The sequence below is a fragment of the Pungitius pungitius genome, chromosome 12, assembly GCF_949316345.1.
Source record: "Pungitius pungitius chromosome 12, fPunPun2.1, whole genome shotgun sequence".
Lineage (NCBI taxonomy): Eukaryota > Metazoa > Chordata > Actinopteri > Perciformes > Gasterosteidae > Pungitius > Pungitius pungitius.
The window spans coordinates 13,904,965-14,389,195 of NC_084911.1; the positions used below are offsets into that span (position 1 = coordinate 13,904,965).

Below are 484,231 nucleotides of genomic sequence, written 5' to 3' on the forward strand. Positions count from 1 at the left end.
AGGGAAACTGTTCTTCTGTAACCTTAATATTATTTCTTCTACGTTTTTAACATCTCTCTCTTTTCTCAACATTTACAACATATTCACAAACTCTAAATAAGGCACCGCTGGGGAGTGAGGACACAAATGCACCGACCCATACATTCAGAGTATCAATACGCTCATGCTAAGCAACCGCGCGCGCCATAGTCGACACACACCCTCTCCCGCGATCACGAACGCGGCTCTCCCACTTGGCTCCACCCACTAAACACTCAACTACCAACCCGCCACAGCTACAACACACCTCATACACCCCGGGAGGAACCAGTTCTTGTTTTTTTCACTGAGGATGAACCTGGAAAACAGAAACACTTTGTCAGCGAGAGAACGAACGAACCGCCATCTTTAGATCCCAATTTCAATATGAGAGAAAAGTAAGGCGTCTGTCACTCTAGGCGGCGCGATGCAACCACACTCGCACTTTCGTTCCGGTTTACCTGGTTCCCCCCCCCAATCCATGCTGTACAACACAACAAAAGCTGCGATTCCCATGAATGCTTTCAACTATTATAACATTTTGTATAAAATCCCAATTGTGTTACCACATAAAGGTGCATCACATCTGCAAAGCGACAATTCTCCCGGCTGTCCAACAACATTGTCCGGATGCACGCCATAATGGCTGAAGAGCTCAAAGACCATTTCAAAAGGCTCATAACTGAGGCCAACAAAGTGATGGAAGCGAATGACGATTTGGAGGCCCAGTACCTTGCTTCTTGACAGTTTGGATGATAAGATAATGAGAGATCTTCAATTGATGTCCTATAACACAGCAGATGACATTCTTCGGGTACTGGAGAACCGGTTTGGAAACCAAACGGCGATTGCCATCGAAATAGTTGACGAGCTCCAGAGACTTCCAACTGTCAAAAGTCACCAGCCCAAGAAAATTGTTGAGCTCATCCAAGCTGTTGAAAAAGCCCTTCAAGACCTGAGTGACCTTGGTGACACCGGTGCTTTAAAGAATCCTCTGGTGACAAAGGCAATCCAAAGCAAGCTTCCTGATGCACTGAAGAAAGAGTGGCTTCTCTATGCAGCTGAGCGAAGCAGTGCTCCTCCAGAGAAACGCTTTGACAGTCTTCTAACCTTCCTCAAGAGTCAAGAGAGCATCTATGAACAGCTGGACCAATTGAGGGACGAAGAGCCGCCAAGGAAAGAAATCCGGCCTGAGCAAAGGCAAGCCAGAAGCAGGGCCGCAAGCCAGTCAGGTAGCCATCTCTCAGGATGGTCAGTGGGGGCATAAGAAGAAGCTGTACGTCTGCAAAAAGTTCTGTGTGCTCAAGCTCACAGAGAAGAAGGACGCAGTGCGAAAACTGGGAGCCTGCTGGAAATGTATGGAGGTCCATGATGCTAATAATCTCTGCAAAACCTCATTTCTGTGCAGATATCCTGAGTGCGAGGACGGGAGAGACCACCACTTCTATCTGTGTCGCAATGCCGAAGCATGCAGAGGCAGCACAGCCCAGAGGAGGAGCAAAGGCAGCACAGTCGGAGGTGGAAACAAGAGGGATTACACCGAAGCCCAGGAGGAATTATTCAGGAAGCTCTCCCCCGAATGGGCCTGTGGTGGCGGGCGTGGTTTCAGCCCGGCTGCAGGTGGGAGAGAGGCTCGGGGAACAGTGCCAGGTGAAAACCATGACAATCAGCTGGGGATAATCATGTGTGTGTGTGCTCTCCCCTATATAACAGTGAGGCGGGGGCGAGCGAGGAGGGGGAAGAACGACCGAGCGAGCGGCGTGCTCTAGAGAGCGGGAGCAAAATAATTAAAATAATAAAAACATTGAAGCTCACCACCCTGGTGTCGAGTGCCTGTGTCCACAGCCGTACCAACCCACACCAAACAGTGGCGCCCAACCCGGCAGAATGGCGGACGAGGGACAGCAGGCGATGCCGGCCCAACCAGCGCTGGCACTGGGCCAGATGATTGGAGAGCTGGCGGCGATCCAGAGGGACCAAGCCGAGGCTAACCGGCAGTTCCTGGGGGCGCTCCAGGCCCAGGCGCTGGAGCTACTGGTAGCACGGTCGGGACCCGCGCTACCACCACCGGGCCCGACAGCACTGGCGAGCCTGACCCTCCACCGCATGACGGCGGAGGACGACGCCCAGGCCTTCCTGGAGGCCTTCGAGGCGACGGCGGAGGCATGCGGCTGGCCGGAGGAAGAGTGGCCGGTCAGGCTGGTGGCCCTCCTGACCGGGGAGGCGCAAACGGCGGCCGTGGGGCTCCCCCCGGCGGCCCGGAGAGACTATGCGGCCGTGCGGAAGGCCGTGGTCGACCAGCTGGGGCTGCTGCCCGAGGACCACCGGCGGCGATTCCGCGGGGCAAGGCTGGGGCCAGAGGACAGGCCGTTCGCCTACGGGCAGCGGCTCCAGGACGCCGCCGCCAGGTGGCTCCGGCCGACGGGGGTGGAAACGGCGGCAGAGGTCCTGGAAGCGGTGACACTGGAGCAGTTCGTGGAGGGGCTCCCGGCCCGGACGGCGCCGTGGGTCCGATGTCACCGGCCACCGACGCTGGAGGCGGCCACCACCCTGGCCGAGGACCACCTGGCGGTGCACCGCAGCGGGCTGGGCGACGCAACCAGCAGCAGCGCCAACCGGAGGGAGCCCGCAGCGGACCGCGGGGCGGCCCACACCAGCCCCACGTCGGGCGCCAACAGCCGTACACCGGGACCCCCCGACCGCAACAAACTCTGGCACTCTTCCTGACCCACCGGGAGATTCTCAGACGTGCGGGCGGCCCGGCCACCTGCGGAGGGAGTGCCCGCTGATGGAGGTAGGGCAGGTGATCCGGGTCGCCGGCGCTCCATCAATCGATGGTGGATTCGGGCTGCTCGCAGTCCATGATACACCAGAGCCTGGTTCGGCCAGGGGCATTGGTAGAAGCGTCGTGGGTGAAAATTAGGTGTGTGCACGGGAACATTCATGAGTATCCCATAGTGTCCGTCGAACTTAGGTTCTAGGGGAAAAAATATAGAATGAAGGTCGCAGTTAGCTCCCACCTGACGCACCCAGTAATTTTGGGAACGGATTGGGAGGGATTTAACACGCTAATGGGAGAGGCTGCGGCGGTGCGTTCACGACCAACAGGGACATGCGGTATGTGTGCTGTGCTCAGCGGTGACGCGAGGTCGTCCGACGCCGCCGGGGGAGAGGGGGAACCGGCAGAGCCTCCTGTGGAGACTCCGGCGGTTCCCGAGTTCCGCTCCATGGAAGATTTTCCACTCGAGCAGTCTCGGGACGATACTCTACGCTCAGCCTACGACCAAGTGATAAGAATTGATGGTCATTTGGTGCGCCCTGACGCAACACAGTCGTACCCGCACTTCTCATTGATTAGGGACAGACTGTACAGAGTGAGTCGTGACACTCGAACGGGGCAGGAAAACACCCAGTTGCTGGTGCCGAAAAGCCGCCGGGAAATGATTTTCCAGGCGGCTCACTATAATCTGATGGCGGGTCACATGGGATACGGGAATACACTAGACCGGATAATGGCCCGATTTTATTGGCCAGGCATCCGGGCGGACGCGCGCCGCTGGTGTGCGTCCTGCCCGGAGTGTCAGTTAGTCAATGCACCAGCCATCCCGCGTGCCCCGCTGGGGCCTCTACCGTTGGTGGAGGTCCCGTTCGAGCGCGTCGGCATGGATCTAATCGGGCCATTCCACCGGAGCGCACGCGGATACCGCTTTGTGTTAGTCCTCATGGATTATGCAACCCGGTAACCGGAGGCAGTGCCATTGCGCAATATATCTGCAAAGAGCGTCGCGCAAGCACTGTTTCAGGTCATCTCCCGGGTTGGAATCCCGAAAGAGATTCTAACAGACCAGGGCACCTCGTTCATGTCGTGCACACTGGGAGAACTTTACGGGTTACTGGGCATTAAGTCCGTCCGCACCAGCGTTTACCTTCCCCAGACTGACGGGTTGGTGGAGCGGATGAATAGGACGCTGAAGTCCATGATTCGTAAATTTATTAGCGACGATGAACGTAATTGGGATAAATGGCTTGACCCTCTGTTGTTTGCAGTCCGGGAGGTTCCCCAGGCCTCCACCGGGTTTTCCCCCTTTGAGCTTCTGTTTGGCAGATCACCAAGAGGGGTGCTGGACCTTATTAAAGAAAGCTGGGAGGAAGGTCCGAGCCCCGGGAAAAACGAGATCCAGTACGTCCTGGACCTACGAGCAAAGCTCCACACACTGGGTAGGATGTCACGGGAGAATTTGCTCCAGGCCCAGGAACGACAACAACGGCTGTACAACAGAGGAGCCAAGCTGCGAGAATTTACACCGGGAGAAAAGGTACTTATATTACTTCCTTCTTCCAACTCAAAACTCCTGGCTAAGTGGCAAGGGCCCTTCGAGGTCACACGCCGGGTGGGGGATGTTGATTATGAGGTGGTGCGGTCTGACAGGGGCGGGGCTACACAAATATACCACCTCAAGGGGCCGTAGGTGCCAAAAGCGGCTAATCCCACCCCGCTCCCGTGTGAGGGTCGTCTCTCTGAGGATCAGAGGGCAGACGTGGCCCAGTTGCAGGAGCGGTTTGCTGACGTGTTCTCCCACCGGCCAGGCCGCACCGACCTGATAGCGCACCGAATCGAGACACCCCCGGGGGTGACGGTGAGGTCACGACCCTACAGACTACCCGAACACAAAAGAAAAGTGGTTCGGGACGAATTAGCGGCTATGTTGGAGATGGGGGTAATAGAAGAGTCCAACAGCGCCTGGTGCAGCCCCATCGTTCTGGTGGCCAAGAAGGACGGGACTGTGCCGTTCTGCGTGGACTACCGCAAGGTAAACGACGTGTCACGATTCGACGCCTACCCAATGCCCCGGGTCGACGAACTCCTGGACCGGCTGGGCACTGCACGTTTTTTTACGACCCTGGATTTAACTAAGGGCTACTGGCAGATTCCCCTGTCGTCAGAGTCCAAAGAGAAAACAGCTTTCTCCACTCTGTATGGTTTGTACCAATTCACCATGCTTCCCTTCGGCTTGTTCGGTGCCCCGGCCACGTTCCAGCGCCTCATGGACAAGGTGCTGCGCCCGCACGCCGCATATGCAGTCGCCTACCTGGATGATGTCATTATCCACACCACCACCTGGGCGGAGCATGTGCGGCGGGTGGACGCGGTGCTGGAGTCGCTGAGGCGGGCCGGGCTCACCGCCAACCCGGGGAAGTGTGCAGTTGGACGGAGGGAGGTACGGTATTTGGGGTACCACTTGGGGGGGGGGGCAGGTGCGTCCTCAGGTCGACAAGACAGCGGCAATTGCAGCCTGCCCGCGCCCCAAGACGAAAAAGGAGGTGAGGCGGTTTTTGGGGCTGGCGGGTTACTACAGACAGTTCATCGCCGGGTTTGCGGACCTCACCAGCCCCTTGACGGACCTGACCCGCAAAGGTGCGTCAGATCCGGTCCAGTGGTCGGAGCAGTGCCAGCGGGCGTTTGAGAAGGTAAAACAGTCTCTCTGTGGGGAGCCACTCCTCAACACACCTAACTTTTCTCTCCCGTTTGTGCTGCAGACCGACGCGTCAGACAGAGGGCTGGGGGCCGTTTTGTCCCAGGAGGTCGAGGGGGTCGACCGCCCGGTGGTCTACATCAGCCGGAAACTGTCGGAGAGGGAGGCCAGGTACAGCACGTGGAGAAGGAGTGCCTGGCCATCCGGTGGGCGGTGGGCTCCCTGCGCTACTACCTCCTGGGACGCTCATTCACCCTCTGTTCGGACCACGCCCGCTCCAATGGCTCCACCGCATGAAGGATACTAACGCCCGGATCACTCGGTGGTATCTGGCCATGCAGCCTTTTAACTTCAAGGTGGTCCATAGGCCGGGGACGCAGATGGTCGTGGCGGATTTCCTCTCCCGCCCTCTGGAGGGAGGGGGGGGGGAAGTAAGCTAGGCCGGACGGATCCCCGGCCTAGCTTACCGCCGGTCGGGCGGTGGGGGTATGTGGTGGCGGGCGTGGCTGCAGGTGGGAGAGAGGGGGAGTGGCTCGGGGAACAGTGCCAGGTGAAAACCATGACAATCAGCTGGGGATAATCATGTGTGTGTGTGCTCTCCCCTATATAACAGTGAGGCGGGGGCGAGCGAGGAGGGGGAAGACTGACCGAGCGAGCGGCGTGCTCTAGAGAGCGGGAGCAAAATAATTAAAATAATAAAAACATTGAAGCTCACCACCCTGGTGTCGAGTGCCTGTGTCCACAGCCGTACCAACCCACACCGTACAGGGCCCAACAATGCCGGGACGCATTCTGCAATACAGCAGCAAGCACCTCCCACGTCGCGAAGAGTCAGTCAAGTCTTCTGGCAGAGGGAGGCCTAGCGGAGTGGCCTGTCATCATGATGCTTTTGGAGGTAACAGTCAATGCTGGGCAGAAAATTGGGACCCTGATCGACCTAGCTTCTGACACCAATTATATCACCCATGAGGAAGTGAAGATATCACACTTGTGGTTCATGGTGTGGAAGGCATGGAAGTCTTTGTTAAAACTAAGCGGTATCTCCTGAAAATGCGGGTTGGCACCTCAAGAGGCACTCTTAAGTCCCACCAGCTGGTTTGCTACGGCTTAGACAGCATCACAGATATCCACAGACATGTGTCAGCCAGAAAACTGCAGGAGTTCTTCCCAGATGTCCCGCTCAGCGACCTGACAAGGCCAAAGGAGATCCAGCTCCTTGTAAGCCACAAGGAACGTCAACTGGCTCCACAGAAAATCTGAACAGTGGGGGACCTTGTACTGTGGGATGGACCAATGGGGAAGACAGTTCCTGGCACCCATTCTGAGCTGTTTGAGGAGGTCTCTGTATTAGCCCACACGTCGAGGACACACTTTCCAAGGTCTATGGGCCACATTCTTGAGAACCGAAAGGCAACTGGCCAGGGAGCCAGAATGGAAGGCCGCCTATGCCGCTCAAGTTCACGAGATGGTCGAGCGCAGGGCTGCAATGAATATGCAGTCACGAGAGTTAACATTGGAGACAAGCCAGCAGGCTGCATCACTCAACTCGCCATGAGAGAAACGGCTAACCTCCCTCAGTTCAGCCTTCTTGAGGAAGAGCGTCCAGTGCTGCAGGAAGACAGCTATGTCGATGAGCTCTTGACCTCTCATGATAACTTGGACCAACTTAAAGTCATCACGGAAAATGTGGAGCAGATCCTCAAAGCAGGAGGGTTCGAGTTGAAGCCGTGGGTCTTCACTGGTCAAAGTAGGAAGGAGTCGTCTGGAAAGGAACAGGCAGTTACTCCAAGGACGGTGATTCTGCCAAATCAGCTCAAAGAGGAGGACAACAAAGCCCTTGGCCTTGGCTACACTCTGGAAGATGACAAGCTTCATGTGATGGTTGGGATAAACTTTTCAAGACGGAAGAGGAAAATGAGACTTGGCCAAGACCTTCGACTGGAGCAGGTGAGAGCTCAGACGCCAGACCCATTGACACGACGAGAGTTACTCAGCCAAGTTTCTGGACTATGTGACCCGATTGGTCTAACAACACCTGTAAAACAGAAAGGGGCCATTTTGGTTCGGAGAGCATTTAAAGAGGCCAAACCCAAATGTAGCACCAGCAAAGACACTTGGGATCTTGCGCTATCAGAAAAGCTGAGAGAAGATGCCTTCAGCCTCTTCGAAGAATACGCCCAGCTGAGTAAGGTCAAGTTTCATAGATCCCTGACGCCAACGGGTGCACCGGCTGAACCTGATGCAATCACCTTCTCTGATGGCAGCGAGCATGCGCATGGTTCCGTCCTATACTAACAGTGGGCTTGTGACCAAGGTTCCATGGTGAGGCTGGTGGAGTCTAAAGCAAAGTTGACCCTTTTGGACCACAAGGGGGAAGCAGTCAAGGCAGAGCTTTGTGGAGCAGTATTCGCCGCCCGGTTAAAAAAGTACTTTGAGCAACATGACCGGATTCAAGTCAAGCAGTGGTACCACTTTGTTGACAGTCAAACAGTCCTTGGTGCAATTCAACGTGGAAGCTATGGCTTTCAGACATTCTTTGCCAACAGGATTGGAGAAATCCAAGGAAGCACGCAACGTCAGGATTGGTGGTGGATCCCTGGAACGCTCAACATTGCTGATATTATCACTTGTGGGGCCGGTCCAAAAGATTTGGATGAAGGTTCACCGTGGCAGCAAGGACCAGAGTTCCTGAGTTTACCAGCAAATGAGCGGCCAATTAAGTCTGCAAAAGACGTATCCCTAACTGCCAGAGAGAGTGTTGGTTGGTAGACTTCAAAGAAGAAAGAACGGGGCTGTTAGTTTGTGTTGGGAGGGTCCAGGCTTTTAATGAAGACAGAGTTAGTGTTCCCGTCTTACCTTACAGCAACTGGGTTTCAACATTCTTGGTTCGTGAAGCTCACAGCAGGGGTCACGAGGGAACGGCTGCGACTCTACTGAAAGTGAGAAAGAGCATGGGTCATCAAGGGACGGAGAATTGCTCAAAAAATCATTGAAAACTGTGTGATTAGCAAGAAAGCCAGAGCTAGAAGATGCCGGCAAGTGATGGGTGATCTGCCTCAAGAGAGAACCAGGCCAGCGACTCCATTTGAATTCACGGCAGTTGACCTGTTTGGACCGTATCTTGCCAGTAGAGCAATCCACACAGAGCTGGCCAACACCATGTCGACTGAAAGCTTTCTGATGACTTATCAGAGGTTTACAGCAATTCGAGGACATCCCAAGAAGATTTGGTCTGACCCAGGGACCAATTTTGTCGGTGCCAAACCAGTTTCTGGATGGTCTGGATAGGCCTGCTGTGGAGGAAACTTCAGCTCAAAATGGAACCAGCCAAATCCAGCCGGCTGATTCACCTCATCGAAATGGCTCTGCTGAAGCAGCTGTTCGGATTGTGAAGAAGACGTTCCAGAGTCTGGGGAGAGAATCAGACCTCACTTACAGCGAACGTCAGACGACACTTCAGCTCGCCGCTAATCTGTCAAATGAGCACCCTATTGATAGCAGGGTGCAGAGCTATGAAGACACTGTGCAGTACATCACACCCAATGCACTCCTGTTGGGGCGGGCATCATCGAGTGGTGACTGGAAAACATTTCTGTTTACGAGCTATCCCTATAAGAGGCTTCAGGAAATGCAGCACCAGGTCAACAAATTCTGGAGGTCCTGGAGCCAACTTGCTGGTCCTAATCTCTTCGTGAGGAGTAAATGGCACACCACATAGAGGACGCAGACGGAGATATTGTTTGGCTGTGCGACCAAAATGCATTGAGGGGTAACTTTAAGCTTGGGAGGGTTATAAGTGTCAACCCAGACTCTAGAGGCATAGTACGGGATGTGAAAGTCAGAGTTGTGACAAGCTCCTGTATCCCTCAGGTGAGACCTGCAACATCAGCATCCAGGTATCCTGCCTCCAGCATCTGGAGAGACGTTCAGTCCAGAATTCTTCATCGGGACGTTCGACGATTGGTTGTTCTGATTCCAATGGAGGAGCAGGCAGGAGGCCCAAAAGGGGATCTCTGACCACAAGGTCACTGTGTGCGATCTTTCCAGCGGTTCTCGTGGGAAGATCGAGTGGGAGGTGTTGAGTTGAGCTGCAGGCCGAGCCCCTCTCTGGCTGTGAGGCAGGTTTAGGTGTGTCTCCCAGGCTGGAGGCGGAGAATGGAATGCACCAGGTGGAGATGATCTGGAAATCAGGGTGGGTAGGAGGCACTCACTTACAGGACGGTGAAGAGCGAGCAGGGTAAGAAAGCGACATTGAAGAGCTTGGAAAGAAGAGACAGCAGGAATAAAGCTTGCAAAGACTGGAGAAGGAGCCGGTGAGCTTTTCAGTGGTAGACTAATTACAGCATCAAATGCAAGATGAAATGTTATACATTTAATGAAATGTGTGTTTTAACAGTATTCAAGCCTTCAGGGTGGAAAAAAACTCGTGAACAAGATGACTACCACATCCAAAACGAGAGGACAAGGAAAGTCAGGATATTTAAAAAAAAACTGACAACAAACAACCGAGCACAAACAGCGCTAGCTTAGATGCTACTAGCGGTAGCCGCGAAGAGCAGGTAACACGTGAGGGCGAAATGTCCTTAATACAAGAAATGAGAAGATTCCGCGAAGAAAACAGCCACGGACATAAGCACACAACAAAGACCCTTGAACGTTTGGAAGAGACTATGACAGATATTAAGGAGCAGCTCGGTGACCACCACCAGAGGATCGGTGAGCTGGAGGGGAGGGTGAGCGTTGTGGAAGATGCGGGGGCAGGGCAGCACCGTGTGATAAGGTACCTGTTTCAACGCGAAAAACAGCTCTCAGCTGGTTGTGACGATATGCAGAACAGGCTGAGAAGAAATAACCTTCGAATATTTCAAATACCAGAGGAGAGTGAACACCGAGACGTGGTTGCGTTTGTGAGAGCCTTGTTTCCCAAAGTACTGACGTTACCACCTAACCTGAACATTCAAATTGAAAGAGGGCACAGCTCACTTCAGTCCAAACCGACAGATCCAGCGCCCCCCCGCCCCAGATCAATCATTGTGAGATTCCTCGACGCGGCGGTGAAAGATATTGTTCTGCAGCAAGCATGGAGCCAAGGAAATGCGGTGTTTCAAGACAAAAAGATTTTCTTCGATCAAGACTATTCTCCTGAGCTGCAAATGAAGCGAGCGAAGGTTCACGCAGTCGTCAAGCAACTAAAGCAGAGGGGCATTCATATGGAAGTAAATCTGTGGCTTCGGGGGTTGAAATACAAAGGTGATTGAATTTCTAGAACTGAATATTAACAACATTAACAATGCTTTGTTATCTGGCTGTTTCCCCAACACCTTGAAGGAAGCAAGAGTTAACCCACTTCTGAAGAAACCCACCCTCAACCCTTCGGAAGTAAACAACTACAGACCCGTATCCCTCCTTCCCTTCCTGTCCAAAACAATTGAACGAGCCATCTTCAACCAACTCTCCTCCTACCTCCATAGTAACAACCTCCTAGACCCCCACCAGTCAGGCTTCAAGGCGGGCCATTCCACAGAGACTGCTCTCCTCGCTGTCACGGAACAACTCCACGCTGCTAGAGGCGCCTCGCTCTCCTCCGTGCTCATCCTACTGGACCTTTCTGCAGCATTCGACACAGTAAACCACCAGATCCTTATCGCCGCCCTTCAGGAACTTGGTGTCACAGGATCCGCGCTGTCTCTTCTCTCATCCTACCTTGACGGTCGCACCTACCGGGTAACTTGGGGAGGATCAGTGTCGGAACCTTGTCCCCTTACAACTGGAGTTTCTCAGGGCTCCGTCCTGGGTCCCCTCCTCTTCTCAATTTACACCAACTCCCTTGGGTCCGTCATTCGCTCGCACGGTTTTTCCTATCACAGCTATGCCGACGACACCCAACTAATTCTCTCCTTCCCCGACTCGGACACTCAGGTGGCGGCACGGATCTCTGCATGTCTGACTGACATCTCCCAGTGGATGTCCGCTCATCACCTGAAGATCAACCCCGACAAGACCGAACTACTTTTCTTCCCTGGAAGAACCTCGCCCACCCAGGACCTGACCGTTAACTTCGGCAACTCCGTGTTAACGCCCACTCAGAGTGCCAGGAACCTCGGCGTGACACTTGACTCCCAACTCTCCCTGACTGCCAACATCGCAGCGACGACCCGATCCTGTAGATACACGCTCTACAACATCATGAGAATACGTCCCCTTCTCACTCAGAAGGCGGCACAGGTACTGATTCAGGCGCTTGTCATCTCCCGCCTTGACTACTGCAACTCTCTGCTGGCGGGTCTCCCAGGTACCGCCATACGACCACTGCAGCTCCTCCAGAGTGCAGCAGCTCGACTGGTCTTCAACCTTCCGAAATACTCCCACACCACACCGCTTCTCCGTTCACTTCATTGGTTACCAGTAGCTGCCCGCATCCAGTTCAAAACATTGGTACTGAAGTACCATGCTGTGAATGGATCGGGACCAGTCTACATCCAGGACATGGTGAAACCCTACATCCCAACTCGCACACTTCGATCTGCATCTGCAAAGCGGCTTGTTCCTCCCTCACTGAGAGAAAAGCACTCGACGAGATCGCGACTCTTTGCTGTCCTGGCACCGAGATGGTGGAATGAGCTCTCCGATGACATCAGGACTGCAGAGAGCCTCTACTTCTTCCGTCGAAAACTCAAGACACACCTCTTTAGACTCTACCTTGACTAAAACACTAGCAAACCGTAGCACTAACAAATGATAGCACTTAAATTGTACTTATAATGGCACTTTTCTATAACATGTTTTGTAACTGCTTATTAGATGAAAAATGTACTTTCTTGATACTTGTTTTCTGAGTTTGTATCTATGTGGAAATGCACTTATTGTACGTCGCTTTGGATAAAAGCGTCAGCTAAATGACATGTAATGTAATGAATATTTATGCATTGAAATTATGTACCTGAATGTTTTTCAACATTAAAACACCGCAAAAAAATTCAACCTAAAAAAAATCACTTAAAATATTCAGCCGCAAAGAAATGACGGTTACAATATTCAACCCAAAAAATTCAGCCGCAAAAACACCAACACCTGGGACACTAAGGTAGAGCAATTGATTCTAGATTCAAGATCAGGAGCGTGCGTCAAGCTAAATCGAATCCCGGTTGTGGCGAACTTGTAATAAATGCTCTTATGTATTTCTTCATACGTGGCAGTGACGTAGTGCTCACTTACACAATCGTAATCGCTGCAATGGATATGGGATGCATTTTTTAACATTTTCAACATTATGTTTGCAAACGTATGACGACCCAAGTGACGGAGGCAGACAACATCTGCCTTTTGGGGGAAAACAAACATGCACCCGTAGCCAAACCAGTAGTTCAAAAAGCAGTAGGTTCAAAAACCAGTAGGCACGTAACAACGTCACTGAAAAATGGGTTCTCGTTTCAGACTTTATGAGCAAATACAGGATCCCTTTGAGTTAAATTCTAAAGCCCCGCATTAAGACGTACATCTCTTTATGTAAGACTCTGGGCTACTTGAAGGTCGTCTCCCCCCCCCCCCACTACGATACAGCGGCTCATGTGCCTCTTCAAGCTCGTTCCTGGTTTCAAAACTCCGCCAATCACTCCTAACAGCTTGTCGAAGGATCTCAACATCATTCAATTAATTCAAAACTAGAAGAAGAGGCGTATTCTGACCGGCTGTACGCTCTCGTTTAACTTCCGCTTAGTTCATGTCCAATACAGTCTGTTAATGTACAAATGTCAGCTGTCTATTACGGAATCTTACAGACACAAACCACACTGATGGCATAAAGAATAGTTAAAGCCCCGTTATTATTGGACATGGCTACAATCCGAAGCCGAAGGTGTATTGGGTGCTCGCTCCTTTAGCTTGACGCACGCTGATCTTGAATCTAAAATCGATTGCTCTTCCTTAGTGTCCCGGATGTTGGTGTTTCACGGCTGAATTTTTTGGGCTGAATATTGTAACCCGTGATTTCTTTTTCGGCTGAATATTGTAACCATGTCTTTTTTTTTCAGCTGAATATTTTAAGTTTTTTTTTTCTTCAAAAAAATCAAATTGCAGCTTTATTGCAGCTTTATTTTCACAGAAGACCGCGGTTCGATTCCCGGACAAAGAGAAATCTTAATTTATTTTTGATCATTTTCTTTACAACAGAGTGTACAAATGAACTGTTTTGTACTTTTTTGTTTGTTTGAAGAAAAATAAGCCTTGTTATCATTGGCCATTTGTGGATACCTGGCATTCACTGACAGCCAATAAATGTGCATCACTGTTGCCACTGTCTAAGGTGCTGAAACACCTTGTCCAAGGCGCTTTAAAGCTATTGTTATTGTGCTTGTTTCAGCACCTTGCACTGAATTGTTCTCCTGGACTCTGGGGCAAAGAGACACATGAATGATGAAGAGCTTTTTACAAATAAATTAATGTTTACCTCACTTTGCTGTCTGCTGGTTATCACTATTTTAGTGGAAAGAGTTTGTCCTTTCACCCTCTCTACACACACCTGGCTGTACTCAGGTGATGTCTCAATATAGTTAACGCACATCTGACATAATCGTTTGCATCATCAGCTTGTGCATCTTCGTACCTGGAGAACAGCTCTTCTTCAGGATGAAGGGTCCAGAGCCGTCATCCCTGCTGTCCTAGATTAATCTGTCACGATGAAGAGCATGACATGTTAATAAGTGTATTGAAGTGTGAAGTAAAGTTCACCTTCTGACCATTAAACTCTGTAATAAACAACATAACCATGTTTGCCTGTCTGTTCTCTCATTTCCACACTGATGCAGATATTGTACCACAGTAAGAATATCTATTAACACCACAACCTGCTGTAAATACTGTATTTATAAGTAGAAATCCTTCATTCAAGTAACTTACTTGTTACTTGTTGAGGATTAAAAACAAAAGTAGCCGTGATGCAATATATATTATACATTATCCTAATCATTGAGGCATTAATGTGTTTACATTTGACTGACTTTAATAAGATCTTCATTTATTAGTTGAGTAATGTTACATCTGTGATATGCAACTAGTAAACAATGCAGCCAAACACAACTAACAGGTGACGTGACACTAACATAAATGCATTTATTGGACGTAACACTTGTTTAAAGTACAGTATTTATGGCTAAAGACGTTTTAAAGTTGACTGTTCTAAATACGTTTACAGTATATAATGTTTAAATTGTATAAGCTGAACATCTGGTGAGAATCTATATTAAATAACATACAGCAGCAAACGCTGCGCATTTATCTGAATAATTATTACACATTACATTTAATGTACTTACAGTTCAGCGTGACTTCCACACAGCGCGAGGTCCGGTAAAGGTGCGCCGTCTCTTCCGTGCTCTTTCCCGGCTAGACTGACGGAGAATGTCCGGAGATACTCTTTACATCCGGGTAATCGCTCGGCCCGCACCACAGCGCCACAGATGGCCAAAGATATATTACATCCGTAGTGGTTTAGCACTACCATAGAGAATGAATGGGATTTGGTTTAGGGATTTTTAGCTGCTTCGGAGCTTGTGTCGAAATATGAACCAGTCAAGGCGAAGCAAATGTATCGGTATGTATGCTTGGTTGGTTCACTACGTGATCAGTGACGTCCGAAGCTTCGTTCCGGCGCACAGTCACGTGACCGCTTCGATTTGATTCGAATGGGTGCAAAACAGGGTTCAGGCTTGTCTGATACACTCAAAGTCAGTGTTGTTGTGAGTAGCAAAGAGCAAATTTACAATGGAACCTTTTGGCAAAGAGGTCGCTCCGAGATGTGGGAGCATTTACGTTTGATTTCCTCTAACAAGGTTGGCAATAGGTAGGCCAAGTCTGTCACTTGTATTGTGTAATTATTAATTAATTATGGATATTTAATATATCTCAATAAAAATAATTTCATGCCTCATCCCATGTGTCCACAAGCACCTCAATATCCTGTCATAACAAGCCTGTACAATCACTGCCCCACTGACCTTTCCTCTGTAAATCACTTCCCACATTCCAGATAAGTCCGTATGACTGCCATGAACTGCACATGCAGTAGGAAGCACTTGCTGGTATTTTAAATTATATTGCTTATATATATATTAGGGCTGTCAAAAATAACGCGTTAACGACGTTAATTAGTTTTTTGTTGTTAATTACGTCATTTTTTTAAACACATTTCACGCATGCGCAGTGTGACAAATTATTCAGGTCCGGAAAGAACCTCTTCCTCTAGGGAATGCACTTCATCCTATACAACACATTACTGCCACCTGCAGGCAGGGGGGGGGGGGGTGCTAGCGGTTTTATTTGCAGTGCCAGTCTGATCTTTTTCCGTTCTAATTGCCGCGCTCGACTTCAAGGTGTAACCTTTATTATTGTTCTGTCTGAAACGGCGCGTCCAGTGACGGATGGTGCAGCAATATTGTTGTTCGGGTGGAAATCGGGAGAAATTCGGGAAAAAGGTCGGTCCGGGGGATTTTCGGGAGGGGCTTTGAAATTCGGGAGGGTTGTCATGTCTGGTCCTCGCAGCCCTGGACCATCAGGAGCACAAACTCGTTTTGCTGACCGCAGCAGAGTGGGATAAACTGCAGAGGCTCGAGACCCTTCTAGAGCCATGCAGGGAAATCAGTCTGTAACTGTAGCTTGTATGATCACAAACATACATGCACAAAGGTGCAGAAAGACACATAGATAAGTGTTTGTTCTACTTCTTCCTGTGAGGTCTCAACCCCAGCGTGACGGCAGGAGGCCACTAGGGGGAGCCAAAGAACGCGTCCTCCGGAGTCAATCACCGGAATTCTAAACACCTGCGAGAGAGAGATACCTATAAAAGCAGCCCGACGCAGCGGGCAGGTTGTGAGGTATTGAATGTACACTTCTCTGCTGAACCGCTTTTTGATTATCTACCCCTAAACCCCTTAGAACCTGTAACTCGACCTTCCGCCTGCCTCTGACCACGAACCTGCCTATTCCTCTGGACCAGAACCATCTGTTGCCTCCCGCGTTGCCGACCTACTGCCTGTCTTCGGAATTCCCACTTAGATTTGTCCCGGAACATAGTTACACTGCAAAAACTGATTTTTAAGAAAGTAAAAAAGCCTTGCATCTACATTTTCTTTCTTATTATTAGTTTAAAAAGAATAAGAATCTTGCCAGGCATTTTTCACATCAGAAAAATTGTCTTATTTTGATGAAATATATCCTAATTTTTCTTAATAAGATTTACCAACTAATATCAAGTTAAATTTAACTAGGTGTGGACATATTTTGCTAAATATTCCAGCAATACGATTATCGTCCTTATTTTAAGATTGAGACCACTTCCACAACTTCTCAATTTAAGAATCTTAGGAAATGACAGCAATTTATTTCAAACATGAAAGTATGCAGTTTGATTAAGAACAATTGTATTCAACAGCCAAATACAGCCAAAAACATAAAATGTCTAACTTTTCAAGTATATCTGAGCAACAGCTGTTGTAATGACAGAATAACAGTGCCTTTTACAATGCATCAGATGAGGCTTTGTGCAGCTCAATCACATCCCTGAGGTAATATTTCATTGGGACATAGACTATATCCTTGTGAGTAAAGCTGTAATATGGAGTGAAATCTACAAGGTTATCAACAGATACAAGCTCCGTTGCTTGCGCTAAGTTTGGGATCTCGATTTGATATGCCATATAATCTCTATCATAACAAATGGTGTTGTACGGCATGAACTCAAAACAGTACAATGATGAATTGATCACATAGATATTTCTTAAAAGTCCAAATTCGGGCAGATCAGAATTAACATCACACACAAATAATGACTTTTCCCGTATGTATTTGTTGCCATTTAGATTAATCCATTTTACAGACACAGCATGGTTAACCTCATCATTTCCAAGGAAGGCTCTTGTTTTTTCTTTTAAGTATGACATGTTTGTTATTTCTGATTTTGGTCCCAATGTGCAATCATTTGAAAAAATGGGGTGTTCAGAACTACTTACATTCTGACAACATTCATACATTTGATTATGCCTTATTAAGGATTTGCAAACATTTTTAAAGTTTAGTTTTGAAGCCCACTGTTTAAAAAAGCAATGCTTTGATTCAAATCTCATGCACATATGACGAACCATTGGTCCCAGTTGCTTAATCTGAGATGGCACATGAATCAAATAATGTTGCTTTGGAGTGATGTTGTTATCTGGGAAAAGGTTCTTCATGTGTTTTAGGTGCTGTTCAATAAGTGATTTTAATGTGTTGATAGTCTGTACACTAATAACAGGAGCAAACAAAATATGAACTATCTCTATCAGCTCAAGAATGACTGTGTGGTACTCACTACCTTTTACTGCATCAATTAAAAATGGCAGAATTTTAAGAAGAACAAGCATTTGGCCCGAGGACTGCTTTAATTTATTGTCATTGGATGCTAATGTGCTGTAGCTTATAGGGCTTGGTTTATCTCTGACATCATGTGAAGAATAGGGAAATGCAAGTAATGCACCATTGAAAATATCCAAGTCAAGTTGCCCTAAAAGTACTAAGTGTTTCATCACACACTTTATTTCTAATGGGGCAATGCCTTCCAGTATTACGTGCATGATGTCTTGTGGGGTTTGTTGGATCAAGTTAAAAGCCGGGAATTCTACTAGTTTACTCCTTCTGTTGATCCCAAATGTAGTTTTTAAACTGTTTCTAAGACACTCCGTATTGGCCTTCTCAATATCACTACACTGCCGCATATGTCTCTCTATTGTTCTTTCTTCAAAGTAATCCTCATCAAAATACAATTGCATGTCCTCAAATGTACATTCACATTGCCTACATTTCTTGAAAGCAAAACCAACACCTTCTTTAAAACCACAAAGCTCATGCTGAGCTAAAGTGTCCCCACAAATCGAAAATAATGCTCCATATATTTCACGTTCACCATTCCCAATTTGAATTCTAACACCTTCATAAAGCCTTACCAGGTCCTCTTGAAGCCGTCCCAAAATTGCATCAACTCCACATTCAGACAGTTGGCTCTTCCTTGCAATGGCGAGTAGGCGAATCGAAGCCAGTTTTGATCGATATTTTGGATTAATGTTTCCAAGTGTATAGTAAAACATTACCAACTTATTCTTGGAAGCATGAGACCCAAGCGGATTGCAAAGTTCAATGTCATCAGAGTAAAGGATTATTTGTAAGGCAGAGGGCCGGGCAGAAAATAAGGGGTGTGATTTCACGAATTCACCATCTGTAATGTCATACAAATAGCCACTTCTGTATTTCTGTGGCTCATCTATCATTGACAGGACTTTTGGATGGGACAATAATTGTTCCAGACTTTTGATCAGAGGAACATAGTGAAAACATTTGGGTCTGGTAGAGAGGACTCTTTTTGCTCCTTTTTTAAGAAAGCAAGCAGTATACCCAACAATAACTTCCTCTGACTCTACAAAATGGAAATGATCCTTAATCACACAGTCCTGCCTGTACGTTGTTGAAACAGAGGCAAACGGATCTTCCAACTGGTCAAATACTGCCAGAGCCTCCTTTTCAAGTTCACTTCCCTGATGTTGATGGAATACTCTTTGTAGCCGACTCCTCAGATTGGTCACCAACAAAGCTTGGTACTGTTGCATTGCTGCCACAACATCATTCACACCAGTCTGAAAAACAGGGCCAAAAGGACAGATGCAAATTACATTACATCAGAATAGTCCAATGTAAAACATTTTCATTTTGTACTAGCCTTTAGGGCCAGATATTGCACCACCCTTTCAATGAGCAATTTTAGAGGAACGTAAACTACAATATTTATTTTAAAAAAAGGGGAAACAATTCACTCATCAATTGAATGATGGGGCAATTAAACATAATGCCAAATACATGTCTAATTTAATATGCAAAATCTAATTTGTGTTGGGCAAAAGAAAATGCACATGTTTAAAAAATAAAACATTACAGAGATGTCCGTTGTATTACAGTAAAAAGAAGCTGCAAAGGGAACAGACTAAATGCACAGCAAAACTGAAAAAATTATCAATGCAGATGAACTACCCTTGAGAGAGGCTATAATTAATTTTGAGAGGTAAGCTTTATAGCAAGAGCACTCCAGGCTTTGACAGTTGATAGACAAATGTAAATATTATTTAATGATCAGATTTGAGATTGCAGAGGATCACCAAAGACTAAATTATGTTAATGTTGCATGCGGACAGACCTGCGAAAGATGGTGTCTTTCTCTTGCACTCAACACAATAGCAGTAGCTTGTCTGGTCAGAATGTCCTGGCAGGAGGCATCCTTAAAAAAGAACAGTCAAATCAGATGCGTCTAATATGTTCAAGCATCTTTTGGTCAAATGTGTGAGGAAATGAACCTGCTATAATCGCAGTATTGGCAGATTGTATGGGAGCAGGGGGCTGCTAGGGCCAACTACAGTTCAAGATCAAATATGAACTACTGACCATGACCAACAACAATATACCCAGAAAAATCAAATGACAAGAAGATACATGGAGCATTAGAAAAGATTGTTATTGTGTGCTAAAGAAAAATATTTACATGCATACCTCAGATTGGTGTGATTTAGAGGGGCCATCTGCAGGCTCACTTGGCAAATCTGGTATGTTCCAAGCTGTTTGTATGGTACAGTCACATGTCTGGGACATAGTAGGGTGCCGTGGAGAGGTGAGTTTGCTGTTGTCAAAGCCAGAGTACAATGACACTGAATTGTCAAAAGCCCCAAAATGCTCGCCGATGACAGGATCAGGACAGGGTTGCTCTCTGTTCTCCACCATTGCATCCTCCGTTGGTCGCTCTACGTTATCCACCACATTTTCTGCTGGACTCTCTCGGTTTTCCACCATTGCATTAGTTGGCCTGTATTTGTGGACATGAAAATATTAGAAGAGCAGGGGCCCAAACTTATAAAAGTCTTTGTGCATCAAAATACTTTTGCTACATTAGAATAATGAAAGGTATCGGTTTTAAAAATAACTGAGGAAAGGGTTGGATCAAACATTACAACAACTCACAACATATATGCCCATAGCCTACTGCAACTTTGACATCATGCATTTAAGGCAGTATTTCAAAAACATTGGTAAATCATTAGTTCCGGTGTTCTGTCGATCTATGCTGCCTTGTCGAAAAATGCTACCGTAGCGCAAATCGATGGTAGGGTCTATCGAGTCGCGCTTCCCTATCAAAATAATGAATTATTATGTGTTCCCATTTCGAATTGTGCAGGCAGGCTGAATCCCATAGAGGTATAACTCTAACAGTATTGACATCGTATGCTTATTTGACAATATTTTGATACTTTATTGAATATTTCAGTGGTGGCGTATTCTGATAGACAAATATACCCTATCAAATAATGCTCCCCCAACACAATCATTATATATTGCACCACTACTCACTCCATGTGCACTGTCAGGAGATATTTTGATATTCTATTAATGTATATTTATTGAATATTTCAGTGTTTTTACCGCATGTCCGACCTGCTAGGTTGCATAGATTTATGGGCGGGGAATCAGACCACAATTGTGCATGCGCAGAACCGCCAAGTAGCACATCTCGATAGGTAGCATAGATCGACAGAACACCGGAAATAACCTTGCTCTTTTTCAGTGTTAAGTGCAATATATTATAGCACTTAACGTTAAAACATCCACGAGTCAAACTTGTAAAGCATTCCCCGTATACTGGCACGCCTTTGGGGCGGCATTGAATCATTATTAAATTAAAATTACATATTATTGAGCAATGCGCGCCTCACCAATTGAAAACCGCTCACTTAAGTAACGCATAGTGATTTACCTATATGCCCACACGTTGTTAGTGTTTAAATCCATCGCTGATGTGCGGTCCAGTCTCGAGGTGTCCATCCTTCTTCCTCCCCTTGAGTTGGTGCTGCCACTGTCAAAGTGTTCAGAATGGGTTCTTCGAATATGATACCAAAGTGAGTTGTAGACGCGATATTCTTTGCTACAACCATCGATTCCACAAACGACACGGAAATCTGGACTACGACTATGAGCCGAATTGATATGACTCAATAAAGATTTGAGGGTTAGACCCACAAAAACAAAGCAGATAACGCAACGCCAAATCATGATTTTCTAGTTTAGCTAGCTAAGCTAGCTGGCTTGTTGACGCAGATAAACAACCCTGTTCCCACTTCCCAAACACGCACAGGTCTGGGTAACGCCAAAGCGTAGCGTCCCCTTGGGGCGACCTGTTTGATTTATCACATATACTCATCAAGGGAAAGTGTCTATAAATATGTGTCTCATAAGAGCAGCAACCAGTCATTAATCAATGATCTCATACATTGGGCTTAATATTGATTATATTTTAGTAAAAATAATTTTTATTAGGAAAACGGGGCAAACTTAAGCTGTTTCGGCCGACCGCACCCCTGGCCCTACCCTGAAAATGGTATATTCCAAATGTGGTCGCGCCATTGTGTAGAGAATTGGGCGCGCAGCGTTTAACGGCAGTCTTTGGATTTCCAATGCAGCTACATTTTGTTTGCTGCAGGAGTTTTAGGAATTGCGGTTGAGCTAATGGATCAACTGGACGAGGTTGCACTTGCTACACTAAGAGGTAAGATATATTAAATCATCTTTTCCTAAAACTCGTTTTTATTTTTGAACCTGCCTTGCTAGGTTGGCCTGTGTGCTAAAACCCATGTTAGCTAGCTAGCATGGCTGAAGATATTCTTATTAGGGATGGCCCGATACCATTTTTTTTCCAAACCGATACGAGTATGTGTATTTACATTTGTGTACTTGCCGGTACCGATACTTTCGGTAACATAGTGCGCGCTGGCTGTCACCCGGCGGGCCGCGAGTTTCACGTATGTGAAAAGCACTTGCGGGCCACATAAAATGACTTGGCGGGCCGGATTTGGCTGTGAGTTTGACACATGTGTTTTAAACTATCAATCTGATTAATTTCGAGATGCATTTTTTTACAATAAGATGCGTTATCTGGAGCGAGGCGCGCCCGCTCATTTAAATCCGCTCGAACCAACTTTCGGAGGAGCGACGCGGTGCACCGGCGAGGGGGAAGAGCCACCTGGGACACGGCAGGAAACGGCTGCACCCGGCGTGCGGAGGGTCCGGGCCGGCCTGATTATTTAAAATCTTTCACATCGTCCGGCGCTCGTCCAGGATGCGCTTAAGCACCTGTTCACACGTAACCCCCCCCCCCCCCCCCCCCCTAAAAACATTTTCTCATCGAATCTACACGATTCATGTAGGTCACCTATTTTGTTTTCAAAACGGCGATTGAGCCCAAACCGCCGCATTTCAACTCAAAATAGGTAATGTACGTGAATCGTGTAGATACGGTACAGGTGTCTTAACGGTCGTTATCTACCGGACCGAATAGCAACTCTGATTTTAATATAGCTTTAATAAATATACCATATATAAAAACATTTTTGTGTTAGCACTGGGAAAATGTTGACTGGAGCAAAATCAAATCAAATTTGCCCATAATTGAAAAGCTCAGTATTCAGTATCTTGGCACTAACTGTATATTTTTCTATAGCTGCCAGGATTGGTGAAGACTTACTGCCTTCCCTCTCTCGAGATGAAATCAACGATCTGTTTCCTGGTCCTGAAAACTTTCACAGGCGGCGGGCTATATGGCTTGCTGTAAATAAAGATAAAAAGGTCAGTTCTATGTTATGCACATTAATTTAAGCTATGATCAAATGTAGTATGGCCTACAGTGCATCCAAGTGCGTCCATACATCTATGTGACACCATCAATTTATGAATCTTTTCATTTTAAAATGTATTAGCCAAAACGTTTAGTCAGTTTAACAATAGTGTAAGTCCTTCAGCTTGATCTTTGTTTTTTCAGGGCTTTTGCAGAAATAAGTACATAGATTTGCTGTTATATAACAGTTTAGTGCTATTGCACAAGGGTGTCGTTGGGCTTTACATTTTGGCTGGGCCAAAGAGCAAAACTAATTGTGTGGTAATATATTATGACAGAAAGTTATCCTATGAAAAATGTAAATGTATTTTAGGTGGAGACTGCTGCGGAACTACCACTGCCATCAGTGACTGGAGGCAGTAGTCTTTCACAAGAAGAGCCCAAAATTTCTAAGTTTGTGGTTATGTCCAGCCCGGAATTCATAGTTTACACAGACAGTGAACTTGAACAGGTGCGACGTGCCTACTTTGAGCAGAAACGGATGGGGACTGAGAACATTGTGGAGTTATCTAAGGAGCTCTTCTGCCGGCTCATAAGAAACACCATGTGTAATATGATCGCAATTGCAAGAGCTACAGAAGATGCCAGATATCCCACCAAACCAGAGGTCAATGCCATGGCAAAGCGGTTGGTGGAGTATTATCCGATGGTACAACACTGGGTATGTATTTTTTTATCTCCCCTTTTGATTGTGAAAACATTGTCTGAATGTTTACTGTTTTTACCTGGCAGGAGTATGTTGCCAAAAAGCTCATGAAGAGGCTTTCAAATGTAAAAAGCCCAAAGAAGGCTGTTCCTCCTGCAAAGAAACAACGGCAGGAAATCGAGGAAATGACAACGAGTGACTACGACGGGGATTCGAGTGCTTCTACGGTCATTCTTCAGCAGTCCCCAGTCAGAGCCAGCACCCCAGTTCAACACCTGAATAACAGTTATGAGTCTATATCTTTAACTTAATACACTTGTTGTGATGCATTTTAATTTTGAGATGTGTGGGAGAGATTGCTATGCTAAATCTACCAACAAAAGAAAATATAGTCCATGGGAAATGCAATTGCCTTGCAAAAGTATTAGTCAATCTTTTGACTTTTGTCATCCCAGGACTGAGTCCTGTTACCTGCTATCGTCTTCCTACTTAATTAAGAAATCTAATGTTGCTTTTTCCCTCTAACCCCACCCTCTATTTTTATTCTTTTCAGGTGGTTCGGGCGACGTCCTAGACAGCCAGAAAACCCAGGCAAGGCACTACACGACACTGCAACAGATGTGCCGGTCCAACAAGCCAAACAAAGCTTCAGTAACCCATTTGCTGAACTTGGAGTTTGAGTCAAGAAGACTCTTCATAACCTCTGACACTCTAAAGGAGCAAGACCGACCCAGCAAGATTCTGGAGGCCTATTCTTGTTTCAAAGACTTGGATCATGTAAGTAAATCCCGTCGTATCAAGTTTCTACCTTTTTGTATAGCTTTCGATACAGATTTGGGGCCATAAGGGGCCTTTTAAAATAACAATTTCTTATGTTCACCACCACACAGCAAATTACAATGTATATAAAACCATTCTTATTTTTTCATATGTAGTGTCTCAACTGTGCACTGGAAAAGCAGTTGATTTTATTTCTTATTGTACATTTGTATAGTCACAATAAAGGGCATTATGTTATAACCATTGGGTTTTGTTTTGTTAATGTCTTTCAGGTCTTAGATGAGTTGCAAAGGATAATACAGCCAAACAATGCCCACTACGTCTCAGAAATGAGGAATAGATGGAACGACTTTTTTTCAAAGGTCCAATTTTATGGGGTGATGAAAAAAGTGATGAAGCCCCCTAAAACATTGGATGGAGGTGAGATCACTGTATACCTTGATTTGTCCACGTATATATTTCTGAGATCTCATGATGAGTGGTTATTCACACTGCCTTGTGTTGTGCTTTCTGTCAAAAAAGTGGAACATGCCACTGCTGTTTTCAGAGCCCTGCCACTGCTCTTTCCATCCAGCACTTTGCCACCGAAGAAGCTAGGCGCATGCAGCGAGGCGGTTTTCCATGTCCTTACGGTGAGACTTGAAGTATATAATTTCAGTTACTCATGCACACCATGTTAGGGCTGCTTGATTATGGAAAAAAAAAACATGATTATTTTGGTCATTATTGAAATCACAATTATTCAACATAGAAAATATCCGTTTTGACAAACAGCTACAAGTTGGACAACCATAATTCGCCTTTAATGTCCTTGCTCATTTTACTAACAACAACAAAAATACAAAAAGGAACATTACTATGTGTTTTCATGTTGGTTTTGAGCGATATGCACTTATCTGTTTAGTCCAGGAGCAGGTTTGTGTTACTTGTGATTTCCTAAACTTCTGCTCTTGTCATCTAGGCTTCAGAGAACCCAGACACATACTTGAGCAAGCGGCCCGTGGCTTGTCCAGTTATGCTCGTCTGTGGGGATAACTGCATGATTGCAATTGGAAACACACCAGTGACCACCTTTGACAGGAAGAAGTTTGATGAAGGCCTCCTTTACCTTTTGGGGTATTATTATTGTCTGCACCTCACTTATCCAAAGTTCATTTCCACCATGCTCTCAGTATTGCAAACTGAGGTTCTCCAGGACTCCCTGCATGACCAAGATTCAACTGCTTCCTACAAAAAAGCCATTGCCGAGTGGAGGGCCTTCATTGAGTGATTGACTATCTCCAACATTTCTTTTCAGTTTGAGAGTCAGACTCGTTAGCCGCGTTTGTTGATGTCATTGGACGTCCTTTAATGAGTAAGTGCATTACTCTGAGAAAATTGTTTCGGTTCGAGGAAAAATATGTTGCTGTCAGTATTCCAGCTGAAACGTTTTATTTTTATTCTAACTGTTCTGAGGCTGGAATACCTGCATATTTTCAAAGTACTTGGTATTGGTGTGATGGTCCTGGACTCAGTGAGGGGATTGATGGATGCAACACTTGAGTGAGAAAGAACTGCATTAAAGAAGTAAATGCTAAAACAAGATGCTTCTGTTGACTTAATTTGAGACTATCGAACTTGGTTTCATTGTGCTGTTTTAATATATTGTCATAAACTTTTTTTTGGCAAGTTATTAACCTTACTTCAAGGTATTATTTCTTAAAGTCAGCTAAAATAAATTAACAAAAGGCTTATTTTAAGATTTTTGCTAATCTTATTTGAAGATACACATTCTAATGGTCAGCTAATTTAGAGCCTAAATTCCTCATTTTGAGTTACTCTGTCTCAAATAAATTGCTTGTATTAAGCTGAGTGCTTAAATTCTAGACACATTAAGATTTTTCAGTGGCTAGACTTTTTTTCTAGTTTTAAGAATTCTAACATAGTCAAATTGTCTAACCCCATTGGCAGATTTTTTTGCTCAATACAAGATCCTTTGACTAGATTTAGGAATATTTGGCTTATTTCTAGAGTGGCCTTTTTTGCAGTGTACTACCTGTCCTTTAAAATAAAGAAAGATTGGAAGCTCTGATCCTGAGTCCGAGTCTCCTTCCAGGGTCCAGGCGTGACAGAATACCTCACACTGTATTCAAATGGAACCATCGGAGCTCCAACTTCGGCTCGCCCAGCAGGAGGAACGAGTTGAGGAGCTATGCCAGCTCCTACGCCAGTCCGCCACACCGGCGGTTCAACCCGCCATTCCTTCGGCATCCACCGGACCCGCCCCGATGGCTATGCCGGGAAAGTATGATGGCTCTCCTGGCAAATGCCTGGGATTCCTCATGCAGTGCGGGATGTATATCGCCCACCACTCTGCAAACTACCAAATGGAGAAGGACAGAGTCGACTTCGTCATCTCCCTGTTAACAGGAAGAGCCCTCGATTGGGCAACGGCCCTCTGGTCAGCGGGAGCCCCAGAACTTCTGTCTGAGCAACATTTTCAAGCACAGTTTAAAGAGGTGTTTGACCACCCCATTACCGGGAAAACCACGGGAGATTTGCTGTGCGAAATCCGGCAGGGCTCGCAAACGGTGTCAGATTACGCCCTGAGGTTCCGGACCCTCGCCGCTGGCAGCGGGTGGAGCGAGACCGCACTCCTGACCATCTACCGTCGCGGTCTCCGTCCTGAACTCCAGGCCGAACTGGCGTGCCGAGGGGATGTCACCCAGCTTGGCGATTACATCCGAGTGTCCATTAGCGTGGGACACCTCCTCGAGTCCCGACGATCCCCACGAGCCGGTTTTCCATCAGAGCCCACCTTTCCGGTAACACCTCCTCTGGCCGACGAGGGACCGGAGCCGATGCAGTTAGGTCGCCTGCCCCTGTCTCCAGCGGAGAGAATAAGGAGGATCAGGGAGCAGTTGTGCTTGTATTGTGGCGAGGCGGGACATCTCCTTCGGAACTGCCGACTCCGACCCCCCCGTCAGAAGGATGGCTGGACCTACACCTCCGCCAAGGTAGGACTGTCTCCAGTGTTAAACATGTCACGTCAACAACTAACCCTACCTACTGTTTTATCGTTGGGGAAAATGAAGCAGGAGGTACGTTGGTTGGTGGACTCGGGGGCGGCAGGGAATTTTATGGACCAACACTTGGCTCACCGTTTATCTGTGCCCCTCATCCCGGTGCGTCCTCCACTCCGAATCAACGCCTTGGATGGGCAGCCCCTGGGCACCGGAATGATTATGCACCAGACGGCTAACATCACTCTGCGGGTCGGAGCGCTGCACGAGGAGGACATAAGGTTCTTCATAGTGTCCTCTCCCCGGAAACCTCTGATCCTAGGACACCCGTGGCTTGTGCTCCATGACCCTGTGATTTCGTGGAGACAAGGTGAGTTACTGACCTGGTCTCCTGAATGTATGTCCAGATGTCTGAACGTCACCTGCCGAGCCACCTCGGTGGAGGCAGCCACGGCTACAAAGACCCAGGCAGTACCCCCCTGCTACGAGACACTCCAGGAGGTATTCAGCAAACAAAAAGCCGCAGAGCTGGCTCCCCATCGACCATGCGATTGTGCTATCGAGCTGCTGCCAGAGGGACCGCTGCCGAGGGGCCGGATATACGCGCTGTCCCTACCAGAGGAGGAGGCCATGAACCGGTACGTCGAGGAATCCCTGCAGCAGGGCATCATCCGCCCCTCCACGTCCCCGGCCGCTTCAAGCTTCTTCTTCGTGGGAAAGAAAGATGGAGGGCTCCGTCCGTGTATCGATTACCGGGCATTGAATGCGATCACAGTGAAGAACCGGTTCCCTCTGCCCCTCATCCCCGCGGCCTTGGAACAGGTAGGAGGGGCAAGCATATACACTAAGCTTGATCTCCGTAGCGCTTACAACTTGGTGCGCATCCGGGAGGGCGATGAATGGAAAACGGCTTTCCTGACGGCAAGAGGGCATTACGAGTACCTGGTGATGCCTTACGGGCTCACAAACGCCCCCGCAGTATTCCAAGCCTTTATGAACGAACTCTTCCATGACATGATAAATCGGTTTCTTATTGTGTACATTGACGATCTGCTCATTTACTCCCACAGTATGGAGGAGCACGTCCAGCAGGTGCGTTTAGTGCTACAGCGTCTGCAGGCCAACCAACTCTACGTGAATGCGGAGAAAAGCCTGTTCCACGTCTCAACGCTCACCTTCCTTGGATACGTGCTTTCGCCAGGAGGGGTCGCCATGGACCAAGGCAAGGTAGACGCGGTGCACAACTGGCCTACACCCAACACCGTAAAGGAGCTCCAGCGGTTCCTGGGGTTCTCCAATTACTATCGAAGATTCATCCGGAACTTCGGGGCAATGGCTGCTCCACTTACCGCCCTTACGAGCCAGAAGAAAGGCAAACTCCCATGGTCTGACGCAGCCCAGAAGGCGTTCGACACCCTTAAGCTGGCGTTCACCTCAGCTCCCGTGCTGAACCAACCGGACCCCGACCGCCAGTTTATTGTCGAGGTGGACGCCTCCGAAGAAGGGGTCGGGGGTGTTCTATCCCAACGCACGGGGAGTCCCCCCAAGGTGCACCCATGTGCGTTCTTTTCAAAGAAACTGTCCCCGGCGGAAAGAAACTACGACGTGGGCAACCGGGAACTGCTAGCCATCAAACTCGCCCTGGAAGAATGGAGGCATTGGCTAGAGGGAGCTCGGCACCCCTTCATGGTCCTGACTGATCACCGCAACCTGGAGTATCTGAAAGGGGCAAGACGGCTAAACCCGCGTCAGGCCCGGTGGGCCTTGTTCTTCACGCGCTTCCAGTTTACCGCGTCGTACCAGCCCGGAGAGAAGAACGCAAAGGCGGACGCACTCTCACGACTATACGGGTCTCCGGCGTCTATGGGCGATCCCGAACCCATCCTACCGGACTCATATTTCGTCGGCCCCATCCACTGGGAGCTCGAGTCCGTCATCCAGGACGCGCTCCGCACAGACCCAGCACCACCTGACACCCCTGCCAACCGGGTCTATGTCCCCGCATCAGTGCGACCTCAACTCGTCCAGTGGAGTCACACCTCGTTGGGATCAGGACATCCAGGCATTACCCGAACCACTCAGCTCTTGTCCCAGAAATACTGGTGGAATTCGTTGGCCTCCGACGTGCGGGACTACGTGCTATCCTGTCCGGTCTGTGCACAAATTAAAACCCCCCGTCAACTCCCCGCCGGGGAGTTAGTACCGCTGCCCACTCCCCAGAGACCGTGGTCCCATGTGGCAGTGGACTTCCTCACCGACCTACCGGCGTCAGAGGGGTTTACTACTATTTTAGTCTTAGTCGACAGGTTCTCTAAAATGTGTCGCTTTATACCCCTGTGTAACCTTCCTTCAGCCATAGAGATGGCAGAGTGTCTGTTCCTCCAGGTGTTTCGCCCGTTCGGCCTTCCAGAAGAAATCATCTCAGACAGAGGTCCTCAGTTCACGTCTCAGGTCTGGAGGGCGTTCTGCAACCGGCTGGGAATAAAGGTGAAGCTGACGTCCGGATACCATCCAGAGACCAACGGCCAAACCGAAAGACTCATCCAGGAACTGGGGAAGTACCTTCGTGGTTATTGCTTACAACATCCACATGATTGGTCCCGGTACGTGGCCTGGGCAGAATACGCACAGAACTCTACATTCCACTCGTCATTACGATTAACCCCGTTTCAGTGTGTGCTGGGATACCAGCCCCCATTGTTTCCCTGGGACACTAGGCCCGGTCCCGTACCGGCCGTAGAGGACTGGTTCCAACGCAGTGGCGAAGTCTGGGAGACCGCCCATCGTCACCTCCGCCAAGCCGCCAGCACGCAAAAGAAGTTCGCAGACCGACGACGCCGGCCCGCTCCCAGCTACCAAACGGGTCAGAGGGTGTGGCTATCCACGAGAAACTTGAAGCTGCGTCTGCCCTGCCGGAAGCTGTGGCCACGATACATCGGACCATTCAAAATCACCCATCGCATAAACCCGGTAACCTACCGACTGCTTCTACCTAAACATTATCGAATCTCGTCAGCATTTCACGTGTCTCTTCTGAAGCCTGTCCATGCTAGCCCTCTCCATCCATCTCTACCGACACCAACGCCACCTGCCCCACTGGAGATAGATGGGGGTCCGGCATACGCTATCACGGCGGTGCTGGATTCCAAACGTCTGCGGGACGGCCTCCATTACCTGGTGGACTGGGAAGGATACGGCCCTGAAAAACGATCATGGATCCCGGCCCGGGATGTCCTCTCCCAAGAACTAATAGAGGAGTTTCATCGGATGCGCCCGGATCGCCCTGCACCTCGCCCGCGGGGTCGCCAGCCGTCTACAGTGGCTCGACCGTCAGGAGCCGGCCGTGGAGGAGGGGGCTCTGTGAGGTCTCAACCCCAGCGTGACGGCAGGAGGCCACTAGGGGGAGCCAAAGAACGCGTCCTCCGGAGTCAATCACCGGAATTCTAAACACCTGCGAGAGAGAGATACCTATAAAAGCAGCCCGACGCAGCGGGCAGGTTGTGAGGTATTGAATGTACACTTCTCTGCTGAACCGCTTTTTGATTATCTACCCCTAAACCCCTTAGAACCTGTAACTCGACCTTCCGCCTGCCTCTGACCACGAACCTGCCTATTCCTCTGGACCAGAACCATCTGTTGCCTCCCGCGTTGCCGACCTACTGCCTGTCTTCGGAATTCCCACTTAGATTTGTCCCGGAACATAGTTACTACCTGTCCTTTAAAATAAAGAAAGATTGGAAGCTCTGATCCTGAGTCCGAGTCTCCTTCCAGGGTCCAGGCGTGACACTTCCCAATGTACAAAGAATTGAAAAACACAAACAAGGGCACAATTCAAACCTGAAAAACAATAGTTGTATTCATATAGGAATCCATTTATTTATTAGATGATAAGCGCGAAGAGGAGGAGAACCAACATGCTGGCGATAGCTGACCTGAAGGCTATGCTTCAGGAAGAAGATAAAGATGAGTAGTCGGTGGTATATAACACTTACAACCAGTTTCAGGTACACATTGTTAAGTGTGGATGAACAATACATAGACAGAAAGCAATAATAGCACAATACAAAATAAAAAACGCAAAGTTGTCACAAAGGGTCAAAAATAAGATAAAGATCTGACAGACTAATGAGGTATACATGAGTGGTCCACACTCACGAAGACCTTTCTTACATGTTAGTGTAATTTGGGTCACTATTGCACACTGGGTGCATTACTCCACAGAGGGATTAGGTCACCACTCTCTGTCCCATTATCACCGGGGGTCAGACATGGTTATAGTTTATTCACTATGTCTGACTGGAGATGTGGAAGTTCTGTTCTATGTTCATGCTGTTAGTGTTGTGTTCTATCTGAGGCAAGGTGCAATTTGTTTAACTTTGTACATTTGCAGTTAAATAATTTTATTTGCTTTTATTTAACAGATGTTCATGAGAGGTTTGGGCTGTGTTACATGAATCAGTACAAATACAAGGATGGCATTACTTAATTTAATTACCTACAATAGAAAAGGAATAAACAACCCAATTAAAAGAAAAAATATACTAGGACAGTTGAAGAAAATGCAGTGCTCTATAGCCTTACTTCAAGAAACTCACCACACAGAAACAGAACATCAAAAATTAAAAAGGGAATGGGTGGATCAGGTGTACAGTAGCTCTTATAGGAAACGTGAAAAGAGAGGTGTAGCTATACTATTTAGTAAGTCTGTGTACTTTCATTATGAAAATGTTTTCCAGGATACGGAGGGTCGCTACGTTATGGTCATAGGGAGGATGGCTGGTATAAAATTAACTCTTTTGAATGCTAATGCACCAAATGAAGATTGTCCACAATTTTTCAAAAAGCTTGCACTTTTGGTAGCAGATCATGGGGAGGGTCTTCTGTTAATGGATGGGGACTTAAATTGCGTACTGAATAATAGAATAGATAAATTACCATCATCCTCAAAACCTCAAAGCAGAATGTCAAAAAGTTTAATGAATATGATGAAGGAATGAGGGTTGATAGATGCTTGGCGACATCTTCATCCAAAAGAGAGACTTCACCTTTATCTCACAAGTGCATGGAAGCTATTCACGGTTGGATCATTTTTTGGTGTCCAAAAAGGACACAAATACCGAGTTAAAAACTGTGTTATTGGGCCGATGACCATCTCAGATCATAGCCCTCTACAGATTACACCTGATTTGGGGTTGGAGCTGAATATGAAGTATTGGAGAATTAACGTTTCATTATTGACAGATGTTCTATGGGATGCAGGAAAAGCTACAATAAGGGGGAAAATAATATCTATAGGATCAAAGTTAAAGAGGGACAGACTTAAAAAACAAGTGGAGTTAGAAACTGAAATCAAGAGATTAAAAAATGAACATAAACAAAGTGGAAAACAAGAAATATTTAATAAACTTAAAGAGAATAGAGCCAAGTTAGATGAGATTCTGACATAAGGCAGAGGGTGCCCTTAGGTTTGTTGACAGAAAATACTATGAATTAGGAAACAAGGCTAGTAGGTTATTATCATTCCAACTACAAAAGGCACAAGCTAGTTGAACAATTCCTAAAATTAAACAACCTTATTCTAACGATGTCGAAACTAGCCCAAAAGCAGTAGTAAATGCCTTTGCCAAATATTATGAACAGCTATATAAGGGTCAACATCAGGAATTAAAAGAAGAAAAAATGCACGATTTCTTTAAAAATCTGAAATTAGACAAGCTGACGGAGGATGAAGTCTCTGCGTTAGTAGAGCCAATTAGAGAAAAGGGGGTGAAAGAAACGATTTTTAAATTAAAAAATAACAAAACGCCAGGAATAGACGGGTTCGCAGGAGAATATTACAAAGTGTTTGCTGATGAGCTCACTCCAGTACTATGCAAGTTATAGAATTATGTGTTAAATTCAGGGGACCCTCCAGAGTTGTGGTCTGAGGCTATCATCACAGTCGTGCATAAGGAAGGAAAAGACCCATTGCAGTGTTCTAGTTATCAACCTATTAGCCTCCTGTGTGTGGATTATAAAATATTAACATCTATTTTAGCAACTAGAGTACAAAAATACATTAGGAAAATAGTAAAATCAGATCAGAGAGGGTTCATTTCAGGTCGCCAAGGGACAAATAATATAAGGAGAGCATTAAACTTGCAGTCACTCATGGCAAAGGGTACTCAAAAGTCAATGCTTCTCGGCTTAGATGCTGAGAAAGCATTTGATCGGGTAGATTGGCGGTTTTTAGAACAAACATTAATTCAATTCAATTCAATTCAATTCATTTTATTTTGTATAGCCCAAAATCGCAAATTACAAATCTGCCTCAGAGGGCTTTACAGTCTGTACACATGCAACATCCTCTGTCCCGAAAACCTCACATCGGCACAGGAAAAACTCCCCAAAATATGAAAAAACCCTTCAATGGGGAAAAAAGGGAAGAAACCTTAGGGAGAACGTCAGAGGAGGGATCCCTCTCCCGGGATGGACAGACTGCAATGGATGTCATGTGTACAGAATCAACAATGTAAAAGATGTACAATACATTCAATTTCTCTAACAGAAATGATACAAGTAATTGCAAGTAGCAGAACAGGTGTACGGCAGGATCACTGCAGGGACAACCACCATCAGGTCGAACCACCATCCACAGAGGCTTCTGTGGGGAGGGAGAGCAGAAAGATGTTGGTTTATGATGACAGTAATATGAATCATATTTAAAGTAATGATGATGGCAGCAGCAGGTGTCAGCAGAGCCATGCCAGGAGTCAGAACCGGGGTCCGCCCGAAACTATGATCCATGGAGACCTGCTAGGTGAGAAAGCACAAAAAACTCCCGGAAAGAAGCTTAATTATTGATGTACATTAATAAAACATGGATGATTGTGGAAGGAGAGAGTGAGAGTGTGAGAGTGAGAGAGGGGCTCGGTGTGTCCTAAGAAGTCCTCCGGCAGTCTAAGCCTAGAGCAGCTTAACTAAGGGCTGGTCCAGGCTAACCTGAGCCAGCCCTAACTATAAGCAATATCAAAGAGGAACGTTTTAAGCTTTATCTTAAATGAACTGACCGAGTCTGCCCCCCGGACTGAAAGTGGAAGCTGGTTCCACAAAAGAGGAGCTTGATAACTGAAGGCTCTGGCCCCCATCCTACTTTTTAAAACTCTAGGAACCACAAGTAGCCCAGCATCTACAGAGCGCAGATGCCTTGTAGGGCAATACGGTGTAACAAGCTCTTTAAGATAAGACGATGCCTCACAAGCAAGTGCCTTGTAGGTGAGGAGAAGTACACAAAAGAAAAGTGGTTCGGGAGGAATTAGCGGCTATGTTGGAGATGGGGGTAATAGAAGAGTCCAACAGCCGGGTGGGGGATGTTGACTATGAGGTGGTGCGGTCTGACAGGGGCGGTGCTACACAAATATACCACCTCAACCTCCTGAAATCCTGGAGGGAGGTGGAGTCTGTTTCTCTGATTTCCACAGTATCGGAAAGAGAGGACCTGGGGCCGGAGGTGCCAAAAGCGGTTAATCCCACCCCGCTCCCGTGTGAGGGTCGTCTCTCTGAGGACCAGAGAGCAGACATTGCCCAGTTGCAGAAGCGGTTTGCTGATGTGTTCTCCCCCCGGCCAGGCCGGACCGACCTGACCGAATCGAGACTCCCCCGGGGGTGACGGTAAGGTCACGACTCTATGGACTACCCGAACACAAAAGAAAAGTGGTTCGGGAGGAATTATCGGCTATGTTGGAGATGGTCACGACCCTATAGACTACACGAACACAAAAGAAAAGTGGTTCGGGAGGAATTAGCGGCTATGTTGGAGATGGGGGTAATAGAAGAATCCAACAGCGCCTGGTGCAGCCCCATCGTTCTGGTGGCCAAGAAGGATGGGACTGTGCGGTTCTGCGTGGACTACCGCAAGGTAAACGACGTGCCACGATCCGACGCCTACCCAATGCCCCGGGTCGACGAACTCCTGGACCGGATGGGCACTGCACGTTACTTTACGACCCTGGATTTACGCGGTGCTGGGGTCGCTGAGGCGTGCCGGGCTCACCGCCAACCCGGGGAAGTGTGCAGTTGGACGGAGGGAGGTACGGTATCTGGGGTACCACTTGGGGGGTGGGCAAGTGCGTCCTCAGGTGGACAAGACAGCGGCAATTGCAGCCTGCCCGCACCCCAAGACAAGGCTGGCGGGTTACTATAGACGGTTCATCGCCGGCTTTGCGGGCCTCACCAGCCCCTTGACCGACCCGCAAAGGTGCGTCAGATCCGGTCCAGTGGTCGGAGCAGTGCCAGCGGGCGTTTGAGAAGGTAAAACAGACTCTCTGTGGGGAGCCGCTTCTCCACACACCCAACTTTTCTCTCCCTTTTGTCCTGCAGACCGACGCATCGGACAGGGGGTTGGGGGCCAGGAGGTGGAGGGGGTCGACCGCCCCGTGGTCTACATCAGCCGGAAACTATCGGAGAGGGAGGCCAGGTACAGCACGGTGGAGAAGGAGTGCCTGGCCATCCGGTGGGCGGTGGACTCCCAGCGCTACTACCTCCTGGGACGCTCATTCACCCTCTGTTCGGACCACGCCCCGCTCCAATGGCTCCACCGCATGAAGGATACTAACGCCCGGATCACTCGGTGGTATCTGGCCATGCAGCCGTTTAACTTCAAGGTGGTCCATAGGCTGGGGACGCAGATGGTCGTGGCGGACTTCGTCTCCCGCCCTCTGGAGGGAGGGGGGGGGAGTAAGCTAGGCCGGACGGCTCCCCGGCCTAAGTCGGGCGGTGGGGGTATGTGGTGGCGGGCGTGGTTTCGGCTCGGCTGCAGGGGGGAGAGAGGGGGAGTGGCTCGGGGAACGGTGCCAGCTGGGAACGCTTGGCAACCAGCTGGCGACAATTAACATGTGTCCTCTCGCCCCACTCAAGAGACAGTGCGAACGAGCGAGCATGAGGCCGGTGTGTTGCAGCGAACAAACGAAAAATAAAGCACTTGAGTCTTGTCACCCATCTGTAGCTTTAGGTTGGAGAAATGTGGTAAAATAGGGGACCATACACACATATTTTGGGATTGTCCAATAGCCCTTACGTACTGGGGAAATATCAAAGAGGAGATGGAGAAAATTGTAAAAAGAGAAGTACCATCGAATGTACAGTTTTTCTTATTGGATGTTATATCAGTGGATGATGTCAATGATGACCAAAGATACATTTTACATGTACTACTGCTAATTGCCCAAAAAACATTACTGTTAATAGGAGGTCTGTGAAATCACCAACTGTTACTGAGTGGAAACAGAGACTGAAGCATTACATTAAATGAGAAATTAGTGAAAATTGAGCCTGTAAAAGAATTGGAACTGGATAAAGATTGCCAATACAGGCGTCGCCCTTCCCAATCTACGCAACATTGATGCCACCTGTGCAGGCGGATTGACGGAGATTGTTAAAACGGGAAGCTAATTGCTTTCCTTTATGGATTTCTTCCAATTTTCTCCCCAAAGAAGATTTTTTGGGGAGTTTTTTCTCCTGTCAGGTATAAGATCAGCAACTGGATGTGAGGCAAATATCTTGAGTAATGCACACTGTGGTGGCGGGCGTGGTTTCGGCTCGGCTGCAGGGCGGAGAGAGGGGGAGTGGCTCGGGGAACAGTGCCAGGTGCAAACAATAATAACCAGCTGCCGGTGATTGTGTGTGTGTGTGTGTGTGTGTGTGCTCTCCCCTACTTAAGCAGTAAGCGAGGGAGGGCACGGAACGACGAGCGAGCCGGACGCCGGCGTGGTTTTGCCCGGAAATAAAACAAATAAAAAGCATTATATCCCTCGACCCTGGCCTCAACTCACTTTGTCCGGAGCCTGAACGACCCACATCCCGTACACACACACATACTTTGACATAAGGGAAGATGTTACTTGTGTTTGTTTAACTTAGGCCTTTTATTGTTTTGGTGAAAGTGTCAAAAACCTGCTGTGTTAGTCAAATGTTAGAAAGGTGTTAGAAAGTTTAAAGGGGTGTAATGTTAAAAAAATATTGACTACATTTAGTTATATTGTTGTAGCAGTTCAAATGCTTTTTGGACCTTAGTGAACACAGTCTCCTTGTTGTCATTGTAGCGTGCATGCGCTGTCTGTTCTGTGGAGAGTCATGGCCGATTAAACAAGTGAACGCTACGCAACATGAGGTCCGCTTAATCAATACACAATAATTTTAGAGTATTTATAGCTGAAAAGTCAATAAACCTGTTCCAGGAGAAATACATCTATTTAACCTCTAGACATCAAAGCTTAGAGATTGGTTCATACTTGCCATAGTGAAGAAAATTACATGATGACCAGGTGAATTTTTCTAACTTGTCGTGCGATCTCAAAACTATCACTAATAAAAGTTCACTAATAAAAACATAATAAAGCATAATACAAACCAATCATTTTAAGATGCCTTAGAAACAGTACATCAGATCTACAACTGAATAAATACTTTACATGATCCTCAACCTTGGTTTCATTCAATGCATTTCAAACTTGACTTATTTCTTTAGAGGACTTGTTATGAAGGCAATAAGTCATAGTCCAAGTCCATGCGATATGAGTCTAGAGGTCATTAAAATCCCTCCTCAGCATTGTGGTCAGTTTATGTTTCACAGATGACAGCCTGTTGGGTATCTTTGGGTTACGCTCGTTCTCTTTTGGATTCCTTTAAGTTAATTTAATTTGTTTGGGAGATTAATGTAATGCAAGAGTTTAAAGGCCTCCGCTCATGACAGTTTTACTATGTTGTTAAATGAAATTTAACATGAAAAAATGCAGTTTTACATGAGAGACCACTTAAAACGTGCTATAAGATTCACCTCAAAGACACATTTTGTTAAATAATATCAACTTGCAGTAAACATGTACTCGTCCCTCACCCCACTCCCTCAAACCTCCAATCTTTTTGTTTTGGGTTGGGTTTTGTCTCCAAAGTAATTTTCAACTATTTGTAAATGTAACGTTTTTAAAAAGTAATCAAACGTGGAATGCACTTTGAAGTTAACACTTGCCTATGAGATGAGGAAAGAAACGGATCCAGAAAGCATCATAACAGCTGTGTGGCCTTCAGGTTGTTGGTTTTCTTACCAAGCTCCTGGATGCTGAGACAGTATCCAAGCTGGCAGGGTGGCAGTCAGGTGGGGGACCAGGTGAGAGGCTGATCCTGAGGATGGTCCGCATGATGCCGGACCGGTAAGGCTCCGGGATCTGGACGCAATGTTGGGCCATCTGAGGGGAAACAATAACACAACCTTCAGCCCACTGATGCACACTGTGGTTTCTCACATCACATGTTGCATTAAAAAGTAGTAGGAGTGGATTCAAAGTAAATGTCATGCGATAAATGATCCACTAACAGAAGAATACGCAGTAAAATAAAAGTGTTTGCGATTGGTTCAGTGTTGTTACTGAAGGAGGTCTTACACATCTACTTGCTGCTGGTATCAAACCCATGAGCAGAGTTACCAATGATACAGTAATATAATTAAAATGACCCCTGACCTGCTCTGATATTTGTTTTCATCATTCATGAGCATATGGAGGACTCAGCAGTGTAAATATAGAAGAATATACACATGTCTATCAGCTGTTTTTTGCATTTCCATGTGTGTACATTATGAAAGTCAGGAAGCTTTATTCCAGTCAACACAGAGTCCATCTAACATTCACACTAGTTTCACACACACTACATATTTGAAGCTGTTTGGCTGATTGACTAAACGTCACTAACATGTCAGCACGTTGAGGGGAACAAATATCCTGTTGTGCTTGTTGTACTCTCTGCTGCTCATGGTTTTATTGTTCATCAAAGTGACAGGTTTCTGAACGAGGTGGAAAAAAGTCTCCCAATAAAAGAAAAACATCACTAGTAGGAACGAAACGTGGGAATTATGAACCCATTGAAATACAAAATAAATCTATTGTCATACCTGCACCACTTATTGATCAGTGTCACGTACAAGTTCTATAACGTGAAATATATCAACAACATCTTTAGTAGCATTTCTCACTTCAAGCTAACGTTAAAATGCTAAACGGTCGGCTCTATCAAGCTAACCAAGTTAGCAGCTTTAGTTTAAATACACTTCAACTTGCTCACAACACTCACAAGTCAATCGAAGTACTTTACGTTGCACTAATTATTTCAAATATGATACAAATTTTAGCATAAACATCGGTGTCTTTTGGGCTACAGAGAGGGTCAACGGTAGAATCCATGAAACAACAGTCGCTTAGAAAGTGCATACATCTCAATTGTTTCCTGCAAAACCTTCTTTTAACGTTGTCAGTAGGTCACAAGTAGACTTGTGGATGCAAAGACTCGCAGCTTTACGATTTTGTCGGGAGAGAGTAGAATTGTCTGCTTCTCTGACTGATAGAATGGGAGTTCCGTGCAGACGCTGTAATGTTCTAAAGATGCGCTGCGGTAACCATGGTAACAACGTCCGGTTCCAGCTGAGAACTGATCTTACCTCAGAGCTCCATCAGTCCTCCCCTGCAGAAACAGCTATCAATGCAGCTTCATGAGGAACATCCATATCGATCTGAGTTTAGACTCGCGGTCTCCTGTCATGTTAGAAAGAAACGTGACCTACCCATGGATTTGCCACCAATCATTCTCCACCCAGGCTGTTACCAAACGCTGTGTTATGAAGGTCAGATCCAACAGAAATGCATGTGTCCACTGAGACTAATGTTGAACAGGTTTCCTCCATTGTTGCTGTCAATCTAGAGACAGGATGCCGGACTTTCAGAATAAGTGAAGTGAAGTCAATGTGAGGTGAAAATGAAAACGTTTTCTGCATTTTGTTGGTTGTTCAGTTTTTTTCTGTGTGACAAATGTCTCCAAAGATATTCTATTGGCAGCCCTGTGCATTACACCTTGAGTACTTTTTTTTTGGAAAGTAGACTCGTGGAAACGTGGATATATTGTGCATAATAATTGGATGTCACATTTGAACCTACTGGTAGTAAAAGTGGTTCCATATGCAGAGGTGGTAGAAGACAGACACGTGCCTTGAGTGATGCCAGTGTCTCTGGAGCTGTTTTAGAAACCAGCACGTAAAATCACACGTGGTTTTTGTTTAATCAATACAACCAGAAGCACTACCGGCTCAGATTGTCATGAGGGAATGCTTCATAATTTGGAGGGTTTCCAAAACTATCAAAGAAAAAGCCATGCTTGTGTTTTGTGATATAAATAGCCAGCCAGTGCTCTCCGGGTTTATCAGAGGGGTGCGTGTTTACAATCGTCATAGCCGGATACTTGCGCAACTGCTCTCAATGTACTGTACCTCAGTACAATCTTCCTTTACTTTAGTCTCAAATAGTAGCACTTTAACTTATATATATATGGCTCTTATCTATAGCAAGTTGAAAATCTGCTTATTTGATTGCACTTCTTCTGGGTTTGTATCCTTATGGATGAAACAGACTTAATGTGGGTCGCTTTGGATAAAAGATCAGCTAAATAAATGCCATGAAAAAGGAGGCTCCTGCACTTGTGTGCCAGAAGGTGTGTTGATGTTTGGCATGCAGCAAAGGTGGGACCTTCACCTGCTGATAAAGTACTGCCTCAAGTACCTTATTATATTATAATACGGATACCAGCGAGATTATAAATAGTAAGTAAATTGCTGCCTTTCAGTAGAAAAAAGTATTAGCCACCAAATGCTATGTATTGCATTTGAGTAGCCAAGAGAAAAATAGTCCCTGTACGTGCATTTAAACAGCATTGGGTATCCTTGCACCTCAAAACTTCTCAATTTGAGCCAGGTCCACTCTGCATCTGGGTAGGATAAACATAGCTGATCTTCTCAACCCCTCAACATACATTTTTACATAACCTTTAAGATGATTGAAAAAAAATGAGTTGGTCAATAAGTCGGTCGCATTCAACAAAATGTTCGTGAATCGTAGTCTAATTTAAGACTTGTCGGCCGTGTGTTTGGGCCTATGCTAATCATTGTCACTATATCCTTATCTGAACATTTGGAATAATGGAGAATGCGGGCATCGATCCCGCTACTTCTCGCATGCTAAGCGAGCGCTCTACCATTTGAGCTAATTCCCCTTTACAAAGAGTGCCTGGGTTGAATTGCCGCAAGGCTGACACTGCATTTAAACGCTTTTAAAACCTCCCAGCACAATGAAAACATGCTTCTATATTGCCAATTATCAAATTATGCCGCAAACTCTGAACAAACAAGACGAGGTGGCCGAGTGGCTTAGGAGATTCACTGCTAATCCATTGTTTTCTGCATGCATGGGTTTGAATCCCATTCTCCTCGCATTCCACTTCTCTTTGACCTGCTACGTTTACGAGTCACCTCCACGAAATTCACATTTGTTGCCGTAGTTCCAATATGATTGGAGCAAAGGGCTCAGATTGTCAAGACCTCATCCAAAGCCAACCCTGTAATGCAACAGAGGATTGAAATTTGCAGCTGTCCTTTTTTCACTTAATCTTATTGTTTTCCACCAGTCGCAGGCAAAAATGTCTTCAAAATTACCTGGAAAATGCTCCTGTTGATCACAACACCTCGTGTATGGTTAGAGAAAACTCCTCAATTTGAGCTAGTTCCCCTATGCATCTGGGTAGGATAAACATAGCTGATCTTCTCAACCCCTCAACATACATTTTTACATAACCTTTAAGGTGATTGAAAAAAAATGAGTTGGTCAATAAGTCGGTCGCATTCAACAAAATGTTTGTGAATCGTAGTCTAAATTAAGTCTCTGCAGCCGTGTGTTTGGGGCTATGCTAACCATTGTCACTTTATCCTTATCTGAACATTTGGAATAATGGAGAATGCGGGCATCGATCCCGCTACTTCTCGCATGCTAAGCGAGCGCTCTACCATTTGAGCTAATTCCCCTTTACAAAGAGTGCCTGGGTTGAATTGCCGCAAGGCTGACACTGCATTTAAACGCTTTTAAAACCTCCCAGCACAATGAAAACATGCTTCTATATTGCCAATTATCAAATTATGCCGCAAACTCTGAACAAACAAGACGAGGTGGCCGAGTGGCTTAGGAGATTCACTGCTAATCCATTGTTTTCTGCATGCATGGGTTTGAATCCCATTCTCCTCGCATTCCACTTCTCTTTGACCTGCTACGTTTACGAGTCACCTCCAAGAAATTCACATTTGTTGCTGTAGTTCCAATATGATTGGAGCAAAGGGCTCAGATTGTCAAGACCTCATCCAAAGCCAACCCTGTAATGCAACAGAGGATTGAAATTTGCAGCTGTCCTTTTTTCCTTTAGTCTTAGCAAAATAGTCCCTGTACGTGCATTTAAACAGCATTGGGTCTCCTTGCATCTCAAAGCTTCTCAATTTGAGCCAGGTCCACTCTGCATCTGGGTAGGATAAACATAGCTGATCTTCTCCACCCCTCAACATACATTTTTACAAAACCTTTAAGGTGATTGAAAAAAAATAAGTTGGTCAATAAGTCGGTCGCATTCAAAAAACTGTTTTCGTAAAACGTAGTCTAAATTAAGACTTGGCGGCCGAGTGTTCTCGCATGATTGCCGTAGTTCCAATATGATTGGAGCAAAGGGCTCAGATTGTCATGAGGGAATGCTTCATAATTTGGAGGGTTTCCAAAACTATCAAAGAAAAAGCCATGCTTGTGTTTTGTGATATAAATAGCCAGCCAGTGCTCTCCGGGTTTATCAGAGGGGTGCGTGTTTACAATCGTCATAGCCGGATACTTGCGCAACGCCCTCTTAGGAAGGTGGTCACAAGCTAGAACTCCCATAAAATCTGTGCCGTTATAAACACGTTTTCGAACAACGCTTGTCAACTCTACGGTATTCATTGTAGGTTTTAGAAGTTATCTACCAACACTTGTCGTTGGTTTGATATCTCGATGACAGAGTCAAAAATAGAATAACAAATGTAGCTTAAGCGCAAATTCAGTCAGGAAGACAACCGGTCTGACTCTGTTTGCCTCCTTTGTAATTGCTCTATCAGCTGATTGGGGGCGTGCACATTTGAGTAACCACTCAGATTCTACACACTGTTTCCTTAAACCAATCACGTTGTCGTTGTCAATCTTTAAAAAGTGTTCTCCTCTCTGTTGGCGTCAGCTGTCATTTCAGCATGTAGCTGAAGCGAGGCGAAGCAAAGCAAAGCGTGCAATTAGCGGGTCCGGCACCACAGTGTTGCGGTAAACTCCAAACTCCGATTGGACGATGATCGATTGTGGAGAAACTAAATCAATAATCTGAGCCGTCGTGCAGCCCGCCGAGGTACCGGTGTAGTAGCACTCGCCTACGAGGCGCAGCAGGAAGCAGTCATGCTAAACGTAAGAGCGCGGTACCAAGCCTCCTCTGCCCAGGTGTGAGTGGGTAAGGCTCACAGCTGGCAGACGGGCGGAGTGAATCGGAAACAGACCATTATGTTTTTATGTACGTCATTCACCATAAGAGATAATCCAAGGCACAATAAATGGATTCAGCAGAGGGTACAGAACAAGAAGCAAGAGCGTACAAATAAGTAAGAAGCCAAACTACAAGTGCTTTAATAAGAGCCAGGGCATAAACAGTCGGGCGGTTGTTAAGGGGTTACGTTAGATCTCTCTGAGGGAGCGACACGCACCCGCTACGCGGGCTAACCGGGAGAGCGCTACGCCCCGGACGGGCTCTCCAGCTACTGCGGGACATCGAGGACGGGAATTTCCTTCATCTCCAACGCCTGGGAAACACGCAGCATTCAGCCTCTCAAAAGGCTAACACGCGGTAAGGCAAGTCGGCGCTCCCCATCCACGTTAAACTGCTAACGTAACGACACGCTCAGCTGAAGCTCCGCAATGCAAAGCTATACCCCGGTTAGCATTATCCGGCCGTCCTCTATGTGATGCTAGCGCAGCGTCTGGTTAAGTAAAGCACTGTTTAAAGTACCGCTCCACGGGGGAGCACGTAGCTCTGGCGTTGTTTGCGCGGTGTAATGTAATGTTTACCCTGAGAGGGAGCATGCGCTAGAGCTGGGTAGCGATCTCAGCGCGAACTACGGGAGTAATCGTTCTGCCACCAGTACCGTAAAGCTTTCAAAGTCCTCAGGCCCAGTCCACCGCATTGACTACAAGGAAGGGATCAGACTTGAGACTTTAATCAAAGCAATATGACAATGGTTATTGGTGACAGGAGTATTCAGTCCTGCAGTCATACGTGCACGGACCTGTTTCAATCTGTCTAGCAACAGCAATGAAAGGGCGCTTAATACAAAGCGGAACCGAGTGGAACCGAATATATAGTCTTTAAGAGCATTCTTGATTGGTTCACTATGAGGGAGGCGGCTCCATGTTTATGACCTTCGGAGAGCCCCATTGGAGCACAGGGATGTCCATCCCTTCAGGCTCTCTGATCATCACGTCTCCTGTTGTTCATGAGTTCATTGCATACTTGAGACCGTTTGTGTGAGACATGTTAGTCTCAATATTCTGTTTTATCTACAACTGACCCTGGGAGTGCGTGCAGTTCTTTAGCAACAGGTTCACTCCATTTTAAGGCTGTTTTGCGTGTGAGCCATGGTCACCCCGTCCCATGGATGGACGTGACCCTGAGAGTGCGTGCAGCCTTTTTATCAACATGTTCGTGTGCTCCGGGTCATACACGGCCTCCACTTGTTATTATTATTCAATTATTGTTCAAGTGTAATTGCAGTCTAGCGTGAGCATGCATGATTATATTTAATCCTCAACATATAGCATAAATAAATACACTACAGGACCACTAGCAATAGAATAGAATGAAATAAATAATGGTATGTCTGTATGCAGGTACATGGGTTTCGAGGCTTTCAAGCAAAAGAAGTTAATAACATCTTGGACAGGAAGCTTTCAAGGAACTCTACTTTCTCGACAGTCAACTGCGGTCTCTAGCCGTGCGGCATTGGGTTACCCAGCTCCGATGGCCTGTCAGCGACGCGTCAACCACCTGCTTTGGACATGGAACAGTCATTGCGGCAGCAAGAAATCTTTGGGTATGATGTCCTAAAGCCTAGTTTATGGTCCTGCTTTTCAGAGAAATGCAGGGGCGTGCTTGGTTCCACCCCCTTGCGACCGATGTTCTTGCGGGATGCGATTGGTTGGCTAACATCCTTTCCATCCATCCTTTTCGCATAATACCGGCATTTTAAAAGGATGCTAAGCAATTAATCAGATTGAATAGCTTCTGTCGAAGTAATGTGGAAATAGGACCACTTATTCAACCAGTCATTGGCAAACTACAAGGACACCCAGAGGGACTTTAATTCATGGAAGGGAGATCTCTGCAAACGTCGGGTGGCTGGTTAAGGGGTCTGATAGTTCTGCAGGAGAACACGGGACAAATATGTCCGCGAACGGCGGAAACAAATGAACAAACCAACGGCTCTCACACACCAGACGTCGTTCTCTGGGTCGTCTTCAACAAGGGACGTTGCTCCACTGTGCTGGCAGTGAAGTTCTTTGAAGCACGTGCAGGCCCCTTTTAGAAACACTAATTGGGACGAGTCATCGACACAATTGCGCGTAAGATCGAGCTGCATTGCAGCACCATGCAAGCTAACTACACTCGCAGCATGTTGACAAGAGAGATTGCGTTAGAGTGAGAGGCTCTTTTGCCATTTGTTTCATCTCAGGCGGACCTGCGTTTCCGTGCTGCTAGCAGGACATGGCGTCTTTGCAAACTGAATCTGGCAACAGGATCGGTACGACAGAGCGTGGATGGCAGGGGTTTCATATGATTAGGGTAACTGCCACAACAGCGGTTCTGATCAGCAACTTGAGACAATGCAGGCCATCGTTTTTGGGGAAGTTCAGTCAGAGCCACAGCTGGCTAGACCATGGCCTCCTTTCTTCAGATGATTGCATTTAGTGTGACAATAGAGTGCAGAATTAATATCAACTAAGGTTAAAATTACTTTCTTAGCTGGCTGAAATATTAGATGGTCCACTTAAGGAAGTTAGTATCTACAGTATGCAAGGCATTCGTTTAGGGGCAGCTACGTTAAACTATAAACCAAGGTATCTCCTCTTCATCCCTGCCACTAATGGGACGTTGAACTGCGGCAGCCCCTACAGTTACAAACATCGAGGATGGTAAGTTGGGTTCAGGAAAGCTCTTTTCGTTGGGTGGTTGCCGATGTAGCAGTATTCCTCATGCTGGGTGCTGCAGCACTAAATGGTTCCAACAATATAGGCAGGGGATCTTCTCTCGTGTCCCTAGAAGTCCTTGCACGCCCGAGGGTTAGACTCGCAGTAATCTGGGTCAACATGACAAGTTTGCAGTTCTAGGAAGTAGATCTTTCATTTAACCCGCCACCTAGGAGCAATTGAGGTTTGTGGTCTTACGGGAACAGTCAAGCTAACATTGCTTCATTGAACATAACACGACCATCTGGCGGACTCCGTCACGACTCCGAGAATATGGGGAAGCAAGGGCCAGCAGGTCTCTAAAAACTGGGGTCATGAACAGAGTTGTGATCCTCTCGGCCTCGGCAACTGCACTAGCACGTCGAATGGCAGCTGCTATCTGCTTTAGCTACTCTTAAGTATTTTAAACCCCCCCTATCTTCGCAGGTTGCGCACCGGCACTTGAGGTAGATCTAACCTGCGTTTTCTGAGCGCTCACCCCGGGAACGAGTCACTGGCAGGTTGCGAAATGTCTCTGCAATTTCCCGTCTCCAGCCTTCCTATCGCCGCCCATGCGGCTCCGGACCTGGCCCATGCTCAAGCTCCACTAGAGGCTGTCCTACGCACGCTCAATACAGATAATAAGGGCTAGAGCTGCAGCAGCTACCCAAGTGAGTGACAAGCTCACAGCTGACAGGGCGGTGGTCGGCGGCTTCCTCCGGCCTGACCATAACACGGTACTTGCAAAGATCCCTGAAGCGGTAAAAGAACAGGCAAGCATGCATATAACTGGTGGTGGTGGTGTATTGCCTTGGCAATGTGGGAAGGTCACTTCAGCGTCCCCTTACAGTGGACCGCCGTGGTTCCTTAGTGTCCCTTGGAAGAGAGGCCGTAGGGTCCCAACAGGAGGTCATCATGCAAAGTTTGTGGGCCATGTGTGCAAGACCCATCAGATGCCATGATTCAAGTGAGGGCCGTATGTGTAAGTCCCAGCAAGATGTCATCTTTACTATGGAGGGGGCCGGCTGTGTAAGACCCAGCAGATGACATCATTCAAGTGAGGGCCGTATGTGTAAGTCCCAGCAAGATGTCATCTTACTATGGCGGGGGCCGAATGTGTAAGACCCATCAGGTGACATCATTCTAATGAGGGCCGTATGTGTAAGTCCCAGCAAGATGTCATCGTTGCCATGTCGAGGGCCGAAGGTGTAAGTCCCAGCAAGATGACATCATCCTAAGTTTGTGGGCCGAGTGCGTAAGTCCCAGCAAGGCAACATAAGTTTCAAGGTCTGGGGCCGATTTCGTAAGACCCATCCAGGTGACCTTCTTTCTAGGTCTCAGTCTGGTTAACCCGGTGGGCGATCGGCAGTCCATTGCGACGTCCTATTCTGGGTTTTGACTCACCAGATCTCTTACCTCTGTTTTGACATCAACCCGTGCAAGTTTAACTTCTGTCATGACTAACTTTTGGCGTTTGCTTAGGAATTTCACTACGGCAGTGGGCAAGGTATTTAGTTATTCATTTATTTACTTATTCGTAGAAAATAAATGTCTTTTGGGGATTGGGCTTATTGGACCTCACTATCCCTGCCTTCGGGGATAGTACGTCATGAGGGAGTCCAATCGCCAAAGACTTTGCACAATTCATATTTTATGCTTGTGTAATAAATTATTGTATTACTATTTTAAACAAGTCTCTCCTGATTGAAATGTAGCTTAAGCGCAAATTCAGTCAGGAAGACAACCGGTCTGACTCTGTTTGCCTCCTTTGTAATTGCTCTATCAGCTGATTGGGGGCGTGCACATTTGAGTAACCACTCAGATTCTACACACTGTTTCCTTAAACCAATCACGTTGTCGTTGTCAATCTTTAAAAAGTGTTCTCCTCTCTGTTGGCGTCAGCTGTCATTTCAGCATGTAGCTGAAGCGACCCTCCTCCACCCCAGTCACCTCCAGTTGGCATCAGCATTGTTCCTGGTTCGTCATCAGGTTGCTGCAATTCCTTACACCACCTCCACCAGTGTCTGGACTCCAGGGGGATTGGGCTTATTGGACCTCACTATCCCTGCCTTCGGGGATAGTACGTCATGAGGGAGTCCAATCGCCAAAGACTTTGCACAATTCATATTTTATGCTTGTGTAATAAATTATTGTATTACTATTTTAAACAAGTCTCTCCTGATTGAAATGTAGCTTAAGCGCAAATTCAGTCAGGAAGACAACCGGTCTGACTCTGTTTGCCTCCTTTGTAATTGCTCTATCAGCTGATTGGGGGCGTGCACATTTGAGTAACCACTCAGATTCTACACACTGTTTCCTTAAACCAATCACGTTGTCGTTGTCAATCTTTAAAAAGTGTTCTCCTCTCTGTTGGCGTCAGCTGTCATATCAGCATGTAGCTGAAGCGACCCTCCTCCACCCCAGTCACCTCCAGTTGGCATCAGCATTGTTCCTGGTTCGTCATCAGGTTGCTGCTATTCCTTACACCACCTCCACCAGTGTCTGGACTCCAGGGGGATAGGGCTTATTGGACCTCACTATCCCTGCCTTCGGGGATAGTACGTCATGAGGGAGTCCAATCGCCAAAGACTTTGCACAATTCATATTTTATGCTTGTGTAATAAATTATTGTATTACTATTTTAAACAAGTCTCTCCTGATTGAAATGAGGTTTATCGTCCGGGGCAGAGCTGTTCTGAAACGGACCTCCAGTCGAACATTTCCCGTCTTAATTAGTGACACGTTCCCCGAGTGCCCGTCGTCGGGTTCCAGATTAAAACAGAACAGGGAGTATCCTTGGCCAAAGTCATTCCGTGTTACCGCCAACGATCTATCTTTTAAATGCCTACCGGTTGTTTGAATCATGTGGTAATATTCTCTTACGTACTGCCCTCGTTGAAAGAGGGGTTGGAATGGTCGGGACGGGTACGCATTGCCGTCAGCATAGACGCACAAAAACTCAGGGTCATAGTGCTGGAAATTAAACGGATTCAGTCTATAAGCACCGGTGTATGCTTCGTTGTCTACGAATCCCAAAACAATAAATTTAGGGATCTGACCCATGTAAAGATTCTCCTGGTTGCATACTCGGGTCCCGGCCGGGATGGAGAAGGTTTTCAGGGTTACTCTGTCAATGGCATATTTGGCATTTGTCTGTTGTAGGGCTCTGCTGTGCGCCATCCGGACTGTTGGTGCTACAGCAACTTTCTTCACAAATACGCTAGCTGACACAATGTTAACCTTGTAATGTGCAGCCGTCGGTGTCATCAGAGAGAATTCATCTTTTGAGCGTGTAAACTTGAGAGAAATATCAACACCGTTAAGCATTAGCTTCTCTTGAAAAAACAAATCGGCGTGGATAGGACAAATTAATTCCACTATTCGGCTTTCCCCGGTGTAGCCTCCTCGTGACATCAATCCCTCGTTGTCTCCTTTGATAGACGTCTCGTCCATGTGTCCAGCGGTGTCTTTACTAAACAGAGCGGTACTGAACTGAGTATCCAGGGTGTCTTTTCCATAGTTAATCAGACATTCGATTATGCCCCGGTACGGGTATGTGTTTGAAGATTGAGAGATCAGTCTATCCCCCAGCATTATGTCGACCTTTGAGAACAGGGTGCATCCTGGGTAATTTATGAAGCCTACGTCCGCATCAGCGGCTAGATTGGTGCCGTCGGCGTTAGTTATCTTTACGCGCATAAACAAAAATGTATCGTTCAAATCATAGTAATCTTCTCCACTGGCCGAGATATGAAACTCCAGAGGCCCGGTGGTTGTAATCGCAGATACGGGGGGGATTTCGATAAATGCATATCTCTCGATGGACGTTTGGGTGAATGGAACGGTAAAGAGATCCAATTCCGACTTGACGCATTCGGCCGATTGATTGTGAATGAGAGCCATGGCTTATCCTAAAATATGTCTTTTGTCAGAATCCTAGAGCGTTTTAGTTGGGAACCTCCTCGATCTGTGCCGGTCTTCTTTTTGACTCTTCTCTTTGCGGTTTTACCATTTTTAGCACCCTCCTTGGTCCGCCCATAACCGGGGGGAGGTCTTTTCAAAGCCCGGCGCGTGTGGACCAACATACCATTTCCCTCTTGCTTATTGGATAATGTGCCTTTCGTTATATTTGATACCACATCGCCGATGATATTAGCAGCGGCTGTTTTCAAATGCGGTTTGGCCATACTGAATCCTCGTTTTAGAAGAGGCATGGCCATTCTGAACAGACTGCGAAATATTCCTCCTAATCCGTTACCGTACTGGGCCCTCGCTCCTATAAATCCGGGTAGTTCTCCGCCGGCTTGGTTCATATAATACGCCATATATCTCCGTCATCGCGGATGTAGGTGGATCGCCTCATCTTTAGAAAATCTGTTTTATAGGCCTGAAATGTAGCTTAACAATCACCTTACCGTATATAAATGGTATATACTGGTTCTGATCGTTTTTTATCGAGATCTCTATATCGTCAATGATGTTTTTCGAGAGAGCTGTGTAGTGTGGCCTGTCGTAACTCAAAGTGGGGATGCGCCTCTGTTCATCCGCCACATTTATACACCGCAGGAGCGGAACATAGCTGTCGCCGACTAACTGATAGTCGACAATATCGCTATATACGTATAAAGTTTAAGAGCCAGCGTGGATGTCTGCCGGTTATGGGGTATTGAGGGCTTTAATAGTAGATGGTAATGGAAAAGGTTCCCCGTGTTTAAAGCCCAGTATAGCCGCCAGCTGTCCTTCAAATGTTATAGTCGTCTCCTCGGCCACTCCCAGAATGTAGACGCGGTTTTTAACGCTGCTATAATGCAATGATAGACCGTCCAACGGAGGGTACCTACTAAATCGTAAATTTATCGCTTTAGTTATTGCCTGTATAGAGTCATAAACTCCTACGTCCAGTGCAAAGACAACCTTAGTGTCTGTCTTAGAATTGTACACTGTTATATTCGCGTCACTCTTCGGGAAGGTTCAGAGTTTTTTATTTATTCATCATGTCCATAGGCGGCCATTTTGAAATCTCTTGCCCTAAATTTTGTCGTTTAAGCATTGGTGGTTCAATGGTAGACTTCTCGCTTGCCACGCGAGAGATCTGCGTCCGATTCCCAGCCAGTGCAGAATAACTGTTTCTTCAATAAAATGTCCTTTTCAGAGTTTTTTATTTGTTCATCGTGTCCATAGGCGGCTATTTTGAAATCTCTTGCCCTATATTTTTCTGTATCAGCATTAGTGGTTCAATGGTAGAATTCTCGCTTGCCATGCGAGAGATCTGGGTCCGATTCCCAGCCAGTGCAGAATAACTGTTGCTTCAATAAAATGTCCTTTTCAGAGTTTTTTATATGTTCATCGTGTCCATAGGCGGCTATTTTGAAATCTCTTGCCCTATATTTTTCTGTATCAGCATTGGTGGTTCAATGGTAGAATTCTCGCTTGCCATGCGAGGGCCAGCCGTGGATAGCTGGCATTCACTGACAGCCAATCAAATTGCAGCTCTATTTTTCGCAGTAGACCGTGGTTCGATTCCCGGACCGGGAGAAATCTCAATTCATTTTCATTCATTTGCTTTACAACAGAGTGTACACATGAACTGTTTTTGTACTTGTTTGTTTGTTTGAAGAAAAATAAGCCTTGTTATCATTGGCCATTTGCGGATACCTGGCACTCACTGACAGCCAATACATGTGCATCACTGTTGCCACTGTCTAAGGTGCTGAAATAGCCCGTCCAAGGTGCTGAAAAGCCAATGCCATTATGCTGTTTGCAGCTATTAACAAAAAGGAAATGTTTAACCCTATGTGCTGTCTACTAGTTATTACTAAATTGTAGTTACAGACCAACTTTTTACTCCAATGATTCACTTATTGATGACACATGTAGACATTAGTAATTGAAATCTATTTATTCACTTGGACAGTCAATGTTGAACACAGATAGATCAACAGAGATGTATAGTCCTATGCAAACATATAGACATATACTGTAAATAATACAACTAATATGAATATCAAATGAGCAAAGAACCATAAAACCAACTATATAAAAACAAACAGAATTACATTATTGTAATGTAAAAAGCCACTCATGCAAAGAAACAATATATACACTAATTACAATGTCAATATTACAAGTAAAATGCTACATGGAACTCCCCCTTTTTTTCTCTCATTTCCTCCTTTCGGCCTCCCATCTCTGTTTTTCTTTCTCAAAGAAAGCAGACCCCTGGAACTCTCTCCATGTCATCTCCTTCTCCATGCCCTGGTCTTTGTAAAGTGAGAAGACTTTAGTGGGGCAGAAAATGTACATCCCTGTTACTCCAGGGAACCCAGTGTGAATGTGACAACTGTTTGGGCCCTGCTTCAATTCCATCTTACAGAAACGACACTTGCGACCTGTTGACTGGGAATCAGTCCACTTCCTCTTCTGCTGTCCTTTCTCCTTCACCCTTTTCTGTGTGGCATCCAGTTCAAGCTGAAAGAACTTTGTCATAGCAAAGTCTGCAAAAGGCATTTTGGGATTTGTCAGACCTTCAGCCCCATAAGCTTTAAAAACTTTAGTGGAGCAGTAGAAGTATCGTATTGGGCCCTGCTGGTAAAAGAAGTGGATTGAAGAACCATCATTTTCAAACCTGGACTTTGGCTGGCCACAGGAAAGACACCTTTTCGTCTGTGTCTTCTTTTGCCCCGGTTGTTGTTGTTGTTTATGTTCCTGCTGTTTCTCCATTATATTGAGTACAATTTTCTCAATAGAGGCTTGACTCACCATCTGAACAGGTGGAGGTGGGTGAACAACTGCAACAGGCATCGTAACAACTGGCACACTAGTGGTCTCACTCGCCTCTGTCAGAGAGTGCCAGAGTTTCTGCCTCTCTTGCAGTTTTTCTGGGCTTATATTCAAGGAGGAACTGGTGTTCAGCAATTTGCTTAGGTGCTTAACATATTGGTGAATATGTAATTTTGTTGTTGGGTGGAGCATGCTGTTGGGGTCTGTGCAGGAGTTGTGAACTAGAGCAGCGTAGTCCTGGTCCACAAGCTTCAGCATGTCCTTCTGCTTACGGTGTTTATTGAGCAGCTCGTCAATAACTGCCTTCATGGGGGATGGCCAACGTTTGTGGTCCAAAACAAACACTCTTCCTCCTGTCTTCACAGGTCCAGTGCGAGCACCGGTTGGAGAGGGGAGCAGAGGCAGAGACGGTGGACGTGGGGTTTCTATAAGAACAAAAGACAGAAAAAAATAAGTAATTCTGGCCTATAGAATGCCACACTTGTATGGGTGAAAATAAACTATATAAATAAACTACCATCAATAGCTCATGACCGAGTGTAAAGTATAAAATAATAAAGTTACTATTAACTAATGCTGATATGTTGTCCATCACCATGTCCGTGTGTGAGATGTTTACCTGGCCCTCCATGAGGCTCTGGGGTTGATGTAGGACTCACATCTGGTTTTACAGCAGAATCGGCAGGGGGGCATGGAGAAAACTGGAACAACCTTGATGGCGCGGACAGAGGAACCTCCAACTGGGTAGCGGGTGGATCACTTTGAGGAGGTGGATTCAGGGCCTGGGTGGGATCTGTCTTGTTCTTGTGCTTGTTCCAGTCCAAAGGAACTGGGCGGCAACCAGGCTCGACATATTCTAGGCCGAACCTTTCTCCAGTGTCTCTGCTAGAAGGATTAAAATCCGGGTACTTTGCGTGCCCCATCACACGTTCAGAGACCATGTTAAGCTGTGCAATCAACGCTGGGTCAAAAACAGCTGGGAGGTGAACACCAGGCTGCTTTAAGTCCACCAGTCGTTGGTAATGTCACGCCCGGGAGGAAGATAGGAAGCAGGCGCAGGGTTCTCAGGTAGGAACGGAGATCTTTATTTATGCAGCGAAGGTCCTCCAGACAGAGTCTAAAGCGGGCTATGAAATTATCCTAGGTCACACTTCTTCCGATAAAATAAACCAGGAAGAAGTGTGGCTATAAAACTATCAAAAAACAATATCACTCCGCTCTAGGAGGAAAACAAAAAGGCTTTTAAATTTATCAAAATAACCAACGCACTCTATTGACGGAGGCAACGTCTCAAAAACAAAATCACTCCTTCCGGAGGAAAAACAAAGAACTATGAAAGATTAATGTTGCATCTAACCTAGGAATACAAAACTTAAGCAAAACCAAAAACAACCTGCGTGGAGGTGAAGGCACTGGGCCGATCGAAGATCCTGAATAACAACAAAAAGGAACCTGTGACGTGGCAGAACGAGGTAGAACACATGGGTAATGACGAACACACTGGCACAGGACAAAGGGAGACGCAGACTATTAATACACATGGAGGGGAATGGGGAACAGGTGGACACAATCAGAAATCAGGGAAGACAATCAGACTGGTGACACATGAGGAAGGGTAAGTGACCTGAAACGAGAGGAGTTATTATTTCAAAATAAAACCGTAAATGACAAGACAAAATGCCCCACAGAGTAAAACAACAGACAATTTCACCGCGGTGTGACAGAACCCCCCCCTCTAGGACCGACACCTGACGGTCCAGGTAGCTCAGGGTGGTCTCTGTAAAAGTCCTGAATAAGTGAAGGGTCATCTATGTGGCGCCGCGGGACCCACTGTCTGTGCTCAGGACCGTATCCCTCCCAGTCCACTAAATACTGTTTACCCCTGCCTCTATTGCGTACGGCCAATAGTCTCTTGACTTTATAGAGTAAGCCTCCGTCGGCTGCTTCCAGTGGCGGCGGGGGCTCAGCGATAGGAACCATGGGGCTTTCCTTGGTGGGTTTGACCTGACTGACGTGGAATGTGGGGTACGCCCGAATTGACCTGGGCAAACGGAGACGGACGGCAGCGGGGCCAATTACTTTGGAAATGGAGAAGGGCCCAACGAACCGCGGTGCTAGTTTTTTGGAAGGGACTTTGAGGTGCAGATCCTTGGCTGATAACCAAACCCGTTGTCCCGGTTTGTATTCTGGTGCGGGACGGCGTCTTCGGTCGGCTGCCTTCTTTACTCTGTCCCCCTGTCTGATGAGCACTTGACGGGCGGCGGCCCAGATGCGATGACAGCGACGAACCAGGGCATGGGCGGAGGGAACTACAACTTCCTGCTCAGAGTAAAAAAATACAGGAGCCTCGTAACCGTATACACACTTGAAGGGTGAGAGACCTGTGGCAGAGGTGGGCAGCGTGTTGTGGGCATATTCCGCCCAGGCCAGATAGGAGCTCCACGCCGTCGGTCTTTGTGACACCAGGCATCGGAGGCTTGTCTCCAGCTGTTGGTTGAGACGTTCGGTCTGGCCGTTGGCCTCCGGGTGGTAACCTGAAGTCAGGCTGGCTGTGGCACCGATGAGCTGACAGAACTCCCTCCAGAACCGTGAGATGAACTGGGGCCCCCGGTCTGACACGATGTCCTTGGGAAATCCGTGAATTCTAAAGATGTGTTGCATCATGATTTGGGCAGTCTCTTTAGCTGAAGGTAGCTTAGGCAAGGCAATGTAATGTGTCATCTTGGAAAAGCGATCCACCACGGTTAAAATCGTGGTGTTACCTTTTGAAGCCGGGAGCCCCGTGATGAAGTCCATCGAAATGTTCGACCACGGCCTGGATGGGATGGGTAGGGGTTGCAGCAGTCCCATGCGTGCCCCGGTGGCCGTTTTGTTCCGAGCACAGACCGGACATGCGTCGACGTATTCCCGGACCCCTGATTCCATGGATGGCCACCAGAACCGCTGAGATATGGCGAACATTGTTCTCCGGACTCCTGGATGACAGGTGAGCAGCGAGGTGTGGGCCCACCGAATCACGTTTGGGCGCAATTCCACTGGAACAAACAAACAATGCTCTGGGCACCCACTGTCATGACTCTACGACGCGGAAGCAGATATGCAAGTGAATACAAAGTTTATTAAGTCAGTGACAGTAACCACAGTGCCGAACTCCCGCGATGATCCTCCAGGTGGTGGGTGGTACGCCGATTGGTGAGGGTGGTGACGACGACTCCCAAGGCAGTGCAGACAAACTCCGTGAACATAGATGTGAACCATATATCAGGCACGATACGGGAACGCTGGCAGGAACACGACACAACACGGGTGACATCAAACAACGATCTGACAATGAGAGGAAGGACATGGTGAGAATATATAGGGTGGCGAAATGGGCTACAGCTGGCACACAAAGTGTGATCAGCTGTCTTGCTGATTACGCGAGATTGCTGACTCCGCCCACTCCACACACCCACACATGACACACAAGACAAGGGAAGGGCAGTGGATTCATGAACCGTGACAGTACCCCCCCCCCTAAAAACGCCTCCTGGCGTCCCTAGCCTCCCCTACCTGTCGGTTGTAATCCTCGATAAGGGAGTGGTCCAGTATGTCCCTAGCCGGAACCCAACTTCTATCCCCCGGGCCGTAACCCTCCCAGTCCACCAAATACTGGACTCCGCGTCCCCTCCGCCTAGAGTCCAGAACCCGATTAACCGAATAGGTGGTCTCCCCTTGTATGAGACGTGGCGGTGGGGGAACCGGAACAGCCGGATTAATGCGCGAGTGAATTACGGGTTTAATCTTGGACACGTGAAAGACTGGATGAACCCTCCTGTACACCGGGGGGAGGTTGAGGCGGACTGCCACCGGACTAATGACCTTAGCGACTGTAAATGGGCCAATGAATTTGGAAGCGAGCTTATTAGAGACGGAGCGGAGAGGGATGTTCTTAGTAGAGAGCCACACCTCCTGGCCGGCAACATATACGGGGGGCCTAGACCGGTGGCGATCGGCCTCGGCCTTGGTACGCGCTCTCACTCTGAGTAGAGTCTCTCTGGCCTTGGTCCAGGTGCGGTGACACCTCTGAACAAAGGCGTGGGCCGAGGAAACCGCAACCTCGGACTCCAAGCTGTGAAAAATGGGTGGCTGGTAACCTACGTTACACTCGAACGGTGATAGACCCGTGGCTGACACTGGCAGTGTGTTGTGGGCGTACTCCACCATGGACAGTTGTTGGCTCCAGGAGGAGGGATTCTTGGAGACCAGGCACCGCAACGTTCTCTCCAGATCCTGGTTGGCTCTCTCCGTCTGACCGTTGCTCTGGGGGTGGAACCCTGAGGACAAACTAACAGTCGCTCCCAGTAATTTACAAAATTCTTGCCAAAACTTTGAAACAAATTGGGGTCCCCGGTCGGAAACCACGTCCGACGGGAGGCCATGCAGGCGAAAGACGTGATCCACGACAGCCACCGCTGTCTCCTTGGCCGTGGGTAGTTTGGGCAAGGGAATGAAATGAGTCGCCTTCGAGAACCGATCCACCACAGTTAAGACTACCGTGTTACCCTGGGAGGGGGGAAGGCCAGTGATAAAGTCTAGGGCGATATGGGACCAGGGTCTCGACGGGACTGGCAGTGGTTGAAGTAACCCATCTGGGGGTCGGTTGAAGGTCTTACCAGTGGCGCAGACCGAGCAAGCCAAAACAAAGCTGTGAATGTCCCTTGCCATGAGTGGCCACCAGAACCGTTGTTTGACTAAAAACTTAGTTCGACTGACCCCCGGATGGCAAGCCACGTTAGAACAATGCCCCCACTGAATAACGTCGGACCGTAATCCCTCCGGCACAAATAACCAATTCGGTGGGCACGCAACCGGGGGCGTTGCCCCTTCTAAGGCAGACAGGACCTTAGATTCAATCTCCCATCTGAGTGTGGCGACAAATAGGGTCCCGGGTAAAATACTCTCTGGGGTAAGTGGGCGTTCGGAGCGGTCAAAAATGCGCGATAAAGAGTCGGGTTTGATGTTCTTGGAACCCGGGCGGTACGACAGCGTGAAATCAAAACGTCCGAAAAAAAGTGCCCATCGAGCCTGCCTGGAGTTCAGTCTCTTGGCGGTCCTAATGTACTCCAGGTTCTTGTGGTCCGTCCAGACAATAAAAGGTACCCCCGACCCTTCTAACCAGTGACGCCACTCCTCCAATGCCAGCTTGACCGCCAACAGTTCTCTGTTACCAATGTCGTAATTGCGTTCGGCAGGGGATAAACGATGTGATAAAAACGCGCATGGATGCATCCTACCGTCCGACGTGGCGCGCTGAGATAACACCGCACCTACCCCCACCTCTGACGCGTCGACCTCCACCACAAACTGACGTGTTGGGTCTGGGGTAACCAGAATGGGGGCTGAAACAAAGCGGGCTTTCAGTCTGGTAAATGCCGCCTCCGCCACCTCAGACCACCTGAACACCGTTCTGGGGGAGGTCAGAGCAGTCAGCGGCGCGGCCAGCTGGCTGAAGTTGCGAATGAACCCTCGGTAGAAGTTGGCGAACCCCAGGAATCTTTGTAGGGCCTTGCGGGAATCTGGACTTGGCCACTCTACCACCGCCTTAACCTTCTCAGGATCCATGCGCATTCCCTCCGTCGACACGATGTACCCTAGGAAGGGAACAGACTGTGCATGAAAAACGCATTTCTCCGCCTTGACGAAAAGCCCATTCTCCAGCAACCTCTGAAGCACCAGACGGACATGCTGCACGTGTTCCTGGAGGGAAGAAGAAAAAATCAATATGTCATCCAGGTAGACATAAATGAACTGATCGACCATATCACGCAGCACGTCGTTGACCAGTGCTTGGAAGACCGCTGGGGCGTTGGACAGCCCGAAGGGCATGACCAGGTATTCGAAGTGTCCCCTGGGGGTATTGAAGGCAGTCTTCCATTCATCCCCCCTCCTGATGCGGACCAAGTGATATGCGTTGCGTAAGTCCAACTTAGTGAAGATGGCTGCTCCCTGCAACCTCTCGAAGGCTGAGGACATCAACGGTAACGGGTAGGTATTCTTAACCGTGATGCTGTTCAGCCCCCGGTAATCAATACAGGGTCGCAGGGAGCCGTCCTTCTTTCCCACAAAAAAGAACCCCGCCCCGGCTGGAGAGGAGGAGCGACGGATGAACCCTGCCGCTAGAGAATCAGAAATATATTTCTCTAACGCCTCCCTCTCTGGAACCGAAAGTGAATATAACTTGCCCTTTGGCGGAGATTTATCTGGTAATAACTCTATCGCACAGTCATACGGACGATGCGGGGGCAGAGACGCGGCCCGAGACTTGCTGAACACCTCCCTCAGGCTGAGGTACTCCACAGGCACGTTAGACAAATCCACCGCCTCCTCCTGGAACACAGAGACAGAAACAGGGGGACAGGCAGACACAAGACAGGACTCATGACATTTACTGCTCCACTCAGACACCGACTTCTGCTGCCAGTCTATCTTGGGGTTATGCTTGGTGAGCCAGGGATGTCCAAGAACTACAGGTGCCAGTGGAGAGTCCAGTACATAAAAGGAAAGGGTCTCTGAGTGGTTGCCCGAGGTGATGAGTGTCATGGGCCCGGTGGTGAGCAAAATGTTGGGTAGGTCCTGACCGTTTAATGCGTGAACCGATATCTTGTGGACGAGGGGCAAAAGAGGTATCTTAAAACTGCGTGCGAGGGCATGATCCAGAAAATTACCCTCTGCTCCGGAATCCACCAGGGCACGACAGTCGTGCGTGTGGGTTGACCATCTCAGTCGTACCGGAAGGAACGTAGCATTTGATGAGGTCTTCTCAGCGGAGAGCCCACCCGACCGTAGCCTCAAACTTACTGCCGGGCTTGGCCTTTTCCCGGGCAGTTGTACGCGTAGTGTCCCGCTGCTCCGCAGTACAAGCAAAGGCCTTGGGACCTCCGTCTCTCCTTCTCCTCCCGGGACAGCCGAGCTCTCCCGACCTGCATCGGCTCGTGATCATAGCCAGAACCAGCCGTGTCTCCTCCGCTAGGTCGCCGATCCTCACCTCCCCCAGGAATCCGGCTGGACCAAGAACGCTGCACGACTCTGGTCAGCCGCGCGTCCACTCGAAGTGCCAGTCCAATGAGGTCGTTCAGGGTAGTGGGGAGGTCCAGGGCGTAGATCTCTCTCTGGACGCGGTCAGCCAGCCCATGCAGGAACATGTCCCACTGCGCCTCCTCGTTCCACCGACATTCGGCCGCCAATGTCCGGAACTCAATGGAGTAATCCGATACCGACCTCTCACCTTGTCTTAGCTCCGTGAGCGTGCTGGCCGCCTCTCTTCCTGCGACCGCACGGTCAAATACTCTCCTCATCTCCTCGCCGAGTGTCTGGAACGAGGCACAGCATGGGTCTTGGTTCTCCCACACAGCCGTTCCCCATAGTGCTGCTCTCCCAGTCAGTAGGGTGAGCACAAAGGCGACCTTGGCTCGCTCTGTGGAAAATGTTCTGGGCTGGAGGGAAAAATGCATAGAACATCGTGTCAGAAATGCTCTGCAGAAGGTTGGCTCACCGGCATAAGACTCTGGAACTGGTAGGCGGGGTTCTGACTGGGAGGAGCCGTCCGGTGGTGTGGGGGGAGCGGCTGGTGAGGGGGGCAGAGAGGGCCCCCGCAAGAGTTGGACTTGCTGGGTGAGCTCGGACACCTGCGCCACCAGAGCCTGTACAGCTCGCCCCGTGTCATTCAGGTGTCTCTCTTGGGTCTCCATGCGGTTGAGGCTGCTATTCATGAATGCCTCCATCGAAAACGCGGAGTCACTCGCTGCTTCCCTTGCATGGTCAGATCGTTCTGTCATGACTCTACGACGCGGAAGCAGATATGCAAGTGAATACAAAGTTTATTAAGTCAGTGACAGTAACCACAGTGCCGAACTCCCGCGATGATCCTCCAGGTGGTGGGTGGTACGCCGATTGGTGAGGGTGGTGACGACGACTCCCAAGGCAGTGCAGACAAACTCCGTGAACATAGATGTGAACCATATATCAGGCACGATACGGGAACGCTGGCAGGAACACGACACAACACGGGTGACATCAAACAACGATCTGACAATGAGAGGAAGGACATGGTGAGAATATATAGGGTGGCGAAATGGGCTACAGCTGGCACACAAAGTGTGATCAGCTGTCTTGCTGATTACGCGAGATTGCTGACTCCGCCCACTCCACACACCCACACATGACACACAAGACAAGGGAAGGGCAGTGGATTCATGAACCGTGACACCCACGAGGTGGAGGCGCCCCCCCATTCGCACGCTTCACCTCTTGTTCTATCGGCCAGGAAACTGTTCCAACCACACAGTTCCTGCGTAGGGGAAGGTGGGAGGGGGCGAAGGTTCAGGTGCAGGAGGTGCCGGGTCCCTCCTCTCAGAACCTCTGAGAAGCTGCTGAAGCTGACCCGCGAGACCCCCTATCTGGTCAAAAACAGCAGCCTTGAAGTCCTCCTGACTACGGGCCAGGCCTCTGAGTCCCTGGCTCAGTGAAGTCATCTGCTCTTCCTGCTGGAAGAGACGCTCCCCCTGAGAGGCTAGGGCCTGCGCGAGAAGGTCCTCCCCTGCTGCTTCCATACTGGCCAGTGTGTACTGTCACGCCCGGGAGGAAGATAGGAAGCAGGCGCAGGGTTCTCAGGTAGGAACGGAGATCTTTATTTATGCAGCGAAGGTCCTCCAGACAGAGTCTAAAGCGGGCTATGAAATTATCCTAGGTCACACTTCTTCCGATAAAATAAACCAGGAAGAAGTGTGGCTATAAAACTATCAAAAAACAAAATCACTCCGCTCTAGGAGGAAAACAAAAAGGCTTTTAAATTTATCAAAATAACCAACGCACTCTATTGACGGAGGCAACGTCTCAAAAACAAAATCACTCCTTATAGAGGAAAACAAAAAACTTTTAATCTTATCAAAATAACAAACGCACTCTTTTAGACGGAGGCAACGTCCCAAAAACAAAATCACTCCTTCCGGAGGAAAAACAAAGAACTATGAAAGATTAATGTTGCATCTAACCTAGGAATACAAAACTTAAGCAAAACCAAAAACAACCTGCGTGGAGGTGAAGGCACTGGGCCGATCGAAGATCCTGAATAACAACAAAAAGGAACCTGTGACGTGGCAGAACGAGGTAGAACACATGGGTAATGACGAACACACTGGCACAGGACAAAGGGAGACGCAGACTATTAATACACATGGAGGGGAATGGGGAACAGGTGGACACAATCAGGAATCAGGGAAGACAATCAGACTGGTGACACATGAGGAAGGGTAAGTGACCTGAAACGAGAGGAGTTATTATTTCAAAATAAAACCGTAAATGACAAGACAAAACGCCCCACAGAGTAAAACAACAGACAATTTCACCGCGGTGTGACAGGTAATTCCACCGTGCCATCGCCGTTATCCCCTGTGCTTGGAACACCTCCGTGGAAACACGTGTTCCAGTGACCCACTGAGCCTGGTGGAAGTGATAACCCTCCTGCTGGGATGTTCCTCTTATGGGGATCCAAACAGGAACTTTGGCTCCTTCACCCTGCACGTGATTGAGCTGTAATGTTCCTCCATTCCTGTACAAAATCCCACCTTCCACAACAGGATCACTCAGACAGCCCCGCAGGATGTGGACTCTCTGAATTCGCCATGTTTTCAGCATCGAGGGCTTGAAGAGAGGAGTGCCATTTGGGTCATTTGCAAGGTAAAACTGCTGAAAGACTCCCTCGACTCTCTTCATGAGCTCCTCAGGCAGCGCAATCCTGATCCTGCAGTGGTCTGGGATGTGTTGCTTGGTGGGGTTGGCAGGCAGAATGCCACAGAAGGTGTAGGCTTCTTTAAGCCGCTGCAGGTCTTCCTGATCCACCACAGAAAAGGCTGCAGAGAGGAACTGAGCAAAGGAACTGTACACGGCATGATGCTCCGACACACACTCACGTAGCAAACGCCTCATGCAATGAAACAAGTCCAGCTTGATATCAATGTCTGCATTAAAATGCGATCTGGAAGCGCATGTGTTTTGGAGATTGCCAGAAGTGACATTGGCAACAATTGCATCGGTTGTTCGCCAAGAAGCCCAGTTCAGATGCTCTCCTGCAATCGACTCTGCCACCTTGAAGGACGCACAGCAATCCCTGAAAAAAAAAAAATCAAAGTAAAGCTTTGTGAGAGCAGTCATATGGACCACCGTGTGTGGTTCAATGTGTATGGTCATCAAAATAAAAAATGCAAAGAGCTTTTCTTTAACTAAACAAAAAAAATGAAAAGTAATCGTAAAGGTTGTGACTCTAAGCTGTTTGTGTCACCAATGATGTTAAGAAATATTGTTATAATTTACCTGTCTACCCACTGGTATCGTGCCTTTTCTATGCCTGCAGCGCTGTAGCGCTGTGCCAGTCCCTCGTACATGGGCTTCAGGGACTTCTCCGTCTCAGATTGCACCATCACCCACGAAAGGATCATCCAGTTCTCGTTCATGACCGCATATGATGACATGGTGCCGGATGAAAAGGTGACCTTCCTCGCAACTTTGCGTGTGTGATCTGAGCGGAAAGCCTGTCCAAAGGTACCCTGCAGGAGTTTTTTGATGGCACTCTCCTGGTGATGGTACTCATGCAATAGGCAGTCAGTCAAGTAGTGGGAAGACACAGAGATTCCGTTCCAGCCATCCGAATCCCCATACTGCCCGAAGGGGGCTGGCTTTGTTTCCTGTCTGAGGAACTGTGTGATAGTTCTTTGGTCGTACTTTCCTGCCTCACCGTCCATGACGTTTTGGCAGCTGAGAAGGTAGGCCAGGTGAGCACGTTCAAATTTCAGGTGCATCATCTCTATTATCTGCTTAGTCATGTCAGTTGGTGAGTTACCCGTCCGCCTGAGCTCGTCCACGACTGACTTACAGAGCGCCTTCTTATAGGTCAGTACGGCTGGCAACAGGTTTGTGAACCTCTTTGGAAGTTTTTCCAGCCACAGTGGGTTGTCAGCGTACCACCTCTTCCTGCATACTTTGCAGCACAGCCTAGATGACAACAGGTAATACTGTCCAGTGACACCAACAATGACACGAGGTCTACCCACACCTGCAGAGGCCACTTGAGTCCGGGCACAGCCTTCAATGCACGGCAGGGTGTAATTGTTTCTCAATCTAGCCATTAAATTGTTCTCTGGCTTCCATATGAAGAAGGGATGGAGCTGAAAGTACTTTGGGGAAGGGAGGTCAGTGATGCTGTCAATTAATTCTGGCTGGGGAGGGTGACGCCACAATGACACCATCTTCATAGGGTTGCGTACCGGCATGGACCCTGGCCAGAGACCCAGCGATTCCAACTCTGTCTTCATCCAGATCCTCTGCTGTTGTGAGCAGTTCCACTGGCTGACGTCTTGGTCGTAGGCAGGGAGCTTTGGGATGTGGGGTGGGGCAGCGGTGGGGGCAGCGGGGGTGACAGCTAACGGCCTGATTAATGGCTCATCTAGTCAGACAAGAAGAAAACATATTGGTAAGATTGTGGGTTTGACTTGATTTAATCATATATGGTATACATTTTAATACTAACTTTGATCTCTCTGTACAGTGGACATGTGATGGGCCTTTGTTGAGGTCTCAGCAGAAATCCGGGGGGCCTTTGACACTATGGAGAGAATAATAAATATATTATTATTATTGACAGTGAAACAAAGAAGGTTGATATTTTTAAGATGCAAATACAGCTGAAATAATACACACCGAGTGTGCCGGTGGCCTCTGTTGAAGGAGGACATGCTCCTTCTGGCAGCAGACACAGGAGCTCCTTGGGAAAAGGCGTTAAAGGTGTCTTCTCTGTGACCATAGAAGAGGCTGCAGAGGGAGAAGGTTCACCAAAAATAATGAATTTATGGTTTATGACGGACATAAGCACAGTGACTATGACAGATATGATTAAATGAATTGATATAATGGTGATGCACTTACTATCTTTCCCTTCAGTCGCTACAGCCAGAGCAGCAGATGATACTACAACAGGAAACACTGTGTAAGTCATTTCTATTTTGACAACATACCAGAACTAGTGTTAGTAGAAACAGAAAGTTACTTCCCCTGCTTTCTCAGCCTCATATTATTATATAATACATTTGTCTAGGCAGAGGAAGCAACATGGCACACTTCAAACACATGCAGGGTTCAGGTGTTAGTAACACAGCAGAGACATACATATATGTACGTATATACACTTGTCTCTTTTCATGCATAGAAGAAAACAAAGACTGATACGTACCCTCATCATGGCTGGTATCAATTCATAGTCACTAGGACAACAGCGGAACAACAAAACACAAAGAACCAGGAACCAGAACATGGTCAACGTGAGACGGAATAGTTTAAGTCATGCTTCATTTGGGAACAAGAACTCATGGTCCCAGTGGTGTCCGCTGGCAGCAGGACGTTCCAGCTAAAAAACCTCGTTCTGTTCCTGGAACCTGTTGTCGTCGTGTGGCAGTTGATGATGATGATGCAGAAACAGCTGTTTAACACAAATAATATATTATATTTACTGAACAGAACAAACAGTTCACAGCAAACCGGATGACCTTTAACTGATTTAAATCTTTAGGTGGTAGGAACAAAGAAATAAAAGACAGCAAATGTTTACTCACAGCTCTGCACCTGTTGCTTTGCAGGGGAGATGGTCAGCATCAGCCTCTCCAGCTCCTCATCTTCATCCATCACTGTGATGTAAACAGGCAATTTGAGAATTTTTATTAAATCAGCCTCTTCTATGATGATGAAGTTTGTCGTGTTCTGTGTATATGAGAGTGTGTACCCACCCATGCTTTCAGCAGGAGCAGAAGAGGAGGTCTGTGTGGTTGGTGAAGAGACAGAGGGAGGAGGCTGCTTTTTCTGCAGATACATCTTGAGTTTGTGCATTTTTGTACCTGGTGCACAGGTCTTCTTCAAGATGAAGGCTGCATAGCCGTCCACTCTGCTGTCCCAGACTTCTCGCCAGGTGCTGTTAGCACGAGCACCAAAACCAACCAAGAGGTCATCCTCTGATGCTGCTGCTGCTGCGGTCACTGCTGGCTTCTGTTCCTCGTAGTTGACTAATGACTGGATGTCTTTAAAGCCAAGTGAATAATTTATAAATCAGAGTAGGCTGTCTTTGTTGTGCCCCACTGCCATGAACACTCCTGCAGCCTGCTCCTTCTGCTGGTTCCTGATCAGGTAGATGGTGTACCCGATATCATTCTCCAGCAGCCAGCGGAAGGACTTCCCCTTATACTTCCCAAACTGCAGGATGTATTCTCCAGTCACCTCAGTGATATCTGAAGCATCTCCCCCTCTCATGCGGACCACATGCAGAGCATTCAGCCTGACCAGCTCCTCCTTCATAGGCGCAGACTTGTCCTGCAGAGCTGGATTGTCTTTGAGGACTTTGGCTGCATCAGTAGGATCCTGACGAAGAAATCCCAGCGATCCCTGCCGGAAGTTAACCCCCATCCTCCCAGGGTAAAATTGCCGTTTGCGCATTTTACCTGTATTGACGAACAGCAGAACATATTAATAAGTGTATTACTACGTTAGCGACAGCCAATGTTTTTATAACAAAGGTCAATAGATCAGGTCTCTGTGTAAAGCAGGAAGGAACATCCGCCTAACATATGGTGCTGGTGACTTTCATCTTTCTGTATGTCTTCACAGGAAGTCTGTGTCTGGAGCCTGACTATTTACACTGGTTAAAAACCTTTGAACTGCTGATTGAAGAAGAGGTTGAAGGGAGTTCATCCTAGCAGGGAGTCCCATCTTTATCATCTTATGACCCTCCCCCTTTCCCAAACTCAAGTCACACTGAGGTGTGAAGTGTCTTCTCAGGAAAAGCCACTTCAGTACCTTCTGACCATTACACTATGTAATAAACAACATGATCATATTCTGCTGTTCTCTCATTTCTACACTGATGGAGAATGTATTCAGATATTGCACAGTAAATCAATATATGTTTACAACCTGCTGTAGTAGTAGGTAAGTAGAAATTCTGCATTCAAGTAACTTACTTGCTACTTAATCAAAGTCTACAGACCAACAAGTGAGCTTCAAAATAATCCATGAGGATTAAAAACAAAAGTAGCCGTGATGCAATATATATTATATATTATCCTAATCATTGAGGCATTAATGTGTTTACATTTGACTGACTTTAATAAGATCCTCATTTATTAGTTGAGTAATGTTACATCTGTGATATGCAACTAGTAAATAATGCAGCCAAACACAACTAACAGGTGACGTGACACTAACATAAATGCATTTATTGGACGTAACACTTGTACAAAGTACAGTATTAATGGCTAAAAACGTTATAATGTTTAAACAGTATAAGCTGAACAGCCGGTGAGAATCTATGTTGAATAACATACAGCAGCAAACGCTGCGCATTTATCTGAATAATTATTAAACATTACATTTGATGTACTTACAGTTTGGCGCGACTTCCACTCAGCGCGCGGTCCGGTAAAGGTGCGCCGTCTCTTCGGTGCTCTTTCCCGGCTAGACTGACGGAGAATGTCCGGAGATACTCTTTACATCCGGGTAATTGCTCGGCCCGCACCACAGCGCCACAGATGGCCAAAGATATATTACATCCGTAGTGGTTTAGCACTACCATAGAGAATGAATGGGATTTGGTTTAGGGATTTTTAGCTAAAGAATTCACGGGTGCCGCGCGGCAGATCTGGGTCCGATTCCCAGCCAGTGCAGAATAACTGTTGCTTCAATAAAATGTCCTTTTAAGAGTTTTTTATTTGTTCATCACGTCCATATGCAGCCATTTTGAAATCTCTTGACCTATATTTTGTCGTATAAGCATTGGTGGTTCAATGGTAGAATACTCGCTTCCCATGAGAGAGATCTGTGTCCGATTCCCAGCCAGTGCCGAATAACTTTAGCTTCAATAAAATGTCCTTTTAAGAGCTTTTTATTTGTTCATCACGTCCATATGCGGCCATTTTGAAATCTCTTGACCTATATTTTGTCGTATAAGCATTGGTGGTTCAATGGTAGAATACTCGCTTCCCATGCGAGAGAACTGGGTCCGATTCCCAGCCAGTGCAGAATAACTGTTGCTTCAATAAAATGTCCTTTTCAGAATTTTTTATTTGTTCATCGTGTCCATATGCGGCCATTTTGAAATCTCTTGACCTATATTTTGTCGTATAAGCATTGGTGGTTCAATGGTAGAATTCTCGCTTGCCATGCGAGAGATCTGGGTCCGATTCCCAGCCAGTGCAGAATAACTGTTGCTTCAATAAAATACCTTTTCAGAATTTTTTATTTGTTCATCGTGTCCATAGGCGGCTATTTTGAAATCTTTTGCCCTATATTTTTCTGTATCAGCATTGGTGGTTCAATGGTAGAATTCTCGCTTCCCATGCGAGAGATCTGGGTCCGATTCCCAGCTAGTGCAGAATAACTGTTGCTTCAATAAAATTACCTTTTCAGAATTTTTTATTTGTTCATCGTGTCCATAGGCGGCTATTTTGAAATCTCTTGCCCTATATATTTCTGTATCAGCATTAGTGGTTCAATGGTAGAATTCTTGCTTCCCATGCGAGAGATCTGGGTCCGATTCCCAGCCAGTGCAGAATAACTGTTGCTTCAATAAAATGTCCTTTTAAGAGTTTTTTATTTGTTCATCACGTCCATATGCAGCCATTTTGAAATCTCTTGACCTATATTTTTCTGTATAAGCATTGGTGGTTCAATGGTAGAATACTCGCTTCCCATGCGAGAGATCTGTGTCCGATTCCCAGCCAGTGCAGAATAACTTTAGCTTCAATAAAATGTCCTTTTAAGAGTTTTTTATTTGTTCATCGTGTCCATATGCGGCCATTTTGAAATCTCTTGACCTATATTTTGTCGTATAAGCATTGGTGGTTCAATGGTAGAATTCTCGCTTGCCATGCGAGAGATCTGGGTCCGATTCCCAGCCAGTGCAGAATAACTGTTGCTTCAATAAAATTACCTTTTCAGAATTTTTTATTTGTTCATCGTGTCCATAGGCGGCTATTTTGAAATCTTTTGCCCTATATTTTTCTGTATCAGCATTGGTGGTTCAATGGTAGAATTCTCGCTTCCCATGCGAGAGATCTGGGTCCGATTCCCAGCTAGTGCAGAATAACTGTTGCTTCAATAAAATTACCTTTTCAGAATTTTTTATTTGTTCATCGTGTCCATAGGCGGCTATTTTGAAATCTCTTGCCCTATATTTTTCTGTATCAGCATTGGTGGTTCAATGGTAGAATTCTTGCTTCCCATGCGAGAGATCTGGGTCCGATTCCCAGCCAGTGCAGAATAACTGTTGCTTCAATAAAATGTCCTTTTAAGAGTTTTTTATTTGTTCATCACGTCCATATGCAGCCATTTTGAAATCTCTTGACCTATATTTTTCTGTATAAGCATTGGTGGTTCAATGGTAGAATACTCGCTTCCCATGCGAGAGATCTGTGTCCGATTCCCAGCCAGTGCAGAATAACTTTAGCTTCAATAAAATGTCCTTTTAAGAGTTTTTTATTTGTTCATCGTGTCCATATGCGGCCATTTTGAAATCTCTTGACCTATATTTTGTCGTATAAGCATTGGTGGTTCAATGGTAGAATTCTCGCTTGCCATGCGAGAGATCTGGGTCCGATTCCCAGCCAGTGCAGAATAACTGTTGCTTCAATAAAATTACCTTTTCAGAATTTTTTATTTGTTCATCGTGTCCATAGGCGGCTATTTTGAAATCTTTTGCCCTATATTTTTCTGTATCAGCATTGGTGGTTCAATGGTAGAATTCTCGCTTCCCATGCGAGAGATCTGGGTCCGATTCCCAGCTAGTGCAGAATAACTGTTGCTTCAATAAAATTACCTTTTCAGAATTTTTTATTTGTTCATCGTGTCCATAGGCGGCTATTTTGAAATCTCTTGCCCTATATTTTTCTGTATCAGCATTGGTGGTTCAATGGTAGAATTCTTGCTTCCCATGCGAGAGATCTGGGTCCGATTCCCAGCCAGTGCAGAATAACTGTTGCTTCAATAAAATGTCCTTTTAAGAGTTTTTTATTTGTTCATCACGTCCATATGCAGCCATTTTGAAATCTCTTGACCTATATTTTTCTGTATAAGCATTGGTGGTTCAATGGTAGAATACTCGCTTCCCATGCGAGAGATCTGTGTCCGATTCCCAGCCAGTGCAGAATAACTTTAGCTTCAATAAAATGTCCTTTTAAGAGTTTTTTATTTGTTCATCGTGTCCATATGCGGCCATTTTGAAATCTCTTGACCTATATTTTGTCGTATAAGCATTGGTGGTTCAATGGTAGAATTCTCGCTTGCCATGCGAGAGATCTGGGTCCGATTCCCAGCCAGTGCAGAATAACTGTTGCTTCAATAAAATTACCTTTTCAGAATTTTTTATTTGTTCATCGTGTCCATAGGCGGCTATTTTGAAATCTTTTGCCCTATATTTTTCTGTATCAGCATTGGTGGTTCAATGGTAGAATTCTCGCTTCCCATGCGAGAGATCTGGGTCCGATTCCCAGCTAGTGCAGAATAACTGTTGCTTCAATAAAATTACCTTTTCAGAATTTTTTATTTGTTCATCGTGTCCATAGGCGGCTATTTTGAAATCTCTTGCCCTATATTTTTCTGTATCAGCATTGGTGGTTCAATGGTAGAATTCTTGCTTCCCATGCGAGAGATCTGGGTCCGATTCCCAGCCAGTGCAGAATAACTTTCGCTTCAATAAAATGTCCTTTTAAGAGTTTTTTATTTGTTCATCACGTCCATATGCGGCCATTTTGAAATCTCTTGACCTATATTTTGTCGTATAAGCATTGGTGGTTCAATGGTAGAATTCTCGCTTGCCATGCGAGAGATCTGGGTCCGATTCCCAGCCAGTGCAGAATAACTTTTGCTTCAATAAAATGTCCTTTTCAGAGTTTTTTATTTGTTCATCGTGTCCATAGGCGGCTATTTTGAAATCTCTTGCCCTACATTTTTCTGTATCAGAATTGGTGGTTCAATGGTAGAATTCTCGCTTGCCATGCGAGAGATCTGGGTCCGATTCCCAGCCAGTGCAGAATAACTGTTGCTTCAATAAAATGTCCTTTTAAGAGTTTTTTATTTGTTCATCACGTCCATATGCGGCCATTTTGAAATCTCTTGACCTATATTTTGTCGTATAAGCATTGGTGGTTCAATGGTAGAATACTCGCTTACCATGCGAGAGAACTGGGTCCGATTCCCAGCCAGTGCAGAATAAATTTAGCTTCAATAAAATGTCCTTTTAAGAGTTTTTTATTTGTTCATCGTGTCCATATGCGGCCATTTTTTAATCTCTTGACCTATATTTTGTCGTAAAAGCATTGGTGGTTCAATGGTAGAATTCTCGCTTGCCATGCGAGAGATCTGGGTCCGATTCCCAGCCAGTGCAGAATAACTGTTGCTTCAATAAAATGTCCTTTTAAGAGTTTTTTATTTGTTCATCACGTCCATATGCAGCCATTTTGAAATCTCTTGACCTATATTTTGTCGTATAAGCATTGGTGGTTCAATAGTAGAATTCTCGCTTGCCATGCGAGAGATCTGGGTCCGATTCCCAGCCAGTGCAGAATAACTGTTGCTTCAATAAAATTAACTTTTCAGAATTTTTTATTTGTTCATCGTGTCCATAGGCGGCTATTTTGAAATCTTTTGCCCTATATTTTTCTGTATCAGCATTGGTGGTTCAATGGTAGAATTCTCGCTTGCCATGCGAGAGATCTGGGTCCGATTCCCAGCCAGTGCACAGTAACTTTCGCGTCAATAAAATTGTCCTTTTTACAGTTTTTTAATTGTTCATCATGTCCATAGGCGGCCCTTTTGAAATCTCTTGCCCTAAATTTTGTCGTTTAAGCATTGGTGGTTCAATGGTAGAATTCTCGCTTCCCATGCGAGAGATCTGGGTCCGATTCCCAGCCAGTGCAGAATAACTGTTGCTTCAATAAAATGTCCTTTTAAGAGTTTTTTATTTGTTCATCACGTCCATATGCGGCCATTTTGAAATCTCTTGACCTATATTTTGTCGTATAAGCATTGGTGGTTCAATGGTAGAATACTCGCTTCCCATGCGAGAGAACTGGGTCCGATTCCCAGCCAGTGCAGAATAACTTTAGCTTCAATAAAATGTCCTTTTAAGAGTTTTTTATTTGTTCATCGTGTCCATATGCGGCCATTTTGAAATCTCTTGACCTATATTTTGTCGTAAAAGTATTGGTGGTTCAATGGTAGAATTCTCGCTTGCCATGCGAGAGATCTGGGTCCGATTCCCAGCCAGTGCAGAATAACTGTTGCTTCAATAAAATTACCTTTTCAGAATTTTTTATTTGTTCATCGTGTCCATAGGCAGCTATTTTGAAATCTCTTGCCCTATATTTTTCTGTATCAGCATTGGTGGTTCAATGGTAGAATTCTCGCTTCCCATGCGAGAGATCTGGGTCCGATTCCCAGCCAGTGCAGAATAACTTTCGCTTCAATAAAATGTCCTTTTAAGAGTTTTTTATTTGTTCATCACGTCCATATGCGGCCATTTTGAAATCTCTTGACCTATATTTTGTCGTATAAGCATTGGTGGTTCAATGGTAGAATTCTCGCTTGCCATGCGAGAGATCTGGGTCCGATTCCCAGCCAGTGCAGAATAACTTTTGCTTCAATAAAATGTCCTTTTCAGAGTTTTTTATTTGTTCATCGTGTCCATAGGCGGCTATTTTGAAATCTCTTGCCCTATATTTTTCTGTATCAGCATTGGTGGTTCAATGGTAGAATTCTCGCTTGCCATGCGAGAAATCTGGGTCCGATTCCCAGCCAGTGCACAGTAACTTTCGCGTCAATAAAATTGTCCTTTTTACAGTTTTTTAATTGTTCATCATGTCCATAGGCGGCCCTTTTGAAATCTCTTGCCCTAAATTTTGTCGTTTAAGCATTGGTGGTTCAATGGTAGACTTCTCGCTTGCCATGCGAGAGATCTGGCTCGATTCCCAGCCAGTGCAGAATAACTTTCGCTTCAATAAAATGTCCTTTTAAGAGTTTTTTATTTGTTCATCACGTCCATATGCGGCCATTTTGAAATCTCTTGACCTATATTTTGTCGTATAAGCATTGGTGGTTCCATGGTAGAATACTCGCTTCCCATGCGAGAGAACTGGGTCCGATTCCCAGCCAGTGCAGAATAACTTTAGCTTCAATAAAATGTCCTTTTAAGAGTTTTTTATTTGTTCATCGTGTCCATATGCGGCCATTTTAAAATCTCTTGATCTATATTTTTCTGTATAAGCATTGGTGGTTCAATGGTAGAATACTCGCTTCCCATGCGAGAGATCTGTGTCCGATTCCCAGCCAGTGCAGAATAACTTTAGCTTCAATAAAATGTCCTTTTAAGAGTTTTTTATTTGTTCATCACGTCCATATGCGGCCATTTTGAAATCTCTTGACCTATATTTTGTCGTATAAGCATTGGTGGTTCAATGGTAGAATACTCGCTTCCCATGCGAGAGAACTGGGTCCGATTCCCAGCCAGTGCAGAATAACTTTAGCTTCAATAAAATGTCCTTTTCAGACTTTTTTATTTGTTCATCGTGTCCATAGGCGGCTATTTTGAAATCTCTTGCCCTATATTTTTCTGTATCAGCATTGGTGGTTCAATGGTAGAATTCTCGCTTGCCATGCGAGAGATCTGGGTCCGATTCCCAGCCAGTGCAGAATAACTGTTGCTTCAATAAAATGTCCTTTTAAGAGTTTTTTATTTGTTCATCACGTCCATATGCGGCCATTTTGAAATCTCTTGACCTATATTTTGTCGTATAAGCATTGGTGGTTCAATGGTAGAATACTCGCTTCCCATGCGAGAGAACTGGGTCCGATTCCCAGCCAGTGCAGAATAACTTTAGCTTCAATAAAATGTCCTTTTAAGAGTTTTTTATTTGTTCATCGTGTCCATATGCGGCCATTTTGAAATCTCTTGACCTATATTTTTCTGTATAAGCATTGGTGGTTCAATGGTAGAATACTCGCTTCCCATGCGAGAGATCTGTGTCCGATTCCCAGCCAGTGCAGAATAACTTTAGATTCAATAAAATGTCCTTTTAAGAGTTTTTTATTTGTTCATCACGTCCATATGCGGCCATTTTGAAATCTCTTGACCTATATTTTGTCGTATAAGCATTGGTGGTTCAATGGTAGAATTCTCGCTTGCCATGCGAGAGATCTGGGTCCGATTCCCAGCCAGTGCAGAATAACTGTTGCTTCAATAAAATGTCCTTTTCAGAGTTTTTCATTTGTTCATCGTGTCCATAGGCGGCTATTTTGAAATCTCTCACCCTATATTTTTCTGTATCAGCATTGGTGGTTCAATGGTAGAATTCTCGCTTGCCATGCGAGAGATCTGGGTCCGATTCCCAGCCAGTGCAGAATAACTGTTGCTTCAATAAAATGTCCTTTTCAGAGTTTTTCATTTGTTCATCGTGTCCATAGGCGGCTATTTTGAAATCTCTTACCCTATATTTTTCTGTATCAGCATTGGTGGTTCAATGGTAGAATTCTCGCTTGCCATGCGAGAGATCTGGGTCCGATTCCCAGCCAGTGCAGAGTAACTTTCGCGTCAATAAAATTGTCCTTTTTACAGTTTTTTAATTGTTCATCATGTCCATAGGCAGCCCTTTTGAAATCTCTTGCCCTAAATTTTGTCGTTTAAGCATTGGTGGTTCAATGGTAGACTTCTCGCTTGCCATGCGAGAGATCTGGCTCGATTCCCAGCCAGTGCAGAATAACTTTCGCTTCAATAAAATGTCCTTTTCAGACTTTTTTATTTGTTCATCGTGTCCATAGGCGGCTATTTTGAAATCTCTTGCCCTATATTTTTCTGTATCAGCATTGGTGGTTCAATGGTAGAATTCTCGCTTCCCATGCGAGAGATCTGGGTCCGATTCCCAGCCAGTGCAGAATAACTGTTGCTTCAATAAAATGTCCTTTTAAGAGTTTTTTATTTGTTCATCACGTCCATATGCGGCCATTTTGAAATCTCTTGACCTATATTTTGTCGTAAAAGCATTGGTGGTTCAATGGTAGAATTCTCGCTTGCCATGCGAGAGATCTGGGTCCGATTCCCAGCCAGTGCAGAATAACTGTTGCTTCAATAAAATTACCTTTTCAGAATTTTTTATTTGTTCATCGTGTCCATAGGCGGCTATTTTGAAATCTTTTGCCCTATATTTTTCTGTATAAGCATTGGTGGTTCAATGGTAGAATTCTTGCTTCCCATGCGAGAGATCTGGGTCCGATTCCCAGCCAGTGCAGAATAACTGTTGCTTCAATAAAATGTCCTTTTAAGAGTTTTTTATTTGTTCATCACGTCCATATGCAGCCATTTTGAAATCTCTTGACCTATATTTTTCTGTATAAGCATTGGTGGTTCAATGGTAGAATACTCGCTTCCCATGCGAGAGATCTGTGTCCGATTCCCAGCCAGTGCAGAATAACTTTAGCTTCAATAAAATGTCCTTTTAAGAGTTTTTTATTTGTTCATCACGTCCATATGCGGCCATTTTGAAATCTCTTGACCTATATTTTGTCGTATAAGCATTGGTGGTTCAATGGTAGAATTCTCGCTTGCCATGCGAGAGATCTGGGTCCGATTCCCAGCCAGTGCAGAATAACTGTTGCTTCAATAAAATGTCCTTTTCAGAGTTTTTTATTTGTTCATCGTGTCCATAGGCGGCTATTTTGAAATCTTTTGCCCTATATTTTTCTGTATAAGCATTGGTGGTTCAATGGTAGAATTCTCGCTTGCCATGCGAGAGATCTGGGTCCGATTCCCAGCCAGTGCAGAATAACTTTTGCTTCAATAAAATGTCCTTTTCAGAGTTTTTTATTTGTTCATCGTGTCCATAGGCGGCTATTTTGAAATCTTTTGCCCTATATTTTTCTGTATAAGCATTGGTGGTTCAATGGTAGAATACTCGCTTCCCATGCGAGAGATCTGGGTCCGATTCCCAGCAAGTGCAGAATAACTGTTGCTTCAATAAAATGTCCTTTTCAGAGTTTTTTATTTGTTCATCGTGTCCATAGTCGGCTATTTTGAAATCTCTTGCCCTATATTTTTCTGTATCAGCATTGGTGGTTCAATGGTAGAATTCTCGCTTGCCATGCGAGAGATCTGGGTCCGATTCCCAGCCAGTGCAGAGTAACTTTCGCGTCAATAAAATTGTCCTTTTTACAGTTTTTTAATTGTTCATCATGTCCATAGGCAGCCCTTTTGAAATCTCTTGCCCTAAATTTTGTCGTTTAAGCATTGGTGGTTCAATGGTAGACTTCTCGCTTGCCATGCGAGAGATCTGGCTCGATTCCCAGCCAGTGCAGAATAACTTTCGCTTCAATAAAATGTCCTTTTCAGAGTTTTTTATTTGTTCATCGTGTCCATAGGCGGCTATTTTGAAATCTTTTACCCTATATTTTTCTGTATAAGCATTGGTGGTTCAATGGTAGAATTCTCGCTTGCCATGCGAGAGATCTGGGTCCGATTCCCAGCCAGTGCAGAATAACTTTTGCTTCAATAAAATGTCCTTTTCAGAGTTTTTTATTTGTTCATCGTGTCCATAGGCGGCTATTTTGAAATCTTTTGCCCTATGTTTTTCTGTATAAGCATTGGTGGTTCAATGGTAGAATTCTCGCTTGCCATGCGAGAGATCTGGGTCCGATTCCCAGCCAGTGCAGAATAACTTTTGCTTCAATAAAATGTCCTTTTCAGAGTTTTTTATTTGTTCATCGTGTCCATAGGCGGCTATTTTGAAATCTCTTGCCCTATATTTTTCTGTATCAGCATTGGTGGTTCAATGGTAGAATTCTCGCTTGCCATGCGAGAGATCTGGGTCCGATTCCCAGCCAGTGCAGAATAACTTTTGCTTCAATAAAATGTCCTTTTCAGAGTTTTTTATTTGTTCATCGTGTCCATAGGCGGCTATTTTGAAATCTCTTGCCCTATATTTTTCTGTATCAGCATTGGTGGTTCAATGGTAGAATTCTCGCTTGCCATGCGAGAGATCTGGGTCCGATTCCCAGCCAGTGCAGAATAACTGTTGCTTCAATAAAATTACCTTTTCAGAATTTTTTATTTGTTCATCGTGTCCATAGGCGGCTATTTTGAAATCTCTTGCCCTATATTTTTCTGTATCAGCATTGGTGGTTCAATGGTAGAATTCTTGCTTCCCATGCGAGAGATCGGGGTCCGATTCCCAGCAAGTGCAGAATAACTGTTGCTTCAATAAAATGTCCTTTTCAGAGTTTTTTATTTGTTCATCGTGTCCATAGTCGGCTATTTTGAAATCTCTTGCCCTATATTTTTCTGTATCAGCATTGGTGGTTCAATGGTAGAATTCTCGCTTCCCATGCGAGAGAACTGGGTCCGATTCCCAGCCAGTGCAGAATAACTTTAGCTTCAATAAAATGTCCTTTTCAGACTTTTTTATTTGTTCATCGTGTCCATAGGCGGCTATTTTGAAATCTCTTGCCCTATATTTTTCTGTATCAACATTGGTGGTTCAATGGTAGAATTCTCGCTTGCCATGCGAGAGATCTGGGTCCGATTCCCAGCCAGTGCAGAATAACTGTTGCTTCAATAAAATGTCCTTTTAAGAGTTTTTTATTTGTTCATCACGTCCATATGCAGCCATTTTGAAATCTCTTGACCTATATTTTTCTGTATAAGCATTGGTGGTTCAATGGTAGAATACTCGCTTCCCATGCGAGAGATCTGTGTCCGATTCCCAGCCAGTGCAGAATAACTTTAGCTTCAATAAAATGTCCTTTTAAGAGTTTTTTATTTGTTCATCACGTCCATATGCGGCCATTTTGAAATCTCTTGACCTATATTTTGTCGTATAAGCATTGGTGGTTCAATGGTAGAATTCTCGCTTGCCATGCGAGAGATCTGGGTCCGATTCCCAGCCAGTGCAGAATAACTGTTGCTTCAATAAAATGTCCTTTTCAGAGTTTTTTATTTGTTCATCGTGTCCATAGGCGGCTATTTTGAAATCTCTTACCCTATATTTTTCTGTATCAGCATTGGTGGTTCAATGGTAGAATTCTCGCTTGCCATGCGAGAGATCTGGGTCCGATTCCCAGCCAGTGCAGAGTAACTTTCGCGTCAATAAAATTGTCCTTTTTACAGTTTTTTAATTGTTCATCATGTCCATAGGCAGCCCTTTTGAAATCTCTTGCCCTAAATTTTGTCGTATAAGCATTGGTGGTTCAATGGTAGAATTCTCGCTTGCCATGCGAGAGATCTGGGTCCGATTCCCAGCCAGTGCAGAATAACTGTTGCTTCAATAAAATGTCCTTTTCAGAGTTTTTTATTTGTTCATCGTGTCCATAGGCGGCTATTTTGAAATCTCTTACCCTATATTTTTCTGTATCAGCATTGGTGGTTCAATGGTAGAATTCTCGCTTGCCATGCGAGAGATCTGGGTCTGATTCCCAGCCAGTGCAGAGTAACTTTCGCGTCAATAAAATTGTCCTTTTTACAGTTTTTTAATTGTTCATCATGTCCATAGGCAGCCCTTTTGAAATCTCTTGCCCTAAATTTTGTCGTTTAAGCATTGGTGGTTCAATGGTAGACTTCTCGCTTGCCATGCGAGAGATCTGGCTCGATTCCCAGCCAGTGCAGAATAACTTTCGCTTCAATAAAATGTCCTTTTCAGACTTTTTTATTTGTTCATCGTGTCCATAGGCGGCTATTTTGAAATCTCTTGCCCTATATTTTTCTGTATCAGCATTGGTGGTTCAATGGTAGAATTCTCGCTTGCCATGCGAGAGATCTGGGTCCGATTCCCAGCCAGTGCAGAATAACTGTTGCTTCAATAAAATGTCCTTTTAAGAGTTTTTTATTTGTTCATCACGTCCATATGCGGCCATTTTGAAATCTCTTGACCTATATTTTGTCGTATAAGCATTGGTGGTTCAATGGTAGAATACTCGCTTCCCATGCGAGAGAACTGGGTCCGATTCCCAGCCAGTGCAGAATAACTTTAGCTTCAATAAAATGTCCTTTTAAGAGTTTTTTATTTGTTCATCGTGTCCATATGCGGCCATTTTGAAATCTCTTGACCTATATTTTGTCGTAAAAGCATTGGTGGTTCAATGGTAGAATTCTCGCTTGCCATGCGAGAGATCTGGGTCCGATTCCCAGCCAGTGCAGAATAACTGTTGCTTCAATAAAATTACCTTTTCAGAATTTTTTATTTGTTCATCGTGTCCATAGGCGGCTATTTTGAAATCTCTTACCCTATATTTTTCTGTATCAGCATTGGTGGTTCAATGGTAGAATTCTCGCTTGCCATGCGAGAGATCTGGGTCCGATTCCCAGCCAGTGCAGAGTAACTTTCGCGTCAATAAAATTGTCCTTTTTACAGTTTTTTAATTGTTCATCATGTCCATAGGCAGCCCTTTTGAAATCTCTTGCCCTAAATTTTGTCGTTTAAGCATTGGTGGTTCAATGGTAGACTTCTCGCTTGCCATGCGAGAGATCTGGCTCGATTCCCAGCCAGTGCAGAATAACTTTCGCTTCAATAAAATGTCCTTTTCAGAGTTTTTTATTTGTTCATCGTGTCCATAGGCGGCTATTTTGAAATCTTTTGCCCTATATTTTTCTGTATAAGCATTGGTGGTTCAATGGTAGAATTCTCGCTTGCCATGCGAGAGATCTGGGTCCGATTCCCAGCCAGTGCAGAATAACTTTTGCTTCAATAAAATGTCCTTTTCAGAGTTTTTTATTTGTTCATCGTGTCCATAGGCGGCTATTTTGAAATCTCTTGCCCTATATTTTTCTGTATCAGCATTGGTGGTTCAATGGTAGAATTCTCGCTTGCCATGCGAGAGATCTGGGTCCGATTCCCAGCCAGTGCAGAATAACTTTTGCTTCAATAAAATGTCCTTTTCAGAGTTTTTTATTTGTTCATCGTGTCCATAGGCGGCTATTTTGAAATCTCTTGCCCTATATTTTTCTGTATCAGCATTGGTGGTTCAATGGTAGAATTCTCGCTTGCCATGCGAGAGATCTGGGTCCGATTCCCAGCCAGTGCAGAATAACTGTTGCTTCAATAAAATTACCTTTTCAGAATTTTTTATTTGTTCATCGTGTCCATAGGCGGCTATTTTGAAATCTCTTGCCCTATATTTTTCTGTATCAGCATTGGTGGTTCAATGGTAGAATTCTTGCTTCCCATGCGAGAGATCTGGGTCCGATTCCCAGCAAGTGCAGAATAACTGTTGCTTCAATAAAATGTCCTTTTCAGAGTTTTTTATTTGTTCATCGTGTCCATAGTCGGCTATTTTGAAATCTCTTGCCCTATATTTTTCTGTATCAGCATTGGTGGTTCAATGGTAGAATTCTCGCTTCCCATGCGAGAGAACTGGGTCCGATTCCCAGCCAGTGCAGAATAACTTTAGCTTCAATAAAATGTCCTTTTCAGACTTTTTTATTTGTTCATCGTGTCCATAGGCGGCTATTTTGAAATCTCTTGCCCTATATTTTTCTGTATCAGCATTGGTGGTTCAATGGTAGAATTCTCGCTTGCCATGCGAGAGATCTGGGTCCGATTCCCAGCCAGTGCAGAATAACTGTTGCTTCAATAAAATGTCCTTTTAAGAGTTTTTTATTTGTTCATCACGTCCATATGCAGCCATTTTGAAATCTCTTGACCTATATTTTTCTGTATAAGCATTGGTGGTTCAATGGTAGAATACTCGCTTCCCATGCGAGAGATCTGTGTCCGATTCCCAGCCAGTGCAGAATAACTTTAGCTTCAATAAAATGTCCTTTTAAGAGTTTTTTATTTGTTCATCACGTCCATATGCGGCCATTTTGAAATCTCTTGACCTATATTTTGTCGTATAAGCATTGGTGGTTCAATGGTAGAATTCTCGCTTGCCATGCGAGAGATCTGGGTCCGATTCCCAGCCAGTGCAGAATAACTGTTGCTTCAATAAAATGTCCTTTTCAGAGTTTTTTATTTGTTCATCGTGTCCATAGGCGGCTATTTTGAAATCTCTTACCCTATATTTTTCTGTATCAGCATTGGTGGTTCAATGGTAGAATTCTCGCTTGCCATGCGAGAGATCTGGGTCCGATTCCCAGCCAGTGCAGAGTAACTTTCGCGTCAATAAAATTGTCCTTTTTACAGTTTTTTAATTGTTCATCATGTCCATAGGCAGCCCTTTTGAAATCTCTTGCCCTAAATTTTGTCGTTTAAGCATTGGTGGTTCAATGGTAGACTTCTCGCTTGCCATGCGAGAGATCTGGCTCGATTCCCAGCCAGTGCAGAATAACTTTCGCTTCAATAAAATGTCCTTTTCAGAGTTTTTTATTTGTTCATCGTGTCCATAGGCGGCTATTTTGAAATCTTTTGCCCTATATTTTTCTGTATAAGCATTGGTGGTTCAATGGTAGAATTCTCGCTTGCCATGCGAGAGATCTGGGTCCGATTCCCAGCCAGTGCAGAATAACTTTTGCTTCAATAAAATGTCCTTTTCAGAGTTTTTTATTTGTTCATCGTGTCCATAGGCGGCTATTTTGAAATCTTTTGCCCTATATTTTTCTGTATAAGCATTGGTGGTTCAATGGTAGAATTCTCGCTTGCCATGCGAGAGATCTGGGTCCGATTCCCAGCCAGTGCAGAATAACTTTTGCTTCAATAAAATGTCCTTTTCAGAGTTTTTTATTTGTTCATCGTGTCCATAGGCGGCTATTTTGAAATCTCTTGCCCTATATTTTTCTGTATCAGCATTGGTGGTTCAATGGTAGAATTCTCGCTTGCCATGCGAGAGATCTGGGTCCGATTCCCAGCCAGTGCAGAATAACTTTTGCTTCAATAAAATGTCCTTTTCAGAGTTTTTTATTTGTTCATCGTGTCCATAGGCGGCTATTTTGAAATCTCTTGCCCTATATTTTTCTGTATCAGCATTGGTGGTTCAATGGTAGAATTCTCGCTTGCCATGCGAGAGATCTGGGTCCGATTCCCAGCCAGTGCAGAATAACTGTTGCTTCAATAAAATTACCTTTTCAGAATTTTTTATTTGTTCATCGTGTCCATAGGCGGCTATTTTGAAATCTCTTGCCCTATATTTTTCTGTATCAGCATTGGTGGTTCAATGGTAGAATTCTTGCTTCCCATGCGAGAGATCTGGGTCCGATTCCCAGCAAGTGCAGAATAACTGTTGCTTCAATAAAATGTCCTTTTCAGAGTTTTTTATTTGTTCATCGTGTCCATAGTCGGCTATTTTGAAATCTCTTGCCCTATATTTTTCTGTATCAGCATTGGTGGTTCAATGGTAGAATTCTCGCTTCCCATGCGAGAGAACTGGGTCCGATTCCCAGCCAGTGCAGAATAACTTTATCTTCAATAAAATGTCCTTTTCAGACTTTTTTATTTGTTCATCGTGTCCATAGGCGGCTATTTTGAAATCTCTTGCCCTATATTTTTCTGTATCAACATTGGTGGTTCAATGGTAGAATTCTCGCTTGCCATGCGAGAGATCTGGGTCCGATTCCCAGCCAGTGCAGAATAACTGTTGCTTCAATAAAATGTCCTTTTAAGAGTTTTTTATTTGTTCATCACGTCCATATGCAGCCATTTTGAAATCTCTTGACCTATATTTTTCTGTATAAGCATTGGTGGTTCAATGGTAGAATACTCGCTTCCCATGCGAGAGATCTGTGTCCGATTCCCAGCCAGTGCAGAATAACTTTAGCTTCAATAAAATGTCCTTTTAAGAGTTTTTTATTTGTTCATCACGTCCATATGCGGCCATTTTGAAATCTCTTGACCTATATTTTGTCGTATAAGCATTGGTGGTTCAATGGTAGAATTCTCGCTTGCCATGCGAGAGATCTGGGTCCGATTCCCAGCCAGTGCAGAATAACTGTTGCTTCAATAAAATGTCCTTTTCAGAGTTTTTTATTTGTTCATCGTGTCCATAGGCGGCTATTTTGAAATCTCTTACCCTATATTTTTCTGTATCAGCATTGGTGGTTCAATGGTAGAATTCTCGCTTGCCATGCGAGAGATCTGGGTCCGATTCCCAGCCAGTGCAGAGTAACTTTCGCGTCAATAAAATTGTCCTTTTTACAGTTTTTTAATTGTTCATCATGTCCATAGGCAGCCCTTTTGAAATCTCTTGCCCTAAATTTTGTCGTTTAAGCATTGGTGGTTCAATGGTAGAATTCTCGCTTGCCATGCGAGAGATCTGGGTCCGATTCCCAGCCAGTGCAGAATAACTGTTGCTTCAATAAAATTACCTTTTCAGAATTTTTTATTTGTTCATCGTGTCCATAGGCGGCTATTTTGAAATCTCTTGCCCTATATTTTTCTGTATCAGCATTGGTGGTTCAATGGTAGAATTCTTGCTTCCCATGCGAGAGATCTGGGTCCGATTCCCAGCAAGTGCAGAATAACTGTTGCTTCAATAAAATGTCCTTTTCAGAGTTTTTTATTTGTTCATCGTGTCCATAGTCGGCTATTTTGAAATCTCTTGCCCTATATTTTTCTGTATCAGCATTGGTGGTTCAATGGTAGAATTCTCGCTTCCCATGCGAGAGAACTGGGTCCGATTCCCAGCCAGTGCAGAATAACTTTAGCTTCAATAAAATGTCCTTTTCAGACTTTTTTATTTGTTCATCGTGTCCATAGGCGGCTATTTTGAAATCTCTTGCCCTATATTTTTCTGTATCAACATTGGTGGTTCAATGGTAGAATTCTCGCTTGCCATGCGAGAGATCTGGGTCCGATTCCCAGCCAGTGCAGAATAACTGTTGCTTCAATAAAATGTCCTTTTAAGAGTTTTTTATTTGTTCATCACGTCCATATGCAGCCATTTTGAAATCTCTTGACCTATATTTTTCTGTATAAGCATTGGTGGTTCAATGGTAGAATACTCGCTTCCCATGCGAGAGATCTGTGTCCGATTCCCAGCCAGTGCAGAATAACTTTAGCTTCAATAAAATGTCCTTTTAAGAGTTTTTTATTTGTTCATCACGTCCATATGCGGCCATTTTGAAATCTCTTGACCTATATTTTGTCGTATAAGCATTGGTGGTTCAATGGTAGAATTCTCGCTTGCCATGCGAGAGATCTGGGTCCGATTCCCAGCCAGTGCAGAATAACTGTTGCTTCAATAAAATGTCCTTTTCAGAGTTTTTTATTTGTTCATCGTGTCCATAGGCGGCTATTTTGAAATCTCTTACCCTATATTTTTCTGTATCAGCATTGGTGGTTCAATGGTAGAATTCTCGCTTGCCATGCGAGAGATCTGGGTCCGATTCCCAGCCAGTGCAGAGTAACTTTCGCGTCAATAAAATTGTCCTTTTTACAGTTTTTTAATTGTTCATCATGTCCATAGGCAGCCCTTTTGAAATCTCTTGCCCTAAATTTTGTCGTTTAAGCATTGGTGGTTCAATGGTAGACTTCTCGCTTGCCATGCGAGAGATCTGGCTCGATTCCCAGCCAGTGCAGAATAACTTTCGCTTCAATAAAATGTCCTTTTCAGAGTTTTTTATTTGTTCATCGTGTCCATAGGCGGCTATTTTGAAATCTTTTGCCCTATATTTTTCTGTATAAGCATTGGTGGTTCAATGGTAGAATTCTCGCTTGCCATGCGAGAGATCTGGGTCCGATTCCCAGCCAGTGCAGAATAACTTTTGCTTCAATAAAATGTCCTTTTCAGAGTTTTTTATTTGTTCATCGTGTCCATAGGCGGCTATTTTGAAATCTCTTGCCCTATATTTTTCTGTATCAGCATTGGTGGTTCAATGGTAGAATTCTCGCTTGCCATGCGAGAGATCTGGGTCCGATTCCCAGCCAGTGCAGAATAACTTTTGCTTCAATAAAATGTCCTTTTCAGAGTTTTTTATTTGTTCATCGTGTCCATAGGCGGCTATTTTGAAATCTCTTGCCCTATATTTTTCTGTATCAGCATTGGTGGTTCAATGGTAGAATTCTCGCTTGCCATGCGAGAGATCTGGGTCCGATTCCCAGCCAGTGCAGAATAACTGTTGCTTCAATAAAATTACCTTTTCAGAATTTTTTATTTGTTCATCGTGTCCATAGGCGGCTATTTTGAAATCTCTTGCCCTATATTTTTCTGTATCAGCATTGGTGGTTCAATGGTAGAATTCTTGCTTCCCATGCGAGAGATCTGGGTCCGATTCCCAGCAAGTGCAGAATAACTGTTGCTTCAATAAAATGTCCTTTTCAGAGTTTTTTATTTGTTCATCGTGTCCATAGTCGGCTATTTTGAAATCTCTTGCCCTATATTTTTCTGTATCAGCATTGGTGGTTCAATGGTAGAATTCTCGCTTCCCATGCGAGAGAACTGGGTCCGATTCCCAGCCAGTGCAGAATAACTTTAGCTTCAATAAAATGTCCTTTTCAGACTTTTTTATTTGTTCATCGTGTCCATAGGCGGCTATTTTGAAATCTCTTGCCCTATATTTTTCTGTATCAGCATTGGTGGTTCAATGGTAGAATTCTCGCTTGCCATGCGAGAGATCTGGGTCCGATTCCCAGCCAGTGCAGAATAACTGTTGCTTCAATAAAATGTCCTTTTAAGAGTTTTTTATTTGTTCATCACGTCCATATGCGGCCATTTTGAAATCTCTTGACCTATATTTTGTCGTATAAGCATTGGTGGTTCAATGGTAGAATACTCGCTTCCCATGCGAGAGAACTGGGTCCGATTCCCAGCCAGTGCAGAATAACTTTAGCTTCAATAAAATGTCCTTTTAAGAGTTTTTTATTTGTTCATCGTGTCCATATGCGGCCATTTTGAAATCTCTTGACCTATATTTTTCTGTATAAGCATTGGTGGTTCAATGGTAGAATACTCGCTTCCCATGCGAGAGATCTGTGTCCGATTCCCAGCCAGTGCAGAATAACTTTAGCTTCAATAAAATGTCCTTTTAAGAGTTTTTTATTTGTTCATCACGTCCATATGCGGCCATTTTGAAATCTCTTGACCTATATTTTGTCGTATAAGCATTGGTGGTTCAATGGTAGAATTCTCGCTTGCCATGCGAGAGATCTGGGTCCGATTCCCAGCCAGTGCAGAATAACTGTTGCTTCAATAAAATGTCCTTTTCAGAGTTTTTCATTTGTTCATCGTGTCCATAGGCGGCTATTTTGAAATCTCTTACCCTATATTTTTCTGTATCAGCATTGGTGGTTCAATGGTAGAATTCTCGCTTGCCATGCGAGAGATCTGGGTCCGATTCCCAGCCAGTGCGGAGTAACTTTCGCGTCAATAAAATTGTCCTTTTTACAGTTTTTTAATTGTTCATCATGTCCATAGGCAGCCCTTTTGAAATCTCTTGCCCTAAATTATGTCGTTTAAGCATTGGTGGTTCAATGGTAGACTTCTCGCTTGCCATGCGAGAGATCTGGCTCGATTCCCAGCCAGTGCAGAATAACTTTCGCTTCAATAAAATGTCCTTTTCAGACTTTTTTATTTGTTCATCGTGTCCATAGGCGGCTATTTTGAAATCTCTTGCCCTATATTTTTCTGTATCAGCATTGGTGGTTCAATGGTAGAATTCTCGCTTCCCATGCGAGAGATCTGGGTCCGATTCCCAGCCAGTGCAGAATAACTGTTGCTTCAATAAAATGTCCTTTTAAGAGTTTTTTATTTGTTCATCACGTCCATATGCGGCCATTTTGAAATCTCTTGACCTATATTTTGTCGTAAAAGCATTGGTGGTTCAATGGTAGAATTCTCGCTTGCCATGCGAGAGATCTGGGTCCGATTCCCAGCCAGTGCAGAATAACTGTTGCTTCAATAAAATTACCTTTTCAGAATTTTTTATTTGTTCATCGTGTCCATAGGCGGCTATTTTGAAATCTTTTGCCCTATATTTTTCTGTATAAGCATTGGTGGTTCAATGGTAGAATTCTTGCTTCCCATGCGAGAGATCTGGGTCCGATTCCCAGCCAGTGCAGAATAACTGTTGCTTCAATAAAATGTCCTTTTAAGAGTTTTTTATTTGTTCATCACGTCCATATGCAGCCATTTTGAAATCTCTTGACCTATATTTTTCTGTATAAGCATTGGTGGTTCAATGGTAGAATACTCGCTTCCCATGCGAGAGATCTGTGTTCGATTCCCAGCCAGTGCAGAATAACTTTAGCTTCAATAAAATGTCCTTTTAAGAGTTTTTTATTTGTTCATCACGTCCATATGCGGCCATTTTGAAATCTCTTGACCTATATTTTGTCGTATAAGCATTGGTGGTTCAATGGTAGAATTCTCGCTTGCCATGCGAGAGATCTGGGTCCGATTCCCAGCCAGTGCAGAATAACTGTTGCTTCAATAAAATGTCCTTTTCAGAGTTTTTTATTTGTTCATCGTGTCCATAGTCGGCTATTTTGAAATCTCTTGCCCTATATTTTTCTGTATCAGCATTGGTGGTTCAATGGTAGAATTCTCGCTTCCCATGCGAGAGAACTGGGTCCGATTCCCAGCCAGTGCAGAATAACTTTAGCTTCAATAAAATGTCCTTTTCAGACTTTTTTATTTGTTCATCGTGTCCATAGGCGGCTATTTTGAAATCTCTTGCCCTATATTTTTCTGTATCAGCATTGGTGGTTCAATGGTAGAATTCTCGCTTGCCATGCGAGAGATCTGGGTCCGATTCCCAGCCAGTGCAGAATAACTGTTGCTTCAATAAAATGTCCTTTTAAGAGTTTTTTATTTGTTCATCACGTCCATATGCGGCCATTTTGAAATCTCTTGACCTATATTTTGTCGTATAAGCATTGGTGGTTCAATGGTAGAATACTCGCTTCCCATGCGAGAGAACTGGGTCCGATTCCCAGCCAGTGCAGAATAACTTTAGCTTCAATAAAATGTCCTTTTAAGAGTTTTTTATTTGTTCATCGTGTCCATATGCGGCCATTTTGAAATCTCTTGACCTATATTTTTCTGTATAAGCATTGGTGGTTCAATGGTAGAATACTCGCTTCCCATGCGAGAGATCTGTGTCCGATTCCCAGCCAGTGCAGAATAACTTTAGCTTCAATAAAATGTCCTTTTAAGAGTTTTTTATTTGTTCATCACGTCCATATGCGGCCATTTTGAAATCTCTTGACCTATATTTTGTCGTATAAGCATTGGTGGTTCAATGGTAGAATTCTCGCTTGCCATGCGAGAGATCTGGGTCCGATTCCCAGCCAGTGCAGAATAACTGTTGCTTCAATAAAATGTCCTTTTCAGAGTTTTTCATTTGTTCATCGTGTCCATAGGCGGCTATTTTGAAATCTCTTACCCTATATTTTTCTGTATCAGCATTGGTGGTTCAATGGTAGAATTCTCGCTTGCCATGCGAGAGATCTGGGTCCGATTCCCAGCCAGTGCGGAGTAACTTTCGCGTCAATAAAATTGTCCTTTTTACAGTTTTTTAATTGTTCATCATGTCCATAGGCAGCCCTTTTGAAATCTCTTGCCCTAAATTATGTCGTTTAAGCATTGGTGGTTCAATGGTAGACTTCTCGCTTGCCATGCGAGAGATCTGGCTCGATTCCCAGCCAGTGCAGAATAACTTTCGCTTCAATAAAATGTCCTTTTCAGACTTTTTTATTTGTTCATCGTGTCCATAGGCGGCTATTTTGAAATCTCTTGCCCTATATTTTTCTGTATCAGCATTGGTGGTTCAATGGTAGAATTCTCGCTTCCCATGCGAGAGATCTGGGTCCGATTCCCAGCCAGTGCAGAATAACTGTTGCTTCAATAAAATGTCCTTTTAAGAGTTTTTTATTTGTTCATCACGTCCATATGCGGCCATTTTGAAATCTCTTGACCTATATTTTGTCGTAAAAGCATTGGTGGTTCAATGGTAGAATTCTCGCTTGCCATGCGAGAGATCTGGGTCCGATTCCCAGCCAGTGCAGAATAACTGTTGCTTCAATAAAATTACCTTTTCAGAATTTTTTATTTGTTCATCGTGTCCATAGGCGGCTATTTTGAAATCTTTTGCCCTATATTTTTCTGTATAAGCATTGGTGGTTCAATGGTAGAATTCTTGCTTCCCATGCGAGAGATCTGGGTCCGATTCCCAGCCAGTGCAGAATAACTGTTGCTTCAATAAAATGTCCTTTTAAGAGTTTTTTATTTGTTCATCACGTCCATATGCAGCCATTTTGAAATCTCTTGACCTATATTTTTCTGTATAAGCATTGGTGGTTCAATGGTAGAATACTCGCTTCCCATGCGAGAGATCTGTGTTTGATTCCCAGCCAGTGCAGAATAACTTTAGCTTCAATAAAATGTCCTTTTAAGAGTTTTTTATTTGTTCATCACGTCCATATGCGGCCATTTTGAAATCTCTTGACCTATATTTTGTCGTATAAGCATTGGTGGTTCAATGGTAGAATTCTCGCTTGCCATGCGAGAGATCTGGGTCCGATTCCCAGCCAGTGCAGAATAACTGTTGCTTCAATAAAATGTCCTTTTCAGAGTTTTTTATTTGTTCATCGTGTCCATAGGCGGCTATTTTGAAATCTCTTACCCTATATTTTTCTGTATCAGCATTGGTGGTTCAATGGTAGAATTCTCGCTTGCCATGCGAGAGATCTGGGTCTGATTCCCAGCCAGTGCAGAGTAACTTTCGCGTCAATAAAATTGTCCTTTTTACAGTTTTTTAATTGTTCATCATGTCCATAGGCAGCCCTTTTGAAATCTCTTGCCCTAAATTTTGTCGTTTAAGCATTGGTGGTTCAATGGTAGACTTCTCGCTTGCCATGCGAGAGATCTGGCTCGATTCCCAGCCAGTGCAGAATAACTGTTGCTTTAATAAAATTACCTTTTCAGAATTTTTTATTTGTTCATCGTGTCCATAGGCGGCTATTTTGAAATCTCTTGCCCTATATTTTTCTGTATCAGCATTGGTGGTTCAATGGTAGAATTCTCGCTTCCCATGCGAGAGATCTGGGTCCGATTCCCAGCCAGTGCAGAATAACTGTTGCTTCAATAAAATGTCCTTTTAAGAGTTTTTTATTTGTTCATCACGTCCATATGCAGCCATTTTGAAATCTCTTGACCTATATTTTTCTGTATAAGCATTGGTGGTTCAATGGTAGAATACTCGCTTCCCATGCGAGAGATCTGTGTCCGATTCCCAGCCAGTGCAGAATAACTTTAGCTTCAATAAAATGTCCTTTTAAGAGTTTTTTATTTGTTCATCACGTCCATATGCGGCCATTTTGAAATCTCTTGACCTATATTTTGTCGTATAAGCATTGGTGGTTCAATGGTAGAATTCTCGCTTGCCATGCGAGAGATCTGGGTCCGATTCCCAGCCAGTGCAGAATAACTGTTGCTTCAATAAAATGTCCTTTTAAGAGTTTTTTATTTGTTCATCACGTCCATATGCAGCCATTTTGAAATCTCTTGACCTATATTTTTCTGTATAAGCATTGGTGGTTCAATGGTAGAATACTCGCTTCCCATGCGAGAGATCTGTGTTCGATTCCCAGCCAGTGCAGAATAACTTTAGCTTCAATAAAATGTCCTTTTAAGAGTTTTTTATTTGTTCATCACGTCCATATGCGGCCATTTTGAAATCTCTTGACCTATATTTTGTCGTATAAGCATTGGTGGTTCAATGGTAGAATTCTCGCTTGCCATGCGAGAGATCTGGGTCCGATTCCCAGCCAGTGCAGAATAACTGTTGCTTCAATAAAATGTCCTTTTCAGAGTTTTTTATTTGTTCATCGTGTCCATAGTCGGCTATTTTGAAATCTCTTGCCCTATATTTTTCTGTATCAGCATTGGTGGTTCAATGGTAGAATTCTCGCTTCCCATGCGAGAGAACTGGGTCCGATTCCCAGCCAGTGCAGAATAACTTTAGCTTCAATAAAATGTCCTTTTCAGACTTTTTTATTTGTTCATCGTGTCCATAGGCGGCTATTTTGAAATCTCTTGCCCTATATTTTTCTGTATCAGCATTGGTGGTTCAATGGTAGAATTCTCGCTTGCCATGCGAGAGATCTGGGTCCGATTCCCAGCCAGTGCAGAATAACTGTTGCTTCAATAAAATGTCCTTTTAAGAGTTTTTTATTTGTTCATCACGTCCATATGCGGCCATTTTGAAATCTCTTGACCTATATTTTGTCGTATAAGCATTGGTGGTTCAATGGTAGAATACTCGCTTCCCATGCGAGAGAACTGGGTCCGATTCCCAGCCAGTGCAGAATAACTTTAGCTTCAATAAAATGTCCTTTTAAGAGTTTTTTATTTGTTCATCGTGTCCATATGCGGCCATTTTGAAATCTCTTGACCTATATTTTTCTGTATAAGCATTGGTGGTTCAATGGTAGAATACTCGCTTCCCATGCGAGAGATCTGTGTCCGATTCCCAGCCAGTGCAGAATAACTTTAGCTTCAATAAAATGTCCTTTTAAGAGTTTTTTATTTGTTCATCACGTCCATATGCGGCCATTTTGAAATCTCTTGACCTATATTTTGTCGTATAAGCATTGGTGGTTCAATGGTAGAATTCTCGCTTGCCATGCGAGAGATCTGGGTCCGATTCCCAGCCAGTGCAGAATAACTGTTGCTTCAATAAAATGTCCTTTTCAGAGTTTTTCATTTGTTCATCGTGTCCATAGGCGGCTATTTTGAAATCTCTTACCCTATATTTTTCTGTATCAGCATTGGTGGTTCAATGGTAGAATTCTCGCTTGCCATGCGAGAGATCTGGGTCCGATTCCCAGCCAGTGCGGAGTAACTTTCGCGTCAATAAAATTGTCCTTTTTACAGTTTTTTAATTGTTCATCATGTCCATAGGCAGCCCTTTTGAAATCTCTTGCCCTAAATTATGTCGTTTAAGCATTGGTGGTTCAATGGTAGACTTCTCGCTTGCCATGCGAGAGATCTGGCTCGATTCCCAGCCAGTGCAGAATAACTTTCGCTTCAATAAAATGTCCTTTTCAGACTTTTTTATTTGTTCATCGTGTCCATAGGCGGCTATTTTGAAATCTCTTGCCCTATATTTTTCTGTATCAGCATTGGTGGTTCAATGGTAGAATTCTCGCTTCCCATGCGAGAGATCTGGGTCCGATTCCCAGCCAGTGCAGAATAACTGTTGCTTCAATAAAATGTCCTTTTAAGAGTTTTTTATTTGTTCATCACGTCCATATGCGGCCATTTTGAAATCTCTTGACCTATATTTTGTCGTAAAAGCATTGGTGGTTCAATGGTAGAATTCTCGCTTGCCATGCGAGAGATCTGGGTCCGATTCCCAGCCAGTGCAGAATAACTGTTGCTTCAATAAAATTACCTTTTCAGAATTTTTTATTTGTTCATCGTGTCCATAGGCGGCTATTTTGAAATCTTTTGCCCTATATTTTTCTGTATAAGCATTGGTGGTTCAATGGTAGAATTCTTGCTTCCCATGCGAGAGATCTGGGTCCGATTCCCAGCCAGTGCAGAATAACTGTTGCTTCAATAAAATGTCCTTTTAAGAGTTTTTTATTTGTTCATCACGTCCATATGCAGCCATTTTGAAATCTCTTGACCTATATTTTTCTGTATAAGCATTGGTGGTTCAATGGTAGAATACTCGCTTCCCATGCGAGAGATCTGTGTTTGATTCCCAGCCAGTGCAGAATAACTTTAGCTTCAATAAAATGTCCTTTTAAGAGTTTTTTATTTGTTCATCACGTCCATATGCGGCCATTTTGAAATCTCTTGACCTATATTTTGTCGTATAAGCATTGGTGGTTCAATGGTAGAATTCTCGCTTGCCATGCGAGAGATCTGGGTCCGATTCCCAGCCAGTGCAGAATAACTGTTGCTTCAATAAAATGTCCTTTTCAGAGTTTTTTATTTGTTCATCGTGTCCATAGGCGGCTATTTTGAAATCTCTTACCCTATATTTTTCTGTATCAGCATTGGTGGTTCAATGGTAGAATTCTCGCTTGCCATGCGAGAGATCTGGGTCTGATTCCCAGCCAGTGCAGAGTAACTTTCGCGTCAATAAAATTGTCCTTTTTACAGTTTTTTAATTGTTCATCATGTCCATAGGCAGCCCTTTTGAAATCTCTTGCCCTAAATTTTGTCGTTTAAGCATTGGTGGTTCAATGGTAGACTTCTCGCTTGCCATGCGAGAGATCTGGCTCGATTCCTAGCCAGTGCAGAATAACTGTTGCTTTAATAAAATTACCTTTTCAGAATTTTTTATTTGTTCATCGTGTCCATAGGCGGCTATTTTGAAATCTCTTGCCCTATATTTTTCTGTATCAGCATTGGTGGTTCAATGGTAGAATTCTCGCTTCCCATGCGAGAGATCTGGGTCCGATTCCCAGCCAGTGCAGAATAACTGTTGCTTCAATAAAATGTCCTTTTAAGAGTTTTTTATTTGTTCATCACGTCCATATGCAGCCATTTTGAAATCTCTTGACCTATATTTTTCTGTATAAGCATTGGTGGTTCAATGGTAGAATACTCGCTTCCCATGCGAGAGATCTGTGTCCGATTCCCAGCCAGTGCAGAATAACTTTAGCTTCAATAAAATGTCCTTTTAAGAGTTTTTTATTTGTTCATCACGTCCATATGCGGCCATTTTGAAATCTCTTGACCTATATTTTGTCGTATAAGCATTGGTGGTTCAATGGTAGAATTCTCGCTTGCCATGCGAGAGATCTGGGTCCGATTCCCAGCCAGTGCAGAATAACTGTTGCTTCAATAAAATGTCCTTTTAAGAGTTTTTTATTTGTTCATCACGTCCATATGCAGCCATTTTGAAATCTCTTGACCTATATTTTTCTGTATAAGCATTGGTGGTTCAATGGTAGAATACTCGCTTCCCATGCGAGAGATCTGTGTTCGATTCCCAGCCAGTGCAGAATAACTTTAGCTTCAATAAAATGTCCTTTTAAGAGTTTTTTATTTGTTCATCACGTCCATATGCGGCCATTTTGAAATCTCTTGACCTATATTTTGTCGTATAAGCATTGGTGGTTCAATGGTAGAATTCTCGCTTGCCATGCGAGAGATCTGGGTCCGATTCCCAGCCAGTGCAGAATAACTGTTGCTTCAATAAAATGTCCTTTTCAGAGTTTTTTATTTGTTCATCGTGTCCATAGTCGGCTATTTTGAAATCTCTTGCCCTATATTTTTCTGTATCAGCATTGGTGGTTCAATGGTAGAATTCTCGCTTCCCATGCGAGAGAACTGGGTCCGATTCCCAGCCAGTGCAGAATAACTTTAGCTTCAATAAAATGTCCTTTTCAGACTTTTTTATTTGTTCATCGTGTCCATAGGCGGCTATTTTGAAATCTCTTGCCCTATATTTTTCTGTATCAGCATTGGTGGTTCAATGGTAGAATTCTCGCTTGCCATGCGAGAGATCTGGGTCCGATTCCCAGCCAGTGCAGAATAACTGTTGCTTCAATAAAATGTCCTTTTAAGAGTTTTTTATTTGTTCATCACGTCCATATGCGGCCATTTTGAAATCTCTTGACCTATATTTTGTCGTATAAGCATTGGTGGTTCAATGGTAGAATACTCGCTTCCCATGCGAGAGAACTGGGTCCGATTCCCAGCCAGTGCAGAATAACTTTAGCTTCAATAAAATGTCCTTTTAAGAGTTTTTTATTTGTTCATCGTGTCCATATGCGGCCATTTTGAAATCTCTTGACCTATATTTTTCTGTATAAGCATTGGTGGTTCAATGGTAGAATACTCGCTTCCCATGCGAGAGATCTGTGTCCGATTCCCAGCCAGTGCAGAATAACTTTAGCTTCAATAAAATGTCCTTTTAAGAGTTTTTTATTTGTTCATCACGTCCATATGCGGCCATTTTGAAATCTCTTGACCTATATTTTGTCGTATAAGCATTGGTGGTTCAATGGTAGAATTCTCGCTTGCCATGCGAGAGATCTGGGTCCGATTCCCAGCCAGTGCAGAATAACTGTTGCTTCAATAAAATGTCCTTTTCAGAGTTTTTCATTTGTTCATCGTGTCCATAGGCGGCTATTTTGAAATCTCTTACCCTATATTTTTCTGTATCAGCATTGGTGGTTCAATGGTAGAATTCTCGCTTGCCATGCGAGAGATCTGGGTCCGATTCCCAGCCAGTGCGGAGTAACTTTCGCGTCAATAAAATTGTCCTTTTTACAGTTTTTTAATTGTTCATCATGTCCATAGGCAGCCCTTTTGAAATCTCTTGCCCTAAATTATGTCGTTTAAGCATTGGTGGTTCAATGGTAGACTTCTCGCTTGCCATGCGAGAGATCTGGCTCGATTCCCAGCCAGTGCAGAATAACTTTCGCTTCAATAAAATGTCCTTTTCAGACTTTTTTATTTGTTCATCGTGTCCATAGGCGGCTATTTTGAAATCTCTTGCCCTATATTTTTCTGTATCAGCATTGGTGGTTCAATGGTAGAATTCTCGCTTCCCATGCGAGAGATCTGGGTCCGATTCCCAGCCAGTGCAGAATAACTGTTGCTTCAATAAAATGTCCTTTTAAGAGTTTTTTATTTGTTCATCACGTCCATATGCGGCCATTTTGAAATCTCTTGACCTATATTTTGTCGTAAAAGCATTGGTGGTTCAATGGTAGAATTCTCGCTTGCCATGCGAGAGATCTGGGTCCGATTCCCAGCCAGTGCAGAATAACTGTTGCTTCAATAAAATTACCTTTTCAGAATTTTTTATTTGTTCATCGTGTCCATAGGCGGCTATTTTGAAATCTTTTGCCCTATATTTTTCTGTATAAGCATTGGTGGTTCAATGGTAGAATTCTTGCTTCCCATGCGAGAGATCTGGGTCCGATTCCCAGCCAGTGCAGAATAACTGTTGCTTCAATAAAATGTCCTTTTAAGAGTTTTTTATTTGTTCATCACGTCCATATGCAGCCATTTTGAAATCTCTTGACCTATATTTTTCTGTATAAGCATTGGTGGTTCAATGGTAGAATACTCGCTTCCCATGCGAGAGATCTGTGTTCGATTCCCAGCCAGTGCAGAATAACTTTAGCTTCAATAAAATGTCCTTTTAAGAGTTTTTTATTTGTTCATCACGTCCATATGCGGCCATTTTGAAATCTCTTGACCTATATTTTGTCGTATAAGCATTGGTGGTTCAATGGTAGAATTCTCGCTTGCCATGCGAGAGATCTGGGTCCGATTCCCAGCCAGTGCAGAATAACTGTTGCTTCAATAAAATGTCCTTTTCAGAGTTTTTTATTTGTTCATCGTGTCCATAGGCGGCTATTTTGAAATCTCTTACCCTATATTTTTCTGTATCAGCATTGGTGGTTCAATGGTAGAATTCTCGCTTGCCATGCGAGAGATCTGGGTCTGATTCCCAGCCAGTGCAGAGTAACTTTCGCGTCAATAAAATTGTCCTTTTTACAGTTTTTTAATTGTTCATCATGTCCATAGGCAGCCCTTTTGAAATCTCTTGCCCTAAATTTTGTCGTTTAAGCATTGGTGGTTCAATGGTAGACTTCTCGCTTGCCATGCGAGAGATCTGGCTCGATTCCCAGCCAGTGCAGAATAACTTTCGCTTCAATAAAATGTCCTTTTCAGACTTTTTTATTTGTTCATCGTGTCCATAGGCGGCTATTTTGAAATCTCTTGCCCTATATTTTTCTGTATCAGCATTGGTGGTTCAATGGTAGAATTCTCGCTTGCCATGCGAGAGATCTGGGTCCGATTCCCAGCCAGTGCAGAATAACTGTTGCTTCAATAAAATGTCCTTTTAAGAGTTTTTTATTTGTTCATCACGTCCATATGCGGCCATTTTGAAATCTCTTGACCTATATTTTGTCGTATAAGCATTGGTGGTTCAATGGTAGAATACTCGCTTCCCATGCGAGAGAACTGGGTCCGATTCCCAGCCAGTGCAGAATAACTTTAGCTTCAATAAAATGTCCTTTTAAGAGTTTTTTATTTGTTCATCGTGTCCATATGCGGCCATTTTGAAATCTCTTGACCTATATTTTGTCGTAAAAGCATTGGTGGTTCAATGGTAGAATTCTCGCTTGCCATGCGAGAGATCTGGGTCCGATTCCCAGCCAGTGCAGAATAACTGTTGCTTCAATAAAATTACCTTTTCAGAATTTTTTATTTGTTCATCGTGTCCATAGGCGGCTATTTTGAAATCTCTTGCCCTATATTTTTCTGTATCAGCATTGGTGGTTCAATGGTAGAATTCTTGCTTCCCATGCGAGAGATCTGGGTCCGATTCCCAGCAAGTGCAGAATAACTGTTGCTTCAATAAAATGTCCTTTTCAGAGTTTTTTATTTGTTCATCGTGTCCATAGTCGGCTATTTTGAAATCTCTTGCCCTATATTTTTCTGTATCAGCATTGGTGGTTCAATGGTAGAATTCTCGCTTCCCATGCGAGAGATCTGGGTCCGATTCCCAGCCAGTGCAGAATAACTGTTGCTTCAATAAAATGTCCTTTTAAGAGTTTTTTATTTGTTCATCACGTCCATATGCGGCCATTTTGAAATCTCTTGACCTATATTTTGTCGTAAAAGCATTGGTGGTTCAATGGTAGAATTCTCGCTTGCCATGCGAGAGATCTGGGTCCGATTCCCAGCCAGTGCAGAATAACTGTTGCTTCAATAAAATTACCTTTTCAGAATTTTTTATTTGTTCATCGTGTCCATAGGCGGCTATTTTGAAATCTTTTGCCCTATATTTTTCTGTAGAAGCATTGGTGGTTCAATGGTAGAATTCTCGCTTGCCATGCGAGAGATCTGGGTCCGATTCCCAGCTAGTGCAGAATAACTGTTGCTTTAATAAAATTACCTTTTCAGAATTTTTTATTTGTTCATCGTGTCCATAGGCGGCTATTTTGAAATCTCTTGCCCTATATTTTTCTGTATCAGCATTGGTGGTTCAATGGTAGAATTCTCGCTTCCCATGCGAGAGATCTGGGTCCGATTCCCAGCCAGTGCAGAATAACTGTTGCTTCAATAAAATGTCCTTTTAAGAGTTTTTTATTTGTTCATCACGTCCATATGCAGCCATTTTGAAATCTCTTGACCTATATTTTTCTGTATAAGCATTGGTGGTTCAATGGTAGAATACTCGCTTCCCATGCGAGAGATCTGTGTCCGATTCCCAGCCAGTGCAGAATAACTTTAGCTTCAATAAAATGTCCTTTTAAGAGTTTTTTATTTGTTCATCACGTCCATATGCGGCCATTTTGAAATCTCTTGACCTATATTTTGTCGTATAAGCATTGGTGGTTCAATGGTAGAATTCTCGCTTGCCATGCGAGAGATCTGGGTCCGATTCCCAGCCAGTGCAGAATAACTGTTGCTTCAATAAAATGTCCTTTTCAGAGTTTTTTATTTGTTCATCGTGTCCATAGGCGGCTATTTTGAAATCTCTTACCCTATATTTTTCTGTATCAGCATTGGTGGTTCAATGGTAGAATTCTCGCTTGCCCTGCTAGAGATCTGGGTCTGATTCCCAGCCAGTGCAGAGTAACTTTCGCGTCAATAAAATTGTCCTTTTTACAGTTTTTTAATTGTTCATCATGTCCATAGGCGGCCCTTTTGAAATCTCTTGCCCTAAATTTTGTCGTTTAAGCATTGGTGGTTCAATGGTAGACTTCTCGCTTGCCATGCGAGAGATCTGGCTCGATTCCCAGCCAGTGCAGAATAACTTTCGCTTCAATAAAATGTCCTTTTCAGACTTTTTTATTTGTTCATCGTGTCCATAGGCGGCTATTTTGAAATCTCTTGCCCTATATTTTTCTGTATAAGCATTGGTGGTTCAATGGTAGAATTCTCGCTTGCCATGCGAGAGATCTGGGTCCGATTCCCAGCCAGTGCAGAATAACTGTTGCTTCAATAAAATGTCCTTTTCAGAGTTTTTTATTTGTTCATCGTGTCCATAGGCGGCTATTTTGAAATCTCTTACCCTATATTTTTCTGTATCAGCATTGGTGGTTCAATGGTAGAATTCTCGCTTGCCCTGCTAGAGATCTGGGTCTGATTCCCAGCCAGTGCAGAGTAACTTTCGCGTCAATAAAATTGTCCTTTTTACAGTTTTTTAATTGTTCATCATGTCCATAGGCAGCCCTTTTGAAATCTCTTGCCCTAAATTTTGTCGTTTAAGCATTGGTGGTTCAATGGTAGACTTCTCGCTTGCCATGCGAGAGATCTGGCTCGATTCCCAGCCAGTGCAGAATAACTTTCGCTTCAATAAAATGTCCTTTTCAGACTTTTTTATTTGTTCATCGTGTCCATAGGCGGCTATTTTGAAATCTCTTGCCCTATATTTTTCTGTATCAGCATTGGTGGTTCAATGGTAGAATTCTCGCTTGCCATGCGAGAGATCTGGGTCCGATTCCCAGCCAGTGCAGAATAACTGTTGCTTCAATAAAATGTCCTTTTAAGAGTTTTTTATTTGTTCATCACGTCCATATGCGGCCATTTTGAAATCTCTTGACCTATATTTTGTCGTAAAAGCATTGGTGGTTCAATGGTAGAATTCTCGCTTGCCATGCGAGAGATCTGGGTCCGATTCCCAGCCAGTGCAGAATAACTGTTGCTTCAATAAAATTACCTTTTCAGAATTTTTTATTTGTTCATCGTGTCCATAGGCGGCTATTTTGAAATCTCTTGCCCTATATTTTTCTGTATCAGCATTGGTGGTTCAATGGTAGAATTCTTGCTTCCCATGCGAGAGATCTGGGTCCGATTCCCAGCAAGTGCAGAATAACTGTTGCTTCAATAAAATGTCCTTTTCAGAGTTTTTTATTTGTTCATCGTGTCCATAGTCGGCTATTTTGAAATCTCTTGCCCTATATTTTTCTGTATCAGCATTGGTGGTTCAATGGTAGAATTCTCGCTTCCCATGTGAGAGATCTGGGTCCGATTCCCAGCCAGTGCAGAATAACTTTCGCTTCAATAAAATGTCCTTTTAAGAGTTTTTTATTTGTTCATCACGTCCATATGCGGCCATTTTGAAATCTCTTGACCTATATTTTGTCGTATAAGCATTGGTGGTTCAATGGTAGAATTCTCGCTTGCCATGCGAGAGATCAGGGTCCGATTCCCAGCCAGTGCAGAATAACTTTTGCTTCAATAAAATGTCCTTTTCAGAGTTTTTTATTTGTTCATCGTGTCCATAGGCGGCTATTTTGAAATCTCTTGCCCTATATTTTTCTGTATCAGCATTGGTGGTTCAATGGTAGAATTCTCGCTTGCCATGCGAGAGATCTGGGTCCGATTCCCAGCCAGTGCACAGTAACTTTCGCGTCAATAAAATTGTCCTTTTTACAGTTTTTTAATTGTTCATCATGTCCATAGGCGGCCCTTTTGAAATCTCTTGCCCTAAATTTTGTCGTTTAAGCATTGGTGGTTCAATGGTAGACTTCTCGCTTGCCATGCGAGAGATCTGGCTCGATTCCCAGCCAGTGCAGAATAACTTTCGCTTCAATAAAATGTCCTTTTCAGACTTTTTTATTTGTTCATCGTGTCCATAGGCGGCTATTTTGAAATCTCTTGCCCTATATTTTTCTGTATCAGCATTGGTGGTTCAATGGTAGAATTCTCGCTTCCCATGCGAGAGATCTGGGTCCGATTCCCAGCCAGTGCAGAATAACTGTTGCTTCAATAAAATGTCCTTTTAAGAGTTTTTTATTTGTTCATCACGTCCATATGCGGCCATTTTGAAATCTCTTGACCTATATTTTGTCGTATAAGCATTGGTGGTTCCATGGTAGAATACTCGCTTCCCATGCGAGAGAACTGGGTCCGATTCCCAGCCAGTGCAGAATAACTTTAGCTTCAATAAAATGTCCTTTTAAGTGTTTTTTATTTGTTCATCGTGTCCATATGCGGCCATTTTGAAATCTCTTGACCTATATTTTTCTGTATAAGCATTGGTGGTTCAATGGTAGAATACTCGCTTCCCATGCGAGAGATCTGTGTCCGATTCCCAGCCAGTGCAGAATAACTTTAGCTTCAATAAAATGTCCTTTTAAGAGTTTTTTATTTGTTCATCACGTCCATATGCGGCCATTTTGAAATCTCTTGACCTATATTTTGTCGTATAAGCATTGGTGGTTCAATGGTAGAATACTCGCTTCCCATGCGAGAGAACTGGGTCCGATTCCCAGCCAGTGCAGAATAACTTTAGCTTCAATAAAATGTCCTTTTCAGACTTTTTTATTTGTTCATCGTGTCCATAGGCGGCTATTTTGAAATCTCTTGCCCTATATTTTTCTGTATCAGCATTGGTGGTTCAATGGTAGAATTCTCGCTTGCCATGCGAGAGATCTGGGTCCGATTCCCAGCCAGTGCAGAATAACTGTTGCTTCAATAAAATGTCCTTTTAAGAGTTTTTTATTTGTTCATCACGTCCATATGCGGCCATTTTGAAATCTCTTGACCTATATTTTGTCGTATAAGCATTGGTGGTTCAATGGTAGAATACTCGCTTCCCATGCGAGAGAACTGGGTCCGATTCCCAGCCAGTGCAGAATAACTTTAGCTTCAATAAAATGTCCTTTTAAGAGTTTTTTATTTGTTCATCGTGTCCATATGCGGCCATTTTGAAATCTCTTGACCTATATTTTTCTGTATAAGCATTGGTGGTTCAATGGTAGAATACTCGCTTCCCATGCGAGAGATCTTTGTCCGATTCCCAGCCAGTGCAGAATAACTTTAGCTTCAATAAAATGTCCTTTTAAGAGTTTTTTATTTGTTCATCACGTCCATATGCGGCCATTTTGAAATCTCTTGACCTATATTTTGTCGTATAAGCATTGGTGGTTCAATGGTAGAATTCTCGCTTGCCATGCGAGAGATCTGGGTCCGATTCCCAGCCAGTGCAGAATAACTTTCGCTTCAATAAAATGTCCTTTTCAGACTTTTTTATTTGTTCATCGTGTCCATAGGCGGCTATTTTGAAATCTCTTGCCCTATATTTTTCTGTATCAGCATTGGTGGTTCAATGGTAGAATTCTCGCTTCCCATGCGAGAGATCTGGGTCCGATTCCCAGCCAGTGCAGAATAACTGTTGCTTCAATAAAATGTCCTTTTAAGAGTTTTTTATTTGTTCATCACGTCCATATGCGGCCATTTTGAAATCTCTTGACCTATATTTTGTCGTATAAGCATTGGTGGTTCCATGGTAGAATACTCGCTTCCCATGCGAGAGAACTGGGTCCGATTCCCAGCCAGTGCAGAATAACTTTAGCTTCAATAAAATGTCCTTTTAAGTGTTTTTTATTTGTTCATCGTGTCCATATGCGGCCATTTTGAAATCTCTTGACCTATATTTTTCTGTATAAGCATTGGTGGTTCAATGGTAGAATACTCGCTTCCCATGCGAGAGATCTGTGTCCGATTCCCAGCCAGTGCAGAATAACTTTAGCTTCAATAAAATGTCCTTTTAAGAGTTTTTTATTTGTTCATCACGTCCATATGCGGCCATTTTGAAATCTCTTGACCTATATTTTGTCGTATAAGCATTGGTGGTTCAATGGTAGAATACTCGCTTCCCATGCGAGAGAACTGGGTCCGATTCCCAGCCAGTGCAGAATAACTTTAGCTTCAATAAAATGTCCTTTTCAGACTTTTTTATTTGTTCATCGTGTCCATAGGCGGCTATTTTGAAATCTCTTGCCCTATATTTTTCTGTATCAGCATTGGTGGTTCAATGGTAGAATTCTCGCTTGCCATGCGAGAGATCTGGGTCCGATTCCCAGCAAGTGCAGAATAACTTTAGCTTCAATAAAATGTCCTTTTAAGAGTTTTTTATTTGTTCATCGTGTCCATATGCGGCCATTTTGAAATCTCTTGACCTATATTTTTCTGTATAAGCATTGGTGGTTCAATGGTAGAATACTCGCTTCCCATGCGAGAGATCTTTGTCCGATTCCCAGCCAGTGCAGAATAACTTTAGCTTCAATAAAATGTCCTTTTAAGAGTTTTTTATTTGTTCATCACGTCCATATGCGGCCATTTTGAAATCTCTTGACCTATATTTTGTCGTATAAGCATTGGTGGTTCAATGGTAGAATTCTCGCTTGCCATGCGAGAGATCTGGGTCCGATTCCCAGCCAGTGCAGAATAACTGTTGCTTCAATAAAATGTCCTTTTCAGAGTTTTTCATTTGTTCATCGTGTCCATAGGCGGCTATTTTGAAATCTCTTACCCTATATTTTTCTGTATCAGCATTGGTGGTTCAATGGTAGAATTCTCGCTTGCCATGCGAGAGATCTGGGTCCGATTCCCAGCCAGTGCAGAGTAACTTTCGCGTCAATAAAATTGTCCTTTTTACAGTTTTTTAATTGTTCATCATGTCCATAGGCAGCCCTTTTGAAATCTCTTGCCCTAAATTTTGTCGTTTAAGCATTGGTGGTTCAATGGTAGACTTCTCGCTTGCCATGCGAGAGATCTGGCTCGATTCCCAGCCAGTGCAGAATAACTTTCGCTTCAATAAAATGTCCTTTTCAGACTTTTTTATTTGTTCATCGTGTCCATAGGCGGCTATTTTGAAATCTCTTGCCCTATATTTTTCTGTATCAGCATTGGTGGTTCAATGGTAGAATTCTCGCTTCCCATGCGAGAGATCTGGGTCCGATTCCCAGCCAGTGCAGAATAACTGTTGCTTCAATAAAATGTCCTTTTAAGAGTTTTTTATTTGTTCATCACGTCCATATGCGGCCATTTTGAAATCTCTTGACCTATATTTTGTCGTATAAGCATTGGTGGTTCATTGGTAGAATACTCGCTTCCCATGCGAGAGAACTGGGTCCGATTCCCAGCCAGTGCAGAATAACTTTAGCTTCAATAAAATGTCCTTTTAAGAGTTTTTTATTTGTTCATCGTGTCCATATGCGGCCATTTTGAAATCTCTTGACCTATATTTTGTCGTAAAAGCATTGGTGGTTCAATGGTAGAATTCTCGCTTGCCATGCGAGAGATCTGGGTCCGATTCCCAGCCAGTGCAGAATAACTGTTGCTTCAATAAAATTACCTTTTCAGAATTTTTTATTTGTTCATCGTGTCCATAGGCGGCTATTTTGAAATCTTTTGCCCAATATTTTTCTGTATAAGCATTGGTGGTTCAATGGTAGAATTCTCGCTTGCCATGCGAGAGATCTGGGTCCGATTCCCAGCTAGTGCAGAATAACTGTTGCTTCAATACAATTACCTTTTCAGAATTTTTTATTTGTTCATCGTGTCCATAGGCGGCTATTTTGAAATCTCTTGCCCTATATTTTTCTGTATCAGCATTGGTGGTTCAATGGTAGAATTCATGCTTCCCATGCGAGAGATCTGGGTCCGATTCCCAGCCAGTGCAGAATAACTGTTGCTTCAATAAAATGTCCTTTTAAGAGTTTTTTATTTGTTCATCACGTCCATATGCAGCCATTTTGAAATCTCTTGACCTATATTTTTCTGTATAAGCATTGGTGGTGCAATGGTAGAATACTCGCTTCCCATGCGAGAGATCTGTGTCCGATTCCCAGCCAGTGCAGAATAACTTTAGCTTCAATAAAATGTCCTTTTAAGAGTTTTTTATTTGTTCATCACGTCCATATGCGGCCATTTTGAAATCTCTTGACCTATATTTTGTCGTATAAGCATTGGTGGTTCAATGGTAGAATTCTCGCTTGCCATGCGAGAGATCTGGGTCCGATTCCCAGCCAGTGCAGAATAACTGTTGCTTCAATAAAATTACCTTTTCAGAATTTTTTATTTGTTCATCGTGTCCATAGGCGGCTATTTTGAAATCTTTTGCCCTATATTTTTCTGTATCAGCATTGGTGGTTCAATGGTAGAATTCTTGCTTCCCATGCGAGAGATCTGGGTCCGATTCCCAGCCAGTGCAGAATAACTTTCGCTTCAATAAAATGTCCTTTTAAGAGTTTTTTATTTGTTCATCACGTCCATATGCGGCCATTTTGAAATCTCTTGACCTATATTTTGTCGTATAAGCATTGGTGGTTCAATGGTAGAATTCTCGCTTGCCATGCGAGAGATCTGGGTCAGATTCCCAGCCAGTGTAGAATAAGTGTTGCTTCAATAAAATGTCCTTTTCAGAGTTTTTTATTTGTTCATCGTGTCCATAGGCGGCTATTTTGAAATCTCTTGCCCTATATTTTTCTGTATCAGCATTGGTGGTTCAATGGTAGAATTCTTGCTTCCCATGCGAGAGATCTGGGTCCGATTCCCAGCCAGTGCAGAATAACTTTCGCTTCAATAAAATGTCCTTTTAAGAGTTTTTTATTTGTTCATCACGTCCATATGCGGCCATTTTGAAATCTCTTGACCTATATTTTGTCGTATAAGCATTGGTGGTTCAATGGTAGAATTCTCGCTTGCCATGCGAGAGATCTGGGTCAGATTCCCAGCCAGTGTAGAATAAGTGTTGCTTCAATAAAATGTCCTTTTCAGAGTTTTTTATTTGTTCATCGTGTCCATAGGCGGCTATTTTGAAATCTCTTGCCCTATATTTTTCTGTATCAGCATTGGTGGTTCAATGGTAGAATTCTCGCTTCCCATGCGAGAGATCTGGGTCCGATTCCCAGCCAGTGCAGAATAACTGTTGCTTCAATAAAATGTCCTTTTAAGAGTTTTTTATTTGTTCATCACGTCCATATGCAGCCATTTTGAAATCTCTTGACCTATATTTTGTCGTATAAGCATTGGTGGTTCAATGGTAGAATTCTCGCTTGCCATGCGAGAGATCTGGGTCCGATTCCCAGCCAGTGCAGAATAACTGTTGCTTCAATAAAATGTCCTTTTCAGAGTTTTTTATTTATTCATCGTGTCCATAGGCGGCTATTTTGAAATCTCTTACCCTATATTTTTCTGTATCAGCATTGGTGGTTCAATGGTAGAATTCTCGCTTGCCATGCGAGAGATCTGGGTCCGATTCCCAGCTAGTGCAGAATAACTGTTGCTTCAATAAAATTACCTTTTCAGAATTTTTTATTTGTTCATCGTGTCCATAGGCGGCTATTTTGAAATCTCTTGCCCTATATTTTTCTGTATCAGCATTGGTGGTTCAATGGTAGAATTCTTGCTTCCCATGCGAGAGATCTGGGTCCGATTCCCAGCTAGTGCAGAATAACTGTTGCTTCAATAAAATTACCTTTTCAGAATTTTTTATTTGTTCATCGTGTCCATAGGCGGCTATTTTGAAATCTCTTGCCCTATATTTTTCTGTATCAGCATTGGTGGTTCAATGGTAGAATTCTTGCTTCCCATGCGAGAGATCTGGGTCCGATTCCCAGCCAGTGCAGAATAACTTTCGCTTCAATAAAATGTCCTTTTAAGAGTTTTTTATTTGTTCATCACGTCCATATGCGGCCATTTTGAAATCTCTTGACCTATATTTTGTCGTATAAGCATTGGTGGTTCAATGGTAGAATTCTCGCTTGCCATGCGAGAGATCTGGGTCCGATTCCCAGCCAGTGTAGAATAACTGTTGCTTCAATAAAATGTCCTTTTCAGAGTTTTTTATTTGTTCATCGTGTCCATAGGCGGCTATTTTGAAATCTCTTGCCCTATATTTTTCTGTATCAGCAGTGGTGGTTCAATGGTAGAATTCTCGCTTCCCATGCGAGAGATCTGGGTCCGATTCCCAGCCAGTGCAGAATAACTGTTGCTTCAATAAAATGTCCTTTTAAGAGTTTTTTATTTGTTCATCACGTCCATATGCAGCCATTTTGAAATCTCTTGACCTATATTTTGTCGTATAAGCATTGGTGGTTCAATGGTAGAATTCTCGCTTGCCATGCGAGAGATCTGGGTCCGATTCCCAGCCAGTGCAGAATAACTGTTGCTTCAATAAAATGTCCTTTTCAGAGTTTTTTATTTGTTCATCGTGTCCATAGGCGGCTATTTTGAAATCTCTTACCCTATATTTTTCTGTATCAGCATTGGTGGTTCAATGGTAGAATTCTCGCTTGCCATGCGAGAGATCTGGGTCCGATTCCCAGCCAGTGCAGAGTAACTTTCGCGTCAATAAAATTGTCCTTTTTACAGTTTTTTAATTGTTCATCATGTCCATAGGCAGCCCTTTTGAAATCTCTTGCCCTAAATTTTGTCGTTTAAGCATTGGTGGTTCAATGGTAGACTTCTCGCTTGCCATGCGAGAGATCTGGCTCGATTCCCAGCCAGTGCAGAATAACTTTCGCTTCAATAAAATGTCCTTTTCAGACTTTTTTATTTGTTCATCGTGTCCATAGGCGGCTATTTTGAAATCTCTTGCCCTATATTTTTCTGTATCAGCATTGGTGGTTCAATGGTAGAATTCTCGCTTCCCATGCGAGAGATCTGGGTCCGATTCCCAGCCAGTGCAGAATAACTGTTGCTTCAATAAAATGTCCTTTTAAGAGTTTTTTATTTGTTCATCACGTCCATATGCAGCCATTTTGAAATCTCTTGACCTATATTTTGTCGTATAAGCATTGGTGGTTCAATGGTAGAATTCTCGCTTGCCATGCGAGAGATCTGGGTCCGATTCCCAGCCAGTGCAGAATAACTGTTGCTTCAATAAAATTACCTTTTCAGAATTTTTTATTTGTTCATCGTGTCCATAGGCGGCTATTTTGAAATCTTTTGCCCTATATTTTTCTGTATAAGCATTGGTGGTTCAATGGTAGAATTCTCGCTTGCCATGCGAGAGATCTGGGTCCGATTCCCAGCTAGTGCAGAATAACTGTTGCTTCAATAAAATTACCTTTTCAGAATTTTTTATTTGTTCATCGTGTCCATAGGCGGCTATTTTGAAATCTCTTGCCCTATATTTTTCTGTATCAGCATTGGTGGTTCAATGGTAGAATTCTTGCTTCCCATGCGAGAGATCTGGGTCCGATTCCCAGCCAGTGCAGAATAACTGTTGCTTCAATAAAATGTCCTTTTAAGAGTTTTTTATTTGTTCATCACGTCCATATGCAGCCATTTTGAAATCTCTTGACCTATATTTTTCTGTATAAGCATTGGTGGTGCAATGGTAGAATACTCGCTTCCCATGCGAGAGATCTGTGTCCGATTCCCAGCCAGTGCAGAATAACTTTAGCTTCAATAAAATGTCCTTTTAAGAGTTTTTTATTTGTTCATCACGTCCATATGCGGCCATTTTGAAATCTCTTGACCTATATTTTGTCGTATAAGCATTGGTGGTTCAATGGTAGAATTCTCGCTTGCCATGCGAGAGATCTGGGTCCGATTCCCAGCCAGTGCAGAATAACTGTTGCTTCAATAAAATTACCTTTTCAGAATTTTTTATTTGTTCATCGTGTCCATAGGCGGCTATTTTGAAATCTTTTGCCCTATATTTTTCTGTATCAGCATTGGTGGTTCAATGGTAGAATTCTTGCTTCCCATGCGAGAGATCTGGGTCCGATTCCCAGCCAGTGCAGAATAACTTTCGCTTCAATAAAATGTCCTTTTAAGAGTTTTTTATTTGTTCATCACGTCCATATGCGGCCATTTTGAAATCTCTTGACCTATATTTTGTCGTATAAGCATTGGTGGTTCAATGGTAGAATTCTCGCTTGCCATGCGAGAGATCTGGGTCCGATTCCCAGCCAGTGTAGAATAAGTGTTGCTTCAATAAAATGTCCTTTTCAGAGTTTTTTATTTGTTCATCGTGTCCATAGGCGGCTATTTTGAAATCTCTTGCCCTATATTTTTCTGTATCAGCATTGGTGGTTCAATGGTAGAATTCTCGCTTCCCATGCGAGAGATCTGGGTCCGATTCCCAGCCAGTGCAGAATAACTGTTGCTTCAATAAAATGTCCTTTTAAGAGTTTTTTATTTGTTCATCACGTCCATATGCAGCCATTTTGAAATCTCTTGACCTATATTTTGTCGTATAAGCATTGGTGGTTCAATGGTAGAATTCTCGCTTGCCATGCGAGAGATCTGGGTCCGATTCCCAGCCAGTGCAGAATAACTGTTGCTTCAATAAAATGTCCTTTTCAGAGTTTTTTATTTATTCATCGTGTCCATAGGCGGCTATTTTGAAATCTCTTACCCTATATTTTTCTGTATCAGCATTGGTGGTTCAATGGTAGAATTCTCGCTTGCCATGCGAGAGATCTGGGTCCGATTCCCAGCTAGTGCAGAATAACTGTTGCTTCAATTAAATTACCTTTTCAGAATTTTTTATTTGTTCATCGTGTCCATAGGCGGCTATTTTGAAATCTCTTGCCCTATATTTTTCTGTATCAGCATTGGTGGTTCAATGGTAGAATTCTTGCTTCCCATGCGAGAGATCTGGGTCCGATTCCCAGCTAGTGCAGAATAACTGTTGCTTCAATAAAATTACCTTTTCAGAATTTTTTATTTGTTCATCGTGTCCATATGCGGCCATTTTGAAATCTCTTGACCTATATTTTGTCGTATAAGCATTGGTGGTTCAATGGTAGAATTCTCGCTTGCCATGCGAGAGATCTGGGTCCGATTCCCAGCCAGTGTAGAATAACTGTTGCTTCAATAAAATGTCCTTTTCAGAGTTTTTTATTTGTTCATCGTGTCCATAGGCGGCTATTTTGAAATCTCTTGCCCTATATTTTTCTGTATCAGCAGTGGTGGTTCAATGGTAGAATTCTCGCTTCCCATGCGAGAGATCTGGGTCCGATTCCCAGCCAGTGCAGAATAACTGTTGCTTCAATAAAATGTCCTTTTAAGAGTTTTTTATTTGTTCATCACGTCCATATGCAGCCATTTTGAAATCTCTTGACCTATATTTTGTCGTATAAGCATTGGTGGTTCAATGGTAGAATTCTCGCTTGCCATGCGAGAGATCTGGGTCCGATTCCCAGCCAGTGCAGAATAACTGTTGCTTCAATAAAATGTCCTTTTCAGAGTTTTTTATTTGTTCATCGTGTCCATAGGCGGCTATTTTGAAATCTCTTACCCTATATTTTTCTGTATCAGCATTGGTGGTTCAATGGTAGAATTCTCGCTTGCCATGCGAGAGATCTGGGTCCGATTCCCAGCCAGTGCAGAGTAACTTTCGCGTCAATAAAATTGTCCTTTTTACAGTTTTTTAATTGTTCATCATGTCCATAGGCAGCCCTTTTGAAATCTCTTGCCCTAAATTTTGTCGTTTAAGCATTGGTGGTTCAATGGTAGACTTCTCGCTTGCCATGCGAGAGATCTGGCTCGATTCCCAGCCAGTGCAGAATAACTTTCGCTTCAATAAAATGTCCTTTTCAGACTTTTTTATTTGTTCATCGTGTCCATAGGCGGCTATTTTGAAATCTCTTGCCCTATATTTTTCTGTATCAGCATTGGTGGTTCAATGGTAGAATTCTCGCTTCCCATGCGAGAGATCTGGGTCCGATTCCCAGCCAGTGCAGAATAACTGTTGCTTCAATAAAATGTCCTTTTAAGAGTTTTTTATTTGTTCATCACGTCCATATGCAGCCATTTTGAAATCTCTTGACCTATATTTTGTCGTATAAGCATTGGTGGTTCAATGGTAGAATTCTCGCTTGCCATGCGAGAGATCTGGGTCCGATTCCCAGCCAGTGCAGAATAACTGTTGCTTCAATAAAATTACCTTTTCAGAATTTTTTATTTGTTCATCGTGTCCATAGGCGGCTATTTTGAAATCTTTTGCCCTATATTTTTCTGTATCAGCATTGGTGGTTCAATGGTAGAATTCTCGCTTCCCATGCGAGAGATCTGGGTCCGATTCCCAGCTAGTGCAGAATAACTGTTGCTTCAATAAAATTACCTTTTCAGAATTTTTTATTTGTTCATCGTGTCCATAGGCGGCTATTTTGAAATCTCTTGCCCTATATTTTACTGTATCAGCATTGGTGGTTCAATGGTAGAATTCTTGCTTCCCATGCGAGAGATCTGGGTCCGATTCCCAGCCAGTGCAGAATAACTTTCGCTTCAATAAAATGTCCTTTTAAGAGTTTTTTATTTGTTCATCACGTCCATATGCGGCCATTTTGAAATCTCTTGACCTATATTTTGTCGTATAAGCATTGGTGGTTCAATGGTAGAATTCTCGCTTGCCATGCGAGAGATCTGGGTCCGATTCCCAGCCAATGTAGAATAACTGTTGCTTCAATAAAATGTCCTTTTCAGAGTTTTTTATTTGTTCATCGTGTCCATAGGCGGCTATTTTGAAATCTCTTGCCCTATATTTTTCTGTATCAGCATTGGTGGTTCAATGGTAGAATTCTCGCTTCCCATGCAAGAGATCTGGGTCCGATTCCCAGCCAGTGCAGAATAACTGTTGCTTCAATAAAATGTCCTTTTAAGAGTTTTTTATTTGTTCATCACGTCCATATGCAGCCATTTTGAAATCTCTTGACCTATATTTTTCTGTATAAGCATTGGTGGTTCAATGGTAGAATACTCGCTTCCCATGCGAGAGATCTGTGTCCGATTCCCAGCCAGTGCAGAATAACTTTAGCTTCAATAAAATGTCCTTTTAAGAGTTTTTTATTTGTTCATCACGTCCATATGCGGCCATTTTGAAATCTCTTGACCTATATTTTGTCGTATAAGCATTGGTGGTTCAATGGTAGAATTCTCGCTTCCCATGCAAGAGATCTGGGTCCGATTCCCAGCCAGTGCAGAATAATTGTTGCTTCAATAAAATGTCCTTTTAAGAGTTTTTTATTTGTTCATCACGTCCATATGCAGCCATTTTGAAATCTCTTGACCTATATTTTTCTGTATAAGCATTGGTGGTTCAATGGTAGAATACTCGCTTCCCATGCGAGAGATCTGTGTCCGATTCCCAGCCAGTGCAGAATAACTTTAGCTTCAATAAAATGTCCTTTTAAGAGTTTTTTATTTGTTCATCACGTCCATATGCGGCCATTTTGAAATCTCTTGACCTATATTTTGTCGTATAAGCATTGGTGGTTCAATGGTAGACTTCTCGCTTGCCATGCGAGAGATCTGGCTCGATTCCCAGCCAGTGCAGAATAACTTTCGCTTCAATAAAATGTCCTTTTCAGACTTTTTTATTTGTTCATCGTGTCCATAGGCGGCTATTTTGAAATCTCTTGCCCTATATTTTTCTGTATCAGCATTGGTGGTTCAATGGTAGAATTCTCGCTTCCCATGCGAGAGATCTGGGTCCGATTCCCAGCCAGTGCAGAATAACTGTTGCTTCAATAAAATGTCCTTTTAAGAGTTTTTTATTTGTTCATCACGTCCATATGCAGCCATTTTGAAATCTCTTGACCTATATTGTGTCGTATAAGCATTGGTGGTTCAATGGTAGAATTCTCGCTTGCCATGCGAGAGATCTGGGTCCGATTCCCAGCCAGTGCAGAATAACTGTTGCTTCAATAAAATTACCTTTTCAGAATTTTTTATTTGTTCATCGTGTCCATAGGCGGCTATTTTGAAATCTTTTGCCCTATATTTTTCTGTATCAGCATTGGTGGTTCAATGGTAGAATTCTCGCTTCCCATGCGAGAGATCTGGGTCCGATTCCCAGCTAGTGCAGAATAACTGTTGCTTCAATAAAATTACCTTTTCAGAATTTTTTATTTGTTCATCACGTCCATATGCAGCCATTTTGAAATCTCTTGACCTATATTTTGTCGTATAAGCATTGGTGGTTCAATGGTAGAATACTCGCTTCCCATGCGAGAGAACTGGGTCCGATTCCCAGCCAGTGCAGAATAACTTTAGCTTCAATAAAATGTCCTTTTAAGAGTTTTTTATTTGTTCATCACGTCCATATGCGGCCATTTTGAAATCTCTTGACCTATATTTTGTCGTATATGCATTGGTGGTTCAATGGTAGAATACTCGCTTCCCATGCGAGAGAACTGGGTCCGATTCCCAGCCAGTGCAGAATAACTTTAGCTTCAATAAAATGTCCTTTTAAGAGTTTTTTATTTGTTCATCGTGTCCATATGCGGCCATTTTGAAATCTCTTGACTTATATTTTGTCGTAAAAGCATTGGTGGTTCAATGGTAGAATTCTCGCTTGCCATGCGAGAGATCTGGGTCCGATTCCCAGCCAGTGCAGAATAACTGTTGCTTCAATAAAATTACCTTTTCAGAATTTTTTATTTGTTCATCGTGTCCATAGGCGGCTATTTTGAAATCTTTTGCCCTATATTTTTCTGTATCAGCATTGGTGGTTCAATGGTAGAATTCTCGCTTCCCATGCGAGAGATCTGGGTCCGATTCCCAGCTAGTGCAGAATAACTGTTGCTTCAATAAAATTACCTTTTCAGAATTTTTTATTTGTTCATCACGTCCATATGCAGCCATTTTGAAATCTCTTGACCTATATTTTGTCGTATAAGCATTGGTGGTTCAATGGTAGAATACTCGCTTCCCATGCGAGAGAACTGGGTCCGATTCCCAGCCAGTGCAGAATAACTTTAGCTTCAATAAAATGTCCTTTTAAGAGTTTTTTATTTGTTCATCGCGTCCATATGCGGCCATTTTGAAATCTCTTGACCTATATTTTGTCGTATATGCATTGGTGGTTCAATGGTAGAATACTCGCTTCCCATGCGAGAGAACTGGGTCCGATTCCCAGCCAGTGCAGAATAACTTTAGCTTCAATAAAATGTCCTTTTAAGAGTTTTTTATTTGTTCATCGTGTCCATATGCGGCCATTTTGAAATCTCTTGACTTATATTTTGTCGTAAAAGCATTGGTGGTTCAATGGTAGAATTCTCGCTTGCCATGCGAGAGATCTGGGTCCGATTCCCAGCCAGTGCAGAATAACTGTTGCTTCAATAAAATTACCTTTTCAGAATTTTTTATTTGTTCATCGTGTCCATAGGCGGCTATTTTGAAATCTTTTGCCCTATATTTTTCTGTATAAGCATTGGTGGTTCAATGGTAGAATTCTCGCTTGCCATGCGAGAGATCTGGGTCCGATTCCCAGCTAGTGCAGAATAACTGTTGCTTCAATAAAATTACCTTTTCAGAATTTTTTATTTGTTCATCGTGTCCATAGGCGGCTATTTTGAAATCTCTTGCCCTATATTTTTCTGTATCAGCATTGGTGGTTCAATGGTAGAATTCTTGCTTCCCATGCGAGAGATCTGGGTCCGATTCCCAGCCAGTGCAGAATAACTGTTGCTTCAATAAAATGTCCTTTTAAGAGTTTTTTATTTGTTCATCACGTCCATATGCAGCCATTTTGAAATCTCTTGACCTATATTTTTCTGTATAAGCATTGGTGGTTCAATGGTAGAATACTCGCTTCCCATGCGAGAGATCTGTGTCCGATTCCCAGCCAGTGCAGAATAACTGTTGCTTCAATAAAATGTCCTTTTAAGAGTTTTTTATTTGTTCATCACGTCCATATGCAGCCATTTTGAAATCTCTTGACCTATATTTTGTCGTATAAGCATTGGTGGTTCAATGGTAGAATTCTCGCTTGCCATGCGAGAGATCTGGGTCCGATTCCCAGCCAGTGCAGAATAACTGTTGCTTCAATAAAATTACCTTTTCAGAATTTTTTATTTGTTCATCGTGTCCATAGGCGGCTATTTTGAAATCTCTTGCCCTATATTTTTCTGTATCAGCATTGGTGGTTCAATGGTAGAATTCTTGCTTCCCATGCGAGAGATCTGGGTCCGATTCCCAGCCAGTGCAGAATAACTGTTGCTTCAATAAAATGTCCTTTTAAGAGTTTTTTATTTGTTCATCACGTCCATATGCAGCCATTTTGAAATCTCTTGACCTATATTTTTCTGTATAAGCATTGGTGGTTCAATGGTAGAATACTCGCTTCCCATGCGAGAGATCTGTGTCCGATTCCCAGCCAGTGCAGAATAACTGTTGCTTCAATAAAATGTCCTTTTAAGAGTTTTTTATTTGTTTATCACGTCCATATGCAGCCATTTTGAAATCTCTTGACCTATATTTTGTCGTATAAGCATTGGTGGTTCAATGGTAGAATTCTCGCTTGCCATGCGAGAGATCTGGGTCCGATTCCCAGCCAGTGCAGAATAACTGTTGCTTCAATAAAATTACCTTTTCAGAATTTTTTATTTGTTCATCGTGTCCATAGGCGGCTATTTTGAAATCTTTTGCCCTATATTTTTCTGTATCAGCATTGGTGGTTCAATGGTAGAATTCTCGCTTCCCATGCGAGAGATCTGGGTCCGATTCCCAGCTAGTGCAGAATAACTGTTGCTTCAATAAAATTACCTTTTCAGAATTTTTTATTTGTTCATCGTGTCCATAGGCGGCTATTTTGAAATCTCTTGCCCTATATTTTTCTGTATCAGCATTGGTGGTTCAATGGTAGAATTCTTGCTTCCCATGCGAGAGATCTGGGTCCGATTCCCAGCCAGTGCAGAATAACTGTTGCTTCAATAAAATGTCCTTTTAAGAGTTTTTTATTTGTTCATCACGTCCATATGCAGCCATTTTGAAATCTCTTGCCCTATATTTTTCTGTATCAGCATTGGTGGTTCAATGGTAGAATTCTCGCTTGCCATGCGAGAGATCTGGGTCCGATTCCCAGCCAGTGCAGAATAACTGTTGCTTCAATAAAATTACCTTTTCAGAATTTTTTATTTGTTCATCGTGTCCATAGGCGGCTATTTTGAAATCTTTTGCCCTATATTTTTCTGTATCAGCATTGGTGGTTCAATGGTAGAATTCTCGCTTCCCATAAGAGAGATCTGGGTCCGATTCCCAGCTAGTGCAGAATAACTGTTGCTTCAATAAAATTACCTTTTCAGAATTTTTTATTTGTTCATCGTGTCCATAGGCGGCTATTTTGAAATCTTTTGCCCTATATTTTTCTGTATAAGCATTGGTGGTTCAATGGTAGAATTCTCGCTTGCCATGCGAGAGATCTGGGTCCGATTCCCAGCTAGTGCAGAATAACTGTTGCTTCAATAAAATTACCTTTTCAGAATTTTTTATTTGTTCATCGTGTCCATAGGCGGCTATTTTGAAATCTCTTGCCCTATATTTTTCTGTATCAGCATTGGTGGTTCAATGGTAGAATTCTTGCTTCCCATGCGAGAGATCTGGGTCCGATTCCCAGCCAGTGCAGAATAACTGTTGCTTCAATAAAATGTCCTTTTAAGAGTTTTTTATTTGTTCATCACGTCCATATGCGGCCATTTTGAAATCTCTTGACCTATATTTTGTCGTATAAGCATTGGTGGTTCAATGGTAGAATTCTCGCTTCCCATGCAAGAGATCTGGGTCCGATTCCCAGCCAGTGCAGAATAACTGTTGCTTCAATAAAATGTCCTTTTAAGAGTTTTTTATTTGTTCATCACGTCCATATGCAGCCATTTTGAAATCTCTTGACCTATATTTTTCTGTATAAGCATTGGTGGTTCAATGGTAGAATACTCGCTTCCCATGCGAGAGATCTGTGTCCGATTCCCAGCCAGTGCAGAATAACTTTAGCTTCAATAAAATGTCCTTTTAAGAGTTTTTTATTTGTTCATCACGTCCATATGCGGCCATTTTGAAATCTCTTGACCTATATTTTGTCGTATAAGCATTGGTGGTTCAATGGTAGACTTCTCGCTTGCCATGCGAGAGATCTGGCTCGATTCCCAGCCAGTGCAGAATAACTTTCGCTTCAATAAAATGTCCTTTTCAGACTTTTTTATTTGTTCATCGTGTCCATAGGCGGCTATTTTGAAATCTCTTGCCCTATATTTTTCTGTATCAGCATTGGTGGTTCAATGGTAGAATTCTCGCTTCCCATGCGAGAGATCTGGGTCCGATTCCCAGCCAGTGCAGAATAACTGTTGCTTCAATAAAATGTCCTTTTAAGAGTTTTTTATTTGTTCATCACGTCCATATGCAGCCATTTTGAAATCTCTTGACCTATATTGTGTCGTATAAGCATTGGTGGTTCAATGGTAGAATTCTCGCTTGCCATGCGAGAGATCTGGGTCCAATTCCCAGCCAGTGCAGAATAACTGTTGCTTCAATAAAATTACCTTTTCAGAATTTTTTATTTGTTCATCGTGTCCATAGGCGGCTATTTTGAAATCTTTTGCCCTATATTTTTCTGTATCAGCATTGGTGGTTCAATGGTAGAATTCTCGCTTCCCATGCGAGAGATCTGGGTCCGATTCCCAGCTAGTGCAGAATAACTGTTGCTTCAATAAAATTAACTTTTCAGAATTTTTTATTTGTTCATCACGTCCATATGCAGCCATTTTGAAATCTCTTGACCTATATTTTGTCGTATAAGCATTGGTGGTTCAATGGTAGAATACTCGCTTCCCATGCGAGAGATCTGTGTCCGATTCCCAGCCAGTGCAGAATAACTTTAGCTTCAATAAAATGTCCTTTTAAGAGTTTTTTATTTGTTCATCACGTCCATATGCGGCCATTTTGAAATCTCTTGACCTATATTTTGTCGTATAAGCATTGGTGGTTCAATGGTAGAATTCTCGCTTGCCATGCGAGAGATCTGGGTCCGATTCCCAGCCAGTGCAGAATAACTGTTGCTTCAATAAAATTACCTTTTCAGAATTTTTTATTTGTTCATCGTGTCCATAGGCGGCTATTTTGAAATCTTTTGCCCTATATTTTTCTGTATAAGCATTGGTGGTTCAATGGTAGAATTCTCGCTTGCCATGCGAGAGATCTGGGTCCGATTCCCAGCTAGTGCAGAATAACTGTTGCTTCAATAAAATTACCTTTTCAGAATTTTTTATTTGTTCATCGTGTCCATAGGCGGCTATTTTGAAATCTCTTGCCCTATATTTTTCTGTATCAGCATTGGTGGTTCAATGGTAGAATTCTTGCTTCCCATGCGAGAGATCTGGGTCCGATTCCCAGCCAGTGCAGAATAACTGTTGCTTCAATAAAATGTCCTTTTAAGAGTTTTTTATTTGTTCATCACGTCCATATGCAGCCATTTTGAAATCTCTTGACCTATATTTTTCTGTATAAGCATTGGTGGTTCAATGGTAGAATACTCGCTTCCCATGCGAGAGATCTGTGTCCGATTCCCAGCCAGTGCAGAATAACTGTTGCTTCAATAAAATGTCCTTTTAAGAGTTTTTTATTTGTTCATCACGTCCATATGCAGCCATTTTGAAATCTCTTGACCTATATTTTGTCGTATAAGCATTGGTGGTTCAATGGTAGAATTCTCGCTTGCCATGCGAGAGATCTGGGTCCGATTCCCAGCCAGTGCAGAATAACTGTTGCTTCAATAAAATTACCTTTTCAGAATTTTTTATTTGTTCATCGTGTCCATAGGCGGCTATTTTGAAATCTTTTGCCCTATATTTTTCTGTATCAGCATTGGTGGTTCAATGGTAGAATTCTCGCTTCCCATAAGAGAGATCTGGGTCCGATTCCCAGCTAGTGCAGAATAACTGTTGCTTCAATAAAATTACCTTTTCAGAATTTTTTATTTGTTCATCGTGTCCATAGGCGGCTATTTTGAAATCTTTTGCCCTATATTTTTCTGTATAAGCATTGGTGGTTCAATGGTAGAATTCTCGCTTGCCATGCGAGAGATCTGGGTCCGATTCCCAGCTAGTGCAGAATAACTGTTGCTTCAATAAAATTACCTTTTCAGAATTTTTTATTTGTTCATCGTGTCCATAGGCGGCTATTTTGAAATCTCTTGCCCTATATTTTTCTGTATCAGCATTGGTGGTTCAATGGTAGAATTCTTGCTTCCCATGCGAGAGATCTGGGTCCGATTCCCAGCCAGTGCAGAATAACTGTTGCTTCAATAAAATGTCCTTTTAAGAGTTTTTTATTTGTTCATCACGTCCATATGCAGCCATTTTGAAATCTCTTGACCTATATTTTTCTGTATAAGCATTGGTGGTTCAATGGTAGAATACTCGCTTCCCATGCGAGAGATCTGTGTCCGATTCCCAGCCAGTGCAGAATAACTGTTGCTTCAATAAAATGTCCTTTTAAGAGTTTTTTATTTGTTTATCACGTCCATATGCAGCCATTTTGAAATCTCTTGACCTATATTTTGTCGTATAAGCATTGGTGGTTCAATGGTAGAATTCTCGCTTGCCATGCGAGAGATCTGGGTCCGATTCCCAGCCAGTGCAGAATAACTGTTGCTTCAATAAAATTACCTTTTCAGAATTTTTTTATTTGTTCATCGTGTCCATAGGCGGCTATTTTGAAATCTTTTGCCCTATATTTTTCTGTATAAGCATTGGTGGTTCAATGGTAGAATTCTCGCTTGCCATGCGAGAGATCTGGGTCCGATTCCCAGCTAGTGCAGAATAACTGTTGCTTCAATAAAATTACCTTTTCAGAATTTTTTATTTGTTCATCGTGTCCATAGGCGGCTATTTTGAAATCTCTTGCCCTATATTTTTCTGTATCAGCATTGGTGGTTCAATGGTAGAATTCTTGCTTCCCATGCGAGAGATCTGGGTCCGATTCCCAGCCAGTGCAGAATAACTGTTGCTTCAATAAAATGTCCTTTTAAGAGTTTTTTATTTGTTCATCACGTCCATATGCAGCCATTTTGAAATCTCTTGACCTATATTTTTCTGTATAAGCATTGGTGGTTCAATGGTAGAATACTCGCTTCCCATGCGAGAGATCTGTGTCCGATTCCCAGCCAGTGCAGAATAACTGTTGCTTCAATAAAATGTCCTTTTAAGAGTTTTTTATTTGTTCATCACGTCCATATGCAGCCATTTTGAAATCTCTTGACCTATATTTTGTCGTATAAGCATTGGTGGTTCAATGGTAGAATTCTCGCTTGCCATGCGAGAGATCTGGGTCCGATTCCCAGCCAGTGCAGAATAACTGTTGCTTCAATAAAATGTCCTTTTCAGACTTTTTTATTTGTTCATCGTGTCCATAGGCGGCTATTTTGAAATCTTTTGCCCTATATTTTTCTGTATCAGCATTGGTGGTTCAATGGTAGAATTCTCGCTTCCCATAAGAGAGATCTGGGTCCGATTCCCAGCTAGTGCAGAATAACTGTTGCTTCAATAAAATTACCTTTTCAGAATTTTTTATTTGTTCATCGTGTCCATAGGCGGCTATTTTGAAATCTTTTGCCCTATATTTTTCTGTATAAGCATTGGTGGTTCAATGGTAGAATTCTCGCTTGCCATGCGAGAGATCTGGGTCCGATTCCCAGCTAGTGCAGAATAACTGTTGCTTCAATAAAATTACCTTTTCAGAATTTTTTATTTGTTCATCGTGTCCATAGGCGGCTATTTTGAAATCTCTTGCCCTATATTTTTCTGTATCAGCATTGGTGGTTCAATGGTAGAATTCTTGCTTCCCATGCGAGAGATCTGGGTCCGATTCCCAGCCAGTGCAGAATAACTGTTGCTTCAATAAAATGTCCTTTTAAGAGTTTTTTATTTGTTCATCACGTCCATATGCAGCCATTTTGAAATCTCTTGACCTATATTTTTCTGTATAAGCATTGGTGGTTCAATGGTAGAATACTCGCTTCCCATGCGAGAGATCTGTGTCCGATTCCCAGCCAGTGCAGAATAACTGTTGCTTCAATAAAATGTCCTTTTAAGAGTTTTTTATTTGTTTATCACGTCCATATGCAGCCATTTTGAAATCTCTTGACCTATATTTTGTCGTATAAGCATTGGTGGTTCAATGGTAGAATTCTCGCTTGCCATGCGAGAGATCTGGGTCCGATTCCCAGCCAGTGCAGAATAACTGTTGCTTCAATAAAATTACCTTTTCAGAATTTTTTATTTGTTCATCGTGTCCATAGGCGGCTATTTTGAAATCTTTTGCCCTATATTTTTCTGTATAAGCATTGGTGGTTCAATGGTAGAATTCTCGCTTGCCATGCGAGAGATCTGGGTCCGATTCCCAGCTAGTGCAGAATAACTGTTGCTTCAATAAAATTACCTTTTCAGAATTTTTTATTTGTTCATCGTGTCCATAGGCGGCTATTTTGAAATCTCTTGCCCTATATTTTTCTGTATCAGCATTGGTGGTTCAATGGTAGAATTCTTGCTTCCCATGCGAGAGATCTGGGTCCGATTCCCAGCCAGTGCAGAATAACTGTTGCTTCAATAAAATGTCCTTTTAAGAGTTTTTTATTTGTTCATCACGTCCATATGCAGCCATTTTGAAATCTCTTGCCCTATATTTTTCTGTATCAGCATTGGTGGTTCAATGGTAGAATTCTCGCTTGCCATGCGAGAGATCTGGGTCCGATTCCCAGCCAGTGCAGAATAACTGTTGCTTCAATAAAATGTCCTTTTAAGAGTTTTTTATTTGTTCATCACGTCCATATGCGGCCATTTTGAAATCTCTTGACCTATATTTTGTCGTATAAGCATTGGTGGTTCAATGGTAGAATTCTCGCTTCCCATGCAAGAGATCTGGGTCCGATTCCCAGCCAGTGAAGAATAACTGTTGCTTCAATAAAATGTCCTTTTAAGAGTTTTTTATTTGTTCATCACGTCCATATGCAGCCATTTTGAAATCTCTTGACCTATATTTTTCTGTATAAGCATTGGTGGTTCAATGGTAGAATACTCGCTTCCCATGCGAGAGATCTGTGTCCGATTCCCAGCCAGTGCAGAATAACTTTAGCTTCAATAAAATGTCCTTTTAAGAGTTTTTTATTTGTTCATCACGTCCATATGCGGCCATTTTGAAATCTCTTGACCTATATTTTGTCGTATAAGCATTGGTGGTTCAATGGTAGACTTCTCGCTTGCCATGCGAGAGATCTGGCTCGATTCCCAGCCAGTGCAGAATAACTTTCGCTTCAATAAAATGTCCTTTTCAGACTTTTTTATTTGTTCATCGTGTCCATAGGCGGCTATTTTGAAATCTCTTGCCCTATATTTTTCTGTATCAGCATTGGTGGTTCAATGGTAGAATTCTCGCTTCCCATGCGAGAGATCTGGGTCCGATTCCCAGCCAGTGCAGAATAACTGTTGCTTCAATAAAATGTCCTTTTAAGAGTTTTTTATTTGTTCATCACGTCCATATGCAGCCATTTTGAAATCTCTTGACCTATATTGTGTCGTATAAGCATTGGTGGTTCAATGGTAGAATTCTCGCTTGCCATGCGAGAGATCTGGGTCCGATTCCCAGCCAGTGCAGAATAACTGTTGCTTCAATAAAATTACCTTTTCAGAATTTTTTATTTGTTCATCGTGTCCATAGGCGGCTATTTTGAAATCTTTTGCCCTATATTTTTCTGTATCAGCATTGGTGGTTCAATGGTAGAATTCTCGCTTCCCATGCGAGAGATCTGGGTCCGATTCCCAGCTAGTGCAGAATAACTGTTGCTTCAATAAAATTACCTTTTCAGAATTTTTTATTTGTTCATCACGTCCATATGCAGCCATTTTGAAATCTCTTGACCTATATTTTGTCGTATAAGCATTGGTGGTTCAATGGTAGAATACTCGCTTCCCATGCGAGAGAACTGGGTCCGATTCCCAGCCAGTGCAGAATAACTTTAGCTTCAATAAAATGTCCTTTTAAGAGTTTTTTATTTGTTCATCACGTCCATATGCGGCCATTTTGAAATCTCTTGACCTATATTTTGTCGTATATGCATTGGTGGTTCAATGGTAGAATACTCGCTTCCCATGCGAGAGAACTGGGTCCGATTCCCAGCCAGTGCAGAATAACTTTAGCTTCAATAAAATGTCCTTTTAAGAGTTTTTTATTTGTTCATCGTGTCCATATGCGGCCATTTTGAAATCTCTTGACTTATATTTTGTCGTAAAAGCATTGGTGGTTCAATGGTAGAATTCTCGCTTGCCATGCGAGAGATCTGGGTCCGATTCCCAGCCAGTGCAGAATAACTGTTGCTTCAATAAAATGTCCTTTTAAGAGTTTTTTATTTGTTCATCACGTCCATATGCAGCCATTTTGAAATCTCTTGACCTATATTGTGTCGTATAAGCATTGGTGGTTCAATGGTAGAATTCTCGCTTGCCATGCGAGAGATCTGGGTCCGATTCCCAGCCAGTGCAGAATAACTGTTGCTTCAATAAAATTACCTTTTCAGAATTTTTTATTTGTTCATCGTGTCCATAGGCGGCTATTTTGAAATCTTTTGCCCTATATTTTTCTGTATCAGCATTGGTGGTTCAATGGTAGAATTCTCGCTTCCCATGCGAGAGATCTGGGTCCGATTCCCAGCTAGTGCAGAATAACTGTTGCTTCAATAAAATTACCTTTTCAGAATTTTTTATTTGTTCATCACGTCCATATGCAGCCATTTTGAAATCTCTTGACCTATATTTTGTCGTATAAGCATTGGTGGTTCAATGGTAGAATACTCGCTTCCCATGCGAGAGAACTGGGTCCGATTCCCAGCCAGTGCAGAATAACTTTAGCTTCAATAAAATGTCCTTTTAAGAGTTTTTTATTTGTTCATCACGTCCATATGCGGCCATTTTGAAATCTCTTGACCTATATTTTGTCGTATATGCATTGGTGGTTCAATGGTAGAATACTCGCTTCCCATGCGAGAGAACTGGGTCCGATTCCCAGCCAGTGCAGAATAACTTTAGCTTCAATAAAATGTCCTTTTAAGAGTTTTTTATTTGTTCATCGTGTCCATATGCGGCCATTTTGAAATCTCTTGACTTATATTTTGTCGTAAAAGCATTGGTGGTTCAATGGTAGAATTCTCGCTTGCCATGCGAGAGATCTGGGTCCGATTCCCAGCCAGTGCAGAATAACTGTTGCTTCAATAAAATTACCTTTTCAGAATTTTTTATTTGTTCATCGTGTCCATAGGCGGCTATTTTGAAATCTTTTGCCCTATATTTTTCTGTATAAGCATTGGTGGTTCAATGGTAGAATTCTCGCTTGCCATGCGAGAGATCTGGGTCCGATTCCCAGCTAGTGCAGAATAACTGTTGCTTCAATAAAATTACCTTTTCAGAATTTTTTATTTGTTCATCGTGTCCATAGGCGGCTATTTTGAAATCTCTTGCCCTATATTTTTCTGTATCAGCATTGGTGGTTCAATGGTAGAATTCTTGCTTCCCATGCGAGAGATCTGGGTCCGATTCCCAGCCAGTGCAGAATAACTGTTGCTTCAATAAAATGTCCTTTTAAGAGTTTTTTATTTGTTCATCACGTCCATATGCAGCCATTTTGAAATCTCTTGACCTATATTTTTCTGTATAAGCATTGGTGGTTCAATGGTAGAATACTCGCTTCCCATGCGAGAGATCTGTGTCCGATTCCCAGCCAGTGCAGAATAACTGTTGCTTCAATAAAATGTCCTTTTAAGAGTTTTTTATTTGTTCATCACGTCCATATGCAGCCATTTTGAAATCTCTTGACCTATATTTTGTCGTATAAGCATTGGTGGTTCAATGGTAGAATTCTCGCTTGCCATGCGAGAGATATGGGTCCGATTCCCAGCCAGTGCAGAATAACTGTTGCTTCAATAAAATTACCTTTTCAGAATTTTTTATTTTGTTCATCGTGTCCATAGGCGGCTATTTTGAAATCTCTTGCCCTATATTTTTCTGTATCAGCATTGGTGGTTCAATGGTAGAATTCTTGCTTCCCATGCGAGAGATCTGGGTCCGATTCCCAGCCAGTGCAGAATAACTGTTGCTTCAATAAAATGTCCTTTTAAGAGTTTTTTATTTGTTCATCACGTCCATATGCAGCCATTTTGAAATCTCTTGCCCTATATTTTTCTGTATCAGCATTGGTGGTTCAATGGTAGAATTCTCGCTTGCCATGCGAGAGATCTGGGTCCGATTCCCAGCCAGTGCAGAATAACTGTTGCTTCAATAAAATGTCCTTTTAAGAGTTTTTTATTTGTTCATCACGTCCATATGCGGCCATTTTGAAATCTCTTGACCTATATTTTGTCGTATAAGCATTGGTGGTTCAATGGTAGAATACTCGCTTCCCATGCGAGAGAACTGGGTCCGATTCCCAGCCAGTGCAGAATAACTTTAGCTTCAATAAAATGTCCTTTTAAGAGTTTTTTATTTGTTCATCGTGTCCATATGCGGCCATTTTGAAATCTCTTGACCTATATTTTGTCGTATAAGCATTGGTGGTTCAATGGTAGAATTCTCGCTTGCCATGCGAGAGATCTGGGTCCGATTCCCAGCCAGTGCAGAATAACTGTTGCTTCAATTAAATTACCTTTTCAGAATTTTTTATTTGTTCATCGTGTCCATAGGCGGCTATTTTGAAATCTTTTGCCCTATATTTTTCTGTATCAGCCTTGGTGGTTCAATGGTAGAATTCTTGCTTCCCATGCGAGAGATCTGGGTCCGATTCCCAGCCAGTGCAGAATAACTTTCGCTTCAATAAAATGTCCTTTTAAGAGTTTTTTATTTGTTCATCACGTCCATATGCGGCCATTTTGAAATCTCTTGACCTATATTTTGTCGTATAAGCATTGGTGGTTCAATGGTAGAATTCTCGCTTGCCATGCGAGAGATCTGGGTCCGATTCCCAGCCAGTGTAGAATAACTGTTGCTTCAATAAAATGTCCTTTTCAGAGTTTTTTATTTGTTCATCGTGTCCATAGGCGGCTATTTTGAAATCTCTTGCCCTATATTTTTCTGTATCAGCATTGGTGGTTCAATGGTAGAATTCTCGCTTCCCATGCGAGAGATCTGGGTCCGATTCCCAGCCAGTGCAGAATAACTGTTGCTTCAATAAAATGTCCTTTTAAGAGTTTTTTATTTGTTCATCACGTCCATATGCAGCCATTTTGAAATCTCTTGACCTATATTTTGTCGTATAAGCATTGGTGGTTCAATGGTAGAATTCTCGCTTGCCATGCGAGAGATCTGGGTCCGATTCCCAGCCAGTGCAGAATAACTGTTGCTTCAATAAAATGTCCTTTTCAGAGTTTTTTATTTGTTCATCGTGTCCATAGGCGGCTATTTTGAAATCTCTTACCCTATATTTTTCTGTATCAGCATTGGTGGTTCAATGGTAGAATTCTCGCTTGCCATGCGAGAGATCTGGGTCCGATTCCCAGCCAGTGCAGAGTAACTTTCGCGTCAATAAAATTGTCCTTTTTACAGTTTTTTAATTGTTCATCATGTCCATAGGCAGCCCTTTTGAAATCTCTTGCCCTAAATTTTGTCGTTTAAGCATTGGTGGTTCAATGGTAGACTTCTCGCTTGCCATGCGAGAGATCTGGCTCGATTCCCAGCCAGTGAAGAATAACTTTCGCTTCAATAAAATGTCCTTTTCAGACTTTTTTATTTGTTCATCGTGTCCATAGGCGGCTATTTTGAAATCTCTTGCCCTATATTTTTCTGTATCAGCATTGGTGGTTCAATGGTAGAATTCTTGCTTCCCATGCGAGAGATCTGGGTCCGATTCCCAGCCAGTGCAGAATAACTTTCGCTTCAATAAAATGTCCTTTTAAGAGTTTTTTATTTGTTCATCACGTCCATATGCGGCCATTTTGAAATCTCTTGACCTATATTTTGTCGTATAAGCATTGGTGTTTCAATGGTAGAATTCTCGCTTGCCATGCGAGAGATCTGGGTCCGATTCCCAGCCAGTGTAGAATAACTGTTGCTTCAATAAAATGTCCTTTTCAGAGTTTTTTATTTGTTCATCGTGTCCATAGGCGGCTATTTTGAAATCTCTTGCCCTATATTTTTCTGTATCAGCATTGGTGGTTCAATGGTAGAATTCTCGCTTCCCATGCGAGAGATCTGGGTCCGATTCCCAGCCAGTGCAGAATAACTGTTGCTTCAATAAAATGTCCTTTTAAGAGTTTTTTATTTGTTCATCACGTCCATATGCAGCCATTTTGAAATCTCTTGACCTATATTTTGTCGTATAAGCATTGGTGGTTCAATGGTAGAATTCTCGCTTGCCATGCGAGAGATCTGGGTCCGATTCCCAGCCAGTGCAGAATAACTGTTGCTTCAATAAAATGTCCTTTTCAGAGTTTTTTATTTGTTCATCGTGTCCATAGGCGGCTATTTTGAAATCTCTTACCCTATATTTTTCTGTATCAGCATTGGTGGTTCAATGGTAGAATTCTCGCTTGCCATGCGAGAGATCTGGGTCCGATTCCCAGCCAGTGCAGAGTAACTTTCGCGTCAATAAAATTGTCCTTTTTACAGTTTTTTAATTGTTCATCATGTCCATAGGCAGCCCTTTTGAAATCTCTTGCCCTAAATTTTGTCGTTTAAGCATTGGTGGTTCAATGGTAGACTTCTCGCTTGCCATGCGAGAGATCTGGCTCGATTCCCAGCCAGTGCAGAATAACTTTCGCTTCAATAAAATGTCCTTTTCAGACTTTTTTATTTGTTCATCGTGTCCATAGGCGGCTATTTTGAAATCTCTTGCCCTATATTTTTCTGTATCAGCATTGGTGGTTCAATGGTAGAATTCTCGCTTCCCATGCGAGAGATCTGGGTCCGATTCCCAGCCAGTGCAGAATAACTGTTGCTTCAATAAAATGTCCTTTTAAGAGTTTTTTATTTGTTCATCACGTCCATATGCAGCCATTTTGAAATCTTTTGACCTATATTGTGTCGTATAAGCATTGGTGGTTCAATGGTAGAATTCTCGCTTGCCATGCGAGAGATCTTGGTCCGATTCCCAGCCAGTGCAGAATAACTGTTGCTTCAATTAAATTACCTTTTCAGAATTTTTTATTTGTTCATCGTGTCCATAGGCGGCTATTTTGAAATCTTTTGCCCTATATTTTTCTGTATCAGCATTGGTGGTTCAATGGTAGAATTCTCGCTTCCCATGCGAGAGATCTGGGTCCGATTCCCAGCTAGTGCAGAATAACTGTTGCTTCAATAAAATTACCTTTTCAGAATTTTTTATTTGTTCATCACGTCCATATGCAGCCATTTTGAAATCTCTTGACCTATATTTTGTCGTATAAGCATTGGTGGTTCAATGGTAGAATACTCGCTTCCCATGCGAGAGAACTGGGTCCTATTCCCAGCCAGTGCAGAATAACTTTAGCTTCAATAAAATGTCCTTTTAAGAGTTTTTTATTTGTTCATCACGTCCATATGCGGCCATTTTGAAATCTCTTGACCTATATTTTGTCGTATATGCATTGGTGGTTCAATGGTAGAATACTCGCTTTCCATGCGAGAGAACTGGGTCCGATTCCCAGCCAGTGCAGAATAACTTTAGCTTCAATAAAATGTCCTTTTAAGAGTTTTTTATTTGTTCATCGTGTCCATATGCGGCCATTTTGAAATCTCTTGACTTATATTTTGTCGTAAAAGCATTGGTGGTTCAATGGTAGAATTCTCGCTTGCCATGCGAGAGATCTGGGTCCGATTCCCAGCCAGTGCAGAATAACTGTTGCTTCAATAAAATTACCTTTTCAGAATTTTTTATTTGTTCATCGTGTCCATAGGCGGCTATTTTGAAATCTTTTGCCCTATATTTTTCTGTATAAGCATTGGTGGTTCAATGGTAGAATTCTCGCTTGCCATGCGAGAGATCTGGGTCCGATTCCCAGCTAGTGCAGAATAACTGTTGCTTCAATAAAATTACCTTTTCAGAATTTTTTATTTGTTCATCGTGTCCATAGGCGGCTATTTTGAAATCTCTTGCCCTATATTTTTCTGTATCAGCATTGGTGGTTCAATGGTAGAATTCTTGCTTCCCATGCGAGAGATCTGGGTCCGATTCCCAGCCAATGCAGAATAACTGTTGCTTCAATAAAATGTCCTTTTAAGAGTTTTTTATTTGTTCATCACGTCCATATGCAGCCATTTTGAAATCTCTTGACCTATATTTTTCTGTATAAGCATTGGTGGTTCAATGGTAGAATTCTCGCTTGCCATGCGAGAGATCTGGGTCCGATTCCCAGCCAGTGCAGAATAACTGTTGCTTCAATAAAATGTCCTTTTCAGAGTTTTTTATTTGTTCATCGTGTCCATAGGCGGCTATTTTGAAATCTCTTACCCTATAATTTTCTGTATCAGCATTGGTGGTTCAATGGTAGAATTCTCGCTTGCCATGCGAGAGATCTGGGTCCGATTCCCAGCCAGTGCAGAGTAACTTTCGCGTCAATAAAATTGTCCTTTTTACAGTTTTTTAATTGTTCATCATGTCCATAGGCAGCCCTTTTGAAATCTCTTGCCCTAAATTTTGTCGTTTAAGCATTGGTGGTTCAATGGTAGACTTCTTGCTTGCCATGCGAGAGATCTGCCTCGATTCCCAGCCAGTGCAGAATAACTTTCGCTTCAATAAAATGTCCTTTTCAGACTTTTTTATTTGTTCATCGTGTCCATAGGCGGCTATTTTGAAATCTCTTGCCCTATGTTTTTCTGTATCAGCATTGGTGGTTCAATGGTAGAATTCTCGCTTCCCATGCGAGAGATCTGGGTCCGATTCCCAGCCAGTGCAGAATAACTGTTGCTTCAATAAAATGTCCTTTTAAGAGTTTTTTATTTGTTCATCACGTCCATATGCAGCCATTTTGAAATCTCTTGACCTATATTTTGTCGTATAAGCATTGGTGGTTCAATGGTAGAATTCTCGCTTGCCATGCGAGATATCTGGGTCCGATTCCCAGCCAGTGCAGAATAACTGTTGCTTCAATAAAATTACCTTTTCAGAATTTTTTATTTGTTCATCGTGTCCATAGGCGGCTATTTTGAAATCTTTTGCCCTATATTTTTCTGTATCAGCATTGGTGGTTCAATGGTAGAATTCTCGCTTCCCATGCGAGAGATCTGGGTCCGATTCCCAGCTAGTGCAGAATAACTGTTGCTTCAATAAAATTACCTTTTCAGAATTTTTTATTTGTTCATCGTGTCCATAGGCGGCTATTTTGAAATCTCTTGCCCTATATTTTTCTGTATCAGCATTGGTGGTTCAATGGTAGAATTCTCGCTTCCCATGCGAGAGATCTGGGTCCGATTCCCAGCCAGTGCAGAATAACTGTTGCTTCAATAAAATGTCCTTTTAAGAGTTTTTTATTTGTTCATCACGTCCATATGCAGCCATTTTGAAATCTCTTGCCCTATATTTTTCTGTATCAGCATTGGTGGTTCAATGGTAGAATTCTCGCTTGCCATGCGAGAGATCTGGGTCCGATTCCCAGCCAGTGCAGAATAACTGTTGCTTCAATAAAATGTCCTTTTAAGAGTTTTTTATTTGTTCATCACGTCCATATGCGGCCATTTTGAAATCTCTTGACCTATATTTTGTCGTATAAGCATTGGTGGTTCAATGGTAGAATACTCGCTTCCCATGCGAGAGAACTGGGTCCGATTCCCAGCCAGTGCAGAATAACTTTAGCTTCAATAAAATGTCCTTTTAAGAGTTTTTTATTTGTTCATCGTGTCCATATGCGGCCATTTTGAAATCTCTTGACCTATATTTTGTCGTATAAGCATTGGTGGTTCAATGGTAGAATTCTCGCTTGCCATGCGAGAGATCTGGGTCCGATTCCCAGCCAGTGCAGAATAACTGTTGCTTCAATTAAATTACCTTTTCAGAATTTTTTATTTGTTCATCGTGTCCATAGGCGGCTATTTTGAAATCTTTTGCCCTATATTTTTCTGTATCAGCCTTGGTGGTTCAATGGTAGAATTCTTGCTTCCCATGCGAGAGATCTGGGTCCGATTCCCAGCCAGTGCAGAATAACTTTCGCTTCAATAAAATGTCCTTTTAAGAGTTTTTTATTTGTTCATCACGTCCATATGCGGCCATTTTGAAATCTCTTGACCTATATTTTGTCGTATAAGCATTGGTGGTTCAATGGTAGAATTCTCGCTTGCCATGCGAGAGATCTGGGTCCGATTCCCAGCCAGTGTAGAATAACTGTTGCTTCAATAAAATGTCCTTTTCAGAGTTTTTTATTTGTTCATCGTGTCCATAGGCGGCTATTTTGAAATCTCTTGCCCTATATTTTTCTGTATCAGCATTGGTGGTTCAATGGTAGAATTCTCGCTTCCCATGCGAGAGATCTGGGTCCGATTCCCAGCCAGTGCAGAATAACTGTTGCTTCAATAAAATGTCCTTTTAAGAGTTTTTTATTTGTTCATCACGTCCATATGCAGCCATTTTGAAATCTCTTGACCTATATTTTGTCGTATAAGCATTGGTGGTTCAATGGTAGAATTCTCGCTTGCCATGCGAGAGATCTGGGTCCGATTCCCAGCCAGTGCAGAATAACTGTTGCTTCAATAAAATGTCCTTTTCAGAGTTTTTTATTTGTTCATCGTGTCCATAGGCGGCTATTTTGAAATCTCTTACCCTATATTTTTCTGTATCAGCATTGGTGGTTCAATGGTAGAATTCTCGCTTGCCATGCGAGAGATCTGGGTCCGATTCCCAGCCAGTGCAGAGTAACTTTCGCGTCAATAAAATTGTCCTTTTTACAGTTTTTTAATTGTTCATCATGTCCATAGGCAGCCCTTTTGAAATCTCTTGCCCTAAATTTTGTCGTTTAAGCATTGGTGGTTCAATGGTAGACTTCTCGCTTGCCATGCGAGAGATCTGGCTCGATTCCCAGCCAGTGAAGAATAACTTTCGCTTCAATAAAATGTCCTTTTCAGACTTTTTTATTTGTTCATCGTGTCCATAGGCGGCTATTTTGAAATCTCTTGCCCTATATTTTTCTGTATCAGCATTGGTGGTTCAATGGTAGAATTCTTGCTTCCCATGCGAGAGATCTGGGTCCGATTCCCAGCCAGTGCAGAATAACTTTCGCTTCAATAAAATGTCCTTTTAAGAGTTTTTTATTTGTTCATCACGTCCATATGCGGCCATTTTGAAATCTCTTGACCTATATTTTGTCGTATAAGCATTGGTGTTTCAATGGTAGAATTCTCGCTTGCCATGCGAGAGATCTGGGTCCGATTCCCAGCCAGTGTAGAATAACTGTTGCTTCAATAAAATGTCCTTTTCAGAGTTTTTTATTTGTTCATCGTGTCCATAGGCGGCTATTTTGAAATCTCTTGCCCTATATTTTTCTGTATCAGCATTGGTGGTTCAATGGTAGAATTCTCGCTTCCCATGCGAGAGATCTGGGTCCGATTCCCAGCCAGTGCAGAATAACTGTTGCTTCAATAAAATGTCCTTTTAAGAGTTTTTTATTTGTTCATCACGTCCATATGCAGCCATTTTGAAATCTCTTGACCTATATTTTGTCGTATAAGCATTGGTGGTTCAATGGTAGAATTCTCGCTTGCCATGCGAGAGATCTGGGTCCGATTCCCAGCCAGTGCAGAATAACTGTTGCTTCAATAAAATGTCCTTTTCAGAGTTTTTTATTTGTTCATCGTGTCCATAGGCGGCTATTTTGAAATCTCTTACCCTATATTTTTCTGTATCAGCATTGGTGGTTCAATGGTAGAATTCTCGCTTGCCATGCGAGAGATCTGGGTCCGATTCCCAGCCAGTGCAGAGTAACTTTCGCGTCAATAAAATTGTCCTTTTTACAGTTTTTTAATTGTTCATCATGTCCATAGGCAGCCCTTTTGAAATCTCTTGCCCTAAATTTTGTCGTTTAAGCATTGGTGGTTCAATGGTAGACTTCTCGCTTGCCATGCGAGAGATCTGGCTCGATTCCCAGCCAGTGCAGAATAACTTTCGCTTCAATAAAATGTCCTTTTCAGACTTTTTTATTTGTTCATCGTGTCCATAGGCGGCTATTTTGAAATCTCTTGCCCTATATTTTTCTGTATCAGCATTGGTGGTTCAATGGTAGAATTCTCGCTTCCCATGCGAGAGATCTGGGTCCGATTCCCAGCCAGTGCAGAATAACTGTTGCTTCAATAAAATGTCCTTTTAAGAGTTTTTTATTTGTTCATCACGTCCATATGCAGCCATTTTGAAATCTTTTGACCTATATTGTGTCGTATAAGCATTGGTGGTTCAATGGTAGAATTCTCGCTTGCCATGCGAGAGATCTTGGTCCGATTCCCAGCCAGTGCAGAATAACTGTTGCTTCAATTAAATTACCTTTTCAGAATTTTTTATTTGTTCATCGTGTCCATAGGCGGCTATTTTGAAATCTTTTGCCCTATATTTTTCTGTATCAGCATTGGTGGTTCAATGGTAGAATTCTCGCTTCCCATGCGAGAGATCTGGGTCCGATTCCCAGCTAGTGCAGAATAACTGTTGCTTCAATAAAATTACCTTTTCAGAATTTTTTATTTGTTCATCACGTCCATATGCAGCCATTTTGAAATCTCTTGACCTATATTTTGTCGTATAAGCATTGGTGGTTCAATGGTAGAATACTCGCTTCCCATGCGAGAGAACTGGGTCCTATTCCCAGCCAGTGCAGAATAACTTTAGCTTCAATAAAATGTCCTTTTAAGAGTTTTTTATTTGTTCATCACGTCCATATGCGGCCATTTTGAAATCTCTTGACCTATATTTTGTCGTATATGCATTGGTGGTTCAATGGTAGAATACTCGCTTTCCATGCGAGAGAACTGGGTCCGATTCCCAGCCAGTGCAGAATAACTTTAGCTTCAATAAAATGTCCTTTTAAGAGTTTTTTATTTGTTCATCGTGTCCATATGCGGCCATTTTGAAATCTCTTGACTTATATTTTGTCGTAAAAGCATTGGTGGTTCAATGGTAGAATTCTCGCTTGCCATGCGAGAGATCTGGGTCCGATTCCCAGCCAGTGCAGAATAACTGTTGCTTCAATAAAATTACCTTTTCAGAATTTTTTATTTGTTCATCGTGTCCATAGGCGGCTATTTTGAAATCTTTTGCCCTATATTTTTCTGTATAAGCATTGGTGGTTCAATGGTAGAATTCTCGCTTGCCATGCGAGAGATCTGGGTCCGATTCCCAGCTAGTGCAGAATAACTGTTGCTTCAATAAAATTACCTTTTCAGAATTTTTTATTTGTTCATCGTGTCCATAGGCGGCTATTTTGAAATCTCTTGCCCTATATTTTTCTGTATCAGCATTGGTGGTTCAATGGTAGAATTCTTGCTTCCCATGCGAGAGATCTGGGTCCGATTCCCAGCCAATGCAGAATAACTGTTGCTTCAATAAAATGTCCTTTTAAGAGTTTTTTATTTGTTCATCACGTCCATATGCAGCCATTTTGAAATCTCTTGACCTATATTTTTCTGTATAAGCATTGGTGGTTCAATGGTAGAATTCTCGCTTGCCATGCGAGAGATCTGGGTCCGATTCCCAGCCAGTGCAGAATAACTGTTGCTTCAATAAAATGTCCTTTTCAGAGTTTTTTATTTGTTCATCGTGTCCATAGGCGGCTATTTTGAAATCTCTTACCCTATAATTTTCTGTATCAGCATTGGTGGTTCAATGGTAGAATTCTCGCTTGCCATGCGAGAGATCTGGGTCCGATTCCCAGCCAGTGCAGAGTAACTTTCGCGTCAATAAAATTGTCCTTTTTACAGTTTTTTAATTGTTCATCATGTCCATAGGCAGCCCTTTTGAAATCTCTTGCCCTAAATTTTGTCGTTTAAGCATTGGTGGTTCAATGGTAGACTTCTTGCTTGCCATGCGAGAGATCTGCCTCGATTCCCAGCCAGTGCAGAATAACTTTCGCTTCAATAAAATGTCCTTTTCAGACTTTTTTATTTGTTCATCGTGTCCATAGGCGGCTATTTTGAAATCTCTTGCCCTATGTTTTTCTGTATCAGCATTGGTGGTTCAATGGTAGAATTCTCGCTTCCCATGCGAGAGATCTGGGTCCGATTCCCAGCCAGTGCAGAATAACTGTTGCTTCAATAAAATGTCCTTTTAAGAGTTTTTTATTTGTTCATCACGTCCATATGCAGCCATTTTGAAATCTCTTGACCTATATTTTGTCGTATAAGCATTGGTGGTTCAATGGTAGAATTCTCGCTTGCCATGCGAGATATCTGGGTCCGATTCCCAGCCAGTGCAGAATAACTGTTGCTTCAATAAAATTACCTTTTCAGAATTTTTTATTTGTTCATCGTGTCCATAGGCGGCTATTTTGAAATCTTTTGCCCTATATTTTTCTGTATCAGCATTGGTGGTTCAATGGTAGAATTCTCGCTTCCCATGCGAGAGATCTGGGTCCGATTCCCAGCTAGTGCAGAATAACTGTTGCTTCAATAAAATTACCTTTTCAGAATTTTTTATTTGTTCATCGTGTCCATAGGCGGCTATTTTGAAATCTCTTGCCCTATATTTTTCTGTATCAGCATTGGTGGTTCAATGGTAGAATTCTCGCTTCCCATGCGAGAGATCTGGGTCCGATTCCCAGCCAGTGCAGAATAACTGTTGCTTCAATAAAATGTCCTTTTAAGAGTTTTTTATTTGTTCATCACGTCCATATGCAGCCATTTTGAAATCTCTTGCCCTATATTTTTCTGTATCAGCATTGGTGGTTCAATGGTAGAATTCTCGCTTGCCATGCGAGAGATCTGGGTCCGATTCCCAGCCAGTGCAGAATAACTGTTGCTTCAATAAAATGTCCTTTTAAGAGTTTTTTATTTGTTCATCACGTCCATATGCGGCCATTTTGAAATCTCTTGACCTATATTTTGTCGTATAAGCATTGGTGGTTCAATGGTAGAATACTCGCTTCCCATGCGAGAGAACTGGGTCCGATTCCCAGCCAGTGCAGAATAACTTTAGCTTCAATAAAATGTCCTTTTAAGAGTTTTTTATTTGTTCATCGTGTCCATATGCGGCCATTTTGAAATCTCTTGACCTATATTTTGTCGTATAAGCATTGGTGGTTCAATGGTAGAATTCTCGCTTGCCATGCGAGAGATCTGGGTCCGATTCCCAGCCAGTGCAGAATAACTGTTGCTTCAATTAAATTACCTTTTCAGAATTTTTTATTTGTTCATCGTGTCCATAGGCGGCTATTTTGAAATCTTTTGCCCTATATTTTTCTGTATCAGCCTTGGTGGTTCAATGGTAGAATTCTTGCTTCCCATGCGAGAGATCTGGGTCCGATTCCCAGCCAGTGCAGAATAACTTTCGCTTCAATAAAATGTCCTTTTAAGAGTTTTTTATTTGTTCATCACGTCCATATGCGGCCATTTTGAAATCTCTTGACCTATATTTTGTCGTATAAGCATTGGTGGTTCAATGGTAGAATTCTCGCTTGCCATGCGAGAGATCTGGGTCCGATTCCCAGCCAGTGTAGAATAACTGTTGCTTCAATAAAATGTCCTTTTCAGAGTTTTTTATTTGTTCATCGTGTCCATAGGCGGCTATTTTGAAATCTCTTGCCCTATATTTTTCTGTATCAGCATTGGTGGTTCAATGGTAGAATTCTCGCTTCCCATGCGAGAGATCTGGGTCCGATTCCCAGCCAGTGCAGAATAACTGTTGCTTCAATAAAATGTCCTTTTAAGAGTTTTTTATTTGTTCATCACGTCCATATGCAGCCATTTTGAAATCTCTTGACCTATATTTTGTCGTATAAGCATTGGTGGTTCAATGGTAGAATTCTCGCTTGCCATGCGAGAGATCTGGGTCCGATTCCCAGCCAGTGCAGAATAACTGTTGCTTCAATAAAATGTCCTTTTCAGAGTTTTTTATTTGTTCATCGTGTCCATAGGCGGCTATTTTGAAATCTCTTACCCTATATTTTTCTGTATCAGCATTGGTGGTTCAATGGTAGAATTCTCGCTTGCCATGCGAGAGATCTGGGTCCGATTCCCAGCCAGTGCAGAGTAACTTTCGCGTCAATAAAATTGTCCTTTTTACAGTTTTTTAATTGTTCATCATGTCCATAGGCAGCCCTTTTGAAATCTCTTGCCCTAAATTTTGTCGTTTAAGCATTGGTGGTTCAATGGTAGACTTCTCGCTTGCCATGCGAGAGATCTGGCTCGATTCCCAGCCAGTGAAGAATAACTTTCGCTTCAATAAAATGTCCTTTTCAGACTTTTTTATTTGTTCATCGTGTCCATAGGCGGCTATTTTGAAATCTCTTGCCCTATATTTTTCTGTATCAGCATTGGTGGTTCAATGGTAGAATTCTTGCTTCCCATGCGAGAGATCTGGGTCCGATTCCCAGCCAGTGCAGAATAACTTTCGCTTCAATAAAATGTCCTTTTAAGAGTTTTTTATTTGTTCATCACGTCCATATGCGGCCATTTTGAAATCTCTTGACCTATATTTTGTCGTATAAGCATTGGTGTTTCAATGGTAGAATTCTCGCTTGCCATGCGAGAGATCTGGGTCCGATTCCCAGCCAGTGTAGAATAACTGTTGCTTCAATAAAATGTCCTTTTCAGAGTTTTTTATTTGTTCATCGTGTCCATAGGCGGCTATTTTGAAATCTCTTGCCCTATATTTTTCTGTATCAGCATTGGTGGTTCAATGGTAGAATTCTCGCTTCCCATGCGAGAGATCTGGGTCCGATTCCCAGCCAGTGCAGAATAACTGTTGCTTCAATAAAATGTCCTTTTAAGAGTTTTTTATTTGTTCATCACGTCCATATGCAGCCATTTTGAAATCTCTTGACCTATATTTTGTCGTATAAGCATTGGTGGTTCAATGGTAGAATTCTCGCTTGCCATGCGAGAGATCTGGGTCCGATTCCCAGCCAGTGCAGAATAACTGTTGCTTCAATAAAATGTCCTTTTCAGAGTTTTTTATTTGTTCATCGTGTCCATAGGCGGCTATTTTGAAATCTCTTACCCTATATTTTTCTGTATCAGCATTGGTGGTTCAATGGTAGAATTCTCGCTTGCCATGCGAGAGATCTGGGTCCGATTCCCAGCCAGTGCAGAGTAACTTTCGCGTCAATAAAATTGTCCTTTTTACAGTTTTTTAATTGTTCATCATGTCCATAGGCAGCCCTTTTGAAATCTCTTGCCCTAAATTTTGTCGTTTAAGCATTGGTGGTTCAATGGTAGACTTCTCGCTTGCCATGCGAGAGATCTGGCTCGATTCCCAGCCAGTGCAGAATAACTTTCGCTTCAATAAAATGTCCTTTTCAGACTTTTTTATTTGTTCATCGTGTCCATAGGCGGCTATTTTGAAATCTCTTGCCCTATATTTTTCTGTATCAGCATTGGTGGTTCAATGGTAGAATTCTCGCTTCCCATGCGAGAGATCTGGGTCCGATTCCCAGCCAGTGCAGAATAACTGTTGCTTCAATAAAATGTCCTTTTAAGAGTTTTTTATTTGTTCATCACGTCCATATGCAGCCATTTTGAAATCTTTTGACCTATATTGTGTCGTATAAGCATTGGTGGTTCAATGGTAGAATTCTCGCTTGCCATGCGAGAGATCTTGGTCCGATTCCCAGCCAGTGCAGAATAACTGTTGCTTCAATTAAATTACCTTTTCAGAATTTTTTATTTGTTCATCGTGTCCATAGGCGGCTATTTTGAAATCTTTTGCCCTATATTTTTCTGTATCAGCATTGGTGGTTCAATGGTAGAATTCTCGCTTCCCATGCGAGAGATCTGGGTCCGATTCCCAGCTAGTGCAGAATAACTGTTGCTTCAATAAAATTACCTTTTCAGAATTTTTTATTTGTTCATCACGTCCATATGCAGCCATTTTGAAATCTCTTGACCTATATTTTGTCGTATAAGCATTGGTGGTTCAATGGTAGAATACTCGCTTCCCATGCGAGAGAACTGGGTCCTATTCCCAGCCAGTGCAGAATAACTTTAGCTTCAATAAAATGTCCTTTTAAGAGTTTTTTATTTGTTCATCACGTCCATATGCGGCCATTTTGAAATCTCTTGACCTATATTTTGTCGTATATGCATTGGTGGTTCAATGGTAGAATACTCGCTTCCCATGCGAGAGAACTGGGTCCGATTCCCAGCCAGTGCAGAATAACTTTAGCTTCAATAAAATGTCCTTTTAAGAGTTTTTTATTTGTTCATCGTGTCCATATGCGGCCATTTTGAAATCTCTTGACTTATATTTTGTCGTAAAAGCATTGGTGGTTCAATGGTAGAATTCTCGCTTGCCATGCGAGAGATCTGGGTCCGATTCCCAGCCAGTGCAGAATAACTGTTGCTTCAATAAAATTACCTTTTCAGAATTTTTTATTTGTTCATCGTGTCCATAGGCGGCTATTTTGAAATCTTTTGCCCTATATTTTTCTGTATAAGCATTGGTGGTTCAATGGTAGAATTCTCGCTTGCCATGCGAGAGATCTGGGTCCGATTCCCAGCTAGTGCAGAATAACTGTTGCTTCAATAAAATTACCTTTTCAGAATTTTTTATTTGTTCATCGTGTCCATAGGCGGCTATTTTGAAATCTCTTGCCCTATATTTTTCTGTATCAGCATTGGTGGTTCAATGGTAGAATTCTTGCTTCCCATGCGAGAGATCTGGGTCCGATTCCCAGCCAATGCAGAATAACTGTTGCTTCAATAAAATGTCCTTTTAAGAGTTTTTTATTTGTTCATCACGTCCATATGCAGCCATTTTGAAATCTCTTGACCTATATTTTTCTGTATAAGCATTGGTGGTTCAATGGTAGAATTCTCGCTTGCCATGCGAGAGATCTGGGTCCGATTCCCAGCCAGTGCAGAATAACTGTTGCTTCAATAAAATGTCCTTTTCAGAGTTTTTTATTTGTTCATCGTGTCCATAGGCGGCTATTTTGAAATCTCTTACCCTATATTTTTCTGTATCAGCATTGGTGGTTCAATGGTAGAATTCTCGCTTGCCATGCGAGAGATCTGGGTCCGATTCCCAGCCAGTGCAGAGTAACTTTCGCGTCAATAAAATTGTCCTTTTTACAGTTTTTTAATTGTTCATCATGTCCATAGGCAGCCCTTTTGAAATCTCTTGCCCTAAATTTTGTCGTTTAAGCATTGGTGGTTCAATGGTAGACTTCTTGCTTGCCATGCGAGAGATCTGCCTCGATTCCCAGCCAGTGCAGAATAACTTTCGCTTCAATAAAATGTCCTTTTCAGACTTTTTTATTTGTTCATCGTGTCCATAGGCGGCTATTTTGAAATCTCTTGCCCTATGTTTTTCTGTATCAGCATTGGTGGTTCAATGGTAGAATTCTCGCTTCCCATGCGAGAGATCTGGGTCCGATTCCCAGCCAGTGCAGAATAACTGTTGCTTCAATAAAATGTCCTTTTAAGAGTTTTTTATTTGTTCATCACGTCCATATGCAGCCATTTTGAAATCTCTTGACCTATATTTTGTCGTATAAGCATTGGTGGTTCAATGGTAGAATTCTCGCTTGCCATGCGAGATATCTGGGTCCGATTCCCAGCCAGTGCAGAATAACTGTTGCTTCAATAAAATTACCTTTTCAGAATTTTTTATTTGTTCATCGTGTCCATAGGCGGCTATTTTGAAATCTTTTGCCCTATATTTTTCTGTATCAGCATTGGTGGTTCAATGGTAGAATTCTCGCTTCCCATGCGAGAGATCTGGGTCCGATTCCCAGCTAGTGCAGAATAACTGTTGCTTCAATAAAATTACCTTTTCAGAATTTTTTATTTGTTCATCGTGTCCATAGGCGGCTATTTTGAAATCTCTTGCCCTATATTTTTCTGTATCAGCATTGGTGGTTCAATGGTAGAATTCTCGCTTCCCATGCGAGAGATCTGGGTCCGATTCCCAGCCAGTGCAGAATAACTGTTGCTTCAATAAAATGTCCTTTTAAGAGTTTTTTATTTGTTCATCACGTCCATATGCAGCCATTTTGAAATCTCTTGACCTATATTTTGTCGTATAAGCATTGGTGGTTCAATGGTAGAATTCTCGCTTGCCATGCGAGAGATCTGGGTCCGATTCCCAGCCAGTGCAGAATAACTGTTGCTTCAATAAAATTACCTTTTCAGAATTTTTTATTTGTTCATCGTGTCCATAGGCGGCTATTTTGAAATCTTTTGCCCTATATTTTTCTGTATCAGCATTGGTGGTTCAATGGTAGAATTCTCGCTTCCCATGCGAGAGATCTGGGTCCGATCCCCAGCTAGTGCAGAATAACTGTTGCTTCAATAAAATTACCTTTTCAGAATTTTTTATTTGTTCATCGTGTCCATAGGCGGCTATTTTGAAATCTCTTGCCCTATATTTTTCTGTATCAGCATTGGTGGTTCAATGGTAGAATTCTCGCTTGCCATGCGAGAGATCTGGGTCCGATTCCCAGCCAGTGCAGAGTAACTTTCGCGTCAATAAAATTGTCCTTTTTACAGTTTTTTTAATTGTTCATCATGTCCATAGGCAGCCCTTTTGAAATCTCTTGCCCTAAATTTTGTCGTTTAAGCATTGGTGGTTCAATGGTAGACTTCTTGCTTGCCATGCGAGAGATCTGCCTCGATTCCCAGCCAGTGCAGAATAACTTTCGCTTCAATAAAATGTCCTTTTCAGACTTTTTTATTTGTTCATCGTGTCCATAGGCGGCTATTTTGAAATCTCTTGCCCTATATTTTTCTGTATCAGCATTGGTGGTTCAATGGTAGAATTCTCGCTTCCCATGCGAGAGATCTGGGTCCGATTCCCAGCCAGTGCAGAATAACTGTTGCTTCAATAAAATGTCCTTTTCAGAGTTTTTTATTTGTTCATCGTGTCCATAGGCGGCTATTTTGAAATCTCTTACCCTATATTTTTCTGTATCAGCATTGGTGGTTCAATGGTAGAATTCTCGCTTGCCATGCGAGAGATCTGGGTCCGATTCCCAGCCAGTGCAGAGTAACTTTCGCGTCAATAAAATTGTCCTTTTTACAGTTTTTTAATTGTTCATCATGTCCATAGGCAGCCCTTTTGAAATCTCTTGCCCTAAATTTTGTCGTTTAAGCATTGGTGGTTCAATGGTAGACTTCTTGCTTGCCATGCGAGAGATCTGCCTCGATTCCCAGCCAGTGCAGAATAACTTTCGCTTCAATAAAATGTCCTTTTCAGACTTTTTTATTTGTTCATCGTGTCCATAGGCGGCTATTTTGAAATCTCTTGCCCTATATTTTTCTGTATCAGCATTGGTGGTTCAATGGTAGAATTCTCGCTTCCCATGCGAGAGATCTGGGTCCGATTCCCAGCCAGTGCAGAATAACTGTTGCTTCAATAAAATGTCCTTTTAAGAGTTTTTTATTTGTTCATCACGTCCATATGCAGCCATTTTGAAATCTCTTGACCTATATTTTGTCGTATAAGCATTGGTGGTTCAATGGTAGAATTCTCGCTTGCCATGCGAGAGATCTGGGTCCGATTCCCAGCCAGTGCAGAATAACTGTTGCTTCAATAAAATTACCTTTTCAGAATTTTTTATTTGTTCATCGTGTCCATAGGCGGCTATTTTGAAATCTCTTGCCCTATATTTTTCTGTATCAGCATTGGTGGTTCAATGGTAGAATTCTCGCTTCCCATGCGAGAGATCTGGGTCCGATTCCCAGCCAGTGCAGAATAACTGTTGCTTCAATAAAATGTCCTTTTAAGAGTTTTTTATTTGTTCATCACGTCCATATGCAGCCATTTTAAAATCTCTTGACCTATATTTTGTCGTATAAGCATTGGTGGTTCAATGGTAGAATTCTCGCTTGCCATGCGAGAGATCTGGGTCCGATTCCCAGCCAGTGCAGAATAACTGTTGCTTCAATAAAATTACCTTTTCAGAATTTTTTATTTGTTCATCGTGTCCATAGGCGGCTATTTTGAAATCTTTTGCCCTATATTTTTCTGTATCAGCATTGGTGGTTCAATGGTAGAATTCTCGCTTCCCATGCGAGAGATCTGGGTCCGATTCCCAGCTAGTGCAGAATAACTGTTGCTTCAATAAAATTACCTTTTCAGAATTTTTTATTTGTTCATCGTGTCCATAGGCGGCTATTTTGAAATCTCTTGCCCTATATTTTTCTGTATCAGCATTGGTGGTTCAATGGTAGAATTCTCGCTTCCCATGCGAGAGATCTGGGTCCGATTCCCAGCCAGTGCAGAATAACTGTTGCTTCAATAAAATGTCCTTTTAAGAGTTTTTTATTTGTTCATCACGTCCATATGCAGCCATTTTGAAATCTCTTGACCTATATTTTGTCGTATAAGCATTGGTGGTTCAATGGTAGAATTCTCGCTTGCCATGCGAGAGATCTGTGTCCGATTCCCAGCCAGTGCAGAATAACTGTTGCTTCAATAAAATTACCTTTTCAGAATTTTTTATTTGTTCATCGTGTCCATAGGCGGCTATTTTGAAATCTTTTGCCCTATATTTTTCTGTATCAGCATTGGTGGTTCAATGGTAGAATTCTCGCTTCCCATGCGAGAGATCTGGGTCCGATTCCCAGCTAGTGCAGAATAACTGTTGCTTCAATAAAATTACCTTTTCAGAATTTTTTATTTGTTCATCAGGTCCATATGCAGCCATTTTGAAATCTCTTGACCTATATTTTGTCGTATAAGCATTGGTGGTTCAATGGTAGAATACTCGCTTCCCATGCGAGAGAACTGGGTCCGATTCCTAGCCAGTGCAGAATAACTTTTGCTTCAATAAAATGTCCTTTTCAGAGTTTTTTATTTGTTCATCGTGTCCATAGGCGGCTATTTTGAAATCTCTTGCCCTATATTTTTCTGTATCAGCATTGGTGGTTCAATGGTAGAATTCTCGCTTGCCATGCGAGAGATCTGGGTCCTATTCCCAGCCAGTGCAGAATAACTGTTGCTTCAATAAAATGTCCTTTTAAGAGTTTTTTATTTGTTCATCACGTCCATATGCGGCCATTTTGAAATCTCTTGACCTATATTTTGTCGTATATGCATTGGTGGTTCAATGGTAGAATACTCGCTTCCCATGCGAGAGAACTGGGTCCGATTCCCAGCCAGTGCAGAATAACTTTAGCTTCAATAAAATGTCCTTTTAAGAGTTTTTTATTTGTTCATCGTGTCCATATGCGGCCATTTTGAAATCTCTTGACCTATATTTTGTCGTAAAAGCATTGGTGGTTCAATGGTAGAATTCTCGCTTGCCATGCGAGAGATCTGGGTCCGATTCCCAGCCAGTGCAGAATAACTGTTGCTTCAATAAAATGTCCTTTTAAGAGTTTTTTATTTGTTCATCACGTCCATATGCAGCCATTTTGAAATCTCTTGACCTATATTTTGTCGTATAAGCATTGGTGGTTCAATGGTAGAATTCTCGCTTGCCATGCGAGAGATCTGGGTCCGATTCCCAGCCAGTGCAGAATAACTGTTGCTTCAATAAAATTACCTTTTCAGAATTTTTTATTTGTTCATCGTGTCCATAGGCGGCTATTTTGAAATCTTTTGCCCTATATTTTTCTGTATCAGCATTGGTGGTTCAATGGTAGAATTCTCGCTTCCCATGCGAGAGATCTGGGTCCGATTCCCAGCTAGTGCAGAATAACTGTTGCTTCAATAAAATTACCTTTTCAGAATTTTTTATTTGTTCATCGTGTCCATAGGCGGCTATTTTGAAATCTCTTGCCATATATTTTTCTGTATCAGCATTGGTGGTTCAATGGTAGAATTCTCGCTTCCCATGCGAGAGATCTGGGTCCGATTCCCAGCCAGTGCAGAATAACTGTTGCTTCAATAAAATGTCCTTTTAAGAGTTTTTTATTTGTTCATCACGTCCATATGCAGCCATTTTGAAATCTCTTGACCTATATTTTGTCGTATAAGCATTGGTGGTTCAATGGTAGAATTCTCGCTTGCCATGCGAGAGATCTGGGTCCGATTCCCAGCCAGTGCAGAATAACTGTTGCTTCAATAAAATTACCTTTTCAGAATTTTTTATTTGTTCATCGTGTCCATAGGCGGCTATTTTGAAATCTTTTGCCCTATATTTTTCTGTATCAGCATTGGTGGTTCAATGGTAGAATTCTCGCTTCCCATGCGAGAGATCTGGGTCCGATTCCCAGCTAGTGCAGAATAACTGTTGCTTCAATAAAATTACCTTTTCAGAATTTTTTATTTGTTCATCGTGTCCATAGGCGGCTATTTTGAAATCTCTTGCCCTATATTTTTCTGTATCAGCATTGGTGGTTCAATGGTAGAATTCTCGCTTCCCATGCGAGAGATCTGGGTCCGATTCCCAGCCAGTGCAGAATAACTGTTGCTTCAATAAAATGTCCTTTTAAGAGTTTTTTATTTGTTCATCACGTCCATATGCAGCCATTTTGAAATCTCTTGACCTATATTTTGTCGTATAAGCATTGGTGGTTCAATGGTAGAATTCTCGCTTGCCATGCGAGAGATCTGGGTCCGATTCCCAGCCAGTGCAGAATAACTGTTGCTTCAATAAAATTACCTTTTCAGAATTTTTTATTTGTTCATCGTGTCCATAGGCGGCTATTTTGAAATCTCTTGCCCTATATTTTTCTGTATCAGCATTGGTGGTTCAATGGTAGAATTCTCGCTTCCCATGCGAGAGATCTGGGTCCGATTCCCAGCCAGTGCAGAATAACTGTTGCTTCAATAAAATGTCCTTTTCAGAGTTTTTTATTTGTTCATCGTGTCCATAGGCGGCTATTTTGAAATCTCTTACCCTATATTTTTCTGTATCAGCATTGGTGGTTCAATGGTAGAATTCTCGCTTGCCATGCGAGAGATCTGGGTCCGATTCCCAGCCAGTGCAGAGTAACTTTCGCGTCAATAAAATTGTCCTTTTTACAGTTTTTTAATTGTTCATCATGTCCATAGGCAGCCCTTTTGAAATCTCTTGCCCTAAATTTTGTCGTTTAAGCATTGGTGGTTCAATGGTAGACTTCTTGCTTGCCATGCGAGAGATCTGCCTCGATTCCCAGCCAGTGCAGAATAACTTTCGCTTCAATAAAATGTCCTTTTCAGACTTTTTTATTTGTTCATCGTGTCCATAGGCGGCTATTTTGAAATCTCTTGCCCTATATTTTTCTGTATCAGCATTGGTGGTTCAATGGTAGAATTCTCGCTTCCCATGCGAGAGATCTGGGTCCGATTCCCAGCTAGTGCAGAATAACTGTTGCTTCAATAAAATGTCCTTTTAAGAGTTTTTTATTTGTTCATCACGTCCATATGCAGCCATTTTGAAATCTCTTGACCTATATTTTGTCGTATAAGCATTGGTGGTTCAATGGTAGAATTCTCGCTTGCCATGCGAGAGATCTGGGTCCGATTCCCAGCCAGTGCAGAATAACTGTTGCTTCAATAAAATTACCTTTTCAGAATTTTTTATTTGTTCATCGTGTCCATAGGCGGCTATTTTGAAATCTTTTGCCCTATATTTTTCTGTATCAGCATTGGTGGTTCAATGGTAGAATTCTCGCTTCCCATGCGAGAGATCTGGGTCCGATTCCCAGCTAGTGCAGAATAACTGTTGCTTCAATAAAATTACCTTTTCAGAATTTTTTATTTGTTCATCGTGTCCATAGGCGGCTATTTTGAAATCTCTTGCCCTATATTTTTCTGTATCAGCATTGGTGGTTCAATGGTAGAATTCTCGCTTCCCATGCGAGAGATCTGGGTCCGATTCCCAGCCAGTGCAGAATAACTGTTGCTTCAATAAAATGTCCTTTTAAGAGTTTTTTATTTGTTCATCACGTCCATATGCAGCCATTTTGAAATCTCTTGACCTATATTTTGTCGTATAAGCATTGGTGGTTCAATGGTAGAATTCTCGCTTGCCATGCGAGAGATCTGGGTCCGATTCCCAGCCAGTGCAGAATAACTGTTGCTTCAATAAAATTACCTTTTCAGAATTTTTTATTTGTTCATCGTGTCCATAGGCGGCTATTTTGAAATCTCTTGCCCTATATTTTTCTGTATCAGCATTGGTGGTTCAATGGTAGAATTCTCGCTTCCCATGCGAGAGATCTGGGTCCGATTCCCAGCCAGTGCAGAATAACTGTTGCTTCAATAAAATGTCCTTTTCAGAGTTTTTTATTTGTTCATCGTGTCCATAGGCGGCTATTTTGAAATCTCTTACCCTATATTTTTCTGTATCAGCATTGGTGGTTCAATGGTAGAATTCTCGCTTGCCATGCGAGAGATCTGGGTCCGATTCCCAGCCAGTGCAGAGTAACTTTCGCGTCAATAAAATTGTCCTTTTTACAGTTTTTTAATTGTTCATCATGTCCATAGGCAGCCCTTTTGAAATCTCTTGCCCTAAATTTTGTCGTTTAAGCATTGGTGGTTCAATGGTAGACTTCTTGCTTGCCATGCGAGAGATCTGCCTCGATTCCCAGCCAGTGCAGAATAACTTTCGCTTCAATAAAATGTCCTTTTCAGACTTTTTTATTTGTTCATCGTGTCCATAGGCGGCTATTTTGAAATCTCTTGCCCTATATTTTTCTGTATCAGCATTGGTGGTTCAATGGTAGAATTCTCGCTTCCCATGCGAGAGATCTGGGTCCGATTCCCAGCCAGTGCAGAATAACTGTTGCTTCAATAAAATGTCCTTTTAAGAGTTTTTTATTTGTTCATCACGTCCATATGCAGCCATTTTGAAATCTCTTGACCTATATTTTGTCGTATAAGCATTGGTGGTTCAATGGTAGAATTCTCGCTTGCCATGCGAGAGATCTGGGTCCGATTCCCAGCCAGTGCAGAATAACTGTTGCTTCAATAAAATTACCTTTTCAGAATTTTTTATTTGTTCATCAGGTCCATATGCAGCCATTTTGAAATCTCTTGACCTATATTTTGTCGTATAAGCATTGGTGGTTCAATGGTAGAATACTCGCTTCCCATGCGAGAGAACTGGGTCCGATTCCTAGCCAGTGCAGAATAACTTTTGCTTCAATAAAATGTCCTTTTCAGAGTTTTTTATTTGTTCATCGTGTCCATAGGCGGCTATTTTGAAATCTCTTGCCCTATATTTTTCTGTATCAGCATTGGTGGTTCAATGGTAGAATTCTCGCTTGCCATGCGAGAGATCTGGGTCCGATTCCCAGCCAGTGCAGAATAACTGTTGCTTCAATAAAATGTACTTTTAAGAGTTTTTTATTTGTTCATCACGTCCATATGCGGCCATTTTGAAATCTCTTGACCTATATTTTGTCGTATATGCATTGGTGGTTCAATGGTAGAATACTCGCTTCCCATGCGAGAGAACTGGGTCCGATTCCCAGCCAGTGCAGAATAACTTTAGCTTCAATAAAATGTCCTTTTAAGAGTTTTTTATTTGTTCATCGTGTCCATATGCGGCCATTTTGAAATCTCTTGACCTATATTTTGTCGTAAAAGCATTGGTGGTTCAATGGTAGAATTCTCGCTTGCCATGCGAGAGATCTGGGTCCGATTCCCAGCCAGTGCAGAATAACTGTTGCTTCAATAAAATGTCCTTTTAAGAGTTTTTTATTTGTTCATCACGTCCATATGCAGCCATTTTGAAATCTCTTGACCTATATTTTGTCGTATAAGCATTGGTGGTTCAATGGTAGAATTCTCGCTTGCCATGCGAGAGATCTGGGTCCGATTCCCAGCCAGTGCAGAATAACTGTTGCTTCAATAAAATTACCTTTTCAGAATTTTTTATTTGTTCATCGTGTCCATAGGCGGCTATTTTGAAATCTTTTGCCCTATATTTTTCTGTATCAGCATTGGTGGTTCAATGGTAGAATTCTCGCTTCCCATGCGAGAGATCTGGGTCCGATTCCCAGCTAGTGCAGAATAACTGTTGCTTCAATAAAATTACCTTTTCAGAATTTTTTATTTGTTCATCGTGTCCATAGGCGGCTATTTTGAAATCTCTTGCCCTATATTTTTCTGTATCAGCATTGGTGGTTCAATGGTAGAATTCTCGCTTCCCATGCGAGAGATCTGGGTCCGATTCCCAGCCAGTGCAGAATAACTGTTGCTTCAATAAAATGTCCTTTTAAGAGTTTTTTATTTGTTCATCACGTCCATATGCAGCCATTTTGAAATCTCTTGACCTATATTTTGTCGTATAAGCATTGGTGGTTCAATGGTAGAATTCTCGCTTGCCATGCGAGAGATCTGGGTCCGATTCCCAGCCAGTGCAGAATAACTGTTGCTTCAATAAAATTACCTTTTCAGAATTTTTTATTTGTTCATCGTGTCCATAGGCGGCTATTTTGAAATCTTTTGCCCTATATTTTTCTGTATCAGCATTGGTGGTTCAATGGTAGAATTCTCGCTTCCCATGCGAGAGATCTGGGTCCGATTCCCAGCTAGTGCAGAAAAACTGTTGCTTCAATAAAATTACCTTTTCAGAATTTTTTATTTGTTCATCGTGTCCATAGGCGGCTATTTTGAAATCTCTTGCCCTATATTTTTCTGTATCAGCATTGGTGGTTCAATGGTAGAATTCTCGCTTCCCATGCGAGAGATCTGGGTCCGATTCCCAGCCAGTGCAGAATAACTGTTGCTTCAATAAAATGTCCTTTTAAGAGTTTTTTATTTGTTCATCACGTCCATATGCAGCCATTTTGAAATCTCTTGACCTATATTTTGTCGTATAAGCATTGGTGGTTCAATGGTAGAATTCTCGCTTGCCATGCGAGAGATCTGGGTCCGATTCCCAGCCAGTGCAGAATAACTGTTGCTTCAATAAAATTACCTTTTCAGAATTTTTTATTTGTTCATCGTGTCCATAGGCGGCTATTTTGAAATCTCTTGCCCTATATTTTTCTGTATCAGCATTGGTGGTTCAATGGTAGAATTCTCGCTTCCCATGCGAGAGATCTGGGTCCGATTCCCAGCCAGTGCAGAATAACTGTTGCTTCAATAAAATGTCCTTTTCAGAGTTTTTTATTTGTTCATCGTGTCCATAGGCGGCTATTTTGAAATCTCTTACCCTATATTTTTCTGTATCAGCATTGGTGGTTCAATGGTAGAATTCTCGCTTGCCATGCGAGAGATCTGGGTCCGATTCCCAGCCAGTGCAGAGTAACTTTCGCGTCAATAAAATTGTCCTTTTTACAGTTTTTTAATTGTTCATCATGTCCATAGGCAGCCCTTTTGAAATCTCTTGCCCTAAATTTTGTCGTTTAAGCATTGGTGGTTCAATGGTAGACTTCTTGCTTGCCATGCGAGAGATCTGCCTCGATTCCCAGCCAGTGCAGAATAACTTTCGCTTCAATAAAATGTCCTTTTCAGACTTTTTTATTTGTTCATCGTGTCCATAGGCGGCTATTTTGAAATCTCTTGCCCTATATTTTTCTGTATCAGCATTGGTGGTTCAATGGTAGAATTCTCGCTTCCCATGCGAGAGATCTGGGTCCGATTCCCAGCCAGTGCAGAATAACTGTTGCTTCAATAAAATGTCCTTTTAAGAGTTTTTTATTTGTTCATCACGTCCATATGCGGCCATTTTGAAATCTCTTGACCTATATTTTTCTGTATCAGCATTGGTGGTTCAATGGTAGAATTCTCGCTTCCCATGCGAGAGATCTGGGTCCGATTCCCAGCCAGTGCAGAATAACTGTTGCTTCAATAAAATGTCCTTTTAAGAGTTTTTTATTTGTTCATCACGTCCATATGCAGCCATTTTGAAATCTCTTGACCTATATTTTGTCGTATAAGCATTGGTGGTTCAATGGTAGAATTCTCGCTTGCCATGCGAGAGATCTGGGTCCGATTCCCAGCCAGTGCAGAATAACTGTTGCTTCAATAAAATTACCTTTTCAGAATTTTTTATTTGTTCATCGTGTCCATAGGCGGCTATTTTGAAATCTTTTGCCCTATATTTTTCTGTATCAGCATTGGTGGTTCAATGGTAGAATTCTCGCTTCCCATGCGAGAGATCTGGGTCCGATTCCCAGCTAGTGCAGAATAACTGTTGCTTCAATAAAATTACCTTTTCAGAATTTTTTATTTGTTCATCGTGTCCATAGGCGGCTATTTTGAAATCTCTTGCCCTATATTTTTCTGTATCAGCATTGGTGGTTCAATGGTAGAATTCTCGCTTCCCATGCGAGAGATCTGGGTCCGATTCCCAGCCAGTGCAGAATAACTGTTGCTTCAATAAAATGTCCTTTTAAGAGTTTTTTATTTGTTCATCACGTCCATATGCAGCCATTTTGAAATCTCTTGACCTATATTTTGTCGTATAAGCATTGGTGGTTCAATGGTAGAATTCTCGCTTGCCATGCGAGAGATCTGGGTCCGATTCCCAGCCAGTGCAGAATAACTGTTGCTTCAATAAAATTACCTTTTCAGAATTTTTTATTTGTTCATCGTGTCCATAGGCGGCTATTTTGAAATCTCTTGCCCTATATTTTTCAGTATCAGCATTGGTGGTTCAATGGTAGAATTCTCGCTTCCCATGCGAGAGATCTGGGTCCGATTCCCAGCCAGTGCAGAATAACTGTTGCTTCAATAAAATGTCCTTTTCAGAGTTTTTTATTTGTTCATCGTGTCCATAGGCGGCTATTTTGAAATCTCTTACCCTATATTTTTCTGTATCAGCATTGGTGGTTCAATGGTAGAATTCTCGCTTGCCATGCGAGAGATCTGGGTCCGATTCCCAGCCAGTGCAGAGTAACTTTCGCGTCAATAAAATTGTCCTTTTTACAGTTTTTTAATTGTTCATCATGTCCATAGGCAGCCCTTTTGAAATCTCTTGCCCTAAATTTTGTCGTTTAAGCATTGGTGGTTCAATGGTAGACTTCTTGCTTGCCATGCGAGAGATCTGCCTCGATTCCCAGCCAGTGCAGAATAACTTTCGCTTCAATAAAATGTCCTTTTCAGACTTTTTTATTTGTTCATCGTGTCCATAGGCGGCTATTTTGAAATCTCTTGCCCTATATTTTTCTGTATCAGCATTGGTGGTTCAATGGTAGAATTCTCGCTTCCCATGCGAGAGATCTGGGTCCGATTCCCAGCCAGTGCAGAATAACTGTTGCTTCAATAAAATGTCCTTTTAAGAGTTTTTTATTTGTTCATCACGTCCATATGCAGCCATTTTGAAATCTCTTGACCTATATTTTGTCGTATAAGCATTGGTGGTTCAATGGTAGAATTCTCGCTTGCCATGCGAGAGATCTGGGTCCGATTCCCAGCCAGTGCAGAATAACTGTTGCTTCAATAAAATTACCTTTTCAGAATTTTTTATTTGTTCATCGTGTCCATAGGCGGCTATTTTGAAATCTCTTGCCCTATATTTTTCTGTATCAGCATTGGTGGTTCAATGGTAGAATTCTCGCTTCCCATGCGAGAGATCTGGGTCCGATTCCCAGCCAGTGCAGAATAACTGTTGCTTCAATAAAATGTCCTTTTAAGAGTTTTTTATTTGTTCATCACGTCCATATGCAGCCATTTTGAAATCTCTTGACCTATATTTTGTCGTATAAGCATTGGTGGTTCAATGGTAGAATTCTCGCTTGCCATGCGAGAGATCTGGGTCCGATTCCCAGCCAGTGCAGAATAACTGTTGCTTCAATAAAATTACCTTTTCAGAATTTTTTATTTGTTCATCGTGTCCATAGGCGGCTATTTTGAAATCTTTTGCCCTATATTTTTCTGTATCAGCATTGGTGGTTCAATGGTAGAATTCTGGCTTCCCATGCGAGAGATCTGGGTCCGATTCCCAGCTAGTGCAGAATAACTGTTGCTTCAATAAAATTACCTTTTCAGAATTTTTTATTTGTTCATCGTGTCCATAGGCGGCTATTTTGAAATCTCTTGCCCTATATTTTTCTGTATCAGCATTGGTGGTTCAATGGTAGAATTCTCGCTTCCCATGCGAGAGATCTGGGTCCGATTCCCAGCCAGTGCAGAATAACTGTTGCTTCAATAAAATTACCTTTTCAGAATTTTTTATTTGTTCATCGTGTCCATAGGCGGGTATTTTGAAATCTTTTGCCCTATATTTTTCTGTATCAGCATTGGTGGTTCAATGGTAGAATTCTCGCTTCCCATGCGAGAGATCTGGGTCCGATTCCCAGCTAGTGCAGAATAACTGTTGCTTCAATAAAATTACCTTTTCAGAAATTTTTATTTGTTCATCGTGTCCATAGGCGGCTATTTTGAAATCTCTTGCCCTATATTTTTCTGTATCAGCATTGGTGGTTCAATGGTGGAATTCTCGCTTCCCATGCGAGAGATCTGGGTCCGATTCCCAGCCAGTGCAGAATAACTGTTGCTTCAATAAAATGTCCTTTTAAGAGTTTTTTATTTGTTCATCACGTCCATATGCAGCCATTTTGAAATCTCTTGACCTATATTTTGTCGTATAAGCATTGGTGGTTCAATGGTAGAATTCTCGCTTGCCATGCGAGAGATCTGGGTCCGATTCCCAGCCAGTGCAGAATAACTGTTGCTTCAATAAAATGACCTTTTCAGAATTTTTTATTTGTTCATCGTGTCCATAGGCGGCTATTTTGAAATCTTTTGCCCTATATTTTTCTGTATCAGCATTGGTGGTTCAATGGTAGAATTCTCGCTTCCCATACGAGAGATCTGGGTCCGATTCCCAGCCAGTGCAGAATAACTGTTGCTTCAATAAAATGTCCTTTTAAGAGTTTTTTATTTGTTCATCACGTCCATATGCAGCCATTTTGAAATCTCTTGACCTATATTTTGTCGTATAAGCATTGGTGGTTCAATGGTAGAATACTCGCTTCCCATGCGAGAGATCTGTGTCCGATTCCCAGCCAGTGCAGAATAACTTTAGCTTCAATAAAATGTCCTTTTAAGAGTTTTTTATTTGTTCATCACGTCCATATGCGGCCATTTTGAAATCTCTTGACCTATATTTTGTCGTATAAGCATTGGTGGTTCAATGGTAGAATACTCGCTTCCCATGCGAGAGAACTGGGTCCGATTCCCAGCCAGTGCAGAATAACTTTCGCGTCAATAAAATTGTCCTTTTTACAGTTTTTTAATTGTTCATCATGTCCATAGGCGGCCCTTTTGAAATCTCTTGCCCTATATTTTGTCGTTTAAGCATTGGTGGTTCAATGGTAGACTTCTCGCTTGCCAAGCGAGAGATCTGGCTCGATTCCCAGCCAGTGCAGAATAACTTTCGCTTCAATAAAATGTCCTTTTCAGACTTTTTTATTTGTTCATCGTGTCCATAGGCGGCTATTTTGAAATCTCTTGCCCTATATTTTTCTGTATCAGCATTGGTGGTTCAATGGTAGAATTCTCGCTTCCCATGCGAGAGAACTGGGTCCGATTCCCAGCCAGTGCAGAATAACTGTTGCTTCAATAAAATGTCCTTTTAAGAGTTTTTTATTTGTTCATCGTGTCCATATGCGGCCATTTTGAAATCTCTTGACCTATATTTTGTCGTAAAAGCATTGGTGGTTCAATGGTAGAATTCTCGCTTGCCATGCGAGAGATCTGGGTCCGATTCCCAGCCAGTGCAGAATAACTGTTGCTTCAATAAAATTACCTTTTCAGAATTTTTTATTTGTTCATCGTGTCCATAGGCGGCTATTTTGAAATCTTTTGCCCTATATTTTTCTGTATCAGCATTGGTGGTTCAATGGTAGAATTCTCGCTTCCCATGCGAGAGATCTGGGTCCGATTCCCAGCTAGTGCAGAATAACTGTTGCTTCAATAAAATTACCTTTTCAGAATTTTTTATTTGTTCATCGTGTCCATAGGCGGCTATTTTGAAATCTCTTGCCCTATATTTTTCTGTATCAGCATTGGTGGTTCAATGGTAGAATTCTTGCTTCCCATGCGAGAGATCTGGGTCCGATTCCCAGCCAGTGCAGAATAACTGTTGCTTCAATAAAATGTCCTTTTCAGAGTTTTTTATTTGTTCATCGTGTCCATAGGCGGCTATTTTGAAATCTCTTGCCCTATATTTTTCTGTATCAGCATTGGTGGTTCAATGGTAGAATTCTCGCTTCCCATGCGAGAGATCTGGGTCCGATTCCCAGCCAGTGCAGAATAACTTTCGCTTCAATAAAATGTCCTTTTAAGAGTTTTTTATTGGTTCATCACGTCCATATGCGGCCATTTTGAAATCTCTTGACCTATATTTTGTCGTATACGCATTGGTGGTTCAATGGTAGAATTCTCGCTTGCCATGCGAGAGATCTGGGTCCGATTCCCAGCCAGTGCAGAATAACTTTCGCTTCAATAAAATGTCCTTTTAAGAGTTTTTTATTGGTTCATCACGTCCATATGCGGCCATTTTGAAATCTCTTGACCTATATTTAGTCGTATACGCATTGGTGGTTCAATGGTAGAATTCTCGCTTGCCATGCGAGAGATCTGGGTCCGATTCCCAGCCAGTGCAGAATAACTGTTGCTTCAATAAAATTACCTTTTCAGAATTTTTTATTTGTTCATCGTGTCCATAGGCGGCTATTTTGAAATCTTTTGCCCTATATTTTTCTGTATCAGCATTGGTGGTTCAATGGTAGAATTCTCGCTTCCCATGCGAGAGATCTGGGTCCGATTCCCAGCTAGTGCAGAATAACTGTTGCTTCAATAAAATTACCTTTTCAGAATTTTTTATTTGTTCATCGTGTCCATAGGCGGCTATTTTGAAATCTCTTGCCCTATATTTTTCTGTATCAGCATTGGTGGTTCAATGGTAGAATTCTTGCTTCCCATGCGAGAGATCTGGGTCCGATTCCCAGCCAGTGCAGAATAACTGTTGCTTCAATAAAATGTCCTTTTCAGAGTTTTTTATTTGTTCATCGTGTCCATAGGCGGCTATTTTGAAATCTCTTGCCCTATATTTTTCTGTATCAGCATTGGTGGTTCAATGGTAGAATTCTCGCTTCCCATGCGAGAGATCTGGGTCCGATTCCCAGCCAGTGCAGAATAACTTTCGCTTCAATAAAATGTCCTTTTAAGAGTTTTTTATTGGTTCATCACGTCCATATGCGGCCATTTTGAAATCTCTTGACCTATATTTTGTCGTATACGCATTGGTGGTTCAATGGTAGAATTCTCGCTTGCCATGCGAGAGATCTGGGTCCGATTCCCAGCCAGTGCAGAATAACTGTTGCTTCAATAAAATTACCTTTTCAGAATTTTTTATTTGTTCATCGTGTCCATAGGCGGCTATTTTGAAATCTTTTGCCCTATATTTTTCTGTATCAGCATTGGTGGTTCAATGGTAGAATTCTCGCTTCCCATGCGAGAGATCTGGGTCCGATTCCCAGCTAGTGCAGAATAACTGTTGCTTCAATAAAATTACCTTTTCAGAATTTTTTATTTGTTCATCGTGTCCATAGGCGGCTATTTTGAAATCTCTTGCCCTATATTTTTCTGTATCAGCATTGGTGGTTCAATGGTAGAATTCTTGCTTCCCATGCGAGAGATCTGGGTCCGATTCCCAGCCAGTGCAGAATAACTGTTGCTTCAATAAAATGTCCTTTTCAGAGTTTTTTATTTGTTCATCGTGTCCATAGGCGGCTATTTTGAAATCTCTTGCCCTATATTTTTCTGTATCAGCATTGGTGGTTCAATGGTAGAATTCTCGCTTCCCATGCGAGAGATCTGGGTCCGATTCCCAGCCAGTGCAGAATAACTTTCGCTTCAATAAAATGTCCTTTTAAGAGTTTTTTATTTGTTCATCACGTCCATATGCGGCCATTTTGAAATCTCTTGACCTATATTTTGTCGTATACGCATTGGTGGTTCAATGGTAGAATTCTCGCTTGCCATGCGAGAGATCTGGGTCCGATTCCCAGCCAGTGCAGAATAACTTTCGCTTCAATAAAATGTCCTTTTAAGAGTTTTTTATTGGTTCATCACGTCCATATGCGGCCATTTTGAAATCTCTTGACCTATATTTAGTCGTATACGCATTGGTGGTTCAATGGTAGAATTCTCGCTTGCCATGCGAGAGATCTGGGTCCGATTCCCAGCCAGTGCAGAATAACTGTTGCTTCAATAAAATTACCTTTTCAGAATTTTTTATTTGTTCATCGTGTCCATAGGCGGCTATTTTGAAATCTTTTGCCCTATATTTTTCTGTATCAGCATTGGTGGTTCAATGGTAGAATTCTCGCTTCCCATGCGAGAGATCTGGGTCCGATTCCCAGCTAGTGCAGAATAACTGTTGCTTCAATAAAATTACCTTTTCAGAATTTTTTATTTGTTCATCGTGTCCATAGGCGGCTATTTTGAAATCTCTTGCCCTATATTTTTCTGTATCAGCATTGGTGGTTCAATGGTAGAATTCTCGCTTCCCATGCGAGAGATCTGGGTCCGATTCCCAGCCAGTGCAGAATAACTTTCGCTTCAATAAAATGTCCTTTTAAGAGTTTTTTATTTGTTCATCACGTCCATATGCGGCCATTTTGAAATCTCTTGACCTATATTTTTCTGTATCAGCATTGGTGGTTCAATGGTAGAATTCTTGCTTCCCATGCGAGAGATCTGGGTCCGATTCCCAGCCAGTGCAGAATAACTGTTGCTTTAATAAAATGTCCTTTTAAGAGTTTTTTATTTGTTCATCACGTCCATATGCAGCCATTTTGAAATCTCTTGCCCTATATTTTTCTGTATCAGCATTGGTGGTTCAATGGTAGAATTCTCGCTTGCCATGCGAGAGATCTGGGTCCGATTCCCAGCCAGTGCAGAATAACTGTTGCTTCAATAAAATGTCCTTTTAAGAGTTTTTTATTTGTTCATCACGTCCATATGCGGCCATTTTGAAATCTCTTGACCTATATTTTGTCGTATAAGCATTGGTGGTTCAATGGTAGAATTCTCGCTTCCCATGCAAGAGATCTGGGTCCGATTCCCAGCCAGTGCAGAATAACTGTTGCTTCAATAAAATGTCCTTTTAAGAGTTTTTTATTTGTTCATCACGTCCATATGCGGCCATTTTGAAATCTCTTGACCTATATTTTTCTGTATCAGCATTGGTGGTTCAATGGTAGAATTCTCGCTTCCCATGCAAGAGATCTGGGTCCGATTCCCAGCCAGTGCAGAATAACTTTCGCTTCAATAAAATGTCCTTTTAAGAGTTTTTTATTTGTTCATCACGTCCATATGCGGCCATTTTGAAATCTCTTGACCTATATTTTTCTGTATCAGCATTGGTGGTTCAATGGTAGAATTCTTGCTTCCCATGCGAGAGATCTGGGTCCGATTCCCAGCCAGTGCAGAATAACTGTTGCTTTAATAAAATGTCCTTTTAAGAGTTTTTTATTTGTTCATCACGTCCATATGCAGCCATTTTGAAATCTCTTGCCCTATATTTTTCTGTATCAGCATTGGTGGTTCAATGGTAGAATTCTCGCTTGCCATGCGAGAGATCTGGGTCCGATTCCCAGCCAGTGCAGAATAACTGTTGCTTCAATAAAATGTCCTTTTAAGAGTTTTTTATTTGTTCATCACGTCCATATGCGGCCATTTTGAAATCTCTTGACCTATATTTTGTCGTATAAGCATTGGTGGTTCAATGGTAGAATTCTCGCTTCCCATGCAAGAGATCTGGGTCCGATTCCCAGCCAGTGCAGAATAACTGTTGCTTCAATAAAATGTCCTTTTAAGAGTTTTTTATTTGTTCATCACGTCCATATGCAGCCATTTTGAAATCTCTTGACCTATATTTCGTTGTATAAGCATTGGTGGTTCAATGGTAGAATTCTCGCTTGCCATGCGAGAGATCTGGGTCCGATTCCCAGCCAGTGCAGAATAACTGTTGCTTCAATAAAATTACCTTTTCAGAATTTTTTATTTGTTCATCGTGTCCATAGGCGGCTATTTTGAAATCTCTTGCCCTATATTTTTCTGTATCAGCATTGGTGGTTCAATGGTAGAATTCTCGCTTCCCATGCGAGAGATCTGGGTCCGATTCCCAGCCAGTGCAGAATAACTGTTGCTTCAATAAAATGTCCTTTTAAGAGTTTTTTATTTGTTCATCACGTCCATATGCAGCCATTTTGAAATCTCTTGACCTATATTTTGTCGTATAAGCATTGGTGGTTCAATGGTAGAATTCTCGCTTGCCATGCGAGAGATCTGGGTCCGATTCCCAGCCAGTGCAGAATAACTGTTGCTTCAATAAAATTACCTTTTCAGAATTTTTTATTTGTTCATCGTGTCCATAGGCGGCTATTTTGAAATCTTTTGCCCTATATTTTTCTGTATCAGCATTGGTGGTTCAATGGTAGAATTCTGGCTTCCCATGCGAGAGATCTGGGTCCGATTCCCAGCTAGTGCAGAATAACTGTTGCTTCAATAAAATTACCTTTTCAGAATTTTTTATTTGTTCATCGTGTCCATAGGCGGCTATTTTGAAATCTCTTGCCCTATATTTTTCTGTATCAGCATTGGTGGTTCAATGGTAGAATTCTCGCTTCCCATGCGAGAGATCTGGGTCTGATTCCCAGCCAGTGCAGAATAACTGTTGCTTCAATAAAATGTCCTTTTAAGAGTTTTTTATTTGTTCATCACGTCCATATGCAGCCATTTTGAAATCTCTTGACCTATATTTTGTCGTATAAGCATTGGTGGTTCAATGGTAGAATTCTCGCTTGCCATGCGAGAGATCTGGGTCCGATTCCCAGCCAGTGCAGAATAACTGTTGCTTCAATAAAATTACCTTTTCAGAATTTTTTATTTGTTCATCGTGTCCATAGGCGGCTATTTTGAAATCTTTTGCCCTATATTTTTCTGTATCAGCATTGGTGGTTCAATGGTAGAATTCTCGCTTCCCGTGCGAGAGATCTGGGTCCGATTCCCAGCTAGTGCAGAATAACTGTTGCTTCAATAAAATTACCTTTTCAGAATTTTTCATTTGTTCATCAGGTCCATATGCAGCCATTTTGAAATCTCTTGACCTATATTTTGTCGTATAAGCATTGGTGGTTCAATGGTAGAATACTCGCTTCCCATGCGAGAGAACTGGGTCCGATTCCTAGCCAGTGCAGAATAACTTTTGCTTCAATATAATGTCCTTTTCAGAGTTTTTTATTTGTTCATCGTGTCCATAGGCGGCTATTTTGAAATCTCTTGCCCTATATTTTTCTGTATCAGCATTGGTGGTTCAATGGTAGAATTCTCGCTTGCCATGCGAGAGATCTGGGTCCGATTCCCAGCCAGTGCAGAATAACTGTTGCTTCAATAAAATGTCCTTTTAAGAGTTTTTTATTTGTTCATCACGTCCATATGCGGCCATTTTGAAATCTCTTGACCTATATTTTGTCGTATATGCATTGGTGGTTCAATGGTAGAATACTCGCTTCCCATGCGAGAGAACTGGGTCCGATTCCCAGCCAGTGCAGAATAACTTTAGCTTCAATAAAATGTCCTTTTAAGAGTTTTTTATTTGTTCATCGTGTCCATATGCGGCCATTTTGAAATCTCTTGACCTATATTTTGTCGTAAAAGCATTGGTGGTTCAATGGTAGAATTCTCGCTTGCCATGCGAGAGATCTGGGTCCGATTCCCAGCCAGTGCAGAATAACTGTTGCTTCAATAAAATGTCCTTTTAAGAGTTTTTTATTTGTTCATCACGTCCATATGCAGCCATTTTGAAATCTCTTGACCTATATTTTGTCGTATAAGCATTGGTGGTTCAATGGTAGAATTCTCGCTTGCCATGCGAGAGATCTGGGTCCGATTCCCAGCCAGTGCAGAATAACTGTTGATTCAATAAAATTACCTTTTCAGAATTTTTTATTTGTTCATCGTGTCCATAGGCGGCTATTTTGAAATCTTTTGCCCTATATTTTTCTGTATCAGCATTGGTGGTTCAATGGTAGAATTCTCGCTTCCCATGCGAGAGATCTGGGTCCGATTCCCAGCTAGTGCAGAATAACTGTTGCTTCAATAAAATTACCTTTTCAGAATTTTTTATTTGTTCATCGTGTCCATAGGCGGCTATTTTGAAATCTCTTGCCCTATATTTTTCTGTATCAGCATTGGTGGTTCAATGGTAGAATTCTCGCTTCCCATGCGAGAGATCTGGGTCCGATTCCCAGCCAGTGCAGAATAACTGTTGCTTCAATAAAATGTCCTTTTAAGAGTTTTTTATTTGTTCATCACGTCCATATGCAGCCATTTTGAAATCTCTTGACCTATATTTTGTCGTATAAGCATTGGTGGTTCAATGGTAGAATTCTGGCTTCCCATGCGAGAGATCTGGGTCCGATTCCCAGCTAGTGCAGAATAACTGTTGCTTCAATAAAATTACCTTTTCAGAATTTTTTATTTGTTCATCGTGTCCATAGGCGGCTATTTTGAAATCTCTTGCCCTATATTTTTCTGTATCAGCATTGGTGGTTCAATGGTAGAATTCTCGCTTCCCATGCGAGAGATCTGGGTCCGATTCCCAGCCAGTGCAGAATAACTGTTGCTTCAATAAAATTACCTTTTCAGAATTTTTTATTTGTTCATCGTGTCCATAGGCGGGTATTTTGAAATCTTTTGCCCTATATTTTTCTGTATCAGCATTGGTGGTTCAATGGTAGAATTCTCGCTTCCCATGCGAGAGATCTGGGTCCGATTCCCAGCTAGTGCAGAATAACTGTTGCTTCAATAAAATTACCTTTTCAGAATTTTTTATTTGTTCATCGTGTCCATAGGCGGCTATTTTGAAATCTCTTGCCCTATATTTTTCTGTATCAGCATTGGTGGTTCAATGGTGGAATTCTCGCTTCCCATGCGAGAGATCTGCGTCCGATTCCCAGCCAGTGCAGAATAACTGTTGCTTCAATAAAATGTCCTTTTAAGAGTTTTTTATTTGTTCATCACGTCCATATGCAGCCATTTTGAAATCTCTTGACCTATATTTTGTCGTATAAGCATTGGTGGTTCAATGGTAGAATTCTCGCTTGCCATGCGAGAGATCTGGGTCCGATTCCCAGCCAGTGCAGAATAACTGTTGCTTCAATAAAATGACCTTTTCAGAATTTTTTATTTGTTCATCGTGTCCATAGGCGGCTATTTTGAAATCTTTTGCCCTATATTTTTCTGTATCAGCATTGGTGGTTCAATGGTAGAATTCTCGCTTCCCATGCGAGAGATCTGGGTCCGATTCCCAGCCAGTGCAGAATAACTGTTGCTTCAATAAAATGTCCTTTTAAGAGTTTTTTATTTGTTCATCACGTCCATATGCAGCCATTTTGAAATCTCTTGACCTATATTTTGTCGTATAAGCATTGGTGGTTCAATGGTAGAATACTCGCTTCCCATGCGAGAGATCTGTGTCCGATTCCCAGCCAGTGCAGAATAACTTTAGCTTCAATAAAATGTCCTTTTAAGAGTTTTTTATTTGTTCATCACGTCCATATGCGGCCATTTTGAAATCTCTTGACCTATATTTTGTCGTATAAGCATTGGTGGTTCAATGGTAGAATACTCGCTTCCCATGCGAGAGAACTGGGTCCGATTCCCAGCCAGTGCAGAATAACTTTCGCGTCAATAAAATTGTCCTTTTTACAGTTTTTTAATTGTTCATCATGTCCATAGGCGGCCCTTTTGAAATCTCTTGCCCTATATTTTGTCGTTTAAGCATTGGTGGTTCAATGGTAGACTTCTCGCTTGCCAAGCGAGAGATCTGGCTCGATTCCCAGCCAGTGCAGAATAACTTTCGCTTCAATAAAATGTCCTTTTCAGACTTTTTTATTTGTTCATCGTGTCCATAGGCGGCTATTTTGAAATCTCTTGCCCTATATTTTTCTGTATCAGCATTGGTGGTTCAATGGTAGAATTCTCGCTTCCCATGCGAGAGAACTGGGTCCGATTCCCAGCCAGTGCAGAATAACTGTTGCTTCAATAAAATGTCCTTTTAAGAGTTTTTTATTTGTTCATCGTGTCCATATGCGGCCATTTTGAAATCTCTTGACCTATATTTTGTCGTAAAAGCATTGGTGGTTCAATGGTAGAATTCTCGCTTGCCATGCGAGAGATCTGGGTCCGATTCCCAGCCAGTGCAGAATAACTGTTGCTTCAATAAAATTACCTTTTCAGAATTTTTTATTTGTTCATCGTGTCCATAGGCGGCTATTTTGAAATCTTTTGCCCTATATTTTTCTGTATCAGCATTGGTGGTTCAATGGTAGAATTCTCGCTTCCCATGCGAGAGATCTGGGTCCGATTCCCAGCTAGTGCAGAATAACTGTTGCTTCAATAAAATTACCTTTTCAGAATTTTTTATTTGTTCATCGTGTCCATAGGCGGCTATTTTGAAATCTCTTGCCCTATATTTTTCTGTATCAGCATTGGTGGTTCAATGGTAGAATTCTTGCTTCCCATGCGAGAGATCTGGGTCCGATTCCCAGCCAGTGCAGAATAACTGTTGCTTCAATAAAATGTCCTTTTCAGAGTTTTTTATTTGTTCATCGTGTCCATAGGCGGCTATTTTGAAATCTCTTGCCCTATATTTTTCTGTATCAGCATTGGTGGTTCAATGGTAGAATTCTCGCTTCCCATGCGAGAGATCTGGGTCCGATTCCCAGCCAGTGCAGAATAACTTTCGCTTCAATAAAATGTCCTTTTAAGAGTTTTTTATTGGTTCATCACGTCCATATGCGGCCATTTTGAAATCTCTTGACCTATATTTTGTCGTATACGCATTGGTGGTTCAATGGTAGAATTCTCGCTTGCCATGCGAGAGATCTGGGTCCGATTCCCAGCCAGTGCAGAATAACTTTCGCTTCAATAAAATGTCCTTTTAAGAGTTTTTTATTGGTTCATCACGTCCATATGCGGCCATTTTGAAATCTCTTGACCTATATTTAGTCGTATACGCATTGGTGGTTCAATGGTAGAATTCTCGCTTGCCATGCGAGAGATCTGGGTCCGATTCCCAGCCAGTGCAGAATAACTGTTGCTTCAATAAAATTACCTTTTCAGAATTTTTTATTTGTTCATCGTGTCCATAGGCGGCTATTTTGAAATCTTTTGCCCTATATTTTTCTGTATCAGCATTGGTGGTTCAATGGTAGAATTCTCGCTTCCCATGCGAGAGATCTGGGTCCGATTCCCAGCTAGTGCAGAATAACTGTTGCTTCAATAAAATTACCTTTTCAGAATTTTTTATTTGTTCATCGTGTCCATAGGCGGCTATTTTGAAATCTCTTGCCCTATATTTTTCTGTATCAGCATTGGTGGTTCAATGGTAGAATTCTTGCTTCCCATGCGAGAGATCTGGGTCCGATTCCCAGCCAGTGCAGAATAACTGTTGCTTCAATAAAATGTCCTTTTCAGAGTTTTTTATTTGTTCATCGTGTCCATAGGCGGCTATTTTGAAATCTCTTGCCCTATATTTTTCTGTATCAGCATTGGTGGTTCAATGGTAGAATTCTCGCTTCCCATGCGAGAGATCTGGGTCCGATTCCCAGCCAGTGCAGAATAACTTTCGCTTCAATAAAATGTCCTTTTAAGAGTTTTTTATTGGTTCATCACGTCCATATGCGGCCATTTTGAAATCTCTTGACCTATATTTTGTCGTATACGCATTGGTGGTTCAATGGTAGAATTCTCGCTTGCCATGCGAGAGATCTGGGTCCGATTCCCAGCCAGTGCAGAATAACTGTTGCTTCAATAAAATTACCTTTTCAGAATTTTTTATTTGTTCATCGTGTCCATAGGCGGCTATTTTGAAATCTTTTGCCCTATATTTTTCTGTATCAGCATTGGTGGTTCAATGGTAGAATTCTCGCTTCCCATGCGAGAGATCTGGGTCCGATTCCCAGCTAGTGCAGAATAACTGTTGCTTCAATAAAATTACCTTTTCAGAATTTTTTATTTGTTCATCGTGTCCATAGGCGGCTATTTTGAAATCTCTTGCCCTATATTTTTCTGTATCAGCATTGGTGGTTCAATGGTAGAATTCTTGCTTCCCATGCGAGAGATCTGGGTCCGATTCCCAGCCAGTGCAGAATAACTGTTGCTTCAATAAAATGTCCTTTTCAGAGTTTTTTATTTGTTCATCGTGTCCATAGGCGGCTATTTTGAAATCTCTTGCCCTATATTTTTCTGTATCAGCATTGGTGGTTCAATGGTAGAATTCTCGCTTCCCATGCGAGAGATCTGGGTCCGATTCCCAGCCAGTGCAGAATAACTTTCGCTTCAATAAAATGTCCTTTTAAGAGTTTTTTATTTGTTCATCACGTCCATATGCGGCCATTTTGAAATCTCTTGACCTATATTTTGTCGTATACGCATTGGTGGTTCAATGGTAGAATTCTCGCTTGCCATGCGAGAGATCTGGGTCCGATTCCCAGCCAGTGCAGAATAACTTTCGCTTCAATAAAATGTCCTTTTAAGAGTTTTTTATTGGTTCATCACGTCCATATGCGGCCATTTTGAAATCTCTTGACCTATATTTAGTCGTATACGCATTGGTGGTTCAATGGTAGAATTCTCGCTTGCCATGCGAGAGATCTGGGTCCGATTCCCAGCCAGTGCAGAATAACTGTTGCTTCAATAAAATTACCTTTTCAGAATTTTTTATTTGTTCATCGTGTCCATAGGCGGCTATTTTGAAATCTTTTGCCCTATATTTTTCTGTATCAGCATTGGTGGTTCAATGGTAGAATTCTCGCTTCCCATGCGAGAGATCTGGGTCCGATTCCCAGCTAGTGCAGAATAACTGTTGCTTCAATAAAATTACCTTTTCAGAATTTTTTATTTGTTCATCGTGTCCATAGGCGGCTATTTTGAAATCTCTTGCCCTATATTTTTCTGTATCAGCATTGGTGGTTCAATGGTAGAATTCTCGCTTCCCATGCGAGAGATCTGGGTCCGATTCCCAGCCAGTGCAGAATAACTTTCGCTTCAATAAAATGTCCTTTTAAGAGTTTTTTATTTGTTCATCACGTCCATATGCGGCCATTTTGAAATCTCTTGACCTATATTTTTCTGTATCAGCATTGGTGGTTCAATGGTAGAATTCTTGCTTCCCATGCGAGAGATCTGGGTCCGATTCCCAGCCAGTGCAGAATAACTGTTGCTTTAATAAAATGTCCTTTTAAGAGTTTTTTATTTGTTCATCACGTCCATATGCAGCCATTTTGAAATCTCTTGCCCTATATTTTTCTGTATCAGCATTGGTGGTTCAATGGTAGAATTCTCGCTTGCCATGCGAGAGATCTGGGTCCGATTCCCAGCCAGTGCAGAATAACTGTTGCTTCAATAAAATGTCCTTTTAAGAGTTTTTTATTTGTTCATCACGTCCATATGCGGCCATTTTGAAATCTCTTGACCTATATTTTGTCGTATAAGCATTGGTGGTTCAATGGTAGAATTCTCGCTTCCCATGCAAGAGATCTGGGTCCGATTCCCAGCCAGTGCAGAATAACTGTTGCTTCAATAAAATGTCCTTTTAAGAGTTTTTTATTTGTTCATCACGTCCATATGCGGCCATTTTGAAATCTCTTGACCTATATTTTTCTGTATCAGCATTGGTGGTTCAATGGTAGAATTCTCGCTTCCCATGCAAGAGATCTGGGTCCGATTCCCAGCCAGTGCAGAATAACTTTCGCTTCAATAAAATGTCCTTTTAAGAGTTTTTTATTTGTTCATCACGTCCATATGCGGCCATTTTGAAATCTCTTGACCTATATTTTTCTGTATCAGCATTGGTGGTTCAATGGTAGAATTCTTGCTTCCCATGCGAGAGATCTGGGTCCGATTCCCAGCCAGTGCAGAATAACTGTTGCTTTAATAAAATGTCCTTTTAAGAGTTTTTTATTTGTTCATCACGTCCATATGCAGCCATTTTGAAATCTCTTGCCCTATATTTTTCTGTATCAGCATTGGTGGTTCAATGGTAGAATTCTCGCTTGCCATGCGAGAGATCTGGGTCCGATTCCCAGCCAGTGCAGAATAACTGTTGCTTCAATAAAATGTCCTTTTAAGAGTTTTTTATTTGTTCATCACGTCCATATGCGGCCATTTTGAAATCTCTTGACCTATATTTTGTCGTATAAGCATTGGTGGTTCAATGGTAGAATTCTCGCTTCCCATGCAAGAGATCTGGGTCCGATTCCCAGCCAGTGCAGAATAACTGTTGCTTCAATAAAATGTCCTTTTAAGAGTTTTTTATTTGTTCATCACGTCCATATGCAGCCATTTTGAAATCTCTTGACCTATATTTCGTTGTATAAGCATTGGTGGTTCAATGGTAGAATTCTCGCTTGCCATGCGAGAGATCTGGGTCCGATTCCCAGCCAGTGCAGAATAACTGTTGCTTCAATAAAATTACCTTTTCAGAATTTTTTATTTGTTCATCGTGTCCATAGGCGGCTATTTTGAAATCTCTTGCCCTATATTTTTCTGTATCAGCATTGGTGGTTCAATGGTAGAATTCTCGCTTCCCATGCGAGAGATCTGGGTCCGATTCCCAGCCAGTGCAGAATAACTGTTGCTTCAATAAAATGTCCTTTTAAGAGTTTTTTATTTGTTCATCACGTCCATATGCAGCCATTTTGAAATCTCTTGACCTATATTTTGTCGTATAAGCATTGGTGGTTCAATGGTAGAATTCTCGCTTGCCATGCGAGAGATCTGGGTCCGATTCCCAGCCAGTGCAGAATAACTGTTGCTTCAATAAAATTACCTTTTCAGAATTTTTTATTTGTTCATCGTGTCCATAGGCGGCTATTTTGAAATCTTTTGCCCTATATTTTTCTGTATCAGCATTGGTGGTTCAATGGTAGAATTCTGGCTTCCCATGCGAGAGATCTGGGTCCGATTCCCAGCTAGTGCAGAATAACTGTTGCTTCAATAAAATTACCTTTTCAGAATTTTTTATTTGTTCATCGTGTCCATAGGCGGCTATTTTGAAATCTCTTGCCCTATATTTTTCTGTATCAGCATTGGTGGTTCAATGGTAGAATTCTCGCTTCCCATGCGAGAGATCTGGGTCTGATTCCCAGCCAGTGCAGAATAACTGTTGCTTCAATAAAATGTCCTTTTAAGAGTTTTTTATTTGTTCATCACGTCCATATGCAGCCATTTTGAAATCTCTTGACCTATATTTTGTCGTATAAGCATTGGTGGTTCAATGGTAGAATTCTCGCTTGCCATGCGAGAGATCTGGGTCCGATTCCCAGCCAGTGCAGAATAACTGTTGCTTCAATAAAATTACCTTTTCAGAATTTTTTATTTGTTCATCGTGTCCATAGGCGGCTATTTTGAAATCTTTTGCCCTATATTTTTCTGTATCAGCATTGGTGGTTCAATGGTAGAATTCTCGCTTCCCGTGCGAGAGATCTGGGTCCGATTCCCAGCTAGTGCAGAATAACTGTTGCTTCAATAAAATTACCTTTTCAGAATTTTTCATTTGTTCATCAGGTCCATATGCAGCCATTTTGAAATCTCTTGACCTATATTTTGTCGTATAAGCATTGGTGGTTCAATGGTAGAATACTCGCTTCCCATGCGAGAGAACTGGGTCCGATTCCTAGCCAGTGCAGAATAACTTTTGCTTCAATATAATGTCCTTTTCAGAGTTTTTTATTTGTTCATCGTGTCCATAGGCGGCTATTTTGAAATCTCTTGCCCTATATTTTTCTGTATCAGCATTGGTGGTTCAATGGTAGAATTCTCGCTTGCCATGCGAGAGATCTGGGTCCGATTCCCAGCCAGTGCAGAATAACTGTTGCTTCAATAAAATGTCCTTTTAAGAGTTTTTTATTTGTTCATCACGTCCATATGCGGCCATTTTGAAATCTCTTGACCTATATTTTGTCGTATATGCATTGGTGGTTCAATGGTAGAATACTCGCTTCCCATGCGAGAGAACTGGGTCCGATTCCCAGCCAGTGCAGAATAACTTTAGCTTCAATAAAATGTCCTTTTAAGAGTTTTTTATTTGTTCATCGTGTCCATATGCGGCCATTTTGAAATCTCTTGACCTATATTTTGTCGTAAAAGCATTGGTGGTTCAATGGTAGAATTCTCGCTTGCCATGCGAGAGATCTGGGTCCGATTCCCAGCCAGTGCAGAATAACTGTTGCTTCAATAAAATGTCCTTTTAAGAGTTTTTTATTTGTTCATCACGTCCATATGCAGCCATTTTGAAATCTCTTGACCTATATTTTGTCGTATAAGCATTGGTGGTTCAATGGTAGAATTCTCGCTTGCCATGCGAGAGATCTGGGTCCGATTCCCAGCCAGTGCAGAATAACTGTTGATTCAATAAAATTACCTTTTCAGAATTTTTTATTTGTTCATCGTGTCCATAGGCGGCTATTTTGAAATCTTTTGCCCTATATTTTTCTGTATCAGCATTGGTGGTTCAATGGTAGAATTCTCGCTTCCCATGCGAGAGATCTGGGTCCGATTCCCAGCTAGTGCAGAATAACTGTTGCTTCAATAAAATTACCTTTTCAGAATTTTTTATTTGTTCATCGTGTCCATAGGCGGCTATTTTGAAATCTCTTGCCCTATATTTTTCTGTATCAGCATTGGTGGTTCAATGGTAGAATTCTCGCTTCCCATGCGAGAGATCTGGGTCCGATTCCCAGCCAGTGCAGAATAACTGTTGCTTCAATAAAATGTCCTTTTAAGAGTTTTTTATTTGTTCATCACGTCCATATGCAGCCATTTTGAAATCTCTTGACCTATATTTTGTCGTATAAGCATTGGTGGTTCAATGGTAGAATTCTCGCTTGCCATGCGAGAGATCTGGGTCCGATTCCCAGCCAGTGCAGAATAACTGTTGCTTCAATAAAATTACCTTTTCAGAATTTTTTATTTGTTCATCGTGTCCATAGGCGGGTATTTTGAAATCTTTTGCCCTATATTTTTCTGTATCAGCATTGGTGGTTCAATGGTAGAATTCTCGCTTCCCATGCGAGAGATCTGGGTCCGATTCCCAGCTAGTGCAGAATAACTGTTGCTTCAATAAAATTACCTTTTCAGAATTTTTTATTTGTTCATCGTGTCCATAGGCGGCTATTTTGAAATCTCTTGCCCTATATTTTTCTGTATCAGCATTGGTGGTTCAATGGTGGAATTCTCGCTTCCCATGCGAGAGATCTGGGTCCGATTCCCAGCCAGTGCAGAATAACTGTTGCTTCAATAAAATGTCCTTTTAAGAGTTTTTTATTTGTTCATCACGTCCATATGCAGCCATTTTGAAATCTCTTGACCTATATTTTGTCGTATAAGCATTGGTGGTTCAATGGTAGAATTCTCGCTTGCCATGCGAGAGATCTGGGTCCGATTCCCAGCCAGTGCAGAATAACTGTTGCTTCAATAAAATGACCTTTTCAGAATTTTTTATTTGTTCATCGTGTCCATAGGCGGCTATTTTGAAATCTTTTGCCCTATATTTTTCTGTATCAGCATTGGTGGTTCAATGGTAGAATTCTCGCTTCCCATGCGAGAGATCTGGGTCCGATTCCCAGCCAGTGCAGAATAACTGTTGCTTCAATAAAATGTCCTTTTAAGAGTTTTTTATTTGTTCATCACGTCCATATGCAGCCATTTTGAAATCTCTTGACCTATATTTTGTCGTATAAGCATTGGTGGTTCAATGGTAGAATACTCGCTTCCCATGCGAGAGATCTGTGTCCGATTCCCAGCCAGTGCAGAATAACTTTAGCTTCAATAAAATGTCCTTTTAAGAGTTTTTTATTTGTTCATCACGTCCATATGCGGCCATTTTGAAATCTCTTGACCTATATTTTGTCGTATAAGCATTGGTGGTTCAATGGTAGAATACTCGCTTCCCATGCGAGAGAACTGGGTCCGATTCCCAGCCAGTGCAGAATAACTTTCGCGTCAATAAAATTGTCCTTTTTACAGTTTTTTAATTGTTCATCATGTCCATAGGCGGCCCTTTTGAAATCTCTTGCCCTATATTTTGTCGTTTAAGCATTGGTGGTTCAATGGTAGACTTCTCGCTTGCCAAGCGAGAGATCTGGCTCGATTCCCAGCCAGTGCAGAATAACTTTCGCTTCAATAAAATGTCCTTTTCAGACTTTTTTATTTGTTCATCGTGTCCATAGGCGGCTATTTTGAAATCTCTTGCCCTATATTTTTCTGTATCAGCATTGGTGGTTCAATGGTAGAATTCTCGCTTCCCATGCGAGAGAACTGGGTCCGATTCCCAGCCAGTGCAGAATAACTGTTGCTTCAATAAAATGTCCTTTTAAGAGTTTTTTATTTGTTCATCGTGTCCATATGCGGCCATTTTGAAATCTCTTGACCTATATTTTGTCGTAAAAGCATTGGTGGTTCAATGGTAGAATTCTCGCTTGCCATGCGAGAGATCTGGGTCCGATTCCCAGCCAGTGCAGAATAACTGTTGCTTCAATAAAATTACCTTTTCAGAATTTTTTATTTGTTCATCGTGTCCATAGGCGGCTATTTTGAAATCTTTTGCCCTATATTTTTCTGTATCAGCATTGGTGGTTCAATGGTAGAATTCTCGCTTCCCATGCGAGAGATCTGGGTCCGATTCCCAGCTAGTGCAGAATAACTGTTGCTTCAATAAAATTACCTTTTCAGAATTTTTTATTTGTTCATCGTGTCCATAGGCGGCTATTTTGAAATCTCTTGCCCTATATTTTTCTGTATCAGCATTGGTGGTTCAATGGTAGAATTCTTGCTTCCCATGCGAGAGATCTGGGTCCGATTCCCAGCCAGTGCAGAATAACTGTTGCTTCAATAAAATGTCCTTTTCAGAGTTTTTTATTTGTTCATCGTGTCCATAGGCGGCTATTTTGAAATCTCTTGCCCTATATTTTTCTGTATCAGCATTGGTGGTTCAATGGTAGAATTCTCGCTTCCCATGCGAGAGATCTGGGTCCGATTCCCAGCCAGTGCAGAATAACTTTCGCTTCAATAAAATGTCCTTTTAAGAGTTTTTTATTGGTTCATCACGTCCATATGCGGCCATTTTGAAATCTCTTGACCTATATTTTGTCGTATACGCATTGGTGGTTCAATGGTAGAATTCTCGCTTGCCATGCGAGAGATCTGGGTCCGATTCCCAGCCAGTGCAGAATAACTGTTGCTTCAATAAAATTACCTTTTCAGAATTTTTTATTTGTTCATCGTGTCCATAGGCGGCTATTTTGAAATCTTTTGCCCTATATTTTTCTGTATCAGCATTGGTGGTTCAATGGTAGAATTCTCGCTTCCCATGCGAGAGATCTGGGTCCGATTCCCAGCTAGTGCAGAATAACTGTTGCTTCAATAAAATTACCTTTTCAGAATTTTTTATTTGTTCATCGTGTCCATAGGCGGCTATTTTGAAATCTCTTGCCCTATATTTTTCTGTATCAGCATTGGTGGTTCAATGGTAGAATTCTTGCTTCCCATGCGAGAGATCTGGGTCCGATTCCCAGCCAGTGCAGAATAACTGTTGCTTCAATAAAATGTCCTTTTCAGAGTTTTTTATTTGTTCATCGTGTCCATAGGCGGCTATTTTGAAATCTCTTGCCCTATATTTTTCTGTATCAGCATTGGTGGTTCAATGGTAGAATTCTCGCTTCCCATGCGAGAGATCTGGGTCCGATTCCCAGCCAGTGCAGAATAACTTTCGCTTCAATAAAATGTCCTTTTAAGAGTTTTTTATTTGTTCATCACGTCCATATGCGGCCATTTTGAAATCTCTTGACCTATATTTTGTCGTATACGCATTGGTGGTTCAATGGTAGAATTCTCGCTTGCCATGCGAGAGATCTGGGTCCGATTCCCAGCCAGTGCAGAATAACTTTCGCTTCAATAAAATGTCCTTTTAAGAGTTTTTTATTGGTTCATCACGTCCATATGCGGCCATTTTGAAATCTCTTGACCTATATTTAGTCGTATACGCATTGGTGGTTCAATGGTAGAATTCTCGCTTGCCATGCGAGAGATCTGGGTCCGATTCCCAGCCAGTGCAGAATAACTGTTGCTTCAATAAAATTACCTTTTCAGAATTTTTTATTTGTTCATCGTGTCCATAGGCGGCTATTTTGAAATCTTTTGCCCTATATTTTTCTGTATCAGCATTGGTGGTTCAATGGTAGAATTCTCGCTTCCCATGCGAGAGATCTGGGTCCGATTCCCAGCTAGTGCAGAATAACTGTTGCTTCAATAAAATTACCTTTTCAGAATTTTTTATTTGTTCATCGTGTCCATAGGCGGCTATTTTGAAATCTCTTGCCCTATATTTTTCTGTATCAGCATTGGTGGTTCAATGGTAGAATTCTCGCTTCCCATGCGAGAGATCTGGGTCCGATTCCCAGCCAGTGCAGAATAACTTTCGCTTCAATAAAATGTCCTTTTAAGAGTTTTTTATTTGTTCATCACGTCCATATGCGGCCATTTTGAAATCTCTTGACCTATATTTTTCTGTATCAGCATTGGTGGTTCAATGGTAGAATTCTTGCTTCCCATGCGAGAGATCTGGGTCCGATTCCCAGCCAGTGCAGAATAACTGTTGCTTTAATAAAATGTCCTTTTAAGAGTTTTTTATTTGTTCATCACGTCCATATGCAGCCATTTTGAAATCTCTTGCCCTATATTTTTCTGTATCAGCATTGGTGGTTCAATGGTAGAATTCTCGCTTGCCATGCGAGAGATCTGGGTCCGATTCCCAGCCAGTGCAGAATAACTGTTGCTTCAATAAAATGTCCTTTTAAGAGTTTTTTATTTGTTCATCACGTCCATATGCGGCCATTTTGAAATCTCTTGACCTATATTTTGTCGTATAAGCATTGGTGGTTCAATGGTAGAATTCTCGCTTCCCATGCAAGAGATCTGGGTCCGATTCCCAGCCAGTGCAGAATAACTGTTGCTTCAATAAAATGTCCTTTTAAGAGTTTTTTATTTGTTCATCACGTCCATATGCAGCCATTTTGAAATCTCTTGACCTATATTTTTCTGTATAAGCATTGGTGGTTCAATGGTAGAATACTCGCTTCCCATGCGAGAGATCTGTGTCCGATTCCCAGCCAGTGCAGAATAACTTTAGCTTCAATAAAATGTCCTTTTAAGAGTTTTTTATTTGTTCATCACGTCCATATGCGGCCATTTTGAAATCTCTTGACCTATATTTTGTCGTTTAAGCATTGGTGGTTTAATGGTAGACTTCTCGCTTGCCAAGCGAGAGATCTGGCTCGATTCCCAGCCAGTGCAGAATAACTTTCGCTTCAATAAAATGTCCTTTTCAGACTTTTTTATTTGTTCATCGTGTCCATAGGCGGCTATTTTGAAATCTCTTGCCCTATATTTTTCTGTATCAGCATTGGTGGTTCAATGGTAGAATTCTCGCTTCCCATGCGAGAGAACTGGGTCCGATTCCCAGCCAGTGCAGAATAACTGTTGCTTCAATAAAATGTCCTTTTAAGAGTTTTTTATTTGTTCATCGTGTCCATATGCGGCCATTTTGAAATCTCTTGACCTATATTTTGTCGTAAAAGCATTGGTGGTTCAATGGTAGAATTCTCGCTTGCCATGCGAGAGATCTGGGTCCGATTCCCAGCCAGTGCAGAATAACTGTTGCTTCAATAAAATTACCTTTTCAGAATTTTTTATTTGTTCATCGTGTCCATAGGCGGCTATTTTGAAATCTTTTGCCCTATATTTTTCTGTATCAGCATTGGTGGTTCAATGGTAGAATTCTCGCTTCCCATGCGAGAGATCTGGGTCCGATTCCCAGCTAGTGCAGAATAACTGTTGCTTCAATAAAATTACCTTTTCAGAATTTTTTATTTGTTCATCGTGTCCATAGGCGGCTATTTTGAAATCTCTTGCCCTATATTTTTCTGTATCAGCATTGGTGGTTCAATGGTAGAATTCTTGCTTCCCATGCGAGAGATCTGGGTCCGATTCCCAGCCAGTGCAGAATAACTGTTGCTTCAATAAAATGTCCTTTTCAGAGTTTTTTATTTGTTCATCGTGTCCATAGGCGGCTATTTTGAAATCTCTTGCCCTATATTTTTCTGTATCAGCATTGGTGGTTCAATGGTAGAATTCTCGCTTCCCATGCGAGAGATCTGGGTCCGATTCCCAGCCAGTGCAGAATAACTTTCGCTTCAATAAAATGTCCTTTTAAGAGTTTTTTATTGGTTCATCACGTCCATATGCGGCCATTTTGAAATCTCTTGACCTATATTTTGTCGTATACGCATTGGTGGTTCAATGGTAGAATTCTCGCTTGCCATGCGAGAGATCTGGGTCCGATTCCCAGCCAGTGCAGAATAACTGTTGCTTCAATAAAATTACCTTTTCAGAATTTTTTATTTGTTCATCGTGTCCATAGGCGGCTATTTTGAAATCTTTTGCCCTATATTTTTCTGTATCAGCATTGGTGGTTCAATGGTAGAATTCTCGCTTCCCATGCGAGAGATCTGGGTCCGATTCCCAGCTAGTGCAGAATAACTGTTGCTTCAATAAAATTACCTTTTCAGAATTTTTTATTTGTTCATCGTGTCCATAGGCGGCTATTTTGAAATCTCTTGCCCTATATTTTTCTGTATCAGCATTGGTGGTTCAATGGTAGAATTCTTGCTTCCCATGCGAGAGATCTGGGTCCGATTCCCAGCCAGTGCAGAATAACTGTTGCTTCAATAAAATGTCCTTTTCAGAGTTTTTTATTTGTTCATCGTGTCCATAGGCGGCTATTTTGAAATCTCTTGCCCTATATTTTTCTGTATCAGCATTGGTGGTTCAATGGTAGAATTCTCGCTTCCCATGCGAGAGATCTGGGTCCGATTCCTAGCCAGTGCAGAATAACTTTCGCGTCAATAAAATTGTCCTTTTTACAGTTTTTTAATTGTTCATCATGTCCATAGGCAGCCCTTTTGAAATCTCTTGCCCTAAATTTTGTCGTTTAAGCATTGGTGGTTCAATGGTAGACTTCTTGCTTGCCATGCGAGAGATCTGCCTCGATTCCCAGCCAGTGCAGAATAACTTTCGCTTCAATAAAATGTCCTTTTCAGACTTTTTTATTTGTTCATCGTGTCCATAGGCGGCTATTTTGAAATCTCTTGCCCTATATTTTTCTGTATCAGCATTGGTGGTTCAATGGTAGAATACTCGCTTCCCATGCGAGAGAACTGGGTCCGATTCCTAGCCAGTGCAGAATAACTTTTGCTTCAATAAAATGTCCTTTTCAGAGTTTTTTATTTGTTCATCGTGTCCATAGGCGGCTATTTTGAAATCTCTTGCCCTATATTTTTCTGTATCAGCATTGGTGGTTCAATGGTAGAATTCTCGCTTGCCATGCGAGAGATCTGGGTCCGATTCCCAGCCAGTGCAGAATAACTGTTGCTTCAATAAAATGTCCTTTTAAGAGTTTTTTATTTGTTCATCACGTCCATATGCGGCCATTTTGAAATCTCTTGACCTATATTTTGTCGTATATGCATTGGTGGTTCAATGGTAGAATACTCGCTTCCCATGCGAGAGAACTGGGTCCGATTCCCAGCCAGTGCAGAATAACTTTATCTTCAATAAAATGTCCTTTTAAGAGTTTTTTATTTGTTCATCGTGTCCATATGCGGCCATTTTGAAATCTCTTGACCTATATTTTGTCGTAAAAGCATTGGTGGTTCAATGGTAGAATTCTCGCTTGCCATGCGAGAGATCTGGGTCCGATTCCCAGCCAGTGCAGAATAACTGTTGCTTCAATAAAATGTCCTTTTAAGAGTTTTTTATTTGTTCATCACGTCCATATGCAGCCATTTTGAAATCTCTTGACCTATATTTTGTCGTATAAGCATTGGTGGTTCAATGGTAGAATTCTCGCTTGCCATGCGAGAGATCTGGGTCCGATTCCCAGCCAGTGCAGAATAACTGTTGCTTCAATAAAATTACCTTTTCAGAATTTTTTATTTGTTCATCGTGTCCATAGGCGGCTATTTTGAAATCTTTTGCCCTATATTTTTCTGTATCAGCATTGGTGGTTCAATGGTAGAATTCTCGCTTCCCATGCGAGAGATCTGGGTCCGATTCCCAGCTAGTGCAGAATAACTGTTGCTTCAATAAAATTACCTTTTCAGAATTTTTTATTTGTTCATCGTGTCCATAGGCGGCTATTTTGAAATCTCTTGCCCTATATTTTTCTGTATCAGCATTGGTGGTTCAATGGTAGAATTCTCGCTTCCCATGCGAGAGATCTGGGTCCGATTCCCAGCCAGTGCAGAATAACTGTTGCTTCAATAAAATGTCCTTTTAAGAGTTTTTTATTTGTTCATCACGTCCATATGCAGCCATTTTGAAATCTCTTGACCTATATTTTGTCGTATAAGCATTGGTGGTTCAATGGTAGAATTCTCGCTTGCCATGCGAGAGATCTGGGTCCGATTCCCAGCCAGTGCAGAATAACTGTTGCTTCAATAAAATTACCTTTTCAGAATTTTTTATTTGTTCATCGTGTCCATAGGCGGCTATTTTGAAATCTTTTGCCCTATATTTTTCTGTATCAGCATTGGTGGTTCAATGGTAGAATTCTCGCTTCCCATGCGAGAGATCTGGGTCCGATTCCCAGCTAGTGCAGAATAACTGTTGCTTCAATAAAATTACCTTTTCAGAATTTTTTATTTGTTCATCGTGTCCATAGGCGGCTATTTTGAAATCTCTTGCCCTATATTTTTCTGTATCAGCATTGGTGGTTCAATGGTAGAATTCTCGCTTCCCATGCGAGAGATCTGGGTCCGATTCCCAGCCAGTGCAGAATAACTGTTGCTTCAATAAAATGTCCTTTTAAGAGTTTTTTATTTGTTCATCACGTCCATATGCAGCCATTTTGAAATCTCTTGACCTATATTTTGTCGTATAAGCATTGGTGGTTCAATGGTAGAATTCTCGCTTGCCATGCGAGAGATCTGGGTCCGATTCCCAGCCAGTGCAGAATAACTGTTGCTTCAATAAAATTACCTTTTCAGAATTTTTTATTTGTTCATCGTGTCCATAGGCGGCTATTTTGAAATCTCTTGCCCTATATTTTTCTGTATCAGCATTGGTGGTTCAATGGTAGAATTCTCGCTTCCCATGCGAGAGATCTGGGTCCGATTCCCAGCCAGTGCAGAATAACTGTTGCTTCAATAAAATGTCCTTTTCAGAGTTTTTTATTTGTTCATCGTGTCCATAGGCGGCTATTTTGAAATCTCTTACCCTATATTTTTCTGTATCAGCATTGGTGGTTCAATGGTAGAATTCTCGCTTGCCATGCGAGAGATCTGGGTCCGATTCCCAGCCAGTGCAGAGTAACTTTCGCGTCAATAAAATTGTCCTTTTTACAGTTTTTTAATTGTTCATCATGTCCATAGGCAGCCCTTTTGAAATCTCTTGCCCTAAATTTTGTCGTTTAAGCATTGGTGGTTCAATGGTAGACTTCTTGCTTGCCATGCGAGAGATCTGCCTCGATTCCCAGCCAGTGCAGAATAACTTTCGCTTCAATAAAATGTCCTTTTCAGACTTTTTTATTTGTTCATCGTGTCCATAGGCGGCTATTTTGAAATCTCTTGCCCTATATTTTTCTGTATCAGCATTGGTGGTTCAATGGTAGAATTCTCGCTTCCCATGCGAGAGATCTGGGTCCGATTCCCAGCCAGTGCAGAATAACTGTTGCTTCAATAAAATGTCCTTTTAAGAGTTTTTTATTTGTTCATCACGTCCATATGCAGCCATTTTGAAATCTCTTGACCTATATTTTGTCGTATAAGCATTGGTGGTTCAATGGTAGAATTCTCGCTTGCCATGCGAGAGATCTGGGTCCGATTCCCAGCCAGTGCAGAATAACTGTTGCTTCAATAAAATTACCTTTTCAGAATTTTTTATTTGTTCATCGTGTCCATAGGCGGCTATTTTGAAATCTTTTGCCCTATATTTTTCTGTATCAGCATTGGTGGTTCAATGGTAGAATTCTCGCTTCCCATGCGAGAGATCTGGGTCCGATTCCCAGCTAGTGCAGAATAACTGTTGCTTCAATAAAATTACCTTTTCAGAATTTTTTATTTGTTCATCGTGTCCATAGGCGGCTATTTTGAAATCTCTTGCCCTATATTTTTCTGTATCAGCATTGGTGGTTCAATGGTAGAATTCTCGCTTCCCATGCGAGAGATCTGGGTCCGATTCCCAGCCAGTGCAGAATAACTGTTGCTTCAATAAAATGTCCTTTTAAGAGTTTTTTATTTGTTCATCACGTCCATATGCAGCCATTTTGAAATCTCTTGACCTATATTTTGTCGTATAAGCATTGGTGGTTCAATGGTAGAATTCTCGCTTGCCATGCGAGAGATCTGGGTCCGATTCCCAGCCAGTGCAGAATAACTGTTGCTTCAATAAAATTACCTTTTCAGAATTTTTTATTTGTTCATCGTGTCCATAGGCGGCTATTTTGAAATCTTTTGCCCTATATTTTTCTGTATCAGCATTGGTGGTTCAATGGTAGAATTCTCGCTTCCCATGCGAGAGATCTGGGTCCGATTCCCAGCTAGTGCAGAATAACTGTTGCTTCAATAAAATTACCTTTTCAGAATTTTTTATTTGTTCATCGTGTCCATAGGCGGCTATTTTGAAATCTCTTGCCCTATATTTTTCTGTATCAGCATTGGTGGTTCAATGGTAGAATTCTCGCTTCCCATGCGAGAGATCTGGGTCCGATTCCCAGCCAGTGCAGAATAACTGTTGCTTCAATAAAATGTCCTTTTAAGAGTTTTTTATTTGTTCATCACGTCCATATGCAGCCATTTTGAAATCTCTTGACCTATATTTTGTCGTATAAGCATTGGTGGTTCAATGGTAGAATTCTCGCTTGCCATGCGAGAGATCTGGGTCCGATTCCCAGCCAGTGCAGAATAACTGTTGCTTCAATAAAATTACCTTTTCAGAATTTTTTATTTGTTCATCGTGTCCATAGGCGGCTATTTTGAAATCTCTTGCCCTATATTTTTCAGTATCAGCATTGGTGGTTCAATGGTAGAATTCTCGCTTCCCATGCGAGAGATCTGGGTCCGATTCCCAGCCAGTGCAGAATAACTGTTGCTTCAATAAAATGTCCTTTTCAGAGTTTTTTATTTGTTCATCGTGTCCATAGGCGGCTATTTTGAAATCTCTTACCCTATATTTTTCTGTATCAGCATTGGTGGTTCAATGGTAGAATTCTCGCTTGCCATGCGAGAGATCTGGGTCCGATTCCCAGCCAGTGCAGAGTAACTTTCGCGTCAATAAAATTGTCCTTTTTACAGTTTTTTAATTGTTCATCATGTCCATAGGCAGCCCTTTTGAAATCTCTTGCCCTAAATTTTGTCGTTTAAGCATTGGTGGTTCAATGGTAGACTTCTTGCTTGCCATGCGAGAGATCTGCCTCGATTCCCAGCCAGTGCAGAATAACTTTCGCTTCAATAAAATGTCCTTTTCAGACTTTTTTATTTGTTCATCGTGTCCATAGGCGGCTATTTTGAAATCTCTTGCCCTATATTTTTCTGTATCAGCATTGGTGGTTCAATGGTAGAATTCTCGCTTCCCATGCGAGAGATCTGGGTCCGATTCCCAGCCAGTGCAGAATAACTGTTGCTTCAATAAAATGTCCTTTTAAGAGTTTTTTATTTGTTCATCACGTCCATATGCAGCCATTTTGAAATCTCTTGACCTATATTTTGTCGTATAAGCATTGGTGGTTCAATGGTAGAATTCTCGCTTGCCATGCGAGAGATCTGGGTCCGATTCCCAGCCAGTGCAGAATAACTGTTGCTTCAATAAAATTACCTTTTCAGAATTTTTTATTTGTTCATCGTGTCCATAGGCGGCTATTTTGAAATCTCTTGCCCTATATTTTTCTGTATCAGCATTGGTGGTTCAATGGTAGAATTCTCGCTTCCCATGCGAGAGATCTGGGTCCGATTCCCAGCCAGTGCAGAATAACTGTTGCTTCAATAAAATGTCCTTTTAAGAGTTTTTTATTTGTTCATCACGTCCATATGCAGCCATTTTGAAATCTCTTGACCTATATTTTGTCGTATAAGCATTGGTGGTTCAATGGTAGAATTCTCGCTTGCCATGCGAGAGATCTGGGTCCGATTCCCAGCCAGTGCAGAATAACTGTTGCTTCAATAAAATTACCTTTTCAGAATTTTTTATTTGTTCATCGTGTCCATAGGCGGCTATTTTGAAATCTTTTGCCCTATATTTTTCTGTATCAGCATTGGTGGTTCAATGGTAGAATTCTCGCTTCCCGTGCGAGAGATCTGGGTCCGATTCCCAGCTAGTGCAGAATAACTGTTGCTTCAATAAAATTACCTTTTCAGAATTTTTCATTTGTTCATCAGGTCCATATGCAGCCATTTTGAAATCTCTTGACCTATATTTTGTCGTATAAGCATTGGTGGTTCAATGGTAGAATACTCGCTTCCCATGCGAGAGAACTGGGTCCGATTCCTAGCCAGTGCAGAATAACTTTTGCTTCAATATAATGTCCTTTTCAGAGTTTTTTATTTGTTCATCGTGTCCATAGGCGGCTATTTTGAAATCTCTTGCCCTATATTTTTCTGTATCAGCATTGGTGGTTCAATGGTAGAATTCTCGCTTGCCATGCGAGAGATCTGGGTCCGATTCCCAGCCAGTGCAGAATAACTGTTGCTTCAATAAAATGTCCTTTTAAGAGTTTTTTATTTGTTCATCACGTCCATATGCGGCCATTTTGAAATCTCTTGACCTATATTTTGTCGTATATGCATTGGTGGTTCAATGGTAGAATACTCGCTTCCCATGCGAGAGAACTGGGTCCGATTCCCAGCCAGTGCAGAATAACTTTAGCTTCAATAAAATGTCCTTTTAAGAGTTTTTTATTTGTTCATCGTGTCCATATGCGGCCATTTTGAAATCTCTTGACCTATATTTTGTCGTAAAAGCATTGGTGGTTCAATGGTAGAATTCTCGCTTGCCATGCGAGAGATCTGGGTCCGATTCCCAGCCAGTGCAGAATAACTGTTGCTTCAATAAAATGTCCTTTTAAGAGTTTTTTATTTGTTCATCACGTCCATATGCAGCCATTTTGAAATCTCTTGACCTATATTTTGTCGTATAAGCATTGGTGGTTCAATGGTAGAATTCTCGCTTGCCATGCGAGAGATCTGGGTCCGATTCCCAGCCAGTGCAGAATAACTGTTGATTCAATAAAATTACCTTTTCAGAATTTTTTATTTGTTCATCGTGTCCATAGGCGGCTATTTTGAAATCTTTTGCCCTATATTTTTCTGTATCAGCATTGGTGGTTCAATGGTAGAATTCTCGCTTCCCATGCGAGAGATCTGGGTCCGATTCCCAGCTAGTGCAGAATAACTGTTGCTTCAATAAAATTACCTTTTCAGAATTTTTTATTTGTTCATCGTGTCCATAGGCGGCTATTTTGAAATCTCTTGCCCTATATTTTTCTGTATCAGCATTGGTGGTTCAATGGTAGAATTCTCGCTTCCCATGCGAGAGATCTGGGTCCGATTCCCAGCCAGTGCAGAATAACTGTTGCTTCAATAAAATGTCCTTTTAAGAGTTTTTTATTTGTTCATCACGTCCATATGCAGCCATTTTGAAATCTCTTGACCTATATTTTGTCGTATAAGCATTGGTGGTTCAATGGTAGAATTCTCGCTTGCCATGCGAGAGATCTGGGTCCGATTCCCAGCCAGTGCAGAATAACTGTTGCTTCAATAAAATTACCTTTTCAGAATTTTTTATTTGTTCATCGTGTCCATAGGCGGGTATTTTGAAATCTTTTGCCCTATATTTTTCTGTATCAGCATTGGTGGTTCAATGGTAGAATTCTCGCTTCCCATGCGAGAGATCTGGGTCCGATTCCCAGCTAGTGCAGAATAACTGTTGCTTCAATAAAATTACCTTTTCAGAATTTTTTATTTGTTCATCGTGTCCATAGGCGGCTATTTTGAAATCTCTTGCCCTATATTTTTCTGTATCAGCATTGGTGGTTCAATGGTGGAATTCTCGCTTCCCATGCGAGAGATCTGGGTCCGATTCCCAGCCAGTGCAGAATAACTGTTGCTTCAATAAAATGTCCTTTTAAGAGTTTTTTATTTGTTCATCACGTCCATATGCAGCCATTTTGAAATCTCTTGACCTATATTTTGTCGTATAAGCATTGGTGGTTCAATGGTAGAATTCTCGCTTGCCATGCGAGAGATCTGGGTCCGATTCCCAGCCAGTGCAGAATAACTGTTGCTTCAATAAAATGACCTTTTCAGAATTTTTTATTTGTTCATCGTGTCCATAGGCGGCTATTTTGAAATCTTTTGCCCTATATTTTTCTGTATCAGCATTGGTGGTTCAATGGTAGAATTCTCGCTTCCCATGCGAGAGATCTGGGTCCGATTCCCAGCCAGTGCAGAATAACTGTTGCTTCAATAAAATGTCCTTTTAAGAGTTTTTTATTTGTTCATCACGTCCATATGCAGCCATTTTGAAATCTCTTGACCTATATTTTGTCGTATAAGCATTGGTGGTTCAATGGTAGAATACTCGCTTCCCATGCGAGAGATCTGTGTCCGATTCCCAGACAGTGCAGAATAACTTTAGCTTCAATAAAATGTCCTTTTAAGAGTTTTTTATTTGTTCATCACGTCCATATGCGGCCATTTTGAAATCTCTTGACCTATATTTTGTCGTATAAGCATTGGTGGTTCAATGGTAGAATACTCGCTTCCCATGCGAGAGAACTGGGTCCGATTCCCAGCCAGTGCAGAATAACTTTCGCGTCAATAAAATTGTCCTTTTTACAGTTTTTTAATTGTTCATCATGTCCATAGGCGGCCCTTTTGAAATCTCTTGCCCTATATTTTGTCGTTTAAGCATTGGTGGTTCAATGGTAGACTTCTCGCTTGCCAAGCGAGAGATCTGGCTCGATTCCCAGCCAGTGCAGAATAACTTTCGCTTCAATAAAATGTCCTTTTCAGACTTTTTTATTTGTTCATCGTGTCCATAGGCGGCTATTTTGAAATCTCTTGCCCTATATTTTTCTGTATCAGCATTGGTGGTTCAATGGTAGAATTCTCGCTTCCCATGCGAGAGAACTGGGTCCGATTCCCAGCCAGTGCAGAATAACTGTTGCTTCAATAAAATGTCCTTTTAAGAGTTTTTTATTTGTTCATCGTGTCCATATGCGGCCATTTTGAAATCTCTTGACCTATATTTTGTCGTAAAAGCATTGGTGGTTCAATGGTAGAATTCTCGCTTGCCATGCGAGAGATCTGGGTCCGATTCCCAGCCAGTGCAGAATAACTGTTGCTTCAATAAAATTACCTTTTCAGAATTTTTTATTTGTTCATCGTGTCCATAGGCGGCTATTTTGAAATCTTTTGCCCTATATTTTTCTGTATCAGCATTGGTGGTTCAATGGTAGAATTCTCGCTTCCCATGCGAGAGATCTGGGTCCGATTCCCAGCTAGTGCAGAATAACTGTTGCTTCAATAAAATTACCTTTTCAGAATTTTTTATTTGTTCATCGTGTCCATAGGCGGCTATTTTGAAATCTCTTGCCCTATATTTTTCTGTATCAGCATTGGTGGTTCAATGGTAGAATTCTTGCTTCCCATGCGAGAGATCTGGGTCCGATTCCCAGCCAGTGCAGAATAACTGTTGCTTCAATAAAATGTCCTTTTCAGAGTTTTTTATTTGTTCATCGTGTCCATAGGCGGCTATTTTGAAATCTCTTGCCCTATATTTTTCTGTATCAGCATTGGTGGTTCAATGGTAGAATTCTCGCTTCCCATGCGAGAGATCTGGGTCCGATTCCCAGCCAGTGCAGAATAACTTTCGCTTCAATAAAATGTCCTTTTAAGAGTTTTTTATTGGTTCATCACGTCCATATGCGGCCATTTTGAAATCTCTTGACCTATATTTTGTCGTATACGCATTGGTGGTTCAATGGTAGAATTCTCGCTTGCCATGCGAGAGATCTGGGTCCGATTCCCAGCCAGTGCAGAATAACTGTTGCTTCAATAAAATTACCTTTTCAGAATTTTTTATTTGTTCATCGTGTCCATAGGCGGCTATTTTGAAATCTTTTGCCCTATATTTTTCTGTATCAGCATTGGTGGTTCAATGGTAGAATTCTCGCTTCCCATGCGAGAGATCTGGGTCCGATTCCCAGCTAGTGCAGAATAACTGTTGCTTCAATAAAATTACCTTTTCAGAATTTTTTATTTGTTCATCGTGTCCATAGGCGGCTATTTTGAAATCTCTTGCCCTATATTTTTCTGTATCAGCATTGGTGGTTCAATGGTAGAATTCTTGCTTCCCATGCGAGAGATCTGGGTCCGATTCCCAGCCAGTGCAGAATAACTGTTGCTTCAATAAAATGTCCTTTTCAGAGTTTTTTATTTGTTCATCGTGTCCATAGGCGGCTATTTTGAAATCTCTTGCCCTATATTTTTCTGTATCAGCATTGGTGGTTCAATGGTAGAATTCTCGCTTCCCATGCGAGAGATCTGGGTCCGATTCCCAGCCAGTGCAGAATAACTTTCGCTTCAATAAAATGTCCTTTTAAGAGTTTTTTATTTGTTCATCACCTCCATATGCGGCCATTTTGAAATCTCTTGACCTATATTTTGTCGTATACGCATTGGTGGTTCAATGGTAGAATTCTCGCTTGCCATGCGAGAGATCTGGGTCCGATTCCCAGCCAGTGCAGAATAACTTTCGCTTCAATAAAATGTCCTTTTAAGAGTTTTTTATTGGTTCATCACGTCCATATGCGGCCATTTTGAAATCTCTTGACCTATATTTAGTCGTATACGCATTGGTGGTTCAATGGTAGAATTCTCGCTTGCCATGCGAGAGATCTGGGTCCGATTCCCAGCCAGTGCAGAATAACTGTTGCTTCAATAAAATTACCTTTTCAGAATTTTTTATTTGTTCATCGTGTCCATAGGCGGCTATTTTGAAATCTTTTGCCCTATATTTTTCTGTATCAGCATTGGTGGTTCAATGGTAGAATTCTCGCTTCCCATGCGAGAGATCTGGGTCCGATTCCCAGCTAGTGCAGAATAACTGTTGCTTCAATAAAATTACCTTTTCAGAATTTTTTATTTGTTCATCGTGTCCATAGGCGGCTATTTTGAAATCTCTTGCCCTATATTTTTCTGTATCAGCATTGGTGGTTCAATGGTAGAATTCTCGCTTCCCATGCGAGAGATCTGGGTCCGATTCCCAGCCAGTGCAGAATAACTTTCGCTTCAATAAAATGTCCTTTTAAGAGTTTTTTATTTGTTCATCACGTCCATATGCGGCCATTTTGAAATCTCTTGACCTATATTTTTCTGTATCAGCATTGGTGGTTCAATGGTAGAATTCTTGCTTCCCATGCGAGAGATCTGGGTCCGATTCCCAGCCAGTGCAGAATAACTGTTGCTTTAATAAAATGTCCTTTTAAGAGTTTTTTATTTGTTCATCACGTCCATATGCAGCCATTTTGAAATCTCTTGCCCTATATTTTTCTGTATCAGCATTGGTGGTTCAATGGTAGAATTCTCGCTTGCCATGCGAGAGATCTGGGTCCGATTCCCAGCCAGTGCAGAATAACTGTTGCTTCAATAAAATGTCCTTTTAAGAGTTTTTTATTTGTTCATCACGTCCATATGCGGCCATTTTGAAATCTCTTGACCTATATTTTGTCGTATAAGCATTGGTGGTTCAATGGTAGAATTCTCGCTTCCCATGCAAGAGATCTGGGTCCGATTCCCAGCCAGTGCAGAATAACTGTTGCTTCAATAAAATGTCCTTTTAAGAGTTTTTTATTTGTTCATCACGTCCATATGCAGCCATTTTGAAATCTCTTGACCTATATTTTTCTGTATAAGCATTGGTGGTTCAATGGTAGAATACTCGCTTCCCATGCGAGAGATCTGTGTCCGATTCCCAGCCAGTGCAGAATAACTTTAGCTTCAATAAAATGTCCTTTTAAGAGTTTTTTATTTGTTCATCACGTCCATATGCGGCCATTTTGAAATCTCTTGACCTATATTTTGTCGTATAAGCATTGGTGGTTCAATGGTAGACTTCTCGCTTGCCATGCGAGAGATCTGGCTCGATTCCCAGCCAGTGCAGAATAACTTTCGCTTCAATAAAATGTCCTTTTCAGACTTTTTTATTTGTTCATCGTGTCCATAGGCGGCTATTTTGAAATCTCTTGCCCTATATTTTTCTGTATCAGCATTGGTGGTTCAATGGTAGAATTCTCGCTTCCCATGCGAGAGATCTGGGTCCGATTCCCAGCCAGTGCAGAATAACTGTTGCTTCAATAAAATGTCCTTTTAAGAGTTTTTTATTTGTTCATCACGTCCATATGCAGCCATTTTGAAATCTCTTGACCTATATTGTGTCGTATAAGCATTGGTGGTTCAATGGTAGAATTCTCGCTTGCCATGCGAGAGATCTGGGTCCGATTCCCAGCCAGTGCAGAATAACTGTTGCTTCAATAAAATTACCTTTTCAGAATTTTTTATTTGTTCATCGTGTCCATAGGCGGCTATTTTGAAATCTTTTGCCCTATATTTTTCTGTATCAGCATTGGTGGTTCAATGGTAGAATTCTCGCTTCCCATGCGAGAGATCTGGGTCCGATTCCCAGCTAGTGCAGAATAACTTTAGCTTCAATAAAATGTCCTTTTAAGAGTTTTTTATTTGTTCATCGTGTCCATATGCGGCCATTTTGAAATCTCTTGACTTATATTTTGTCGTAAAAGCATTGGTGGTTCAATGGTAGAATTCTCGCTTGCCATGCGAGAGATCTGGGTCCGATTCCCAGCCAGTGCAGAATAACTGTTGCTTCAATAAAATTACCTTTTCAGAATTTTTTATTTGTTCATCGTGTCCATAGGCGGCTATTTTGAAATCTTTTGCCCTATATTTTTCTGTATAAGCATTGGTGGTTCAATGGTAGAATTCTCGCTTCCCATGCGAGAGATCTGGGTCCGATTCCCAGCCAGTGCAGAATAACTGTTGCTTCAATAAAATGTCCTTTTAAGAGTTTTTTATTTGTTCATCACGTCCATATGCAGCCATTTTGAAATCTCTTGACCTATATTTTGTCGTATAAGCATTGGTGGTTCAATGGTAGAATACTCGCTTCCCATGCGAGAGAACTGGGTCCGATTCCCAGCCAGTGCAGAATAACTTTAGCTTCAATAAAATGTCCTTTTAAGAGTTTTTTATTTGTTCATCGTGTCCATATGCGGCCATTTTGAAATCTCTTGACTTATATTTTGTCGTAAAAGCATTGGTGGTTCAATGGTAGAATTCTCGCTTGCCATGCGAGAGATCTGGGTCCGATTCCCAGCCAGTGCAGAATAACTGTTGCTTCAATAAAATTACCTTTTCAGAATTTTTTATTTGTTCATCGTGTCCATAGGCGGCTATTTTGAAATCTCTTGCCCTATATTTTTCTGTATCAGCATTGGTGGTTCAATGGTAGAATTCTCGCTTCCCATGCGAGAGATCTGGGTCCCATTCCCAGCCAGTGCAGAATAACTGTTGCTTCAATAAAATTACCTTTTCAGAATTTTTTATTTGTTCATCACGTCCATATGCAGCCATTTTGAAATCTCTTGACCTATATTTTGTCGTATAAGCATTGGTGGTTCAATGGTAGAATACTCGCTTCCCATGCGAGAGAACTGGGTCCGATTCCCAGCCAGTGCAGAATAACTTTAGCTTCAATAAAATGTCCTTTTAAGAGTTTTTTATTTGTTCATCGTGTCCATATGCGGCCATTTTGAAATCTCTTGACTTATATTTTGTCGTAAAAGCATTGGTGGTTCAATGGTAGAATTCTCGCTTCCCATGCGAGAGATCTGGGTCCGATTCCCAGCCAGTGCAGAATAACTGTTGCTTCAATAAAATTACCTTTTCAGAATTTTTTATTTGTTCATCGTGTCCATAGGCGGCTATTTTGAAATCTTTTGCCCTATATTTTTCTGTATCAGCATTGGTGGTTCAATGGTAGAATTCTCGCTTCCCATGCGAGAGATCTGGGTCCGATTCCCAGCTAGTGCAGAATAACTGTTGCTTCAATAAAATTACCTTTTCAGAATTTTTTATTTGTTCATCGTGTCCATAGGCGGCTATTTTGAAATCTCTTGCCCTATATTTTTCTGTATCAGCATTGGTGGTTCAATGGTAGAATTCTCGCTTCCCATGCGAGAGATCTGGGTCCGATTCCCAGCCAGTGCAGAATAACTGTTGCTTCAATAAAATGTCCTTTTAAGAGTTTTTTATTTGTTCATCACGTCCATATGCAGCCATTTTGAAATCTCTTGACCTATATTTTGTCGTATAAGCATTGGTGGTTCAATGGTAGAATTCTCGCTTGCCATGCGAGAGATCTGGGTCCGATTCCCAGCCAGTGCAGAATAACTGTTGCTTCAATAAAATTACCTTTTCAGAATTTTTTATTTGTTCATCGTGTCCATAGGCGGCTATTTTGAAATCTTTTGCCCTATATTTTTCTGTATCAGCATTGGTGGTTCAATGGTAGAATTCTCGCTTCCCATGCGAGAGATCTGGGTCCGATTCCCAGCTAGTGCAGAATAACTGTTGCTTCAATAAAATTACCTTTTCAGAATTTTTTATTTGTTCATCGTGTCCATAGGCGGCTATTTTGAAATCTCTTGCCCTATATTTTTCTGTATCAGCATTGGTGGTTCAATGGTAGAATTCTCGCTTCCCATGCGAGAGATCTGGGTCCGATTCCCAGCCAGTGCAGAATAACTGTTGCTTCAATAAAATGTCCTTTTAAGAGTTTTTTATTTGTTCATCACGTCCATATGCAGCCATTTTGAAATCTCTTGACCTATGTTTTGTCGTATAAGCATTGGTGGTTCAATGGTAGAATACTCGCTTCCCATGCGAGAGAACTGGGTCCGATTCCCAGCCAGTGCAGAATAACTTTAGCTTCAATAAAATGTCCTTTTAAGAGTTTTTTATTTGTTCATCGTGTCCATATGCGGCCATTTTGAAATCTCTTGACTTATATTTTGTCGTAAAAGCATTGGTGGTTCAATGGTAGAATTCTCGCTTGCCATGCGAGAGATCTGGGTCCGATTCCCAGCCAGTGCAGAATAACTGTTGCTTCAATAAAATTACCTTTTCAGAATTTTTTATTTGTTCATCGTGTCCATAGGCGGCTATTTTGAAATCTCTTGCCCTATATTTTTCTGTATCAGCATTGGTGGTTCAATGGTAGAATTCTCGCTTCCCATGCGAGAGATCTGGGTCCGATTCCCAGCCAGTGCAGAATAACTGTTGCTTCAATAAAATTACCTTTTCAGAATTTTTTATTTGTTCATCACGTCCATATGCAGCCATTTTGAAATCTCTTGACCTATATTTTGTCGTATAAGCATTGGTGGTTCAATGGTAGAATACTCGCTTCCCATGCGAGAGAACTGGGTCCGATTCCCAGCCAGTGCAGAATAACTTTAGCTTCAATAAAATGTCCTTTTAAGAGTTTTTTATTTGTTCATCGTGTCCATATGCGGCCATTTTGAAATCTCTTGACTTATATTTTGTCGTAAAAGCATTGGTGGTTCAATGGTAGAATTCTCGCTTGCCATGCGAGAGATCTGGGTCCGATTCCCAGCCAGTGCAGAATAACTGTTGCTTCAATAAAATTACCTTTTCAGAATTTTTTATTTGTTCATCGTGTCCATAGGCGGCTATTTTGAAATCTTTTGCCCTATATTTTTCTGTATAAGCATTGGTGGTTCAATGGTAGAATTCTCGCTTGCCATGCGAGAGATCTGGGTCCGATTCCCAGCTAGTGCAGAATAACTGTTGCTTCAATAAAATTACCTTTTCAGAATTTTTTATTTGTTCATCGTGTCCATAGGCGGCTATTTTGAAATCTCTTGCCCTATATTTTTCTGTATCAGCATTGGTGGTTCAATGGTAGAATTCTTGCTTCCCATGCGAGAGATCTGGGTCCGATTCCCAGCCAGTGCAGAATAACTGTTGCTTCAATAAAATGTCCTTTTAAGAGTTTTTTATTTGTTCATCACGTCCATATGCAGCCATTTTGAAATCTCTTGACCTATATTTTGTCGTATAAGCATTGGTGGTTCAATGGTAGAATTCTCGCTTGCCATGCGAGAGATCTGGGTCCGATTCCCAGCCAGTGCAGAATAACTGTTGCTTCAATAAAATTACCTTTTCAGAATTTTTTATTTGTTCATCGTGTCCATAGGCGGCTATTTTGAAATCTTTTGCCCTATATTTTTCTGTATCAGCATTGGTGGTTCAATGGTAGAATTCTCGCTTCCCATGCGAGAGATCTGGGTCCGATTCCCAGCTAGTGCAGAATAACTGTTGCTTCAATAAAATTACCTTTTCAGAATTTTTTATTTGTTCATCGTGTCCATAGGCGGCTATTTTGAAATCTCTTGCCCTATATTTTTCTGTATCAGCATTGGTGGTTCAATGGTAGAATTCTCGCTTCCCATGCGAGAGATCTGGGTCCGATTCCCAGCCAGTGCAGAATAACTGTTGCTTCAATAAAATGTCCTTTTAAGAGTTTTTTATTTGTTCATCACGTCCATATGCAGCCATTTTGAAATCTCTTGACCTATATTTTGTCGTATAAGCATTGGTGGTTCAATGGTAGAATACTCGCTTCCCATGCGAGAGAACTGGGTCCGATTCCCAGCCAGTGCAGAATAACTTTAGCTTCAATAAAATGTCCTTTTAAGAGTTTTTTATTTGTTCATCGTGTCCATATGCGGCCATTTTGAAATCTCTTGACTTATATTTTGTCGTAAAAGCATTGGTGGTTCAATGGTAGAATTCTCGCTTGCCATGCGAGAGATCTGGGTCCGATTCCCAGCCAGTGCAGAATAACTGTTGCTTCAATAAAATTACCTTTTCAGAATTTTTTATTTGTTCATCGTGTCCATAGGCGGCTATTTTGAAATCTCTTGCCCTATATTTTTCTGTATCAGCATTGGTGGTTCAATGGTAGAATTCTCGCTTCCCATGCGAGAGATCTGGGTCCGATTCCCAGCCAGTGCAGAATAACTGTTGCTTCAATAAAATTACCTTTTCAGAATTTTTTATTTGTTCATCACGTCCATATGCAGCCATTTTGAAATCTCTTGACCTATATTTTGTCGTATAAGCATTGGTGGTTCAATGGTAGAATACTCGCTTCCCATGCGAGAGAACTGGGTCCGATTCCCAGCCAGTGCAGAATAACTTTAGCTTCAATAAAATGTCCTTTTAAGAGTTTTTTATTTGTTCATCGTGTCCATATGCGGCCATTTTGAAATCTCTTGACTTATATTTTGTCGTAAAAGCATTGGTGGTTCAATGGTAGAATTCTCGCTTGCCATGCGAGAGATCTGGGTCCGATTCCCAGCCAGTGCAGAATAACTGTTGCTTCAATAAAATTACCTTTTCAGAATTTTTTATTTGTTCATCGTGTCCATAGGCGGCTATTTTGAAATCTCTTGCCCTATATTTTTCTGTATCAGCATTGGTGGTTCAATGGTAGAATTCTCGCTTCCCATGCGAGAGATCTGGGTCCGATTCCCAGCCAGTGCAGAATAACTGTTGCTTCAATAAAATTACCTTTTCAGAATTTTTTATTTGTTCATCACGTCCATATGCAGCCATTTTGAAATCTCTTGACCTATATTTTGTCGTATAAGCATTGGTGGTTCAATGGTAGAATACTCGCTTCCCATGCGAGAGAACTGGGTCCGATTCCCAGCCAGTGCAGAATAACTTTAGCTTCAATAAAATGTCCTTTTAAGAGTTTTTTATTTGTTCATCGTGTCCATATGCGGCCATTTTGAAATCTCTTGACTTATATTTTGTCGTAAAAGCATTGGTGGTTCAATGGTAGAATTCTCGCTTGCCATGCGAGAGATCTGGGTCCGATTCCCAGCCAGTGCAGAATAACTGTTGCTTCAATAAAATTACCTTTTCAGAATTTTTTATTTGTTCATCGTGTCCATAGGCGGCTATTTTGAAATCTTTTGCCCTATATTTTTCTGTATAAGCATTGGTGGTTCAATGGTAGAATTCTCGCTTGCCATGCGAGAGATCTGGGTCCGATTCCCAGCTAGTGCAGAATAACTGTTGCTTCAATAAAATTACCTTTTCAGAATTTTTTATTTGTTCATCGTGTCCATAGGCGGCTATTTTGAAATCTCTTGCCCTATATTTTTCTGTATCAGCATTGGTGGTTCAATGGTAGAATTCTTGCTTCCCATGCGAGAGATCTGGGTCCGATTCCCAGCCAGTGCAGAATAACTGTTGCTTCAATAAAATGTCCTTTTAAGAGTTTTTTATTTGTTCATCACGTCCATATGCAGCCATTTTGAAATCTCTTGACCTATATTTTGTCGTATAAGCATTGGTGGTTCAATGGTAGAATTCTCGCTTGCCATGCGAGAGATCTGGGTCCGATTCCCAGCCAGTGCAGAATAACTGTTGCTTCAATAAAATTACCTTTTCAGAATTTTTTATTTGTTCATCGTGTCCATAGGCGGCTATTTTGAAATCTTTTGCCCTATATTTTTCTGTATCAGCATTGGTGGTTCAATGGTAGAATTCTCGCTTCCCATGCGAGAGATCTGGGTCCGATTCCCAGCTAGTGCAGAATAACTGTTGCTTCAATAAAATTACCTTTTCAGAATTTTTTATTTGTTCATCGTGTCCATAGGCGGCTATTTTGAAATCTCTTGCCCTATATTTTTCTGTATCAGCATTGGTGGTTCAATGGTAGAATTCTCGCTTCCCATGCGAGAGATCTGGGTCCGATTCCCAGCCAGTGCAGAATAACTGTTGCTTCAATAAAATGTCCTTTTAAGAGTTTTTTATTTGTTCATCACGTCCATATGCAGCCATTTTGAAATCTCTTGACCTATATTTTGTCGTATAAGCATTGGTGGTTCAATGGTAGAATACTCGCTTCCCATGCGAGAGAACTGGGTCCGATTCCCAGCCAGTGCAGAATAACTTTAGCTTCAATAAAATGTCCTTTTAAGAGTTTTTTATTTGTTCATCGTGTCCATATGCGGCCATTTTGAAATCTCTTGACTTATATTTTGTCGTAAAAGCATTGGTGGTTCAATGGTAGAATTCTCGCTTGCCATGCGAGAGATCTGGGTCCGATTCCCAGCCAGTGCAGAATAACTGTTGCTTCAATAAAATTACCTTTTCAGAATTTTTTATTTGTTCATCGTGTCCATAGGCGGCTATTTTGAAATCTCTTGCCCTATATTTTTCTGTATCAGCATTGGTGGTTCAATGGTAGAATTCTCGCTTCCCATGCGAGAGATCTGGGTCCGATTCCCAGCCAGTGCAGAATAACTGTTGCTTCAATAAAATTACCTTTTCAGAATTTTTTATTTGTTCATCACGTCCATATGCAGCCATTTTGAAATCTCTTGACCTATATTTTGTCGTATAAGCATTGGTGGTTCAATGGTAGAATACTCGCTTCCCATGCGAGAGAACTGGGTCCGATTCCCAGCCAGTGCAGAATAACTTTAGCTTCAATAAAATGTCCTTTTAAGAGTTTTTTATTTGTTCATCGTGTCCATATGCGGCCATTTTGAAATCTCTTGACTTATATTTTGTCGTAAAAGCATTGGTGGTTCAATGGTAGAATTCTCGCTTCCCATGCGAGAGATCTGGGTCCGATTCCCAGCCAGTGCAGAATAACTGTTGCTTCAATAAAATTACCTTTTCAGAATTTTTTATTTGTTCATCGTGTCCATAGGCGGCTATTTTGAAATCTTTTGCCCTATATTTTTCTGTATCAGCATTGGTGGTTCAATGGTAGAATTCTCGCTTCCCATGCGAGAGATCTGGGTCCGATTCCCAGCTAGTGCAGAATAACTGTTGCTTCAATAAAATTACCTTTTCAGAATTTTTTATTTGTTCATCGTGTCCATAGGCGGCTATTTTGAAATCTCTTGCCCTATATTTTTCTGTATCAGCATTGGTGGTTCAATGGTAGAATTCTCGCTTCCCATGCGAGAGATCTGGGTCCGATTCCCAGCCAGTGCAGAATAACTGTTGCTTCAATAAAATGTCCTTTTAAGAGTTTTTTATTTGTTCATCACGTCCATATGCAGCCATTTTGAAATCTCTTGACCTATATTTTTCTGTATAAGCATTGGTGGTTCAATGGTAGAATACTCGCTTCCCATGCGAGAGATCTGTGTCCGATTCCCAGCCAGTGCAGAATAACTTTAGCTTCAATAAAATGTCCTTTTAAGAGTTTTTTATTTGTTCATCACGTCCATATGCGGCCATTTTGAAATCTCTTGACCTATATTTTGTCGTATAAGCATTGGTGGTTCAATGGTAGAATTCTCGCTTGCCATGCGAGAGATCTGGGTCCGATTCCCAGCCAGTGCAGAATAACTGTTGCTTCAATAAAATTACCTTTTCAGAATTTTTTATTTGTTCATCGTGTCCATAGGCGGCTATTTTGAAATCTTTTGCCCTATATTTTTCTGTATCAGCATTGGTGGTTCAATAGTAGAATTCTCGCTTCCCATGCGAGAGATCTGGGTCCGATTCCCAGCCAGTGCAGAATAACTGTTGCTTCAATAAAATTACCTTTTCAGAATTTTTTATTTGTTCATCGTGTCCATAGGCGGCTATTTTGAAATCTTTTGCCCTATATTTTTCTGTATCAGCATTGGTGGTTCAATGGTAGAATTCTCGCTTCCCATGCGAGAGATCTGGGTCCGATTCCCAGCTAGTGCAGAATAACTGTTGCTTCAATAAAATTACCTTTTCAGAATTTTTTATTTGTTCATCGTGTCCATAGGCGGCTATTTTGAAATCTCTTGCCCTATATTTTTCTGTATCAGCATTGGTGGTTCAATGGTAGAATTCTCGCTTCCCATGCGAGAGATCTGGGTCCGATTCCCAGCCAGTGCAGAATAACTGTTGCTTCAATAAAATGTCCTTTTAAGAGTTTTTTATTTGTTCATCACGTCCATATGCAGCCATTTTGAAATCTCTTGACCTATATTTTGTCGTATAAGCATTGGTGGTTCAATGGTAGAATTCTCGCTTGCCATGCGAGAGATCTGGGTCCGATTCCCAGCCAGTGCAGAATAACTGTTGCTTCAATAAAATTACCTTTTCAGAATTTTTTATTTGTTCATCGTGTCCATAGGCGGCTATTTTGAAATCTTTTGCCCTATATTTTTCTGTATCAGCATTGGTGGTTCAATGGTAGAATTCTCGCTTCCCATGCGAGAGATCTGGGTCCGATTCCCAGCTAGTGCAGAATAACTGTTGCTTCAATAAAATTACCTTTTCAGAATTTTTTATTTGTTCATCGTGTCCATAGGCGGCTATTTTGAAATCTCTTGCCCTATATTTTTCTGTATCAGCATTGGTGGTTCAATGGTAGAATTCTCGCTTCCCATGCGAGAGATCTGGGTCCGATTCCCAGCCAGTGCAGAATAACTGTTGCTTCAATAAAATGTCCTTTTAAGAGTTTTTTATTTGTTCATCACGTCCATATGCAGCCATTTTGAAATCTCTTGACCTATATTTTGTCGTATAAGCATTGGTGGTTCAATGGTAGAATTCTCGCTTGCCATGCGAGAGATCTGGGTCCGATTCCCAGCCAGTGCAGAATAACTGTTTCTTCAATAAAATTACCTTTTCAGAATTTTTTATTTGTTCATCGTGTCCATAGGCGGCTATTTTGAAATCTTTTGCCCTATATTTTTCTGTATCAGCATTGGTGGTTCAATGGTAGAATTCTCGCTTCCCATGCGAGAGATCTGGGTCCGATTACCAGCTAGTGCAGAATAACTGTTGCTTCAATAAAATTACCTTTTCAGAATTTTTTATTTGTTCATCGTGTCCATAGGCGGCTATTTTGAAATCTTTTGCCCTATATTTTGTCGTATAAGCATTGGTGGTTCAATGGTAGAATACTCGCTTCCCATGCGAGAGATCTGGGTCCGATTCCCAGCTAGTGCAGAATAACTGTTGCTTCAATAAAATGTCCTTTTCAGAGTTTTTTATTTGTTCATCGTGTCCATAGGCGGCTATTTTGAAATCTCTTGACCTATATTTTGTCGTATAAGCATTGGTGGTTCAATGGTAGAATTCTTGCTTGCCATGCGAGAGATCTGGGTCCGATTCCCAGCCAGTGCAGAATAACTGTTGCTTCAATAAAATTACCTTTTCAGAATTTTTTATTTGTTCATCGTGTCCATAGGCGGCTATTTTGAAATCTTTTGCCCTATATTTTTCTGTATCAGCATTGGTGGTTCAATGGTAGAATTCTCGCTTCCCATGCGAGAGATCTGGGTCCGATTCCCAGCTAGTGCAGAATAACTGTTGCTTCAATAAAATGACCTTTTCAGACTTTTTTATTTGTTCATCGTGTCCATTGGCGGCTATTTTGAAATCTCTTGCCCTATATTTTTCTGTATCAGCATTGGTGGTTCAATGGTAGAATTCTTGCTTCCCATGCGAGAGATCTGGGTCCGATTCCCAGCCAGTGCAGAATAACTTTAGCTTCAATAAAATGTCCTTTTAAGAGTTTTTTATTTGTTCATCGTGTCCATATGCGGCCATTTTGAAATCTCTTGACTTATATTTTGTCGTAAAAGCATTGGTGGTTCAATGGTAGAATTCTCGCTTGCCATGCGAGAGATCTGGGTCCGATTCCCAGCCAGTGCAGAATAACTGTTGCTTCAATAAAATTACCTTTTCAGAATTTTTTATTTGTTCATCGTGTCCATAGGCGGCTATTTTGAAATCTTTTGCCCTATATTTATCTGTATAAGCATTGGTGGTTCAATGGTAGAATTCTCGCTTGCCATGCGAGAGATCTGGGTCCGATTCCCAGCTAGTGCAGAATAACTGTTGCTTCAATAAAATTACCTTTTCAGAATTTTTTATTTGTTCATCGTGTCCATAGGCGGCTATTTTGAAATCTCTTGCCCTATATTTTTCTGTATCAGCATTGGTGGTTCAATGGTAGAATTCTCGCTTCCCATGCGAGAGATCTGGGTCCGATTCCCAGCTAGTGCAGAATAACTGTTGCTTCAATAAAATTACCTTTTCAGAATTTTTTATTTGTTCATCGTGTCCATAGGCGGCTATTTTGAAATCTCTTGCCCTATATTTTTCTGTATCAGCATTGGTGGTTCAATGGTAGAATTCTCGCTTCCCATGCGAGAGATCTGGGTCCGATTCCCAGCCAGTGCAGAATAACTGTTGCTTCAATAAAATGTCCTTTTAAGAGTTTTTTATTTGTTCATCACGTCCATATGCAGCCATTTTGAAATCTCTTGACCTATATTTTGTCGTATAAGCATTGGTGGTTCAATGGTAGAATTCTCGCTTGCCATGCGAGAGATCTGGGTCCGATTCCCAGCCAGTGCAGAATAACTGTTGCTTCAATAAAATTACCTTTTCAGAATTTTTTATTTGTTCATCGTGTCCATAGGCGGCTATTTTGAAATCTTTTGCCCTATATTTTTCTGTATCAGCATTGGTGGTTCAATGGTAGAATTCTCGCTTCCCATGCGAGAGATCTGGGTCCGATTCCCAGCTAGTGCAGAATAACTGTTGCTTCAATAAAATTACCTTTTCAGAATTTTTTATTTGTTCATCGTGTCCATAGGCGGCTATTTTGAAATCTCTTGCCCTATATTTTTCTGTATCAGCATTGGTGGTTCAATGGTAGAATTCTCGCTTCCCATGCGAGAGATCTGGGTCCGATTCCCAGCCAGTGCAGAATAACTGTTGCTTCAATAAAATGTCCTTTTAAGAGTTTTTTATTTGTTCATCACGTCCATATGCAGCCATTTTGAAATCTCTTGACCTATATTTTGTCGTATAAGCATTGGTGGTTCAATGGTAGAATTCTCGCTTGCCATGCGAGAGATCTGGGTCCGATTCCCAGCCAGTGCAGAATAACTGTTTCTTCAATAAAATTACCTTTTCAGAATTTTTTATTTGTTCATCGTGTCCATAGGCGGCTATTTTGAAATCTTTTGCCCTATATTTTTCTGTATCAGCATTGGTGGTTCAATGGTAGAATTCTCGCTTCCCATGCGAGAGATCTGGGTCCGATTACCAGCTAGTGCAGAATAACTGTTGCTTCAATAAAATTACCTTTTCAGAATTTTTTATTTGTTCATCGTGTCCATAGGCGGCTATTTTGAAATCTCTTGCCCTATATTTTTCTGTATCAGCATTGGTGGTTCAATGGTAGAATTCTTGCTTCCCATGCGAGAGATCTGGGTCCGATTCCCAGCCAGTGCAGAATAACTGTTGCTTCAATAAAATGTCCTTTTAAGAGTTTTTTATTTGTTCATCACGTCCATATGCAGCCATTTTGAAATCTCTTGACCTATATTTTTCTGTATAAGCATTGGTGGTTCAATGGTAGAATACTCGCTTCCCATGCGAGAGATCTGTGTCCGATTCCCAGCCAGTGCAGAATAACTTTAGCTTCAATAAAATGTCCTTTTAAGAGTTTTTTATTTGTTCATCACGTCCATATGCGGCCATTTTGAAATCTCTTGACCTATATTTTGTCGTATAAGCATTGGTGGTTCAATGGTAGAATTCTCGCTTGCCATGCGAGAGATCTGGGTCCGATTCCCAGCCAGTGCAGAATAACTGTTGCTTCAATAAAATTACCTTTTCAGAATTTTTTATTTGTTCATCGTGTCCATAGGCGGCTATTTTGAAATCTTTTGCCCTATATTTTTCTGTATCAGCATTGGTGGTTCAATGGTAGAATTCTCGCTTCCCATGCGAGAGATCTGGGTCCGATTCCCAGCCAGTGCAGAATAACTGTTGCTTCAATAAAATTACCTTTTCAGAATTTTTTATTTGTTCATCGTGTCCATAGGCGGCTATTTTGAAATCTTTTGCCCTATATTTTTCTGTATCAGCATTGGTGGTTCAATGGTAGAATTCTCGCTTCCCATGCGAGAGATCTGGGTCCGATTCCCAGCTAGTGCAGAATAACTGTTGCTTCAATAAAATTACCTTTTCAGAATTTTTTATTTGTTCATCGTGTCCATAGGCGGCTATTTTGAAATCTCTTGCCCTATATTTTTCTGTATCAGCATTGGTGGTTCAATGGTAGAATTCTCGCTTCCCATGCGAGAGATCTGGGTCCGATTCCCAGCCAGTGCAGAATAACTGTTGCTTCAATAAAATGTCCTTTTAAGAGTTTTTTATTTGTTCATCACGTCCATATGCAGCCATTTTGAAATCTCTTGACCTATATTTTGTCGTATAAGCATTGGTGGTTCAATGGTAGAATTCTCGCTTGCCATGCGAGAGATCTGGGTCCGATTCCCAGCCAGTGCAGAATAACTGTTGCTTCAATAAAATTACCTTTTCAGAATTTTTTATTTGTTCATCGTGTCCATAGGCGGCTATTTTGAAATCTTTTGCCCTATATTTTTCTGTATCAGCATTGGTGGTTCAATGGTAGAATTCTCGCTTCCCATGCGAGAGATCTGGGTCCGATTCCCAGCTAGTGCAGAATAACTGTTGCTTCAATAAAATTACCTTTTCAGAATTTTTTATTTGTTCATCGTGTCCATAGGCGGCTATTTTGAAATCTCTTGCCCTATATTTTTCTGTATCAGCATTGGTGGTTCAATGGTAGAATTCTCGCTTCCCATGCGAGAGATCTGGGTCCGATTCCCAGCCAGTGCAGAATAACTGTTGCTTCAATAAAATGTCCTTTTAAGAGTTTTTTATTTGTTCATCACGTCCATATGCAGCCATTTTGAAATCTCTTGACCTATATTTTGTCGTATAAGCATTGGTGGTTCAATGGTAGAATTCTCGCTTGCCATGCGAGAGATCTGGGTCCGATTCCCAGCCAGTGCAGAATAACTGTTTCTTCAATAAAATTACCTTTTCAGAATTTTTTATTTGTTCATCGTGTCCATAGGCGGCTATTTTGAAATCTTTTGCCCTATATTTTTCTGTATCAGCATTGGTGGTTCAATGGTAGAATTCTCGCTTCCCATGCGAGAGATCTGGGTCCGATTACCAGCTAGTGCAGAATAACTGTTGCTTCAATAAAATTACCTTTTCAGAATTTTTTATTTGTTCATCGTGTCCATAGGCGGCTATTTTGAAATCTTTTGCCCTATATTTTGTCGTATAAGCATTGGTGGTTCAATGGTAGAATACTCGCTTCCCATGCGAGAGATCTGGGTCCGATTCCCAGCTAGTGCAGAATAACTGTTGCTTCAATAAAATGTCCTTTTCAGAGTTTTTTATTTGTTCATCGTGTCCATAGGCGGCTATTTTGAAATCTCTTGACCTATATTTTGTCGTATAAGCATTGGTGGTTCAATGGTAGAATTCTTGCTTGCCATGCGAGAGATCTGGGTCCGATTCCCAGCCAGTGCAGAATAACTGTTGCTTCAATAAAATTACCTTTTCAGAATTTTTTATTTGTTCATCGTGTCCATAGGCGGCTATTTTGAAATCTTTTGCCCTATATTTTTCTGTATCAGCATTGGTGGTTCAATGGTAGAATTCTCGCTTCCCATGCGAGAGATCTGGGTCCGATTCCCAGCTAGTGCAGAATAACTGTTGCTTCAATAAAATGACCTTTTCAGACTTTTTTATTTGTTCATCGTGTCCATTGGCGGCTATTTTGAAATCTCTTGCCCTATATTTTTCTGTATCAGCATTGGTGGTTCAATGGTAGAATTCTTGCTTCCCATGCGAGAGATCTGGGTCCGATTCCCAGCCAGTGCAGAATAACTTTAGCTTCAATAAAATGTCCTTTTAAGAGTTTTTTATTTGTTCATCGTGTCCATATGCGGCCATTTTGAAATCTCTTGACTTATATTTTGTCGTAAAAGCATTGGTGGTTCAATGGTAGAATTCTCGCTTGCCATGCGAGAGATCTGGGTCCGATTCCCAGCCAGTGCAGAATAACTGTTGCTTCAATAAAATTACCTTTTCAGAATTTTTTATTTGTTCATCGTGTCCATAGGCGGCTATTTTGAAATCTTTTGCCCTATATTTTTCTGTATAAGCATTGGTGGTTCAATGGTAGAATTCTCGCTTGCCATGCGAGAGATCTGGGTCCGATTCCCAGCTAGTGCAGAATAACTGTTGCTTCAATAAAATTACCTTTTCAGAATTTTTTATTTGTTCATCGTGTCCATAGGCGGCTATTTTGAAATCTCTTGCCCTATATTTTTCTGTATCAGCATTGGTGGTTCAATGGTAGAATTCTCGCTTCCCATGCGAGAGATCTGGGTCCGATTCCCAGCCAGTGCAGAATAACTGTTGCTTCAATAAAATGTCCTTTTAAGAGTTTTTTATTTGTTCATCACGTCCATATGCAGCCATTTTGAAATCTCTTGACCTATATTTTGTCGTATAAGCATTGGTGGTTCAATGGTAGAATTCTCGCTTGCCATGCGAGAGATCTGGGTCCGATTCCCAGCCAGTGCAGAATAACTGTTTCTTCAATAAAATTACCTTTTCAGAATTTTTTATTTGTTCATCGTGTCCATAGGCGGCTATTTTGAAATCTTTTGCCCTATATTTTTCTGTATCAGCATTGGTGGTTCAATGGTAGAATTCTCGCTTCCCATGCGAGAGATCTGGGTCCGATTACCAGCTAGTGCAGAATAACTGTTGCTTCAATAAAATTACCTTTTCAGAATTTTTTATTTGTTCATCGTGTCCATAGGCGGCTATTTTGAAATCTTTTGCCCTATATTTTGTCGTATAAGCATTGGTGGTTCAATGGTAGAATACTCGCTTCCCATGCGAGAGATCTGGGTCCGATTCCCAGCTAGTGCAGAATAACTGTTGCTTCAATAAAATGTCCTTTTCAGAGTTTTTTATTTGTTCATCGTGTCCATAGGCGGCTATTTTGAAATCTCTTGACCTATATTTTGTCGTATAAGCATTGGTGGTTCAATGGTAGAATTCTTGCTTGCCATGCGAGAGATCTGGGTCCGATTCCCAGCCAGTGCAGAATAACTGTTGCTTCAATAAAATTACCTTTTCAGAATTTTTTATTTGTTCATCGTGTCCATAGGCGGCTATTTTGAAATCTTTTGCCCTATATTTTTCTGTATCAGCATTGGTGGTTCAATGGTAGAATTCTCGCTTCCCATGCGAGAGATCTGGGTCCGATTCCCAGCTAGTGCAGAATAACTGTTGCTTCAATAAAATGACCTTTTCAGACTTTTTTATTTGTTCATCGTGTCCATTGGCGGCTATTTTGAAATCTCTTGCCCTATATTTTTCTGTATCAGCATTGGTGGTTCAATGGTAGAATTCTTGCTTCCCATGCGAGAGATCTGGGTCCGATTCCCAGCCAGTGCAGAATAACTTTAGCTTCAATAAAATGTCCTTTTAAGAGTTTTTTATTTGTTCATCGTGTCCATATGCGGCCATTTTGAAATCTCTTGACTTATATTTTGTCGTAAAAGCATTGGTGGTTCAATGGTAGAATTCTCGCTTGCCATGCGAGAGATCTGGGTCCGATTCCCAGCCAGTGCAGAATAACTGTTGCTTCAATAAAATTACCTTTTCAGAATTTTTTATTTGTTCATCGTGTCCATAGGCGGCTATTTTGAAATCTTTTGCCCTATATTTTTCTGTATAAGCATTGGTGGTTCAATGGTAGAATTCTCGCTTGCCATGCGAGAGATCTGGGTCCGATTCCCAGCTAGTGCAGAATAACTGTTGCTTCAATAAAATTACCTTTTCAGAATTTTTTATTTGTTCATCGTGTCCATAGGCGGCTATTTTGAAATCTCTTGCCCTATATTTTTCTGTATCAGCATTGGTGGTTCAATGGTAGAATTCTTGCTTCCCATGCGAGAGATCTGGGTCCGATTCCCAGCCAGTGCAGAATAACTGTTGCTTCAATAAAATGTCCTTTTAAGAGTTTTTTATTTGTTCATCACGTCCATATGCAGCCATTTTGAAATCTCTTGACCTATATTTTTCTGTATAAGCATTGGTGGTTCAATGGTAGAATACTCGCTTCCCATGCGAGAGATCTGTGTCCGATTCCCAGCCAGTGCAGAATAACTTTAGCTTCAATAAAATGTCCTTTTAAGAGTTTTTTATTTGTTCATCACGTCCATATGCGGCCATTTTGAAATCTCTTGACCTATATTTTGTCGTATAAGCATTGGTGGTTCAATGGTAGAATTCTCGCTTGCCATGCGAGAGATCTGGGTCCGATTCCCAGCCAGTGCAGAATAACTGTTGCTTCAATAAAATGACCTTTTCAGAATTTTTTATTTGTTCATCGTGTCCATAGGCGGCTATTTTGAAATCTTTTGCCCTATATTTTTCTGTATCAGCATTGGTGGTTCAATGGTAGAATTCTCGCTTCCCATGCGAGAGATCTGGGTCCGATTCCCAGCCAGTGCAGAATAACTGTTGCTTCAATAAAATTACCTTTTCAGAATTTTTTATTTGTTCATCGTGTCCATAGGCGGCTATTTTGAAATCTTTTGCCCTATATTTTTCTGTATCAGCATTGGTGGTTCAATGGTAGAATTCTCGCTTCCCATGCGAGAGATCTGGGTCCGATTCCCAGCTAGTGCAGAATAACTGTTGCTTCAATAAAATTACCTTTTCAGAATTTTTTATTTGTTCATCGTGTCCATAGGCGGCTATTTTGAAATCTCTTGCCCTATATTTTTCTGTATCAGCATTGGTGGTTCAATGGTAGAATTCTCGCTTCCCATGCGAGAGATCTGGGTCCGATTCCCAGCCAGTGCAGAATAACTGTTGCTTCAATAAAATGTCCTTTTAAGAGTTTTTTATTTGTTCATCACGTCCATATGCAGCCATTTTGAAATCTCTTGACCTATATTTTGTCGTATAAGCATTGGTGGTTCAATGGTAGAATTCTCGCTTGCCATGCGAGAGATCTGGGTCCGATTCCCAGCCAGTGCAGAATAACTGTTGCTTCAATAAAATTACCTTTTCAGAATTTTTTATTTGTTCATCGTGTCCATAGGCGGCTATTTTGAAATCTTTTGCCCTATATTTTTCTGTATCAGCATTGGTGGTTCAATGGTAGAATTCTCGCTTCCCATGCGAGAGATCTGGGTCCGATTCCCAGCTAGTGCAGAATAACTGTTGCTTCAATAAAATTACCTTTTCAGAATTTTTTATTTGTTCATCGTGTCCATAGGCGGCTATTTTGAAATCTCTTGCCCTATATTTTTCTGTATCAGCATTGGTGGTTCAATGGTAGAATTCTCGCTTCCCATGCGAGAGATCTGGGTCCGATTCCCAGCCAGTGCAGAATAACTGTTGCTTCAATAAAATGTCCTTTTAAGAGTTTTTTATTTGTTCATCACGTCCATATGCAGCCATTTTGAAATCTCTTGACCTATATTTTGTCGTATAAGCATTGGTGGTTCAATGGTAGAATTCTCGCTTGCCATGCGAGAGATCTGGGTCCGATTCCCAGCCAGTGCAGAATAACTGTTTCTTCAATAAAATTACCTTTTCAGAATTTTTTATTTGTTCATCGTGTCCATAGGCGGCTATTTTGAAATCTTTTGCCCTATATTTTTCTGTATAAGCATTGGTGGTTCAATGGTAGAATTCTCGCTTGCCATGCGAGAGATCTGGGTCCGATTCCCAGCTAGTGCAGAATAACTGTTGCTTCAATAAAATGTCCTTTTAAGAGTTTTTTATTTGTTCATCACGTCCATATGCAGCCATTTTGAAATCTCTTGACCTATATTTTTCTGTATAAGCATTGGTGGTTCAATGGTAGAATACTCGCTTCCCATGCGAGAGATCTGTGTCCGATTCCCAGCCAGTGCAGAATAACTTTAGCTTCAATAAAATGTCCTTTTAAGAGTTTTTTATTTGTTCATCACGTCCATATGCGGCCATTTTGAAATCTCTTGACCTATATTTTGTCGTATAAGCATTGGTGGTTCAATGGTAGAATTCTCGCTTGCCATGCGAGAGATCTGGGTCCGATTCCCAGCCAGTGCAGAATAACTGTTGCTTCAATAAAATGACCTTTTCAGAATTTTTTATTTGTTCATCGTGTCCATAGGCGGCTATTTTGAAATCTTTTGCCCTATATTTTTCTGTATCAGCATTGGTGGTTCAATGGTAGAATTCTCGCTTCCCATGCGAGAGATCTGGGTCCGATTCCCAGCCAGTGCAGAATAACTGTTGCTTCAATAAAATTACCTTTTCAGAATTTTTTATTTGTTCATCGTGTCCATAGGCGGCTATTTTGAAATCTTTTGCCCTATATTTTTCTGTATCAGCATTGGTGGTTCAATGGTAGAATTCTCGCTTCCCATGCGAGAGATCTGGGTCCGATTCCCAGCTAGTGCAGAATAACTGTTGCTTCAATAAAATTACCTTTTCAGAATTTTTTATTTGTTCATCGTGTCCATAGGCGGCTATTTTGAAATCTCTTGCCCTATATTTTTCTGTATCAGCATTGGTGGTTCAATGGTAGAATTCTCGCTTCCCATGCGAGAGATCTGGGTCCGATTCCCAGCCAGTGCAGAATAACTGTTGCTTCAATAAAATGTCCTTTTAAGAGTTTTTTATTTGTTCATCACGTCCATATGCAGCCATTTTGAAATCTCTTGACCTATATTTTGTCGTATAAGCATTGGTGGTTCAATGGTAGAATTCTCGCTTGCCATGCGAGAGATCTGGGTCCGATTCCCAGCCAGTGCAGAATAACTGTTGCTTCAATAAAATTACCTTTTCAGAATTTTTTATTTGTTCATCGTGTCCATAGGCGGCTATTTTGAAATCTTTTGCCCTATATTTTTCTGTATCAGCATTGGTGGTTCAATGGTAGAATTCTCGCTTCCCATGCGAGAGATCTGGGTCCGATTCCCAGCTAGTGCAGAATAACTGTTGCTTCAATAAAATTACCTTTTCAGAATTTTTTATTTGTTCATCGTGTCCATAGGCGGCTATTTTGAAATCTCTTGCCCTATATTTTTCTGTATCAGCATTGGTGGTTCAATGGTAGAATTCTCGCTTCCCATGCGAGAGATCTGGGTCCGATTCCCAGCCAGTGCAGAATAACTGTTGCTTCAATAAAATGTCCTTTTAAGAGTTTTTTATTTGTTCATCACGTCCATATGCAGCCATTTTGAAATCTCTTGACCTATATTTTGTCGTATAAGCATTGGTGGTTCAATGGTAGAATTCTCGCTTGCCATGCGAGAGATCTGGGTCCGATTCCCAGCCAGTGCAGAATAACTGTTGCTTCAATAAAATTACCTTTTCAGAATTTTTTATTTGTTCATCGTGTCCATAGGCGGCTATTTTGAAATCTTTTGCCCTATATTTTTCTGTATCAGCATTGGTGGTTCAATGGTAGAATTCTCGCTTCCCATGCGAGAGATCTGGGTCCGATTACCAGCTAGTGCAGAATAACTGTTGCTTCAATAAAATTACCTTTTCAGAATTTTTTATTTGTTCATCGTGTCCATAGGCGGCTATTTTGAAATCTTTTGCCCTATATTTTGTCGTATAAGCATTGGTGGTTCAATGGTAGAATACTCGCTTCCCATGCGAGAGATCTGGGTCCGATTCCCAGCTAGTGCAGAATAACTGTTGCTTCAATAAAATGTCCTTTTCAGAGTTTTTTATTTGTTCATCGTGTCCATAGGCGGCTATTTTGAAATCTCTTGACCTATATTTTGTCGTATAAGCATTGGTGGTTCAATGGTAGAATTCTTGCTTGCCATGCGAGAGATCTGGGTCCGATTCCCAGCCAGTGCAGAATAACTGTTGCTTCAATAAAATTACCTTTTCAGAATTTTTTATTTGTTCATCGTGTCCATAGGCGGCTATTTTGAAATCTTTTGCCCTATATTTTTCTGTATCAGCATTGGTGGTTCAATGGTAGAATTCTCGCTTCCCATGCGAGAGATCTGGGTCCGATTCCCAGCTAGTGCAGAATAACTGTTGCTTCAATAAAATGACCTTTTCAGACTTTTTTATTTGTTCATCGTGTCCATTGGCGGCTATTTTGAAATCTCTTGCCCTATATTTTTCTGTATCAGCATTGGTGGTTCAATGGTAGAATTCTTGCTTCCCATGCGAGAGATCTGGGTCCGATTCCCAGCCAGTGCAGAATAACTTTAGCTTCAATAAAATGTCCTTTTAAGAGTTTTTTATTTGTTCATCGTGTCCATATGCGGCCATTTTGAAATCTCTTGACTTATATTTTGTCGTAAAAGCATTGGTGGTTCAATGGTAGAATTCTCGCTTGCCATGCGAGAGATCTGGGTCCGATTCCCAGCCAGTGCAGAATAACTGTTGCTTCAATAAAATTACCTTTTCAGAATTTTTTATTTGTTCATCGTGTCCATAGGCGGCTATTTTGAAATCTTTTGCCCTATATTTTTCTGTATAAGCATTGGTGGTTCAATGGTAGAATTCTCGCTTGCCATGCGAGAGATCTGGGTCCGATTCCCAGCTAGTGCAGAATAACTGTTGCTTCAATAAAATTACCTTTTCAGAATTTTTTATTTGTTCATCGTGTCCATAGGCGGCTATTTTGAAATCTCTTGCCCTATATTTTTCTGTATCAGCATTGGTGGTTCAATGGTAGAATTCTTGCTTCCCATGCGAGAGATCTGGGTCCGATTCCCAGCCAGTGCAGAATAACTGTTGCTTCAATAAAATGTCCTTTTAAGAGTTTTTTATTTGTTCATCACGTCCATATGCAGCCATTTTGAAATCTCTTGACCTATATTTTTCTGTATAAGCATTGGTGGTTCAATGGTAGAATACTCGCTTCCCATGCGAGAGATCTGTGTCCGATTCCCAGCCAGTGCAGAATAACTTTAGCTTCAATAAAATGTCCTTTTAAGAGTTTTTTATTTGTTCATCACGTCCATATGCGGCCATTTTGAAATCTCTTGACCTATATTTTGTCGTATAAGCATTGGTGGTTCAATGGTAGAATTCTCGCTTGCCATGTGAGAGATCTGGGTCCGATTCCCAGCCAGTGCAGAATAACTGTTGCTTCAATAAAATTACCTTTTCAGAATTTTTTATTTGTTCATCGTGTCCATAGGCGGCTATTTTGAAATCTTTTGCCCTATATTTTTCTGTATCAGCATTGGTGGTTCAATGGTAGAATTCTCGCTTCCCATGCGAGAGATCTGGGTCCGATTCCCAGCCAGTGCAGAATAACTGTTGCTTCAATAAAATTACCTTTTCAGAATTTTTTATTTGTTCATCGTGTCCATAGGCGGCTATTTTGAAATCTTTTGCCCTATATTTTTCTGTATCAGCATTGGTGGTTCAATGGTAGAATTCTCGCTTCCCATGCGAGAGATCTGGGTCCGATTCCCAGCTAGTGCAGAATAACTGTTGCTTCAATAAAATTACCTTTTCAGAATTTTTTATTTGTTCATCGTGTCCATAGGCGGCTATTTTGAAATCTCTTGCCCTATATTTTTCTGTATCAGCATTGGTGGTTCAATGGTAGAATTCTCGCTTCCCATGCGAGAGATCTGGGTCCGATTCCCAGCCAGTGCAGAATAACTGTTGCTTCAATAAAATGTCCTTTTAAGAGTTTTTTATTTGTTCATCACGTCCATATGCAGCCATTTTGAAATCTCTTGACCTATATTTTGTCGTATAAGCATTGGTGGTTCAATGGTAGAATTCTCGCTTGCCATGCGAGAGATCTGGGTCCGATTCCCAGCCAGTGCAGAATAACTGTTGCTTCAATAAAATTACCTTTTCAGAATTTTTTATTTGTTCATCGTGTCCATAGGCGGCTATTTTGAAATCTTTTGCCCTATATTTTTCTGTATCAGCATTGGTGGTTCAATGGTAGAATTCTCGCTTCCCATGCGAGAGATCTGGGTCCGATTCCCAGCTAGTGCAGAATAACTGTTGCTTCAATAAAATTACCTTTTCAGAATTTTTTATTTGTTCATCGTGTCCATAGGCGGCTATTTTGAAATCTCTTGCCCTATATTTTTCTGTATCAGCATTGGTGGTTCAATGGTAGAATTCTCGCTTCCCATGCGAGAGATCTGGGTCCGATTCCCAGCCAGTGCAGAATAACTGTTGCTTCAATAAAATGTCCTTTTAAGAGTTTTTTATTTGTTCATCACGTCCATATGCAGCCATTTTGAAATCTCTTGACCTATATTTTGTCGTATAAGCATTGGTGGTTCAATGGTAGAATTCTCGCTTGCCATGCGAGAGATCTGGGTCCGATTCCCAGCCAGTGCAGAATAACTGTTGCTTCAATAAAATTACCTTTTCAGAATTTTTTATTTGTTCATCGTGTCCATAGGCGGCTATTTTGAAATCTTTTGCCCTATATTTTTCTGTATCAGCATTGGTGGTTCAATGGTAGAATTCTCGCTTCCCATGCGAGAGATCTGGGTCCGATTACCAGCTAGTGCAGAATAACTGTTGCTTCAATAAAATTACCTTTTCAGAATTTTTTATTTGTTCATCGTGTCCATAGGCGGCTATTTTGAAATCTTTTGCCCTATATTTTGTCGTATAAGCATTGGTGGTTCAATGGTAGAATACTCGCTTCCCATGCGAGAGATCTGGGTCCGATTCCCAGCTAGTGCAGAATAACTGTTGCTTCAATAAAATGTCCTTTTCAGAGTTTTTTATTTGTTCATCGTGTCCATAGGCGGCTATTTTGAAATCTCTTGACCTATATTTTGTCGTATAAGCATTGGTGGTTCAATGGTAGAATTCTTGCTTGCCATGCGAGAGATCTGGGTCCGATTCCCAGCCAGTGCAGAATAACTGTTGCTTCAATAAAATTACCTTTTCAGAATTTTTTATTTGTTCATCGTGTCCATAGGCGGCTATTTTGAAATCTTTTGCCCTATATTTTTCTGTATCAGCATTGGTGGTTCAATGGTAGAATTCTCGCTTCCCATGCGAGAGATCTGGGTCCGATTCCCAGCTAGTGCAGAATAACTGTTGCTTCAATAAAATGACCTTTTCAGACTTTTTTATTTGTTCATCGTGTCCATTGGCGGCTATTTTGAAATCTCTTGCCCTATATTTTTCTGTATCAGCATTGGTGGTTCAATGGTAGAATTCTTGCTTCCCATGCGAGAGATCTGGGTCCGATTCCCAGCCAGTGCAGAATAACTTTAGCTTCAATAAAATGTCCTTTTAAGAGTTTTTTATTTGTTCATCACGTCCATATGCGGCCATTTTGAAATCTCTTGACCTATATTTTGTCGTATAAGCATTGGTGGTTCAATGGTAGAATTCTCGCTTGCCATGCGAGAGATCTGGGTCCGATTCCCAGCCAGTGCAGAATAACTGTTGCTTCAATAAAATGACCTTTTCAGAATTTTTTATTTGTTCATCGTGTCCATAGGCGGCTATTTTGAAATCTTTTGCCCTATATTTTTCTGTATCAGCATTGGTGGTTCAATGGTAGAATTCTCGCTTCCCATGCGAGAGATCTGGGTCCGATTCCCAGCCAGTGCAGAATAACTGTTGCTTCAATAAAATGTCCTTTTAAGAGTTTTTTATTTGTTCATCACGTCCATATGCAGCCATTTTGAAATCTCTTGACCTATATTTTGTCGTATAAGCATTGGTGGTTCAATGGTAGAATACTCGCTTCCCATGCGAGAGATCTGTGTCCGATTCCCAGCCAGTGCAGAATAACTTTAGCTTCAATAAAATGTCCTTTTAAGAGTTTTTTATTTGTTCATCACGTCCATATGCGGCCATTTTGAAATCTCTTGACCTATATTTTGTCGTATAAGCATTGGTGGTTCAATGGTAGAATACTCGCTTCCCATGCGAGAGAACTGGGTCCGATTCCCAGCCAGTGCAGAATAACTTTCGCGTCAATAAAATTGTCCTTTTTACAGTTTTTTAATTGTTCATCATGTCCATAGGCGGCCCTTTTGAAATCTCTTGCCCTAAATTTTGTCGTTTAAGCATTGGTGGTTCAATGGTAGACTTCTCGCTTGCCAAGCGAGAGATCTGGCTCGATTCCCAGCCAGTGCAGAATAACTTTCGCTTCAATAAAATGTCCTTTTCAGACTTTTTTATTTGTTCATCGTGTCCATAGGCGGCTATTTTGAAATCTCTTGCCCTATATTTTTCTGTATCAGCATTGGTGGTTCAATGGTAGAATTCTCGCTTCCCATGCGAGAGAACTGGGTCCGATTCCCAGCCAGTGCAGAATAACTGTTGCTTCAATAAAATGTCCTTTTAAGAGTTTTTTATTTGTTCATCGTGTCCATATGCGGCCATTTTGAAATCTCTTGACCTATATTTTGTCGTAAAAGCATTGGTGGTTCAATGGTAGAATTCTCGCTTGCCATGCGAGAGATCTGGGTCCGATTCCCAGCCAGTGCAGAATAACTGTTGCTTCAATAAAATTACCTTTTCAGAATTTTTTATTTGTTCATCGTGTCCATAGGCGGCTATTTTGAAATCTTTTGCCCTATATTTTTCTGTATCAGCATTGGTGGTTCAATGGTAGAATTCTCGCTTCCCATGCGAGAGATCTGGGTCCGATTCCCAGCTAGTGCAGAATAACTGTTGCTTCAATAAAATTACCTTTTCAGAATTTTTTATTTGTTCATCGTGTCCATAGGCGGCTATTTTGAAATCTCTTGCCCTATATTTTTCTGTATCAGCATTGGTGGTTCAATGGTAGAATTCTTGCTTCCCATGCGAGAGATCTGGGTCCGATTCCCAGCCAGTGCAGAATAACTGTTGCTTCAATAAAATGTCCTTTTCAGAGTTTTTTATTTGTTCATCGTGTCCATAGGCGGCTATTTTGAAATCTCTTGCCCTATATTTTTCTGTATCAGCATTGGTGGTTCAATGGTAGAATTCTCGCTTCCCATGCGAGAGATCTGGGTCCGATTCCCAGCCAGTGCAGAATAACTTTCGCTTCAATAAAATGTCCTTTTAAGAGTTTTTTATTGGTTCATCACGTCCATATGCGGCCATTTTGAAATCTCTTGACCTATATTTTGTCGTATAAGCATTGGTGGTTCAATGGTAGAATTCTCGCTTGCCATGCGAGAGATCTGGGTCCGATTCCCAGCCAGTGCAGAATAACTGTTGCTTCAATAAAATGACCTTTTCAGAATTTTTTATTTGTTCATCGTGTCCATAGGCGGCTATTTTGAAATCTTTTGCCCTATATTTTTCTCTATCAGCATTGGTGGTTCAATGGTAGAATTCTCGCTTCCCATGCGAGAGATCTGGGTCCGATTCCCAGCCAGTGCAGAATAACTGTTGCTTCAATAAAATGTCCTTTTAAGAGTTTTTTATTTGTTCATCACGTCCATATGCAGCCATTTTGAAATCTCTTGACCTATATTTTGTCGTATAAGCATTGGTGGTTCAATGGTAGAATACTCGCTTCCCATGCGAGAGATCTGTGTCCGATTCCCAGCCAGTGCAGAATAACTTTAGCTTCAATAAAATGTCCTTTTAAGAGTTTTTTATTTGTTCATCACGTCCATATGCGGCCATTTTGAAATCTCTTGACCTATATTTTGTCGTATAAGCATTGGTGGTTCAATGGTAGAATACTCGCTTCCCATGCGAGAGAACTGGGTCCGATTCCCAGCCAGTGCAGAATAACTTTCGCGTCAATAAAATTGTCCTTTTTACAGTTTTTTAATTGTTCATCATGTCCATAGGCGGCCCTTTTGAAATCTCTTGCCCTAAATTTTGTCGTTTAAGCATTGGTGGTTCAATGGTAGACTTCTCGCTTGCCAAGCGAGAGATCTGGCTCGATTCCCAGCCAGTGCAGAATAACTTTCGCTTCAATAAAATGTCCTTTTCAGACTTTTTTATTTGTTCATCGTGTCCATAGGCGGCTATTTTGAAATCTCTTGCCCTATATTTTTCTGTATCAGCATTGGTGGTTCAATGGTAGAATTCTCGCTTCCCATGCGAGAGAACTGGGTCCGATTCCCAGCCAGTGCAGAATAACTGTTGCTTCAATAAAATGTCCTTTTAAGAGTTTTTTATTTGTTCATCGTGTCCATATGCGGCCATTTTGAAATCTCTTGACCTATATTTTGTCGTAAAAGCATTGGTGGTTCAATGGTAGAATTCTCGCTTGCCATGCGAGAGATCTGGGTCCGATTCCCAGCCAGTGCAGAATAACTGTTGCTTCAATAAAATTACCTTTTCAGAATTTTTTATTTGTTCATCGTGTCCATAGGCGGCTATTTTGAAATCTTTTGCCCTATATTTTTCTGTATCAGCTTTGGTGGTTCAATGGTAGAATTCTCGCTTCCCATGCGAGAGATCTGGGTCCGATTCCCAGCTAGTGCAGAATAACTGTTGCTTCAATAAAATTACCTTTTCAGAATTTTTTATTTGTTCATCGTGTCCATAGGCGGCTATTTTGAAATCTTTTGCCCTATATTTTTCTGTATCAGCTTTGGTGGTTCAATGGTAGAATTCTCGCTTCCCATGCGAGAGATCTGGGTCCGATTCCCAGCTAGTGCAGAATAACTGTTGCTTCAATAAAATTACCTTTTCAGAATTTTTTATTTGTTCATCGTGTCCATAGGCGGCTATTTTGAAATCTTTTGCCCTATATTTTTCTCTATCAGCATTGGTGGTTCAATGGTAGAATTCTCGCTTCCCATGCGAGAGATCTGGGTCCGATTCCCAGCCAGTGCAGAATAACTGTTGCTTCAATAAAATGTCCTTTTAAGAGTTTTTTATTTGTTCATCACGTCCATATGCAGCCATTTTGAAATCTCTTGACCTATATTTTGTCGTATAAGCATTGGTGGTTCAATGGTAGAATACTCGCTTCCCATGCGAGAGATCTGTGTCCGATTCCCAGCCAGTGCAGAATAACTTTAGCTTCAATAAAATGTCCTTTTAAGAGTTTTTTATTTGTTCATCACGTCCATATGCGGCCATTTTGAAATCTCTTGACCTATATTTTGTCGTATAAGCATTGGTGGTTCAATGGTAGAATACTCGCTTCCCATGCGAGAGAACTGGGTCCGATTCCCAGCCAGTGCAGAATAACTTTCGCGTCAATAAAATTGTCCTTTTTACAGTTTTTTAATTGTTCATCATGTCCATAGGCGGCCCTTTTGAAATCTCTTGCCCTAAATTTTGTCGTTTAAGCATTGGTGGTTCAATGGTAGACTTCTCGCTTGCCAAGCGAGAGATCTGGCTCGATTCCCAGCCAGTGCAGAATAACTTTCGCTTCAATAAAATGTCCTTTTCAGACTTTTTTATTTGTTCATCGTGTCCATAGGCGGCTATTTTGAAATCTCTTGCCCTATATTTTTCTGTATCAGCATTGGTGGTTCAATGGTAGAATTCTCGCTTCCCATGCGAGAGAACTGGGTCCGATTCCCAGCCAGTGCAGAATAACTGTTGCTTCAATAAAATGTCCTTTTAAGAGTTTTTTATTTGTTCATCGTGTCCATATGCGGCCATTTTGAAATCTCTTGACCTATATTTTGTCGTAAAAGCATTGGTGGTTCAATGGTAGAATTCTCGCTTGCCATGCGAGAGATCTGGGTCCGATTCCCAGCCAGTGCAGAATAACTGTTGCTTCAATAAAATTACCTTTTCAGAATTTTTTATTTGTTCATCGTGTCCATAGGCGGCTATTTTGAAATCTTTTGCCCTATATTTTTCTGTATCAGCTTTGGTGGTTCAATGGTAGAATTCTCGCTTCCCATGCGAGAGATCTGGGTCCGATTCCCAGCTAGTGCAGAATAACTGTTGCTTCAATAAAATTACCTTTTCAGAATTTTTTATTTGTTCATCGTGTCCATAGGCGGCTATTTTGAAATCTCTTGCCCTATATTTTTCTGTATCAGCATTGGTGGTTCAATGGTAGAATTCTCGCTTCCCATGCGAGAGATCTGGGTCCGATTCCCAGCCAGTGCAGAATAACTTTCGCTTCAATAAAATGTCCTTTTAAGAGTTTTTTATTGGTTCATCACGTCCATATGCGGCCATTTTGAAATCTCTTGACCTATATTTTGTCGTATACGCATTGGTGGTTCAATGGTAGAATTCTCGCTTGCCATGCGAGAGATCTGGGTCCGATTCCCAGCCAGTGCAGAATAACTGTTGCTTCAATAAAATTACCTTTTCAGAATTTTTTATTTGTTCATCGTGTCCATAGGCGGCTATTTTGAAATCTTTTGCCCTATATTTTTCTGTATCAGCATTGGTGGTTCAATGGTAGAATTCTCGCTTCCCATGCGAGAGATCTGGGTCCGATTCCCAGCTAGTGCAGAATAACTGTTGCTTCAATAAAATTACCTTTTCAGAATTTTTTATTTGTTCATCGTGTCCATAGGCGGCTATTTTGAAATCTCTTGCCCTATATTTTTCTGTATCAGCATTGGTGGTTCAATGGTAGAATTCTTGCTTCCCATGCGAGAGATCTGGGTCCGATTCCCAGCCAGTGCAGAATAACTGTTGCTTCAATAAAATGTCCTTTTCAGAGTTTTTTATTTGTTCATCGTGTCCATAGGCGGCTATTTTGAAATCTCTTGCCCTATATTTTTCTGTATCAGCATTGGTGGTTCAATGGTAGAATTCTCGCTTCCCATGCGAGAGATCTGGGTCCGATTCCCAGCCAGTGCAGAATAACTTTCGCTTCAATAAAATGTCCTTTTAAGAGTTTTTTATTTGTTCATCACGTCCATATGCGGCCATTTTGAAATCTCTTGACCTATATTTTGTCGTATACGCATTGGTGGTTCAATGGTAGAATTCTCGCTTGCCATGCGAGAGATCTGGGTCCGATTCCCAGCCAGTGCAGAATAACTTTCGCTTCAATAAAATGTCCTTTTAAGAGTTTTTTATTGGTTCATCACGTCCATATGCGGCCATTTTGAAATCTCTTGACCTATATTTTGTCGTATACGCATTGGTGGTTCAATGGTAGAATTCTCGCTTGCCATGCGAGAGATCTGGGTCCGATTCCCAGCCAGTGCAGAATAAGTGTTGCTTCAATAAAATTACCTTTTCAGAATTTTTTATTTGTTCATCGTGTCCATAGGCGGCTATTTTGAAATCTTTTGCCCTATATTTTTCTGTATCAGCATTGGTGGTTCAATGGTAGAATTCTCGCTTCCCATGCGAGAGATCTGGGTCCGATTCCCAGCTAGTGCAGAATAACTGTTGCTTCAATAAAATTACCTTTTCAGAATTTTTTATTTGTTCATCGTGTCCATAGGCGGCTATTTTGAAATCTTTTGCCCTATATTTTTCTGTATCAGCATTGGTGGTTCAATGGTAGAATTCTCGCTTCCCATGCGAGAGATCTGGGTCCGATTCCCAGCTAGTGCAGAATAACTGTTGCTTCAATAAAATTACCTTTTCAGAATTTTTTATTTGTTCATCGTGTCCATAGGCGGCTATTTTGAAATCTCTTGCCCTATATTTTTCTGTATCAGCATTGGTGGTTCAATGGTAGAATTCTCGCTTCCCATGCGAGAGATCTGGGTCCGATTCCCAGCCAGTGCAGAATAACTGTTGCTTCAATAAAATGTCCTTTTAAGAGTTTTTTATTTGTTCATCACGTCCATATGCAGCCATTTTGAAATCTCTTGACCTATATTTTGTCGTATAAGCATTGGTGGTTCAATGGTAGAATTCTCGCTTGCCATGCGAGAGATCTGGGTCCGATTCCCAGCCAGTGCAGAATAACTGTTGCTTCAATAAAATTACCTTTTCAGAATTTTTTATTTGTTCATCGTGTCCATAGGCGGCTATTTTGAAATCTTTTGCCCTATATTTTTCTGTATCAGCATTGGTGGTTCAATGGTAGAATTCTCGCTTCCCATGCGAGAGATCTGGGTCCGATTCCCAGCTAGTGCAGAATAACTGTTGCTTCAATAAAATTACCTTTTCAGAATTTTTTATTTGTTCATCGTGTCCATAGGCGGCTATTTTGAAATCTCTTGCCCTATATTTTTCTGTATCAGCATTGGTGGTTCAATGGTAGAATTCTCGCTTCCCATGCGAGAGATCTGGGTCCGATTCCCAGCCAGTGCAGAATAACTGTTGCTTCAATAAAATGTCCTTTTAAGAGTTTTTTATTTGTTCATCACGTCCATATGCAGCCATTTTGAAATCTCTTGACCTATATTTTGTCGTATAAGCATTGGTGGTTCAATGGTAGAATTCTCGCTTGCCATGCGAGAGATCTGGGTCCGATTCCCAGCCAGTGCAGAATAACTGTTGCTTCAATAAAATTACCTTTTCAGAATTTTTTATTTGTTCATCGTGTCCATAGGCGGCTATTTTGAAATCTTTTGCCCTATATTTTTCTGTATCAGCATTGGTGGTTCAATGGTAGAATTCTCGCTTCCCATGCGAGAGATCTGGGTCCGATTACCAGCTAGTGCAGAATAACTGTTGCTTCAATAAAATTACCTTTTCAGAATTTTTTATTTGTTCATCGTGTCCATAGGCGGCTATTTTGAAATCTTTTGCCCTATATTTTGTCGTATAAGCATTGGTGGTTCAATGGTAGAATACTCGCTTCCCATGCGAGAGATCTGGGTCCGATTCCCAGCTAGTGCAGAATAACTGTTGCTTCAATAAAATGTCCTTTTCAGAGTTTTTTATTTGTTCATCGTGTCCATAGGCGGCTATTTTGAAATCTCTTGACCTATATTTTGTCGTATAAGCATTGGTGGTTCAATGGTAGAATTCTTGCTTGCCATGCGAGAGATCTGGGTCCGATTCCCAGCCAGTGCAGAATAACTGTTGCTTCAATAAAATTACCTTTTCAGAATTTTTTATTTGTTCATCGTGTCCATAGGCGGCTATTTTGAAATCTTTTGCCCTATATTTTTCTGTATCAGCATTGGTGGTTCAATGGTAGAATTCTCGCTTCCCATGCGAGAGATCTGGGTCCGATTCCCAGCTAGTGCAGAATAACTGTTGCTTCAATAAAATGACCTTTTCAGACTTTTTTATTTGTTCATCGTGTCCATTGGCGGCTATTTTGAAATCTCTTGCCCTATATTTTTCTGTATCAGCATTGGTGGTTCAATGGTAGAATTCTTGCTTCCCATGCGAGAGATCTGGGTCCGATTCCCAGCCAGTGCAGAATAACTTTAGCTTCAATAAAATGTCCTTTTAAGAGTTTTTTATTTGTTCATCACGTCCATATGCGGCCATTTTGAAATCTCTTGACCTATATTTTGTCGTATAAGCATTGGTGGTTCAATGGTAGAATTCTCGCTTGCCATGCGAGAGATCTGGGTCCGATTCCCAGCCAGTGCAGAATAACTGTTGCTTCAATAAAATGACCTTTTCAGAATTTTTTATTTGTTCATCGTGTCCATAGGCGGCTATTTTGAAATCTTTTGCCCTATATTTTTCTGTATCAGCATTGGTGGTTCAATGGTAGAATTCTCGCTTCCCATGCGAGAGATCTGGGTCCGATTCCCAGCCAGTGCAGAATAACTGTTGCTTCAATAAAATGTCCTTTTAAGAGTTTTTTATTTGTTCATCACGTCCATATGCAGCCATTTTGAAATCTCTTGACCTATATTTTGTCGTATAAGCATTGGTGGTTCAATGGTAGAATACTCGCTTCCCATGCGAGAGATCTGTGTCCGATTCCCAGCCAGTGCAGAATAACTTTAGCTTCAATAAAATGTCCTTTTAAGAGTTTTTTATTTGTTCATCACGTCCATATGCGGCCATTTTGAAATCTCTTGACCTATATTTTGTCGTATAAGCATTGGTGGTTCAATGGTAGAATACTCGCTTCCCATGCGAGAGAACTGGGTCCGATTCCCAGCCAGTGCAGAATAACTTTCGCGTCAATAAAATTGTCCTTTTTACAGTTTTTTAATTGTTCATCATGTCCATAGGCGGCCCTTTTGAAATCTCTTGCCCTAAATTTTGTCGTTTAAGCATTGGTGGTTCAATGGTAGACTTCTCGCTTGCCAAGCGAGAGATCTGGCTCGATTCCCAGCCAGTGCAGAATAACTTTCGCTTCAATAAAATGTCCTTTTCAGACTTTTTTATTTGTTCATCGTGTCCATAGGCGGCTATTTTGAAATCTCTTGCCCTATATTTTTCTGTATCAGCATTGGTGGTTCAATGGTAGAATTCTCGCTTCCCATGCGAGAGAACTGGGTCCGATTCCCAGCCAGTGCAGAATAACTGTTGCTTCAATAAAATGTCCTTTTAAGAGTTTTTTATTTGTTCATCGTGTCCATATGCGGCCATTTTGAAATCTCTTGACCTATATTTTGTCGTAAAAGCATTGGTGGTTCAATGGTAGAATTCTCGCTTGCCATGCGAGAGATCTGGGTCCGATTCCCAGCCAGTGCAGAATAACTGTTGCTTCAATAAAATTACCTTTTCAGAATTTTTTATTTGTTCATCGTGTCCATAGGCGGCTATTTTGAAATCTTTTGCCCTATATTTTTCTGTATCAGCATTGGTGGTTCAATGGTAGAATTCTCGCTTCCCATGCGAGAGATCTGGGTCCGATTCCCAGCTAGTGCAGAATAACTGTTGCTTCAATAAAATTACCTTTTCAGAATTTTTTATTTGTTCATCGTGTCCATAGGCGGCTATTTTGAAATCTCTTGCCCTATATTTTTCTGTATCAGCATTGGTGGTTCAATGGTAGAATTCTTGCTTCCCATGCGAGAGATCTGGGTCCGATTCCCAGCCAGTGCAGAATAACTGTTGCTTCAATAAAATGTCCTTTTCAGAGTTTTTTATTTGTTCATCGTGTCCATAGGCGGCTATTTTGAAATCTCTTGCCCTATATTTTTCTGTATCAGCATTGGTGGTTCAATGGTAGAATTCTCGCTTCCCATGCGAGAGATCTGGGTCCGATTCCCAGCCAGTGCAGAATAACTTTCGCTTCAATAAAATGTCCTTTTAAGAGTTTTTTATTTGTTCATCACGTCCATATGCGGCCATTTTGAAATCTCTTGACCTATATTTTGTCGTATACGCATTGGTGGTTCAATGGTAGAATTCTCGCTTGCCATGCGAGAGATCTGGGTCCGATTCCCAGCCAGTGCAGAATAACTTTCGCTTCAATAAAATGTCCTTTTAAGAGTTTTTTATTGGTTCATCACGTCCATATGCGGCCATTTTGAAATCTCTTGACCTATATTTTGTCGTATACGCATTGGTGGTTCAATGGTAGAATTCTCGCTTGCCATGCGAGAGATCTGGGTCCGATTCCCAGCCAGTGCAGAATAACTGTTGCTTCAATAAAATGTCCTTTTCAGAGTTTTTTATTTGTTCATCGTGTCCATAGGCGGCTATTTTGAAATCTCTTGACCTATATTTTGTCGTATAAGCATTGGTGGTTCAATGGTAGAATTCTTGCTTGCCATGCGAGAGATCTGGGTCCGATTCCCAGCCAGTGCAGAATAACTGTTGCTTCAATAAAATTACCTTTTCAGAATTTTTTATTTGTTCATCGTGTCCATAGGCGGCTATTTTGAAATCTTTTGCCCTATATTTTTCTGTATCAGCATTGGTGGTTCAATGGTAGAATTCTCGCTTCCCATGCGAGAGATCTGGGTCCGATTCCCAGCTAGTGCAGAATAACTGTTGCTTCAATAAAATGACCTTTTCAGACTTTTTTATTTGTTCATCGTGTCCATTGGCGGCTATTTTGAAATCTCTTGCCCTATATTTTTCTGTATCAGCATTGGTGGTTCAATGGTAGAATTCTTGCTTCCCATGCGAGAGATCTGGGTCCGATTCCCAGCCAGTGCAGAATAACTTTAGCTTCAATAAAATGTCCTTTTAAGAGTTTTTTATTTGTTCATCACGTCCATATGCGGCCATTTTGAAATCTCTTGACCTATATTTTGTCGTATAAGCATTGGTGGTTCAATGGTAGAATTCTCGCTTGCCATGCGAGAGATCTGGGTCCGATTCCCAGCCAGTGCAGAATAACTGTTGCTTCAATAAAATGACCTTTTCAGAATTTTTTATTTGTTCATCGTGTCCATAGGCGGCTATTTTGAAATCTTTTGCCCTATATTTTTCTGTATCAGCATTGGTGGTTCAATGGTAGAATTCTCGCTTCCCATGCGAGAGATCTGGGTCCGATTCCCAGCCAGTGCAGAATAACTGTTGCTTCAATAAAATGTCCTTTTAAGAGTTTTTTATTTGTTCATCACGTCCATATGCAGCCATTTTGAAATCTCTTGACCTATATTTTGTCGTATAAGCATTGGTGGTTCAATGGTAGAATACTCGCTTCCCATGCGAGAGATCTGTGTCCGATTCCCAGCCAGTGCAGAATAACTTTAGCTTCAATAAAATGTCCTTTTAAGAGTTTTTTATTTGTTCATCACGTCCATATGCGGCCATTTTGAAATCTCTTGACCTATATTTTGTCGTATAAGCATTGGTGGTTCAATGGTAGAATACTCGCTTCCCATGCGAGAGAACTGGGTCCGATTCCCAGCCAGTGCAGAATAACTTTCGCGTCAATAAAATTGTCCTTTTTACAGTTTTTTAATTGTTCATCATGTCCATAGGCGGCCCTTTTGAAATCTCTTGCCCTAAATTTTGTCGTTTAAGCATTGGTGGTTCAATGGTAGACTTCTCGCTTGCCAAGCGAGAGATCTGGCTCGATTCCCAGCCAGTGCAGAATAACTTTCGCTTCAATAAAATGTCCTTTTCAGACTTTTTTATTTGTTCATCGTGTCCATAGGCGGCTATTTTGAAATCTCTTGCCCTATATTTTTCTGTATCAGCATTGGTGGTTCAATGGTAGAATTCTCGCTTCCCATGCGAGAGAACTGGGTCCGATTCCCAGCCAGTGCAGAATAACTGTTGCTTCAATAAAATGTCCTTTTAAGAGTTTTTTATTTGTTCATCGTGTCCATATGCGGCCATTTTGAAATCTCTTGACCTATATTTTGTCGTAAAAGCATTGGTGGTTCAATGGTAGAATTCTCGCTTGCCATGCGAGAGATCTGGGTCCGATTCCCAGCCAGTGCAGAATAACTGTTGCTTCAATAAAATTACCTTTTCAGAATTTTTTATTTGTTCATCGTGTCCATAGGCGGCTATTTTGAAATCTTTTGCCCTATATTTTTCTGTATCAGCATTGGTGGTTCAATGGTAGAATTCTCGCTTCCCATGCGAGAGATCTGGGTCCGATTCCCAGCTAGTGCAGAATAACTGTTGCTTCAATAAAATTACCTTTTCAGAATTTTTTATTTGTTCATCGTGTCCATAGGCGGCTATTTTGAAATCTCTTGCCCTATATTTTTCTGTATCAGCATTGGTGGTTCAATGGTAGAATTCTTGCTTCCCATGCGAGAGATCTGGGTCCGATTCCCAGCCAGTGCAGAATAACTGTTGCTTCAATAAAATGTCCTTTTCAGAGTTTTTTATTTGTTCATCGTGTCCATAGGCGGCTATTTTGAAATCTCTTGCCCTATATTTTTCTGTATCAGCATTGGTGGTTCAATGGTAGAATTCTCGCTTCCCATGCGAGAGATCTGGGTCCGATTCCCAGCCAGTGCAGAATAACTTTCGCTTCAATAAAATGTCCTTTTAAGAGTTTTTTATTTGTTCATCACGTCCATATGCGGCCATTTTGAAATCTCTTGACCTATATTTTGTCGTATACGCATTGGTGGTTCAATGGTAGAATTCTCGCTTGCCATGCGAGAGATCTGGGTCCGATTCCCAGCCAGTGCAGAATAACTTTCGCTTCAATAAAATGTCCTTTTAAGAGTTTTTTATTGGTTCATCACGTCCATATGCGGCCATTTTGAAATCTCTTGACCTATATTTTGTCGTATACGCATTGGTGGTTCAATGGTAGAATTCTCGCTTGCCATGCGAGAGATCTGGGTCCGATTCCCAGCCAGTGCAGAATAACTGTTGCTTCAATAAAATTACCTTTTCAGAATTTTTTATTTGTTCATCGTGTCCATAGGCGGCTATTTTGAAATCTTTTGCCCTATATTTTTCTGTATCAGCATTGGTGGTTCAATGGTAGAATTCTCGCTTCCCATGCGAGAGATCTGGGTCCGATTCCCAGCTAGTGCAGAATAACTGTTGCTTCAATAAAATTACCTTTTCAGAATTTTTTATTTGTTCATCGTGTCCATAGGCGGCTATTTTGAAATCTCTTGCCCTATATTTTTCTGTATCAGCATTGGTGGTTCAATGGTAGAATTCTCGCTTCCCATGCGAGAGATCTGGGTCCGATTCCCAGCCAGTGCAGAATAACTTTCGCTTCAATAAAATGTCCTTTTAAGAGTTTTTTATTTGTTCATCACGTCCATATGCGGCCATTTTGAAATCTCTTGACCTATATTTTGTCGTATACGCATTGGTGGTTCAATGGTAGAATTCTCGCTTGCCATGCGAGAGATCTGGGTCCGATTCCCAGCCAGTGCAGAATAACTTTTGCTTCAATAAAATGTCCTTTTCAGAGTTTTTTATTTGTTCATCGTGTCCATAGGCGGCTATTTTGAAATCTCTTGACCTATATTTTGTCGTATAAGCATTGGTGGATCAATGGTAGAATACTCGCTTCCCATGCGAGAGATCTTTGTCCGATTCCCAGCCAGTGCAGAATAACTTTAGCTTCAATAAAATGTCCTTTTAAGAGTTTTTTATTTGTTCATCACGTCCATATGCGGCCATTTTGAAATCTCTTGACCTATATTTTGTCGTATAAGCATTGGTGGTTCAATGGTAGAATTCTCGCTTCCCATGCGAGAGATCTGGGTCCGATTCCCAGCCAGTGCAGAATAACTTTCGCTTCAATAAAATGTCCTTTTAAGAGTTTTTTATTTGTTCATCACGTCCATATGCGGCCATTTTGAAATCTCGACCTATATTTTGTCGTATAAGCATTGGTGGTTCAATGGTAGAATTCTCGCTTCCCATGCGAGAGATCTGGGTCCGATTCCCAGCTAGTGCAGAATAACTTTCGCGTCAATAAAATTGTCCTTTTTACAGTTTTTTAATTGTTCATCATGTCCATAGGCGGCCCTTTTGAAATCTCTTGCCCTAAATTTTGTCGTTTAAGCATTGGTGGTTCAATGGTAGACTTCTCGCTTGCCAAGCGAGAGATCTGGCTCGATTCCCAGCCAGTGCAGAATAACTTTCGCTTCAATAAAATGTCCTTTTCAGACTTTTTTATTTGTTCATCGTGTCCATAGGCGGCTATTTTGAAATATCTTGCCCTATATTTTTCTGTATCAGCAATTCAATTCAATTCATTTTATTTTGTATAGCCCAAAATCGCAAATTACAAATTTGCCTCAGAGGGCTTTACAGTCTGTACACATGCAACATCCTCTGTCCCGAAACCCTCACATCGGCACAGGAAAAACTCCCCAAAATATGAAAAAAACCCTTCAATGGGGAAAAAAGGGAAGAAACCTTAGGGAGAACGTCAGAGGAGGGATCCCTCTCCCGGGATGGACAGACTGCAATGGATGTCATGTGTACAGAATCAACAATGTAAAAGATGTACAATACATTCAATTTCTCTAACTGAAATGATACAAGTAATTGCAAGTAGCAGAAGAGGTGTACGGCAGGACCACTGCAGGGACAACCTCCATCAGATCGAACCACCATCCACAGAGGCTTCTGTGGGGAGGGAGAGCAGAAAGATGTTGGTTTTTGATGACAGTAATATGAATCATATTTAAAGTAATGATGATGGCAGCAGCAGGTGTCAGCAGAGCCATGAGCCAGGAGTTAGAACCGGGGTCCGCACGAAACTATGATCCACGGAGACCTGCTAGGCGAGAAAGCACAAAAAACTCCCGGAAAGAAGCTTAATTAGTGATGTACATTAATAAAGCATGGATGATTGTGGGAGGAGAGAGTGAGAGTGAGAGAGGGGCTCGGTGTGTCCTAAGAAGTCCCCCGGCAGTCTAAGCCTAGAGCAGCTTAACTAAGGGCTGGTCCAGGCTAACCTGAGCCAGCCCTAACTATAAGCAATATCAAAGAGGAACGTTTTAAGCTTTATCTTAAATGAACTGACCGAGTCTGCCCCCCGGACTGAAAGTGGAAGCTGGTTCCACAAAAGAGGAGCTTGATAACTGAAGGCTCTGGCCCCCATCCTACTTTTTAAAACTCTAGGAACCACAAGTAGCCCAGCATCTATGGAGCGTAGATGCCTTGTAGGACAATACGGTGTAACAAGCTCTTTAAGATAAGACGGTGCCTCACCAGCAAGTGCCTTGTAGGTGAGGAGAAGTACCTTAAATTCTATTCTTGATTTAACAGGAAGCCAGTGCAGAGAAGTTAATACAGGAGTTATATGATCCCATTTCTTAGTTCTTGTTAATACACGTGCTGCAGCATTCTGAATCAGTTGGAGAGGTTTAAGCGATTTACAAGAGCAGCCTGATAACAAAGAATTACAGTAATCCAGTCTAGAAGTAACAAATGCATGAACTAGTTTTTCTGCATCACTTTGAGACAGGAAGTTCCTGATTTTTGATATATTCCGTAGATGAAAAAAGGCAGTCCTTGAAGTCTTCTTTATATGAGAGTTAAAGGACATATCCTGGTCGAAGAGAACTCCAAGATTTCTGACGGTGCTGTTGGATACCAGAGCAATTCCATCCATAGAGACTGTATCACGTGACAGCTGACTTCGAAGGCGCTCTGGGCCTATCATGATAACTTCCGTTTTTTCCGAGTTTAACATCAGGAAGTTGCAGGTCATCCAGGTTTTGATGTCTCCAAGACAGTCCTGAAGTCTAACAAGTTGGTTGGTGTCTTCTGGCTTGATCGATAGATACAGTTGAGTATCGTCTGCATAACAATGGAAGTTTATGCGGTGTTTTCTGATAACGTCGCCCAAAGGAAGCATGTACAGGGTAAATAGAATCGGTCCAAGCACAGAACCTTGTGGGACTCCGTGACCAACATTCGTGGTCCTCGATGATTCACCGTTCACAAACACAAACTGGGATCGATCCGATAAATAAGATTTAAACCAGCTGAGTGCAGTTCCTTTGATGCCAATCAAGTGTTCCAGTCTCTGCAGCAGGATACGGTGATCGATGGTGTCAAATGCAGCACTGAGGTCCAGCAATACAAGAAAAGATACAAGTCCTTGGTCCGATGCAAGTAGAAGATCATTTGTAATTTTCACCAGTGCCGTTTCTGTGCTGTGATGCATTCGAAATCCTGACTGGAAATCCTCGAACAAAGCATTGTTTTGTAGAAAGTCACATAATTGATTCGCGACAGATTTCTCCAGGATCTTAGCGAGGAAGGGAAGATTAGAGATGGGTCTGTAGTTAGCCAACACCTCTGGAGCTAGGGTAGGTTTCTTCAGAAGAGGTTTAATTACAGCTACCTTGAAGGACTGTGGTACATGTCCTGTCAACAAAGACAGATTCATAATATCCAGTAGGGATGTGCTAATTAACGGAAAAACTTCCTTAAGCAGCTTAGTTGGAATCGGATCCAGGAGACAAGTGGAAGAGTTGGATTTCAAAATTGTAGAAGTCAGTTGATCAAGGTTGATGGAAGAGAAACCATCCAAGTAGGTATCAGGGCCCACGGCTGCGTCCAAGGATCCTACATCCGCGGACGGGTTGGCTCCGGTTGGGGGTAGTAGACCATCAATTTTCTCTTTGATAGTCAGAATCTTATTATTGAAGAAGTTCATAAAGTCGTTACTACTGAGGTCCACAGGAATACACGGCTCGACAGCGCTGTGACTCTCTGTCAGTCTGGCTACAGTGCTGAAGAGAAACCTGGAGTTGTTTTTATTTTTCTCGATTAATGATGAGTAATAAGATGCTCTTGCGTTACGGAGAGCCTTCTTATATGTTTTAACGCTGTCTTGCCAAGTTAGCCTAGATCCTTCTGATTTGGTGGAACGCCATAACCGCTCAAGTTTCCGCACAGTTTGCTTTAGGTTCCGGGTTTGAGAGTTATACCAAGGCGCGAACTTCCTTCTTGTTGCCATTCTTCTTTTGAGGGGAGCAATACCGTCCAGCGCCATTCTCAAAGAGCCTGTGGCAGTATCGACAAGATGGTCGATTTGTGACGGACTGAAGTTTTCACAGGAGTCTTCTGATATCTTGAGACAGGACACTGAACTTAGAGCAGAGGGAATGGTTTCTTTAAATGAGGCTACAGCGGTGTCCGATAAACATCGACTGTAGAAACCCTTGGCAGGAGGAGGAGATTCTGGCAGTAGAAATTCAAAGGTTATCAGACAATGGTCGGACAGGAGAGGGTTCTGTGGAAAGATTGTTAAGTGTTCTATCACAATACCATACACAAGAACCAAGTCGAGGGTGTGGTTAAAACAATGAGTTGGTTTGTTTACAGTCTGACAGAAACCAATTGATTCCAGCAAAGAGAGAAATGAAGTACCAAGGCTGTCGTTATCGACATCCACATGAATGTTAAAGTCACCCACTATAATTACCTTGTCCGTTTTAAGGACCAAACTCATTAAGAACTGTGAAAATTCACATAAAAATTCAGAATAAGGACCTGGGGCCCTGTACACTATTACAAAGAGAACCGGCTGGATTATTTTCCAGGTTGGTTGTGAAAGACTGAAAGTCAGACTTTCAAATGAGTTATAATCCAGTTTAGGTTTAAGGTTTATTAAAAGGCAGGAGTCATAAATAGCTGCCACTCCACCCCCTCGGCCTGTGCCTCGGGGGATATGAGTATTAACATGACTTGGAGGAGTCGCTTCATTTAAGCTAAAGTACTCCCCATCCGATAGCCATGTTTCAGTAAGACAGAAAATATCAACATGGTTGTCAGATATTAGTTCATTTACTAAAACAGCTTTAGAGCACAGAGATCTAATATTCAAAAGACCCCCTTTAATTCTCCTAGTTTGTTGCACAGTTGTATTGTTACATTTAACTTTGATTAAGTTATTAAATATAACTCCTCGGTTGTTTACCTTTAACTTAAATAACGGTGTCCGTGGGGCAGAAACAGTTTCTATAGAGTTAATTACGCTGAGTGACTGCTCGGAATGAAGCGCAGAGAAGTGTGTAAGACTGCGACTCTGCTTCCTGGTCTGAACTCTGGGTCATGGATTAAGTCCATTAAGAAACTGGGTCAGGTTCTTAGAAATGAGTTGAGCTCCATCCAAAGTTGGATGGATGCCGTCCCTCCTAATCAGACCAGGCACTCCCCAAAACGTTTTCCAGTGATCAACGAAGCCCACATTATTTACTGGGCACCACCTCGACAACCAGCGGCGGAATGACGACATGCGGCTATACATGTCGTCACTGATCAAGTTTGGGAGGGGGCCAGAGAAAACTACGGTGTCCGACATTGTTTTAGCGTATGTACACACCGATTCCACGTTAACTTTTGTGACTTCCGAGTGGCGTAACCGGGAGTCATTACCGCCGACATGTATTACAATCTTACTGTATTTACGTTTATCCTTAGCCAGCAGTTTAAGATAAGACTCAATGTCGCCCGCTCTGGCCCCGGGGATACAAGTGACTATGGCCCCTGGTTTCGCTAACTTCACGTTCCTCAGAATGGAGCTACCTATAACCAGAGTTGGCTTCTCAGCGGGTGTGTCGCTGAGTGGGGAGAAGCGGTTTGAAACGTGAAGTGGTTGGTGGTTAACCGTGTGCTTCGACTTAGACTTATGCTTATTCCGGACAGTCACCCAGCCTCCCGGCCGCTCGGGGGTTGCCGGGGGACGGTTAGCAGGAGCAAACGATACGTCTATGTAGTCCGCACCGACTATAGGAGATGGCTGGTTAACAGCGGCTACCTCCATGGTGCGGAGCCGTGCTTCTAACTCACTAAGCCTCGCCTCCAAGCGATCAAATATACTGCACTTCTTACATGTACCATTATCCGTAAGGGAGGCAGAGGAATAGCTAAACATGTGACACACCGAGCAAGAGAGAGCAGGGGAGGTAGGGAGGGAAGACATCACAATGTTAGCTGCTAAGCTAATGCTAAAAGAGGTAGCGCTAACGCTAAACAACGTCTAAGCAACTATTTGTTTAAACGACAAAGTGCTGGACGGCGAGGCGTTTAACAACGTCTCACGTAGATAATTCGCCGCTTGTACTGACAATATCACGACAGAATCAACTTGGTATCGCTAGAGCTCTGAAAAAGTTCAAGACATCAAACACGCTGTCGACAGGAAGTGACGCAACAGACTCACCGCCTCCTTGAGCACACCTGTGCACACCTGTGAGGCAAAGTATTGCAAAGTATTGCAGCATTGGTGGTTCAATGGTAGAATTCTCGCTTGCCATGCGAGAGATCTGGGTCCGATTCCCAGCCAGTGCAGAATAACTGTTGCTTCAATAAAATTACCTTTTCAGAATTTTTTATTTGTTCATCGTGTCCATAGGCGGCTATTTTGAAATCTTTTGCCCTATATTTTTCTGTATCAGCATTGGTGGTTCAATGGTAGAATTCTCGCTTCCCATGCGAGAGATCTGGGTCCGATTCCCAGCTAGTGCAGAATAACTGTTGCTTCAATAAAATTACCTTTTCAGAATTTTTTATTTGTTCATCGTGTCCATAGGCGGCTATTTTGAAATCTCTTGCCCTATATTTTTCTGTATCAGCATTGGTGGTTCAATGGTAGAATTCTTGCTTCCCATGCGAGAGATCTGGTTCCGATTCCCAGCCAGTGCAGAATAACTTTCGCTTCAATAAAATGTCCTTTTAAGAGTTTTTTATTTGTTCATCACGTCCATATGCGGCCATTTTGAAATCTCTTGACCTATATTTTGTCGTATAAGCATTGGTGGTTCAATGGTAGAATTCTCGCTTGCCATGCGAGAGATCTGGGTCCGATTCCCAGCCAGTGTAGAATAACTGTTGCTTCAATAAAATGTCCTTTTCAGAGTTTTTTATTTGTTCATCGTGTCCATAGGCGGCTATTTTGAAATCTCTTGCCCTATATTTTTCTGTATCAGCATTGGTGGTTCAATGGTAGAATTCTCGCTTCCCATGCGAGAGATCTGGGTCCGATTCCCAGCCAGTGCAGAATAACTGTTGCTTCAATAAAATGTCCTTTTAAGAGTTTTTTATTTGTTCATCACGTCCATATGCAGCCATTTTGAAATCTCTTGACCTATATTTTGTCGTATAAGCATTGGTGGTTCAATGGTAGAATACTCGCTTCCCATGCGAGAGATCTGTGTCCGATTCCCAGCCAGTGCAGAATAACTTTAGCTTCAATAAAATGTCCTTTTAAGAGTTTTTTATTTGTTCATCACGTCCATATGCGGCCATTTTGAAATCTCTTGACCTATATTTTGTCGTATAAGCATTGGTGGTTCAATGGTAGAATTCTCGCTTCCCATGCGAGAGATCTGGGTCCGATTCCCAGCCAGTGCAGATTAACTTTAGCTTCAATAAAATGTCCTTTTAAGAGTTTTTTATTTGTTCATCACGTCCATATGCGGCCATTTTGAAATCTCTTGACCTATATTTTGTCGTATAAGCATTGGTGGTTCAATGGTAGAATTCTCGCTTCCCATGCGAGAGATCTGGGTCCGATTCCCAGCCAGTGCAGAATAACTGTTGCTTCAATAAAATGTCCTTTTAAGAGTTTTTTATTTGTTCATCACGTCCATATGCAGCCATTTTGAAATCTCTTGACCTATATTTTGTCGTATAAGCATTGGTGGTTCAATGGTAGAACACTCGCTTCCCATGCGAGAGATCTGTGTCCGATTCCCAGCCAGTGCAGAATAACTTTAGCTTCAATAAAATGTCCTTTTCAGAATTTTTTATTTGTTCATCGTGTCCATAGGCGGCTATTTTGAAATCTCTTGCCCTATATTTTTCTGTATCAGCATTGGTGGTTCAATGGTAGAATTCTCGCTTCCCATGCGAGAGATCTGGGTCCGATTCCCAGCCAGTGCAGAATAACTGTTGCTTCAATAAAATGTCCTTTTAAGAGTTTTTTATTTGTTCATCACGTCCATATGCAGCCATTTTGAAATCTCTTGACCTATATTTTGTCGTATAAGCATTGGTGGTTCAATGGTAGAATTCTCGCTTGCCATGCGAGAGATCTGGGTCCGATTCCCAGCCAGTGCAGAATAACTGTTGCTTCAATAAAATTACCTTTTCAGAATTTTTTATTTGTTCATCGTGTCCATAGGCGGCTATTTTGAAATCTTTTGCCCTATATTTTTCTGTATCAGCATTGGTGGTTCAATGGTAGAATTCTCGCTTCCCATGCGAGAGATCTGGGTCCGATTCCCAGCTAGTGCAGAATAACTGTTGCTTCAATAAAATTACCTTTTCAGAATTTTTTATTTGTTCATCGTGTCCATAGGCGGCTATTTTGAAATCTTTTGCCCTATATTTTGTCGTATAAGCATTGGTGGTTCAATGGTAGAATACTCGCTTCCCATGCGAGAGATCTGGGTCCGATTCCCAGCTAGTGCAGAATAACTGTTGCTTCAATAAAATGTCCTTTTCAGAGTTTTTTATTTGTTCATCGTGTCCATAGGCGGCTATTTTGAAATCTCTTGACCTATATTTTGTCGTATAAGCATTGGTGGTTCAATGGTAGAATTCTTGCTTGCCATGCGAGAGATCTGGGTCCGATTCCCAGCCAGTGCAGAATAACTGTTGCTTCAATAAAATTACCTTTTCAGAATTTTTTATTTGTTCATCGTGTCCATAGGCGGCTATTTTGAAATCTTTTGCCCTATATTTTTCTGTATCAGCATTGGTGGTTCAATGGTAGAATTCTCGCTTCCCATGCGAGAGATCTGGGTCCGATTCCCAGCTAGTGCAGAATAACTGTTGCTTCAATAAAATGACCTTTTCAGACTTTTTTATTTGTTCATCGTGTCCATTGGCGGCTATTTTGAAATCTCTTGCCCTATATTTTTCTGTATCAGCATTGGTGGTTCAATGGTAGAATTCTTGCTTCCCATGCGAGAGATCTGGGTCCGATTCCCAGCCAGTGCAGAATAACTTTAGCTTCAATAAAATGTCCTTTTAAGAGTTTTTTATTTGTTCATCACGTCCATATGCGGCCATTTTGAAATCTCTTGACCTATATTTTGTCGTATAAGCATTGGTGGTTCAATGGTAGAATTCTCGCTTGCCATGCGAGAGATCTGGGTCCGATTCCCAGCCAGTGCAGAATAACTGTTGCTTCAATAAAATGACCTTTTCAGAATTTTTTATATGTTCATCGTGTCCATAGGCGGCTATTTTGAAATCTTTTGCCCTATATTTTTCTGTATCAGCATTGGTGGTTCAATGGTAGAATTCTCGCTTCCCATGCGAGAGATCTGGGTCCGATTCCCAGCCAGTGCAGAATAACTGTTGCTTCAATAAAATGTCCTTTTAAGAGTTTTTTATTTGTTCATCACGTCCATATGCAGCCATTTTGAAATCTCTTGACCTATATTTTGTCGTATAAGCATTGGTGGTTCAATGGTAGAATACTCGCTTCCCATGCGAGAGATCTGTGTCCGATTCCCAGCCAGTGCAGAATAACTTTAGCTTCAATAAAATGTCCTTTTAAGAGTTTTTTATTTGTTCATCACGTCCATATGCGGCCATTTTGAAATCTCTTGACCTATATTTTGTCGTATAAGCATTGGTGGTTCAATGGTAGAATACTCGCTTCCCATGCGAGAGAACTGGGTCCGATTCCCAGCCAGTGCAGAATAACTTTCGCGTCAATAAAATTGTCCTTTTTACAGTTTTTTAATTGTTCATCATGTCCATAGGCGGCCCTTTTGAAATCTCTTGCCCTAAATTTTGTCGTTTAAGCATTGGTGGTTCAATGGTAGACTTCTCGCTTGCCATGCGAGAGATCTGGCTCGATTCCCAGCCAGTGCAGAATAACTTTCGCTTCAATAAAATGTCCTTTTCAGACTTTTTTATTTGTTCATCGTGTCCATAGGCAGCTATTTTGAAATCTCTTGCCCTATATTTTTCTGTATCAGCATTGGTGGTTCAATGGTAGAATTCTCGCTTCCCATGCGAGAGATCTGGGTCCGATTCCCAGCCAGTGCAGAATAACTTTCGCTTCAATAAAATGTCCTTTTAAGAGTTTTTTATTTGTTCATCACGTCCATATGCGGCCATTTTGAAATCTCTTGACCTATATTTTGTCGTATAAGCATTGGTGGTTCAATGGTAGAATTCTCGCTGGCCATGCGAGAGATCTGGCTCGATTCCCAGCCAGTGCAGAATAACTTTCGCTTCAATAAAATGTCCTTTTCAGACTTTTTTATTTGTTCATCGTGTCCATAGGCGGCTATTTTGAAATCTCTTGCCCTATATTTTTCTGTATCAGCATTGGTGGTTCAATGGTAGAATTCTCGCTTCCCATGCGAGAGATCTGGGTCCGATTCCCAGCCAGTGCAGAATAACTTTAGCTTCAATAAAATGTCCTTTTAAGAGTTTTTTATTTGTTCATCACGTCCATATGCGGCCATTTTGAAATCTCTTGACCTATATTTTGTCGTATAAGCATTGGTGGTTCAATGGTAGAATTCTCGCTTGCCATGCGAGAGATCTGGGTCCGATTCCCAGCCAGTGCAGAATAACTGTTGCTTCAATAAAATGACCTTTTCAGAATTTTTTATATGTTCATCGTGTCCATAGGCGGCTATTTTGAAATCTTTTGCCCTATATTTTTCTGTATCAGCATTGGTGGTTCAATGGTAGAATTCTCGCTTCCCATGCGAGAGATCTGGGTCCGATTCCCAGCCAGTGCAGAATAACTGTTGCTTCAATAAAATGTCCTTTTAAGAGTTTTTTATTTGTTCATCACGTCCATATGCAGCCATTTTGAAATCTCTTGACCTATATTTTGTCGTATAAGCATTGGTGGTTCAATGGTAGAATACTCGCTTCCCATGCGAGAGATCTGTGTCCGATTCCCAGCCAGTGCAGAATAACTTTAGCTTCAATAAAATGTCCTTTTAAGAGTTTTTTATTTGTTCATCACGTCCATATGCGGCCATTTTGAAATCTCTTGACCTATATTTTGTCGTATAAGCATTGGTGGTTCAATGGTAGAATACTCGCTTCCCATGCGAGAGAACTGGGTCCGATTCCCAGCCAGTGCAGAATAACTTTCGCGTCAATAAAATTGTCCTTTTTACAGTTTTTTAATTGTTCATCATGTCCATAGGCGGCCCTTTTGAAATCTCTTGCCCTAAATTTTGTCGTTTAAGCATTGGTGGTTCAATGGTAGACTTCTCGCTTGCCATGCGAGAGATCTGGCTCGATTCCCAGCCAGTGCAGAATAACTTTCGCTTCAATAAAATGTCCTTTTCAGACTTTTTTATTTGTTCATCGTGTCCATAGGCAGCTATTTTGAAATCTCTTGCCCTATATTTTTCTGTATCAGCATTGGTGGTTCAATGGTAGAATTCTCGCTTCCCATGCGAGAGATCTGGGTCCGATTCCCAGCCAGTGCAGAATAACTTTCGCTTCAATAAAATGTCCTTTTAAGAGTTTTTTATTTGTTCATCACGTCCATATGCGGCCATTTTGAAATCTCTTGACCTATATTTTGTCGTATAAGCATTGGTGGTTCAATGGTAGAATTCTCGCTTGCCATGCGAGAGATCTGGCTCGATTCCCAGCCAGTGCAGAATAACTTTCGCTTCAATAAAATGTCCTTTTCAGACTTTTTTATTTGTTCATCGTGTCCATAGGCGGCTATTTTGAAATCTCTTGCCCTATATTTTTCTGTATCAGCATTGGTGGTTCAATGGTAGAATTCTCGCTTCCCATGCGAGAGATCTGGGTCCGATTCCCAGCCAGTGCAGAATAACTGTTGCTTCAATAAAATGTCCTTTTAAGAGTTTTTTATTTGTTCATCACGTCCATATGCAGCCATTTTGAAATCTCTTGACCTATATTTTGTCGTATAAGGATTGGTGGTTCAATGGTAGAATACTCGCTTCCCATGCGAGAGATCTGGGTCCGATTCCCAGCCAGTGCAGAGTAACTTTCGCGTCAATAAAATTGTCCTTTTTACAGTTTTTTAATTGTTCATCATGTCCATAGGCGGCCCTTTTGAAATCTCTTGCCCTAAATTTTGTCGTTTAAGCATTGGTGGTTCAATGGTAGACTTCTCGCTTGCCATGCGAGAGATCTGGCTCGATTCCCAGCCAGTGCAGAATAACTTTCGCTTCAATAAAATGTCCTTTTCAGACTTTTTTATTTGTTCATCGTGTCCATAGGCGGCTATTTTGAAATCTCTTGCCCTATATTTTTCTGTATCAGCATTGGTGGTTCAATGGTAGAATTCTCGCTTCACATGCGAGAGATCTGGGTCCGATTCCCAGCCAGTGCAGAATATCTTTAGCTTCAATAAAATGTCCTTTTAAGAGTTTTTTATTTGTTCATCACGTCCATATGCGGCCATTTTGAAATCTCTTGACCTATATTTTGTCCTATAAGCATTGGTGGTTCAATGGTAGAATTCTCGCTTGCCATGCGAGAGATCTGGGTCCGATTCCCAGCCAGTGCAGAATAACTGTTGCTTCAATAAAATTACCTTTTCAGAATTTTTTATTTGTTCATCGTGTCCATAGGCGGCTATTTTGAAATCTTTTGCCCTATATTTTTCTGTATCAGCATTGGTGGTTCAATGGTAGAATTCTCGCTTCCCATGCGAGAGATCTGGGTCCGATTCCCAGCCAGTGCAGAATAACTTTCGCTTCAATAAAAGTCCTTTTAAGAGTTTTTTATTTGTTCATCACGTCCATATGCGGCCATTTTGAAATCTCTTGACCTATATTTTGTCGTATAAACATTGGTGGTTCAATGGTAGAATTCTTGCTTGCAATGCGAGAGATCTGGGTCCGATTCCCAGCCAGTGCAGAATAACTGTTGCTTCAATAAAATGTCCTTTTCAGAGTTTTTTATTTGTTCATCGTGTCCATAGGCGGCTATTTTGAAATCTCTTGCCCTATATTTTTCTGTATCAGCATTGGTGGTTCAATGGTAGAATTCTCGCTTGCCATGCGAGAGATCTGGGTCCGATTCCCAGCCAGTGCAGAATAACTGTTGCTTTAATAAAATAACCTTTTCAGAATTTTTTATTTTTTCATCGTGTCCATAGGCGGCTATTTTGAAATCTTTTGCCCTATATTTTTCTCTATCAGCATTGGTGGTTCAATGGTAGAATTCTCGCTTCCCATGCGAGAGATCTGGGTCCGATTCCCAGCCAGTGCAGAATAACTGTTGCTTCAATAAAATTTCCTTTTAAGAGTTTTTTATTTGTTCATCACGTCCATATGCAGCCATTTTGAAATCTCTTGACCTATATTTTGTCGTATAAGCATTGGTGGTTCAATGGTAGAACACTCGCTTCCCATGCGAGAGATCTGTGTCCGATTCCCAGCCAGTGCAGAATAACTTTAGCTTCAATAAAATGTCCTTTTCAGAGTTTTTTATTTGTTCATCACGTCCATATGCGGCCATTTTGAAATCTCTTGACCTATATTTTGTCGTATAAGCATTGGTGGTTCAATGGTAGAATTCTCGCTTGCCATGCGAGAGATCTGGGTCCGATTCCCAGCCAGTGCAGAATAACTGTTGCTTCAATAAAATGACCTTTTCAGAATTTTTTATTTGTTCATCGTGTCCATAGGCGGCTATTTTGAAATCTTTTGCCCTATATTTTTCTGTATCAGCATTGGTGGTTCAATGGTAGAATTCTCGCTTCCCATGCGAGAGATCTGGGTCCGATTCCCAGCCAGTGCAGAATAACTGTTGCTTCAATAAAATGTCCTTTTAAGAGTTTTTTATTTGTTCATCACGTCCATATGCAGCCATTTTGAAATCCCTTGACCTATATTTTGTCGTATAAGCATTGGTGGTTCAATGGTAGAATACTCGCTTCCCATGCGAGAGATCTGTGTCCGATTCCCAGCCAGTGCAGAATAACTTTAGCTTCAATAAAATGTCCTTTTAAGAGTTTTTTATTTGTTCATCACGTCCATATGCGGCCATTTTGAAATCTCTTGACCTATATTTTGTCGTATAAGCATTGGTGGTTCAATGGTAGAATACTCGCTTCCCATGCGAGAGAACTGGGTCCGATTCCCAGCCAGTGCAGAATAACTTTCGCGTCAATAAAATTGTCCTTTTTACAGTTTTTTAATTGTTCATCATGTCCATAGGCGGCCCTTTTGAAATCTCTTGCCCTAAATTTTGTCGTTTAAGCATTGGTGGTTCAATGGTAGACTTCTCGCTTGCCATGCGAGAGATCTGGCTCGATTCCCAGCCAGTGCAGAATAACTTTCGCTTCAATAAAATGTCCTTTTCAGACTTTTTTATTTGTTCATCGTGTCCATAGGCAGCTATTTTGAAATCTCTTGCCCTATATTTTTCTGTATCAGCATTGGTGGTTCAATGGTAGAATTCTCGCTTCCCATGCGAGAGATCTGGGTCCGATTCCCAGCCAGTGCAGAATAACTTTCGCTTCAATAAAATGTCCTTTTAAGAGTTTTTTATTTGTTCATCACGTCCATATGCGGCCATTTTGAAATCTCTTGACCTATATTTTGTCGTATAAGCATTGGTGGTTCAATGGTAGAATTCTCGCTGGCCATGCGAGAGATCTGGCTCGATTCCCAGCCAGTGCAGAATAACTTTCGCTTCAATAAAATGTCCTTTTCAGACTTTTTTATTTGTTCATCGTGTCCATAGGCGGCTATTTTGAAATCTCTTGCCCTATATTTTTCTGTATCAGCATTGGTGGTTCAATGGTAGAATTCTCGCTTCCCATGCGAGAGATCTGGGTCCGATTCCCAGCCAGTGCAGAATAACTGTTGCTTCAATAAAATGTCCTTTTAAGAGTTTTTTATTTGTTCATCACGTCCATATGCAGCCATTTTGAAATCTCTTGACCTATATTTTGTCGTATAAGGATTGGTGGTTCAATGGTAGAATACTCGCTTCCCATGCGAGAGATCTGGGTCCGATTCCCAGCCAGTGCAGAGTAACTTTCGCGTCAATAAAATTGTCCTTTTTACAGTTTTTTAATTGTTCATCATGTCCATAGGCGGCCCTTTTGAAATCTCTTGCCCTAAATTTTGTCGTTTAAGCATTGGTGGTTCAATGGTAGACTTCTCGCTTGCCATGCGAGAGATCTGGCTCGATTCCCAGCCAGTGCAGAATAACTTTCGCTTCAATAAAATGTCCTTTTCAGACTTTTTTATTTGTTCATCGTGTCCATAGGCGGCTATTTTGAAATCTCTTGCCCTATATTTTTCTGTATCAGCATTGGTGGTTCAATGGTAGAATTCTCGCTTCCCATGCGAGAGATCTGGGTCCGATTCCCAGCCAGTGCAGAATAACTTTAGCTTCAATAAAATGTCCTTTTAAGAGTTTTTTATTTGTTCATCACGTCCATATGCGGCCATTTTGAAATCTCTTGACCTATATTTTGTCGTATAAGCATTGGTGGTTCAATGGTAGAATTCTCGCTTGCCATGCGAGAGATCTGGGTCCGATTCCCAGCCAGTGCAGAATAACTGTTGCTTCAATAAAATGACCTTTTCAGAATTTTTTATATGTTCATCGTGTCCATAGGCGGCTATTTTGAAATCTTTTGCCCTATATTTTTCTGTATCAGCATTGGTGGTTCAATGGTAGAATTCTCGCTTCCCATGCGAGAGATCTGGGTCCGATTCCCAGCCAGTGCAGAATAACTGTTGCTTCAATAAAATGTCCTTTTAAGAGTTTTTTATTTGTTCATCACGTCCATATGCAGCCATTTTGAAATCTCTTGACCTATATTTTGTCGTATAAGCATTGGTGGTTCAATGGTAGAATACTCGCTTCCCATGCGAGAGATCTGTGTCCGATTCCCAGCCAGTGCAGAATAACTTTAGCTTCAATAAAATGTCCTTTTAAGAGTTTTTTATTTGTTCATCACGTCCATATGCGGCCATTTTGAAATCTCTTGACCTATATTTTGTCGTATAAGCATTGGTGGTTCAATGGTAGAATACTCGCTTCCCATGCGAGAGAACTGGGTCCGATTCCCAGCCAGTGCAGAATAACTTTCGCGTCAATAAAATTGTCCTTTTTACAGTTTTTTAATTGTTCATCATGTCCATAGGCGGCCCTTTTGAAATCTCTTGCCCTAAATTTTGTCGTTTAAGCATTGGTGGTTCAATGGTAGACTTCTCGCTTGCCATGCGAGAGATCTGGCTCGATTCCCAGCCAGTGCAGAATAACTTTCGCTTCAATAAAATGTCCTTTTCAGACTTTTTTATTTGTTCATCGTGTCCATAGGCAGCTATTTTGAAATCTCTTGCCCTATATTTTTCTGTATCAGCATTGGTGGTTCAATGGTAGAATTCTCGCTTCCCATGCGAGAGATCTGGGTCCGATTCCCAGCCAGTGCAGAATAACTTTCGCTTCAATAAAATGTCCTTTTAAGAGTTTTTTATTTGTTCATCACGTCCATATGCGGCCATTTTGAAATCTCTTGACCTATATTTTGTCGTATAAGCATTGGTGGTTCAATGGTAGAATTCTCGCTTGCCATGCGAGAGATCTGGCTCGATTCCCAGCCAGTGCAGAATAACTTTCGCTTCAATAAAATGTCCTTTTCAGACTTTTTTATTTGTTCATCGTGTCCATAGGCGGCTATTTTGAAATCTCTTGCCCTATATTTTTCTGTATCAGCATTGGTGGTTCAATGGTAGAATTCTCGCTTCCCATGCGAGAGATCTGGGTCCGATTCCCAGCCAGTGCAGAATAACTGTTGCTTCAATAAAATGTCCTTTTAAGAGTTTTTTATTTGTTCATCACGTCCATATGCAGCCATTTTGAAATCTCTTGACCTATATTTTGTCGTATAAGGATTGGTGGTTCAATGGTAGAATACTCGCTTCCCATGCGAGAGATCTGGGTCCGATTCCCAGCCAGTGCAGAGTAACTTTCGCGTCAATAAAATTGTCCTTTTTACAGTTTTTTAATTGTTCATCATGTCCATAGGCGGCCCTTTTGAAATCTCTTGCCCTAAATTTTGTCGTTTAAGCATTGGTGGTTCAATGGTAGACTTCTCGCTTGCCATGCGAGAGATCTGGCTCGATTCCCAGCCAGTGCAGAATAACTTTCGCTTCAATAAAATTACCTTTTCAGAATTTTTTATTTGTTCATCGTGTCCATAGGCGGCTATTTTGAAATCTTTTGCCCTATATTTTTCTGTATCAGCATTGGTGGTTCAATGGTAGAATTCTCGCTTCCCATGCGAGAGATCTGGGTCCGATTCCCAGCCAGTGCAGAATAACTTTCGCTTCAATAAAAGTCCTTTTAAGAGTTTTTTATTTGTTCATCACGTCCATATGCGGCCATTTTGAAATCTCTTGACCTATATTTTGTCGTATAAACATTGGTGGTTCAATGGTAGAATTCTTGCTTGCAATGCGAGAGATCTGGGTCCGATTCCCAGCCAGTGCAGAATAACTGTTGCTTCAATAAAATGTCCTTTTCAGAGTTTTTTATTTGTTCATCGTGTCCATAGGCGGCTATTTTGAAATCTCTTGCCCTATATTTTTCTGTATCAGCATTGGTGGTTCAATGGTAGAATTCTCGCTTGCCATGGGAGAGATCTGGGTCCGATTCCCAGCCAGTGCAGAATAACTGTTGCTTTAATAAAATAACCTTTTCAGAATTTTTTATTTTTTCATCGTGTCCATAGGCGGCTATTTTGAAATCTTTTGCCCTATATTTTTCTCTATCAGCATTGGTGGTTCAATGGTAGAATTCTCGCTTCCCATGCGAGAGATCTGGGTCCGATTCCCAGCCAGTGCAGAATAACTGTTGCTTCAATAAAATTTCCTTTTAAGAGTTTTTTATTTGTTCATCACGTCCATATGCAGCCATTTTGAAATCTCTTGACCTATATTTTGTCGTATAAGCATTGGTGGTTCAATGGTAGAACACTCGCTTCCCATGCGAGAGATCTGTGTCCGATTCCCAGCCAGTGCAGAATAACTTTAGCTTCAATAAAATGTCCTTTTCAGAGTTTTTTATTTGTTCATCACGTCCATATGCGGCCATTTTGAAATCTCTTGACCTATATTTTGTCGTATAAGCATTGGTGGTTCAATGGTAGAATTCTCGCTTGCCATGCGAGAGATCTGGGTCCGATTCCCAGCCAGTGCAGAACAACTGTTGCTTCAATAAAATGACCTTTTCAGAATTTTTTATTTGTTCATCACGTCCATATGCGGCCATTTTGAAATCTCTTGACCTATATTTTGTCGTATAAGCATTGGTGGTTCAATGGTAGAATTCTCGCTTCCCATGCGAGAGATCTGGGTCCGATTCCCAGCCAGTGCAGATTAACTTTCGCTGCAATAAAATGTCCTTTTAAGAGTTTTTTATTTGTTCATCACGTCCATATGCGGCCATTTTGAAATCTCTTACCCTATATTTTTCTGTATCAGCATTGGTGGTTCAATGGTAGAATTCTCGCTTCCCATGCGAGAGATCTGGGTCCGATTCCCAGCCAGTGCAGAATAACTTTCGCTTCAATAAAAGTCCTTTTAAGAGTTTTTTATTTGTTCATCACGTCCATATGCGGCCATTTTGAAATCTCTTGACCTATATTTTGTCGTATAAACATTGGTGGTTCAATGGTAGAATTCTTGCTTGCCATGCGAGAGATCTGGGTCCGATTCCCAGCCAGTGCAGAATAACTGTTGCTTCAATAAAATGTCCTTTTCAGAGTTTTTTATTTGTTCATCGTGTCCATAGGCGGCTATTTTGAAATCTCTTGCCCTATATTTTTCTGTATCAGCATTGGTGGTTCAATGGTAGAATTCTCGCTTCACATGCGAGAGATCTGGGTCCGATTCCCAGCCAGTGCAGAATATCTTTAGCTTCAATAAAATGTCCTTTTTAGAGTTTTTTATTTGTTCATCGTGTCCATAGGCGGCTATTTTGAAATCTCTTGCCCTATATTTTTCTGTATCAGCATTGGTGGTTCAATGGTAGAATTCTCGCTTGCCATGCGAGAGATCTGGGTCCGATTCCCAGCCAGTGCAGAATAACTGTTGCTTTAATAAAATGACCTTTTCAGAATTTTTTATTTTTTCATCGTGTCCATAGGCGGCTATTTTGAAATCTTTTGCCCTATATTTTTCTCTATCAGCATTGGTGGTTCAATGGTAGAATTCTCGCTTCCCATGCGAGAGATCTGGGTCCGATTCCCAGCCAGTGCAGAATAACTGTTGCTTCAATAAAATTTCCTTTTAAGAGTTTTTTATTTGTTCATCACGTCCATATGCAGCCATTTTGAAATCTCTTGACCTATATTTTGTCGTATAAGCATTGGTGGTTCAATGGTAGAACACTCGCTTCCCATGCGAGAGATCTGTGTCCGATTCCCAGCCAGTGCAGAATAACTTTAGCTTCAATAAAATGTCCTTTTAAGAGTTTTTTATTTGTTCATCACGTCCATATGCGGCCATTTTGAAATCTCTTGACCTATATTTTGTCGTATAAGCATTGGTGGTTCAATGGTAGAATTCTCGCTTGCCATGCGAGAGATCTGGGTCCGATTCCCAGCCAGTGCAGAACAACTGTTGCTTCAATAAAATGACCTTTTCAGAATTTTTTATTTGTTCATCACGTCCATATGCGGCCATTTTGAAATCTCTTGACCTATATTTTGTCGTATAAGCATTGGTGGTTCAATGGTAGAATTCTCGCTTCCCATGCGAGAGATCTGGGTCCGATTCCCAGCCAGTGCAGATTAACTTTCGCTGCAATAAAATGTCCTTTTAAGAGTTTTTTATTTGTTCATCACGTCCATATGCGGCCATTTTGAAATCTCTTGACCTATATTTTGTCGTATAAGCATTGGTGGTTCAATGGTAGAATTCTCGCTTGCCATGCGAGAGATCTGGGTCCGATTCCCAGCCAGTGCAGATTAACTTTCGCTGCAATAAAATGTCCTTTTCAGAGTTTTTTATTTGTTCATCGTGTCCATATGCGGCCATTTTGAAATCTCTTGACCTATATTTTGTCGTATAAGCATTGGTGGTTCAATGGTAGAATTCTCGCTTGCCATGCGAGAGATCTGGGTCCGATTCCCAGCCAGTGCAGAATAACTGTTGCTTCAATAAAATGTCCTTTTCAGAGTTTTTTATTTGTTCATCGTGTCCATAGGCGGCTATTTTGAAATCTCTTACCCTATATTTTTCTGTATCAGCATTGGTGGTTCAATGGTAGAATTCTCGCTTGCCATGCGAGAGATCTGGGTCCGATTCCCAGCCAGTGCAGAGTAACTTTCGCGTCAATAAAATTGTCCTTTTTACAGTTTTTTAATTGTTCATCATGTCCATAGGCAGCCCTTTTGAAATCTCTTGCCCTAAATTTTGTCGTTTAAGCATTGGTGGTTCAATGGTAGACTTCTCGCTTGCCATGCGAGAGATCTGGCTCGATTCCCAGCCAGTGCAGAATAACTTTCGCTTCAATAAAATGTCCTTTTCAGACTTTTTTATTTGTTCATCGTGTCCATAGGCGGCTATTTTGAAATCTCTTGCCCTATATTTTTCTGTATCAGCATTGGTGGTTCAATGGTAGAATTCTCGCTTCCCATGCGAGAGATCTGGGTCCGATTCCCAGCCAGTGCAGAATAACTGTTGCTTCAATAAAATGTCCTTTTAAGAGTTTTTTATTTGTTCATCACGTCCATATGCAGCCATTTTGAAATCTCTTGACCTATATTTTGTGGTATAAGGATTGGTGGTTCAATGGTAGAATACTCGCTTCCCATGCGAGAGATCTGTGTCCGATTCCCAGCCAGTGCAGAATAACTTTAGCTTCAATAAAATGTCCTTTTAAGAGTTTTTTATTTGTTCATCACGTCCATATGCGGCCATTTCGAAATCTCTTGACCTATATTTTGTCGTATAAGCATTGGTGGTTCAATGGTAGAATTCTCGCTTGCCATGCGAGAGATCTGGGTCCGATTCCCAGCCAGTGTAGAATAACTGTTGCTTCAATAAAATGTCCTTTTCAGAGTTTTTTATTTGTTCATCGTGTCCATAGGCGGCTATTTTGAAATCTCTTGCCCTATATTTTTCTGTATCAGCATTGGTGGTTCAATGGTAGAATTCTCGCTTGCCATGCGAGAGATCTGGGTCCGATTCCCAGCCAGTGCAGAATAACTGTTGCTTTAATAAAATGACCTTTTCAGAATTTTTTATTTTTTCATCGTGTCCATAGGCGGCTATTTTGAAATCTTTTGCCCTATATTTTTCTCTATCAGCATTGGTGGTTCAATGGTAGAATTCTCGCTTCCCATGTGAGAGATCTGGGTCCGATTCCCAGCCAGTGCAGAATAACTGTTGCTTCAATAAAATTTCCTTTTAAGAGTTTTTTATTTGTTCATCATGTCCATATGCAGCCATTTTGAAATCTCTTGACCCATATTTTGTCGTATAAGCATTGGTGGTTCAATGGTAGAACACTCGCTTCCCATGCGAGAGATCTGTGTCCGATTCCCAGCCAGTGCAGAATAACTTTAGCTTCAATAAAATGTCCTTTTAAGAGTTTTTTATTTGTTCATCACGTCCATATGCGGCCATTTTGAAATCTCTTGACCTATATTTTGTCGTATAAGCATTGGTGGTTCAATGGTAGAATTCTCGCTTGCCATGCGAGAGATCTGGGTCCGATTCCCAGCCAGTGCAGAACAACTGTTGCTTCAATAAAATGACCTTTTCAGAATTTTTTATTTGTTCATCACGTCCATATGCGGCCATTTTGAAATCTCTTGACCTATATTTTGTCGTATAAGCATTGGTGGTTCAATGGTAGAATTCTCGCTTCCCATGCGAGAGATCTGGGTCCGATTCCCAGCCAGTGCAGATTAACTTTCGCTGCAATAAAATGTCCTTTTAAGAGTTTTTTATTTGTTCATCACGTCCATATGCGGCCATTTCGAAATCTCTTGACCTATATTCTGTCGTATAAGCATTGGTGGTTCAATGGTAGAATTCTCGCTTGCCATGCGAGAGATCTGGGTCCGATTCCCAGCCAGTGTAGAATAACTGTTGCTTCAATAAAATGTCCTTTTCAGAGTTTTTTATTTGTTCATCGTGTCCATAGGCGGCTATTTTGAAATCTCTTGCCCTATATTTTTCTGTATCAGCATTGGTGGTTCAATGGTAGAATTCTCGCTTGCCATGCGAGAGATCTGGGTCCGATTCCCAGCCAGTGCAGAATAACTGTTGCTTTAATAAAATGACCTTTTCAGAATTTTTTATTTTTTCATCGTGTCCATAGGCGGCTATTTTGAAATCTTTTGCCCTATATTTTTCTCTATCAGCATTGGTGGTTCAATGGTAGAATTCTCGCTTCCCATGTGAGAGATCTGGGTCCGATTCCCAGCCAGTGCAGAATAACTGTTGCTTCAATAAAATTTCCTTTTAAGAGTTTTTTATTTGTTCATCACGTCCATATGCAGCCATTTTGAAATCTCTTGACCCATATTTTGTCGTATAAGCATTGGTGGTTCAATGGTAGAACACTCGCTTCCCATGCGAGAGATCTGTGTCCGATTCCCAGCCAGTGCAGAATAACTTTAGCTTCAATAAAATGTCCTTTTAAGAGTTTTTTATTTGTTCATCACGTCCATATGCGGCCATTTTGAAATCTCTTGACCTATATTTTGTCGTATAAGCATTGGTGGTTCAATGGTAGAATTCTCGCTTGCCATGCGAGAGATCTGGGTCCGATTCCCAGCCAGTGCAGAACAACTGTTGCTTCAATAAAATGACCTTTTCAGAATTTTTTATTTGTTCATCACGTCCATATGCGGCCATTTTGAAATCTCTTGACCTATATTTTGTCGTATAAGCATTGGTGGTTCAATGGTAGAATTCTCGCTTCCCATGCGAGAGATCTGGGTCCGATTCCCAGCCAGTGCAGATTAACTTTCGCTGCAATAAAATGTCCTTTTAAGAGTTTTTTATTTGTTCATCACGTCCATATGCGGCCATTTTGAAATCTCTTGACCTATATTTTGTCGTATAAGCATTGGTGGTTCAATGGTAGAATTCTCGCTTGCCATGCGAGAGATCTGGGTCCGATTCCCAGCCAGTGCAGAATAACTGTTGCTTCAATAAAATGTCCTTTTCAGAGTTTTTTATTTGTTCATCACGTCCATATGCGGCCATTTTGAAATCTCTTGACCTATATTTTGTCGTATAAGCATTGGTGGTTCAATGGTAGAATTCTCGCTTGCCATGCGAGAGATCTGGGTCCGATTCCCAGCCAGTGTAGAATAACTGTTGCTTCAATAAAATGTCCTTTTCAGAGTTTTTTATTTGTTCATCGTGTCCATAGGCGGCTATTTTGAAATCTCTTGCCCTATATTTTTCTGTATCAGCATTGGTGGTTCAATGGTAGAATTCTCGCTTGCCATGCGAGAGATCTGCGTCCGATTCCCAGCCAGTGCAGAATAACTGTTGCTTTAATAAAATGACCTTTTCAGAATTTTTTATTTTTTCATCGTGTCCATGAAATCTTTTGCCCTATATTTTTCTCTATCAGCATTGGTGGTTCAATGGTAGAATTCTCGCTTCCCATGCGAGAGATCTGGGTCCGATTCCCAGCCAGTGCAGAATAACTGTTGCTTCAATAAAATTTCCTTTTAAGAGTTTTTTATTTGTTCATCACGTCCATATGCAGCCATTTTGAAATCTCTTGACCCATATTTTGTCGTATAAGCATTGGTGGTTCAATGGTAGAACACTCGCTTCCCATGCGAGAGATCTGTGTCCGATTCCCAGCCAGTGCAGAATAACTTTAGCTTCAATAAAATGTCCTTTTAAGAGTTTTTTATTTGTTCATCACGTCCATATGCGGCCATTTTGAAATCTCTTGACCTATATTTTGTCGTATAAGCATTGGTGGTTCAATGGTAGAATTCTCGCTTCCCATGCGAGAGATCTGGGTCCGATTCCCAGCCAGTGCAGATTAACTTTCGCTGCAATAAAATGTCTTTTTAAGAGTTTTTTATTTGTTCATCACGTCCATATGCGGCCATTTTGAAATCTCTTGACCTATATTTTGTCGTATAAGCATTGGTGGTTCAATGGTAGAATTCTCGCTTGCCATGCGAGAGATCTGGGTCCGATTCCCAGCCAGTGCAGAATAACTGTTGCTTCAATAAAATGTCCTTTTCAGAGTTTTTTATTTGTTCATCGTGTCCATAGGCGGCTATTTTGAAATCTCTTGCCCTATATTTTTCTGTATCAGCATTGGTGGTTCAATGGTAGAATTCTCGCTTGCCATGCGAGAGATCTGGGTCCGATTCCCAGCCAGTGCAGAATAACTGTTGCTTCAATAAAATGTCCTTTTCAGAGTTTTTTATTTGTTCATCGTGTCCATAGGCGGCTATTTTGAAATCTCTTGCCCTATATTTTTCTGTATCAGCATTGGTGGTTCAATGGTAGAATTCTCGCTTGCCATGCGAGAGATCTGGGTCCGATTCCCAGCCAGTGCAGAGTAACTTTCGCGTCAATAAAATTGTCCTTTTTACAGTTTTTTAATTGTTCATCATGTCCATAGGCAGCCCTTTTGAAATCTCTTGCCCTAAATTTTGTCGTTTAAGCATTGGTGGTTCAATGGTAGACTTCTCGCTTGCCATGCGAGAGATCTGGCTCGATTCCCAGCCAGTGCAGAATAACTTTCGCTTCAATAAAATGTCCTTTTCAGACTTTTTTATTTGTTCATCGTGTCCATAGGCGGCTATTTTGAAATCTCTTGCCCTATATTTTTCTGTATCAGCATTGGTGGTTCAATGGTAGAATTCTCGCTTGCCATGCGAGAGATCTGGGTCCGATTCCCAGCCAGTGCAGAATAACTGTTGCTTCAATAAAATGTCCTTTTAAGAGTTTTTTATTTGTTCATCACGTCCATATGCAGCCATTTTGAAATCTCTTGACCTATATTTTGTGGTATAAGGATTGGTGGTTCAATGGTAGAATACTCGCTTCCCATGCGAGAGATCTGTGTCCGATTCCCAGCCAGTGCAGAATAACTTTAGCTTCAATAAAATGTCCTTTTAAGAGTTTTTTATTTGTTCATCACGTCCATATGCGGCCATTTCGAAATCTCTTGACCTATATTTTGTCGTATAAGCATTGGTGGTTCAATGGTAGAATTCTCGCTTGCCATGCGAGAGATCTGGGTCCGATTCCCAGCCAGTGTAGAATAACTGTTGCTTCAATAAAATGTCCTTTTCAGAGTTTTTTATTTGTTCATCGTGTCCATAGGCGGCTATTTTGAAATCTCTTGCCCTATATTTTTCTGTATCAGCATTGGTGGTTCAATGGTAGAATTCTCGCTTGCCATGCGAGAGATCTGGGTCCGATTCCCAGCCAGTGCAGAATAACTGTTGCTTTAATAAAATGACCTTTTCAGAATTTTTTATTTTTTCATCGTGTCCATAGGCGGCTATTTTGAAATCTTTTGCCCTATATTTTTCTCTATCAGCATTGGTGGTTCAATGGTAGAATTCTCGCTTCCCATGTGAGAGATCTGGGTCCGATTCCCAGCCAGTGCAGAATAACTGTTGCTTCAATAAAATTTCCTTTTAAGAGTTTTTTATTTGTTCATCACGTCCATATGCAGCCATTTTGAAATCTCTTGACCCATATTTTGTCGTATAAGCATTGGTGGTTCAATGGTAGAACACTCGCTTCCCATGCGAGAGATCTGTGTCCGATTCCCAGCCAGTGCAGAATATCTTTAGCTTCAATAAAATGTCCTTTTAAGAGTTTTTTATTTGTTCATCACGTCCATATGCGGCCATTTTGAAATCTCTTGACCTATATTTTGTCGTATAAGCATTGGTGGTTCAATGGTAGAATTCTCGCTTGCCATGCGAGAGATCTGGGTCCGATTCCCAGCCAGTGCAGAGTAACTTTCGTGTCAATAAAATTGTCCTTTTTACAGTTTTTTAATTGTTCATCATGTCCATAGGCAGCCCTTTTGAAATCTCTTGCCCTAAATTTTGTCGTTTAAGCATTGGTGGTTCAATGGTAGACTTCTCGCTTCCCATGCGAGAGAACTGGGTCCGATTCCCAGCCAGTGCAGAATAACTTTAGCTTCAATAAAATGTCCTTTTAAGAGTTTTTTATTTGTTCATCACGTCCATATGCAGCCATTTTGAAATCTCTTGACCTATATTTTGTGGTATAAGGATTGGTGGTTCAATGGTAGAATACTCGCTTCCCATGCGAGAGATCTGTGTCCGATTCCCAGCCAGTGCAGAATAACTTTAGCTTCAATAAAATGTCCTTTTAAGAGTTTTTTATTTGCTCATCACGTCCATATGCGGCCATTTCGAAATCTCTTGACCTATATTTTGTCGTATAAGCATTGGTGGTTCAATGGTAGAATTCTCGCTTGCCATGCGAGAGATCTGGGTCCGATTCCCAGCCAGTGCAGAATAACTGTTGCTTCAATAAAATGTCCTTTTCAGAATTTTTTATTTTTTCATCGTGTCCATAGGCGGCTATTTTGAAATCTTTTGCCCTATATTTTTCTGTATCAGCATTGGTGGTTCAATGGTAGAATTCTCGCTTGCCATGCGAGAGATCTGGGTCCGATTCCCAGCCAGTGCAGAATAACTGTTGCTTTAATAAAATGACCTTTTCAGAATTTTTTATTTTTTCATCGTGTCCATAGGCGGCTATTTTGAAATCTTTTGCCCTATATTTTTCTCTATCAGCATTGGTGGTTCAATGGTAGAATTCTCGCTTCCCATGTGAGAGATCTGGGTCCGATTCCCAGCCAGTGCAGAATAACTGTTGCTTCAATAAAATTTCCTTTTAAGAGTTTTTTATTTGTTCATCACGTCCATATGCAGCCATTTTGAAATCTCTTGACCCATATTTTGTCGTATAAGCATTGGTGGTTCAATGGTAGAACACTCGCTTCCCATGCGAGAGATCTGTGTCCGATTCCCAGCCAGTGCAGAATAACTGTTGCTTCAATAAAATGTCCTTTTCAGAGTTTTTTATTTGTTCATCGTGTCCATAGGCGGCTATTTTGAAATCTCTTACCCTATATTTTTCTGTATCAGCATTGGTGGTTCAATGGTAGAATTCTCGCTTGCCATGCGAGAGATCTGGGTCCGATTCCCAGCCAGTGCAGAGTAACTTTCGTGTCAATAAAATTGTCCTTTTTACAGTTTTTTAATTGTTCATCATGTCCATAGGCAGCCCTTTTGAAATCTCTTGCCCTAAGTTTTGTCGTTTAAGCATTGGTGGTTCAATGGTAGACTTCTCGCTTCCCATGCGAGAGAACTGGGTCCGATTCCCAGCCAGTGCAGAATAACTTTAGCTTCAATAAAATGTCCTTTTAAGAGTTTTTTATTTGTTCATCACGTCCATATGCAGCCATTTTGAAATCTCTTGACCTATATTTTGTGGTATAAGGATTGGTGGTTCAATGGTAGAATACTCGCTTCCCATGCGAGAGATCTGTGTCCGATTCCCAGCCAGTGCAGAATAACTTTAGCTTCAATAAAATGTCCTTTTAAGAGTTTTTTATTTGCTCATCACGTCCATATGCGGCCATTTCGAAATCTCTTGACCTATATTTTGTCGTATAAGCATTGGTGGTTCAATGGTAGAATTCTCGCTTGCCATGCGAGAGATCTGGGTCCGATTCCCAGCCAGTGCAGAATAACTGTTGCTTCAATAAAATGTCCTTTTCAGAATTTTTTATTTTTTCATCGTGTCCATAGGCGGCTATTTTGAAATCTTTTGCCCTATATTTTTCTGTATCAGCATTGGTGGTTCAATGGTAGAATTCTCGCTTGCCATGCGAGAGATCTGGGTCCGATTCCCAGCCAGTGCAGAATAACTGTTGCTTTAATAAAATGACCTTTTCAGAATTTTTTATTTTTTCATCGTGTCCATAGGCGGCTATTTTGAAATCTTTTGCCCTATATTTTTCTCTATCAGCATTGGTGGTTCAATGGTAGAATTCTCGCTTCCCATGTGAGAGATCTGGGTCCGATTCCCAGCCAGTGCAGAATAACTGTTGCTTCAATAAAATTTCCTTTTAAGAGTTTTTTATTTGTTCATCACGTCCATATGCAGCCATTTTGAAATCTCTTGACCCATATTTTGTCGTATAAGCATTGGTGGTTCAATGGTAGAACACTCGCTTCCCATGCGAGAGATCTGTGTCCGATTCCCAGCCAGTGCAGAATAACTGTTGCTTCAATAAAATGTCCTTTTCAGAGTTTTTTATTTGTTCATCGTGTCCATAGGCGGCTATTTTGAAATCTCTTACCCTATATTTTTCTGTATCAGCATTGGTGGTTCAATGGTAGAATTCTCGCTTGCCATGCGAGAGATCTGGGTCCGATTCCCAGCCAGTGCAGAGTAACTTTCGTGTCAATAAAATTGTCCTTTTTAAAGTTTTTTAATTGTTCATCATGTCCATAGGCAGCCCTTTTGAAATCTCTTGCCCTAAATTTTGTCGTTTAAGCATTGGTGGTTCAATGGTAGACTTCTCGCTTCCCATGCGAGAGAACTGGGTCCGATTCCCAGCCAGTGCAGAATAACTTTAGCTTCAATAAAATGTCCTTTTAAGAGTTTTTTATTTGTTCATCACGTCCATATGCGGCCATTTTGAAATCTCTTGACCTATATTTTGTCGTATATGCATTGGTGGTTCAATGGTAGAATTCTCGCTTGCCATGCGAGAGATCTGGATCCGATTCCCAGCCAGTGCAGAATAACTGTTGCTTCAATAAAATGTCCTTTTCAGAGTTTTTTATTTGTTCATCACGTCCATATGCGGCCATTTTGAAATCTCCTGACCTATATTTTGTCGTATAAGCATTGGTGGTTCAATGGTAGAATTCTCGCTTGCCGTGTGAGAGATCTGGGTCGGATTCCTAGCCAGTGCAGAATAACTGTTGCTTCAATAAAATGTCCTTTTCAGAGTTTTTTATTTGTTCATCACGTCCATATGCGGCCATTTTGAAATCTCCTGACCTATATTTTGTCGTATAAGCATTGGTGGTTCAATGGTAGAATTCTCGCTTGCCGTGTGAGAGATCTGGGTCTGATTCCTAGCCAGTGCAGAATAACTGTTGCTTCAATAAAATGTCCTTTTCAGAGTTTTTTATTTGTTCATCACGTCCATATGCGGCCATTTTGAAATCTCCTGACCTATATTTTGTGGTATAAGGATTGGTGGTTCAATGGTAGAATACTCGCTTCCCATGCGAGAGATCTGTGTCCGATTCCCAGCCAGTGCAGAATAACTTTAGCTTCAATAAAATGTCCTTTTAAGAGTTTTTTATTTGCTCATCACGTCCATATGCGGCCATTTCGAAATCTCTTGACCTATATTTTGTCGTATAAGCATTGGTGGTTCAATGGTAGAATTCTCGCTTGCCATGCGAGAGATCTGGGTCCGATTCCCAGCCAGTGCAGAATAACTGTTGCTTCAATAAAATGTCCTTTTCAGAATTTTTTATTTTTTCATCGTGTCCATAGGCGGCTATTTTGAAATCTTTTGCCCTATATTTTTCTGTATCAGCATTGGTGGTTCAATGGTAGAATTCTCGCTTGCCATGCGAGAGATCTGGGTCCGATTCCCAGCCAGTGCAGAATAACTGTTGCTTTAATAAAATGACCTTTTCAGAATTTTTTATTTTTTCATCGTGTCCATAGGCGGCTATTTTGAAATCTTTTGCCCTATATTTTTCTCTATCAGCATTGGTGGTTCAATGGTAGAATTCTCGCTTCCCATGTGAGAGATCTGGGTCCGATTCCCAGCCAGTGCAGAATAACTGTTGCTTCAATAAAATTTCCTTTTAAGAGTTTTTTATTTGTTCATCACGTCCATATGCAGCCATTTTGAAATCTCTTGACCCATATTTTGTCGTATAAGCATTGGTGGTTCAATGGTAGAACACTCGCTTCCCATGCGAGAGATCTGTGTCCGATTCCCAGCCAGTGCAGAATAACTGTTGCTTCAATAAAATGTCCTTTTCAGAGTTTTTTATTTGTTCATCGTGTCCATAGGCGGCTATTTTGAAATCTCTTACCCTATATTTTTCTGTATCAGCATTGGTGGTTCAATGGTAGAATTCTCGCTTGCCATGCGAGAGATCTGGGTCCGATTCCCAGCCAGTGCAGAGTAACTTTCGTGTCAATAAAATTGTCCTTTTTACAGTTTTTTAATTGTTCATCATGTCCATAGGCAGCCCTTTTGAAATCTCTTGCCCTAAATTTTGTCGTTTAAGCATTGGTGGTTCAATGGTAGACTTCTCGCTTCCCATGCGAGAGAACTGGATCCGATTCCCAGCCAGTGCAGAATAACTTTAGCTTCAATAAAATGTCCTTTTAAGAGTTTTTTATTTGTTCATCACGTCCATATGCAGCCATTTTGAAATCTCTTGACCTATATTTTGTGGTATAAGGATTGGTGGTTCAATGGTAGAATACTCGCTTCCCATGCGAGAGATCTGTGTCCGATTCCCAGCCAGTGCAGAATAACTTTAGCTTCAATAAAATGTCCTTTTAAGAGTTTTTTATTTGCTCATCACGTCCATATGCGGCCATTTCGAAATCTCTTGACCTATATTTTGTCGTATAAGCATTGGTGGTTCAATGGTAGAATTCTCGCTTGCCATGCGAGAGATCTGGGTCCGATTCCCAGCCAGTGCAGAATAACTGTTGCTTCAATAAAATGTCCTTTTCAGAATTTTTTATTTTTTCATCGTGTCCATAGGCGGCTATTTTGAAATCTTTTGCCCTATATTTTTCTGTATCAGCATTGGTGGTTCAATGGTAGAATTCTCGCTTGCCATGCGAGAGATCTGGGTCCGATTCCCAGCCAGTGCAGAATAACTGTTGCTTTAATAAAATGACCTTTTCAGAATTTTTTATTTTTTCATCGTGTCCATAGGCGGCTATTTTGAAATCTTTTGCCCTATATTTTTCTCTATCAGCATTGGTGGTTCAATGGTAGAATTCTCGCTTCCCATGTGAGAGATCTGGGTCCAATTCCCAGCCAGTGCAGAATAACTGTTGCTTCAATAAAATTTCCTTTTAAGAGTTTTTTATTTGTTCATCACGTCCATATGCAGCCATTTTGAAATCTCTTGACCCATATTTTGTCGTATAAGCATTGGTGGTTCAATGGTAGAACACTCGCTTCCCATGCGAGAGATCTGTGTCCGATTCCCAGCCAGTGCAGAATAACTGTTGCTTCAATAAAATGTCCTTTTCAGAGTTTTTTATTTGTTCATCGTGTCCATAGGCGGCTATTTTGAAATCTCTTACCCTATATTTTTCTGTATCAGCATTGGTGGTTCAATGGTAGAATTCTCGCTTGCCATGCGAGAGATCTGGGTCCGATTCCCAGCCAGTGCAGAGTAACTTTCGTGTCAATAAAATTGTCCTTTTTAAAGTTTTTTAATTGTTCATCATGTCCATAGGCAGCCCTTTTGAAATCTCTTGCCCTAAATTTTGTCGTTTAAGCATTGGTGGTTCAATGGTAGACTTCTCGCTTCCCATGCGAGAGAACTGGGTCCGATTCCCAGCCAGTGCAGAATAACTTTAGCTTCAATAAAATGTCCTTTTAAGAGTTTTTTATTTGTTCATCACGTCCATATGCGGCCATTTTGAAATCTCTTGACCTATATTTTGTCGTATATGCATTGGTGGTTCAATGGTAGAATTCTCGCTTGCCATGCGAGAGATCTGGATCCGATTCCCAGCCAGTGCAGAATAACTGTTGCTTCAATAAAATGTCCTTTTCAGAGTTTTTTATTTGTTCATCACGTCCATATGCGGCCATTTTGAAATCTCCTGACCTATATTTTGTCGTATAAGCATTGGTGGTTCAATGGTAGAATTCTCGCTTGCCGTGTGAGAGATCTGGGTCTGATTCCTAGCCAGTGCAGAATAACTGTTGCTTCAATAAAATGTCCTTTTCAGAGTTTTTTATTTGTTCATCACGTCCATATGCGGCCATTTTGAAATCTCCTGACCTATATTTTGTCGTATAAGCATTGGTGGTTCAATGGTAGAATTCTCGCTTGCCGTGTGAGAGATCTGGGTCTGATTCCTAGCCAGTGCAGAATAACTGTTGCTTCAATAAAATGTCCTTTTCAGAGTTTTTTATTTGTTCATCACGTCCATATGCGGCCATTTTGAAATCTCCTGACCTATATTTTGTCGTATAAGCATTGGTGGTTCAATGGTAGAATTCTCGCTTGCCGTGTGAGAGATCTGGGTCTGATTCCTAGCCAGTGCAGAATACCTGTTGCTTCAATAAAATGACGTTTTCAGAATTTTTTATTTGTTCATCGTGTCCATAGGCGGCTATTTTGAAATCTTTTGCCCTATATTTTTCTGTATCAGCATTGGTGGTTCAATGGTAGAATTCTCGCTTCCCATGCGAGGGCCAGCCGTGGATAGCTGGCATTCACTGACAGCCAATCAAATTGCAGCTTTATTTTCACAGAAGACCGTGGTTCAATTCCCGGACGGGGAGAAATCTTAATTTATTTTCATTCATTTGCTTTACAACAGAGTGTACACATGAACTGTTTTGTACTTTTTTGTTTGTTTGAGGAAAAATAAGCCTTGTTATCATTGGCCATTTGTGGATACCTGGCACTCACTGACAGCCAATAAATGTGCATCACTGTTGCCACTGTCTAAGGTGCTGAAACACCTTGTCCAAGGCGCTTTAAAGCTATTGTTATTGTGCTTGTTTCAGCACCTTGCACTGAATTGTTCTCCTGGACTCTGGGGCAAAGAGACACATGAATGATGAAGAGCTTTTTTACAAATAAATTAATGTTTACCTCACTTTGCTGTCTGCTGGTTATCACTTCTTTAGTGGAAAGAGTTTGTCCTTTCGCCCTCTCTACACACACCTGGCTGTACTCAGGTGATGTCTCAATATAGTTAACGTACCCCTGACATAATCGTTTGCATCATCATGACAATCATTTTAGCTATTTATCAACATGTAAACAGTATTTCATTATGATCAGCATAAGTTGATGGGTGGTACAATGATTAGAATTCACTCACAGGATGTAATGAAGCTAAAGTTCAAAACCAGTGTAATGGCTTCAAAACTCATTGATGACATGTAGACAGCGTGAATTAGATGTATTTATTAAACACAACAGGGACATTCCATGTTGACTACAGAGTATTGTAAGTCCTGTCTCCTTCAGCATGTCCTTCTGCTCACTGTGTTTATAAAGCAGGAAGTGGAAACCTGCTCCATCGCTTGTCTCCTTCCTGTCTACAAAGGTCCAGCCGGTGAGGACAGCAGGGGCAGAGACGGACAACGTGGCATCTATAAAAACAGAAGACAGAGTACGATAAGTCCTTCTGACCTACAGAATCATACACTTCTGTGGGTAAACATATAATTTAATGTAATAGGACGTGACCTACAAGTTAGTTACTTCTAGTTAATGCTGAATTGTTGGAAAAACTTAAATAATGTTTTGTCTTTGTTGTCTAAGTAATATTGACTTAGACAACAGAGAGACTAACGTGTCTCTCTCACAGAGACACGTTGTGTTCATGGTCTGCTGATAGTCAAGATGTTTGTGTGTCAATGTCCAGATGATCTAGAGTGAACTTGTGAGGTAAATGTGTGTCCTAAGGTGAACAGCATGATGGCATACATTTAAGGATTATTACCATCACTCTGTGTTTCCTAAGGCCTTTTTAATCTTAAGTTTTAATGTTTATCTTCCAGCTACATATTCCAGTCCTTGGGAAGAAGACCTTTGAGTAGCATCAATGCACCGCTTGTTTGTGTCTCCCGCTTGCAAGTATTATTCAATAAATGTGCTGTTTAATGATTTACACTGGTGTCTTTCACAATTATTACTATTGATAGTAAGTTGACGCAAGAAGGTGACTTTACATCTTCACTTTACTGCAGCTGTACACTAGAATGCTCCCTAGATTTAGTCAGAAAACAGTGCACTGGTTTCTAATTGACAACAAGGAAACCACTTTGAAGACTTTGATGAACACTATTTGTGAATATTCTTAGGATGCAAGTATAGAATACACAGTTTACAGCAAACTGGCGGAACTGTAAGTGATTGAGTATCTTCATGTGGTAGAAACAAAGAATTAAAAGAGAGCAAAAGTTTACTCACAGCTCTGCACTTGATGCTTTGAAGGAAAGATGGTCAACTTGGGCCTCCCCAGCTCCTGCTCTTCATCCTTCACTGTGATGTAAACATACAACAATGAACATGTCATTAAATGAACATCTGAAGTGCAAACAAGATGATGTGCATCTCCTTCTGTGTATGGAGGAGCCAGCTTCTTCTGGAGATACACCTGGAGCTTGTGCATCTTCGTACCTGGAGGACAGCTCTTCTTCAGGATGAAGGGTGCAGAGCCGTCATCCCTGCTGTCCCAGATTAATCTGTCACGATGAAGAGCATGACATGTTAATAAGTGTATTGAAGTGTGAAGTAAAGTTCACCTTCTGACCATTAAACTATGTAATAAACAACATAACCATGTTTGCCTGTCTGTTCTCTCATTTCCACACAGATGCAGATATTGTACTACAGTAAGAATATCTATCAACACCACAACCTGCTGTAAATACTGTATTTATAAGTAGAAATCCTTCATTCAAGTAACTTGTTACTTAATCAAAGTCTACAGACAAAAAAGTGAGCATCAAAATAAACCATGAGGATTAAAAACAAAAGTAGCCGCGATGCAATATATATTATACATTATCCTAATCATTGAGGCATTAATGTGCTTACATTTGACTGACTTTAATAAGATCCTCATTTATTAGTTGAGTAATGTTACATCTGTGATATGCAACTAGTAAACAATGCAGCCAAACACAACTAACAGGTGACGTGACACTAACATAAATGCATTTATTGGACGTAACACTTGTATAAAGTACAGTATTTATGGCTAAAGACGTTTTAAAGTTGACTGTTCTAAATACGTTTACAGTATACAATGTTTAAATTGTATAAGCTGAACATCTGGTGAGAATCTATATTAAATAACATACAGCAGCAAACGCTGCGCATTTATCTGAATAATTATTACACATTACATTTAAGGTACTTACAGTTCAGCGTGACTTCCACACAGCGCGAGGTCTGGTAAAGGTGCGCCGTCTCTTCCGTGCTCTTTCCCGGCTAGACTGACGGAGAATGTCCGAAGATACTCTTTACATCCGGGTAATCGCTCGGCCCGCACCACAGCGCCACAGATGGCCAAAGATATATTACATCCGTAGTGGTTTAGCACTACCATAGAGAATGAATGGGATTTGGTTTAGGGATTTTTAGCTAAAGAATTCACGGGTGCAGTGCGAGAGATCTGGGTCCGATTCCCAGCCAGTGCAGAATAACTTTCGCTTCAATAAAATGTCCTTTTAAGAGTTTTTTATTTGTTCATCACGTCCATATGCGGCCATTTTGAAATCTCTTGACCTATATTTTGTCCTATAAGCATTGGTGGTTCAATGGTAGAATTCTCGCTTGCCATGTGAGAGATCTGGGTCCGATTCCCAGCCAGTGCAGAATAACTGTTGCTTCAATAAAATGTCCTTATCAGAGTTTTTTATTTGTTCATCGTGTCCATAGGCGGCTATTTTGAAATCTCTTGCCCTATATTTTTCTGTATCAGCATTGGTGGTTCAAACGGGATCTGACTTTCAAAATAACAACTATCACCGATGGTTCTCCTTTTGGTACCACCAGAGTATGTTCCTTTGGTGCTGAGGCAGACTGTGAGGCGCTGGACAGAGGCAAACGAAGCCATGCAGGACTTCTTGGATTGATGGAATGCGATCCGCAGTGTGGACCTCTTGGGAGGTAATCCACAGCATTACATTACAAAGTTACAGTATAGAATGTTACAAGAGAATTTTACAGTAGAATGTTTTAATAGAATGTTACAGTAAAAAATGTTACAGTATAGAATGTTACAATAGAATGATACATTAGAACGTTTTAATAGAATGTTGCAGTAGAGTGTTACAGCATAGAATGTTACATTAAAGAATGTTACATTACAATGTTACATTATAGAATGTTATAATAGAATATTACAGTAGAATGATACATTAGAATGTCTTAATAGAATGTTGCAGTAAAATGTTACATCATAGAATGTTACAGTATAGAATGTTACAGTAGAATGATACATTAAGACGGTTTAATATAATGTTGCAGTAGAGTGTTACAGCAAAGAATAATACATTAGAATGTTTTAATAGAATGTTGCAGTAAAGTAATTAAATTAGAACCTTTTTATAGAATGTTGCAGTAGAGTGTTACAGTATAGAATGTTACATTAAAATGTTACAGTATAGAATGTTACATCAGAATGTTACAGTAGAATAATTCAACAGAATGTTACAGTAGAATGTTACATTAGAATATTTCAATAGAATGTTGCAGTAGAATGTTACAGTAAAGAATGTTACATTACAATGTTACAGTATAAAATGTTACAGTAGAATGTTACAGTAGAATAGTGCGATAGAATGTTGCAGTAGAATAGTGCGATAGAATGTTACAGTATAGAATGTTACAGTAGAATGTTACAGTAAAATGATAAATTAGAACGTTTTAATAGAATGTTGCAGTATAGAATGTTACATTAGAATGTTATATAAGAATATTACAGTAGAATGATACATTTGAATCTTTCAGTAGAATGTTAAGTTAGAATGTTAATAGAATGTTACATTAGAATGTTTTAATAGAATGTTGCAGTAAAATGTTACAACATAGAATGTTACAGTAAAGAATGTTACAATAGAATGTTACAGTAGAATGATAAATTAGAATGTTACAGTAAAGTAATTAAATTAGAACGTTTTAATAGAATGTTGCAGTAGAATCTTACAGCATAGAATGTTACAGTAGAATGATACATTTGAATAGTTCAGTAGAATGTTACAGTATAGAATGTTAGAATAGAATGTTACAGTAGAATAGTGCGATAGAATGTTGCAGTAGAATAGTGCGATAGAATGTTGAAGTAGAATGTTACAGTATAGAATGTTACAATAGTATATTAAAGCAGAATGATACATTAGCATGTTTCAGTTGAATGCTACAGTAAAGAATGTTACATTAAAATGTTACAGTTTAGAATGTTGCATTAGATGGTTTCAGTAGAATGTTACAGTAAAATGTTAAATTAGAATGTTCTAATAGAATGTTAATATATAAATAAGAATAAATAAAACTCTATTCACATAGTCTGATAACCACTCGGTCCATATTTCCCACCTCTTTACTCCACTAGGAAGTAAAGAGCGGTCATCAATGGCAGAAAGCTTGTGAACTGATTCACGTCTCTGTGCCCGCTTCACGCCCAGTGGGAAATATCACATTTCATCATCGTGGATAGGGAGGCCATACCATTTTGAAACACACTTCTCAAGTCGGAAACTATAGAAATGATCCCTGAAAGTATAGTCTTAGTTTGCTTGAGGATGAAAACGGGATCTGACTTTCAAAATAACAACTATCACCGATGGTTCTCCTTTTGGTACCACCAGAGTATGTTCCTTTGGTGCTGAGGCAGACTGTGAGGCGCTGGACAGAGGCAAACGAAGCCATGCAGGACTTCTTGGATTGATGGACTGCGATCCGCAGTGTGGACCTCTTGGGAGGTAATCCACAGCATTACATTACAAAGTTACAGTATAGAATGTTACAAGAGAATTTTACAGTAGAATGTTTTAATAGAATGTTACAGTAAAAAATGCTACAGTATAGAATGTTACAATAGAATGATACATTAGAACGTTTTAATAGAATGTTGCAGTAGAGTGTTACAGTAGAATGTTACATTGCAAAGTTACAGTATAGAATGTTACAATGCAATTTTACAGTAGAATGTTAATAGAATGTTACATTTGAATGTCTTAATAGAATGTTGCAGTAAAATGTTACATCATAGAATGTTACAGTATAGAATGTTACAGTAGAATTATACATTAGAATGTTACAGTAGAATGATACATTAAGACGGTTTAATAGAATGTTGCAGTAGAGTGTTACAGCATAGATTGTTACAGTATAGAATGTTACATTACAATGTTACAGTATAGAATGTTGCATTAGAATATTACAGTAGAATGATACATTAGAATGTTTTAATAGAATGTTGCAGTAAAGTAATTAAATTAGAACCTTTTTATAGAATGTTGCAGTAGAGTGTTACAGTATAGAATGTTACAGTAAAGAATGTTACATTACAATGTTACAGTAGAATGTTACAGTAGAATAGTGCGATAGAATGTTACAGTATAGAATGTTACAGTAGAATGTTACAGTAAAATGATAAATTAGAACGTTTTAATAGAATGTTGCAATATAGAATGTTACATTAGAATGTTATAATAGAATATTACAGTAGAATGATACATTTGAATCTTTCAGTAGAATGTTAAGTTAGAATGTTAATAGAATGTTACATTAGAATGTTTTAATAGAATGTTGCAGTATAGAATGTTACATTAGAATGTTATAGTAGAATATTACAGTAGAATGATACATTTGAATCTTTCAGTAGAATGTTAGAGTAGAATGTTAATAGAATGTTACATTAGAATGTTTTAATAGAATGTTGCAGCAAAATCTTACATCATAGAATGTTACAGTATAGAATGTTACATTAGAATGTTACAGTAAAGTAATTAAATTAGAACCTTTTAATAGAATGTTGCAGTAGAGTGTTACAGCATAGAATGTTACATTAAAGAATGTTACATTACAATGTTACATTATAGAATGTTACAATGGAATTTTACAGTAGAATGTTAATAGAATGTTACATTAGAATGTCTTAATAGAATGTTGCAGTAAAATGTTACATCATAGAATGTTACAGTATAGAATGTTACAGTAGAATGATACATTAAGACGGTTTAATAGAATGTTGCAGTAGAGTGTTACAGCATAGAATGTTACAGTATAGAATGTTACATTACAATGTTACAGTATAGAATGTTGCATTAGAATATTACAGTAGAATGATACATTAGAATGTTTTAATAGAATGTTGCAGTAAAGTAATTAAATTAGAACCTTTTTATAGAATGTTACAGTAAAGAATGTTTCATTAAAATGTTACAGTATAGGATGTTACATCAGAATGTTACAGTAGAATAATTCAACAGAATGTTACAGTAGAATGTTACATTAGAATATTTCAATAGAATGTTGCAGTAGAATGTTACATTACAATGTTACAGTATAAAATGTTACAGTAGAATGTTACAGTAGAATAGTGCGATAGAATGTTGCAGTAGAATAGTGCGATAGAATGTTACAGTATAGAATGTTACAGTAGAATGTTATAATAGAATATTACAGTAGAATGTTAAGTTAGAAGGTTAATAGAATGTTACATTAGAATGTTTTAATAGAATGTTGCAGTAAAATGTTACATCATAGAATGTTACAGTTAAGAATGAATGTTACAGTATAGAATGTTACATTAGAATGTTACAGTAAAGTAATTAAATTAGAACCTTTTAATAGAATGTTACAGTAAAATGGTACATCATAGAATGTTACAGTAAAGAATGTTACATTACAATGTTACATTAGAATGTTACAGTAAAGTAATTAAATTAGAACCTTTTAATAGAATGTTACAGTAAAGTAATTAAATTAGAACCTTTTAATAGAATGTTGCAGTAGAGTGTTACAGCATAGAATGTTACAGTTAAGAATGTTACAGTATAGAATGTTACATTATAGAATGTTATAATAGAATATTACTGTAGAATGATACATTAGAATGTTTCAGTAGAATGTTACATTGCAAAGTTACAGTATAGAATGTTACAATGGAATTTTACAGTAGAATGTTAATAGAATGTTACATTTGAATGTCTTAATAGAATGTTGCAGTAAAATGTTACATCATAGAATGTTACAGTATAGAATGTTACAGTAGAATTATACATTAGAATGTTACAGTAGAATGATACATTAAGACGGTTTAATAGAATGTTGCAGTAGAGTGTTACAGCATAGGATGTTACAGTATAGAATGTTACATTACAATGTTACAGTATAGAATGTTGCATTAGAATATTACAGTAGAATGATACATTAGAATGTTTTAATAGAATGTTGCAGTAGAGTGTTACAGTATAGAATGTTACATTAAAATGTTACAGTATAGAATGTTACATCAGAATGTTACAGTAGAATAATTTAACAGAATGTTACAGTAGAATGTTACATTAGAATATTTCAATAGAATGTTGCAGTAGAATGTTACAGTAAAGAATGTTACATTACAATGTTACAGTAAAAAATGTTACAATAGAATGTTACAGTAGAATGATAAATTAGAATGTTACAGTAAAGTAATTAAATTAGAACGTTTTAATAGAATGTTGCAGTAGAATCTTACAGCATAGAATGTTACAGTAGAATGATACATTTGAATAGTTCAGTAGAATGTTACAGTATAGAATGTTAGAATAGAATGTTACAGTAGAATAGTGCGATAGAATGTTGGAGTAGAATAGTGCAATAGAATGTTGAAGTAGAATGTTACAGTATAGAATGTTACAATAGTATATTACAGCAGAATGATACATAAGAATGTTTCAGTTGAATAATTCAACAGAATGTTACAGTAGAATGTTACATTAGAATATTTCAATAGAATGTTGCAGTAGAATGTTACAGTAAAGAATGTTACATTACAATGTTACAGTATAAAATGTTACAGTAGAATGTTACAGTAGAATAGTGTGATAGAATGTTGCAGTAGAATAGTGCGATATAATGTTACAGTATAGAATGTTACAGTAGAATGTTACAGTAAAATGATAAATTAGAACGTTTTAATAGAATGTTGCAGTATAGAATGTTACATTAGAATGTTATAATAGAATATTACAGTAGAATGATACATTTGAATCTTTCAGTAGAATGTTAAGTTAGAATGTTAATAGAATGTTACATTAGAATGTTTTAATAGAATGTTGCAGTAAAATGTTACAACATAGAATGTTACAGTAAAAAATGTTACAATAGAATGTTACAGTAGAATGATAAATTAGAATGTTACAGTAAAGTAATTAAATTAGAACGTTTTAATAGAATGTTGCAGTAGAATCTTACAGCATAGAATGTTACAGTAGAATGATACATTTGAATAGTTCAGTAGAATGTTACAGTATAGAATGTTAGAATAGAATGTTACAGTAGAATAGTGCGATAGAATGTTGCAGTAGAATAGTGCGATAGAATGTTGAAGTAGAATGTTACAGTATAGAATGTTACAATAGTATATTACAGCAGAATGATACATTAGCATGTTTCAGTTGAATGCTACAGTAAAGAATGTTACATTAAAATGTTACAGTTTAGAATGTTGCATTAGATGGTTTCAGTAGAATGTTACAGTAAAATGTTAAATTAGAATGTTCTAATAGAATGTTAATATATAAATAAGAATAAATAAAACTCTATTCACATAGTCTGATAACCACTCGGTCCATATTTCCCACCTCTTTACTCCACTAGGAAGTAAAGAGCGGTCATCAATGGCAGAAAGCTTGTGAACTGATTCACGTCTCTGTGCCCGCTTCACGCCCAGTGGGAAATATCACATTTCATCATCGTGGATAGGGAGGCCATACCATTTTGAAACACACTTCTCAAGTCGGAAACTATAGAAATGATCCCTGAAAGTATAGTCTTAGTTTGCTTGAGGATGAAAACGGGATCTGACTTTCAAAATAACAACTATCACCGATGGTTCTCCTTTTGGTACCACCAGAGTATGTTCCTTTGGTGCTGAGGCAGACTGTGAGGCGCTGGACAGAGGCAAACGAAGCCATGCAGGACTTCTTGGATTGATGGACTGCGATCCGCAGTGTGGACCTCTTGGGAGGTAATCCACAGCATTACATTACAAAGTTACAGTATAGAATGTTACAAGAAAATTTTACAGTAGAATGTTTTAATAGAATGTTACAGTAAAAAATGCTACAGTATAGAATGTTACAATAGAATGATACATTAGAACGTTTTAATAGAATGTTGCAGTAGAGTGTTACAGTAGAATGTTACATTGCAAAGTTACAGTATAGAATGTTACAATGCAATTTTACAGTAGAATGTTAATAGAATGTTACATTTGAATGTCTTAATAGAATGTTGCAGTAAAATGTTACATCATAGAATGTCACAGTATAGAATGTTACAGTAGAATTATACATTAGAATGTTACAGTAGAATGATACATTAAGACGGTTTAATAGAATGTTGCAGTAGAGTGTTACAGCATAGAATGTTACAGTAAAGAATGTTACATTACAATGTTACAGTATAAAATGTTACAGTAGAATGTTACAGTAGAATAGTGTGATAGAATGTTGCAGTAGAATAGTGCGATAGAATGTTACAGTAGAATGTTACAGTAAAATGATAAATTAGAACGTTTTAATAGAATGTTGCAGTATAGAATGTTACATTAGAATGTTATAATAGAATATTACAGTAGAATGATACATTTGAATCTTTCAGTAGAATGTTAAGTTAGAATGTTAATAGAATGTTACATTAGAATGTTTTAATAGAATGTTGCAGTAAAATGTTACAACATAGAATGTTACAGTAAAAAATGTTACAATAGAATGTTACAGTAGAATGATAAATTAGAATGTTACAGTAAAGTAATTAAATTAGAACGTTTTAATAGAATGTTGCAGTAGAATCTTACAGCATAGAATGTTACAGTAGAATGATACATTTGAATAGTTCAGTAGAATGTTACAGTATAGAATGTTAGAATAGAATGTTACAGTAGAATAGTGCGATAGAATGTTGCAGTAGAATAGTGCGATAGAATGTTGAAGTAGAATGTTACAGTATAGAATGTTACAATAGTATATTACAGCAGAATGATACATTAGCATGTTTCAGTTGAATGCTACAGTAAAGAATGTTACATTAAAATGTTACAGTTTAGAATGTTGCATTAGATGGTTTCAGTAGAATGTTACAGTAAAATGTTAAATTAGAATGTTCTAATAGAATGTTAATATATAAATAAGAATAAATAAAACTCTATTCACATAGTCTGATAACCACTCGGTCCATAGTTCCCACCTCTTTACTCCACTAGGAAGTAAAGAGCGGTCATCAATGGCAGAAAGCTTGTGAACTGATTCACGTCTCTGTGCCCGCTTCACGCCCAGTGGGAAATATCACATTTCATCATCGTGGATAGGGAGGCCATACCATTTTGAAACACACTTCTCAAGTCGGAAACTATAGAAATGATCCCTGAAAGTATAGTCTTAGTTTGCTTGAGGATGAAAACGGGATCTGACTTTCAAAATAACAACTATCACCGATGGTTCTCCTTTTGGTACCACCAGAGTATGTTCCTTTGGTGCTGAGGCAGACTGTGAGGCGCTGGACAGAGGCAAACGAAGCCATGCAGGACTTCTTGGATTGATGGACTGCGATCCGCAGTGTGGACCTCTTGGGAGGTAATCCACAGCATTACATTACAAAGTTACAGTATAGAATGTTACAAGAGAATTTTACAGTAGAATGTTTTAATAGAATGTTACAGTAAAAAATGCTACAGTATAGAATGTTACAATAGAATGATACATTAGAACGTTTTAATAGAATGTTGCAGTAGAGTGTTACAGTAGAATGTTACATTGCAAAGTTACAGTATAGAATGTTACAATGCAATTTTACAGTAGAATGTTAATAGAATGTTACATTTGAATGTCTTAATAGAATGTTGCAGTAAAATGTTACATCATAGAATGTCACAGTATAGAATGTTACAGTAGAATTATACATTAGAATGTTACAGTAGAATGATACATTAAGACGGTTTAATAGAATGTTGCAGTAGAGTGTTACAGCATAGAATGTTACAGTAAAGAATGTTACATTACAATGTTACAGTATAAAATGTTACAGTAGAATGTTACAGTAGAATAGTGTGATAGAATGTTGCAGTAGAATAGTGCGATAGAATGTTACAGTAGAATGTTACAGTAAAATGATAAATTAGAACGTTTTAATAGAATGTTGCAGTATAGAATGTTACATTAGAATGTTATAATAGAATATTACAGTAGAATGATACATTTGAATCTTTCAGTAGAATGTTAAGTTAGAATGTTAATAGAATGTTACATTAGAATGTTTTAATAGAATGTTGCAGTAAAATGTTACAACATAGAATGTTACAGTAAAAAATGTTACAATAGAATGTTACAGTAGAATGATAAATTAGAATGTTACAGTAAAGTAATTAAATTAGAACGTTTTAATAGAATGTTGCAGTAGAATCTTACAGCATAGAATGTTACAGTAGAATGATACATTTGAATAGTTCAGTAGAATGTTACAGTATAGAATGTTAGAATAGAATGTTACAGTAGAATAGTGCGATAGAATGTTGCAGTAGAATAGTGCGATAGAATGTTGAAGTAGAATGTTACAGTATAGAATGTTACAATAGTATATTACAGCAGAATGATACATTAGCATGTTTCAGTTGAATGCTACAGTAAAGAATGTTACATTAAAATGTTACAGTTTAGAATGTTGCATTAGATGGTTTCAGTAGAATGTTACAGTAAAATGTTAAATTAGAATGTTCTAATAGAATGTTAATATATAAATAAGAATAAATAAAACTCTATTCACATAGTCTGATAACCACTCGGTCCATATTTCCCACCTCTTTACTCCACTAGGAAGTAAAGAGCGGTCATCAATGGCAGAAAGCTTGTGAACTGATTCACGTCTCTGTGCCCGCTTCACGCCCAGTGGGAAATATCACATTTCATCATCGTGGATAGGGAGGCCATACCATTTTGAAACACACTTCTCAAGTCGGAAACTATAGAAATGATCCCTGAAAGTATAGTCTTAGTTTGCTTGAGGATGAAAACGGGATCTGACTTTCAAAATAACAACTATCACCGATGGTTCTCCTTTTGGTACCACCAGAGTATGTTCCTTTGGTGCTGAGGCAGACTGTGAGGCGCTGGACAGAGGCAAACGAAGCCATGCAGGACTTCTTGGATTGATGGACTGCGATCCGCAGTGTGGACCTCTTGGGAGGTAATCCACAGCATTACATTACAAAGTTACAGTATAGAATGTTACAAGAAAATTTTACAGTAGAATGTTTTAATAGAATGTTACAGTAAAAAATGCTACAGTATAGAATGTTACAATAGAATGATACATTAGAACGTTTTAATAGAATGTTGCAGTAGAGTGTTACAGTAGAATGTTACATTGCAAAGTTACAGTATAGAATGTTACAATGCAATTTTACAGTAGAATGTTAATAGAATGTTACATTTGAATGTCTTAATAGAATGTTGCAGTAAAATGTTACATCATAGAATGTCACAGTATAGAATGTTACAGTAGAATTATACATTAGAATGTTACAGTAGAATGATACATTAAGACGGTTTAATAGAATGTTGCAGTAGAGTGTTACAGCATAGAATGTTACAGTAAAGAATGTTACATTACAATGTTACAGTATAAAATGTTACAGTAGAATGTTACAGTAGAATAGTGTGATAGAATGTTGCAGTAGAATAGTGCGATAGAATGTTACAGTAGAATGTTACAGTAAAATGATAAATTAGAACGTTTTAATAGAATGTTGCAGTATAGAATGTTACATTAGAATGTTATAATAGAATATTACAGTAGAATGATACATTTGAATCTTTCAGTAGAATGTTAAGTTAGAATGTTAATAGAATGTTACATTAGAATGTTTTAATAGAATGTTGCAGTAAAATGTTACAACATAGAATGTTACAGTAAAAAATGTTACAATAGAATGTTACAGTAGAATGATAAATTAGAATGTTACAGTAAAGTAATTAAATTAGAACGTTTTAATAGAATGTTGCAGTAGAATCTTACAGCATAGAATGTTACAGTAGAATGATACATTTGAATAGTTCAGTAGAATGTTACAGTATAGAATGTTAGAATAGAATGTTACAGTAGAATAGTGCGATAGAATGTTGCAGTAGAATAGTGCGATAGAATGTTGAAGTAGAATGTTACAGTATAGAATGTTACAATAGTATATTACAGCAGAATGATACATTAGCATGTTTCAGTTGAATGCTACAGTAAAGAATGTTACATTAAAATGTTACAGTTTAGAATGTTGCATTAGATGGTTTCAGTAGAATGTTACAGTAAAATGTTAAATTAGAATGTTCTAATAGAATGTTAATATATAAATAAGAATAAATAAAACTCTATTCACATAGTCTGATAACCACTCGGTCCATAGTTCCCACCTCTTTACTCCACTAGGAAGTAAAGAGCGGTCATCAATGGCAGAAAGCTTGTGAACTGATTCACGTCTCTGTGCCCGCTTCACGCCCAGTGGGAAATATCACATTTCATCATCGTGGATAGGGAGGCCATACCATTTTGAAACACACTTCTCAAGTCGGAAACTATAGAAATGATCCCTGAAAGTATAGTCTTAGTTTGCTTGAGGATGAAAACGGGATCTGACTTTCAAAATAACAACTATCACCGATGGTTCTCCTTTTGGTACCACCAGAGTATGTTCCTTTGGTGCTGAGGCAGACTGTGAGGCGCTGGACAGAGGCAAACGAAGCCATGCAGGACTTCTTGGATTGATGGACTGCGATCCGCAGTGTGGACCTCTTGGGAGGTAATCCACAGCATTACATTACAAAGTTACAGTATAGAATGTTACAAGAGAATTTTACAGTAGAATGTTTTAATAGAATGTTACAGTAAAAAATGCTACAGTATAGAATGTTACAATAGAATGATACATTAGAACGTTTTAATAGAATGTTGCAGTAGAGTGTTACAGTAGAATGTTACATTGCAAAGTTACAGTATAGAATGTTACAATGCAATTTTACAGTAGAATGTTAATAGAATGTTACATTTGAATGTCTTAATAGAATGTTGCAGTAAAATGTTACATCATAGAATGTCACAGTATAGAATGTTACAGTAGAATTATACATTAGAATGTTACAGTAGAATGATACATTAAGACGGTTTAATAGAATGTTGCAGTAGAGTGTTACAGCATAGAATGTTACAGTAAAGAATGTTACATTACAATGTTACAGTATAAAATGTTACAGTAGAATGTTACAGTAGAATAGTGTGATAGAATGTTGCAGTAGAATAGTGCGATAGAATGTTACAGTAGAATGTTACAGTAAAATGATAAATTAGAACGTTTTAATAGAATGTTGCAGTATAGAATGTTACATTAGAATGTTATAATAGAATATTACAGTAGAATGATACATTTGAATCTTTCAGTAGAATGTTAAGTTAGAATGTTAATAGAATGTTACATTAGAATGTTTTAATAGAATGTTGCAGTAAAATGTTACAACATAGAATGTTACAGTAAAAAATGTTACAATAGAATGTTACAGTAGAATGATAAATTAGAATGTTACAGTAAAGTAATTAAATTAGAACGTTTTAATAGAATGTTGCAGTAGAATCTTACAGCATAGAATGTTACAGTAGAATGATACATTTGAATAGTTCAGTAGAATGTTACAGTATAGAATGTTAGAATAGAATGTTACAGTAGAATAGTGCGATAGAATGTTGCAGTAGAATAGTGCGATAGAATGTTGAAGTAGAATGTTACAGTATAGAATGTTACAATAGTATATTACAGCAGAATGATACATTAGCATGTTTCAGTTGAATGCTACAGTAAAGAATGTTACATTAAAATGTTACAGTTTAGAATGTTGCATTAGATGGTTTCAGTAGAATGTTACAGTAAAATGTTAAATTAGAATGTTCTAATAGAATGTTAATATATAAATAAGAATAAATAAAACTCTATTCACATAGTCTGATAACCACTCGGTCCATATTTCCCACCTCTTTACTCCACTAGGAAGTAAAGAGCGGTCATCAATGGCAGAAAGCTTGTGAACTGATTCACGTCTCTGTGCCCGCTTCACGCCCAGTGGGAAATATCACATTTCATCATCGTGGATAGGGAGGCCATACCATTTTGAAACACACTTCTCAAGTCGGAAACTATAGAAATGATCCCTGAAAGTATAGTCTTAGTTTGCTTGAGGATGAAAACGGGATCTGACTTTCAAAATAACAACTATCACCGATGGTTCTCCTTTTGGTACCACCAGAGTATGTTCCTTTGGTGCTGAGGCAGACTGTGAGGCGCTGGACAGAGGCAAACGAAGCCATGCAGGACTTCTTGGATTGATGGACTGCGATCCGCAGTGTGGACCTCTTGGGAGGTAATCCACAGCATTACATTACAAAGTTACAGTATAGAATGTTACAAGAGAATTTTACAGTAGAATGTTTTAATAGAATGTTACAGTAAAAAATGCTACAGTATAGAATGTTACAATAGAATGATACATTAGAACGTTTTAATAGAATGTTGCAGTAGAGTGTTACAGTAGAATGTTACATTGCAAAGTTACAGTATAGAATGTTACAATGCAATTTTACAGTAGAATGTTAATAGAATGTTACATTTGAATGTCTTAATAGAATGTTGCAGTAAAATGTTACATCATAGAATGTCACAGTATAGAATGTTACAGTAGAATTATACATTAGAATGTTACAGTAGAATGATACATTAAGACGGTTTAATAGAATGTTGCAGTAGAGTGTTACAGCATAGAATGTTACAGTAAAGAATGTTACATTACAATGTTACAGTATAAAATGTTACAGTAGAATGTTACAGTAGAATAGTGTGATAGAATGTTGCAGTAGAATAGTGCGATAGAATGTTACAGTAGAATGTTACAGTAAAATGATAAATTAGAACGTTTTAATAGAATGTTGCAGTATAGAATGTTACATTAGAATGTTATAATAGAATATTACAGTAGAATGATACATTTGAATCTTTCAGTAGAATGTTAAGTTAGAATGTTAATAGAATGTTACATTAGAATGTTTTAATAGAATGTTGCAGTAAAATGTTACAACATAGAATGTTACAGTAAAAAATGTTACAATAGAATGTTACAGTAGAATGATAAATTAGAATGTTACAGTAAAGTAATTAAATTAGAACGTTTTAATAGAATGTTGCAGTAGAATCTTACAGCATAGAATGTTACAGTAGAATGATACATTTGAATAGTTCAGTAGAATGTTACAGTATAGAATGTTAGAATAGAATGTTACAGTAGAATAGTGCGATAGAATGTTGCAGTAGAATAGTGCGATAGAATGTTGAAGTAGAATGTTACAGTATAGAATGTTACAATAGTATATTACAGCAGAATGATACATTAGCATGTTTCAGTTGAATGCTACAGTAAAGAATGTTACATTAAAATGTTACAGTTTAGAATGTTGCATTAGATGGTTTCAGTAGAATGTTACAGTAAAATGTTAAATTAGAATGTTCTAATAGAATGTTAATATATAAATAAGAATAAATAAAACTCTATTCACATAGTCTGATAACCACTCGGTCCATATTTCCCACCTCTTTACTCCACTAGGAAGTAAAGAGCGGTCATCAATGGCAGAAAGCTTGTGAACTGATTCACGTCTCTGTGCCCGCTTCACGCCCAGTGGGAAATATCACATTTCATCATCGTGGATAGGGAGGCCATACCATTTTGAAACACACTTCTCAAGTCGGAAACTATAGAAATGATCCCTGAAAGTATAGTCTTAGTTTGCTTGAGGATGAAAACGGGATCTGACTTTCAAAATAACAACTATCACCGATGGTTCTCCTTTTGGTACCACCAGAGTATGTTCCTTTGGTGCTGAGGCAGACTGTGAGGCGCTGGACAGAGGCAAACGAAGCCATGCAGGACTTCTTGGATTGATGGACTGCGATCCGCAGTGTGGACCTCTTGGGAGGTAATCCACAGCATTACATTACAAAGTTACAGTATAGAATGTTACATTACAATGTTACAGTATAGAATGTTGCATTAGAATATTACAGTAGAATGATACATTAGAATGTTTTAATAGAATGTTGCAGTAGAGTGTTACAGTATAGAATGTTACATTAAAATGTTACAGTATAGAATGTTACATCAGAATGTTACAGTAGAATAATTTAACAGAATGTTACAGTAGAATGTTACATTAGAATATTTCAATAGAATGTTGCAGTAGAATGTTACAGTAAAGAATGTTACATTACAATGTTACAGTAAAAAATGTTACAATAGAATGTTACAGTAGAATGATAAATTAGAATGTTACAGTAAAGTAATTAAATTAGAACGTTTTAATAGAATGTTGCAGTAGAATCTTACAGCATAGAATGTTACAGTAGAATGATACATTTGAATAGTTCAGTAGAATGTTACAGTATAGAATGTTAGAATAGAATGTTACAGTAGAATAGTGCGATAGAATGTTGGAGTAGAATAGTGCAATAGAATGTTGAAGTAGAATGTTACAGTATAGAATGTTACAATAGTATATTACAGCAGAATGATACATAAGAATGTTTCAGTTGAATAATTCAACAGAATGTTACAGTAGAATGTTACATTAGAATATTTCAATAGAATGTTGCAGTAGAATGTTACAGTAAAGAATGTTACATTACAATGTTACAGTATAAAATGTTACAGTAGAATGTTACAGTAGAATAGTGTGATAGAATGTTGCAGTAGAATAGTGCGATATAATGTTACAGTATAGAATGTTACAGTAGAATGTTACAGTAAAATGATAAATTAGAACGTTTTAATAGAATGTTGCAGTATAGAATGTTACATTAGAATGTTATAATAGAATATTACAGTAGAATGATACATTTGAATCTTTCAGTAGAATGTTAAGTTAGAATGTTAATAGAATGTTACATTAGAATGTTTTAATAGAATGTTGCAGTAAAATGTTACAACATAGAATGTTACAGTAAAAAATGTTACAATAGAATGTTACAGTAGAATGATAAATTAGAATGTTACAGTAAAGTAATTAAATTAGAACGTTTTAATAGAATGTTGCAGTAGAATCTTACAGCATAGAATGTTACAGTAGAATGATACATTTGAATAGTTCAGTAGAATGTTACAGTATAGAATGTTAGAATAGAATGTTACAGTAGAATAGTGCGATAGAATGTTGCAGTAGAATAGTGCGATAGAATGTTGAAGTAGAATGTTACAGTATAGAATGTTACAATAGTATATTACAGCAGAATGATACATTAGCATGTTTCAGTTGAATGCTACAGTAAAGAATGTTACATTAAAATGTTACAGTTTAGAATGTTGCATTAGATGGTTTCAGTAGAATGTTACAGTAAAATGTTAAATTAGAATGTTCTAATAGAATGTTAATATATAAATAAGAATAAATAAAACTCTATTCACATAGTCTGATAACCACTCGGTCCATATTTCCCACCTCTTTACTCCACTAGGAAGTAAAGAGCGGTCATCAATGGCAGAAAGCTTGTGAACTGATTCACGTCTCTGTGCCCGCTTCACGCCCAGTGGGAAATATCACATTTCATCATCGTGGATAGGGAGGCCATACCATTTTGAAACACACTTCTCAAGTCGGAAACTATAGAAATGATCCCTGAAAGTATAGTCTTAGTTTGCTTGAGGATGAAAACGGGATCTGACTTTCAAAATAACAACTATCACCGATGGTTCTCCTTTTGGTACCACCAGAGTATGTTCCTTTGGTGCTGAGGCAGACTGTGAGGCGCTGGACAGAGGCAAACGAAGCCATGCAGGACTTCTTGGATTGATGGACTGCGATCCGCAGTGTGGACCTCTTGGGAGGTAATCCACAGCATTACATTACAAAGTTACAGTATAGAATGTTACAAGAAAATTTTACAGTAGAATGTTTTAATAGAATGTTACAGTAAAAAATGCTACAGTATAGAATGTTACAATAGAATGATACATTAGAACGTTTTAATAGAATGTTGCAGTAGAGTGTTACAGTAGAATGTTACATTGCAAAGTTACAGTATAGAATGTTACAATGCAATTTTACAGTAGAATGTTAATAGAATGTTACATTTGAATGTCTTAATAGAATGTTGCAGTAAAATGTTACATCATAGAATGTCACAGTATAGAATGTTACAGTAGAATTATACATTAGAATGTTACAGTAGAATGATACATTAAGACGGTTTAATAGAATGTTGCAGTAGAGTGTTACAGCATAGAATGTTACAGTAAAGAATGTTACATTACAATGTTACAGTATAAAATGTTACAGTAGAATGTTACAGTAGAATAGTGTGATAGAATGTTGCAGTAGAATAGTGCGATAGAATGTTACAGTAGAATGTTACAGTAAAATGATAAATTAGAACGTTTTAATAGAATGTTGCAGTATAGAATGTTACATTAGAATGTTATAATAGAATATTACAGTAGAATGATACATTTGAATCTTTCAGTAGAATGTTAAGTTAGAATGTTAATAGAATGTTACATTAGAATGTTTTAATAGAATGTTGCAGTAAAATGTTACAACATAGAATGTTACAGTAAAAAATGTTACAATAGAATGTTACAGTAGAATGATAAATTAGAATGTTACAGTAAAGTAATTAAATTAGAACGTTTTAATAGAATGTTGCAGTAGAATCTTACAGCATAGAATGTTACAGTAGAATGATACATTTGAATAGTTCAGTAGAATGTTACAGTATAGAATGTTAGAATAGAATGTTACAGTAGAATAGTGCGATAGAATGTTGCAGTAGAATAGTGCGATAGAATGTTGAAGTAGAATGTTACAGTATAGAATGTTACAATAGTATATTACAGCAGAATGATACATTAGCATGTTTCAGTTGAATGCTACAGTAAAGAATGTTACATTAAAATGTTACAGTTTAGAATGTTGCATTAGATGGTTTCAGTAGAATGTTACAGTAAAATGTTAAATTAGAATGTTCTAATAGAATGTTAATATATAAATAAGAATAAATAAAACTCTATTCACATAGTCTGATAACCACTCGGTCCATAGTTCCCACCTCTTTACTCCACTAGGAAGTAAAGAGCGGTCATCAATGGCAGAAAGCTTGTGAACTGATTCACGTCTCTGTGCCCGCTTCACGCCCAGTGGGAAATATCACATTTCATCATCGTGGATAGGGAGGCCATACCATTTTGAAACACACTTCTCAAGTCGGAAACTATAGAAATGATCCCTGAAAGTATAGTCTTAGTTTGCTTGAGGATGAAAACGGGATCTGACTTTCAAAATAACAACTATCACCGATGGTTCTCCTTTTGGTACCACCAGAGTATGTTCCTTTGGTGCTGAGGCAGACTGTGAGGCGCTGGACAGAGGCAAACGAAGCCATGCAGGACTTCTTGGATTGATGGACTGCGATCCGCAGTGTGGACCTCTTGGGAGGTAATCCACAGCATTACATTACAAAGTTACAGTATAGAATGTTACAAGAGAATTTTACAGTAGAATGTTTTAATAGAATGTTACAGTAAAAAATGCTACAGTATAGAATGTTACAATAGAATGATACATTAGAACGTTTTAATAGAATGTTGCAGTAGAGTGTTACAGTAGAATGTTACATTGCAAAGTTACAGTATAGAATGTTACAATGCAATTTTACAGTAGAATGTTAATAGAATGTTACATTTGAATGTCTTAATAGAATGTTGCAGTAAAATGTTACATCATAGAATGTCACAGTATAGAATGTTACAGTAGAATTATACATTAGAATGTTACAGTAGAATGATACATTAAGACGGTTTAATAGAATGTTGCAGTAGAGTGTTACAGCATAGAATGTTACAGTAAAGAATGTTACATTACAATGTTACAGTATAAAATGTTACAGTAGAATGTTACAGTAGAATAGTGTGATAGAATGTTGCAGTAGAATAGTGCGATAGAATGTTACAGTAGAATGTTACAGTAAAATGATAAATTAGAACGTTTTAATAGAATGTTGCAGTATAGAATGTTACATTAGAATGTTATAATAGAATATTACAGTAGAATGATACATTTGAATCTTTCAGTAGAATGTTAAGTTAGAATGTTAATAGAATGTTACATTAGAATGTTTTAATAGAATGTTGCAGTAAAATGTTACAACATAGAATGTTACAGTAAAAAATGTTACAATAGAATGTTACAGTAGAATGATAAATTAGAATGTTACAGTAAAGTAATTAAATTAGAACGTTTTAATAGAATGTTGCAGTAGAATCTTACAGCATAGAATGTTACAGTAGAATGATACATTTGAATAGTTCAGTAGAATGTTACAGTATAGAATGTTAGAATAGAATGTTACAGTAGAATAGTGCGATAGAATGTTGCAGTAGAATAGTGCGATAGAATGTTGAAGTAGAATGTTACAGTATAGAATGTTACAATAGTATATTACAGCAGAATGATACATTAGCATGTTTCAGTTGAATGCTACAGTAAAGAATGTTACATTAAAATGTTACAGTTTAGAATGTTGCATTAGATGGTTTCAGTAGAATGTTACAGTAAAATGTTAAATTAGAATGTTCTAATAGAATGTTAATATATAAATAAGAATAAATAAAACTCTATTCACATAGTCTGATAACCACTCGGTCCATATTTCCCACCTCTTTACTCCACTAGGAAGTAAAGAGCGGTCATCAATGGCAGAAAGCTTGTGAACTGATTCACGTCTCTGTGCCCGCTTCACGCCCAGTGGGAAATATCACATTTCATCATCGTGGATAGGGAGGCCATACCATTTTGAAACACACTTCTCAAGTCGGAAACTATAGAAATGATCCCTGAAAGTATAGTCTTAGTTTGCTTGAGGATGAAAACGGGATCTGACTTTCAAAATAACAACTATCACCGATGGTTCTCCTTTTGGTACCACCAGAGTATGTTCCTTTGGTGCTGAGGCAGACTGTGAGGCGCTGGACAGAGGCAAACGAAGCCATGCAGGACTTCTTGGATTGATGGACTGCGATCCGCAGTGTGGACCTCTTGGGAGGTAATCCACAGCATTACATTACAAAGTTACAGTATAGAATGTTACAAGAGAATTTTACAGTAGAATGTTTTAATAGAATGTTACAGTAAAAAATGCTACAGTATAGAATGTTACAATAGAATGATACATTAGAACGTTTTAATAGAATGTTGCAGTAGAGTGTTACAGTAGAATGTTACATTGCAAAGTTACAGTATAGAATGTTACAATGCAATTTTACAGTAGAATGTTAATAGAATGTTACATTTGAATGTCTTAATAGAATGTTGCAGTAAAATGTTACATCATAGAATGTCACAGTATAGAATGTTACAGTAGAATTATACATTAGAATGTTACAGTAGAATGATACATTAAGACGGTTTAATAGAATGTTGCAGTAGAGTGTTACAGCATAGAATGTTACAGTAAAGAATGTTACATTACAATGTTACAGTATAAAATGTTACAGTAGAATGTTACAGTAGAATAGTGTGATAGAATGTTGCAGTAGAATAGTGCGATAGAATGTTACAGTAGAATGTTACAGTAAAATGATAAATTAGAACGTTTTAATAGAATGTTGCAGTATAGAATGTTACATTAGAATGTTATAATAGAATATTACAGTAGAATGATACATTTGAATCTTTCAGTAGAATGTTAAGTTAGAATGTTAATAGAATGTTACATTAGAATGTTTTAATAGAATGTTGCAGTAAAATGTTACAACATAGAATGTTACAGTAAAAAATGTTACAATAGAATGTTACAGTAGAATGATAAATTAGAATGTTACAGTAAAGTAATTAAATTAGAACGTTTTAATAGAATGTTGCAGTAGAATCTTACAGCATAGAATGTTACAGTAGAATGATACATTTGAATAGTTCAGTAGAATGTTACAGTATAGAATGTTAGAATAGAATGTTACAGTAGAATGATACATTAAGACGGTTTAATAGAATGTTGCAGTAGAGTGTTACAGCATAGAATGTTACAGTAAAGAATGTTACATTACAATGTTACAGTATAAAATGTTACAGTAGAATGTTACAGTAGAATAGTGTGATAGAATGTTGCAGTAGAATAGTGCGATAGAATGTTACAGTAGAATGTTACAGTAAAATGATAAATTAGAACGTTTTAATAGAATGTTGCAGTATAGAATGTTACATTAGAATGTTATAATAGAATATTACAGTAGAATGATACATTTGAATCTTTCAGTAGAATGTTAAGTTAGAATGTTAATAGAATGTTACATTAGAATGTTTTAATAGAATGTTGCAGTAAAATGTTACAACATAGAATGTTACAGTAAAAAATTTTACAATAGAATGTTACAGTAGAATGATAAATTAGAATGTTACAGTAAAGTAATTAAATTAGAACGTTTTAATAGAATGTTGCAGTAGAATCTTACAGCATAGAATGTTACAGTAGAATGATACATTTGAATAGTTCAGTAGAATGTTACAGTATAGAATGTTAGAATAGAATGTTACAGTAGAATAGTGCGATAGAATGTTGCAGTAGAATAGTGCGATAGAATGTTGAAGTAGAATGTTACAGTATAGAATGTTACAATAGTATATTACAGCAGAATGATACATTAGCATGTTTCAGTTGAATGCTACAGTAAAGAATGTTACATTAAAATGTTACAGTTTAGAATGTTGCATTAGATGGTTTCAGTAGAATGTTACAGTAAAATGTTAAATTAGAATGTTCTAATAGAATGTTAATATATAAATAAGAATAAATAAAACTCTATTCACATAGTCTGATAACCACTCGGTCCATATTTCCCACCTCTTTACTCCACTAGGAAGTAAAGAGCGGTCATCAATGGCAGAAAGCTTGTGAACTGATTCACGTCTCTGTGCCCGCTTCACGCCCAGTGGGAAATATCACATTTCATCATCGTGGATAGGGAGGCCATACCATTTTGAAACACACTTCTCAAGTCGGAAACTATAGAAATGATCCCTGAAAGTATAGTCTTAGTTTGCTTGAGGATGAAAACGGGATCTGACTTTCAAAATAACAACTATCACCGATGGTTCTCCTTTTGGTACCACCAGAGTATGTTCCTTTGGTGCTGAGGCAGACTGTGAGGCGCTGGACAGAGGCAAACGAAGCCATGCAGGACTTCTTGGATTGATGGACTGCGATCCGCAGTGTGGACCTCTTGGGAGGTAATCCACAGCATTACATTACAAAGTTACAGTATAGAATGTTACAAGAGAATTTTACAGTAGAATGTTTTAATAGAATGTTACAGTAAAAAATGCTACAGTATAGAATGTTACAATAGAATGATACATTAGAACGTTTTAATAGAATGTTGCAGTAGAGTGTTACAGTAGAATGTTACATTGCAAAGTTACAGTATAGAATGTTACAATGCAATTTTACAGTAGAATGTTAATAGAATGTTACATTTGAATGTCTTAATAGAATGTTGCAGTAAAATGTTACATCATAGAATGTCACAGTATAGAATGTTACAGTAGAATTATACATTAGAATGTTACAGTAGAATGATACATTAAGACGGTTTAATAGAATGTTGCAGTAGAGTGTTACAGCATAGAATGTTACAGTAAAGAATGTTACATTACAATGTTACAGTATAAAATGTTACAGTAGAATGTTACAGTAGAATAGTGTGATAGAATGTTGCAGTAGAATAGTGCGATAGAATGTTACAGTAGAATGTTACAGTAAAATGATAAATTAGAACGTTTTAATAGAATGTTGCAGTATAGAATGTTACATTAGAATGTTATAATAGAATATTACAGTAGAATGATACATTTGAATCTTTCAGTAGAATGTTAAGTTAGAATGTTAATAGAATGTTACATTAGAATGTTTTAATAGAATGTTGCAGTAAAATGTTACAACATAGAATGTTACAGTAAAAAATGTTACAATAGAATGTTACAGTAGAATGATAAATTAGAATGTTACAGTAAAGTAATTAAATTAGAACGTTTTAATAGAATGTTGCAGTAGAATCTTACAGCATAGAATGTTACAGTAGAATGATACATTTGAATAGTTCAGTAGAATGTTACAGTATAGAATGTTAGAATAGAATGTTACAGTAGAATAGTGCGATAGAATGTTGCAGTAGAATAGTGCGATAGAATGTTGAAGTAGAATGTTACAGTATAGAATGTTACAATAGTATATTACAGCAGAATGATACATTAGCATGTTTCAGTTGAATGCTACAGTAAAGAATGTTACATTAAAATGTTACAGTTTAGAATGTTGCATTAGATGGTTTCAGTAGAATGTTACAGTAAAATGTTAAATTAGAATGTTCTAATAGAATGTTAATATATAAATAAGAATAAATAAAACTCTATTCACATAGTCTGATAACCACTCGGTCCATATTTCCCACCTCTTTACTCCACTAGGAAGTAAAGAGCGGTCATCAATGGCAGAAAGCTTGTGAACTGATTCACGTCTCTGTGCCCGCTTCACGCCCAGTGGGAAATATCACATTTCATCATCGTGGATAGGGAGGCCATACCATTTTGAAACACACTTCTCAAGTCGGAAACTATAGAAATGATCCCTGAAAGTATAGTCTTAGTTTGCTTGAGGATGAAAACGGGATCTGACTTTCAAAATAACAACTATCACCGATGGTTCTCCTTTTGGTACCACCAGAGTATGTTCCTTTGGTGCTGAGGCAGACTGTGAGGCGCTGGACAGAGGCAAACGAAGCCATGCAGGACTTCTTGGATTGATGGACTGCGATCCGCAGTGTGGACCTCTTGGGAGGTAATCCACAGCATTACATTACAAAGTTACAGTATAGAATGTTACAAGAGAATTTTACAGTAGAATGTTTTAATAGAATGTTACAGTAAAAAATGCTACAGTATAGAATGTTACAATAGAATGATACATTAGAACGTTTTAATAGAATGTTGCAGTAGAGTGTTACAGTAGAATGTTACATTGCAAAGTTACAGTATAGAATGTTACAATGCAATTTTACAGTAGAATGTTAATAGAATGTTACATTTGAATGTCTTAATAGAATGTTGCAGTAAAATGTTACATCATAGAATGTCACAGTATAGAATGTTACAGTAGAATTATACATTAGAATGTTACAGTAGAATGATACATTAAGACGGTTTAATAGAATGTTGCAGTAGAGTGTTACAGCATAGAATGTTACAGTAAAGAATGTTACATTACAATGTTACAGTATAAAATGTTACAGTAGAATGTTACAGTAGAATAGTGTGATAGAATGTTGCAGTAGAATAGTGCGATAGAATGTTACAGTAGAATGTTACAGTAAAATGATAAATTAGAACGTTTTAATAGAATGTTGCAGTATAGAATGTTACATTAGAATGTTATAATAGAATATTACAGTAGAATGATACATTTGAATCTTTCAGTAGAATGTTAAGTTAGAATGTTAATAGAATGTTACATTAGAATGTTTTAATAGAATGTTGCAGTAAAATGTTACAACATAGAATGTTACAGTAAAAAATGTTACAATAGAATGTTACAGTAGAATGATAAATTAGAATGTTACAGTAAAGTAATTAAATTAGAACGTTTTAATAGAATGTTGCAGTAGAATCTTACAGCATAGAATGTTACAGTAGAATGATACATTTGAATAGTTCAGTAGAATGTTACAGTATAGAATGTTAGAATAGAATGTTACAGTAGAATAGTGCGATAGAATGTTGCAGTAGAATAGTGCGATAGAATGTTGAAGTAGAATGTTACAGTATAGAATGTTACAATAGTATATTACAGCAGAATGATACATTAGCATGTTTCAGTTGAATGCTACAGTAAAGAATGTTACATTAAAATGTTACAGTTTAGAATGTTGCATTAGATGGTTTCAGTAGAATGTTACAGTAAAATGTTAAATTAGAATGTTCTAATAGAATGTTAATATATAAATAAGAATAAATAAAACTCTATTCACATAGTCTGATAACCACTCGGTCCATATTTCCCACCTCTTTACTCCACTAGGAAGTAAAGAGCGGTCATCAATGGCAGAAAGCTTGTGAACTGATTCACGTCTCTGTGCCCGCTTCACGCCCAGTGGGAAATATCACATTTCATCATCGTGGATAGGGAGGCCATACCATTTTGAAACACACTTCTCAAGTCGGAAACTATAGAAATGATCCCTGAAAGTATAGTCTTAGTTTGCTTGAGGATGAAAACGGGATCTGACTTTCAAAATAACAACTATCACCGATGGTTCTCCTTTTGGTACCACCAGAGTATGTTCCTTTGGTGCTGAGGCAGACTGTGAGGCGCTGGACAGAGGCAAACGAAGCCATGCAGGACTTCTTGGATTGATGGACTGCGATCCGCAGTGTGGACCTCTTGGGAGGTAATCCACAGCATTACATTACAAAGTTACAGTATAGAATGTTACAAGAGAATTTTACAGTAGAATGTTTTAATAGAATGTTACAGTAAAAAATGCTACAGTATAGAATGTTACAATAGAATGATACATTAGAACGTTTTAATAGAATGTTGCAGTAGAGTGTTACAGTAGAATGTTACATTGCAAAGTTACAGTATAGAATGTTACAATGCAATTTTACAGTAGAATGTTAATAGAATGTTACATTTGAATGTCTTAATAGAATGTTGCAGTAAAATGTTACATCATAGAATGTCACAGTATAGAATGTTACAGTAGAATTATACATTAGAATGTTACAGTAGAATGATACATTAAGACGGTTTAATAGAATGTTGCAGTAGAGTGTTACAGCATAGAATGTTACAGTAAAGAATGTTACATTACAATGTTACAGTATAAAATGTTACAGTAGAATGTTACAGTAGAATAGTGTGATAGAATGTTGCAGTAGAATAGTGCGATAGAATGTTACAGTAGAATGTTACAGTAAAATGATAAATTAGAACGTTTTAATAGAATGTTGCAGTATAGAATGTTACATTAGAATGTTATAATAGAATATTACAGTAGAATGATACATTTGAATCTTTCAGTAGAATGTTAAGTTAGAATGTTAATAGAATGTTACATTAGAATGTTTTAATAGAATGTTGCAGTAAAATGTTACAACATAGAATGTTACAGTAAAAAATGTTACAATAGAATGTTACAGTAGAATGATAAATTAGAATGTTACATTAAAGTAATTAAATTAGAACGTTTTAATAGAATGTTGCAGTAGAATCTTACAGCATAGAATGTTACAGTAGAATGATACATTTGAATAGTTCAGTAGAATGTTACAGTATAGAGTGTTAGAATAGAATGTTACAGTAGAATAGTGCAATAGAATGTTGCAGTAGAATAGTGCGATAGAATGTTGAAGTAGAATGTTACAGTATAGAATGTTACAATAGTATATTACAGCAGAATGATACATTAGCATGTTTCAGTTGAATGCTACAGTAAAGAATGTTACATTAAAATGTTACAGTTTAGAATGTTGCATTAGATGGTTTCAGTAGAATGTTACAGTAAAATGTTAAATTAGAATGTTCTAATAGAATGTTAATATATAAATAAGAATAAATAAAACTCTATTCACATAGTCTGATAACCACTCGGTCCATATTTCCCACCTCTTTACTCCACTAGGAAGTAAAGAGCGGTCATCAATGGCAGAAAGCTTGTGAACTGATTCACGTCTCTGTGCCCGCTTCACGCCCAGTGGGAAATATCACATTTCATCATCGTGGATAGGGAGGCCATACCATTTTGAAACACACTTCTCAAGTCGGAAACTATAGAAATGATCCCTGAAAGTATAGTCTTAGTTTGCTTGAGGATGAAAACGGGATCTGACTTTCAAAATAACAACTATCACCGATGGTTCTCCTTTTGGTACCACCAGAGTATGTTCCTTTGGTGCTGAGGCAGACTGTGAGGCGCTGGACAGAGGCAAACGAAGCCATGCAGGACTTCTTGGATTGATGGACTGCGATCCGCAGTGTGGACCTCTTGGGAGGTAATCCACAGCATTACATTACAAAGTTACAGTATAGAATGTTACAAGAGAATTTTACAGTAGAATGTTTTAATAGAATGTTACAGTAAAAAATGCTACAGTATAGAATGTTACAATAGAATGATACATTAGAACGTTTTAATAGAATGTTGCAGTAGAGTGTTACAGTAGAATGTTACATTGCAAAGTTACAGTATAGAATGTTACAATGCAATTTTACAGTAGAATGTTAATAGAATGTTACATTTGAATGTCTTAATAGAATGTTGCAGTAAAATGTTACATCATAGAATGTCACAGTATAGAATGTTACAGTAGAATTATACATTAGAATGTTACAGTAGAATGATACATTAAGACGGTTTAATAGAATGTTGCAGTAGAGTGTTACAGCATAGAATGTTACAGTAAAGAATGTTACATTACAATGTTACAGTATAAAATGTTACAGTAGAATGTTACAGTAGAATAGTGTGATAGAATGTTGCAGTAGAATAGTGCGATAGAATGTTACAGTAGAATGTTACAGTAAAATGATAAATTAGAACGTTTTAATAGAATGTTGCAGTATAGAATGTTACATTAGAATGTTATAATAGAATATTACAGTAGAATGATACATTTGAATCTTTCAGTAGAATGTTAAGTTAGAATGTTAATAGAATGTTACATTAGAATGTTTTAATAGAATGTTGCAGTAAAATGTTACAACATAGAATGTTACAGTAAAAAATGTTACAATAGAATGTTACAGTAGAATGATAAATTAGAATGTTACAGTAAAGTAATTAAATTAGAACGTTTTAATAGAATGTTGCAGTAGAATCTTACAGCATAGAATGTTACAGTAGAATGATACATTTGAATAGTTCAGTAGAATGTTACAGTATAGAATGTTAGAATAGAATGTTACAGTAGAATAGTGCGATAGAATGTTGCAGTAGAATAGTGCGATAGAATGTTGAAGTAGAATGTTACAGTATAGAATGTTACAATAGTATATTACAGCAGAATGATACATTAGCATGTTTCAGTTGAATGCTACAGTAAAGAATGTTACATTAAAATGTTACAGTTTAGAATGTTGCATTAGATGGTTTCAGTAGAATGTTACAGTAAAATGTTAAATTAGAATGTTCTAATAGAATGTTAATATATAAATAAGAATAAATAAAACTCTATTCACATAGTCTGATAACCACTCGGTCCATATTTCCCACCTCTTTACTCCACTAGGAAGTAAAGAGCGGTCATCAATGGCAGAAAGCTTGTGAACTGATTCACGTCTCTGTGCCCGCTTCACGCCCAGTGGGAAATATCACATTTCATCATCGTGGATAGGGAGGCCATACCATTTTGAAACACACTTCTCAAGTCGGAAACTATAGAAATGATCCCTGAAAGTATAGTCTTAGTTTGCTTGAGGATGAAAACGGGATCTGACTTTCAAAATAACAACTATCACCGATGGTTCTCCTTTTGGTACCACCAGAGTATGTTCCTTTGGTGCTGAGGCAGACTGTGAGGCGCTGGACAGAGGCAAACGAAGCCATGCAGGACTTCTTGGATTGATGGACTGCGATCCGCAGTGTGGACCTCTTGGGAGGTAATCCACAGCATTACATTACAAAGTTACAGTATAGAATGTTACAATGGAATTTTACAGTAGAATGTTTTAATAGAATGTTACAGTAAAAAATGCTACAGTATAGAATGTTACAATAGAATGATACATTAGAACGTTTTAATAGAATGTTGCAGTAGAGTGTTACAGTAGAATGTTACATTGCAAAGTTACAGTATAGAATGTTACAATGCAATTTTACAGTAGAATGTTAATAGAATGTTACATTTGAATGTCTTAATAGAATGTTGCAGTAAAATGTTACATCATAGAATGTCACAGTATAGAATGTTACAGTAGAATTATACATTAGAATGTTACAGTAGAATGATACATTAAGACGGTTTAATAGAATGTTGCAGTAGAGTGTTACAGCATAGAATGTTACAGTAAAGAATGTTACATTACAATGTTACAGTATAAAATGTTACAGTAGAATGTTACAGTAGAATAGTGTGATAGAATGTTGCAGTAGAATAGTGCGATAGAATGTTACAGTAGAATGTTACAGTAAAATGATAAATTAGAACGTTTTAATAGAATGTTGCAGTATAGAATGTTACATTAGAATGTTATAATAGAATATTACAGTAGAATGATACATTTGAATCTTTCAGTAGAATGTTAAGTTAGAATGTTAATAGAATGTTACATTAGAATGTTTTAATAGAATGTTGCAGTAAAATGTTACAACATAGAATGTTACAGTAAAAAATGTTACAATAGAATGTTACAGTAGAATGATAAATTAGAATGTTACAGTAAAGTAATTAAATTAGAACGTTTTAATAGAATGTTGCAGTAGAATCTTACAGCATAGAATGTTACAGTAGAATGATACATTTGAATAGTTCAGTAGAATGTTACAGTATAGAATGTTAGAATAGAATGTTACAGTAGAATAGTGCGATAGAATGTTGCAGTAGAATAGTGCGATAGAATGTTGAAGTAGAATGTTACAGTATAGAATGTTACAATAGTATATTACAGCAGAATGATACATTAGCATGTTTCAGTTGAATGCTACAGTAAAGAATGTTACATTAAAATGTTACAGTTTAGAATGTTGCATTAGATGGTTTCAGTAGAATGTTACAGTAAAATGTTAAATTAGAATGTTCTAATAGAATGTGAATATATAAATAAGAATAAATAAAACTCTATTCACATAGTCTGATAACCACTCGGTCCATATTTCCCACCTCTTTACTCCACTAGGAAGTAAAGAGCGGTCATCAATGGCAGAAAGCTTGTGAACTGATTCACGTCTCTGTGCCCGCTTCACGCCCAGTGGGAAATATCACATTTCATCATCGTGGATAGGGAGGCCATACCATTTTGAAACACACTTCTCAAGTCGGAAACTATAGAAATTATCCCTGAAAGTATAGTCTTAGTTTGCTTGAGGATGAAAACGGGATCTGACTTTCAAAATAACAACTATCACCGATGGTTCTCCTTTTGGTACCACCAGAGTATGTTCCTTTGGTGCTGAGGCAGACTGTGAGGCGCTGGACAGAGGCAAACGAAGCCATGCAGGACTTCTTGGATTGATGGACTGCGATCCGCAGTGTGGACCTCTTGGGAGGTAATCCACAGCATTACATTACAAAGTTACAGTATAGAATGTTACAAGAGAATTTTACAGTAGAATGTTTTAATAGAATGTTACAGTAAAAAATGCTACAGTATAGAATGTTACAATAGAATGATACATTAGAACGTTTTAATAGAATGTTGCAGTAGAGTGTTACAGTAGAATGTTACATTGCAAAGTTACAGTATAGAATGTTACAATGCAATTTTACAGTAGAATGTTAATAGAATGTTACATTTGAATGTCTTAATAGAATGTTGCAGTAAAATGTTACATCATAGAATGTCACAGTATAGAATGTTACAGTAGAATTATACATTAGAATGTTACAGTAGAATGATACATTAAGACGGTTTAATAGAATGTTGCAGTAGAGTGTTACAGCATAGAATGTTACAGTAAAGAATGTTACATTACAATGTTACAGTATAAAATGTTACAGTAGAATGTTACAGTAGAATAGTGTGATAGAATGTTGCAGTAGAATAGTGCGATAGAATGTTACAGTAGAATGTTACAGTAAAATGATAAATTAGAACGTTTTAATAGAATGTTGCAGTATAGAATGTTACATTAGAATGTTATAATAGAATATTACAGTAGAATGATACATTTGAATCTTTCAGTAGAATGTTAAGTTAGAATGTTAATAGAATGTTACATTAGAATGTTTTAATAGAATGTTGCAGTAAAATGTTACAACATAGAATGTTACAGTAAAAAATGTTACAATAGAATGTTACAGTAGAATGATAAATTAGAATGTTACAGTAAAGTAATTAAATTAGAACGTTTTAATAGAATGTTGCAGTAGAATCTTACAGCATAGAATGTTACAGTAGAATGATACATTTGAATAGTTCAGTAGAATGTTACAGTATAGAATGTTAGAATAGAATGTTACAGTAGAATAGTGCAATAGAATGTTGCAGTAGAATAGTGCGATAGAATGTTGAAGTAGAATGTTACAGTATAGAATGTTACAATAGTATATTACAGCAGAATGATACATTAGCATGTTTCAGTTGAATGCTACAGTAAAGAATGTTACATTAAAATGTTACAGTTTAGAATGTTGCATTAGATGGTTTCAGTAGAATGTTACAGTAAAATGTTAAATTAGAATGTTCTAATAGAATGTTAATATATAAATAAGAATAAATAAAACTCTATTCACATAGTCTGATAACCACTCGGTCCATATTTCCCACCTCTTTACTCCACTAGGAAGTAAAGAGCGGTCATCAATGGCAGAAAGCTTGTGAACTGATTCACGTCTCTGTGCCCGCTTCACGCCCAGTGGGAAATATCACATTTCATCATCGTGGATAGGGAGGCCATACCATTTTGAAACACACTTCTCAAGTCGGAAACTATAGAAATGATCCCTGAAAGTATAGTCTTAGTTTGCTTGAGGATGAAAACGGGATCTGACTTTCAAAATAACTATCACCGATGGTTCTCCTTTTGGTACCACCAGAGTATGTTCCTTTGGTGCTGAGGCAGACTGTGAGGCGCTGGACAGAGGCAAACGAAGCCATGCAGGACTTCTTGGATTGATGGACTGCGATCCGCAGTGTGGACCTCTTGGGAGGTAATCCACAGCATTACATTACAAAGTTACAGTATAGAATGTTACAATGGAATTTTACAGTAGAATGTTTTAATAGAATGTTACAGTAAAAAATGCTACAGTATAGAATGTTACAATAGAATGATACATTAGAACGTTTTAATAGAATGTTGCAGTAGAGTGTTACAGTAGAATGTTACATTGCAAAGTTACAGTATAGAATGTTACAATGCAATTTTACAGTAGAATGTTAATAGAATGTTACATTTGAATGTCTTAATAGAATGTTGCAGTAAAATGTTACATCATAGAATGTCACAGTATAGAATGTTACAGTAGAATTATACATTAGAATGTTACAGTAGAATGATACATTAAGACGGTTTAATAGAATGTTGCAGTAGAGTGTTACAGCATAGAATGTTACAGTAAAGAATGTTACATTACAATGTTACAGTATAAAATGTTACAGTAGAATGTTACAGTAGAATAGTGTGATAGAATGTTGCAGTAGAATAGTGCGATAGAATGTTACAGTAGAATGTTACAGTAAAATGATAAATTAGAACGTTTTAATAGAATGTTGCAGTATAGAATGTTACATTAGAATGTTATAATAGAATATTACAGTAGAATGATACATTTGAATCTTTCAGTAGAATGTTAAGTTAGAATGTTAATAGAATGTTACATTAGAATGTTTTAATAGAATGTTGCAGTAAAATGTTACAACATAGAATGTTACAGTAAAAAATGTTACAATAGAATGTTACAGTAGAATGATAAATTAGAATGTTACAGTAAAGTAATTAAATTAGAACGTTTTAATAGAATGTTGCAGTAGAATCTTACAGCATAGAATGTTACAGTAGAATGATACATTTGAATAGTTCAGTAGAATGTTACAGTATAGAATGTTAGAATAGAATGTTACAGTAGAATAGTGCGATAGAATGTTGCAGTAGAATAGTGCGATAGAATGTTGAAGTAGAATGTTACAGTATAGAATGTTACAATAGTATATTACAGCAGAATGATACATTAGCATGTTTCAGTTGAATGCTACAGTAAAGAATGTTACATTAAAATGTTACAGTTTAGAATGTTGCATTAGATGGTTTCAGTAGAATGTTACAGTAAAATGTTAAATTAGAATGTTCTAATAGAATGTTAATATATAAATAAGAATAAATAAAACTCTATTCACATAGTCTGATAACCACTCGGTCCATATTTCCCACCTCTTTACTCCACTAGGAAGTAAAGAGCGGTCATCAATGGCAGAAAGCTTGTGAACTGATTCACGTCTCTGTGCCCGCTTCACGCCCAGTGGGAAATATCACATTTCATCATCGTGGATAGGGAGGCCATACCATTTTGAAACACACTTCTCAAGTCGGAAACTATAGAAATTATCCCTGAAAGTATAGTCTTAGTTTGCTTGAGGATGAAAACGGGATCTGACTTTCAAAATAACAACTATCACCGATGGTTCTCCTTTTGGTACCACCAGAGTATGTTCCTTTGGTGCTGAGGCAGACTGTGAGGCGCTGGACAGAGGCAAACGAAGCCATGCAGGACTTCTTGGATTGATGGACTGCGATCCGCAGTGTGGACCTCTTGGGAGGTAATCCACAGCATTACATTACAAAGTTACAGTATAGAATGTTACAAGAGAATTTTACAGTAGAATGTTTTAATAGAATGTTACAGTAAAAAATGCTACAGTATAGAATGTTACAATAGAATGATACATTAGAACGTTTTAATAGAATGTTGCAGTAGAGTGTTACAGTAGAATGTTACATTGCAAAGTTACAGTATAGAATGTTACAATGCAATTTTACAGTAGAATGTTAATAGAATGTTACATTTGAATGTCTTAATAGAATGTTGCAGTAAAATGTTACATCATAGAATGTCACAGTATAGAATGTTACAGTAGAATTATACATTAGAATGTTACAGTAGAATGATACATTAAGACGGTTTAATAGAATGTTGCAGTAGAGTGTTACAGCATAGAATGTTACAGTAAAGAATGTTACATTACAATGTTACAGTATAAAATGTTACAGTAGAATGTTACAGTAGAATAGTGTGATAGAATGTTGCAGTAGAATAGTGCGATAGAATGTTACAGTAGAATGTTACAGTAAAATGATAAATTAGAACGTTTTAATAGAATGTTGCAGTATAGAATGTTACATTAGAATGTTATAATAGAATATTACAGTAGAATGATACATTTGAATCTTTCAGTAGAATGTTAAGTTAGAATGTTAATAGAATGTTACATTAGAATGTTTTAATAGAATGTTGCAGTAAAATGTTACAACATAGAATGTTACAGTAAAAAATGTTACAATAGAATGTTACAGTAGAATGATAAATTAGAATGTTACAGTAAAGTAATTAAATTAGAACGTTTTAATAGAATGTTGCAGTAGAATCTTACAGCATAGAATGTTACAGTAGAATGATACATTTGAATAGTTCAGTAGAATGTTACAGTATAGAATGTTAGAATAGAATGTTACAGTAGAATAGTGCGATAGAATGTTGCAGTAGAATAGTGCGATAGAATGTTGAAGTAGAATGTTACAGTATAGAATGTTACAATAGTATATTACAGCAGAATGATACATTAGCATGTTTCAGTTGAATGCTACAGTAAAGAATGTTACATTAAAATGTTACAGTTTAGAATGTTGCATTAGATGGTTTCAGTAGAATGTTACAGTAAAATGTTAAATTAGAATGTTCTAATAGAATGTTAATATATAAATAAGAATAAATAAAACTCTATTCACATAGTCTGATAACCACTCGGTCCATATTTCCCACCTCTTTACTCCACTAGGAAGTAAAGAGCGGTCATCAATGGCAGAAAGCTTGTGAACTGATTCACGTCTCTGTGCCCGCTTCACGCCCAGTGGGAAATATCACATTTCATCATCGTGGATAGGGAGGCCATACCATTTTGAAACACACTTCTCAAGTCGGAAACTATAGAAATGATCCCTGAAAGTATAGTCTTAGTTTGCTTGAGGATGAAAACGGGATCTGACTTTCAAAATAACTATCACCGATGGTTCTCCTTTTGGTACCACCAGAGTATGTTCCTTTGGTGCTGAGGCAGACTGTGAGGCGCTGGACAGAGGCAAACGAAGCCATGCAGGACTTCTTGGATTGATGGACTGCGATCCGCAGTGTGGACCTCTTGGGAGGTAATCCACAGCATTACATTACAAAGTTACAGTATAGAATGTTACAATGGAATTTTACAGTAGAATGTTTTAATAGAATGTTACAGTAAAAAATGCTACAGTATAGAATGTTACAATAGAATGATACATTAGAACGTTTTAATAGAATGTTGCAGTAGAGTGTTACAGTAGAATGTTACATTGCAAAGTTACAGTATAGAATGTTACAATGCAATTTTACAGTAGAATGTTAATAGAATGTTACATTTGAATGTCTTAATAGAATGTTGCAGTAAAATGTTACATCATAGAATGTCACAGTATAGAATGTTACAGTAGAATTATACATTAGAATGTTACAGTAGAATGATACATTAAGACGGTTTAATAGAATGTTGCAGTAGAGTGTTACAGCATAGAATGTTACAGTAAAGAATGTTACATTACAATGTTACAGTATAAAATGTTACAGTAGAATGTTACAGTAGAATAGTGTGATAGAATGTTGCAGTAGAATAGTGCGATAGAATGTTACAGTAGAATGTTACAGTAAAATGATAAATTAGAACGTTTTAATAGAATGTTGCAGTATAGAATGTTACATTAGAATGTTATAATAGAATATTACAGTAGAATGATACATTTGAATCTTTCAGTAGAATGTTAAGTTAGAATGTTAATAGAATGTTACATTAGAATGTTTTAATAGAATGTTGCAGTAAAATGTTACAACATAGAATGTTACAGTAAAAAATGTTACAATAGAATGTTACAGTAGAATGATAAATTAGAATGTTACAGTAAAGTAATTAAATTAGAACGTTTTAATAGAATGTTGCAGTAGAATCTTACAGCATAGAATGTTACAGTAGAATGATACATTTGAATAGTTCAGTAGAATGTTACAGTATAGAATGTTAGAATAGAATGTTACAGTAGAATAGTGCGATAGAATGTTGCAGTAGAATAGTGCGATAGAATGTTGAAGTAGAATGTTACAGTATAGAATGTTACAATAGTATATTACAGCAGAATGATACATTAGCATGTTTCAGTTGAATGCTACAGTAAAGAATGTTACATTAAAATGTTACAGTTTAGAATGTTGCATTAGATGGTTTCAGTAGAATGTTACAGTAAAATGTTAAATTAGAATGTTCTAATAGAATGTTAATATATAAATAAGAATAAATAAAACTCTATTCACATAGTCTGATAACCACTCGGTCCATATTTCCCACCTCTTTACTCCACTAGGAAGTAAAGAGCGGTCATCAATGGCAGAAAGCTTGTGAACTGATTCACGTCTCTGTGCCCGCTTCACGCCCAGTGGGAAATATCACATTTCATCATCGTGGATAGGGAGGCCATACCATTTTGAAACACACTTCTCAAGTCGGAAACTATAGAAATTATCCCTGAAAGTATAGTCTTAGTTTGCTTGAGGATGAAAACGGGATCTGACTTTCAAAATAACAACTATCACCGATGGTTCTCCTTTTGGTACCACCAGAGTATGTTCCTTTGGTGCTGAGGCAGACTGTGAGGCGCTGGACAGAGGCAAACGAAGCCATGCAGGACTTCTTGGATTGATGGACTGCGATCCGCAGTGTGGACCTCTTGGGAGGTAATCCACAGCATTACATTACAAAGTTACAGTATAGAATGTTACAAGAGAATTTTACAGTAGAATGTTTTAATAGAATGTTACAGTAAAAAATGCTACAGTATAGAATGTTACAATAGAATGATACATTAGAACGTTTTAATAGAATGTTGCAGTAGAGTGTTACAGTAGAATGTTACATTGCAAAGTTACAGTATAGAATGTTACAATGCAATTTTACAGTAGAATGTTAATAGAATGTTACATTTGAATGTCTTAATAGAATGTTGCAGTAAAATGTTACATCATAGAATGTCACAGTATAGAATGTTACAGTAGAATTATACATTAGAATGTTACAGTAGAATGATACATTAAGACGGTTTAATAGAATGTTGCAGTAGAGTGTTACAGCATAGAATGTTACAGTAAAGAATGTTACATTACAATGTTACAGTATAAAATGTTACAGTAGAATGTTACAGTAGAATAGTGTGATAGAATGTTGCAGTAGAATAGTGCGATAGAATGTTACAGTAGAATGTTACAGTAAAATGATAAATTAGAACGTTTTAATAGAATGTTGCAGTATAGAATGTTACATTAGAATGTTATAATAGAATATTACAGTAGAATGATACATTTGAATCTTTCAGTAGAATGTTAAGTTAGAATGTTAATAGAATGTTACATTAGAATGTTTTAATAGAATGTTGCAGTAAAATGTTACAACATAGAATGTTACAGTAAAAAATGTTACAATAGAATGTTACAGTAGAATGATAAATTAGAATGTTACAGTAAAGTAATTAAATTAGAACGTTTTAATAGAATGTTGCAGTAGAATCTTACAGCATAGAATGTTACAGTAGAATGATACATTTGAATAGTTCAGTAGAATGTTACAGTATAGAATGTTAGAATAGAATGTTACAGTAGAATAGTGCGATAGAATGTTGCAGTAGAATAGTGCGATAGAATGTTGAAGTAGAATGTTACAGTATAGAATGTTACAATAGTATATTACAGCAGAATGATACATTAGCATGTTTCAGTTGAATGCTACAGTAAAGAATGTTACATTAAAATGTTACAGTTTAGAATGTTGCATTAGATGGTTTCAGTAGAATGTTACAGTAAAATGTTAAATTAGAATGTTCTAATAGAATGTTAATATATAAATAAGAATAAATAAAACTCTATTCACATAGTCTGATAACCACTCGGTCCATATTTCCCACCTCTTTACTCCACTAGGAAGTAAAGAGCGGTCATCAATGGCAGAAAGCTTGTGAACTGATTCACGTCTCTGTGCCCGCTTCACGCCCAGTGGGAAATATCACATTTCATCATCGTGGATAGGGAGGCCATACCATTTTGAAACACACTTCTCAAGTCGGAAACTATAGAAATGATCCCTGAAAGTATAGTCTTAGTTTGCTTGAGGATGAAAACGGGATCTGACTTTCAAAATAACTATCACCGATGGTTCTCCTTTTGGTACCACCAGAGTATGTTCCTTTGGTGCTGAGGCAGACTGTGAGGCGCTGGACAGAGGCAAACGAAGCCATGCAGGACTTCTTGGATTGATGGACTGCGATCCGCAGTGTGGACCTCTTGGGAGGTAATCCACAGCATTACATTACAAAGTTACAGTATAGAATGTTACAATGGAATTTTACAGTAGAATGTTTTAATAGAATGTTACAGTAAAAAATGCTACAGTATAGAATGTTACAATAGAATGATACATTAGAACGTTTTAATAGAATGTTGCAGTAGAGTGTTACAGTAGAATGTTACATTGCAAAGTTACAGTATAGAATGTTACAATGCAATTTTACAGTAGAATGTTAATAGAATGTTACATTTGAATGTCTTAATAGAATGTTGCAGTAAAATGTTACATCATAGAATGTCACAGTATAGAATGTTACAGTAGAATTATACATTAGAATGTTACAGTAGAATGATACATTAAGACGGTTTAATAGAATGTTGCAGTAGAGTGTTACAGCATAGAATGTTACAGTAAAGAATGTTACATTACAATGTTACAGTATAAAATGTTACAGTAGAATGTTACAGTAGAATAGTGTGATAGAATGTTGCAGTAGAATAGTGCGATAGAATGTTACAGTAGAATGTTACAGTAAAATGATAAATTAGAACGTTTTAATAGAATGTTGCAGTATAGAATGTTACATTAGAATGTTATAATAGAATATTACAGTAGAATGATACATTTGAATCTTTCAGTAGAATGTTAAGTTAGAATGTTAATAGAATGTTACATTAGAATGTTTTAATAGAATGTTGCAGTAAAATGTTACAACATAGAATGTTACAGTAAAAAATGTTACAATAGAATGTTACAGTAGAATGATAAATTAGAATGTTACAGTAAAGTAATTAAATTAGAACGTTTTAATAGAATGTTGCAGTAGAATCTTACAGCATAGAATGTTACAGTAGAATGATACATTTGAATAGTTCAGTAGAATGTTACAGTATAGAATGTTAGAATAGAATGTTACAGTAGAATAGTGCGATAGAATGTTGCAGTAGAATAGTGCGATAGAATGTTGAAGTAGAATGTTACAGTATAGAATGTTACAATAGTATATTACAGCAGAATGATACATTAGCATGTTTCAGTTGAATGCTACAGTAAAGAATGTTACATTAAAATGTTACAGTTTAGAATGTTGCATTAGATGGTTTCAGTAGAATGTTACAGTAAAATGTTAAATTAGAATGTTCTAATAGAATGTTAATATATAAATAAGAATAAATAAAACTCTATTCACATAGTCTGATAACCACTCGGTCCATATTTCCCACCTCTTTACTCCACTAGGAAGTAAAGAGCGGTCATCAATGGCAGAAAGCTTGTGAACTGATTCACGTCTCTGTGCCCGCTTCACGCCCAGTGGGAAATATCACATTTCATCATCGTGGATAGGGAGGCCATACCATTTTGAAACACACTTCTCAAGTCGGAAACTATAGAAATGATCCCTGAAAGTATAGTCTTAGTTTGCTTGAGGCTGAAAACGGGATCTGACTTTCAAAATAACAACTATCACCGATGGTTCTCCTTTTGGTACCACCAGAGTATGTTCCTTTGGTGCTGAGGCAGACTGTGAGGCGCTGGACAGAGGCAAACGAAGCCATGCAGGACTTCTTGGATTGATGGACTGCGATCCGCAGTGTGGACCTCTTGGGAGGTAATCCACAGCATTACATTACAAAGTTACAGTATAGAATGTTACAAGAGAATTTTACAGTAGAATGTTTTAATAGAATGTTACAGTAAAAAATGCTACAGTATAGAATGTTACAATAGAATGATACATTAGAACGTTTTAATAGAATGTTGCAGTAGAGTGTTACAGTAGAATGTTACATTGCAAAGTTACAGTATAGAATGTTACAATGCAATTTTACAGTAGAATGTTAATAGAATGTTACATTTGAATGTCTTAATAGAATGTTGCAGTAAAATGTTACATCATAGAATGTCACAGTATAGAATGTTACAGTAGAATTATACATTAGAAGGTTACAGTAGAATGATACATTAAGACGGTTTAATAGAATGTTGCAGTAGAGTGTTACAGCATAGAATGTTACAGTATAGAATGTTACATTACAATGTTACAGTATAGAATGTTGCATTAGAATATTACAGTAGAATAGTGCGATAGAATGTTGCAGTAGAATAGTGCGATAGAATGTTACAGTATAGAATGTTACAGTAGAATGTTACAGTAAAATGATAAATTAGAATGTTTTAATAGAATGTTGCAATATAGAATGTTACATTAGAATGTTATAATAGAATATTACAGTAGAATGATACATTTGAATCTTTCAGTAGAATGTTAGAGTAGAATGTTAATAGAATGTTACATTAGAATGTTTTAATAGAATGTTGCAGCAAAATGTTACAGTATAGAATGTTACATTAGAATGTTACAGTAAAGTAATTAAATTAGAACCTTTTAATAGAATGTTGCAGTAGAGTGTTACAGCATAGAATGTTACATTAAAGAATGTTACATTACAATGTTACATTATAGAATGTTACAATGGAATTTTACAGTAGAATGTTAATAGAATGTTACATTAGAATGTCTTAATAGAATGTTGCAGTAAAATGTTACATCATAGAATGTTACAGTATAGAATGTTACAGTAGAATGATACATTAAGACGGTTTAATAGAATGTTGCTGTAGAGTGTTACAGCATAGAATGTTACAGTATAGAATGTTACATTACAATGTTACAGTATAGAATGTTGCATTAGAATATTACAGTAGAATGATACATTAGAATGTTTTAATAGAATGTTGCAGTAAAGTAATTAAATTAGAACCTTTTTATAGAATGTTACAGTAAAGAATGTTACATTAAAATGTTACAGTATAGGATGTTACATCAGAATGTTACAGTAGAATAATTCAACAGAATGTTACAGTAGAATGTTACATTAGAATATTTCAATAGAATGTTGCAGTAGAATGTTACATTACAATGTTACAGTATAAAATGTTACAGTAGAATGTTACAGTAGAATAGTGCGATGGAATGTTGCAGTAGAATAGTGCGATAGAATGTTACAGTATAGAATGTTACAGTAGAATGTAATAATATAACATTACAGTAGAATGTTAAGTTAGAAGGTTAATAGAATGTTACATTAGAATGTTTTAATAGAATGTTGCAGTAAAATGTTACATCATAGAATGTTACAGTTAAGAATGAATGTTACAGTATAGAATGTTACATTAGAATGTTACAGTAAAGTAATTAAATTAGAACCTTTTAATAGAATGTTACAGTAAAGTAATTAAATTAGAACCTTTTAATAGAATGTTGCAGTAGAGTGTTACAGCATAGAATGTTACAGTTAAGAATGTTACAGTATAGAATGTTACATTATAGAATGTTATAATAGAATATTACTGTAGAATGATACATTAGAATGTTTCAGTAGAATGTTACATTGCAAAGTTACAGTATAGAATGTTACAATGGAATTTTACAGTAGAATGTTAATAGAATGTTACATTTGAATGTCTTAATAGAATGTTACAGTAGAATAATTTAACAGAATGTTACAGTAGAATGTTACATTAGAATATTTCAATAGAATGTTGCAGTAGAATGTTACAGTAAAGAATGTTACATTACAATGTTACAGTAAAAAATGTTACAATAGAATGTTACAGTAGAATGATAAATTAGAATGTTACAGTAAAGTAATTAAATTAGAACGTTTTAATAGAATGTTGCAGTAGAATCTTACAGCATAGAATGTTACAGTAGAATGATACATTTGAATAGTTCAGTAGAATGTTACAGTATAGAATGTTAGAATAGAATGTTACAGTAGAATAGTGCGATAGAATGTTGCAGTAGAATAGTGCAATAGAATGTTGAAGTAGAATGTTACAGTATAGAATGTTACAATAGTATATTACAGCAGAATGATACATAAGAATGTTTCAGTTGAATAATTCAACAGAATGTTACAGTAGAATGTTACATTAGAATATTTCAATAGAATGTTGCAGTAGAATGTTACAGTAAAGAATGTTACATTACAATGTTACAGTATAAAATGTTACAGTAGAATGTTACAGTAGAATAGTGTGATAGAATGTTGCAGTAGAATAGTGCGATATAATGTTACAGTATAGAATGTTACAGTAGAATGTTACAGTAAAATGATAAATTAGAACGTTTTAATAGAATGTTGCAGTATAGAATGTTACATTAGAATGTTATAATAGAATATTACAGTAGAATGATACATTTGAATCTTTCAGTAGAATGTTAAGTTAGAATGTTAATAGAATGTTACATTAGAATGTTTTAATAGAATGTTGCAGTAAAATGTTACAACATAGAATGTTACAGTAAAAAATGTTACAATAGAATGTTACAGTAGAATGATAAATTAGAATGTTACAGTAAAGTAATTAAATTAGAACGTTTTAATAGAATGTTGCAGTAGAATCTTACAGCATAGAATGTTACAGTAGAATGATACATTTGAATAGTTCAGTAGAATGTTACAGTATAGAATGTTAGAATAGAATGTTACAGTAGAATAGTGCGATAGAATGTTGCAGTAGAATAGTGCGATAGAATGTTGAAGTAGAATGTTACAGTATAGAATGTTACAATAGTATATTACAGCAGAATGATACATTAGCATGTTTCAGTTGAATGCTACAGTAAAGAATGTTACATTAAAATGTTACAGTTTAGAATGTTGCATTAGATGGTTTCAGTAGAATGTTACAGTAAAATGTTAAATTAGAATGTTCTAATAGAATGTTAATATATAAATAAGAATAAATAAAACTCTATTCACATAGTCTGATAACCACTCGGTCCATATTTCCCACCTCTTTACTCCACTAGGAAGTAAAGAGCGGTCATCAATGGCAGAAAGCTTGTGAACTGATTCACGTCTCTGTGCCCGCTTCACGCCCAGTGGGAAATATCACATTTCATCATCGTGGATAGGGAGGCCATACCATTTTGAAACACACTTCTCAAGTCGGAAACTATAGAAATGATCCCTGAAAGTATAGTCTTAGTTTGCTTGAGGCTGAAAACGGGATCTGACTTTCAAAATAACAACTATCACCGATGGTTCTCCTTTTGGTACCACCAGAGTATGTTCCTTTGGTGCTGAGGCAGACTGTGAGGCGCTGGACAGAGGCAAACGAAGCCATGCAGGACTTCTTGGATTGATGGACTGCGATCCGCAGTGTGGACCTCTTGGGAGGTAATCCACAGCATTACATTACAAAGTTACAGTATAGAATGTTACAAGAGAATTTTACAGTAGAATGTTTTAATAGAATGTTACAGTAAAAAATGCTACAGTATAGAATGTTACAATAGAATGATACATTAGAACGTTTTAATAGAATGTTGCAGTAGAGTGTTACAGTAGAATGTTACATTGCAAAGTTACAGTATAGAATGTTACAATGCAATTTTACAGTAGAATGTTAATAGAATGTTACATTTGAATGTCTTAATAGAATGTTGCAGTAAAATGTTACATCATAGAATGTCACAGTATAGAATGTTACAGTAGAATTATACATTAGAAGGTTACAGTAGAATGATACATTAAGACGGTTTAATAGAATGTTGCAGTAGAGTGTTACAGCATAGAATGTTACAGTATAGAATGTTACATTACAATGTTACAGTATAGAATGTTGCATTAGAATATTACAGTAGAATAGTGCGATAGAATGTTGCAGTAGAATAGTGCGATAGAATGTTACAGTATAGAATGTTACAGTAGAATGTTACAGTAAAATGATAAATTAGAACGTTTTAATAGAATGTTGCAATATAGAATGTTACATTAGAATGTTATAATAGAATATTACAGTAGAATGATACATTTGAATCTTTCAGTAGAATGTTAGAGTAGAATGTTAATAGAATGTTACATTAGAATGTTTTAATAGAATGTTGCAGCAAAATGTTACAGTATAGAATGTTACATTAGAATGTTACAGTAAAGTAATTAAATTAGAACCTTTTAATAGAATGTTGCAGTAGAGTGTTACAGCATAGAATGTTACATTAAAGAATGTTACATTACAATGTTACATTATAGAATGTTACAATGGAATTTTACAGTAGAATGTTAATAGAATGTTACATTAGAATGTCTTAATAGAATGTTGCAGTAAAATGTTACATCATAGAATGTTACAGTATAGAATGTTACAGTAGAATGATACATTAAGACGGTTTAATAGAATGTTGCTGTAGAGTGTTACAGCATAGAATGTTACAGTATAGAATGTTACATTACAATGTTACAGTATAGAATGTTGCATTAGAATATTACAGTAGAATGATACATTAGAATGTTTTAATAGAATGTTGCAGTAAAGTAATTAAATTAGAACCTTTTTATAGAATGTTACAGTAAAGAATGTTACATTAAAATGTTACAGTATAGGATGTTACATCAGAATGTTACAGTAGAATAATTCAACAGAATGTTACAGTAGAATGTTACATTAGAATATTTCAATAGAATGTTGCAGTAGAATGTTACATTACAATGTTACAGTATAAAATGTTACAGTAGAATGTTACAGTAGAATAGTGCGATGGAATGTTGCAGTAGAATAGTGCGATAGAATGTTACAGTATAGAATGTTACAGTAGAATGTAATAATATAACATTACAGTAGAATGTTAAGTTAGAAGGTTAATAGAATGTTACATTAGAATGTTTTAATAGAATGTTGCAGTAAAATGTTACATCATAGAATGTTACAGTTAAGAATGAATGTTACAGTATAGAATGTTACATTAGAATGTTACAGTAAAGTAATTAAATTAGAACCTTTTAATAGAATGTTACAGTAAAGTAATTAAATTAGAACCTTTTAATAGAATGTTGCAGTAGAGTGTTACAGCATAGAATGTTACAGTTAAGAATGTTACAGTATAGAATGTTACATTATAGAATGTTATAATAGAATATTACTGTAGAATGATACATTAGAATGTTTCAGTAGAATGTTACATTGCAAAGTTACAGTATAGAATGTTACAATGGAATTTTACAGTAGAATGTTAATAGAATGTTACATTTGAATGTCTTAATAGAATGTTACAGTAGAATAATTTAACAGAATGTTACAGTAGAATGTTACATTAGAATATTTCAATAGAATGTTGCAGTAGAATGTTACAGTAAAGAATGTTACATTACAATGTTACAGTAAAAAATGTTACAATAGAATGTTACAGTAGAATGATAAATTAGAATGTTACAGTAAAGTAATTAAATTAGAACGTTTTAATAGAATGTTGCAGTAGAATCTTACAGCATAGAATGTTACAGTAGAATGATACATTTGAATAGTTCAGTAGAATGTTACAGTATAGAATGTTAGAATAGAATGTTACAGTAGAATAGTGCGATAGAATGTTGCAGTAGAATAGTGCAATAGAATGTTGAAGTAGAATGTTACAGTATAGAATGTTACAATAGTATATTACAGCAGAATGATACATAAGAATGTTTCAGTTGAATAATTCAACAGAATGTTACAGTAGAATGTTACATTAGAATATTTCAATAGAATGTTGCAGTAGAATGTTACAGTAAAGAATGTTACATTACAATGTTACAGTATAAAATGTTACAGTAGAATGTTACAGTAGAATAGTGTGATAGAATGTTGCAGTAGAATAGTGCGATATAATGTTACAGTATAGAATGTTACAGTAGAATGTTACAGTAAAATGATAAATTAGAACGTTTTAATAGAATGTTGCAGTATAGAATGTTACATTAGAATGTTATAATAGAATATTACAGTAGAATGATACATTTGAATCTTTCAGTAGAATGTTAGAGTAGAATGTTACATTAGAATGTTTTAATAGAATGTTGCAGCAAAATGTTACATCATAGAATGTTACAGTATAGAATGTTACATTAGAATGTTACAGTAAAGTAATTAAATTAGAACCTTTTAATAGAATGTTGCAGTAGAGTGTTACAGCATAGAATGTTACATTAAAGAATGTTACATTACAATGTTACATTATAGAATGTTACAATGGAATTTTACAGTAGAATGTTAATAGAATGTTACATTAGAATGACTTAATAGAATGTTGCAGTAAAATGTTACATCATAGAATGTTACAGTATAGAATGTTACAGTAGAATGATACATTAAGACGGTTTAATAGAATGTTGCAGTAGAGTGTTACAGCATAGAATGTTACATTACAATGTTACAGTATAGAATGTTGCATTAGAATATTACAGTAGAATGATACATTAGAATGTTTTAATAGAATGTTGCAGTAAAGTAATTAAATTAGAACCTTTTTATAGAATGTTACAGTAAAGAATGTTACATTAAAATGTTACAGTATAGGATGTTACATCAGAATGTTACAGTAGAATAATTCAACAGAATGTTACAGTAGAATGTTACATTAGAATATTTCAATAGAATGTTGCAGTAGAATGTTACATTACAATGTTACAGTATAAAATGTTACAGTAGAATGTTACAGTAGAATAGTGCGATGGAATGTTGCAGTAGAATAGTGCGATAGAATGTTGCAGTAGAATAGTGCGATAGAATGTTGAAGTAGAATGTTACAGTATAGAATGTTACAATAGTATATTAAAGCAGAATGATACATTAGCATGTTTCAGTTGAATGCTACAGTAAAGAATGTTACATTAAAATGTTACAGTTTAGAATGTTGCATTAGATGGTTTCAGTAGAATGTTACAGTAAAATGTTAAATTAGAATGTTCTAATAGAATGTTAATATATAAATAAGAATAAATAAAACTCTATTCACATAGTCTGATAACCACTCGGTCCATATTTCCCACCTCTTTACTCCACTAGGAAGTAAAGAGCGGTCATCAATGGCAGAAAGCTTGTGAACTGATTCACGTCTCTGTGCCCGCTTCACGCCCAGTGGGAAATATCACATTTCATCATCGTGGATAGGGAGGCCATACCATTTTGAAACACACTTCTCAAGTCGGAAACTATAGAAATGATCCCTGAAAGTATAGTCTTAGTTTGCTTGAGGCTGAAAACGGGATCTGACTTTCAAAATAACAACTATCACCGATGGTTCTCCTTTTGGTACCACCAGAGTATGTTCCTTTGGTGCTGAGGCAGACTGTGAGGCGCTGGACAGAGGCAAACGAAGCCATGCAGGACTTCTTGGATTGATGGACTGCGATCCGCAGTGTGGACCTCTTGGGAGGTAATCCACAGCATTACATTACAAAGTTACAGTATAGAATGTTACAAGAGAATTTTACAGTAGAATGTTTTAATAGAATGTTACAGTAAAAAATGCTACAGTATAGAATGTTACAATAGAATGATACATTAGAACGTTTTAATAGAATGTTGCAGTAGAGTGTTACAGTAGAATGTTACATTGCAAAGTTACAGTATAGAATGTTACAATGCAATTTTACAGTAGAATGTTAATAGAATGTTACATTTGAATGTCTTAATAGAATGTTGCAGTAAAATGTTACATCATAGAATGTCACAGTATAGAATGTTACAGTAGAATTATACATTAGAAGGTTACAGTAGAATGATACATTAAGACGGTTTAATAGAATGTTGCAGTAGAGTGTTACAGCATAGAATGTTACAGTATAGAATGTTACATTACAATGTTACAGTATAGAATGTTGCATTAGAATATTACAGTAGAATAGTGCGATAGAATGTTGCAGTAGAATAGTGCGATAGAATGTTACAGTATAGAATGTTACAGTAGAATGTTACAGTAAAATGATAAATTAGAACGTTTTAATAGAATGTTGCAATATAGAATGTTACATTAGAATGTTATAATAGAATATTACAGTAGAATGATACATTTGAATCTTTCAGTAGAATGTTAGAGTAGAATGTTAATAGAATGTTACATTAGAATGTTTTAATAGAATGTTGCAGCAAAATGTTACAGTATAGAATGTTACATTAGAATGTTACAGTAAAGTAATTAAATTAGAACCTTTTAATAGAATGTTGCAGTAGAGTGTTACAGCATAGAATGTTACATTAAAGAATGTTACATTACAATGTTACATTATAGAATGTTACAATGGAATTTTACAGTAGAATGTTAATAGAATGTTACATTAGAATGTCTTAATAGAATGTTGCAGTAAAATGTTACATCATAGAATGTTACAGTATAGAATGTTACAGTAGAATGATACATTAAGACGGTTTAATAGAATGTTGCTGTAGAGTGTTACAGCATAGAATGTTACAGTATAGAATGTTACATTACAATGTTACAGTATAGAATGTTGCATTAGAATATTACAGTAGAATGATACATTAGAATGTTTTAATAGAATGTTGCAGTAAAGTAATTAAATTAGAACCTTTTTATAGAATGTTACAGTAAAGAATGTTACATTAAAATGTTACAGTATAGGATGTTACATCAGAATGTTACAGTAGAATAATTCAACAGAATGTTACAGTAGAATGTTACATTAGAATATTTCAATAGAATGTTGCAGTAGAATGTTACATTACAATGTTACAGTATAAAATGTTACAGTAGAATGTTACAGTAGAATAGTGCGATGGAATGTTGCAGTAGAATAGTGCGATAGAATGTTACAGTATAGAATGTTACAGTAGAATGTAATAATATAACATTACAGTAGAATGTTAAGTTAGAAGGTTAATAGAATGTTACATTAGAATGTTTTAATAGAATGTTGCAGTAAAATGTTACATCATAGAATGTTACAGTTAAGAATGAATGTTACAGTATAGAATGTTACATTAGAATGTTACAGTAAAGTAATTAAATTAGAACCTTTTAATAGAATGTTACAGTAAAGTAATTAAATTAGAACCTTTTAATAGAATGTTGCAGTAGAGTGTTACAGCATAGAATGTTACAGTTAAGAATGTTACAGTATAGAATGTTACATTATAGAATGTTATAATAGAATATTACTGTAGAATGATACATTAGAATGTTTCAGTAGAATGTTACATTGCAAAGTTACAGTATAGAATGTTACAATGGAATTTTACAGTAGAATGTTAATAGAATGTTACATTTGAATGTCTTAATAGAATGTTACAGTAGAATAATTTAACAGAATGTTACAGTAGAATGTTACATTAGAATATTTCAATAGAATGTTGCAGTAGAATGTTACAGTAAAGAATGTTACATTACAATGTTACAGTAAAAAATGTTACAATAGAATGTTACAGTAGAATGATAAATTAGAATGTTACAGTAAAGTAATTAAATTAGAACGTTTTAATAGAATGTTGCAGTAGAATCTTACAGCATAGAATGTTACAGTAGAATGATACATTTGAATAGTTCAGTAGAATGTTACAGTATAGAATGTTAGAATAGAATGTTACAGTAGAATAGTGCGATAGAATGTTGCAGTAGAATAGTGCAATAGAATGTTGAAGTAGAATGTTACAGTATAGAATGTTACAATAGTATATTACAGCAGAATGATACATAAGAATGTTTCAGTTGAATAATTCAACAGAATGTTACAGTAGAATGTTACATTAGAATATTTCAATAGAATGTTGCAGTAGAATGTTACAGTAAAGAATGTTACATTACAATGTTACAGTATAAAATGTTACAGTAGAATGTTACAGTAGAATAGTGTGATAGAATGTTGCAGTAGAATAGTGCGATATAATGTTACAGTATAGAATGTTACAGTAGAATGTTACAGTAAAATGATAAATTAGAACGTTTTAATAGAATGTTGCAGTATAGAATGTTACATTAGAATGTTATAATAGAATATTACAGTAGAATGATACATTTGAATCTTTCAGTAGAATGTTAGAGTAGAATGTTACATTAGAATGTTTTAATAGAATGTTGCAGCAAAATGTTACATCATAGAATGTTACAGTATAGAATGTTACATTAGAATGTTACAGTAAAGTAATTAAATTAGAACCTTTTAATAGAATGTTGCAGTAGAGTGTTACAGCATAGAATGTTACATTAAAGAATGTTACATTACAATGTTACATTATAGAATGTTACAATGGAATTTTACAGTAGAATGTTAATAGAATGTTACATTAGAATGTCTTAATAGAATGTTGCAGTAAAATGTTACATCATAGAATGTTACAGTATAGAATGTTACAGTAGAATGATACATTAAGACGGTTTAATAGAATGTTGCTGTAGAGTGTTACAGCATAGAATGTTACAGTATAGAATGTTACATTACAATGTTACAGTATAGAATGTTGCATTAGAATATTACAGTAGAATGATACATTAGAATGTTTTAATAGAATGTTGCAGTAAAGTAATTAAATTAGAACCTTTTTATAGAATGTTACAGTAAAGAATGTTACATTAAAATGTTACAGTATAGGATGTTACATCAGAATGTTACAGTAGAATAATTCAACAGAATGTTACAGTAGAATGTTACATTAGAATATTTCAATAGAATGTTGCAGTAGAATGTTACATTACAATGTTACAGTATAAAATGTTACAGTAGAATGTTACAGTAGAATAGTGCGATGGAATGTTGCAGTAGAATAGTGCGATAGAATGTTACAGTATAGAATGTTACAGTAGAATGTAATAATATAACATTACAGTAGAATGTTAAGTTAGAAGGTTAATAGAATGTTACATTAGAATGTTTTAATAGAATGTTGCAGTAAAATGTTACATCATAGAATGTTACAGTTAAGAATGAATGTTACAGTATAGAATGTTACATTAGAATGTTACAGTAAAGTAATTAAATTAGAACCTTTTAATAGAATGTTACAGTAAAGTAATTAAATTAGAACCTTTTAATAGAATGTTGCAGTAGAGTGTTACAGCATAGAATGTTACAGTTAAGAATGTTACAGTATAGAATGTTACATTATAGAATGTTATAATAGAATATTACTGTAGAATGATACATTAGAATGTTTCAGTAGAATGTTACATTGCAAAGTTACAGTATAGAATGTTACAATGGAATTTTACAGTAGAATGTTAATAGAATGTTACATTTGAATGTCTTAATAGAATGTTACAGTAGAATAATTTAACAGAATGTTACAGTAGAATGTTACATTAGAATATTTCAATAGAATGTTGCAGTAGAATGTTACAGTAAAGAATGTTACATTACAATGTTACAGTAAAAAATGTTACAATAGAATGTTACAGTAGAATGATAAATTAGAATGTTACAGTAAAGTAATTAAATTAGAACGTTTTAATAGAATGTTGCAGTAGAATCTTACAGCATAGAATGTTACAGTAGAATGATACATTTGAATAGTTCAGTAGAATGTTACAGTATAGAATGTTAGAATAGAATGTTACAGTAGAATAGTGCGATAGAATGTTGCAGTAGAATAGTGCAATAGAATGTTGAAGTAGAATGTTACAGTATAGAATGTTACAATAGTATATTACAGCAGAATGATACATAAGAATGTTTCAGTTGAATAATTCAACAGAATGTTACAGTAGAATGTTACATTAGAATATTTCAATAGAATGTTGCAGTAGAATGTTACAGTAAAGAATGTTACATTACAATGTTACAGTATAAAATGTTACAGTAGAATGTTACAGTAGAATAGTGTGATAGAATGTTGCAGTAGAATAGTGCGATATAATGTTACAGTATAGAATGTTACAGTAGAATGTTACAGTAAAATGATAAATTAGAACGTTTTAATAGAATGTTGCAGTATAGAATGTTACATTAGAATGTTATAATAGAATATTACAGTAGAATGATACATTTGAATCTTTCAGTAGAATGTTAGAGTAGAATGTTACATTAGAATGTTTTAATAGAATGTTGCAGCAAAATGTTACATCATAGAATGTTACAGTATAGAATGTTACATTAGAATGTTACAGTAAAGTAATTAAATTAGAACCTTTTAATAGAATGTTGCAGTAGAGTGTTACAGCATAGAATGTTACAGTTAAGAATGTTACAGTATAGAATGTTACATTATAGAATGTTATAATAGAATATTACTGTAGAATGATACATTAGAATGTTTCAGTAGAATGTTACATTGCAAAGTTACAGTATAGAATGTTACAATGGAATTTTACAGTAGAATGTTAATAGAATGTTACATTTGAATGTCTTAATAGAATGTTACAGTAGAATAATTTAACAGAATGTTACAGTAGAATGTTACATTAGAATATTTCAATAGAATGTTGCAGTAGAATGTTACAGTAAAGAATGTTACATTACAATGTTACAGTAAAAAATGTTACAATAGAATGTTACAGTAGAATGATAAATTAGAATGTTACAGTAAAGTAATTAAATTAGAACGTTTTAATAGAATGTTGCAGTAGAATCTTACAGCATAGAATGTTACAGTAGAATGATACATTTGAATAGTTCAGTAGAATGTTACAGTATAGAATGTTAGAATAGAATGTTACAGTAGAATAGTGCGATAGAATGTTGCAGTAGAATAGTGCAATAGAATGTTGAAGTAGAATGTTACAGTATAGAATGTTACAATAGTATATTACAGCAGAATGATACATAAGAATGTTTCAGTTGAATAATTCAACAGAATGTTACAGTAGAATGTTACATTAGAATATTTCAATAGAATGTTGCAGTAGAATGTTACAGTAAAGAATGTTACATTACAATGTTACAGTATAAAATGTTACAGTAGAATGTTACAGTAGAATAGTGTGATAGAATGTTGCAGTAGAATAGTGCGATATAATGTTACAGTATAGAATGTTACAGTAGAATGTTACAGTAAAATGATAAATTAGAACGTTTTAATAGAATGTTGCAGTATAGAATGTTACATTAGAATGTTATAATAGAATATTACAGTAGAATGATACATTTGAATCTTTCAGTAGAATGTTAGAGTAGAATGTTACATTAGAATGTTTTAATAGAATGTTGCAGCAAAATGTTACATCATAGAATGTTACAGTATAGAATGTTACATTAGAATGTTACAGTAAAGTAATTAAATTAGAACCTTTTAATAGAATGTTGCAGTAGAGTGTTACAGCATAGAATGTTACATTAAAGAATGTTACATTACAATGTTACATTATAGAATGTTACAATGGAATTTTACAGTAGAATGTTAATAGAATGTTACATTAGAATGTCTTAATAGAATGTTGCAGTAAAATGTTACATCATAGAATGTTACAGTATAGAATGTTACAGTAGAATGATACATTAAGACGGTTTAATAGAATGTTGCTGTAGAGTGTTACAGCATAGAATGTTACAGTATAGAATGTTACATTACAATGTTACAGTATAGAATGTTGCATTAGAATATTACAGTAGAATGATACATTAGAATGTTTTAATAGAATGTTGCAGTAAAGTAATTAAATTAGAACCTTTTTATAGAATGTTACAGTAAAGAATGTTACATTAAAATGTTACAGTATAGGATGTTACATCAGAATGTTACAGTAGAATAATTCAACAGAATGTTACAGTAGAATGTTACATTAGAATATTTCAATAGAATGTTGCAGTAGAATGTTACATTACAATGTTACAGTATAAAATGTTACAGTAGAATGTTACAGTAGAATAGTGCGATGGAATGTTGCAGTAGAATAGTGCGATAGAATGTTACAGTATAGAATGTTACAGTAGAATGTAATAATATAACATTACAGTAGAATGTTAAGTTAGAAGGTTAATAGAATGTTACATTAGAATGTTTTAATAGAATGTTGCAGTAAAATGTTACATCATAGAATGTTACAGTTAAGAATGAATGTTACAGTATAGAATGTTACATTAGAATGTTACAGTAAAGTAATTAAATTAGAACCTTTTAATAGAATGTTACAGTAAAGTAATTAAATTAGAACCTTTTAATAGAATGTTGCAGTAGAGTGTTACAGCATAGAATGTTACAGTTAAGAATGTTACAGTATAGAATGTTACATTATAGAATGTTATAATAGAATATTACTGTAGAATGATACATTAGAATGTTTCAGTAGAATGTTACATTGCAAAGTTACAGTATAGAATGTTACAATGGAATTTTACAGTAGAATGTTAATAGAATGTTACATTTGAATGTCTTAATAGAATGTTACAGTAGAATAATTTAACAGAATGTTACAGTAGAATGTTACATTAGAATATTTCAATAGAATGTTGCAGTAGAATGTTACAGTAAAGAATGTTACATTACAATGTTACAGTAAAAAATGTTACAATAGAATGTTACAGTAGAATGATAAATTAGAATGTTACAGTAAAGTAATTAAATTAGAACGTTTTAATAGAATGTTGCAGTAGAATCTTACAGCATAGAATGTTACAGTAGAATGATACATTTGAATAGTTCAGTAGAATGTTACAGTATAGAATGTTAGAATAGAATGTTACAGTAGAATAGTGCGATAGAATGTTGCAGTAGAATAGTGCAATAGAATGTTGAAGTAGAATGTTACAGTATAGAATGTTACAATAGTATATTACAGCAGAATGATACATAAGAATGTTTCAGTTGAATAATTCAACAGAATGTTACAGTAGAATGTTACATTAGAATATTTCAATAGAATGTTGCAGTAGAATGTTACAGTAAAGAATGTTACATTACAATGTTACAGTATAAAATGTTACAGTAGAATGTTACAGTAGAATAGTGTGATAGAATGTTGCAGTAGAATAGTGCGATATAATGTTACAGTATAGAATGTTACAGTAGAATGTTACAGTAAAATGATAAATTAGAACGTTTTAATAGAATGTTGCAGTATAGAATGTTACATTAGAATGTTATAATAGAATATTACAGTAGAATGATACATTTGAATCTTTCAGTAGAATGTTAGAGTAGAATGTTACATTAGAATGTTTTAATAGAATGTTGCAGCAAAATGTTACATCATAGAATGTTACAGTATAGAATGTTACATTAGAATGTTACAGTAAAGTAATTAAATTAGAACCTTTTAATAGAATGTTGCAGTAGAGTGTTACAGCATAGAATGTTACATTAAAGAATGTTACATTACAATGTTACATTATAGAATGTTACAATGGAATTTTACAGTAGAATGTTAATAGAATGTTACATTAGAATGTCTTAATAGAATGTTGCAGTAAAATGTTACATCATAGAATGTTACAGTATAGAATGTTACATTACAATGTTACAGTATAGAATGTTGCATTAGAATATTACAGTAGAATGATACATTAGAATGTTTTAATAGAATGTTGCAGTAAAGTAATTAAATTAGAACCTTTTTATAGAATGTTACAGTAAAGAATGTTACATTAAAATGTTACAGTATAGGATGTTACATCAGAATGTTACAGTAGAATAATTCAATAGAATGTTGCAGTAGAATGTTACATTACAATGTTACAGTATAAAATGTTACAGTAGAATGTTACAGTAGAATAGTGCGATGGAATGTTGCAGTAGAATAGTGCGATAGAATGTTACAGTATAGAATGTTACAGTAGAATGTAATAATATAACATTACAGTAGAATGTTAAGTTAGAAGGTTAATAGAATGTTACATTAGAATGTTTTAATAGAATGTTGCAGTAAAATGTTACATCATAGAATGTTACAGTTAAGAATGAATGTTACAGTATAGAATGTTACATTAGAATGTTACAGTAAAGTAATTAAATTAGAACCTTTTAATAGAATGTTGCAGTAGAGTGTTACAGCATAGAATGTTACAGTTAAGAATGTTACAGTATAGAATGTTACATTATAGAATGTTATAATAGAATATTACTGTAGAATGATACATTAGAATGTTTCAGTAGAATGTTACATTGCAAAGTTACAGTATAGAATGTTACAATGGAATTTTACAGTAGAATGTTAATAGAATGTTACATTTGAATGTCTTAATAGAATGTTACAGTAGAATAATTTAACAGAATGATACAGTAGAATGTTACATTAGAATATTTCAATAGAATGTTGCAGTAGAATGTTACAGTAAAGAATGTTACATTACAATGTTACAGTAAAAAATGTTACAATAGAATGTTACAGTAGAATGATAAATTAGAATGTTACAGTAAAGTAATTAAATTAGAACGTTTTAATAGAATGTTGCAGTAGAATCTTACAGCATAGAATGTTACAGTAGAATGATACATTTGAATAGTTCAGCAGAATGTTACAGTATAGAATGTTAGAATAGAATGTTACAGTAGAATAGTGCGATAGAATGTTGCAGTAGAATAGTGCAATAGAATGTTGAAGTAGAATGTTACAGTATAGAATGTTACAATAGTATATTACAGCAGAATGATACATAAGAATGTTTCAGTTGAATAATTCAACAGAATGTTACAGTAGAATGTTACATTAGAATATTTCAATAGAATGTTGCAGTAGAATGTTACAGTAAAGAATGTTACATTACAATGTTACAGTATAAAATGTTACAGTAGAATGTTACAGTAGAATAGTGTGATAGAATGTTGCAGTAGAATAGTGCGATATAATGTTACAGTATAGAATGTTACAGTAGAATGTTACAGTAAAGTAATTAAATTAGAACCTTTTAATAGAATGTTGCAGTAGAGTGTTACAGCATAGAATGTTACATTAAAGAATGTTACATTACAATGTTACATTATAGAATGTTACAATGGAATTTTACAGTAGAATGTTAATAGAATGTTACATTAGAATGACTTAATAGAATGTTGCAGTAAAATGTTACATCATAGAATGTTACAGTATAGAATGTTACAGTAGAATGATACATTAAGACGGTTTAATAGAATGTTGCAGTAGAGTGTTACAGCATAGAATGTTACAGTATAGAATGTTACATTACAATGTTACAGTATAGAATGTTGCATTAGAATATTACAGTAGAATGATACATTAGAATGTTTTAATAGAATGTTGCAGTAAAGTAATTAAATTAGAACCTTTTTATAGAATGTTACAGTAAAGAATGTTACATTAAAATGTTACAGTATAGGATGTTACATCAGAATGTTACAGTAGAATAATTCAACAGAATGTTACAGTAGAATGTTACATTAGAATATTTCAATAGAATGTTGCAGTAGAATGTTACATTACAATGTTACAGTATAAAATGTTACAGTAGAATGTTACAGTAGAATAGTGCGATGGAATGTTGCAGTAGAATAGTGCGATAGAATGTTGCAGTAGAATAGTGCGATAGAATGTTGAAGTAGAATGTTACAGTATAGAATGTTACAATAGTATATTAAAGCAGAATGATACATTAGCATGTTTCAGTTGAATGCTACAGTAAAGAATGTTACATTAAAATGTTACAGTTTAGAATGTTGCATTAGATGGTTTCAGTAGAATGTTACAGTAAAATGTTAAATTAGAATGTTCTAATAGAATGTTAATATATAAATAAGAATAAATAAAACTCTATTCACATAGTCTGATAACCACTCGGTCCATATTTCCCACCTCTTTACTCCACTAGGAAGTAAAGAGCGGTCATCAATGGCAGAAAGCTTGTGAACTGATTCACGTCTCTGTGCCCGCTTCACGCCCAGTGGGAAATATCACATTTCATCATCGTGGATAGGGAGGCCATACCATTTTGAAACACACTTCTCAAGTCGGAAACTATAGAAATGATCCCTGAAAGTATAGTCTTAGTTTGCTTGAGGATGAAAACGGGATCTGACTTTCAAAATAACAACTATCACCGATGGTTCTCCTTTTGGTACCACCAGAGTATGTTCCTTTGGTGCTGAGGCAGACTGTGAGGCGCTGGACAGAGGCAAACGAAGCCATGCAGGACTTCTTGGATTGATGGACTGCGATCCGCAGTGTGGACCTCTTGGGAGGTAATCCACAGCATTACATTACAAAGTTACAGTATAGAATGTTACAAGAGAATTTTACAGTAGAATGTTTTAATAGAATGTTACAGTAAAAAATGCTACAGTATAGAATGTTACAATAGAATGATACATTAGAACGTTTTAATAGAATGTTGCAGTAGAGTGTTACAGTAGAATGTTACATTGCAAAGTTACAGTATAGAATGTTACAATGCAATTTTACAGTAGAATGTTAATAGAATGTTACATTTGAATGTCTTAATAGAATGTTGCAGTAAAATGTTACATCATAGAATGTCACAGTATAGAATGTTACAGTAGAATTATACATTAGAATGTTACAGTAGAATGATACATTAAGACGGTTTAATAGAATGTTGCAGTAGAGTGTTACAGCATAGAATGTTACAGTAAAGAATTTTACATTACAATGTTACAGTATAGAATGTTGCATTAGAATATTACAGTAGAATGATACATTAGAATGTTTTAATAGAATGTTGCAGTAAAGTAATTAAATTAGAACCTTTTTATAGAATGTTACAGTAAAGAATGTTTCATTAAAATGTTACAGTATAGGATGTTACATCAGAATGTTACAGTAGAATAATTCAACAGAATGTTACAGTAGAATGTTACATTAGAATATTTCAATAGAATGTTGCAGTAGAATGTTACATTACAATGTTACAGTATAAAATGTTACAGTAGAATGTTACAGTAGAATAGTGCGATAGAATGTTGCAGTAGAATAGTGCGATAGAATGTTACAGTATAGAATGTTACAGTAGAATGTTATAATAGAATATTACAGTAGAATGTTAAGTTAGAAGGTTAATAGAATGTTACATTAGAATGTTTTAATAGAATGTTGCAGTAAAATGTTACATCATAGAATGTTACAGTTAAGAATGAATGTTACAGTATAGAATGTTACATTAGAATGTTACAGTAAAGTAATTAAATTAGAACCTTTTAATAGAATGTTACAGTAAAATGGTACATCATAGAATGTTACAGTAAAGAATGTTACATTACAATGTTACATTAGAATGTTACAGTAAAGTAATTAAATTAGAACCTTTTAATAGAATGTTACAGTAAAGTAATTAAATTAGAACCTTTTAATAGAATGTTGCAGTAGAGTGTTACAGCATAGAATGTTACAGTTAAGAATGTTACAGTATAGAATGTTACATTATAGAATGTTATAATAGAATATTACTGTAGAATGATACATTAGAATGTTTCAGTAGAATGTTACATTGCAAAGTTACAGTATAGAATGTTACAATGGAATTTTACAGTAGAATGTTAATAGAATGTTACATTTGAATGTCTTAATAGAATGTTGCAGTAAAATGTTACATCATAGAATGTTACAGTATAGAATGTTACAGTAGAATTATACATTAGAATGTTACAGTAGAATGATACATTAAGACGGTTTAATAGAATGTTGCAGTAGAGTGTTACAGCATAGGATGTTACAGTATAGAATGTTGCATTAGAATATTACAGTAGAATGATACATTAGAATGTTTTAATAGAATGTTGCAGTAAAGTAATTAAATTAGAACCTTTTTATAGAATGTTGCAGTAGAGTGTTACAGTATAGAATGTTACATTAAAATGTTAAAGTATAGAATGTTACATCAGAATGTTACAGTAGAATAATTTAACAGAATGTTACATTAGAATATTTCAATATAATGTTGCAGTAGAATGTTACAGTAAAGAATGTTACATTACAATGTTACAGTAAAAAATGTTACAATAGAATGTTACAGTAGAATGATAAATTAGAATGTTACAGTAAAGTAATTAAATTAGAACGTTTTAATAGAATGTTGCAGTAGAATCTTACAGCATAGAATGTTACAGTAGAATGATACATTTGAATAGTTCAGTAGAATGTTACAGTATAGAATGTTAGAATAGAATGTTACAGTAGAATAGTGCAATAGAATGTTGAAGTAGAATGTTACAGTATAGAATGTTACAATAGTATATTACAGCAGAATGATACATAAGAATGTTTCAGTTGAATAATTCAACAGAATGTTACAGTAGAATGTTACATTAGAATATTTCAATAGAATGTTGCAGTAGAATGTTACAGTAAAGAATGTTACATTACAATGTTACAGTATAAAATGTTACAGTAGAATGTTACAGTAGAATAGTGTGATAGAATGTTGCAGTAGAATAGTGCGATATAATGTTACAGTATAGAATGTTACAGTAGAATGTTACAGTAAAATGATAAATTAGAACGTTTTAATAGAATGTTGCAGTATAGAATGTTACATTAGAATGTTATAATAGAATATTACAGTAGAATGATACATTTGAATCTTTCAGTAGAATGTTAAGTTAGAATGTTAATAGAATGTTACATTAGAATGTTTTAATAGAATGTTGCAGTAAAATGTTACAACATAGAATGTTACAGTAAAAAATGTTACAATAGAATGTTACAATAGAATGATAAATTAGAATGTTACAGTAAAGTAATTAAATTAGTACGTTTTAATAGAATGTTGCAGTAGAATCTTACAGCATAGAATGTTACAGTAGAATGATACATTTGAATAGTTCAGTAGAATGTTACAGTATAGAATGTTAGAATAGAATGTTACAGTAGAATAGTGCGATAGAATGTTGCAGTAGAATAGTGCGATAGAATGTTGAAGTAGAATGTTACAGTATAGAATGTTACAATAGTATATTACAGCAGAATGATACATTAGCATGTTTCAGTTGAATGCTACAGTAAAGAATGTTACATTAAAATGTTACAGTTTAGAATGTTGCATTAGATGGTTTCAGTAGAATGTTACAGTAAAATGTTAAATTAGAATGTTCTAATAGAATGTTAATATATAAATAAGAATAAATAAAACTCTATTCACATAGTCTGATAACCACTCGGTCCATATTTCCCACCTCTTTACTCCACTAGGAAGTAAAGAGCGGTCATCAATGGCAGAAAGCTTGTGAACTGATTCACGTCTCTGTGCCCGCTTCACGCCCAGTGGGAAATATCACATTTCATCATCGTGGATAGGGAGGCCATACCATTTTGAAACACACTTCTCAAGTCGGAAACTATAGAAATGATCCCTGAAAGTATAGTCTTAGTTTGCTTGAGGATGAAAACGGGATCTGACTTTCAAAATAACAACTATCACCGATGGTTCTCCTTTTGGTACCACCAGAGTATGTTCCTTTGGTGCTGAGGCAGACTGTGAGGCGCTGGACAGAGGAAAACGAAGCCATGCAGGACTTCTTGGATTGATGGACTGCGATCCGCAGTGTGGACCTCTTGGGAGGTAATCCACAGCATTACATTACAAAGTTACAGTATAGAATGTTACAAGAGAATTTTACAGTAGAATGTTTTAATAGAATGTTACAGTAAAAAATGCTACAGTATAGAATGTTACAATAGAATGATACATTAGAACGTTTTAATAGAATGTTGCAGTAGAGTGTTACAGTAGAATGTTACATTGCAAAGTTACAGTATAGAATGTTACAATGCAATTTTACAGTAGAATGTTAATAGAATGTTACATTTGAATGTCTTAATAGAATGTTGCAGTAAAATGTTACATCATAGAATGTTACAGTATAGAATGTTACAGTAGAATTATACATTAGAATGTTACAGTAGAATGATACATTAAGACGGTTTAATAGAATGTTGCAGTAGAGTGTTACAGCATAGAATGTTACAGTATAGAATGTTACATTACAATGTTACAGTATAGAATGTTGCATTAGAATATTACAGTAGAATGATACATTAGAATGTTTTAATAGAATGTTGCAGTAAAGTAATTAAATTAGAACCTTTTTATAGAATGTTGCAGTAGAGTGTTACAGTATAGAATGTTACAGTAAAGAATGTTACATTACAATGTTACAGTAGAATGTTACAGTAGAATAGTGCGATAGAATGTTACAGTATAGAATGTTACAGTAGAATGTTACAGTAAAATGATAAATTAGAACGTTTTAATAGAATGTTGCAATATAGAATGTTACATTAGAATGTTATAATAGAATATTACAGTAGAATGATACATTTGAATCTTTCAGTAGAATGTTAAGTTAGAATGTTAATAGAATGTTACATTAGAATGTTTTAATAGAATGTTGCAGTAAAATGATAAATTAAAACGTTTTAATAGAATGTTGCAGTATAGAATGTTACATTAGAATGTTATAGTAGAATATTACAGTAGAATGATACATTTGAATCTTTCAGTAGAATGTTAGAGTAGAATGTTAATAGAATGTTACATTAGAATGTTTTAATAGAATGTTGCAGCAAAATCTTACATCATAGAATGTTACAGTATAGAATGTTACATTAGAATGTTACAGTAAAGTAATTAAATTAGAACCTTTTAATAGAATGTTGCAGTAAAATGTTACATCATAGAATGTTACAGTATAGAATGTTACAGTAGAATTATACATTAGAATGTTACAGTAGAATGATACATTAAGACGGTTTAATAGAATGTTGCAGTAGAGTGTTACAGCATAGGATGTTACAGTATAGAATGTTACATTACAATGTTACAGTATAGAATGTTGCATTAGAATATTACAGTAGAATGATACATTAGAATGTTTTAATAGAATGTTGCAGTAAAGTAATTAAATTAGAACCTTTTTATAGAATGTTGCAGTAGAGTGTTACAGTATAGAATGTTACAGTAAAGAATGTTACATTACAATGTTACAGTAGAATGTTACAGTAGAATAGTGCGATAGAATGTTACAGTATAGAATGTTACAGTAGAATGTTACAGTAAAATGATAAATTAGAACGTTTTAATAGAATGTTGCAATATAGAATGTTACATTAGAATGTTATAATAGAATATTACAGTAGAATGATACATTTGAATCTTTCAGTAGAATGTTAAGTTAGAATGTTAATAGAATGTTACATTAGAATGTTTTAATAGAATGTTGCAGTAAAATGATAAATTAAAACGTTTTAATAGAATGTTGCAGTATAGAATGTTACATTAGAATGTTATAGTAGAATATTACAGTAGAATGATACATTTGAATCTTTCAGTAGAATGTTAGAGTAGAATGTTAATAGAATGTTACATTAGAATGTTTTAATAGAATGTTGCAGCAAAATCTTACATCATAGAATGTTACAGTATAGAATGTTACATTAGAATGTTACAGTAAAGTAATTAAATTAGAACCTTTTAATAGAATGTTGCAGTAGAGTGTTACAGCATAGAATGTTACATTAAAGAATGTTACATTACAATGTTACATTATAGAATGTTACAATGGAATTTTACAGTAGAATGTCTTAATAGAATGTTGCAGTAAAATGTTACATCATAGAATGTTACAGTATAGAATGTTACAGTAGAATTATACATTAGAATGTTACAGTAGAATGATACATTAAGACGGTTTAATAGAATGTTGCAGTAGAGTGTTACAGCATAGGATGTTACAGTATAGAATGTTACATTACAATGTTACAGTATAGAATGTTGCATTAGAATATTACAGTAGAATGATACATTAGAATGTTTTAATAGAATGTTGCAGTAGAGTGTTACAGTATAGAATGTTACATTAAAATGTTACAGTATAGAATGTTACATCAGAATGTTACAGTAGAATAATTTAACAGAATGTTACAGTAGAATGTTACATTAGAATATTTCAATAGAATGTTGCAGTAGAATGTTACAGTAAAGAATGTTACATTACAATGTTACAGTATAAAATGTTACAGTAGAATGTTACAGTAGAATAGTGTGATAGAATGTTGCAGTAGAATAGTGCGATATAATGTTACAGTATAGAATGTTACAGTAGAATGTTACAGTAAATTGATAAATTAGAACGTTTTAATAGAATGTTGCAGTATAGAATGTTACATTAGAATGTTATAATAGAATATTACAGTAGAATGATACATTTGAATCTTTCAGTAGAATGTTAAGTTAGAATGTTAATAGAATGTTACATTAGAATGTTTTAATAGAATGTTGCAGTAAAATGTTACAACATAGAATGTTACAGTAAAAAATGTTACAATAGAATGATAAATTAGAATGTTACAGTAAAGTAATTAAATTAGAACCTTTTAATAGAATGTTGCAGTAGAGTGTTACAGCATAGAATGTTACATTAAAGAATGTTACATTACAATGTTACATTATAGAATGTTACAATGGAATTTTACAGTAGAATGTTAATAGAATGTTACATTAGAATGTCTTAATAGAATGTTGCAGTAAAATGTTACATCATAGAATGTTACAGTATAGAATGTTACAGTAGAATGATACATTAAGACGGTTTAATAGAATGTTGCAGTAGAGTGTTACAGCATAGAATGTTACAGTATAGAATGTTACATTACAATGTTACAGTATAGAATGTTGCATTAGAATATTACAGTAGAATGATACATTAGAATGTTTTAATAGAATGTTGCAGTAAAGTAATTAAATTAGAACCTTTTTATAGAATGTTACAGTAAAGAATGTTTCATTAAAATGTTACAGTAAAGGATGTTACATCAGAATGTTACAGTAGAATAATTCAACAGAATGTTACAGTAGAATGTTACATTAGAATATTTCAATAGAATGTTGCAGTAGAATGTTACATTACAATGTTACAGTATAAAATGTTACAGTAGAATGTTACAGTAGAATGTTACAGTAGAATAGTGTGATAGAATGTTGCAGTAGAATAGTGCGATATAATGTTACAGTATAGAATGTTACAGTAGAATGTTACAGTAAAATGATAAATTAGAACGTTTTAATAGAATGTTGCAGTATAGAATGTTACATTAGAATGTTATAATAGAATATTACAGTAGAATGATACATTTGAATCTTTCAGTAGAATGTTAATAGAATGTTACATTAGAATGTTTTAATAGAATGTTGCAGTAAAATGTTACAACATAGAATGTTACAGTAAAAAATGTTACAATAGAATGTTACAATAGAATGATAAATTAGAATGTTACAGTAAAGTAATTAAATTAGAACCTTTTAATAGAATGTTGCAGTAGAGTGTTACAGCATAGAATGTTACATTAAAGAATGTTACATTACAATGTTACATTATAGAATGTTACAATGGAATTTTACAGTAGAATGTTAATAGAATGTTACATTAGAATGTCTTAATAGAATGTTGCAGTAAAATGTTACATCATAGAATGTTACAGTATAGAATGTTACAGTAGAATGATACATTAAGACGGTTTAATAGAATGTTGCAGTAGAGTGTTACAGCATAGAATGTTACAGTATAGAATGTTACATTACAATGTTACAGTATAGAATGTTGCATTAGAATATTACAGTAGAATGATACATTAGAATGTTTTAATAGAATGTTGCAGTAAAGTAATTAAATTAGAACCTTTTTATAGAATGTTACAGTAAAGAATGTTTCATTAAAATGTTACAGTAAAGGATGTTACATCAGAATGTTACAGTAGAATAATTCAACAGAATGTTACAGTAGAATGTTACATTAGAATATTTCAATAGAATGTTGCAGTAGAATGTTACATTACAATGTTACAGTATAAAATGTTACAGTAGAATGTTACAGTAGAATGTTACAGTAGAATAGTGTGATAGAATGTTGCAGTAGAATAGTGCGATATAATGTTACAGTATAGAATGTTACAGTAGAATGTTACAGTAAAATGATAAATTAGAACGTTTTAATAGAATGTTGCAGTATAGAATGTTACATTAGAATGTTATAATAGAATATTACAGTAGAATGATACATTTGAATCTTTCAGTAGAATGTTAATAGAATGTTACATTAGAATGTTTTAATAGAATGTTGCAGTAAAATGTTACAACATAGAATGTTACAGTAAAAAATGTTACAATAGAATGTTACAATAGAATGATAAATTAGAATGTTACAGTAAAGTAATTAAATTAGAACCTTTTAATAGAATGTTGCAGTAGAGTGTTACAGCATAGAATGTTACATTAAAGAATGTTACATTACAATGTTACATTATAGAATGTTACAATGGAATTTTACAGTAGAATGTTAATAGAATGTTACATTAGAATGTCTTAATAGAATGTTGCAGTAAAATGTTACATCATAGAATGTTACAGTATAGAATGTTACAGTAGAATGATACATTAAGACGGTTTAATAGAATGTTGCAGTAGAGTGTTACAGCATAGAATGTTACAGTATAGAATGTTACATTACAATGTTACAGTATAGAATGTTGCATTAGAATATTACAGTAGAATGATACATTAGAATGTTTTAATAGAATGTTGCAGTAAAGTAATTAAATTAGAACCTTTTTATAGAATGTTACAGTAAAGAATGTTTCATTAAAATGTTACAGTATAGGATGTTACATCAGAATGTTACAGTAGAATAATTCAACAGAATGTTACAGTAGAATGTTACATTAGAATATTTCAATAGAATGTTGCAGTAGAATGTTACATTACAATGTTACAGTATAAAATGTTACAGTAGAATGTTACAGTAGAATAGTGCGATAGAATGTTGCAGTAGAATAGTGCGATAGAATGTTACAGTATAGAATGTTACAGTAGAATGTTATAATAGAATATTACAGTAGAATGTTAAGTTAGAAGGTTAATAGAATGTTACATTAGAATGTTTTAATAGAATGTTGCAGTAAAATGTTACATCATAGAATGTTACAGTTAAGAATGAATGTTACAGTATAGAATGTTACATTAGAATGTTACAGTAAAGTAATTAAATTAGAACCTTTTAATAGAATGTTACAGTAAAATGGTACATCATAGAATGTTACAGTAAAGAATGTTACATTACAATGTTACATTAGAATGTTACAGTAAAGTAATTAAATTAGAACCTTTTAATAGAATGTTACAGTAAAGTAATTAAATTAGAACCTTTTAATAGAATGTTGCAGTAGAGTGTTACAGCATAGAATGTTACAGTATAGAATGTTACATTATAGAATGTTATAATAGAATATTACTGTAGAATGATACATTAGAATGTTTCAGTAGAATGTTACATTGCAAAGTTACAGTATAGAATGTTACAATGGAATTTTACAGTAGAATGTTAATAGAATGTTACATTTGAATGTCTTAATAGAATGTTGCAGTAAAATGTTACATCATAGAATGTTACAGTATAGAATGTTACAGTAGAATTATACATTAGAATGTTACAGTAGAATGATACATTAAGACGGTTTAATAGAATGTTGCAGTAGAGTGTTACAGCATAGGATGTTACAGTATAGAATGTTACATTACAATGTTACAGTATAGAATGTTGCATTAGAATATTACAGTAGAATGATACATTAGAATGTTTTAATAGAATGTTGCAGTAGAGTGTTACAGTATAGAATGTTACATTAAAATGTTACAGTATAGAATGTTACATCAGAATGTTACAGTAGAATAATTTAACAGAATGTTACAGTAGAATGTTACATTAGAATATTTCAATAGAATGTTGCAGTAGAATGTTACAGTAAAGAATGTTACATTACAATGTTACAGTAAAAAATGTTACAGTAGAATGATAAATTAGAATGTTACAGTAAAGTAATTAAATTAGAACGTTTTAATAGAATGTTGCAGTAGAATCTTACAGCATAGAATGTTACAGTAGAATGATACATTTGAATAGTTCAGTAGAATGTTGCAGTATAGAATGTTAGAATAGAATGTTACAGTAGAATAGTGCGATAGAATGTTGCAGTAGAATAGTGCAATAGAATGTTGAAGTAGAATGTTACAGTATAGAATGTTACAATAGTATATTACAGCAGAATGATACATAAGAATGTTTCAGTTGAATAATTCAACAGAATGTTACAGTAGAATGTTACATTAGAATATTTCAATAGAATGTTGCAGTAGAATGTTACAGTAAAGAATGTTACATTACAATGTTACAGTATAAAATGTTACAGTAGAATGTTACAGTAGAATAGTGTGATAGAATGTTGCAGTAGAATAGTGCGATATAATGTTACAGTATAGAATGTTACAGTAGAATGTTACAGTAAAATGATAAATTAGAACGTTTTAATAGAATGTTGCAGTATAGAATGTTACATTAGAATGTTATAATAGAATATTACAGTAGAATGATACATTTGAATCTTTCAGTAGAATGTTAAGTTAGAATGTTAATAGAATGTTACATTAGAATGTTTTAATAGAATGTTGCAGTAAAATGTTACAACATAGAATGTTACAGTAAAAAATGTTACAATAGAATGTTACAATAGAATGATAAATTAGAATGTTACAGTAAAGTAATTAAATTAGTACGTTTTAATAGAATGTTGCAGTAGAATCTTACAGCATAGAATGTTACAGTAGAATGATACATTTGAATAGTTCAGTAGAATGTTACAGTATAGAATGTTAGAATAGAATGTTACAGTAGAATAGTGCGATAGAATGTTGCAGTAGAATAGTGCGATAGAATGTTGAAGTAGAATGTTACAGTATAGAATGTTACAATAGTATATTACAGCAGAATGATACATTAGCATGTTTCAGTTGAATGCTACAGTAAAGAATGTTACATTAAAATGTTACAGTTTAGAATGTTGCATTAGATGGTTTCAGTAGAATGTTACAGTAAAATGTTAAATTAGAATGTTCTAATAGAATGTTAATATATAAATAAGAATAAATAAAACTCTATTCACATAGTCTGATAACCACTCGGTCCATATTTCCCACCTCTTTACTCCACTAGGAAGTAAAGAGCGGTCATCAATGGCAGAAAGCTTGTGAACTGATTCACGTCTCTGTGCCCGCTTCACGCCCAGTGGGAAATATCACATTTCATCATCGTGGATAGGGAGGCCATACCATTTTGAAACACACTTCTCAAGTCGGAAACTATAGAAATGATCCCTGAAAGTATAGTCTTAGTTTGCTTGAGGATGAAAACGGGATCTGACTTTCAAAATAACAACTATCACCGATGGTTCTCCTTTTGGTACCACCAGAGTATGTTCCTTTGGTGCTGAGGCAGACTGTGAGGCGCTGGACAGAGGAAAACGAAGCCATGCAGGACTTCTTGGATTGATGGACTGCGATCCGCAGTGTGGACCTCTTGGGAGGTAATCCACAGCATTACATTACAAAGTTACAGTATAGAATGTTACAAGAGAATTTTACAGTAGAATGTTTTAATAGAATGTTACAGTAAAAAATGCTACAGTATAGAATGTTACAATAGAATGATACATTAGAACGTTTTAATAGAATGTTGCAGTAGAGTGTTACAGTAGAATGTTACATTGCAAAGTTACAGTATAGAATGTTACAATGCAATTTTACAGTAGAATGTTAATAGAATGTTACATTTGAATGTCTTAATAGAATGTTGCAGTAAAATGTTACATCATAGAATGTTACAGTATAGAATGTTACAGTAGAATTATACATTAGAATGTTACAGTAGAATGATACATTAAGACGGTTTAATAGAATGTTGCAGTAGAGTGTTACAGCATAGAATGTTACAGTATAGAATGTTACATTACAATGTTACAGTATAGAATGTTGCATTAGAATATTACAGTAGAATGTTACATTAGAATGTTTTAATAGAATGTTGCAGCAAAATCTTACATCATAGAATGTTACAGTATAGAATGTTACATTAGAATGTTACAGTAAAGTAATTAAATTAGAACCTTTTAATAGAATGTTGCAGTAGAGTGTTACAGCATAGAATGTTACATTAAAGAATGTTACATTACAATGTTACATTATAGAATGTTACAATGGAATTTTACAGTAGAATGTTAATAGAATGTTACATTAGAATGTCTTAATAGAATGTTGCAGTAAAATGTTACATCATAGAATGTTACAGTATAGAATGTTACAGTAGAATTATACATTAGAATGTTACAGTAGAATGATACATTAAGACGGTTTAATAGAATGTTGCAGTAGAGTGTTACAGCATAGGATGTTACAGTATAGAATGTTACATTACAATGTTACAGTATAGAATGTTGCATTAGAATATTACAGTAGAATGATACATTAGAATGTTTTAATAGAATGTTGCAGTAGAGTGTTACAGTATAGAATGTTACATTAAAATGTTACAGTATAGAATGTTACATCAGAATGTTACAGTAGAATAATTTAACAGAATGTTACAGTAGAATGTTACATTAGAATATTTCAATAGAATGTTGCAGTAGAATGTTACAGTAAAGAATGTTACATTACAATGTTACAGTATAAAATGTTACAGTAGAATGTTACAGTAGAATAGTGTGATAGAATGTTGCAGTAGAATAGTGCGATATAATGTTACAGTATAGAATGTTACAGTAGAATGTTACAGTAAAATGATAAATTAGAACGTTTTAATAGAATGTTGCAGTATAGAATGTTACATTAGAATGTTATAATAGAATATTACAGTAGAATGATACATTTGAATCTTTCAGTAGAATGTTAAGTTAGAATGTTAATAGAATGTTACATTAGAATGTTTTAATAGAATGTTGCAGTAAAATGTTACAACATAGAATGTTACAGTAAAAAATGTTACAATAGAATGTTACAATAGAATGATAAATTAGAATGTTACAGTAAAGTAATTAAATTAGTACGTTTTAATAGAATGTTGCAGTAGAATCTTACAGCATAGAATGTTACAGTAGAATGATACATTTGAATAGTTCAGTAGAATGTTACAGTATAGAATGTTAGAATAGAATGTTACAGTAGAATAGTGCGATAGAATGTTGCAGTAGAATAGTGCGATAGAATGTTGAAGTAGAATGTTACAGTATAGAATGTTACAATAGTATATTACAGCAGAATGATACATTAGCATGTTTCAGTTGAATGCTACAGTAAAGAATGTTACATTAAAATGTTACAGTTTAGAATGTTGCATTAGATGGTTTCAGTAGAATGTTACAGTAAAATGTTAAATTAGAATGTTCTAATAGAATGTTAATATATAAATAAGAATAAATAAAACTCTATTCACATAGTCTGATAACCACTCGGTCCATATTTCCCACCTCTTTACTCCACTAGGAAGTAAAGAGCGGTCATCAATGGCAGAAAGCTTGTGAACTGATTCACGTCTCTGTGCCCGCTTCACGCCCAGTGGGAAATATCACATTTCATCATCGTGGATAGGGAGGCCATACCATTTTGAAACACACTTCTCAAGTCGGAAACTATAGAAATGATCCCTGAAAGTATAGTCTTAGTTTGCTTGAGGATGAAAACGGGATCTGACTTTCAAAATAACAACTATCACCGATGGTTCTCCTTTTGGTACCACCAGAGTATGTTCCTTTGGTGCTGAGGCAGACTGTGAGGCGCTGGACAGAGGAAAACGAAGCCATGCAGGACTTCTTGGATTGATGGACTGCGATCCGCAGTGTGGACCTCTTGGGAGGTAATCCACAGCATTACATTACAAAGTTACAGTATAGAATGTTACAAGAGAATTTTACAGTAGAATGTTTTAATAGAATGTTACAGTAAAAAATGCTACAGTATAGAATGTTACAATAGAATGATACATTAGAACGTTTTAATAGAATGTTGCAGTAGAGTGTTACAGTAGAATGTTACATTGCAAAGTTACAGTATAGAATGTTACAATGCAATTTTACAGTAGAATGTTAATAGAATGTTACATTTGAATGTCTTAATAGAATGTTGCAGTAAAATGTTACATCATAGAATGTTACAGTATAGAATGTTACAGTAGAATTATACATTAGAATGTTACAGTAGAATGATACATTAAGACGGTTTAATAGAATGTTGCAGTAGAGTGTTACAGCATAGAATGTTACAGTATAGAATGTTACATTACAATGTTACAGTATAGAATGTTGCATTAGAATATTACAGTAGAATGTTACATTAGAATGTTTTAATAGAATGTTGCAGCAAAATCTTACATCATAGAATGTTACAGTATAGAATGTTACATTAGAATGTTACAGTAAAGTAATTAAATTAGAACCTTTTAATAGAATGTTGCAGTAGAGTGTTACAGCATAGAATGTTACATTAAAGAATGTTACATTACAATGTTACATTATAGAATGTTACAATGGAATTTTACAGTAGAATGTTAATAGAATGTTACATTAGAATGTCTTAATAGAATGTTGCAGTAAAATGTTACATCATAGAATGTTACAGTATAGAATGTTACAGTAGAATTATACATTAGAATGTTACAGTAGAATGATACATTAAGACGGTTTAATAGAATGTTGCAGTAGAGTGTTACAGCATAGGATGTTACAGTATAGAATGTTACATTACAATGTTACAGTATAGAATGTTGCATTAGAATATTACAGTAGAATGATACATTAGAATGTTTTAATAGAATGTTGCAGTAGAGTGTTACAGTATAGAATGTTACATTAAAATGTTACAGTATAGAATGTTACATCAGAATGTTACAGTAGAATAATTTAACAGAATGTTACAGTAGAATGTTACATTAGAATATTTCAATAGAATGTTGCAGTAGAATGTTACAGTAAAGAATGTTACATTACAATGTTACAGTATAAAATGTTACAGTAGAATGTTACAGTAGAATAGTGTGATAGAATGTTGCAGTAGAATAGTGCGATATAATGTTACAGTATAGAATGTTACAGTAGAATGTTACAGTAAATTGATAAATTAGAACGTTTTAATAGAATGTTGCAGTATAGAATGTTACATTAGAATGTTATAATAGAATATTACAGTAGAATGATACATTTGAATCTTTCAGTAGAATGTTAAGTTAGAATGTTAATAGAATGTTACATTAGAATGTTTTAATAGAATGTTGCAGTAAAATGTTACAACATAGAATGTTACAGTAAAAAATGTTACAATAGAATGATAAATTAGAATGTTACAGTAAAGTAATTAAATTAGAACCTTTTAATAGAATGTTGCAGTAGAGTGTTACAGCATAGAATGTTACATTAAAGAATGTTACATTACAATGTTACATTATAGAATGTTACAATGGAATTTTACAGTAGAATGTTAATAGAATGTTACATTAGAATGTCTTAATAGAATGTTGCAGTAAAATGTTACATCATAGAATGTTACAGTATAGAATGTTACAGTAGAATGATACATTAAGACGGTTTAATAGAATGTTGCAGTAGAGTGTTACAGCATAGAATGTTACAGTATAGAATGTTACATTACAATGTTACAGTATAGAATGTTGCATTAGAATATTACAGTAGAATGATACATTAGAATGTTTTAATAGAATGTTGCAGTAAAGTAATTAAATTAGAACCTTTTTATAGAATGTTACAGTAAAGAATGTTTCATTAAAATGTTACAGTAAAGGATGTTACATCAGAATGTTACAGTAGAATAATTCAACAGAATGTTACAGTAGAATGTTACATTAGAATATTTCAATAGAATGTTGCAGTAGAATGTTACATTACAATGTTACAGTATAAAATGTTACAGTAGAATGTTACAGTAGAATGTTACAGTAGAATAGTGTGATAGAATGTTGCAGTAGAATAGTGCGATATAATGTTACAGTATAGAATGTTACAGTAGAATGTTACAGTAAAATGATAAATTAGAACGTTTTAATAGAATGTTGCAGTATAGAATGTTACATTAGAATGTTATAATAGAATATTACAGTAGAATGATACATTTGAATCTTTCAGTAGAATGTTAATAGAATGTTACATTAGAATGTTTTAATAGAATGTTGCAGTAAAATGTTACAACATAGAATGTTACAGTAAAAAATGTTACAATAGAATGTTACAATAGAATGATAAATTAGAATGTTACAGTAAAGTAATTAAATTAGAACCTTTTAATAGAATGTTGCAGTAGAGTGTTACAGCATAGAATGTTACATTAAAGAATGTTACATTACAATGTTACATTATAGAATGTTACAATGGAATTTTACAGTAGAATGTTAATAGAATGTCACATTAGAATGTCTTAATAGAATGTTGCAGTAAAATGTTACATCATAGAATGTTACAGTATAGAATGTTACAGTAGAATGATACATTAAGACGGTTTAATAGAATGTTGCAGTAGAGTGTTACAGCATAGAATGTTACAGTATAGAATGTTACATTACAATGTTACAGTATAGAATGTTGCATTAGAATATTACAGTAGAATGATACATTAGAATGTTTTAATAGAATGTTGCAGTAAAGTAATTAAATTAGAACCTTTTTATAGAATGTTACAGTAAAGAATGTTTCATTAAAATGTTACAGTAAAGGATGTTACATCAGAATGTTACAGTAGAATAATTCAACAGAATGTTACAGTAGAATGTTACATTAGAATATTTCAATAGAATGTTGCAGTAGAATGTTACATTACAATGTTACAGTATAAAATGTTACAGTAGAATGTTACAGTAGAATGTTACAGTAGAATAGTGTGATAGAATGTTGCAGTAGAATAGTGCGATATAATGTTACAGTATAGAATGTTACAGTAGAATGTTACAGTAAAATGATAAATTAGAACGTTTTAATAGAATGTTGCAGTATAGAATGTTACATTAGAATGTTATAATAGAATATTACAGTAGAATGATACATTTGAATCTTTCAGTAGAATGTTAATAGAATGTTACATTAGAATGTTTTAATAGAATGTTGCAGTAAAATGTTACAACATAGAATGTTACAGTAAAAAATGTTACAATAGAATGTTACAATAGAATGATAAATTAGAATGTTACAGTAAAGTAATTAAATTAGAACCTTTTAATAGAATGTTGCAGTAGAGTGTTACAGCATAGAATGTTACATTAAAGAATGTTACATTACAATGTTACATTATAGAATGTTACAATGGAATTTTACAGTAGAATGTTAATAGAATGTTACATTAGAATGTCTTAATAGAATGTTGCAGTAAAATGTTACATCATAGAATGTTACAGTATAGAATGTTACAGTAGAATGATACATTAAGACGGTTTAATAGAATGTTGCAGTAGAGTGTTACAGCATAGAATGTTACAGTATAGAATGTTACATTACAATGTTACAGTATAGAATGTTGCATTAGAATATTACAGTAGAATGATACATTAGAATGTTTTAATAGAATGTTGCAGTAAAGTAATTAAATTAGAACCTTTTTATAGAATGTTACAGTAAAGAATGTTTCATTAAAATGTTACAGTATAGGATGTTACATCAGAATGTTACAGTAGAATAATTCAACAGAATGTTACAGTAGAATGTTACATTAGAATATTTCAATAGAATGTTGCAGTAGAATGTTACATTACAATGTTACAGTATAAAATGTTACAGTAGAATGTTACAGTAGAATGTTACAGTAGAATAGTGTGATAGAATGTTGCAGTAGAATAGTGCGATATAATGTTACAGTATAGAATGTTACAGTAGAATGTTACAGTAAAATGATAAATTAGAACGTTTTAATAGAATGTTGCAGTATAGAATGTTACATTAGAATGTTATAATAGAATATTACAGTAGAATGATACATTTGAATCTTTCAGTAGAATGTTAAGTTAGAATGTTAATAGAATGTTACATTAGAATGTTTTAATAGAATGTTGCAGTAAAATGTTACAACATAGAATGTTACAGTAAAAAATGTTACAATAGAATGTTACAATAGAATGATAAATTAGAATGTTACAGTAAAGTAATTAAATTAGAACCTTTTAATAGAATGTTGCAGTAGAGTGTTACAGCATAGAATGTTACATTAAAGAATGTTACATTACAATGTTACATTATAGAATGTTACAATGTAATTTTACAGTAGAATGTTAATAGAATGTTACATTAGAATGTCTTAATAGAATGTTGCAGTAAAATGTTACATCATAGAATGTTACAGTATAGAATGTTACAGTAGAATGATACATTAAGACGGTTTAATAGAATGTTGCAGTAGAGTGTTACAGCATAGAATGTTACAGTATAGAATGTTACATTACAATGTTACAGTATAGAATGTTGCATTAGAATATTACAGTAGAATGATACATTAAGACGGTTTAATAGAATGTTGCAGTAGAGTGTTACAGCATAGAATGTTACAGTATAGAATGTTACATTACAATGTTACAGTATAGAATGTTGCATTAGAATATTACAGTAGAATGATACATTAGAATGTTTTAATAGAATGTTGCAGTAAAGTAATTAAATTAGAACCTTTTTATAGAATGTTACAGTAAAGAATGTTTCATTAAAATGTTACAGTAAAGGATGTTACATCAGAATGTTACAGTAGAATAATTCAACAGAATGTTACAGTAGAATGTTACATTAGAATATTTCAATAGAATGTTGCAGTAGAATGTTACATTACAATGTTACAGTATAAAATGTTACAGTAGAATGTTACAGTAGAATGTTACAGTAGAATAGTGTGATAGAATGTTGCAGTAGAATAGTGCGATATAATGTTACAGTATAGAATGTTACAGTAGAATGTTACAGTAAAATGATAAATTAGAACGTTTTAATAGAATGTTGCAGTATAGAATGTTACATTAGAATGTTATAATAGAATATTACAGTAGAATGATACATTTGAATCTTTCAGTAGAATGTTAATAGAATGTTACATTAGAATGTTTTAATAGAATGTTGCAGTAAAATGTTACAACATAGAATGTTACAGTAAAAAATGTTACAATAGAATGTTACAATAGAATGATAAATTAGAATGTTACAGTAAAGTAATTAAATTAGAACCTTTTAATAGAATGTTGCAGTAGAGTGTTACAGCATAGAATGTTACATTAAAGAATGTTACATTACAATGTTACATTATAGAATGTTACAATGGAATTTTACAGTAGAATGTTAATAGAATGTCACATTAGAATGTCTTAATAGAATGTTGCAGTAAAATGTTACATCATAGAATGTTACAGTATAGAATGTTACAGTAGAATGATACATTAAGACGGTTTAATAGAATGTTGCAGTAGAGTGTTACAGCATAGAATGTTACAGTATAGAATGTTACATTACAATGTTACAGTATAGAATGTTGCATTAGAATATTACAGTAGAATGATACATTAGAATGTTTTAATAGAATGTTGCAGTAAAGTAATTAAATTAGAACCTTTTTATAGAATGTTACAGTAAAGAATGTTTCATTAAAATGTTACAGTAAAGGATGTTACATCAGAATGTTACAGTAGAATAATTCAACAGAATGTTACAGTAGAATGTTACATTAGAATATTTCAATAGAATGTTGCAGTAGAATGTTACATTACAATGTTACAGTATAAAATGTTACAGTAGAATGTTACAGTAGAATGTTACAGTAGAATAGTGTGATAGAATGTTGCAGTAGAATAGTGCGATATAATGTTACAGTATAGAATGTTACAGTAGAATGTTACAGTAAAATGATAAATTAGAACGTTTTAATAGAATGTTGCAGTATAGAATGTTACATTAGAATGTTATAATAGAATATTACAGTAGAATGATACATTTGAATCTTTCAGTAGAATGTTAATAGAATGTTACATTAGAATGTTTTAATAGAATGTTGCAGTAAAATGTTACAACATAGAATGTTACAGTAAAAAATGTTACAATAGAATGTTACAATAGAATGATAAATTAGAATGTTACAGTAAAGTAATTAAATTAGAACCTTTTAATAGAATGTTGCAGTAGAGTGTTACAGCATAGAATGTTACATTAAAGAATGTTACATTACAATGTTACATTATAGAATGTTACAATGGAATTTTACAGTAGAATGTTAATAGAATGTTACATTAGAATGTCTTAATAGAATGTTGCAGTAAAATGTTACATCATAGAATGTTACAGTATAGAATGTTACAGTAGAATGATACATTAAGACGGTTTAATAGAATGTTGCAGTAGAGTGTTACAGCATAGAATGTTACAGTATAGAATGTTACATTACAATGTTACAGTATAGAATGTTGCATTAGAATATTACAGTAGAATGATACATTAGAATGTTTTAATAGAATGTTGCAGTAAAGTAATTAAATTAGAACCTTTTTATAGAATGTTACAGTAAAGAATGTTTCATTAAAATGTTACAGTATAGGATGTTACATCAGAATGTTACAGTAGAATAATTCAACAGAATGTTACAGTAGAATGTTACATTAGAATATTTCAATAGAATGTTGCAGTAGAATGTTACATTACAATGTTACAGTATAAAATGTTACAGTAGAATGTTACAGTAGAATGTTACAGTAGAATAGTGTGATAGAATGTTGCAGTAGAATAGTGCGATATAATGTTACAGTATAGAATGTTACAGTAGAATGTTACAGTAAAATGATAAATTAGAACGTTTTAATAGAATGTTGCAGTATAGAATGTTACATTAGAATGTTATAATAGAATATTACAGTAGAATGATACATTTGAATCTTTCAGTAGAATGTTAAGTTAGAATGTTAATAGAATGTTACATTAGAATGTTTTAATAGAATGTTGCAGTAAAATGTTACAACATAGAATGTTACAGTAAAAAATGTTACAATAGAATGTTACAATAGAATGATAAATTAGAATGTTACAGTAAAGTAATTAAATTAGAACCTTTTAATAGAATGTTGCAGTAGAGTGTTACAGCATAGAATGTTACATTAAAGAATGTTACATTACAATGTTACATTATAGAATGTTACAATGTAATTTTACAGTAGAATGTTAATAGAATGTTACATTAGAATGTCTTAATAGAATGTTGCAGTAAAATGTTACATCATAGAATGTTACAGTATAGAATGTTACAGTAGAATGATACATTAAGACGGTTTAATAGAATGTTGCAGTAGAGTGTTACAGCATAGAATGTTACAGTATAGAATGTTACATTACAATGTTACAGTATAGAATGTTGCATTAGAATATTACAGTAGAATGATACATTAGAATGTTTTAATAGAATGTTGCAGTAAAGTAATTAAATTAGAACCTTTTTATAGAATGTTACAGTAAAGAATGTTTCATTAAAATGTTACAGTATAGGATGTTACATCAGAATGTTACAGTAGAATAATTCAACAGAATGTTACAGTAGAATGTTACATTAGAATATTTCAATAGAATGTTGCAGTAGAATGTTACATTACAATGTTACAGTATAAAATGTTACAGTAGAATGTTACAGTAGAATAGTGCGATAGAATGTTGCAGTAGAATAGTGCGATAGAATGTTACAGTATAGAATGTTACAGTAGAATGTTATAATAGAATATTACAGTAGAATGTTAAGTTAGAAGGTTAATAGAATGTTACATTAGAATGTTTTAATAGAATGTTGCAGTAAAATGTTACATCATAGAATGTTACAGTTAAGAATGAATGTTACAGTATAGAATGTTACATTAGAATGTTACAGTAAAGTAATTAAATTAGAACCTTTTAATAGAATGTTACAGTAAAATGGTACATCATAGAATGTTACAGTAAAGAATGTTACATTACAATGTTACATTAGAATGTTACAGTAAAGTAATTAAATTAGAACCTTTTAATAGAATGTTACAGTAAAGTAATTAAATTAGAACCTTTTAATAGAATGTTGCAGTAGAGTGTTACAGCATAGAATGTTACAGTATAGAATGTTACATTATAGAATGTTATAATAGAATATTACTGTAGAATGATACATTAGAATGTTTCAGTAGAATGTTACATTGCAAAGTTACAGTATAGAATGTTACAATGGAATTTTACAGTAGAATGTTAATAGAATGTTACATTTGAATGTCTTAATAGAATGTTGCAGTAAAATGTTACATCATAGAATGTTACAGTATAGAATGTTACAGTAGAATTATACATTAGAATGTTACAGTAGAATGATACATTAAGACGGTTTAATAGAATGTTGCAGTAGAGTGTTACAGCATAGGATGTTACAGTATAGAATGTTACATTACAATGTTACAGTATAGAATGTTGCATTAGAATATTACAGTAGAATGATACATTAGAATGTTTTAATAGAATGTTGCAGTAAAGTAATTAAATTAGAACCTTTTTATAGAATGTTACAGTAAAGAATGTTACATTAAAATGTTACAGTATAGGATGTTACATCAGAATGTTACAGTAGAATAATTCAACAGAATGTTACAGTAGAATGTTACATTAGAATATTTCAATAGAATGTTGCAGTAGAATGTTACATTACAATGTTACAGTATAAAATGTTACAGTAGAATGTTACAGTAGAATAGTGCGATGGAATGTTGCAGTAGAATAGTGCGATAGAATGTTACAGTATAGAATGTTACAGTAGAATGTAATAATATAACATTACAGTAGAATGTTAAGTTAGAAGGTTAATAGAATGTTACATTAGAATGTTTTAATAGAATGTTGCAGTAAAATGTTACATCATAGAATGTTACAGTTAAGAATGAATGTTACAGTATAGAATGTTACATTAGAATGTTACAGTAAAGTAATTAAATTAGAACCTTTTAATAGAATGTTACAGTAAAGTAATTAAATTAGAACCTCTTAATAGAATGTTGCAGTAGAGTGTTACAGCATAGAATGTTACAGTTAAGAATGTTACAGTATAGAATGTTACATTATAGAATGTTATAATAGAATATTACTGTAGAATGATACATTAGAATGTTTCAGTAGAATGTTACATTGCAAAGTTACAGTATAGAATGTTACAATGGAATTTTACAGTAGAATGTTAATAGAATGTTACATTTGAATGTCTTAATAGAATGTTACAGTAGAATAATTTAACAGAATGTTACAGTAGAATGTTACATTAGAATATTTCAATAGAATGTTGCAGTAGAATGTTACAGTAAAGAATGTTACATTACAATGTTACAGTAAAAAATGTTACAATAGAATGTTACAGTAGAATGATAAATTAGAATGTTACAGTAAAGTAATTAAATTAGAACGTTTTAATAGAATGTTGCAGTAGAATCTTACAGCATAGAATGTTACAGTAGAATGATACATTTGAATAGTTCAGTAGAATGTTACAGTATAGAATGTTAGAATAGAATGTTACAGTAGAATAGTGCGATAGAATGTTGCAGTAGAATAGTGCAATAGAATGTTGAAGTAGAATGTTACAGTATAGAATGTTACAATAGTATATTACAGCAGAATGATACATTAGCATGTTTCAGTTGAATGCTACAGTAAAGAATGTTACATTAAAATGTTACAGTTTAGAATGTTGCATTAGATGGTTTCAGTAGAATGTGACAGTAAAATGTTAAATTAGAATGTTCTAATAGAATGTTAATATATAAATAAGAATAAATAAAACTCTATTCACATAGTCTGATAACCACTCGGTCCATATTTCCCACCTCTTTACTCCACTAGGAAGTAAAGAGCGGTCATCAATGGCAGAAAGCTTGTGAACTGATTCACGTCTCTGTGCCCGCTTCACGCCCAGTGGGAAATATCACATTTCATCATCGTGGATAGGGAGGCCATACCATTTTGAAACACACTTCTCAAGTCGGAAACTATAGAAATGATCCCTGAAAGTATAGTCTTAGTTTGCTTGAGGATGAAAACGGGATCTGACTTTCAAAATAACAACTATCACCGATGGTTCTCCTTTTGGTACCACCAGAGTATGTTCCTTTGGTGCTGAGGCAGACTGTGAGGCGCTGGACAGAGGCAAACGAAGCCATGCAGGACTTCTTGGATTGATGGACTGCGATCCGCAGTGTGGACCTCTTGGGAGGTAATCCACAGCATTACATTACAAAGTTACAGTATAGAATGTTACAAGAGAATTTTACAGTAGAATGTTTTAATAGAATGTTACAGTAAAAAATGCTACAGTATAGAATGTTACAATAGAATGATACATTAGAACGTTTTAATAGAATGTTGCAGTAGAGTGTTACAGTAGAATGTTACATTGCAAAGTTACAGTATAGAATGTTACAATGCAATTTTACAGTAGAATGTTAATAGAATGTTACATTTGAATGTCTTAATAGAATGTTGCAGTAAAATGTTACATCATAGAATGTCACAGTATAGAATGTTACAGTAGAATTATACATTAGAATGTTACAGTAGAATGATACATTAAGACGGTTTAATAGAATGTTGCAGTAGAGTGTTACAGCATAGAATGTTACAGTAAAGAATGTTACATTACAATGTTACAGTATAGAATGTTGCATTAGAATATTACAGTAGAATGATACATTAGAATGTTTTAATAGAATGTTGCAGTAAAGTAATTAAATTAGAACCTTTTTATAGAATGTTGCAGTAGAGTGTTACAGTATAGAATGTTACAGTAAAGAATGTTACATTACAATGTTACAGTATAAAATGTTACAGTAGAATGTTACAGTAGAATAGTGCGATAGAATGTTGCAGTAGAATAGTGCGATAGAATGTTACAGTATAGAATGTTACAGTAGAATGTTACAGTTAAATGATAAATTAGAACGTTTTAATAGAATGTTGCAATATAGAATGTTACATTAGAATGTTATAATAGAATATTACAGTAGAATGATACATTTGAATCTTTCAGTAGAATGTTAGAGTAGAATGTTAATAGAATGTTACATTAGAATGTTTTAATAGAATGTTGCAGCAAAATGTTACATCATAGAATGTTACAGTATAGAATGTTACAGTAAAGTAATTAAATTAGAACCTTTTAATAGAATGTTGCAGTAGAGTGTTACAGCATAGAATGTTACATTAAAGAATGTTACATTACAATGTTACATTATAGAATGTTACAATGGAATTTTACAGTAGAATGTTAATAGAATGTTACATTAGAATGTCTTAATAGAATGTTTCAGTAAAATGTTACATCATAGAATGTTACAGTATAGAATGTTACAGTAGAATGATACATTAAGACGGTTTAATAGAATGTTGCAGTAGAGTGTTACAGCATAGAATGTTACAGTATAGAATGTTACATTACAATGTTACAGTATAGAATGTTGCATTAGAATATTACAGTAGAATGATACATTAGAATGTTTTAATAGAATGTTGCAGTAAAGTAATTAAATTAGAACCTTTTTATAGAATGTTGCAGTAGAGTGTTACAGTATAGAATGTTACATTAAAATGTTACAGTATAGAATGTTACATCAGAATGTTACAGTAGAATAATTCAACAGAATGTTACAGTAGAATGTTACATTAGAATATTTCAATAGAATGTTGCAGTAGAATGTTACAGTAAAGAATGTTACATTACAATGTTACAGTAAAAAATGTTACAATAGAATGTTACAGTAGAATGATAAATTAGAATGTTACAGTAGAGTAATTAAATTAGAACGTTTTAATAGAATGTTGCAGTAGAATCTTACAGCATAGAATGTTACAGTAGAATGATACATTTGAATAGTTCAGTAGAATGTTACAGTATAGAATGTTAGAATAGAATGTTACAGTAGAATAGTGCGATAGAATGTTGCAGTAGAATAGTGCAATAGAATGTTGAAGTAGAATGTTACAGTATAGAATTTTACAATAGTATATTACAGCAGAATGATACATAAGAATGTTTCAGTTGAATAATTCAACAGAATGTTACAGTAGAATGTTACATTAGAATATTTCAATAGAATGTTGCAGTAGAATGTTACAGTAAAGAATGTTACATTACAATGTTACAGTATAAAATGTTACAGTAGAATGTTACAGTAGAATAGTGTGATAGAATGTTGCAGTAGAATAGTGCGATATAATGTTACAGTATAGAATGTTACAGTAGAATGTTACAGTAAAATGATAAATTAGAACGTTTTAATAGAATGTTGCAGTATAGAATGTTACATTAGAATGTTATAATAGAATATTACAGTAGAATGATACATTTGAATCTTTCAGTAGAATGTTAAGTTAGAATGTTAATAGAATGTTACATTAGAATGTTTTAATAGAATGTTGCAGTAAAATGTTACAACATAGAATGTTACAGTAAAAAATGTTACAATAGAATGTTACAATAGAATGATAAATTAGAATGTTACAGTAAAGTAATTAAATTAGAACGTTTTAATAGAATGTTGCAGTAGAATCTTACAGCATAGAATGTTACAGTAGAATGATACATTTGAATAGTTCAGTAGAATGTTACAGTATAGAATGTTAGAATAGAATGTTACAGTAGAATAGTGCGATAGAATGTTGCAGTAGAATAGTGCGATAGAATGTTGAAGTAGAATGTTACAGTATAGAATGTTACAATAGTATATTACAGCAGAATGATACATTAGCATGTTTCAGTTGAATGCTACAGTAAAGAATGTTACATTAAAATGTTACAGTTTAGAATGTTGCATTAGATGGTTTCAGTAGAATGTTACAGTAAAATGTTAAATTAGAATGTTCTAATAGAATGTTAATATATAAATAAGAATAAATAAAACTCTATTCACATAGTCTGATAACCACTCGGTCCATATTTCCCACCTCTTTACTCCACTAGGAAGTAAAGAGCGGTCATCAATGGCAGAAAGCTTGTGAACTGATTCACGTCTCTGTGCCCGCTTCACGCCCAGTGGGAAATATCACATTTCATCATCGTGGATAGGGAGGCCATACCATTTTGAAACACACTTCTCAAGTCGGAAACTATAGAAATGATCCCTGAAAGTATAGTCTTAGTTTGCTTGAGGATGAAAACGGGATCTGACTTTCAAAATAACAACTATCACCGATGGTTCTCCTTTTGGTACCACCAGAGTATGTTCCTTTGGTGCTGAGGCAGACTGTGAGGCGCTGGACAGAGGCAAACGAAGCCATGCAGGACTTCTTGGATTGATGGACTGCGATCCGCAGTGTGGACCTCTTGGGAGGTAATCCACAGCATTACATTACAAAGTTACAGTATAGAATGTTACAAGAGAATTTTACAGTAGAATGTTTTAATAGAATGTTACAGTAAAAAATGCTACAGTATAGAATGTTACAATAGAATGATACATTAGAACGTTTTAATAGAATGTTGCAGTAGAGTGTTACAGTAGAATGTTACATTGCAAAGTTACAGTATAGAATGTTACAATGCAATTTTACAGTAGAATGTTAATAGAATGTTACATTTGAATGTCTTAATAGAATGTTGCAGTAAAATGTTACATCATAGAATGTCACAGTATAGAATGTTACAGTAGAATTATACATTAGAATGGTACAGTAGAATGATACATTAAGACGGTTTAATAGAATGTTGCAGTAGAGTGTTACAGCATAGAATGTTACAGTAAAGAATGTTACATTACAATGTTACAGTATAGAATGTTACAATAGAATGATACATTAGAACGTTTTAATAGAATGTTGCAGTAGAGTGTTACAGTAGAATGTTACATTGCAAAGTTACAGTATAGAATGTTACAATGCAATTTTACAGTAGAATGTTAATAGAATGTTACATTTGAATGTCTTAATAGAATGTTGCAGTAAAATGTTACATCATAGAATGTCACAGTATAGAATGTTACAGTAGAATTATACATTAGAATGTTACAGTAGAATGATACATTAAGACGGTTTAATAGAATGTTGCAGTAGAGTGTTACAGCATAGAATGTTACAGTATAGAATGTTACATTACAATGTTACAGTATAGAATGTTGCATTAGAATATTACAGTAGAATAGTGCGATAGAATGTTGCAGTAGAATAGTGCGATAGAATGTTACAGTATAGAATGTTACAGTAGAATGTTACAGTAAAATGATAAATTAGAACGTTTTAATAGAATGTTGCAATATAGAATGTTACATTAGAATGTTATAATAGAATATTACAGTAGAATGATACATTTGAATCTTTCAGTAGAATGTTATAGTAGAATGTTAATAGAATGTTACATTAGAATGTTTTAATAGAATGTTGCAGCAAAATGTTACATCATAGAATGTTACAGTATAGAATGTTACATTAGAATGTTACAGTAAAGTAATTAAATTAGAACCTTTTAATAGAATGTTGCAGTAGAGTGTTACAGCATAGAATGTTACATTAAAGAATGTTACAATGGAATTTTACAGTAGAATGTTAATAGAATGTTACATTAGAATGTCTTAATAGAATGTTGCAGTAGAATGTTACATCATAGAATGTTACAGTATAGAATGTTACAGTAGAATGATACATTAAGACGGTTTAATAGAATGTTGCTGTAGAGTGTTACAGCATAGAATGTTACAGTATAGAATGTTACATTACAATGTTACAGTATAGAATGTTGCATTAGAATATTACAGTAGAATGATACATTAGAATGTTTTAATAGAATGTTGCAGTAAAGTAATTAAATTAGAACCTTTTTATAGAATGTTACAGTAAAGAATGTTACATTAAAATGTTACAGTATAGGATGTTACATCAGAATGTTACAGTAGAATAATTCAACAGAATGTTACAGTAGAATGTTACATTAGAATATTTCAATAGAATGTTGCAGTAGAATGTTACAGTAAAGAATGTTACATTACAATGTTACAGTAAAAAATGTTACAATAGAATGTTACAGTAGAATGATAAATTAGAATGTTACAGTAAAGTAATTAAATTAGAACGTTTTAATAGAATGTTGCAGTAGAATCTTACAGCATAGAATGTTACAGTAGAATGATACATTTGAATAGTTCGGTAGAATGTTACAGTATAGAATGTTAGAATAGAATGTTACAGTAGAATAGTGCGATAGAATGTTGCAGTAGAATAGTGCAATAGAATGTTGAAGTAGAATGTTACAGTATAGAATGTTACAATAGTATATTACAGCAGAATGATACATAAGAATGTTTCAGTTGAATAATTCAACAGAATGTTACAGTAGAATGTTACATTAGAATATTTCAATAGAATGTTGCAGTAGAATGTTACAGTAAAGAATGTTACATTACAATGTTACAGTATAAAATGTTACAGTAGAATGTTACAGTAGAATAGTGCGATAGAATGTTGCAGTAGAATAGTGCGATAGAATGTTACAGTATAGAATGTTACAGTAGAATGTTACAGTAAAATGATAAATTAGAACGTTTTAATAGAATGTTGCAGTATAGAATGTTACATTAGAATGTTATAATAGAATATTACATTACAATGTTACAGTATAGAATGTTACAGTAAAATGATAAATTAGAACGTTTTAATAGAATGTTGCATTATAGAATGTTACATTAGAATGTTATAGTAGAATATTACAGTAGAATGATACATTTGAATCTTTCAGTAGAATGTTACAGTAGAATGATAAATTAGAATGTTACAGTAAAGTAATTAAATTAGAACGTTTTAATAGAATGTTGCAGTAGAATCTTACAGCATAGAATGTTACAGTAGAATGATACATTTGAATAGTTCAGTAGAATGTTACAGTATAGAATGTTAGAATAGAATGTTACAGTAGAATAGTGCGATAGAATGTTGCAGTAGAATAGTGCGATAGAATGTTGAAGTAGAATGTTACAGTATAGAATGTTACAATAGTATATTACAGCAGAATGATACATTAGCATGTTTCAGTTGAATGCTACAGTAAAGAATGTTACATTAAAATGTTACAGTTTAGAATGTTGCATTAGATGGTTTCAGTAGAATGTTACAGTAAAATGTTAAATTAGAATGTTCTAATAGAATGTTAATATATAAATAAGAATAAATAAAACTCTATTCACATAGTCTGATAACCACTCGGTCCATATTTCCCACCTCTTTACTCCACTAGGAAGTAAAGAGCGGTCATCAATGGCAGAAAGCTTGTGAACTGATTCACGTCTCTGTGCCCGCTTCACGCCCAGTGGGAAATATCACATTTCATCATCGTGGATAGGGAGGCCATACCATTTTGAAACACACTTCTCAAGTCGGAAACTATAGAAATGATCCCTGAAAGTATAGTCTTAGTTTGCTTGAGGATGAAAACGGGATCTGACTTTCAAAATAACAACTATCACCGATGGTTCTCCTTTTGGTACCACCAGAGTATGTTCCTTTGGTGCTGAGGCAGACTGTGAGGCGCTGGACAGAGGCAAACGAAGCCATGCAGGACTTCTTGGATTGATGGACTGCGATCCGCAGTGTGGACCTCTTGGGAGGTAATCCACAGCATTACATTACAAAGTTACAGTATAGAATGTTACAAGAGAATTTTACAGTAGAATGTTTTAATAGAATGTTACAGTAAAAAATGCTATAGTATAGAATGTTACAATAGAATGATACATTAGAACGTTTTAATAGAATGTTGCAGTAGAGTGTTACAGTAGAATGTTACATTGCAAAGTTACAGTTTAGAATGTTACAATGCAATTTTACAGTAGAATGTTAATAGAATGTTACATTTGAATGTCTTAATAGAATGTTGCAGTAAAATGTTACATCATAGAATGTCACAGTATAGAATGTTACAGTAGAATTATACATTAGAATGTTACAGTAGAATGATACATTAAGACGGTTTAATAGAATGTTGCAGTAGAGTGTTACAGCATAGAATGTTACAGTATAGAATGTTACATTACAATGTTACAGTATAGAATGTTGCATTAGAATATTACAGTAGAATGATACATTAGAATGTTTTAATAGAATATTGCAGTAAAGTAATTAAATTAGAACCTTTTTATAGAATGTTGCAGTAGAGTGTTACAGTATAGAATGTTACAGTAAAGAATGTTACATTACAATGTTACAGTATAAAATGTTACAGTAGAATGTTACAGTAGAATAGTGCGATAGAATGTTGCAGTAGAATAGTGCGATAGAATGTTACAGTATAGAATGTTACAGTAGAATGTTACAGTTAAATGATAAATTAGAACGTTTTAATAGAATGTTGCAATATAGAATGTTACATTAGAATGTTATAATAGAATATTACAGTAGAATGATACATTTGAATCTTTCAGTAGAATGTTAAGTTAGAATGTTAATAGAATGTTACATTAGAATGTTTTAATAGAATGTTGCAGTAAAATGATAAATTAAAACGTTTTAATAGAATGTTGCAGTATAGAATGTTACATTAGAATGTTATAGTACAATATTACAGTAGAATGATACATTTGAATCTTTCAGTAGAATGTTAGAGTAGAATGTTAATAGAATGTTACATTAGAATGTTTTAATAGAATGTTGCAGCAAAATGTTACATCATAGAATGTTACAGTATAGAATGTTACATTAGAATGTTACAGTAAAGTAATTAAATTAGAACCTTTTAATAGAATGTTGCAGTAGAGTGTTACAGCATAGAATGTTACATTAAAGAATGTTACATTACAATGTTACATTATAGAATGTTACAATGGAATTTTACAGTAGAATGTTAATAGAATGTTACATTAGAATGTCTTAATAGAATGTTTCAGTAAAATGTTACATCATAGAATGTTACAGTATAGAATGTTACAGTAGAATGATACATTAAGACGGTTTAATAGAATGTTGCAGTAGAGTGTTACAGCATAGAATGTTACAGTATTGAATGTTACATTACAATGTTACAGTATAGAATGTTGCATTAGAATATTACAGTAGAATGATACATTAGAATGTTTTAATAGAATGTTGTAGTAAAGTAATTAAATTAGAACCTTTTTATAGAATGTTACAGTAAAGAATGTTACATTAAAATGTTACAGTATAGGATGTTACATCAGAATGTTACAGTAGAATAATTCAACAGAATGTTACAGTAGAATGTTACATTAGAATATTTCAATAGAATGTTGCAGTAGAATGTTACATTACAATGTTACAGTATAAAATGTTACAGTAGAATGTTACAGTAGAATAGTGCGATAGAATGTTGCAGTAGAATAGTGCGATAGAATGTTACAGTATAGAATGTTACAGTAGAATGTTATAATAGAATATTACAGTAGAATGTTAAGTTAGAAGGTTAATAGAATGTTACATTTGAATGTTTTAATAGAATGTTGCAGTAGAGTGTTACAGTAGAATGTTACATTGCAAAGTTACAGTATAGAATGTTACAATGCAATTTTACAGTAGAATGTTAATAGAATGTTACATTTGAATGTCTTAATAGAATGTTGCAGTAAAATGTTACATCATAGAATGTCACAGTATAGAATGTTACAGTAGAATTATACATTAGAATGTTACAGTAGAATGATACATTAAGACGGTTTAATAGAATGTTGCAGTAGAGTGTTACAGCATAGAATGTTACAGTAAAGAATGTTACATTACAATGTTACAGTATAGAATGTTACAATAGAATGATACATTAGAACGTTTTAATAGAATGTTGCAGTAGAGTGTTACAGTAGAATGTTACATTGCAAAGTTACAGTATAGAATGTTACAATGCAATTTTACAGTAGAATGTTAATAGAATGTTACATTTGAATGTCTTAATAGAATGTTGCAGTAAAATGTTACATCATAGAATGTCACAGTATAGAATGTTACAGTAGAATTATACATTAGAATGTTACAGTAGAATGATACATTAAGACGGTTTAATAGAATGTTGCAGTAGAGTGTTACAGCATAGAATGTTACAGTATAGAATGTTACATTACAATGTTACAGTATAGAATGTTGCATTAGAATATTACAGTAGAATAGTGCGATAGAATGTTGCAGTAGAATAGTGCGATAGAATGTTACAGTATAGAATGTTACAGTAGAATGTTACAATGGAATTTTACAGTAGAATGTTAATAGAATGTTACATTAGAATGTCTTAATAGAATGTTGCAGTAAAATGTTACATCATAGAATGTTACAGTATAGAATGTTACAGTAGAATGATACATTAAGACGGTTTAATAGAATGTTGCTGTAGAGTGTTACAGTATAGAATGTTACATTACAATGTTACAGTATAGAATGTTGCATTAGAATATTACAGTAGAATGATACATTAGAATGTTTTAATAGAATGTTGCAGTAAAGTAATTAAATTAGAACCTTTTTATAGAATGTTACAGTAAAGAATGTTACATTAAAATGTTACAGTATAGGATGTTACATCAGAATGTTACAGTAGAATAATTCAACAGAATGTTACAGTAGAATGTTACATTAGAATATTTCAATAGAATGTTGCAGTAGAATGTTACATTACAATGTTACAGTATAAAATATTACAGTAGAATGTTACAGTAGAATAGTGCGATGGAATGTTGCAGTAGAATAGTGCGATAGAATGTTACAGTATAGAATGTTACAGTAGAATGTAATAATATAACATTACAGTAGAATGTTAAGTTAGAAGGTTAATAGAATGTTACATTAGAATGTTTTAATAGAATGTTGCAGTAAAATGTTACATCATAGAATGTTACAGTTAAGAATGAATGTTACAGTATAGAATGTTACATTAGAATGTTACAGTAAAGTAATTAAATTAGAACCTTTTAATAGAATGTTACAGTAAAGTAATTAAATTAGAACCTTTTAATAGAATGTTGCAGTAGAGTGTTACAGCATAGAATGTTACAGTTAAGAATGTTACAGTATAGAATGTTATAATAGAATATTACTGTAGAATGATACATTAGAATGTTTCAGTAGAATGTTACATTGCAAAGTTACAGTATAGAATGTTACAATGGAATTTTACAGTAGAATGTTAATAGAATGTTACATTTGAATGTCTTAATAGAATGTTGCAGTAAAATGTTACATCATAGAATGTTACAGTATAGAATGTTACAGTAGAATTATACATTAGAATGTTACAGTAGAATGATACATTAAGACGGTTTAATAGAATGTTGCAGTAGAGTGTTACAGCATAGAATGTTACAGTATAGAATGTTACATTACAATGTTACAGTATAGAATGTTGCATTAGAATATTACAGTAGAATGATACATTAGAATGTTTTAATAGAATGTTGCAGTAAAGTAATTAAATTACAACCTTTTTATAGAATGTTGCAGTAGAGTGTTACAGTATAGAATGTTACATCAGAATGTTACAGTAGAATAATTCAACAGAATGTTACAATAGAATGTTACAGTAGAATGATACATTACAATGTTACAGTAAAATGATAAATTAGAATTTTTTAATAGAATGTTGCTGTACAATGTTACAGTAGAATGATACATTACAATGTTACAGTAAAATGATGAATTAGAATTTTTTAATAGAATGTTGCTGTACAATGTTACAGTATAGAATGTTACATTACAATGTTACAGTAGAATGATACATTAGAATGATACATTAGAATGTTGCAGTAGAATGTTACAGTATAGAATGTTACATTACAATGTTACAGTATAAAATGTTACAGTAGAATGTTACAGTAGAATAGTGCGATGGAATGTTGCAGTAGAATAGTGTGATAGAATGTTACAGTATAGAATGTTACAGTAAAATGTTACAGTAAAATGATACAGTAAAATGATAAATTAGAACGTTTTAATAGAATGTTGCAGTATAGAATGTTACATTAGAATGTTTTAATAGAATGTTGCAGTAAAATGTTACATCATAGAATGTTACATCATAGAATGTTACAGTTAAGAAGGTTACAGTATAGAATGTTACATTAGAATGTTACAGTAAAGTAATTAAATTAGAACCTTTTAATAGAATGTTGCAGTAGAGTGTTACAGCATAGAATGTTACAGTATAGAATGTTACATTACAATGTTACAGTATAGAATGTTGCATTAGAATATTACAGTAGAATGATACATTTGAATGTCTTAATAGAATGTTGCAGTAAAATGTTACATCATAGAATGTTACAGTAGAATTATACATTAGAATGTTACAGTAGAATGATACATTAAGACGGTTTAATAGAATGTTGCAGTAGAGTGTTACAGCATAGAATGTTACAGTATAGAATGTTGCATTAGAATATTACAGTAGAATCATACATTAGAATGTTTTAATAGAATTTTGCAGTAAAGTAATTAAATTATAACCTTTTTATAGAATGTTGCAGTAGAGTGTTACAGTATAGAATGTTACATTACAATGTTACAGTATAAAATGTTACAGTAGAATGTTACAGTAGAATAGTGCGATGGAATAGTGTGATAGAATGTTACAGTATAGAATGTTACAGTAAAATGTTACAGTAAAATGATACAGTAAAATGATAAATTAGAACGTTTTAATAGAATGTTGCAGTATAGAATGTTACATTAGAATGTTTTAATAGAATGTTGCAGTAAAATGTTACATCATAGAATGTTACATCATAGAATGTTACAGTTAAGAAGGTTACAGTTTAGAATGTTACATTAGAATGTTACAGTAAAGTAATTAAATTAGAACCTTTTAATAGAATGTTGCAGTAGAGTGTTACAGCATAGAATGTTACATTAAAGAATGTTACATTACAATGTTACATTATAGAATGATATAATAGAATATTACAGTAGAATGATACATTAGAATGTTTCAGTAGAATGTTACAGTAGAATGTTACATTACAAAGTTACAGTATAGAATGTTACAATGGAATTTTACTGTAGAATGTTAATAGAATGTTACATTTGAATGTCTTAATAGAATGTTGCAGTAAAATGTTACATCATAGAATGTTACAGTATAGAATGTTACAGTAGAATTATACATTAGAATGTTACAGTAGAATGATACATTAAGACGGTTTAATAGAATGTTGCAGTAGAGTGTTACAGCATAGAATGTTACAGTATAGAATTTTACATTACAATGTTACAGTATAGAATGTTGCATTAGAATATTACAGTAGAATGATACATTAGAATGTTTTAATAGAATGTTGCAGTAAAGTAATTAAATTAGAACCTTTTTATAGAATGTTGCAGTAGAGTGTTACAGTATAGAATGTTACATCAGAATGTTACAGTAGAATAATTCAACAGAATGTTACAATAGAATGTTACAGTAGAATGATACATTACAATGTTACAGTAAAATGATAAATTAGAATTTTTTAATAGAATGTTGCTGTACAATGTTACAGTAGAATGATACATTACAATGTTACAGTAAAATGATGAATTAGAATTTTTTAATAGAATGTTGCTGTACAATGTTACAGTATAGAATGTTACATTACAATGTTACAGTAGAATGATACATTAGAATGATACATTAGAATGATACATTAGAATGTTGCAGTAGAATGTTACAGTAGAATGTTAATAGAATGTTACATTAGAATGTTTTAATAGAATGTTGCAGTGAAATGTTACATCATAGAATGTTACAGTTAGGAATGTTACAATATAGAATGTTACATTAGAATGTTACAGTAAACTAATTAAATTAGAACCTTTTAATAGAATGTTACAGTAAAGTAATTAAATTAGAACCTTTTAATAGAATGTTGCAGTAGAGTGTTACAGCATAGAATGTTATATTAAAGAATGTTACATTACAATGTTACATTACAATGTTACATTATAGAATGTTATAATAGAATATTACAGTAGAATGATACATTAGAATGTTTCAGTAGAATGTTACAGTAGAAGGTTACATTACAAAGTTACAGTATAGAATGTTACAATGGAATTTTACAGTAGAATGTTAATAGAATGTTACATTTGAATGTCTTAATAGAATGTTGCAGTAAAATGTTACATCATAGAATGTTACAGTAGAATTATACATTAGAATGTTACAGTAGAATGATACATTAAGACGGTTTAATAGAATGTTGCAGTAGAGTGTTACAGCATAGAATGTTACAGTATAGAATGTTGCATTAGAATATTACAGTAGAATGATACATTAGAATGTTTTAATAGAATGTTGCAGTAAAGTAATTAAATTATAACCTTTTTATAGAATGTTGCAGTAGAGTGTTACAGTATAGAATGTTACAGTATAGAATGTTACATCAGAATGTTACAGTAGAATAATTCAACAAAATGTTACAATAGAATGTTACAGTAGAATGATACATTACAATGTTACAGTAAAATGATAAATTAGAATTTTTTAATAGAATGTTGCAGTAGAATGTTACAGTATAGAATGTTACATTACAATGTTACAGTAGAATGATACATTAGAATGATACATTAGAATGTTGCAGTAGAATGTTACAGTATAGAATGTTACATTACAATGTTACAGTATAAAATGTTACAGTAGAATGTTACAGTAGAATAGTGCGATGGAATGTTGCAGTAGAATAGTGTGATAGAATGTTACAGTATAGAATGTTACAGTAAAATGTTACAGTAAAATGATACAGTAAAATGATAAATTAGAACGTTTTAATAGAATGTTGCAGTATAGAATGTTACATTAGAATGTTTTAATAGAATGTTGCAGTAAAATGTTACATCATAGAATGTTACATCATAGAATGTTACAGTTAAGAAGGTTACAGTATAGAATGTTACATTAGAATGTTACAGTAAAGTAATTAAATTAGAACCTTTTAATAGAATGTTACAGTAAAGTAATTAAATTAGAACCTTTTAATAGAATGTTGCAGTAGAGTGTTACAGCATAGAATGTTACATTAAAGAATGTTACATTACAAAGTTACAGTATAGAATGTTACAATGGAATTTTACAGTAGAATGTTAATAGAATGTTACATTTGAATGTCTTAATAGAATGTTGCAGTAAAATGTTACATCATAGAATGTTACAGTAGAATTATACATTAGAATGTTACAGTAGAATGATACATTAAGACGGTTTAATAGAATGTTGCAGTAGAGTGTTACAGTATAGAATGTTACATTACAATGTTACAGTATAGAATGTTGCATTAGAATATTACAGTAGAATGATACATTAGAATGTTTTAATAGAATGTTGCAGTAAAGTAATTAAATTAGAACCTTTTTATAGAATGTTGCAGTAGAGTGTTACAGTATAGAATGTTACAGTAAAGAATGTTACATTAAAATGTTACAGTATAGAATGTTACATCGGAATGAGACAGTAGAATAATTCAACAGAATGTTACAGTAGAATGTTACATTAGAATATTTCAATAGAATGTTGCAGTAGTGTTACAGTAAAGAATGTTACAGTATAGAATGTTACATCGGAATGTTACAGTAGAATAATTCAACAGAATGTTACAGTAGAATGTTACATTAGAATATTTCAATAGAATGTTGCAGTAGTGTTACAGTATAGAATGTTACAGTAAAGAATGTTACAGTATAGAATGTTACATCGGAATGTTACAGTAGAATAATTCAACAGAATGTTACAGTAGAATGTTACATTAGAATATTTCAATAGAATGTTGCAGTAGTGTTACAGTATAGAATGTTACAGTAAAGAATGTTACAGTATAGAATGTTACATCGGAATGTTACAGTAGAATAATTCAACAGAATGTTACAGTAGAATGTTACAGTAAAGAATGTTACATTACAATGTTACAGTATAAAATGTTACAGTAGAATGTTACAGTAGAATAGTGCGATGGAATGTTGCAGTAGAATAGTGTGATAGAATGTTACAGTAAAATGATACAGTAAAATGATAAATTAGAACGTTTTAATAGAATGTTGCAGTAAAATGTTACATCATAGAATGTTACAGTTAAGAAGGTTACAGTATAGAATGTTACATTAGAATGTTACAGTAAAGTAATTAAATTAGAACCTTTTAATAGAATGTTACAGTAAAGTAATTAAATTAGAACCTTTTAATAGAATGTTGCAGTAGAGTGTTACAGCATAGAATGTTACATTAAAGAATGTTACATTATAGAATGATATAATAGAATATTACAGTAGAATGTTACGTTACAAAGTTACAGTATAGAATGTTACAATGGAATTTTACAGTAGAATGTTAATAGAATGTTACATTTGAATGTCTTAATAGAATGTTGCAGTAAAATGTTACATCATAGAATGTTACAGTATAGAATGTTACAGTAGAATTATACATTAGAATGTTACAGTAGAATGATACATTAAGACGGTTTAATAGAATGTTGCAGTAGAGTGTTACAGCATAGAATGTTACAGTATAGAATTTTACATTACAATGTTACAGTATAGAATGTTGCATTAGAATATTACAGTAGAATGATACATTAGAATGTTTTAATAGAATGTTGCAGTAAAGTAATTAAATTAGAACCTTTTTATAGAATGTTGCAGTAGAGTGTTACAGTATAGAATGTTACATCAGAATGTTACAGTAGAATAATTCAACAGAATGTTACAATAGAATGTTACAGTAGAATGATACATTACAATGTTACAGTAAAATGATAAATTAGAATTTTTTAATAGAATGTTGCTGTACAATGTTACAGTAGAATGATACATTACAATGTTACAGTAAAATGATGAATTAGAATTTTTTAATAGAATGTTGCTGTACAATGTTACAGTATAGAATGTTACATTACAATGTTACAGTAGAATGATACATTAGAATGATACATTAGAATGTTGCAGTAGAATGTTACAGTAGAATGTTAATAGAATGTTACATTAGAATGTTTTAATAGAATGTTGCAGTGAAATGTTACATCATAGAATGTTACAGTTAGGAATGTTACAATATAGAATGTTACATTAGAATGTTACAGTAAACTAATTAAATTAGAACCTTTTAATAGAATGTTACAGTAAAGTAATTAAATTAGAACCTTTTAATAGAATGTTGCAGTAGAGTGTTACAGCATAGAATGTTATATTAAAGAATGTTACATTACAATGTTACATTACAATGTTACATTATAGAATGTTATAATAGAATATTACAGTAGAATGATACATTAGAATGTTTCAGTAGAATGTTACAGTAGAAGGTTACATTACAAAGTTACAGTATAGAATGTTACAATGGAATTTTACAGTAGAATGTTAATAGAATGTTACATTTGAATGTCTTAATAGAATGTTGCAGTAAAATGTTACATCATAGAATGTTACAGTAGAATTATACATTAGAATGTTACAGTAGAATGATACATTAAGACGGTTTAATAGAATGTTGCAGTAGAGTGTTACAGCATAGAATGTTACAGTATAGAATGTTGCATTAGAATATTACAGTAGAATGATACATTAGAATGTTTTAATAGAATGTTGCAGTAAAGTAATTAAATTATAACCTTTTTATAGAATGTTGCAGTAGAGTGTTACAGTATAGAATGTTACAGTATAGAATGTTACATCAGAATGTTACAGTAGAATAATTCAACAAAATGTTACAATAGAATGTTACAGTAGAATGATACATTACAATGTTACAGTAAAATGATAAATTAGAATTTTTTAATAGAATGTTGCAGTAGAATGTTACAGTATAGAATGTTACATTACAATGTTACAGTAGAATGATACATTAGAATGATACATTAGAATGTTGCAGTAGAATGTTACAGTATAGAATGTTACATTACAATGTTACAGTATAAAATGTTACAGTAGAATGTTACAGTAGAATAGTGCGATGGAATGTTGCAGTAGAATAGTGTGATAGAATGTTACAGTATAGAATGTTACAGTAAAATGTTACAGTAAAATGATACAGTAAAATGATAAATTAGAACGTTTTAATAGAATGTTGCAGTATAGAATGTTACATTAGAATGTTTTAATAGAATGTTGCAGTAAAATGTTACATCATAGAATGTTACATCATAGAATGTTACAGTTAAGAAGGTTACAGTATAGAATGTTACATTAGAATGTTACAGTAAAGTAATTAAATTAGAACCTTTTAATAGAATGTTACAGTAAAGTAATTAAATTAGAACCTTTTAATAGAATGTTGCAGTAGAGTGTTACAGCATAGAATGTTACATTAAAGAATGTTACATTACAAAGTTACAGTATAGAATGTTACAATGGAATTTTACAGTAGAATGTTAATAGAATGTTACATTTGAATGTCTTAATAGAATGTTGCAGTAAAATGTTACATCATAGAATGTTACAGTAGAATTATACATTAGAATGTTACAGTAGAATGATACATTAAGACGGTTTAATAGAATGTTGCAGTAGAGTGTTACAGCATAGAATGTTACAGTATAGAATGTTACATTACAATGTTACAGTATAGAATGTTGCATTAGAATATTACAGTAGAATGATACATTAGAATGTTTTAATAGAATGTTGCAGTAAAGTAATTAAATTAGAACCTTTTTATAGAATGTTGCAGTAGAGTGTTACAGTATAGAATGTTACAGTAAAGAATGTTACATTAAAATGTTACAGTATAGAATGTTACATCGGAATGTTACAGTAGAATAATTCAACAGAATGTTACAGTAGAATGTTACATTAGAATATTTCAATAGAATGTTGCAGTAGTGTTACAGTATAGAATGTTACAGTAAAGAATGTTACAGTATAGAATGTTACATCGGAATGTTACAGTAGAATAATTCAACAGAATGTTACAGTAGAATGTTACATTAGAATATTTCAATAGAATGTTGCAGTAGTGTTACAGTATAGAATGTTACAGTAAAGAATGTTACAGTATAGAATGTTACATCGGAATGTTACAGTAGAATAATTCAACAGAATGTTACAGTAGAATGTTACAGTAAAGAATGTTACATTACAATGTTACAGTATAAAATGTTACAGTAGAATGTTACAGTAGAATAGTGCGATGGAATGTTGCAGTAGAATAGTGTGATAGAATGTTACAGTAAAATGATACAGTAAAATGATAAATTAGAACGTTTTAATAGAATGTTGCAGTAAAATGTTACATCATAGAATGTTACAGTTAAGAAGGTTACAGTATAGAATGTTACATTAGAATGTTACAGTAAAGTAATTAAATTAGAACCTTTTAATAGAATGTTACAGTAAAGTAATTAAATTAGAACCTTTTAATAGAATGTTGCAGTAGAGTGTTACAGCATAGAATGTTACATTAAAGAATGTTACATTATAGAATGATATAATAGAATATTACAGTAGAATGATACATTAGAATGTTTCAGTAGAATGTTACAGTAGAATGTTACGTTACAAAGTTACAGTATAGAATGTTACAATGGAATTTTACAGTAGAATGTTAATAGAATGTTACATTTGAATGTCTTAATAGAATGTTGCAGTAAAATGTTACATCATAGAATGTTACAGTATAGAATGTTACAGTAGAATTATACATTAGAATGTTACAGTAGAATGATACATTAAGACAGTTTAATAGAATGTTGCAGTAGAGTGTTACAGCATAGAATGTTACAGTATAGAATGTTACATTACAATGTTACAGTATAGAATGTTGCATTAGAATATTACAGTAGAATGATACATTAGAATGTTTTTAATAGAATGTTGCAGTAAAGTAATTAAATTAGAACCTTTTAATAGAATGTTGCAGTAGAGTGTTACAGCATAGAATGTTACATTACAATGTTACATTATAGAATGATATAATAGAATATTACAGTAGAATGATACATTAGAATGTTTCAGTAGAATGTTACAGTAGAATGTTACGTTACAAAGTTACAGTATAGAATGTTACAATGGAATTTTACTGTAGAATGTTAATAGAATGTTACATTTGAATGTCTTAATAGAATGTTGCAGTAAAATGTTACATCATAGAATGTTACAGTATAGAATGTTACAGTATAGAATGTTACATCAGAATGTTACAGTAGAATAATTCAACAAAATGTTACAATAGAATGTTACAGTAGAATGATACATTACAATGTTACAGTAAAATGATAAATTAGAATTTTTTAATAGAATGTTGCAGTAGAATGTTACAGTATAGAATGTTACATTACAATGTTACAGTAGAATGATACATTAGAATGATACATTAGAATGTTGCAGTAGAATGTTACAGTATAGAATGTTACATTACAATGTTACAGTATAAAATGTTACAGTAGAATGTTACAGTAGAATAGTGCGATGGAATGTTGCAGTAGAATAGTGTGATAGAATGTTACAGTATAGAATGTTACAGTAAAATGTTACAGTAAAATGATACAGTAAAATGATAAATTAGAACGTTTTAATAGAATGTTGCAGTATAGAATGTTACATTAGAATGTTTTAATAGAATGTTGCAGTAAAATGTTACATCATAGAATGTTACATCATAGAATGTTACAGTTAAGAAGGTTACAGTATAGAATGTTACATTAGAATGTTACAGTAAAGTAATTAAATTAGAACCTTTTAATAGAATGTTACAGTAAAGTAATTAAATTAGAACCTTTTAATAGAATGTTGCAGTAGAGTGTTACAGCATAGAATGTTACATTAAAGAATGTTACATTACAAAGTTACAGTATAGAATGTTACAATGGAATTTTACAGTAGAATGTTAATAGAATGTTACATTTGAATGTCTTAATAGAATGTTGCAGTAAAATGTTACATCATAGAATGTTACAGTAGAATTATACATTAGAATGTTACAGTAGAATGATACATTAAGACGGTTTAATAGAATGTTGCAGTAGAGTGTTACAGCATAGAATGTTACAGTATAGAATGTTACATTACAATGTTACAGTATAGAATGTTGCATTAGAATATTACAGTAGAATGATACATTAGAATGTTTTAATAGAATGTTGCAGTAAAGTAATTAAATTAGAACCTTTTTATAGAATGTTGCAGTAGAGTGTTACAGTATAGAATGTTACAGTAAAGAATGTTACATTAAAATGTTACAGTATAGAATGTTACATCGGAATGTTACAGTAGAATAATTCAACAGAATGTTACAGTAGAATGTTACATTAGAATATTTCAATAGAATGTTGCAGTAGTGTTACAGTATAGAATGTTACAGTAAAGAATGTTACAGTTCAGAATGTTACATCGGAATGTTACAGTAGAATAATTCAACAGAATGTTACAGTAGAATGTTACATTAGAATATTTCAATAGAATGTTGCAGTAGTGTTACAGTATAGAATGTTACAGTAAAGAATGTTACAGTATAGAATGTTACATCGGAATGTTACAGTAGAATAATTCAACAGAATGTTACAGTAGAATGTTACAGTAAAGAATGTTACATTACAATGTTACAGTATAAAATGTTACAGTAGAATGTTACAGTAGAATAGTGCGATGGAATGTTGCAGTAGAATAGTGTGATAGAATGTTACAGTAAAATGATACAGTAAAATGATAAATTAGAACGTTTTAATAGAATGTTGCAGTAAAATGTTACATCATAGAATGTTACAGTTAAGAAGGTTACAGTATAGAATGTTACATTAGAATGTTACAGTAAAGTAATTAAATTAGAACCTTTTAATAGAATGTTACAGTAAAGTAATTAAATTAGAACCTTTTAATAGAATGTTGCAGTAGAGTGTTACAGCATAGAATGTTACATTAAAGAATGTTACATTATAGAATGATATAATAGAATATTACAGTAGAATGATACATTAGAATGTTTCAGTAGAATGTTACAGTAGAATGTTACGTTACAAAGTTACAGTATAGAATGTTACAATGGAATTTTACAGTAGAATGTTAATAGAATGTTACATTTGAATGTCTTAATAGAATGTTGCAGTAAAATGTTACATCATAGAATGTTACAGTATAGAATGTTACAGTAGAATTATACATTAGAATGTTACAGTAGAATGATACATTAAGACAGTTTAATAGAATGTTGCAGTAGAGTGTTACAGCATAGAATGTTACAGTATAGAATGTTACATTACAATGTTACAGTATAGAATGTTGCATTAGAATATTACAGTAGAATGATACATTAGAATGTTTTTAATAGAATGTTGCAGTAAAGTAATTAAATTAGAACCTTTTAATAGAATGTTGCAGTAGAGTGTTACAGCATAGAATGTTACATTACAATGTTACATTATAGAATGATATAATAGAATATTACAGTAGAATGATACATTAGAATGTTTCAGTAGAATGTTACAGTAGAATGTTACGTTACAAAGTTACAGTATAGAATGTTACAATGGAATTTTACTGTAGAATGTTAATAGAATGTTACATTTGAATGTCTTAATAGAATGTTGCAGTAAAATGTTACATCATAGAATGTTACAGTATAGAATGTTACAGTAGAATTATACATTAGAATGTTACAGTAGAATGATACATTAAGACGGTTTAATAGAATGTTGCAGTAGAGTGTTACAGCATAGAATGTTACAGTATAGAATGTTACATCAGAATGTTACAGTAGAATAATTCAACAAAATGTTACAATAGAATGTTACAGTAGAATGATACATTACAATGTTACAGTAAAATGATAAATTAGAATTTTTTAATAGAATGTTGCAGTAGAATGTTACAGTATAGAATGTTACATTACAATGTTACAGTAGAATGATACATTAGAATGATACATTAGAATGTTGCAGTAGAATGTTACAGTATAGAATGTTACATTACAATGTTACAGTATAAAATGTTACAGTAGAATGTTACAGTAGAATAGTGCGATGGAATGTTGCAGTAGAATAGTGTGATAGAATGTTACAGTATAGAATGTTACAGTAAAATGTTACAGTAAAATGATACAGTAAAATGATAAATTAGAACGTTTTAATAGAATGTTGCAGTATAGAATGTTACATTAGAATGTTTTAATAGAATGTTGCAGTAAAATGTTACATCATAGAATGTTACATCATAGAATGTTACAGTTAAGAAGGTTACAGTATAGAATGTTACATTAGAATGTTACAGTAAAGTAATTAAATTAGAACCTTTTAATAGAATGTTACAGTAAAGTAATTAAATTAGAACCTTTTAATAGAATGTTGCAGTAGAGTGTTACAGCATAGAATGTTACATTAAAGAATGTTACATTACAAAGTTACAGTATAGAATGTTACAATGGAATTTTACAGTAGAATGTTAATAGAATGTTACATTTGAATGTCTTAATAGAATGTTGCAGTAAAATGTTACATCATAGAATGTTACAGTAGAATTATACATTAGAATGTTACAGTAGAATGATACATTAAGACGGTTTAATAGAATGTTGCAGTAGAGTGTTACAGCATAGAATGTTACAGTATAGAATGTTACATTACAATGTTACAGTATAGAATGTTGCATTAGAATATTACAGTAGAATGATACATTAGAATGTTTTAATAGAATGTTGCAGTAAAGTAATTAAATTAGAACCTTTTTATAGAATGTTGCAGTAGAGTGTTACAGTATAGAATGTTACAGTAAAGAATGTTACATTAAAATGTTACAGTATAGAATGTTACATCGGAATGTTACAGTAGAATAATTCAACAGAATGTTACAGTAGAATGTTACATTAGAATATTTCAATAGAATGTTGCAGTAGTGTTACAGTATAGAATGTTACAGTAAAGAATGTTACAGTTCAGAATGTTACATCGGAATGTTACAGTAGAATAATTCAACAGAATGTTACAGTAGAATGTTACATTAGAATATTTCAATAGAATGTTGCAGTAGTGTTACAGTATAGAATGTTACAGTAAAGAATGTTACAGTATAGAATGTTACATCGGAATGTTACAGTAGAATAATTCAACAGAATGTTACAGTAGAATGTTACAGTAAAGAATGTTACATTACAATGTTACAGTATAAAATGTTACAGTAGAATGTTACAGTAGAATAGTGCGATGGAATGTTGCAGTAGAATAGTGTGATAGAATGTTACAGTAAAATGATACAGTAAAATGATAAATTAGAACGTTTTAATAGAATGTTGCAGTAAAATGTTACATCATAGAATGTTACAGTTAAGAAGGTTACAGTATAGAATGTTACATTAGAATGTTACAGTAAAGTAATTAAATTAGAACCTTTTAATAGAATGTTACAGTAAAGTAATTAAATTAGAACCTTTTAATAGAATGTTGCAGTAGAGTGTTACAGCATAGAATGTTACATTAAAGAATGTTACATTATAGAATGATATAATAGAATATTACAGTAGAATGATACATTAGAATGTTTCAGTAGAATGTTACAGTAGAATGTTACGTTACAAAGTTACAGTATAGAATGTTACAATGGAATTTTACAGTAGAATGTTAATAGAATGTTACATTTGAATGTCTTAATAGAATGTTGCAGTAAAATGTTACATCATAGAATGTTACAGTATAGAATGTTACAGTAGAATTATACATTAGAATGTTACAGTAGAATGATACATTAAGACGGTTTAATAGAATGTTGCAGTAGAGTGTTACAGCATAGAATGTTACAGTATAGAATGTTACATTACAATGTTACAGTATAGAATGTTGCATTAGAATATTACAGTAGAATGATACATTAGAATGTTTTAATAGAATGTTGCAGTAAAGTAATTAAATTACAACCTTTTTATAGAATGTTGCAGTAGAGTGTTACAGTATAGAATGTTACATCAGAATGTTACAGTAGAATAATTCAACAGAATGTTACAATAGAATGTTACAGTAGAATGATACATTACAATGTTACAGTAAAATGATAAATTAGAATTTTTTAATAGAATGTTGCTGTACAATGTTACAGTAGAATGATACATTACAATGTTACAGTAAAATGATGAATTAGAATTTTTTAATAGAATGTTGCTGTACAATGTTACAGTATAGAATGTTACATTACAATGTTACAGTAGAATGATACATTAGAATGATACATTAGAATGTTGCAGTAGAATGTTACAGTATAGAATGTTACATTACAATGTTACAGTATAAAATGTTACAGTAGAATGTTACAGTAGAATAGTGCGATGGAATGTTGCAGTAGAATAGTGTGATAGAATGTTACAGTATAGAATGTTACAGTAAAATGTTACAGTAAAATGTTACAGTAAAATGATACAGTAAAATGATAAATTAGAACGTTTTAATAGAATGTTGCAGTATAGAATGTTACATTAGAATGTTTTAATAGAATGTTGCAGTAAAATGTTACATCATAGAATGTTACATCATAGAATGTTACAGTTAAGAAGGTTACAGTATAGAATGTTACATTAGAATGTTACAGTAAAGTAATTAAATTAGAACCTTTTAATAGAATGTTGCAGTAGAGTGTTACAGCATAGAATGTTACAGTATAGAATGTTACATTACAATGTTACAGTATAGAATGTTGCATTAGAATATTACAGTAGAATGATACATTTGAATGTCTTAATAGAATGTTGCAGTAAAATGTTACATCATAGAATGTTACAGTAGAATTATACATTAGAATGTTACAGTAGAATGATACATTAAGACGGTTTAATAGAATGTTGCAGTAGAGTGTTACAGCATAGAATGTTACAGTATAGAATGTTGCATTAGAATATTACAGTAGAATCATACATTAGAATGTTTTAATAGAATTTTGAAGTAAAGTAATTAAATTATAACCTTTTTATAGAATGTTGCAGTAGAGTGTTACAGTATAGAATGTTACAGTATAGAATGTTACATCAGAATGTTACAGTAGAATAATTCAACAAAATGTTACAATAGAATGTTACAGTAGAATGATACATTACAATGTTACAGTAAAATGATAAATTAGAATTTTTTAATAGAATGTTGCAGTAGAATGTTACAGTATAGAATGTTACATTACAATGTTACAGTAGAATGATACATTAGAATGATACATTAGAATGTTGCAGTAGAATGTTACAGTATAGAATGTTACATTACAATGTTACAGTATAACATGTTACAGTAGAATGTTACAGTAGAATAGTGCGATGGAATAGTGTGATAGAATGTTACAGTATAGAATGTTACAGTAAAATGTTACAGTAAAATGATACAGTAAAATGATAAATTAGAACGTTTTAATAGAATGTTGCAGTATAGAATGTTACATTAGAATGTTTTAATAGAATGTTGCAGTAAAATGTTACATCATAGAATGTTACATCATAGAATGTTACAGTTAAGAAGGTTACAGTTTAGAATGTTACATTAGAATGTTACAGTAAAGTAATTAAATTAGAACCTTTTAATAGAATGTTGCAGTAGAGTGTTACAGCATAGAATGTTACATTAAAGAATGTTACATTACAATGTTACATTATAGAATGATATAATAGAATATTACAGTAGAATGATACATTAGAATGTTTCAGTAGAATGTTACAGTAGAATGTTACGTTACAAAGTTACAGTATAGAATGTTACAATGGAATTTTACTGTAGAATGTTAATAGAATGTTACATTTGAATGTCTTAATAGAATGTTGCAGTAAAATGTTACATCATAGAATGTTACAGTATAGAATGTTACAGTAGAATTATACATTAGAATGTTACAGTAGAATGATACATTAAGACGGTTTAATAGAATGTTGCAGTAGAGTGTTACAGCATAGAATGTTACAGTATAGAATTTTACATTACAATGTTACAGTATAGAATGTTGCATTAGAATATTACAGTAGAATGATACATTAGAATGTTTTAATAGAATGTTGCAGTAAAGTAATTAAATTAGAACCTTTTTATAGAATGTTGCAGTAGAGTGTTACAGTATAGAATGTTACATCAGAATGTTACAATAGAATGTTACAGTAGAATGATAAATTAGAATTTTTTAATAGAATGTTGCTGTACAATGTTACAGTAGAATGATACATTACAATGTTACAGTAAAATGATGAATTAGAATTTTTTAATAGAATGTTGCTGTACAATGTTACAGTATAGAATGTTACATTACAATGTTACAGTAGAATGATACATTAGAATGATACATTAGAATGATACATTAGAATGTTGCAGTAGAATGTTACAGTAGAATGTTAATAGAATGTTACATTAGAATGTTTTAATAGAATGTTGCAGTGAAATGTTACATCATAGAATGTTACAGTTAGGAATGTTACAATATAGAATGTTACATTAGAATGTTACAGTAAACTAATTAAATTAGAACCTTTTAATAGAATGTTACAGTAAAGTAATTAAATTAGAACCTTTTAATAGAATGTTGCAGTAGAGTGTTACAGCATAGAATGTTATATTAAAGAATGTTACATTACAATGTTACATTACAATGTTACATTATAGAATGTTATAATAGAATATTACAGTAGAATGATACATTAGAATGTTTCAGTAGAATGTTACAGTAGAAGGTTACATTACAAAGTTACAGTATAGAATGTTACAATGGAATTTTACAGTAGAATGTTAATAGAATGTTACATTTGAATGTCTTAATAGAATGTTGCAGTAAAATGTTACATCATAGAATGTTACAGTAGAATTATACATTAGAATGTTACAGTAGAATGATACATTAAGACGGTTTAATAGAATGTTGCAGTAGAGTGTTACAGCATAGAATGTTACAGTATAGAATGTTGCATTAGAATATTACAGTAGAATGATACATTAGAATGTTTTAATAGAATGTTGCAGTAAAGTAATTAAATTATAACCTTTTTATAGAATGTTGCAGTAGAGTGTTACAGTATAGAATGTTACAGTATAGAATGTTACATCAGAATGTTACAGTAGAATAATTCAACAAAATGTTACAATAGAATGTTACAGTAGAATGATACATTACAATGTTACAGTAAAATGATAAATTAGAATTTTTTAATAGAATGTTGCAGTAGAATGTTACAGTATAGAATGTTACATTACAATGTTACAGTAGAATGATACATTAGAATGATACATTAGAATGTTGCAGTAGAATGTTACAGTATAGAATGTTACATTACAATGTTACAGTATAAAATGTTACAGTAGAATGTTACAGTAGAATAGTGCGATGGAATGTTGCAGTAGAATAGTGTGATAGAATGTTACAGTATAGAATGTTACAGTAAAATGTTACAGTAAAATGTTACAGTAAAATGATACAGTAAAATGATAAATTAGAACGTTTTAATAGAATGTTGCAGTATAGAATGTTACATTAGAATGTTTTAATAGAATGTTGCAGTAAAATGTTACATCATAGAATGTTACATCATAGAATGTTACAGTTAAGAAGGTTACAGTATAGAATGTTACATTAGAATGTTACAGTAAAGTAATTAAATTAGAACCTTTTAATAGAATGTTACAGTAAAGTAATTAAATTAGAACCTTTTAATAGAATGTTGCAGTAGAGTGTTACAGCATAGAATGTTACATTAAAGAATGTTACATTACAAAGTTACAGTATAGAATGTTACAATGGAATTTTACAGTAGAATGTTAATAGAATGTTACATTTGAATGTCTTAATAGAATGTTGCAGTAAAATGTTACATCATAGAATGTTACAGTAGAATTATACATTAGAATTTTACAGTAGAATGATACATTAAGACGGTTTAATAGAATGTTGCAGTAGAGTGTTACAGCATAGAATGTTACAGTATAGAATGTTACATTACAATGTTACAGTATAGAATGTTGCATTAGAATATTACAGTAGAATGATACATTAGAATGTTTTAATAGAATGTTGCAGTAAAGTAATTAAATTAGAACCTTTTTATAGAATGTTGCAGTAGAGTGTTACAGTATAGAATGTTACAGTAAAGAATGTTACATTAAAATGTTACAGTATAGAATGTTACATCGGAATGTTACAGTAGAATAATTCAACAGAATGTTACAGTAGAATGTTACATTAGAATATTTCAATAGAATGTTGCAGTAGTGTTACAGTATAGAATGTTACAGTAAAGAATGTTACAGTATAGAATGTTACATCGGAATGTTACAGTAGAATAATTCAACAGAATGTTACAGTAGAATGTTACATTAGAATATTTCAATAGAATGTTGCAGTAGTGTTACAGTATAGAATGTTACAGTATAGAATGTTACATCGGAATGTTACAGTAGAATAATTCAACAGAATGTTACAGTAGAATGTTACAGTAAAGAATGTTACATTACAATGTTACAGTATAAAATGTTACAGTAGAATGTTACAGTAGAATAGTGCGATGGAATGTTGCAGTAGAATAGTGTGATAGAATGTTACAGTAAAATGATACAGTAAAATGATAAATTAGAACGTTTTAATAGAATGTTGCAGTAAAATGTTACATCATAGAATGTTACAGTTAAGAAGGTTACAGTATAGAATGTTACATTAGAATGTTACAGTAAAGTAATTAAATTAGAACCTTTTAATAGAATGTTGCAGTAGAGTGTTACAGCATAGAATGTTACATTAAAGAATGTTACATTATAGAATGATATAATAGAATATTACAGTAGAATGATACATTAGAATGTTTCAGTAGAATGTTACAGTAGAATGTTACGTTACAAAGTTACAGTATAGAATGTTACAATGGAATTTTACAGTAGAATGTTAATAGAATGTTACATTTGAATGTCTTAATAGAATGTTGCAGTAAAATGTTACATCATAGAATGTTACAGTATAGAATGTTACAGTAGAATTATACATTAGAATGTTACAGTAGAATGATACATTAAGACGGTTTAATAGAATGTTGCAGTAGAGTGTTACAGCATAGAATGTTACAGTATAGAATTTTACATTACAATGTTACAGTATAGAATGTTGCATTAGAATATTACAGTAGAATGATACATTAGAATGTTTTAATAGAATGTTGCAGTAAAGTAATTAAATTAGAACCTTTTTATAGAATGTTGCAGTAGAGTGTTACAGTATAGAATGTTACATCAGAATGTTACAGTAGAATAATTCAACAGAATGTTACAATAGAATGTTACAGTAGAATGATACATTACAATGTTACAGTAAAATGATAAATTAGAATTTTTTAATAGAATGTTGCTGTACAATGTTACAGTAGAATGATACATTACAATGTTACAGTAAAATGATGAATTAGAATTTTTTAATAGAATGTTGCTGTACAATGTTACAGTATAGAATGTTACATTACAATGTTACAGTAGAATGATACATTAGAATGATACATTAGAATGTTGCAGTAGAATGTTACAGTATAGAATGTTACATTACAATGTTACAGTATAAAATGTTACAGTAGAATGTTACAGTAGAATAGTGCGATGGAATGTTGCAGTAGAATAGTGTGATAGAATGTTACAGTATAGAATGTTACAGTAAAATGTTACAGTAAAATGTTACAGTAAAATGATACAGTAAAATGATAAATTAGAACGTTTTAATAGAATGTTGCAGTATAGAATGTTACATTAGAATGTTTTAATAGAATGTTGCAGTAAAATGTTACATCATAGAATGTTACATCATAGAATGTTACAGTTAAGAAGGTTACAGTATAGAATGTTACATTAGAATGTTACAGTAAAGTAATTAAATTAGAACCTTTTAATAGAATGTTGCAGTAGAGTGTTACAGCATAGAATGTTACAGTATAGAATGTTACATTACAATGTTACAGTATAGAATGTTGCATTAGAATATTACAGTAGAATGATACATTTGAATGTCTTAATAGAATGTTGCAGTAAAATGTTACATCATAGAATGTTACAGTAGAATTATACATTAGAATGTTACAGTAGAATGATACATTAAGACGGTTTAATAGAATGTTGCAGTAGAGTGTTACAGCATAGAATGTTACAGTATAGAATATTTCATTAGAATATTACAGTAGAATCATACATTAGAATGTTTTAATAGAATTTTGAAGTAAAGTAATTAAATTATAACCTTTTTATAGAATGTTGCAGTAGAGTGTTACAGTATAGAATGTTACAGTATAGAATGTTACATCAGAATGTTACAGTAGAATAATTCAACAAAATGTTACAATAGAATGTTACAGTAGAATGATACATTACAATGTTACAGTAAAATGATAAATTAGAATTTTTTAATAGAATGTTGCAGTAGAATGTTACAGTATAGAATGTTACATTACAATGTTACAGTAGAATGATACATTAGAATGATACATTAGAATGTTGCAGTAGAATGTTACAGTATAGAATGTTACATTACAATGTTACAGTATAACATGTTACAGTAGAATGTTACAGTAGAATAGTGCGATGGAATAGTGTGATAGAATGTTACAGTATAGAATGTTACAGTAAAATGTTACAGTAAAATGATACAGTAAAATGATAAATTAGAACGTTTTAATAGAATGTTGCAGTATAGAATGTTACATTAGAATGTTTTAATAGAATGTTGCAGTAAAATGTTACATCATAGAATGTTACATCATAGAATGTTACAGTTAAGAAGGTTACAGTTTAGAATGTTACATTAGAATGTTACAGTAAAGTAATTAAATTAGAACCTTTTAATAGAATGTTGCAGTAGAGTGTTACAGCATAGAATGTTACATTAAAGAATGTTACATTACAATGTTACATTATAGAATGATATAATAGAATATTACAGTAGAATGATACATTAGAATGTTTCAGTAGAATGTTACAGTAGAATGTTACGTTACAAAGTTACAGTATAGAATGTTACAATGGAATTTTACTGTAGAATGTTAATAGAATGTTACATTTGAATGTCTTAATAGAATGTTGCAGTAAAATGTTACATCATAGAATGTTACAGTATAGAATGTTACAGTAGAATTATACATTAGAATGTTACAGTAGAATGATACATTAAGACGGTTTAATAGAATGTTGCAGTAGAGTGTTACAGCATAGAATGTTACAGTATAGAATTTTACATTACAATGTTACAGTATAGAATGTTGCATTAGAATATTACAGTAGAATGATACATTAGAATGTTTTAATAGAATGTTGCAGTAAAGTAATTAAATTAGAACCTTTTTATAGAATGTTGCAGTAGAGTGTTACAGTATAGAATGTTACATCAGAATGTTACAATAGAATGTTACAGTAGAATGATAAATTAGAATTTTTTAATAGAATGTTGCTGTACAATGTTACAGTAGAATGATACATTACAATGTTACAGTAAAATGATGAATTAGAATTTTTTAATAGAATGTTGCTGTACAATGTTACAGTATAGAATGTTACATTACAATGTTACAGTAGAATGATACATTAGAATGATACATTAGAATGATACATTAGAATGTTGCAGTAGAATGTTACAGTAGAATGTTAATAGAATGTTACATTAGAATGTTTTAATAGAATGTTGCAGTGAAATGTTACATCATAGAATGTTACAGTTAGGAATGTTACAATATAGAATGTTACATTAGAATGTTACAGTAAACTAATTAAATTAGAACCTTTTAATAGAATGTTACAGTAAAGTAATTAAATTAGAACCTTTTAATAGAATGTTGCAGTAGAGTGTTACAGCATAGAATGTTATATTAAAGAATGTTACATTACAATGTTACATTACAATGTTACATTATAGAATGTTATAATAGAATATTACAGTAGAATGATACATTAGAATGTTTCAGTAGAATGTTACAGTAGAAGGTTACATTACAAAGTTACAGTATAGAATGTTACAATGGAATTTTACAGTAGAATGTTAATAGAATGTTACATTTGAATGTCTTAATAGAATGTTGCAGTAAAATGTTACATCATAGAATGTTACAGTAGAATTATACATTAGAATGTTACAGTAGAATGATACATTAAGACGGTTTAATAGAATGTTGCAGTAGAGTGTTACAGCATAGAATGTTACAGTATAGAATGTTGCATTAGAATATTACAGTAGAATGATACATTAGAATGTTTTAATAGAATGTTGCAGTAAAGTAATTAAATTATAACCTTTTTATAGAATGTTGCAGTAGAGTGTTACAGTATAGAATGTTACAGTATAGAATGTTACATCAGAATGTTACAGTAGAATAATTCAACAAAATGTTACAATAGAATGTTACAGTAGAATGATACATTACAATGTTACAGTAAAATGATAAATTAGAATTTTTTAATAGAATGTTGCAGTAGAATGTTACAGTATAGAATGTTACATTACAATGTTACAGTAGAATGATACATTAGAATGATACATTAGAATGTTGCAGTAGAATGTTACAGTATAGAATGTTACATTACAATGTTACAGTATAAAATGTTACAGTAGAATGTTACAGTAGAATAGTGCGATGGAATGTTGCAGTAGAATAGTGTGATAGAATGTTACAGTATAGAATGTTACAGTAAAATGTTACAGTAAAATGATACAGTAAAATGATAAATTAGAACGTTTTAATAGAATGTTGCAGTATAGAATGTTACATTAGAATGTTTTAATAGAATGTTGCAGTAAAATGTTACATCATAGAATGTTACATCATAGAATGTTACAGTTAAGAAGGTTACAGTATAGAATGTTACATTAGAATGTTACAGTAAAGTAATTAAATTAGAACCTTTTAATAGAATGTTACAGTAAAGTAATTAAATTAGAACCTTTTAATAGAATGTTGCAGTAGAGTGTTACAGCATAGAATGTTACATTAAAGAATGTTACATTACAAAGTTACAGTATAGAATGTTACAATGGAATTTTACAGTAGAATGTTAATAGAATGTTACATTTGAATGTCTTAATAGAATGTTGCAGTAAAATGTTACATCATAGAATGTTACAGTAGAATTATACATTAGAATGTTACAGTAGAATGATACATTAAGACGGTTTAATAGAATGTTGCAGTAGAGTGTTACAGCATAGAATGTTACAGTATAGAATGTTACATTACAATGTTACAGTATAGAATGTTGCATTAGAATATTACAGTAGAATGATACATTAGAATGTTTTAATAGAATGTTGCAGTAAAGTAATTAAATTAGAACCTTTTTATAGAATGTTGCAGTAGAGTGTTACAGTATAGAATGTTACAGTAAAGAATGTTACATTAAAATGTTACAGTATAGAATGTTACATCGGAATGTTACAGTAGAATAATTCAACAGAATGTTACAGTAGAATGTTACATTAGAATATTTCAATAGAATGTTGCAGTAGTGTTACAGTATAGAATGTTACAGTAAAGAATGTTACAGTTCAGAATGTTACATCGGAATGTTACAGTAGAATAATTCAACAGAATGTTACAGTAGAATGTTACATTAGAATATTTCAATAGAATGTTGCAGTAGTGTTACAGTATAGAATGTTACAGTAAAGAATGTTACAGTATAGAATGTTACATCGGAATGTTACAGTAGAATAATTCAACAGAATGTTACAGTAGAATGTTACAGTAAAGAATGTTACATTACAATGTTACAGTATAAAATGTTACAGTAGAATGTTACAGTAGAATAGTGCGATGGAATGTTGCAGTAGAATAGTGTGATAGAATGTTACAGTAAAATGATACAGTAAAATGATAAATTAGAACGTTTTAATAGAATGTTGCAGTAAAATGTTACATCATAGAATGTTACAGTTAAGAAGGTTACAGTATAGAATGTTACATTAGAATGTTACAGTAAAGTAATTAAATTAGAACCTTTTAATAGAATGTTACAGTAAAGTAATTAAATTAGAACCTTTTAATAGAATGTTGCAGTAGAGTGTTACAGCATAGAATGTTACATTAAAGAATGTTACATTATAGAATGATATAATAGAATATTACAGTAGAATGATACATTAGAATGTTTCAGTAGAATGTTACAGTAGAATGTTACGTTACAAAGTTACAGTATAGAATGTTACAATGGAATTTTACAGTAGAATGTTAATAGAATGTTACATTTGAATGTCTTAATAGAATGTTGCAGTAAAATGTTACATCATAGAATGTTACAGTATAGAATGTTACAGTAGAATTATACATTAGAATGTTACAGTAGAATGATACATTAAGACAGTTTAATAGAATGTTGCAGTAGAGTGTTACAGCATAGAATGTTACAGTATAGAATGTTACATTACAATGTTACAGTATAGAATGTTGCATTAGAATATTACAGTAGAATGATACATTAGAATGTTTTTAATAGAATGTTGCAGTAAAGTAATTAAATTAGAACCTTTTAATAGAATGTTGCAGTAGAGTGTTACAGCATAGAATGTTACATTACAATGTTACATTATAGAATGATATAATAGAATATTACAGTAGAATGATACATTAGAATGTTTCAGTAGAATGTTACAGTAGAATGTTACGTTACAAAGTTACAGTATAGAATGTTACAATGGAATTTTACTGTAGAATGTTAATAGAATGTTACATTTGAATGTCTTAATAGAATGTTGCAGTAAAATGTTACATCATAGAATGTTACAGTATAGAATGTTACAGTAGAATTATACATTAGAATGTTACAGTAGAATGATACATTAAGACGGTTTAATAGAATGTTGCAGTAGAGTGTTACAGCATAGAATGTTACAGTATAGAATGTTACATCAGAATGTTACAGTAGAATAATTCAACAAAATGTTACAATAGAATGTTACAGTAGAATGATACATTACAATGTTACAGTAAAATGATAAATTAGAATTTTTTAATAGAATGTTGCAGTAGAATGTTACAGTATAGAATGTTACATTACAATGTTACAGTAGAATGATACATTAGAATGATACATTAGAATGTTGCAGTAGAATGTTACAGTATAGAATGTTACATTACAATGTTACAGTATAAAATGTTACAGTAGAATGTTACAGTAGAATAGTGCGATGGAATGTTGCAGTAGAATAGTGTGATAGAATGTTACAGTATAGAATGTTACAGTAAAATGTTACAGTAAAATGATACAGTAAAATGATAAATTAGAACGTTTTAATAGAATGTTGCAGTATAGAATGTTACATTAGAATGTTTTAATAGAATGTTGCAGTAAAATGTTACATCATAGAATGTTACATCATAGAATGTTACAGTTAAGAAGGTTACAGTATAGAATGTTACATTAGAATGTTACAGTAAAGTAATTAAATTAGAACCTTTTAATAGAATGTTACAGTAAAGTAATTAAATTAGAACCTTTTAATAGAATGTTGCAGTAGAGTGTTACAGCATAGAATGTTACATTAAAGAATGTTACATTACAAAGTTACAGTATAGAATGTTACAATGGAATTTTACAGTAGAATGTTAATAGAATGTTACATTTGAATGTCTTAATAGAATGTTGCAGTAAAATGTTACATCATAGAATGTTACAGTAGAATTATACATTAGAATGTTACAGTAGAATGATACATTAAGACGGTTTAATAGAATGTTGCAGTAGAGTGTTACAGCATAGAATGTTACAGTATAGAATGTTACATTACAATGTTACAGTATAGAATGTTGCATTAGAATATTACAGTAGAATGATACATTAGAATGTTTTAATAGAATGTTGCAGTAAAGTAATTAAATTAGAACCTTTTTATAGAATGTTGCAGTAGAGTGTTACAGTATAGAATGTTACAGTAAAGAATGTTACATTAAAATGTTACAGTATAGAATGTTACATCGGAATGTTACAGTAGAATAATTCAACAGAATGTTACAGTAGAATGTTACATTAGAATATTTCAATAGAATGTTGCAGTAGTGTTACAGTATAGAATGTTACAGTAAAGAATGTTACAGTTCAGAATGTTACATCGGAATGTTACAGTAGAATAATTCAACAGAATGTTACAGTAGAATGTTACATTAGAATATTTCAATAGAATGTTGCAGTAGTGTTACAGTATAGAATGTTACAGTAAAGAATGTTACAGTATAGAATGTTACATCGGAATGTTACAGTAGAATAATTCAACAGAATGTTACAGTAGAATGTTACAGTAAAGAATGTTACATTACAATGTTACAGTATAAAATGTTACAGTAGAATGTTACAGTAGAATAGTGCGATGGAATGTTGCAGTAGAATAGTGTGATAGAATGTTACAGTAAAATGATACAGTAAAATGATAAATTAGAACGTTTTAATAGAATGTTGCAGTAAAATGTTACATCATAGAATGTTACAGTTAAGAAGGTTACAGTATAGAATGTTACATTAGAATGTTACAGTAAAGTAATTAAATTAGAACCTTTTAATAGAATGTTACAGTAAAGTAATTAAATTAGAACCTTTTAATAGAATGTTGCAGTAGAGTGTTACAGCATAGAATGTTACATTAAAGAATGTTACATTATAGAATGATATAATAGAATATTACAGTAGAATGATACATTAGAATGTTTCAGTAGAATGTTACAGTAGAATGTTACGTTACAAAGTTACAGTATAGAATGTTACAATGGAATTTTACAGTAGAATGTTAATAGAATGTTACATTTGAATGTCTTAATAGAATGTTGCAGTAAAATGTTACATCATAGAATGTTACAGTATAGAATGTTACAGTAGAATTATACATTAGAATGTTACAGTAGAATGATACATTAAGACGGTTTAATAGAATGTTGCAGTAGAGTGTTACAGCATAGAATGTTACAGTATAGAATGTTACATTACAATGTTACAGTATAGAATGTTGCATTAGAATATTACAGTAGAATGATACATTAGAATGTTTTAATAGAATGTTGCAGTAAAGTAATTAAATTACAACCTTTTTATAGAATGTTGCAGTAGAGTGTTACAGTATAGAATGTTACATCAGAATGTTACAGTAGAATAATTCAACAGAATGTTACAATAGAATGTTACAGTAGAATGATACATTACAATGTTACAGTAAAATGATAAATTAGAATTTTTTAATAGAATGTTGCTGTACAATGTTACAGTAGAATGATACATTACAATGTTACAGTAAAATGATGAATTAGAATTTTTTAATAGAATGTTGCTGTACAATGTTACAGTATAGAATGTTACATTACAATGTTACAGTAGAATGATACATTAGAATGATACATTAGAATGTTGCAGTAGAATGTTACAGTATAGAATGTTACATTACAATGTTACAGTATAAAATGTTACAGTAGAATGTTACAGTAGAATAGTGCGATGGAATGTTGCAGTAGAATAGTGTGATAGAATGTTACAGTATAGAATGTTACAGTAAAATGTTACAGTAAAATGTTACAGTAAAATGATACAGTAAAATGATAAATTAGAACGTTTTAATAGAATGTTGCAGTATAGAATGTTACATTAGAATGTTTTAATAGAATGTTGCAGTAAAATGTTACATCATAGAATGTTACATCATAGAATGTTACAGTTAAGAAGGTTACAGTATAGAATGTTACATTAGAATGTTACAGTAAAGTAATTAAATTAGAACCTTTTAATAGAATGTTGCAGTAGAGTGTTACAGCATAGAATGTTACAGTATAGAATGTTACATTACAATGTTACAGTATAGAATGTTGCATTAGAATATTACAGTAGAATGATACATTTGAATGTCTTAATAGAATGTTGCAGTAAAATGTTACATCATAGAATGTTACAGTAGAATTATACATTAGAATGTTACAGTAGAATGATACATTAAGACGGTTTAATAGAATGTTGCAGTAGAGTGTTACAGCATAGAATGTTACAGTATAGAATGTTGCATTAGAATATTACAGTAGAATCATACATTAGAATGTTTTAATAGAATTTTGAAGTAAAGTAATTAAATTATAACCTTTTTATAGAATGTTGCAGTAGAGTGTTACAGTATAGAATGTTACAGTATAGAATGTTACATCAGAATGTTACAGTAGAATAATTCAACAAAATGTTACAATAGAATGTTACAGTAGAATGATACATTACAATGTTACAGTAAAATGATAAATTAGAATTTTTTAATAGAATGTTGCAGTAGAATGTTACAGTATAGAATGTTACATTACAATGTTACAGTAGAATGATACATTAGAATGATACATTAGAATGTTGCAGTAGAATGTTACAGTATAGAATGTTACATTACAATGTTACAGTATAACATGTTACAGTAGAATGTTACAGTAGAATAGTGCGATGGAATAGTGTGATAGAATGTTACAGTATAGAATGTTACAGTAAAATGTTACAGTAAAATGATACAGTAAAATGATAAATTAGAACGTTTTAATAGAATGTTGCAGTATAGAATGTTACATTAGAATGTTTTAATAGAATGTTGCAGTAAAATGTTACATCATAGAATGTTACATCATAGAATGTTACAGTTAAGAAGGTTACAGTTTAGAATGTTACATTAGAATGTTACAGTAAAGTAATTAAATTAGAACCTTTTAATAGAATGTTGCAGTAGAGTGTTACAGCATAGAATGTTACATTAAAGAATGTTACATTACAATGTTACATTATAGAATGATATAATAGAATATTACAGTAGAATGATACATTAGAATGTTTCAGTAGAATGTTACAGTAGAATGTTACGTTACAAAGTTACAGTATAGAATGTTACAATGGAATTTTACTGTAGAATGTTAATAGAATGTTACATTTGAATGTCTTAATAGAATGTTGCAGTAAAATGTTACATCATAGAATGTTACAGTATAGAATGTTACAGTAGAATTATACATTAGAATGTTACAGTAGAATGATACATTAAGACGGTTTAATAGAATGTTGCAGTAGAGTGTTACAGCATAGAATGTTACAGTATAGAATTTTACATTACAATGTTACAGTATAGAATGTTGCATTAGAATATTACAGTAGAATGATACATTAGAATGTTTTAATAGAATGTTGCAGTAAAGTAATTAAATTAGAACCTTTTTATAGAATGTTGCAGTAGAGTGTTACAGTATAGAATGTTACATCAGAATGTTACAATAGAATGTTACAGTAGAATGATAAATTAGAATTTTTTAATAGAATGTTGCTGTACAATGTTACAGTAGAATGATACATTACAATGTTACAGTAAAATGATGAATTAGAATTTTTTAATAGAATGTTGCTGTACAATGTTACAGTATAGAATGTTACATTACAATGTTACAGTAGAATGATACATTAGAATGATACATTAGAATGATACATTAGAATGTTGCAGTAGAATGTTACAGTAGAATGTTAATAGAATGTTACATTAGAATGTTTTAATAGAATGTTGCAGTGAAATGTTACATCATAGAATGTTACAGTTAGGAATGTTACAATATAGAATGTTACATTAGAATGTTACAGTAAACTAATTAAATTAGAACCTTTTAATAGAATGTTACAGTAAAGTAATTAAATTAGAACCTTTTAATAGAATGTTGCAGTAGAGTGTTACAGCATAGAATGTTATATTAAAGAATGTTACATTACAATGTTACATTACAATGTTACATTATAGAATGTTATAATAGAATATTACAGTAGAATGATACATTAGAATGTTTCAGTAGAATGTTACAGTAGAAGGTTACATTACAAAGTTACAGTATAGAATGTTACAATGGAATTTTACAGTAGAATGTTAATAGAATGTTACATTTGAATGTCTTAATAGAATGTTGCAGTAAAATGTTACATCATAGAATGTTACAGTAGAATTATACATTAGAATGTTACAGTAGAATGATACATTAAGACGGTTTAATAGAATGTTGCAGTAGAGTGTTACAGCATAGAATGTTACAGTATAGAATGTTGCATTAGAATATTACAGTAGAATGATACATTAGAATGTTTTAATAGAATGTTGCAGTAAAGTAATTAAATTATAACCTTTTTATAGAATGTTGCAGTAGAGTGTTACAGTATAGAATGTTACAGTATAGAATGTTACATCAGAATGTTACAGTAGAATAATTCAACAAAATGTTACAATAGAATGTTACAGTAGAATGATACATTACAATGTTACAGTAAAATGATAAATTAGAATTTTTTAATAGAATGTTGCAGTAGAATGTTACAGTATAGAATGTTACATTACAATGTTACAGTAGAATGATACATTAGAATGATACATTAGAATGTTGCAGTAGAATGTTACAGTATAGAATGTTACATTACAATGTTACAGTATAAAATGTTACAGTAGAATGTTACAGTAGAATAGTGCGATGGAATGTTGCAGTAGAATAGTGTGATAGAATGTTACAGTATAGAATGTTACAGTAAAATGTTACAGTAAAATGTTACAGTAAAATGATACAGTAAAATGATAAATTAGAACGTTTTAATAGAATGTTGCAGTATAGAATGTTACATTAGAATGTTTTAATAGAATGTTGCAGTAAAATGTTACATCATAGAATGTTACATCATAGAATGTTACAGTTAAGAAGGTTACAGTATAGAATGTTACATTAGAATGTTACAGTAAAGTAATTAAATTAGAACCTTTTAATAGAATGTTACAGTAAAGTAATTAAATTAGAACCTTTTAATAGAATGTTGCAGTAGAGTGTTACAGCATAGAATGTTACATTAAAGAATGTTACATTACAAAGTTACAGTATAGAATGTTACAATGGAATTTTACAGTAGAATGTTAATAGAATGTTACATTTGAATGTCTTAATAGAATGTTGCAGTAAAATGTTACATCATAGAATGTTACAGTAGAATTATACATTAGAATTTTACAGTAGAATGATACATTAAGACGGTTTAATAGAATGTTGCAGTAGAGTGTTACAGCATAGAATGTTACAGTATAGAATGTTACATTACAATGTTACAGTATAGAATGTTGCATTAGAATATTACAGTAGAATGATACATTAGAATGTTTTAATAGAATGTTGCAGTAAAGTAATTAAATTAGAACCTTTTTATAGAATGTTGCAGTAGAGTGTTACAGTATAGAATGTTACAGTAAAGAATGTTACATTAAAATGTTACAGTATAGAATGTTACATCGGAATGTTACAGTAGAATAATTCAACAGAATGTTACAGTAGAATGTTACATTAGAATATTTCAATAGAATGTTGCAGTAGTGTTACAGTATAGAATGTTACAGTAAAGAATGTTACAGTATAGAATGTTACATCGGAATGTTACAGTAGAATAATTCAACAGAATGTTACAGTAGAATGTTACATTAGAATATTTCAATAGAATGTTGCAGTAGTGTTACAGTATAGAATGTTACAGTATAGAATGTTACATCGGAATGTTACAGTAGAATAATTCAACAGAATGTTACAGTAGAATGTTACAGTAAAGAATGTTACATTACAATGTTACAGTATAAAATGTTACAGTAGAATGTTACAGTAGAATAGTGCGATGGAATGTTGCAGTAGAATAGTGTGATAGAATGTTACAGTAAAATGATACAGTAAAATGATAAATTAGAACGTTTTAATAGAATGTTGCAGTAAAATGTTACATCATAGAATGTTACAGTTAAGAAGGTTACAGTATAGAATGTTACATTAGAATGTTACAGTAAAGTAATTAAATTAGAACCTTTTAATAGAATGTTGCAGTAGAGTGTTACAGCATAGAATGTTACATTAAAGAATGTTACATTATAGAATGATATAATAGAATATTACAGTAGAATGATACATTAGAATGTTTCAGTAGAATGTTACAGTAGAATGTTACGTTACAAAGTTACAGTATAGAATGTTACAATGGAATTTTACAGTAGAATGTTAATAGAATGTTACATTTGAATGTCTTAATAGAATGTTGCAGTAAAATGTTACATCATAGAATGTTACAGTATAGAATGTTACAGTAGAATTATACATTAGAATGTTACAGTAGAATGATACATTAAGACGGTTTAATAGAATGTTGCAGTAGAGTGTTACAGCATAGAATGTTACAGTATAGAATTTTACATTACAATGTTACAGTATAGAATGTTGCATTAGAATATTACAGTAGAATGATACATTAGAATGTTTTAATAGAATGTTGCAGTAAAGTAATTAAATTAGAACCTTTTTATAGAATGTTGCAGTAGAGTGTTACAGTATAGAATGTTACATCAGAATGTTACAGTAGAATAATTCAACAGAATGTTACAATAGAATGTTACAGTAGAATGATACATTACAATGTTACAGTAAAATGATAAATTAGAATTTTTTAATAGAATGTTGCTGTACAATGTTACAGTAGAATGATACATTACAATGTTACAGTAAAATGATGAATTAGAATTTTTTAATAGAATGTTGCTGTACAATGTTACAGTATAGAATGTTACATTACAATGTTACAGTAGAATGATACATTAGAATGATACATTAGAATGTTGCAGTAGAATGTTACAGTATAGAATGTTACATTACAATGTTACAGTATAAAATGTTACAGTAGAATGTTACAGTAGAATAGTGCGATGGAATGTTGCAGTAGAATAGTGTGATAGAATGTTACAGTATAGAATGTTACAGTAAAATGTTACAGTAAAATGTTACAGTAAAATGATACAGTAAAATGATAAATTAGAACGTTTTAATAGAATGTTGCAGTATAGAATGTTACATTAGAATGTTTTAATAGAATGTTGCAGTAAAATGTTACATCATAGAATGTTACATCATAGAATGTTACAGTTAAGAAGGTTACAGTATAGAATGTTACATTAGAATGTTACAGTAAAGTAATTAAATTAGAACCTTTTAATAGAATGTTGCAGTAGAGTGTTACAGCATAGAATGTTACAGTATAGAATGTTACATTACAATGTTACAGTATAGAATGTTGCATTAGAATATTACAGTAGAATGATACATTTGAATGTCTTAATAGAATGTTGCAGTAAAATGTTACATCATAGAATGTTACAGTAGAATTATACATTAGAATGTTACAGTAGAATGATACATTAAGACGGTTTAATAGAATGTTGCAGTAGAGTGTTACAGCATAGAATGTTACAGTATAGAATATTTCATTAGAATATTACAGTAGAATCATACATTAGAATGTTTTAATAGAATTTTGAAGTAAAGTAATTAAATTATAACCTTTTTATAGAATGTTGCAGTAGAGTGTTACAGTATAGAATGTTACAGTATAGAATGTTACATCAGAATGTTACAGTAGAATAATTCAACAAAATGTTACAATAGAATGTTACAGTAGAATGATACATTACAATGTTACAGTAAAATGATAAATTAGAATTTTTTAATAGAATGTTGCAGTAGAATGTTACAGTATAGAATGTTACATTACAATGTTACAGTAGAATGATACATTAGAATGATACATTAGAATGTTGCAGTAGAATGTTACAGTATAGAATGTTACATTACAATGTTACAGTATAACATGTTACAGTAGAATGTTACAGTAGAATAGTGCGATGGAATAGTGTGATAGAATGTTACAGTATAGAATGTTACAGTAAAATGTTACAGTAAAATGATACAGTAAAATGATAAATTAGAACGTTTTAATAGAATGTTGCAGTATAGAATGTTACATTAGAATGTTTTAATAGAATGTTGCAGTAAAATGTTACATCATAGAATGTTACATCATAGAATGTTACAGTTAAGAAGGTTACAGTTTAGAATGTTACATTAGAATGTTACAGTAAAGTAATTAAATTAGAACCTTTTAATAGAATGTTGCAGTAGAGTGTTACAGCATAGAATGTTACATTAAAGAATGTTACATTACAATGTTACATTATAGAATGATATAATAGAATATTACAGTAGAATGATACATTAGAATGTTTCAGTAGAATGTTACAGTAGAATGTTACGTTACAAAGTTACAGTATAGAATGTTACAATGGAATTTTACTGTAGAATGTTAATAGAATGTTACATTTGAATGTCTTAATAGAATGTTGCAGTAAAATGTTACATCATAGAATGTTACAGTATAGAATGTTACAGTAGAATTATACATTAGAATGTTACAGTAGAATGATACATTAAGACGGTTTAATAGAATGTTGCAGTAGAGTGTTACAGCATAGAATGTTACAGTATAGAATTTTACATTACAATGTTACAGTATAGAATGTTGCATTAGAATATTACAGTAGAATGATACATTAGAATGTTTTAATAGAATGTTGCAGTAAAGTAATTAAATTAGAACCTTTTTATAGAATGTTGCAGTAGAGTGTTACAGTATAGAATGTTACATCAGAATGTTACAATAGAATGTTACAGTAGAATGATAAATTAGAATTTTTTAATAGAATGTTGCTGTACAATGTTACAGTAGAATGATACATTACAATGTTACAGTAAAATGATGAATTAGAATTTTTTAATAGAATGTTGCTGTACAATGTTACAGTATAGAATGTTACATTACAATGTTACAGTAGAATGATACATTAGAATGATACATTAGAATGATACATTAGAATGTTGCAGTAGAATGTTACAGTAGAATGTTAATAGAATGTTACATTAGAATGTTTTAATAGAATGTTGCAGTGAAATGTTACATCATAGAATGTTACAGTTAGGAATGTTACAATATAGAATGTTACATTAGAATGTTACAGTAAACTAATTAAATTAGAACCTTTTAATAGAATGTTACAGTAAAGTAATTAAATTAGAACCTTTTAATAGAATGTTGCAGTAGAGTGTTACAGCATAGAATGTTATATTAAAGAATGTTACATTACAATGTTACATTACAATGTTACATTATAGAATGTTATAATAGAATATTACAGTAGAATGATACATTAGAATGTTTCAGTAGAATGTTACAGTAGAAGGTTACATTACAAAGTTACAGTATAGAATGTTACAATGGAATTTTACAGTAGAATGTTAATAGAATGTTACATTTGAATGTCTTAATAGAATGTTGCAGTAAAATGTTACATCATAGAATGTTACAGTAGAATTATACATTAGAATGTTACAGTAGAATGATACATTAAGACGGTTTAATAGAATGTTGCAGTAGAGTGTTACAGCATAGAATGTTACAGTATAGAATGTTGCATTAGAATATTACAGTAGAATGATACATTAGAATGTTTTAATAGAATGTTGCAGTAAAGTAATTAAATTATAACCTTTTTATAGAATGTTGCAGTAGAGTGTTACAGTATAGAATGTTACAGTATAGAATGTTACATCAGAATGTTACAGTAGAATAATTCAACAAAATGTTACAATAGAATGTTACAGTAGAATGATACATTACAATGTTACAGTAAAATGATAAATTAGAATTTTTTAATAGAATGTTGCAGTAGAATGTTACAGTATAGAATGTTACATTACAATGTTACAGTAGAATGATACATTAGAATGATACATTAGAATGTTGCAGTAGAATGTTACAGTATAGAATGTTACATTACAATGTTACAGTATAAAATGTTACAGTAGAATGTTACAGTAGAATAGTGCGATGGAATGTTGCAGTAGAATAGTGTGATAGAATGTTACAGTATAGAATGTTACAGTAAAATGTTACAGTAAAATGTTACAGTAAAATGATACAGTAAAATGATAAATTAGAACGTTTTAATAGAATGTTGCAGTATAGAATGTTACATTAGAATGTTTTAATAGAATGTTGCAGTAAAATGTTACATCATAGAATGTTACATCATAGAATGTTACAGTTAAGAAGGTTACAGTATAGAATGTTACATTAGAATGTTACAGTAAAGTAATTAAATTAGAACCTTTTAATAGAATGTTACAGTAAAGTAATTAAATTAGAACCTTTTAATAGAATGTTGCAGTAGAGTGTTACAGCATAGAATGTTACATTAAAGAATGTTACATTACAAAGTTACAGTATAGAATGTTACAATGGAATTTTACAGTAGAATGTTAATAGAATGTTACATTTGAATGTCTTAATAGAATGTTGCAGTAAAATGTTACATCATAGAATGTTACAGTAGAATTATACATTAGAATTTTACAGTAGAATGATACATTAAGACGGTTTAATAGAATGTTGCAGTAGAGTGTTACAGCATAGAATGTTACAGTATAGAATGTTACATTACAATGTTACAGTATAGAATGTTGCATTAGAATATTACAGTAGAATGATACATTAGAATGTTTTAATAGAATGTTGCAGTAAAGTAATTAAATTAGAACCTTTTTATAGAATGTTGCAGTAGAGTGTTACAGTATAGAATGTTACAGTAAAGAATGTTACATTAAAATGTTACAGTATAGAATGTTACATCGGAATGTTACAGTAGAATAATTCAACAGAATGTTACAGTAGAATGTTACATTAGAATATTTCAATAGAATGTTGCAGTAGTGTTACAGTATAGAATGTTACAGTAAAGAATGTTACAGTATAGAATGTTACATCGGAATGTTACAGTAGAATAATTCAACAGAATGTTACAGTAGAATGTTACATTAGAATATTTCAATAGAATGTTGCAGTAGTGTTACAGTATAGAATGTTACAGTATAGAATGTTACATCGGAATGTTACAGTAGAATAATTCAACAGAATGTTACAGTAGAATGTTACAGTAAAGAATGTTACATTACAATGTTACAGTATAAAATGTTACAGTAGAATGTTACAGTAGAATAGTGCGATGGAATGTTGCAGTAGAATAGTGTGATAGAATGTTACAGTAAAATGATACAGTAAAATGATAAATTAGAACGTTTTAATAGAATGTTGCAGTAAAATGTTACATCATAGAATGTTACAGTTAAGAAGGTTACAGTATAGAATGTTACATTAGAATGTTACAGTAAAGTAATTAAATTAGAACCTTTTAATAGAATGTTGCAGTAGAGTGTTACAGCATAGAATGTTACATTAAAGAATGTTACATTATAGAATGATATAATAGAATATTACAGTAGAATGATACATTAGAATGTTTCAGTAGAATGTTACAGTAGAATGTTACGTTACAAAGTTACAGTATAGAATGTTACAATGGAATTTTACAGTAGAATGTTAATAGAATGTTACATTTGAATGTCTTAATAGAATGTTGCAGTAAAATGTTACATCATAGAATGTTACAGTATAGAATGTTACAGTAGAATTATACATTAGAATGTTACAGTAGAATGATACATTAAGACGGTTTAATAGAATGTTGCAGTAGAGTGTTACAGCATAGAATGTTACAGTATAGAATTTTACATTACAATGTTACAGTATAGAATGTTGCATTAGAATATTACAGTAGAATGATACATTAGAATGTTTTAATAGAATGTTGCAGTAAAGTAATTAAATTAGAACCTTTTTATAGAATGTTGCAGTAGAGTGTTACAGTATAGAATGTTACATCAGAATGTTACAGTAGAATAATTCAACAGAATGTTACAATAGAATGTTACAGTAGAATGATACATTACAATGTTACAGTAAAATGATAAATTAGAATTTTTTAATAGAATGTTGCTGTACAATGTTACAGTAGAATGATACATTACAATGTTACAGTAAAATGATGAATTAGAATTTTTTAATAGAATGTTGCTTTACAATGTTACAGTATAGAATGTTACATTACAATGTTACAGTAGAATGATACATTAGAATGATACATTAGAATGATACATTAGAATGTTGCAGTAGAATGTTACAGTAGAATGTTAATAGAATGTTACATTAGAATGTTTTAATAGAATGTTGCAGTGAAATGTTACATCATAGAATGTTACAGTTAGGAATGTTACAATATAGAATTTTACATTAGAATGTTACAGTAAACTAATTAAATTAGAACCTTTTAATAGAATGTTACAGTAAAGTAATTAAATTAGAACCTTTTAATAGAATGTTGCAGTAGAGTGTTACAGCATAGAATGTTATATTAAAGAATGTTACATTACAATGTTACATTACAATGTTACATTATAGAATGTTATAATAGAATATTACAGTAGAATGATACATTAGAATGTTTCAGTAGAATGTTACAGTAGAAGGTTACATTACAAAGTTACAGTATAGAATGTTACAATGGAATTTTACAGTAGAATGTTAATAGAATGTTACATTTGAATGTCTTAATAGAATGTTGCAGTAAAATGTTACATCATAGAATGTTACAGTAGAATTATACATTAGAATGTTACAGTAGAATGATACATTAAGACGGTTTAATAGAATGTTGCAGTAGAGTGTTACAGCATAGAATGTTACAGTATAGAATGTTGCATTAGAATATTACAGTAGAATGATACATTAGAATGTTTTAATAGAATGTTGCAGTAAAGTAATTAAATTATAACCTTTTTATAGAATGTTGCAGTAGAGTGTTACAGTATAGAATGTTACAGTATAGAATGTTACATCAGAATGTTACAGTAGAATAATTCAACAAAATGTTACAATAGAATGTTACAGTAGAATGATACATTACAATGTTACAGTAAAATGATAAATTAGAATTTTTTAATAGAATGTTGCAGTAGAATGTTACAGTATAGAATGTTACATTACAATGTTACAGTAGAATGATACATTAGAATGATACATTAGAATGTTGCAGTAGAATGTTACAGTATAGAATGTTACATTACAATGTTACAGTATAAAATGTTACAGTAGAATGTTACAGTAGAATAGTGCGATGGAATGTTGCAGTAGAATAGTGTGATAGAATGTTACAGTATAGAATGTTACAGTAAAATGTTACAGTAAAATGTTACAGTAAAATGATACAGTAAAATGATAAATTAGAACGTTTTAATAGAATGTTGCAGTATAGAATGTTACATTAGAATGTTTTAATAGAATGTTGCAGTAAAATGTTACATCATAGAATGTTACATCATAGAATGTTACAGTTAAGAAGGTTACAGTATAGAATGTTACATTAGAATGTTACAGTAAAGTAATTAAATTAGAACCTTTTAATAGAATGTTACAGTAAAGTAATTAAATTAGAACCTTTTAATAGAATGTTGCAGTAGAGTGTTACAGCATAGAATGTTACATTAAAGAATGTTACATTACAAAGTTACAGTATAGAATGTTACAATGGAATTTTACAGTAGAATGTTAATAGAATGTTACATTTGAATGTCTTAATAGAATGTTGCAGTAAAATGTTACATCATAGAATGTTACAGTAGAATTATACATTAGAATGTTACAGTAGAATGATACATTAAGACGGTTTAATAGAATGTTGCAGTAGAGTGTTACAGCATAGAATGTTACAGTATAGAATGTTACATTACAATGTTACAGTATAGAATGTTGCATTAGAATATTACAGTAGAATGATACATTAGAATGTTTTAATAGAATGTTGCAGTAAAGTAATTAAATTAGAACCTTTTTATAGAATGTTGCAGTAGAGTGTTACAGTATAGAATGTTACAGTAAAGAATGTTACATTAAAATGTTACAGTATAGAATGTTACATCGGAATGTTACAGTAGAATAATTCAACAGAATGTTACAGTAGAATGTTACATTAGAATATTTCAATAGAATGTTGCAGTAGTGTTACAGTATAGAATGTTACAGTAAAGAATGTTACAGTATAGAATGTTACATTGGAATGTTACAGTAGAATAATTCAACAGAATGTTACAGTAGAATGTTACATTAGAATATTTCAATAGAATGTTGCAGTAGTGTTACAGTATAGAATGTTACAGTAAAGAATGTTACAGTATAGAATGTTACATCGGAATGTTACAGTAGAATAATTCAACAGAATGTTACAGTAGAATGTTACAGTAAAGAATGTTACATTACAATGTTACAGTATAAAATGTTACAGTAGAATGTTACAGTAGAATAGTGCGATGGAATGTTGCAGTAGAATAGTGTGATAGAATGTTACAGTAAAATGATACAGTAAAATGATAAATTAGAACGTTTTAATAGAATGTTGCAGTAAAATGTTACATCATAGAATGTTACAGTTAAGAAGGTTACAGTATAGAATGTTACATTAGAATGTTACAGTAAAGTAATTAAATTAGAACCTTTTAATAGAATGTTACAGTAAAGTAATTAAATTAGAACCTTTTAATAGAATGTTGCAGTAGAGTGTTACAGCATAGAATGTTACATTAAAGAATGTTACATTATAGAATGATATAATAGAATATTACAGTAGAATGATACATTAGAATGTTTCAGTAGAATGTTACAGTAGAATGTTACGTTACAAAGTTACAGTATAGAATGTTACAATGGAATTTTACAGTAGAATGTTAATAGAATGTTACATTTGAATGTCTTAATAGAATGTTGCAGTAAAATGTTACATCATAGAATGTTACAGTATAGAATGTTACAGTAGAATTATACATTAGAATGTTACAGTAGAATGATACATTAAGACGGTTTAATAGAATGTTGCAGTAGAGTGTTACAGCATAGAATGTTACAGTATAGAATTTTACATTACAATGTTACAGTATAGAATGTTGCATTAGAATATTACAGTAGAATGATACATTAGAATGTTTTAATAGAATGTTGCAGTAAAGTAATTAAATTAGAACCTTTTTATAGAATGTTGCAGTAGAGTGTTACAGTATAGAATGTTACATCAGAATGTTACAGTAGAATAATTCAACAGAATGTTACAATAGAATGTTACAGTAGAATGATACATTACAATGTTACAGTAAAATGATAAATTAGAATTTTTTAATAGAATGTTGCTGTACAATGTTACAGTAGAATGATACATTACAATGTTACAGTAAAATGATGAATTAGAATTTTTTAATAGAATGTTGCTTTACAATGTTACAGTATAGAATGTTACATTACAATGTTACAGTAGAATGATACATTAGAATGATACATTAGAATGTTGCAGTAGAATGTTACAGTAGAATGTTAATAGAATGTTACATTAGAATGTTTTAATAGAATGTTGCAGTGAAATGTTACATCATAGAATGTTACAGTTAGGAATGTTACAATATAGAATTTTACATTAGAATGTTACAGTAAACTAATTAAATTAGAGCCTTTTAATAGAATGTTACAGTAAAGTAATTAAATTAGAACCTTTTAATAGAATGTTGCAGTAGAGTGTTACAGCATAGAATGTTATATTAAAGAATGTTACATTACAATGTTACATTACAATGTTACATTATAGAATGTTATAATAGAATATTACAGTAGAATGATACATTAGAATGTTTCAGTAGAATGTTACAGTAGAAGGTTACATTACAAAGTTACAGTATAGAATGTTACAATGGAATTTTACAGTAGAATGTTAATAGAATGTTACATTTGAATGTCTTAATAGAATGTTGCAGTAAAATGTTACATCATAGAATGTTACAGTAGAATTATACATTAGAATGTTACAGTAGAATGATACATTAAGACGGTTTAATAGAATGTTGCAGTAGAGTGTTACAGCATAGAATGTTACAGTATAGAATGTTGCATTAGAATATTACAGTAGAATGATACATTAGAATGTTTTAATAGAATGTTGCAGTAAAGTAATTAAATTATAACCTTTTTATAGAATGTTGCAGTAGAGTGTTACAGTATAGAATGTTACAGTATAGAATGTTACATCAGAATGTTACAGTAGAATAATTCAACAAAATGTTACAATAGAATGTTACAGTAGAATGATACATTACAATGTTACAGTAAAATGATAAATTAGAATTTTTTAATAGAATGTTGCAGTAGAATGTTACAGTATAGAATGTTACATTACAATGTTACAGTAGAATGATACATTAGAATGATACATTAGAATGTTGCAGTAGAATGTTACAGTATAGAATGTTACATTACAATGTTACAGTATAAAATGTTACAGTAGAATGTTACAGTAGAATAGTGCGATGGAATGTTGCAGTAGAATAGTGTGATAGAATGTTACAGTATAGAATGTTACAGTAAAATGTTACAGTAAAATGTTACAGTAAAATGATACAGTAAAATGATAAATTAGAACGTTTTAATAGAATGTTGCAGTATAGAATGTTACATTAGAATGTTTTAATAGAATGTTGCAGTAAAATGTTACATCATAGAATGTTACATCATAGAATGTTACAGTTAAGAAGGTTACAGTATAGAATGTTACATTAGAATGTTACAGTAAAGTAATTAAATTAGAACCTTTTAATAGAATGTTACAGTAAAGTAATTAAATTAGAACCTTTTAATAGAATGTTGCAGTAGAGTGTTACAGCATAGAATGTTACATTAAAGAATGTTACATTACAAAGTTACAGTATAGAATGTTACAATGGAATTTTACAGTAGAATGTTAATAGAATGTTACATTTGAATGTCTTAATAGAATGTTGCAGTAAAATGTTACATCATAGAATGTTACAGTAGAATTATACATTAGAATGTTACAGTAGAATGATACATTAAGACGGTTTAATAGAATGTTGCAGTAGAGTGTTACAGCATAGAATGTTACAGTATAGAATGTTACATTACAATGTTACAGTATAGAATGTTGCATTAGAATATTACAGTAGAATGATACATTAGAATGTTTTAATAGAATGTTGCAGTAAAGTAATTAAATTAGAACCTTTTTATAGAATGTTGCAGTAGAGTGTTACAGTATAGAATGTTACAGTAAAGAATGTTACATTAAAATGTTACAGTATAGAATGTTACATCGGAATGTTACAGTAGAATAATTCAACAGAATGTTACAGTAGAATGTTACATTAGAATATTTCAATAGAATGTTGCAGTAGTGTTACAGTATAGAATGTTACAGTAAAGAATGTTACAGTATAGAATGTTACATCGGAATGTTACAGTAGAATAATTCAACAAAATGTTACAATAGAATGTTACAGTAGAATGATACATTACAATGTTACAGTAAAATGATAAATTAGAATTTTTTAATAGAATGTTGCAGTAGAATGTTACAGTATAGAATGTTACATTACAATGTTACAGTAGAATGATACATTAGAATGATACATTAGAATGTTGCAGTAGAATGTTACAGTATAGAATGTTACATTACAATGTTACAGTATAACATGTTACAGTAGAATGTTACAGTAGAATAGTGCGATGGAATAGTGTGATAGAATGTTACAGTATAGAATGTTACAGTAAAATGTTACAGTAAAATGATACAGTAAAATGATAAATTAGAACGTTTTAATAGAATGTTGCAGTATAGAATGTTACATTAGAATGTTTTAATAGAATGTTGCAGTAAAATGTTACATCATAGAATGTTACATCATAGAATGTTACAGTTAAGAAGGTTACAGTTTAGAATGTTACATTAGAATGTTACAGTAAAGTAATTAAATTAGAACCTTTTAATAGAATGTTGCAGTAGAGTGTTACAGCATAGAATGTTACATTAAAGAATGTTACATTACAATGTTACATTATAGAATGATATAATAGAATATTACAGTAGAATGATACATTAGAATGTTTCAGTAGAATGTTACAGTAGAATGTTACGTTACAAAGTTACAGTATAGAATGTTACAATGGAATTTTACTGTAGAATGTTAATAGAATGTTACATTTGAATGTCTTAATAGAATGTTGCAGTAAAATGTTACATCATAGAATGTTACAGTATAGAATGTTACAGTAGAATTATACATTAGAATGTTACAGTAGAATGATACATTAAGACGGTTTAATAGAATGTTGCAGTAGAGTGTTACAGCATAGAATGTTACAGTATAGAATTTTACATTACAATGTTACAGTATAGAATGTTGCATTAGAATATTACAGTAGAATGATACATTAGAATGTTTTAATAGAATGTTGCAGTAAAGTAATTAAATTAGAACCTTTTTATAGAATGTTGCAGTAGAGTGTTACAGTATAGAATGTTACATCAGAATGTTACAATAGAATGTTACAGTAGAATGATAAATTAGAATTTTTTAATAGAATGTTGCTGTACAATGTTACAGTAGAATGATACATTACAATGTTACAGTAAAATGATGAATTAGAATTTTTTAATAGAATGTTGCTGTACAATGTTACAGTATAGAATGTTACATTACAATGTTACAGTAGAATGATACATTAGAATGATACATTAGAATGATACATTAGAATGTTGCAGTAGAATGTTACAGTAGAATGTTAATAGAATGTTACATTAGAATGTTTTAATAGAATGTTGCAGTGAAATGTTACATCATAGAATGTTACAGTTAGGAATGTTACAATATAGAATGTTACATTAGAATGTTACAGTAAACTAATTAAATTAGAACCTTTTAATAGAATGTTACAGTAAAGTAATTAAATTAGAACCTTTTAATAGAATGTTGCAGTAGAGTGTTACAGCATAGAATGTTATATTAAAGAATGTTACATTACAATGTTACATTACAATGTTACATTATAGAATGTTATAATAGAATATTACAGTAGAATGATACATTAGAATGTTTCAGTAGAATGTTACAGTAGAAGGTTACATTACAAAGTTACAGTATAGAATGTTACAATGGAATTTTACAGTAGAATGTTAATAGAATGTTACATTTGAATGTCTTAATAGAATGTTGCAGTAAAATGTTACATCATAGAATGTTACAGTAGAATTATACATTAGAATGTTACAGTAGAATGATACATTAAGACGGTTTAATAGAATGTTGCAGTAGAGTGTTACAGCATAGAATGTTACAGTATAGAATGTTGCATTAGAATATTACAGTAGAATGATACATTAGAATGTTTTAATAGAATGTTGCAGTAAAGTAATTAAATTATAACCTTTTTATAGAATGTTGCAGTAGAGTGTTACAGTATAGAATGTTACAGTATAGAATGTTACATCAGAATGTTACAGTGGAATAATTCAACAAAATGTTACAATAGAATGTTACAGTAGAATGATACATTACAATGTTACAGTAAAATGATAAATTAGAATTTTTTAATAGAATGTTGCAGTAGAATGTTACAGTATAGAATGTTACATTACAATGTTACAGTAGAATGATACATTAGAATGATACATTAGAATGTTGCAGTAGAATGTTACAGTATAGAATGTTACATTACAATGTTACAGTATAAAATGTTACAGTAGAATGTTACAGTAGAATAGTGCGATGGAATGTTGCAGTAGAATAGTGTGATAGAATGTTACAGTATAGAATGTTACAGTAAAATGTTACAGTAAAATGTTACAGTAAAATGATACAGTAAAATGATAAATTAGAACGTTTTAATAGAATGTTGCAGTATAGAATGTTACATTAGAATGTTTTAATAGAATGTTGCAGTAAAATGTTACATCATAGAATGTTACATCATAGAATGTTACAGTTAAGAAGGTTACAGTATAGAATGTTACATTAGAATGTTACAGTAAAGTAATTAAATTAGAACCTTTTAATAGAATGTTACAGTAAAGTAATTAAATTAGAACCTTTTAATAGAATGTTGCAGTAGAGTGTTACAGCATAGAATGTTACATTAAAGAATGTTACATTACAAAGTTACAGTATAGAATGTTACAATGGAATTTTACAGTAGAATGTTAATAGAATGTTACATTTGAATGTCTTAATAGAATGTTGCAGTAAAATGTTACATCATAGAATGTTACAGTAGAATTATACATTAGAATTTTACAGTAGAATGATACATTAAGACGGTTTAATAGAATGTTGCAGTAGAGTGTTACAGCATAGAATGTTACAGTATAGAATGTTACATTACAATGTTACAGTATAGAATGTTGCATTAGAATATTACAGTAGAATGATACATTAGAATGTTTTAATAGAATGTTGCAGTAAAGTAATTAAATTAGAACCTTTTTATAGAATGTTGCAGTAGAGTGTTACAGTATAGAATGTTACAGTAAAGAATGTTACATTAAAATGTTACAGTATAGAATGTTACATCGGAATGTTACAGTAGAATAATTCAACAGAATGTTACAGTAGAATGTTACATTAGAATATTTCAATAGAATGTTGCAGTAGTGTTACAGTATAGAATGTTACAGTAAAGAATGTTACAGTATAGAATGTTACATCGGAATGTTACAGTAGAATAATTCAACAGAATGTTACAGTAGAATGTTACATTAGAATATTTCAATAGAATGTTGCAGTAGTGTTACAGTATAGAATGTTACAGTATAGAATGTTACATCGGAATGTTACAGTAGAATAATTCAACAGAATGTTACAGTAGAATGTTACAGTAAAGAATGTTACATTACAATGTTACAGTATAAAATGTTACAGTAGAATGTTACAGTAGAATAGTGCGATGGAATGTTGCAGTAGAATAGTGTGATAGAATGTTACAGTAAAATGATACAGTAAAATGATAAATTAGAACGTTTTAATAGAATGTTGCAGTAAAATGTTACATCATAGAATGTTACAGTTAAGAAGGTTACAGTATAGAATGTTACATTAGAATGTTACAGTAAAGTAATTAAATTAGAACCTTTTAATAGAATGTTGCAGTAGAGTGTTACAGCATAGAATGTTACATTAAAGAATGTTACATTATAGAATGATATAATAGAATATTACAGTAGAATGATACATTAGAATGTTTCAGTAGAATGTTACAGTAGAATGTTACGTTACAAAGTTACAGTATAGAATGTTACAATGGAATTTTACAGTAGAATGTTAATAGAATGTTACATTTGAATGTCTTAATAGAATGTTGCAGTAAAATGTTACATCATAGAATGTTACAGTATAGAATGTTACAGTAGAATTATACATTAGAATGTTACAGTAGAATGATACATTAAGACGGTTTAATAGAATGTTGCAGTAGAGTGTTACAGCATAGAATGTTACAGTATAGAATTTTACATTACAATGTTACAGTATAGAATGTTGCATTAGAATATTACAGTAGAATGATACATTAGAATGTTTTAATAGAATGTTGCAGTAAAGTAATTAAATTAGAACCTTTTTATAGAATGTTGCAGTAGAGTGTTACAGTATAGAATGTTACATCAGAATGTTACAGTAGAATAATTCAACAGAATGTTACAATAGAATGTTACAGTAGAATGATACATTACAATGTTACAGTAAAATGATAAATTAGAATTTTTTAATAGAATGTTGCTGTACAATGTTACAGTAGAATGATACATTACAATGTTACAGTAAAATGATGAATTAGAATTTTTTAATAGAATGTTGCTTTACAATGTTACAGTATAGAATGTTACATTACAATGTTACAGTAGAATGATACATTAGAATGATACATTAGAATGATACATTAGAATGTTGCAGTAGAATGTTACAGTAGAATGTTAATAGAATGTTACATTAGAATGTTTTAATAGAATGTTGCAGTGAAATGTTACATCATAGAATGTTACAGTTAGGAATGTTACAATATAGAATTTTACATTAGAATGTTACAGTAAACTAATTAAATTAGAACCTTTTAATAGAATGTTACAGTAAAGTAATTAAATTAGAACCTTTTAATAGAATGTTGCAGTAGAGTGTTACAGCATAGAATGTTATATTAAAGAATGTTACATTACAATGTTACATTACAATGTTACATTATAGAATGTTATAATAGAATATTACAGTAGAATGATACATTAGAATGTTTCAGTAGAATGTTACAGTAGAAGGTTACATTACAAAGTTACAGTATAGAATGTTACAATGGAATTTTACAGTAGAATGTTAATAGAATGTTACATTTGAATGTCTTAATAGAATGTTGCAGTAAAATGTTACATCATAGAATGTTACAGTAGAATTATACATTAGAATGTTACAGTAGAATGATACATTAAGACGGTTTAATAGAATGTTGCAGTAGAGTGTTACAGCATAGAATGTTACAGTATAGAATGTTGCATTAGAATATTACAGTAGAATGATACATTAGAATGTTTTAATAGAATGTTGCAGTAAAGTAATTAAATTATAACCTTTTTATAGAATGTTGCAGTAGAGTGTTACAGTATAGAATGTTACAGTATAGAATGTTACATCAGAATGTTACAGTAGAATAATTCAACAAAATGTTACAATAGAATGTTACAGTAGAATGATACATTACAATGTTACAGTAAAATGATAAATTAGAATTTTTTAATAGAATGTTGCAGTAGAATGTTACAGTATAGAATGTTACATTACAATGTTACAGTAGAATGATACATTAGAATGATACATTAGAATGTTGCAGTAGAATGTTACAGTATAGAATGTTACATTACAATGTTACAGTATAAAATGTTACAGTAGAATGTTACAGTAGAATAGTGCGATGGAATGTTGCAGTAGAATAGTGTGATAGAATGTTACAGTATAGAATGTTACAGTAAAATGTTACAGTAAAATGTTACAGTAAAATGATACAGTAAAATGATAAATTAGAACGTTTTAATAGAATGTTGCAGTATAGAATGTTACATTAGAATGTTTTAATAGAATGTTGCAGTAAAATGTTACATCATAGAATGTTACATCATAGAATGTTACAGTTAAGAAGGTTACAGTATAGAATGTTACATTAGAATGTTACAGTAAAGTAATTAAATTAGAACCTTTTAATAGAATGTTACAGTAAAGTAATTAAATTAGAACCTTTTAATAGAATGTTGCAGTAGAGTGTTACAGCATAGAATGTTACATTAAAGAATGTTACATTACAAAGTTACAGTATAGAATGTTACAATGGAATTTTACAGTAGAATGTTAATAGAATGTTACATTTGAATGTCTTAATAGAATGTTGCAGTAAAATGTTACATCATAGAATGTTACAGTAGAATTATACATTAGAATGTTACAGTAGAATGATACATTAAGACGGTTTAATAGAATGTTGCAGTAGAGTGTTACAGCATAGAATGTTACAGTATAGAATGTTACATTACAATGTTACAGTATAGAATGTTGCATTAGAATATTACAGTAGAATGATACATTAGAATGTTTTAATAGAATGTTGCAGTAAAGTAATTAAATTAGAACCTTTTTATAGAATGTTGCAGTAGAGTGTTACAGTATAGAATGTTACAGTAAAGAATGTTACATTAAAATGTTACAGTATAGAATGTTACATCGGAATGTTACAGTAGAATAATTCAACAGAATGTTACAGTAGAATGTTACATTAGAATATTTCAATAGAATGTTGCAGTAGTGTTACAGTATAGAATGTTACAGTAAAGAATGTTACAGTATAGAATGTTACATCGGAATGTTACAGTAGAATAATTCAACAGAATGTTACAGTAGAATGTTACATTAGAATATTTCAATAGAATGTTGCAGTAGTGTTACAGTATAGAATGTTACAGTAAAGAATGTTACAGTATAGAATGTTACATCGGAATGTTACAGTAGAATAATTCAACAGAATGTTACAGTAGAATGTTACAGTAAAGAATGTTACATTACAATGTTACAGTATAAAATGTTACAGTAGAATGTTACAGTAGAATAGTGCGATGGAATGTTGCAGTAGAATAGTGTGATAGAATGTTACAGTAAAATGATACAGTAAAATGATAAATTAGAACGTTTTAATAGAATGTTGCAGTAAAATGTTACATCATAGAATGTTACAGTTAAGAAGGTTACAGTATAGAATGTTACATTAGAATGTTACAGTAAAGTAATTAAATTAGAACCTTTTAATAGAATGTTACAGTAAAGTAATTAAATTAGAACCTTTTAATAGAATGTTGCAGTAGAGTGTTACAGCATAGAATGTTACATTAAAGAATGTTACATTATAGAATGATATAATAGAATATTACAGTAGAATGATACATTAGAATGTTTCAGTAGAATGTTACAGTAGAATGTTACGTTACAAAGTTACAGTATAGAATGTTACAATGGAATTTTACAGTAGAATGTTAACAGAATGTTACATTTGAATGTCTTAATAGAATGTTGCAGTAAAATGTTACATCATAGAATGTTACAGTATAGAATGTTACAGTAGAATTATACATTAGAATGTTACAGTAGAATGATACATTAAGACGGTTTAATAGAATGTTGCAGTAGAGTGTTACAGCATAGAATGTTACAGTATAGAATTTTACATTACAATGTTACAGTATAGAATGTTGCATTAGAATATTACAGTAGAATGATACATTAGAATGTTTTAATAGAATGTTGCAGTAAAGTAATTAAATTAGAACCTTTTTATAGAATGTTGCAGTAGAGTGTTACAGTATAGAATGTTACATCAGAATGTTACAGTAGAATAATTCAACAGAATGTTACAATAGAATGTTACAGTAGAATGATACATTACAATGTTACAGTAAAATGATAAATTAGAATTTTTTAATAGAATGTTGCTGTACAATGTTACAGTAGAATGATACATTACAATGTTACAGTAAAATGATGAATTAGAATTTTTTAATAGAATGTTGCTTTACAATGTTACAGTATAGAATGTTACATTACAATGTTACAGTAGAATGATACATTAGAATGATACATTAGAATGATACATTAGAATGTTGCAGTAGAATGTTACAGTAGAATGTTAATAGAATGTTACATTAGAATGTTTTAATAGAATGTTGCAGTGAAATGTTACATCATAGAATGTTACAGTTAGGAATGTTACAATATAGAATTTTACATTAGAATGTTACAGTAAACTAATTAAATTAGAGCCTTTTAATAGAATGTTACAGTAAAGTAATTAAATTAGAACCTTTTAATAGAATGTTGCAGTAGAGTGTTACAGCATAGAATGTTATATTAAAGAATGTTACATTACAATGTTACATTACAATGTTACATTATAGAATGTTATAATAGAATATTACAGTAGAATGATACATTAGAATGTTTCAGTAGAATGTTACAGTAGAAGGTTACATTACAAAGTTACAGTATAGAATGTTACAATGGAATTTTACAGTAGAATGTTAATAGAATGTTACATTTGAATGTCTTAATAGAATGTTGCAGTAAAATGTTACATCATAGAATGTTACAGTAGAATTATACATTAGAATGTTACAGTAGAATGATACATTAAGACGGTTTAATAGAATGTTGCAGTAGAGTGTTACAGCATAGAATGTTACAGTATAGAATGTTGCATTAGAATATTACAGTAGAATGATACATTAGAATGTTTTAATAGAATGTTGCAGTAAAGTAATTAAATTATAACCTTTTTATAGAATGTTGCAGTAGAGTGTTACAGTATAGAATGTTACAGTATAGAATGTTACATCAGAATGTTACAGTAGAATAATTCAACAAAATGTTACAATAGAATGTTACAGTAGAATGATACATTACAATGTTACAGTAAAATGATAAATTAGAATTTTTTAATAGAATGTTGCAGTAGAATGTTACAGTATAGAATGTTACATTACAATGTTACAGTAGAATGATACATTAGAATGATACATTAGAATGTTGCAGTAGAATGTTACAGTATAGAATGTTACATTACAATGTTACAGTATAAAATGTTACAGTAGAATGTTACAGTAGAATAGTGCGATGGAATGTTGCAGTAGAATAGTGTGATAGAATGTTACAGTATAGAATGTTACAGTAAAATGTTACAGTAAAATGTTACAGTAAAATGATACAGTAAAATGATAAATTAGAACGTTTTAATAGAATGTTGCAGTATAGAATGTTACATTAGAATGTTTTAATAGAATGTTGCAGTAAAATGTTACATCATAGAATGTTACATCATAGAATGTTACAGTTAAGAAGGTTACAGTATAGAATGTTACATTAGAATGTTACAGTAAAGTAATTAAATTAGAACCTTTTAATAGAATGTTACAGTAAAGTAATTAAATTAGAACCTTTTAATAGAATGTTGCAGTAGAGTGTTACAGCATAGAATGTTACATTAAAGAATGTTACATTACAAAGTTACAGTATAGAATGTTACAATGGAATTTTACAGTAGAATGTTAATAGAATGTTACATTTGAATGTCTTAATAGAATGTTGCAGTAAAATGTTACATCATAGAATGTTACAGTAGAATTATACATTAGAATGTTACAGTAGAATGATACATTAAGACGGTTTAATAGAATGTTGCAGTAGAGTGTTACAGCATAGAATGTTACAGTATAGAATGTTACATTACAATGTTACAGTATAGAATGTTGCATTAGAATATTACAGTAGAATGATACATTAGAATGTTTTAATAGAATGTTGCAGTAAAGTAATTAAATTAGAACCTTTTTATAGAATGTTGCAGTAGAGTGTTACAGTATAGAATGTTACAGTAAAGAATGTTACATTAAAATGTTACAGTATAGAATGTTACATCGGAATGTTACAGTAGAATAATTCAACAGAATGTTACAGTAGAATGTTACATTAGAATATTTCAATAGAATGTTGCAGTAGTGTTACAGTATAGAATGTTACAGTAAAGAATGTTACAGTATAGAATGTTACATCGGAATGTTACAGTAGAATAATTCAACAGAATGTTACAGTAGAATGTTACATTAGAATATTTCAATAGAATGTTGCAGTAGTGTTACAGTATAGAATGTTACAGTATAGAATGTTACATCGGAATGTTACAGTAGAATAATTCAACAGAATGTTACAGTAGAATGTTACAGTAAAGAATGTTACATTACAATGTTACAGTATAAAATGTTACAGTAGAATGTTACAGTAGAATAGTGCGATGGAATGTTGCAGTAGAATAGTGTGATAGAATGTTACAGTAAAATGATACAGTAAAATGATAAATTAGAACGTTTTAATAGAATGTTGCAGTAAAATGTTACATCATAGAATGTTACAGTTAAGAAGGTTACAGTATAGAATGTTACATTAGAATGTTACAGTAAAGTAATTAAATTAGAACCTTTTAATAGAATGTTGCAGTAGAGTGTTACAGCATAGAATGTTACATTAAAGAATGTTACATTATAGAATGATATAATAGAATATTACAGTAGAATGATACATTAGAATGTTTCAGTAGAATGTTACAGTAGAATGTTACGTTACAAAGTTACAGTATAGAATGTTACAATGGAATTTTACAGTAGAATGTTAATAGAATGTTACATTTGAATGTCTTAATAGAATGTTGCAGTAAAATGTTACATCATAGAATGTTACAGTATAGAATGTTACAGTAGAATTATACATTAGAATGTTACAGTAGAATGATACATTAAGACGGTTTAATAGAATGTTGCAGTAGAGTGTTACAGCATAGAATGTTACAGTATAGAATGTTACATTACAATGTTACAGTATAGAATGTTGCATTAGAATATTACAGTAGAATGATACATTAGAATGTTTTAATAGAATGTTGCAGTAAAGTAATTAAATTAGAACCTTTTTATAGAATGTTGCAGTAGAGTGTTACAGTATAGAATGTTACAGTATAGAATGTTACATCAGAATGTTACAGTAGAATAATTCAACAGAATGTTACAATAGAATGTTACAGTAGAATGATACATTACAATGTTACAGTAAAATGATATATTAGAATTTTTTAATAGAATGTTGCTGTACAATGTTACAGTATAGAATGTTACATTACAATGTTACAGTAGAATGATACATTAGAATGATACATTAGAATGTTGCAGTAGAATGTTACAGTAGAATGTTAATAGAATGATACATTAGAATGTTTTAATAGAATGTTGCAGTAAAGTAATTAAATTAGAACCTTTTTATAGAATGTTGCAGTAGAGTGTTACAGTATAGAATGTTACAGTAAAGAATGTTACATTAAAATGTTACAGTATAGAATGTTACATCGGAATGTTACAGTAGAATAATTCAACAGAATGTTACAGTAGAATGTTACATTAGAATATTTCAATAGAATGTTGCAGTAAAATGTTACATCATAGAATGTTACATCATAGAATGTTACAGTTAAGAAGGTTACAGTATAGAATGTTACATTAGAATGTTACAGTAAAGTAATTAAATTAGAACCTTTTAATAGAATGTTACAGTAAAGTAATTAAATTATAACCTTTTTATAGAATGTTGCAGTAGAGTGTTACAGTATAGAATGTTACAGTATAGAATGTTACATCAGAATGTTACAGTAGAATAATTCAACAAAATGTTACAATAGAATGTTACAGTAGAATGATACATTACAATGTTACAGTAAAATGATAAATTAGAATTTTTTAATAGAATGTTGCAGTAGAATGTTACAGTATAGAATGTTACATTACAATGTTACAGTAGAATGATACATTAGAATGATACATTAGAATGTTGCAGTAGAATGTTACAGTATAGAATGTTACATTACAATGTTACAGTATAAAATGTTACAGTAGAATGTTACAGTAGAATAGTGCGATGGAATGTTGCAGTAGAATAGTGTGATAGAATGTTACAGTATAGAATGTTACAGTAAAATGTTACAGTAAAATGATACAGTAAAATGATAAATTAGAACGTTTTAATAGAATGTTGCAGTATAGAATGTTACATTAGAATGTTTTAATAGAATGTTGCAGTAAAATGTTACATCATAGAATGTTACATCATAGAATGTTACAGTTAAGAAGGTTACAGTATAGAATGTTACATTAGAATGTTACAGTAAAGTAATTAAATTAGAACCTTTTAATAGAATGTTGCAGTAGAGTGTTACAGCATAGAATGTTACATTAAAGAATGTTACATTACAAAGTTACAGTATAGAATGTTACAATGGAATTTTACAGTAGAATGTTAATAGAATGTTACATTTGAATGTCTTAATAGAATGTTGCAGTAAAATGTTACATCATAGAATGTTACAGTAGAATTATACATTAGAATTTTACAGTAGAATGATACATTAAGACGGTTTAATAGAATGTTGCAGTAGAGTGTTACAGCATAGAATGTTACAGTATAGAATTTTACATTACAATGTTACAGTATAGAATGTTGCATTAGAATATTACAGTAGAATGATACATTAGAATGTTTTAATAGAATGTTGCAGTAAAGTAATTAAATTAGAACCTTTTTATAGAATGTTGCAGTAGAGTGTTACAGTATAGAATGTTACATCAGAATGTTACAGTAGAATAATTCAACAGAATGTTACAATAGAATGTTACAGTAGAATGATACATTACAATGTTACAGTAAAATGATAAATTAGAATTTTTTAATAGAATGTTGCTGTACAATGTTACAGTAGAATGATACATTACAATGTTACAGTAAAATGATGAATTAGAATTTTTTAATAGAATGTTGCTTTACAATGTTACAGTATAGAATGTTACATTACAATGTTACAGTAGAATGATACATTAGAATGATACATTAGAATGATACATTAGAATGTTGCAGTAGAATGTTACAGTAGAATGTTAATAGAATGTTACATTAGAATGTTTTAATAGAATGTTGCAGTGAAATGTTACATCATAGAATGTTACAGTTAGGAATGTTACAATATAGAATTTTACATTAGAATGTTACAGTAAACTAATTAAATTAGAACCTTTTAATAGAATGTTACAGTAAAGTAATTAAATTAGAACCTTTTAATAGAATGTTGCAGTAGAGTGTTACAGCATAGAATGTTATATTAAAGAATGTTACATTACAATGTTACATTACAATGTTACATTATAGAATGTTATAATAGAATATTACAGTAGAATGATACATTAGAATGTTTCAGTAGAATGTTACAGTAGAAGGTTACATTACAAAGTTACAGTATAGAATGTTACAATGGAATTTTACAGTAGAATGTTAATAGAATGTTACATTTGAATGTTGCAGTAAAATGTTACATCATAGAATGTTACAGTAGAATTATACATTAGAATGTTACAGTAGAATGATACATTAAGACGGTTTAATAGAATGTTGCAGTAGAGTGTTACAGCATAGAATGTTACAGTATAGAATGTTGCATTAGAATATTACAGTAGAATGATACATTAGAATGTTTTAATAGAATGTTGCAGTAAAGTAATTAAATTATAACCTTTTTATAGAATGTTGCAGTAGAGTGTTACAGTATAGAATGTTACATCAGAATGTTACAGTAGAATAATTCAACAAAATGTTACAATAGAATGTTACAGTAGAATGATACATTACAATGTTACAGTAAAATGATAAATTAGAATTTTTTAATAGAATGTTGCAGTAGAATGTTACAGTATAGAATGTTACATTACAATGTTACAGTAGAATGATACATTAGAATGATACATTAGAATGTTGCAGTAGAATGTTACAGTATAGAATGTTACATTACAATGTTACAGTATAAAATGTTACAGTAGAATGTTACAGTAGAATAGTGCGATGGAATGTTGCAGTAGAATAGTGTGATAGAATGTTACAGTATAGAATGTTACAGTAAAATGTTACAGTAAAATGTTACAGTAAAATGATACAGTAAAATGATAAATTAGAACGTTTTAATAGAATGTTGCAGTATAGAATGTTACATTAGAATGTTTTAATAGAATGTTGCAGTAAAATGTTACATCATAGAATGTTACATCATAGAATGTTACAGTTAAGAAGGTTACAGTATAGAATGTTACATTAGAATGTTACAGTAAAGTAATTAAATTAGAACCTTTTAATAGAATGTTACAGTAAAGTAATTAAATTAGAACCTTTTAATAGAATGTTGCAGTAGAGTGTTACAGCATAGAATGTTACATTAAAGAATGTTACATTACAAAGTTACAGTATAGAATGTTACAATGGAATTTTACAGTAGAATGTTAATAGAATGTTACATTTGAATGTCTTAATAGAATGTTGCAGTAAAATGTTACATCATAGAATGTTACAGTAGAATTATACATTAGAATTTTACAGTAGAATGATACATTAAGACGGTTTAATAGAATGTTGCAGTAGAGTGTTACAGCATAGAATGTTACAGTATAGAATTTTACATTACAATGTTACAGTATAGAATGTTGCATTAGAATATTACAGTAGAATGATACATTAGAATGTTTTAATAGAATGTTGCAGTAAAGTAATTAAATTAGAACCTTTTTATAGAATGTTGCAGTAGAGTGTTACAGTATAGAATGTTACATCAGAATGTTACAGTAGAATAATTCAACAGAATGTTACAATAGAATGTTACAGTAGAATGATACATTACAATGTTACAGTAAAATGATAAATTAGAATTTTTTAATAGAATGTTGCTGTACAATGTTACAGTATAGAATGTTACATTACAATGTTACAGTAGAATGATACATTAGAATGATACATTAGAATGATACATTAGAATGTTGCAGTAGAATGTTACAGTAGAATGTTAATAGAATGTTACATTAGAATGTTTTAATAGAATGTTGCAGTGAAATGTTACATCATAGAATGTTACAGTTAGGAATGTTACAATATAGAATTTTACATTAGAATGTTACAGTAAACTAATTAAATTAGAACCTTTTAATAGAATGTTACAGTAAAGTAATTAAATTAGAACCTTTTAATAGAATGTTGCAGTAGAGTGTTACAGCATAGAATGTTATATTAAAGAATGTTACATTACAATGTTACATTACAATGTTACATTATAGAATGTTATAATAGAATATTACAGTAGAATGATACATTAGAATGTTTCAGTAGAATGTTACAGTAGAAGGTTACATTACAAAGTTACAGTATAGAATGTTACAATGGAATTTTACAGTAGAATGTTAATAGAATGTTACATTTGAATGTCTTAATAGAATGTTGCAGTAAAATGTTACATCATAGAATGTTACAGTAGAATTATACATTAGAATGTTACAGTAGAATGATACATTAAGACGGTTTAATAGAATGTTGCAGTAGAGTGTTACAGCATAGAATGTTACAGTATAGAATGTTGCATTAGAATATTACAGTAGAATGATACATTAGAATGTTTTAATAGAATGTTGCAGTAAAGTAATTAAATTATAACCTTTTTATAGAATGTTGCAGTAGAGTGTTACAGTATAGAATGTTACAGTATAGAATGTTACATCAGAATGTTACAGTAGAATAATTCAACAAAATGTTACAATAGAATGTTACAGTAGAATGATACATTACAATGTTACAGTAAAATGATAAATTAGAATTTTTTAATAGAATGTTGCAGTAGAATGTTACAGTATAGAATGTTACATTACAATGTTACAGTAGAATGATACATTAGAATGATACATTAGAATGTTGCAGTAGAATGTTACAGTATAGAATGTTACATTACAATGTTACAGTATAAAATGTTACAGTAGAATGTTACAGTAGAATAGTGCGATGGAATGTTGCAGTAGAATAGTGTGATAGAATGTTACAGTATAGAATGTTACAGTAAAATGTTACAGTAAAATGTTACAGTAAAATGATACAGTAAAATGATAAATTAGAACGTTTTAATAGAATGTTGCAGTATAGAATGTTACATTAGAATGTTTTAATAGAATGTTGCAGTAAAATGTTACATCATAGAATGTTACATCATAGAATGTTACAGTTAAGAAGGTTACAGTATAGAATGTTACATTAGAATGTTACAGTAAAGTAATTAAATTAGAACCTTTTAATAGAATGTTACAGTAAAGTAATTAAATTAGAACCTTTTAATAGAATGTTGCAGTAGAGTGTTACAGCATAGAATGTTATATTAAAGAATGTTACATTACAATGTTACATTACAATGTTACATTATAGAATGTTATAATAGAATATTACAGTAGAATGATACATTAGAATGTTTCAGTAGAATGTTACAGTAGAAGGTTACATTACAAAGTTACAGTATAGAATGTTACAATGGAATTTTACAGTAGAATGTTAATAGAATGTTACATTTGAATGTCTTAATAGAATGTTGCAGTAAAATGTTACATCATAGAATGTTACAGTAGAATTATACATTAGAATGTTACAGTAGAATGATACATTAAGACGGTTTAATAGAATGTTGCAGTAGAGTGTTACAGCATAGAATGTTACAGTATAGAATGTTGCATTAGAATATTACAGTAGAATGATACATTAGAATGTTTTAATAGAATGTTGCAGTAAAGTAATTAAATTATAACCTTTTTATAGAATGTTGCAGTAGAGTGTTACAGTATAGAATGTTACATCAGAATGTTACAGTAGAATAATTCAACAAAATGTTACAATAGAATGTTACAGTAGAATGATACATTACAATGTTACAGTAAAATGATAAATTAGAATTTTTTAATAGAATGTTGCAGTAGAATGTTACAGTATAGAATGTTACATTACAATGTTACAGTAGAATGATACATTAGAATGATACATTAGAATGTTGCAGTAGAATGTTACAGTATAGAATGTTACATTACAATGTTACAGTATAAAATGTTACAGTAGAATGTTACAGTAGAATAGTGCGATGGAATGTTGCAGTAGAATAGTGTGATAGAATGTTACAGTATAGAATGTTACAGTAAAATGTTACAGTAAAATGTTACAGTAAAATGATACAGTAAAATGATAAATTAGAACGTTTTAATAGAATGTTGCAGTATAGAATGTTACATTAGAATGTTTTAATAGAATGTTGCAGTAAAATGTTACATCATAGAATGTTACATCATAGAATGTTACAGTTAAGAAGGTTACAGTATAGAATGTTACATTAGAATGTTACAGTAAAGTAATTAAATTAGAACCTTTTAATAGAATGTTACAGTAAAGTAATTAAATTAGAACCTTTTAATAGAATGTTGCAGTAGAGTGTTACAGCATAGAATGTTACATTAAAGAATGTTACATTACAAAGTTACAGTATAGAATGTTACAATGGAATTTTACAGTAGAATGTTAATAGAATGTTACATTTGAATGTCTTAATAGAATGTTGCAGTAAAATGTTACATCATAGAATGTTACAGTAGAATTATACATTAGAATTTTACAGTAGAATGATACATTAAGACGGTTTAATAGAATGTTGCAGTAGAGTGTTACAGCATAGAATGTTACAGTATAGAATTTTACATTACAATGTTACAGTATAGAATGTTGCATTAGAATATTACAGTAGAATGATACATTAGAATGTTTTAATAGAATGTTGCAGTAAAGTAATTAAATTAGAACCTTTTTATAGAATGTTGCAGTAGAGTGTTACAGTATAGAATGTTACATCAGAATGTTACAGTAGAATAATTCAACAGAATGTTACAATAGAATGTTACAGTAGAATGATACATTACAATGTTACAGTAAAATGATAAATTAGAATTTTTTAATAGAATGTTGCTGTACAATGTTACAGTATAGAATGTTACATTAAAATGTTACAGTAGAATGATACATTAGAATGATACATTAGAATGATACATTAGAATGTTGCAGTAGAATGTTACAGTAGAATGTTAATAGAATGTTACATTAGAATGTTTTAATAGAATGTTGCAGTGAAATGTTACATCATAGAATGTTACAGTTAGGAATGTTACAATATAGAATTTTACATTAGAATGTTACAGTAAACTAATTAAATTAGAACCTTTTAATAGAATGTTACAGTAAAGTAATTAAATTAGAACCTTTTAATAGAATGTTGCAGTAGAGTGTTACAGCATAGAATGTTATATTAAAGAATGTTACATTACAATGTTACATTACAATGTTACATTATAGAATGTTATAATAGAATATTACAGTAGAATGATACATTAGAATGTTTCAGTAGAATGTTACAGTAGAAGGTTACATTACAAAGTTACAGTATAGAATGTTACAATGGAATTTTACAGTAGAATGTTAATAGAATGTTACATTTGAATGTCTTAATAGAATGTTGCAGTAAAATGTTACATCATAGAATGTTACAGTAGAATTATACATTAGAATGTTACAGTAGAATGATACATTAAGACGGTTTAATAGAATGTTGCAGTAGAGTGTTACAGCATAGAATGTTACAGTATAGAATGTTGCATTAGAATATTACAGTAGAATGATACATTAGAATGTTTTAATAGAATGTTGCAGTAAAGTAATTAAATTATAACCTTTTTATAGAATGTTGCAGTAGAGTGTTACAGTATAGAATGTTACAGTATAGAATGTTACATCAGAATGTTACAGTAGAATAATTCAACAAAATGTTACAATAGAATGTTACAGTAGAATGATACATTACAATGTTACAGTAAAATGATAAATTAGAATTTTTTAATAGAATGTTGCAGTAGAATGTTACAGTATAGAATGTTACATTACAATGTTACAGTAGAATGATACATTAGAATGATACATTAGAATGTTGCAGTAGAATGTTACAGTATAGAATGTTACATTACAATGTTACAGTATAAAATGTTACAGTAGAATGTTACAGTAGAATAGTGCGATGGAATGTTGCAGTAGAATAGTGTGATAGAATGTTACAGTATAGAATGTTACAGTAAAATGTTACAGTAAAATGTTACAGTAAAATGATACAGTAAAATGATAAATTAGAACGTTTTAATAGAATGTTGCAGTATAGAATGTTACATTAGAATGTTTTAATAGAATGTTGCAGTAAAATGTTACATCATAGAATGTTACATCATAGAATGTTACAGTTAAGAAGGTTACAGTATAGAATGTTACATTAGAATGTTACAGTAAAGTAATTAAATTAGAACCTTTTAATAGAATGTTACAGTAAAGTAATTAAATTAGAACCTTTTAATAGAATGTTGCAGTAGAGTGTTACAGCATAGAATGTTACATTAAAGAATGTTACATTACAAAGTTACAGTATAGAATGTTACAATGGAATTTTACAGTAGAATGTTAATAGAATGTTACATTTGAATGTCTTAATAGAATGTTGCAGTAAAATGTTACATCATAGAATGTTACAGTAGAATTATACATTAGAATTTTACAGTAGAATGATACATTAAGACGGTTTAATAGAATGTTGCAGTAGAGTGTTACAGCATAGAATGTTACAGTATAGAATTTTACATTACAATGTTACAGTATAGAATGTTGCATTAGAATATTACAGTAGAATGATACATTAGAATGTTTTAATAGAATGTTGCAGTAAAGTAATTAAATTATAACCTTTTTATAGAATGTTGCAGTAGAGTGTTACAGTATAGAATGTTACAGTATAGAATGTTACATTACAATGTTACAGTATAGAATGTTGCATTAGAATATTACAGTAGAATGATACATTAGAATGTTTTAATAGAATGTTGCAGTAAAGTAATTAAATTAGAACCTTTTTATAGAATGTTGCAGTAGAGTGTTACAGTATAGAATGTTACAGTAAAGAATGTTACATTAAAATGTTACAGTATAGAATGTTACATCGGAATGTTACAGTAGAATAATTCAACAGAATGTTACAGTAGAATGTTACATTAGAATATTTCAATAGAATGTTGCAGTAAAATGTTACATCATAGAATGTTACATCATAGAATGTTACAGTTAAGAAGGTTACAGTATAGAATGTTACATTAGAATGTTACAGTAAAGTAATTAAATTAGAACCTTTTAATAGAATGTTACAGTAAAGTAATTAAATTAGAACCTTTTAATAGAATGTTGCAGTAGAGTGTTACAGCATAGAATGTTACATTAAAGAATGTTACATTATAGAATGATATAATAGAATATTACAGTAGAATGATACATTAGAATGTTTCAGTAGAATGTTACAGTAGAATGTTACGTTACAAAGTTACAGTATAGAATGTTACAATGAAATTTTACAGTAGAATGTTAATAGAATGTTACATTTGAATGTCTTAATAGAATGTTGCAGTAAAATGTTACATCATAGAATGTTACAGTAGAATTATACATTAGAATGTTACAGTAGAATGATACATTAAGACGGTTTAATAGAATGTTGCAGTAGAGTGTTACAGCATAGAATGTTACAGTATAGAATGTTGCATTAGAATATTACAGTAGAATGATACATTAGAATGTTTTAATAGAATGTTGCAGTAAAGTAATTAAATTATAACCTTTTTATAGAATGTTGCAGTAGAGTGTTACAGTATAGAATGTTACAGTATAGAATGTTACATCAGAATGTTACAGTAGAATAATTCAACAAAATGTTACAATAGAATGTTACAGTAGAATGATACATTACAATGTTACAGTAAAATGATAAATTAGAATTTTTTAATAGAATGTTGCAGTAGAATGTTACAGTATAGAATGTTACATTACAATGTTACAGTAGAATGATACATTAGAATGATACATTAGAATGTTGCAGTAGAATGTTACAGTATAGAATGTTACATTACAATGTTACAGTATAAAATGTTACAGTAGAATGTTACAGTAGAATAGTGCGATGGAATGTTGCAGTAGAATAGTGTGATAGAATGTTACAGTATAGAATGTTACAGTAAAATGTTACAGTAAAATGTTACAGTAAAATGATACAGTAAAATGATAAATTAGAACGTTTTAATAGAATGTTGCAGTATAGAATGTTACATTAGAATGTTTTAATAGAATGTTGCAGTAAAATGTTACATCATAGAATGTTACATCATAGAATGTTACAGTTAAGAAGGTTACAGTATAGAATGTTACATTAGAATGTTACAGTAAAGTAATTAAATTAGAACCTTTTAATAGAATGTTACAGTAAAGTAATTAAATTAGAACCTTTTAATAGAATGTTGCAGTAGAGTGTTACAGCATAGAATGTTACATTAAAGAATGTTACATTACAAAGTTACAGTATAGAATGTTACAATGGAATTTTACAGTAGAATGTTAATAGAATGTTACATTTGAATGTCTTAATAGAATGTTGCAGTAAAATGTTACATCATAGAATGTTACAGTAGAATTATACATTAGAATTTTACAGTAGAATGATACATTAAGACGGTTTAATAGAATGTTGCAGTAGAGTGTTACAGCATAGAATGTTACAGTATAGAATTTTACATTACAATGTTACAGTATAGAATGTTGCATTAGAATATTACAGTAGAATGATACATTAGAATGTTTTAATAGAATGTTGCAGTAAAGTAATTAAATTAGAACCTTTTTATAGAATGTTGCAGTAGAGTGTTACAGTATAGAATGTTACATCAGAATGTTACAGTAGAATAATTCAACAGAATGTTACAATAGAATGTTACAGTAGAATGATACATTACAATGTTACAGTAAAATGATAAATTAGAATTTTTTAATAGAATGTTGCTGTACAATGTTACAGTAGAATGATACATTACAATGTTACAGTAAAATGATGAATTAGAATTTTTTAATAGAATGTTGCTTTACAATGTTACAGTATAGAATGTTACATTACAATGTTACAGTAGAATGATACATTAGAATGATACATTAGAATGATACATTAGAATGTTGCAGTAGAATGTTACAGTAGAATGTTAATAGAATGTTACATTAGAATGTTTTAATAGAATGTTGCAGTGAAATGTTACATCATAGAATGTTACAGTTAGGAATGTTACAATATAGAATTTTACATTAGAATGTTACAGTAAACTAATTAAATTAGAACCTTTTAATAGAATGTTACAGTAAAGTAATTAAATTAGAACCTTTTAATAGAATGTTGCAGTAGAGTGTTACAGCATAGAATGTTATATTAAAGAATGTTACATTACAATGTTACATTACAATGTTACATTATAGAATGTTATAATAGAATATTACAGTAGAATGATACATTAGAATGTTTCAGTAGAATGTTACAGTAGAAGGTTACATTACAAAGTTACAGTATAGAATGTTACAATGGAATTTTACAGTAGAATGTTAATAGAATGTTACATTTGAATGTCTTAATAGAATGTTGCAGTAAAATGTTACATCATAGAATGTTACAGTAGAATTATACATTAGAATGTTACAGTAGAATGATACATTAAGACGGTTTAATAGAATGTTGCAGTAGAGTGTTACAGCATAGAATGTTACAGTATAGAATGTTACATTACAATGTTACAGTATAGAATGTTGCATTAGAATATTACAGTAGAATGATACATTAGAATGTTTTAATAGAATGTTGCAGTAAAGTAATTAAATTAGAACCTTTTTATAGAATGTTGCAGTAGAGTGTTACAGTATAGAATGTTACAGTAAAGAATGTTACATTAAAATGTTACAGTATAGAATGTTACATCGGAATGTTACAGTAGAATAATTCAACAGAATATTTCAATAGAATGTTGCAGTAGTGTTACAGTATAGAATGTTACAGTAAAGAATGTTACAGTATAGAATGTTACATCGGAATGTTACAGTAGAATAATTCAACAGAATGTTACAGTAGAATGTTACATTAGAATATTTCAATAGAATGTTGCAGTAGTGTTACAGTATAGAATGTTACAGTATAGAATGTTACATCGGAATGTTACAGTAGAATAATTCAACAGAATGTTACAGTAGAATGTTACAGTAAAGAATGTTACATTACAATGTTACAGTATAAAATGTTACAGTAGAATAGTGCGATGGAATGTTGCAGTAGAATAGTGTGATAGAATGTTACAGTAAAATGATACAGTAAAATGATAAATTAGAACGTTTTAATAGAATGTTGCAGTAAAATGTTACATCATAGAATGTTACAGTTAAGAAGGTTACAGTATAGAATGTTACATTAGAATGTTACAGTAAAGTAATTAAATTAGAACCTTTTAATAGAATGTTGCAGTAGAGTGTTACAGCATAGAATGTTACATTAAAGAATGTTACATTATAGAATGATATAATAGAATATTACAGTAGAATGATACATTAGAATGTTTCAGTAGAATGTTACAGTAGAATGTTACGTTACAAAGTTACAGTATAGAATGTTACAATGAAATTTTACAGTAGAATGTTAATAGAATGTTACATTTGAATGTCTTAATAGAATGTTGCAGTAAAATGTTACATCATAGAATGTTACAGTAGAATTATACATTAGAATGTTACAGTAGAATGATACATTAAGACGGTTTAATAGAATGTTGCAGTAGAGTGTTACAGCATAGAATGTTACAGTATAGAATGTTGCATTAGAATATTACAGTAGAATGATACATTAGAATGTTTTAATAGAATGTTGCAGTAAAGTAATTAAATTATAACCTTTTTATAGAATGTTGCAGTAGAGTGTTACAGTATAGAATGTTACAGTATAGAATGTTACATCAGAATGTTACAGTAGAATAATTCAACAAAATGTTACAATAGAATGTTACAGTAGAATGATACATTACAATGTTACAGTAAAATGATAAATTAGAATTTTTTAATAGAATGTTGCAGTAGAATGTTACAGTATAGAATGTTACATTACAATGTTACAGTAGAATGATACATTAGAATGATACATTAGAATGTTGCAGTAGAATGTTACAGTATAGAATGTTACATTACAATGTTACAGTATAAAATGTTACAGTAGAATGTTACAGTAGAATAGTGCGATGGAATGTTGCAGTAGAATAGTGTGATAGAATGTTACAGTATAGAATGTTACAGTAAAATGTTACAGTAAAATGTTACAGTAAAATGATACAGTAAAATGATAAATTAGAACGTTTTAATAGAATGTTGCAGTATAGAATGTTACATTAGAATGTTTTAATAGAATGTTGCAGTAAAATGTTACATCATAGAATGTTACATCATAGAATGTTACAGTTAAGAAGGTTACAGTATAGAATGTTACATTAGAATGTTACAGTAAAGTAATTAAATTAGAACCTTTTAATAGAATGTTACAGTAAAGTAATTAAATTAGAACCTTTTAATAGAATGTTGCAGTAGAGTGTTACAGCATAGAATGTTACATTAAAGAATGTTACATTACAAAGTTACAGTATAGAATGTTACAATGGAATTTTACAGTAGAATGTTAATAGAATGTTACATTTGAATGTCTTAATAGAATGTTGCAGTAAAATGTTACATCATAGAATGTTACAGTAGAATTATACATTAGAATTTTACAGTAGAATGATACATTAAGACGGTTTAATAGAATGTTGCAGTAGAGTGTTACAGCATAGAATGTTACAGTATAGAATTTTACATTACAATGTTACAGTATAGAATGTTGCATTAGAATATTACAGTAGAATGATACATTAGAATGTTTTAATAGAATGTTGCAGTAAAGTAATTAAATTATAACCTTTTTATAGAATGTTGCAGTAGAGTGTTACAGTATAGAATGTTACAGTATAGAATGTTACATTACAATGTTACAGTATAGAATGTTGCATTAGAATATTACAGTAGAATGATACATTAGAATGTTTTAATAGAATGTTGCAGTAAAGTAATTAAATTAGAACCTTTTTATAGAATGTTGCAGTAGAGTGTTACAGTATAGAATGTTACAGTAAAGAATGTTACATTAAAATGTTACAGTATAGAATGTTACATCGGAATGTTACAGTAGAATAATTCAACAGAATGTTACAGTAGAATGTTACATTAGAATATTTCAATAGAATGTTGCAGTAAAATGTTACATCATAGAATGTTACATCATAGAATGTTACAGTTAAGAAGGTTACAGTATAGAATGTTACATTAGAATGTTACAGTAAAGTAATTAAATTAGAACCTTTTAATAGAATGTTACAGTAAAGTAATTAAATTAGAACCTTTTAATAGAATGTTGCAGTAGAGTGTTACAGCATAGAATGTTACATTAAAGAATGTTACATTATAGAATGATATAATAGAATATTACAGTAGAATGATACATTAGAATGTTTCAGTAGAATGTTACAGTAGAATGTTACGTTACAAAGTTACAGTATAGAATGTTACAATGAAATTTTACAGTAGAATGTTAATAGAATGTTACATTTGAATGTCTTAATAGAATGTTGCAGTAAAATGTTACATCATAGAATGTTACAGTAGAATTATACATTAGAATGTTACAGTAGAATGATACATTAAGACGGTTTAATAGAATGTTGCAGTAGAGTGTTACAGCATAGAATGTTACAGTATAGAATGTTGCATTAGAATATTACAGTAGAATGATACATTAGAATGTTTTAATAGAATGTTGCAGTAAAGTAATTAAATTATAACCTTTTTATAGAATGTTGCAGTAGAGTGTTACAGTATAGAATGTTACAGTATAGAATGTTACATCAGAATGTTACAGTAGAATGATTCAACAAAATGTTACAATAGAATGTTACAGTAGAATGATACATTACAATGTTACAGTAAAATGATAAATTAGAATTTTTTAATAGAATGTTGCAGTAGAATGTTACAGTATAGAATGTTACATTACAATGTTACAGTAGAATGATACATTAGAATGATACATTAGAATGTTGCAGTAGAATGTTACAGTATAGAATGTTACATTACAATGTTACAGTATAAAATGTTACAGTATAGAATGTTACAGTAAAATGTTACAGTAAAATGTTACAGTAAAATGATACAGTAAAATGATAAATTAGAACGTTTTAATAGAATGTTGCAGTATAGAATGTTACATTAGAATGTTTTAATAGAATGTTGCAGTAAAATGTTACATCATAGAATGTTACATCATAGAATGTTACAGTTAAGAAGGTTACAGTATAGAATGTTACATTAGAATGTTACAGTAAAGTAATTAAATTAGAACCTTTTAATAGAATGTTACAGTAAAGTAATTAAATTAGAACCTTTTAATAGAATGTTGCAGTAGAGTGTTACAGCATAGAATGTTACATTAAAGAATGTTACATTACAAAGTTACAGTATAGAATGTTACAATGGAATTTTACAGTAGAATGTTAATAGAATGTTACATTTGAATGTCTTAATAGAATGTTGCAGTAAAATGTTACATCATAGAATGTTACAGTAGAATTATACATTAGAATTTTACAGTAGAATGATACATTAAGACGGTTTAATAGAATGTTGCAGTAGAGTGTTACAGCATAGAATGTTACAGTATAGAATTTTACATTACAATGTTACAGTATAGAATGTTGCATTAGAATATTACAGTAGAATGATACATTAGAATGTTTTAATAGAATGTTGCAGTAAAGTAATTAAATTATAACCTTTTTATAGAATGTTGCAGTAGAGTGTTACAGTATAGAATGTTACAGTATAGAATGTTACATTACAATGTTACAGTATAGAATGTTGCATTAGAATATTACAGTAGAATGATACATTAGAATGTTTTAATAGAATGTTGCAGTAAAGTAATTAAATTAGAACCTTTTTATAGAATGTTGCAGTAGAGTGTTACAGTATAGAATGTTACAGTAAAGAATGTTACATTAAAATGTTACAGTATAGAATGTTACATCGGAATGTTACAGTAGAATAATTCAACAGAATGTTACAGTAGAATGTTACATTAGAATATTTCAATAGAATGTTGCAGTAAAATGTTACATCATAGAATGTTACATCATAGAATGTTACAGTTAAGAAGGTTACAGTATAGAATGTTACATTAGAATGTTACAGTAAAGTAATTAAATTAGAACCTTTTAATAGAATGTTACAGTAAAGTAATTAAATTAGAACCTTTTAATAGAATGTTGCAGTAGAGTGTTACAGCATAGAATGTTACATTAAAGAATGTTACATTATAGAATGATATAATAGAATATTACAGTAGAATGATACATTAGAATGTTTCAGTAGAATGTTACAGTAGAATGTTACGTTACAAAGTTACAGTATAGAATGTTACAATGAAATTTTACAGTAGAATGTTAATAGAATGTTACATTTGAATGTCTTAATAGAATGTTGCAGTAAAATGTTACATCATAGAATGTTACAGTAGAATTATACATTAGAATGTTACAGTAGAATGATACATTAAGACGGTTTAATAGAATGTTGCAGTAGAGTGTTACAGCATAGAATGTTACAGTATAGAATGTTGCATTAGAATATTACAGTAGAATGATACATTAGAATGTTTTAATAGAATGTTGCAGTAAAGTAATTAAATTATAACCTTTTTATAGAATGTTGCAGTAGAGTGTTACAGTATAGAATGTTACAGTATAGAATGTTACATCAGAATGTTACAGTAGAATAATTCAACAAAATGTTACAATAGAATGTTACAGTAGAATGATACATTACAATGTTACAGTAAAATGATAAATTAGAATTTTTTAATAGAATGTTGCAGTAGAATGTTACAGTATAGAATGTTACATTACAATGTTACAGTAGAATGATACATTAGAATGATACATTAGAATGTTGCAGTAGAATGTTACAGTATAGAATGTTACATTACAATGTTACAGTATAAAATGTTACAGTAGAATGTTACAGTAGAATAGTGCGATGGAATGTTGCAGTAGAATAGTGTGATAGAATGTTACAGTATAGAATGTTACAGTAAAATGTTACAGTAAAATGTTACAGTAAAATGATACAGTAAAATGATAAATTAGAACGTTTTAATAGAATGTTGCAGTATAGAATGTTACATTAGAATGTTTTAATAGAATGTTGCAGTAAAATGTTACATCATAGAATGTTACATCATAGAATGTTACAGTTAAGAAGGTTACAGTATAGAATGTTACATTAGAATGTTACAGTAAAGTAATTAAATTAGAACCTTTTAATAGAATGTTACAGTAAAGTAATTAAATTAGAACCTTTTAATAGAATGTTGCAGTAGAGTGTTACAGCATAGAATGTTACATTAAAGAATGTTACATTACAAAGTTACAGTATAGAATGTTACAATGGAATTTTACAGTAGAATGTTAATAGAATGTTACATTTGAATGTCTTAATAGAATGTTGCAGTAAAATGTTACATCATAGAATGTTACAGTAGAATTATACATTAGAATTTTACAGTAGAATGATACATTAAGACGGTTTAATAGAATGTTGCAGTAGAGTGTTACAGCATAGAATGTTACAGTATAGAATTTTACATTACAATGTTACAGTATAGAATGTTGCATTAGAATATTACAGTAGAATGATACATTAGAATGTTTTAATAGAATGTTGCAGTAAAGTAATTAAATTAGAACCTTTTTATAGAATGTTGCAGTAGAGTGTTACAGTATAGAATGTTACATCAGAATGTTACAGTAGAATAATTCAACAGAATGTTACAATAGAATGTTACGGTAGAATGATACATTACAATGTTACAGTAAAATGATAAATTAGAATTTTTTAATAGAATGTTGCTGTACAATGTTACAGTAGAATGATACATTACAATGTTACAGTAAAATGATGAATTAGAATTTTTTAATAGAATGTTGCTTTACAATGTTACAGTATAGAATGTTACATTACAATGTTACAGTAGAATGATACATTAGAATGATACATTAGAATGATACATTAGAATGTTGCAGTAGAATGTTACAGTAGAATGTTAATAGAATGTTACATTAGAATGTTTTAATAGAATGTTGCAGTGAAATGTTACATCATAGAATGTTACAGTTAGGAATGTTACAATATAGAATTTTACATTAGAATGTTACAGTAAACTAATTAAATTAGAACCTTTTAATAGAATGTTACAGTAAAGTAATTAAATTAGAACCTTTTAATAGAATGTTGCAGTAGAGTGTTACAGCATAGAATGTTATATTAAAGAATGTTACATTACAATGTTACATTACAATGTTACATTATAGAATGTTATAATAGAATATTACAGTAGAATGATACATTAGAATGTTTCAGTAGAATGTTACAGTAGAAGGTTACATTACAAAGTTACAGTATAGAATGTTACAATGGAATTTTACAGTAGAATGTTAATAGAATGTTACATTTGAATGTCTTAATAGAATGTTGCAGTAAAATGTTACATCATAGAATGTTACAGTAGAATTATACATTAGAATGTTACAGTAGAATGATACATTAAGACGGTTTAATAGAATGTTGCAGTAGAGTGTTACAGCATAGAATGTTACAGTATAGAATGTTACATTACAATGTTACAGTATAGAATGTTGCATTAGAATATTACAGTAGAATGATACATTAGAATGTTTTAATAGAATGTTGCAGTAAAGTAATTAAATTAGAACCTTTTTATAGAATGTTGCAGTAGAGTGTTACAGTATAGAATGTTACAGTAAAGAATGTTACATTAAAATGTTACAGTATAGAATGTTACATCGGAATGTTACAGTAGAATAATTCAACAGAATGTTACAGTAGAATGTTACATTAGAATATTTCAATAGAATGTTGCAGTAGTGTTACAGTATAGAATGTTACAGTAAAGAATGTTACAGTATAGAATGTTACATCGGAATGTTACAGTAGAATAATTCAACAGAATGTTACAGTAGAATGTTACATTAGAATATTTCAATAGAATGTTGCAGTAGTGTTACAGTATAGAATGTTACAGTATAGAATGTTACATCGGAATGTTACAGTAGAATAATTCAACAGAATGTTACAGTAGAATGTTACAGTAAAGAATGTTACATTACAATGTTACAGTATAAAATGTTACAGTAGAATAGTGCGATGGAATGTTGCAGTAGAATAGTGTGATAGAATGTTACAGTAAAATGATACAGTAAAATGATAAATTAGAACGTTTTAATAGAATGTTGCAGTAAAATGTTACATCATAGAATGTTACAGTTAAGAAGGTTACAGTATAGAATGTTACATTAGAATGTTACAGTAAAGTAATTAAATTAGAACCTTTTAATAGAATGTTGCAGTAGAGTGTTACAGCATAGAATGTTACATTAAAGAATGTTACATTATAGAATGATATAATAGAATATTACAGTAGAATGATACATTAGAATGTTTCAGTAGAATGTTACAGTAGAATGTTACGTTACAAAGTTACAGTATAGAATGTTACAATGAAATTTTACAGTAGAATGTTAATAGAATGTTACATTTGAATGTCTTAATAGAATGTTGCAGTAAAATGTTACATCATAGAATGTTACAGTAGAATTATACATTAGAATGTTACAGTAGAATGATACATTAAGACGGTTTAATAGAATGTTGCAGTAGAGTGTTACAGCATAGAATGTTACAGTATAGAATGTTGCATTAGAATATTACAGTAGAATGATACATTAGAATGTTTTAATAGAATGTTGCAGTAAAGTAATTAAATTATAACCTTTTTATAGAATGTTGCAGTAGAGTGTTACAGTATAGAATGTTACAGTATAGAATGTTACATCAGAATGTTACAGTAGAATAATTCAACAAAATGTTACAATAGAATGTTACAGTAGAATGATACATTACAATGTTACAGTAAAATGATAAATTAGAATTTTTTAATAGAATGTTGCAGTAGAATGTTACAGTATAGAATGTTACATTACAATGTTACAGTAGAATGATACATTAGAATGATACATTAGAATGTTGCAGTAGAATGTTACAGTATAGAATGTTACATTACAATGTTACAGTATAAAATGTTACAGTAGAATGTTACAGTAGAATAGTGCGATGGAATGTTGCAGTAGAATAGTGTGATAGAATGTTACAGTATAGAATGTTACAGTAAAATGTTACAGTAAAATGTTACAGTAAAATGATACAGTAAAATGATAAATTAGAACGTTTTAATAGAATGTTGCAGTATAGAATGTTACATTAGAATGTTTTAATAGAATGTTGCAGTAAAATGTTACATCATAGAATGTTACATCATAGAATGTTACAGTTAAGAAGGTTACAGTATAGAATGTTACATTAGAATGTTACAGTAAAGTAATTAAATTAGAACCTTTTAATAGAATGTTACAGTAAAGTAATTAAATTAGAACCTTTTAATAGAATGTTGCAGTAGAGTGTTACAGCATAGAATGTTACATTAAAGAATGTTACATTACAAAGTTACAGTATAGAATGTTACAATGGAATTTTACAGTAGAATGTTAATAGAATGTTACATTTGAATGTCTTAATAGAATGTTGCAGTAAAATGTTACATCATAGAATGTTACAGTAGAATTATACATTAGAATTTTACAGTAGAATGATACATTAAGACGGTTTAATAGAATGTTGCAGTAGAGTGTTACAGCATAGAATGTTACAGTATAGAATTTTACATTACAATGTTACAGTATAGAATGTTGCATTAGAATATTACAGTAGAATGATACATTAGAATGTTTTAATAGAATGTTGCAGTAAAGTAATTAAATTAGAACCTTTTTATAGAATGTTGCAGTAGAGTGTTACAGTATAGAATGTTACATCAGAATGTTACAGTAGAATAATTCAACAGAATGTTACAATAGAATGTTACGGTAGAATGATACATTACAATGTTACAGTAAAATGATAAATTAGAATTTTTTAATAGAATGTTGCTGTACAATGTTACAGTAGAATGATACATTACAATGTTACAGTAAAATGATGAATTAGAATTTTTTAATAGAATGTTGCTTTACAATGTTACAGTATAGAATGTTACATTACAATGTTACAGTAGAATGATACATTAGAATGATACATTAGAATGATACATTAGAATGTTGCAGTAGAATGTTACAGTAGAATGTTAATAGAATGTTACATTAGAATGTTTTAATAGAATGTTGCAGTGAAATGTTACATCATAGAATGTTACAGTTAGGAATGTTACAATATAGAATTTTACATTAGAATGTTACAGTAAACTAATTAAATTAGAACCTTTTAATAGAATGTTACAGTAAAGTAATTAAATTAGAACCTTTTAATAGAATGTTGCAGTAGAGTGTTACAGCATAGAATGTTATATTAAAGAATGTTACATTACAATGTTACATTACAATGTTACATTATAGAATGTTATAATAGAATATTACAGTAGAATGATACATTAGAATGTTTCAGTAGAATGTTACAGTAGAAGGTTACATTACAAAGTTACAGTATAGAATGTTACAATGGAATTTTACAGTAGAATGTTAATAGAATGTTACATTTGAATGTCTTAATAGAATGTTGCAGTAAAATGTTACATCATAGAATGTTACAGTAGAATTATACATTAGAATGTTACAGTAGAATGATACATTAAGACGGTTTAATAGAATGTTGCAGTAGAGTGTTACAGCATAGAATGTTACAGTATAGAATGTTACATTACAATGTTACAGTATAGAATGTTGCATTAGAATATTACAGTAGAATGATACATTAGAATGTTTTAATAGAATGTTGCAGTAAAGTAATTAAATTAGAACCTTTTTATAGAATGTTGCAGTAGAGTGTTACAGTATAGAATGTTACAGTAAAGAATGTTACATTAAAATGTTACAGTATAGAATGTTACATCGGAATGTTACAGTAGAATAATTCAACAGAATGTTACAGTAGAATGTTACATTAGAATATTTCAATAGAATGTTGCAGTAGTGTTACAGTATAGAATGTTACAGTAAAGAATGTTACAGTATAGAATGTTACATCGGAATGTTACAGTAGAATAATTCAACAGAATGTTACAGTAGAATGTTACATTAGAATATTTCAATAGAATGTTGCAGTAGTGTTACAGTATAGAATGTTACAGTATAGAATGTTACATCGGAATGTTACAGTAGAATAATTCAACAGAATGTTACAGTAGAATGTTACAGTAAAGAATGTTACATTACAATGTTACAGTATAAAATGTTACAGTAGAATAGTGCGATGGAATGTTGCAGTAGAATAGTGTGATAGAATGTTACAGTAAAATGATACAGTAAAATGATAAATTAGAACGTTTTAATAGAATGTTGCAGTAAAATGTTACATCATAGAATGTTACAGTTAAGAAGGTTACAGTATAGAATGTTACATTAGAATGTTACAGTAAAGTAATTAAATTAGAACCTTTTAATAGAATGTTGCAGTAGAGTGTTACAGCATAGAATGTTACATTAAAGAATGTTACATTATAGAATGATATAATAGAATATTACAGTAGAATGATACATTAGAATGTTTCAGTAGAATGTTACAGTAGAATGTTACGTTACAAAGTTACAGTATAGAATGTTACAATGAAATTTTACAGTAGAATGTTAATAGAATGTTACATTTGAATGTCTTAATAGAATGTTGCAGTAAAATGTTACATCATAGAATGTTACAGTAGAATTATACATTAGAATGTTACAGTAGAATGATACATTAAGACGGTTTAATAGAATGTTGCAGTAGAGTGTTACAGCATAGAATGTTACAGTATAGAATGTTGCATTAGAATATTACAGTAGAATGATACATTAGAATGTTTTAATAGAATGTTGCAGTAAAGTAATTAAATTATAACCTTTTTATAGAATGTTGCAGTAGAGTGTTACAGTATAGAATGTTACAGTATAGAATGTTACATCAGAATGTTACAGTAGAATAATTCAACAAAATGTTACAATAGAATGTTACAGTAGAATGATACATTACAATGTTACAGTAAAATGATAAATTAGAATTTTTTAATAGAATGTTGCAGTAGAATGTTACAGTATAGAATGTTACATTACAATGTTACAGTAGAATGATACATTAGAATGATACATTAGAATGTTGCAGTAGAATGTTACAGTATAGAATGTTACAGTAGAATGTTACAGTAGAATAGTGCGATGGAATGTTGCAGTAGAATAGTGTGATAGAATGTTACAGTATAGAATGTTACAGTAAAATGTTACAGTAAAATGTTACAGTAAAATGATACAGTAAAATGATAAATTAGAACGTTTTAATAGAATGTTGCAGTATAGAATGTTACATTAGAATGTTTTAATAGAATGTTGCAGTAAAATGTTACATCATAGAATGTTACATCATAGAATGTTACAGTTAAGAAGGTTACAGTATAGAATGTTACATTAGAATGTTACAGTAAAGTAATTAAATTAGAACCTTTTAATAGAATGTTACAGTAAAGTAATTAAATTAGAACCTTTTAATAGAATGTTGCAGTAGAGTGTTACAGCATAGAATGTTACATTAAAGAATGTTACATTACAAAGTTACAGTATAGAATGTTACAATGGAATTTTACAGTAGAATGTTAATAGAATGTTACATTTGAATGTCTTAATAGAATGTTGCAGTAAAATGTTACATCATAGAATGTTACAGTAGAATTATACATTAGAATTTTACAGTAGAATGATACATTAAGACGGTTTAATAGAATGTTGCAGTAGAGTGTTACAGCATAGAATGTTACAGTATAGAATTTTACATTACAATGTTACAGTATAGAATGTTGCATTAGAATATTACAGTAGAATGATACATTAGAATGTTTTAATAGAATGTTGCAGTAAAGTAATTAAATTATAACCTTTTTATAGAATGTTGCAGTAGAGTGTTACAGTATAGAATGTTACAGTATAGAATGTTACATTACAATGTTACAGTATAGAATGTTGCATTAGAATATTACAGTAGAATGATACATTAGAATGTTTTAATAGAATGTTGCAGTAAAGTAATTAAATTAGAACCTTTTTATAGAATGTTGCAGTAGAGTGTTACAGTATAGAATGTTACAGTAAAGAATGTTACATTAAAATGTTACAGTATAGAATGTTACATCGGAATGTTACAGTAGAATAATTCAACAGAATGTTACAGTAGAATGTTACATTAGAATATTTCAATAGAATGTTGCAGTAAAATGTTACATCATAGAATGTTACATCATAGAATGTTACAGTTAAGAAGGTTACAGTATAGAATGTTACATTAGAATGTTACAGTAAAGTAATTAAATTAGAACCTTTTAATAGAATGTTACAGTAAAGTAATTAAATTAGAACCTTTTAATAGAATGTTGCAGTAGAGTGTTACAGCATAGAATGTTACATTAAAGAATGTTACATTATAGAATGATATAATAGAATATTACAGTAGAATGATACATTAGAATGTTTCAGTAGAATGTTACAGTAGAATGTTACGTTACAAAGTTACAGTATAGAATGTTACAATGAAATTTTACAGTAGAATGTTAATAGAATGTTACATTTGAATGTCTTAATAGAATGTTGCAGTAAAATGTTACATCATAGAATGTTACAGTAGAATTATACATTAGAATGTTACAGTAGAATGATACATTAAGACGGTTTAATAGAATGTTGCAGTAGAGTGTTACAGCATAGAATGTTACAGTATAGAATGTTGCATTAGAATATTACAGTAGAATGATACATTAGAATGTTTTAATAGAATGTTGCAGTAAAGTAATTAAATTATAACCTTTTTATAGAATGTTGCAGTAGAGTGTTACAGTATAGAATGTTACAGTATAGAATGTTACATCAGAATGTTACAGTAGAATAATTCAACAAAATGTTACAATAGAATGTTACAGTAGAATGATACATTACAATGTTACAGTAAAATGATAAATTAGAATTTTTTAATAGAATGTTGCAGTAGAATGTTACAGTATAGAATGTTACATTACAATGTTACAGTAGAATGATACATTAGAATGATACATTAGAATGTTGCAGTAGAATGTTACAGTATAGAATGTTACATTACAATGTTACAGTATAAAATGTTACAGTAGAATGTTACAGTAGAATAGTGCGATGGAATGTTGCAGTAGAATAGTGTGATAGAATGTTACAGTATAGAATGTTACAGTAAAATGTTACAGTAAAATGTTACAGTAAAATGATACAGTAAAATGATAAATTAGAACGTTTTAATAGAATGTTGCAGTATAGAATGTTACATTAGAATGTTTTAATAGAATGTTGCAGTAAAATGTTACATCATAGAATGTTACATCATAGAATGTTACAGTTAAGAAGGTTACAGTATAGAATGTTACATTAGAATGTTACAGTAAAGTAATTAAATTAGAACCTTTTAATAGAATGTTACAGTAAAGTAATTAAATTAGAACCTTTTAATAGAATGTTGCAGTAGAGTGTTACAGCATAGAATGTTACATTAAAGAATGTTACATTACAAAGTTACAGTATAGAATGTTACAATGGAATTTTACAGTAGAATGTTAATAGAATGTTACATTTGAATGTCTTAATAGAATGTTGCAGTAAAATGTTACATCATAGAATGTTACAGTAGAATTATACATTAGAATTTTACAGTAGAATGATACATTAAGACGGTTTAATAGAATGTTGCAGTAGAGTGTTACAGCATAGAATGTTACAGTATAGAATTTTACATTACAATGTTACAGTATAGAATGTTGCATTAGAATATTACAGTAGAATGATACATTAGAATGTTTTAATAGAATGTTGCAGTAAAGTAATTAAATTAGAACCTTTTTATAGAATGTTGCAGTAGAGTGTTACAGTATAGAATGTTACATCAGAATGTTACAGTAGAATAATTCAACAGAATGTTACAATAGAATGTTACAGTAGAATGATACATTACAATGTTACAGTAAAATGATAAATTAGAATTTTTTAATAGAATGTTGCTGTACAATGTTACAGTAGAATGATACATTACAATGTTACAGTAAAATGATGAATTAGAATTTTTTAATAGAATGTTGCTTTACAATGTTACAGTATAGAATGTTACATTACAATGTTACAGTAGAATGATACATTAGAATGATACATTAGAATGATACATTAGAATGTTGCAGTAGAATGTTACAGTAGAATGTTAATAGAATGTTACATTAGAATGTTTTAATAGAATGTTGCAGTGAAATGTTACATCATAGAATGTTACAGTTAGGAATGTTACAATATAGAATTTTACATTAGAATGTTACAGTAAACTAATTAAATTAGAACCTTTTAATAGAATGTTACAGTAAAGTAATTAAATTAGAACCTTTTAATAGAATGTTGCAGTAGAGTGTTACAGCATAGAATGTTATATTAAAGAATGTTACATTACAATGTTACATTACAATGTTACATTATAGAATGTTATAATAGAATATTACAGTAGAATGATACATTAGAATGTTTCAGTAGAATGTTACAGTAGAAGGTTACATTACAAAGTTACAGTATAGAATGTTACAATGGAATTTTACAGTAGAATGTTACATTTGAATGTCTTAATAGAATGTTGCAGTAAAATGTTACATCATAGAATGTTACAGTAGAATTATACATTAGAATGTTACAGTAGAATGATACATTAAGACGGTTTAATAGAATGTTGCAGTAGAGTGTTACAGCATAGAATGTTACAGTATAGAATGTTACATTACAATGTTACAGTATAGAATGTTGCATTAGAATATTACAGTAGAATGATACATTAGAATGTTTTAATAGAATGTTGCAGTAAAGTAATTAAATTAGAACCTTTTTATAGAATGTTGCAGTAGAGTGTTACAGTATAGAATGTTACAGTAAAGAATGTTACATTAAAATGTTACAGTATAGAATGTTACATCGGAATGTTACAGTAGAATAATTCAACAGAATGTTACAGTAGAATGTTACATTAGAATATTTCAATAGAATGTTGCAGTAGTGTTACAGTATAGAATGTTACAGTAAAGAATGTTACAGTATAGAATGTTACATCGGAATGTTACAGTAGAATAATTCAACAGAATGTTACAGTAGAATGTTACATTAGAATATTTCAATAGAATGTTGCAGTAGTGTTACAGTATAGAATGTTACAGTATAGAATGTTACATCGGAATGTTACAGTAGAATAATTCAACAGAATGTTACAGTAGAATGTTACAGTAAAGAATGTTACATTACAATGTTACAGTATAAAATGTTACAGTAGAATAGTGCGATGGAATGTTGCAGTAGAATAGTGTGATAGAATGTTACAGTAAAATGATACAGTAAAATGATAAATTAGAACGTTTTAATAGAATGTTGCAGTAAAATGTTACATCATAGAATGTTACAGTTAAGAAGGTTACAGTATAGAATGTTACATTAGAATGTTACAGTAAAGTAATTAAATTAGAACCTTTTAATAGAATGTTGCAGTAGAGTGTTACAGCATAGAATGTTACATTAAAGAATGTTACATTATAGAATGATATAATAGAATATTACAGTAGAATGATACATTAGAATGTTTCAGTAGAATGTTACAGTAGAATGTTACGTTACAAAGTTACAGTATAGAATGTTACAATGAAATTTTACAGTAGAATGTTAATAGAATGTTACATTTGAATGTCTTAATAGAATGTTGCAGTAAAATGTTACATCATAGAATGTTACAGTAGAATTATACATTAGAATGTTACAGTAGAATGATACATTAAGACGGTTTAATAGAATGTTGCAGTAGAGTGTTACAGCATAGAATGTTACAGTATAGAATGTTGCATTAGAATATTACAGTAGAATGATACATTAGAATGTTTTAATAGAATGTTGCAGTAAAGTAATTAAATTATAACCTTTTTATAGAATGTTGCAGTAGAGTGTTACAGTATAGAATGTTACAGTATAGAATGTTACATCAGAATGTTACAGTAGAATAATTCAACAAAATGTTACAATAGAATGTTACAGTAGAATGATACATTACAATGTTACAGTAAAATGATAAATTAGAATTTTTTAATAGAATGTTGCAGTAGAATGTTACAGTATAGAATGTTACATTACAATGTTACAGTAGAATGATACATTAGAATGATACATTAGAATGTTGCAGTAGAATGTTACAGTATAGAATGTTACATTACAATGTTACAGTATAAAATGTTACAGTAGAATGTTACAGTAGAATAGTGCGATGGAATGTTGCAGTAGAATAGTGTGATAGAATGTTACAGTATAGAATGTTACAGTAAAATGTTACAGTAAAATGATACAGTAAAATGATAAATTAGAACGTTTTAATAGAATGTTGCAGTATAGAATGTTACATTAGAATGTTTTAATAGAATGTTGCAGTAAAATGTTACATCATAGAATGTTACATCATAGAATGTTACAGTTAAGAAGGTTACAGTATAGAATGTTACATTAGAATGTTACAGTAAAGTAATTAAATTAGAACCTTTTAATAGAATGTTACAGTAAAGTAATTAAATTAGAACCTTTTAATAGAATGTTGCAGTAGAGTGTTACAGCATAGAATGTTACATTAAAGAATGTTACATTACAAAGTTACAGTATAGAATGTTACAATGGAATTTTACAGTAGAATGTTAATAGAATGTTACATTTGAATGTCTTAATAGAATGTTGCAGTAAAATGTTACATCATAGAATGTTACAGTAGAATTATACATTAGAATTTTACAGTAGAATGATACATTAAGACGGTTTAATAGAATGTTGCAGTAGAGTGTTACAGCATAGAATGTTACAGTATAGAATGTTACATTACAATGTTACAGTATAGAATGTTGCATTAGAATATTACAGTAGAATGATACATTAGAATGTTTTAATAGAATGTTGCAGTAAAGTAATTAAATTAGAACCTTTTTATAGAATGTTGCAGTAGAGTGTTACAGTATAGAATGTTACAGTAGAATTATACATTAGAATGTTACAGTAGAATGATACATTAAGACGGTTTAATAGAATGTTGCAGTAGAGTGTTACAGCATAGAATGTTACAGTATAGAATGTTACATTACAATGTTACAGTATAGAATGTTGCATTAGAATATTACAGTAGAATGATACATTAGAATGTTTTAATAGAATGTTGCAGTAAAGTAATTAAATTAGAACCTTTTTATAGAATGTTGCAGTAGAGTGTTACAGTATAGAATGTTACAGTAAAGAATGTTACATTAAAATGTTACAGTATAGAATGTTACATCGGAATGTTACAGTAGAATAATTCAACAGAATGTTACAGTAGAATGTTACATTAGAATATTTCAATAGAATGTTGCAGTAAAATGTTACATCATAGAATGTTACATCATAGAATGTTACAGTTAAGAAGGTTACAGTATAGAATGTTACATTAGAATGTTACAGTAAAGTAATTAAATTAGAACCTTTTAATAGAATGTTACAGTAAAGTAATTAAATTAGAACCTTTTAATAGAATGTTGCAGTAGAGTGTTACAGCATAGAATGTTACATTAAAGAATGTTACATTATAGAATGATATAATAGAATATTACAGTAGAATGATACATTAGAATGTTTCAGTAGAATGTTACAGTAGAATGTTACGTTACAAAGTTACAGTATAGAATGTTACAATGAAATTTTACAGTAGAATGTTAATAGAATGTTACATTTGAATGTCTTAATAGAATGTTGCAGTAAAATGTTACATCATAGAATGTTACAGTAGAATTATACATTAGAATGTTACAGTAGAATGATACATTAAGACGGTTTAATAGAATGTTGCAGTAGAGTGTTACAGCATAGAATGTTACAGTATAGAATGTTGCATTAGAATATTACAGTAGAATGATACATTAGAATGTTTTAATAGAATGTTGCAGTAAAGTAATTAAATTATAACCTTTTTATAGAATGTTGCAGTAGAGTGTTACAGTATAGAATGTTACAGTATAGAATGTTACATCAGAATGTTACAGTAGAATAATTCAACAAAATGTTACAATAGAATGTTACAGTAGAATGATACATTACAATGTTACAGTAAAATGATAAATTAGAATTTTTTAATAGAATGTTGCAGTAGAATGTTACAGTATAGAATGTTACATTACAATGTTACAGTAGAATGATACATTAGAATGATACATTAGAATGTTGCAGTAGAATGTTACAGTATAGAATGTTACATTACAATGTTACAGTATAAAATGTTACAGTAGAATGTTACAGTAGAATAGTGCGATGGAATGTTGCAGTAGAATAGTGTGATAGAATGTTACAGTATAGAATGTTACAGTAAAATGTTACAGTAAAATGTTACAGTAAAATGATACAGTAAAATGATAAATTAGAACGTTTTAATAGAATGTTGCAGTATAGAATGTTACATTAGAATGTTTTAATAGAATGTTGCAGTAAAATGTTACATCATAGAATGTTACATCATAGAATGTTACAGTTAAGAAGGTTACAGTATAGAATGTTACATTAGAATGTTACAGTAAAGTAATTAAATTAGAACCTTTTAATAGAATGTTACAGTAAAGTAATTAAATTAGAACCTTTTAATAGAATGTTGCAGTAGAGTGTTACAGCATAGAATGTTACATTAAAGAATGTTACATTACAAAGTTACAGTATAGAATGTTACAATGGAATTTTACAGTAGAATGTTAATAGAATGTTACATTTGAATGTCTTAATAGAATGTTGCAGTAAAATGTTACATCATAGAATGTTACAGTAGAATTATACATTAGAATTTTACAGTAGAATGATACATTAAGACGGTTTAATAGAATGTTGCAGTAGAGTGTTACAGCATAGAATGTTACAGTATAGAATGTTACATTACAATGTTACAGTATAGAATGTTGCATTAGAATATTACAGTAGAATGATACATTAGAATGTTTTAATAGAATGTTGCAGTAAAGTAATTAAATTAGAACCTTTTTATAGAATGTTGCAGTAGAGTGTTACAGTATAGAATGTTACAGTAGAATTATACATTAGAATGTTACAGTAGAATGATACATTAAGACGGTTTAATAGAATGTTGCAGTAGAGTGTTACAGCATAGAATGTTACAGTATAGAATGTTACATTACAATGTTACAGTATAGAATGTTGCATTAGAATATTACAGTAGAATGATACATTAGAATGTTTTAATAGAATGTTGCAGTAAAGTAATTAAATTAGAACCTTTTTATAGAATGTTGCAGTAGAGTGTTACAGTATAGAATGTTACAGTAAAGAATGTTACATTAAAATGTTACAGTATAGAATGTTACATCGGAATGTTACAGTAGAATAATTCAACAGAATGTTACAGTAGAATGTTACATTAGAATATTTCAATAGAATGTTGCAGTAAAATGTTACATCATAGAATGTTACATCATAGAATGTTACAGTTAAGAAGGTTACAGTATAGAATGTTACATTAGAATGTTACAGTAAAGTAATTAAATTAGAACCTTTTAATAGAATGTTACAGTAAAGTAATTAAATTAGAACCTTTTAATAGAATGTTGCAGTAGAGTGTTACAGCATAGAATGTTACATTAAAGAATGTTACATTATAGAATGATATAATAGAATATTACAGTAGAATGATACATTAGAATGTTTCAGTAGAATGTTACAGTAGAATGTTACGTTACAAAGTTACAGTATAGAATGTTACAATGAAATTTTACAGTAGAATGTTAATAGAATGTTACATTTGAATGTCTTAATAGAATGTTGCAGTAAAATGTTACATCATAGAATGTTACAGTAGAATTATACATTAGAATGTTACAGTAGAATGATACATTAAGACGGTTTAATAGAATGTTGCAGTAGAGTGTTACAGCATAGAATGTTACAGTATAGAATGTTGCATTAGAATATTACAGTAGAATGATACATTAGAATGTTTTAATAGAATGTTGCAGTAAAGTAATTAAATTATAACCTTTTTATAGAATGTTGCAGTAGAGTGTTACAGTATAGAATGTTACAGTATAGAATGTTACATCAGAATGTTACAGTAGAATAATTCAACAAAATGTTACAATAGAATGTTACAGTAGAATGATACATTACAATGTTACAGTAAAATGATAAATTAGAATTTTTTAATAGAATGTTGCAGTAGAATGTTACAGTATAGAATGTTACATTACAATGTTACAGTAGAATGATACATTAGAATGATACATTAGAATGTTGCAGTAGAATGTTACAGTATAGAATGTTACATTACAATGTTACAGTATAAAATGTTACAGTAGAATGTTACAGTAGAATAGTGCGATGGAATGTTGCAGTAGAATAGTGTGATAGAATGTTACAGTATAGAATGTTACAGTAAAATGTTACAGTAAAATGTTACAGTAAAATGATACAGTAAAATGATAAATTAGAACGTTTTAATAGAATGTTGCAGTATAGAATGTTACATTAGAATGTTTTAATAGAATGTTGCAGTAAAATGTTACATCATAGAATGTTACATCATAGAATGTTACAGTTAAGAAGGTTACAGTATAGAATGTTACATTAGAATGTTACAGTAAAGTAATTAAATTAGAACCTTTTAATAGAATGTTACAGTAAAGTAATTAAATTAGAACCTTTTAATAGAATGTTGCAGTAGAGTGTTACAGCATAGAATGTTACATTAAAGAATGTTACATTACAAAGTTACAGTATAGAATGTTACAATGGAATTTTACAGTAGAATGTTAATAGAATGTTACATTTGAATGTCTTAATAGAATGTTGCAGTAAAATGTTACATCATAGAATGTTACAGTAGAATTATACATTAGAATTTTACAGTAGAATGATACATTAAGACGGTTTAATAGAATGTTGCAGTAGAGTGTTACAGCATAGAATGTTACATTAAAGAATGTTACATTATAGAATGATATAATAGAATATTACAGTAGAATGATACATTAGAATGTTTCAGTAGAATGTTACAGTAGAATGTTACGTTACAAAGTTACAGTATAGAATGTTACAATGAAATTTTACAGTAGAATGTTAATAGAATGTTACATTTGAATGTCTTAATAGAATGTTGCAGTAAAATGTTACATCATAGAATGTTACAGTAGAATTATACATTAGAATGTTACAGTAGAATGATACATTAAGACGGTTTAATAGAATGTTGCAGTAGAGTGTTACAGCATAGAATGTTACAGTATAGAATGTTGCATTAGAATATTACAGTAGAATGATACATTAGAATGTTTTAATAGAATGTTGCAGTAAAGTAATTAAATTATAACCTTTTTATAGAATGTTGCAGTAGAGTGTTACAGTATAGAATGTTACAGTATAGAATGTTACATCAGAATGTTACAGTAGAATAATTCAACAAAATGTTACAATAGAATGTTACAGTAGAATGATACATTACAATGTTACAGTAAAATGATAAATTAGAATTTTTTAATAGAATGTTGCAGTAGAATGTTACAGTATAGAATGTTACATTACAATGTTACAGTAGAATGATACATTAGAATGATACATTAGAATGTTGCAGTAGAATGTTACAGTATAGAATGTTACATTACAATGTTACAGTATAAAATGTTACAGTAGAATGTTACAGTAGAATAGTGCGATGGAATGTTGCAGTAGAATAGTGTGATAGAATGTTACAGTATAGAATGTTACAGTAAAATGTTACAGTAAAATGTTACAGTAAAATGATACAGTAAAATGATAAATTAGAACGTTTTAATAGAATGTTGCAGTATAGAATGTTACATTAGAATGTTTTAATAGAATGTTGCAGTAAAATGTTACATCATAGAATGTTACATCATAGAATGTTACAGTTAAGAAGGTTACAGTATAGAATGTTACATTAGAATGTTACAGTAAAGTAATTAAATTAGAACCTTTTAATAGAATGTTACAGTAAAGTAATTAAATTAGAACCTTTTAATAGAATGTTGCAGTAGAGTGTTACAGCATAGAATGTTACATTAAAGAATGTTACATTACAAAGTTACAGTATAGAATGTTACAATGGAATTTTACAGTAGAATGTTAATAGAATGTTACATTTGAATGTCTTAATAGAATGTTGCAGTAAAATGTTACATCATAGAATGTTACAGTAGAATTATACATTAGAATTTTACAGTAGAATGATACATTAAGACGGTTTAATAGAATGTTGCAGTAGAGTGTTACAGCATAGAATGTTACATTAAAGAATGTTACATTATAGAATGATATAATAGAATATTACAGTAGAATGATACATTAGAATGTTTCAGTAGAATGTTACAGTAGAATGTTACGTTACAAAGTTACAGTATAGAATGTTACAATGAAATTTTACAGTAGAATGTTAATAGAATGTTACATTTGAATGTCTTAATAGAATGTTGCAGTAAAATGTTACATCATAGAATGTTACAGTAGAATTATACATTAGAATGTTACAGTAGAATGATACATTAAGACGGTTTAATAGAATGTTGCAGTAGAGTGTTACAGCATAGAATGTTACAGTATAGAATGTTGCATTAGAATATTACAGTAGAATGATACATTAGAATGTTTTAATAGAATGTTGCAGTAAAGTAATTAAATTATAACCTTTTTATAGAATGTTGCAGTAGAGTGTTACAGTATAGAATGTTACAGTATAGAATGTTACATCAGAATGTTACAGTAGAATAATTCAACAAAATGTTACAATAGAATGTTACAGTAGAATGATACATTACAATGTTACAGTAAAATGATAAATTAGAATTTTTTAATAGAATGTTGCAGTAGAATGTTACAGTATAGAATGTTACATTACAATGTTACAGTAGAATGATACATTAGAATGATACATTAGAATGTTGCAGTAGAATGTTACAGTATAGAATGTTACATTACAATGTTACAGTATAAAATGTTACAGTAGAATGTTACAGTAGAATAGTGCGATGGAATGTTGCAGTAGAATAGTGTGATAGAATGTTACAGTATAGAATGTTACAGTAAAATGTTACAGTAAAATGTTACAGTAAAATGATACAGTAAAATGATAAATTAGAACGTTTTAATAGAATGTTGCAGTATAGAATGTTACATTAGAATGTTTTAATAGAATGTTGCAGTAAAATGTTACATCATAGAATGTTACATCATAGAATGTTACAGTTAAGAAGGTTACAGTATAGAATGTTACATTAGAATGTTACAGTAAAGTAATTAAATTAGAACCTTTTAATAGAATGTTACAGTAAAGTAATTAAATTAGAACCTTTTAATAGAATGTTGCAGTAGAGTGTTACAGCATAGAATGTTACATTAAAGAATGTTACATTACAAAGTTACAGTATAGAATGTTACAATGGAATTTTACAGTAGAATGTTAATAGAATGTTACATTTGAATGTCTTAATAGAATGTTGCAGTAAAATGTTACATCATATAATGTTACAGTAGAATTATACATTAGAATTTTACAGTAGAATGATACATTAAGACGGTTTAATAGAATGTTGCAGTAGAGTGTTACAGCATAGAATGTTACAGTATAGAATTTTACATTACAATGTTACAGTATAGAATGTTGCATTAGAATATTACAGTAGAATGATACATTAGAATGTTTTAATAGAATGTTGCAGTAAAGTAATTAAATTAGAACCTTTTTATAGAATGTTGCAGTAGAGTGTTACAGTATAGAATGTTACATCAGAATGTTACAGTAGAATAATTCAACAGAATGTTACAATAGAATGTTACAGTAGAATGATACATTACAATGTTACAGTAAAATGATAAATTAGAATTTTTTAATAGAATGTTGCTGTACAATGTTACAGTAGAATGATACATTACAATGTTACAGTAAAATGATGAATTAGAATTTTTTAATAGAATGTTGCTTTACAATGTTACAGTATAGAATGTTACATTACAATGTTACAGTAGAATGATACATTAGAATGATACATTAGAATGATACATTAGAATGTTGCAGTAGAATGTTACAGTAGAATGTTAATAGAATGTTACATTAGAATGTTTTAATAGAATGTTGCAGTGAAATGTTACATCATAGAATGTTACAGTTAGGAATGTTACAATATAGAATTTTACATTAGAATGTTACAGTAAACTAATTAAATTAGAACCTTTTAATAGAATGTTACAGTAAAGTAATTAAATTAGAACCTTTTAATAGAATGTTGCAGTAGAGTGTTACAGCATAGAATGTTATATTAAAGAATGTTACATTACAATGTTACATTACAATGTTACATTATAGAATGTTATAATAGAATATTACAGTAGAATGATACATTAGAATGTTTCAGTAGAATGTTACAGTAGAAGGTTACATTACAAAGTTACAGTATAGAATGTTACAATGGAATTTTACAGTAGAATGTTAATAGAATGTTACATTTGAATGTCTTAATAGAATGTTGCAGTAAAATGTTACATCATAGAATGTTACATTAGAATTATACATTAGAATGTTACAGTAGAATGATACATTAAGACGGTTTAATAGAATGTTGCAGTAGAGTGTTACAGCATAGAATGTTACAGTATAGAATGTTGCATTAGAATATTACAGTAGAATGATACATTAGAATGTTTTAATAGAATGTTGCAGTAAAGTAATTAAATTATAACCTTTTTATAGAATGTTGCAGTAGAGTGTTACAGTATAGAATGTTACAGTATAGAATGTTACATCAGAATGTTACAGTAGAATAATTCAACAAAATGTTACAATAGAATGTTACAGTAGAATGATACATTACAATGTTACAGTAAAATGATAAATTAGAATTTTTTAATAGAATGTTGCAGTAGAATGTTACAGTATAGAATGTTACATTACAATGTTACAGTAGAATGATACATTAGAATGATACATTAGAATGTTGCAGTAGAATGTTACAGTATAGAATGTTACATTACAATGTTACAGTATAAAATGTTACAGTAGAATGTTACAGTAGAATAGTGCGATGGAATGTTGCAGTAGAATAGTGTGATAGAATGTTACAGTATAGAATGTTACAGTAAAATGTTACAGTAAAATGTTACAGTAAAATGATACAGTAAAATGATAAATTAGAACGTTTTAATAGAATGTTGCAGTATAGAATGTTACATTAGAATGTTTTAATAGAATGTTGCAGTAAAATGTTACATCATAGAATGTTACATCATAGAATGTTACAGTTAAGAAGGTTACAGTATAGAATGTTACATTAGAATGTTACAGTAAAGTAATTAAATTAGAACCTTTTAATAGAATGTTACAGTAAAGTAATTAAATTAGAACCTTTTAATAGAATGTTGCAGTAGAGTGTTACAGCATAGAATGTTACATTAAAGAATGTTACATTACAAAGTTACAGTATAGAATGTTACAATGGAATTTTACAGTAGAATGTTAATAGAATGTTACATTTGAATGTCTTAATAGAATGTTGCAGTAAAATGTTACATCATAGAATGTTACAGTAGAATTATACATTAGAATTTTACAGTAGAATGATACATTAAGACGGTTTAATAGAATGTTGCAGTAGAGTGTTACAGCATAGAATGTTACATTAAAGAATGTTACATTATAGAATGATATAATAGAATATTACAGTAGAATGATACATTAGAATGTTTCAGTAGAATGTTACAGTAGAATGTTACGTTACAAAGTTACAGTATAGAATGTTACAATGAAATTTTACAGTAGAATGTTAATAGAATGTTACATTTGAATGTCTTAATAGAATGTTGCAGTAAAATGTTACATCATAGAATGTTACAGTAGAATTATACATTAGAATGTTACAGTAGAATGATACATTAAGACGGTTTAATAGAATGTTGCAGTAGAGTGTTACAGCATAGAATGTTACAGTATAGAATGTTGCATTAGAATATTACAGTAGAATGATACATTAGAATGTTTTAATAGAATGTTGCAGTAAAGTAATTAAATTATAACCTTTTTATAGAATGTTGCAGTAGAGTGTTACAGTATAGAATGTTACATCAGAATGTTACAGTAGAATAATTCAACAAAATGTTACAATAGAATGTTACAGTAGAATGATACATTACAATGTTACAGTAAAATGATAAATTAGAATTTTTTAATAGAATGTTGCAGTAGAATGTTACAGTATAGAATGTTACATTACAATGTTACAGTAGAATGATACATTAGAATGATACATTAGAATGTTGCAGTAGAATGTTACAGTATAGAATGTTACATTACAATGTTACAGTATAAAATGTTACAGTAGAATGTTACAGTAGAATAGTGCGATGGAATGTTGCAGTAGAATAGTGTGATAGAATGTTACAGTATAGAATGTTACAGTAAAATGTTACAGTAAAATGTTACAGTAAAATGATACAGTAAAATGATAAATTAGAACGTTTTAATAGAATGTTGCAGTATAGAATGTTACATTAGAATGTTTTAATAGAATGTTGCAGTAAAATGTTACATCATAGAATGTTACATCATAGAATGTTACAGTTAAGAAGGTTACAGTATAGAATGTTACATTAGAATGTTACAGTAAAGTAATTAAATTAGAACCTTTTAATAGAATGTTACAGTAAAGTAATTAAATTAGAACCTTTTAATAGAATGTTGCAGTAGAGTGTTACAGCATAGAATGTTACATTAAAGAATGTTACATTACAAAGTTACAGTATAGAATGTTACAATGGAATTTTACAGTAGAATGTTAATAGAATGTTACATTTGAATGTCTTAATAGAATGTTGCAGTAAAATGTTACATCATAGAATGTTACAGTAGAATTATACATTAGAATTTTACAGTAGAATGATACATTAAGACGGTTTAATAGAATGTTGCAGTAGAGTGTTACAGCATAGAATGTTACATTAAAGAATGTTACATTATAGAATGATATAATAGAATATTACAGTAGAATGATACATTAGAATGTTTCAGTAGAATGTTACAGTAGAATGTTACGTTACAAAGTTACAGTATAGAATGTTACAATGAAATTTTACAGTAGAATGTTAATAGAATGTTACATTTGAATGTCTTAATAGAATGTTGCAGTAAAATGTTACATCATAGAATGTTACAGTAGAATTATACATTAGAATGTTACAGTAGAATGATACATTAAGACGGTTTAATAGAATGTTGCAGTAGAGTGTTACAGCATAGAATGTTACAGTATAGAATGTTGCATTAGAATATTACAGTAGAATGATACATTAGAATGTTTTAATAGAATGTTGCAGTAAAGTAATTAAATTATAACCTTTTTATAGAATGTTGCAGTAGAGTGTTACAGTATAGAATGTTACAGTATAGAATGTTACATCAGAATGTTACAGTAGAATAATTCAACAAAATGTTACAATAGAATGTTACAGTAGAATGATACATTACAATGTTACAGTAAAATGATAAATTAGAATTTTTTAATAGAATGTTGCAGTAGAATGTTACAGTATAGAATGTTACATTACAATGTTACAGTAGAATGATACATTAGAATGATACATTAGAATGTTGCAGTAGAATGTTACAGTATAGAATGTTACATTACAATGTTACAGTATAAAATGTTACAGTAGAATGTTACAGTAGAATAGTGCGATGGAATGTTGCAGTAGAATAGTGTGATAGAATGTTACAGTATAGAATGTTACAGTAAAATGTTACAGTAAAATGATACAGTAAAATGATAAATTAGAACGTTTTAATAGAATGTTGCAGTATAGAATGTTACATTAGAATGTTTTAATAGAATGTTGCAGTAAAATGTTACATCATAGAATGTTACATCATAGAATGTTACAGTTAAGAAGGTTACAGTATAGAATGTTACATTAGAATGTTACAGTAAAGTAATTAAATTAGAACCTTTTAATAGAATGTTACAGTAAAGTAATTAAATTAGAACCTTTTAATAGAATGTTGCAGTAGAGTGTTACAGCATAGAATGTTACATTAAAGAATGTTACATTACAAAGTTACAGTATAGAATGTTACAATGGAATTTTACAGTAGAATGTTAATAGAATGTTACATTTGAATGTCTTAATAGAATGTTGCAGTAAAATGTTACATCATAGAATGTTACAGTAGAATTATACATTAGAATTTTACAGTAGAATGATACATTAAGACGGTTTAATAGAATGTTGCAGTAGAGTGTTACAGCATAGAATGTTACAGTATAGAATTTTACATTACAATGTTACAGTATAGAATGTTGCATTAGAATATTACAGTAGAATGATACATTAGAATGTTTTAATAGAATGTTGCAGTAAAGTAATTAAATTAGAACCTTTTTATAGAATGTTGCAGTAGAGTGTTACAGTATAGAATGTTACATCAGAATGTTACAGTAGAATAATTCAACAGAATGTTACAATAGAATGTTACAGTAGAATGATACATTACAATGTTACAGTAAAATGATAAATTAGAATTTTTTAATAGAATGTTGCTGTACAATGTTACAGTAGAATGATACATTACAATGTTACAGTAAAATGATGAATTAGAATTTTTTAATAGAATGTTGCTTTACAATGTTACAGTATAGAATGTTACATTACAATGTTACAGTAGAATGATACATTAGAATGATACATTAGAATGATACATTAGAATGTTGCAGTAGAATGTTACAGTAGAATGTTAATAGAATGTTACATTAGAATGTTTTAATAGAATGTTGCAGTGAAATGTTACATCATAGAATGTTACAGTTAGGAATGTTACAATATAGAATTTTACATTAGAATGTTACAGTAAACTAATTAAATTAGAACCTTTTAATAGAATGTTACAGTAAAGTAATTAAATTAGAACCTTTTAATAGAATGTTGCAGTAGAGTGTTACAGCATAGAATGTTATATTAAAGAATGTTACATTACAATGTTACATTACAATGTTACATTATAGAATGTTATAATAGAATATTACAGTAGAATGATACATTAGAATGTTTCAGTAGAATGTTACAGTAGAAGGTTACATTACAAAGTTACAGTATAGAATGTTACAATGGAATTTTACAGTAGAATGTTAATAGAATGTTACATTTGAATGTCTTAATAGAATGTTGCAGTAAAATGTTACATCATAGAATGTTACAGTAGAATTATACATTAGAATGTTACAGTAGAATGATACATTAAGACGGTTTAATAGAATGTTGCAGTAGAGTGTTACAGCATAGAATGTTACAGTATAGAATGTTGCATTAGAATATTACAGTAGAATGATACATTAGAATGTTTTAATAGAATGTTGCAGTAAAGTAATTAAATTATAACCTTTTTATAGAATGTTGCAGTAGAGTGTTACAGTATAGAATGTTACAGTATAGAATGTTACATCAGAATGTTACAGTAGAATAATTCAACAAAATGTTACAATAGAATGTTACAGTAGAATGATACATTACAATGTTACAGTAAAATGATAAATTAGAATTTTTTAATAGAATGTTGCAGTAGAATGTTACAGTATAGAATGTTACATTACAATGTTACAGTAGAATGATACATTAGAATGATACATTAGAATGTTGCAGTAGAATGTTACAGTATAGAATGTTACATTACAATGTTACAGTATAAAATGTTACAGTAGAATGTTACAGTAGAATAGTGCGATGGAATGTTGCAGTAGAATAGTGTGATAGAATGTTACAGTATAGAATGTTACAGTAAAATGTTACAGTAAAATGATACAGTAAAATGATAAATTAGAACGTTTTAATAGAATGTTGCAGTATAGAATGTTACATTAGAATGTTTTAATAGAATGTTGCAGTAAAATGTTACATCATAGAATGTTACATCATAGAATGTTACAGTTAAGAAGGTTACAGTATAGAATGTTACATTAGAATGTTACAGTAAAGTAATTAAATTAGAACCTTTTAATAGAATGTTACAGTAAAGTAATTAAATTAGAACCTTTTAATAGAATGTTGCAGTAGAGTGTTACAGCATAGAATGTTACATTAAAGAATGTTACATTACAAAGTTACAGTATAGAATGTTACAATGGAATTTTACAGTAGAATGTTAATAGAATGTTACATTTGAATGTCTTAATAGAATGTTGCAGTAAAATGTTACATCATAGAATGTTACAGTAGAATTATACATTAGAATGTTACAGTAGAATGATACATTAAGACGGTTTAATAGAATGTTGCAGTAGAGTGTTACAGCATAGAATGTTACAGTATAGAATGTTACATTACAATGTTACAGTATAGAATGTTGCATTAGAATATTACAGTAGAATGATACATTAGAATGTTTTAATAGAATGTTGCAGTAAAGTAATTAAATTAGAACCTTTTTATAGAATGTTGCAGTAGAGTGTTACAGTATAGAATGTTACAGTAAAGAATGTTACATTAAAATGTTACAGTATAGAATGTTACATCGGAATGTTACAGTAGAATAATTCAACAGAATGTTACAGTAGAATGTTACATTAGAATATTTCAATAGAATGTTGCAGTAGTGTTACAGTATAGAATGTTACAGTAAAGAATGTTACAGTATAGAATGTTACATCGGAATGTTACAGTAGAATAATTCAACAGAATGTTACAGTAGAATGTTACATTAGAATATTTCAATAGAATGTTGCAGTAGTGTTACAGTATAGAATGTTACAGTATAGAATGTTACATCGGAATGTTACAGTAGAATAATTCAACAGAATGTTACAGTAGAATGTTACAGTAAAGAATGTTACATTACAATGTTACAGTATAAAATGTTACAGTAGAATAGTGCGATGGAATGTTGCAGTAGAATAGTGTGATAGAATGTTACAGTAAAATGATACAGTAAAATGATAAATTAGAACGTTTTAATAGAATGTTGCAGTAAAATGTTACATCATAGAATGTTACAGTTAAGAAGGTTACAGTATAGAATGTTACATTAGAATGTTACAGTAAAGTAATTAAATTAGAACCTTTTAATAGAATGTTGCAGTAGAGTGTTACAGCATAGAATGTTACATTAAAGAATGTTACATTATAGAATGATATAATAGAATATTACAGTAGAATGATACATTAGAATGTTTCAGTAGAATGTTACAGTAGAATGTTACGTTACAAAGTTACAGTATAGAATGTTACAATGGAATTTTACAGTAGAATGTTAATAGAATGTTACATTTGAATGTCTTAATAGAATGTTGCAGTAAAATGTTACATCATAGAATGTTACAGTATAGAATGTTACAGTAGAATTATACATTAGAATGTTACAGTAGAATGATACATTAAGACGGTTTAATAGAATGTTGCAGTAGAGTGTTACAGCATAGAATGTTACAGTATAGAATGTTACATTACAATGTTACAGTATAGAATGTTGCATTAGAATATTACAGTAGAATGATACATTAGAATGTTTTAATAGAATGTTGCAGTAAAGTAATTAAATTAGAACCTTTTTATAGAATGTTGCAGTAGAGTGTTACAGTATAGAATGTTACAGTAAAGAATGTTACATTAAAATGTTACAGTATAGAATGTTACATCGGAATGTTACAGTAGAATAATTCAACAGAATGTTACAGTAGAATGTTACATTAGAATATTTCAATAGAATGTTGCAGTAAAATGTTACATCATAGAATGTTACATCATAGAATGTTACAGTTAAGAAGGTTACAGTATAGAATGTTACATTAGAATGTTACAGTAAAGTAATTAAATTAGAACCTTTTAATAGAATGTTACAGTAAAGTAATTAAATTAGAACCTTTTAATAGAATGTTGCAGTAGAGTGTTACAGCATAGAATGTTACATTAAAGAATGTTACATTATAGAATGATATAATAGAATATTACAGTAGAATGATACATTAGAATGTTTCAGTAGAATGTTACAGTAGAATGTTACGTTACAAAGTTACAGTATAGAATGTTACAATGAAATTTTACAGTAGAATGTTAATAGAATGTTACATTTGAATGTCTTAATAGAATGTTGCAGTAAAATGTTACATCATAGAATGTTACAGTAGAATTATACATTAAAATGTTACAGTAGAATGATACATTAAGACGGTTTAATAGAATGTTGCAGTAGAGTGTTACAGCATAGAATGTTACAGTATAGAATGTTACATTACAATGTTACAGTATAGAATGTTGCATTAGAATATTACAGTAGAATGATACATTAGAATGTTTTAATAGAATGTTGCAGTAAAGTAATTAAATTAGAACCTTTTTATAGAATGTTGCAGTAGAGTGTTACAGTATAGAATGTTACAGTAAAGAATGTTACATTAAAATGTTACAGTATAGAATGTTACATCGGAATGTTACAGTAGAATAATTCAACAGAATGTTACAGTAGAATGTTACATTAGAATATTTCAATAGAATGTTGCAGTAGTGTTACAGTATAGAATGTTACAGTAAAGAATGTTACAGTATAGAATGTTACATCAGAATGTTACAGTAGAATAATTCAACAGAATGTTACAGTAGAATGTTACAGTAAAGAATGTTACATTACAATGTTACAGTATAAAATGTTACAGTAGAATGTTAATAGAATGTTACATTAGAATGTTTTAATAGAATGTTGCAGTGAAATGTTACATCATAGAATGTTACAGTTAGGAATGTTACAATATAGAATGTTACATTAGAATGTTACAGTAAACTAATTAAATTAGAACCTTTTAATAGAATGTTACAGTAAAGTAATTAAATTAGAACCTTTTAATAGAATGTTGCAGTAGAGTGTTACAGCATAGAATGTTATATTAAAGAATGTTACATTACAATGTTACATTACAATGTTACATTATAGAATGTTATAATAGAATATTACAGTAGAATGATACATTAGAATGTTTCAGTAGAATGTTACAGTAGAAGGTTACATTACAAAGTTACAGTATAGAATGTTACAATGGAATTTTACAGTAGAATGTTAATAGAATGTTACATTTGAATGTCTTAATAGAATGTTGCAGTAAAATGTTACATCATAGAATGTTACAGTAGAATTATACATTAGAATGTTACAGTAGAATGATACATTAAGACGGTTTAATAGAATGTTGCAGTAGAGTGTTACAGCATAGAATGTTACAGTATAGAATGTTGCATTAGAATATTACAGTAGAATGATACATTAGAATGTTTTAATAGAATGTTGCAGTAAAGTAATTAAATTATAACCTTTTTATAGAATGTTGCAGTAGAGTGTTACAGTATAGAATGTTACAGTATAGAATGTTACATCAGAATGTTACAGTAGAATAATTCAACAAAATGTTACAATAGAATGTTACAGTAGAATGATACATTACAATGTTACAGTAAAATGATAAATTAGAATTTTTTAATAGAATGTTGCAGTAGAATGTTACAGTATAGAATGTTACATTACAATGTTACAGTAGAATGATACATTAGAATGATACATTAGAATGTTGCAGTAGAATGTTACAGTATAGAATGTTACATTACAATGTTACAGTATAAAATGTTACAGTAGAATGTTACAGTAGAATAGTGCGATGGAATGTTGCAGTAGAATAGTGTGATAGAATGTTACAGTATAGAATGTTACAGTAAAATGTTACAGTAAAATGTTACAGTAAAATGATACAGTAAAATGATAAATTAGAACGTTTTAATAGAATGTTGCAGTATAGAATGTTACATTAGAATGTTTTAATAGAATGTTGCAGTAAAATGTTACATCATAGAATGTTACAGTTAAGAAGGTTACAGTATAGAATGTTACATTAGAATGTTACAGTAAAGTAATTAAATTAGAACCTTTTAATAGAATGTTACAGTAAAGTAATTAAATTAGAACCTTTTAATAGAATGTTGCAGTAGAGTGTTACAGCATAGAATGTTACATTAAAGAATGTTACATTACAAAGTTACAGTATAGAATGTTACAATGGAATTTTACAGTAGAATGTTAATAGAATGTTACATTTGAATGTCTTAATAGAATGTTGCAGTAAAATGTTACATCATAGAATGTTACAGTAGAATTATACATTAGAATGTTACAGTAGAATGATACATTAAGACGGTTTAATAGAATGTTGCAGTAGAGTGTTACAGCATAGAATGTTACAGTATAGAATGTTACATTACAATGTTACAGTATAGAATGTTGCATTAGAATATTACAGTAGAATGATACATTAGAATGTTTTAATAGAATGTTGCAGTAAAGTAATTAAATTAGAACCTTTTTATAGAATGTTGCAGTAGAGTGTTACAGTATAGAATGTTACAGTAAAGAATGTTACATTAAAATGTTACAGTATAGAATGTTACATCGGAATGTTACAGTAGAATAATTCAACAGAATGTTACAGTAGAATGTTACATTAGAATATTTCAATAGAATGTTGCAGTAGTGTTACAGTATAGAATGTTACAGTAAAGAATGTTACAGTATAGAATGTTACATCGGAATGTTACAGTAGAATAATTCAACAGAATGTTACAGTAGAATGTTACATTAGAATATTTCAATAGAATGTTGCAGTAGTGTTACAGTATAGAATGTTACAGTATAGAATGTTACAGTATAGAATGTTGCATTAGAATATTACAGTAGAATGATACATTAGAATGTTTTAATAGAATGTTGCAGTAAAGTAATTAAATTATAACCTTTTAATAGAATGTTGCAGTAGAGTGTTACAGCATAGAATGTTACATTAAAGAATGTTACATTATAGAATGATATAATAGAATATTACAGTAGAATGATACATTAGAATGTTTCAGTAGAATGTTACAGTAGAATGTTACGTTACAAAGTTACAGTATAGAATGTTACAATGGAATTTTACAGTAGAATGTTAATAGAATGTTACATTTGAATGTCTTAATAGAATGTTGCAGTAAAATGTTACATCATAGAATGTTACAGTATAGAATGTTACAGTAGAATTATACATTAGAATGTTACAGTAGAATGATACATTAAGACGGTTTAATAGAATGTTGCAGTAGAGTGTTACAGCATAGAATGTTACATTACAATGTTACAGTATAGAATGTTGCATTAGAATATTACAGTAGAATGATACATTAGAATGTTTTAATAGAATGTTGCAGTAAAGTAATTAAATTAGAACCTTTTTATAGAATGTTGCAGTAGAGTGTTACAGTATAGAATGTTACAGTAAAGAATGTTACATTAAAATGTTACAGTATAGAATGTTACATCGGAATGTTACAGTAGAATAATTCAACAGAATGTTACAGTAGAATGTTACATTAGAATATTTCAATAGAATGTTGCAGTAAAATGTTACATCATAGAATGTTACATCATAGAATGTTACAGTTAAGAAGGTTACAGTATAGAATGTTACATTAGAATGTTACAGTAAAGTAATTAAATTAGAACCTTTTAATAGAATGTTACAGTAAAGTAATTAAATTAGAACCTTTTAATAGAATGTTGCAGTAGAGTGTTACAGCATAGAATGTTACATTAAAGAATGTTACATTATAGAATGATATAATAGAATATTACAGTAGAATGATACATTAGAATGCTTCAGTAGAATGTTACAGTAGAATGTTACGTTACAAAGTTACAGTATAGAATGTTACAATGAAATTTTACAGTAGAATGTTAATAGAATGTTACATTTGAATGTCTTAATAGAATGTTGCAGTAAAATGTTACATCATAGAATGTTACAGTAGAATTATACATTAAAATGTTACAGTAGAATGATACATTAAGACGGTTTAATAGAATGTTGCAGTAGAGTGTTACAGCATAGAATGTTACAGTATAGAATGTTACATTACAATGTTACAGTATAGAATGTTGCATTAGAATATTACAGTAGAATGATACATTAGAATGTTTTAATAGAATGTTGCAGTAAAGTAATTAAATTAGAACCTTTTTATAGAATGTTGCAGTAGAGTGTTACAGTATAGAATGTTACAGTAAAGAATGTTACATTAAAATGTTACAGTATAGAATGTTACATCGGAATGTTACAGTAGAATAATTCAACAGAATGTTACAGTAGAATGTTACATTAGAATATTTCAATAGAATGTTGCAGTAGTGTTACAGTATAGAATGTTACAGTAAAGAATGTTACAGTATAGAATGTTACATCAGAATGTTACAGTAGAATAATTCAACAGAATGTTACAGTAGAATGTTACAGTAAAGAATGTTACATTACAATGTTACAGTATAAAATGTTACAGTAGAATGTTAATAGAATGTTACATTAGAATGTTTTAATAGAATGTTGCAGTGAAATGTTACATCATAGAATGTTACAGTTAGGAATGTTACAATATAGAATGTTACATTAGAATGTTACAGTAAACTAATTAAATTAGAACCTTTTAATAGAATGTTACAGTAAAGTAATTAAATTAGAACCTTTTAATAGAATGTTGCAGTAGAGTGTTACAGCATAGAATGTTATATTAAAGAATGTTACATTACAATGTTACATTACAATGTTACATTATAGAATGTTATAATAGAATATTACAGTAGAATGATACATTAGAATGTTTCAGTAGAATGTTACAGTAGAAGGTTACATTACAAAGTTACAGTATAGAATGTTACAATGGAATTTTACAGTAGAATGTTAATAGAATGTTACATTTGAATGTCTTAATAGAATGTTGCAGTAAAATGTTACATCATAGAATGTTACAGTAGAATTATACATTAGAATGTTACAGTAGAATGATACATTAAGACGGTTTAATAGAATGTTGCAGTAGAGTGTTACAGCATAGAATGTTACAGTATAGAATGTTGCATTAGAATATTACAGTAGAATGATACATTAGAATGTTTTAATAGAATGTTGCAGTAAAGTAATTAAATTATAACCTTTTTATAGAATGTTGCAGTAGAGTGTTACAGTATAGAATGTTACAGTATAGAATGTTACATCAGAATGTTACAGTAGAATAATTCAACAAAATGTTACAATAGAATGTTACAGTAGAATGATACATTACAATGTTACAGTAAAATGATAAATTAGAATTTTTTAATAGAATGTTGCAGTAGAATGTTACAGTATAGAATGTTACATTACAATGTTACAGTAGAATGATACATTAGAATGATACATTAGAATGTTGCAGTAGAATGTTACAGTATAGAATGTTACATTACAATGTTACAGTATAAAATGTTACAGTAGAATGTTACAGTAGAATAGTGCGATGGAATGTTGCAGTAGAATAGTGTGATAGAATGTTACAGTATAGAATGTTACAGTAAAATGTTACAGTAAAATGTTACAGTAAAATGATACAGTAAAATGATAAATTAGAACGTTTTAATAGAATGTTGCAGTATAGAATGTTACATTAGAATGTTTTAATAGAATGTTGCAGTAAAATGTTACATCATAGAATGTTACAGTTAAGAAGGTTACAGTATAGAATGTTACATTAGAATGTTACAGTAAAGTAATTAAATTAGAACCTTTTAATAGAATGTTACAGTAAAGTAATTAAATTAGAACCTTTTAATAGAATGTTGCAGTAGAGTGTTACAGCATAGAATGTTACATTAAAGAATGTTACATTACAAAGTTACAGTATAGAATGTTACAATGGAATTTTACAGTAGAATGTTAATAGAATGTTACATTTGAATGTCTTAATAGAATGTTGCAGTAAAATGTTACATCATAGAATGTTACAGTAGAATTATACATTAGAATGTTACAGTAGAATGATACATTAAGACGGTTTAATAGAATGTTGCAGTAGAGTGTTACAGCATAGAATGTTACAGTATAGAATGTTACATTACAATGTTACAGTATAGAATGTTGCATTAGAATATTACAGTAGAATGATACATTAGAATGTTTTAATAGAATGTTGCAGTAAAGTAATTAAATTAGAACCTTTTTATAGAATGTTGCAGTAGAGTGTTACAGTATAGAATGTTACAGTAAAGAATGTTACATTAAAATGTTACAGTATAGAATGTTACATCGGAATGTTACAGTAGAATAATTCAACAGAATGTTACAGTAGAATGTTACATTAGAATATTTCAATAGAATGTTGCAGTAGTGTTACAGTATAGAATGTTACAGTAAAGAATGTTACAGTATAGAATGTTACATCGGAATGTTACAGTAGAATAATTCAACAGAATGTTACAGTAGAATGTTACATTAGAATATTTCAATAGAATGTTGCAGTAGTGTTACAGTATAGAATGTTACAGTATAGAATGTTACAGTATAGAATGTTGCATTAGAATATTACAGTAGAATGATACATTAGAATGTTTTAATAGAATGTTGCAGTAAAGTAATTAAATTATAACCTTTTAATAGAATGTTGCAGTAGAGTGTTACAGCATAGAATGTTACATTAAAGAATGTTACATTATAGAATGATATAATAGAATATTACAGTAGAATGATACATTAGAATGTTTCAGTAGAATGTTACAGTAGAATGTTACGTTACAAAGTTACAGTATAGAATGTTACAATGGAATTTTACAGTAGAATGTTAATAGAATGTTACATTTGAATGTCTTAATAGAATGTTGCAGTAAAATGTTACATCATAGAATGTTACAGTATAGAATGTTACAGTAGAATTATACATTAGAATGTTACAGTAGAATGATACATTAAGACGGTTTAATAGAATGTTGCAGTAGAGTGTTACAGCATAGAATGTTACATTACAATGTTACAGTATAGAATGTTGCATTAGAATATTACAGTAGAATGATACATTAGAATGTTTTAATAGAATGTTGCAGTAAAGTAATTAAATTAGAACCTTTTTATAGAATGTTGCAGTAGAGTGTTACTGTATAGAATGTTACAGTAAAGAATGTTACATTAAAATGTTACAGTATAGAATGTTACATCGGAATGTTACAGTAGAATAATTCAACAGAATGTTACAGTAGAATGTTACATTAGAATATTTCAATAGAATGTTGCAGTAAAATGTTACATCATAGAATGTTACATCATAGAATGTTACAGTTAAGAAGGTTACAGTATAGAATGTTACATTAGAATGTTACAGTAAAGTAATTAAATTAGAACCTTTTAATAGAATGTTACAGTAAAGTAATTAAATTAGAACCTTTTAATAGAATGTTGCAGTAGAGTGTTACAGCATAGAATGTTACATTAAAGAATGTTACATTATAGAATGATATAATAGAATATTACAGTAGAATGATACATTAGAATGCTTCAGTAGAATGTTACAGTAGAATGTTACGTTACAAAGTTACAGTATAGAATGTTACAATGAAATTTTACAGTAGAATGTTAATAGAATGTTACATTTGAATGTCTTAATAGAATGTTGCAGTAAAATGTTACATCATAGAATGTTACAGTAGAATTATACATTAAAATGTTACAGTAGAATGATACATTAAGACGGTTTAATAGAATGTTGCAGTAGAGTGTTACAGCATAGAATGTTACAGTATAGAATGTTACATTACAATGTTACAGTATAGAATGTTGCATTAGAATATTACAGTAGAATGATACATTAGAATGTTTTAATAGAATGTTGCAGTAAAGTAATTAAATTAGAACCTTTTTATAGAATGTTGCAGTAGAGTGTTACAGTATAGAATGTTACAGTAAAGAATGTTACATTAAAATGTTACAGTATAGAATGTTACATCGGAATGTTACAGTAGAATAATTCAACAGAATGTTACAGTAGAATGTTACATTAGAATATTTCAATAGAATGTTGCAGTAGTGTTACAGTATAGAATGTTACAGTAAAGAATGTTACAGTATAGAATGTTACATCAGAATGTTACAGTAGAATAATTCAACAGAATGTTACAGTAGAATGTTACAGTAAAGAATGTTACATTACAATGTTACAGTATAAAATGTTACAGTAGAATGTTAATAGAATGTTACATTAGAATGTTTTAATAGAATGTTGCAGTGAAATGTTACATCATAGAATGTTACAGTTAGGAATGTTACAATATAGAATGTTACATTAGAATGTTACAGTAAACTAATTAAATTAGAACCTTTTAATAGAATGTTACAGTAAAGTAATTAAATTAGAACCTTTTAATAGAATGTTGCAGTAGAGTGTTACAGCATAGAATGTTATATTAAAGAATGTTACATTACAATGTTACATTACAATGTTACATTATAGAATGTTATAATAGAATATTACAGTAGAATGATACATTAGAATGTTTCAGTAGAATGTTACAGTAGAAGGTTACATTACAAAGTTACAGTATAGAATGTTACAATGGAATTTTACAGTAGAATGTTAATAGAATGTTACATTTGAATGTCTTAATAGAATGTTGCAGTAAAATGTTACATCATAGAATGTTACAGTAGAATTATACATTAGAATGTTACAGTAGAATGATACATTAAGACGGTTTAATAGAATGTTGCAGTAGAGTGTTACAGCATAGAATGTTACAGTATAGAATGTTGCATTAGAATATTACAGTAGAATGATACATTAGAATGTTTTAATAGAATGTTGCAGTAAAGTAATTAAATTATAACCTTTTTATAGAATGTTGCAGTAGAGTGTTACAGTATAGAATGTTACAGTATAGAATGTTACATCAGAATGTTACAGTAGAATAATTCAACAAAATGTTACAATAGAATGTTACAGTAGAATGATACATTACAATGTTACAGTAAAATGATAAATTAGAATTTTTTAATAGAATGTTGCAGTAGAATGTTACAGTATAGAATGTTACATTACAATGTTACAGTAGAATGATACATTAGAATGATACATTAGAATGTTGCAGTAGAATGTTACAGTATAGAATGTTACATTACAATGTTACAGTATAAAATGTTACAGTAGAATGTTACAGTAGAATAGTGCGATGGAATGTTGCAGTAGAATAGTGTGATAGAATGTTACAGTATAGAATGTTACAGTAAAATGTTACAGTAAAATGTTACAGTAAAATGATACAGTAAAATGATAAATTAGAACGTTTTAATAGAATGTTGCAGTATAGAATGTTACATTAGAATGTTTTAATAGAATGTTGCAGTAAAATGTTACATCATAGAATGTTACAGTTAAGAAGGTTACAGTATAGAATGTTACATTAGAATGTTACAGTAAAGTAATTAAATTAGAACCTTTTAATAGAATGTTACAGTAAAGTAATTAAATTAGAACCTTTTAATAGAATGTTGCAGTAGAGTGTTACAGCATAGAATGTTACATTAAAGAATGTTACATTACAAAGTTACAGTATAGAATGTTACAATGGAATTTTACAGTAGAATGTTAATAGAATGTTACATTTGAATGTCTTAATAGAATGTTGCAGTAAAATGTTACATCATAGAATGTTACAGTAGAATTATACATTAGAATGTTACAGTAGAATGATACATTAAGACGGTTTAATAGAATGTTGCAGTAGAGTGTTACAGCATAGAATGTTACATTACAATGTTACAGTATAGAATGTTGCATTAGAATATTACAGTAGAATGATACATTAGAATGTTTTAATAGAATGTTGCAGTAAAGTAATTAAATTAGAACCTTTTTATAGAATGTTGCAGTAGAGTGTTACAGTATAGAATGTTACAGTAAAGAATGTTACATTAAAATGTTACAGTATAGAATGTTACATCGGAATGTTACAGTAGAATAATTCAACAGAATGTTACAGTAGAATGTTACATTAGAATATTTCAATAGAATGTTGCAGTAGTGTTACAGTATAGAATGTTACAGTAAAGAATGTTACAGTATAGAATGTTACATCGGAATGTTACAGTAGAATAATTCAACAGAATGTTACAGTAGAATGTTACATTAGAATATTTCAATAGAATGTTGCAGTAGTGTTACAGTATAGAATGTTACAGTATAGAATGTTACATCGGAATGTTACAGTAGAATAATTCAACAGAATGTTACAGTAGAATGTTACAGTAAAGAATGTTACATTACAATGTTACAGTATAAAATGTTACAGTAGAATGTTGCAGTAGAATAGTGTGATAGAATGTTACAGTAAAATGATACAGTAAAATGATAAATTAGAACGTTTTAATAGAATGTTGCAGTAAAATGTTACATCATAGAATGTTACAGTTAAGAAGGTTACAGTATAGAATGTTACATTAGAATGTTACAGTAAAGTAATTAAATTAGAACCTTTTAATAGAATGTTGCAGTAGAGTGTTACAGCATAGAATGTTACATTAAAGAATGTTACATTATAGAATGATATAATAGAATATTACAGTAGAATGATACATTAGAATGTTTCAGTAGAATGTTACAGTAGAATGTTACGTTACAAAGTTACAGTATAGAATGTTACAATGGAATTTTACAGTAGAATGTTAATAGAATGTTACATTTGAATGTCTTAATAGAATGTTGCAGTAAAATGTTACATCATAGAATGTTACAGTATAGAATGTTACAGTAGAATTATACATTAGAATGTTACAGTAGAATGATACATTAAGACGGTTTAATAGAATGTTGCAGTAGAGTGTTACAGCATAGAATGTTACAGTATAGAATGTTACATTACAATGTTACAGTATAGAATGTTGCATTAGAATATTACAGTAGAATGATACATTAGAATGTTTTAATAGAATGTTGCAGTAAAGTAATTAAATTAGAACCTTTTTATAGAATGTTGCAGTAGAGTGTTACAGTATAGAATGTTACAGTAAAGAATGTTACATTAAAATGTTACAGTATAGAATGTTACATCGGAATGTTACAGTAGAATAATTCAACAGAATGTTACAGTAGAATGTTACATTAGAATATTTCAATAGAATGTTGCAGTAGTGTTACAGTATAGAATGTTACAGTAAAGAATGTTACAGTATAGAATGTTACATCGGAATGTTACAGTAGAATAATTCAAAAGAATGTTACAGTAGAATGTTACATTAGAATATTTCAATAGAATGTTGCAGTAGTGTTACAGTATAGAATGTTACAGTATAGAATGTTACATCGGAATGTTACAGTAGAATAATTCAACAGAATGTTACAGTAGAATGTTACAGTAAAGAATGTTACATTACAATGTTACAGTATAAAATGTTACAGTAGAATGTTACAGTAGAATAGTGCGATGGAATGTTGCAGTAGAATAGTGTGATAGAATGTTACAGTAAAATGATACAGTAAAATGATAAATTAGAACGTTTTAATAGAATGTTGCAGTAAAATGTTACATCATAGAATGTTACAGTTAAGAAGGTTACAGTATAGAATGTTACATTAGAATGTTACAGTAAAGTAATTAAATTAGAACCTTTTAATAGAATGTTGCAGTAGAGTGTTACAGCATAGAATGTTACATTAAAGAATGTTACATTATAGAATGATATAATAGAATATTACAGTAGAATGATACATTAGAATGTTTCAGTAGAATGTTACAGTAGAATGTTACGTTACAAAGTTACAGTATAGAATGTTACAATGGAATTTTACAGTAGAATGTTAATAGAATGTTACATTTGAATGTCTTAATAGAATGTTGCAGTAAAATGTTACATCATAGAATGTTACAGTATAGAATGTTACAGTAGAATTATACATTAGAATGTTACAGTAGAATGATACATTAAGACGGTTTAATAGAATGTTGCAGTAGAGTGTTACAGCATAGAATGTTACAGTATAGAATGTTACATTACAATGTTACAGTATAGAATGTTGCATTAGAATATTACAGTAGAATGATACATTAGAATGTTTTAATAGAATGTTGCAGTAAAGTAATTAAATTATAACCTTTTTATAGAATGTTGCAGTAGAGTGTTACAGTATAGAATGTTACAGTATAGAATGTTACATCAGAATGTTACAGTAGAATAATTCAACAAAATGTTACAATAGAATGTTACAGTAGAATGATACATTACAATGTTACAGTAAAATGATAAATTAGAATTTTTTAATAGAATGTTGCAGTAGAATGTTACAGTATAGAATGTTACATTACAATGTTACAGTAGAATGATACATTAGAATGATACATTAGAATGTTGCAGTAGAATGTTACAGTATAGAATGTTACATTACAATGTTACAGTATAAAATGTTACAGTAGAATGTTACAGTAGAATAGTGCGATGGAATGTTGCAGTAGAATAGTGTGATAGAATGTTACAGTATAGAATGTTACAGTAAAATGTTACAGTAAAATGTTACAGTAAAATGATACAGTAAAATGATAAATTAGAACGTTTTAATAGAATGTTGCAGTATAGAATGTTACATTAGAATGTTTTAATAGAATGTTGCAGTAAAATGTTACATCATAGAATGTTACATCATAGAATGTTACAGTTAAGAAGGTTACAGTATAGAATGTTACATTAGAATGTTACAGTAAAGTAATTAAATTAGAACCTTTTAATAGAATGTTACAGTAAAGTAATTAAATTAGAACCTTTTAATAGAATGTTGCAGTAGAGTGTTACAGCATAGAATGTTACATTAAAGAATGTTACATTACAAAGTTACAGTATAGAATGTTACAATGGAATTTTACAGTAGAATGTTAATAGAATGTTACATTTGAATGTCTTAATAGAATGTTGCAGTAAAATGTTACATCATAGAATGTTACAGTAGAATTATACATTAGAATTTTACAGTAGAATGATACATTAAGACGGTTTAATAGAATGTTGCAGTAGAGTGTTACAGCATAGAATGTTACATTAAAGAATGTTACATTATAGAATGATATAATAGAATATTACAGTAGAATGATACATTAGAATGTTTCAGTAGAATGTTACAGTAGAATGTTACGTTACAAAGTTACAGTATAGAATGTTACAATGAAATTTTACAGTAGAATGTTAATAGAATGTTACATTTGAATGTCTTAATAGAATGTTGCAGTAAAATGTTACATCATAGAATGTTACAGTAGAATTATACATTAGAATTTTACAGTAGAATGATACATTAAGACGGTTTAATAGAATGTTGCAGTAGAGTGTTACAGCATAGAATGTTACATTAAAGAATGTTACATTATAGAATGATATAATAGAATATTACAGTAGAATGATACATTAGAATGTTTCAGTAGAATGTTACAGTAGAATGTTACGTTACAAAGTTACAGTATAGAATGTTACAATGAAATTTTACAGTAGAATGTTAATAGAATGTTACATTTGAATGTCTTAATAGAATGTTGCAGTAAAATGTTACATCATAGAATGTTACAGTAGAATTATACATTAGAATGTTACAGTAGAATGATACATTAAGACGGTTTAATAGAATGTTGCAGTAGAGTGTTACAGCATAGAATGTTACAGTATAGAATGTTGCATTAGAATATTACAGTAGAATGATACATTAGAATGTTTTAATAGAATGTTGCAGTAAAGTAATTAAATTATAACCTTTTTATAGAATGTTGCAGTAGAGTGTTACAGTATAGAATGTTACAGTATAGAATGTTACATCAGAATGTTACAGTAGAATAATTCAACAAAATGTTACAATAGAATGTTACAGTAGAATGATACATTACAATGTTACAGTAAAATGATAAATTAGAATTTTTTAATAGAATGTTGCAGTAGAATGTTACAGTATAGAATGTTACATTACAATGTTACAGTAGAATGATACATTAGAATGATACATTAGAATGTTGCAGTAGAATGTTACAGTATAGAATGTTACATTACAATGTTACAGTATAAAATGTTACAGTAGAATGTTACAGTAGAATAGTGCGATGGAATGTTGCAGTAGAATAGTGTGATAGAATGTTACAGTATAGAATGTTACAGTAAAATGTTACAGTAAAATGATACAGTAAAATGATAAATTAGAACGTTTTAATAGAATGTTGCAGTATAGAATGTTACATTAGAATGTTTTAATAGAATGTTGCAGTAAAATGTTACATCATAGAATGTTACATCATAGAATGTTACAGTTAAGAAGGTTACAGTATAGAATGTTACATTAGAATGTTACAGTAAAGTAATTAAATTAGAACCTTTTAATAGAATGTTACAGTAAAGTAATTAAATTAGAACCTTTTAATAGAATGTTGCAGTAGAGTGTTACAGCATAGAATGTTACATTAAAGAATGTTACATTACAAAGTTACAGTATAGAATGTTACAATGGAATTTTACAGTAGAATGTTAATAGAATGTTACATTTGAATGTCTTAATAGAATGTTGCAGTAAAATGTTACATCATAGAATGTTACAGTAGAATTATACATTAGAATTTTACAGTAGAATGATACATTAAGACGGTTTAATAGAATGTTGCAGTAGAGTGTTACAGCATAGAATGTTACAGTATAGAATTTTACATTACAATGTTACAGTATAGAATGTTGCATTAGAATATTACAGTAGAATGATACATTAGAATGTTTTAATAGAATGTTGCAGTAAAGTAATTAAATTAGAACCTTTTTATAGAATGTTGCAGTAGAGTGTTACAGTATAGAATGTTACATCAGAATGTTACAGTAGAATAATTCAACAGAATGTTACAATAGAATGTTACAGTAGAATGATACATTACAATGTTACAGTAAAATGATAAATTAGAATTTTTTAATAGAATGTTGCTGTACAATGTTACAGTAGAATGATACATTACAATGTTACAGTAAAATGATGAATTAGAATTTTTTAATAGAATGTTGCTTTACAATGTTACAGTATAGAATGTTACATTACAATGTTACAGTAGAATGATACATTAGAATGATACATTAGAATGATACATTAGAATGTTGCAGTAGAATGTTACAGTAGAATGTTAATAGAATGTTACATTAGAATGTTTTAATAGAATGTTGCAGTGAAATGTTACATCATAGAATGTTACAGTTAGGAATGTTACAATATAGAATTTTACATTAGAATGTTACAGTAAACTAATTAAATTAGAACCTTTTAATAGAATGTTACAGTAAAGTAATTAAATTAGAACCTTTTAATAGAATGTTGCAGTAGAGTGTTACAGCATAGAATGTTATATTAAAGAATGTTACATTACAATGTTACATTACAATGTTACATTATAGAATGTTATAATAGAATATTACAGTAGAATGATACATTAGAATGTTTCAGTAGAATGTTACAGTAGAAGGTTACATTACAAAGTTACAGTATAGAATGTTACAATGGAATTTTACAGTAGAATGTTAATAGAATGTTACATTTGAATGTCTTAATAGAATGTTGCAGTAAAATGTTACATCATAGAATGTTACAGTAGAATTATACATTAGAATGTTACAGTAGAATGATACATTAAGACGGTTTAATAGAATGTTGCAGTAGAGTGTTACAGCATAGAATGTTACAGTATAGAATGTTGCATTAGAATATTACAGTAGAATGATACATTAGAATGTTTTAATAGAATGTTGCAGTAAAGTAATTAAATTATAACCTTTTTATAGAATGTTGCAGTAGAGTGTTACAGTATAGAATGTTACAGTATAGAATGTTACATCAGAATGTTACAGTAGAATAATTCAACAAAATGTTACAATAGAATGTTACAGTAGAATGATACATTACAATGTTACAGTAAAATGATAAATTAGAATTTTTTAATAGAATGTTGCAGTAGAATGTTACAGTATAGAATGTTACATTACAATGTTACAGTAGAATGATACATTAGAATGATACATTAGAATGTTGCAGTAGAATGTTACAGTATAGAATGTTACATTACAATGTTACAGTATAAAATGTTACAGTAGAATGTTACAGTAGAATAGTGCGATGGAATGTTGCAGTAGAATAGTGTGATAGAATGTTACAGTATAGAATGTTACAGTAAAATGTTACAGTAAAATGTTACAGTAAAATGATACAGTAAAATGATAAATTAGAACGTTTTAATAGAATGTTGCAGTATAGAATGTTACATTAGAATGTTTTAATAGAATGTTGCAGTAAAATGTTACATCATAGAATGTTACATCATAGAATGTTACAGTTAAGAAGGTTACAGTATAGAATGTTACATTAGAATGTTACAGTAAAGTAATTAAATTAGAACCTTTTAATAGAATGTTACAGTAAAGTAATTAAATTAGAACCTTTTAATAGAATGTTGCAGTAGAGTGTTACAGCATAGAATGTTACATTAAAGAATGTTACATTACAAAGTTACAGTATAGAATGTTACAATGGAATTTTACAGTAGAATGTTAATAGAATGTTACATTTGAATGTCTTAATAGAATGTTGCAGTAAAATGTTACATCATAGAATGTTACAGTAGAATTATACATTAGAATGTTACAGTAGAATGATACATTAAGACGGTTTAATAGAATGTTGCAGTAGAGTGTTACAGCATAGAATGTTACAGTATAGAATGTTACATTACAATGTTACAGTATAGAATGTTGCATTAGAATATTACAGTAGAATGATACATTAGAATGTTTTAATAGAATGTTGCAGTAAAGTAATTAAATTAGAACCTTTTTATAGAATGTTGCAGTAGAGTGTTACAGTATAGAATGTTACAGTAAAGAATGTTACATTAAAATGTTACAGTATAGAATGTTACATCGGAATGTTACAGTAGAATAATTCAACAGAATGTTACAGTAGAATGTTACATTAGAATATTTCAATAGAATGTTGCAGTAGTGTTACAGTATAGAATGTTACAGTAAAGAATGTTACAGTATAGAATGTTACATCGGAATGTTACAGTAGAATAATTCAACAGAATGTTACAGTAGAATGTTACATTAGAATATTTCAATAGAATGTTGCAGTAGTGTTACAGTATAGAATGTTACAGTATAGAATGTTACATCGGAATGTTACAGTAGAATAATTCAACAGAATGTTACAGTAGAATGTTACAGTAAAGAATGTTACATTACAATGTTACAGTATAAAATGTTACAGTAGAATGTTACAGTAGAATAGTGCGATGGAATGTTGCAGTAGAATAGTGTGATAGAATGTTACAGTAAAATGATACAGTAAAATGATAAATTAGAACGTTTTAATAGAATGTTGCAGTAAAATGTTACATCATAGAATGTTACAGTTAAGAAGGTTACAGTATAGAATGTTACATTAGAATGTTACAGTAAAGTAATTAAATTAGAACCTTTTAATAGAATGTTGCAGTAGAGTGTTACAGCATAGAATGTTACATTAAAGAATGTTACATTATAGAATGATATAATAGAATATTACAGTAGAATGATACATTAGAATGTTTCAGTAGAATGTTACAGTAGAATGTTACGTTACAAAGTTACAGTATAGAATGTTACAATGGAATTTTACAGTAGAATGTTAATAGAATGTTACATTTGAATGTCTTAATAGAATGTTGCAGTAAAATGTTACATCATAGAATGTTACAGTATAGAATGTTACAGTAGAATTATACATTAGAATGTTACAGTAGAATGATACATTAAGACGGTTTAATAGAATGTTGCAGTAGAGTGTTACAGCATAGAATGTTACAGTATAGAATGTTACATTACAATGTTACAGTATAGAATGTTGCATTAGAATATTACAGTAGAATGATACATTAGAATGTTTTAATAGAATGTTGCAGTAAAGTAATTAAATTAGAACCTTTTTATAGAATGTTGCAGTAGAGTGTTACAGTATAGAATGTTACAGTAAAGAATGTTACATTAAAATGTTACAGTATAGAATGTTACATCGGAATGTTACAGTAGAATAATTCAACAGAATGTTACAGTAGAATGTTACATTAGAATATTTCAATAGAATGTTGCAGTAAAATGTTACATCATAGAATGTTACATCATAGAATGTTACAGTTAAGAAGGTTACAGTATAGAATGTTACATTAGAATGTTACAGTAAAGTAATTAAATTAGAACCTTTTAATAGAATGTTACAGTAAAGTAATTAAATTAGAACCTTTTAATAGAATGTTGCAGTAGAGTGTTACAGCATAGAATGTTACATTAAAGAATGTTACATTATAGAATGATATAATAGAATATTACAGTAGAATGATACATTAGAATGTTTCAGTAGAATGTTACAGTAGAATGTTACGTTACAAAGTTACAGTATAGAATGTTACAATGAAATTTTACAGTAGAATGTTAATAGAATGTTACATTTGAATGTCTTAATAGAATGTTGCAGTAAAATGTTACATCATAGAATGTTACAGTAGAATTATACATTAGAATGTTACAGTAGAATGATACATTAAGACGGTTTAATAGAATGTTGCAGTAGAGTGTTACAGCATAGAATGTTACAGTATAGAATGTTGCATTAGAATATTACAGTAGAATGATACATTAGAATGTTTTAATAGAATGTTGCAGTAAAGTAATTAAATTATAACCTTTTTATAGAATGTTGCAGTAGAGTGTTACAGTATAGAATGTTACAGTATAGAATGTTACATCAGAATGTTACAGTAGAATAATTCAACAAAATGTTACAATAGAATGTTACAGTAGAATGATACATTACAATGTTACAGTAAAATGATAAATTAGAATTTTTTAATAGAATGTTGCAGTAGAATGTTACAGTATAGAATGTTACATTACAATGTTACAGTAGAATGATACATTAGAATGATACATTAGAATGTTGCAGTAGAATGTTACAGTATAGAATGTTACATTACAATGTTACAGTATAAAATGTTACAGTAGAATGTTACAGTAGAATAGTGCGATGGAATGTTGCAGTAGAATAGTGTGATAGAATGTTACAGTATAGAATGTTACAGTAAAATGTTACAGTAAAATGTTACAGTAAAATGATACAGTAAAATGATAAATTAGAACGTTTTAATAGAATGTTGCAGTATAGAATGTTACATTAGAATGTTTTAATAGAATGTTGCAGTAAAATGTTACATCATAGAATGTTACATCATAGAATGTTACAGTTAAGAAGGTTACAGTATAGAATGTTACATTAGAATGTTACAGTAAAGTAATTAAATTAGAACCTTTTAATAGAATGTTACAGTAAAGTAATTAAATTAGAACCTTTTAATAGAATGTTGCAGTAGAGTGTTACAGCATAGAATGTTACATTAAAGAATGTTACATTACAAAGTTACAGTATAGAATGTTACAATGGAATTTTACAGTAGAATGTTAATAGAATGTTACATTTGAATGTCTTAATAGAATGTTGCAGTAAAATGTTACATCATAGAATGTTACAGTAGAATTATACATTAGAATGTTACAGTAGAATGATACATTAAGACGGTTTAATAGAATGTTGCAGTAGAGTGTTACAGCATAGAATGTTACAGTATAGAATGTTACATTACAATGTTACAGTATAGAATGTTGCATTAGAATATTACAGTAGAATGATACATTAGAATGTTTTAATAGAATGTTGCAGTAAAGTAATTAAATTAGAACCTTTTTATAGAATGTTGCAGTAGAGTGTTACAGTATAGAATGTTACAGTAAAGAATGTTACATTAAAATGTTACAGTATAGAATGTTACATCGGAATGTTACAGTAGAATAATTCAACAGAATGTTACAGTAGAATGTTACATTAGAATATTTCAATAGAATGTTGCAGTAGTGTTACAGTATAGAATGTTACAGTAAAGAATGTTACAGTATAGAATGTTACATCGGAATGTTACAGTAGAATAATTCAACAGAATGTTACAGTAGAATGTTACATTAGAATATTTCAATAGAATGTTGCAGTAGTGTTACAGTATAGAATGTTACAGTATAGAATGTTACATCGGAATGTTACAGTAGAATAATTCAACAGAATGTTACAGTAGAATGTTACAGTAAAGAATGTTACATTACAATGTTACAGTATAAAATGTTACAGTAGAATGTTACAGTAGAATAGTGCGATGGAATGTTGCAGTAGAATAGTGTGATAGAATGTTACAGTAAAATGATACAGTAAAATGATAAATTAGAACGTTTTAATAGAATGTTGCAGTAAAATGTTACATCATAGAATGTTACAGTTAAGAAGGTTACAGTATAGAATGTTACATTAGAATGTTACAGTAAAGTAATTAAATTAGAACCTTTTAATAGAATGTTGCAGTAGAGTGTTACAGCATAGAATGTTACATTAAAGAATGTTACATTATAGAATGATATAATAGAATATTACAGTAGAATGATACATTAGAATGTTTCAGTAGAATGTTACAGTAGAATGTTACGTTACAAAGTTACAGTATAGAATGTTACAATGGAATTTTACAGTAGAATGTTAATAGAATGTTACATTTGAATGTCTTAATAGAATGTTGCAGTAAAATGTTACATCATAGAATGTTACAGTATAGAATGTTACAGTAGAATTATACATTAGAATGTTACAGTAGAATGATACATTAAGACGGTTTAATAGAATGTTGCAGTAGAGTGTTACAGCATAGAATGTTACAGTATAGAATGTTACATTACAATGTTACAGTATAGAATGTTGCATTAGAATATTACAGTAGAATGATACATTAGAATGTTTTAATAGAATGTTGCAGTAAAGTAATTAAATTAGAACCTTTTTATAGAATGTTGCAGTAGAGTGTTACAGTATAGAATGTTACAGTAAAGAATGTTACATTAAAATGTTACAGTATAGAATGTTACATCGGAATGTTACAGTAGAATAATTCAACAGAATGTTACAGTAGAATGTTACATTAGAATATTTCAATAGAATGTTGCAGTAAAATGTTACATCATAGAATGTTACATCATAGAATGTTACAGTTAAGAAGGTTACAGTATAGAATGTTACATTAGAATGTTACAGTAAAGTAATTAAATTAGAACCTTTTAATAGAATGTTACAGTAAAGTAATTAAATTAGAACCTTTTAATAGAATGTTGCAGTAGAGTGTTACAGCATAGAATGTTACATTAAAGAATGTTACATTATAGAATGATATAATAGAATATTACAGTAGAATGATACATTAGAATGTTTCAGTAGAATGTTACAGTAGAATGTTACGTTACAAAGTTACAGTATAGAATGTTACAATGAAATTTTACAGTAGAATGTTAATAGAATGTTACATTTGAATGTCTTAATAGAATGTTGCAGTAAAATGTTACATCATAGAATGTTACAGTAGAATTATACATTAAAATGTTACAGTAGAATGATACATTAAGACGGTTTAATAGAATGTTGCAGTAGAGTGTTACAGCATAGAATGTTACAGTATAGAATGTTACATTACAATGTTACAGTATAGAATGTTGCATTAGAATATTACAGTAGAATGATACATTAGAATGTTTTAATAGAATGTTGCAGTAAAGTAATTAAATTAGAACCTTTTTATAGAATGTTGCAGTAGAGTGTTACAGTATAGAATGTTACAGTAAAGAATGTTACATTAAAATGTTACAGTATAGAATGTTACATCGGAATGTTACAGTAGAATAATTCAACAGAATGTTACAGTAGAATGTTACATTAGAATATTTCAATAGAATGTTGCAGTAGTGTTACAGTATAGAATGTTACAGTAAAGAATGTTACAGTATAGAATGTTACATCAGAATGTTACAGTAGAATAATTCAACAGAATGTTACAGTAGAATGTTACAGTAAAGAATGTTACATTACAATGTTACAGTATAAAATGTTACAGTAGAATGTTAATAGAATGTTACATTAGAATGTTTTAATAGAATGTTGCAGTGAAATGTTACATCATAGAATGTTACAGTTAGGAATGTTACAATATAGAATGTTACATTAGAATGTTACAGTAAACTAATTAAATTAGAACCTTTTAATAGAATGTTACAGTAAAGTAATTAAATTAGAACCTTTTAATAGAATGTTGCAGTAGAGTGTTACAGCATAGAATGTTATATTAAAGAATGTTACATTACAATGTTACATTACAATGTTACATTATAGAATGTTATAATAGAATATTACAGTAGAATGATACATTAGAATGTTTCAGTAGAATGTTACAGTAGAAGGTTACATTACAAAGTTACAGTATAGAATGTTACAATGGAATTTTACAGTAGAATGTTAATAGAATGTTACATTTGAATGTCTTAATAGAATGTTGCAGTAAAATGTTACATCATAGAATGTTACAGTAGAATTATACATTAGAATGTTACAGTAGAATGATACATTAAGACGGTTTAATAGAATGTTGCAGTAGAGTGTTACAGCATAGAATGTTACAGTATAGAATGTTGCATTAGAATATTACAGTAGAATGATACATTAGAATGTTTTAATAGAATGTTGCAGTAAAGTAATTAAATTATAACCTTTTTATAGAATGTTGCAGTAGAGTGTTACAGTATAGAATGTTACAGTATAGAATGTTACATCAGAATGTTACAGTAGAATAATTCAACAAAATGTTACAATAGAATGTTACAGTAGAATGATACATTACAATGTTACAGTAAAATGATAAATTAGAATTTTTTAATAGAATGTTGCAGTAGAATGTTACAGTATAGAATGTTACATTACAATGTTACAGTAGAATGATACATTAGAATGATACATTAGAATGTTGCAGTAGAATGTTACAGTATAGAATGTTACATTACAATGTTACAGTATAAAATGTTACAGTAGAATGTTACAGTAGAATAGTGCGATGGAATGTTGCAGTAGAATAGTGTGATAGAATGTTACAGTATAGAATGTTACAGTAAAATGTTACAGTAAAATGTTACAGTAAAATGATACAGTAAAATGATAAATTAGAACGTTTTAATAGAATGTTGCAGTATAGAATGTTACATTAGAATGTTTTAATAGAATGTTGCAGTAAAATGTTACATCATAGAATGTTACAGTTAAGAAGGTTACAGTATAGAATGTTACATTAGAATGTTACAGTAAAGTAATTAAATTAGAACCTTTTAATAGAATGTTACAGTAAAGTAATTAAATTAGAACCTTTTAATAGAATGTTGCAGTAGAGTGTTACAGCATAGAATGTTACATTAAAGAATGTTACATTACAAAGTTACAGTATAGAATGTTACAATGGAATTTTACAGTAGAATGTTAATAGAATGTTACATTTGAATGTCTTAATAGAATGTTGCAGTAAAATGTTACATCATAGAATGTTACAGTAGAATTATACATTAGAATGTTACAGTAGAATGATACATTAAGACGGTTTAATAGAATGTTGCAGTAGAGTGTTACAGCATAGAATGTTACAGTATAGAATGTTACATTACAATGTTACAGTATAGAATGTTGCATTAGAATATTACAGTAGAATGATACATTAGAATGTTTTAATAGAATGTTGCAGTAAAGTAATTAAATTAGAACCTTTTTATAGAATGTTGCAGTAGAGTGTTACAGTATAGAATGTTACAGTAAAGAATGTTACATTAAAATGTTACAGTATAGAATGTTACATCGGAATGTTACAGTAGAATAATTCAACAGAATGTTACAGTAGAATGTTACATTAGAATATTTCAATAGAATGTTGCAGTAGTGTTACAGTATAGAATGTTACAGTAAAGAATGTTACAGTATAGAATGTTACATCGGAATGTTACAGTAGAATAATTCAACAGAATGTTACAGTAGAATGTTACATTAGAATATTTCAATAGAATGTTGCAGTAGTGTTACAGTATAGAATGTTACAGTATAGAATGTTACAGTATAGAATGTTGCATTAGAATATTACAGTAGAATGATACATTAGAATGTTTTAATAGAATGTTGCAGTAAAGTAATTAAATTATAACCTTTTAATAGAATGTTGCAGTAGAGTGTTACAGCATAGAATGTTACATTAAAGAATGTTACATTATAGAATGATATAATAGAATATTACAGTAGAATGATACATTAGAATGTTTCAGTAGAATGTTACAGTAGAATGTTACGTTACAAAGTTACAGTATAGAATGTTACAATGGAATTTTACAGTAGAATGTTAATAGAATGTTACATTTGAATGTCTTAATAGAATGTTGCAGTAAAATGTTACATCATAGAATGTTACAGTATAGAATGTTACAGTAGAATTATACATTAGAATGTTACAGTAGAATGATACATTAAGACGGTTTAATAGAATGTTGCAGTAGAGTGTTACAGCATAGAATGTTACATTACAATGTTACAGTATAGAATGTTGCATTAGAATATTACAGTAGAATGATACATTAGAATGTTTTAATAGAATGTTGCAGTAAAGTAATTAAATTAGAACCTTTTTATAGAATGTTGCAGTAGAGTGTTACAGTATAGAATGTTACAGTAAAGAATGTTACATTAAAATGTTACAGTATAGAATGTTACATCGGAATGTTACAGTAGAATAATTCAACAGAATGTTACAGTAGAATGTTACATTAGAATATTTCAATAGAATGTTGCAGTAAAATGTTACATCATAGAATGTTACATCATAGAATGTTACAGTTAAGAAGGTTACAGTATAGAATGTTACATTAGAATGTTACAGTAAAGTAATTAAATTAGAACCTTTTAATAGAATGTTACAGTAAAGTAATTAAATTAGAACCTTTTAATAGAATGTTGCAGTAGAGTGTTACAGCATAGAATGTTACATTAAAGAATGTTACATTATAGAATGATATAATAGAATATTACAGTAGAATGATACATTAGAATGCTTCAGTAGAATGTTACAGTAGAATGTTACGTTACAAAGTTACAGTATAGAATGTTACAATGAAATTTTACAGTAGAATGTTAATAGAATGTTACATTTGAATGTCTTAATAGAATGTTGCAGTAAAATGTTACATCATAGAATGTTACAGTAGAATTATACATTAAAATGTTACAGTAGAATGATACATTAAGACGGTTTAATAGAATGTTGCAGTAGAGTGTTACAGCATAGAATGTTACAGTATAGAATGTTACATTACAATGTTACAGTATAGAATGTTGCATTAGAATATTACAGTAGAATGATACATTAGAATGTTTTAATAGAATGTTGCAGTAAAGTAATTAAATTAGAACCTTTTTATAGAATGTTGCAGTAGAGTGTTACAGTATAGAATGTTACAGTAAAGAATGTTACATTAAAATGTTACAGTATAGAATGTTACATCGGAATGTTACAGTAGAATAATTCAACAGAATGTTACAGTAGAATGTTACATTAGAATATTTCAATAGAATGTTGCAGTAGTGTTACAGTATAGAATGTTACAGTAAAGAATGTTACAGTATAGAATGTTACATCAGAATGTTACAGTAGAATAATTCAACAGAATGTTACAGTAGAATGTTACAGTAAAGAATGTTACATTACAATGTTACAGTATAAAATGTTACAGTAGAATGTTAATAGAATGTTACATTAGAATGTTTTAATAGAATGTTGCAGTGAAATGTTACATCATAGAATGTTACAGTTAGGAATGTTACAATATAGAATGTTACATTAGAATGTTACAGTAAACTAATTAAATTAGAACCTTTTAATAGAATGTTACAGTAAAGTAATTAAATTAGAACCTTTTAATAGAATGTTGCAGTAGAGTGTTACAGCATAGAATGTTATATTAAAGAATGTTACATTACAATGTTACATTACAATGTTACATTATAGAATGTTATAATAGAATATTACAGTAGAATGATACATTAGAATGTTTCAGTAGAATGTTACAGTAGAAGGTTACATTACAAAGTTACAGTATAGAATGTTACAATGGAATTTTACAGTAGAATGTTAATAGAATGTTACATTTGAATGTCTTAATAGAATGTTGCAGTAAAATGTTACATCATAGAATGTTACAGTAGAATTATACATTAGAATGTTACAGTAGAATGATACATTAAGACGGTTTAATAGAATGTTGCAGTAGAGTGTTACAGCATAGAATGTTACAGTATAGAATGTTGCATTAGAATATTACAGTAGAATGATACATTAGAATGTTTTAATAGAATGTTGCAGTAAAGTAATTAAATTATAACCTTTTTATAGAATGTTGCAGTAGAGTGTTACAGTATAGAATGTTACAGTATAGAATGTTACATCAGAATGTTACAGTAGAATAATTCAACAAAATGTTACAATAGAATGTTACAGTAGAATGATACATTACAATGTTACAGTAAAATGATAAATTAGAATTTTTTAATAGAATGTTGCAGTAGAATGTTACAGTATAGAATGTTACATTACAATGTTACAGTAGAATGATACATTAGAATGATACATTAGAATGTTGCAGTAGAATGTTACAGTATAGAATGTTACATTACAATGTTACAGTATAAAATGTTACAGTAGAATGTTACAGTAGAATAGTGCGATGGAATGTTGCAGTAGAATAGTGTGATAGAATGTTACAGTATAGAATGTTACAGTAAAATGTTACAGTAAAATGTTACAGTAAAATGATACAGTAAAATGATAAATTAGAACGTTTTAATAGAATGTTGCAGTATAGAATGTTACATTAGAATGTTTTAATAGAATGTTGCAGTAAAATGTTACATCATAGAATGTTACAGTTAAGAAGGTTACAGTATAGAATGTTACATTAGAATGTTACAGTAAAGTAATTAAATTAGAACCTTTTAATAGAATGTTACAGTAAAGTAATTAAATTAGAACCTTTTAATAGAATGTTGCAGTAGAGTGTTACAGCATAGAATGTTACATTAAAGAATGTTACATTACAAAGTTACAGTATAGAATGTTACAATGGAATTTTACAGTAGAATGTTAATAGAATGTTACATTTGAATGTCTTAATAGAATGTTGCAGTAAAATGTTACATCATAGAATGTTACAGTAGAATTATACATTAGAATGTTACAGTAGAATGATACATTAAGACGGTTTAATAGAATGTTGCAGTAGAGTGTTACAGCATAGAATGTTACAGTATAGAATGTTACATTACAATGTTACAGTATAGAATGTTGCATTAGAATATTACAGTAGAATGATACATTAGAATGTTTTAATAGAATGTTGCAGTAAAGTAATTAAATTAGAACCTTTTTATAGAATGTTGCAGTAGAGTGTTACAGTATAGAATGTTACAGTAAAGAATGTTACATTAAAATGTTACAGTATAGAATGTTACATCGGAATGTTACAGTAGAATAATTCAACAGAATGTTACAGTAGAATGTTACATTAGAATATTTCAATAGAATGTTGCAGTAGTGTTACAGTATAGAATGTTACAGTAAAGAATGTTACAGTATAGAATGTTACATCGGAATGTTACAGTAGAATAATTCAACAGAATGTTACAGTAGAATGTTACATTAGAATATTTCAATAGAATGTTGCAGTAGTGTTACAGTATAGAATGTTACAGTATAGAATGTTACAGTATAGAATGTTGCATTAGAATATTACAGTAGAATGATACATTAGAATGTTTTAATAGAATGTTGCAGTAAAGTAATTAAATTATAACCTTTTAATAGAATGTTGCAGTAGAGTGTTACAGCATAGAATGTTACATTAAAGAATGTTACATTATAGAATGATATAATAGAATATTACAGTAGAATGATACATTAGAATGTTTCAGTAGAATGTTACAGTAGAATGTTACGTTACAAAGTTACAGTATAGAATGTTACAATGGAATTTTACAGTAGAATGTTAATAGAATGTTACATTTGAATGTCTTAATAGAATGTTGCAGTAAAATGTTACATCATAGAATGTTACAGTATAGAATGTTACAGTAGAATTATACATTAGAATGTTACAGTAGAATGATACATTAAGACGGTTTAATAGAATGTTGCAGTAGAGTGTTACAGCATAGAATGTTACATTACAATGTTACAGTATAGAATGTTGCATTAGAATATTACAGTAGAATGATACATTAGAATGTTTTAATAGAATGTTGCAGTAAAGTAATTAAATTAGAACCTTTTTATAGAATGTTGCAGTAGAGTGTTACAGTATAGAATGTTACAGTAAAGAATGTTACATTAAAATGTTACAGTATAGAATGTTACATCGGAATGTTACAGTAGAATAATTCAACAGAATGTTACAGTAGAATGTTACATTAGAATATTTCAATAGAATGTTGCAGTAAAATGTTACATCATAGAATGTTACATCATAGAATGTTACAGTTAAGAAGGTTACAGTATAGAATGTTACATTAGAATGTTACAGTAAAGTAATTAAATTAGAACCTTTTAATAGAATGTTACAGTAAAGTAATTAAATTAGAACCTTTTAATAGAATGTTGCAGTAGAGTGTTACAGCATAGAATGTTACATTAAAGAATGTTACATTATAGAATGATATAATAGAATATTACAGTAGAATGATACATTAGAATGCTTCAGTAGAATGTTACAGTAGAATGTTACGTTACAAAGTTACAGTATAGAATGTTACAATGAAATTTTACAGTAGAATGTTAATAGAATGTTACATTTGAATGTCTTAATAGAATGTTGCAGTAAAATGTTACATCATAGAATGTTACAGTAGAATTATACATTAAAATGTTACAGTAGAATGATACATTAAGACGGTTTAATAGAATGTTGCAGTAGAGTGTTACAGCATAGAATGTTACAGTATAGAATGTTACATTACAATGTTACAGTATAGAATGTTGCATTAGAATATTACAGTAGAATGATACATTAGAATGTTTTAATAGAATGTTGCAGTAAAGTAATTAAATTAGAACCTTTTTATAGAATGTTGCAGTAGAGTGTTACAGTATAGAATGTTACAGTAAAGAATGTTACATTAAAATGTTACAGTATAGAATGTTACATCGGAATGTTACAGTAGAATAATTCAACAGAATGTTACAGTAGAATGTTACATTAGAATATTTCAATAGAATGTTGCAGTAGTGTTACAGTATAGAATGTTACAGTAAAGAATGTTACAGTATAGAATGTTACATCAGAATGTTACAGTAGAATAATTCAACAGAATGTTACAGTAGAATGTTACAGTAAAGAATGTTACATTACAATGTTACAGTATAAAATGTTACAGTAGAATGTTAATAGAATGTTACATTAGAATGTTTTAATAGAATGTTGCAGTGAAATGTTACATCATAGAATGTTACAGTTAGGAATGTTACAATATAGAATGTTACATTAGAATGTTACAGTAAACTAATTAAATTAGAACCTTTTAATAGAATGTTACAGTAAAGTAATTAAATTAGAACCTTTTAATAGAATGTTGCAGTAGAGTGTTACAGCATAGAATGTTATATTAAAGAATGTTACATTACAATGTTACATTACAATGTTACATTATAGAATGTTATAATAGAATATTACAGTAGAATGATACATTAGAATGTTTCAGTAGAATGTTACAGTAGAAGGTTACATTACAAAGTTACAGTATAGAATGTTACAATGGAATTTTACAGTAGAATGTTAATAGAATGTTACATTTGAATGTCTTAATAGAATGTTGCAGTAAAATGTTACATCATAGAATGTTACAGTAGAATTATACATTAGAATGTTACAGTAGAATGATACATTAAGACGGTTTAATAGAATGTTGCAGTAGAGTGTTACAGCATAGAATGTTACAGTATAGAATGTTGCATTAGAATATTACAGTAGAATGATACATTAGAATGTTTTAATAGAATGTTGCAGTAAAGTAATTAAATTATAACCTTTTTATAGAATGTTGCAGTAGAGTGTTACAGTATAGAATGTTACAGTATAGAATGTTACATCAGAATGTTACAGTAGAATAATTCAACAAAATGTTACAATAGAATGTTACAGTAGAATGATACATTACAATGTTACAGTAAAATGATAAATTAGAATTTTTTAATAGAATGTTGCAGTAGAATGTTACAGTATAGAATGTTACATTACAATGTTACAGTAGAATGATACATTAGAATGATACATTAGAATGTTGCAGTAGAATGTTACAGTATAGAATGTTACATTACAATGTTACAGTATAAAATGTTACAGTAGAATGTTACAGTAGAATAGTGCGATGGAATGTTGCAGTAGAATAGTGTGATAGAATGTTACAGTATAGAATGTTACAGTAAAATGTTACAGTAAAATGTTACAGTAAAATGATACAGTAAAATGATAAATTAGAACGTTTTAATAGAATGTTGCAGTATAGAATGTTACATTAGAATGTTTTAATAGAATGTTGCAGTAAAATGTTACATCATAGAATGTTACAGTTAAGAAGGTTACAGTATAGAATGTTACATTAGAATGTTACAGTAAAGTAATTAAATTAGAACCTTTTAATAGAATGTTACAGTAAAGTAATTAAATTAGAACCTTTTAATAGAATGTTGCAGTAGAGTGTTACAGCATAGAATGTTACATTAAAGAATGTTACATTACAAAGTTACAGTATAGAATGTTACAATGGAATTTTACAGTAGAATGTTAATAGAATGTTACATTTGAATGTCTTAATAGAATGTTGCAGTAAAATGTTACATCATAGAATGTTACAGTAGAATTATACATTAGAATGTTACAGTAGAATGATACATTAAGACGGTTTAATAGAATGTTGCAGTAGAGTGTTACAGCATAGAATGTTACATTACAATGTTACAGTATAGAATGTTGCATTAGAATATTACAGTAGAATGATACATTAGAATGTTTTAATAGAATGTTGCAGTAAAGTAATTAAATTAGAACCTTTTTATAGAATGTTGCAGTAGAGTGTTACAGTATAGAATGTTACAGTAAAGAATGTTACATTAAAATGTTACAGTATAGAATGTTACATCGGAATGTTACAGTAGAATAATTCAACAGAATGTTACAGTAGAATGTTACATTAGAATATTTCAATAGAATGTTGCAGTAGTGTTACAGTATAGAATGTTACAGTAAAGAATGTTACAGTATAGAATGTTACATCGGAATGTTACAGTAGAATAATTCAACAGAATGTTACAGTAGAATGTTACATTAGAATATTTCAATAGAATGTTGCAGTAGTGTTACAGTATAGAATGTTACAGTATAGAATGTTACATCGGAATGTTACAGTAGAATAATTCAACAGAATGTTACAGTAGAATGTTACAGTAAAGAATGTTACATTACAATGTTACAGTATAAAATGTTACAGTAGAATGTTGCAGTAGAATAGTGTGATAGAATGTTACAGTAAAATGATACAGTAAAATGATAAATTAGAACGTTTTAATAGAATGTTGCAGTAAAATGTTACATCATAGAATGTTACAGTTAAGAAGGTTACAGTATAGAATGTTACATTAGAATGTTACAGTAAAGTAATTAAATTAGAACCTTTTAATAGAATGTTGCAGTAGAGTGTTACAGCATAGAATGTTACATTAAAGAATGTTACATTATAGAATGATATAATAGAATATTACAGTAGAATGATACATTAGAATGTTTCAGTAGAATGTTACAGTAGAATGTTACGTTACAAAGTTACAGTATAGAATGTTACAATGGAATTTTACAGTAGAATGTTAATAGAATGTTACATTTGAATGTCTTAATAGAATGTTGCAGTAAAATGTTACATCATAGAATGTTACAGTATAGAATGTTACAGTAGAATTATACATTAGAATGTTACAGTAGAATGATACATTAAGACGGTTTAATAGAATGTTGCAGTAGAGTGTTACAGCATAGAATGTTACAGTATAGAATGTTACATTACAATGTTACAGTATAGAATGTTGCATTAGAATATTACAGTAGAATGATACATTAGAATGTTTTAATAGAATGTTGCAGTAAAGTAATTAAATTAGAACCTTTTTATAGAATGTTGCAGTAGAGTGTTACAGTATAGAATGTTACAGTAAAGAATGTTACATTAAAATGTTACAGTATAGAATGTTACATCGGAATGTTACAGTAGAATAATTCAACAGAATGTTACAGTAGAATGTTACATTAGAATATTTCAATAGAATGTTGCAGTAAAATGTTACATCATAGAATGTTACATCATAGAATGTTACAGTTAAGAAGGTTACAGTATAGAATGTTACATTAGAATGTTACAGTAAAGTAATTAAATTAGAACCTTTTAATAGAATGTTACAGTAAAGTAATTAAATTAGAACCTTTTAATAGAATGTTGCAGTAGAGTGTTACAGCATAGAATGTTACATTAAAGAATGTTACATTACAAAGTTACAGTATAGAATGTTACAATGGAATTTTACAGTAGAATGTTAATAGAATGTTACATTTGAATGTCTTAATAGAATGTTGCAGTAAAATGTTACATCATAGAATGTTACATTTGAATGTCTTAATAGAATGTTGCAGTAAAATGTTACATCATAGAATGTTACAGTAGAATTATACATTAGAATGTTACAGTAGAATGATACATTAAGACGGTTTAATAGAATGTTGCAGTAGAGTGTTACAGCATAGAATGTTACAGTATAGAATGTTGCATTAGAATATTACAGTAGAATGATACATTAGAATGTTTTAATAGAATGTTGCAGTAAAGTAATTAAATTATAACCTTTTTATAGAATGTTGCAGTAGAGTGTTACAGTATAGAATGTTACAGTATAGAATGTTACATCAGAATGTTACAGTAGAATAATTCAACAAAATGTTACAATAGAATGTTACAGTAGAATGATACATTACAATGTTACAGTAAAATGATAAATTAGAATTTTTTAATAGAATGTTGCAGTAGAATGTTACAGTATAGAATGTTACATTACAATGTTACAGTAGAATGATACATTAGAATGATACATTAGAATGTTGCAGTAGAATGTTACAGTATAGAATGTTACATTACAATGTTACAGTATAAAATGTTACAGTAGAATGTTACAGTAGAATAGTGCGATGGAATGTTGCAGTAGAATAGTGTGATAGAATGTTACAGTATAGAATGTTACAGTAAAATGTTACAGTAAAATGTTACAGTAAAATGATACAGTAAAATGATAAATTAGAACGTTTTAATAGAATGTTGCAGTATAGAATGTTACATTAGAATGTTTTAATAGAATGTTGCAGTAAAATGTTACATCATAGAATGTTACAGTTAAGAAGGTTACAGTATAGAATGTTACATTAGAATGTTACAGTAAAGTAATTAAATTAGAACCTTTTAATAGAATGTTACAGTAAAGTAATTAAATTAGAACCTTTTAATAGAATGTTGCAGTAGAGTGTTACAGCATAGAATGTTACATTAAAGAATGTTACATTACAAAGTTACAGTATAGAATGTTACAATGGAATTTTACAGTAGAATGTTAATAGAATGTTACATTTGAATGTCTTAATAGAATGTTGCAGTAAAATGTTACATCATAGAATGTTACAGTAGAATTATACATTAGAATGTTACAGTAGAATGATACATTAAGACGGTTTAATAGAATGTTGCAGTAGAGTGTTACAGCATAGAATGTTACAGTATAGAATGTTACATTACAATGTTACAGTATAGAATGTTGCATTAGAATATTACAGTAGAATGATACATTAGAATGTTTTAATAGAATGTTGCAGTAAAGTAATTAAATTAGAACCTTTTTATAGAATGTTGCAGTAGAGTGTTACAGTATAGAATGTTACAGTAAAGAATGTTACATTAAAATGTTACAGTATAGAATGTTACATCGGAATGTTACAGTAGAATAATTCAACAGAATGTTACAGTAGAATGTTACATTAGAATATTTCAATAGAATGTTGCAGTAGTGTTACAGTATAGAATGTTACAGTAAAGAATGTTACAGTATAGAATGTTACATCGGAATGTTACAGTAGAATAATTCAACAGAATGTTACAGTAGAATGTTACATTAGAATATTTCAATAGAATGTTGCAGTAGTGTTACAGTATAGAATGTTACAGTATAGAATGTTACAGTATAGAATGTTGCATTAGAATATTACAGTAGAATGATACATTAGAATGTTTTAATAGAATGTTGCAGTAAAGTAATTAAATTATAACCTTTTAATAGAATGTTGCAGTAGAGTGTTACAGCATAGAATGTTACATTAAAGAATGTTACATTATAGAATGATATAATAGAATATTACAGTAGAATGATACATTAGAATGTTTCAGTAGAATGTTACAGTAGAATGTTACGTTACAAAGTTACAGTATAGAATGTTACAATGGAATTTTACAGTAGAATGTTAATAGAATGTTACATTTGAATGTCTTAATAGAATGTTGCAGTAAAATGTTACATCATAGAATGTTACAGTATAGAATGTTACAGTAGAATTATACATTAGAATGTTACAGTAGAATGATACATTAAGACGGTTTAATAGAATGTTGCAGTAGAGTGTTACAGCATAGAATGTTACATTACAATGTTACAGTATAGAATGTTGCATTAGAATATTACAGTAGAATGATACATTAGAATGTTTTAATAGAATGTTGCAGTAAAGTAATTAAATTAGAACCTTTTTATAGAATGTTGCAGTAGAGTGTTACAGTATAGAATGTTACAGTAAAGAATGTTACATTAAAATGTTACAGTATAGAATGTTACATCGGAATGTTACAGTAGAATAATTCAACAGAATGTTACAGTAGAATGTTACATTAGAATATTTCAATAGAATGTTGCAGTAAAATGTTACATCATAGAATGTTACATCATAGAATGTTACAGTTAAGAAGGTTACAGTATAGAATGTTACATTAGAATGTTACAGTAAAGTAATTAAATTAGAACCTTTTAATAGAATGTTACAGTAAAGTAATTAAATTAGAACCTTTTAATAGAATGTTGCAGTAGAGTGTTACAGCATAGAATGTTACATTAAAGAATGTTACATTATAGAATGATATAATAGAATATTACAGTAGAATGATACATTAGAATGCTTCAGTAGAATGTTACAGTAGAATGTTACGTTACAAAGTTACAGTATAGAATGTTACAATGAAATTTTACAGTAGAATGTTAATAGAATGTTACATTTGAATGTCTTAATAGAATGTTGCAGTAAAATGTTACATCATAGAATGTTACAGTAGAATTATACATTAAAATGTTACAGTAGAATGATACATTAAGACGGTTTAATAGAATGTTGCAGTAGAGTGTTACAGCATAGAATGTTACAGTATAGAATGTTACATTACAATGTTACAGTATAGAATGTTGCATTAGAATATTACAGTAGAATGATACATTAGAATGTTTTAATAGAATGTTGCAGTAAAGTAATTAAATTAGAACCTTTTTATAGAATGTTGCAGTAGAGTGTTACAGTATAGAATGTTACAGTAAAGAATGTTACATTAAAATGTTACAGTATAGAATGTTACATCGGAATGTTACAGTAGAATAATTCAACAGAATGTTACAGTAGAATGTTACATTAGAATATTTCAATAGAATGTTGCAGTAGT

General features: G+C 35.2%; 1 protein-coding gene and 872 non-coding genes across 873 annotated transcripts; 842 read left to right on the plus strand and 31 right to left on the minus strand.

Moving 5' to 3' along the window:
* Positions 1-22,748: 22,748 nt before the first annotated feature.
* On the plus strand, positions 22,749-25,916 carry LOC119219433 (uncharacterized). The gene is made up of 7 exons (XM_062566214.1): positions 22,749-23,171; positions 23,534-23,881; positions 23,953-24,151; positions 24,420-24,643; positions 24,919-25,066; positions 25,169-25,278; positions 25,608-25,916. Exons 2-7 carry the CDS (start codon positions 23,624-23,626, stop codon positions 25,914-25,916), a joined length of 1,248 nt encoding a protein of 415 aa, XP_062422198.1. The 5' UTR covers positions 22,749-23,171; positions 23,534-23,623.
* Positions 25,917-68,567: 42,651 nt separating this feature from the next.
* trnag-ccc (transfer RNA glycine (anticodon CCC)) lies at positions 68,568-68,638 on the plus strand. The gene has a single exon. It is a non-coding gene; the product is annotated as a tRNA-Gly (tRNA).
* A 106-nt stretch (positions 68,639-68,744) lies between these two features.
* On the plus strand, positions 68,745-68,815 carry trnag-gcc (transfer RNA glycine (anticodon GCC)). Its single transcript has one exon. It is a non-coding gene; the product is annotated as a tRNA-Gly (tRNA).
* Positions 68,816-68,920: 105 nt separating this feature from the next.
* trnag-ccc (transfer RNA glycine (anticodon CCC)) lies at positions 68,921-68,991 on the plus strand. Its single transcript has one exon. It is a non-coding gene; the product is annotated as a tRNA-Gly (tRNA).
* Positions 68,992-69,274: 283 nt separating this feature from the next.
* trnag-ccc (transfer RNA glycine (anticodon CCC)) lies at positions 69,275-69,345 on the plus strand. Its single transcript has one exon. It is a non-coding gene; the product is annotated as a tRNA-Gly (tRNA).
* Positions 69,346-69,451: 106 nt separating this feature from the next.
* Positions 69,452-69,522, plus strand: trnag-gcc (transfer RNA glycine (anticodon GCC)). The gene has a single exon. It is a non-coding gene; the product is annotated as a tRNA-Gly (tRNA).
* A 106-nt stretch (positions 69,523-69,628) lies between these two features.
* trnag-ccc (transfer RNA glycine (anticodon CCC)) lies at positions 69,629-69,699 on the plus strand. The gene has a single exon. It is a non-coding gene; the product is annotated as a tRNA-Gly (tRNA).
* Positions 69,700-69,805: 106 nt separating this feature from the next.
* On the plus strand, positions 69,806-69,876 carry trnag-ccc (transfer RNA glycine (anticodon CCC)). The gene has a single exon. It is a non-coding gene; the product is annotated as a tRNA-Gly (tRNA).
* Positions 69,877-69,982: 106 nt separating this feature from the next.
* Positions 69,983-70,053, plus strand: trnag-ccc (transfer RNA glycine (anticodon CCC)). Its single transcript has one exon. It is a non-coding gene; the product is annotated as a tRNA-Gly (tRNA).
* A 106-nt stretch (positions 70,054-70,159) lies between these two features.
* trnag-gcc (transfer RNA glycine (anticodon GCC)) lies at positions 70,160-70,230 on the plus strand. The gene has a single exon. It is a non-coding gene; the product is annotated as a tRNA-Gly (tRNA).
* A 106-nt stretch (positions 70,231-70,336) lies between these two features.
* On the plus strand, positions 70,337-70,407 carry trnag-ccc (transfer RNA glycine (anticodon CCC)). Its single transcript has one exon. It is a non-coding gene; the product is annotated as a tRNA-Gly (tRNA).
* Positions 70,408-70,513: 106 nt separating this feature from the next.
* On the plus strand, positions 70,514-70,584 carry trnag-ccc (transfer RNA glycine (anticodon CCC)). Its single transcript has one exon. It is a non-coding gene; the product is annotated as a tRNA-Gly (tRNA).
* A 106-nt stretch (positions 70,585-70,690) lies between these two features.
* On the plus strand, positions 70,691-70,761 carry trnag-ccc (transfer RNA glycine (anticodon CCC)). Its single transcript has one exon. It is a non-coding gene; the product is annotated as a tRNA-Gly (tRNA).
* A 106-nt stretch (positions 70,762-70,867) lies between these two features.
* trnag-gcc (transfer RNA glycine (anticodon GCC)) lies at positions 70,868-70,938 on the plus strand. Its single transcript has one exon. It is a non-coding gene; the product is annotated as a tRNA-Gly (tRNA).
* A 106-nt stretch (positions 70,939-71,044) lies between these two features.
* Positions 71,045-71,115, plus strand: trnag-ccc (transfer RNA glycine (anticodon CCC)). The gene has a single exon. It is a non-coding gene; the product is annotated as a tRNA-Gly (tRNA).
* Positions 71,116-71,221: 106 nt separating this feature from the next.
* On the plus strand, positions 71,222-71,292 carry trnag-ccc (transfer RNA glycine (anticodon CCC)). The gene has a single exon. It is a non-coding gene; the product is annotated as a tRNA-Gly (tRNA).
* Positions 71,293-71,398: 106 nt separating this feature from the next.
* trnag-gcc (transfer RNA glycine (anticodon GCC)) lies at positions 71,399-71,469 on the plus strand. Its single transcript has one exon. It is a non-coding gene; the product is annotated as a tRNA-Gly (tRNA).
* Positions 71,470-71,752: 283 nt separating this feature from the next.
* trnag-acc (transfer RNA glycine (anticodon ACC)) lies at positions 71,753-71,823 on the plus strand. Its single transcript has one exon. It is a non-coding gene; the product is annotated as a tRNA-Gly (tRNA).
* A 106-nt stretch (positions 71,824-71,929) lies between these two features.
* On the plus strand, positions 71,930-72,000 carry trnag-gcc (transfer RNA glycine (anticodon GCC)). The gene has a single exon. It is a non-coding gene; the product is annotated as a tRNA-Gly (tRNA).
* A 283-nt stretch (positions 72,001-72,283) lies between these two features.
* Positions 72,284-72,354, plus strand: trnag-gcc (transfer RNA glycine (anticodon GCC)). Its single transcript has one exon. It is a non-coding gene; the product is annotated as a tRNA-Gly (tRNA).
* Positions 72,355-72,461: 107 nt separating this feature from the next.
* Positions 72,462-72,532, plus strand: trnag-ccc (transfer RNA glycine (anticodon CCC)). The gene has a single exon. It is a non-coding gene; the product is annotated as a tRNA-Gly (tRNA).
* A 106-nt stretch (positions 72,533-72,638) lies between these two features.
* Positions 72,639-72,709, plus strand: trnag-ccc (transfer RNA glycine (anticodon CCC)). The gene has a single exon. It is a non-coding gene; the product is annotated as a tRNA-Gly (tRNA).
* A 283-nt stretch (positions 72,710-72,992) lies between these two features.
* trnag-ccc (transfer RNA glycine (anticodon CCC)) lies at positions 72,993-73,063 on the plus strand. The gene has a single exon. It is a non-coding gene; the product is annotated as a tRNA-Gly (tRNA).
* A 106-nt stretch (positions 73,064-73,169) lies between these two features.
* Positions 73,170-73,240, plus strand: trnag-gcc (transfer RNA glycine (anticodon GCC)). The gene has a single exon. It is a non-coding gene; the product is annotated as a tRNA-Gly (tRNA).
* Positions 73,241-73,877: 637 nt separating this feature from the next.
* On the plus strand, positions 73,878-73,948 carry trnag-ccc (transfer RNA glycine (anticodon CCC)). The gene has a single exon. It is a non-coding gene; the product is annotated as a tRNA-Gly (tRNA).
* A 106-nt stretch (positions 73,949-74,054) lies between these two features.
* Positions 74,055-74,125, plus strand: trnag-ccc (transfer RNA glycine (anticodon CCC)). Its single transcript has one exon. It is a non-coding gene; the product is annotated as a tRNA-Gly (tRNA).
* A 106-nt stretch (positions 74,126-74,231) lies between these two features.
* trnag-gcc (transfer RNA glycine (anticodon GCC)) lies at positions 74,232-74,302 on the plus strand. The gene has a single exon. It is a non-coding gene; the product is annotated as a tRNA-Gly (tRNA).
* Positions 74,303-74,408: 106 nt separating this feature from the next.
* Positions 74,409-74,479, plus strand: trnag-ccc (transfer RNA glycine (anticodon CCC)). Its single transcript has one exon. It is a non-coding gene; the product is annotated as a tRNA-Gly (tRNA).
* A 106-nt stretch (positions 74,480-74,585) lies between these two features.
* Positions 74,586-74,656, plus strand: trnag-ccc (transfer RNA glycine (anticodon CCC)). The gene has a single exon. It is a non-coding gene; the product is annotated as a tRNA-Gly (tRNA).
* Positions 74,657-74,762: 106 nt separating this feature from the next.
* trnag-gcc (transfer RNA glycine (anticodon GCC)) lies at positions 74,763-74,833 on the plus strand. The gene has a single exon. It is a non-coding gene; the product is annotated as a tRNA-Gly (tRNA).
* Positions 74,834-74,939: 106 nt separating this feature from the next.
* trnag-gcc (transfer RNA glycine (anticodon GCC)) lies at positions 74,940-75,010 on the plus strand. The gene has a single exon. It is a non-coding gene; the product is annotated as a tRNA-Gly (tRNA).
* A 106-nt stretch (positions 75,011-75,116) lies between these two features.
* On the plus strand, positions 75,117-75,187 carry trnag-gcc (transfer RNA glycine (anticodon GCC)). Its single transcript has one exon. It is a non-coding gene; the product is annotated as a tRNA-Gly (tRNA).
* A 283-nt stretch (positions 75,188-75,470) lies between these two features.
* On the plus strand, positions 75,471-75,541 carry trnag-ccc (transfer RNA glycine (anticodon CCC)). The gene has a single exon. It is a non-coding gene; the product is annotated as a tRNA-Gly (tRNA).
* A 106-nt stretch (positions 75,542-75,647) lies between these two features.
* On the plus strand, positions 75,648-75,718 carry trnag-gcc (transfer RNA glycine (anticodon GCC)). Its single transcript has one exon. It is a non-coding gene; the product is annotated as a tRNA-Gly (tRNA).
* A 106-nt stretch (positions 75,719-75,824) lies between these two features.
* trnag-ccc (transfer RNA glycine (anticodon CCC)) lies at positions 75,825-75,895 on the plus strand. The gene has a single exon. It is a non-coding gene; the product is annotated as a tRNA-Gly (tRNA).
* A 106-nt stretch (positions 75,896-76,001) lies between these two features.
* trnag-ccc (transfer RNA glycine (anticodon CCC)) lies at positions 76,002-76,072 on the plus strand. The gene has a single exon. It is a non-coding gene; the product is annotated as a tRNA-Gly (tRNA).
* A 106-nt stretch (positions 76,073-76,178) lies between these two features.
* On the plus strand, positions 76,179-76,249 carry trnag-gcc (transfer RNA glycine (anticodon GCC)). Its single transcript has one exon. It is a non-coding gene; the product is annotated as a tRNA-Gly (tRNA).
* A 106-nt stretch (positions 76,250-76,355) lies between these two features.
* Positions 76,356-76,426, plus strand: trnag-gcc (transfer RNA glycine (anticodon GCC)). Its single transcript has one exon. It is a non-coding gene; the product is annotated as a tRNA-Gly (tRNA).
* Positions 76,427-76,532: 106 nt separating this feature from the next.
* trnag-ccc (transfer RNA glycine (anticodon CCC)) lies at positions 76,533-76,603 on the plus strand. The gene has a single exon. It is a non-coding gene; the product is annotated as a tRNA-Gly (tRNA).
* A 106-nt stretch (positions 76,604-76,709) lies between these two features.
* Positions 76,710-76,780, plus strand: trnag-gcc (transfer RNA glycine (anticodon GCC)). Its single transcript has one exon. It is a non-coding gene; the product is annotated as a tRNA-Gly (tRNA).
* A 283-nt stretch (positions 76,781-77,063) lies between these two features.
* On the plus strand, positions 77,064-77,134 carry trnag-gcc (transfer RNA glycine (anticodon GCC)). Its single transcript has one exon. It is a non-coding gene; the product is annotated as a tRNA-Gly (tRNA).
* Positions 77,135-77,240: 106 nt separating this feature from the next.
* trnag-gcc (transfer RNA glycine (anticodon GCC)) lies at positions 77,241-77,311 on the plus strand. The gene has a single exon. It is a non-coding gene; the product is annotated as a tRNA-Gly (tRNA).
* Positions 77,312-77,417: 106 nt separating this feature from the next.
* On the plus strand, positions 77,418-77,488 carry trnag-gcc (transfer RNA glycine (anticodon GCC)). Its single transcript has one exon. It is a non-coding gene; the product is annotated as a tRNA-Gly (tRNA).
* A 106-nt stretch (positions 77,489-77,594) lies between these two features.
* Positions 77,595-77,665, plus strand: trnag-gcc (transfer RNA glycine (anticodon GCC)). The gene has a single exon. It is a non-coding gene; the product is annotated as a tRNA-Gly (tRNA).
* Positions 77,666-77,948: 283 nt separating this feature from the next.
* On the plus strand, positions 77,949-78,019 carry trnag-ccc (transfer RNA glycine (anticodon CCC)). Its single transcript has one exon. It is a non-coding gene; the product is annotated as a tRNA-Gly (tRNA).
* Positions 78,020-78,302: 283 nt separating this feature from the next.
* trnag-ccc (transfer RNA glycine (anticodon CCC)) lies at positions 78,303-78,373 on the plus strand. Its single transcript has one exon. It is a non-coding gene; the product is annotated as a tRNA-Gly (tRNA).
* Positions 78,374-78,479: 106 nt separating this feature from the next.
* trnag-gcc (transfer RNA glycine (anticodon GCC)) lies at positions 78,480-78,550 on the plus strand. The gene has a single exon. It is a non-coding gene; the product is annotated as a tRNA-Gly (tRNA).
* Positions 78,551-78,656: 106 nt separating this feature from the next.
* trnag-gcc (transfer RNA glycine (anticodon GCC)) lies at positions 78,657-78,727 on the plus strand. The gene has a single exon. It is a non-coding gene; the product is annotated as a tRNA-Gly (tRNA).
* Positions 78,728-78,834: 107 nt separating this feature from the next.
* trnag-gcc (transfer RNA glycine (anticodon GCC)) lies at positions 78,835-78,905 on the plus strand. Its single transcript has one exon. It is a non-coding gene; the product is annotated as a tRNA-Gly (tRNA).
* Positions 78,906-79,365: 460 nt separating this feature from the next.
* Positions 79,366-79,436, plus strand: trnag-gcc (transfer RNA glycine (anticodon GCC)). Its single transcript has one exon. It is a non-coding gene; the product is annotated as a tRNA-Gly (tRNA).
* Positions 79,437-79,542: 106 nt separating this feature from the next.
* trnag-ccc (transfer RNA glycine (anticodon CCC)) lies at positions 79,543-79,613 on the plus strand. Its single transcript has one exon. It is a non-coding gene; the product is annotated as a tRNA-Gly (tRNA).
* Positions 79,614-79,719: 106 nt separating this feature from the next.
* Positions 79,720-79,790, plus strand: trnag-gcc (transfer RNA glycine (anticodon GCC)). Its single transcript has one exon. It is a non-coding gene; the product is annotated as a tRNA-Gly (tRNA).
* A 106-nt stretch (positions 79,791-79,896) lies between these two features.
* trnag-gcc (transfer RNA glycine (anticodon GCC)) lies at positions 79,897-79,967 on the plus strand. Its single transcript has one exon. It is a non-coding gene; the product is annotated as a tRNA-Gly (tRNA).
* A 283-nt stretch (positions 79,968-80,250) lies between these two features.
* Positions 80,251-80,321, plus strand: trnag-gcc (transfer RNA glycine (anticodon GCC)). Its single transcript has one exon. It is a non-coding gene; the product is annotated as a tRNA-Gly (tRNA).
* A 106-nt stretch (positions 80,322-80,427) lies between these two features.
* On the plus strand, positions 80,428-80,498 carry trnag-gcc (transfer RNA glycine (anticodon GCC)). Its single transcript has one exon. It is a non-coding gene; the product is annotated as a tRNA-Gly (tRNA).
* A 106-nt stretch (positions 80,499-80,604) lies between these two features.
* Positions 80,605-80,675, plus strand: trnag-gcc (transfer RNA glycine (anticodon GCC)). Its single transcript has one exon. It is a non-coding gene; the product is annotated as a tRNA-Gly (tRNA).
* Positions 80,676-80,958: 283 nt separating this feature from the next.
* Positions 80,959-81,029, plus strand: trnag-ccc (transfer RNA glycine (anticodon CCC)). Its single transcript has one exon. It is a non-coding gene; the product is annotated as a tRNA-Gly (tRNA).
* A 106-nt stretch (positions 81,030-81,135) lies between these two features.
* trnag-gcc (transfer RNA glycine (anticodon GCC)) lies at positions 81,136-81,206 on the plus strand. Its single transcript has one exon. It is a non-coding gene; the product is annotated as a tRNA-Gly (tRNA).
* A 106-nt stretch (positions 81,207-81,312) lies between these two features.
* On the plus strand, positions 81,313-81,383 carry trnag-ccc (transfer RNA glycine (anticodon CCC)). Its single transcript has one exon. It is a non-coding gene; the product is annotated as a tRNA-Gly (tRNA).
* A 106-nt stretch (positions 81,384-81,489) lies between these two features.
* trnag-gcc (transfer RNA glycine (anticodon GCC)) lies at positions 81,490-81,560 on the plus strand. Its single transcript has one exon. It is a non-coding gene; the product is annotated as a tRNA-Gly (tRNA).
* Positions 81,561-81,666: 106 nt separating this feature from the next.
* On the plus strand, positions 81,667-81,737 carry trnag-gcc (transfer RNA glycine (anticodon GCC)). Its single transcript has one exon. It is a non-coding gene; the product is annotated as a tRNA-Gly (tRNA).
* A 283-nt stretch (positions 81,738-82,020) lies between these two features.
* Positions 82,021-82,091, plus strand: trnag-gcc (transfer RNA glycine (anticodon GCC)). Its single transcript has one exon. It is a non-coding gene; the product is annotated as a tRNA-Gly (tRNA).
* Positions 82,092-82,197: 106 nt separating this feature from the next.
* On the plus strand, positions 82,198-82,268 carry trnag-gcc (transfer RNA glycine (anticodon GCC)). Its single transcript has one exon. It is a non-coding gene; the product is annotated as a tRNA-Gly (tRNA).
* A 106-nt stretch (positions 82,269-82,374) lies between these two features.
* On the plus strand, positions 82,375-82,445 carry trnag-gcc (transfer RNA glycine (anticodon GCC)). Its single transcript has one exon. It is a non-coding gene; the product is annotated as a tRNA-Gly (tRNA).
* Positions 82,446-82,551: 106 nt separating this feature from the next.
* trnag-gcc (transfer RNA glycine (anticodon GCC)) lies at positions 82,552-82,622 on the plus strand. The gene has a single exon. It is a non-coding gene; the product is annotated as a tRNA-Gly (tRNA).
* A 283-nt stretch (positions 82,623-82,905) lies between these two features.
* trnag-ccc (transfer RNA glycine (anticodon CCC)) lies at positions 82,906-82,976 on the plus strand. Its single transcript has one exon. It is a non-coding gene; the product is annotated as a tRNA-Gly (tRNA).
* Positions 82,977-83,259: 283 nt separating this feature from the next.
* On the plus strand, positions 83,260-83,330 carry trnag-ccc (transfer RNA glycine (anticodon CCC)). The gene has a single exon. It is a non-coding gene; the product is annotated as a tRNA-Gly (tRNA).
* A 106-nt stretch (positions 83,331-83,436) lies between these two features.
* Positions 83,437-83,507, plus strand: trnag-gcc (transfer RNA glycine (anticodon GCC)). Its single transcript has one exon. It is a non-coding gene; the product is annotated as a tRNA-Gly (tRNA).
* Positions 83,508-83,613: 106 nt separating this feature from the next.
* On the plus strand, positions 83,614-83,684 carry trnag-gcc (transfer RNA glycine (anticodon GCC)). Its single transcript has one exon. It is a non-coding gene; the product is annotated as a tRNA-Gly (tRNA).
* A 107-nt stretch (positions 83,685-83,791) lies between these two features.
* On the plus strand, positions 83,792-83,862 carry trnag-gcc (transfer RNA glycine (anticodon GCC)). The gene has a single exon. It is a non-coding gene; the product is annotated as a tRNA-Gly (tRNA).
* Positions 83,863-84,145: 283 nt separating this feature from the next.
* On the plus strand, positions 84,146-84,216 carry trnag-ccc (transfer RNA glycine (anticodon CCC)). The gene has a single exon. It is a non-coding gene; the product is annotated as a tRNA-Gly (tRNA).
* Positions 84,217-84,499: 283 nt separating this feature from the next.
* On the plus strand, positions 84,500-84,570 carry trnag-ccc (transfer RNA glycine (anticodon CCC)). The gene has a single exon. It is a non-coding gene; the product is annotated as a tRNA-Gly (tRNA).
* Positions 84,571-84,676: 106 nt separating this feature from the next.
* On the plus strand, positions 84,677-84,747 carry trnag-gcc (transfer RNA glycine (anticodon GCC)). Its single transcript has one exon. It is a non-coding gene; the product is annotated as a tRNA-Gly (tRNA).
* A 106-nt stretch (positions 84,748-84,853) lies between these two features.
* On the plus strand, positions 84,854-84,924 carry trnag-gcc (transfer RNA glycine (anticodon GCC)). The gene has a single exon. It is a non-coding gene; the product is annotated as a tRNA-Gly (tRNA).
* Positions 84,925-85,207: 283 nt separating this feature from the next.
* Positions 85,208-85,278, plus strand: trnag-gcc (transfer RNA glycine (anticodon GCC)). The gene has a single exon. It is a non-coding gene; the product is annotated as a tRNA-Gly (tRNA).
* A 106-nt stretch (positions 85,279-85,384) lies between these two features.
* Positions 85,385-85,455, plus strand: trnag-gcc (transfer RNA glycine (anticodon GCC)). Its single transcript has one exon. It is a non-coding gene; the product is annotated as a tRNA-Gly (tRNA).
* A 106-nt stretch (positions 85,456-85,561) lies between these two features.
* On the plus strand, positions 85,562-85,632 carry trnag-gcc (transfer RNA glycine (anticodon GCC)). The gene has a single exon. It is a non-coding gene; the product is annotated as a tRNA-Gly (tRNA).
* A 283-nt stretch (positions 85,633-85,915) lies between these two features.
* trnag-ccc (transfer RNA glycine (anticodon CCC)) lies at positions 85,916-85,986 on the plus strand. Its single transcript has one exon. It is a non-coding gene; the product is annotated as a tRNA-Gly (tRNA).
* A 106-nt stretch (positions 85,987-86,092) lies between these two features.
* Positions 86,093-86,163, plus strand: trnag-gcc (transfer RNA glycine (anticodon GCC)). Its single transcript has one exon. It is a non-coding gene; the product is annotated as a tRNA-Gly (tRNA).
* A 106-nt stretch (positions 86,164-86,269) lies between these two features.
* trnag-ccc (transfer RNA glycine (anticodon CCC)) lies at positions 86,270-86,340 on the plus strand. Its single transcript has one exon. It is a non-coding gene; the product is annotated as a tRNA-Gly (tRNA).
* Positions 86,341-86,446: 106 nt separating this feature from the next.
* Positions 86,447-86,517, plus strand: trnag-ccc (transfer RNA glycine (anticodon CCC)). The gene has a single exon. It is a non-coding gene; the product is annotated as a tRNA-Gly (tRNA).
* A 106-nt stretch (positions 86,518-86,623) lies between these two features.
* On the plus strand, positions 86,624-86,694 carry trnag-gcc (transfer RNA glycine (anticodon GCC)). Its single transcript has one exon. It is a non-coding gene; the product is annotated as a tRNA-Gly (tRNA).
* A 460-nt stretch (positions 86,695-87,154) lies between these two features.
* Positions 87,155-87,225, plus strand: trnag-ccc (transfer RNA glycine (anticodon CCC)). Its single transcript has one exon. It is a non-coding gene; the product is annotated as a tRNA-Gly (tRNA).
* Positions 87,226-87,331: 106 nt separating this feature from the next.
* trnag-gcc (transfer RNA glycine (anticodon GCC)) lies at positions 87,332-87,402 on the plus strand. The gene has a single exon. It is a non-coding gene; the product is annotated as a tRNA-Gly (tRNA).
* A 106-nt stretch (positions 87,403-87,508) lies between these two features.
* On the plus strand, positions 87,509-87,579 carry trnag-ccc (transfer RNA glycine (anticodon CCC)). Its single transcript has one exon. It is a non-coding gene; the product is annotated as a tRNA-Gly (tRNA).
* Positions 87,580-87,685: 106 nt separating this feature from the next.
* On the plus strand, positions 87,686-87,756 carry trnag-ccc (transfer RNA glycine (anticodon CCC)). Its single transcript has one exon. It is a non-coding gene; the product is annotated as a tRNA-Gly (tRNA).
* A 106-nt stretch (positions 87,757-87,862) lies between these two features.
* Positions 87,863-87,933, plus strand: trnag-gcc (transfer RNA glycine (anticodon GCC)). Its single transcript has one exon. It is a non-coding gene; the product is annotated as a tRNA-Gly (tRNA).
* Positions 87,934-88,039: 106 nt separating this feature from the next.
* On the plus strand, positions 88,040-88,110 carry trnag-ccc (transfer RNA glycine (anticodon CCC)). Its single transcript has one exon. It is a non-coding gene; the product is annotated as a tRNA-Gly (tRNA).
* Positions 88,111-88,216: 106 nt separating this feature from the next.
* On the plus strand, positions 88,217-88,287 carry trnag-gcc (transfer RNA glycine (anticodon GCC)). The gene has a single exon. It is a non-coding gene; the product is annotated as a tRNA-Gly (tRNA).
* A 106-nt stretch (positions 88,288-88,393) lies between these two features.
* trnag-ccc (transfer RNA glycine (anticodon CCC)) lies at positions 88,394-88,464 on the plus strand. Its single transcript has one exon. It is a non-coding gene; the product is annotated as a tRNA-Gly (tRNA).
* A 106-nt stretch (positions 88,465-88,570) lies between these two features.
* trnag-ccc (transfer RNA glycine (anticodon CCC)) lies at positions 88,571-88,641 on the plus strand. The gene has a single exon. It is a non-coding gene; the product is annotated as a tRNA-Gly (tRNA).
* A 106-nt stretch (positions 88,642-88,747) lies between these two features.
* trnag-gcc (transfer RNA glycine (anticodon GCC)) lies at positions 88,748-88,818 on the plus strand. The gene has a single exon. It is a non-coding gene; the product is annotated as a tRNA-Gly (tRNA).
* Positions 88,819-89,278: 460 nt separating this feature from the next.
* trnag-ccc (transfer RNA glycine (anticodon CCC)) lies at positions 89,279-89,349 on the plus strand. The gene has a single exon. It is a non-coding gene; the product is annotated as a tRNA-Gly (tRNA).
* A 106-nt stretch (positions 89,350-89,455) lies between these two features.
* On the plus strand, positions 89,456-89,526 carry trnag-gcc (transfer RNA glycine (anticodon GCC)). The gene has a single exon. It is a non-coding gene; the product is annotated as a tRNA-Gly (tRNA).
* Positions 89,527-89,632: 106 nt separating this feature from the next.
* trnag-ccc (transfer RNA glycine (anticodon CCC)) lies at positions 89,633-89,703 on the plus strand. The gene has a single exon. It is a non-coding gene; the product is annotated as a tRNA-Gly (tRNA).
* A 106-nt stretch (positions 89,704-89,809) lies between these two features.
* trnag-ccc (transfer RNA glycine (anticodon CCC)) lies at positions 89,810-89,880 on the plus strand. Its single transcript has one exon. It is a non-coding gene; the product is annotated as a tRNA-Gly (tRNA).
* A 106-nt stretch (positions 89,881-89,986) lies between these two features.
* trnag-gcc (transfer RNA glycine (anticodon GCC)) lies at positions 89,987-90,057 on the plus strand. The gene has a single exon. It is a non-coding gene; the product is annotated as a tRNA-Gly (tRNA).
* Positions 90,058-90,517: 460 nt separating this feature from the next.
* Positions 90,518-90,588, plus strand: trnag-ccc (transfer RNA glycine (anticodon CCC)). Its single transcript has one exon. It is a non-coding gene; the product is annotated as a tRNA-Gly (tRNA).
* Positions 90,589-90,694: 106 nt separating this feature from the next.
* Positions 90,695-90,765, plus strand: trnag-ccc (transfer RNA glycine (anticodon CCC)). Its single transcript has one exon. It is a non-coding gene; the product is annotated as a tRNA-Gly (tRNA).
* A 106-nt stretch (positions 90,766-90,871) lies between these two features.
* Positions 90,872-90,942, plus strand: trnag-gcc (transfer RNA glycine (anticodon GCC)). Its single transcript has one exon. It is a non-coding gene; the product is annotated as a tRNA-Gly (tRNA).
* Positions 90,943-91,048: 106 nt separating this feature from the next.
* Positions 91,049-91,119, plus strand: trnag-ccc (transfer RNA glycine (anticodon CCC)). Its single transcript has one exon. It is a non-coding gene; the product is annotated as a tRNA-Gly (tRNA).
* Positions 91,120-91,225: 106 nt separating this feature from the next.
* On the plus strand, positions 91,226-91,296 carry trnag-gcc (transfer RNA glycine (anticodon GCC)). Its single transcript has one exon. It is a non-coding gene; the product is annotated as a tRNA-Gly (tRNA).
* A 106-nt stretch (positions 91,297-91,402) lies between these two features.
* Positions 91,403-91,473, plus strand: trnag-ccc (transfer RNA glycine (anticodon CCC)). Its single transcript has one exon. It is a non-coding gene; the product is annotated as a tRNA-Gly (tRNA).
* Positions 91,474-91,579: 106 nt separating this feature from the next.
* trnag-gcc (transfer RNA glycine (anticodon GCC)) lies at positions 91,580-91,650 on the plus strand. Its single transcript has one exon. It is a non-coding gene; the product is annotated as a tRNA-Gly (tRNA).
* A 106-nt stretch (positions 91,651-91,756) lies between these two features.
* trnag-ccc (transfer RNA glycine (anticodon CCC)) lies at positions 91,757-91,827 on the plus strand. Its single transcript has one exon. It is a non-coding gene; the product is annotated as a tRNA-Gly (tRNA).
* Positions 91,828-91,933: 106 nt separating this feature from the next.
* On the plus strand, positions 91,934-92,004 carry trnag-ccc (transfer RNA glycine (anticodon CCC)). Its single transcript has one exon. It is a non-coding gene; the product is annotated as a tRNA-Gly (tRNA).
* A 106-nt stretch (positions 92,005-92,110) lies between these two features.
* trnag-gcc (transfer RNA glycine (anticodon GCC)) lies at positions 92,111-92,181 on the plus strand. The gene has a single exon. It is a non-coding gene; the product is annotated as a tRNA-Gly (tRNA).
* A 460-nt stretch (positions 92,182-92,641) lies between these two features.
* trnag-ccc (transfer RNA glycine (anticodon CCC)) lies at positions 92,642-92,712 on the plus strand. Its single transcript has one exon. It is a non-coding gene; the product is annotated as a tRNA-Gly (tRNA).
* Positions 92,713-92,818: 106 nt separating this feature from the next.
* On the plus strand, positions 92,819-92,889 carry trnag-gcc (transfer RNA glycine (anticodon GCC)). The gene has a single exon. It is a non-coding gene; the product is annotated as a tRNA-Gly (tRNA).
* Positions 92,890-92,995: 106 nt separating this feature from the next.
* On the plus strand, positions 92,996-93,066 carry trnag-ccc (transfer RNA glycine (anticodon CCC)). Its single transcript has one exon. It is a non-coding gene; the product is annotated as a tRNA-Gly (tRNA).
* A 106-nt stretch (positions 93,067-93,172) lies between these two features.
* trnag-ccc (transfer RNA glycine (anticodon CCC)) lies at positions 93,173-93,243 on the plus strand. Its single transcript has one exon. It is a non-coding gene; the product is annotated as a tRNA-Gly (tRNA).
* A 106-nt stretch (positions 93,244-93,349) lies between these two features.
* Positions 93,350-93,420, plus strand: trnag-gcc (transfer RNA glycine (anticodon GCC)). The gene has a single exon. It is a non-coding gene; the product is annotated as a tRNA-Gly (tRNA).
* A 460-nt stretch (positions 93,421-93,880) lies between these two features.
* trnag-ccc (transfer RNA glycine (anticodon CCC)) lies at positions 93,881-93,951 on the plus strand. Its single transcript has one exon. It is a non-coding gene; the product is annotated as a tRNA-Gly (tRNA).
* A 106-nt stretch (positions 93,952-94,057) lies between these two features.
* On the plus strand, positions 94,058-94,128 carry trnag-ccc (transfer RNA glycine (anticodon CCC)). The gene has a single exon. It is a non-coding gene; the product is annotated as a tRNA-Gly (tRNA).
* Positions 94,129-94,234: 106 nt separating this feature from the next.
* Positions 94,235-94,305, plus strand: trnag-gcc (transfer RNA glycine (anticodon GCC)). Its single transcript has one exon. It is a non-coding gene; the product is annotated as a tRNA-Gly (tRNA).
* Positions 94,306-94,411: 106 nt separating this feature from the next.
* On the plus strand, positions 94,412-94,482 carry trnag-ccc (transfer RNA glycine (anticodon CCC)). The gene has a single exon. It is a non-coding gene; the product is annotated as a tRNA-Gly (tRNA).
* Positions 94,483-94,588: 106 nt separating this feature from the next.
* On the plus strand, positions 94,589-94,659 carry trnag-gcc (transfer RNA glycine (anticodon GCC)). Its single transcript has one exon. It is a non-coding gene; the product is annotated as a tRNA-Gly (tRNA).
* A 106-nt stretch (positions 94,660-94,765) lies between these two features.
* On the plus strand, positions 94,766-94,836 carry trnag-ccc (transfer RNA glycine (anticodon CCC)). Its single transcript has one exon. It is a non-coding gene; the product is annotated as a tRNA-Gly (tRNA).
* Positions 94,837-94,942: 106 nt separating this feature from the next.
* On the plus strand, positions 94,943-95,013 carry trnag-gcc (transfer RNA glycine (anticodon GCC)). The gene has a single exon. It is a non-coding gene; the product is annotated as a tRNA-Gly (tRNA).
* Positions 95,014-95,119: 106 nt separating this feature from the next.
* On the plus strand, positions 95,120-95,190 carry trnag-ccc (transfer RNA glycine (anticodon CCC)). Its single transcript has one exon. It is a non-coding gene; the product is annotated as a tRNA-Gly (tRNA).
* A 106-nt stretch (positions 95,191-95,296) lies between these two features.
* trnag-ccc (transfer RNA glycine (anticodon CCC)) lies at positions 95,297-95,367 on the plus strand. The gene has a single exon. It is a non-coding gene; the product is annotated as a tRNA-Gly (tRNA).
* Positions 95,368-95,473: 106 nt separating this feature from the next.
* On the plus strand, positions 95,474-95,544 carry trnag-gcc (transfer RNA glycine (anticodon GCC)). The gene has a single exon. It is a non-coding gene; the product is annotated as a tRNA-Gly (tRNA).
* Positions 95,545-96,004: 460 nt separating this feature from the next.
* trnag-ccc (transfer RNA glycine (anticodon CCC)) lies at positions 96,005-96,075 on the plus strand. Its single transcript has one exon. It is a non-coding gene; the product is annotated as a tRNA-Gly (tRNA).
* A 106-nt stretch (positions 96,076-96,181) lies between these two features.
* On the plus strand, positions 96,182-96,252 carry trnag-gcc (transfer RNA glycine (anticodon GCC)). Its single transcript has one exon. It is a non-coding gene; the product is annotated as a tRNA-Gly (tRNA).
* Positions 96,253-96,358: 106 nt separating this feature from the next.
* Positions 96,359-96,429, plus strand: trnag-ccc (transfer RNA glycine (anticodon CCC)). The gene has a single exon. It is a non-coding gene; the product is annotated as a tRNA-Gly (tRNA).
* A 106-nt stretch (positions 96,430-96,535) lies between these two features.
* Positions 96,536-96,606, plus strand: trnag-ccc (transfer RNA glycine (anticodon CCC)). Its single transcript has one exon. It is a non-coding gene; the product is annotated as a tRNA-Gly (tRNA).
* Positions 96,607-96,712: 106 nt separating this feature from the next.
* trnag-gcc (transfer RNA glycine (anticodon GCC)) lies at positions 96,713-96,783 on the plus strand. Its single transcript has one exon. It is a non-coding gene; the product is annotated as a tRNA-Gly (tRNA).
* A 460-nt stretch (positions 96,784-97,243) lies between these two features.
* Positions 97,244-97,314, plus strand: trnag-gcc (transfer RNA glycine (anticodon GCC)). Its single transcript has one exon. It is a non-coding gene; the product is annotated as a tRNA-Gly (tRNA).
* A 106-nt stretch (positions 97,315-97,420) lies between these two features.
* trnag-ccc (transfer RNA glycine (anticodon CCC)) lies at positions 97,421-97,491 on the plus strand. The gene has a single exon. It is a non-coding gene; the product is annotated as a tRNA-Gly (tRNA).
* A 106-nt stretch (positions 97,492-97,597) lies between these two features.
* On the plus strand, positions 97,598-97,668 carry trnag-gcc (transfer RNA glycine (anticodon GCC)). Its single transcript has one exon. It is a non-coding gene; the product is annotated as a tRNA-Gly (tRNA).
* A 283-nt stretch (positions 97,669-97,951) lies between these two features.
* Positions 97,952-98,022, plus strand: trnag-ccc (transfer RNA glycine (anticodon CCC)). The gene has a single exon. It is a non-coding gene; the product is annotated as a tRNA-Gly (tRNA).
* A 106-nt stretch (positions 98,023-98,128) lies between these two features.
* On the plus strand, positions 98,129-98,199 carry trnag-gcc (transfer RNA glycine (anticodon GCC)). The gene has a single exon. It is a non-coding gene; the product is annotated as a tRNA-Gly (tRNA).
* A 283-nt stretch (positions 98,200-98,482) lies between these two features.
* On the plus strand, positions 98,483-98,553 carry trnag-ccc (transfer RNA glycine (anticodon CCC)). Its single transcript has one exon. It is a non-coding gene; the product is annotated as a tRNA-Gly (tRNA).
* Positions 98,554-98,659: 106 nt separating this feature from the next.
* On the plus strand, positions 98,660-98,730 carry trnag-ccc (transfer RNA glycine (anticodon CCC)). The gene has a single exon. It is a non-coding gene; the product is annotated as a tRNA-Gly (tRNA).
* Positions 98,731-98,836: 106 nt separating this feature from the next.
* Positions 98,837-98,907, plus strand: trnag-gcc (transfer RNA glycine (anticodon GCC)). The gene has a single exon. It is a non-coding gene; the product is annotated as a tRNA-Gly (tRNA).
* Positions 98,908-99,367: 460 nt separating this feature from the next.
* On the plus strand, positions 99,368-99,438 carry trnag-gcc (transfer RNA glycine (anticodon GCC)). The gene has a single exon. It is a non-coding gene; the product is annotated as a tRNA-Gly (tRNA).
* Positions 99,439-99,898: 460 nt separating this feature from the next.
* trnag-gcc (transfer RNA glycine (anticodon GCC)) lies at positions 99,899-99,969 on the plus strand. The gene has a single exon. It is a non-coding gene; the product is annotated as a tRNA-Gly (tRNA).
* A 106-nt stretch (positions 99,970-100,075) lies between these two features.
* Positions 100,076-100,146, plus strand: trnag-gcc (transfer RNA glycine (anticodon GCC)). Its single transcript has one exon. It is a non-coding gene; the product is annotated as a tRNA-Gly (tRNA).
* A 283-nt stretch (positions 100,147-100,429) lies between these two features.
* On the plus strand, positions 100,430-100,500 carry trnag-ccc (transfer RNA glycine (anticodon CCC)). The gene has a single exon. It is a non-coding gene; the product is annotated as a tRNA-Gly (tRNA).
* Positions 100,501-100,783: 283 nt separating this feature from the next.
* trnag-gcc (transfer RNA glycine (anticodon GCC)) lies at positions 100,784-100,854 on the plus strand. Its single transcript has one exon. It is a non-coding gene; the product is annotated as a tRNA-Gly (tRNA).
* A 283-nt stretch (positions 100,855-101,137) lies between these two features.
* Positions 101,138-101,208, plus strand: trnag-ccc (transfer RNA glycine (anticodon CCC)). The gene has a single exon. It is a non-coding gene; the product is annotated as a tRNA-Gly (tRNA).
* Positions 101,209-101,491: 283 nt separating this feature from the next.
* trnag-ccc (transfer RNA glycine (anticodon CCC)) lies at positions 101,492-101,562 on the plus strand. The gene has a single exon. It is a non-coding gene; the product is annotated as a tRNA-Gly (tRNA).
* Positions 101,563-101,668: 106 nt separating this feature from the next.
* Positions 101,669-101,739, plus strand: trnag-ccc (transfer RNA glycine (anticodon CCC)). The gene has a single exon. It is a non-coding gene; the product is annotated as a tRNA-Gly (tRNA).
* Positions 101,740-101,845: 106 nt separating this feature from the next.
* Positions 101,846-101,916, plus strand: trnag-gcc (transfer RNA glycine (anticodon GCC)). Its single transcript has one exon. It is a non-coding gene; the product is annotated as a tRNA-Gly (tRNA).
* Positions 101,917-102,022: 106 nt separating this feature from the next.
* trnag-ccc (transfer RNA glycine (anticodon CCC)) lies at positions 102,023-102,093 on the plus strand. Its single transcript has one exon. It is a non-coding gene; the product is annotated as a tRNA-Gly (tRNA).
* Positions 102,094-102,376: 283 nt separating this feature from the next.
* On the plus strand, positions 102,377-102,447 carry trnag-gcc (transfer RNA glycine (anticodon GCC)). The gene has a single exon. It is a non-coding gene; the product is annotated as a tRNA-Gly (tRNA).
* Positions 102,448-102,553: 106 nt separating this feature from the next.
* On the plus strand, positions 102,554-102,624 carry trnag-ccc (transfer RNA glycine (anticodon CCC)). Its single transcript has one exon. It is a non-coding gene; the product is annotated as a tRNA-Gly (tRNA).
* Positions 102,625-102,907: 283 nt separating this feature from the next.
* Positions 102,908-102,978, plus strand: trnag-ccc (transfer RNA glycine (anticodon CCC)). Its single transcript has one exon. It is a non-coding gene; the product is annotated as a tRNA-Gly (tRNA).
* A 106-nt stretch (positions 102,979-103,084) lies between these two features.
* Positions 103,085-103,155, plus strand: trnag-ccc (transfer RNA glycine (anticodon CCC)). The gene has a single exon. It is a non-coding gene; the product is annotated as a tRNA-Gly (tRNA).
* Positions 103,156-103,615: 460 nt separating this feature from the next.
* On the plus strand, positions 103,616-103,686 carry trnag-gcc (transfer RNA glycine (anticodon GCC)). Its single transcript has one exon. It is a non-coding gene; the product is annotated as a tRNA-Gly (tRNA).
* Positions 103,687-103,792: 106 nt separating this feature from the next.
* trnag-gcc (transfer RNA glycine (anticodon GCC)) lies at positions 103,793-103,863 on the plus strand. Its single transcript has one exon. It is a non-coding gene; the product is annotated as a tRNA-Gly (tRNA).
* Positions 103,864-104,146: 283 nt separating this feature from the next.
* Positions 104,147-104,217, plus strand: trnag-ccc (transfer RNA glycine (anticodon CCC)). The gene has a single exon. It is a non-coding gene; the product is annotated as a tRNA-Gly (tRNA).
* A 106-nt stretch (positions 104,218-104,323) lies between these two features.
* trnag-ccc (transfer RNA glycine (anticodon CCC)) lies at positions 104,324-104,394 on the plus strand. Its single transcript has one exon. It is a non-coding gene; the product is annotated as a tRNA-Gly (tRNA).
* Positions 104,395-104,500: 106 nt separating this feature from the next.
* trnag-gcc (transfer RNA glycine (anticodon GCC)) lies at positions 104,501-104,571 on the plus strand. The gene has a single exon. It is a non-coding gene; the product is annotated as a tRNA-Gly (tRNA).
* A 637-nt stretch (positions 104,572-105,208) lies between these two features.
* On the plus strand, positions 105,209-105,279 carry trnag-gcc (transfer RNA glycine (anticodon GCC)). Its single transcript has one exon. It is a non-coding gene; the product is annotated as a tRNA-Gly (tRNA).
* Positions 105,280-105,385: 106 nt separating this feature from the next.
* On the plus strand, positions 105,386-105,456 carry trnag-ccc (transfer RNA glycine (anticodon CCC)). Its single transcript has one exon. It is a non-coding gene; the product is annotated as a tRNA-Gly (tRNA).
* A 283-nt stretch (positions 105,457-105,739) lies between these two features.
* On the plus strand, positions 105,740-105,810 carry trnag-ccc (transfer RNA glycine (anticodon CCC)). The gene has a single exon. It is a non-coding gene; the product is annotated as a tRNA-Gly (tRNA).
* A 283-nt stretch (positions 105,811-106,093) lies between these two features.
* Positions 106,094-106,164, plus strand: trnag-ccc (transfer RNA glycine (anticodon CCC)). The gene has a single exon. It is a non-coding gene; the product is annotated as a tRNA-Gly (tRNA).
* Positions 106,165-106,270: 106 nt separating this feature from the next.
* On the plus strand, positions 106,271-106,341 carry trnag-gcc (transfer RNA glycine (anticodon GCC)). Its single transcript has one exon. It is a non-coding gene; the product is annotated as a tRNA-Gly (tRNA).
* Positions 106,342-106,624: 283 nt separating this feature from the next.
* trnag-ccc (transfer RNA glycine (anticodon CCC)) lies at positions 106,625-106,695 on the plus strand. The gene has a single exon. It is a non-coding gene; the product is annotated as a tRNA-Gly (tRNA).
* Positions 106,696-106,801: 106 nt separating this feature from the next.
* trnag-ccc (transfer RNA glycine (anticodon CCC)) lies at positions 106,802-106,872 on the plus strand. Its single transcript has one exon. It is a non-coding gene; the product is annotated as a tRNA-Gly (tRNA).
* A 283-nt stretch (positions 106,873-107,155) lies between these two features.
* Positions 107,156-107,226, plus strand: trnag-ccc (transfer RNA glycine (anticodon CCC)). Its single transcript has one exon. It is a non-coding gene; the product is annotated as a tRNA-Gly (tRNA).
* A 106-nt stretch (positions 107,227-107,332) lies between these two features.
* Positions 107,333-107,403, plus strand: trnag-gcc (transfer RNA glycine (anticodon GCC)). The gene has a single exon. It is a non-coding gene; the product is annotated as a tRNA-Gly (tRNA).
* A 106-nt stretch (positions 107,404-107,509) lies between these two features.
* On the plus strand, positions 107,510-107,580 carry trnag-gcc (transfer RNA glycine (anticodon GCC)). The gene has a single exon. It is a non-coding gene; the product is annotated as a tRNA-Gly (tRNA).
* A 283-nt stretch (positions 107,581-107,863) lies between these two features.
* On the plus strand, positions 107,864-107,934 carry trnag-ccc (transfer RNA glycine (anticodon CCC)). Its single transcript has one exon. It is a non-coding gene; the product is annotated as a tRNA-Gly (tRNA).
* Positions 107,935-108,040: 106 nt separating this feature from the next.
* Positions 108,041-108,111, plus strand: trnag-gcc (transfer RNA glycine (anticodon GCC)). The gene has a single exon. It is a non-coding gene; the product is annotated as a tRNA-Gly (tRNA).
* Positions 108,112-108,394: 283 nt separating this feature from the next.
* On the plus strand, positions 108,395-108,465 carry trnag-ccc (transfer RNA glycine (anticodon CCC)). Its single transcript has one exon. It is a non-coding gene; the product is annotated as a tRNA-Gly (tRNA).
* A 283-nt stretch (positions 108,466-108,748) lies between these two features.
* Positions 108,749-108,819, plus strand: trnag-gcc (transfer RNA glycine (anticodon GCC)). The gene has a single exon. It is a non-coding gene; the product is annotated as a tRNA-Gly (tRNA).
* A 106-nt stretch (positions 108,820-108,925) lies between these two features.
* trnag-ccc (transfer RNA glycine (anticodon CCC)) lies at positions 108,926-108,996 on the plus strand. The gene has a single exon. It is a non-coding gene; the product is annotated as a tRNA-Gly (tRNA).
* Positions 108,997-109,279: 283 nt separating this feature from the next.
* trnag-ccc (transfer RNA glycine (anticodon CCC)) lies at positions 109,280-109,350 on the plus strand. The gene has a single exon. It is a non-coding gene; the product is annotated as a tRNA-Gly (tRNA).
* A 106-nt stretch (positions 109,351-109,456) lies between these two features.
* trnag-gcc (transfer RNA glycine (anticodon GCC)) lies at positions 109,457-109,527 on the plus strand. The gene has a single exon. It is a non-coding gene; the product is annotated as a tRNA-Gly (tRNA).
* A 283-nt stretch (positions 109,528-109,810) lies between these two features.
* trnag-ccc (transfer RNA glycine (anticodon CCC)) lies at positions 109,811-109,881 on the plus strand. Its single transcript has one exon. It is a non-coding gene; the product is annotated as a tRNA-Gly (tRNA).
* A 283-nt stretch (positions 109,882-110,164) lies between these two features.
* On the plus strand, positions 110,165-110,235 carry trnag-ccc (transfer RNA glycine (anticodon CCC)). Its single transcript has one exon. It is a non-coding gene; the product is annotated as a tRNA-Gly (tRNA).
* Positions 110,236-110,341: 106 nt separating this feature from the next.
* On the plus strand, positions 110,342-110,412 carry trnag-gcc (transfer RNA glycine (anticodon GCC)). The gene has a single exon. It is a non-coding gene; the product is annotated as a tRNA-Gly (tRNA).
* Positions 110,413-110,518: 106 nt separating this feature from the next.
* On the plus strand, positions 110,519-110,589 carry trnag-gcc (transfer RNA glycine (anticodon GCC)). The gene has a single exon. It is a non-coding gene; the product is annotated as a tRNA-Gly (tRNA).
* A 283-nt stretch (positions 110,590-110,872) lies between these two features.
* Positions 110,873-110,943, plus strand: trnag-ccc (transfer RNA glycine (anticodon CCC)). Its single transcript has one exon. It is a non-coding gene; the product is annotated as a tRNA-Gly (tRNA).
* Positions 110,944-111,049: 106 nt separating this feature from the next.
* On the plus strand, positions 111,050-111,120 carry trnag-gcc (transfer RNA glycine (anticodon GCC)). Its single transcript has one exon. It is a non-coding gene; the product is annotated as a tRNA-Gly (tRNA).
* Positions 111,121-111,226: 106 nt separating this feature from the next.
* On the plus strand, positions 111,227-111,297 carry trnag-ccc (transfer RNA glycine (anticodon CCC)). Its single transcript has one exon. It is a non-coding gene; the product is annotated as a tRNA-Gly (tRNA).
* Positions 111,298-111,403: 106 nt separating this feature from the next.
* trnag-ccc (transfer RNA glycine (anticodon CCC)) lies at positions 111,404-111,474 on the plus strand. The gene has a single exon. It is a non-coding gene; the product is annotated as a tRNA-Gly (tRNA).
* Positions 111,475-111,757: 283 nt separating this feature from the next.
* Positions 111,758-111,828, plus strand: trnag-ccc (transfer RNA glycine (anticodon CCC)). The gene has a single exon. It is a non-coding gene; the product is annotated as a tRNA-Gly (tRNA).
* Positions 111,829-111,934: 106 nt separating this feature from the next.
* Positions 111,935-112,005, plus strand: trnag-ccc (transfer RNA glycine (anticodon CCC)). The gene has a single exon. It is a non-coding gene; the product is annotated as a tRNA-Gly (tRNA).
* A 106-nt stretch (positions 112,006-112,111) lies between these two features.
* Positions 112,112-112,182, plus strand: trnag-ccc (transfer RNA glycine (anticodon CCC)). Its single transcript has one exon. It is a non-coding gene; the product is annotated as a tRNA-Gly (tRNA).
* A 106-nt stretch (positions 112,183-112,288) lies between these two features.
* On the plus strand, positions 112,289-112,359 carry trnag-ccc (transfer RNA glycine (anticodon CCC)). The gene has a single exon. It is a non-coding gene; the product is annotated as a tRNA-Gly (tRNA).
* Positions 112,360-112,641: 282 nt separating this feature from the next.
* Positions 112,642-112,712, plus strand: trnag-ccc (transfer RNA glycine (anticodon CCC)). Its single transcript has one exon. It is a non-coding gene; the product is annotated as a tRNA-Gly (tRNA).
* A 106-nt stretch (positions 112,713-112,818) lies between these two features.
* trnag-gcc (transfer RNA glycine (anticodon GCC)) lies at positions 112,819-112,889 on the plus strand. The gene has a single exon. It is a non-coding gene; the product is annotated as a tRNA-Gly (tRNA).
* Positions 112,890-112,995: 106 nt separating this feature from the next.
* On the plus strand, positions 112,996-113,066 carry trnag-ccc (transfer RNA glycine (anticodon CCC)). Its single transcript has one exon. It is a non-coding gene; the product is annotated as a tRNA-Gly (tRNA).
* Positions 113,067-113,172: 106 nt separating this feature from the next.
* Positions 113,173-113,243, plus strand: trnag-ccc (transfer RNA glycine (anticodon CCC)). The gene has a single exon. It is a non-coding gene; the product is annotated as a tRNA-Gly (tRNA).
* A 106-nt stretch (positions 113,244-113,349) lies between these two features.
* Positions 113,350-113,420, plus strand: trnag-ccc (transfer RNA glycine (anticodon CCC)). Its single transcript has one exon. It is a non-coding gene; the product is annotated as a tRNA-Gly (tRNA).
* A 106-nt stretch (positions 113,421-113,526) lies between these two features.
* Positions 113,527-113,597, plus strand: trnag-gcc (transfer RNA glycine (anticodon GCC)). Its single transcript has one exon. It is a non-coding gene; the product is annotated as a tRNA-Gly (tRNA).
* A 106-nt stretch (positions 113,598-113,703) lies between these two features.
* trnag-ccc (transfer RNA glycine (anticodon CCC)) lies at positions 113,704-113,774 on the plus strand. The gene has a single exon. It is a non-coding gene; the product is annotated as a tRNA-Gly (tRNA).
* Positions 113,775-113,880: 106 nt separating this feature from the next.
* Positions 113,881-113,951, plus strand: trnag-ccc (transfer RNA glycine (anticodon CCC)). The gene has a single exon. It is a non-coding gene; the product is annotated as a tRNA-Gly (tRNA).
* A 106-nt stretch (positions 113,952-114,057) lies between these two features.
* trnag-ccc (transfer RNA glycine (anticodon CCC)) lies at positions 114,058-114,128 on the plus strand. Its single transcript has one exon. It is a non-coding gene; the product is annotated as a tRNA-Gly (tRNA).
* A 106-nt stretch (positions 114,129-114,234) lies between these two features.
* trnag-gcc (transfer RNA glycine (anticodon GCC)) lies at positions 114,235-114,305 on the plus strand. The gene has a single exon. It is a non-coding gene; the product is annotated as a tRNA-Gly (tRNA).
* A 283-nt stretch (positions 114,306-114,588) lies between these two features.
* Positions 114,589-114,659, plus strand: trnag-ccc (transfer RNA glycine (anticodon CCC)). Its single transcript has one exon. It is a non-coding gene; the product is annotated as a tRNA-Gly (tRNA).
* A 106-nt stretch (positions 114,660-114,765) lies between these two features.
* trnag-ccc (transfer RNA glycine (anticodon CCC)) lies at positions 114,766-114,836 on the plus strand. The gene has a single exon. It is a non-coding gene; the product is annotated as a tRNA-Gly (tRNA).
* A 106-nt stretch (positions 114,837-114,942) lies between these two features.
* trnag-gcc (transfer RNA glycine (anticodon GCC)) lies at positions 114,943-115,013 on the plus strand. The gene has a single exon. It is a non-coding gene; the product is annotated as a tRNA-Gly (tRNA).
* A 106-nt stretch (positions 115,014-115,119) lies between these two features.
* trnag-ccc (transfer RNA glycine (anticodon CCC)) lies at positions 115,120-115,190 on the plus strand. The gene has a single exon. It is a non-coding gene; the product is annotated as a tRNA-Gly (tRNA).
* A 106-nt stretch (positions 115,191-115,296) lies between these two features.
* On the plus strand, positions 115,297-115,367 carry trnag-ccc (transfer RNA glycine (anticodon CCC)). Its single transcript has one exon. It is a non-coding gene; the product is annotated as a tRNA-Gly (tRNA).
* Positions 115,368-115,473: 106 nt separating this feature from the next.
* trnag-gcc (transfer RNA glycine (anticodon GCC)) lies at positions 115,474-115,544 on the plus strand. Its single transcript has one exon. It is a non-coding gene; the product is annotated as a tRNA-Gly (tRNA).
* A 106-nt stretch (positions 115,545-115,650) lies between these two features.
* On the plus strand, positions 115,651-115,721 carry trnag-ccc (transfer RNA glycine (anticodon CCC)). The gene has a single exon. It is a non-coding gene; the product is annotated as a tRNA-Gly (tRNA).
* Positions 115,722-115,827: 106 nt separating this feature from the next.
* trnag-ccc (transfer RNA glycine (anticodon CCC)) lies at positions 115,828-115,898 on the plus strand. The gene has a single exon. It is a non-coding gene; the product is annotated as a tRNA-Gly (tRNA).
* A 106-nt stretch (positions 115,899-116,004) lies between these two features.
* On the plus strand, positions 116,005-116,075 carry trnag-gcc (transfer RNA glycine (anticodon GCC)). The gene has a single exon. It is a non-coding gene; the product is annotated as a tRNA-Gly (tRNA).
* Positions 116,076-116,535: 460 nt separating this feature from the next.
* trnag-ccc (transfer RNA glycine (anticodon CCC)) lies at positions 116,536-116,606 on the plus strand. The gene has a single exon. It is a non-coding gene; the product is annotated as a tRNA-Gly (tRNA).
* Positions 116,607-116,712: 106 nt separating this feature from the next.
* trnag-ccc (transfer RNA glycine (anticodon CCC)) lies at positions 116,713-116,783 on the plus strand. Its single transcript has one exon. It is a non-coding gene; the product is annotated as a tRNA-Gly (tRNA).
* Positions 116,784-116,889: 106 nt separating this feature from the next.
* Positions 116,890-116,960, plus strand: trnag-ccc (transfer RNA glycine (anticodon CCC)). Its single transcript has one exon. It is a non-coding gene; the product is annotated as a tRNA-Gly (tRNA).
* A 282-nt stretch (positions 116,961-117,242) lies between these two features.
* Positions 117,243-117,313, plus strand: trnag-ccc (transfer RNA glycine (anticodon CCC)). The gene has a single exon. It is a non-coding gene; the product is annotated as a tRNA-Gly (tRNA).
* Positions 117,314-117,596: 283 nt separating this feature from the next.
* trnag-ccc (transfer RNA glycine (anticodon CCC)) lies at positions 117,597-117,667 on the plus strand. The gene has a single exon. It is a non-coding gene; the product is annotated as a tRNA-Gly (tRNA).
* Positions 117,668-117,773: 106 nt separating this feature from the next.
* On the plus strand, positions 117,774-117,844 carry trnag-ccc (transfer RNA glycine (anticodon CCC)). The gene has a single exon. It is a non-coding gene; the product is annotated as a tRNA-Gly (tRNA).
* Positions 117,845-117,950: 106 nt separating this feature from the next.
* Positions 117,951-118,021, plus strand: trnag-gcc (transfer RNA glycine (anticodon GCC)). Its single transcript has one exon. It is a non-coding gene; the product is annotated as a tRNA-Gly (tRNA).
* A 283-nt stretch (positions 118,022-118,304) lies between these two features.
* trnag-ccc (transfer RNA glycine (anticodon CCC)) lies at positions 118,305-118,375 on the plus strand. Its single transcript has one exon. It is a non-coding gene; the product is annotated as a tRNA-Gly (tRNA).
* Positions 118,376-118,481: 106 nt separating this feature from the next.
* trnag-ccc (transfer RNA glycine (anticodon CCC)) lies at positions 118,482-118,552 on the plus strand. Its single transcript has one exon. It is a non-coding gene; the product is annotated as a tRNA-Gly (tRNA).
* Positions 118,553-118,658: 106 nt separating this feature from the next.
* Positions 118,659-118,729, plus strand: trnag-gcc (transfer RNA glycine (anticodon GCC)). Its single transcript has one exon. It is a non-coding gene; the product is annotated as a tRNA-Gly (tRNA).
* Positions 118,730-119,189: 460 nt separating this feature from the next.
* Positions 119,190-119,260, plus strand: trnag-ccc (transfer RNA glycine (anticodon CCC)). The gene has a single exon. It is a non-coding gene; the product is annotated as a tRNA-Gly (tRNA).
* Positions 119,261-119,366: 106 nt separating this feature from the next.
* On the plus strand, positions 119,367-119,437 carry trnag-ccc (transfer RNA glycine (anticodon CCC)). The gene has a single exon. It is a non-coding gene; the product is annotated as a tRNA-Gly (tRNA).
* A 106-nt stretch (positions 119,438-119,543) lies between these two features.
* Positions 119,544-119,614, plus strand: trnag-gcc (transfer RNA glycine (anticodon GCC)). Its single transcript has one exon. It is a non-coding gene; the product is annotated as a tRNA-Gly (tRNA).
* A 284-nt stretch (positions 119,615-119,898) lies between these two features.
* trnag-ccc (transfer RNA glycine (anticodon CCC)) lies at positions 119,899-119,969 on the plus strand. Its single transcript has one exon. It is a non-coding gene; the product is annotated as a tRNA-Gly (tRNA).
* A 106-nt stretch (positions 119,970-120,075) lies between these two features.
* trnag-ccc (transfer RNA glycine (anticodon CCC)) lies at positions 120,076-120,146 on the plus strand. The gene has a single exon. It is a non-coding gene; the product is annotated as a tRNA-Gly (tRNA).
* A 106-nt stretch (positions 120,147-120,252) lies between these two features.
* Positions 120,253-120,323, plus strand: trnag-gcc (transfer RNA glycine (anticodon GCC)). Its single transcript has one exon. It is a non-coding gene; the product is annotated as a tRNA-Gly (tRNA).
* A 460-nt stretch (positions 120,324-120,783) lies between these two features.
* On the plus strand, positions 120,784-120,854 carry trnag-ccc (transfer RNA glycine (anticodon CCC)). The gene has a single exon. It is a non-coding gene; the product is annotated as a tRNA-Gly (tRNA).
* A 106-nt stretch (positions 120,855-120,960) lies between these two features.
* trnag-ccc (transfer RNA glycine (anticodon CCC)) lies at positions 120,961-121,031 on the plus strand. The gene has a single exon. It is a non-coding gene; the product is annotated as a tRNA-Gly (tRNA).
* Positions 121,032-121,137: 106 nt separating this feature from the next.
* Positions 121,138-121,208, plus strand: trnag-gcc (transfer RNA glycine (anticodon GCC)). The gene has a single exon. It is a non-coding gene; the product is annotated as a tRNA-Gly (tRNA).
* A 283-nt stretch (positions 121,209-121,491) lies between these two features.
* trnag-ccc (transfer RNA glycine (anticodon CCC)) lies at positions 121,492-121,562 on the plus strand. Its single transcript has one exon. It is a non-coding gene; the product is annotated as a tRNA-Gly (tRNA).
* Positions 121,563-121,668: 106 nt separating this feature from the next.
* trnag-gcc (transfer RNA glycine (anticodon GCC)) lies at positions 121,669-121,739 on the plus strand. Its single transcript has one exon. It is a non-coding gene; the product is annotated as a tRNA-Gly (tRNA).
* Positions 121,740-122,022: 283 nt separating this feature from the next.
* Positions 122,023-122,093, plus strand: trnag-ccc (transfer RNA glycine (anticodon CCC)). The gene has a single exon. It is a non-coding gene; the product is annotated as a tRNA-Gly (tRNA).
* Positions 122,094-122,375: 282 nt separating this feature from the next.
* On the plus strand, positions 122,376-122,446 carry trnag-ccc (transfer RNA glycine (anticodon CCC)). Its single transcript has one exon. It is a non-coding gene; the product is annotated as a tRNA-Gly (tRNA).
* Positions 122,447-122,552: 106 nt separating this feature from the next.
* Positions 122,553-122,623, plus strand: trnag-gcc (transfer RNA glycine (anticodon GCC)). Its single transcript has one exon. It is a non-coding gene; the product is annotated as a tRNA-Gly (tRNA).
* A 106-nt stretch (positions 122,624-122,729) lies between these two features.
* Positions 122,730-122,800, plus strand: trnag-ccc (transfer RNA glycine (anticodon CCC)). Its single transcript has one exon. It is a non-coding gene; the product is annotated as a tRNA-Gly (tRNA).
* Positions 122,801-122,906: 106 nt separating this feature from the next.
* Positions 122,907-122,977, plus strand: trnag-ccc (transfer RNA glycine (anticodon CCC)). Its single transcript has one exon. It is a non-coding gene; the product is annotated as a tRNA-Gly (tRNA).
* Positions 122,978-123,083: 106 nt separating this feature from the next.
* Positions 123,084-123,154, plus strand: trnag-ccc (transfer RNA glycine (anticodon CCC)). Its single transcript has one exon. It is a non-coding gene; the product is annotated as a tRNA-Gly (tRNA).
* A 106-nt stretch (positions 123,155-123,260) lies between these two features.
* Positions 123,261-123,331, plus strand: trnag-gcc (transfer RNA glycine (anticodon GCC)). The gene has a single exon. It is a non-coding gene; the product is annotated as a tRNA-Gly (tRNA).
* A 106-nt stretch (positions 123,332-123,437) lies between these two features.
* Positions 123,438-123,508, plus strand: trnag-gcc (transfer RNA glycine (anticodon GCC)). Its single transcript has one exon. It is a non-coding gene; the product is annotated as a tRNA-Gly (tRNA).
* Positions 123,509-123,614: 106 nt separating this feature from the next.
* On the plus strand, positions 123,615-123,685 carry trnag-ccc (transfer RNA glycine (anticodon CCC)). The gene has a single exon. It is a non-coding gene; the product is annotated as a tRNA-Gly (tRNA).
* A 106-nt stretch (positions 123,686-123,791) lies between these two features.
* Positions 123,792-123,862, plus strand: trnag-ccc (transfer RNA glycine (anticodon CCC)). The gene has a single exon. It is a non-coding gene; the product is annotated as a tRNA-Gly (tRNA).
* Positions 123,863-123,968: 106 nt separating this feature from the next.
* trnag-ccc (transfer RNA glycine (anticodon CCC)) lies at positions 123,969-124,039 on the plus strand. The gene has a single exon. It is a non-coding gene; the product is annotated as a tRNA-Gly (tRNA).
* Positions 124,040-124,145: 106 nt separating this feature from the next.
* On the plus strand, positions 124,146-124,216 carry trnag-gcc (transfer RNA glycine (anticodon GCC)). Its single transcript has one exon. It is a non-coding gene; the product is annotated as a tRNA-Gly (tRNA).
* Positions 124,217-124,499: 283 nt separating this feature from the next.
* Positions 124,500-124,570, plus strand: trnag-ccc (transfer RNA glycine (anticodon CCC)). The gene has a single exon. It is a non-coding gene; the product is annotated as a tRNA-Gly (tRNA).
* Positions 124,571-124,676: 106 nt separating this feature from the next.
* trnag-ccc (transfer RNA glycine (anticodon CCC)) lies at positions 124,677-124,747 on the plus strand. The gene has a single exon. It is a non-coding gene; the product is annotated as a tRNA-Gly (tRNA).
* Positions 124,748-125,031: 284 nt separating this feature from the next.
* On the plus strand, positions 125,032-125,102 carry trnag-ccc (transfer RNA glycine (anticodon CCC)). The gene has a single exon. It is a non-coding gene; the product is annotated as a tRNA-Gly (tRNA).
* A 106-nt stretch (positions 125,103-125,208) lies between these two features.
* Positions 125,209-125,279, plus strand: trnag-gcc (transfer RNA glycine (anticodon GCC)). The gene has a single exon. It is a non-coding gene; the product is annotated as a tRNA-Gly (tRNA).
* A 106-nt stretch (positions 125,280-125,385) lies between these two features.
* trnag-ccc (transfer RNA glycine (anticodon CCC)) lies at positions 125,386-125,456 on the plus strand. Its single transcript has one exon. It is a non-coding gene; the product is annotated as a tRNA-Gly (tRNA).
* A 106-nt stretch (positions 125,457-125,562) lies between these two features.
* Positions 125,563-125,633, plus strand: trnag-gcc (transfer RNA glycine (anticodon GCC)). Its single transcript has one exon. It is a non-coding gene; the product is annotated as a tRNA-Gly (tRNA).
* A 106-nt stretch (positions 125,634-125,739) lies between these two features.
* Positions 125,740-125,810, plus strand: trnag-ccc (transfer RNA glycine (anticodon CCC)). The gene has a single exon. It is a non-coding gene; the product is annotated as a tRNA-Gly (tRNA).
* Positions 125,811-126,093: 283 nt separating this feature from the next.
* trnag-ccc (transfer RNA glycine (anticodon CCC)) lies at positions 126,094-126,164 on the plus strand. Its single transcript has one exon. It is a non-coding gene; the product is annotated as a tRNA-Gly (tRNA).
* Positions 126,165-126,270: 106 nt separating this feature from the next.
* On the plus strand, positions 126,271-126,341 carry trnag-gcc (transfer RNA glycine (anticodon GCC)). Its single transcript has one exon. It is a non-coding gene; the product is annotated as a tRNA-Gly (tRNA).
* Positions 126,342-126,447: 106 nt separating this feature from the next.
* On the plus strand, positions 126,448-126,518 carry trnag-gcc (transfer RNA glycine (anticodon GCC)). Its single transcript has one exon. It is a non-coding gene; the product is annotated as a tRNA-Gly (tRNA).
* A 283-nt stretch (positions 126,519-126,801) lies between these two features.
* On the plus strand, positions 126,802-126,872 carry trnag-ccc (transfer RNA glycine (anticodon CCC)). The gene has a single exon. It is a non-coding gene; the product is annotated as a tRNA-Gly (tRNA).
* Positions 126,873-127,155: 283 nt separating this feature from the next.
* On the plus strand, positions 127,156-127,226 carry trnag-ccc (transfer RNA glycine (anticodon CCC)). Its single transcript has one exon. It is a non-coding gene; the product is annotated as a tRNA-Gly (tRNA).
* A 106-nt stretch (positions 127,227-127,332) lies between these two features.
* Positions 127,333-127,403, plus strand: trnag-gcc (transfer RNA glycine (anticodon GCC)). The gene has a single exon. It is a non-coding gene; the product is annotated as a tRNA-Gly (tRNA).
* A 106-nt stretch (positions 127,404-127,509) lies between these two features.
* trnag-gcc (transfer RNA glycine (anticodon GCC)) lies at positions 127,510-127,580 on the plus strand. Its single transcript has one exon. It is a non-coding gene; the product is annotated as a tRNA-Gly (tRNA).
* Positions 127,581-127,863: 283 nt separating this feature from the next.
* On the plus strand, positions 127,864-127,934 carry trnag-ccc (transfer RNA glycine (anticodon CCC)). Its single transcript has one exon. It is a non-coding gene; the product is annotated as a tRNA-Gly (tRNA).
* Positions 127,935-128,217: 283 nt separating this feature from the next.
* trnag-ccc (transfer RNA glycine (anticodon CCC)) lies at positions 128,218-128,288 on the plus strand. The gene has a single exon. It is a non-coding gene; the product is annotated as a tRNA-Gly (tRNA).
* Positions 128,289-128,394: 106 nt separating this feature from the next.
* On the plus strand, positions 128,395-128,465 carry trnag-ccc (transfer RNA glycine (anticodon CCC)). The gene has a single exon. It is a non-coding gene; the product is annotated as a tRNA-Gly (tRNA).
* Positions 128,466-128,748: 283 nt separating this feature from the next.
* On the plus strand, positions 128,749-128,819 carry trnag-gcc (transfer RNA glycine (anticodon GCC)). The gene has a single exon. It is a non-coding gene; the product is annotated as a tRNA-Gly (tRNA).
* Positions 128,820-129,102: 283 nt separating this feature from the next.
* On the plus strand, positions 129,103-129,173 carry trnag-ccc (transfer RNA glycine (anticodon CCC)). The gene has a single exon. It is a non-coding gene; the product is annotated as a tRNA-Gly (tRNA).
* A 106-nt stretch (positions 129,174-129,279) lies between these two features.
* Positions 129,280-129,350, plus strand: trnag-gcc (transfer RNA glycine (anticodon GCC)). Its single transcript has one exon. It is a non-coding gene; the product is annotated as a tRNA-Gly (tRNA).
* A 106-nt stretch (positions 129,351-129,456) lies between these two features.
* Positions 129,457-129,527, plus strand: trnag-gcc (transfer RNA glycine (anticodon GCC)). The gene has a single exon. It is a non-coding gene; the product is annotated as a tRNA-Gly (tRNA).
* Positions 129,528-129,810: 283 nt separating this feature from the next.
* Positions 129,811-129,881, plus strand: trnag-ccc (transfer RNA glycine (anticodon CCC)). Its single transcript has one exon. It is a non-coding gene; the product is annotated as a tRNA-Gly (tRNA).
* A 283-nt stretch (positions 129,882-130,164) lies between these two features.
* trnag-ccc (transfer RNA glycine (anticodon CCC)) lies at positions 130,165-130,235 on the plus strand. The gene has a single exon. It is a non-coding gene; the product is annotated as a tRNA-Gly (tRNA).
* Positions 130,236-130,341: 106 nt separating this feature from the next.
* Positions 130,342-130,412, plus strand: trnag-ccc (transfer RNA glycine (anticodon CCC)). The gene has a single exon. It is a non-coding gene; the product is annotated as a tRNA-Gly (tRNA).
* Positions 130,413-130,518: 106 nt separating this feature from the next.
* On the plus strand, positions 130,519-130,589 carry trnag-gcc (transfer RNA glycine (anticodon GCC)). Its single transcript has one exon. It is a non-coding gene; the product is annotated as a tRNA-Gly (tRNA).
* A 106-nt stretch (positions 130,590-130,695) lies between these two features.
* Positions 130,696-130,766, plus strand: trnag-ccc (transfer RNA glycine (anticodon CCC)). Its single transcript has one exon. It is a non-coding gene; the product is annotated as a tRNA-Gly (tRNA).
* A 106-nt stretch (positions 130,767-130,872) lies between these two features.
* Positions 130,873-130,943, plus strand: trnag-gcc (transfer RNA glycine (anticodon GCC)). Its single transcript has one exon. It is a non-coding gene; the product is annotated as a tRNA-Gly (tRNA).
* A 106-nt stretch (positions 130,944-131,049) lies between these two features.
* Positions 131,050-131,120, plus strand: trnag-ccc (transfer RNA glycine (anticodon CCC)). The gene has a single exon. It is a non-coding gene; the product is annotated as a tRNA-Gly (tRNA).
* A 283-nt stretch (positions 131,121-131,403) lies between these two features.
* trnag-ccc (transfer RNA glycine (anticodon CCC)) lies at positions 131,404-131,474 on the plus strand. Its single transcript has one exon. It is a non-coding gene; the product is annotated as a tRNA-Gly (tRNA).
* Positions 131,475-131,580: 106 nt separating this feature from the next.
* trnag-gcc (transfer RNA glycine (anticodon GCC)) lies at positions 131,581-131,651 on the plus strand. The gene has a single exon. It is a non-coding gene; the product is annotated as a tRNA-Gly (tRNA).
* A 106-nt stretch (positions 131,652-131,757) lies between these two features.
* On the plus strand, positions 131,758-131,828 carry trnag-gcc (transfer RNA glycine (anticodon GCC)). Its single transcript has one exon. It is a non-coding gene; the product is annotated as a tRNA-Gly (tRNA).
* A 283-nt stretch (positions 131,829-132,111) lies between these two features.
* Positions 132,112-132,182, plus strand: trnag-ccc (transfer RNA glycine (anticodon CCC)). The gene has a single exon. It is a non-coding gene; the product is annotated as a tRNA-Gly (tRNA).
* Positions 132,183-132,465: 283 nt separating this feature from the next.
* trnag-ccc (transfer RNA glycine (anticodon CCC)) lies at positions 132,466-132,536 on the plus strand. The gene has a single exon. It is a non-coding gene; the product is annotated as a tRNA-Gly (tRNA).
* Positions 132,537-132,642: 106 nt separating this feature from the next.
* On the plus strand, positions 132,643-132,713 carry trnag-gcc (transfer RNA glycine (anticodon GCC)). The gene has a single exon. It is a non-coding gene; the product is annotated as a tRNA-Gly (tRNA).
* A 106-nt stretch (positions 132,714-132,819) lies between these two features.
* On the plus strand, positions 132,820-132,890 carry trnag-gcc (transfer RNA glycine (anticodon GCC)). The gene has a single exon. It is a non-coding gene; the product is annotated as a tRNA-Gly (tRNA).
* A 283-nt stretch (positions 132,891-133,173) lies between these two features.
* On the plus strand, positions 133,174-133,244 carry trnag-ccc (transfer RNA glycine (anticodon CCC)). The gene has a single exon. It is a non-coding gene; the product is annotated as a tRNA-Gly (tRNA).
* Positions 133,245-133,527: 283 nt separating this feature from the next.
* Positions 133,528-133,598, plus strand: trnag-ccc (transfer RNA glycine (anticodon CCC)). Its single transcript has one exon. It is a non-coding gene; the product is annotated as a tRNA-Gly (tRNA).
* A 106-nt stretch (positions 133,599-133,704) lies between these two features.
* Positions 133,705-133,775, plus strand: trnag-ccc (transfer RNA glycine (anticodon CCC)). Its single transcript has one exon. It is a non-coding gene; the product is annotated as a tRNA-Gly (tRNA).
* Positions 133,776-134,058: 283 nt separating this feature from the next.
* trnag-gcc (transfer RNA glycine (anticodon GCC)) lies at positions 134,059-134,129 on the plus strand. The gene has a single exon. It is a non-coding gene; the product is annotated as a tRNA-Gly (tRNA).
* A 283-nt stretch (positions 134,130-134,412) lies between these two features.
* trnag-ccc (transfer RNA glycine (anticodon CCC)) lies at positions 134,413-134,483 on the plus strand. The gene has a single exon. It is a non-coding gene; the product is annotated as a tRNA-Gly (tRNA).
* Positions 134,484-134,589: 106 nt separating this feature from the next.
* On the plus strand, positions 134,590-134,660 carry trnag-gcc (transfer RNA glycine (anticodon GCC)). Its single transcript has one exon. It is a non-coding gene; the product is annotated as a tRNA-Gly (tRNA).
* A 106-nt stretch (positions 134,661-134,766) lies between these two features.
* On the plus strand, positions 134,767-134,837 carry trnag-gcc (transfer RNA glycine (anticodon GCC)). Its single transcript has one exon. It is a non-coding gene; the product is annotated as a tRNA-Gly (tRNA).
* Positions 134,838-135,120: 283 nt separating this feature from the next.
* Positions 135,121-135,191, plus strand: trnag-ccc (transfer RNA glycine (anticodon CCC)). Its single transcript has one exon. It is a non-coding gene; the product is annotated as a tRNA-Gly (tRNA).
* A 283-nt stretch (positions 135,192-135,474) lies between these two features.
* On the plus strand, positions 135,475-135,545 carry trnag-ccc (transfer RNA glycine (anticodon CCC)). The gene has a single exon. It is a non-coding gene; the product is annotated as a tRNA-Gly (tRNA).
* A 106-nt stretch (positions 135,546-135,651) lies between these two features.
* On the plus strand, positions 135,652-135,722 carry trnag-ccc (transfer RNA glycine (anticodon CCC)). Its single transcript has one exon. It is a non-coding gene; the product is annotated as a tRNA-Gly (tRNA).
* Positions 135,723-135,828: 106 nt separating this feature from the next.
* trnag-gcc (transfer RNA glycine (anticodon GCC)) lies at positions 135,829-135,899 on the plus strand. The gene has a single exon. It is a non-coding gene; the product is annotated as a tRNA-Gly (tRNA).
* A 106-nt stretch (positions 135,900-136,005) lies between these two features.
* Positions 136,006-136,076, plus strand: trnag-ccc (transfer RNA glycine (anticodon CCC)). The gene has a single exon. It is a non-coding gene; the product is annotated as a tRNA-Gly (tRNA).
* A 106-nt stretch (positions 136,077-136,182) lies between these two features.
* On the plus strand, positions 136,183-136,253 carry trnag-gcc (transfer RNA glycine (anticodon GCC)). Its single transcript has one exon. It is a non-coding gene; the product is annotated as a tRNA-Gly (tRNA).
* Positions 136,254-136,359: 106 nt separating this feature from the next.
* On the plus strand, positions 136,360-136,430 carry trnag-ccc (transfer RNA glycine (anticodon CCC)). The gene has a single exon. It is a non-coding gene; the product is annotated as a tRNA-Gly (tRNA).
* Positions 136,431-136,713: 283 nt separating this feature from the next.
* trnag-ccc (transfer RNA glycine (anticodon CCC)) lies at positions 136,714-136,784 on the plus strand. The gene has a single exon. It is a non-coding gene; the product is annotated as a tRNA-Gly (tRNA).
* Positions 136,785-136,890: 106 nt separating this feature from the next.
* Positions 136,891-136,961, plus strand: trnag-gcc (transfer RNA glycine (anticodon GCC)). Its single transcript has one exon. It is a non-coding gene; the product is annotated as a tRNA-Gly (tRNA).
* A 106-nt stretch (positions 136,962-137,067) lies between these two features.
* trnag-gcc (transfer RNA glycine (anticodon GCC)) lies at positions 137,068-137,138 on the plus strand. Its single transcript has one exon. It is a non-coding gene; the product is annotated as a tRNA-Gly (tRNA).
* A 283-nt stretch (positions 137,139-137,421) lies between these two features.
* Positions 137,422-137,492, plus strand: trnag-ccc (transfer RNA glycine (anticodon CCC)). Its single transcript has one exon. It is a non-coding gene; the product is annotated as a tRNA-Gly (tRNA).
* Positions 137,493-137,775: 283 nt separating this feature from the next.
* trnag-ccc (transfer RNA glycine (anticodon CCC)) lies at positions 137,776-137,846 on the plus strand. Its single transcript has one exon. It is a non-coding gene; the product is annotated as a tRNA-Gly (tRNA).
* A 106-nt stretch (positions 137,847-137,952) lies between these two features.
* trnag-gcc (transfer RNA glycine (anticodon GCC)) lies at positions 137,953-138,023 on the plus strand. The gene has a single exon. It is a non-coding gene; the product is annotated as a tRNA-Gly (tRNA).
* Positions 138,024-138,129: 106 nt separating this feature from the next.
* Positions 138,130-138,200, plus strand: trnag-gcc (transfer RNA glycine (anticodon GCC)). The gene has a single exon. It is a non-coding gene; the product is annotated as a tRNA-Gly (tRNA).
* Positions 138,201-138,483: 283 nt separating this feature from the next.
* On the plus strand, positions 138,484-138,554 carry trnag-ccc (transfer RNA glycine (anticodon CCC)). The gene has a single exon. It is a non-coding gene; the product is annotated as a tRNA-Gly (tRNA).
* A 283-nt stretch (positions 138,555-138,837) lies between these two features.
* Positions 138,838-138,908, plus strand: trnag-ccc (transfer RNA glycine (anticodon CCC)). The gene has a single exon. It is a non-coding gene; the product is annotated as a tRNA-Gly (tRNA).
* A 106-nt stretch (positions 138,909-139,014) lies between these two features.
* Positions 139,015-139,085, plus strand: trnag-ccc (transfer RNA glycine (anticodon CCC)). Its single transcript has one exon. It is a non-coding gene; the product is annotated as a tRNA-Gly (tRNA).
* Positions 139,086-139,191: 106 nt separating this feature from the next.
* trnag-ccc (transfer RNA glycine (anticodon CCC)) lies at positions 139,192-139,262 on the plus strand. Its single transcript has one exon. It is a non-coding gene; the product is annotated as a tRNA-Gly (tRNA).
* Positions 139,263-139,368: 106 nt separating this feature from the next.
* Positions 139,369-139,439, plus strand: trnag-gcc (transfer RNA glycine (anticodon GCC)). Its single transcript has one exon. It is a non-coding gene; the product is annotated as a tRNA-Gly (tRNA).
* Positions 139,440-139,722: 283 nt separating this feature from the next.
* trnag-ccc (transfer RNA glycine (anticodon CCC)) lies at positions 139,723-139,793 on the plus strand. The gene has a single exon. It is a non-coding gene; the product is annotated as a tRNA-Gly (tRNA).
* Positions 139,794-139,899: 106 nt separating this feature from the next.
* trnag-gcc (transfer RNA glycine (anticodon GCC)) lies at positions 139,900-139,970 on the plus strand. The gene has a single exon. It is a non-coding gene; the product is annotated as a tRNA-Gly (tRNA).
* A 106-nt stretch (positions 139,971-140,076) lies between these two features.
* Positions 140,077-140,147, plus strand: trnag-gcc (transfer RNA glycine (anticodon GCC)). Its single transcript has one exon. It is a non-coding gene; the product is annotated as a tRNA-Gly (tRNA).
* A 283-nt stretch (positions 140,148-140,430) lies between these two features.
* trnag-ccc (transfer RNA glycine (anticodon CCC)) lies at positions 140,431-140,501 on the plus strand. Its single transcript has one exon. It is a non-coding gene; the product is annotated as a tRNA-Gly (tRNA).
* Positions 140,502-140,784: 283 nt separating this feature from the next.
* Positions 140,785-140,855, plus strand: trnag-ccc (transfer RNA glycine (anticodon CCC)). Its single transcript has one exon. It is a non-coding gene; the product is annotated as a tRNA-Gly (tRNA).
* Positions 140,856-140,961: 106 nt separating this feature from the next.
* trnag-ccc (transfer RNA glycine (anticodon CCC)) lies at positions 140,962-141,032 on the plus strand. The gene has a single exon. It is a non-coding gene; the product is annotated as a tRNA-Gly (tRNA).
* A 106-nt stretch (positions 141,033-141,138) lies between these two features.
* trnag-gcc (transfer RNA glycine (anticodon GCC)) lies at positions 141,139-141,209 on the plus strand. Its single transcript has one exon. It is a non-coding gene; the product is annotated as a tRNA-Gly (tRNA).
* A 106-nt stretch (positions 141,210-141,315) lies between these two features.
* On the plus strand, positions 141,316-141,386 carry trnag-ccc (transfer RNA glycine (anticodon CCC)). Its single transcript has one exon. It is a non-coding gene; the product is annotated as a tRNA-Gly (tRNA).
* A 106-nt stretch (positions 141,387-141,492) lies between these two features.
* trnag-gcc (transfer RNA glycine (anticodon GCC)) lies at positions 141,493-141,563 on the plus strand. The gene has a single exon. It is a non-coding gene; the product is annotated as a tRNA-Gly (tRNA).
* Positions 141,564-141,847: 284 nt separating this feature from the next.
* Positions 141,848-141,918, plus strand: trnag-ccc (transfer RNA glycine (anticodon CCC)). Its single transcript has one exon. It is a non-coding gene; the product is annotated as a tRNA-Gly (tRNA).
* A 106-nt stretch (positions 141,919-142,024) lies between these two features.
* Positions 142,025-142,095, plus strand: trnag-gcc (transfer RNA glycine (anticodon GCC)). Its single transcript has one exon. It is a non-coding gene; the product is annotated as a tRNA-Gly (tRNA).
* A 283-nt stretch (positions 142,096-142,378) lies between these two features.
* Positions 142,379-142,449, plus strand: trnag-ccc (transfer RNA glycine (anticodon CCC)). The gene has a single exon. It is a non-coding gene; the product is annotated as a tRNA-Gly (tRNA).
* A 106-nt stretch (positions 142,450-142,555) lies between these two features.
* On the plus strand, positions 142,556-142,626 carry trnag-gcc (transfer RNA glycine (anticodon GCC)). Its single transcript has one exon. It is a non-coding gene; the product is annotated as a tRNA-Gly (tRNA).
* Positions 142,627-142,732: 106 nt separating this feature from the next.
* Positions 142,733-142,803, plus strand: trnag-ccc (transfer RNA glycine (anticodon CCC)). Its single transcript has one exon. It is a non-coding gene; the product is annotated as a tRNA-Gly (tRNA).
* Positions 142,804-142,909: 106 nt separating this feature from the next.
* Positions 142,910-142,980, plus strand: trnag-gcc (transfer RNA glycine (anticodon GCC)). Its single transcript has one exon. It is a non-coding gene; the product is annotated as a tRNA-Gly (tRNA).
* A 106-nt stretch (positions 142,981-143,086) lies between these two features.
* Positions 143,087-143,157, plus strand: trnag-ccc (transfer RNA glycine (anticodon CCC)). Its single transcript has one exon. It is a non-coding gene; the product is annotated as a tRNA-Gly (tRNA).
* A 106-nt stretch (positions 143,158-143,263) lies between these two features.
* Positions 143,264-143,334, plus strand: trnag-ccc (transfer RNA glycine (anticodon CCC)). The gene has a single exon. It is a non-coding gene; the product is annotated as a tRNA-Gly (tRNA).
* A 283-nt stretch (positions 143,335-143,617) lies between these two features.
* trnag-ccc (transfer RNA glycine (anticodon CCC)) lies at positions 143,618-143,688 on the plus strand. The gene has a single exon. It is a non-coding gene; the product is annotated as a tRNA-Gly (tRNA).
* Positions 143,689-143,794: 106 nt separating this feature from the next.
* On the plus strand, positions 143,795-143,865 carry trnag-ccc (transfer RNA glycine (anticodon CCC)). The gene has a single exon. It is a non-coding gene; the product is annotated as a tRNA-Gly (tRNA).
* Positions 143,866-144,148: 283 nt separating this feature from the next.
* Positions 144,149-144,219, plus strand: trnag-ccc (transfer RNA glycine (anticodon CCC)). The gene has a single exon. It is a non-coding gene; the product is annotated as a tRNA-Gly (tRNA).
* Positions 144,220-144,325: 106 nt separating this feature from the next.
* trnag-gcc (transfer RNA glycine (anticodon GCC)) lies at positions 144,326-144,396 on the plus strand. The gene has a single exon. It is a non-coding gene; the product is annotated as a tRNA-Gly (tRNA).
* A 106-nt stretch (positions 144,397-144,502) lies between these two features.
* Positions 144,503-144,573, plus strand: trnag-gcc (transfer RNA glycine (anticodon GCC)). The gene has a single exon. It is a non-coding gene; the product is annotated as a tRNA-Gly (tRNA).
* A 106-nt stretch (positions 144,574-144,679) lies between these two features.
* Positions 144,680-144,750, plus strand: trnag-ccc (transfer RNA glycine (anticodon CCC)). The gene has a single exon. It is a non-coding gene; the product is annotated as a tRNA-Gly (tRNA).
* Positions 144,751-144,856: 106 nt separating this feature from the next.
* Positions 144,857-144,927, plus strand: trnag-ccc (transfer RNA glycine (anticodon CCC)). Its single transcript has one exon. It is a non-coding gene; the product is annotated as a tRNA-Gly (tRNA).
* Positions 144,928-145,033: 106 nt separating this feature from the next.
* On the plus strand, positions 145,034-145,104 carry trnag-gcc (transfer RNA glycine (anticodon GCC)). Its single transcript has one exon. It is a non-coding gene; the product is annotated as a tRNA-Gly (tRNA).
* A 106-nt stretch (positions 145,105-145,210) lies between these two features.
* On the plus strand, positions 145,211-145,281 carry trnag-ccc (transfer RNA glycine (anticodon CCC)). The gene has a single exon. It is a non-coding gene; the product is annotated as a tRNA-Gly (tRNA).
* Positions 145,282-145,387: 106 nt separating this feature from the next.
* trnag-ccc (transfer RNA glycine (anticodon CCC)) lies at positions 145,388-145,458 on the plus strand. Its single transcript has one exon. It is a non-coding gene; the product is annotated as a tRNA-Gly (tRNA).
* A 106-nt stretch (positions 145,459-145,564) lies between these two features.
* On the plus strand, positions 145,565-145,635 carry trnag-gcc (transfer RNA glycine (anticodon GCC)). The gene has a single exon. It is a non-coding gene; the product is annotated as a tRNA-Gly (tRNA).
* A 106-nt stretch (positions 145,636-145,741) lies between these two features.
* On the plus strand, positions 145,742-145,812 carry trnag-ccc (transfer RNA glycine (anticodon CCC)). The gene has a single exon. It is a non-coding gene; the product is annotated as a tRNA-Gly (tRNA).
* Positions 145,813-145,918: 106 nt separating this feature from the next.
* Positions 145,919-145,989, plus strand: trnag-gcc (transfer RNA glycine (anticodon GCC)). Its single transcript has one exon. It is a non-coding gene; the product is annotated as a tRNA-Gly (tRNA).
* A 283-nt stretch (positions 145,990-146,272) lies between these two features.
* On the plus strand, positions 146,273-146,343 carry trnag-ccc (transfer RNA glycine (anticodon CCC)). Its single transcript has one exon. It is a non-coding gene; the product is annotated as a tRNA-Gly (tRNA).
* Positions 146,344-146,449: 106 nt separating this feature from the next.
* trnag-gcc (transfer RNA glycine (anticodon GCC)) lies at positions 146,450-146,520 on the plus strand. The gene has a single exon. It is a non-coding gene; the product is annotated as a tRNA-Gly (tRNA).
* Positions 146,521-146,626: 106 nt separating this feature from the next.
* On the plus strand, positions 146,627-146,697 carry trnag-ccc (transfer RNA glycine (anticodon CCC)). Its single transcript has one exon. It is a non-coding gene; the product is annotated as a tRNA-Gly (tRNA).
* A 106-nt stretch (positions 146,698-146,803) lies between these two features.
* On the plus strand, positions 146,804-146,874 carry trnag-ccc (transfer RNA glycine (anticodon CCC)). The gene has a single exon. It is a non-coding gene; the product is annotated as a tRNA-Gly (tRNA).
* A 106-nt stretch (positions 146,875-146,980) lies between these two features.
* Positions 146,981-147,051, plus strand: trnag-gcc (transfer RNA glycine (anticodon GCC)). Its single transcript has one exon. It is a non-coding gene; the product is annotated as a tRNA-Gly (tRNA).
* Positions 147,052-147,157: 106 nt separating this feature from the next.
* On the plus strand, positions 147,158-147,228 carry trnag-ccc (transfer RNA glycine (anticodon CCC)). Its single transcript has one exon. It is a non-coding gene; the product is annotated as a tRNA-Gly (tRNA).
* A 106-nt stretch (positions 147,229-147,334) lies between these two features.
* On the plus strand, positions 147,335-147,405 carry trnag-gcc (transfer RNA glycine (anticodon GCC)). Its single transcript has one exon. It is a non-coding gene; the product is annotated as a tRNA-Gly (tRNA).
* A 283-nt stretch (positions 147,406-147,688) lies between these two features.
* Positions 147,689-147,759, plus strand: trnag-ccc (transfer RNA glycine (anticodon CCC)). The gene has a single exon. It is a non-coding gene; the product is annotated as a tRNA-Gly (tRNA).
* Positions 147,760-147,865: 106 nt separating this feature from the next.
* Positions 147,866-147,936, plus strand: trnag-gcc (transfer RNA glycine (anticodon GCC)). Its single transcript has one exon. It is a non-coding gene; the product is annotated as a tRNA-Gly (tRNA).
* A 106-nt stretch (positions 147,937-148,042) lies between these two features.
* On the plus strand, positions 148,043-148,113 carry trnag-ccc (transfer RNA glycine (anticodon CCC)). The gene has a single exon. It is a non-coding gene; the product is annotated as a tRNA-Gly (tRNA).
* Positions 148,114-148,219: 106 nt separating this feature from the next.
* trnag-gcc (transfer RNA glycine (anticodon GCC)) lies at positions 148,220-148,290 on the plus strand. Its single transcript has one exon. It is a non-coding gene; the product is annotated as a tRNA-Gly (tRNA).
* A 106-nt stretch (positions 148,291-148,396) lies between these two features.
* trnag-ccc (transfer RNA glycine (anticodon CCC)) lies at positions 148,397-148,467 on the plus strand. Its single transcript has one exon. It is a non-coding gene; the product is annotated as a tRNA-Gly (tRNA).
* Positions 148,468-148,573: 106 nt separating this feature from the next.
* trnag-gcc (transfer RNA glycine (anticodon GCC)) lies at positions 148,574-148,644 on the plus strand. The gene has a single exon. It is a non-coding gene; the product is annotated as a tRNA-Gly (tRNA).
* A 106-nt stretch (positions 148,645-148,750) lies between these two features.
* Positions 148,751-148,821, plus strand: trnag-gcc (transfer RNA glycine (anticodon GCC)). Its single transcript has one exon. It is a non-coding gene; the product is annotated as a tRNA-Gly (tRNA).
* A 106-nt stretch (positions 148,822-148,927) lies between these two features.
* Positions 148,928-148,998, plus strand: trnag-ccc (transfer RNA glycine (anticodon CCC)). The gene has a single exon. It is a non-coding gene; the product is annotated as a tRNA-Gly (tRNA).
* Positions 148,999-149,104: 106 nt separating this feature from the next.
* On the plus strand, positions 149,105-149,175 carry trnag-ccc (transfer RNA glycine (anticodon CCC)). The gene has a single exon. It is a non-coding gene; the product is annotated as a tRNA-Gly (tRNA).
* A 106-nt stretch (positions 149,176-149,281) lies between these two features.
* trnag-gcc (transfer RNA glycine (anticodon GCC)) lies at positions 149,282-149,352 on the plus strand. Its single transcript has one exon. It is a non-coding gene; the product is annotated as a tRNA-Gly (tRNA).
* A 106-nt stretch (positions 149,353-149,458) lies between these two features.
* Positions 149,459-149,529, plus strand: trnag-ccc (transfer RNA glycine (anticodon CCC)). The gene has a single exon. It is a non-coding gene; the product is annotated as a tRNA-Gly (tRNA).
* Positions 149,530-149,635: 106 nt separating this feature from the next.
* trnag-ccc (transfer RNA glycine (anticodon CCC)) lies at positions 149,636-149,706 on the plus strand. Its single transcript has one exon. It is a non-coding gene; the product is annotated as a tRNA-Gly (tRNA).
* Positions 149,707-149,812: 106 nt separating this feature from the next.
* On the plus strand, positions 149,813-149,883 carry trnag-gcc (transfer RNA glycine (anticodon GCC)). Its single transcript has one exon. It is a non-coding gene; the product is annotated as a tRNA-Gly (tRNA).
* Positions 149,884-149,989: 106 nt separating this feature from the next.
* On the plus strand, positions 149,990-150,060 carry trnag-ccc (transfer RNA glycine (anticodon CCC)). Its single transcript has one exon. It is a non-coding gene; the product is annotated as a tRNA-Gly (tRNA).
* A 106-nt stretch (positions 150,061-150,166) lies between these two features.
* Positions 150,167-150,237, plus strand: trnag-gcc (transfer RNA glycine (anticodon GCC)). Its single transcript has one exon. It is a non-coding gene; the product is annotated as a tRNA-Gly (tRNA).
* A 283-nt stretch (positions 150,238-150,520) lies between these two features.
* trnag-ccc (transfer RNA glycine (anticodon CCC)) lies at positions 150,521-150,591 on the plus strand. The gene has a single exon. It is a non-coding gene; the product is annotated as a tRNA-Gly (tRNA).
* Positions 150,592-150,697: 106 nt separating this feature from the next.
* On the plus strand, positions 150,698-150,768 carry trnag-ccc (transfer RNA glycine (anticodon CCC)). Its single transcript has one exon. It is a non-coding gene; the product is annotated as a tRNA-Gly (tRNA).
* A 106-nt stretch (positions 150,769-150,874) lies between these two features.
* trnag-gcc (transfer RNA glycine (anticodon GCC)) lies at positions 150,875-150,945 on the plus strand. The gene has a single exon. It is a non-coding gene; the product is annotated as a tRNA-Gly (tRNA).
* A 106-nt stretch (positions 150,946-151,051) lies between these two features.
* trnag-ccc (transfer RNA glycine (anticodon CCC)) lies at positions 151,052-151,122 on the plus strand. Its single transcript has one exon. It is a non-coding gene; the product is annotated as a tRNA-Gly (tRNA).
* Positions 151,123-151,228: 106 nt separating this feature from the next.
* trnag-ccc (transfer RNA glycine (anticodon CCC)) lies at positions 151,229-151,299 on the plus strand. The gene has a single exon. It is a non-coding gene; the product is annotated as a tRNA-Gly (tRNA).
* A 106-nt stretch (positions 151,300-151,405) lies between these two features.
* trnag-gcc (transfer RNA glycine (anticodon GCC)) lies at positions 151,406-151,476 on the plus strand. The gene has a single exon. It is a non-coding gene; the product is annotated as a tRNA-Gly (tRNA).
* Positions 151,477-151,582: 106 nt separating this feature from the next.
* On the plus strand, positions 151,583-151,653 carry trnag-ccc (transfer RNA glycine (anticodon CCC)). The gene has a single exon. It is a non-coding gene; the product is annotated as a tRNA-Gly (tRNA).
* Positions 151,654-151,759: 106 nt separating this feature from the next.
* Positions 151,760-151,830, plus strand: trnag-gcc (transfer RNA glycine (anticodon GCC)). The gene has a single exon. It is a non-coding gene; the product is annotated as a tRNA-Gly (tRNA).
* A 283-nt stretch (positions 151,831-152,113) lies between these two features.
* Positions 152,114-152,184, plus strand: trnag-ccc (transfer RNA glycine (anticodon CCC)). The gene has a single exon. It is a non-coding gene; the product is annotated as a tRNA-Gly (tRNA).
* Positions 152,185-152,290: 106 nt separating this feature from the next.
* trnag-gcc (transfer RNA glycine (anticodon GCC)) lies at positions 152,291-152,361 on the plus strand. Its single transcript has one exon. It is a non-coding gene; the product is annotated as a tRNA-Gly (tRNA).
* Positions 152,362-152,467: 106 nt separating this feature from the next.
* trnag-ccc (transfer RNA glycine (anticodon CCC)) lies at positions 152,468-152,538 on the plus strand. Its single transcript has one exon. It is a non-coding gene; the product is annotated as a tRNA-Gly (tRNA).
* Positions 152,539-152,644: 106 nt separating this feature from the next.
* Positions 152,645-152,715, plus strand: trnag-gcc (transfer RNA glycine (anticodon GCC)). Its single transcript has one exon. It is a non-coding gene; the product is annotated as a tRNA-Gly (tRNA).
* A 106-nt stretch (positions 152,716-152,821) lies between these two features.
* On the plus strand, positions 152,822-152,892 carry trnag-ccc (transfer RNA glycine (anticodon CCC)). The gene has a single exon. It is a non-coding gene; the product is annotated as a tRNA-Gly (tRNA).
* A 106-nt stretch (positions 152,893-152,998) lies between these two features.
* On the plus strand, positions 152,999-153,069 carry trnag-ccc (transfer RNA glycine (anticodon CCC)). Its single transcript has one exon. It is a non-coding gene; the product is annotated as a tRNA-Gly (tRNA).
* Positions 153,070-153,175: 106 nt separating this feature from the next.
* trnag-ccc (transfer RNA glycine (anticodon CCC)) lies at positions 153,176-153,246 on the plus strand. The gene has a single exon. It is a non-coding gene; the product is annotated as a tRNA-Gly (tRNA).
* Positions 153,247-153,352: 106 nt separating this feature from the next.
* On the plus strand, positions 153,353-153,423 carry trnag-ccc (transfer RNA glycine (anticodon CCC)). Its single transcript has one exon. It is a non-coding gene; the product is annotated as a tRNA-Gly (tRNA).
* Positions 153,424-153,529: 106 nt separating this feature from the next.
* Positions 153,530-153,600, plus strand: trnag-gcc (transfer RNA glycine (anticodon GCC)). Its single transcript has one exon. It is a non-coding gene; the product is annotated as a tRNA-Gly (tRNA).
* A 106-nt stretch (positions 153,601-153,706) lies between these two features.
* On the plus strand, positions 153,707-153,777 carry trnag-ccc (transfer RNA glycine (anticodon CCC)). The gene has a single exon. It is a non-coding gene; the product is annotated as a tRNA-Gly (tRNA).
* A 106-nt stretch (positions 153,778-153,883) lies between these two features.
* Positions 153,884-153,954, plus strand: trnag-ccc (transfer RNA glycine (anticodon CCC)). Its single transcript has one exon. It is a non-coding gene; the product is annotated as a tRNA-Gly (tRNA).
* Positions 153,955-154,060: 106 nt separating this feature from the next.
* On the plus strand, positions 154,061-154,131 carry trnag-ccc (transfer RNA glycine (anticodon CCC)). Its single transcript has one exon. It is a non-coding gene; the product is annotated as a tRNA-Gly (tRNA).
* A 283-nt stretch (positions 154,132-154,414) lies between these two features.
* Positions 154,415-154,485, plus strand: trnag-ccc (transfer RNA glycine (anticodon CCC)). Its single transcript has one exon. It is a non-coding gene; the product is annotated as a tRNA-Gly (tRNA).
* Positions 154,486-154,591: 106 nt separating this feature from the next.
* On the plus strand, positions 154,592-154,662 carry trnag-gcc (transfer RNA glycine (anticodon GCC)). Its single transcript has one exon. It is a non-coding gene; the product is annotated as a tRNA-Gly (tRNA).
* A 106-nt stretch (positions 154,663-154,768) lies between these two features.
* trnag-ccc (transfer RNA glycine (anticodon CCC)) lies at positions 154,769-154,839 on the plus strand. The gene has a single exon. It is a non-coding gene; the product is annotated as a tRNA-Gly (tRNA).
* A 106-nt stretch (positions 154,840-154,945) lies between these two features.
* trnag-ccc (transfer RNA glycine (anticodon CCC)) lies at positions 154,946-155,016 on the plus strand. Its single transcript has one exon. It is a non-coding gene; the product is annotated as a tRNA-Gly (tRNA).
* Positions 155,017-155,122: 106 nt separating this feature from the next.
* trnag-ccc (transfer RNA glycine (anticodon CCC)) lies at positions 155,123-155,193 on the plus strand. The gene has a single exon. It is a non-coding gene; the product is annotated as a tRNA-Gly (tRNA).
* Positions 155,194-155,299: 106 nt separating this feature from the next.
* trnag-gcc (transfer RNA glycine (anticodon GCC)) lies at positions 155,300-155,370 on the plus strand. The gene has a single exon. It is a non-coding gene; the product is annotated as a tRNA-Gly (tRNA).
* Positions 155,371-155,476: 106 nt separating this feature from the next.
* Positions 155,477-155,547, plus strand: trnag-gcc (transfer RNA glycine (anticodon GCC)). Its single transcript has one exon. It is a non-coding gene; the product is annotated as a tRNA-Gly (tRNA).
* Positions 155,548-155,653: 106 nt separating this feature from the next.
* On the plus strand, positions 155,654-155,724 carry trnag-ccc (transfer RNA glycine (anticodon CCC)). The gene has a single exon. It is a non-coding gene; the product is annotated as a tRNA-Gly (tRNA).
* A 106-nt stretch (positions 155,725-155,830) lies between these two features.
* trnag-ccc (transfer RNA glycine (anticodon CCC)) lies at positions 155,831-155,901 on the plus strand. The gene has a single exon. It is a non-coding gene; the product is annotated as a tRNA-Gly (tRNA).
* Positions 155,902-156,007: 106 nt separating this feature from the next.
* Positions 156,008-156,078, plus strand: trnag-ccc (transfer RNA glycine (anticodon CCC)). Its single transcript has one exon. It is a non-coding gene; the product is annotated as a tRNA-Gly (tRNA).
* Positions 156,079-156,184: 106 nt separating this feature from the next.
* trnag-gcc (transfer RNA glycine (anticodon GCC)) lies at positions 156,185-156,255 on the plus strand. The gene has a single exon. It is a non-coding gene; the product is annotated as a tRNA-Gly (tRNA).
* Positions 156,256-156,361: 106 nt separating this feature from the next.
* On the plus strand, positions 156,362-156,432 carry trnag-ccc (transfer RNA glycine (anticodon CCC)). Its single transcript has one exon. It is a non-coding gene; the product is annotated as a tRNA-Gly (tRNA).
* Positions 156,433-156,538: 106 nt separating this feature from the next.
* trnag-ccc (transfer RNA glycine (anticodon CCC)) lies at positions 156,539-156,609 on the plus strand. The gene has a single exon. It is a non-coding gene; the product is annotated as a tRNA-Gly (tRNA).
* A 106-nt stretch (positions 156,610-156,715) lies between these two features.
* Positions 156,716-156,786, plus strand: trnag-ccc (transfer RNA glycine (anticodon CCC)). Its single transcript has one exon. It is a non-coding gene; the product is annotated as a tRNA-Gly (tRNA).
* A 106-nt stretch (positions 156,787-156,892) lies between these two features.
* trnag-gcc (transfer RNA glycine (anticodon GCC)) lies at positions 156,893-156,963 on the plus strand. The gene has a single exon. It is a non-coding gene; the product is annotated as a tRNA-Gly (tRNA).
* A 106-nt stretch (positions 156,964-157,069) lies between these two features.
* On the plus strand, positions 157,070-157,140 carry trnag-gcc (transfer RNA glycine (anticodon GCC)). The gene has a single exon. It is a non-coding gene; the product is annotated as a tRNA-Gly (tRNA).
* Positions 157,141-157,246: 106 nt separating this feature from the next.
* trnag-ccc (transfer RNA glycine (anticodon CCC)) lies at positions 157,247-157,317 on the plus strand. Its single transcript has one exon. It is a non-coding gene; the product is annotated as a tRNA-Gly (tRNA).
* A 106-nt stretch (positions 157,318-157,423) lies between these two features.
* trnag-ccc (transfer RNA glycine (anticodon CCC)) lies at positions 157,424-157,494 on the plus strand. Its single transcript has one exon. It is a non-coding gene; the product is annotated as a tRNA-Gly (tRNA).
* Positions 157,495-157,600: 106 nt separating this feature from the next.
* Positions 157,601-157,671, plus strand: trnag-ccc (transfer RNA glycine (anticodon CCC)). Its single transcript has one exon. It is a non-coding gene; the product is annotated as a tRNA-Gly (tRNA).
* A 106-nt stretch (positions 157,672-157,777) lies between these two features.
* On the plus strand, positions 157,778-157,848 carry trnag-gcc (transfer RNA glycine (anticodon GCC)). Its single transcript has one exon. It is a non-coding gene; the product is annotated as a tRNA-Gly (tRNA).
* Positions 157,849-157,954: 106 nt separating this feature from the next.
* On the plus strand, positions 157,955-158,025 carry trnag-ccc (transfer RNA glycine (anticodon CCC)). Its single transcript has one exon. It is a non-coding gene; the product is annotated as a tRNA-Gly (tRNA).
* A 106-nt stretch (positions 158,026-158,131) lies between these two features.
* On the plus strand, positions 158,132-158,202 carry trnag-ccc (transfer RNA glycine (anticodon CCC)). Its single transcript has one exon. It is a non-coding gene; the product is annotated as a tRNA-Gly (tRNA).
* A 106-nt stretch (positions 158,203-158,308) lies between these two features.
* trnag-ccc (transfer RNA glycine (anticodon CCC)) lies at positions 158,309-158,379 on the plus strand. The gene has a single exon. It is a non-coding gene; the product is annotated as a tRNA-Gly (tRNA).
* Positions 158,380-158,485: 106 nt separating this feature from the next.
* Positions 158,486-158,556, plus strand: trnag-gcc (transfer RNA glycine (anticodon GCC)). Its single transcript has one exon. It is a non-coding gene; the product is annotated as a tRNA-Gly (tRNA).
* A 106-nt stretch (positions 158,557-158,662) lies between these two features.
* On the plus strand, positions 158,663-158,733 carry trnag-ccc (transfer RNA glycine (anticodon CCC)). Its single transcript has one exon. It is a non-coding gene; the product is annotated as a tRNA-Gly (tRNA).
* A 106-nt stretch (positions 158,734-158,839) lies between these two features.
* Positions 158,840-158,910, plus strand: trnag-gcc (transfer RNA glycine (anticodon GCC)). The gene has a single exon. It is a non-coding gene; the product is annotated as a tRNA-Gly (tRNA).
* Positions 158,911-159,016: 106 nt separating this feature from the next.
* On the plus strand, positions 159,017-159,087 carry trnag-ccc (transfer RNA glycine (anticodon CCC)). Its single transcript has one exon. It is a non-coding gene; the product is annotated as a tRNA-Gly (tRNA).
* Positions 159,088-159,193: 106 nt separating this feature from the next.
* On the plus strand, positions 159,194-159,264 carry trnag-gcc (transfer RNA glycine (anticodon GCC)). Its single transcript has one exon. It is a non-coding gene; the product is annotated as a tRNA-Gly (tRNA).
* Positions 159,265-159,370: 106 nt separating this feature from the next.
* Positions 159,371-159,441, plus strand: trnag-ccc (transfer RNA glycine (anticodon CCC)). Its single transcript has one exon. It is a non-coding gene; the product is annotated as a tRNA-Gly (tRNA).
* A 106-nt stretch (positions 159,442-159,547) lies between these two features.
* Positions 159,548-159,618, plus strand: trnag-ccc (transfer RNA glycine (anticodon CCC)). The gene has a single exon. It is a non-coding gene; the product is annotated as a tRNA-Gly (tRNA).
* A 106-nt stretch (positions 159,619-159,724) lies between these two features.
* Positions 159,725-159,795, plus strand: trnag-gcc (transfer RNA glycine (anticodon GCC)). Its single transcript has one exon. It is a non-coding gene; the product is annotated as a tRNA-Gly (tRNA).
* Positions 159,796-159,901: 106 nt separating this feature from the next.
* Positions 159,902-159,972, plus strand: trnag-ccc (transfer RNA glycine (anticodon CCC)). The gene has a single exon. It is a non-coding gene; the product is annotated as a tRNA-Gly (tRNA).
* A 106-nt stretch (positions 159,973-160,078) lies between these two features.
* trnag-ccc (transfer RNA glycine (anticodon CCC)) lies at positions 160,079-160,149 on the plus strand. Its single transcript has one exon. It is a non-coding gene; the product is annotated as a tRNA-Gly (tRNA).
* A 106-nt stretch (positions 160,150-160,255) lies between these two features.
* On the plus strand, positions 160,256-160,326 carry trnag-gcc (transfer RNA glycine (anticodon GCC)). The gene has a single exon. It is a non-coding gene; the product is annotated as a tRNA-Gly (tRNA).
* Positions 160,327-160,432: 106 nt separating this feature from the next.
* trnag-ccc (transfer RNA glycine (anticodon CCC)) lies at positions 160,433-160,503 on the plus strand. The gene has a single exon. It is a non-coding gene; the product is annotated as a tRNA-Gly (tRNA).
* Positions 160,504-160,609: 106 nt separating this feature from the next.
* On the plus strand, positions 160,610-160,680 carry trnag-gcc (transfer RNA glycine (anticodon GCC)). The gene has a single exon. It is a non-coding gene; the product is annotated as a tRNA-Gly (tRNA).
* Positions 160,681-160,786: 106 nt separating this feature from the next.
* On the plus strand, positions 160,787-160,857 carry trnag-gcc (transfer RNA glycine (anticodon GCC)). The gene has a single exon. It is a non-coding gene; the product is annotated as a tRNA-Gly (tRNA).
* Positions 160,858-160,963: 106 nt separating this feature from the next.
* trnag-ccc (transfer RNA glycine (anticodon CCC)) lies at positions 160,964-161,034 on the plus strand. Its single transcript has one exon. It is a non-coding gene; the product is annotated as a tRNA-Gly (tRNA).
* A 106-nt stretch (positions 161,035-161,140) lies between these two features.
* trnag-ccc (transfer RNA glycine (anticodon CCC)) lies at positions 161,141-161,211 on the plus strand. The gene has a single exon. It is a non-coding gene; the product is annotated as a tRNA-Gly (tRNA).
* A 106-nt stretch (positions 161,212-161,317) lies between these two features.
* trnag-ccc (transfer RNA glycine (anticodon CCC)) lies at positions 161,318-161,388 on the plus strand. Its single transcript has one exon. It is a non-coding gene; the product is annotated as a tRNA-Gly (tRNA).
* Positions 161,389-161,494: 106 nt separating this feature from the next.
* Positions 161,495-161,565, plus strand: trnag-ccc (transfer RNA glycine (anticodon CCC)). Its single transcript has one exon. It is a non-coding gene; the product is annotated as a tRNA-Gly (tRNA).
* A 106-nt stretch (positions 161,566-161,671) lies between these two features.
* Positions 161,672-161,742, plus strand: trnag-ccc (transfer RNA glycine (anticodon CCC)). Its single transcript has one exon. It is a non-coding gene; the product is annotated as a tRNA-Gly (tRNA).
* A 283-nt stretch (positions 161,743-162,025) lies between these two features.
* On the plus strand, positions 162,026-162,096 carry trnag-gcc (transfer RNA glycine (anticodon GCC)). Its single transcript has one exon. It is a non-coding gene; the product is annotated as a tRNA-Gly (tRNA).
* A 106-nt stretch (positions 162,097-162,202) lies between these two features.
* Positions 162,203-162,273, plus strand: trnag-ccc (transfer RNA glycine (anticodon CCC)). Its single transcript has one exon. It is a non-coding gene; the product is annotated as a tRNA-Gly (tRNA).
* A 106-nt stretch (positions 162,274-162,379) lies between these two features.
* On the plus strand, positions 162,380-162,450 carry trnag-ccc (transfer RNA glycine (anticodon CCC)). The gene has a single exon. It is a non-coding gene; the product is annotated as a tRNA-Gly (tRNA).
* A 106-nt stretch (positions 162,451-162,556) lies between these two features.
* Positions 162,557-162,627, plus strand: trnag-ccc (transfer RNA glycine (anticodon CCC)). The gene has a single exon. It is a non-coding gene; the product is annotated as a tRNA-Gly (tRNA).
* A 283-nt stretch (positions 162,628-162,910) lies between these two features.
* On the plus strand, positions 162,911-162,981 carry trnag-ccc (transfer RNA glycine (anticodon CCC)). Its single transcript has one exon. It is a non-coding gene; the product is annotated as a tRNA-Gly (tRNA).
* Positions 162,982-163,087: 106 nt separating this feature from the next.
* trnag-gcc (transfer RNA glycine (anticodon GCC)) lies at positions 163,088-163,158 on the plus strand. The gene has a single exon. It is a non-coding gene; the product is annotated as a tRNA-Gly (tRNA).
* A 106-nt stretch (positions 163,159-163,264) lies between these two features.
* Positions 163,265-163,335, plus strand: trnag-ccc (transfer RNA glycine (anticodon CCC)). The gene has a single exon. It is a non-coding gene; the product is annotated as a tRNA-Gly (tRNA).
* A 106-nt stretch (positions 163,336-163,441) lies between these two features.
* Positions 163,442-163,512, plus strand: trnag-ccc (transfer RNA glycine (anticodon CCC)). The gene has a single exon. It is a non-coding gene; the product is annotated as a tRNA-Gly (tRNA).
* A 106-nt stretch (positions 163,513-163,618) lies between these two features.
* trnag-ccc (transfer RNA glycine (anticodon CCC)) lies at positions 163,619-163,689 on the plus strand. Its single transcript has one exon. It is a non-coding gene; the product is annotated as a tRNA-Gly (tRNA).
* A 106-nt stretch (positions 163,690-163,795) lies between these two features.
* On the plus strand, positions 163,796-163,866 carry trnag-gcc (transfer RNA glycine (anticodon GCC)). Its single transcript has one exon. It is a non-coding gene; the product is annotated as a tRNA-Gly (tRNA).
* Positions 163,867-163,972: 106 nt separating this feature from the next.
* On the plus strand, positions 163,973-164,043 carry trnag-gcc (transfer RNA glycine (anticodon GCC)). Its single transcript has one exon. It is a non-coding gene; the product is annotated as a tRNA-Gly (tRNA).
* A 106-nt stretch (positions 164,044-164,149) lies between these two features.
* Positions 164,150-164,220, plus strand: trnag-ccc (transfer RNA glycine (anticodon CCC)). The gene has a single exon. It is a non-coding gene; the product is annotated as a tRNA-Gly (tRNA).
* Positions 164,221-164,326: 106 nt separating this feature from the next.
* trnag-ccc (transfer RNA glycine (anticodon CCC)) lies at positions 164,327-164,397 on the plus strand. Its single transcript has one exon. It is a non-coding gene; the product is annotated as a tRNA-Gly (tRNA).
* A 106-nt stretch (positions 164,398-164,503) lies between these two features.
* trnag-ccc (transfer RNA glycine (anticodon CCC)) lies at positions 164,504-164,574 on the plus strand. The gene has a single exon. It is a non-coding gene; the product is annotated as a tRNA-Gly (tRNA).
* Positions 164,575-164,680: 106 nt separating this feature from the next.
* Positions 164,681-164,751, plus strand: trnag-gcc (transfer RNA glycine (anticodon GCC)). Its single transcript has one exon. It is a non-coding gene; the product is annotated as a tRNA-Gly (tRNA).
* Positions 164,752-164,857: 106 nt separating this feature from the next.
* trnag-ccc (transfer RNA glycine (anticodon CCC)) lies at positions 164,858-164,928 on the plus strand. The gene has a single exon. It is a non-coding gene; the product is annotated as a tRNA-Gly (tRNA).
* A 106-nt stretch (positions 164,929-165,034) lies between these two features.
* On the plus strand, positions 165,035-165,105 carry trnag-ccc (transfer RNA glycine (anticodon CCC)). The gene has a single exon. It is a non-coding gene; the product is annotated as a tRNA-Gly (tRNA).
* Positions 165,106-165,211: 106 nt separating this feature from the next.
* On the plus strand, positions 165,212-165,282 carry trnag-ccc (transfer RNA glycine (anticodon CCC)). Its single transcript has one exon. It is a non-coding gene; the product is annotated as a tRNA-Gly (tRNA).
* Positions 165,283-165,388: 106 nt separating this feature from the next.
* On the plus strand, positions 165,389-165,459 carry trnag-gcc (transfer RNA glycine (anticodon GCC)). Its single transcript has one exon. It is a non-coding gene; the product is annotated as a tRNA-Gly (tRNA).
* A 106-nt stretch (positions 165,460-165,565) lies between these two features.
* trnag-gcc (transfer RNA glycine (anticodon GCC)) lies at positions 165,566-165,636 on the plus strand. The gene has a single exon. It is a non-coding gene; the product is annotated as a tRNA-Gly (tRNA).
* A 106-nt stretch (positions 165,637-165,742) lies between these two features.
* On the plus strand, positions 165,743-165,813 carry trnag-ccc (transfer RNA glycine (anticodon CCC)). Its single transcript has one exon. It is a non-coding gene; the product is annotated as a tRNA-Gly (tRNA).
* A 106-nt stretch (positions 165,814-165,919) lies between these two features.
* Positions 165,920-165,990, plus strand: trnag-ccc (transfer RNA glycine (anticodon CCC)). Its single transcript has one exon. It is a non-coding gene; the product is annotated as a tRNA-Gly (tRNA).
* Positions 165,991-166,096: 106 nt separating this feature from the next.
* Positions 166,097-166,167, plus strand: trnag-ccc (transfer RNA glycine (anticodon CCC)). The gene has a single exon. It is a non-coding gene; the product is annotated as a tRNA-Gly (tRNA).
* Positions 166,168-166,273: 106 nt separating this feature from the next.
* On the plus strand, positions 166,274-166,344 carry trnag-gcc (transfer RNA glycine (anticodon GCC)). The gene has a single exon. It is a non-coding gene; the product is annotated as a tRNA-Gly (tRNA).
* Positions 166,345-166,450: 106 nt separating this feature from the next.
* On the plus strand, positions 166,451-166,521 carry trnag-ccc (transfer RNA glycine (anticodon CCC)). The gene has a single exon. It is a non-coding gene; the product is annotated as a tRNA-Gly (tRNA).
* A 106-nt stretch (positions 166,522-166,627) lies between these two features.
* trnag-ccc (transfer RNA glycine (anticodon CCC)) lies at positions 166,628-166,698 on the plus strand. The gene has a single exon. It is a non-coding gene; the product is annotated as a tRNA-Gly (tRNA).
* Positions 166,699-166,804: 106 nt separating this feature from the next.
* On the plus strand, positions 166,805-166,875 carry trnag-ccc (transfer RNA glycine (anticodon CCC)). Its single transcript has one exon. It is a non-coding gene; the product is annotated as a tRNA-Gly (tRNA).
* Positions 166,876-166,981: 106 nt separating this feature from the next.
* On the plus strand, positions 166,982-167,052 carry trnag-gcc (transfer RNA glycine (anticodon GCC)). The gene has a single exon. It is a non-coding gene; the product is annotated as a tRNA-Gly (tRNA).
* Positions 167,053-167,158: 106 nt separating this feature from the next.
* trnag-ccc (transfer RNA glycine (anticodon CCC)) lies at positions 167,159-167,229 on the plus strand. The gene has a single exon. It is a non-coding gene; the product is annotated as a tRNA-Gly (tRNA).
* Positions 167,230-167,335: 106 nt separating this feature from the next.
* trnag-gcc (transfer RNA glycine (anticodon GCC)) lies at positions 167,336-167,406 on the plus strand. The gene has a single exon. It is a non-coding gene; the product is annotated as a tRNA-Gly (tRNA).
* Positions 167,407-167,512: 106 nt separating this feature from the next.
* On the plus strand, positions 167,513-167,583 carry trnag-ccc (transfer RNA glycine (anticodon CCC)). Its single transcript has one exon. It is a non-coding gene; the product is annotated as a tRNA-Gly (tRNA).
* A 106-nt stretch (positions 167,584-167,689) lies between these two features.
* Positions 167,690-167,760, plus strand: trnag-gcc (transfer RNA glycine (anticodon GCC)). Its single transcript has one exon. It is a non-coding gene; the product is annotated as a tRNA-Gly (tRNA).
* Positions 167,761-167,866: 106 nt separating this feature from the next.
* trnag-ccc (transfer RNA glycine (anticodon CCC)) lies at positions 167,867-167,937 on the plus strand. The gene has a single exon. It is a non-coding gene; the product is annotated as a tRNA-Gly (tRNA).
* A 106-nt stretch (positions 167,938-168,043) lies between these two features.
* trnag-ccc (transfer RNA glycine (anticodon CCC)) lies at positions 168,044-168,114 on the plus strand. The gene has a single exon. It is a non-coding gene; the product is annotated as a tRNA-Gly (tRNA).
* A 106-nt stretch (positions 168,115-168,220) lies between these two features.
* trnag-gcc (transfer RNA glycine (anticodon GCC)) lies at positions 168,221-168,291 on the plus strand. The gene has a single exon. It is a non-coding gene; the product is annotated as a tRNA-Gly (tRNA).
* Positions 168,292-168,397: 106 nt separating this feature from the next.
* Positions 168,398-168,468, plus strand: trnag-ccc (transfer RNA glycine (anticodon CCC)). Its single transcript has one exon. It is a non-coding gene; the product is annotated as a tRNA-Gly (tRNA).
* Positions 168,469-168,574: 106 nt separating this feature from the next.
* trnag-ccc (transfer RNA glycine (anticodon CCC)) lies at positions 168,575-168,645 on the plus strand. Its single transcript has one exon. It is a non-coding gene; the product is annotated as a tRNA-Gly (tRNA).
* Positions 168,646-168,751: 106 nt separating this feature from the next.
* trnag-gcc (transfer RNA glycine (anticodon GCC)) lies at positions 168,752-168,822 on the plus strand. Its single transcript has one exon. It is a non-coding gene; the product is annotated as a tRNA-Gly (tRNA).
* A 106-nt stretch (positions 168,823-168,928) lies between these two features.
* Positions 168,929-168,999, plus strand: trnag-ccc (transfer RNA glycine (anticodon CCC)). The gene has a single exon. It is a non-coding gene; the product is annotated as a tRNA-Gly (tRNA).
* A 106-nt stretch (positions 169,000-169,105) lies between these two features.
* trnag-gcc (transfer RNA glycine (anticodon GCC)) lies at positions 169,106-169,176 on the plus strand. The gene has a single exon. It is a non-coding gene; the product is annotated as a tRNA-Gly (tRNA).
* Positions 169,177-169,282: 106 nt separating this feature from the next.
* Positions 169,283-169,353, plus strand: trnag-gcc (transfer RNA glycine (anticodon GCC)). Its single transcript has one exon. It is a non-coding gene; the product is annotated as a tRNA-Gly (tRNA).
* A 106-nt stretch (positions 169,354-169,459) lies between these two features.
* Positions 169,460-169,530, plus strand: trnag-ccc (transfer RNA glycine (anticodon CCC)). The gene has a single exon. It is a non-coding gene; the product is annotated as a tRNA-Gly (tRNA).
* A 106-nt stretch (positions 169,531-169,636) lies between these two features.
* trnag-ccc (transfer RNA glycine (anticodon CCC)) lies at positions 169,637-169,707 on the plus strand. Its single transcript has one exon. It is a non-coding gene; the product is annotated as a tRNA-Gly (tRNA).
* Positions 169,708-169,813: 106 nt separating this feature from the next.
* Positions 169,814-169,884, plus strand: trnag-gcc (transfer RNA glycine (anticodon GCC)). Its single transcript has one exon. It is a non-coding gene; the product is annotated as a tRNA-Gly (tRNA).
* A 106-nt stretch (positions 169,885-169,990) lies between these two features.
* Positions 169,991-170,061, plus strand: trnag-ccc (transfer RNA glycine (anticodon CCC)). The gene has a single exon. It is a non-coding gene; the product is annotated as a tRNA-Gly (tRNA).
* A 106-nt stretch (positions 170,062-170,167) lies between these two features.
* trnag-ccc (transfer RNA glycine (anticodon CCC)) lies at positions 170,168-170,238 on the plus strand. Its single transcript has one exon. It is a non-coding gene; the product is annotated as a tRNA-Gly (tRNA).
* Positions 170,239-170,344: 106 nt separating this feature from the next.
* Positions 170,345-170,415, plus strand: trnag-gcc (transfer RNA glycine (anticodon GCC)). The gene has a single exon. It is a non-coding gene; the product is annotated as a tRNA-Gly (tRNA).
* Positions 170,416-170,521: 106 nt separating this feature from the next.
* On the plus strand, positions 170,522-170,592 carry trnag-ccc (transfer RNA glycine (anticodon CCC)). The gene has a single exon. It is a non-coding gene; the product is annotated as a tRNA-Gly (tRNA).
* A 106-nt stretch (positions 170,593-170,698) lies between these two features.
* trnag-ccc (transfer RNA glycine (anticodon CCC)) lies at positions 170,699-170,769 on the plus strand. The gene has a single exon. It is a non-coding gene; the product is annotated as a tRNA-Gly (tRNA).
* A 106-nt stretch (positions 170,770-170,875) lies between these two features.
* On the plus strand, positions 170,876-170,946 carry trnag-ccc (transfer RNA glycine (anticodon CCC)). Its single transcript has one exon. It is a non-coding gene; the product is annotated as a tRNA-Gly (tRNA).
* Positions 170,947-171,229: 283 nt separating this feature from the next.
* Positions 171,230-171,300, plus strand: trnag-ccc (transfer RNA glycine (anticodon CCC)). Its single transcript has one exon. It is a non-coding gene; the product is annotated as a tRNA-Gly (tRNA).
* A 106-nt stretch (positions 171,301-171,406) lies between these two features.
* On the plus strand, positions 171,407-171,477 carry trnag-gcc (transfer RNA glycine (anticodon GCC)). The gene has a single exon. It is a non-coding gene; the product is annotated as a tRNA-Gly (tRNA).
* A 106-nt stretch (positions 171,478-171,583) lies between these two features.
* Positions 171,584-171,654, plus strand: trnag-ccc (transfer RNA glycine (anticodon CCC)). The gene has a single exon. It is a non-coding gene; the product is annotated as a tRNA-Gly (tRNA).
* A 106-nt stretch (positions 171,655-171,760) lies between these two features.
* On the plus strand, positions 171,761-171,831 carry trnag-ccc (transfer RNA glycine (anticodon CCC)). Its single transcript has one exon. It is a non-coding gene; the product is annotated as a tRNA-Gly (tRNA).
* A 106-nt stretch (positions 171,832-171,937) lies between these two features.
* Positions 171,938-172,008, plus strand: trnag-ccc (transfer RNA glycine (anticodon CCC)). The gene has a single exon. It is a non-coding gene; the product is annotated as a tRNA-Gly (tRNA).
* A 106-nt stretch (positions 172,009-172,114) lies between these two features.
* On the plus strand, positions 172,115-172,185 carry trnag-gcc (transfer RNA glycine (anticodon GCC)). The gene has a single exon. It is a non-coding gene; the product is annotated as a tRNA-Gly (tRNA).
* Positions 172,186-172,291: 106 nt separating this feature from the next.
* On the plus strand, positions 172,292-172,362 carry trnag-ccc (transfer RNA glycine (anticodon CCC)). Its single transcript has one exon. It is a non-coding gene; the product is annotated as a tRNA-Gly (tRNA).
* A 106-nt stretch (positions 172,363-172,468) lies between these two features.
* trnag-ccc (transfer RNA glycine (anticodon CCC)) lies at positions 172,469-172,539 on the plus strand. The gene has a single exon. It is a non-coding gene; the product is annotated as a tRNA-Gly (tRNA).
* Positions 172,540-172,645: 106 nt separating this feature from the next.
* trnag-ccc (transfer RNA glycine (anticodon CCC)) lies at positions 172,646-172,716 on the plus strand. Its single transcript has one exon. It is a non-coding gene; the product is annotated as a tRNA-Gly (tRNA).
* Positions 172,717-172,822: 106 nt separating this feature from the next.
* On the plus strand, positions 172,823-172,893 carry trnag-gcc (transfer RNA glycine (anticodon GCC)). The gene has a single exon. It is a non-coding gene; the product is annotated as a tRNA-Gly (tRNA).
* A 106-nt stretch (positions 172,894-172,999) lies between these two features.
* Positions 173,000-173,070, plus strand: trnag-gcc (transfer RNA glycine (anticodon GCC)). Its single transcript has one exon. It is a non-coding gene; the product is annotated as a tRNA-Gly (tRNA).
* A 106-nt stretch (positions 173,071-173,176) lies between these two features.
* trnag-ccc (transfer RNA glycine (anticodon CCC)) lies at positions 173,177-173,247 on the plus strand. The gene has a single exon. It is a non-coding gene; the product is annotated as a tRNA-Gly (tRNA).
* Positions 173,248-173,353: 106 nt separating this feature from the next.
* Positions 173,354-173,424, plus strand: trnag-ccc (transfer RNA glycine (anticodon CCC)). Its single transcript has one exon. It is a non-coding gene; the product is annotated as a tRNA-Gly (tRNA).
* A 106-nt stretch (positions 173,425-173,530) lies between these two features.
* trnag-ccc (transfer RNA glycine (anticodon CCC)) lies at positions 173,531-173,601 on the plus strand. Its single transcript has one exon. It is a non-coding gene; the product is annotated as a tRNA-Gly (tRNA).
* Positions 173,602-173,707: 106 nt separating this feature from the next.
* trnag-gcc (transfer RNA glycine (anticodon GCC)) lies at positions 173,708-173,778 on the plus strand. The gene has a single exon. It is a non-coding gene; the product is annotated as a tRNA-Gly (tRNA).
* Positions 173,779-173,884: 106 nt separating this feature from the next.
* trnag-ccc (transfer RNA glycine (anticodon CCC)) lies at positions 173,885-173,955 on the plus strand. Its single transcript has one exon. It is a non-coding gene; the product is annotated as a tRNA-Gly (tRNA).
* A 106-nt stretch (positions 173,956-174,061) lies between these two features.
* trnag-ccc (transfer RNA glycine (anticodon CCC)) lies at positions 174,062-174,132 on the plus strand. The gene has a single exon. It is a non-coding gene; the product is annotated as a tRNA-Gly (tRNA).
* Positions 174,133-174,414: 282 nt separating this feature from the next.
* Positions 174,415-174,485, plus strand: trnag-ccc (transfer RNA glycine (anticodon CCC)). Its single transcript has one exon. It is a non-coding gene; the product is annotated as a tRNA-Gly (tRNA).
* Positions 174,486-174,591: 106 nt separating this feature from the next.
* trnag-gcc (transfer RNA glycine (anticodon GCC)) lies at positions 174,592-174,662 on the plus strand. Its single transcript has one exon. It is a non-coding gene; the product is annotated as a tRNA-Gly (tRNA).
* Positions 174,663-174,768: 106 nt separating this feature from the next.
* trnag-ccc (transfer RNA glycine (anticodon CCC)) lies at positions 174,769-174,839 on the plus strand. Its single transcript has one exon. It is a non-coding gene; the product is annotated as a tRNA-Gly (tRNA).
* Positions 174,840-174,945: 106 nt separating this feature from the next.
* Positions 174,946-175,016, plus strand: trnag-ccc (transfer RNA glycine (anticodon CCC)). The gene has a single exon. It is a non-coding gene; the product is annotated as a tRNA-Gly (tRNA).
* Positions 175,017-175,122: 106 nt separating this feature from the next.
* trnag-ccc (transfer RNA glycine (anticodon CCC)) lies at positions 175,123-175,193 on the plus strand. The gene has a single exon. It is a non-coding gene; the product is annotated as a tRNA-Gly (tRNA).
* Positions 175,194-175,299: 106 nt separating this feature from the next.
* On the plus strand, positions 175,300-175,370 carry trnag-gcc (transfer RNA glycine (anticodon GCC)). Its single transcript has one exon. It is a non-coding gene; the product is annotated as a tRNA-Gly (tRNA).
* A 106-nt stretch (positions 175,371-175,476) lies between these two features.
* trnag-ccc (transfer RNA glycine (anticodon CCC)) lies at positions 175,477-175,547 on the plus strand. Its single transcript has one exon. It is a non-coding gene; the product is annotated as a tRNA-Gly (tRNA).
* Positions 175,548-175,653: 106 nt separating this feature from the next.
* Positions 175,654-175,724, plus strand: trnag-ccc (transfer RNA glycine (anticodon CCC)). Its single transcript has one exon. It is a non-coding gene; the product is annotated as a tRNA-Gly (tRNA).
* Positions 175,725-175,830: 106 nt separating this feature from the next.
* Positions 175,831-175,901, plus strand: trnag-ccc (transfer RNA glycine (anticodon CCC)). The gene has a single exon. It is a non-coding gene; the product is annotated as a tRNA-Gly (tRNA).
* Positions 175,902-176,184: 283 nt separating this feature from the next.
* On the plus strand, positions 176,185-176,255 carry trnag-ccc (transfer RNA glycine (anticodon CCC)). The gene has a single exon. It is a non-coding gene; the product is annotated as a tRNA-Gly (tRNA).
* A 106-nt stretch (positions 176,256-176,361) lies between these two features.
* trnag-gcc (transfer RNA glycine (anticodon GCC)) lies at positions 176,362-176,432 on the plus strand. The gene has a single exon. It is a non-coding gene; the product is annotated as a tRNA-Gly (tRNA).
* Positions 176,433-176,538: 106 nt separating this feature from the next.
* trnag-ccc (transfer RNA glycine (anticodon CCC)) lies at positions 176,539-176,609 on the plus strand. Its single transcript has one exon. It is a non-coding gene; the product is annotated as a tRNA-Gly (tRNA).
* Positions 176,610-176,715: 106 nt separating this feature from the next.
* Positions 176,716-176,786, plus strand: trnag-gcc (transfer RNA glycine (anticodon GCC)). The gene has a single exon. It is a non-coding gene; the product is annotated as a tRNA-Gly (tRNA).
* A 106-nt stretch (positions 176,787-176,892) lies between these two features.
* Positions 176,893-176,963, plus strand: trnag-gcc (transfer RNA glycine (anticodon GCC)). The gene has a single exon. It is a non-coding gene; the product is annotated as a tRNA-Gly (tRNA).
* A 106-nt stretch (positions 176,964-177,069) lies between these two features.
* trnag-ccc (transfer RNA glycine (anticodon CCC)) lies at positions 177,070-177,140 on the plus strand. Its single transcript has one exon. It is a non-coding gene; the product is annotated as a tRNA-Gly (tRNA).
* A 106-nt stretch (positions 177,141-177,246) lies between these two features.
* On the plus strand, positions 177,247-177,317 carry trnag-ccc (transfer RNA glycine (anticodon CCC)). Its single transcript has one exon. It is a non-coding gene; the product is annotated as a tRNA-Gly (tRNA).
* Positions 177,318-177,423: 106 nt separating this feature from the next.
* trnag-gcc (transfer RNA glycine (anticodon GCC)) lies at positions 177,424-177,494 on the plus strand. Its single transcript has one exon. It is a non-coding gene; the product is annotated as a tRNA-Gly (tRNA).
* Positions 177,495-177,600: 106 nt separating this feature from the next.
* trnag-ccc (transfer RNA glycine (anticodon CCC)) lies at positions 177,601-177,671 on the plus strand. Its single transcript has one exon. It is a non-coding gene; the product is annotated as a tRNA-Gly (tRNA).
* A 106-nt stretch (positions 177,672-177,777) lies between these two features.
* trnag-ccc (transfer RNA glycine (anticodon CCC)) lies at positions 177,778-177,848 on the plus strand. Its single transcript has one exon. It is a non-coding gene; the product is annotated as a tRNA-Gly (tRNA).
* A 106-nt stretch (positions 177,849-177,954) lies between these two features.
* Positions 177,955-178,025, plus strand: trnag-gcc (transfer RNA glycine (anticodon GCC)). Its single transcript has one exon. It is a non-coding gene; the product is annotated as a tRNA-Gly (tRNA).
* A 106-nt stretch (positions 178,026-178,131) lies between these two features.
* Positions 178,132-178,202, plus strand: trnag-ccc (transfer RNA glycine (anticodon CCC)). Its single transcript has one exon. It is a non-coding gene; the product is annotated as a tRNA-Gly (tRNA).
* A 106-nt stretch (positions 178,203-178,308) lies between these two features.
* Positions 178,309-178,379, plus strand: trnag-gcc (transfer RNA glycine (anticodon GCC)). The gene has a single exon. It is a non-coding gene; the product is annotated as a tRNA-Gly (tRNA).
* Positions 178,380-178,662: 283 nt separating this feature from the next.
* Positions 178,663-178,733, plus strand: trnag-ccc (transfer RNA glycine (anticodon CCC)). The gene has a single exon. It is a non-coding gene; the product is annotated as a tRNA-Gly (tRNA).
* Positions 178,734-178,839: 106 nt separating this feature from the next.
* Positions 178,840-178,910, plus strand: trnag-gcc (transfer RNA glycine (anticodon GCC)). The gene has a single exon. It is a non-coding gene; the product is annotated as a tRNA-Gly (tRNA).
* Positions 178,911-179,016: 106 nt separating this feature from the next.
* trnag-ccc (transfer RNA glycine (anticodon CCC)) lies at positions 179,017-179,087 on the plus strand. The gene has a single exon. It is a non-coding gene; the product is annotated as a tRNA-Gly (tRNA).
* A 106-nt stretch (positions 179,088-179,193) lies between these two features.
* On the plus strand, positions 179,194-179,264 carry trnag-ccc (transfer RNA glycine (anticodon CCC)). The gene has a single exon. It is a non-coding gene; the product is annotated as a tRNA-Gly (tRNA).
* A 106-nt stretch (positions 179,265-179,370) lies between these two features.
* On the plus strand, positions 179,371-179,441 carry trnag-gcc (transfer RNA glycine (anticodon GCC)). Its single transcript has one exon. It is a non-coding gene; the product is annotated as a tRNA-Gly (tRNA).
* Positions 179,442-179,547: 106 nt separating this feature from the next.
* trnag-ccc (transfer RNA glycine (anticodon CCC)) lies at positions 179,548-179,618 on the plus strand. Its single transcript has one exon. It is a non-coding gene; the product is annotated as a tRNA-Gly (tRNA).
* Positions 179,619-179,724: 106 nt separating this feature from the next.
* Positions 179,725-179,795, plus strand: trnag-ccc (transfer RNA glycine (anticodon CCC)). Its single transcript has one exon. It is a non-coding gene; the product is annotated as a tRNA-Gly (tRNA).
* Positions 179,796-179,901: 106 nt separating this feature from the next.
* On the plus strand, positions 179,902-179,972 carry trnag-gcc (transfer RNA glycine (anticodon GCC)). Its single transcript has one exon. It is a non-coding gene; the product is annotated as a tRNA-Gly (tRNA).
* A 106-nt stretch (positions 179,973-180,078) lies between these two features.
* Positions 180,079-180,149, plus strand: trnag-ccc (transfer RNA glycine (anticodon CCC)). Its single transcript has one exon. It is a non-coding gene; the product is annotated as a tRNA-Gly (tRNA).
* Positions 180,150-180,255: 106 nt separating this feature from the next.
* Positions 180,256-180,326, plus strand: trnag-gcc (transfer RNA glycine (anticodon GCC)). The gene has a single exon. It is a non-coding gene; the product is annotated as a tRNA-Gly (tRNA).
* Positions 180,327-180,609: 283 nt separating this feature from the next.
* Positions 180,610-180,680, plus strand: trnag-ccc (transfer RNA glycine (anticodon CCC)). Its single transcript has one exon. It is a non-coding gene; the product is annotated as a tRNA-Gly (tRNA).
* A 106-nt stretch (positions 180,681-180,786) lies between these two features.
* On the plus strand, positions 180,787-180,857 carry trnag-gcc (transfer RNA glycine (anticodon GCC)). The gene has a single exon. It is a non-coding gene; the product is annotated as a tRNA-Gly (tRNA).
* A 106-nt stretch (positions 180,858-180,963) lies between these two features.
* Positions 180,964-181,034, plus strand: trnag-ccc (transfer RNA glycine (anticodon CCC)). The gene has a single exon. It is a non-coding gene; the product is annotated as a tRNA-Gly (tRNA).
* Positions 181,035-181,140: 106 nt separating this feature from the next.
* trnag-gcc (transfer RNA glycine (anticodon GCC)) lies at positions 181,141-181,211 on the plus strand. Its single transcript has one exon. It is a non-coding gene; the product is annotated as a tRNA-Gly (tRNA).
* Positions 181,212-181,317: 106 nt separating this feature from the next.
* trnag-ccc (transfer RNA glycine (anticodon CCC)) lies at positions 181,318-181,388 on the plus strand. The gene has a single exon. It is a non-coding gene; the product is annotated as a tRNA-Gly (tRNA).
* A 106-nt stretch (positions 181,389-181,494) lies between these two features.
* On the plus strand, positions 181,495-181,565 carry trnag-ccc (transfer RNA glycine (anticodon CCC)). The gene has a single exon. It is a non-coding gene; the product is annotated as a tRNA-Gly (tRNA).
* Positions 181,566-181,671: 106 nt separating this feature from the next.
* trnag-gcc (transfer RNA glycine (anticodon GCC)) lies at positions 181,672-181,742 on the plus strand. The gene has a single exon. It is a non-coding gene; the product is annotated as a tRNA-Gly (tRNA).
* Positions 181,743-181,848: 106 nt separating this feature from the next.
* Positions 181,849-181,919, plus strand: trnag-ccc (transfer RNA glycine (anticodon CCC)). The gene has a single exon. It is a non-coding gene; the product is annotated as a tRNA-Gly (tRNA).
* Positions 181,920-182,025: 106 nt separating this feature from the next.
* trnag-gcc (transfer RNA glycine (anticodon GCC)) lies at positions 182,026-182,096 on the plus strand. The gene has a single exon. It is a non-coding gene; the product is annotated as a tRNA-Gly (tRNA).
* A 106-nt stretch (positions 182,097-182,202) lies between these two features.
* Positions 182,203-182,273, plus strand: trnag-gcc (transfer RNA glycine (anticodon GCC)). Its single transcript has one exon. It is a non-coding gene; the product is annotated as a tRNA-Gly (tRNA).
* Positions 182,274-182,379: 106 nt separating this feature from the next.
* trnag-ccc (transfer RNA glycine (anticodon CCC)) lies at positions 182,380-182,450 on the plus strand. The gene has a single exon. It is a non-coding gene; the product is annotated as a tRNA-Gly (tRNA).
* A 106-nt stretch (positions 182,451-182,556) lies between these two features.
* trnag-ccc (transfer RNA glycine (anticodon CCC)) lies at positions 182,557-182,627 on the plus strand. The gene has a single exon. It is a non-coding gene; the product is annotated as a tRNA-Gly (tRNA).
* Positions 182,628-182,733: 106 nt separating this feature from the next.
* Positions 182,734-182,804, plus strand: trnag-gcc (transfer RNA glycine (anticodon GCC)). Its single transcript has one exon. It is a non-coding gene; the product is annotated as a tRNA-Gly (tRNA).
* Positions 182,805-182,910: 106 nt separating this feature from the next.
* Positions 182,911-182,981, plus strand: trnag-ccc (transfer RNA glycine (anticodon CCC)). The gene has a single exon. It is a non-coding gene; the product is annotated as a tRNA-Gly (tRNA).
* A 106-nt stretch (positions 182,982-183,087) lies between these two features.
* On the plus strand, positions 183,088-183,158 carry trnag-ccc (transfer RNA glycine (anticodon CCC)). Its single transcript has one exon. It is a non-coding gene; the product is annotated as a tRNA-Gly (tRNA).
* A 106-nt stretch (positions 183,159-183,264) lies between these two features.
* Positions 183,265-183,335, plus strand: trnag-gcc (transfer RNA glycine (anticodon GCC)). The gene has a single exon. It is a non-coding gene; the product is annotated as a tRNA-Gly (tRNA).
* A 106-nt stretch (positions 183,336-183,441) lies between these two features.
* Positions 183,442-183,512, plus strand: trnag-ccc (transfer RNA glycine (anticodon CCC)). Its single transcript has one exon. It is a non-coding gene; the product is annotated as a tRNA-Gly (tRNA).
* A 283-nt stretch (positions 183,513-183,795) lies between these two features.
* trnag-ccc (transfer RNA glycine (anticodon CCC)) lies at positions 183,796-183,866 on the plus strand. The gene has a single exon. It is a non-coding gene; the product is annotated as a tRNA-Gly (tRNA).
* Positions 183,867-184,149: 283 nt separating this feature from the next.
* On the plus strand, positions 184,150-184,220 carry trnag-ccc (transfer RNA glycine (anticodon CCC)). The gene has a single exon. It is a non-coding gene; the product is annotated as a tRNA-Gly (tRNA).
* Positions 184,221-184,326: 106 nt separating this feature from the next.
* On the plus strand, positions 184,327-184,397 carry trnag-gcc (transfer RNA glycine (anticodon GCC)). The gene has a single exon. It is a non-coding gene; the product is annotated as a tRNA-Gly (tRNA).
* Positions 184,398-184,503: 106 nt separating this feature from the next.
* trnag-ccc (transfer RNA glycine (anticodon CCC)) lies at positions 184,504-184,574 on the plus strand. The gene has a single exon. It is a non-coding gene; the product is annotated as a tRNA-Gly (tRNA).
* A 106-nt stretch (positions 184,575-184,680) lies between these two features.
* Positions 184,681-184,751, plus strand: trnag-ccc (transfer RNA glycine (anticodon CCC)). Its single transcript has one exon. It is a non-coding gene; the product is annotated as a tRNA-Gly (tRNA).
* A 106-nt stretch (positions 184,752-184,857) lies between these two features.
* trnag-ccc (transfer RNA glycine (anticodon CCC)) lies at positions 184,858-184,928 on the plus strand. Its single transcript has one exon. It is a non-coding gene; the product is annotated as a tRNA-Gly (tRNA).
* Positions 184,929-185,034: 106 nt separating this feature from the next.
* On the plus strand, positions 185,035-185,105 carry trnag-gcc (transfer RNA glycine (anticodon GCC)). Its single transcript has one exon. It is a non-coding gene; the product is annotated as a tRNA-Gly (tRNA).
* A 106-nt stretch (positions 185,106-185,211) lies between these two features.
* On the plus strand, positions 185,212-185,282 carry trnag-ccc (transfer RNA glycine (anticodon CCC)). The gene has a single exon. It is a non-coding gene; the product is annotated as a tRNA-Gly (tRNA).
* Positions 185,283-185,388: 106 nt separating this feature from the next.
* trnag-ccc (transfer RNA glycine (anticodon CCC)) lies at positions 185,389-185,459 on the plus strand. The gene has a single exon. It is a non-coding gene; the product is annotated as a tRNA-Gly (tRNA).
* A 106-nt stretch (positions 185,460-185,565) lies between these two features.
* On the plus strand, positions 185,566-185,636 carry trnag-ccc (transfer RNA glycine (anticodon CCC)). The gene has a single exon. It is a non-coding gene; the product is annotated as a tRNA-Gly (tRNA).
* A 106-nt stretch (positions 185,637-185,742) lies between these two features.
* trnag-gcc (transfer RNA glycine (anticodon GCC)) lies at positions 185,743-185,813 on the plus strand. Its single transcript has one exon. It is a non-coding gene; the product is annotated as a tRNA-Gly (tRNA).
* Positions 185,814-185,919: 106 nt separating this feature from the next.
* On the plus strand, positions 185,920-185,990 carry trnag-gcc (transfer RNA glycine (anticodon GCC)). The gene has a single exon. It is a non-coding gene; the product is annotated as a tRNA-Gly (tRNA).
* Positions 185,991-186,096: 106 nt separating this feature from the next.
* trnag-ccc (transfer RNA glycine (anticodon CCC)) lies at positions 186,097-186,167 on the plus strand. Its single transcript has one exon. It is a non-coding gene; the product is annotated as a tRNA-Gly (tRNA).
* Positions 186,168-186,273: 106 nt separating this feature from the next.
* trnag-ccc (transfer RNA glycine (anticodon CCC)) lies at positions 186,274-186,344 on the plus strand. Its single transcript has one exon. It is a non-coding gene; the product is annotated as a tRNA-Gly (tRNA).
* Positions 186,345-186,450: 106 nt separating this feature from the next.
* Positions 186,451-186,521, plus strand: trnag-ccc (transfer RNA glycine (anticodon CCC)). The gene has a single exon. It is a non-coding gene; the product is annotated as a tRNA-Gly (tRNA).
* A 106-nt stretch (positions 186,522-186,627) lies between these two features.
* trnag-gcc (transfer RNA glycine (anticodon GCC)) lies at positions 186,628-186,698 on the plus strand. The gene has a single exon. It is a non-coding gene; the product is annotated as a tRNA-Gly (tRNA).
* A 106-nt stretch (positions 186,699-186,804) lies between these two features.
* trnag-ccc (transfer RNA glycine (anticodon CCC)) lies at positions 186,805-186,875 on the plus strand. Its single transcript has one exon. It is a non-coding gene; the product is annotated as a tRNA-Gly (tRNA).
* Positions 186,876-186,981: 106 nt separating this feature from the next.
* trnag-ccc (transfer RNA glycine (anticodon CCC)) lies at positions 186,982-187,052 on the plus strand. Its single transcript has one exon. It is a non-coding gene; the product is annotated as a tRNA-Gly (tRNA).
* A 282-nt stretch (positions 187,053-187,334) lies between these two features.
* Positions 187,335-187,405, plus strand: trnag-ccc (transfer RNA glycine (anticodon CCC)). Its single transcript has one exon. It is a non-coding gene; the product is annotated as a tRNA-Gly (tRNA).
* A 106-nt stretch (positions 187,406-187,511) lies between these two features.
* Positions 187,512-187,582, plus strand: trnag-gcc (transfer RNA glycine (anticodon GCC)). The gene has a single exon. It is a non-coding gene; the product is annotated as a tRNA-Gly (tRNA).
* A 106-nt stretch (positions 187,583-187,688) lies between these two features.
* trnag-ccc (transfer RNA glycine (anticodon CCC)) lies at positions 187,689-187,759 on the plus strand. The gene has a single exon. It is a non-coding gene; the product is annotated as a tRNA-Gly (tRNA).
* A 106-nt stretch (positions 187,760-187,865) lies between these two features.
* trnag-gcc (transfer RNA glycine (anticodon GCC)) lies at positions 187,866-187,936 on the plus strand. The gene has a single exon. It is a non-coding gene; the product is annotated as a tRNA-Gly (tRNA).
* A 106-nt stretch (positions 187,937-188,042) lies between these two features.
* On the plus strand, positions 188,043-188,113 carry trnag-ccc (transfer RNA glycine (anticodon CCC)). The gene has a single exon. It is a non-coding gene; the product is annotated as a tRNA-Gly (tRNA).
* A 106-nt stretch (positions 188,114-188,219) lies between these two features.
* Positions 188,220-188,290, plus strand: trnag-ccc (transfer RNA glycine (anticodon CCC)). The gene has a single exon. It is a non-coding gene; the product is annotated as a tRNA-Gly (tRNA).
* Positions 188,291-188,396: 106 nt separating this feature from the next.
* On the plus strand, positions 188,397-188,467 carry trnag-gcc (transfer RNA glycine (anticodon GCC)). The gene has a single exon. It is a non-coding gene; the product is annotated as a tRNA-Gly (tRNA).
* A 106-nt stretch (positions 188,468-188,573) lies between these two features.
* Positions 188,574-188,644, plus strand: trnag-ccc (transfer RNA glycine (anticodon CCC)). The gene has a single exon. It is a non-coding gene; the product is annotated as a tRNA-Gly (tRNA).
* Positions 188,645-188,750: 106 nt separating this feature from the next.
* trnag-ccc (transfer RNA glycine (anticodon CCC)) lies at positions 188,751-188,821 on the plus strand. The gene has a single exon. It is a non-coding gene; the product is annotated as a tRNA-Gly (tRNA).
* A 106-nt stretch (positions 188,822-188,927) lies between these two features.
* On the plus strand, positions 188,928-188,998 carry trnag-ccc (transfer RNA glycine (anticodon CCC)). The gene has a single exon. It is a non-coding gene; the product is annotated as a tRNA-Gly (tRNA).
* A 106-nt stretch (positions 188,999-189,104) lies between these two features.
* On the plus strand, positions 189,105-189,175 carry trnag-ccc (transfer RNA glycine (anticodon CCC)). The gene has a single exon. It is a non-coding gene; the product is annotated as a tRNA-Gly (tRNA).
* Positions 189,176-189,281: 106 nt separating this feature from the next.
* On the plus strand, positions 189,282-189,352 carry trnag-ccc (transfer RNA glycine (anticodon CCC)). The gene has a single exon. It is a non-coding gene; the product is annotated as a tRNA-Gly (tRNA).
* Positions 189,353-189,458: 106 nt separating this feature from the next.
* trnag-gcc (transfer RNA glycine (anticodon GCC)) lies at positions 189,459-189,529 on the plus strand. Its single transcript has one exon. It is a non-coding gene; the product is annotated as a tRNA-Gly (tRNA).
* A 106-nt stretch (positions 189,530-189,635) lies between these two features.
* trnag-ccc (transfer RNA glycine (anticodon CCC)) lies at positions 189,636-189,706 on the plus strand. Its single transcript has one exon. It is a non-coding gene; the product is annotated as a tRNA-Gly (tRNA).
* A 106-nt stretch (positions 189,707-189,812) lies between these two features.
* Positions 189,813-189,883, plus strand: trnag-ccc (transfer RNA glycine (anticodon CCC)). The gene has a single exon. It is a non-coding gene; the product is annotated as a tRNA-Gly (tRNA).
* Positions 189,884-189,989: 106 nt separating this feature from the next.
* Positions 189,990-190,060, plus strand: trnag-ccc (transfer RNA glycine (anticodon CCC)). The gene has a single exon. It is a non-coding gene; the product is annotated as a tRNA-Gly (tRNA).
* Positions 190,061-190,166: 106 nt separating this feature from the next.
* Positions 190,167-190,237, plus strand: trnag-gcc (transfer RNA glycine (anticodon GCC)). The gene has a single exon. It is a non-coding gene; the product is annotated as a tRNA-Gly (tRNA).
* A 106-nt stretch (positions 190,238-190,343) lies between these two features.
* On the plus strand, positions 190,344-190,414 carry trnag-ccc (transfer RNA glycine (anticodon CCC)). The gene has a single exon. It is a non-coding gene; the product is annotated as a tRNA-Gly (tRNA).
* Positions 190,415-190,520: 106 nt separating this feature from the next.
* trnag-ccc (transfer RNA glycine (anticodon CCC)) lies at positions 190,521-190,591 on the plus strand. Its single transcript has one exon. It is a non-coding gene; the product is annotated as a tRNA-Gly (tRNA).
* A 106-nt stretch (positions 190,592-190,697) lies between these two features.
* trnag-gcc (transfer RNA glycine (anticodon GCC)) lies at positions 190,698-190,768 on the plus strand. Its single transcript has one exon. It is a non-coding gene; the product is annotated as a tRNA-Gly (tRNA).
* Positions 190,769-191,051: 283 nt separating this feature from the next.
* On the plus strand, positions 191,052-191,122 carry trnag-ccc (transfer RNA glycine (anticodon CCC)). Its single transcript has one exon. It is a non-coding gene; the product is annotated as a tRNA-Gly (tRNA).
* A 106-nt stretch (positions 191,123-191,228) lies between these two features.
* Positions 191,229-191,299, plus strand: trnag-gcc (transfer RNA glycine (anticodon GCC)). The gene has a single exon. It is a non-coding gene; the product is annotated as a tRNA-Gly (tRNA).
* Positions 191,300-191,405: 106 nt separating this feature from the next.
* On the plus strand, positions 191,406-191,476 carry trnag-ccc (transfer RNA glycine (anticodon CCC)). The gene has a single exon. It is a non-coding gene; the product is annotated as a tRNA-Gly (tRNA).
* Positions 191,477-191,582: 106 nt separating this feature from the next.
* Positions 191,583-191,653, plus strand: trnag-ccc (transfer RNA glycine (anticodon CCC)). Its single transcript has one exon. It is a non-coding gene; the product is annotated as a tRNA-Gly (tRNA).
* Positions 191,654-191,759: 106 nt separating this feature from the next.
* On the plus strand, positions 191,760-191,830 carry trnag-ccc (transfer RNA glycine (anticodon CCC)). The gene has a single exon. It is a non-coding gene; the product is annotated as a tRNA-Gly (tRNA).
* A 106-nt stretch (positions 191,831-191,936) lies between these two features.
* trnag-gcc (transfer RNA glycine (anticodon GCC)) lies at positions 191,937-192,007 on the plus strand. The gene has a single exon. It is a non-coding gene; the product is annotated as a tRNA-Gly (tRNA).
* Positions 192,008-192,113: 106 nt separating this feature from the next.
* On the plus strand, positions 192,114-192,184 carry trnag-ccc (transfer RNA glycine (anticodon CCC)). Its single transcript has one exon. It is a non-coding gene; the product is annotated as a tRNA-Gly (tRNA).
* Positions 192,185-192,290: 106 nt separating this feature from the next.
* Positions 192,291-192,361, plus strand: trnag-ccc (transfer RNA glycine (anticodon CCC)). Its single transcript has one exon. It is a non-coding gene; the product is annotated as a tRNA-Gly (tRNA).
* Positions 192,362-192,467: 106 nt separating this feature from the next.
* On the plus strand, positions 192,468-192,538 carry trnag-gcc (transfer RNA glycine (anticodon GCC)). Its single transcript has one exon. It is a non-coding gene; the product is annotated as a tRNA-Gly (tRNA).
* Positions 192,539-192,644: 106 nt separating this feature from the next.
* trnag-ccc (transfer RNA glycine (anticodon CCC)) lies at positions 192,645-192,715 on the plus strand. The gene has a single exon. It is a non-coding gene; the product is annotated as a tRNA-Gly (tRNA).
* A 106-nt stretch (positions 192,716-192,821) lies between these two features.
* Positions 192,822-192,892, plus strand: trnag-ccc (transfer RNA glycine (anticodon CCC)). Its single transcript has one exon. It is a non-coding gene; the product is annotated as a tRNA-Gly (tRNA).
* Positions 192,893-192,998: 106 nt separating this feature from the next.
* Positions 192,999-193,069, plus strand: trnag-gcc (transfer RNA glycine (anticodon GCC)). The gene has a single exon. It is a non-coding gene; the product is annotated as a tRNA-Gly (tRNA).
* A 283-nt stretch (positions 193,070-193,352) lies between these two features.
* On the plus strand, positions 193,353-193,423 carry trnag-ccc (transfer RNA glycine (anticodon CCC)). Its single transcript has one exon. It is a non-coding gene; the product is annotated as a tRNA-Gly (tRNA).
* Positions 193,424-193,529: 106 nt separating this feature from the next.
* Positions 193,530-193,600, plus strand: trnag-gcc (transfer RNA glycine (anticodon GCC)). Its single transcript has one exon. It is a non-coding gene; the product is annotated as a tRNA-Gly (tRNA).
* A 106-nt stretch (positions 193,601-193,706) lies between these two features.
* On the plus strand, positions 193,707-193,777 carry trnag-ccc (transfer RNA glycine (anticodon CCC)). Its single transcript has one exon. It is a non-coding gene; the product is annotated as a tRNA-Gly (tRNA).
* A 106-nt stretch (positions 193,778-193,883) lies between these two features.
* Positions 193,884-193,954, plus strand: trnag-ccc (transfer RNA glycine (anticodon CCC)). The gene has a single exon. It is a non-coding gene; the product is annotated as a tRNA-Gly (tRNA).
* Positions 193,955-194,060: 106 nt separating this feature from the next.
* Positions 194,061-194,131, plus strand: trnag-ccc (transfer RNA glycine (anticodon CCC)). The gene has a single exon. It is a non-coding gene; the product is annotated as a tRNA-Gly (tRNA).
* Positions 194,132-194,237: 106 nt separating this feature from the next.
* trnag-gcc (transfer RNA glycine (anticodon GCC)) lies at positions 194,238-194,308 on the plus strand. Its single transcript has one exon. It is a non-coding gene; the product is annotated as a tRNA-Gly (tRNA).
* A 106-nt stretch (positions 194,309-194,414) lies between these two features.
* On the plus strand, positions 194,415-194,485 carry trnag-ccc (transfer RNA glycine (anticodon CCC)). The gene has a single exon. It is a non-coding gene; the product is annotated as a tRNA-Gly (tRNA).
* A 106-nt stretch (positions 194,486-194,591) lies between these two features.
* Positions 194,592-194,662, plus strand: trnag-ccc (transfer RNA glycine (anticodon CCC)). The gene has a single exon. It is a non-coding gene; the product is annotated as a tRNA-Gly (tRNA).
* Positions 194,663-194,768: 106 nt separating this feature from the next.
* trnag-ccc (transfer RNA glycine (anticodon CCC)) lies at positions 194,769-194,839 on the plus strand. Its single transcript has one exon. It is a non-coding gene; the product is annotated as a tRNA-Gly (tRNA).
* A 106-nt stretch (positions 194,840-194,945) lies between these two features.
* trnag-ccc (transfer RNA glycine (anticodon CCC)) lies at positions 194,946-195,016 on the plus strand. The gene has a single exon. It is a non-coding gene; the product is annotated as a tRNA-Gly (tRNA).
* A 106-nt stretch (positions 195,017-195,122) lies between these two features.
* Positions 195,123-195,193, plus strand: trnag-ccc (transfer RNA glycine (anticodon CCC)). The gene has a single exon. It is a non-coding gene; the product is annotated as a tRNA-Gly (tRNA).
* Positions 195,194-195,299: 106 nt separating this feature from the next.
* On the plus strand, positions 195,300-195,370 carry trnag-ccc (transfer RNA glycine (anticodon CCC)). The gene has a single exon. It is a non-coding gene; the product is annotated as a tRNA-Gly (tRNA).
* Positions 195,371-195,476: 106 nt separating this feature from the next.
* trnag-gcc (transfer RNA glycine (anticodon GCC)) lies at positions 195,477-195,547 on the plus strand. The gene has a single exon. It is a non-coding gene; the product is annotated as a tRNA-Gly (tRNA).
* Positions 195,548-195,653: 106 nt separating this feature from the next.
* On the plus strand, positions 195,654-195,724 carry trnag-ccc (transfer RNA glycine (anticodon CCC)). The gene has a single exon. It is a non-coding gene; the product is annotated as a tRNA-Gly (tRNA).
* Positions 195,725-195,830: 106 nt separating this feature from the next.
* On the plus strand, positions 195,831-195,901 carry trnag-ccc (transfer RNA glycine (anticodon CCC)). The gene has a single exon. It is a non-coding gene; the product is annotated as a tRNA-Gly (tRNA).
* Positions 195,902-196,007: 106 nt separating this feature from the next.
* trnag-ccc (transfer RNA glycine (anticodon CCC)) lies at positions 196,008-196,078 on the plus strand. The gene has a single exon. It is a non-coding gene; the product is annotated as a tRNA-Gly (tRNA).
* A 106-nt stretch (positions 196,079-196,184) lies between these two features.
* trnag-gcc (transfer RNA glycine (anticodon GCC)) lies at positions 196,185-196,255 on the plus strand. Its single transcript has one exon. It is a non-coding gene; the product is annotated as a tRNA-Gly (tRNA).
* A 106-nt stretch (positions 196,256-196,361) lies between these two features.
* trnag-ccc (transfer RNA glycine (anticodon CCC)) lies at positions 196,362-196,432 on the plus strand. Its single transcript has one exon. It is a non-coding gene; the product is annotated as a tRNA-Gly (tRNA).
* A 106-nt stretch (positions 196,433-196,538) lies between these two features.
* Positions 196,539-196,609, plus strand: trnag-ccc (transfer RNA glycine (anticodon CCC)). The gene has a single exon. It is a non-coding gene; the product is annotated as a tRNA-Gly (tRNA).
* A 106-nt stretch (positions 196,610-196,715) lies between these two features.
* Positions 196,716-196,786, plus strand: trnag-gcc (transfer RNA glycine (anticodon GCC)). Its single transcript has one exon. It is a non-coding gene; the product is annotated as a tRNA-Gly (tRNA).
* A 106-nt stretch (positions 196,787-196,892) lies between these two features.
* trnag-ccc (transfer RNA glycine (anticodon CCC)) lies at positions 196,893-196,963 on the plus strand. The gene has a single exon. It is a non-coding gene; the product is annotated as a tRNA-Gly (tRNA).
* A 106-nt stretch (positions 196,964-197,069) lies between these two features.
* trnag-ccc (transfer RNA glycine (anticodon CCC)) lies at positions 197,070-197,140 on the plus strand. The gene has a single exon. It is a non-coding gene; the product is annotated as a tRNA-Gly (tRNA).
* Positions 197,141-197,423: 283 nt separating this feature from the next.
* Positions 197,424-197,494, plus strand: trnag-ccc (transfer RNA glycine (anticodon CCC)). Its single transcript has one exon. It is a non-coding gene; the product is annotated as a tRNA-Gly (tRNA).
* A 106-nt stretch (positions 197,495-197,600) lies between these two features.
* On the plus strand, positions 197,601-197,671 carry trnag-ccc (transfer RNA glycine (anticodon CCC)). Its single transcript has one exon. It is a non-coding gene; the product is annotated as a tRNA-Gly (tRNA).
* A 106-nt stretch (positions 197,672-197,777) lies between these two features.
* On the plus strand, positions 197,778-197,848 carry trnag-gcc (transfer RNA glycine (anticodon GCC)). The gene has a single exon. It is a non-coding gene; the product is annotated as a tRNA-Gly (tRNA).
* Positions 197,849-198,131: 283 nt separating this feature from the next.
* Positions 198,132-198,202, plus strand: trnag-ccc (transfer RNA glycine (anticodon CCC)). The gene has a single exon. It is a non-coding gene; the product is annotated as a tRNA-Gly (tRNA).
* A 106-nt stretch (positions 198,203-198,308) lies between these two features.
* On the plus strand, positions 198,309-198,379 carry trnag-ccc (transfer RNA glycine (anticodon CCC)). The gene has a single exon. It is a non-coding gene; the product is annotated as a tRNA-Gly (tRNA).
* Positions 198,380-198,485: 106 nt separating this feature from the next.
* trnag-gcc (transfer RNA glycine (anticodon GCC)) lies at positions 198,486-198,556 on the plus strand. Its single transcript has one exon. It is a non-coding gene; the product is annotated as a tRNA-Gly (tRNA).
* Positions 198,557-198,662: 106 nt separating this feature from the next.
* On the plus strand, positions 198,663-198,733 carry trnag-ccc (transfer RNA glycine (anticodon CCC)). The gene has a single exon. It is a non-coding gene; the product is annotated as a tRNA-Gly (tRNA).
* Positions 198,734-198,839: 106 nt separating this feature from the next.
* Positions 198,840-198,910, plus strand: trnag-ccc (transfer RNA glycine (anticodon CCC)). Its single transcript has one exon. It is a non-coding gene; the product is annotated as a tRNA-Gly (tRNA).
* A 106-nt stretch (positions 198,911-199,016) lies between these two features.
* Positions 199,017-199,087, plus strand: trnag-gcc (transfer RNA glycine (anticodon GCC)). Its single transcript has one exon. It is a non-coding gene; the product is annotated as a tRNA-Gly (tRNA).
* A 106-nt stretch (positions 199,088-199,193) lies between these two features.
* On the plus strand, positions 199,194-199,264 carry trnag-ccc (transfer RNA glycine (anticodon CCC)). The gene has a single exon. It is a non-coding gene; the product is annotated as a tRNA-Gly (tRNA).
* A 106-nt stretch (positions 199,265-199,370) lies between these two features.
* On the plus strand, positions 199,371-199,441 carry trnag-ccc (transfer RNA glycine (anticodon CCC)). Its single transcript has one exon. It is a non-coding gene; the product is annotated as a tRNA-Gly (tRNA).
* A 106-nt stretch (positions 199,442-199,547) lies between these two features.
* trnag-ccc (transfer RNA glycine (anticodon CCC)) lies at positions 199,548-199,618 on the plus strand. Its single transcript has one exon. It is a non-coding gene; the product is annotated as a tRNA-Gly (tRNA).
* Positions 199,619-199,724: 106 nt separating this feature from the next.
* trnag-gcc (transfer RNA glycine (anticodon GCC)) lies at positions 199,725-199,795 on the plus strand. The gene has a single exon. It is a non-coding gene; the product is annotated as a tRNA-Gly (tRNA).
* A 106-nt stretch (positions 199,796-199,901) lies between these two features.
* Positions 199,902-199,972, plus strand: trnag-ccc (transfer RNA glycine (anticodon CCC)). The gene has a single exon. It is a non-coding gene; the product is annotated as a tRNA-Gly (tRNA).
* A 106-nt stretch (positions 199,973-200,078) lies between these two features.
* trnag-ccc (transfer RNA glycine (anticodon CCC)) lies at positions 200,079-200,149 on the plus strand. The gene has a single exon. It is a non-coding gene; the product is annotated as a tRNA-Gly (tRNA).
* Positions 200,150-200,255: 106 nt separating this feature from the next.
* trnag-ccc (transfer RNA glycine (anticodon CCC)) lies at positions 200,256-200,326 on the plus strand. Its single transcript has one exon. It is a non-coding gene; the product is annotated as a tRNA-Gly (tRNA).
* A 106-nt stretch (positions 200,327-200,432) lies between these two features.
* On the plus strand, positions 200,433-200,503 carry trnag-gcc (transfer RNA glycine (anticodon GCC)). The gene has a single exon. It is a non-coding gene; the product is annotated as a tRNA-Gly (tRNA).
* A 106-nt stretch (positions 200,504-200,609) lies between these two features.
* On the plus strand, positions 200,610-200,680 carry trnag-ccc (transfer RNA glycine (anticodon CCC)). The gene has a single exon. It is a non-coding gene; the product is annotated as a tRNA-Gly (tRNA).
* A 106-nt stretch (positions 200,681-200,786) lies between these two features.
* trnag-ccc (transfer RNA glycine (anticodon CCC)) lies at positions 200,787-200,857 on the plus strand. The gene has a single exon. It is a non-coding gene; the product is annotated as a tRNA-Gly (tRNA).
* A 106-nt stretch (positions 200,858-200,963) lies between these two features.
* On the plus strand, positions 200,964-201,034 carry trnag-gcc (transfer RNA glycine (anticodon GCC)). Its single transcript has one exon. It is a non-coding gene; the product is annotated as a tRNA-Gly (tRNA).
* A 106-nt stretch (positions 201,035-201,140) lies between these two features.
* On the plus strand, positions 201,141-201,211 carry trnag-ccc (transfer RNA glycine (anticodon CCC)). Its single transcript has one exon. It is a non-coding gene; the product is annotated as a tRNA-Gly (tRNA).
* Positions 201,212-201,317: 106 nt separating this feature from the next.
* trnag-ccc (transfer RNA glycine (anticodon CCC)) lies at positions 201,318-201,388 on the plus strand. The gene has a single exon. It is a non-coding gene; the product is annotated as a tRNA-Gly (tRNA).
* Positions 201,389-201,671: 283 nt separating this feature from the next.
* On the plus strand, positions 201,672-201,742 carry trnag-ccc (transfer RNA glycine (anticodon CCC)). Its single transcript has one exon. It is a non-coding gene; the product is annotated as a tRNA-Gly (tRNA).
* Positions 201,743-201,848: 106 nt separating this feature from the next.
* On the plus strand, positions 201,849-201,919 carry trnag-ccc (transfer RNA glycine (anticodon CCC)). Its single transcript has one exon. It is a non-coding gene; the product is annotated as a tRNA-Gly (tRNA).
* A 106-nt stretch (positions 201,920-202,025) lies between these two features.
* On the plus strand, positions 202,026-202,096 carry trnag-gcc (transfer RNA glycine (anticodon GCC)). The gene has a single exon. It is a non-coding gene; the product is annotated as a tRNA-Gly (tRNA).
* Positions 202,097-202,379: 283 nt separating this feature from the next.
* trnag-ccc (transfer RNA glycine (anticodon CCC)) lies at positions 202,380-202,450 on the plus strand. Its single transcript has one exon. It is a non-coding gene; the product is annotated as a tRNA-Gly (tRNA).
* A 106-nt stretch (positions 202,451-202,556) lies between these two features.
* On the plus strand, positions 202,557-202,627 carry trnag-gcc (transfer RNA glycine (anticodon GCC)). Its single transcript has one exon. It is a non-coding gene; the product is annotated as a tRNA-Gly (tRNA).
* A 106-nt stretch (positions 202,628-202,733) lies between these two features.
* trnag-ccc (transfer RNA glycine (anticodon CCC)) lies at positions 202,734-202,804 on the plus strand. The gene has a single exon. It is a non-coding gene; the product is annotated as a tRNA-Gly (tRNA).
* Positions 202,805-202,910: 106 nt separating this feature from the next.
* trnag-ccc (transfer RNA glycine (anticodon CCC)) lies at positions 202,911-202,981 on the plus strand. The gene has a single exon. It is a non-coding gene; the product is annotated as a tRNA-Gly (tRNA).
* Positions 202,982-203,264: 283 nt separating this feature from the next.
* Positions 203,265-203,335, plus strand: trnag-ccc (transfer RNA glycine (anticodon CCC)). Its single transcript has one exon. It is a non-coding gene; the product is annotated as a tRNA-Gly (tRNA).
* Positions 203,336-203,441: 106 nt separating this feature from the next.
* On the plus strand, positions 203,442-203,512 carry trnag-ccc (transfer RNA glycine (anticodon CCC)). The gene has a single exon. It is a non-coding gene; the product is annotated as a tRNA-Gly (tRNA).
* A 106-nt stretch (positions 203,513-203,618) lies between these two features.
* On the plus strand, positions 203,619-203,689 carry trnag-gcc (transfer RNA glycine (anticodon GCC)). Its single transcript has one exon. It is a non-coding gene; the product is annotated as a tRNA-Gly (tRNA).
* Positions 203,690-203,972: 283 nt separating this feature from the next.
* On the plus strand, positions 203,973-204,043 carry trnag-ccc (transfer RNA glycine (anticodon CCC)). The gene has a single exon. It is a non-coding gene; the product is annotated as a tRNA-Gly (tRNA).
* Positions 204,044-204,149: 106 nt separating this feature from the next.
* trnag-ccc (transfer RNA glycine (anticodon CCC)) lies at positions 204,150-204,220 on the plus strand. Its single transcript has one exon. It is a non-coding gene; the product is annotated as a tRNA-Gly (tRNA).
* Positions 204,221-204,326: 106 nt separating this feature from the next.
* Positions 204,327-204,397, plus strand: trnag-gcc (transfer RNA glycine (anticodon GCC)). The gene has a single exon. It is a non-coding gene; the product is annotated as a tRNA-Gly (tRNA).
* A 106-nt stretch (positions 204,398-204,503) lies between these two features.
* On the plus strand, positions 204,504-204,574 carry trnag-ccc (transfer RNA glycine (anticodon CCC)). The gene has a single exon. It is a non-coding gene; the product is annotated as a tRNA-Gly (tRNA).
* A 106-nt stretch (positions 204,575-204,680) lies between these two features.
* On the plus strand, positions 204,681-204,751 carry trnag-ccc (transfer RNA glycine (anticodon CCC)). The gene has a single exon. It is a non-coding gene; the product is annotated as a tRNA-Gly (tRNA).
* Positions 204,752-204,857: 106 nt separating this feature from the next.
* trnag-ccc (transfer RNA glycine (anticodon CCC)) lies at positions 204,858-204,928 on the plus strand. The gene has a single exon. It is a non-coding gene; the product is annotated as a tRNA-Gly (tRNA).
* A 106-nt stretch (positions 204,929-205,034) lies between these two features.
* On the plus strand, positions 205,035-205,105 carry trnag-gcc (transfer RNA glycine (anticodon GCC)). The gene has a single exon. It is a non-coding gene; the product is annotated as a tRNA-Gly (tRNA).
* Positions 205,106-205,211: 106 nt separating this feature from the next.
* On the plus strand, positions 205,212-205,282 carry trnag-ccc (transfer RNA glycine (anticodon CCC)). The gene has a single exon. It is a non-coding gene; the product is annotated as a tRNA-Gly (tRNA).
* A 106-nt stretch (positions 205,283-205,388) lies between these two features.
* trnag-ccc (transfer RNA glycine (anticodon CCC)) lies at positions 205,389-205,459 on the plus strand. The gene has a single exon. It is a non-coding gene; the product is annotated as a tRNA-Gly (tRNA).
* A 106-nt stretch (positions 205,460-205,565) lies between these two features.
* On the plus strand, positions 205,566-205,636 carry trnag-gcc (transfer RNA glycine (anticodon GCC)). The gene has a single exon. It is a non-coding gene; the product is annotated as a tRNA-Gly (tRNA).
* A 283-nt stretch (positions 205,637-205,919) lies between these two features.
* Positions 205,920-205,990, plus strand: trnag-ccc (transfer RNA glycine (anticodon CCC)). The gene has a single exon. It is a non-coding gene; the product is annotated as a tRNA-Gly (tRNA).
* Positions 205,991-206,096: 106 nt separating this feature from the next.
* On the plus strand, positions 206,097-206,167 carry trnag-gcc (transfer RNA glycine (anticodon GCC)). The gene has a single exon. It is a non-coding gene; the product is annotated as a tRNA-Gly (tRNA).
* A 106-nt stretch (positions 206,168-206,273) lies between these two features.
* On the plus strand, positions 206,274-206,344 carry trnag-ccc (transfer RNA glycine (anticodon CCC)). The gene has a single exon. It is a non-coding gene; the product is annotated as a tRNA-Gly (tRNA).
* Positions 206,345-206,450: 106 nt separating this feature from the next.
* trnag-ccc (transfer RNA glycine (anticodon CCC)) lies at positions 206,451-206,521 on the plus strand. The gene has a single exon. It is a non-coding gene; the product is annotated as a tRNA-Gly (tRNA).
* Positions 206,522-206,627: 106 nt separating this feature from the next.
* On the plus strand, positions 206,628-206,698 carry trnag-ccc (transfer RNA glycine (anticodon CCC)). The gene has a single exon. It is a non-coding gene; the product is annotated as a tRNA-Gly (tRNA).
* A 106-nt stretch (positions 206,699-206,804) lies between these two features.
* trnag-gcc (transfer RNA glycine (anticodon GCC)) lies at positions 206,805-206,875 on the plus strand. Its single transcript has one exon. It is a non-coding gene; the product is annotated as a tRNA-Gly (tRNA).
* A 106-nt stretch (positions 206,876-206,981) lies between these two features.
* Positions 206,982-207,052, plus strand: trnag-ccc (transfer RNA glycine (anticodon CCC)). The gene has a single exon. It is a non-coding gene; the product is annotated as a tRNA-Gly (tRNA).
* A 106-nt stretch (positions 207,053-207,158) lies between these two features.
* Positions 207,159-207,229, plus strand: trnag-ccc (transfer RNA glycine (anticodon CCC)). The gene has a single exon. It is a non-coding gene; the product is annotated as a tRNA-Gly (tRNA).
* Positions 207,230-207,335: 106 nt separating this feature from the next.
* On the plus strand, positions 207,336-207,406 carry trnag-gcc (transfer RNA glycine (anticodon GCC)). The gene has a single exon. It is a non-coding gene; the product is annotated as a tRNA-Gly (tRNA).
* Positions 207,407-207,512: 106 nt separating this feature from the next.
* Positions 207,513-207,583, plus strand: trnag-ccc (transfer RNA glycine (anticodon CCC)). The gene has a single exon. It is a non-coding gene; the product is annotated as a tRNA-Gly (tRNA).
* A 106-nt stretch (positions 207,584-207,689) lies between these two features.
* trnag-ccc (transfer RNA glycine (anticodon CCC)) lies at positions 207,690-207,760 on the plus strand. The gene has a single exon. It is a non-coding gene; the product is annotated as a tRNA-Gly (tRNA).
* Positions 207,761-208,043: 283 nt separating this feature from the next.
* Positions 208,044-208,114, plus strand: trnag-ccc (transfer RNA glycine (anticodon CCC)). The gene has a single exon. It is a non-coding gene; the product is annotated as a tRNA-Gly (tRNA).
* A 106-nt stretch (positions 208,115-208,220) lies between these two features.
* On the plus strand, positions 208,221-208,291 carry trnag-ccc (transfer RNA glycine (anticodon CCC)). Its single transcript has one exon. It is a non-coding gene; the product is annotated as a tRNA-Gly (tRNA).
* Positions 208,292-208,397: 106 nt separating this feature from the next.
* Positions 208,398-208,468, plus strand: trnag-gcc (transfer RNA glycine (anticodon GCC)). The gene has a single exon. It is a non-coding gene; the product is annotated as a tRNA-Gly (tRNA).
* Positions 208,469-208,751: 283 nt separating this feature from the next.
* On the plus strand, positions 208,752-208,822 carry trnag-ccc (transfer RNA glycine (anticodon CCC)). Its single transcript has one exon. It is a non-coding gene; the product is annotated as a tRNA-Gly (tRNA).
* A 106-nt stretch (positions 208,823-208,928) lies between these two features.
* trnag-ccc (transfer RNA glycine (anticodon CCC)) lies at positions 208,929-208,999 on the plus strand. Its single transcript has one exon. It is a non-coding gene; the product is annotated as a tRNA-Gly (tRNA).
* A 283-nt stretch (positions 209,000-209,282) lies between these two features.
* trnag-ccc (transfer RNA glycine (anticodon CCC)) lies at positions 209,283-209,353 on the plus strand. The gene has a single exon. It is a non-coding gene; the product is annotated as a tRNA-Gly (tRNA).
* Positions 209,354-209,459: 106 nt separating this feature from the next.
* trnag-ccc (transfer RNA glycine (anticodon CCC)) lies at positions 209,460-209,530 on the plus strand. The gene has a single exon. It is a non-coding gene; the product is annotated as a tRNA-Gly (tRNA).
* Positions 209,531-209,636: 106 nt separating this feature from the next.
* Positions 209,637-209,707, plus strand: trnag-ccc (transfer RNA glycine (anticodon CCC)). Its single transcript has one exon. It is a non-coding gene; the product is annotated as a tRNA-Gly (tRNA).
* Positions 209,708-209,813: 106 nt separating this feature from the next.
* Positions 209,814-209,884, plus strand: trnag-gcc (transfer RNA glycine (anticodon GCC)). Its single transcript has one exon. It is a non-coding gene; the product is annotated as a tRNA-Gly (tRNA).
* Positions 209,885-209,990: 106 nt separating this feature from the next.
* trnag-ccc (transfer RNA glycine (anticodon CCC)) lies at positions 209,991-210,061 on the plus strand. Its single transcript has one exon. It is a non-coding gene; the product is annotated as a tRNA-Gly (tRNA).
* A 106-nt stretch (positions 210,062-210,167) lies between these two features.
* Positions 210,168-210,238, plus strand: trnag-ccc (transfer RNA glycine (anticodon CCC)). The gene has a single exon. It is a non-coding gene; the product is annotated as a tRNA-Gly (tRNA).
* A 106-nt stretch (positions 210,239-210,344) lies between these two features.
* trnag-gcc (transfer RNA glycine (anticodon GCC)) lies at positions 210,345-210,415 on the plus strand. Its single transcript has one exon. It is a non-coding gene; the product is annotated as a tRNA-Gly (tRNA).
* A 106-nt stretch (positions 210,416-210,521) lies between these two features.
* On the plus strand, positions 210,522-210,592 carry trnag-ccc (transfer RNA glycine (anticodon CCC)). Its single transcript has one exon. It is a non-coding gene; the product is annotated as a tRNA-Gly (tRNA).
* Positions 210,593-210,698: 106 nt separating this feature from the next.
* trnag-ccc (transfer RNA glycine (anticodon CCC)) lies at positions 210,699-210,769 on the plus strand. The gene has a single exon. It is a non-coding gene; the product is annotated as a tRNA-Gly (tRNA).
* Positions 210,770-211,052: 283 nt separating this feature from the next.
* trnag-ccc (transfer RNA glycine (anticodon CCC)) lies at positions 211,053-211,123 on the plus strand. Its single transcript has one exon. It is a non-coding gene; the product is annotated as a tRNA-Gly (tRNA).
* A 106-nt stretch (positions 211,124-211,229) lies between these two features.
* Positions 211,230-211,300, plus strand: trnag-ccc (transfer RNA glycine (anticodon CCC)). The gene has a single exon. It is a non-coding gene; the product is annotated as a tRNA-Gly (tRNA).
* Positions 211,301-211,406: 106 nt separating this feature from the next.
* Positions 211,407-211,477, plus strand: trnag-gcc (transfer RNA glycine (anticodon GCC)). The gene has a single exon. It is a non-coding gene; the product is annotated as a tRNA-Gly (tRNA).
* A 106-nt stretch (positions 211,478-211,583) lies between these two features.
* trnag-ccc (transfer RNA glycine (anticodon CCC)) lies at positions 211,584-211,654 on the plus strand. The gene has a single exon. It is a non-coding gene; the product is annotated as a tRNA-Gly (tRNA).
* A 106-nt stretch (positions 211,655-211,760) lies between these two features.
* trnag-ccc (transfer RNA glycine (anticodon CCC)) lies at positions 211,761-211,831 on the plus strand. The gene has a single exon. It is a non-coding gene; the product is annotated as a tRNA-Gly (tRNA).
* A 106-nt stretch (positions 211,832-211,937) lies between these two features.
* trnag-ccc (transfer RNA glycine (anticodon CCC)) lies at positions 211,938-212,008 on the plus strand. Its single transcript has one exon. It is a non-coding gene; the product is annotated as a tRNA-Gly (tRNA).
* A 283-nt stretch (positions 212,009-212,291) lies between these two features.
* trnag-ccc (transfer RNA glycine (anticodon CCC)) lies at positions 212,292-212,362 on the plus strand. The gene has a single exon. It is a non-coding gene; the product is annotated as a tRNA-Gly (tRNA).
* Positions 212,363-212,468: 106 nt separating this feature from the next.
* Positions 212,469-212,539, plus strand: trnag-gcc (transfer RNA glycine (anticodon GCC)). The gene has a single exon. It is a non-coding gene; the product is annotated as a tRNA-Gly (tRNA).
* Positions 212,540-212,645: 106 nt separating this feature from the next.
* trnag-ccc (transfer RNA glycine (anticodon CCC)) lies at positions 212,646-212,716 on the plus strand. The gene has a single exon. It is a non-coding gene; the product is annotated as a tRNA-Gly (tRNA).
* A 106-nt stretch (positions 212,717-212,822) lies between these two features.
* On the plus strand, positions 212,823-212,893 carry trnag-ccc (transfer RNA glycine (anticodon CCC)). Its single transcript has one exon. It is a non-coding gene; the product is annotated as a tRNA-Gly (tRNA).
* Positions 212,894-212,999: 106 nt separating this feature from the next.
* trnag-ccc (transfer RNA glycine (anticodon CCC)) lies at positions 213,000-213,070 on the plus strand. The gene has a single exon. It is a non-coding gene; the product is annotated as a tRNA-Gly (tRNA).
* A 106-nt stretch (positions 213,071-213,176) lies between these two features.
* On the plus strand, positions 213,177-213,247 carry trnag-gcc (transfer RNA glycine (anticodon GCC)). Its single transcript has one exon. It is a non-coding gene; the product is annotated as a tRNA-Gly (tRNA).
* Positions 213,248-213,353: 106 nt separating this feature from the next.
* Positions 213,354-213,424, plus strand: trnag-ccc (transfer RNA glycine (anticodon CCC)). Its single transcript has one exon. It is a non-coding gene; the product is annotated as a tRNA-Gly (tRNA).
* Positions 213,425-213,530: 106 nt separating this feature from the next.
* Positions 213,531-213,601, plus strand: trnag-ccc (transfer RNA glycine (anticodon CCC)). Its single transcript has one exon. It is a non-coding gene; the product is annotated as a tRNA-Gly (tRNA).
* Positions 213,602-213,707: 106 nt separating this feature from the next.
* On the plus strand, positions 213,708-213,778 carry trnag-ccc (transfer RNA glycine (anticodon CCC)). The gene has a single exon. It is a non-coding gene; the product is annotated as a tRNA-Gly (tRNA).
* A 283-nt stretch (positions 213,779-214,061) lies between these two features.
* trnag-ccc (transfer RNA glycine (anticodon CCC)) lies at positions 214,062-214,132 on the plus strand. Its single transcript has one exon. It is a non-coding gene; the product is annotated as a tRNA-Gly (tRNA).
* Positions 214,133-214,238: 106 nt separating this feature from the next.
* Positions 214,239-214,309, plus strand: trnag-gcc (transfer RNA glycine (anticodon GCC)). The gene has a single exon. It is a non-coding gene; the product is annotated as a tRNA-Gly (tRNA).
* A 106-nt stretch (positions 214,310-214,415) lies between these two features.
* On the plus strand, positions 214,416-214,486 carry trnag-ccc (transfer RNA glycine (anticodon CCC)). The gene has a single exon. It is a non-coding gene; the product is annotated as a tRNA-Gly (tRNA).
* A 106-nt stretch (positions 214,487-214,592) lies between these two features.
* trnag-ccc (transfer RNA glycine (anticodon CCC)) lies at positions 214,593-214,663 on the plus strand. Its single transcript has one exon. It is a non-coding gene; the product is annotated as a tRNA-Gly (tRNA).
* Positions 214,664-214,769: 106 nt separating this feature from the next.
* Positions 214,770-214,840, plus strand: trnag-ccc (transfer RNA glycine (anticodon CCC)). Its single transcript has one exon. It is a non-coding gene; the product is annotated as a tRNA-Gly (tRNA).
* A 106-nt stretch (positions 214,841-214,946) lies between these two features.
* Positions 214,947-215,017, plus strand: trnag-ccc (transfer RNA glycine (anticodon CCC)). The gene has a single exon. It is a non-coding gene; the product is annotated as a tRNA-Gly (tRNA).
* A 106-nt stretch (positions 215,018-215,123) lies between these two features.
* On the plus strand, positions 215,124-215,194 carry trnag-ccc (transfer RNA glycine (anticodon CCC)). The gene has a single exon. It is a non-coding gene; the product is annotated as a tRNA-Gly (tRNA).
* A 283-nt stretch (positions 215,195-215,477) lies between these two features.
* On the plus strand, positions 215,478-215,548 carry trnag-ccc (transfer RNA glycine (anticodon CCC)). Its single transcript has one exon. It is a non-coding gene; the product is annotated as a tRNA-Gly (tRNA).
* A 106-nt stretch (positions 215,549-215,654) lies between these two features.
* trnag-gcc (transfer RNA glycine (anticodon GCC)) lies at positions 215,655-215,725 on the plus strand. The gene has a single exon. It is a non-coding gene; the product is annotated as a tRNA-Gly (tRNA).
* A 106-nt stretch (positions 215,726-215,831) lies between these two features.
* trnag-ccc (transfer RNA glycine (anticodon CCC)) lies at positions 215,832-215,902 on the plus strand. Its single transcript has one exon. It is a non-coding gene; the product is annotated as a tRNA-Gly (tRNA).
* A 106-nt stretch (positions 215,903-216,008) lies between these two features.
* trnag-ccc (transfer RNA glycine (anticodon CCC)) lies at positions 216,009-216,079 on the plus strand. The gene has a single exon. It is a non-coding gene; the product is annotated as a tRNA-Gly (tRNA).
* A 106-nt stretch (positions 216,080-216,185) lies between these two features.
* trnag-gcc (transfer RNA glycine (anticodon GCC)) lies at positions 216,186-216,256 on the plus strand. The gene has a single exon. It is a non-coding gene; the product is annotated as a tRNA-Gly (tRNA).
* A 106-nt stretch (positions 216,257-216,362) lies between these two features.
* trnag-ccc (transfer RNA glycine (anticodon CCC)) lies at positions 216,363-216,433 on the plus strand. The gene has a single exon. It is a non-coding gene; the product is annotated as a tRNA-Gly (tRNA).
* A 106-nt stretch (positions 216,434-216,539) lies between these two features.
* On the plus strand, positions 216,540-216,610 carry trnag-ccc (transfer RNA glycine (anticodon CCC)). Its single transcript has one exon. It is a non-coding gene; the product is annotated as a tRNA-Gly (tRNA).
* A 106-nt stretch (positions 216,611-216,716) lies between these two features.
* trnag-ccc (transfer RNA glycine (anticodon CCC)) lies at positions 216,717-216,787 on the plus strand. The gene has a single exon. It is a non-coding gene; the product is annotated as a tRNA-Gly (tRNA).
* A 106-nt stretch (positions 216,788-216,893) lies between these two features.
* trnag-gcc (transfer RNA glycine (anticodon GCC)) lies at positions 216,894-216,964 on the plus strand. Its single transcript has one exon. It is a non-coding gene; the product is annotated as a tRNA-Gly (tRNA).
* Positions 216,965-217,070: 106 nt separating this feature from the next.
* Positions 217,071-217,141, plus strand: trnag-gcc (transfer RNA glycine (anticodon GCC)). The gene has a single exon. It is a non-coding gene; the product is annotated as a tRNA-Gly (tRNA).
* A 106-nt stretch (positions 217,142-217,247) lies between these two features.
* On the plus strand, positions 217,248-217,318 carry trnag-ccc (transfer RNA glycine (anticodon CCC)). Its single transcript has one exon. It is a non-coding gene; the product is annotated as a tRNA-Gly (tRNA).
* A 106-nt stretch (positions 217,319-217,424) lies between these two features.
* Positions 217,425-217,495, plus strand: trnag-ccc (transfer RNA glycine (anticodon CCC)). The gene has a single exon. It is a non-coding gene; the product is annotated as a tRNA-Gly (tRNA).
* A 106-nt stretch (positions 217,496-217,601) lies between these two features.
* Positions 217,602-217,672, plus strand: trnag-ccc (transfer RNA glycine (anticodon CCC)). Its single transcript has one exon. It is a non-coding gene; the product is annotated as a tRNA-Gly (tRNA).
* Positions 217,673-217,778: 106 nt separating this feature from the next.
* Positions 217,779-217,849, plus strand: trnag-gcc (transfer RNA glycine (anticodon GCC)). Its single transcript has one exon. It is a non-coding gene; the product is annotated as a tRNA-Gly (tRNA).
* Positions 217,850-217,955: 106 nt separating this feature from the next.
* On the plus strand, positions 217,956-218,026 carry trnag-ccc (transfer RNA glycine (anticodon CCC)). Its single transcript has one exon. It is a non-coding gene; the product is annotated as a tRNA-Gly (tRNA).
* Positions 218,027-218,132: 106 nt separating this feature from the next.
* trnag-ccc (transfer RNA glycine (anticodon CCC)) lies at positions 218,133-218,203 on the plus strand. The gene has a single exon. It is a non-coding gene; the product is annotated as a tRNA-Gly (tRNA).
* A 106-nt stretch (positions 218,204-218,309) lies between these two features.
* On the plus strand, positions 218,310-218,380 carry trnag-gcc (transfer RNA glycine (anticodon GCC)). The gene has a single exon. It is a non-coding gene; the product is annotated as a tRNA-Gly (tRNA).
* A 106-nt stretch (positions 218,381-218,486) lies between these two features.
* Positions 218,487-218,557, plus strand: trnag-ccc (transfer RNA glycine (anticodon CCC)). The gene has a single exon. It is a non-coding gene; the product is annotated as a tRNA-Gly (tRNA).
* A 106-nt stretch (positions 218,558-218,663) lies between these two features.
* trnag-ccc (transfer RNA glycine (anticodon CCC)) lies at positions 218,664-218,734 on the plus strand. Its single transcript has one exon. It is a non-coding gene; the product is annotated as a tRNA-Gly (tRNA).
* A 283-nt stretch (positions 218,735-219,017) lies between these two features.
* On the plus strand, positions 219,018-219,088 carry trnag-ccc (transfer RNA glycine (anticodon CCC)). Its single transcript has one exon. It is a non-coding gene; the product is annotated as a tRNA-Gly (tRNA).
* A 106-nt stretch (positions 219,089-219,194) lies between these two features.
* trnag-ccc (transfer RNA glycine (anticodon CCC)) lies at positions 219,195-219,265 on the plus strand. The gene has a single exon. It is a non-coding gene; the product is annotated as a tRNA-Gly (tRNA).
* A 106-nt stretch (positions 219,266-219,371) lies between these two features.
* On the plus strand, positions 219,372-219,442 carry trnag-gcc (transfer RNA glycine (anticodon GCC)). The gene has a single exon. It is a non-coding gene; the product is annotated as a tRNA-Gly (tRNA).
* Positions 219,443-219,548: 106 nt separating this feature from the next.
* Positions 219,549-219,619, plus strand: trnag-ccc (transfer RNA glycine (anticodon CCC)). Its single transcript has one exon. It is a non-coding gene; the product is annotated as a tRNA-Gly (tRNA).
* Positions 219,620-219,725: 106 nt separating this feature from the next.
* Positions 219,726-219,796, plus strand: trnag-ccc (transfer RNA glycine (anticodon CCC)). The gene has a single exon. It is a non-coding gene; the product is annotated as a tRNA-Gly (tRNA).
* Positions 219,797-219,902: 106 nt separating this feature from the next.
* On the plus strand, positions 219,903-219,973 carry trnag-ccc (transfer RNA glycine (anticodon CCC)). Its single transcript has one exon. It is a non-coding gene; the product is annotated as a tRNA-Gly (tRNA).
* Positions 219,974-220,256: 283 nt separating this feature from the next.
* Positions 220,257-220,327, plus strand: trnag-ccc (transfer RNA glycine (anticodon CCC)). The gene has a single exon. It is a non-coding gene; the product is annotated as a tRNA-Gly (tRNA).
* Positions 220,328-220,433: 106 nt separating this feature from the next.
* Positions 220,434-220,504, plus strand: trnag-gcc (transfer RNA glycine (anticodon GCC)). The gene has a single exon. It is a non-coding gene; the product is annotated as a tRNA-Gly (tRNA).
* A 106-nt stretch (positions 220,505-220,610) lies between these two features.
* On the plus strand, positions 220,611-220,681 carry trnag-ccc (transfer RNA glycine (anticodon CCC)). The gene has a single exon. It is a non-coding gene; the product is annotated as a tRNA-Gly (tRNA).
* A 106-nt stretch (positions 220,682-220,787) lies between these two features.
* trnag-ccc (transfer RNA glycine (anticodon CCC)) lies at positions 220,788-220,858 on the plus strand. The gene has a single exon. It is a non-coding gene; the product is annotated as a tRNA-Gly (tRNA).
* A 106-nt stretch (positions 220,859-220,964) lies between these two features.
* trnag-ccc (transfer RNA glycine (anticodon CCC)) lies at positions 220,965-221,035 on the plus strand. Its single transcript has one exon. It is a non-coding gene; the product is annotated as a tRNA-Gly (tRNA).
* Positions 221,036-221,141: 106 nt separating this feature from the next.
* Positions 221,142-221,212, plus strand: trnag-gcc (transfer RNA glycine (anticodon GCC)). Its single transcript has one exon. It is a non-coding gene; the product is annotated as a tRNA-Gly (tRNA).
* A 106-nt stretch (positions 221,213-221,318) lies between these two features.
* trnag-gcc (transfer RNA glycine (anticodon GCC)) lies at positions 221,319-221,389 on the plus strand. Its single transcript has one exon. It is a non-coding gene; the product is annotated as a tRNA-Gly (tRNA).
* Positions 221,390-221,672: 283 nt separating this feature from the next.
* trnag-ccc (transfer RNA glycine (anticodon CCC)) lies at positions 221,673-221,743 on the plus strand. Its single transcript has one exon. It is a non-coding gene; the product is annotated as a tRNA-Gly (tRNA).
* Positions 221,744-221,849: 106 nt separating this feature from the next.
* trnag-ccc (transfer RNA glycine (anticodon CCC)) lies at positions 221,850-221,920 on the plus strand. The gene has a single exon. It is a non-coding gene; the product is annotated as a tRNA-Gly (tRNA).
* A 106-nt stretch (positions 221,921-222,026) lies between these two features.
* Positions 222,027-222,097, plus strand: trnag-gcc (transfer RNA glycine (anticodon GCC)). Its single transcript has one exon. It is a non-coding gene; the product is annotated as a tRNA-Gly (tRNA).
* Positions 222,098-222,203: 106 nt separating this feature from the next.
* Positions 222,204-222,274, plus strand: trnag-ccc (transfer RNA glycine (anticodon CCC)). Its single transcript has one exon. It is a non-coding gene; the product is annotated as a tRNA-Gly (tRNA).
* Positions 222,275-222,380: 106 nt separating this feature from the next.
* trnag-ccc (transfer RNA glycine (anticodon CCC)) lies at positions 222,381-222,451 on the plus strand. The gene has a single exon. It is a non-coding gene; the product is annotated as a tRNA-Gly (tRNA).
* A 106-nt stretch (positions 222,452-222,557) lies between these two features.
* Positions 222,558-222,628, plus strand: trnag-ccc (transfer RNA glycine (anticodon CCC)). The gene has a single exon. It is a non-coding gene; the product is annotated as a tRNA-Gly (tRNA).
* A 283-nt stretch (positions 222,629-222,911) lies between these two features.
* Positions 222,912-222,982, plus strand: trnag-ccc (transfer RNA glycine (anticodon CCC)). Its single transcript has one exon. It is a non-coding gene; the product is annotated as a tRNA-Gly (tRNA).
* Positions 222,983-223,088: 106 nt separating this feature from the next.
* trnag-gcc (transfer RNA glycine (anticodon GCC)) lies at positions 223,089-223,159 on the plus strand. The gene has a single exon. It is a non-coding gene; the product is annotated as a tRNA-Gly (tRNA).
* A 106-nt stretch (positions 223,160-223,265) lies between these two features.
* trnag-ccc (transfer RNA glycine (anticodon CCC)) lies at positions 223,266-223,336 on the plus strand. The gene has a single exon. It is a non-coding gene; the product is annotated as a tRNA-Gly (tRNA).
* A 106-nt stretch (positions 223,337-223,442) lies between these two features.
* Positions 223,443-223,513, plus strand: trnag-ccc (transfer RNA glycine (anticodon CCC)). The gene has a single exon. It is a non-coding gene; the product is annotated as a tRNA-Gly (tRNA).
* Positions 223,514-223,619: 106 nt separating this feature from the next.
* On the plus strand, positions 223,620-223,690 carry trnag-ccc (transfer RNA glycine (anticodon CCC)). The gene has a single exon. It is a non-coding gene; the product is annotated as a tRNA-Gly (tRNA).
* Positions 223,691-223,796: 106 nt separating this feature from the next.
* trnag-gcc (transfer RNA glycine (anticodon GCC)) lies at positions 223,797-223,867 on the plus strand. Its single transcript has one exon. It is a non-coding gene; the product is annotated as a tRNA-Gly (tRNA).
* A 106-nt stretch (positions 223,868-223,973) lies between these two features.
* trnag-gcc (transfer RNA glycine (anticodon GCC)) lies at positions 223,974-224,044 on the plus strand. Its single transcript has one exon. It is a non-coding gene; the product is annotated as a tRNA-Gly (tRNA).
* A 106-nt stretch (positions 224,045-224,150) lies between these two features.
* Positions 224,151-224,221, plus strand: trnag-ccc (transfer RNA glycine (anticodon CCC)). The gene has a single exon. It is a non-coding gene; the product is annotated as a tRNA-Gly (tRNA).
* Positions 224,222-224,327: 106 nt separating this feature from the next.
* Positions 224,328-224,398, plus strand: trnag-ccc (transfer RNA glycine (anticodon CCC)). The gene has a single exon. It is a non-coding gene; the product is annotated as a tRNA-Gly (tRNA).
* A 106-nt stretch (positions 224,399-224,504) lies between these two features.
* On the plus strand, positions 224,505-224,575 carry trnag-gcc (transfer RNA glycine (anticodon GCC)). Its single transcript has one exon. It is a non-coding gene; the product is annotated as a tRNA-Gly (tRNA).
* A 283-nt stretch (positions 224,576-224,858) lies between these two features.
* Positions 224,859-224,929, plus strand: trnag-ccc (transfer RNA glycine (anticodon CCC)). The gene has a single exon. It is a non-coding gene; the product is annotated as a tRNA-Gly (tRNA).
* Positions 224,930-225,033: 104 nt separating this feature from the next.
* Positions 225,034-225,104, plus strand: trnag-ccc (transfer RNA glycine (anticodon CCC)). Its single transcript has one exon. It is a non-coding gene; the product is annotated as a tRNA-Gly (tRNA).
* Positions 225,105-230,393: 5,289 nt separating this feature from the next.
* trnag-gcc (transfer RNA glycine (anticodon GCC)) lies at positions 230,394-230,464 on the plus strand. Its single transcript has one exon. It is a non-coding gene; the product is annotated as a tRNA-Gly (tRNA).
* Positions 230,465-230,570: 106 nt separating this feature from the next.
* Positions 230,571-230,641, plus strand: trnag-ccc (transfer RNA glycine (anticodon CCC)). Its single transcript has one exon. It is a non-coding gene; the product is annotated as a tRNA-Gly (tRNA).
* A 460-nt stretch (positions 230,642-231,101) lies between these two features.
* Positions 231,102-231,172, plus strand: trnag-ccc (transfer RNA glycine (anticodon CCC)). The gene has a single exon. It is a non-coding gene; the product is annotated as a tRNA-Gly (tRNA).
* Positions 231,173-231,278: 106 nt separating this feature from the next.
* trnag-ccc (transfer RNA glycine (anticodon CCC)) lies at positions 231,279-231,349 on the plus strand. Its single transcript has one exon. It is a non-coding gene; the product is annotated as a tRNA-Gly (tRNA).
* A 106-nt stretch (positions 231,350-231,455) lies between these two features.
* On the plus strand, positions 231,456-231,526 carry trnag-ccc (transfer RNA glycine (anticodon CCC)). Its single transcript has one exon. It is a non-coding gene; the product is annotated as a tRNA-Gly (tRNA).
* Positions 231,527-231,632: 106 nt separating this feature from the next.
* Positions 231,633-231,703, plus strand: trnag-ccc (transfer RNA glycine (anticodon CCC)). The gene has a single exon. It is a non-coding gene; the product is annotated as a tRNA-Gly (tRNA).
* Positions 231,704-231,809: 106 nt separating this feature from the next.
* On the plus strand, positions 231,810-231,880 carry trnag-ccc (transfer RNA glycine (anticodon CCC)). The gene has a single exon. It is a non-coding gene; the product is annotated as a tRNA-Gly (tRNA).
* Positions 231,881-231,986: 106 nt separating this feature from the next.
* trnag-ccc (transfer RNA glycine (anticodon CCC)) lies at positions 231,987-232,057 on the plus strand. The gene has a single exon. It is a non-coding gene; the product is annotated as a tRNA-Gly (tRNA).
* Positions 232,058-232,163: 106 nt separating this feature from the next.
* On the plus strand, positions 232,164-232,234 carry trnag-gcc (transfer RNA glycine (anticodon GCC)). Its single transcript has one exon. It is a non-coding gene; the product is annotated as a tRNA-Gly (tRNA).
* A 106-nt stretch (positions 232,235-232,340) lies between these two features.
* On the plus strand, positions 232,341-232,411 carry trnag-ccc (transfer RNA glycine (anticodon CCC)). Its single transcript has one exon. It is a non-coding gene; the product is annotated as a tRNA-Gly (tRNA).
* Positions 232,412-232,517: 106 nt separating this feature from the next.
* On the plus strand, positions 232,518-232,588 carry trnag-ccc (transfer RNA glycine (anticodon CCC)). The gene has a single exon. It is a non-coding gene; the product is annotated as a tRNA-Gly (tRNA).
* Positions 232,589-232,871: 283 nt separating this feature from the next.
* On the plus strand, positions 232,872-232,942 carry trnag-ccc (transfer RNA glycine (anticodon CCC)). The gene has a single exon. It is a non-coding gene; the product is annotated as a tRNA-Gly (tRNA).
* A 106-nt stretch (positions 232,943-233,048) lies between these two features.
* trnag-ccc (transfer RNA glycine (anticodon CCC)) lies at positions 233,049-233,119 on the plus strand. The gene has a single exon. It is a non-coding gene; the product is annotated as a tRNA-Gly (tRNA).
* A 106-nt stretch (positions 233,120-233,225) lies between these two features.
* On the plus strand, positions 233,226-233,296 carry trnag-gcc (transfer RNA glycine (anticodon GCC)). The gene has a single exon. It is a non-coding gene; the product is annotated as a tRNA-Gly (tRNA).
* Positions 233,297-233,402: 106 nt separating this feature from the next.
* trnag-ccc (transfer RNA glycine (anticodon CCC)) lies at positions 233,403-233,473 on the plus strand. The gene has a single exon. It is a non-coding gene; the product is annotated as a tRNA-Gly (tRNA).
* Positions 233,474-233,579: 106 nt separating this feature from the next.
* On the plus strand, positions 233,580-233,650 carry trnag-ccc (transfer RNA glycine (anticodon CCC)). Its single transcript has one exon. It is a non-coding gene; the product is annotated as a tRNA-Gly (tRNA).
* Positions 233,651-233,756: 106 nt separating this feature from the next.
* Positions 233,757-233,827, plus strand: trnag-ccc (transfer RNA glycine (anticodon CCC)). The gene has a single exon. It is a non-coding gene; the product is annotated as a tRNA-Gly (tRNA).
* A 283-nt stretch (positions 233,828-234,110) lies between these two features.
* trnag-ccc (transfer RNA glycine (anticodon CCC)) lies at positions 234,111-234,181 on the plus strand. Its single transcript has one exon. It is a non-coding gene; the product is annotated as a tRNA-Gly (tRNA).
* Positions 234,182-234,463: 282 nt separating this feature from the next.
* Positions 234,464-234,534, plus strand: trnag-ccc (transfer RNA glycine (anticodon CCC)). Its single transcript has one exon. It is a non-coding gene; the product is annotated as a tRNA-Gly (tRNA).
* A 106-nt stretch (positions 234,535-234,640) lies between these two features.
* Positions 234,641-234,711, plus strand: trnag-gcc (transfer RNA glycine (anticodon GCC)). Its single transcript has one exon. It is a non-coding gene; the product is annotated as a tRNA-Gly (tRNA).
* Positions 234,712-234,817: 106 nt separating this feature from the next.
* Positions 234,818-234,888, plus strand: trnag-ccc (transfer RNA glycine (anticodon CCC)). Its single transcript has one exon. It is a non-coding gene; the product is annotated as a tRNA-Gly (tRNA).
* A 106-nt stretch (positions 234,889-234,994) lies between these two features.
* Positions 234,995-235,065, plus strand: trnag-ccc (transfer RNA glycine (anticodon CCC)). The gene has a single exon. It is a non-coding gene; the product is annotated as a tRNA-Gly (tRNA).
* A 106-nt stretch (positions 235,066-235,171) lies between these two features.
* trnag-ccc (transfer RNA glycine (anticodon CCC)) lies at positions 235,172-235,242 on the plus strand. Its single transcript has one exon. It is a non-coding gene; the product is annotated as a tRNA-Gly (tRNA).
* Positions 235,243-235,525: 283 nt separating this feature from the next.
* trnag-ccc (transfer RNA glycine (anticodon CCC)) lies at positions 235,526-235,596 on the plus strand. The gene has a single exon. It is a non-coding gene; the product is annotated as a tRNA-Gly (tRNA).
* A 282-nt stretch (positions 235,597-235,878) lies between these two features.
* trnag-ccc (transfer RNA glycine (anticodon CCC)) lies at positions 235,879-235,949 on the plus strand. The gene has a single exon. It is a non-coding gene; the product is annotated as a tRNA-Gly (tRNA).
* Positions 235,950-236,055: 106 nt separating this feature from the next.
* trnag-ccc (transfer RNA glycine (anticodon CCC)) lies at positions 236,056-236,126 on the plus strand. The gene has a single exon. It is a non-coding gene; the product is annotated as a tRNA-Gly (tRNA).
* A 460-nt stretch (positions 236,127-236,586) lies between these two features.
* Positions 236,587-236,657, plus strand: trnag-gcc (transfer RNA glycine (anticodon GCC)). The gene has a single exon. It is a non-coding gene; the product is annotated as a tRNA-Gly (tRNA).
* A 106-nt stretch (positions 236,658-236,763) lies between these two features.
* Positions 236,764-236,834, plus strand: trnag-ccc (transfer RNA glycine (anticodon CCC)). The gene has a single exon. It is a non-coding gene; the product is annotated as a tRNA-Gly (tRNA).
* Positions 236,835-236,939: 105 nt separating this feature from the next.
* trnac-gca (transfer RNA cysteine (anticodon GCA)) lies at positions 236,940-237,010 on the plus strand. The gene has a single exon. It is a non-coding gene; the product is annotated as a tRNA-Cys (tRNA).
* A 106-nt stretch (positions 237,011-237,116) lies between these two features.
* Positions 237,117-237,187, plus strand: trnag-gcc (transfer RNA glycine (anticodon GCC)). Its single transcript has one exon. It is a non-coding gene; the product is annotated as a tRNA-Gly (tRNA).
* Positions 237,188-237,293: 106 nt separating this feature from the next.
* trnag-ccc (transfer RNA glycine (anticodon CCC)) lies at positions 237,294-237,364 on the plus strand. Its single transcript has one exon. It is a non-coding gene; the product is annotated as a tRNA-Gly (tRNA).
* A 106-nt stretch (positions 237,365-237,470) lies between these two features.
* trnag-ccc (transfer RNA glycine (anticodon CCC)) lies at positions 237,471-237,541 on the plus strand. Its single transcript has one exon. It is a non-coding gene; the product is annotated as a tRNA-Gly (tRNA).
* A 106-nt stretch (positions 237,542-237,647) lies between these two features.
* On the plus strand, positions 237,648-237,718 carry trnag-gcc (transfer RNA glycine (anticodon GCC)). Its single transcript has one exon. It is a non-coding gene; the product is annotated as a tRNA-Gly (tRNA).
* A 106-nt stretch (positions 237,719-237,824) lies between these two features.
* On the plus strand, positions 237,825-237,895 carry trnag-ccc (transfer RNA glycine (anticodon CCC)). The gene has a single exon. It is a non-coding gene; the product is annotated as a tRNA-Gly (tRNA).
* A 106-nt stretch (positions 237,896-238,001) lies between these two features.
* On the plus strand, positions 238,002-238,072 carry trnag-ccc (transfer RNA glycine (anticodon CCC)). Its single transcript has one exon. It is a non-coding gene; the product is annotated as a tRNA-Gly (tRNA).
* Positions 238,073-238,178: 106 nt separating this feature from the next.
* On the plus strand, positions 238,179-238,249 carry trnag-ccc (transfer RNA glycine (anticodon CCC)). The gene has a single exon. It is a non-coding gene; the product is annotated as a tRNA-Gly (tRNA).
* Positions 238,250-238,532: 283 nt separating this feature from the next.
* Positions 238,533-238,603, plus strand: trnag-ccc (transfer RNA glycine (anticodon CCC)). The gene has a single exon. It is a non-coding gene; the product is annotated as a tRNA-Gly (tRNA).
* Positions 238,604-238,885: 282 nt separating this feature from the next.
* Positions 238,886-238,956, plus strand: trnag-ccc (transfer RNA glycine (anticodon CCC)). The gene has a single exon. It is a non-coding gene; the product is annotated as a tRNA-Gly (tRNA).
* A 106-nt stretch (positions 238,957-239,062) lies between these two features.
* Positions 239,063-239,133, plus strand: trnag-ccc (transfer RNA glycine (anticodon CCC)). Its single transcript has one exon. It is a non-coding gene; the product is annotated as a tRNA-Gly (tRNA).
* Positions 239,134-239,416: 283 nt separating this feature from the next.
* trnag-ccc (transfer RNA glycine (anticodon CCC)) lies at positions 239,417-239,487 on the plus strand. The gene has a single exon. It is a non-coding gene; the product is annotated as a tRNA-Gly (tRNA).
* Positions 239,488-239,593: 106 nt separating this feature from the next.
* trnag-gcc (transfer RNA glycine (anticodon GCC)) lies at positions 239,594-239,664 on the plus strand. Its single transcript has one exon. It is a non-coding gene; the product is annotated as a tRNA-Gly (tRNA).
* A 106-nt stretch (positions 239,665-239,770) lies between these two features.
* On the plus strand, positions 239,771-239,841 carry trnag-ccc (transfer RNA glycine (anticodon CCC)). Its single transcript has one exon. It is a non-coding gene; the product is annotated as a tRNA-Gly (tRNA).
* A 106-nt stretch (positions 239,842-239,947) lies between these two features.
* trnag-ccc (transfer RNA glycine (anticodon CCC)) lies at positions 239,948-240,018 on the plus strand. Its single transcript has one exon. It is a non-coding gene; the product is annotated as a tRNA-Gly (tRNA).
* A 106-nt stretch (positions 240,019-240,124) lies between these two features.
* trnag-ccc (transfer RNA glycine (anticodon CCC)) lies at positions 240,125-240,195 on the plus strand. Its single transcript has one exon. It is a non-coding gene; the product is annotated as a tRNA-Gly (tRNA).
* A 283-nt stretch (positions 240,196-240,478) lies between these two features.
* Positions 240,479-240,549, plus strand: trnag-ccc (transfer RNA glycine (anticodon CCC)). The gene has a single exon. It is a non-coding gene; the product is annotated as a tRNA-Gly (tRNA).
* Positions 240,550-240,831: 282 nt separating this feature from the next.
* On the plus strand, positions 240,832-240,902 carry trnag-ccc (transfer RNA glycine (anticodon CCC)). The gene has a single exon. It is a non-coding gene; the product is annotated as a tRNA-Gly (tRNA).
* Positions 240,903-241,008: 106 nt separating this feature from the next.
* On the plus strand, positions 241,009-241,079 carry trnag-ccc (transfer RNA glycine (anticodon CCC)). Its single transcript has one exon. It is a non-coding gene; the product is annotated as a tRNA-Gly (tRNA).
* A 283-nt stretch (positions 241,080-241,362) lies between these two features.
* Positions 241,363-241,433, plus strand: trnag-ccc (transfer RNA glycine (anticodon CCC)). The gene has a single exon. It is a non-coding gene; the product is annotated as a tRNA-Gly (tRNA).
* Positions 241,434-241,538: 105 nt separating this feature from the next.
* Positions 241,539-241,609, plus strand: trnac-gca (transfer RNA cysteine (anticodon GCA)). The gene has a single exon. It is a non-coding gene; the product is annotated as a tRNA-Cys (tRNA).
* A 283-nt stretch (positions 241,610-241,892) lies between these two features.
* trnag-ccc (transfer RNA glycine (anticodon CCC)) lies at positions 241,893-241,963 on the plus strand. The gene has a single exon. It is a non-coding gene; the product is annotated as a tRNA-Gly (tRNA).
* Positions 241,964-242,069: 106 nt separating this feature from the next.
* trnag-ccc (transfer RNA glycine (anticodon CCC)) lies at positions 242,070-242,140 on the plus strand. The gene has a single exon. It is a non-coding gene; the product is annotated as a tRNA-Gly (tRNA).
* Positions 242,141-242,246: 106 nt separating this feature from the next.
* Positions 242,247-242,317, plus strand: trnag-gcc (transfer RNA glycine (anticodon GCC)). The gene has a single exon. It is a non-coding gene; the product is annotated as a tRNA-Gly (tRNA).
* Positions 242,318-242,423: 106 nt separating this feature from the next.
* trnag-ccc (transfer RNA glycine (anticodon CCC)) lies at positions 242,424-242,494 on the plus strand. The gene has a single exon. It is a non-coding gene; the product is annotated as a tRNA-Gly (tRNA).
* Positions 242,495-242,600: 106 nt separating this feature from the next.
* On the plus strand, positions 242,601-242,671 carry trnag-ccc (transfer RNA glycine (anticodon CCC)). Its single transcript has one exon. It is a non-coding gene; the product is annotated as a tRNA-Gly (tRNA).
* Positions 242,672-243,130: 459 nt separating this feature from the next.
* On the plus strand, positions 243,131-243,201 carry trnag-gcc (transfer RNA glycine (anticodon GCC)). The gene has a single exon. It is a non-coding gene; the product is annotated as a tRNA-Gly (tRNA).
* Positions 243,202-243,307: 106 nt separating this feature from the next.
* On the plus strand, positions 243,308-243,378 carry trnag-ccc (transfer RNA glycine (anticodon CCC)). Its single transcript has one exon. It is a non-coding gene; the product is annotated as a tRNA-Gly (tRNA).
* A 106-nt stretch (positions 243,379-243,484) lies between these two features.
* trnag-ccc (transfer RNA glycine (anticodon CCC)) lies at positions 243,485-243,555 on the plus strand. The gene has a single exon. It is a non-coding gene; the product is annotated as a tRNA-Gly (tRNA).
* Positions 243,556-243,661: 106 nt separating this feature from the next.
* On the plus strand, positions 243,662-243,732 carry trnag-gcc (transfer RNA glycine (anticodon GCC)). The gene has a single exon. It is a non-coding gene; the product is annotated as a tRNA-Gly (tRNA).
* A 106-nt stretch (positions 243,733-243,838) lies between these two features.
* trnag-ccc (transfer RNA glycine (anticodon CCC)) lies at positions 243,839-243,909 on the plus strand. The gene has a single exon. It is a non-coding gene; the product is annotated as a tRNA-Gly (tRNA).
* Positions 243,910-244,015: 106 nt separating this feature from the next.
* On the plus strand, positions 244,016-244,086 carry trnag-gcc (transfer RNA glycine (anticodon GCC)). Its single transcript has one exon. It is a non-coding gene; the product is annotated as a tRNA-Gly (tRNA).
* Positions 244,087-244,192: 106 nt separating this feature from the next.
* trnag-gcc (transfer RNA glycine (anticodon GCC)) lies at positions 244,193-244,263 on the plus strand. The gene has a single exon. It is a non-coding gene; the product is annotated as a tRNA-Gly (tRNA).
* Positions 244,264-244,369: 106 nt separating this feature from the next.
* Positions 244,370-244,440, plus strand: trnag-gcc (transfer RNA glycine (anticodon GCC)). The gene has a single exon. It is a non-coding gene; the product is annotated as a tRNA-Gly (tRNA).
* A 283-nt stretch (positions 244,441-244,723) lies between these two features.
* trnag-ccc (transfer RNA glycine (anticodon CCC)) lies at positions 244,724-244,794 on the plus strand. Its single transcript has one exon. It is a non-coding gene; the product is annotated as a tRNA-Gly (tRNA).
* A 460-nt stretch (positions 244,795-245,254) lies between these two features.
* On the plus strand, positions 245,255-245,325 carry trnag-gcc (transfer RNA glycine (anticodon GCC)). The gene has a single exon. It is a non-coding gene; the product is annotated as a tRNA-Gly (tRNA).
* A 106-nt stretch (positions 245,326-245,431) lies between these two features.
* Positions 245,432-245,502, plus strand: trnag-ccc (transfer RNA glycine (anticodon CCC)). The gene has a single exon. It is a non-coding gene; the product is annotated as a tRNA-Gly (tRNA).
* Positions 245,503-245,608: 106 nt separating this feature from the next.
* On the plus strand, positions 245,609-245,679 carry trnag-ccc (transfer RNA glycine (anticodon CCC)). Its single transcript has one exon. It is a non-coding gene; the product is annotated as a tRNA-Gly (tRNA).
* Positions 245,680-245,785: 106 nt separating this feature from the next.
* On the plus strand, positions 245,786-245,856 carry trnag-gcc (transfer RNA glycine (anticodon GCC)). The gene has a single exon. It is a non-coding gene; the product is annotated as a tRNA-Gly (tRNA).
* A 106-nt stretch (positions 245,857-245,962) lies between these two features.
* On the plus strand, positions 245,963-246,033 carry trnag-ccc (transfer RNA glycine (anticodon CCC)). Its single transcript has one exon. It is a non-coding gene; the product is annotated as a tRNA-Gly (tRNA).
* A 283-nt stretch (positions 246,034-246,316) lies between these two features.
* On the plus strand, positions 246,317-246,387 carry trnag-gcc (transfer RNA glycine (anticodon GCC)). The gene has a single exon. It is a non-coding gene; the product is annotated as a tRNA-Gly (tRNA).
* A 106-nt stretch (positions 246,388-246,493) lies between these two features.
* trnag-ccc (transfer RNA glycine (anticodon CCC)) lies at positions 246,494-246,564 on the plus strand. Its single transcript has one exon. It is a non-coding gene; the product is annotated as a tRNA-Gly (tRNA).
* Positions 246,565-246,670: 106 nt separating this feature from the next.
* On the plus strand, positions 246,671-246,741 carry trnag-ccc (transfer RNA glycine (anticodon CCC)). Its single transcript has one exon. It is a non-coding gene; the product is annotated as a tRNA-Gly (tRNA).
* A 106-nt stretch (positions 246,742-246,847) lies between these two features.
* Positions 246,848-246,918, plus strand: trnag-gcc (transfer RNA glycine (anticodon GCC)). The gene has a single exon. It is a non-coding gene; the product is annotated as a tRNA-Gly (tRNA).
* Positions 246,919-247,024: 106 nt separating this feature from the next.
* trnag-ccc (transfer RNA glycine (anticodon CCC)) lies at positions 247,025-247,095 on the plus strand. Its single transcript has one exon. It is a non-coding gene; the product is annotated as a tRNA-Gly (tRNA).
* Positions 247,096-247,201: 106 nt separating this feature from the next.
* trnag-gcc (transfer RNA glycine (anticodon GCC)) lies at positions 247,202-247,272 on the plus strand. The gene has a single exon. It is a non-coding gene; the product is annotated as a tRNA-Gly (tRNA).
* Positions 247,273-247,719: 447 nt separating this feature from the next.
* Positions 247,720-247,790, plus strand: trnag-ccc (transfer RNA glycine (anticodon CCC)). The gene has a single exon. It is a non-coding gene; the product is annotated as a tRNA-Gly (tRNA).
* A 106-nt stretch (positions 247,791-247,896) lies between these two features.
* trnag-ccc (transfer RNA glycine (anticodon CCC)) lies at positions 247,897-247,967 on the plus strand. The gene has a single exon. It is a non-coding gene; the product is annotated as a tRNA-Gly (tRNA).
* A 106-nt stretch (positions 247,968-248,073) lies between these two features.
* On the plus strand, positions 248,074-248,144 carry trnag-ccc (transfer RNA glycine (anticodon CCC)). Its single transcript has one exon. It is a non-coding gene; the product is annotated as a tRNA-Gly (tRNA).
* A 106-nt stretch (positions 248,145-248,250) lies between these two features.
* trnag-gcc (transfer RNA glycine (anticodon GCC)) lies at positions 248,251-248,321 on the plus strand. The gene has a single exon. It is a non-coding gene; the product is annotated as a tRNA-Gly (tRNA).
* Positions 248,322-248,427: 106 nt separating this feature from the next.
* Positions 248,428-248,498, plus strand: trnag-gcc (transfer RNA glycine (anticodon GCC)). The gene has a single exon. It is a non-coding gene; the product is annotated as a tRNA-Gly (tRNA).
* A 106-nt stretch (positions 248,499-248,604) lies between these two features.
* Positions 248,605-248,675, plus strand: trnag-gcc (transfer RNA glycine (anticodon GCC)). Its single transcript has one exon. It is a non-coding gene; the product is annotated as a tRNA-Gly (tRNA).
* A 283-nt stretch (positions 248,676-248,958) lies between these two features.
* Positions 248,959-249,029, plus strand: trnag-gcc (transfer RNA glycine (anticodon GCC)). Its single transcript has one exon. It is a non-coding gene; the product is annotated as a tRNA-Gly (tRNA).
* A 460-nt stretch (positions 249,030-249,489) lies between these two features.
* On the plus strand, positions 249,490-249,560 carry trnag-gcc (transfer RNA glycine (anticodon GCC)). The gene has a single exon. It is a non-coding gene; the product is annotated as a tRNA-Gly (tRNA).
* Positions 249,561-249,666: 106 nt separating this feature from the next.
* On the plus strand, positions 249,667-249,737 carry trnag-ccc (transfer RNA glycine (anticodon CCC)). Its single transcript has one exon. It is a non-coding gene; the product is annotated as a tRNA-Gly (tRNA).
* Positions 249,738-249,843: 106 nt separating this feature from the next.
* On the plus strand, positions 249,844-249,914 carry trnag-ccc (transfer RNA glycine (anticodon CCC)). The gene has a single exon. It is a non-coding gene; the product is annotated as a tRNA-Gly (tRNA).
* A 106-nt stretch (positions 249,915-250,020) lies between these two features.
* Positions 250,021-250,091, plus strand: trnag-gcc (transfer RNA glycine (anticodon GCC)). The gene has a single exon. It is a non-coding gene; the product is annotated as a tRNA-Gly (tRNA).
* A 461-nt stretch (positions 250,092-250,552) lies between these two features.
* On the plus strand, positions 250,553-250,623 carry trnag-gcc (transfer RNA glycine (anticodon GCC)). Its single transcript has one exon. It is a non-coding gene; the product is annotated as a tRNA-Gly (tRNA).
* Positions 250,624-250,729: 106 nt separating this feature from the next.
* trnag-gcc (transfer RNA glycine (anticodon GCC)) lies at positions 250,730-250,800 on the plus strand. Its single transcript has one exon. It is a non-coding gene; the product is annotated as a tRNA-Gly (tRNA).
* Positions 250,801-250,906: 106 nt separating this feature from the next.
* On the plus strand, positions 250,907-250,977 carry trnag-ccc (transfer RNA glycine (anticodon CCC)). Its single transcript has one exon. It is a non-coding gene; the product is annotated as a tRNA-Gly (tRNA).
* Positions 250,978-251,083: 106 nt separating this feature from the next.
* trnag-ccc (transfer RNA glycine (anticodon CCC)) lies at positions 251,084-251,154 on the plus strand. Its single transcript has one exon. It is a non-coding gene; the product is annotated as a tRNA-Gly (tRNA).
* A 106-nt stretch (positions 251,155-251,260) lies between these two features.
* trnag-gcc (transfer RNA glycine (anticodon GCC)) lies at positions 251,261-251,331 on the plus strand. Its single transcript has one exon. It is a non-coding gene; the product is annotated as a tRNA-Gly (tRNA).
* A 461-nt stretch (positions 251,332-251,792) lies between these two features.
* trnag-gcc (transfer RNA glycine (anticodon GCC)) lies at positions 251,793-251,863 on the plus strand. Its single transcript has one exon. It is a non-coding gene; the product is annotated as a tRNA-Gly (tRNA).
* Positions 251,864-251,969: 106 nt separating this feature from the next.
* On the plus strand, positions 251,970-252,040 carry trnag-gcc (transfer RNA glycine (anticodon GCC)). The gene has a single exon. It is a non-coding gene; the product is annotated as a tRNA-Gly (tRNA).
* A 106-nt stretch (positions 252,041-252,146) lies between these two features.
* trnag-ccc (transfer RNA glycine (anticodon CCC)) lies at positions 252,147-252,217 on the plus strand. Its single transcript has one exon. It is a non-coding gene; the product is annotated as a tRNA-Gly (tRNA).
* A 106-nt stretch (positions 252,218-252,323) lies between these two features.
* Positions 252,324-252,394, plus strand: trnag-ccc (transfer RNA glycine (anticodon CCC)). The gene has a single exon. It is a non-coding gene; the product is annotated as a tRNA-Gly (tRNA).
* Positions 252,395-252,500: 106 nt separating this feature from the next.
* trnag-gcc (transfer RNA glycine (anticodon GCC)) lies at positions 252,501-252,571 on the plus strand. Its single transcript has one exon. It is a non-coding gene; the product is annotated as a tRNA-Gly (tRNA).
* Positions 252,572-253,563: 992 nt separating this feature from the next.
* Positions 253,564-253,634, plus strand: trnag-gcc (transfer RNA glycine (anticodon GCC)). Its single transcript has one exon. It is a non-coding gene; the product is annotated as a tRNA-Gly (tRNA).
* A 106-nt stretch (positions 253,635-253,740) lies between these two features.
* Positions 253,741-253,811, plus strand: trnag-gcc (transfer RNA glycine (anticodon GCC)). The gene has a single exon. It is a non-coding gene; the product is annotated as a tRNA-Gly (tRNA).
* A 106-nt stretch (positions 253,812-253,917) lies between these two features.
* Positions 253,918-253,988, plus strand: trnag-ccc (transfer RNA glycine (anticodon CCC)). The gene has a single exon. It is a non-coding gene; the product is annotated as a tRNA-Gly (tRNA).
* Positions 253,989-254,094: 106 nt separating this feature from the next.
* Positions 254,095-254,165, plus strand: trnag-ccc (transfer RNA glycine (anticodon CCC)). The gene has a single exon. It is a non-coding gene; the product is annotated as a tRNA-Gly (tRNA).
* A 106-nt stretch (positions 254,166-254,271) lies between these two features.
* Positions 254,272-254,342, plus strand: trnag-gcc (transfer RNA glycine (anticodon GCC)). The gene has a single exon. It is a non-coding gene; the product is annotated as a tRNA-Gly (tRNA).
* A 461-nt stretch (positions 254,343-254,803) lies between these two features.
* On the plus strand, positions 254,804-254,874 carry trnag-gcc (transfer RNA glycine (anticodon GCC)). Its single transcript has one exon. It is a non-coding gene; the product is annotated as a tRNA-Gly (tRNA).
* A 106-nt stretch (positions 254,875-254,980) lies between these two features.
* On the plus strand, positions 254,981-255,051 carry trnag-gcc (transfer RNA glycine (anticodon GCC)). The gene has a single exon. It is a non-coding gene; the product is annotated as a tRNA-Gly (tRNA).
* Positions 255,052-255,157: 106 nt separating this feature from the next.
* Positions 255,158-255,228, plus strand: trnag-ccc (transfer RNA glycine (anticodon CCC)). Its single transcript has one exon. It is a non-coding gene; the product is annotated as a tRNA-Gly (tRNA).
* Positions 255,229-255,334: 106 nt separating this feature from the next.
* Positions 255,335-255,405, plus strand: trnag-ccc (transfer RNA glycine (anticodon CCC)). Its single transcript has one exon. It is a non-coding gene; the product is annotated as a tRNA-Gly (tRNA).
* A 106-nt stretch (positions 255,406-255,511) lies between these two features.
* trnag-gcc (transfer RNA glycine (anticodon GCC)) lies at positions 255,512-255,582 on the plus strand. Its single transcript has one exon. It is a non-coding gene; the product is annotated as a tRNA-Gly (tRNA).
* Positions 255,583-261,465: 5,883 nt separating this feature from the next.
* LOC134133047 (small nucleolar RNA U3) lies at positions 261,466-261,681 on the minus strand. Its single transcript, XR_009957176.1, has one exon. It is a non-coding gene; the product is annotated as a small nucleolar RNA U3 (small nucleolar RNA).
* A 4,040-nt stretch (positions 261,682-265,721) lies between these two features.
* Positions 265,722-265,937, minus strand: LOC134133058 (small nucleolar RNA U3). Its single transcript, XR_009957187.1, has one exon. It is a non-coding gene; the product is annotated as a small nucleolar RNA U3 (small nucleolar RNA).
* Positions 265,938-267,327: 1,390 nt separating this feature from the next.
* On the minus strand, positions 267,328-267,543 carry LOC134133060 (small nucleolar RNA U3). The gene has a single exon (XR_009957189.1). It is a non-coding gene; the product is annotated as a small nucleolar RNA U3 (small nucleolar RNA).
* Positions 267,544-268,933: 1,390 nt separating this feature from the next.
* On the minus strand, positions 268,934-269,149 carry LOC134133066 (small nucleolar RNA U3). Its single transcript, XR_009957195.1, has one exon. It is a non-coding gene; the product is annotated as a small nucleolar RNA U3 (small nucleolar RNA).
* A 1,390-nt stretch (positions 269,150-270,539) lies between these two features.
* Positions 270,540-270,755, minus strand: LOC134133061 (small nucleolar RNA U3). The gene has a single exon (XR_009957190.1). It is a non-coding gene; the product is annotated as a small nucleolar RNA U3 (small nucleolar RNA).
* A 1,390-nt stretch (positions 270,756-272,145) lies between these two features.
* LOC134133067 (small nucleolar RNA U3) lies at positions 272,146-272,361 on the minus strand. Its single transcript, XR_009957196.1, has one exon. It is a non-coding gene; the product is annotated as a small nucleolar RNA U3 (small nucleolar RNA).
* A 1,390-nt stretch (positions 272,362-273,751) lies between these two features.
* On the minus strand, positions 273,752-273,967 carry LOC134133037 (small nucleolar RNA U3). The gene has a single exon (XR_009957166.1). It is a non-coding gene; the product is annotated as a small nucleolar RNA U3 (small nucleolar RNA).
* A 1,685-nt stretch (positions 273,968-275,652) lies between these two features.
* On the minus strand, positions 275,653-275,868 carry LOC134133038 (small nucleolar RNA U3). Its single transcript, XR_009957167.1, has one exon. It is a non-coding gene; the product is annotated as a small nucleolar RNA U3 (small nucleolar RNA).
* Positions 275,869-277,258: 1,390 nt separating this feature from the next.
* LOC134133062 (small nucleolar RNA U3) lies at positions 277,259-277,474 on the minus strand. Its single transcript, XR_009957191.1, has one exon. It is a non-coding gene; the product is annotated as a small nucleolar RNA U3 (small nucleolar RNA).
* A 1,390-nt stretch (positions 277,475-278,864) lies between these two features.
* LOC134133039 (small nucleolar RNA U3) lies at positions 278,865-279,080 on the minus strand. Its single transcript, XR_009957168.1, has one exon. It is a non-coding gene; the product is annotated as a small nucleolar RNA U3 (small nucleolar RNA).
* Positions 279,081-281,044: 1,964 nt separating this feature from the next.
* LOC134133040 (small nucleolar RNA U3) lies at positions 281,045-281,260 on the minus strand. The gene has a single exon (XR_009957169.1). It is a non-coding gene; the product is annotated as a small nucleolar RNA U3 (small nucleolar RNA).
* Positions 281,261-282,650: 1,390 nt separating this feature from the next.
* Positions 282,651-282,866, minus strand: LOC134133041 (small nucleolar RNA U3). The gene has a single exon (XR_009957170.1). It is a non-coding gene; the product is annotated as a small nucleolar RNA U3 (small nucleolar RNA).
* A 1,390-nt stretch (positions 282,867-284,256) lies between these two features.
* On the minus strand, positions 284,257-284,472 carry LOC134133042 (small nucleolar RNA U3). Its single transcript, XR_009957171.1, has one exon. It is a non-coding gene; the product is annotated as a small nucleolar RNA U3 (small nucleolar RNA).
* A 1,390-nt stretch (positions 284,473-285,862) lies between these two features.
* LOC134133043 (small nucleolar RNA U3) lies at positions 285,863-286,078 on the minus strand. The gene has a single exon (XR_009957172.1). It is a non-coding gene; the product is annotated as a small nucleolar RNA U3 (small nucleolar RNA).
* A 1,390-nt stretch (positions 286,079-287,468) lies between these two features.
* On the minus strand, positions 287,469-287,684 carry LOC134133044 (small nucleolar RNA U3). Its single transcript, XR_009957173.1, has one exon. It is a non-coding gene; the product is annotated as a small nucleolar RNA U3 (small nucleolar RNA).
* Positions 287,685-289,074: 1,390 nt separating this feature from the next.
* LOC134133063 (small nucleolar RNA U3) lies at positions 289,075-289,290 on the minus strand. The gene has a single exon (XR_009957192.1). It is a non-coding gene; the product is annotated as a small nucleolar RNA U3 (small nucleolar RNA).
* A 1,390-nt stretch (positions 289,291-290,680) lies between these two features.
* Positions 290,681-290,896, minus strand: LOC134133045 (small nucleolar RNA U3). Its single transcript, XR_009957174.1, has one exon. It is a non-coding gene; the product is annotated as a small nucleolar RNA U3 (small nucleolar RNA).
* Positions 290,897-292,283: 1,387 nt separating this feature from the next.
* On the minus strand, positions 292,284-292,499 carry LOC134133064 (small nucleolar RNA U3). The gene has a single exon (XR_009957193.1). It is a non-coding gene; the product is annotated as a small nucleolar RNA U3 (small nucleolar RNA).
* A 1,390-nt stretch (positions 292,500-293,889) lies between these two features.
* On the minus strand, positions 293,890-294,105 carry LOC134133046 (small nucleolar RNA U3). Its single transcript, XR_009957175.1, has one exon. It is a non-coding gene; the product is annotated as a small nucleolar RNA U3 (small nucleolar RNA).
* Positions 294,106-295,492: 1,387 nt separating this feature from the next.
* On the minus strand, positions 295,493-295,708 carry LOC134133065 (small nucleolar RNA U3). The gene has a single exon (XR_009957194.1). It is a non-coding gene; the product is annotated as a small nucleolar RNA U3 (small nucleolar RNA).
* Positions 295,709-297,098: 1,390 nt separating this feature from the next.
* LOC134133048 (small nucleolar RNA U3) lies at positions 297,099-297,314 on the minus strand. The gene has a single exon (XR_009957177.1). It is a non-coding gene; the product is annotated as a small nucleolar RNA U3 (small nucleolar RNA).
* Positions 297,315-298,701: 1,387 nt separating this feature from the next.
* Positions 298,702-298,917, minus strand: LOC134133049 (small nucleolar RNA U3). Its single transcript, XR_009957178.1, has one exon. It is a non-coding gene; the product is annotated as a small nucleolar RNA U3 (small nucleolar RNA).
* Positions 298,918-302,281: 3,364 nt separating this feature from the next.
* On the minus strand, positions 302,282-302,497 carry LOC134133050 (small nucleolar RNA U3). Its single transcript, XR_009957179.1, has one exon. It is a non-coding gene; the product is annotated as a small nucleolar RNA U3 (small nucleolar RNA).
* Positions 302,498-306,294: 3,797 nt separating this feature from the next.
* LOC134133051 (small nucleolar RNA U3) lies at positions 306,295-306,510 on the minus strand. The gene has a single exon (XR_009957180.1). It is a non-coding gene; the product is annotated as a small nucleolar RNA U3 (small nucleolar RNA).
* A 10,424-nt stretch (positions 306,511-316,934) lies between these two features.
* On the minus strand, positions 316,935-317,150 carry LOC134133052 (small nucleolar RNA U3). Its single transcript, XR_009957181.1, has one exon. It is a non-coding gene; the product is annotated as a small nucleolar RNA U3 (small nucleolar RNA).
* Positions 317,151-320,266: 3,116 nt separating this feature from the next.
* Positions 320,267-320,482, minus strand: LOC134133053 (small nucleolar RNA U3). The gene has a single exon (XR_009957182.1). It is a non-coding gene; the product is annotated as a small nucleolar RNA U3 (small nucleolar RNA).
* Positions 320,483-328,113: 7,631 nt separating this feature from the next.
* On the minus strand, positions 328,114-328,329 carry LOC134133054 (small nucleolar RNA U3). Its single transcript, XR_009957183.1, has one exon. It is a non-coding gene; the product is annotated as a small nucleolar RNA U3 (small nucleolar RNA).
* Positions 328,330-330,437: 2,108 nt separating this feature from the next.
* On the minus strand, positions 330,438-330,653 carry LOC134133055 (small nucleolar RNA U3). Its single transcript, XR_009957184.1, has one exon. It is a non-coding gene; the product is annotated as a small nucleolar RNA U3 (small nucleolar RNA).
* Positions 330,654-340,795: 10,142 nt separating this feature from the next.
* Positions 340,796-341,011, minus strand: LOC134133056 (small nucleolar RNA U3). Its single transcript, XR_009957185.1, has one exon. It is a non-coding gene; the product is annotated as a small nucleolar RNA U3 (small nucleolar RNA).
* A 2,896-nt stretch (positions 341,012-343,907) lies between these two features.
* LOC134133057 (small nucleolar RNA U3) lies at positions 343,908-344,123 on the minus strand. Its single transcript, XR_009957186.1, has one exon. It is a non-coding gene; the product is annotated as a small nucleolar RNA U3 (small nucleolar RNA).
* Positions 344,124-347,165: 3,042 nt separating this feature from the next.
* On the minus strand, positions 347,166-347,381 carry LOC134133059 (small nucleolar RNA U3). Its single transcript, XR_009957188.1, has one exon. It is a non-coding gene; the product is annotated as a small nucleolar RNA U3 (small nucleolar RNA).
* Between the last annotated feature and the right edge of the window lie 136,850 nt (positions 347,382-484,231).

Bases quoted from the DNA above. Each gene is read 5' to 3' on its own strand.
- LOC119219433 (XM_062566214.1), top strand. From the start codon at position 23,624: ATGTCCAGCCCGGAATTCATAGTTTACACAGACAGTGAACTTGAACAG. The intron at 24,644-24,918 runs GTAAGTAAATCC...AATGTCTTTCAG, and splicing joins GTTTCAAAGACTTGGATCAT to GTCTTAGATGAGTTGCAAAG. The intron at 25,279-25,607 runs GTGAGACTTGAA...CTTGTCATCTAG, and splicing joins CGGTTTTCCATGTCCTTACG to GCTTCAGAGAACCCAGACAC.